A 576,716-nucleotide genomic window follows, 5' to 3' on the forward strand; every position below is an offset into this window, starting at 1 on the left:
ACTACTACTACAACTGTCGGGTCACATATTGATGCTTGAAAGATTTGGTGATGACGATTGATGCTACATTGTACTATATTACTTTATGGTGATATTCTTGGTTCTCACATATGTTATTGATGCATGAAGAGATATTTTGAGGCTCCTTCTACAAAGGGAAAGAGAAATTTGACCTTGATGAGGTCAAGGGGATGAAATGGTAACATATAACTACGGAACGATCTTATGTTGTTTCTACAATTTGATAATGTTGCATACTTGGTAACAGGTTGATGATATTGAAGCTACATTGTCTTAACTTGCATATTGATGATAAGGATATGAATGTTTACTGCTATCTATGTTGCAAGATCCTATGATGACTATTATGGTCTTGCTATCACATTGTTGAAGATCCTTGTCTTTGGTTTTGATCATACATGTCATATATGTCTCTTGATTTAAAGGTCGTGTAAAAACCCATGATGTAATAATTGTGATAATCAATCATGTTTGGACTATTAGGGTCAAGTCAATTATGTATGTAATCCCATTTTGGGCATTTGATGTAATATTGAGTCAAATATGTAACCCCATTATGTTAGGTGAATGATGTAAGCATGAGTCCTTGGTGATAGGAAAGGTCATATTTGGTTAAGCCCTAAACTCATATACTTCCATGAAAATCTTTCTAAAAATTCAGGATATGCTCACGAGGAGCATGGTCTATGTTCATATTCAGCAGATCATACCTACAATCATCCTCTCCACAAAGGGATAAATAAGTCTTCATTCATCATTGATCAGCCCCTTGCCCTTGATGTTAAAGGGGGATAGTAGCTTGGTGTTTGGAAAAGAATGCTTGAAAAGAAGCTTGGTATGCTTACAAATGCCTTTGCAGGTATTTACAGGTGATGGTGACCAAACACCAAAGTGGTTTCCATCCAGTCCAAAGGGGAAAATTGTTGGCATTATGACTAATGTGTTGTCCTTGATGGCAACCTACTTGATTAAGATGTCAAAATGATGGTTATGCAATGTGATAGAGAGAATGGACAAAGGTTGTACTTAATAGAAACCTACTTGATAAAGATGTCAACATGATGGTTATGTAGGTGCTATAGATGGGATGGACAAAGGAATATCAGTTTAGAGACAGAAGGATGATAAAGGTGTAGTTTTTGAAAGTATACGCAGGTCATGTGAAGAAAATCTGCGTACATACACAAGTATCATGAAGAGAAGTAGCGTAAAGTTTCCACACCATGGTATTATGAATACCAAGGATCTTTACCATGGTATTGTACCATAATATTGAGCGTGACAATGGATATTTGATCTCGTCAAAGAATACCATCAACATTAATAAGGGATTGATCCAAGGTATTGGCTAAGGCTTATACTATATAAGGAGATGGAGATCAAGTGTTAGGACGTGCATGTAATGGGTTATTGATGAATGGTTTGATTTGAAATAAGTGTGCACTGGGGAATGTGATGATGGATCAGATCTAATAGTTCTGAAATGTCTACACATTGAATAATCTGCTTGTGTGTTTGTTATAGTGTATGCCAAGATTTGGGTTTGACAGATGTTTTGTAGTGTAGCGAAGGTATGACTCATTAGTTGCATATATGTACTCAAGTGTGCTTCAGAAAGATCACGTACATACGTGAATTTGGTTTTGGATAGTCGCATATACATTCTACAATATGGGCAGATATGTACGCGGGTGTCAAGTATAAAAGGCTCGTACATACACATAAGTGCTTTATAAGGGTTGCGTACATCTGCTAGGGTTTTGCAGTATGAGCTTATGATAATGGTTGATTTGTTCTGTTATGTTTGTTGTTGTCTATCAATGATGTCTCTTTCATGATAATTTGTGTGACAATTCTGGTTGGGTTGAATGGTTTATGGAATGATATATTAACTAAAGATGATGATCTGTATGTGGTTCAAAGATTCGTGATAGGGTATGTGAACCGTAATATGCCATGGATATTCCACTGGACAGTTCGTCACAACATATTTGAAAATATTATATTAAAAATACAAGATTCTAAACTATTAGAGTTTTATTTAATTTCTCGATCTGTAGATTTTACTATAATTAGTGTATGCATGCAAATAGAAATTATGCAGAAAAGTAGGGAACGACAAAATAAGAACACACACACAAAAGACACAAGATATTCTCTCTAGGAAACCCTTTTGGGAGAAAACTCAGCTGGAAGGTGAGGTTGCTTCGCTCTCTTTCTTTGTATGGAAATATGGTTGCAGGTACAAAGATGTAATGCCTGTGGCTCGTGGGATGTTAAAGTGCACAAATACTCTTTGTGTACTCTACCTCCTATCTCTCCTAGCTATATTTGCTAAGCTATGGAACAAAATTATCTCGAAAGAATGGAATGCCTCTTCCTCCTAGTGGCTCGATTATAACACAGCCCGATAGCCTACTAATGGTTAATTTTGACTACATCAACTCTTAACTATAGTTACAATATAAACCCTTCTAGAGTCTTTTAAATCATAATCACATGGATAGCCCCATTTCCATGAATAAGGGGGGTGACGTGGCATCCTCCCGAACTATAGGTGTGAAAACAAGAAGGAAACTTCTAAGTGGCATAAATTTTGCATACAGACTCTGATTGACGCGCTTCTTGCGTCGTTGGAAAGGTCTTTGTGTGTAGAATAGCATGAAAAATTTCTACGCCAAAGATACAAATTTTTACGCCAAAAAAATGTCGTTTTATGCCTCAAATCACTCCTAGAAGGTTTCAAACCTCATTTCACCAAACTGAGTCCCACTGGTAAAAACGGTCCTTTGAGCTTATTCCTCCACTTTTCCACTCCAAATGCATCGATATGGATGAAAAACAATATAATGATCCAATTAGGATCACACTTCCCAATTTTGGGAGGCTTTTGGTCCCAAAAATCTTTTATTGAATGAGGAGAGGAAATTTTTCCTTTGCCTTCTCTCTGGTGTACCAATTAGCTTTGCCTGGAATTTGTCCCTTAAACACAATCTGCAAAAGGGCATTCTTCCTCTGTCTTGTAGTTTTGCACCTCTTCTACAAAATTGTATCTTCTTTCAAATATGATTGAACGTCGAGTGCCAAATCCTCCAAATAAGGTAGGACATGTTCCTCTTCCTAATATAAAATGGAAGGCTCATAAAGTTTCAAATTATCTACATTCACAACTGATTAAATGTGCATATATGGTGGTAAATTGAGTTGATAGGCATTATCACCCACCTTTTCTAGTATCTCAAAGGGACCATACCTTAGAGCCTTGATTTTCTTACCAGGCCCTTGCAGCCTCTCCTTGTTCAACTGTAGCCATACTTTGTCTCCCACCTTAAATGGTTTCTTTGTTATGTGTTGATCATGCCTGGCCTTATACTTCTCCTATGACATCTGCAATGTTTCCTATACCTATAGATGGATCTGTCTGATCTTCTCTATAAAATTTTCAATCCTCAAAGCATCTTCTATAAGATCTTCCCTCACTCCTCCTTGTTGCCCATATGCAATATCCAAAGATGAAAGTGGAAAATATCCAAAACAAGTCTCAAATAGCGACTTTCCTATAAAAATGTGGACTGCTATGTTATAAGAATGTTGTATATGTACCATATTTTCATCCCAGGTCTTTGGATGCTTCTATTTGTATCTTCTCAAAAGTTGCACCAAAGTCTTGTTGATTACTTCTGTCTGCCCATATTTTTGTGGATGGAATGTTGTAGATCTCTTCAACTTAGTGTCCATCTTCTCCCATAATGTAGTCCAGAATGCACTGAGAAATCTTTTGCCCATGTCTGAAATGATGCTCCTTGGTATCCCAAAGTGCACCCAGACCTGTCTGAAGAACAAGTTTGTTGCTTCTTGTCTGTTGATGGGATTTTTAAAGGGCATCAGAACACACACTTTGTTGACCTTTTCAACTACCACTAACAGGTAGTCATATCCCTTCCTGGTTGTCGGTAAACCTCCCACAAAGTCCATGGAAATGTTTTCTCAAGGACGAATAGGTACAGGCAAGGGATGATATAGACCATGTTTCCTATTGCTAGGCTTGCTAGTACAACAAATCATGCATCCTCTTATGAACCTAGCTACCTGCTCTTGTATCTTGGGCCAATACACATACTCTGCAAGTTAGCCATGGTCTTCCCTACACCTAAGTGCCCTGCAACCTTGGAGGTGTGAGCCTCTCTAATCAGATGCAAATGCTCATCTTTAGGAACACATAGTTTATCCAGCTTGTAGAGTAACCCATCCTGGATATGGTAGTCAACAGTGTTATCTCCATCGTGCGCATGACTCTGAGTCTGCAACTATTGATACACCTCCTTAAAGTCCTCATTGTCTGAATATGCCTCTTTGTATGCATCATGGGTGAATGGATCCATGTGCATAAGAGTCCCCAAAGCTGTAATCTTTGATGTGGGTAGCCTTGAAAGCATATCGGCCAACTTGTTTGTCGTTCCCTTTTTATACTTGATCACAAAATGAAACTATTATAAAAACCCCATCCACTTGTAATTCCTGGTATGTTGTAGCTTACTTTGTGCCTACAAGTACTGTAACGTCTAGTGATATGTGTGGATTATTGCCTCCTTTCCCATCAAATAGTGCTTCCACTTCTTCACAGCTTGCACCATGGCCTAGAGCTCCTTATAGTAGGTAGGGTAGTTAAGAACTGTCCCATGAAATACTTCAGAATGGTAGAAAATGGGCCTTCCTCCTTGCATCAAGAAAACTCCCATAACATACCCACTTGCATCTGTCACCACTTAAAAGGGCTGGTAATTCCAAAATTGGTGCTTGAATGATATTCTTCTTTAGCTCCTCGAAAGCCTTCTACTGACCTTTTCCCCATTGGAAACTCTTGCCACTTGCTGTTATGGCATGGAGCAGTGCTACTACCACTAAAAATGAGGCTATGAATTTCCTCAGATATTGTGTTACCCCAATGAAACTCCTGACCTCAGAAACATTAGTAGGCACCGACCATTTCATGATGGCCTCCATCTTGGAAGGATCTATCTTCAAATCTCCTCCACCAATCACATACCCCAGATACACCAAAGGTTATTGTGCAAACTCACACTTCTTGAGATTTGCTAGCAGTTGGTGCTTCTTCAATGTTTCCAGCTCCTGCGTCAAATGTGAAATATGCTCCTCCAAGGTAGCACTATATACTGGTATATCATCCAGATAGACAATAACAAATAAATCTATAAAAGGGCCTAGTATATCATTCATTAATCTCATAAACGTAGTTGGTGCATTACATAGGCCAAATGGCATAACTAACCACTCATACAAACCTTGCCAGTTTTTGAAGGCGGTCTTCCATGTGTCTTCCTCTTTGACTCGGACCTGGTGATATCTAGACTTCAAGTCCAACTTGGTGAAATACTCTGCTTGCTGCAACTGATCTAGTAGATCATCTATCTTGGGTAAGGGGTTTATGTTCTTGAGCGTGATTTTATTCAACGCCCTGTAATCTATACACATCCGTCAAGTCCCATCCTTCTTTGGCACAATGATGATGGGTGACCCACATGGTGATGTACTAGGTCGAATGACACCCTGTTTCAGAAACTGCTGCAACTTTTTCCTCACCTCACTTGCTTCTATAACGAACTACCTATACAGACCAATATTTAGCAATGGGGAGTCTAGCAATAATTGGATCTTGTGCTCCACTTCTCTCTTAGGTGGTAACCCATTGGGCTCTCGGAATAGATCCTTGTATGCCTGTAACAACTCCTCAAATTGTTGTTTATGTTTCTTAGTACACCCCTCAAGGTATGCCTTGCCTCTTATAGACTCCTCTTCAAATTGAATTTCTCTTAAAAACAATAAAACATACTTCTTGCTATAATTGATCAATTTCTTGGCTTGGTTGGCACTTACCAGTGAAATTTTCGACTTGCTTTTGGGTGCATTGATGATGAACGATTTTCCATCCTTGATAAGCCGATACTAGTTAGCTCTCCTCATGAATATTGCATCACATGAACATGTATGGACTCCCAAACACGACTCCACATACATCGAGGGGAACCACCAGATCTACTTCATCAATGAAATCAACATTGATAGAAAATCTATTTTTTCACTGCTTTGTTACCTTGAACTATGCATCATTATTTACCCATCCTAGTGGATATGGGTTTGGATGATCACAAACTTCCAACCCCAACTTCTTGACTAGCTCTGCTGCAATGAGATTTGTCTGTGATCCCGAGTCAAACATAACATCAATCTTTGTCTTCTTGACTTGTATCTTTATATGGAAGAGTTTGGTCATTTCTTTCTCTTCTTGTTGCTAAAGGCTACTCAGATTAACCTCCTTCTACATTGATGTACAAACGATATTCTCATCCACGTCTGAGTTGCTTTCAACTTGGTTTCTCGAATCAATGGCCATGATATTATTCTTCTTATTATCTTTCTTCTTGTTCTTCAGGTTTAGCTCTGGATGCAACTTCCAATGCTTCTCCTTTGTATGGCCATCAATTTTGTAGTGGTTGTGGTGGTTGCTAGGATCTTTGCACTGGTGTGATGTCGCTGCCATTTTTTTTATCTTTTCCCCCTTTTTACTTCTTCTTCACCTCATTATAAGCTTCTTATCGCTCCTACTTTGATCCACTTGATTGTGCACTTTTCAGACCTATGTTCTCTAGGTATTGTGCCTGAACACAGGCCTCGTCCACTGATTTGGGTTTGGACAACATCACTTTCTCACGTAGATGGTAAAATAACACAAATACCAAGGGAGAAGCGGTTGCAAGTAAAATCAGTGAAATTCGTTCTACAGGAAGCTAGCAGACTGTTTCTACAGGAAGCTAGCAGACTGTTTCTACAGGAAGCCAGCGAACAGTTTCTACAGGAAAGTTTGAAAAGAGGGAAGCCAAAGGAGAAATCGGCCGAGATGCTAGCCAAGGAAGTCACCAAGGCCATCAAAGACAAGGGGAGAGATTTGGTTGCTCAGAGGATGAGCAACACTTTCAGTAGGGGGGTGATGATGAGCCCCAAAAATGTACAATTATTTGGGCTCATTCAACCTCCTAATTTGGCTTAGTCCACCATTCTCATTTGTTTATTGCATGTTTTTGATTATTTTTATGTTAATAGAGTGAATTTGGTTAGTCATTATGCCAACAAGTCTAATGGGTGCTTTGTGTAGCCTTTTTGGTCAACTTGGAGACAAAATTGAAGGTCTTAATGAGCACTTGGCAGCCAAATTCGTGGGAGAACAAGCTAGAGGATTTGTAGGAAGGTGTCCCCCTCATTTATGGGCCCTTACCTCGAATTCTCCACCATCAGCTCGGAGTTCAAAGGCCACCAAATCAATGAGCACAAGGGCAGCCAAGCAAGTCAAGTAGGACTGTTGTTAACTACAAGTCTTGGGCAGCCAAGTCCCTAACTTTTAGGAGGACTTTTGGGTCCTCAAATTGTATAAATAAGAAGGCTTAGGGCCTCATTTGGGTTAGCTAGTGGTTAGTCATTTTGTAGCTAGTTAGTCATTTTGTTTTAGCCATTAGTTAGCTAGTTTGTAGTTCGATTTTTATGCAATAGATTAGCTTTGCTTTCAGCTCATGTTCAAGTTCTCCTTGTGGATAGTTTTGATGTACTTTTCATTTCTTGATTAATAAAGATGGATCCAGCTTTGCACCAGCTCTAAATCTTTCATGGGAGGCTGTAGCTCTTGGGGTTGGGCCCATCTCAAGTGCCCAGTACCTCCCTTGTTTCTCTTTATGTGTTTTTGCTGCGTTCTTGAGAAAAAATCTGCTCTTTAGATTTAATTCATGCTGTGTTACTTAGGTTGCTTTCGATGGTTAAAGTAGTTTCTTATGTTTAAGATAGATTGGTAGGAGTTATTCATGCGTTTATATCTCTTTGATAATGTTTTGTTCACAGGTTGTACGTGATTCTTTTCATGAATAAGGTTGCTGTCCACCGATTTCACTAACTTGTTAGATAGATCACATGATATTTCGATTGCATGCAAGATGTAGTTGGTTTGATCAAGCAACCACTATGCAGGGTATCTTCATCACCTCCTCGTTCATTTGAGCCTCGTTCAGATCAGCTCCTCCATCACCAAGTCTGTTCCCTCATCTCCCATCTTCTCTTTTGCCAAGTAACCTTACCTTCTTCCCCATTGTTGTCTCAACTACCTTCAAGCCAAGTCAACTCTCCACATCATCTCACCACTCCATCCATCAGTTCCTGGGTCACTTCAGACCCCCATCCTACCTTCATAACCATCCATGCATCTTCCCTCAACCATCCATCCTCAAAAATCCAATTCGTAAACATCCTGTAGAAGAATTACAGAACATCCTGTAGAAACTTCCTGTAGAAGCCCCTGCAGACTTCCTGTAGAAGTTCATGAACACGGTTGCATGTCATCCAGACTTTGTGAAACTCTCAGAAAGGATACTGGGGATCCCCTAGACTCTCTCTGTACCATCCCAACCTTTCCCAAAGCATTTCATCCCTTGATCCATCCCTGCACAGTGGAAAACTAGTTAGAAGCACATGCATGATAATTTCAACAACTTAATCAAAAATACAAAAAGATGTTTTCTTCAGATAGTGATAACTTAGACACATGCATTTTACCTTCCTAGAAGTAATGGCATCTCTTTTCGTTGTTTGCATTCTTTCCTTTGCATCAGTAGGACTAGCTGGTAGAATTAGGGTTTGCTAGGGTTTGTGTTTCCTTTTGGCTTTCAGTTTCTTTTTGCAAAATAGGTTAACTTCCTTCGAGATAGCTTTCGTCCATCACTCATAAAGCTTCTTCTGAGAGCATATAGAAGTTGGCTTGAGCCCTAGCGGACTTGTGCCAGCTGACCAAGTGACAGCTGCGACAAGAGCTAGTACTTGTGCATACAGCACCGTCGCTTCCAAGTTTGTACGAACTACCGGGTTGATAAATTAGAGATAGGAAGCTCCAGGAGTTGTAGCATTATTGCTACAATACTGGAGCCCACCATCTTTTTGGCGTCGTTGCCGGGGATCGAACCCGGGTCACCCGCGTGACAGGCGGGAATACTTACCACAATAATGCTACAACTCCTGGGGCTTCCTGTCTCTTAATTTTATCAACCCGGTAGTTCGTACAAACTTGGAAGCGACGGTGCTGTATGCACAAGTACTAGCTCTTATCGCAGCTGTCACTTGGTCAGCTGGCACAAGTCCGCTAGGGCTCAAGCCAACTTCTATAGGCTCTCAGAAGAAGCTTGTTAAATGATGGACGAAAGCTAGCTCAAAGAAGACTAATCTACTTGGCAAAAAGGAACTGAAAGTCAACAAAGCATGAAAACCCTAGTAAACCCTAACAAACCCTAATTCTACCAACTAGTCCTACTGATGCAAAAATGAGAATGCAAACTATGAGAAGAGATGCCATTACTTCTAGGAAGGTAAAATGCATGTGTCTAAGTTATCACTATCTGAAGAAAACATCTTTTTGTATTTTTGATTAAGTTGTTGGAATTATCATGCATGTGATTCTAACTAGTTTTCCACTGTGCAGGGATGGATCAAGGGATGAAATGCATGGAAGAGGTCAGGAAGGTACAGAGAGGGTCTAAGGGATCCCTAGCATTCTTCCTGAGAGTTTCACAAAGTCTGGAGGCCATGCAACCGTGTTTATGAACTTCTACAGGAAGTCTGCAGGGGTTTCTACAGGAAGTGTTGTAAGTCTTCTACAGGATGTTCTGTAATTCTTCTACAGGATGTTTACGAATTGGATTTTTGAGGATGGATGGTTGAGGGAAGATGCATGGATGGTTATGGAGGTAGGATGGAGGTCTGAAGTGACCCAGGAACTGATGGATGGAGTGGTGAGATGATGTGGAAAGCTGACTTGGCTTGAAGGTAGTTGAGACAACAATGGGGAAGAAGGTAAGGTTACTTGGCAAAAGAGAAGATGGGAGATGAGGGAATAGACTTGGTGATGGAGGAGCTGATCTGAACGAGGCTCAAATGAACGAGGAGGTGATGAAGATGCCCTGCATAGTGGTTACTTGATCAAACCAACTACATCTTGCATGCAATCGAAATATCATGTGATCTATCTAACAAGTTAATGAAATCGGTGGACAGCAACCTTATTCATGAAAAGAATCACGTACAACCTGTGAACAAAACATTATCAAAGAGATATAAATGCATGAATAACTCCTACCAATCTATCTTAAACATAAGAAACTACTTTAACCATCGAAAGCAACCTAAGTAACACAGCATGAATTAAATCTAAAGAGCAGATTTTTTCTCAAGAACACAGCAAACACACATAAAGAGAAACAAGGGAGGTACTGGGCACTTGAGATGGGCCCAACCCCAAGAGCTACAGCCTCCCATGAAAGATTTAGAGCTGGTGCAAAGCTGGATCCATCTTTATTAATCAAGAAATGAAAAGTACATCAAAACTGTCCACAAGGAGAACTTGAACATGAGCTGAAAGCAAAGCTAATCTATTGCATAAAAATCGAACTACAAACTAGCTAACTAATGGCTAAAACAAAATGACTAACTAGCTACAAAAATGACTAACCACTAGCTAACCAAAATGAGGCCCCAAGCCTTCTTATTTATACAATTTGAGGACCCAACAGTCCTCCTAAAAGTTAGGGACTTGGCTGCCCAAGACTTGTAGTTAACAGCAGTCCCACTTGACTTGCTTGGCTGCCCTTGTGCTCATTGATTTGGTGGCCTTTGAACTCCGAGCTGATGGTGGAGAATTCGAGGTAAGGGCCCATAAATGAGGGGGACACCTTCCTACAAATCCTCTAGCTTGTTCTCCCACGAATTTGGCTGCCAAGTGCTCATTAAGACCTTTAAATTTGTCTCCAAGTTGACCAACAAGGCTACACAAAGCACCCATTAGACTTGTTGGCATAATGACTAACCAAATTCACTCTATTAACATAAAAATAATCAAAAACATGCAATAAACAAATGAGAATGGTGGACTAAGTCAAATTAGGAGGTTGAATGAGCCCAAATAATTGTACATTTTTGGGCCTCATCATCACCCCCCTACTGAAAGTGTTGCTCATCCTCTGAGCAACCAAATCTCTCCCTTCGTCTTTGATGGCCCTGGTGGCTTCCTTGGCTAGCATCTCGGCCGATTTCTCCTTTGGCTTCCCTCTTTTCAACTTTCCTGTAGAAACTGTTCGCTGGCTTCCTGTAGAAACAGTCCTGTAGTGGCTTTTTCTGTCTTCCTGTAGAAACAGTCCTGTAGTGGCTTTTTCTGTCTTCCTGTAGAAACAGTATTCACTGTTTTGGCCTGCTTGGCTGAGGGTGCCTTCTCCTCGACCTGTGCTGTAGTTGCCTCGGGTGTGTCCCTACTTGTTTGGCCTTTTTCAGTCTTCTCTGCTCGTGCTTGCAACCGCTTCTCCCTTGGCATTTGTGTTTTTACTTAACCCACAGCTTTGGCTTCAGCAGCTTGTCCTCTTTCTTGCTTTTCCTTCTTGCTTTTTCTGTGGTTTTTCCTGTGATGGCTTGTCCTAGGTTTTCTTTCCCTTAGCTTCCTTACCCTTAGTTTTCTTCTCTGCCTCACTATCTTACTTCCTCATGCTCTGTTTTGGCTTGTGCACTGATCAGAATGGGAATTCTGTATATGGCTTCCAATCAATTTTGTAGTGGTTGTGGTGGTTGCTAGGATCTTTGCACTGGTGTGATGTCGCTGCCATTTTTTTTATCTATTCCCCCTTTTTACTTCTTCTTCGCCTCATTATAAGCTTCTTATCGCTCCTTCTACTTTGATCCACTTGATTGTGCACTTTTCAGACCTATGTTCTCTAGGTATTGTGCCTGAACACAGGCCTCGTCCACTGATTTGGGTTTGGACAACATCACTTTCTCACGTAGATGGTGGTACAAACCCCCCAAATACTTAGGGAGTACATCTGGGTTCTTTGGCGAGATACCCAACATTATAGCCATCTTTCTGAATTCTGTGGTGTACTCCTGCATGCTTTGGCCCAACTTTTCCTTGAAGTAATGCCATCGAATCCACTGGTCCTACACATACCCAATGGGATAAAATTGTGACTTAATTAGAGTTTTGAAATCCTCCAACTTAGTCATTGTAGGTTCTCCCTCCAACCTCAAGGTTTCTATGTGGCTCTCCCACCAAGTCAATGCATGACCCTCTAATTTTAGTTGCACGAATGAGATCTTTTGCCCTTCCTCAATCTGATGGACACTAAAATAAACTTCCAGTTGCTACAACCAATGATTCAGCTTCGATCTCGCCATGGTACGGCTTGATATCAACTTTTTCTTTGATTCACAACACTCAAACTAGGTTGATATTTTTCAAGTTCTTTCTTCGGCTGATTCTCTGTGTCTTCCCGATCTCCCAATCCGCCTTTTGATTTTTCCTCTGCATTCAAACCCCCATATTCTCCAAATATCCCCACATTATTGCTTAGGTCTGCCATGAGGGAGTTTACATTGTGGTTTATATTCGTGGCTTGTTGTTTAAGGCGTGAAAATGTCACCTTTGCAGGATCATGAGGTTCGTTTACAAATTCGTCAACCATGATCAGGGTTTTATGATTTTCGACCCCGTTGACCTAGATCCCTTAGAAATATCCACAAATACCCAAAGAAACTTGCTTTGGTACCAAATGAGCTATAATCTGTCGTGGACATTCCAATAGATAATTCGTCACAACAAATCTAACAATATTATATTAAATATATGAGATTCTACACTATTATAGTTTTATTTAATTTCTAGATCTGTAGATTTTACTATAATTAGCGTATGCATGCAAATAGAAATTATGTGTAAAATTAGAGAACAACTAAATAAGCACACACACACATAATACACAAGATATTCTCTATGGGAAACCCTTTCGGGAGAAAACACAACTGGAAGGTGAGGCCGCTTCACTCTCTTTCTTTGTCTGGAAATATGGATACAGGTACAAAGAAGTAATGTCTGTGGCCTGTGGGTTGCTACAATGCATATATCGTCTCTGTGTGCTCTACCTCTTATCTCTCTTGGATATCTTTTGTAAGCTATGGAACAAAATGCTCTCAAAAGAATGGAATGCCTCTTCCTCCTAGTGGCCTGGTTATAACACAGCTCGATAGCCTACTAGTAGTTAATTTTGACTACATCAACTCTTAACTAGAGTCACAATATAGACTCTTCTAGAGTATTTTACATCATAATCACATGGCTAGCCCATTTTCCATGAAGAATGGGGACTAACGTGACATCCTCCCAAACTATAGGTGTGAAAACAGGAAGGTCAACTTCTGAGTGGCATAAATTTTGCATATAGACTCGGATTGACGCGCTTCTTATGCCGTTGAAAAGGTCTCTATTTGTAGAATAACATGAAACAGTGATTCATTGAATAAATAAAGTTTTACCCCCAAAAAACTTCATTTCATGCCTCAAAATGCTCCCGGAAGGTTTTAGACCATGTTTCGCCAAATTGGGTCCCATCGGTAAAAAACGGTTCATGAGTTGATTCGTCCATTTTTTCCACTCGAAATGCATCGAGATGGATGAAAAATGATATAATGATCCAAATTGAATCAGTATGTATGTGTTTTAGTGATTCTTTCAGTAATGCAGTGATTTAGATTAAGGGTTTAGTCTTTTGAGATCTGTATGCAGGCGTGGTGAATGAGAAGCGCGTACACAAGCAAAAGTGCTTTATAAGAGTCACATATATCTGCTGGGATTTTGTAGTATGAGATGTTATTGATGTATGATCAATTCTATTATGTTTTATGTTGTCTTTCAATGATGTCTATTTGATGATAATCTATGTTTGATAGTTCTAGTTGGTTGAATTGTTTATGGAATGATATGTTGACTAGAGATGATGTTACTATGAAATTATCTATAGCCAGTTCAGTGATATGTGATGGGTTCAATATGTGATTCAATTATTTATTTAGTGTCACGATGATTTAGACTTAGTTATTCAGTATTTTGAGATATGTATGCAGGTCCTCTTAAGGAGAAGCACGTACATACGCGGGTATGACTTAGAATAGTAGAATATATATTTTGACATACAATTAATTAGGGTTTGCAGCTCAACAATTGGTTTTTGTAATGGGTAACAATGTTTGGCTTATTGATGAGCAGTTGTGCATTGATATGATCTATCTTGGTTTAGTTTGATCTCGTTGTATTAATTGATTAAGATTCACTTGTTGCTTTGATGATTCAGTTGGTTCAGTGATTGAGTTATTTGATATAGTGATTGGTTGTAGAATTATTAATTGGTATTGGGCTTAAATAATGGTAGTGGGTCCAGTCTGAAAATATGATGAAAAGTTTCCTACAAGTTTGATGTTTTGGATCAGGTGGATCCAATATGAAATATTATGAAACATGGTCCACAGAGGAGCTGTGGGTTGGAGCCTTCAGTGAGGGAGTAGAAGCTTCCTTCCAATCATAACTGATAAATTTGATCAGGGGGTAGAAGTTCCCTTCCAATGGGTGACGGTAACTGAGATCATGGGGTTGGAGCTCCCTTACAGTGGGTGCTGGAGAATGAGAGAAAGTTGTAGCCTTCTACAGGTGGGTGCCTACATACTGGTATGAGTCTGTGCCAATACAAGATTGTAAGATCTTTTCCTTTATAATAAAAGATGAAGACAAAGACGATGACAACGGTGGTTTTCTCCCACATTGGGTTTCCACCTAAAAATACTGGTATCCTCATGTGTTGATCTGTGATGGTTTATTCTGCTCTTACTTCTCATGGTTACTATTCAATTAAAGGCTAATGAAGTAATGACATACTGGTTAAACGAGAACAAATGATGAAATATATGAAAAGTTAGCTAACTGAATATATGTTGTTTTCCTTCATCACAGTCGCATACATATACTAGTTTACTTAATGAAAGTAGTGTACATAAATATAATAAGAAAATTGAAAGGTTTAAGTGATTTTTAAAATACTCTTAGCATTTTTCCCAATAGAGCATATTTCTTTTTCTTGTGTCAAGCTCGTTAAAAAATGAAGCAAGGTGATATGAGAATAGTTATTTTCCTGTGTCAAACTTGTTAAAAATGAAATAGATTGCATTAGCATAGTTATTTTCCTGTGTCTAGCTCATTAAAAAATGAAATAGATTGCATTAGCATAGTTCTTTTCCTATGTCTAGCTTGTTAAAAAATGAAATAGATCCCCCTCTAATTGATTCGAGTCTTTGACTAGATCTCGTGAATGTTGAGTCGAGTCTTTGACTAGATCTCGTGAATGTTGAGTCGAGTCTTTCATATGATCTCATAAATGAACCTTCATTTCATCCACCTATTAGTAACCAGAAGTCTACTTAGGAAGATCAAATGAAGCTTAGGGGGCATGTCCCTCTGCAGGTTATGCTTGGGGGGCATTAAAACTTATCTCAAGCACAATTTCCTCTATGTTTCAAGCTTGTATAAAAATGAAGCAAACTTATCTCAAGCATAGTTTTCCCTCCGTTTTAAGCTTGTGTAAAAATAAAACCTATTTCGAGTCCAAATTGTTTATTATTTCCAAGACTCGTTAAACTCATGAAAATCTCGAGCATTTTTTTGTTTTTCATGCTCGTAAAACACACAAGAAAATGTCGAGTTATTTCTGTCTTTTCTTTCTTGTTAGCTAAATTTAAAGTCAACAACGTGAATATTCTTTTATCACTTTTCGGACTCTTTAAAATTTAAGAAAAAACGACACCTTGGAGTTATCTTTAAGCTCTTTTCTGACTATTGAAACATGAAAAGGTTTCCAAGTACACTTGTTCATTTTTAACTTGTTAAAGTAAATGAAAGGACATCTACCTGGTATAAGTTTACACCTTTTATGGACCAAGTAGACTAGTTACGAAAAATGTATACTTTAGTTGATCATGGATAAAAGAGTTCTCTCCTACATTATTTTACCCTTTTTCGGGCTTGAGACTATAAATTTACGAAAAAGGACATTTGAGGGTTTACTTAATTTTTTCTCATGATTCCTTAAACATGAAAAACACCGAGCTTCACTTCTTTAGGATCATTAAAAATTTACATTCAAAGAACTGCATGAGTTTTCTTTTTGCCTCTTTTTAAACTCTTAAAATATGAAAAGGAGTTGAGTTACCCCTATATTGGACTCGTAAAATTAAACAATATAGGACTCATCAATCATGATGAGACCGAACCACTCCTTCCTAGGGTTCGTTAAAAATACTTCGAAGGACTCATCCAAAGGATGAGCTTATATAACAAGCATATCGTATCCTCATCAAGCTTGCATAAAAATAAAGAGGTACTTGCCAGTAATGGTGGGGGGAAATGGGAAAGAAAAATTTATTTTTGTATTGTGAAAAGGTATTATATCACTCTTGAACATGACACTCCTTCACCTTTATGTCTAAGTTGGGAAATCCATTTGTATCTTAGCTCATCATACCTCGTTGAAAGTCTTCAAAATGGTTATTGATCTTATTTTTTGAGTCAAATGATGCCAAGTCGAAATGTTGTGTCGCCAATATGTTCAAGAGAAGTGCAACTTCAGTCTAAGTTACCTTGTAAATCATAGCCTTCAATCACGTTGGCCATCCCCGAGACAGTCTTGAATCACTCCAAATTTGTTCTTCAAAACTTGACATGAGTTTCATGTCGTAGGCCCTCTTGCAACAAATCGCTTCCTATCAAATTTAGCTCATTATCTAGGAAGTTGATCTAGAAACCTCCTTTAGTATCTTGGAGCATGCATGCCTTAATGGCATGTTTCTCGCTTTCAATGACAAGTTTTCATTATTGACCTTCGATCAAATTATTCTATGGGTGTTTGACTTCTAGACATTTATTCACATCTAGTAGATTGTACTTGAGTACCTTGAGAACCATTGTCATTATTGGTGGTTTCTCTCACACATGTTAATGATTCACATCATTGGTCAATAATCAGGTGGTTTCTACCATGTTCGAATTCGAGACATTCACTTGCATGGTTAGATTAATACTATGGGTTGATAGAGATGAAGACCATCTAGTTTCATCCATCCAGGTTGCGTGGAGTTCTTAAATATTCATGATTGTAAATATAGATCCATTTTCAATGGTTGTGTCCATAACTGAGTGTATTATTGACATGGATCTTTGTACATTTCCATACTTGTTCTTTGATATACTTATACTCTAAATATGGGAATTCCTACCTCAATGATGATTTTATGAAGATATTGTATTGTAACCCTTAATTGTTTTTTTCAAGTCTCCAACCACTTGGTCTCTAATCCAAACTTTTGCATGATAAAATGCTTCAGTCCTCAAACATCTTTTCTGAATTTGCACTTTAGGGGGCAATGTGTTACACATGATTTTTTCACCATTAGGAAAATGACTGTGAATCCAGATCTCTCTCTATTTGATGAACTCTTGCAAGTAATCCCCTACAATGTTGGAAGAAAAATCATTCTGAAAACAATAAGAATCCTGGATTACATTACTTAAAAACCTAATTTCAAGCATTGTCACACTTTTCCTAGCAATTATCTGCGCAAATGCAATTATAATCATTGTAGTATGTGCATTCTTGCACTCTATCTTCCATTAAAAAGTGAGACAACCTCTTAACTTATGTTAAAAATAAAAATCAATTTCTAGATTCCTTGTTGGGGAATATTATACCAACAAGAAGGAATTGAGCCCCTACCTATTTGGGCCTCATCCCATGGTTCATGAATCTACCCCCTCTGATTATGGAACCCTAATCCCCATCCTTGTGGATCTCATCCTTAGAAAGAGGATTTGTAACCCTCTCCTCTTGTATTATAAATTCACTACAGACAAGAGGGGAAGTGGTTGGCTTTTGATGTAAACTTATGTTGTCAATTTGAGGCTAGAATCTTGTCACTTAAGGGAGGATTGGAGACAATTGGAAGGACATTTGCAACATCAAGGTTGGGTTGTATCTCTCCTTTTCATTCAATTATAATACAAAATAGTGTTTATTTCTCACTATATTGTTCATTGGATATGATATATTGAATGCTTACTTTCATTGTCAATTGGTTATGATATTAGGTACTAGTCTCCTTGATCACTAGTATAGGTTGTATTGAATCATTTATATATCATATGCCTTTGATCCTTTGATTTTCATTGTATTTGCAAGTCTGGATTCTGAATATTAAAAAGCCGCATAAAACCATAGCAAGGATCTTCATCAAACATTTCCTTTGAAAGGTATAGATTTCATACTCCATTACTCTTGCTTAATTCAATAGAAATGGACCTATTGAAAGATTTACTAGTTTGTTTGTTTGTTACTAGATTCATTCATTGAGTCTTGGGAGATATTTTTCTTGTCTGCAAGACGAGATCTGTGCGCCTAACATTTATAGTCAGGAATCATACAGAAATGGTAAGAGGTAAAGATAGAATGGTGGTAAATTATAAGCCTCTGAATACTATTACAAAAGACTTCCATTATCCATTGTCGAGGCGAAGTGACCATGCAGAAAACCCAAAATAGAAAGGTGTTCTCAAAGTTCGATATGAAAAGTGGGTATTATCATATCCGAATTAAACAAGAGGACAGACACAAAACAACTTTCACATGTCCAGTCGACCTCTTTTAACCGAATGTTGTCCCTTTTGGATTGAAAAATGCACCAGCTTATTTTCAAATAAGAATGAATAACATATTTGGTAAATATTAATTCATTACTATATATATTGATGATATTCTTATACATAGTTTATAAGAGGAAGAACATGTTGAGCATTTAGCCATATTTGAAAAGGAGTGCCATCAACATGGTATAGTTTTATTTGATAAGAAAATTGACATTTTCTTAAAATTGATTGAGTTCCTTGGGATATATTTTCAAAATGGGAAAATTCAAATGCAATCACATATTGTGAAAAAAAAAAATCTAATTTCCCTGATGGACTCACCTCTGTTCAACAAATTCAAAAATTTCTAGGAATTTTGAATAATGTTCATCGATATATTCCAAGATTGGCACAAAAAGCTACTCCAATCAGAGAACATTTGGTAGGAGGATGGTCTCAAAAGGAAACTCAAGTAGCGAAAGTACTTAAATTAGAATATCAACAATTGCTAGAACTAAAACCCCTAGCTAATGGCCCACTTATTCTACAAACAGATGCAAGTGATGATTTTTGGGCAGCTGTTCTTCCTGAAAAAATGGGTGATGAAGAAATTAGTTGTGCTTATAATTCGGGAGAGTTTACACCAACCCAAAAGAATTATTTTATAGTTGAAAAAGAAATTTTAGCCATTTTTAATGAGATCCAAAAATTAAGGATTTATCTAGCTCCAATGAAGTTTCTCATAAGAATAGAAAGCATGAATTTCAAATATTTTTTGGAAGCAAAAAAAAAAAAAAAAAAATTAGCTAAAGGAAGATTATTATCATGGCAAATTTGGTTTTGGAAAAATGATTTTGATTTCGAATGGATTCCTGGAAATACTAATTTACTACATGATGCAATGACCAGGGAAATGGCAAAGGTTATCAAGATAAAGTTAGTGCATCCTCAAAACAGAATTTTTATGCTTGCAGAACCAAACAACAAAACAACATTTGTTCAAAGATTTTGAATTCTTGAAGAAATAGCACCACAAGTGACAAAATAAATAAAAAAGTTGGTGGGACTAAGACTGTAAAGAAATAGGTGGATAGATGAGTGCAAAGGGCATTACACAGAAAACATTGGAATACCAGAAGAGTAATGCTTACTTTTTCGTATATACAATAGCTTAAAGGTAAAACTCTTCTTCACTAACCTGGATTTCTTGTGACCACTGGTAGAAATGTGGGATCATTAAAAAAATACATGTATTACTTAAATTATAGCATTATGGTTTAATTGGATGCATTGATATTGATTTTAATATATATGCAACAACCAAGATGTTAAACTTGGAAGAAATTCCAATATGCATGTTAGTGGGAATTTTTTTAATAATTTCCATATTCCATAATTGTTTAAAGAGATTGAATATGCATATCTTCAAACACTTAATGAAACTTATCACTGGAACCATACTTTCCCCTCCTATAATCTTTGTGGACCCTTTACTAATTGGGATATTAGTGAAGGTTTGCGTACCAAACAGATGCATCCTACATTGGTTCATGGATATTTTATAAGCGAACATTATTTGAGAAATACTACAGCCTAGGAAACCATACACATTGGTGAAGCACCACAATATTCAAATCCTTTTGATCAAATGTTTTAGCCCGAAGAAATCAATGTTACCAAGATGCATATGTTGGTGGGACATGATGATTGTATATCTAAATATGAAAGGTGGTTGAGAGAATTTGATCTGAAATTAAACAGGAATGCAACAAATTACATATATAACCATAAATACAGAGATGCAGCAAAAATAACACTTCATTTCATTAATATCAAATATTGAAATAAGCTTACAAATAGAATGGAAATAAACTAGCTCGGGCAATGGTAGCTTATCTCTGAGAAGAGATGTGATGGCTACATGCCTCTGAACTATGTTACAATGAGGCTCGAAGGCCTATTTATTATTGATAAATAATGGAAAACCCTAAACATCCAAAAACCTAACCCTAGGAGATGAAGCGCCAAAACTATGGGCCCCGTTTGGGTAAATTGGTACATCAACTTCCTGGGGTCGTAACTTTGGCATACGATCTTCGTTTGATGTGCACAATACCTTGTCAGAAATACCTATCTGAGGAATACAAATTTCGAATGGAAAAAATCAATCTAGGATTCATGTTTGCCCCTATTTCCCAAAAAAAAACGTCATTTAGGGTGTCAAAACAGCTTCGAAAGTTCAAGACTTGAAAAACTACAAAAATAGTAAATTGTGCTATAATTAAGGAAACTGAAAAAATTAAAGAGACAGTGGTGGGGGTCCAATTGGAATAAGCAGGTGGCCACCAACATCCACTGGATCAGTCCTCCCCCTAGTGCCTCTATGAGATGGGGAAAATTTTGCTGAACTTGGTCCTTGGTGAGCCACTTGCCTTGGTGTAGGAGTTGGCCAACTTTGACAACCTGATATAGTTGGATCTCCTGTTGGAAAGTGTTCTTGATATGTGTGTCCATAATATGATTAGTGTTGGCTTGTTCCATGTAGTATAGGTTTAACTTTGTTGGTGTGAGTTGTTCAACAATGTCTGATGTGTCCAGTAATGGTGGGAAGTATGGTCGAAGGTAGTCCACATTGAACAATGGGTGCAAGCCAAGGAATGGGGAACGATGACCTCAAAATAATTGCCTCCCACAACCTTGGTATGGTGTAAGGACCATATCGGAGTGGTCTAATCTTCCGATGGGATCCGATAAAGTGTTCTTTCTACAATGCAACATGGACTCTGTCACCCACCTAAAACCTGTGTCGCAATCAATGTTGATCATGCCGTTGCTTGTACTTGGCATTTGAATTCTCCAAGATGTCATGAACTTGTTGGCATATGTTTTGGATGCATTCAATAAATCTGGTTGCTTTACCAGCCTCAGACAATACATGTGTGGATTATGTCTGTGTAGTTGCATGAGGTACGACAACATCAATGAGACACAATGGTTGAAATACTAGACCCACTTGAAAGGGAATGCAACCAATTGAGCTATGGAGAGCTCTATTATAACTATGTTTCACATAGGGAAGACTCTCACCCCAGGTTCATGGATACTTGGAGTTTCACATGTGTAGTATGTGCACTATCATCCTATTGACGACCTCCATTTGGCCATCAGTTTGGGGATGGAAGGAAGTCAACTTGGTGAGCTTGGTGTCGAATAGTGTCTAGAGGATTGGCCAGAATGTGCTTAGGAACCTACTATCCTGATCTGATATAATGGTCTACAGGATCCAAAAATGTACCCACACTCATTCAAAGAAGAGTTTGGTAGTGTCCTCTGATGTGATACTCTTCTAGCAGGTCACCAATATAGCCATCTAAGAAAATTTGTCCACGACCACAAATACACAGTAATTACCATGCTTGGTAGAAGGGAGGCCAGACATATAGTCCATGGATATGGATTCCCATGGCTGGATGGTAGTAGGTAAATGAGTGTACAAGCCTTGCTTCTTGATGGTTGGATTGGCGATGGCATAGGTAGTGCGGGATCTAATATATTTCCCAACATCCAATCAGAGTTTTGGCTAATAAAAGCACTTTTGTAGTACAACCATAGTTTTCTCCACACCAAAGTGTCCCACGACCCGACTGTAGTGTGCCTCCCAAATCAGCTTGGCATGCTCACTTGAAGGAACACAAAGGTGGCCCAGGTAGCATAATAATGCGTCCTAGAGGTGGAAATCAGGAACTTTCTTTCCATCTACTAGCATCTGGTATGTGGAGACAAACTCTGGATCATTTTTGTATAGTTGCAATCATCTAGAGGTATCGTGGCCACAAGAGTTGAGAACAATAGTTAGTGCTACAACTGGGCGCCGACTGAGGTAGTCTACAACATGATTGGTGCTTCCTTTTTTGTATTTAATGTTCAAGTGGAATTGTTGCAGATATGCAGACCACTTATGATGGAGATCACTCTACAACTTCCCTTGTGTATGTATAAACTGAAGAGGTTGATGATTGGTGTGGATGACCATCTTCTTCCTTAGAATGTAATGCTTCCATTGCTGGCAAACTTGCACGATGGAATACATCTCTTTATCATAGGTGGGGTACTTCTGAATTGTATTGGAAAGTGTCTCACTATGATAGGACATTTAATGCCTGTGTTGGGTAAGGATTGCACCAATAGCATAGCTAGAGGCGTCTATCTCAATTTCAAATGGTTGTTGCAGGTCTGGTAGCTTGAGTACAGGTGCAGAGGAGAGGCGATGCTTCAACTCAACTAATGCCTTCTATTAGGACTAGGACAAGGAAAACTTTGCTTTCACCCCTCCTTTAGTAATCTGACTCAAAGGCTAAGTGATATGTGAGAATCCCAACACGAACATCAATAAAAATTTGCAAGGCCCAAAAAGATGAGAAGTTCTATTAGAGTGGTCGGGGCTGGCTAATCCTGAATGACTTGGATCTTAGTCAGATCCACATGCATGCCATGCTCATCTATGATGTAACCCAGATATTGGACCTGGCTCATGCCAAAGGTGCATTTCTCCAAGTTGGCACACAGTTCATGTTACTAAAGCATTTGAAGGACCTATCAAATGTGTTGCAAGTGTTCTTCCCAACTCTTGCTGAAGATGAGGATGTCATCCAGATAAACAACCATGAATGAGTTGGTAAAGGGATACAAGATGCCATCCATTAGCCTCATAAAAGTAGCAAGGGAATTTGTCAACCCAAAGGGCATAACCGACCATTCAAAAAACCCTTCCTTGGATTTGAAGGCGATCTTCCATACATTTGTGCGTTCTATTAGAACCTGGTGATATCCAGACTTCATATTGATCTTCCTGAAATACTTGGACCCCTTGAGTTGGTCCAGAAGGTCATCAAACCATGGGTTTGGACACCTGTTTGTAACAATGATTTTGTTTAGTGCTGATAGTCAATGCAGAGCCTCCAAGCCCCATCATTCTTTTGTACAACTACAATCGGGCTCCCACAAGGCAAGGAACTTGGTCGGATGTGCCCTTTTTGCAGTAACTCTTGGATTTTCTGCTTGATCTCTTCATTTTCCATAATGGAGAAATGATATATCGGCCCGTTGGGTAGAGGTGCTCTGGGAGTAAGATCGATCGAATGCTTGACCTGATAATGAAAGGGTACCCCTATGGGTGAGGAGAAGATGTCCCAGTATTGTTCCTCAACCATATCCACTTGCTTCTGCGGCATGGATGAACCATTCCCAGGGGCCATGGATGTGGCTATGACCTTCCCCTTACTTTGAGAGTGAATCAGAAAGAAAAAAAAAATCCCAGTCTTGGAGATGATCTTACTGCATTGCTTAGAAGAGATCAAAGAGATGGTGGTAGGAGGGGCTACCTCCAGTATCCTGTAAAACTTATTACCCAAAGAAATAATAACAGAGTGAGGTCTAGACTCATATACAAGATGTCACTTCCACAAGTATGTTTTTCCTAATAATACACCACAAACTTCAAGAGGAGCAACATCACACAGTACCTCATGCATGAAGGGCTTGATGTTGTAGGGAAGGCAACATTGATGGTTGAAGCAGAGATCTCATCCTTGGTGCAGCCACCCGATGATGTAAGACTAGGAATGTGTTGTATTTAGTAGGCTTAACTGCTTCATGACCTCTCATGAAATGAGGTTATTTTGGCTCCCACTGTTGACAATGAACTGCATCGGAGAACCCTTCACCCACATCTATGAGTGGAAGAGACGTTCCCCCTCCTATGGATATTCAAGCTCAATCTTCTGTATCTTGGTGGTGGCCATGGTGGCACTGAGATTTGTGTCAATGATATATTAGCCTTTGTCATTCCCCTTGTTATATTCTGATACAGAGTTAGAACACGCATCTGATTCGAAAGCCTTCAACTCGGCCACCAATGATTTCTTGGTCCGACACTTACTTGTGTTGTGAGTGGAACTTTTATGGAACTCACACCACTTTCCTGTGTCATTCTTTGTCTTTTGGGTGTTGTTCTTTTCTTGTGACTTCGACGGGTTATCCTGGGTCATCCGGCCTTGGCTTTATCCTTTGCTTTACGATTTGGGGGCGCCTTTACCTTGCCTCGAATTCACAGATCCAAAGTCTTGCTTTTTTTTGTTTAAACTTATGCTCAATCTTGACAGTGTACCGGTACGCCATGCTGAGCGAGGAGATGTCTAGGAACTCCATCTCGTCCTTGATGTACCTAAGTAGATAGATGCAGTACTTGAGTACCAAATGCCGCTCAGAATCCTTGATGCCCAACTTCGTGCGAAGGGTATGAAAAACATCGGTAAAATTCAGCACGTCTTTGTCCCTTCCCTACCGCATCGTGGTCCACTTTATGTATTTATCCTCACAGCTCCCGATAGGGTAGTACTACTCCTTGATGGTGTCTCAGAATGAATTCCAAGTGGGTGTGGCTGAAAAATTGAGGGTCTACTTTCATCCTTCTTCTCACAGTAGGTTTCGCACTAGTCCTTGACATGGGGGGCAACTTTGAGAAGTGAAAAAGTAATATTTTCCTGACTGGAAAAATCATGAATAGAAAAATATCCTTCTAGCAAATTTAACCATTTATTTATGATGTCTGCATCTATCTGACCTTTAAATATGGGGATGTTAAAGTTAGCTTGTACCTTGAAGGGTGTGGCGCTTCCAAAGTAGCTGTTGGAAGGAGATGTGTCGCCTTTGGGTAACTGTTGAAGGATCTGGGAAAAGTTGTCCATCATCTCATCCTTTGTCGCTCGAGGGCTTCTTCAAGCAAGATTTTGAAAGGATCTCCTGGCCCCTCGTCTTTATTCTCTTCCGCCATGGGAGGCTGTTGGGATTTGCGAGGTTGGTCTTGCAAAGGTTCGACCAATTCGAGCCTTAACTCCTTATATCCTAACCTCATTGGGGATATGCACAGAAAAACCGAGAAAGATAAGACCACTGTCATACCACTAATCCAAACTTAAACAAGAACACAACAAATTACAGATTTAACCATAAATACAAAGATGCAGCAGAAATAACACTTCATTTAATTAATATAAAATATTGAAATAAGATTACAAACATAATGGAAATAAACTAGCTTGGGTGATGGTAGTTTATCTCTGAGAAGAAATGTGGTGGCTACATGTCTCTGAACTATGTTACAATGAGGCTCCAAGGCCTATTTATTATTGATAAATAATGGAAAACCCTAAACATCCAAAAACCTAATCCTAGGAGATGAAGCACCAAAACTATGGGCCTCATTTGGTTAAATTGGTACATCAACTTCCCGGGGTCGTAACTTTGGCATACGATCTTTGTTTGATGCGCAAAATAGCTCATTAAAAAGATCTGTCCGAGGAATACAACTTTCGAATGATATATATCAATTAAATTTCATAATTTTCCCAAGTTTTCCAAACAAACAAAAATGTCATTTAGGGACTAGAAATAGCTCTAGAAGTTCACAACTCGAAAAACTATCAAAAATAGTAAATTTTGCTACAATTAAGGAAACTGAAAAACTGAAAGAGACAGTGGTGGGGTTTCAAGTGGAATAGGTGGGTGACCACCAACATCCACCTAGATCAGTCCTCCCCCTTACGAAGTAATGGTCCCCAATGCGTTGAGTGCCTCCATGAGATGGGGAAACTTCTACTAAACTTGGTCCCTGGTGAGCCATTTTCCTTGGTGCAAGAGTTGGCCAGCTTTGACAACCTGATATAGTTGGATCTTCTGTTGGCGAGTATTCTTGATTTGTGTGTCCATAATCCAATCAGTTGTGGCCTGTTCCATGTAATCTAGGTTTAACTCTTTTGGTGTGAGTTGTTTTCCAATGTTAGATGTGTCCAGTAATGGTGGGAAGTATGGTCGAAGGCAATCCAAATTGAACACTGGGTGCAGGTCAAGGAACAGGGGAATTATGAGCTCAAAAGCATTGTCTCCCATAGCCTTGGTAGTGGTGTAAGGACCATATCAGAGTGGTCTGAGCTTCCGATGAGCTCCGGTAAGGTGTTCTTTCTACAAATGCAACCAAACTTTGTTTCCCACGTGAAACTTGTGTGGCAACTGATGTTCATCATGTCGTTCCTTGTATTTGGCATTTGACTTCTCCAAGCTGTCGTGAACTTATTGGTGGATGTGTTGGATGCGTTCAATAAATTTTGGTCTCTTTATCAGCCTCAGACAATACATGTGTGGATTATGTCTTTGCAGTCGCATGAGGCATGACAACATCAAGCAGACACAATGGTTGAAATCCTAGATCAAATTGAAAGGGACTGTGACCAGTCAAGCTATGGAGAGCTTTGTTATAACTGTGTTGCACATAGAGAAGACTCCCATCACAGGTTCGTGGATGCTTGGAGTTATACATGCATAGTATGTGCACTGTCATCCTATTGACAACCTTCGTCTGTCCATCAGTCTGGGGATGGAAGGCAGTCGACTTAGTGAGCTTGGTATCTAATAATGTCCAGAGGCTTGACCAAAATGTGCATAGGAACCTTCTATCCTGATCTGATATAATTATCTGTGAGATCCCAAAATGTACCCACACTCATTCAAAGAAGAGTTTGGCAATGTCCTCTGTTGTCGTATTCTTCTTACAGGCCGCCAATATAGCCATCTTAGAAAATATGTCCACGACCACAAATACAGAGTCATTACCATGCTTGGTAGAAGGGAGGCCAACCATATAGTCCATGGAGATGGTTTACCATGGTTGGATGGGAGTAGGCAAAGGAGTGTACATGCCTTTCTTCTTGATGGTTGGCTTGGCGATGGCACAAGGAGTGCAGGATATGATATATTTCCCAATGTCCAGTTAGATTTTTGGCCAGTAAATTACTTTTGTAGTAAAACCACATTTTTCTCCACACCAAAGTGTCCTGTGACTTGACTATACTGCGCCTCCCAAATCAGATTGGCACGCTCGCTTAAAGGAACACAAAGGTGGCCCAAGTAGCATAATAATGTGTCCCGGAGGTGGAAATCAGGAACTTGATTTCCATTTACTAGCATCTAGTATGTGGAGGTGAACTCTAGATCATTTTTGTAAAATTGTTGTCATCTAGAGGTCTCATGACCACAATAGTTGAGAATAGTAGTCAGTGCTACAACTAGGGGCCGGCTGAGGCAGTTTGCAACATGATTGGTGTTGTCCTTTTTGTATTTAATGTTCAAGTGGAATATTTGCAGATATGTAGACCACTTCTTATGACGATCATTCTGCAACTTCCCTTGTGTTTGTATAAACTAAAGAGGTCGGTGACCAGTGTGGATGACCGTCTCCTTCCCTAGAATGTAATGCTTCCATTACTGACAAGCCTGCACGATGGAATACATCTCTTTATCATAGGTGGGGTACTTCTGAATTGTATTGGAAAGTGTCTCATTATGATAGGTCATTGGATACCTGTGTTGGGTGAGGACTGCACCAATAGCATAGTCAGAGGTGTCTGTCTCAATTTCAAATGGCTGATGTCGGCCTGGCAATGTGAGTACTAGTGCAAAGTAGAGGCGGTGCTTTAACTCAACGAACACCTTCTATTAGGACTCGAACTAGGAAAAAATTTCTTTCGCCCCACCTTTATTAATCTAACTCAAAGGCCAAGTGATATGGGAGAATCCCAACACGAACCTCCGATAAAAATTTGCAAGGCCCAAAAAAATGTGAAGTTATATTAGAGTGGTTGAGGTTGGAAAATATTGAATGACCTAGATCTTAGTCAGATCCACATGCACGCCACACTCATCTATGATGTAACCCAGATATTAGACTTGGATCATGCCAAAGGTGCATTTCTCCAAGTTGGCACACAGTTTGTGCTGCCAAAGGGTTTGAAGGACCTGCCGAATGTGTTGCAAGTGTTCTTCCCAACTCTTGCTGAAGATAAGGATATTGTCCAGATAAACAACCATGAATGAGTTGGTGAAGGGCCACGAGATGTCATCCATTAGCCTCATAAAAGTAGCATGGGCATTTGTCAACTCGAAGGGCATAACCAACCATTCAAAATGACCTTAGTTGGATTTGAAGGCAATCTTCCATACATCTCTGGGATCTATTGGAACTTGGTGATAGCCAAACTTCATATTGATCTTGCTGGAATACTTGCCCCCTTGAGTTGGTACACAAGGTCATCAATTTGTCGGATCGGATACATGCTCGTAACAGTGATTTTGTTTAGAGCTCGATAATCAATGCAGAGACTCTAGGTCCTCTTCTTCTTATGTAGAAGTACAATCAAGCTCCCACAAGGCGAGGAACTTGGTAGGATGTGCCCTTTTTGTAGAAAATCCTAGATTTGCAGCTTGATCTCTTCATTTTCCAGAATGGAGCGATGATATATCAACCCATTGGGTAGAGGTGATCTGGGAGTCAGATAGACTGAATGCTTGACCTGACATTGCAAGGGTACCCCTGTGGGTGAGGAGAAGATGTCCCTGTATTCTTCCACGACCATATCCACTTGCTTCTGCTCCGTGGAGTAACCCTTCCCAGGAGCCATGGATGTGGCTATGACCTTCCCCTTACTTTGAGAGCGAATAAAAAAGAAAACAAATTTCCTAGTCTGAGAGATGATCTTACTGCATTGCTTAGTAGAGATCAAAGAGATGGCAATAGGCGGGGCTACCTTTGATATCCTGTATAATTTATTACTGAAATAAATAATAACAGAGCGAGGTCTAGACTCATATACAACATGTCACTTCCACAAGTATAATTGTCCTAATAATACATCACAAACTTCAAGAGGATAAACATCACACAGTACCTCATCCGTGAAGGGCATGATGTTGTAGGGAAGGCAACACTGCTGCCTGACGCAGGGATCTCGTCCATGGTACAACCACCCGATGGTGTACAGATGTGGATGTGTTGTAGTCGGTAGGCCCAACTGCTTCACGGCCTATGCTAAAATGAGGCTCTTTTGGCTGCCAATGTCGACAATGAATTGCAGTGGAGAAACCTTCACTCACATTTGTGAGTGGAAGAGGCGTTCCCCCTCCTCTGGATCTTCAGGCTCAATCTTCTGGATCTTGGAGGTGGCCATGGTAGCACTAGGCTCCACGTTAATGATCTTCTTCCCTTTGTCATTCCCCTTGTCGGGTTTTGACTCAGAGTCGAAACATGCGTCTGATTCGGAAGCTTTCAGCTCAGCCACCAGTGACTGCTTGGCCCAACACTCACTTGTGTTGTGAGTGGAGCTCTTATGGAACTCACACCACTTTCTTGTGTCCTTCTTTATCTCCATGGTGTTGCTATTTTATTGCGTCTTCGACGGGTTATCCTAGGTTTCCCCCCCTTGGCTTTGTCCTTTGCTATGTGATTTGGGGGCACCTTTCCCTTGCCTGAGATTCGCAGATCCAAAGTCTTATTTTTTCTGTTTAAAATTATGCTCAATCTTGACAGAGTATCGGTATGCCATGCCGAGTGAGGACATGTCCAGGAACTCCATCTCGTCTTAGATGTACTTGTGTAGACAACCGCAGTACTTGAATACCAAATGTCGCTCAGAATCCTTGATACCCAACTTTGTGCGAAGGGTATGAAAAACATTGGTAAACTTTGGCACGTCTTGGTCCCTTCCTTGCCGTAGCATGGTCCACTTTATGTATTTATCCTCATTGCTCCTTGATGGCATCTCAGAATGAATTCCAAGTGGGTGCAGCTGAAAATAGTGAGGGTGTACTTTCGTCCTTATTCTCTCATTAGGTTTCCCACCAGTCCTTGACATGGGGGGCGGCTTTGAGAAGTGCAAAAGTAATGTTTTCTTGGCTAGAAAATTCATGAACAAAAAAATATCCTTCTAGCAGATTTAACCATTTATTTACGGTGTATGCATCTATCTGACCTTCAAATATGGGGATGTCAAAGTTAACTTGTACCTTGAAGGGTGTTGCGCTTCCAAAGTAGTTGTTGGAAGGAGATTTGTCACCTTTGGGTAGCCACTGAAGGATCTAGGCAAAGTTGTCCATCATCACATTCCTTTGTCGCTCAAGGGCTTCTTCGAGCAATATTTTGAAATGATCTCCTGACCCCTCGTCTTTCTTCTCTTCTGCCATGGGAGGTCGTCGATGTTTGCGAGGTTGGTCTTGAAAAGGTTCGACCAATTCGAGCCCTAACTCCTTATATGTCGACCTCGTTGGGGACATGCAAATAAAAACCAAGAAAGAGAAGACCGCTCTGATACCACTAATCCGAACTTAAACATGAACGCAAGAAATTATAGATATAACCAAAAATACAGAGATGTAGCATAAATAACTCGTCATTTCATGAATATCAAATACTAAAATAAACTTACAAATAGAATGGAAATAAACTAGCTTGGGCGATGGTAGCTTATCTCTGAGAAGAGATGTGGCAACTACATGCCTATGAATTGTGTTAGAATGAGGCTCGAAGGCCTATTTATTATTGAGAAACAATGGAAAACCCTATACATCCAAAAACCTAACCCTAGGAGATGAAGCGCCAAAACTATGGGCCTCGTTTGGGTAAATTGGTACATCAACTTCTTGGGGTCGTAACTTTGGCATACGATCTTTGTTTGACGCGCACAATACCTCATTAGAAATATATATCCGAGGAACATAACTTTTGAATGGTCAAACATCAGTCAACCACTCATGTTTGCCTCGATTTTCCCCAAAAAACGTCGTTTAGGACCTCAAAACGGCTCTAGAATTTCAGGTTCCGAAAAATTGCCAAAAATAATAAGTTGTGCTACAATTAAGGAAACTGAAAAACTGAAAGAGATAGTGGTGGGGGTCCAGGTGGAATATGCGGGTGGCTACCAATATCCATGTGGATCAGAATTCCATTTAAAACCATTGGTATAAAAAAGGGTGGTATTATAACAATTCAATAACGGATTTCTAGATATCAGGCGTGCATGTAGTTTCTTTATAAATCAAGAATCGTTAATAACTCTTGTCATAAAATCCGTAAAATGGAGCGTTGATGTGAAATTAACAGTAAATCTGATACTAACATTTGGGTCATGTTTGAGAGCAGTTTTTTTTTATGTTGAATGGATAACATATGAAGCAAATCCAATTAATGAGTGTTGTGAAGATTGGATAAGAATTTCCTTAACAAAGGAAACAAAATATACTGAATTTACTGGTGTGGAATTTAAAGTTCAAGATATTCCCATGCACCTAAAAAGTCAAGACAAGGTTCAAATGTGGAGTGTGGACCCATTGGAACATGCTGAAGCTATGGTCAAATAAGAAGAATAGGAAAAATAAAAAGAAACAAGAAGGAAAGGAAAAAGGTATAGTAATATTGCAGGACCACCTAAATACAAAAAGGGTAGCTCATCAAGAGCCTATAGTTAGGAATCTCAGTCGGACCGAGTACTTGGTGAAGAGTGAAATTTTGAAGAGCATCTTGAAAATATAGCACTAAATAAATACATTGAATCTCTTCGTTCCACTAATGGGATGTTCTTGTGGAGAAGGTGATTGTGTGTGTTTTGATGATTCTGAATAAATGTACAAAATAATTGAGTAGACATTGTTAGGTAAGATTCCTAACAGGGCCCTCAATTATTTATAGTTGGTTTGTCCTTTAAATTAAATGTCAGAATAATTGAGTAGACACCATCATATCCCTAACAAGACCCTCAATTATTCATGGTTAGAATGCCCTGTAAAGTAGAAGTTAGAGTAATTGAGTAGACGCCGCTAGGTAAAGATTCTTGATAGGAGCCTCAATTATTCATTGTTAAATTTTCCTTAAAGTAGATGTAAGGACCTGGTGCCCATATGGTTGAGCCTTTAAGGGATGAGATAACTAGTGGCAGTCCCCACTAGCCCTAATCCATAGGATTTTATTAGATTCGTTGAGTACATGGCCTACGCGGAAAATGAATCACTGGTGTAAGTCATAAGTAATCAGATACCAGGGGAAAATGTTAAAAATCAGACTCTCTTCTCCTCATTGAAACATTGCGAGTGAAGATAAGTCAATGTCTATGAAGTCTAAGTCTACTTTCTACTTCTGATCTTATATGAGCATAATAAACTTTGTAATCAGAGCTCTGTAACTTGTTGACATTTATTTTAATATTGAAGCCTAAAAGGCCACTAGTCTGAGGATTGCTTTGCAAAATACCTTGAATGTGTAAGAACTGGTAGGATAAGTCCTGGGAGTTGAGCGAAGAAAAGGCTACGATCAGTGAGTAGAGGAGACTATTGGGTTTTTCATTCGCTTTCAATTCAATAAAAATTATATGTTTTTCAGAGCCATTTATTTCAAACTGGTTTTGTTTATTTAGCGATAGAGAGAGAGATAGAGAGAGGAATGTTGTAAAATTGTGTTAGTTTGGTTTATCTCAAATAGTTTTTATCTTCCCCACCCAGGCTTAATTCCTGCGTGTGACATGTTGAGCTCATATCAAGCATATTGTTGTAATGGTTTCAAGCCTTGTATGTCTTGGTTATTTCACACAAGTTAATGACGAAAATGTGCTCTAGAGGGTTGAAACTTGTTGGACACACAATATCATTTCTCTTGAAATTTTTAGTGGAATGGAATCATAAAGAATTGAAATATAGTATGTTGTTGTTGATGTTTTCTTTATATTTTATAGCAACCCTAATGCTCAAAATTCATAAGATTAAGATCTATAAAACCTATTATAAAAAGTGACATTTATGTTTGGCATTAAAAATATGGAATTCAAAGATTTCTATGTGGTATGATAGGTTTTGTAGTTGAGATCACTCTAAGGTCAAAGAGGGATCATGTGTTTTAATGAAAGATTACTTAGGAAATGTTCTTGAACTTGTTGAGGTTGTTAGATGTGGTACCATAGGTTACTTGAGCTAAGCACTTGAGCCTTAGAAATGGGATCTACTACTTCATATATTATTGAGTTGTGCACTGAGAGGTGACTCTTAGTCTGAGTACTCATGGAGGAAGTCAAAATTTAGGATCATGTATTAAAAATATTCTAGAACCTCTTAATCTTGCACAATTAGTTTCTCATCCTAAGAAGGAAGACAAAGTGAAAATAATAATTCTTGATTTTGGGAAGGATCATTTCATCTCTCACATTATTGATAAGAACAAATGTAAAAAAATGTTTGAAGCTTTGCTTGAGTTATTTCAAAATTGTCATGCTTCTTGATGGTACCCTTTTAAAACCAACTTATAGCAATTCACATGAGAAATACAAATATTATGGTGAGTTCCTTGACTAATATCATTCCCAAGAGAAACTATCTCAAAGATCCAACTTGTTGTACCTTGACCTCATCGAGGACATGCACTAAGAAACAACAAGGAGAAGAATGCTCTAATACCACTGATTTAGGTTGTAAAAGGAACAAAATGAAAGGAAGGAAAAGAAATAGAACACACATATAGAGAAATAAATCAAAGAGCACAATAATATAGTGAAAGCCCAACTTCTATTGATAAATAAAAAATAGAATACTACAGAACATAAAGTAACTAGAATGGTGGTAGCTATCTCTAAAGGGATAGAGACATATGCTATATGCATTCATAGAAAGCTCTTACAATAGGCAAAATGAAAGTCCTTTTAATATAAAGAAAAAACCCTAGAGGTCCAAAACCCTAACCCTAAAAGATGAAGCACCAAAAGATTTATGGGCCTTGAGGTTGTTATTTGGTACATCAACTTCTCGTGGGCACAACCTTTGTACACAATGTCTATTTGGGGCACACAATAGCTTGGTGGAAAGAACTATGTAAGGATTAGCAGTTTTGGTTAGGCCACTGCAATTGACGTCACCTTGAATGGCTAAAGCCCATCGTCTACAGCCTCAAAATAGCCCTAGAATTTTGGTACCCGAAAAACCATAGAAAAACTTCCAAGAAGATAGAAGAAATGTTGAGTCAATCGAAGAGGTGGGTGGCTACCGATATCCACCTGGATCCTTCATTAAGGGTTGTAGGTGCTAATTCCTTAGAGTGATATTTTTTTTAAAGTATCATGGTCAATGCACATTATCCAAGTCCTTCCCTTCTTTATCTCCAAAATGAGAAAAATATTTTTTGTCTTGGTTGATGGAAGTTATTGATCAGGTGCTCAAAAATCAAAGTGTTAGAATCTTGATAAACTTAGCTTCAGATCGAAGAGCTTGTCATTCTGATTCCAACGGTGTGAACAACACTCAAATCTGAGCTCATATGCAGAAGTTAGAGCAAGTCAAAGTTCAGGTTTGACTTGGACAAATGGCAGGATTGAATGATGGTGGCAAGGTCCTTCAATGAATGAGGAGGTGCCAAGTGGCAAGCTACCATTGGCCCCCGCATGTCGCAAATCGCAATAATAGGCGGGTCAACGTTAAAAACCGGCCCCAGAATAATCAAGGTGCGATGCGATAAGGCAGGCGTAAAGGCTTTCAAGAATCGGCCAGAGGCACGATGTAATGGATCGCAATCGCACATCGGTGAAGGGAATGCATTATGGAAAATTGACCCCAGCATACCTAGAGTTGTGATGCGATAGGTCGCATATCGCAATTGCACTTTGCAGAAAATAGAGTCTTGCATTATGATTATCCATCGATTCAACGTCGAACTATGATTTGTGATAAGTTCTCGAATGCGAGATGTTTATCAGTTCTAGTTTATAGTGTCGTAATGTCCACCACATCGCAATCGCACAATCGCCCCTCGCATACACAAATCTTAAGCCCATTGGTTTTTTATGATTGCGATTTGTGATGAATAGTTGGTCGACAGAATATGGGCCGCCGCGCGGTGAAATTTTTGCCCAGTTAGCTTGTTTTTGGGGCTAATTTGTAGGATCATGCCGGAAATGGGGCAATTTGTGGCGCAAATAATGGGAAAACAAGGGAAAGTCATAACTTCTTCAATTTTCCACCAAATTGGATGCAAAAAGAGGCTAGATAACATTTTTGGACATTCTTGACTCATTGGAGCAAGTTTCAGAAGCATTTAAGCATTGTAAACACAATTTTTTACACTTTTGAGCATAATAGAGAGGCCCGAGCCATTAGAAGTTGGACCAAGGAGACGTAGCCTAGGAAGGGTGAACTCATTTATCATGTGATTGTTGTAATGTGTTTTTGATGATGTTCTGTACATGTTTATGCTGCCGTTCAATTTCTGATTTATGTTAAATTGTTCATAAAATTAACATAAAAAATCTTCATTTTACTTGCAAAAATTGATGAATCCTTAAGCACAATGATAGCATTTTGTTTATAATCTGAGGAAGACCTTAGCACTACAAACTAATATTCTAAATCAGATCAATTTGGTATCACAGAACTAGGTTTTGCTTTCTGAAAGAAGGATTTAATTGTTTGCAAGTTTATATCATGCTTACATGGTTAAAACTCAAAAGAGGTGAAGGAAAGTTGGTTGGAAGCCCTGAAGTTGGGTCAAGGGGAAGGAGAGCAAGGTTTCCACAATATCCAACACCAGTTCAACCTCAAGTTACAGTTGAGACTCCGGAGATCATGTCTCATGAAGGAGAACCTACGAACATGACAGAAGATGAGAAGACCTTCCAAAAGGCTTTATTTGATATGAAAGAGATGGTGAAAGTCCTCTATGAAGACAGGAATACCAGGGTGCAAGGGGAAAGTTCCAAACCTCCCAAAGGAGAAGGCTCTTCAGGAGGAGGTAATGGAAATGGAGACAAACCTCCACCCTCTCCATGATGTTCTTCATCTTCTTCTTCACAAGCATCTTCACCCTCTTCCACTAATACAACCCTTACTCATACTCATTATCATTCTTCAAAAGGAACTGGTAAATCACCTTTTTTAAAACTTGATGTTAAATTCGATTTGCCCATGTATAATGGTGAAGTGAATGCAGAGAAGCTTGATAATTGGATTCGTCGGTTGGAGTTCTATTGTAGGATTCAAAACCTTCAAGAGGATGACACAAAGATTTAGTTAGCTTCCTTGAGAATGGAGGGTGCAACACTAGTATGGTGGGAATCAAAGACCCAAGAGGAGATAAAAAAACATGGTAAGATCTCAATTTATTGGAATGATTTCATTGTTGCAATTAAAATACAATTATACCCTCTAGATTATATGCAGAAAGCCATCATGAATTGACAGAACTTTAGACAACTAAAAGGTCAAAATGTGCAATATTACACCCAATAATCAAAAAAAGGTCTCTGATGTTAGGTGTAGATTTGCAATCACAGGACACATTGCTTAAGTACATAGGGGATTTACATAGTTACCTTAGGCATACTATCTTAATGTTTAATACCAGTAATCTAGATGATGTGTATGTGAAAGCCACTCATCTTGAGGCAAGAGGGAAAAACACCCCAAAAGAAGGTAGTAAAAAGTCATTTAAGGGTAAAGAGAAAGAAAAGGGTTTCAAGGGAAAGAAAAATGCATCCATTAAAAGGAAGGAGAGAAAACAATCTGTAAACATTGTCGCAGAGAGGGTCACGATGAAGCTCACTGTTGGAAGCTTCATCCCGAAATGAAACCAAAGAAATTCAACAACAAAGGAAAAGAAAATACAACTGCAATCACTCAAGAAGAGGATTTGGGATCTGAATCGAGTGATGAAACAAAAATCAAAGCCATGGAGTTTCAAGGAAAGGAATCCATTTCCAGCACTAGTTCTTCAAACTCACATAATGAAACTCCAAATGAGAAGAGGAGAATAGAATTGTTTCACATAGGGGTGATATCGAAACATAACAAGATTGATACGATGTTCGATAGCAGCTCTCAAGACAATCTTATCTCTGAAAACATTGTCAAGAGTTTAAATCTGGAAATTGTTCCACATCGTAAATTGTGTCCACTTGGATGGGTATGTGACAATGCACAATTGCATGTTACGAGAAAGTGTAAACTGGAATTCTCAATCACTACAAAATTCATAGATGAAGCGGAGCTTGATGTTGTGTCGTTAGATATTTGTGGCAACATTTTGGTCAGCCCATGCCTTTATGACACAAAAGCTATTTTCCATCGACATGAAAACAAATATCACATATTCAAAAATGGAGTAGAATATATTGTGAGAGCTCACAACAAAAAACAAATCTTTCTTTGGTTAATGTAGGGCAGATGAAAAGACTAGTGAATTCAAGCAAGAATTTTGTGCTTCTCATGATCAAACCCGAGAATGATATTGATTATGAAGCATTTCATGGTTGTAATTTGAGTTTGAAAACTGATTTGGTTGACGTTGTTAACCAATCTGATGAAATGTTTCAAGATTAAAAGGGTTTACTTCCCAAGAGGGGAATCCAACCTGAGTTACAATTGCAACAAAAGTGTCTTCTTCCTATCATTGGCATGTAGAGGATGTTAGTGATGGAAAGCACAGAAATTAAGACGCAAATCCAAGGATTGTTGAATAAAAGGATCATTCAGCCCACTCCTTTACCGTGTGGTGCACCTCTTGTTTGGTGCCCGAGAAGAATGGTAAGAATTTCATTGAATGTGATTCAAGAACTGGTTTTCATCAAAGTAGAGTTATTGAAGGGGATAAAGGGAAGACGACATTCAAAACCAGACAAGGTTTTTTTGAATGGATTGTTATTCTTTCATTTCTATGCTCCTACTACTTTTACGCATATGAAGAAAGATGTGTTGAAGCCATTTCTAGACATGATAGTCTATTTGGATGACATTTTCATTTTCAAAAAATTTCATTATGAACATGTCATGTGTGAGAAAAAAATACTTGATGTCGTATGTCAAGAACATTTGTTTTTGAAGATGTCAAAGTATATGTTGGATGAAACTTCTTTGATGTACTTGAGCTGTGAAATTGGTTCTTCCAAGCGTTTTCATGTTCCCAAAGGATTTTTGGCAGTCTACGTGGGATGTGGATAAGGTGAGCTGAAGTTAGACCTCTCCAAGATTGATGTCGTAACACTCTATGGTGGTATTGACTCCATTCCTGTAGACACAGGTGAAAGAATCATACATCCCTGTGAAGCCGCAAACACCTTTGCTCTGCTTGTAATTTACATAGGCAGGCTCAAGATAGTTATTTGGATAAGAGGTTTTTTGGGAGCAACCCAATGTTGGAGGAGAAATTTTGTTAAGTTTTCTTCTATTGTAGTTCATTTGCATTCGTTGGTAGTTGTGCAAAAGGTCTTCCAATGGGGAGGCAAACAACGAGAGGCATTTGATGCTTTAAAAAACAAGATCAATATAGCTCTAGTACTTGCTTTTGCAGACTTGAGATAGTCATTTAAGTTTCAGGTTGTTGTATGTGACTATGCCATGGGTGTAGTATTTTTGCAATCTGGTAAGCCCATTTCTTTTCATTCTAGAAATTTTCAATGATAAAGTGTTTAATTTGCAACGACAAAGGCACTTCCATTGGATGGGTTTTCTTCTACTATTCCACTTGGTCAAAAGGTATAAGCAAGAAGTTTGTCGATGTACTTTCTAGGCCTATAGTTTGTATAACTACTTTCCTCAAGCATCATTTTGTTTTACATGAAAGTTATGTTCAGAAAAATTACATACTTTCAAGATGTATATTCAAGCTTGAGTCAAAGGAATGAAGTGGAGGAATTTGTTTACCATTTGCATCATAATGTATTGTATCATCTTGGTAAGAAGGATGTTGTTACTGATAATAACATGGACAAAGCCAAAGAGTTTATTGAATGACTCCAAATGGTACATCAAACAGTGCAAGAACAACTTGAAAAGGGCAAAGGGAAGTACACAACAAGGCACAACAAGAATCGTGGAGATCACAAGTTCCAACTTAGTGATCAATGGATCGAGATTGGAAAGGTGAGAGAACTGTACCCTCACCTACTGGACAATTGAAAGTGATCTTTTTGGGTCCAAAAGACTTCCAGTGGGGGGGAGTGGTCAAGTGCTCAAAATTAGGCTAAAAAATTAAAGTGTCAGAATCTTGATAAACTTAGCTTTAGATCGAGGAGCTCGTCATTTTGATTCCAATGGTGCGAATGACACTCAAATTCGAGCTCATATGCAGAAGCTAGAGCAAGTCAAAGTTCAGATTTGACTTGGACACATGGCAGGATTGGATGATGTGGCAAGGTCCTTTAATGAATGAGGAGGTGCAAAGTGGCAAGCCGCCATTGGCCCTTGCATGTCACAAATCACAATAGTAGGCGGTTCGGCATTAAAAATTGGCCCCAGAACAGCTAAGGTGCGATGCAATAAGGCAGGCGGGAAGGCTTTCAAGAATCGGCCAAAGGCGTGATGCGATGGATCACAATCGCACATCGGAGAAGGGAAGGCATTACGGAAAATTGGCCTCAGCATACTTGGAGTTGCGATGCGATGGATCGCAGATCGCAATCGCACTTCGTAAAAAATAGAGTCTCACATTATGATTACCGCCGAACTATGATTTGCGATAAGTTCCTGGATGCGAGATGTTTATCTGTTCCAGTTTATAGTGTCGTCGGGTCCACCACATTACAATCGCACAATCGCCAGCCACGTACACAAACCTTAAGCTTGTCGGTCCTTGCCGATTGCAATTTGCGATGAACAGTCAGCCGACAAAATATGGCCCACCGCGTAGTGAAATTTTCGCCCAGTTAGCGCGTTTTGGGGGCTAATTTGTAGGATCATGCTGGAAATGGGGCAATTTGTGGAGCGAATAATGAGAAAACAAGGGAAAGTCATAAATTCTTCAGTTTTCCACCATTTTGGATGCAAAAAGAGGATAGATAGCCATTTTTGGGCATTCTGGACTCATTGGAGAAGGTTTCAGAAGCATTTGAGCATTGTCAACATAGATTTTTACACTTTTGAGCATAATAGAGAGGCCCAAGCCATTGGAAGCTGGACCAAGGAGACGTAGCCCAGGAGGGGTGAAATCCTTTATCATGTGCTTATTGTAATGTATTTTTGATGATGTTCTGTACATGTTTATGTTGTTGTTTAGTTTCTGATTTATGTTAAATTGCTTATAAAATTAACATAAAAACTCTTCATTTTACTTGAAAAATTTGATGAATCCTTAAGCACAATGAAAGCATTTTGTTTATAATCTGAGGAAGATCTTAGCACTGCAAACTAATATTCTAAATCAGATCAGTTACATACAATAACTCTTAACCATCATAAGGCCCAAAGAATGTAGTTTAGGTCCCCAAAAATGTGTTAGAAGTTGATGAAACAAAATTTGATGAAATCGATGCCATCTCTATGATGTCCCAAATTATAATCTTTTCAATCTAGAGCATCAACATATTCATATAATACTTATGTTGGTCCATTTTGGATCACCTCAACTCACTTTCTCCTGGTCTAGATGTATAACGTCTTAGGGATGCCTACTACTTATTAAGGTAACCCTCTTCACCTCTTGCATGTTCTTTTTCTCTTGGACACTATGTTGGTCCTATTATACCCTTTGGGATACTTTTGGGCCATTCAATAACTTTTTGGGACCCATTTGGGGCGTTGATCCCCAAACCTAGCCCATAATTACTTTGGGTTCTTTTTTTTATGTCCTAGATAACCAAAAACTATTTTGGATTGCTTAATTGGGGATCTACTTGGTCAAACCTTTCTTAACCCTTCTTGGTTTCTTATAGTAAATGAACCACAAGTTCCTATGGTGCACCACAAGTATAAGTCATGATAAAAAAATAGAATATTATTTTCTATGAAATTAACCATGGTAGATGCTAGAAAACCCAATATGTGACCAACACCCATAATATGACTTTTTTATACATACTTCTATACCCAATGATGAATCTAGTGTTCACTTACTCTTGAGGTTGTTTATTTTTCTATTAATATTGCTACTCTCCTCTTTGTAAACCCTCTTCAAACTCATAATCCTTTTCTCATTATCTTGTAACACTAATTGATTAACATCAAGTCATGATCTATATTCTTGACTTTTCTTGCATGGTTTTGGGTTTCTTATTCTTGTCATCTACGACACCCCCATATGTATCTCTTGCTCTGGGTTGGTTTTTTCCTTTGAAGAGTTATCGTTTTGTCCTAGGGCATCTCCATTTTCTTTGTCCCCTCCCAAACCTTGAATGATTCAACCCCAATAGCTCTAGGGAGATTCTAATATAATTATGGAAAGAACAATACGACCCTTTTGGTGGCATTTTGGGTCACCATACAACACCTTAATTATTTATATGGTATATCTAGGTGTTTTATTGATTTGCAAGGAGGAATAGTAATTGTGTTGCTTCAATCAAGTGGATAAAATCTCTCTTTAGGGCTTGTGAAAACTCTCATCTTCAATCTAAGGAACTTAAAAACTTACAATAACGCCATTTTGGGTGATTTCTTTTTGTTTCCCCACTCCATTTCCAATACTTAATAATTAGGCCACTAAAGGAGATTTGTAAAGTAAGTTTAAGTTAGCTTGATTCCTTTTGAGAATTTGTTGTTATCATTTAATTGTTGTGAATCATGATTAAAGTATTATAATTAATTTATAATTCCAACCAACTAATTATGGCTAAAATACTAATTAATCTAGCATCCTTATTGCTTAGCTTCTCCCTTTCTCTCATGGGGTTTCACAATTTTACCCTAAAATCAAGTAGCGTCTCTACTATGTCCTTCCTCCTAGTAACATGGTGCCTTGCTCTAATTGTCATGCTACACCCCTATGTTATAGTGGGTATCTATACTATATCGACACAAAATTAGGGTTCATAGCTTCCCACTAATCAATCAAAATCATTTTCACATACTAGGATTAATATTATTGAAGTAGATAAATATTGTTGTGTGGTAATAAATATAAAAGAGTGAATCATTAAAATATGAATTTGAAATATATATGAATTATAGATATGATAATTATAGAAAAAATGAGTTATACCCGTAAATTTATTCATATACATTGTGTAATCTAGGAAAGCACAACGTCATCTTCGCAAGAGATCTCATTAGAAGAGTTAGAAAAATAAAAGATAACAAGGAGCATTTCACAACCTCAAATTATAAAATGGTTCTTTTATCCATGTTCACATTTATGTGAATAATAAAAGCTATATCATGAAACTAGTGAGTTAATCTAGTAACCTTCTTAGAGAGTCGGATAGTTGGTTTGTGGGTGTAGCTCTCACAAGAACTCAAAGCTCATGACAAGAGAAAAGGTTAAGGGAATGATGAAAGAAAGAAATCTAGACTTAGTGGTATAGGCCTTAACTTTTAAATTTCTATGTTGGCTCGCTTTAATCCTTTTTCCCCCAAATGTTTCTAATACAAAACCACTGCAACTAAGATCTTTTATTATATAGCCATCAGAGCCAACAATATTATATGTAATCAAAATAAGGAAGCTTACCTTTTATAAAACCACTTGCTCAAGCATTGTTGTTAATTGCCGCCGAGACCAAGCACTTTTAGATGAGAGTTAATAACTCGCAAGCATGACCTACTCTATTAGCCCTCGACGTTTACAAGCTCCTTTGTAACACATTGTGACCAAGCCTTCTTTGTAATAGTCACCAGAACCAAGCCTTTTATAACACCGTTCAAGGAAAAGGTCCTTCACACGACTAAGCCATAGAACCTAGGTCATGGAACCCTGGTCCCCGACCTTTCCCCCGTCAGTAGCTTTACACATCACCTTGGCTCCTCGTAAACCCGACTCTTTGAACCAATGTGCAAAGGGATTGCTCCCAAAGCTTCAGGGGAGACAAACTCCGAGATGTGAAATTTTTCATTGTTTGCAATGTCGTCTATTAACATCCCCTACCCTTTTATAAAGGGTGTACTATAACAAAATTCTACGAGGATTCAACGGTCCTCGTGGCCGCTTGTTAGTCTCGTACAAATATGTTGGCTCCACTTCACTCGACTATTTCCATGTTAACTGACTTCCACGTAACCCCGTCACTCTCCACATTGGTTGGCTGCCACATCCACCTGGTCCTCATCACCCCAATGCTCCTTTGTGTACTCGTCCTTTGATATTCCAAGGAAAACCTCCAAGGAATCTACCTTGTGACATGTACCACTTCCAAAGGCAATTCCCTCTAAAAGATAATACCTATACATACACATGAAATTGGCCAAGCAACAAACTTGGATTAGTACCAACCCAAGATGAGAAATAGTAAACTTTATGAAGGGGAGAAAACAAAGGAAAAGGAGTCTCAAATCAAAACCATAAGGGGAAAAACAGAAATGAGGCCTCATCTTCAACTAATCCCTATGAGAACCTGCAAATTCAAGAAGATACAAAAAAAGAAGACCCATAGAAAGGGGAAGAAGCACTGAGTAATGAAGAAGAAAAGACCAAGGAAGAAGAGAAGGAAATCCAATACGTAGACCCCACAAGAGATGCAAATCTAGCAAACAATGAACAACCCCAGATCTAACAAAATATTTAGAATCCACCAGGTATTGATAATCAGAAGAAGGGGATGGAAGGCATGATCGTGGACAACCAAGTATTAGAGATGACGAGAAGTGAGAAGCAGAAAATGGGAAGCATGCCCACAATTCCAAAGGAATCAGAGGCACAAACTGGGAAAGTATTGACTAGATAGGCAAAAAAGAAATAATGAATTGGGGAGATGAAAAAAGTAGTCAAGAAACAAGAAATTCCAAAAGAGGACAAGGGAGATATTCTATGAAGGAAATCAGAGAAGCATAAGAAGAATTAAATAAAAAACTGGGAAGTTAATCCCAAATTAATGACAGCTTCCAGTTAATGCGCTTTAAACCCCTCTAGTAGATATCAAATAATGAAAATGGAATGTAAATGCATTTTGATCTTGGGAGTTTTCTAGAAAGATTTTATCTGGAATTGGAATGATTTTTTGTTTTTTTTTTTTTTTTTTTTTAATGAGGTAATTGTTTGAGAGACTAGATTTAGCCTTTGTGCTCAATCCAACCTAGTTTACTATTAATTTTGAAGAAATGTAATAATTCTGGGTTGGATTCCAACTTTGATTTTTAATAAAATTGTCATAACCGTTTCTTTGAAAAAGAAAACATTGAAATTTTCATTATAAAACACAAGACTATATTTATAATTTTGTTAATATACTTAAAACATGTCATAATTTTTAAAAACCATGGTATTGCTTAAGGTTATTATTTTAATACTAAACATGTTTTAGTGCGATTCCTTATAGTTTTGTACATTTGGAAACTTTTTTAACATTATATATTTGCATCTTATATTTTTGATATAATTTGCGAATGCTAAATAACCTCACTACCGTTACATAGATTATTGTTACATATTTACGTATAGTCTCTTTCTTAATTTCAAAGAAACATAATAATCATGAGAAAATTTGTTAACTCATATTCAATATATGCTTGATATTTATTATGTCAATAGTTATGATAAATATTAAATTATTTGGGTGTGTTCAACTTTCTAGTGGCATAAGTTGGTCAATAATTTTTTTGTGCTTACACTGACATCAATGTACACTATTAATCTAATTACTTTTAATTTAATGTACATCATACAGATAGCGACATCAAATCAGAAATCAATATCTACATTGGATTCAATGCATTTAATGCAAACATTCAAACATGATTAGAAATCAACATCTACATTGAAATCAAGGCATCTAGTGCAAACAATCAAATAAGATTAGAAATCAAAATCTACATTGAAATCAATGCATCTAGTGCAAGCAATCAAATAGGATTAGAAATCAACAACAACACTGAAATCAATGCATCTAGTGCAATCGATCAAATAGGATTAGAAATCAACAAATCCACTAAAATCAATGCATCTATTTCAGTGAAAAACAAAAATATTCATGGCTTTCTAAATCCAAATTATTTTACCTTTTGTAAAAGCCTTAATTCTTCTCCCTCTATAGTTAATAATGTTCAATATTATATAATACCATCTAATATTTGTATATGTCTTTGTGTATCTCTTTCTTCTTCTCTCTCTCTCCCCCTGGAATATATATATATATATATATATATATATATATATATATATATATATATATATATATATATATATATATATCACTCTGTCTCTCCTTCTTTGTCTTTATATCACCCCAAACACACATGATCTCTCTTTCCATATCTTTCTACCTCTCCCTCCCTCCATCTATCTCTCTCTTCTTCCCTCTCTCCCCCCTCCATCTATATCTTCATCTCCTTTGTCTCTCTATCTCACCCACCAAACATACACACTCTCTCTCCATATGTATCTATATCTCTATTTCTTCCTCTTTCTCTCCCTCTCTATCTCTCCCCCCCTCCTCTCTCTCTCTCTCTCTCCACCTTTCTCCCTCCATGTCTTTCTTCTTCCCTCCTCTCGATCCCACTCTAATTCCGTCTCTCCCTCCATCCCTCTCTCCTTATTTCTCTCAAGTCCTCTCTCTCTTATATCCCCTCTCTTCCTTTCTCTCTCCCACTTCCCTATGTCTCTCTGTTGATTTTTCATAGGTCTTATAAATTGATAATTACTTATTATTTCTTAGGCTAGTCTTATCCTGCATTCACATTCATCACAAAATAATTACACAAAATATATCAATAATAGAAACAAAATGCTAGTAGGATCATAAAGAGACAACTAAACAAGAGACATAAGGGTTTGCCCTGGGAAAACCCACATGGAGGAAAGTTGAGCAACCTTTTCCTTAGAGAAATTATTCAGTTTAGCAAAGATACATCTAATTGTTCTAGTTAAGAATAAAGTTAAACTGGCTAGTAATACACTTTTTTCCAAACCTTGTCAAGATGCCCTTTTATCAAGTCACAATGCTTCCCATCCAATTCGGCCCTGTCTGATCTGCATAGTCCAAAATTTGGCCCTCTTTTCTCACCCAAAAACTTGGCCTTGCTACCCATAAGAGTTCAAACCTGCTACCTAGAAAAGCTCGGACCATCTGCCCAAAAGACTCTAAAATATTCACACATGTGATATAAAACAAGAGATAGAGAATGTTTGATATATCTTTGTCCTTCTTTTATCCTTCTTGTATTCTTCTTCTTCATTTGGATGCCCTAAAGATGTCTTTTATCTTGTGTGATCTGAATTTCCCAAAAGGAGGAAGTAAAATGGCATATATATAGTGATTATGGCTGGCCAAATGGATGTCTCTTTGTCTGGGGCTGACTTGACCTTATTTGGATCCCAAAATTCGAATTTGAAAATTCAAAATTTTTCTTTTGAAGCCAACATGAAGAACATGTCTTAAATTTGTTATCACATATTCATCAAGGGCTAAAATATTAATTATGAAGGTCGACCATAGCTACAAAATTCAATACTCCCCCCCATCACACACACTTTGTCTCTTTGTCTATGTCTCTCTCTCTCTCTACCCTCCAACTATATCACTATCTCCCTCCCTCTTTATCCCTCTCTCCCCCCTCCATCTATGTGTCTCCCTATCTCTCTCTCACTCTCCTCTCCTCTCTCTCTTCCCTCCTCCTCTCCTCTTTCCCTCACTCTCTCTCCATCTCTCCCTTGTCGTTCCCTATCTCTCTCCACCTATATCTATTTATGTCTTTTTTCTTCCCTCCCTCTCTCCCCTCTCCAACTCCATCTCTCTATCCCTCCCACTCTCCACCCTCCATCTCCATATCTCTATCCCTCCCTCTCTCCTTCTTTCTCTCCCTTTCCTCCCACCTCCTTCTATCTCTCCTCCCATCACTTTCTCTATTTCTCTCTCTCTGCTCTCCAACTTTATCACTATATCCATCCCTCTCTCATTTTCTCTCTTCCCCTCTCTCCCCCCTCCATCTCTATTTCTCCCTCTCTCTCTTCCCTCCTCTCTTCTCTCTTTCCCTTGTCACTCCCTCTCTCTCTCCACCTCTATCTCTCTATGTATTTTTTATTCCCCCCATATCTACCCCTCCAACTCCATCTCTCTCTCTCTCTCTCTCCCTCCCTCTCTTCTTATTTTTCTACCCTCCTCTCTCTCTTCCTTCCTCTCTGTCTCCCTCTCCCCCCCCATCACTCTCTCTCCCTCTCCATTATCCAGCTATGTCACTATCTCCCTCCCTCTTTACTTCTCTCCCCAACTCCCCCCCCCACCATCTCTCTCTCTCTCTCTCTCTCTCTCGCTCTTTCTGTCTCTTTTTCCCTCTCTCCCCCATCCAGCCATATGATCAAGAATTGTCACTTCGTGTAGTCAATAATATATGTAAGGTCTACTATATTAATACTTATAATGGAAATGATTATTATTAGAATATATTATAATAATAATAATCAATATTATTAATTATTATACCAATAATAACATATAAAGAGATAACTTGTTAAAGAAGCAATAGGTTGTTAACTTTACATTATAGACAAACCAATTTCTTCTCATCGAATTGGTAGCCCCATGCCATACATTTTGCATTACATTTTTTTTTTTTAAGAAACGGGTAGCATTTTCATTAGATAAACTGGAAAAGGCCAAGTCCCATACAATCTTGGAGAGCAAGCTCTCAGAAATATTCATTGTTTTAAACTGTAGAAGGACACTATTGCTACTAGCCTTATTTATATATGATCTTTGTACATAGCCTATATTATAAATTTTCCAAAAAACCCTGCCATGTTCTTGATCCAGGTGGATATTGGTGGCCACCAACCAATTCCACTTGGACCCCACCATTGTTTCTTTCAGTTTTTTAGTTTCCTTATTTGTAGCACAATTTACTTTTTTGGCAGTTTTTCGAGCCCTGAACTTCCGGAGCCATTTTGAGGCCCTAAACAACGTTTTCTTGGGAAAACTAGGAGCAACATGGGTCCATGGACCAATGTTACTCATCCCAAAGTTGTAGTCCTCAGATAGATCTTTCTAAGGAGGTATTTTGTGCATAAAACGGAGATCGTATGCCAAAGTTACGACCCCGGGAAGTGGATGTACCAATTTACCCAAAACAGGGCCCATAGTTTGGCGCCTCATCTCCTAGGGTTAGGGTTTTGGATGTTTAGGGTTTTCCATTATTTCTCAACAATAAATAGGCATTCAAGCCTGATTGTAAGACATTTCAGAGGCATGTAGCCGCCACATCTATCCTCAGAGATAAGCTACCATCGCCCGAGCTAGTTTATTTCCATTTCTGTTTGTAAGCTTATTTCAGTATTTTACATTAATTAAATGAAGTATTATTTCTGTTGTATCTCTGTATTTATGGTTATCTTTGTAATTTGTTGCGTTCTCGTTTAAATCCAGATCAGTGGTATCAGAGTGGTCTGCTCTTTCTCTGTTTTTCTTTGCATGTCCCCAACGAGATTGGGATATAAGGAGTTAGGGCTTGCACTGGTCGAACCTTTGCAAGACCATCCTTGCAAATCCCGACGGCCTCCCATGGCGGATGAAAAGAAAGGCGAGGGGGTAGGAGATCCTATCAAAATCTTGCTCGAAGAGGCCCTTGAGCAACAAAGGAACGCAATGATGGACAACTTTGCTCAGATCCTTCAATGGCTACCCTGGGGCGACACATCTACTTCCAACAACTACTCTGGAAGCGCCACAACCTTTAAGGTACAAATTAACTTTTAAAGTCCAATATTTGAGGGTGAGATAGATGCAGACACTGTAGATAAATGGTTAAATCTGATATAAGAGTATTTTTCTGTTCATGATTTTTCGGGCCAGGAAAAGATTACTTTCGCTCTTCTCAAAGCCGCCCCCCACGTCAAGGACTAGTGGGAAACCTACTGCAAGTAGAAGGATGAAAGTACGGCCTCACTGTTTTCAGCCGCACCCACTTGGAATTCATTTCAGAATGCCATCAAGGAGTAGAACTACCCTGTCAGAAGCTATGAGGATAAATACATAAAGTGGACCACACTGCGGTAGGGAAGGGACCAAGACGTGCCGGAGTTTACCAATATTTTTCATACCGTTCGCACAAAGTTGGGTATCAAGGATTCTGAGCTACATTTGGTACTCAAATACTGCGGCTACCTACACAGGTACATCCAGGACGAGTTGGAGTTCCTAGACATCTCCTCGCTTGGCACGACATACTGATACACTGTCAAGATTGAGCAAAAGTTTAAACAGAAGAAGCGAGACATTAGATCTGCAAATCCGAAGCAAGGGAAAGGCGCCCCAAAACTACTGAACAAAGGAAAAAGCCAAGGCAGGGTGGCCTAGGACAACCCGCCAAAGCTGCAAGCAAAGAACAACACCACGAAGCCAAAGAAGGACACGGGAAAGTGGTGTGAGTTCCACAAGAGATCCACTCACAACATAATTGAGTGTTGGGTCAAGCAGTCATTGGTGGTCGAGCTAAAGTCTTTGGAATCAGATGCATGTTTAGACTCTGAGTCAGAACTCGATAAGGGGAATGACAAAGAGAAACGGATTATCGATGCGGAGCCCAACACCACCGTTGCCACCACAAAGATCCAAAAGGAGGAACCCGACGATCCAGAGGAGGAGGAGCACCTCTTCCACTCCCAGATGTGGGTAAAGAGCTCCCCGCTATAGTTCATTGTCGACAGTGAGAGCCAAAAGAACCTCATTTCGGTAGAGGTCATGAAGCGGCTAGGCTTACTAACCACGGCACATCCACAACCGTACACCATCGGGTGGCTTCACCAAGGACAGGATCTTCGCGTGAGCCAGCAGTGTCGCCTTCCATACAACATCAAGCCCTTCATGGATGAGATATTGTGTGACGTTGCTCCCCTTGATGTTTGTGATGTATTATAGTCCAACCATACTTGTGGAAGTGACATGTTGTATATGAGTCAAGGCCTCGTGTTGTTATTGTTACTTTGGGAAATAATTTGTACAGGATACCGGAGGTAGCACCGCCTACTGCCATCTCTTTGGTTACTGCAAAACAATGAAGTAAGCTCATTTCCAAAACTAGGAAATTTGTTTTCCTGATGATATGCCCTCAAGGAAAGAAGAAGACGGTGGCCATGACCTCCATACAGGGCCCCTCTGCATGACAACTACAGATGGACAAGGTCGTGGAGGAGTACGAGGACATCTTCACCTCCCCCATAGGGGTTCCTCTACACTGTCAGGTCAAGCACTCCATCGATCTGACCCTAGGTGTGTCGCTGCCTCATGGACCAATCTATAGGTGCTTCATTATGGAGAATGATGAAATCAAGAGGCAGATTCAGGAGCTGTTGTAGAAAAGTCACATTCGATCGAGTTCGTCACCTTGTGGGAGCCTGATCGTGTTGGTACAGAAGAAGGATGGGACTTGGATACTCTGTATTGACTACCAGGCGTTGAACAAGATCACTGTCTGGAATAGGGACCCGATCCCACATATTGATGACCCTTTGGACCAACTGAAGGCGGTAAAATATTTCAACAAGATCGATTTGAAGTTAGGATACCACTAGGTACCAATTGAACCCTCTGATGTGTGGAAGACTACCTTCAAAGCCAAGGAGGGCCTTTTCGAATGGTTGGTTATGCCTTTCGGGTTGATGAATGCTTTTGCAACCTTCATGAGGCTAATGGATGACATCTTGCGGCCATTCACCAACTCATTTGTAGTGGTATACTTGGATGACATCCTGATATTCATCCAGAGTTGGGAAGAGCACCACCACCACATCCGACAGGTTCTGCAAACATTGCGGAAACACAAGTTATGTGCCAATTTGGAGAAATGCACTTTTGGCATAACCCAAGTTCAGTATCTGGGATACATTATTGATGAATAGGGGGTGCATGTGGATCCAGCCAAGATCCAAGTCATTCAGGATTGGCCATCTCCAACCACTCTGACAGAGCTCCATAGCTTTCTGGGTCTTGCCAACTTCTACCGCAGGTTCGTGTTGGGATTTTCTCATATCACTTGGCCCTTGAGTTAAGTCACCAAGGGAGGAGTGAAAGCAAAATTCTTTTGGTCTGAATCTCAACAGAAGGCATTCACAGAGTTGAAACATCAGCTCTGCTTGGCACCAATTCTCGCATTACTAGACTTGCAACAACCATTTGAGATCGAGACAGAGGCCTCTGACTATGCTATTGGGGCAGTCCTTACTCAACATGGGCACCCAATGGCATATCACAGTGAGACACTTTCAGACACAGTCTGGAAGTATCCCACTTATGACAAAGAGATGTATTCCATTGTGCAGGCCTGCCGATAATGGAAGCATTACATTTTGGGGAAGGAAACGATCATCCACACAGAGCACCGGCCCCTACAGTTCATACAGATGCAAGGGAAGTTGCAAAATGATTGCCATCAGAAATGGCCCACATACCTACAACAGCTCCATTTGAATATCAAGTATAAGAAGGAAAACACCAATAATGTTGCAGATTGCCTCAGTCGACCACCGATCATGGCTTTAACCACCGTGCTCAACTCTTGTGGGCATGAGACTTCTGATTAGCCACTTCTCTACAAAAGCGACCCAGAATTCGGCCACACATACCAGACACTCTTGGAGCGTCAGCATGTTCTAATTTTCACCTCCAGGATGCCCTGTTATGCCACCTGGGTCACCTTTGTGTTCCTTCAAGCGAGCACGCCAAGATGGTTTGGGAAGCACACTACAGGAGGGTTGTTGGGCATTTTGGGGTCGAGAAAATGGTGGTATTACTGCAGAAGTATTTCTATTGACTGAATCTTCGACAGGATGTCAGGAAGTACATCAGATCCTGCACTGCTTGTGTCATTGCCAAACCGACCATCAAGAAGCAAGGCCTCTATACTCCGCTGCCTACCCCTAGTTGACCTTGGGAATCCATGGAATGCCAGGCCTTCCTTCTACTACGCATGGAAATGACTGTGTTTTTGTGGTCGTCGACAGGTTCTCAAAGATGGCCATTATGGCGGCCTACAAGAAGAATATCACAACAGAAGCCACTGTTAAACTCTTCTTTGAACGAGTGTGGGTACACTTTGGGATCCCACAGTATATCATCTCATATCAGGACAGCAGGTTCCTCAGTACATTTTGGTCCAGTCTATGGTCGATGTTGGACACCAAACTCACTAAGTCCACAACCTTCCATCCCCAAACTAATCGTCAAACAGAGGCTGTTAATAGGATGATCGTACACATTCTATGCATGTACAACTCAAATCATCCACGCACATGGGATGAGAACCTCCCCTATGTTCATCACAGCTATAACCGGGCTCTCCACAGCTCGACTGGCCACATCCCTTTTCAGGTGGGCTTGGGATTCTAGCCACTATGTCCCATTGATGTTGCCATGCCATTTGCAGCTACTCAGGCAGATTCGACTCATGTCCAGTCCGAAAAAAATAAGGCAAACAACTTCATTGAGCACATCCAACATATCCGCCAACAAGTCCATGACATTCTGGAGAAATCAAATGCCAAGTACAAGCAGTGACATGATCAACATCGGGTGCCACACAAGTTTCAGGTGGGCGACAAAGTCTAGTTGCATTTGCAAAAGGAACACCTTACTGGAGCCTATAAGAAACTCACACCACTCCGATATGGTCCTTACACCATTACCAAGGTTGTGGGAGACAATGCATTTGAGCTCAGCATTCCCCCATTCCTTGGCTTGCACCCAATGTTCAATATGGACCGCCTTTGGCCATACTTTCCACCATTACTAGACACATCTGACATTGCAGAATAGATCACACCAATAGAGTTAAATCCAAATTGCATGGAACAAGCTACAACTGATCGAATCATGGACATGCAGATCAATCACACTCGTCAGCAGAAGATCCAACTGTATTGAGTTGTCAAAGTAGGCCAACTCCTTCACCAGGGCAAGTGGCTCACCAGGGACGAAGTTCAGCAAAAGTTTCCTCATCTCATGGAGGAACTCAACGCAATGGGGAACATTTCTTCCTAAGGGGGGAGGAATGATCCAGGTGGATATTGGTGGCCACTCGCCAATTCCACTTGGACCCCCACCATTGTTTCTTTCAGATTTTCAGTTTCCTTATTTGTAGCACATTTACTATTTTTTGCAGTTTTTCGAGTCCTGAACTTCCAGAGCCGTTTTGAGGCCCTAAACGACTTTTTTTGGGAAAACTAGGAGCAACATGGGTCGATGGACCAATGTTGCTCATCCCAAAGTTGTAGTCATCAGATAGATATTTCTAACGAGGTATTGTGCGCGTGAAACGAAGATTATATGCCAAAGTTACAACCCCGGGAAGTTGATGTACCAATTTACCCAAAACGGGGCCCATAGTTTGGCGCTTCATCTCCTAGGGTTAGGGTTTTGGATGTTTAGGGTTTTCCATTGTTTCTCAATAATAAATAGGCCTTCGAGCCTGATTGTAAGACAATTCAGAGGCATGTAGCCGCCACATCTCTCCTCAAAGATAACCTACCATCGCCCGAGCTAGTTTATTTCCATTTCTATTTGTAAGCTTATTTCAGTATTTGACATTAATGAAATGAAGTATTATTTCTACTATATCTCTGTATTTATGGTTATCTCTGTAATTTTTTGCGTGCCTATTTAAATCTGGATCAATTATATAGATCGAAAAAACATAGATATAACTTAAAAGTAACATCTACCTGCTGCTACTAGGGTCAATTTATTCTGAAGCTTCTTTTGTGATCACAACCAATTCTTCAGCACCACCCACCCCAGGTTCCGAGTCTCGAACAACAGCAACGTCAACAACACCTTCACTGTTAGGGACAGAACCATCCCCAAATCTAAAAACTTCCTTTAACACCCTGACCGTTGCAATCTCTACTTTAATTTCAATGTTCTCCACCTTTTGTTGCAGACTCATCACATCTATGCACAAACTCTCCATAATCTTTTGCAGTAGTTCCATGTCTTTGCCAAGTCCTGGAAAATGGGCGTACAAGACTTCATGTTCTCATTGATCTCTTTAAGAATTTCCTTTACAACCTGCTTGCATGAACTCTCAACCAAGCCTTCTATATTCTCGGAGTGTCCCAACTTTGTTCTGCCACCACTTCCGTTGCTTGTAGAAGCCATCTTCGTGGTGATTCTACCCTGTATTGACAAAATCCTTTGATTTACCATTCGCAACTAGTTGCTATAAATAATGGTCTGGTTAATTCCAACATTCCTTCTTGTCTCGTCCTTCATAAATGTGAAGCAATTATGCATCATGGCGTAGCAACTACTCTCCATTTCCTCCACCGCCAAAACTAACCTAAAGCGAATTGCTATGGTACCTGCCCACCCCATGAATGGAACTATATTAAAACACCAGGTAAATAACCAAGGACACATTGCCCACCTGTCACAGCACATGACCTTCGATCTACGACTGCCACACATGTTCCATAACTCCTTACCAACCACCCCGACTCCCAACGAACCGCAAAGGGCCATTAGGAATATAACCTTAATAACTACCAATTTGATGTGTTGTAGAGCCGTACCCCGACTATACATTTTTGAACTGATCTATTTAATATGAATAAGGGTATATGGCATATTTTAACGGAGTGATTGATGCATAAGGAGCCTTGCTCCAAGGCCACCCCAACATTGGCTTGTGCATCCTCCATCTAGTTGTTAGCTTGCAGCACGTGGAACATTTTAACCTTTTCAAACTTTTTTAATAGATAATTTATCCTGGTAATGAATGGAGGGGATTCAACATCGAGGCGGTTCCCATTCTCAGATAACTTCAAACATTTTTGGATTACCGTCATAGAATCACCAATGATAATTAAGTTTTTGATACCATTAGTAATGCTAATATTCAAACCTTGCCAAAGAGAGAGAGCTTTTGCTTGATTGTTCATGGGGGTGCCTAGTGCCCGTGGAACTTTATTTCTATCTTTTATTTGAGGTTTATAATTACCCCCATTACATATTACATATTGCATTACATTACATTTTCTATTTTACATTTTAATTTTTATCGTGAAATGAGATATGTTTTTTGGGCATGTGGTATTGATAAGTCATGTTATTGTAATAAAACCCATTTACAAGTTAATAATATCCATGCGCCCTAGACTATTATTTTAGTATTTACCAATGCAAATTATAATGTTTAACTTTGAAAAATAAATGTGTTTTTCAATATTACTAAAAAACTATTTTCCAAACATTTCTTTAGACCATAACTTGAAGGTATTATTTCCCTATACACAATATAATGCCATGTGAATAAGTGCTCAAACTCATACTAGCTCATACTCAACTAACTAAGATATTTACCATCAATTACTTCCCAACATTATATAAAAATTATATAGGAATAAGATGTAAATAAATATACTGACCACGATTTACTTCCCACCATTATTTATGTTTTTCTTCTTATGAACAAGCAATTCACTTATCCATTTCACATCTCAATTTACTAGTTCCACCCAAAGAAAAACTATAGGATGGTTTGCTTATCAACCACTATTAATTTATCATTGACCAATGTAAGGTATAATTATTTATGCCACTGTTCTTAGAGCATAATTTATAATTTGAGTTGGAGGACCCTACAAAACAAAATTACAATATAACAAATTGATTTATTCATTTTCTATGATCCATATTGTTATTGACAATTTCTTTAGGATAAATCACATCATTGGTTGTTGGTGGACGTTTCAACCCATCTAAAGTGGTTCATCTTCACGCAGAAGATGAAAAAATAGATCTATCATTAGGTATAAATAGCAGAGATGCATCATGTTTAGGAAATAAACCTTAGAAAATAAGATTAAAAATATATATATGTTCACCAAATAAACCTTAGAAAATAAGATTATATATATATATATATATAGAGAGAGAGAGAGAGAGAGAGAGAGAGAGAGTTTAAAATGAACGTTAGGATAGAATATGGTCAAAATATTATCTAACAAAAATAAAAAAAATACTAATAATAATAAATAATGAATAAAATGTTTATGGAGAAAAGGTTGAAAGGTATGTTTGGGTGAACCCTTCACCCATTATATTTTTTCCTCAACTCTTTTTTTCTTTTTTCATTATTATTTATTATATGTGCGATAGTCATGGTATTACATGCTTCAGTTTTGGCATTATATGTTCAGTTTTGCTTTGACTGTGTATTAATTTGTCTTTCACCAAAAATTTCTACTTATCCATAGTTTAACATTAGGAATTCAATTTTTTATTTAAATTTATTTATTTGTAAGGTTGTTGGTTGAGGTCTTATTATGGGTTGTTTAGTAACTTCCATTTCTATTAGTTGATGTTTTGTTTTGTTTTGTTTTTTTCATGAATTATAGTTTTTTCTCCATATTTTCAACTTATTATACCTTCCCTTACGCATTCAATTTTGCTTTGACTTGTATATTAGCTTGTCTTTGACCAAAACATTATGCGGCTTATCCATAGTTTAACATTAGGAATTCAATTTTTGTTATTTTTTATTATTATTTAAATTTAACTATTCGTAAAGTGATTGGTTGAGGTCTTATTATGGGTTTTTTTAGTAACTTCCATTTCTGTTAGTTAATATATTTTTTTAAATTTTTTTGGTGAATTCTAGTTTTTTCTCCATATTTCAATTTAAGATAGCTTATTATTATATTAAGAACAAATTTCAGTAAATTATATATATATATATATATATATATATATATATATATATATTAAAGTGTATATATGTTATATAAACAATATTAGTTAATCATATTTCTCAATACAACATTTTATTTGTTTTATTTTTGTGATGAATCCTTTGTCTTTATTATTATTTTTAATTAAACTATATTTAAGTTAAGCTGCAAGTACTAGCTACTATGTAGCCCTTGTTATTATACATGTCCCATGGTATGATGCATTCATTTTTGCCTTTGAGAATATATTAGTTTGTTTTTGACAAAAAGTTTATGTCCTTTATGCATAGTTTAACATTGGGAATTCAATTTTTGTTATTTATTATTGTTATTTAAATTTATTTATTTGTAAGATTATTGGTTGATGTCTTATTATGGGTTGCTTAGTAACTTCTATTTCTATTAGTTATTAATTTTTTGTTTTATGTTTTATTTCCTTTTTATTTGACTTTTTTATTTTTTCTATTATTTCCATTTTCATGAATTATAATTTTTCTCCATATTTTCAATTTAAAATGACTTATTATTATATTAAAATAATATTTTAATAAATTTAATTATAAAAAATTATATATATTAATAAAAAATAAAACACATAAATATATATATAAATAAATAAACATATATATTAAAGTGTATATATGTTAATATAAATAATATTAGTTAATCATGATTCTTAATTTTTGGTGTGGCATTCAACAATACAATATTTTATTAATTGCTTTATTTTTGTCGGGAAATCTTTTGTTTTTATTGTTTTTTACTTCAATTAAGCTATATTTAAGCTAAGTGGAGGTACTAGCTACTATGCCATTGTTATATTAAAAATATATTTTAATAAATTTAATTATAAAATATATATATGTTAATAAAAAATAAAACACATGAATTTATATATATAAAAAAAACATATATATACATATATATATATATATATATATATATATATATATATATATTAAAGTGTATATATGTTAATATAAACAATATTAGTTAATTATATTTCTTAATTTTTGGTGATGACATTTAACAATACAATATTTTATTAGTTGTTTTATTTTTGTGATGAAATTTTTGTATTTATTATATTTTAGTTTAATTAAGCTATATTTAAACTAAGTGGCAGGTACTAGCTACTATGTAGCCCATGTTTATGACATAGTGGTCAAAGCATTATTCTTTTTACATTTTTAATAATATTTATACTTAACATAATGGTTTTTTTTTTTTGTTTTTTTTTTTGTATTTCTTATATTAACCTTCTATAATATTATTTATACAATTTGAATTTTAGTACCTAATGTTCTTCCTAATTGACCTTGTTAATCTAATTTAGTCTCTTAATTATTATAATATAGTATTTAAATTTAATGGTAATATGATATAATAATAATTTTACTTAGTATTTTAATTATTTCATTTTTCTTGACCTATCACGTATTAATATAATATTATTTTAGTCTTATTCCATTTTCTTTTTCTAATTGTATTTTTATATTTTTATTAGATAATATTTTGACCATACTCTATCCTAATGTTCATTTTAAACTATATATATATATATATATATATATATATATATTTGTGTGTGTGTTATTTTTTATTTATTTTATTTTCTAACGTTTATTTTCAGAATGTGATGCATCTATGGTATTTATACCTAATGATAGATCTGTTTTTTAATCTAACTGCTACGGATGAACCACATTAGATGGTTCGAAACATCGACCAACAACTAATGATGTGATTTATCGGAAAGACATTCTCAATAAAAAGTGCTTTATTATTTTATTACTTTTAATTTTGTATTATTAATTGAGCCAACATTTAAATTTTTACATTCAATTACAGACACCACAACATCTCCCCCATACTTGGATCTATATTACTTTTAACCTTTTATTATTTTTAAATTGAGCCGACATATAAATGTTAAATGTTTACAAACATTTACATCTCTACAATATCGCCCGCATACTGGGCTATAGAGCGCTTCTCGGCACAAACAATACAACATCGCCCTCATATTGGGTTGTAGAACACCTCTCAGCGCAATAATTTTAGATAGATGCCCATTTTCTTTATAAATAAGTTTTTCCTTCCTTTTAGAAAAGGGACAACCTTGGGTTTCAAAATGGTTTTTTTGTATGTAGGTTACTTTTGGATGATAAAATGAATAAATATAATATATTTTATGTAATTTTAGATATATGTTAATTTTTTATATAAATAAATTCATATAAAGAAGTTTTTGGATGGGGTGTGAGATTATGGGACAAATATGAGGTAGGAGTAGTATAACGAGGTGGCAAGTGAATGTAGATGTGTAGTAGAGGAGGTTAATGTGGATGAATTCTTAAGATTCCTAAGGGGTTCATCTGATATAGGTTCCCCTGCTTGTCACCTCCATGGCACCTGCAACATGATCCCACCTTCAGACATGAGCATGAGGTTGATGACCATTAACGACCCAAGCGAGGGACGCAGCCAACCTACCTAGCGTCTTGGGTGGGTGTATGAGGAAATAACATACTAGTATATTTCAACATGGATTTGGTTTTAGAAGAAGATAACTACCATGAGTGGGTTATCATTTTTAATATGGAGGCAATTAATGGGATTAACATTGAGTAGGAAAATCGCCTAATTAAGGGCATACTTTGGTATTATTTCTTATTCAATACACTTCTAGATTCTTTATCCAAAGGATCATTATGGTTCTAGCCTCCACAACTTGGTTTCAGAGGCTCTCATGGAACAAGACCTAGGAAGTGTGAGCTTGGCAATAGGGGAAATTCGATACTTGAACTATTGTATTACAGATAGCCTAGGAGTGATGACATCAACTCACCAAAGAAACAATAAGTGGAAAAAACCTATCTTATGCTCTCAGGGCTTAACACAAATTTGAGAGTCTGGGAAATGATATGTTACTCACACAGAACGGGGCATGGAGCATGCTCATAACTAGTTTTTGTATATATGCCCCATAGAGAGTAAGGATGTAATAAATGAGGTTGATATGGAAGTTCAATGACTATGTGAGGGAATGGATGCAGAATGAGTACTTTCAAAGACATAAGGATGGGTCTATGATCTAGGAAATTCCAAAATATGAGAGGCAAACCACTTTAGAATGGCTAGGACATATTGGAGAATGAAAACCATGGTAGTTAGGTGATTTATCTGGAGAGGTTTGAGATTGTAGAGCTCGAGCAACAACTCACAATGTTTGAAAGAAAGTTTGAGGCCTTTGTCAAAAGTTCCTCTGGATGCTACAAATGGTGTTCAATATGGTTTTAGAAGTAGCTAGAGTCGAGAAGAGATATAGGGGCATGGCTTGGAGGACAAATTTAACTAGAACAAGACGACCTGCCAGGTTGAGGGATCTAAAAGTCCAATTGGAGAGCTTGCTTTGCAACTGGTTGAGGAGATCCTCCTAGGTTGATTTCCTTAGGGCCTTATCTATGGGAGGGATTCCCAATTATTTTGAGGGTAGAGAGAAATTATGGAAACCCAGGATTCTAATAATGTTTCTTTGTATAGGGGCTAGGGTGTTAAATATTTTATTTTATTTTATTTCTAAAGGTTGATTGAAGTCCCTAAATCCTCAAAGAAGAGGTTTAGAATGTTCCTAAAGGTTTCGACTTCTACCATAGTTGGAATTCCCATGAGAAGGATGTCATAAACAAATTTTTGATGAGTGGTAGCTGAGGAGTTGGCATGGAGCTCTAGACATATGAGTTGATGGTTGTTTAGGGCAACTTGTATAAATCTTCCAAGACCTTTCACTATGAGAATGAAGAGGAATGGGGATAGAGGGTTTCCCTACCCAATTTCTTTGGTAGGTACGAAGGGTTGGGTAGGGGATCCATTAAGTAGGATGGATAAAAAGGCTCCCTAGACAAGGGCCATTATATAATCGATACAGTCCTTGCAGAAACCAAAGGCCGTGAGAACCTCATACATATAGTCCTAACTTATCTTGTCAAAATCCTTCAACATATCGAGTTGCATTAACATCCCTGGCTTCTTCAGAGTTTGGAGTGAGTGTATAGTCTCATGAGATAGAATGATGTTATCCAGAATCTGTCTCCCTTCCACATATCTTGATTGGTTGGGAGAGACCAAAAGAGGCAACAATGGTTTGAGTATGTTGGCCAGAACCTTAGAAATGATCTTGTATATTAGGTTGCAGAGAGCTATGGGTTGAAATCGATATGGAGTGTCATCTCCCTCTTCCTTGGGGATTAAAGTTAGGAAGGTTGCATTAAAGGCTCCCAACATTGTCTTGTTTTTCCTTGATTCTTCCATTATTGCATGAACTTCCTCCTTTATTTTGGACCAGCAGGCCTTAAAGAAGTTAGTTATGAAGCCATCTGGCCCAGGGGATTACCCGAAGGTATTGTCATTATAGCTTCCTCAACTTCTTGCATGGTGACTTGTTTTAGTAGCATGGTGTTATGATATAGATTCAAAATGGTGGGAATGTTACTGGTGCTCTCCCTGATGGCTTGGGATTTGTCCAAATTGAGGTCCTCTAGAAGTCGTCCATAAAAAGTGAACAGTTCCTCAGAAATATCCTCATGAGTGCTTATCATTCCTCCATCTGCCTTTTTTTTTGCGTAGAATGGTATTGGTTTTCCTATGCTAGATCATGGATCGGTGGAAGAACTTGGTATTTTGCTCCCCAAATTTTAGCCATTGCACTCTATATTTCTGTTGCCACAACTTCTCTTCTTGTTTGGAGCTTTCTTCCCATCTCCTTTGCAGGTCCTTTTCCTCTTGATTTGTTTGATCTGTGATGCCTTGATCTATGATTTTTTGTTTAAGTTCCTCCATCCACTTCTCTAGATCTTTTTTTCCATGAGTATGTTACCAAAGATCTCTTCGTTCCATTGTTTAATTTTATTCTTGACATGATTTATTTTTTGTTGAAATTGATACATTTGGGAGCCTCTCTGAGGAGGAGTGTCGTTCCACCACTCCTTCAGGTTGTTCTGGAAGTCGAGATGGTCCATCCAAAGGCTTCAAACATGAAGGGTCTATTCCTAGGGGATTCTGAGAGGTGGATCTTCATGGCGATATGCTAGTGGTCTTATCCCCCTTGGGGAAGAATTCTTCCATTTATCTCCAAGGAGGCGAGGAAGATAGATTCTAAGATTAGGAATATGTCCAGTTGTGAGGCTCTTTGTCTGTTCTCCAACTCGCCCCTCCCCCATTCTGTTGTTCCAAGTATGGATTCCATTGGAGGTCTACACATCCACCATTTTCATTAGATCTATGGCCTCCCTAAAATCCTTTGCGTCCCTATCTAATCTCCTAAGTCCTCCTTTTCTCTTCAAAACGTTGAGGATCATATTGAAATCTCCACCTATAATTTTGTGAGGGAATAAAAAATCATCTGCGATTTTCCTTATAGTGTTAAACATATGGATTATGTCATCTACCCTATGTGGTCCATAGACATTGGTCATACATAATATTTCAGAAGTTCTTATGATTTGCAAGACTGTTGTTATTGAGATCTTAGTGGCTATTGAAGTGATGAGCTCAAATAGTGAGTCCTTCTAGAAAATTAATTGTCCTCCTACCATGCCTCTTGTTACATTAGCTATGAAGTTGTAGCTCTCGCAGCATTGCTTTTGAAGCGTTGGTATGTCCTTTATACCTAGTTTAGTTTCCTGAAGGAGCAAAATCTACGGTTTACTTGTCATTATTCTCTGCTTTGGAAGCCTTTTTTTTGTAGGTCCATTTAGACCTCTAATGTTCCATGAGATCATATTCATTGAGAAAGATTTAGGGTTAGGGTCAGGGCTCTTACCTTGACCTCATTAATCAATTTTGCGCCAAGTTCTTGTAATATTTGACTTGTTGTTTTCCTGCCTCTTTTCTTTCCCGGTCCTTCGGGATTGTATTTCTCGACTAGAATGTTGGAATTTATACCTTTAATGTTGTGATCTCCATATTATCACTTTGTTATGGCTTGCTTGAGCTCCTCTTGGAATAAGACTGATCCCTCTATTTTTTGTATATATTCCTTCGAGATGGATTCTAGGTCATGCTTCTCCCATACTCCACAATTGTATTAAGAACCATTCCCCTTAAGGCATCTTCTATTGCTTGTTCCTTCGCTGAATCACATGTGCCTTCTTGCTCCATGTCAACATCCTCTAAGTCATGTCCATTTTCTTTGAGATTCTTTGAGTTTGGTGAATAGGTTACCGTTGCACCATGTCACCCTCCTCCACTATGATTTCCTCTTGTTCCTCTCAAAGAGCTTCAAATTTGTTCATGTTAGATTGGAATGCCTGACCTTATTTCCCTTGAGTTATTTTATTGTTCTTGTTTCTGGTAGCTATTCTCGTGAAGCTCTATTCATCAATCCTTTTATGAGCTTGAGGATTAGCAGTTTGTGAAACATTATGGGGGCAATCCCTGAAGAGGTTCCTGTGTTCATAACACTTCCTGCCCCTGAAGGGTATGAGCTCATAATCGATACTCTAGATCCATACTTTGTCCCTGAACACTAGCTTGATTTCCTCTGGAAGAGCACCTAGAAAATTTAAATAAACACATATGTGGGCATATGAAACATAGTGTCATGCTCTTGTGCCTTCAGACATTTTTATGTACTCATTGATTTCGTCTCAAATGCCTTTAAGGACAGATGGAGACCAATAGTCCATGGGCAAGGAGTATAGCCTGACCCAAACAGGGACCCTAGTGAAATCCTATTTTTCAGGGGTAAAATTCTCTTTCCAGTAGCGCGTATAGAGGCCGACCAAGTTGAAGAAGTAGGGGACGCCCTCAGAAATTCAATCTCAGTCCTCCAAGAGATCAAAGATCGCTGTGAAGAACCCTTTGGACCCTAGTTGAAGCCTAATATCCCCCTTGGGGTGCCACTTCATTTGTATCCACCAGTTAAGGGTCTTCTTTGAGGGCCAGAAGCCCATAAATTTGCAAATAATTGTGCTTTCTTGCATGACATCCCAAGCCGCGAAATTTGGGTCTTGGACCTCTAGAGTCAGGATTTCTTTATTTTTGGCTTGCATTGGTTGACAGACTTTGGCTGAGTTTGTGCTTTTCTACTGGAACTTGCATGTTGTGAGTTGACTTGTTTGTCAAAGTTTTTCCCTACCCCTCCCTCTATTGGGCGACTAGAAATAAGTTTTTTGAAGGCATTATAGGTTGTAAGCTTTGTAAAAAATAGGCCTCAGGTTCCTTACCTTTTCCCGTGATTATTTCTTAGAAAGAGGGGGCCTAAGAGCCCCCCCCCCCCCACCCCAACATTGCCATTGCAGCGCACATATTAGAACATAGGTCAAAACCCTAGTAGATTGATTCCCCCTATTTTTTCCTCCATTCTCCCCTTTTAAATTTTGTGATCGTTGAGTTCTCGTTCTATGATATAAGCACATTGGTTATACATGTTCTTTCAAATATATTTCTATGCCTCTAAGTTGTATAGATAGGGATTACAAATATTTGTATTTTTGTATTGCATTTTTTATTATAAAAAATAGGAAAAAATGTATAAGTTTTCTAATTGATTAATAATTTAATTAGTTTGTACCAATAAAGTGCATACCATAAGGTGTTGAAATGTATCATGTTTATCTTAAAAAATACAAGATTAAATTGAATTTTGATGGAGAATTTATAGGTTTTTTTGGCCTAATAACCGAAGTTAAAAGGGCACAAATGGCATGAAAATGTGTGTGTTCCATTAAATTTATAGTGTATGATCAACTTGGATTAGTTGTTATAATTATGCTCTAGGTTCAAATCCCAATAAAAATGCTCCTTTTAATAGCCTAACTACATTTATTGCATAGTTGTTGGCATTTAAATATGGTTCAATATCCCCTATAATTATGGAGAAAAGTACAACACAATTTTCTTGGCCCATTAAGGTGACACAAGGATACTTGGAGGGAGTGGTTGAATGGACAAGGCTTTCATTGAACTCCTTGTGCACACAAAAGAGGATTAAATCCTACCAAAATGTTAAACTAAAGTACATCCATTTTCTGGTCTATTGTGTTAAGGTCTAGCAACAACTTCGGTTGGTGTAATAATGATTCATGTTCAAATATTAACAAGACTGCTCTTTGTAGTGAACTAATTGCATTTGTTTTATAATTTATGGTTTGAATACTTATTTACTGTCCACCTTAATAATGGTGGAAAGTACAAAATTTTCCTTGAACCTTAAGGTTCCATGGGAACACTTGGAAGTAGTGGTTGGGAGAGTGAGGATTGAAACTCACTCCTTTTACACACATAAGAGGATCAAAGTCCCCTCCCTAGTTTATTGTGTTACGGTCTAGCAACAACTTGAAGTGGTTGTTGCAATGATGATTCATGTTCAAATATCAATAAAACTGCTCCTTGTAGTGACCTAATTTCATTTGTTTCATAATCTTTGAGTTGAATACTTATTTATTGTACACCTTAATAATGGAGGAAAGTACAATTTTTTCCTTGAACCTTAAGGTGCCATGGGAACACTTGGAAGTAGTGGTTGGGAGTCCGAGGATTGCAACTCATTGCTTTTACATAAGAGGATCTTTGTAGGATCTCCTCCTCTTGAGTGGTGGATGGTTAAGCGTGTCCTTTATTAGGGATTAGATGTCAATATTGCTTTGGGCCATGTGTTGATATGCTTAGCCCCCAAGTTGTTGTCCTTGGGTTGACTAAACATGATCCTATTTCTAATGGGATGCATACATACATGATCCGAACTTATACATGAACATAAAAAATTACAGATATAACCATAAATACTGAGATGTAGTAGAAATAACACTTCATTTAATTAATATCAAATATTGAAGTATGCTTACAAAAAAATGGAAATAAGACTAACTCGGGTGATGGTAGCTTATCTTTGAGAAGAGATGTGGTGGCTACATGCCTCCGAATTGAGTTACAATGAGGCTCAAAGGCCTTTTTATTATTGAACAATAATAGAAAACACTAAACAACCAAAACCCTAACTTGAGGAGATCTAACACCAAGAGTTTATTGGCCCCATTGGGGTTAGTTGGGCAACCAACTTCTCAGGGTCGTAACTTGGTCATATTATCTTCTTTTGACGCGTATCATACCTTGTTGGAAAGATCTCTCCGAGGACTACAGCTTTCAATGTGATTGCTTTAGAAATTACTAAAGCAATTTTCCCAAAAAAAAAAAAAAAAAAAAACAAACAAACAAACAAACAAACAAACAAACAAACAAACAAACAAACAAAAAAACAAAAAAACAAAAAACAAAAAAACAAAAAAAAACATCGTTTAGGGCCTCAAAACAACTCTGGAAGTTCAGGACCCGAAAAACTACCAAAAATAGTAAATTGTGCTACAAATGAGGAAACTGAAAAACTCAAAGAGACAATGGTGGGGATCCAAGTGGGATAGGCAAGTGGCCACCAATATCCACCTGGATCATTCCTCCCCCCCTTAGGAAGCAATGGTCCCCATTGTGTTGAGTACCTCCATGAGATGAGGAAACTTCTATTGGTGTGAGTTGTTTTGCAATGTCTGATGTGTTTAGTATTGGTGGTAAGCATGGTCGAAGGCAGTCCATATTGAAGACTGGGTGCAAGCCAAGGAATGGGGAATGCTTCGCTCCAAAGCATTGTCTCCCATAGTCTTGGCAATGGTGTAAGGACCATATCGAAGTTGTCTGAGCTTCTGATGGGATCTGGTAAGGCATTCTTTCTACAAATGCAACCAAACTTTTTCACCTACCTGAAACTTGTGTGGCACCCGATGTTGATCATGTCGTTGCTTGTACTTGGAATTTTCCACAATGGAGTGACGATATATCGGCCCATTGGGTAGAGGTGCTCTGGGAGTCAAATTAAACGAATGCTTGACTTAACAGTGCAATGGTACCCCTGTGGGTGAGGAGAAGATGTCCCTGTATTCTTTCATGATCGTATCCACCTGCTTCTTCTGCGTGGAGGAACCCTTCCCAGGGGCCATGCATGTGGCTACGATATCCCCCTTACTTCGAGAGTGAACCAGAAAGAAAATGAATTTCCTAGTTTAGGAGATGATCTTGCTGCATTTCTTAGCAGAGATCAAAGAGGTGGCGATAGGTGGGGCTACCTCCGGTATCTTATATAATGTATCACCCAAAGAAATAATCATAGAGCAAGGTCTAGACTCATATACAACATGTCACTTCCACAAGTATGGTTGTCCTAATAATACATCACAAACGTCGAGAGGATCAACATCACACAATACCTCATCTATGAAGGGCTTGATGTTGTAGGGAAGACGACACTACTAGCTGACTCGAAGATCTGATCCTTGGTGAAGACACCTGATGGTTGTACGACTGCAGGTGTGGTATGGTCAGTAGGCCCAGCCGCTTCACCACCTCTGCTGAAATGAGGTTCTTTTGGCTGCCATTGTCGACAATGAATTGCAGCGGCGAACCCTTCACCCACATTTGTGAGTGGAAAAGACGCTCCCCCTTCTCTAGATCTTCGGGCTCGTTCTTCTGGATCTTGGTGATGACAACAGTGGCGTTTGGGCTCCGCATCAACAATTTTCTTCCCTTTGTCATTCCTCTTGTCGAGTTTTGACTCAAGGTCGGAACATGCATCTGGTTTTGAAGCCTTCAACTCAGCCATCAATGACTGCTTGGCCTAACGCTCACTTGTGTTGTGAGTGGGAATCTTATGGAACTCACACCACTTTCCTATGTCCTTCTTTGAATTCGTGGTGGTGTTCTTTTCTTGCAGCTTCGATGGGTTGTCTTAGGTCACCCCCCTTGGCTTTGTCCTTTGTTCTTCAGATTCACAGATCCAAAGTCTCACTTCTTTTGTTTAAACTTCTGCTTGATCTTGATAGCGCATTGGTACGTCGTGCCAAGCGAGGATATTTCCAGGAACTCCATCTCATATTGGATGTACCTGTGTAGGCAACCGCGATATTTGAGCACCAAATGCAGCTCAGAATCCTTGATACCCACTTTATGGGAAGGGTATGAAAAATATTGGTAAACTTCAGCACGTCTTGGTCCCTTCCCTGCCGCAGCATGGTCCACTTTATGTATTTATCCTCATAGCTTTCGACTGGGTAGTAATGCTCCTTGATGGCATCCTGGAATGAATTCCAAGTGGGTGTAGCTGAAAATAGTGAGGCTCTACTTTCATCCTTATGCTCGCAGTAGGTTTCCCACTAGTCCTTGACGTGGGGGGCGACTTTGAGAAGTGCAAAAGTGATATTTTCCTGGCTGGAAAAATCATGAACATAAAAATATCCTTCTAGCAGATTTAACCATTTATCTACGACATGCGCATCTATCTGACCCTCAAATATGGAAATGTCAAAGTTAACTTGTACCTTAAAGGGTGTGGCACTTCCATAGTAGCTGTTGGAAGTAAATGTGTCGCCCCTGGGTAGCCACTGAAGGATTTGGGCAAAGTTGTCCATCATCACGTTCCTTTGTCACTCGAGGGCTTCTTCGAGCAAGATTTTGATAGGATCTCCTGTTCCCTCATCTTTCTTTTCTTCTGCCATGGGAGGTCGTCGGGTTTTGTGAGGCTAATCCTACAATGGTTCAACCAGATCAAGCCCTAACTCCTTATACCCTGACCTCGTTGGGGACATGCAAAGAAAAACAGAGAAAGAGCAGACCGCTATGATACCACTGATCCAAACTTAATTAGGAACACAACAAATTATAGATATAACCATAAATACAGAGATGCAGCATAAATAACACTTCATTTCATTAATATCAAATATTGAAGTATGCTTACAAACAGAATGGAAATAAGACTAGCTCGGGCGATGGGTAGCTTATCTCTGAGAAGAGATGTGGTGGCTACATGCCTCTGAATTGAGTAACAATGAGGCTCAAAGGCCTTTTTATTATTAACCGAGGAGATGTAACACCAAGAGTTTGTGGGCCCCGTTGGGGTTAGTTGTGCAACGAACTTGGGGGGGTCATAACTTGGTCATATTATCTTCGTTTGACGCGTATGATACCTCGTTGGAAATATCTCTCTGAGGACTACAACTATCGATGCGATTGCTACACCTTTCCATAGCAATTTTGCCAAAAAACGTCGTTTAGGGCCTCAAAACGGCTTTGGAAGTTCAAGACCCGAAAAACTATCAAAAATAGTAAACTGTGCTACAAATAAGGAAACAGGAAAATTGAAAGAGACAATGGTGGGTATCCAAGTGGGATAGGCAGGTGGCCACTAATATCCACCTGGATCAATACATACATATATACCTAAGATATTAATGTCCAAGCAGAGATAAAATGATTAGTAGAGATAGTAATCATTTATAAATATGACAGATTTTAAGGTGCTAAGATAAAGGTAGGATTTTAAAGTGTTGAGATATGGGGAGATTCCAAACTTGTAATTACATCTTAAACATAAATGTGTGATGTATTTATTGGTTCATAAAAGGTGTGATAGAATGGATTCTAAATGTACTATAAGGAATGGATGTATGTTTCCCACTCAAAAAATTCAAGGAATAAGGTGGAAGTTTGGTTGTTGAACCAAGCCATCAAAATAGAACATCACCATAGGTTTACTAATGTTTAATGGGATGACTAAGAATGTAAATAAGTGGAGTATAATATACAACAAACCTTAACCCCAACACTCCACTAATAATGTTTCATTTATGGATTTTGTGTCAAATCTTACATTAAGGGGAGAATCATAGAAAGGGTTTGAGTTGTGTGTGAGAATTATAAGTCTTGTGGGGAGAAAATAAGGTGAATGATAGACATAATCCAAGAAGGTGGAATCAATTAATCATGAATATGCCCCAAAACATGTATAATCTTATGGCATCTTCCCATTTACATTGATTCAAGAAGGTTTGAGAAGCACTAGATTTGTGGAACCATTAGCTTTTTGGTGAAGGTACAATAAGAAGTCACTTGTATTCATCGTGGAGCAACTGTAGGAGGAGAATAGATATTTTCAGAACAAAGATCTCACCAAGAATGGAGATTATAGAAATGAAGGTAGATGAATGAACAAATGGAATAGGAACGATTTGAGAAATTGGCTAGAGAGAAATTGCATTGCTTGTTTGTAGTCCTTTAAATGTGGTGTTGAAACTGAGAGAGCATGTAGAGGTAACTGAGTTGAAGATGATTTAGATAGAGGTGAGGTTTGGAGAAGACCTCTTGAAAGTTAGCAACAAGTTGGGTAGTATGGGTCTAGACTAGAGCATTAACTATTCCAACTTTTGGTAGATTCAAGATGTTGTTGAATACATCAAAGCTTCTGTTAGGAAACCAGCTCACAAAAAGATACAAAAGTTAGATCAACGCCTTAGAAATAAGCCTCTTTGAGGGGGCAACCTCCTTTACATTACACAAATGAACAATTCTTAGATGATTCAAATGACAAAACCTCCTTTCTATATATAGGAGTCTAAGGGGTCACAATATAACCAAGCCGACCTAACAATAATAATACAAAGGCACAAAAATAACAATAGAGGGATTCTATGGGGCATAGTAATAACAATATGGGGACAATAGGGGCACAACAATATTAATAAGGGATACAACTACAATAGTAATGGGGTAATCACTAGTATTATAGGGACCTAACACGCCCCTCTCCTTCAAAAAAGTGTTGTCCTCAACGCTTGAGTAGTTCTGGATGCTTCTGTATAAAATTCTCATCCTCCCATGTGGAATCTTCAGTGGATAAGTTCTTCCACTTGATGAGATACTTCGAAATTGATCGATTTTGTAGCTGTCAAGTTCTTGTTTCTGTGACTGCTTCCGGTTCCAATATAATTTTTCCTTCCTCGTCAAGTTCTGGCAATATTGTTTGAACTGGGAGCTTGTCGCCTATAACCTTCTTTAAACATGAAACATGGAAAACTGGGTGCACTCAAGAAGCTGCAGGAAGCTCCAATTTGTATGCCATAGTACCAATCTTTGCAACACCTTGTATGGACGCAACACCTTGTATGGACCATAATACTTTGGTGATAATTTATTATCCTTCTTAGCTTGCTTGAGGGACATTTGTTTATATGGTTGTAGCCGTAGGAATACCTAGTCACCTACATCAAAACTTCTTTCACTGCGATGTTGATCTACTTGTTGTTTCATTCTATTCTGCGCCAACATGAGGTTATCCTTTAAGAGTTGGAGAACTTGTTGTTGATGCGATGTGATGTTCCACTGCTTGAACCTTAGAATTTTCTCTTAAATATGATGTGATGGATGGTGGCTGATATCAATAAATTGCCATAAATGGGGTCATTTTTGTTGCAGTATGGAAGGAAGTGTTATACCACCATTCAGCTAGAGGCAACCATTTGACCCATTGTGTATGTTTATCAGATACAAAGCAACGAAGATATCCTTCCAAACATTTGTTTACTATCTCAGTTTGCCCATCAGATTGAGGATGATAAGATGAGCTATGAGCTAACTGAGTACCAAGGTAAGAAAATAATTCTGTCCAAAAATTTTCAGTGAAAATGGGATCTCTGTCACTTACAATAATCTTTGGGTTTCCATGTAGCTTTTGAATTGTTTCCATAAATGCAATATAAATTGTACTGGCTTTAAATGAATGTGATAATGCACAAAAGTGTGCATACTTGGTAAGTCTGTCAATTACCACCATGATGACACTCTTTCCTTCAGACTTGGGTAAACCTGTGATAAAATCCATTGAAACCTCCTCCCAACGTTGGCTTGGAATGGATAAAGGTTGTAATAGGCCTAGGGTCTTAATTGTTTCAACTTTATTTTGTTGGTAAACCAAACATTCCGCCACAAACTTTTGAATATCCGATTTAAGGCCATCCCAAAAAAATTCCTTCTTAACCCTATGGTAAGTTATTAAAAATCCTAAGTGCCCTCCTAAGGGAGAAGTGTGCAATTCCATAAGAATCTTTTGTTTGAGTTAGTAATTTTTACAGAGGTATAAGCGATCTTTGTACCATAACGAATCATTTTTCCAGCTAAATGTATCAGATGTACTGGAATCTTGTTGTAACTTTCGAATATGTGCCCACACTTCTTCGTCATTCTTCCATTCCTCCCTTGCTTCGTTTATCCAATCTGGTTGGATAATAGAAATGGCGCACAACAATGCTTCCACATCCTCATCCTTCTTGAGAGTGCATTTGCCACAACATTTTGCTTCCCTTTTTTGTAGACAATTTCAAAGTCATAACCCAACATCTTTGTGACCCGTTTTTGTTTCTCTTCAGAGGATAATCTTTGTTCTAAAAAGTATATAAGGCTATCATGATCCGTTTTCACCTTGAAGTGTCTTCCCATTAGGTAGGGTCGCCATTTCTTAAGTGCATGTAGTATTGCCAACATTTCCTTCTCATAAATAGCTTTGTGTAAATACTTTCCCTTGATTGGACGACTTTCGAAAGCAATGGGTCTTTCATCTTGCATTAAAACAACACCAATTCCATTTCCTGAAGCATCACATTCCACAATAAATGTTTTTGTGAAGTTTGTTGTAGCTAAGACCGGTGCTTGGCACATTGCCTCTTTAAGATGTTCGAAGGCCTTTGTTACTTCTGGAGTCCATGGAAATGCATCTTTCTTCAATAATGTTGTTAGAGGTGCAGCTATTCTCCCATAATTCTTAACAAACTTGCGATAATACCCTTTCAACCCGAGAAATCATCGCAGATTCTTCATGGATGTGGGGATTTTCCATTCCTTAATGGCTTTAATTTTGCTAGGGTCTACCTTAGCACCTTCATGAGATACAATATGACCCAAATATTCCACCTCTTGCACTCCAAAGAAACATTTCGAGCTTTTTTCATAGTTTTAACACCCTATCAACATGTTCAACATGATCCTTCCAAGACTTGTTGTAGATTAGTATATCATCAAAAAATACTGACACAAATTTTCTAAGGGTTTGAAAATGGAATTCATCAAACCTTGAAATGTAGAAGGTGCATTGGTAAGGCCAAAAGGCATGACCAAAAATTCATAATGACCCTCATGAGTTTTAAATGTTGTTTTCGGAATGTCTTCAATCTTCATTCTGATTTGATGATATCCTGAACGAAGATCCAACTCGGTGAAGTAAATTGATCCATGCAATTCATCCAATAATTCATCAATGACAGGAATGGGAAATTTATCTTTAATAGTGAGCTTGTTGAGCTCCCTATAATCCGGACACATGAGCCATGATCCATCCTTCTTGTGCACCAATACTACTGGAGCAGAGAAAGAACTTTGATTTGGTTGAATTATACTAGCCTCTAGCATTTCTGCAACCATACGTTCAATTTCACTCTTTTGGGCATAGGGATATCTGTACAGCCTGATGTTTGGAGGAACAGTTCCTGGAATCAAATGAATAGCATGATCATGATCACGAATAGTTGGGAGACCTTTGGGAGTCTCAAATACCTTGGAATGATTGTCCAAGACTTTTTGGAGATATGGAGAAATAGATGATTTCGATGTGGAAACATCTAGTGAACATAATTGTGCAATTACACCTCATTGTTCCTTTTTTAGAAGCTTTGTCATACCGTTAGAGCTTATTATGTTTCCTGGTTTCCCTGCAATACCCCTTAATTCAACTTCGTTTCCTTCCACATAAAATTTCATGAAAAGTTCTTGAAAATTAAAAGCTATTGTACCCAAGGATTATAGCCATTGGACTTCTAGTACAACATCAACACCACACATTGGAATGGAAAGCATTGGGCTATTCAATACATATTCTCCCATGGATAACTTGATATTATGGCACTTTCCAGAGCAATTTATGATTCCTCCACTTGCAACCATCACTTGACACTCTGGTGCTAGATATAGGAAGCAATTCAATTCTTTTGCTATCTTACAATGAATAAAATTATGGGTACTTCCTGAATCAATCAACACTATTACCTTTTTCTTCTTGATATGTCCTTCTATCTTGATAGTTTGAGGAGTGGTAATTCCAGCCAATGCATTACAAGATATGGTCAGATTCATTTCTTCTTTATCTAGGGTTTGTTCTTGGAGTATATCCTCTTCTTTTGACATTTCTTGTTCCTTTTCTTCCTCCTCTTCACAATCTATGTAGAATAATTTCTTCTCAGCACACTTATGACCTTTAGTGTATTTGCTATCACAACTGTAACAAAGCCCTTTTGCTCTTTTTTCTTCCAATTTTTGTGGTGTCAACCTTATAGGTTGTGGAAGGCTAGGGGCAGCAGCACTTCCATCTTTATAGTTGTGAGTGGTAGGTTTCCTGGTTGCCATAATTTTGCTTTCCATTTTTCTTGCTAACTTGAATGCCTTCTCCAATGAATCAGGTTCCCAAAGGCGAACCTCATGTTGGATATTATCCTTTAAAGTCCCTATGAACACATCAATCCTATGCTCTTCTGGAATATCTTTTACCCTTATGTTCAATTTTTGGAAGTCCTCAATGTGCTCCATCATTGAACCCTTTTGTTTGAGACTTATCAATTGGCTAAAAAAGGTGTTGCTTTTTGTATCCTCATAATGTGCTGTCATTTCTTCTGTAAAAATTGCCCAAGTGACAATTTGTTTATGAGAGCAAAGCCATCGATACCATACAAACTGATTTGGTTCCAAATATAAAGTTGCAATACGTACCTTTTGTGTGTTTTGCACATTATGGAGATCGAAAAATTGCTCCATATGTAGTATCCATGTTGCAGGATCCTTGCCATCAAACTTCCTCATATCGATTTTTGGAATATGGTGGGTCTTCAATCCAACATTAGAGTCCATAAAATCATGATTAACATTTCTTTTGTTCTCATCATGAGTTTCCTTTACTACCCTTTCACCATTAGTGACCATTTCTTGTCGCAAATTATTCAAATTTATCTTCAATTCTTCCATCTTATCGTCCATGACATTCATCTTAGCTTCCATGCCATTCATCTTAACTTGCATGCCATTCATATTAGCTTCCACGGCATTCATCTTGGCTTCATTTACCTTTAGTGAGAGTGAAATTTGTTGTACTTGGTCTTGTAATTTTGATATATCATGTTGCATTTCTTCCTCTTCTTCATGAGTCATGCTAGAGATTTCAAGTTGCTTACTAGGTGTTTCCATTTTCTTTCTTTGAGGCATCAATTAATGCTAATAATTCTTCACTATTCCCTTTGAATTCCTTCAAACTAATGTTTCCAACCAATCTTATGCAAAATAAAAAAAAAATTACACACTTTTTTTTTTTCACTTTCTAAGAGCTCGATATTGAATCTGTTGTATCTCTGTAGCCACGGATCTCAAATATCTGAAATCTCATCCTCTAGTAGCCCTTTGAGTCCTCTTTCTAACCCCTCAAGTCTTATCAATATTGGATTCTCCAAGGAAGAGTTATGCAAAATCTCCCACGGTGACCTAATTATAAACTAGTTCAGTAGAGCGAACTTGTATGACATGTCGCGTCTCACTGTTTCAACCTTAGGTTCTGAAAATGATACTCACAAAAACTAAAGTCCATCCTCTTTCTGTAACTTCTTACAAAAATTCAATCTGATATTTAGAGCGAAAGTTATGACGATTTTCCCAAGGTGGCCTGTTTGAAATGTAATTTGGGGTTCTGCAAAAACCCTAACTTCCTCAACTCATATCTCCGAGAATATAGCGAGACAAGCTCTGAAATTCGGACCCGAGGTTTAGCGCAATTTTGTCTCATATGGTTTTTTTTCGCTTCTGAAAAGTCGCAGAAAAAAAGTTATAGCGAGAATTCCAAGAGGTCTTGTTTGGAGCAGCGAAACCCTAGAATCCAAAGCTTTGATACCAAATGTTAGGAAATCAGCTCATAAAAAGATACAAAAGTTAGATCAACACCTTAGAAATAAGCCTCTTCGAGGGGGAAACCTCCTTTACATTACAAAAATGAACAATTCTTAGATGATTCAAATGACAAAACCTCCTTTCTATATATAGGAGTCTAAGGGGTCACAATATAACCAAGCCGACCTAACAATAAAAATATAAAGGCACAAAAATAACAATAGAGGGATTCTATGGGGCACAGTAATACCAATATGGGGACAATAGGGGCACAACGATATTAATAAGGGATACAACTACAATAGTAGTGGGGGAATCACTAGTATTATAGGGACCTAACAGCTTCTAAGTGATAAAGAAATTACATTAGTGTGCATCAATCAAATATATAATGTCGTGAAATACCGTTTTCAAGCTGCTAATGTTGTTTTGGTCCTTTTGGGTCCGGTTAAGCTTTCCATTATTTACCTTGGCAGTGTTTTTTTCTCTTCTATATAGGTTCCTCCCTGGTTCTAAAATGATTCTCCTCCACGAATTTTCTTTTAAGCTACTTGACATAAATCTCATGATTAACCTCACTAGTCTCTCTAATCTTACTCTCTTGGAGGTAGACAACTTCTTCCTTCTTCTCATCAATTCTAACTAGTTATTTGTTGCTCCTTTAATAGGTTGAGTTGGTTTCTCTTAGTAAATTTGTTGGTCCTCCTAGCTTGAGATATTAGATTTTATAAAAATCTCAACTTCTTATTGTTTTCCATTGTAATTGAGTGTTGTTTGCAATCCTTGATTCTTCAATTCATAATGTTGCTAATTGATTGTTTTAAATGGAGTCTCCAAAGAAACTTGTAAAGGTGAGATAACATATAAAAAAACAAAAAAGGAATAAACGTTCTCAAACAACCTCTTTATCTTATACATATCTATATTTTAGAGTTCATTAATGGATATAGTTGAATTATAAAAACTATACTTATTTTCCAACCCTTTAGTTCGTATGGGTTGTAGTTGGTTATAAATGTCATATATTATTCCTATTTGGTATATTTCAATTCTCCAACCTATTTCATCACAAGTAGTGTGACACATTTATACTTTATATAAATCTATGATGTAATATTAATAAATCAAATTGAAAAAAACGAAATCCATAAAAATTAAAATGTAACCAACCATAACAAGAGCCATGTGGTGGCATACCATTTTCTTTTTGTATAAATGAATTTTCTGCATCTAGTTTTATTTACTTTTTAAATAATTTGACATCATGGACTAATTGTTCTTCATCCATCCAAAAAATCAATGTTGTTATTAAAAAAAATCAATTTTGTTAAAATGAGAATAAACTCTAATGAGCTCCACAGTGAAATAGGTCACTGAACAGTGTCTTAAATTTAGAATGTCCAAATAATCTCATCTTTACGACAATAAGAAAATTGAAAATGAAAAACACTTTAATTAAAATGTCTTTTATACACCTACATTATATTTCAATTCTCAATAGTTTGTTTACTAGAAATTTAGGATTTAGACACAATTCTCTTATATTTATTTTTTATTATTGTTTTGAAATACATTATCTAGATTTAATTTTATATATTATTTTATTAAATCTTTAAAAGATAATTTAGATTAAATGATAAGTTACAAGATAATAATTAATAATTGATAAGTAAATTACTTTTATTTTTAATTTAATATTAATATTCATGTATAATAATAAACCTTAAAGAAAAGCATAACACAAGTTTTAGTAATAATAATATCAATTATGTCATTATTATTTATTTTTACATACATTCTTTACCATTCAAGAAAAAGAACTCAAAATCTAAAAAAGGACTTAAGTTACCATTTCATGGAGAAATTTACATCCGTGGGTTTTTTAAATGGGTTTCTAGAAGCCTATGATTCAAATTAGGAAATAACAGTGGCGCTCCCAAATCCATGTAATCGTTTATTTGTTAGGCAAAGTTAAACCCACCAACTATTCATATAGAAGCTCTCAGTGAAGATGTTAATGCTTGTGTATTGAAAATTATAAAATTTGAGAGAGAAGCTATGTAGCTAGTTTTCCCTTCTTCTTTTTTCTCAATTAGTCTACTCCTATATTCATACAAAAAAGTTACAGCGAGGCCACTGCCTCGAGAATTCATGCCATGAAGTTGGCATAGAGCAAAAAAACTTGGCATCCTGACTGTGGAACCGACAAAATGACTTACATCAGAGAAATTAGTTTCAAGGAACATTGAACATTCCAGAAAGACTCAAAAAACTGACCCATACAACTATACCGGACTGAGTTAAACACTGTTGTTTCAAGAACCGATTTTTACATAAACAGACCCCGACCTGTATCATAGACAAAAGCCTGAAACAGGCATGAACATTGTGAATCGAAAAGGAGGTGAGCTTCGTCTTCGGAGGCAGAACCAAAAAACCAGAGGCGTTGACTGGTTCAATCTTCATCTGAGGTTGACGGTTGTTCCTCCAAAATTCGGCACCCAAATTGACCTGAGTCCATGGAGTCAGAAGAATGGACCACAGAGCTTGAAGGCTCTCCTCTCGTAGGTTCGCTTGGGCCAACATTGGCTTCAGAGTGCATAGTAGGCATGCCTCCGGTGACATGGCGCGGGGTGGCAATTTGACTTGCCAACCTCTGTTCCGCAGTAACCCCATGTTGAACTGCTCCCGAACCCATGGTATTCTCACACCTTTCGATTGTCACAGAGACGATGAAGGAGGAATTTGCCAGAGAATAAGGAATGCGGAAGCGGGCTGTGGGATGCGCGTGATGCATACAGGCTCCACCTCTAGCTTGCCCCCTTCCCCTGCCCCTGCCACTTCTGGTGGTTGGAAAGACCGACACATCCTCAGAGGGGTCCAGAGTGGTGGAGGAGTGCTGGTGGGTGGCTCGACCACATGAACCGCCGCGCCTGCTTACCATTCTCAGCCTTTCTCTTGGCATTTTTATGGGATGAGGACTGATAAACGGAGGAGGGAGGGCGGAGAAACGACTGAGGGGCGTGTGCACCGAGAGAGCCGAAGACTGAGCCCGAGAAAAGCGGTGAGCGTCAAGAACCGGAGCTGAATGGAGGCCGGAGATGGTGAAGGCGCATATAGCCCAGCAGAGACAGACCAACAGGGAAGAACTCTCAGCATGCACCAGAGCCGACGGGAAGCAGGTGGACGAGCTATCGCTCGGAGAGTCGCCCAGGACTGCAACCTTGATGGAGCCGAATGCATGCGTTGGAACAGCAACAATGAGGATTAAACTGAGCGCCATCGTGCCAATAACCAGAAGCAGGGAAGGCAGTGTTAATGCTGCCATTAATGGGTTTGTACGAGGCCAGCTTTCCAGCCCATGACACTTACACCTGACGCAGTTGGGCTACCACTTGCCCACCTTGCGCGCCTCCATCGTACCTCTATGCCTATCAATCACCTGCATCCGGGAAGCTAGTTTTCCCTTCTTATTTTCATAGTCTTAATAGAATTGAACCAGCAGTCGGATATGATGCTCTTTTTCTTTAGTATATCCTTAATGATATAAATAAATTGTTATCAAAAGCTATAGAATAACACCAGCTGGTGAAAACATAACACCAACATCCAATAGGGTTATTAAACCCTTTATCCATACCGAATTGGAAGTGGGAAATCATCACCCTAGATTTTTGGAGATCTTTACTTCAAATTTTTGGAGATCATTATTCACTGGTAATTATCTTTACCCATTCTTGAAAATGTGAGATGAATAGAAAACATCTCTTTCTTAGTTTGGGCTTCCTTGCCAAGATAGATAATGTTTTGGTTCTAGTACGTTGTGGTTTCTTTTTTTTTTGTTAAGATTGACAGGTCCATTCCATTTTTTATTATATAATAAACAAGTTTACACCACACAGATTAACCGGGTGGCCTCAACTTTCCTCGAGGGGAAAACAAGTCTGTTGGCCATTGGTCAGCGTTATAAGCCATCCAAAAACAATATTGTTTCAACCTTTCTAGCCAGGCTAGATACGTCTCTGTCTCATGTCCAAACACTACACACCTGTAAAACTGACTTGTTGTGGTATTATTTTTTAGTAACATATTCTTTTTCATGATAATATTGCTAAGTTATATGAAACCGGTAACAATTTTTTGGAAATGCCAATTCTAAATTTTAAGAAACGATGAAACATTTTTTAACACAGATGAATGATGATTATATTAATATTTTACATGTAATATATCCCTTGCCGACCTCAACCATACCTGAAGACCATGATCATATGTAAGTATTGGATATACATAATCTACATTAAGGTGCTTACAGATTGCTTTGCATACATATGCCTAATTTGTCTACAAGGTTACAAAAGGAAAAGGACTTCCCTCTTGATTCCTTTAACCGTGTTAATTGGAAAAACATTCACGTGTCAGGACGATGGCTTATTTAAATTCGATTCACAAAATGAATGGGGCCACCCTATATTTAGACTTGAAAGGCACAAAATGTCCAGTGTGTTGGAATACATGTTTCCATACAAAGAAAATAAGATAATGAAATAGGTTTTAACCTTCACTGGGGCGTTTGTTGCTCTAGTTTTGATCATTATTTCCATTGTTGTGACTTCCCTTACGAAATAGGAACATAAAATTTCAGCAATAATTGTGATGATAGGTTTGTTGAGAGAAAATGACAACATAATTGACCTCTTGAAGTTATTCCTTCCTGATGAAACAACCAACCCCAAACCCTTGAAGGATGGGATACCATTCGATACAAGTGGAGCCGAGACCAATCTCCATCATCATCTAGTACCTCAAACTTCTATTTCTAAATCCAATAGTTAGAACTAGAAATTTGGAAGTGAACGCCCAGGTGGGGGATGGTAAATATTAGTTTGACAAGGTTAAAATGAGACAAGGGAAATTTTGTACCTATCTTGCTCATTTCTATACATGTCAAGCTTTGGAAAAGAACAATCTTTAAAACAATGAACAATGAACAATAAATAAACTGGTCCGACCTGCACAATAAATAACACAAACCTAGTTGCCGTCATCCCTCGATTATTGAAGCGAGGATGCAAAAACGCAGTGATGCCAACCCAAAAATATGTAATAACAACCAAATTTAACATTATAAAATGCAAAAAAAATCAACAGTTCGGTAAGAAAAGTAGCTCCAACCCGTCACTATATGTCATCTACAATGACATAATAATTAAACACTAAAAGATGGGTATAATAAATATAAAACTCTACAATAAAATTAAACAACATAGATTCATCTTAACTTTGGATCATTTAAACGCCAAGATAATTCATTTTCTATTTCTTTTCATCATTTTCATTGTTTATTAAAGCCAAAGTTAAGATGTATTTATGTTGATTACATAGTAATAAAATTGAAGCTGAAGTCTTATTGATGTTAAATTCTTAATAAATCAATATATATTTGAGTAGATCGTTTTTGACATGAAATTTATTTAGTTGTAAATAAAAATGGTAAATGAGTATCTTGTCATAATTGTTACTAATACTTATTAAATGCTTGTGTACGCACACAAAAATGTTGTATCCCTCAACCAAGGCTATCCAAACATTGATTATTTAACAAATTGAGACCATATAATCCTAATTTCATGCTCATGCTTAGGGGAATTTTGAGGTAAAAATGAGTTTCAAAATAAAAAACATATTAACAAAATCAACTTTAAAAGAATCAATAAGATTCAAGATGATGATGCCATCCCCAGGGGTAAATATTTTTGGAGGGAAAGAAGAAAATTATTTTTTAAAACCGTATTGTGGACTTATCTCCTTATAGGTTTATTCAAATGTAAAGTGTAGGCACCCATTGGATGAAGAGTTATATTTTGCATTTAATGGATACCCACTGTGCATACTTTTGAATAGATCTACACCAAAAAAATGAAAATAGATGAAAAAACATGTTTCTTTTGTAGACCCATGTTCAAAAAAATGAAATATATATATATATATATATATATATATATATATATATATATATATATATATATATATATATATATATCCATTTTCATTTTTTTCGACATAAGTCTACTAAAGAAACATATTTGTTTCATCTATTTTCAATTTTTTTTTCTGATGTGGGTCTACTCAAAAGTATGCAAGTGGGTACTCATTGGATGCATAGTTTAATTTCACATCCATCGGGTGTCTATATTTGACATTTGAGTTAACCTATAAGGAAACAAGCCAAAAATACAATTAAAAAAATAGTTTTCTTTATTTTCGTTTAATAATTCATAACTCCTATTTTATTATTTTAACTATTATTTCACAATTTTCCTTGGGAGGCCCATTTTAGACCTCAAAATTCGTGTGATGTGTGATGGGGAGATATTCATTTTATAGGAATTGCAAGCTTGTTACGTTCACAACAAAGTGATAATGGTTGAACCCCTTTCAGTACATGAAAGGAAAGTTGGGCAACCTTTGCATTTAAAGTCCATCTCTCATTATAAAGGAAAAATGTAAGGCACATATCACTTATTAATATCATATATACGTAAGGGGCCTTATATAGTGAGGATATTATAGGAGAAAATGGTGAAGGTTGTGGAAATTATATAACTAGTAGTGGAGGTGAGAGATCTGCTATCAACGGTGTACGAGACTACAATTGGGTTCCAAAGGGCTTCCTAAAGGATTATCTCCTCCATTGAATAGGAGGAGGAGAGTTGAGCGAGCAGAAACCAGTTGCCCATCATCAAACAATCTAGGCACAAGGTCATTAGCCTTTGTGAGAGTATCTTGGGTATTGGAGGGCTGTCTCATTCCCTTTATTCCTCCAAAAAAGGAATGGAGATTACAATCATTATGTCATGGAATTTAAAACCAAGGATGACAAGAAACATGTAGTGAATGACATACTAGAGACTTATAAGAATGCATATGTATGAGTAGGTATGAGGTCTTTAATTGGTGCAAGGAGTAGATCTAGGTAAATATAAATATATTTGAGTCTTTCTAGGTATTTTCAAGATTTCAATACAAATATGATTAGATACCGTGAAATGGAAAGGGGATTTGTGATAGAGATATATCCTTTGATCAAGGCCATAGTTGTGAGTAGAGATACCAATTTTTTGCAAGGCATGTTGGGAGGATCCATTTCTATTCTAGAAAATTCTTCTAATTCCATTGTTTCCCTTAGCATAATCTTCAAGCCAAAGTGGGGATCCCTGTTACATCTCAATACCTAATCTCTAAGGCCAAGTAGCTTGAGGACCAACTTATACCATCTTACTATAATATTTTTTAGCATTATACTCTTTTATTCGGTATTAAATTGCATAGAGGAATTGTGGAAAAGGTGCATCCTCTTCATCCAAACCTCTATTCAAAGGTGTGATAAAAAATAAACCATCTACTTCATTTGACTAGAATCCCTCTTTCCGTAGTACATATATAGTGGACAAGTTAGAAGAGGTCTCATTGTTGGAAAAATATTCTTAGGAAGTCAATTATATATATTCCAATTATTAAAAGAGGAGCAACCATTTGTAGGTTTAACCAGTATTGGCTAGATTCTATAGACTATATAATTGAATATATATAAGTTGGATAGATAAGTGCAAGATATCACTTTGTTCTAAATGATTTTTTATTGTCTATTTTTTCAATCATGATGAATCTTAAAAAGTAACGGAGGATGGACTTTGGTTCTAGGGAAGAGTGGGATTGATTATAATGTCATAGTTTCCAAGATTTGGTCCTAACACTTTGTTAGTGACCAAAATGCTTGTATGGGTTTATTTGCCCAATTTTCCATTACAATTTCACAATTTACTGGTTTTGGAGGATATTGGGAATACTTTTAGTAGTTATATAAAAATAGATGTTGAGAGACCTAAGATAGGTTTAGACACATATGCTCATCTTTTTGTTGAGGTAAATCTTAGTAAAGTGTTGTTGGATAAAATGATTCTGAAATGACAAAATTATAGGTAGAATCAAATTTTGGGTTATGAAAAATATCCTTTTGATGTCAATTTTGTAAAAAAACATGTCACTTATAGGATATTTACCCATAGGGGTACCCTACCTTTCATGAAAGAAAGGGTCCAAGCTAAAGACAAAGAGTTGCCAATATCTTGAACAACACAAGTTTAATGAGGCAGAAGAAAAAGAGGAGGACTTACAAAAAAAATTAAGACTAGAGAAGGATCAAGACATTGGTATATAGAAATTTAAATGAAGGAAACCTCTCTCCAATGGAGAATCAAAAGGATAAACACACTTTGGATATCACTCCTTTAGGGGTTATGGTAACTATGAATACCTCATCATGAGGAGCAAAGAGAACCAACGAATCAAAGAGTTTTGACTTAAATAAGGAGCAAACATTTTAGTGAACAATGAGCCTTTATAAGTTGACTTATAATGGTGGTTATAAATCCCCCACCACGGGGATGGATCAAGGTTAGAAAAAGAGATAAAATGTACAATTGAAGATTGCTTCAAATCATAACTCTTTATAAATCATCATTTTTGCTCATATTAAGATCCATCTAGTTAGACATTTATAAATTCCTAAAACACATATATTATTATTGTGCTACACCCAACTAAAGAATGTCATTTTTATTATTTTACATAAATTGTAATTGTAATTTTTTTCTTTAAAAAAATACTAAAATATTATATAATTTACAATATTTTATTGCATTGACCAACTTTCTTGCACCTTTCAACATCATAGATACAAATATTTATGTAAAAAAGTTGAAGGGAAATTTAATTTAAAAATAAAACTAAGAAAGCTGAAAGGAAATTAAAAGAAGAAAATAGAAAAAGGATAAAAGGAAAAGAAAGTTAAAGAAAAATGAAAAAGAAAAAATTTAGATGAAGTCTAGGGATTGAGTTAAAGGAAAACAATCTTATTATTAGTTATTATTAAATTGGGTGAAAAAAAATTATATATTATGAATATTATTTATTATTGATAAATTAGAATGATAAACCTATGATATTTAGTTTTTAATAATATAATTATGAATTCTTTAGATATAAATATTTCCATTAATATTTAATAAAATATATTCATTTATATACATTAACAATTATAATTATAATATTTTAGAATTATATAGTTTTCAACTAGCAATGGTAAATTTTGTATAAGAAAAAACTTGTGGTTAAGGCTCACAAAAGGAATTACAAAATTCTCTCTGAGAGTGTAATGGAGTGATACTTTGTCTCAAGATACATCATACTATTGATTTGTCAATTGTCTACTTACTGCATTACCATTTTTTTCAACTCAAATTGGCATGTAAACAAAAAAGAAGCAGACCTTATTTGCACGACTTAAGAAGACCAAACTAAATAACTATCAGGGCCTACACTATAGTGTTCGTTTACTGTAAATATCATAAAATGTGGTAACAAGTAGATCAAGTCACCATAATGAAGAGATGAGTACAATTTAGAACCAAAAAACAAAAAAGCTTCTAAAATTACAGTGAAACAAAAGAGACCCGTGACAAAGAACAACTTGGTTTTTTGGAGGAACAAGAAAGCCATTTGGAGTGTTGTAGTGGGTTGACAAGATATTGGCTAAGAGTGGGATACATGAGCTTTCACCATCTTCTAGGGGCATCCCTACTAGTTGTTGTTGCATAACCACATGTGTCAACTTCTACTCTAACATGCTAACCTTATTTTCTAGGTTTTCAACTCGACATTTGAGATGCAAGAGAACACTCAATGACATGTCCAATTTTTCTACTAGGGTGTTTTCGAGAGCCTTCATTCTCCTTAAGATAAGATCCATGTTGAAGCACAATTATTCAATGCTTGTGGAGTGTTGATGGAGGGAGTTACTTGTGGATCATAGCTCCCTATAATCCATATCCGCTTCAGAAAAGGTTAGTAATGACAGACTATAACCAGAGCTAGTTTCTCATACCAATCAATTAACCAAGTCATCGAGCCAAGGAGGAAACCAAAATTTTGCATCAAAAACCATGTATGTTGCCATAATTATCCTACAGTGTAAGTGTGGGAAACGACATGGGTGATTAAGACTTGAAGCATGCACACTATGGTTCACAAAGGATAGGGGAGGTGGATGATAATCAACCTTGACGAGAGGAGTGTTATGAACCAGCTCACAAAATGATAGAAAAGATAGATCAACGAATTCAAAATCAGCCTCTTCGAGGGGCAACCTCCTTTACATTACACAAATGAACAATTCTTGGATGATACAAATGACAATACCTCCTTTCTATATATAGGAGTCTAAGTGGTCCCAATATAATTAGAGTCTACATAACAATAATATCGTAGGGGCACAATAATAACAATAGTGGGCTTCTATGGGGCACAATAATAACAACATGGGGACTACATGGGCACAACAATACAATAATGGGGTTGCACTAATAACAATAAGGGGCTACACTAGTAGAATAGGGACCTAACATGCCCCTCTCCTTCAAAAAGTGGTGTCCTCAACGCTTGAGTAGTTTTGGATGCTTCTATATAAAACTCTTGTCCTCCCATGTGAAATGTTTAGCGGGTAAGTTCTTCCACTTGATAAGATACTCTAAAATTGATCGATTTCGTAGTTGTCAGGTTCTGGTTTCTGTGACTACTTCAGGTTCCAATACGATTTTTCTTTCCTCATCAAGTTCCGACAATATTGTTTTAACTGGGAGCTTGTCACCTATAACCTTCTATAAGCATGAAACATGGAGGGCTGGGGGCACTCAGGAAGATGCATGGAGTTCTAATCTGTATGCCATAGTACCAATATTTTGTAACACCTTGTAAGGACCATAGTACTTTGGTGATAATTTATTATCCTTCTTAGCTTGCTTGAGGGACATTTGTTTGTATGTTTGTAGCCATAGAAATACCCAGTCGCCTACATTAAAACTTCTTTCGCAGCGAAGTTGATCTACCTGTTTTTCATTCTATTATGTGCCAAAGTGAGGTTATCCTTTAAGAGTTGGATAACTTGTTGTTGTTGAGGGTCTACCTTAACACCTTCATGAGATATAGTATGACCCGAATATTACACCTCTTGTACTCCAAAGAAACATTTGGAGGTTTTTTCATATAATTTTTTCTCCTCCAATAGTCTGAGCACTCTATCAACATGTTGAACATGATCCTTCCAAGACTTGTTGTAGATTAGTATATCATAAAAAAATACTAACACAAATTTTCTAAGGAAGGGTTTGAAAATGGAATTCATCAAACCTTGAAATGTAGAAGGTGCATTGGTAAGGCCAAAAGGCATGACCAAAAATTCATAATGACCCTCATGAGTTATGCATGTTGTTTTCGGAATATCGTCAGTCTTCATTCTGATTTGATGATATCGTGCATGAAGATCCAACTTGCTGAAGTAAATTTCTCCATGCAATTCATCCAATAATTCATTGATCTGATAATCACCCTATGAGTGACCTCAATTGAAGATTTATTAAACAAAAGGTATTATAGACTCATGTGATGGTGTGTGTGTTCCGTGTTATTTAAGCAACGGATCGATCAGGTTGCCAATACATAGAAAATAAGTGGAAAGACAGCAGAGAAATACAGTAAGCAACACAAAGACACAAGCAATTTTTAATAAGGAGTTCACCCTATTCTCCAGGGCTACGTCTCCGGTCCAGCTTCAGTGGTGGCCTTGTTTTATTGTGTCTTTCAGTAGAGAAATTACAATGTAGGGACTCAATATGAGTTCTCCTGAAACATATTTTGCTTGGCAGGGTGGTTCTTGGATTCCCCAAGCCACTCGGAGTACACAGACTCTTGTTCTTCCTACCAGCTCTGTGACCCTTGGTCTACAGTGGAAAGAGCCAACTATGGTGCTCAATTCGGATAGATTCCTCTATGGGAAGGCTTGAATCTTCAAGCTCTCTGGCGCTCGATGCTGCCTGTGGTCAGCTCGACCCTCTGTCTCCTCTGCTTGGCTTTATTGCTCTCTGTGCTCAATCCTCCTCTCACGGTTCACGGTTCACTGTCTCTCTTGGTCGCTTGGACTCTCCTCTATTCCTCTTCTTAGTTTATGGCTTTAGCCATTTGATCTCCATGCTTGTTTGGTTCCTCTCCCGCCTACGTCGATTCGCCTACCACCTGTGTGCTTGGAGTTCCCTGTTCGGCATCAGCATGGACGCTCAGGAAGTATCCACGCATCTCCATCGAAACAGTGCCAGCCCGTTCGTTGATTCGTTTCTTTCTCCACCATGTCGGTCAACGGATTCCAAATCCCCTTAAATCGCGGCTTAATTCCCTGTCGATTCTGCTTCTATCTATCGGGCGCAATCTTAGTCGTCCGATCTGGGCTCCTCAAGATCCGACGTCATACGCAATTCGAGCGCGGTTGACTTGCTCGACCGATAATGCACGATCATGGCGGTTTTTCTCTCACCTCCATTGCCACGTGTCGATCGCTGAGTGGGATCGCTCCACTCTCCTCCAAAACCTCTTACTGTTCAAGGGTGCCCCGATCAATCTGCCAGTTTCCAGGTCGTGGGTCCCACCGTCGTACATTGGCACTTTTCATTTCTCTTCCCACGGTCCTCTGGCTCCCAACGTGACCGAGTGCTTAAGGCTCTTCCATTTCGGCCCTGTTTGCCCAACAATGTGTGATTAGCGCTAATCGCGCATCGAAAATTAGCTCCTTTTCCCGTTCCGGGGTTCCCCGGGGCTACATCGACCTCCTGCGCAATCTCCATGGGCCTCGGTTAGCGCGCTTTGACCGAGGTCCTCGTTGTTCCGCACCGGCTGCCATGGCCACTGGTTCAGGGTGTTTTCGATTGTTGTTTTGGATTCTTCAAGGATTTTTTTCGTCCCGATACAGTCATGGTTCTTTGACAGTTGTTTATGGATTCGATTTGGATCATTCATTAATGAGAGGAATGGGAAATTTATCTTTAATAGTGAGCTTGTTAAGCTCCCTATAATCTAGACACATGTGCCATGATCCATCCTTCTTGTGCACCACTACTACTGGAGCAAAGAAGAACTTTGACTACGTTGAATTATACCAGCCTCTAGCATTTCTGCAACCATATGTTCAATTTCACTCTTTTGTGCATAGGGATATCTGCAAGGCCTGATGTTTGGAGGAACACTTCCTGGAATCAAATAAATATCATGATCATGATCACGAATAGGTGGGAGGCCTTTGGGAGTCTCAAATACCTTGGAATGATTTTCCAAGACTTTTTGGAGATATGGAGAAATAGATGATTTCGACGTGGGGACCTCTAGCAAACATAATTGTGCAATTACGCCACGTTGTTCTTTCTTTAGAAGCTTTTTCATGCCGTTATAGATGATTATCTTTCCCACTTTCCCTGCGATACCCCTTAATTCAACTTCCTTTCCTTCTAAAAAAAAAATAAAAATGAAAAATAAAAATAAAATTCAAGAAAAGTTCTTGAAAATTAAAAGTTATCGTACCCAAAGATTGTAGCCATTGGACTCCTAGTATAACAAGAGCACCACCAATTGGAATGGAAAGCATTGGAATATTCAACACATTTTCTCCCATGGATAGCTTGATATTACGACACTTTCCAGAGAAATTTATGGTTCTTCCATTTGCAACCATCACTTGACACTCTGGTGTTGGATATAGGAAGCAATTCAATTCCTTCACTATCTTACAATGAATAAAATTATGGGTACTGCATGAATCAATCAACACTATTACATTTTTCTTCTTGATATGTCCTTATATCTTGATAGTTTGAGGAGTGGTTATTTCAGCTGATGCATTACAAGATATGGTCAGATTCATTTCTTCTTTCTCTAGGCTTTGTTCCTGGTGTGTATCCTCTTCTTTTAATGATTCTTGTTCCTTTTCTTCTTCCTCTTCACAATCTATGTAAAATAATTTCTTCTCAGCACACTTATGACCTTTAGTGTATTTGCTATCACAACTGTAACAAAGCCCTTTTTCTCTTTTTTCTTCCAATTTTTGTGGTGTCAACCTTGCAGGGTGTGGAAGGCTAGGGGCAACAACACTTTAATATTTATAGTTGCGACAGTTAGGCTTCCTTGTTGCCATAATTTTGCTTTCAATTTTTCTCGCCAACCTGAATGCCTTCTCTAATGGATCAGGTTCCCAAATGCGAACCTCGTGTTGGATGTTATCCTTTAATGTCCCTATGAACACATCAATCCTATGCTCTTCTGTAATATCTTTTACCCTTATATTCAAGTTTTGGAAGTCCTCAATGTGCTCCACTATTGAACCTTTTTGTTTGAGATTTATCAATCGACTAAAAAAAATGTTGCTTTTTGTATCCTCATAATGTGCTATCATTTCTTCCGTAAAAATTGCCGAAGTGACAATTTGTTTACGAGAGCAAAGCCATCGATACCATACAAACTGATTGGGTTCCAAATATAAAGTTGCAATGCGTACCTTTTGTGTGTTTTGCACATTATGCAGATCGAAATATACTCCATCTGTAGTATCCATGTTACGAGATCCTTGCCATTAAACTTCCTCATATCGATATTTGGAACGTGGTGGGTCTTTATTCCAACGTTAGAGTCTATGAAATCATGATTAACATTTATTTTGTTCTCATCATGAGTTTTCTCTATTACCTTTTCGCCATTAGAAAGCCTTTCTTGTAGTAACTTTGTCAAACCTTCCTTCCTTCATGTTGTCTTTCATACCATCCATCTTATCTTCCATGTCTTTCTTTAAACCATCCATCTTAGCTTCTGTTACTTTGTGTGAGAGTGAAATTTGTTGCACTTGGTCTCATAATTTTGATATATCATGTTGCATTTCTTCTTCTTCTTCATGATTCATGCTAATGCTTTCGGGTTGCTTACTAGATGTTTCCATTTTATTTATTCAAGGCATCAATTAATGATAATTATGCTTCACTATGCCCTTTGAATTCCTTCAAACTAATTTTTCAAACCAAACTTATACAAAAATAAAAAATAAAAAAAACTACACACTTTTTTCACTTTGTAGGAGCTCGATATTGAATCTGATGTATCTCTGAAATTTTGGATCTCCAAGGTTTGAAATTGCGAACTCTGGTAGCCCTATGAGTCCTCTTTCCAATACCACTAGTCTGATCAAAATTGGTTTCTCCAAGAAAGCGTTATGCCCAATCTCTCAAGATGACCTGATTATACACTTTTTCAGTAAAGCAAACTTGTACGAAGTGCCACGTGTCACAGTTTCAATCTTCAGACTTGAAAAAAATGCACATAAAACTAAATTTTGTCCTCTTTCTGTAACTTCTTACGAAATTTAAATATGATACTCAGAGACAAAGTTATGACGACTTTCCCAAGGTCACCTGTTTGGGATGTAATTTGGGAGCCTGCAAAAACCCCAACTTCCTTGGATGATATCTCCAAAAATATAGTGACAAAAACTGAAATTCGAACCCTAGCTTCATCAAGATTTCAGATTAAATGAGTTTTAATTTCAGAGTCTGAACCTTCATAGAAAAATAATTATAGCGAAAATTCCACGATAACGTGTTTGTGATGGAATTCTGAAGCTTGCAAAAACCCTAACATCCTTAGATCATATCTCAAAAAATGTAGTGAGACGAGATCTGAAATTTGGACCCCAGGTTCAGAACTATTTCGGCTCAAATGGGTTTTTTTTTATATTATCTGAAACTTCATAGAGAAAAAGTTATAGTGAAAATTGTACAATGGCTTGTTTTTGAGCAGCGAAACTCTAGAATCCAAAGCTCTGATACCAAATGTTATGAACCGACTCACAAAAAGGTAGAAAAGATACATCAACAACTTCAAAATCAGCCTCTTCGAGGGGGGCAACCTCCTTTACATTATACAAATGAAAAATTCTTGGATGATACAAATGACAATACCTCCTTTCTATATATAGGAGTCTAAGTGGTCCCAATATAATTAGAGCCTACATAACAATAATATTGTAGGGGCACAACAATAACAATAATGGGCTTCTATGGGGCACAATAATAACAACATGGGAACTACATGGGAACAACAATACAATAAGGGGGTTGCACTAATAACAATAAGGGGATGCACTAGTAGTATAGGGACCTAACAAGGAGGATTCTGGTGGTTTCATGTGGCACGAAGAAGAGTTGACACTTGGTGGATTATGGAGTTAGGAAATGGAATGATTGTCACATTTACCTTTGAAAAACACACCCCCCTTTTGTCTAGTTTTTTGTTTGTTTATGAAGTTGTCTGTGATCCTCCAGGCTTGACTCGTGGCTTGAGAAACTGCGACCCGGGGGCATCTAATCTGTCAAATTCACCCGAGTAACACACCTTACTTGGGCCACACCAGCCCTAAGATGACTGGATTTTTAGCATGTCTCCTCCCCCTAGCACGGTCGCAACAACCTCCATGAGGTTTGATCTTGGGTCGCCTTGTTAACTATTAGTTTTTGTAGCATTAGATGTGTTGTAGTCGCGAAACTTGGTGGAGAGGCTATAATACATGAGATATCCATAACCCATAAATCGTTTATGGAAATTCCACCTAGAGATGGCTTAATTAGATTATTAACTTATTTTTTTAATGTTTTCTAAGTCTAACTTAGGAAAACTAGTTAATTAATCAGAATTAATTAAGTCAAGGTGAGAATTCTCTTGAAACTCACACAGATCGATCTAGAAATGATATGAGCGATCAATTAAGATTTAATCTAGGCCATTGGAGTCCCAAGAGGAAGATGTAAGAAGGGATCGATGTGGTGATGGAGATGTGACACTCGAGCAACAATTCCTTGTACAGATCAAGCTAGCAGCAATAGAGTTCGAGCTAGAGAGGGATGAAGTGTCAATAAGGGGTAGGGACAATGATCTAGAGGAAGATTTCCAGGTCTGAAGAGGAAACAACAAGAGGTTGATTTATTCCCAGTGCAGGAACACGAGTGTCGGGGTTGCTTAGGGAATATCTTTGCCATATTTTCTTGACGTGGATTACCAATTTTCAGCATCCAGATTGTACTCAAAATTTCACTATTGCATAATAATAAAAACCTTCATTGTTGCATCATTTTTCCCACATTGGTTTTTTCAGGGACATTTGTCCAAAAATAACAGTGTAAAATTTATGTGTGTCTGCTAGATTTTCTCAGTTTCCAACGTTATTTTCTTCTGCTTGGTATTTTCTGTTGTAGACAACAGATAAATTTTTAAATAAATTAGCAATTAGAAGAATAATTTCCAATTATTGTGATAGATGAAATTTTCATATGGTATCAGAGTATAAGTGATCAGCTGGGAAGCTCAGAAGTGGAGAAGGCAACTTTGTTGTTTAGAGGGAGAAACATACATAAAATCTCAAAGGCTGGACAATGCTTAGCCAGGCAGTTCAAAATGTTGGGCAAGGGTTCAATTTTCAGTTGCAGGTTGGCAGAAAAATTGATCTATCCAAAATAATGATTCCAAAAGTTAGAGGGAGGAACAACAACTCGTTTTTTCGCTGAGCAAATTCCTTGGTTGGACGCAAGGGGTTTTGAAATAGAATCCATGTCGGGTGGAAAGATAAAAGCACACAGAACAGAGGGAAAATTTCTCTCAGAGGACTTCGAGTTTCAAAGGTTCGATTTTCTAGTTGCAGATTGATAGTAGCTATGAGCATATTTTCTCACTCCAGAAGGGAGTGCTAGTAGCAGATTTTGTAGCTGAGCAGAGGGAAAGAAGGATATTTTTGAGGTTTATTCTCCAGTTTCGATTTTCCAGATTTTGCAGCTTTGTAGGGATGGTTGTATGAGATTTCCATATGAGGTTGTGCGAGTTAGCTAGAATGTCAATATGAGCAACATATTGACTTTCAGTTTTCGTAAACAAGTGACAGAGGAAGTGCGAGTTGTCTAGTGCGAGTTGCAAAGAAAGGAAGGGTCCTAGTCAAGGACTAGGCTTCAAAGGAGATAGTGAGGCACCAGATCCAGGAGGAGGAGGAGTATAAGACTCCAATGTGCCATATTGGGTAGGGTCCAACACAGTTGCAACAAGGAGATTAGTTAGCTCAGTTCCAGATTGTTGTTGTGGGACCATTACCTTTGCTACAGGATCCCACAATATTATAGTAACAGGTTTAGTGCCAGAAAACGTAATCTATCAATAAACAATTGCAAGTCTACTTGTAGTCAATACCCAGGAGACAATTGCAGAGATAGATGCAGCTACATAGGCAGGGAAAATTGCTCAGTTGCAGTATGTAGGTGTAGTTCCAACTAGGAGATTCCCAACGCAATACTATGCAGTCTAGTTTCCAGTGTAGAAGGACAGTGTGAGTTGCCAGGAAGGAGCAGAGAGATTTCCCATTAGGAGATAGAGACTCAGAGGGAGTCTAGTTTCAAAGGGAGCATCCCTATGGACGATAATAATTTAGGATCTGGGGAGATCAAACTCATTATTGCAGTAGTTGCTACAACAGTGCGGAAGCATCAACAGAGTAGTAGGAACATATGTATGAGTAGATTAGATTTTGCAATGTTGGCATCCATACCTCTAGGAGTGAGGTGGGGTGACTTGGAGCTGTAGTCCAGAACCGCATAGATTGGGCAGGATCCTTGAGGTGTCCTCCTCATTGATAATTACCCTGCTACGGGGGCCCACAATATTCAGCAGCAAGATGGATCAGTGTCAGTAGTTGGAAGCAGATTCCCGAGTGACAGTTACAGATACTAGTAGCAGTCAGATGCTGAGGAGCGCAATGCTGGATTGACATCAAAGTAGGAGGCTCATTAGCAGAGTCAGCAGTAGTGCAAATTCTTTAGTAGACAATGCAGTGGCCAGTAGCAGTTAGGACTCAAGAGACAGATGCAATAGAGGCAGATGATTTAGTATTTCAAATGCTTCTTAGTTGCAGTTGTAGCAACAACATATGAGAGGGAGTTGTAGTGTAGATATAGGGTTGGTAATAGTATGGTAGTGTCAACAACATCATGGATGCAACATCAGAGTTGCGCAGTGGTTGGTGGGAATTATGATCAGACATCAACAATGTGACAAGAGATGGTACAGAGACAGGGTGTTGTGGCAGGATGTGCAGCACTAGGACACAATCCTCACTATAAGAGGCAGTGTTACTTTTTGTAGCATCATATGTGTTCTAGTCACGAAACTTGGTGGAGAGGCTATAATAGATGAGATATCCATAACCCATAAATGTTTTTGGAAATTCCACCTAGAGATGACTTGATTAGATTATTAACCTATTTTTTAATGTTTCCTAAGTCTAAACTTAGGAAAATTGGTTAGTTAATTATAATTAATTAAGTCAAGGTGATAATTCTCTAGAAACTCACATGGATCAATCCAGAAATGATCTGAGCCATTGATTAAGATTTTATCTTGGTTGTTGAAGTCCCAACATGAAGATATAAGAAGGGATTGATGTGGTGATGGAGATGTGACACGTGAGCAAGAGTTCCTTGTGCAGATTTAGCTAGCAACAGTAGAGTTTGAGCTAGAGAGAGACACATTGTTAGTGAGGGGCAGGGATAGTGACCCAAAGGAAGATTTCTAGATCTGAAGAGGCAACAACAAGAGGCTGAGTTATTCCCAGTGCAGGAACGCGGGTGTAGGAACACACGAGTTCAAGAACGCGAGTGCAGGAACACGTGAGTGCAGGCAGCGCAAGTGCCGGGGTTGCTTAGGGAATATCTTTGCCATATTTTCTTATTGTGGATTGCCAGTTTTCGACATCCAGATTATACTTAGAATTTCATTGTTGCATAATAATAAAAACCCTCACTGTTGCATTGGTTTTCCCACATTGGTTTTTTGCAGGGACATTTGCCCAAAAATAACTGTGTAAAATTTATGTTTATGCATGCTAGATTTTCTCAGTGTCCAACGCTATTTTCTTCCACAGTTTATTTGTCAAAATCACATTGTGAATTATTTTCCATTTGTCGTAGCAGACAAAAAATAATTTGTTAAATAAATTAACAATTAGAAAAATAATTTCCAGTTGCTGTGATAGATGAAATTTTCACACTAACGAGGCTTGTTCTCAACCGGTTGTGCTAGTGGGACTTGACCCCTTTTGTCTAGGTTGATGATATAATTAGCTTAGTAATTTGTGAGTTTATTGAGATCCCTCTTAATGTGATGTCATTCAATTGGACATGGTAAATGAGAAGCTTAAGATCAAACTCGATTAATGATAAAAGTGAGTTTGATGTCTTGTGCATTTGTGCTCTTGACCATATAATTGAATATGGGTTGGGAGTCTCCAAACACTAGAAATTTCTTTCGGTGAAAAACTCAGGTTAGAGAAATACCTTTCAAGGGTGTATAAGCTTCCACTGTATTCTTGATTTGTGATATAAATTTCCAAGTGAAAAATATTTTTATTATTTTTATAAAGTGAAAATAAAATATCTTCTATAATATTATAAAATATAATAAAACTTTTAAAATGAAATACATTATTTAATTAAATTAAATAAAACTAAGTTAATAATAATCCCAGTAAAATTTCTAACAAATTAATGAAAACACTAAAATGTGAAAAAAAAACAATTAATTTTTTTCTATCTTACATGGTTCAAGATTCTCAAGTTAAAATATATACTTTATGTTCGTAAAGAAATTACATGGTTCAAGATTCTCAAGTTAAAATATATACTTTATGTTCGTAAAGAAAACTCCAGTTAGTTAGAAAATGAGTTTAATTAAAAAAAATCATGCTCAACATTCTCAAGTTAAAATATATATTTTATGTTGGTAACGAAAATTCTAATTAGTGAAATATGAGTTTAGAATGAAATTTATAAAAATGAAAGTTCGAAAGTTCAAAAGTGATTTATTATTTATATATATAAGTAAGTATATTTACATTATATTAATATGGAAAAAATATATAGTTTATAATCTTGAGAGTAATTTTTGCGTCTGTGTGAAAAAACTCTGTTTTTGGAAGGGGAAATCAGAGTCCAAGTTTTTGAAACAATTTACATTTGAAAGAAAGTTGCCAGTGATCAAAATTTGAGACAGTGACCTTAGCGGCTCTGTACCAATTACCTATGAACTAAAGTTGACAGTGAGCAAAATTTGAAACAGTGAACCTCGCGGCTCTGTGCCAATTGCCTACGAACCAGACCAAAATTGCGACTTTGTGCCAATTGCTTATAAACCAAACCAAACGAAGGTTTACCAACATGTGGCACATCATGGAGTCCGAGAGGCTAACACTTGCAAGTGAAGGGGCCGCAGTGGAGCTGCATTGAGGCCACACTAGAGCCGTTGTGCACTTGAGCAATGCCTTGAGCCTGCGTGCTGCCACAATCCACCATAATTTCTTCAAGAATATAACACTCATAAGGATTGGGATGGGGAGGTGAAGAGGGGAGAGCATTAACATCTGGAGCGGATGGAGCATGCGAATGAGGGCGAGGGGCCATAAATGCTCGGTTGACGGGAGGCGAGGACGAGCCTACATGAGGGGAGTGCTAAGGCAAAAGAGCAAGAGAGGAGGGGGATGTTACGTTTGGAGGAAAATCAATTTTTAGATCCCTGGCCAGGCGTTTGAGGGAGGTGGAAGACTGGCTATGAAAGGCAAAGAGTTCAACTATCCACCATGTGACCCTCAATTTCTCCTGCTCCCTCTCCTTGAGCTGGCGAGCAAGGAGGTTGCAGAGGGCCTAGAGCGTTGGTCTACCTCCGCGAGTCTCTTCCTCATTATAAAATTAAAATATTATCAACCTAGATTCATCTTAATTCTGAATCTACCAAGCCCCGAGAGGGATCAAATATTTTTTCACTTTAAAAGAGGTTTGCATCTCAGGGGATTTGATCCCTCTTAGCGCTTGGCATATATGGAGTTAAGATGGATCTAGGTAATTCCTCCCTTTAAATAGGCTATATTCCACATGAATACCATGGGTTAGTACCATGAAGTTATTTTTATTTTAAAGTTTTGGCCAAGTAAAAATGTTTTTATATTTTTATATATATATTTTTTGTAATTTGACAGAGTCAAAATGTTTATAAAACAAGACATGATTTGAACATAATATTATAACATCTCTTTTATATTGAGCTAAAAAAACCTTTCCAACACAAAAATAAGAAGAAAAAATTTATTATTAGTATTGAAATTTCTCATTTTATAATATTCAAGATTTTCACATTAAAAGATGGAGTATATGTATATGCAAACTCATATTCTAACGATGGAGTATATGTATATGCAAACTCATATTCTAACTTTTATAGATGGAGTATATGTATATGCAAACTCATATTCTAACGATGGAGTACATGTATATGCAAACTCATATTCTAATTTTTATATATATATAGAATATGAGTTTGCATAAAATATTGGAAAGTAGTTAATAGTGGGTGGAAGGAGTAATTATTATAGTCTTCTCAAGATTTAAGTCTTACCGAGTGATAGGTTAATGTTCGTAAATGTGCGAACATATATAATAAGAACTGTAATTAGGGTAAGTATAATAAGAACTATAATTAGGGTAAGTTTTGGGAAAGCTAATTAAAAAATAAGTAATTTTCAAATCAGATTTAAAAATGGATAATTAAGTAATTTGCAAATCAGATTTAGTAATTTGCAAATCAGATTTAAAATGGATAATTAAATATTTTTAATGTAATTAAATTATTGCTTGTTTATTTTTTTCTAAAAATATTAAAAAAATAAGATGATTATAATTTATATTTAAAAGTTGCGTGGTTATATTATATAATATGATATTATAAATAAAAATGATTTTCTTAAAAGTTAGTGCTTTAAGGGGTTTTTCAATTTTTTTTTTCTTTTTTAGATTTAGAGGAATCGGTAACTCGTCGAGATTATTTATGCAAGGCTGAGGTTCAAAGTTGACCAACTACCACTATAATTTCTAGGCTAGTGCTAATCACACATGAGTCAGCGCATTACAAGAAACTTATGACTTAGCAAGGATCGAGGCATCTCGAGGCACACCAAGGGTGTGAACCTCTATCCAAAAGTTGTACTCCCTTCTAGCCTTATCACAACAGGCCAACATATACCTTTGTAGAAATAAAACAACAAAAAAACTTGCCAAGGTACATCTTAAGGAATTGACTTAGAATGAAAACCAATTTACGCAACATTACAAAAATATAGTTTAAAAAACAAGTGCCCATTAATGGCTTCTTGTTGGATGGTTGTTTGTAATTAGTGCCCTTATCAAAAGTTTCCATTTTCCAATCTCCTTGAGCTTGTTAGATGATTTCCTCATTTTTGAATATAGTTGAGGTAGATATGATTGACATATGTAGATGAGAGACTAGAGACTCAAAACTCCTAGAAGGACCTAGAGCTAATTTATATAACATGTCACACTTAACTTCAAGCTTCTCAATTTGCTTGCTTAGATGAGCCATTTGCTCTGAGAGTTTTACATTTATGGAATTCTGAACCTTATTTTGATTGATAATTCTATTGTTCAAATGAGAAACAACTACCTAGTTATATATGAGGAGGTGCTCATTCCTTCTTTGGTCTTATTTCGACCTTTTCCCTGTGAAGCTTCATAATAAATGCTCCAAACTTTCGACCTTTTCCCTGTGAAACTTCACAATAAACGTCTTCTCAACAAACCCTTTACTAAATAAATTATCCAATAACTAATTGCCAAAATATCTTGAAAGTTAAAACTCCTATGAAAAATACATAAACATGTAAATATTCCATTAATATATATTTATTAATCTTCATAATTACAACTCTCCTTTATTTTCTATACGAAAATTAACTTGAAACTCCTCTAAAAATAAAATAAAATAAAAAAATTCTTAAACATAATATAATGTAAATGTAGTGTAAACTCAGCATTGCACCGTTACTCACCCTACATCCATTAAACCTATACGCTTTGGAAATCACCCGAGAAAGATCATAACAAAAGCACATGGGACAATAAGTGTGCCTTTCCGACCATTATTATTTTCATGGGACAATTCTTTGGTGCAATAATTAAATTAGCTTGTCTACCTTAACTTGTCACACCAAACTAGTCGGGATCAGCGTGCGCTGATCGTAAGAAAAACAACTAAATTGAGAAAAAGTTAGAAAAACAACCTAGAAAAATGTTAAAAAAATAGTTGTGGGTTCACCTTACCTTTGACATCCGAAGCAGAAGAAATTTCTATTTCCAATAATTAGTCAACAAGGACGTAAATTTCGAATATTCTCAGATTCATTCATTGTGATTCCAGATTTGGATGTTTGGTTATTCACGGTATTTGATCGGTAGCCCATTTCTGTGAAGGCTGATCCCCAGGTAACAACTCCATTCATTCTCAATTTCGGCTTTAAAGACGATCGAAGCTTCATGTCATTCATTCTGATAAAAAATACACGGATTTCACACGCTGTAATGGTTGTTGAAAGAAAATTTCTGAACAAATTTTGATTGGTTAGAACTAAATCCTTCTTGCGCTGAGTGCAAAAATTGAATTGAGGTTGAAAACAAAAAAATCAGAACGTGATAAGCTTTCAAGGCGTAATTGGTATTGAGTTTTAATGTTCAGGACAAGATGAAAGTGCTTATAATTTGTTTACGGGCAATGAATAAATGCTTGTCATTGTGCTTAAAATCTTCAGAGAATTACGTATTTACTCGATATGGGTATACTGTGATAAAAAAATCTTGACTAAGTCTTGATATGGGTATTCATTTTGCTTTGTGAAATTCTCGCTTGTTTGTTTTACTTGCAGAGCACAGAATAAGACTACCATCAAAATGGGCAAATGGGCTATGGTGCCAGCTGAGGAGGTTGATCTTTCTAATGTGCAATATCGGCAGCAGGAAATTGAGGGTAATGTTGATTTGCTTTTCTTGATTTTACATTTTGTTGTTCGTAACATGAAAGAGCCGAACAGCTATTAACTAGAATTTAAAGGACGGTTGGTATATTGAAGGCTTCGGTAATTCCTTGGTGATTGGGGTTATTGTTTTTAAGGCCTGGCAAAAGTTAAAACTCCGTGGTTAAGCTGGTTTGAGCCATGGGAACCTTGGGATGGTTTGAGCACGGGAATCTTGGGATGGTTTGAGCACGGGAATCTTGGGATGGGTGGCCTTTTATTGGGATGTCTGGGTCATTGGGTGCAAGTCCTTTTATTTCTTTTGCTTTTGTAGCTCTTGATGGTTTTTGTAAAATGGCTTTCTTGTCAGCTACAATCAACTTCATTATGATGTTAATGCAATGGAGGATAATTTTAGTGGCTAATAACGACTATTTTGTTGCTTTTTGAGATTTTCATGAAAATGGGCCATAAATTCAGAAGCGGGCTAATCAGCAATATCTCTAAATTAGATTCATTTAGGTTCAAATATGAAGGATAATTTTAGGAATTAGTGTTTGAAGTTTTGCTATTATAATATTTTTTTAGAAATGTTTAGTAATTGAATGTCAAGGCTATCTGCAGTTTATACAGCATATAGTTGTTTTATTTTCAAGGTTCACATAGATTTTGCACAAAATATGTGAAGAATATTAGGAACATTGGTTATTAACTTTTGCTATATTTCAAAACTTGTCAAGATACGCAGAAGTGATACATTCTGAAAGAATATATGGATCCTTAAAATTACTTAATGGATGGATATAGGCAGTCTCACAGATAGCCTCAATCACCTTGGCAGTTTATCTTATCATTATCTTAAGAAATAACATAAAAATGCCTAAATTCCTGTAGGTGCAAGTGAGTGAAGATAAGGGAGGTGTCAAAATATGCTTATGTATTGCACAGAATCACTACTGACCATGGTTGTCTATACAGCTCCACATCTTACAGGAAACTTTCTGAAGCTTTTTGTGTGGATTGTGGAATCTCGATTGTTTGGCCGTGCAGTCTTGTCATTTGTAAAGCGCAAGAACAAAGTTCCACAGGTCACTCATCATTCTCAGTTACAAAAACCATGGATCACATTTAGCTGTTGTTACTTTGAGTGTTGTCAGGTTTATATGAGGTTTTGCAAATATGTTTGCAAAACAAAAACAATGGGATGTTTAGGGTTATATTACTTGAAGGATATGCATTTCATATTCTTAAAGTCAGTTGTTCTAATCTTGGATATCCTTTTACCATATGATCATTGATTCAGTTTTGTCATATATGCATAGCATTCTGGATGAATAATTATTGTTCAAACTATTATGTACTATGTGTAGCACTCTGAATATAACTCTAGTCTTGTTTATGATAGATATTGGAACATACAGGGATTCCTGAGACACCTATGTATTTTCCAGAGTTTCCACCTCAAGGTACATTTCTGGAAATGATTTTTATTTTAGCTGGCAAACTTGACCCTGTCATGATGAACATGATCATGGACATCTTATCTACTACTAAACATTTAGAAACTATTTCAAATGAAGGTATCACATAGATTTTCTTATGTAATTTTCAGTTGTAGGCATATATGTTGTCTCGATGGGCAGGCTTTTAGGACAAATTTTTATTTATTTATCTTGTCTTTCGATGTTTCATAGACTCAGAGAATGCCGTGAAGTGTGTGGATGAAGATACTCTGCCTACCTTGCGTGTGGCATCTGCATTGGAATGCCTGCCTGCCTACGATTCTTCCAATCACTGGGGTAGCAACTCTCGCAATTCATTTTTGTACTGGACAATTCGTGATTATGCTCATGCATATCGATGTGGTTGGACCACACCTTCTGATGTAAGTCATTGCACATATTCCTTCCTGGTTACTTAGAATAGTTTAAGAATACTAAAGGTTCTATATACATGTCAGGTTGCTGAATACATCATCTCAGCTGTAGAAAAATCACTCAACAATAATCCTGCTATGATGCTTTTCATTTATTTTAATGCCGATGAAGTCAGGAAGCAAGCTGCAGCTTCTACAACACGCTTTCAAGAAGGTTTGAGAAGGATTATTATGTCACTGGTTGTGTTCATGAGTCGCTAATTATTTATATTACATATCTTGGGATGTTGACTTTACAGGAAAGCCCCTCTCCATCTTGGATGGCATTTTTATTCCAATTAAGGATGATATAGACTGCTATCCATATCCTACTAGAGGTATTACTCCTTTCTGTTGTTGTCTAGAGGGTGTCAAAGGTATTGACATTTGAAAATTTACATAAGATGGGTTTTAACATTTTATGTTTCTTCCTGGTTTTAGGTGGCACAGTCTGGTTTCACAAGATGAGAGAGGTTAAGCAAGATGCAGTTAGCGTGTCAAGATTACGGAGTTGTGGTGTGATATTAGTTGGGAAGGCAAATATGCATGAAATAGGAATGGGAGTAACTGGAAATAATCCACATCATGGGTAATGCTACTGATGCAATATGAGCTCTGTAACATTTATTTGTTCTAAGTGTTCTGTATTTTCTGAATGATTAGTTTTCTCCCAGTTTATGATCATTTAGCAGTCTAGAAAAAATTTCAGTGTACATGTGCCTAAAGAATGGAAAAAATAAGACACATGTCATTACTTATCATGCCATGTCGAGAGGGATTATGATGCAATATACCATTACAGATTTATAGTTTTTGCTCTCATGGAGACAAGGAAAATAATGAGATTTTTATTTTTTATTTCTATTTTTTTTCTGTATTACAGAGAATTTACACAGGAACACATCACAGCAGTGCAAAATCTGAGCACCCTTTAACTTTGTTTGGGGGTACTATTTTAGTGTCTGGATATATAGCATTTGACAAAAAAGGAGCCACAGTATGAGCCCGAGAAGGCGTAGGCTTTGAAAGACCTCAAAATAACTTTTACATGCCCAAGATATCGATCCAAACATTATGAAACATTGTCCTCCCAGAAACCAGAAACTGACGGAAACTCCTATACTAACAAGCTTAATCATACTTAGTTACTCTGCTACTGCAATAAACCAAAAATATTGCAAGTCAACACAGCTTGCGTAAGCTCTGTATTTGATGAAGATTATCTGCTGTATAAGAAGGTTTACTCGTCCAAGCAACATGGTGTTACTTGAGCTAGGCACAAGCTTGTTCCCTCAACAGCCTGTTGATTCATCTACTGCAGCTGGTTTATGGCAGCCCAGAGTTCTTATCTGAACTGCCTCTGCTCTGTTATGCTATCACTGCCTTTGCCATATTGTCCATTTTCAGTCTTGCTTTTCCTGCTTCTGCTGCTGTCTCTCCAAGCATGGCTATCATGTCTCTGAGGTGCTACTGGGCAGAAAGGTTTTCTAAATGGATTCCTTCGTCCCCTAGTACAGCCAAGGGTCTTGCAGAGGAAAATTATTGGGTTCTCTATCCTCATTTTGAGGCTTCTCCTCCTCTGATCAAGCAATCCGTGGATCCCATTTCCTCTGTCATCTTGCATATCTTCTGAGTGACTTTGCTTGAAAATCTCATACTGTTTCTCATTTTTTGCATGAAGGAATGGTGGGATATCTTCATAGAGTTTCCAGCATTACTAATTTTTTCACATTCCTCCTGGGAGTGTGCTTGAGTGGTAGCCCAGAGCATAGGTCTTTTATTTTTCATTACTTTTGTCCCTCTAGAGGGGCAACCTCTCTTCCTTGGAGCATGGTGCACCTCATCCTCCACTGCACGCTGAGGTCCATGTACCTGCACAATGATTACTGAGGTCATATCCCCTAAGTGAGTCACTGAAGTGCTGAGAAGTAGATAAAGGCCACTGTGAAAGCCAGCCAAAAAATAGACCAGAAACAAATGGCAACAGATGAGCAATATGTTGTAGGAGAAGAGGAGAAGTCTGGACTCCGGATAAAAAACAAATGGAACTTCTTCAATTCATACCACCAACCATAAGTGCCCATTGATAAAAGCAATTGCATAGAGAGATGTGATAGCTGTTGATTTTTCAAGTGCAATAGATACAAGCACTAATTTCTGAAACTGATGATTAGTTCCATTGATGTAGATATTATTTTAGCACTTCAGTTTATCATTAATTAAACAATTACACTTCAGAAATTCAACCATAAAAGCGGGACAGTAGAGATCATAATGCACAAAGATAACACAAGATTTATCTACATGTACATGACACGATGATGAGATACATATGATGATCACATGATTCAGTTGGAATTTCTCACAAGCTGAGAGGGAGTGTTAATTTGGCAGCTCAGTGACAAATTCCAACCATTGCATTGAATTCCTCTTTTCGAGAGGACCAAAATTGACTTTTGAAGCACTCAATTTGGATAAGGAAAAGTGGATTTTTGAGGTCAAGCCCACAAGTACAAAATTGTCAAGGTCGGCCTTGGGTCAAATGACACATCTCAAGGATAAGATGGCACCCCTCAAGTTGCATATAAATACAAGTTGAGTCCTCATTTGGCACCTCATCAACTCACCACATATCTTCTCTCTCCTCATTCTATTGGTTTGTACAACTCAGAATTGCAGGGTATCTCTCACACGTGCGAAGGACAGAAGTCATTTTCTGATTGGGCTGAATTGCAGGACTGTTTCTGGGTGTTGACCAACGTTGACCAAGGACTGTTTGACCATCTTTGACTGCGTTTTTGGGTGGAATATCTCTGTTTCTCTAGGCCGCATTGGAGGGCACACAGATTGAGGAAATCTGGGCAGGTTGATTGGCATTGACTTCAGGGCTGACCGCAGGTTTGACTGCAAAAGAAAGAGCATACTTTGACTGAGTTTGACTGGCTGTTTTGGGACTGTTTTGGGTTGACTTTGACCAGCATTTGAGGCTGAGCTTGACTGACTTTGACCGAGCTGCTAGAGGACTGTTTTGACCCTTGATCGTTGACTGGTTAGGGCTGACTTTGCTGCTGTTGACTGGACATATTTGCAGGAAGATCAGATTTAACTATTGTTGGCTTCGTCTATCTCTCTTGTCTCTGATTTGGATAGTTGCTTGGCATATTAATGTTATTGGATATTGGATTTTTGGATATTGGCTAGTCAAAGCTTGACTTTGACTCTTGATGATGTACTCTCTCTGCTGAAGATTTGAAGACAATCTAATAGAAGAAGATTTGCAAAGGGGTTTCTAATGATTTTGGATAGCATCGGATGTGCTCTAGCTCCGAAATTTGGTGGAGGGGCTAGAACACATGAGATCTCCAGAACCCATAAATAGTTTGGAGAAATTCCACCCGGATGAGGAGTTGTTAAAATAATTAATATTTTTAATAGGTTCCTAAGTCTAAACTTAGGAAAATAAAAATATTAATGTGTATTAATAAGAATATGGGTGAGAATGTTTTAAGTGACGAGGATCAAGCCAGTTCTAATCTTAGCCGTAGATTAGGGACTTAATCTCGGCCGTTGATTCATCAACAGGAAAAGTATAAGAGGAGGCTTGAGGGTCAGTTGGATACACACCGAGGAGATCAAAGAGTTCGATTTTCTGGGGTGAAGTTTGTTGAGAAAATCGAGCTAGTGATCTGAGTTGCAGTGAGGGGCAGTTCGACAAGGGAATTTTTGTCCGAGGCCGAAGAATACATAGTAGAGAGGCAGAACAATGCCGGGAGAGATAGCGCAGTCCCAGAGAGGGTGACGCAGAGGCCGTAGGGGCTGATGCAGGTGACGCAAAACCCGTAGGGGCTGACGCAGGCCTTTAGAGGCAACACTGGGGAGATTTTGTGGGGTAGAGAAGGAGCAGATCAACAAAATCGACTCTCTGAGCAAGGGAGGTTCACTGTTGGGGTGACGTAGCTCCTAGAGGAGTGACGTAGTTCCATCGCAGAGCTTGGAGAAGCCATCACTGTCCAGCACTGGGAACAACCAGGTCATTATGGGGTTTGATCATCTAGTTGCTGAATTTGTCGGAATATCTGTCTCCGGATAGAGGTAATTCTGCCAAGATTTTTCTCTGTTGGTTGAGCCATATCTGGCACCCTAGTTGTATTCAAGAATCTGCTTAATAATACAAACCCTCTATATGCTGGACCGGTTTTCCCGAATTGGGTTTTTCCGGGGACGATTGTCAAAAAATAACGGTGTCCCTTGTGTGATTGTTTCAGTTTATTTCAGTTCATGATTTGTATGTATGTGTAGGTTGCATTAGTGTTTTTCATTGATGTTTATGTAATTAAATAACTTGTTAATGTAAAGGATAAGTAGGAGATGATCAACCAGTAAATGCAGTAGGGGTTTCTAATGTGTAAATTCAGAAATTTTCACATGGTATCGGAGGGATTGCAGATCATAGGCGACTGAAGACACAAACCAAGAAATCCAGAGAATTTGCAGTAGAAAAGTAGCTGTCCCAAGTGACAGCGTTGTTTCAGAGCTAGAGATGCAAAAGGAGTGACGCAGTGTAGAGAAAGTGACGCAGAGGCTCACACAGTGCTTGTGTCAGCACTCTGAGCCAGGTGGAGGTGACGCAGTACATGGGAGGAGCCCACGCAGTAGCTGTGTCAGTTGTTAAGGCCAACACAAAGGCAGAGGGGGGCAGATCAGGCTCATGCAGAGCCACGTCATCTTTCTGAGCCAGGAAGGATTGACACAGTTGGCCAGGAGGAGCTGAACCAACCCACACAGTGATTGCGCAGAGCTTGAAGGGCTTAGATTCTTCAAGTTGCCGGGGCTAAGGGAGCTAAGTAGATTTCGATTTGAGGAGCTGGTGGGACATTGTTTCTGTTGGTGCAGAACAGTGTCTAAGGAGACTGAACCAAGGTAGAGGGGATCACTGCCTGGACAGATTTCTAGCCAAGAAATCTAGATCCGAGTTGCAGCAACAAAGGAGGATTGGAGAGGAGCGATTCGACAGTTGGCCGGAGGATTTCTGAGAGGGAAATCAGGACTCAGAGGGAGTCTAGAGAAGAGCTTGTTCCTTAGAGGGTTTCTTGCGCTAAAGAAATCCAGATCCAAGTCCTGTTATATTGACGGCAGGAGAGGGAGAAGAGAACCAGTCCTATTTTTGAGCAGAGATGGCAATAAATGGGTTGAGGGATCAAGACAGATTGGATGGAGCATCCAATTTTGTCATCTGGAAGGCTAGGATCCTAGAAATCCTAGATAAACATCGCATCAAGGACTATGCCTTGAAAGTGGTTGTTGTTCTGGTTGACGCTGATGCGGCAAAGAAGTACGAGGAGGCCTAGGCAAAGGCAAAGTGCATGATTCTAGATGGGGTCAAAGATCATGTAGTACCACACATTACTGAGAAGGAAAGAACAAGGGGGATGTGGGAGACCCTGACCACCTTGTATCAGGGCTCTTCCGTGCAACGAAATATGCTATTAGAAAATCAGCTAAGACAGTGTCAGATGCAAAAATTAGAGGAGATAGATCCCTTCCTTCTTAGGTTGCAAGGGATTCGCAACCAGTTGACTTCTGTGGGATCTACACCAGATCTTGGGTTCATGGTCAGGATTGCCCTGAATGTAGTCACCGAGGACTGGGAGACATTTGTCCAAATTATTTTGGGCAGAGTGACTCTCCCCAGTTGGGAGGAGATGTGGGCAGTCCTTCGACAAGAAGAGCTTAGGAGGATGACCAAGATAGGGAGTAGTGGCAAGGGAGCCTCAAGAAGTAGGAGGAGGAGGATGCAACTCTCGCATTGTCGGGACAACAAGTGCAGCAGGAGGGGAAGAAGAAATATATCACCAAGGTGAAATGCTTCAACTGTGAGGAGCATGACATTATACCATTTAGTGTCCCCGGAAAAAGGGCAAGGGGGAGGCTTCTGAATCAAAGGTTGCTCCAGCAAACGCGGACAAGGATGGTGAGGATGACGATTATGCCATGAGTGCTCATGCACCTCTGGAGAAGAGGTGGGGCGATATAGAGTTGTAGTCGAGAGGACTACATGACGGGTAAAATCCTTGAGGTGCCCAAACTCTTGGATCACATACGGCTACGAGAGCCCTTAACGACAGTAGCAAAATGGTGGGTGTCGGTTGGAGCGACGTGTGATGGAGCGATAGTGGCAGAGCTAGAGTGCCAAAGTCTGAGGCAATGCAGTGTATGTTGTAGCAGTGCGAGAGGCACAGAGCAGTTTGTAGCAGCAGAGGGTCAGCACAGATTAGTAGCAGAGGTAGCTTCAAGATCATGAGGCATTCATACTGACCAGGATGTCAGTTTTTGGGTGAAGTTTCAGTTGCTTACTTCTCAGCAACTGAGTTGCAGTGCAACAGTTAGCAGTGGTAATGTTATGGGCAACATGATGCAACATTTTGAGAGGGAGCTGTAGTACAGATGTGGCAGTGGCAGTGGCAGAGTCATGGGTAGCAGTACAGGAAGCAGCGGTGCAGTGGATGAAGGGAAGTAGGCCAAGCATCAGCAGCACAGAGGACCGATGCAGTGGATCAGTGTAATGCTTCCATGGGGAAGTATTGCTAGAGCACATTCCTCGCTAAGAGGGAGTGTTGATTTTGGATAGCATCGGATGTGCTCTAGCTCCGAATTTTGGTGGAGGGGCTAGAACACATGAGATCTCCAGAACCTAGAAATCGTTTGGAGAAATTCCACCCGGATGAGGAGTTGTTAAAATAATTAATATTTTTAATGGGTTTCTAAGTCTAAACTTAGGAAAATAAAAATATTAATGTGTATTAATAAGAATATGGGTGAGAATGTTCTAAGTGACGATGATCAAGCCAATTCTAATCTTAGTCGTTGGTTAGGGACTTAATATCGGCCGTTGATTCATCAACATGAAAAGTATAAGAGGAGGCTTGAGGGTTAGTTGGATACACACTGAGGAGATCAAAGAGTTTGATTTTTCTGGGGCGAGGTTTGCTGAGAAAATCGAGCTAGTGATTTGAGTCGCAGTGAGGGGCAGTTCAGCAAGGGAATTTCTGTTTGATGCCGAAGAATACATAGCAGAGAGGTAGAAAAATGCCGAGAGAGACAACGCAGTCCCAGAGAGGGTGACGCACAGGCCATAGGGGCTGACACAGGCCCTTAGAGGCAGCGCTGGGGAGATTATGTGGGGCAGAGAAGGAGCAGATCAACAAAGTCGACTTTCTGAGCAAGGGAGGCTCACTATTGGAATGACATAGCTCCTAGAGGAGTGACGCAGTTCCAACGCAGAGCTTGGAGCAACCATCACTGTCCAACACTGGGAACAATCGGGTCATTATGGGGTTTGATCATCTAGTTGTTGAATTCGCCGGAATATCCGTCTCCGGATAGAGGTACTTCTGCCAAGATTTTTCTTTGTTGGTTGAGCCATATTTGGCACCCTAGTTGTATTCAAGAATCTGCTTAATAATACAAACCCTCTATATGTTGCACCGGTTTTCCCGAATTGGGTTTTTCTAGGGACGATTGTCAAAAAATAACGGTGTCCCTTGTGTGATTGTCTCAGTTTATTTCAGTTCATGATCTGTATGTATGTGTAGGTTGCATTAGTGTTTTTCATCGATATTTATGTAATCAAATAACTTGTTAATGTAAAGGACTAGTAGGAGATGATCAACCAGTAAATGTAGTAGGGGTTTTTGATGTGTACATTCAGAAATTTTCACAGTTTCCCCCTAGCGGGGTTTTACCCTGGTCATTGACCAAATATTGTGTCTCTTGTCTCTTGGTTGTATTTCATTGTGCATTTGAATAAGTGTTTTATCAACTATTGCTCTACTTTCATTGGTTAATTGAAGAAGTGGAAATTGTTAAATTGGACACTATTGGATATCGTTGAAGTAATATTGCAACATAGAACAATTTATGAAAAATTAACAATAAGTACAATAGCAATTATGAAGACCGAACCTAGTTACATTTTCTAACACTATTTATGCTTAGAGAGAGATCACTAATCTCCTCAATCCTAGCAACTAATTTCCCAAAATCTTACAATTGATCTCCTTAATCCTAATGTAACGAACAAAGTTTGTATACTCAGAGTTAAATACTTCAGAAGACTTGGAATATGAAGATCTCCATTGAAGATACACGAATATATATTAAAATGTATGAATGAGAATGATGTTACAAATGAGAGCGAGGGTCTGCTTATATACCCTAGGTTGGTGTCCCTTTATGAATGGTCATGTCCTTAGGGACATACCTCCTCATTAACTAATTAATCATTATTTATGATGTGTTATTATTATTTATATTTACATTATTTATATCTATATTTTATTTATAACATTGCTTTCCTCCTCAAAAAGCTTTGTCCTCAAAGCATGCTAATGAAAAGGCTTGATCTCTTTTTTCTGTTTCGAATGTCTTCTCGTCTCGGAACTGTCATCTTCTTTGGTACAAGACGATATGATCCTTGGAGTGATAAATAAAATTGTCGCACTGAGAATGGATCTGACCATCCTAAGTTAATCTTCTGTGGATTCTTTTGATTATTGGATACTTGTGGTGAATGGTTATCACTGGACTGAATTGTGCACACTTCAGTATTCTTGGGAACATAAGTTTGTTGTTTATGTCATGAGCGATATAGATTTGTAAATTGATTGAGGTGTCTATTCTTGTGATCCAAATTTAGAGAAGGAGTTCTTTTTATTTGACCATCCTTTAACATGTGTGTGGTAATTTCCCTGATTTTCTTCAAGTACTGATGTTGTTGATTCGGCTACTGAATCATCACTTGTAATTTCCATCGTTTGAACCAACAAATTCTGAGTACATCTTCACTTCAGTTGGTTTATCCTCTTCTTGAGTTGTGATATTGATTGGATCAGTGTTCAACTTGGATTGTTACGACTGGAGTAAGTTGTTCTAACTTGTCTTTTAGCGACTTCTTGTCACACTTAAGTTAATTTTCATCAATAATTTCTTGTTGTGGTCCTTGAGGCGAGTAACTTCTTCATTTTTGTCAACGACGTATTTGTCAACTTCCCTTTGCATTTTTTGTATCTTTTTTTTACTTTCTTGAAGAATTACTTTTGAGATTTCTTGTATGTCTTTTGGTGTTGCTGAATCTGGCTTCAAAGTAACGTCTTGTAGCATTATTTTAATTTTTTTGTGGGAAAATGTCAAAAACTTTTTTTTCGTATTTAGGATGGACCCTAGAGTTTCCATCCAGGGTGAGCGCAAAATAATGTCACTATCGTAAAAAAATAAGGTTTTCACGATGAATTACGAGATAAAAGTATAATCCCCAATACTTAGTTGTAGATTGCTTATGTTGCATTGTTTGTCACTTGTATCAACAAAATTTGTTTCAATTATATTCAATTCAGGGATCACTAATTGGTTAGCACATTTAGGACTAACATAATTACTATCTTCAGTAGGACTAATAGAGATTATAATATCTTTTCTTGCAAGTGATTCTTTGATTTTAAATAGCAGTGATGATAATATCGGCGATATATCACCGAATATCCGAAATATCGCGATATTTTCGACAATCCGAAATATCGTCGAGAAAATATCGTGATATTTTGGCTCCCGAAAATATCGCGATATTTCTGAGATATCAACGATATCTCGGCAAAATATTGTGAGACGATAGAAAATATCGCCGGGCGTGTTATGTCGCGGCTAGAAAAAGGGAAAATCTTTTTTTTTCTTCATTTCTGTTTCTGAGTGTTGGAGAAGGAAGGGGAAGAGTTTTGTGGTGGTTGTCAAGGAGGGTTTGAGGATCAAACAACGATTATCACCACCAACTAAGATTTTTTTGTGGATCAAAGATTGAAGAACAGTGAGACAAATTTCATTTCTTCCATTAACAGTTATGTTCTTAAAAACCCCTATGTTAATGAGTTTTTCATAGATTTAGGGTTATGCTTGTTTGCCTCTTTGCCTACCAACATTTTGTTTCTTTGTTTTTTTTTCCTTTTGCTATGATTTTCATGCCCATGAGCCAATGCAACGGTTTTCTCCATATTTGGACAACAAGCTTCATTTTTTTTTCAACTTTCTTATGCACCCTCTTATTGCCATTTTTCATTCACATTGAAAAATGCAAATAATCTAGTAATTTTTTTTAAATGAGGTGGTTATTACTTATTATTTTTTGTGTTGGGGGGTTTAATGCCAATTTTTTTTTTTTTTTGTGCCCTAGGTTTGATTAATTCACTACAAATGTCAAATATGCCAAAAGCGTTGGACCCATTTTGGGAGTATGGGGAGGCTGTTGGTGGGGCAAATCAGGCATATATATCATGCAAATTGTGTGGGACCAAGATTTCAGGAGGGGTTACACGATTGAAATACCATCTGGCTAGACCCCCTGCACATGATGCAGATGTAATGCCTTGTATGATTTCTAGTTCGGAGGTTATACAAAAAGCTCTTGAAGCAATTGCTGAACAAGACAAAAAGAAAGCTGCTAGGGAGAGGCCAATGGTCTCAGATAGATAGCCGCTAGTTTTATTTGTTTTGCAACTTTTTCTACATATAAGTTTATAACTCATGATGATGAAATACTTTTAAAGTTTTATATATGTGATGTTATTTTGTTTGAGTCCTTGATTGGACAATTATCATGGATCAGTAGGATTTGGTATCGCCTTTGCAGTTTGATGTATCATTTCTATTTGACATCATATATATCAGTGCTTTCTTCATATTTATGTGCCAATGTGTTTAGTTCATGTTGTTATTGCTTTATATGTTTAGAAATATGAAAAAAAAGAATATATTATGCATTTTTTATGCTTGCCGATATTTTCGTCGATATTTCAGACAAGATGTTTTCTGGACCTCGCCGATATTTTGTCAATACCGATATTTTCAACACTGTTAAATAGTGTACTCACACATTTACTGAAGGTTTTAGGAAATCTTTCATTATTGGTCTCCATTTTTTTATCTGGGATGAGCTTTAGGGTTTTAAAATATTCCTCCTTTACACTTTCAACAATATCCCTTATGACCTTAGAAATATAATAATTATTTCCTTTGATTTTATAAATAACTTCACAATGTCTCCCTTGGTAATATTTAATACCTTTACAATTTTTTTTTAAGTATTATCTTTTACTAAATGAACCCTTTTTTCTTATGTCTCTCACATACATATACCTTCACCTTAAAATGAGTGTCTTTTCACTTTCTTTTTTGATATTCACCTTATATTATTTCCTTTCTTATTTTACTATCTTTGTGGAACTTCACCTCTTCACTTCTTTGTACCACTGCTCTTTTTATTTCTTTTTCGTGTAAACCTTCACAATTTTATTACTCCTTCACCCCTTCACCTTCAATATGGAATGGTTAATAATCCTTTCTCTTTTAAAGGAGTTTTTTTTTTTTTTTAATATGACTTATAAAGTTACAAATACTATTTTTTTATTTTTTATTTTTTATTCCACACTTTCATTTTTTAATCCACTGTGGTTAATCTATATATAGATAATAATTGAAACTTTAATTTTCCCACCTTGGCTAATTTACAATAACTCCAAAAAATGTATTACTTGAATTTCTAATTTCCCAAATCTTACGTTTATCTCCGTTGTGGTGTCCTTTTATCTTGGCTGTAGTGGTTGTACCCTTACTTGTTATTTGGAAATTAATGTTAGCAAAAGATGTGACCATTTAGACAACCGTTGGGAGAATTTATCCTTACAATTCGATTGTTGTAAAACGGTGCAGAGGGGTATGGATTTGTATGGAGCAAGATTGCAGATGTATAAATTATAGATGATCTGTGAATTATGTGCAGATGACAACTATGAACAGTGTAGTGCGGATGGGCGGTGGTGGCATTGTCGACTAGGACAAATGTCGATGTGGATGGATAGCTCGTGAACAAGGAAATGCGGCGAACAAATGTAGCGGGCAAGGCTGAGCATAGACAGCTAAAGACAACAATGATTGAACGGGGTTGGCAACGATGGTTGAACAAGGTTGCATCATGGCGGCTGAACGTGTACGGAGGCAATAACCCGCAAAGGCAGCGATGACAATTAGAGGCCGACAGTCCCTTGGTGGCGTCGACAATGCTGTGTCGGGTAGTGCATGATTGTTGTAACTAGGTTTTTTATTTTTTCGTATTTGTTTTATATAGCGAAAAAGTTTTTTTTTAAGGGTGGTTCATGGACACTGAGTGGCTGCTACATCCACACGAAAATCTAGGTAGATCATCTCGAAGGGATCCACTCATCGACCAAACTAGCAAGGCCTAACTGCAAGGGCTTTGAGGAGATTTGACCTCGTGACCTCCCGATAAACGAGGTACTTAGCAACAAGAACTCGACCAATTGAGCTATCCCTTGGGGCTTGTTACCCACCATTTTGTGGGTAATATCCCTAGGATAAGTTTTTTCTCCAAGATGGTCCTCAGTCGACAGCTAGCAGCCCCATGCAGCCATCAGCTAGTTCATTGTGCCATTTCTCCACCACCTGAGCTAGCAATGTGGTCCCTCGCCCATCTGCCATGATCGTATGTCTGAAGATGGGCCTCCCAAATCTAAAGGCATGCCTTGTCATTTTGAAATTGAGTATTGTAGTTTTCTTATTATGGACACTTCTAGGTATGGATTAATGGGGGGATTCGACAGAAAGAATGGGCTAGGTCTGTGCTTCTATCCCCTAGACCCCTTTTAGGAATTAAATTTGGATCCTAGTCCCGTGGGATCTCTTTTACTGACCATTTGGTTTCAGGGATGGTATTTCATGGGAAACTTGGATTTTGGTCGTGTGGTCTCGCTTCCTTATCCACTTATATTACCCTTTTTCCATTCGTTATTACCCCATCCATCATTTCTCCCTCTTGGGTCCACATTCTCCATCGGGTCCACATAGGGTAAGCTTGTCCCTTCCCCTAGCCCACACCTTGGGTCATGGCTTGGCATGAAGCCCAGAGGTTGATGCAGCGAAAAAGAAAGTTAAAAGCATATATGGCCACATTCAACTGGAAAAGTACCACAAAATGCAAAAGATGGCCGAGACAAAAACATTTAGCACGTGAGCAAAAGTCAATACATGAGCTCTACACAATCATCATGGCCATCACCCTGGTTCCAACAAGTTCTATGAGCCTTCTTCATCATATAGGAACCCATGATTGTCCCAACCCCTGGTGGGCGATGAACCACTCCACCTTAAAGGGGGGAACTCACTGCTATATCTTATACATCATGCTCTAACCCCTTAAGCCCCGAGTAGTTAATCAAATAAAATCATAAGAAGGCAAAAGGCATATAAAGAAGGGTGGAAAAATCAAGGCTGGGGCACCCCATGTACCATGATTGCTCCCTCCCACACCTTATAAACCCAAGTGTGGGCTTCCCTCTTATTAGCTACCTCTATGCCCCAGCATGTGACCCAAGGCTGCCCCCTCTCATTCCCTACGTCATTCACCTATTTGTCACATGCCATCACCTTTTGACGGATGTTCCTTAACTATATTATCCCCTTTAGAAGTAGAAACCACCTAATAGGGTACTTGGTTAACCCCATTGGGAGTTTAGGAGACATTGGCACATCCCGAAGCCCATTATGGAAGGGCAGACCATTATGAAGTCCCCACCTATGGTCCATGATTAGGTAAGCTCATTTGCTCGATTTTTCTAATGACTTGTTGTACTGGAAGCCTAGGGGTGCATTGGATCTTATGCAGGATTGCAGATGGTTTCCATTTGGGGTTTGGTCTCCCTATACGGGGTCCTAATCCTCCAGAGGGCTACATTGGCACATATAGGGTGAGCGTTGAGAGCCATGGGTCTCCACAACAACATATTTCACTTCATGGATCCCCACAACCATTCAAATATTGCTTGTGGTTCACCTATTGGACGAGGAGGATGCACCTGATCCATCATGCCCAGCTGGTCCCAGAACCACACCATACACTTGGCAGATGATCCAAGACTTATACTATGATGTAGCATCTCCTACATTGTCATCCTAGCCCTTGAAGTCAACCTACAAGCATCTTCGATTTGTTTGGAGACCCATGATGACACTTGTGCACCCCTACAGTCATTTGGAGCACCACATGTTATTACAAGGGGCTAATCCCTTGTCCACTGCTTTTGAGGGTGCTATTATTCATTGTGGTACTCATGGACCTCATTAGGCCTCTTAGAGGGCCCTATGACATGCATAGATTATTATTTGTCCTCTTGAGAGGCTTACCTTTTCATTTGTGAGCTAGTTTGGTGGGCTTGTCACCAAAGTTGGGTTATTTGCACATTATTTTATTTTTAGGGGCTAATGTAGGCCTATTAGCTAAATCGAACTCCTAATTAGTGTATAAATAGGAGTTGGTTGGATTCATTTGTAGCATCACTTGACTTGGTATCTCTCTATCTTTAGAGAATTTCGCACTTTTTCCTTGGAGGATTATTTTGGATGATTGATGAATTTTGATGTATGGATTTGGGCTATTTCTATCTTGGAGCTTCTTATTTGCAAATGTGACACTGGTTGGATATAATCTCTAACATTGTAAGTGCAAATTTAACGCTATTTTTCTTGTTGCTACATACATTTGAATTTCACTATAATTAGGGCTAATTGTTGCATGTACGAAATGTGGAATTGTATCTAGTTAGCTTATTCTTTGTATGGGCCATTGTTAGATGAATGAAATGTCCTAGAGATCATGTTATCTTGATAAGCTTGCACCATTTGTATGAAGTATAAATGCTTGAAAGTCACTTTTCTTCTCTTTCCTCTAACATTGGACGAAGTTGACTTTTGGAGCCTCCTTGAACAAGAAACTAAATCCTTCTTCATTATTATCCTTGACTCCATATCCCCAAGTGAATTAGGCACTAGCCCCTCAAAAGGGTGATCATTTTAACCCTCTTTTTACCCTTTTACCCTTTTTCCCTAGGTCTAGCCCCATTAGGTCACCTAGGGCATCAATTTCCCAGGAATCTGGCCACAACAAAACTTCGATCTCATAGGGACAACTGCACTGGTGGGTCCCCTTACTCTCCTCCAAATTTGAAGCAATTATGATGGTGGAATCTTTGGATACCTCAAGCCCTAGCTCTAGGATCAAGTTTTGCCTTGGTGTTCCGAAGGCTAGAACCTAGTAGGATCAATTTGACATCTTTGGGAGAAAATTCTTATTTGATTCTTTCCCCTCACCTTGGCCAGGTTAAGAATAGGTTAAGAACATCATTGGTTGCCAAAATCCATCCCCTAACCTGGGCTGGGTCCACTTGATCTCGCGTGGTCCCATTCTTCACCAAAGCCTATTTAGTAAGGATTACTCGAGAATCCAAGTTTTCAAAAGGAATCTAGGGATTGAGGACATCGTTTATAGGTCTTATACTTCTACCTCAACCCTCCAATCCTCATCCCCTTTCCCTAGAAGATCAAGTTCCTTGCTTAAAGGGCAAGCAAGCTCTATCCTTCACACTCTTCTGGAAAGGGAATCATTTGGGTCACTCCGCCCCTTCATTGATCTATACTTTATAAGTGACTTTCTAACTACCGGGTCGCCTACCACTAGTGAAAGTTCGTAAAGAGTAGGGAGCCTTAGCTGTGGTGACAATGGGCTAAGTCTCCATAATTTCCCTTGACCTAGCAAGGAACCCCTTTTAGGTCCCCTGCTAGTTTGTGCAGTAATAGGGCTAACGAAAAAGTTTGTTATATTTGTTTTTATTATTATTATTTTTTATATGAATTTTTTTATTTTATTGTTTTTTAATATATATAACCCATTTTTTTCAATCTTTGACATCTCTTTCTTTTTTTTTTAATATTTTTTTTCTATATATATTTTTAATAATTTTTTTTAAACCTCTTTTTGTATTTTGATTTTTTAAAAATAAATATATTTATATTTTTAATATATATATATATATATAATTTTTTTTTCTTTATGGCCAAGGGCCTATTGGCAAAAATGGAGAAACTCCAACTTGTGTAGCGAATGCTTCAGTCACGACGGCAACAAGGTTGACAATTTTTATGGCCAAAGAGCTGGATCGGAGAACGCGCTCTCTGCAACGATTGAGCGACCAGAGGATCGAACGACTTTGATACCAATGTAATGAACAAAGTTCGTATACTCAGAGTTAAATACTCCAGAAGACTTGGAATATGAAGATCTCTATTGAAGCTACAATAATATATATTAAAATGTACGAATGAGAATGATGTTACAAATGAGAGCGAGGGCCTGCTTATATACCCTAGGCTGGTGTCCCTTTATGAACGGTCATGTCCTTAGGGACATACCTCTCCATTAACTAATTAATCATTATTTATGATGTGTTATTATTATTTATATCTATCTTTTATTCATAACACCTAACAATCACCTTATCTCAACAACGAGGTGTACAACTAAGATTAGATCAAATCTAACCCACTAATATTATAGAATCTCCAAAAAAATTCATTCATTTAGATTTCTAAGGCTAGGAGAACACAGGAAATTTGACTTTCACTTTTATTTATTTAAGCAAAATTACAAGATGGTATTATTTCCCACTTTTATTAAGTGGTTACTAGAAGTTGTCTCGAAATACTACTTCGTTAAATTTGGAAACTAGGGTCAAACTTCACCTTGGACAGCACATATGAGGCAGTTGATATTTTTATTGGATTCCTATCTCCGAGAGGTGTAGGATTGATCTAAAGATCATCCCATTCTAACATGTACAAATGGAATTGTGAATTTATTTTGATTATGGACAAATTTTCAAGGTTGGCCAGTCATCTAATTTGCATCTCAACGTTGCATATAAATTCAAGAGGCATCCTCCTCATTTTGGCACTTCACTCACTCACACATCTCTCTCACCTTAATTGGGTATGGATTTCTGAGGTTTCTCTCTCTCCACACTTGCGAAGAAAGCACTGTACTTTTTTTGTCCCTGCATTGACCGAAAATTGCAGAAGGCTGTTTTGACCAGCGTTGACCAGTTTTGACTACGGTTTTGTGTGGGGTATCTCTGTTTGGGTAGGCCACAGTTTTGGGCACAAAAATCGAGGCTGTTTGACCACTGTTTGACCAACATTGACTGTGGAAGGGCTTGCTGTTGCGTTGACTTTCGTTGACCAAATTTGACTCGACTTTTTCAGACTATTTTTGGGCTGATTTGACTAGTTGTTGGAGACCGAGTTTGACCGAGCTGTTTTGGAGGTCAAAATCCACCCTATTGACCAACGTTGACTTTCTGGTTAGGGCTTTCTGTTTCTGTTGTTTGACTGATCAGATTTCACTGTGATTGGGCAAATGAATATTGTATATTGTACTCTCTCTTTGTTGAAATTTTGAAGAATTATAAGAAGAATTGATCAAGGGTTTCCCCACATTGGGGTTTGTCCTTGGCTGGTGCCATATTTTGTGTCCTCTTGTCTTGGCTTTGTCTTCTACTGTTATTGTTTATGTCTGCATTTTACCATCATGACGATGTGATTGCTAAACTGGATATTGATATTGGGCTAATAATGAAATTGAAGTAAAATTGCTCTAAGCATAGAACATACCATTGTTATCTAAAATTAACATACTTGCACGTTCACACCTAAACTGTGCAAGAAGCTCTTGCTTGAGCTTTATTTTTCAACACCTTCAAACACATCTTGCCAATATTTCAGCAGTAGAGAACACAATCAAACTGAGGGGGATCAAAACAAGTTTGCCAAAATCTGATATGTGAACCAGGCCATTTAAAGAAATAAGGACCTCCTTCATAGATATGTTCGCTGTCTTCTGTGTTGGAAATGAGTTAGAAACTGTGATAAAAACGCTTTGGCACATAAGTTTAGCTCTATAGATCCTTTTACCTTCTGCTTCATTTTAATCCAACCTCTCAATGCTTGTGATAGCATCGGATGTGCTCTAGCCATGAAAATTGGTGGAGAGGCTAAAGCACATGAGATCTCCAAGACCCATAAATGTTTTGGGCAGATTCTAACTGGTTTTGGAGATATTAAAAGAATTAATATTTTTAATGGAGTTCCTAAGTCTAAACTTAGGAAACATAAAATATTAATGGGTATTAATATAAAAATGGGTTAGAAGGTTCCAAAAGTCATAGATCAAGCCAAACCTAGTGTTAACCGTTGATTAGAGATTTAATCTCGGTCGTTGAAGGACCAACAGGAAAAGTATAAGAAGAGGCTTGAGGGTCAGTTGGAGAACATACTGAGGGAGACCAGTTAGTTCGATTTCTGGAGCGGGGTTAGCTGAGAAATTCGAACTAGTGTTCTGGAGAGTAGCAGGAGGCAGTGGGTACGGAACAGAGAGTCGGGATCAGCACTAGAAGACCAGCGCAGAGTACTAGAGAGGCAGACGCAGAGGCAACAGACTGTGCAGTCATTGGAAGGCCTGTGTGGGTCACGCAGAGAGGCCAGTGCTGACGCAGAGAGGCAGGAGTTGACGTAGCAGGTCTGGGAACTATATAAAGGCTAGTAAGCCTGACGCTGAGATCGGGAGAAGTGTTGGAGAATTTGTTCTCTGTTGGGTAAGCTAGTTTGGCACCCAGTTGTACTGAAAAATTGCTAAATAATAAAATCCTCCTCCGCTGCACCGGTTTTCCCGCATTGGGTTTTTTTGGGGACATTTATCCAAAATATTTGTGTTGATGTGTTGATTCTTGTGCATGTGTTTGTTTCTGTATTATGGTGTGATATCTGTAGCAAAATTTATTTTAATGTTTACTGAAGGGTTTTCGTAAATAACTTATTGGCAAATAAGTAGGTAAAATAAATCATTTGTTGCAGTGATAGAATTTTCACATGGTATCAGAGCGAGTAATCAAAGATAGGAAGGGAAAATCAATTATGCGTCGAGACCATGATGCAGAGGCATCTACGTCAAGAGACTCGCACAGATTTTCAGAAAATTGCACAAGAGACAATAACTTCGATTTCTCTATGTTAGCTTCCAGGATGGAAGAAGTGGCTTGTGTCACTAGCTCTGCATCATCAGAGGTATGGTATATAGACAGTGGAGCCTCTTGGCATATGACGGGAATCCGGGAATGCTTCTCAGATTATTAGGAGGAGAGGATGAACTTTCAAATCACCATGGAGAACAAGGCAAAGTGTAGTCCAGTAGGGAGGGGTACCATAGTTTTTCAAACAGAAACGGGAGAGCAGTTCTGTGCTACCAATGTGCTGCATGTACTAGGATTGGGGATGAATTTACTTTCCGTTTCGCAACTTCAAGGCAAAGGCTATGACGTTTTCTTCATCAAGGAGAAAGTATATGTCAAACACTCGAGTTGGAAAAAGAAAGTGCAGATTGGGATCAAAAGTAACAGGTTGTACAGACTACAACTAGAATCACCAATGACACTAATAGGCAATCATGGAGACAAGGATTTGAACGAACTATGGCACAGAAGAATGGGACATTTGCACCATGGGGCTCTGAGAATTCTCAGAAACACTGTAATAGGAGTTCCAAATCTTAGTACAGAACGAGATGATGTATGCAGAGGATGTGCTCTGGGAAAGTATGCTAAAGCAACATTTCCTAGAAGTAAGAACAGGGCTAAGAGTGTACTAGGATTGATACACTCAGATATCTGCGGACCTATGTCCACTAAAGCTCTTAGTGGTGCCGAGTACTTCCTCACCTTCATTGATGGCCACTCAAGGAAAAGTTGGATTTATTTTCTGAAAACCAAGGACAAGGTTTTCTATCGATTCAAAGAGTTCAAGGCTCTAGTGGAGAATTTGATTGGGAAGAAAAATAAAATTTTGCGCTTAGATGATGGTGGAGAGTATGTTGATAAGGACTTTATTGATTTTTGCGCTAAGGAGGGCATCAAAAGAGAGTGGACAACTCCTTACAATTTGGAGCATAATGGAGTAGCAGAAAGGAAGAACAGGACTATTGTAGAAGCAGCTAGGGCCATGATGTATGATCAGGATATGCCAAAATTCCTGTGGGCAGAAGCATGCAACACAACAGTCTATGTTCAGAATAGAACTCCTCATCGGGCATTGGGCAAGATTACTCCAGAGAAAGTCTTCACAGGGAAGACGCCTGAAGTCAGTCATTTCAGGATATTTGGGAGCTTAGCATATTGCCGCATACCCGAGGAAAAGAGGAAGAAGCTGGATCAAACTGCAGAGAAAGGATATCTAGTGGGATATAGAGAGAATGCTAAGGCATACAGAATCTATCTTCCAAGGAGAAGGAAGGTAGTAGTTCAACGAGATGTGAAGTTCATGGAGGACATGGATTTTAGAAAATCTCGAGAAATGCCTTTCGAGGAGCAGTCAAAAGAGGAGCCGTTGGTCAAACCTCTTCAACCAACAAAAGTAAAGAATTCTTCCTCAGATCAGGAAGAATCACAGGATGAGGAGGAGCTAACAGAAGCACCTACTGGCAGAGGAAGAACAAGCAGGGAACTTCGTCAGATTCTGCGAGATGCAGAGGACTTCATCGGTGCGCCAAGGAACAATAAGAGGGAGCGAAAATAGCTAGATAGATATTAGGCATTAGTAGCTCAGGATGGGGAGCCTGCCAGTTTTCAGGAGGCAGCTCAACATCAGGTTTGGCTGGATGCGATGGTAGAGGAGTACAACTCCATAATGGTGAACGATGTCTGGGAGGTAGTGCCAAGGCCTCAAGACAAATCAGTGGTAGGTTCGAGATGGATCTACAAGATTAAATACGCTGCAAACAACAGTGTTGAGAAATACAAAGCCAGGTTTGTGGCTAAGGGGTATGCCCAGAAGGAAGGAATTGACTACGAAGAGTCCTTCACCCCGGTATAGAACTGTGATATCTCTTGCAGCACAGATGGGGTGGGAGATTCATCAGATGGATGTCAAAACAACATTTCTGGGGTGATAAAAGAAGAGGTATACATTGAACAACCAAAGGGCTTTGAGACACATGAGAAGAAGTCTCATGTATGCAGATTGAAGAAAGCCTTGTATGGGCTGAAACAAGCACTTAGAGCATGGTATGGTCGAATCGATGGCTACTTGTAGAAGATGGGATTTGTCAAGAGTGACGCAGATCCAAATTTCTACTATCTGGTTGTAGAGAATGAGCCTCTAATCTTAGTATTGTATGTGGATGATCTCTTCCTGACAGGATCATCCAAGTTCATTGGGGACTGCCAGAAGAATCTAGTCACAGAATTCGATATGAAGGATTTGGGACGAATGCATTATTTCCTGGGGTTGGAAGTTTGGCAGCAAAAGGGGGAGATATTCCTTGGGTAAGGGAGATATGCTACAAAAATCCTGAAGAGATTCAGGATAGAGGACTGTAGACCCATGGCTACTCCAATGATCACCAACTGGAAGAAGATTGATGCATCAGAAGACAAGGATGTTGATCCCATCTTATACAGATAGCTCATAGGGTCCCTGATGTATCGGGTCAATACCAGGCCAGACATTTGTTACGCTGTCAACACCCTCAGTCAGTGCATGGTGGAACCAAAGAGGGCGCATTGGGCAACAACCAAATATGTTCTCAGATATATACAGGGAACAATCAATTATGGACTCTTGTACACCAGGAGTAAGGATATCAGATTGAGTGGATTTACTGATGCAGATTGGGCGGGAAGTCCAATGGATCGGAAAGGTACCTTTGGGTACTGTTTCAACATTGGATCAGGAATGACCTCTTGGTGCAGTAGAAAATAGAAATCCGTGGCTCTGAGCTCAATAGAGGCAGAATATATGGCCACAAGCACAACTTCGTGCGAGGCCATATGGCTTAGAAAACTGCTTGTGAACCTATTCAAAAGAAAGATGGAGGCGACCAGGATCATGTGTGATAATCAGAGTTGCATCAAGCTCTTTGAGAATCCAGTGTTTCACGATCGGTCAAAGCATATTGATATCCAGTGTCACTTTGTCAGAGACTGTGTCCAACGAGGAGCTGTACAGTTGAGCTACACTCCTACAGGAGAACAGGTGGCAGACATCCTTACCAAGGCCCTTGGAAGAACCAAGTTTGATTATTTCAGGGAGAAGATGGGGATGATAAAGAATCCATTTCAGTAGCAGAAATGGGTATGATGTTGCAGTGCAGTAGCACGATGCAACATGATGGGAAGGAGTTTGCAGTGCAGATGCAATGTTGGGAAGAACCAATAACAACACGAATGCAGAGGGAGTTGCAGTGCAGATGCAGTGTTGGGAAGATGGAACAGCAGCATCACAGATGCAGAGGGAGCTGCAATACAGATGTAGTAGTGGCAGCGATAGAGCCATGGGAAGCAGTATAGGATGCAACAGTGCAGAGGATATTGGGCAGGGAGGCTTAGCATCAGCAGAGGTACTGATGCCGTATGATCAGAGTAATGCTCAGTGTGGAGTATTACTAGAGCACAGTCCTCGCTAAGAGGGAGTGTTGATTTGGGGTAGCATTGGATGTGCTCTAGCCATGAAAATTGGTGGAGAGGCTAAAGCACATGAGATCTCCAAGACCCAGAAATGGTTTGGGCAGATTCTAACCGGTTTGGGAGATATTAAAATAATTAATATTTTTAATGGAGTTCCTAAGTCTAAACTTAGGAAAAATAAAATATTAATGGGTATTAATATAAAACTGGGTTAGAAGGTTCCAGAAGTCATGGATCAAGCCAAATCTAATCTTAGCCGTTTATTAGAGATTTAATCTTGGCCGTTGAAGGACCAATAGGGAAAGTATAAGAAGAGGCTTGAGGGTCAGTTGGAGAACATACTGAGGGAGACCAGTCAGTTTGATTTCTGTAGCGGGGTTAGCTGAGAAATTCGAACTAGTGGTCTGGAGAGCAGCAGGAGGCAACGGGTACGGAATAGAGAGTCGGGATCAGTACTAGAAGACTAGCGCAGAGGACTGGAGAGGCAGACGCAGAGGCAACAGACTGCGCAGTCACTAGAAGGCCTGCGTGGGTGACGCAGAGAGGCAGGAGTTGACGCAGTAGGTTTGGGAGCTGTATAGAGGCCAGTAAGCCTAACACTGAGATCGAGAGAAGTGCTGGAAAATTTGTTCTCTGTTGGGTAAGCCAGTTTGGCACCCAGTTGTACTGAAGAATTGTTGAATAATAAAATCCTCCTCTACTGCATCGGTTTTTCCGCATTGGGTTTTTCAGAGGACATTTGTCCAAAATATCTGTGTTGATGTGTTGATTTTTGTGCATGTGTTTGTTTTTGTATTATGGTGTGATATCCGCAGCAGAATTTATTTTAATGTTTACCGAAGGGTTTTTGTAAATAACTTATTGGCAAATAAGTAGGTAAAATTAATCAGTTGTTGTAGTGATAGAATTTTCACACTTCAAACACATCTTGCCAATATTCCAACAATACAGAAAACAATCAAACTGAGGAGGATCAAAACAAGTTTGCCAAAATCTGATATGTGAACCAGACCATTTAAGGAAATAAGGATCTCCTTCACAGATATGGTCGCTGTCTTCTGTGGTGGAAAAGAGTTAAAAACTGTGATAAAAAGTTAAAAATGCTTTGGCACATAAGTTTAGTTCTATAGATCCTTTTTCCTTCCGCTTCATTTTAATCCAACCTCTCAATGCTTGTGACATTGGCCATAATCCAATAAACCTGCAAGTAACTGTGGTCTTGCCTATACAGAATATATCCTCCCATTTCTTGTGAAGCGATAGGAAGGCCAAGGTTTCCAACCACATTCTTTAAACATTTTCTGGTATTTCTCTCAGCCAGACCCAACACATGGATGCTTTCTGCAACAGACATAGGTCGTTTTCCTTTGCCTCCTGCCATTGCATGAGTGGTGGATGGCTTCCCATCTGAAATGGAAGCCATACCAATATGCAAGAGGCCTAGAACTCAAACCCTAAACCTAGCGCATCATTCTCCTTGCTCAAGTTCAAACACTTTCCTTCCATAATGGTCAAGATAAAGAGATTTCGATATCAGTGATAAAATGCAATAAATTGATAAATTTATATTGATGGCTGTTAGACATAACTCTATTTTTATTGCTTGTTTAATTATGCAGCATTCCCATTGCATAGACATTAGGAAAAGACATGGACCTGACAATAAATATTGATTTAATTTCTTCCTCCATATTTCATTGTCTATATTTATCATGTTCCAAACCTTTGACTTTTATTGATGCCCTTAAGTTTTATGAAGTTGCAAAATGGCTTACAAAAATAGAGGCAGTGGTTTTTGCACTCAAGCCAGTTCTATGGTAGTTTCAGTGGAGTCACCTTCCTATATTTCATCTGTTCCATTCCATATGTACAGACATCGTATTTGGTACTCACCCATGTTACAGGGGTATGATAGAGTAGAAGTACTTTATGTATGGAAATGGAATACCCGGTATGTATCGCCAAAATTTGGATGTGCCAGTACAAGGGTACAACTGGTATCTCTCTATATATACACATACATACATGTACACACACATTTATTCATACATAATTTTTATTCCCTAGAAAAAAAAGTCTCAACATTTATATTAGATGATAAAAAAGTACAAATAGAGGCAATATGTCACAGACATCTGTTGATCCATGAGTATAGATAGAAAGATGATCTATCAAGTATGAAGCTGCCACACCAGTGCTTAAGTCAAGGATCCATTGGGGCCTTTAATTAAGCATGAAATGTCTTGTGACTCCCCATTGATAGATTTACATGTCAAAAAGTAGGAAAGTATTCATTAATTACCCTTACGTAAGGATGTTACGAACTTACCTCAAGGTAGGCTGATAAAAAGCATGGAATTGATATGCCCCTTTGTCATTTAGAAAAACCTTCCATAACCAATCACTAAATGGGAGCTCTAGACCAATTGCAAAAAAATGTCAATGGCAAAATCCTACTGATGGAATTGCTCAAAGTTTCTCTACTAAAGGAGGAAACATTTTGACTATGCCTCTGCATCTGCCTCATAACCTGTACAATGCCCAACCCATATTCGCTGCATCTCTGGCTAATCAAAGTTCAAACTGCTTGTTTGTTATTACATGCAGAGACACATATAATTTTGAAACATGGAAAAGATTGAAGCCAAAGATATACTTTTTAATCTCCTAAATATATATTGGATCTATGCGAACCTAGTTGGCATTGTCATATCAAATACACCTGGATATATAGGCATAATGATAAGAATTTTCTGAAACACCATGAATACACAATAACTTAGCTGAAACAAGGAATTGTATTCCCATTTGCCTCAGCTATGCAGTCAGAAACTATATTGCTGATTTTCCACGACACATGAGAATCTGGGTTTGATCTTAGAATCTCTGACACAAGCACACTCAAATGCCTCAACTATCCTACTTTGCACAGCGGAAAAAATACACATCAGTGAATCAACTAGTGCACATGACAATTTTTAAAATTTTCAACCCTTCTTTGTTATATTAACAAGCTATAATACAATAGTCTAGGGCTCCCGTACCAGGGATCATGGCCCTCATACAATCACCGATACAAGAATACAAACTAGGGCTTGAAGTCAATCACTTATAAAAGAATACAAACTAGGGCTTGAAGTCAATCACTTTGACTGCCAATCTACCCTGAGCAAGACAACCTTGACCTACTTGCTGATGGTGGCCACACAACCCTTTCAGTCGACGTGTCCCGATCACATCTGCTGGTCTTTCTGCTCCCAATCTGCAGCATCCAAATCTGCCTCTCTCAATGAATCCTGCTCCTTTAGGTCACTGAACATGGCTCACCAACGGCCTGCCCTCTAGCTGATCATTAGTCCAACAATGAGTCAACTCATAGGGACTTTTCTGAGTTGTTCACAACTCCATTTGTGAACAACTCATAAGCTGCCCACCTGCTGCTCCTTACCCCAAGAATACAACACTTTGGGACCTCTTTCCCACTATTGCCTTCCTGTGCTGCTCCAATGAAGACAAACTTAGGGCATAGAGGCTGCCATTCATCTCACTGCAAATGTCCTCCTTTGACAGTGAACTAGGGCTATCGATCTGGCTCTCTTGGCTGCAGTCCCTGAGCTCAATAGATCTGCCACTCTTAGCAAGCTTATATTCCTTTATAAGTCCTGCACTTAGGGCTCCAAGAACATCTACTTACTGCCCTCCAGTCAGTCCTTAAGATGTCCTTCTAAATCTGTCCAAACCTGGACTCTTTCCTGCACTGCTTCTTATGCTTCAGATATGCCCATCTTCAGTCATCTCCTTGACTGATCTAGGGCTACCAGAACTGCCCTCACCTAGGGCTTGTAGATCTGCCCTCATACCTGTGATTTGACCCTCAAATCACACAGATCCAGGGATTCCACTACTGCTGTCCTTTCTCAAACCTCTGCCCACAACGAAGAATCAATCTGCCTCTCTTTGTAGGATCTCAGCCTTCTTCATTTGAACCAAACCCTGGGCTGTTCTTTTACTGAGATCTGAGCAGATTTATTGACCTAGAACTTCCTACTTCTCCTCATCTCATGACTGCCCATACTGCACTCAACTTCTGTCCCTTATACGCACTTCTTGGACAGACCTAGGAGCAGTTCTATGTGACTGTGCATGTATGAAGAGAGCTCTAACTAGGGCTTTAGGATTCACTGTCCTAAATCTTAGGAACAACTCCTCATCTTCTTGGCATCCAATCAACTTGAGAACCAAATCAACCCTACCTCATCTAGACATTCAGATCTGTCTAGAAATAGGTCTCCGTTCTGTGCATGACTGAGATAAATCTGCCCTCCATTAGGGCTACAGAATGACCCTAAATTTCGGCCAGTTTTCTCTTCTTTATCCTTGCGGCAGCCCTCAATAAGAGCTTATATACCTGTGCCGATTCACCCAGATGTGCTGCCTTCCTTCCAGACTATGATTAGGCCTTGCAGCCCTCTAACCTTCCACTAGCATGGATCTCGGCCCTCACCCTGAGATCTGAACTGCTGCGGCCTATTATCAGAGGTATACTGCCCACAAACCCTGCACAGATGTCTCCAAAAACTCGGCTGCCTTCCTTCCTAACAAGGCCCAATCAGATGATAAGAAACAGGTCCATACTTGTCCCTTTCTCTAATTTAGATTGGCACCATTAGGATGCGGCCACCTCAGATCTCATCCTCCTCTTGACTGAAATGCCCTTGATGAATTACTTGACCTCCCTTGCAGCCCATCTAGGCCTTCAATTCGGCCTCTTTATGACTAATTCTGGGCCTCCTTTAGATCAAACAAGCTCCACCTCATTTGATGCCTTCTAGCCTAGCCTTAGGCCTCCATAAATTGATCTCCGTAAGCCTTTTTGGAACCCTCTAGGTCTTAGGGGTTTTGATCCTCTTAGACTTAGGATTTAATCTTTCCTTTTAATTTTGTTTTTAGAATTTTAAACCTCATCTGGGTCTAAAACAGCTTCACTTGGGTTCTTTGCCCACAAAGTCTTTTTGTGACCAAACTTCTCACAAACCCCAGGCCTAGGTTTGTGGAGTACCACCCAAGCTACACAATTCAACATATATCAGATCATCGCTCACTTTTACTGCATCTTTCTAACTATCCTGCTCTTGAACATATATCCATTCCAGTTCAATCCTTACTTGTGAGAGTTCACTCTATAATGGTATTTTCATATGACTACTTCACAAAATGAACTCATCAAATTGATAGGACACAATGAAATTTCATGAAGGAAAACAAAAGCTGAATAAATCTCTGCACAGTTATAATCAGAAAAACAGAAACTCAATGAAAAATGTAATTATATCCACCACCGTGAAAGTGAGTAGTCAAGAGTTCAGTTGTTGGTTTATTTCCTTTCCAATCATGGTTCAATTACAAAGAGCTATCATAGTTCAATGAATAAAGGCATATATTAAATTAGTAGTGCAACAAGTCCATAGAAACATGAAAGTCACCAGAGCTCTACTAGAATTCTTCCACTGATCAGCTGAATGCAAGTTGTATAAGTTGTAACCCTATTAGGACTGCAACAACTTCATTTGCTATCCAGTAAAGAAATAGAGATGCCTAACAAAACTTGAAGATCAAATGCCCTCTATCCCACTGACATATTAATTTGGTCAGTTGTGGACATTAATAAAAATGTATCATCTCATCTTTTCTATCCTGCAACAAATTCCAGCGACATACTCCCATGACTGGCCCCGAATATGTCTGATTTCTGAAGATGTTCCAGCGGAAAGGTATTTAGGTGCAAACTTTCTCATCTGCATTTTAAAGTTGAAAACTGAAATTGCTTTTGTTTTTTCCAAAGAAATCGTTTTATATCGACTTTTTATGGGTTATGTCTGTCCATTCTCTATGGGGATGTGCCCCCAACCTCGGCACTGGCAAGCTATTGTTGGGATGTACCTGGGGGTATACTGTCCCTGTTTGGGCCTATATTGCAGAGGGATGTTCCTACTTCAGGCTACCGGTCCCATGTGTATGGACAGCCACTTGACTTGATACTCGCAAATTACGTCAGGGTTGATCTTATCGAGGAAATCTTGCTGGTCTCAGCCATTCTCTATGACAGTTCAATGTTGAAAGTGATAAATATAGATTTTCAAATTAAGCATGTATAGTTGGTCGTTTATTTAACACAGGATCTGTTTCATTTTGTATAATTCATCTTTTGGTGCAAAAATGATTGAGATTTTTATCCTTGATATAGAATACAAATCTTTTGATTTAATTTTTAACAACAGGACAGCTAGAAATCCTCATTCTACTGAATGCTATACGGGAGGTTCATCATCAGGTCCTGCTGCAATTGTAGCATCTGGATTATGTCCAGCGTCTGTTGGAACTGATGGTGGAGGTAATGCTTGAATACTATTCACTTTTTCCGAGAATACTCGATATCTTCTTTTACATGTGTTATATACATTTTGCATGCCTTCATTGAATAATGAGGCTTGATTGACTAAAAGCAGGTTCAGTTCGAATACCAGCTGCACTATGTGGTGTAGTGGGCCTGAAGACAACATACGGACGGACAGATATGAAAGGGTAGGAGCTAACCTAATATTTTCTTGGACTTTTACATCCCCCAGTTAAGTTGACAATGGACATCATTTATGCATTGTACAGCTGTCCAGACTGTGTAGAAGTTATATTTTTTAAATCATGTGACACCTCTGACTTTTCTTTCTAGAAAAAGTTATGAAATCAAGCTTGAATCTCTTCTGTAAGCTAAAATTAATGTTTGAGTTTCTCTACCTTCAAGCCCTATTATCTGTCATTGGCACCTGCTTCTTCCTTTGTGTTGAGGGATCATCGTCTAATTGATATCATAAACATCCTAGATACGATAACTGTGGTTTGATATTTGAATGATTATAAGGATTTGAGGACTCTTTCCTGACTTTAGTGATGTATAAATAGGTTGTAACTCTTACTACAATATGAAACATGAACACGTTTTCTAAAAATGAAGATATTAGTAAAAATTATGTATGACAATATTACCATAGACTTTTGAGGTTTTGGTATATTTAATAGTAGATGTAGTTATAATTCGTAACTATAGACCTATATGTTACTATAGATTTTCGAGGTTTATATTTTTTTGGAAATTTTTATGTATAATTTAATTGTTAGTTAGCAATGATTATTCATGAATATAGGTTGATTTATCCTTGTTATTTAAGGAAAATCATATTAACTAAAATAGCCTGTTACAATTCATAAGAGAATAGATTTTCACTCTTTTCAAATATTTTTACATCTTGTACTATTAACCTATTTCATTAGACCAACTTTTTGTCCGAAAATGAAAAATCATAACTTTCATTAATAAAGAATGAAAATTACATGAGTGTCTCAAAAAAAAAGTCTGCCCAGATCTGCGGACTTCAGTCCAAAAATTGAGAAAACAAACTTCTGACAGAAGAGGTCTGAGTGTGTGCATGTGACAGTGAGAGACTTCATTGAACCAGTTAACCACAATATGAGAGTCACTGAATATCTGAAGCTGCCGGCATTCCTTTTCAATAGCAAGAAATAAAAGTAACTTGAGACTCATCAACTATGCATAGTTGTTGGTCCCTTGGCCTAACCCAACTTTTAAGTGGAAAAAGTGCTGGTCGTTTAAGTGTAATATGGCACCTCCCCCATATCCGTCGTCTTGCAAGGAGCCGTCAAAATAAGCCCATGGATGATTGTGATCTATCCTTTCCTCAATAACAGGCCAAGATTTCGATGGGACTGTCTCTTTTGGAATGAAATCGTAAATTGCAAGGATCTGAGCAATAATTGAGTTCTGCTGAGTGTCCTTTTCTAGATTTTTTTTTTTCGATTCTTGCATATCCAAAAACCCCAGCAAATCAGCAGAGGAAGATTCCTGAGTTTTGCCGGGGATACTGTGTTCCACCATCTTTTCCATGCATCCTTAAATGAGTCCCCTTGCCAGTGCCACTGTAAAGAGAGCCTGTTGTAGACCCCGTTCCAAATCTGAATGATGAGGGGGCACAAAACAAAAAGATGGTCCGTAGATTCATCCACTGCTCTACACAACGGGCACCAGCTGGGACCAACAAAATTCCTTTTCTTTAAATTCTCTCCAGAAGGAATCTTATTTTTTAAGAGACACCAAAGGAAAAGCATAGCTTTTGTTGGGCATTTTAGCCTCCATAACATCATAACATCATTAGCAATTATTTGGAGAGAACAATAACATCAACAATGCAGTGAAATAGTAAGGAATAACAGAAGAAAAGCATACACAATAGAGACACCAGGATTTAGGTCAGAGATCAGGGAAAAACCCCACAAGGGGGAAAATCCAACCAGATTCTTCTTCTATTAGATTTTCATCAAATGTTCAGTTGAGATACCATGTACAATAAGTATGAGACACATATTTCAACATATAATACATGAGGCCTCCTAGGCCAAACCTGGCAACAGACAAGTATACACAGGTTTCTATAACACAGACACAAGAGTACTGTAGACATACTGTTATCAACTTATCACTGACATCTAGATTAAAGTTGTCACTGTCATATCAAGGGCATTGCCACAACAAATATCACTGCCATATCAACGACACTGTCATATCAAGATCACTACCATGCATTAAGGTCACTTCCATAATTGAGATCACTATCATGTCTACCATATCAAGGTTACTACTAATGCAACAAGGTTACTGTCAACAAGGTCACTGTCTCACTGTCAACAAGGTCACTGTCTTGTTGTCCACAAAGATCACTGTCTTACTTAGACTTGTCATAAATCATAAACATATTGCCATGAAGAGTGAGGGCACTGTCATAGTCATATATCGAGATTCGAAATCATTATTAGAAGGGATTCTCAAAGTCTCTACCATATACATTGATCATGTGAAAATTCCTACTTTGGAATCCCTACTGCAGCAAACTGATGTTACTTCTCCTACTTGATTAAATCATACAAGTTATTTACTGTCTTCTATGGTAAATTTTGAAGTAAATACATCTGCAACCTTCACTTAATTAATATATTTGTGGAAACAAAACACTGAGCAAGAAAGAACAATGCAACACATAGGACACAATTATTTTTGGACAAATAGTCCCCAAAGAAACCCAATGCGGGAAAACTGGTGCAACAACTCAGAGGGTTTATTATTATGTAGAAGAAAATTCTGAGTACAAATCTAGGATGCTCAACTAGCAATCATTTACAGAGAAAATATTGGACAAAAGACTGGTGAAATGATCTCACTCTGTCACTGGAGAATCAGTGACTGATCCTTTAACTCTAGATGCTCTGCGCCACCCTATGCGTGGCTTCTACGCGAAACTGCATCACCCTGGGCAACTTCTGCGTCACCCTTTGCGTGGCTTCTGCGCAAAACTGCATCACCCTGGGCAACTTCTGCGTCACCCTTTGCGTGGCTTCTGCGCAAAACTGCATCACCCTGGGCAACTTCTACATCACCCCTCCTGAGTATTACGCCGCCTCTCTGATCTAGATCCTCTGCTGGCTGAGAAATCGACTTTCTTGCCTCCTAAACTCACACCCTGGCTTCTGGCAACTGAACTTCGCTTTCCCTGAGCAGAAACTCGACTTCCCCTCACTAACTGCTCTGCGTCTGCATTAGCACTGCGTAGGCTAGCGTCAGCCTTCCTCTGGATGTTTTTCTGTCCTCTCTTTGCCTTGTACTCTCTGGAAATTCCTTCTCTCGGATTCTCATTGCCCCTCTGCTGCAAGATCTCCTCAATCGATTTTCCTCCTGAGAACTTCTCACCTCAGAAAATCGATTTTCTCAATCTCTCTGTGTGTTTTCCAAATGACCCTCAAGTCCCTTCTTATATCTTCATGTTGGGCAACCAACAACCTAGATTAAAACATAATCAAAGGCTCAGATCGTTTTGACTTGATCCATGGCTTTTTCTAGAAGTTTCACCCCTGATTAGATTAATACCCATTAATATTTTAATTTTCCTAAGTTTAGACTTAGGAACCCCATTAAAAATATTAATTATTTTAACAAAATCACTTATGGGTGGAATTTCCCAAAACACTTTTTGCGTTCTTTGGAATACCTGTGCCCAAGCCTCCTTGCAAAATTTGAGGCTTAGGGCACATCCGATGCTACTGTAAATCAACACTCCCTGTTAGCGAGGAATGTGCTCTGGCAATACACTGCTTCTCTGCATACTGCTCTAACTCTGAAGCATCGTCTCTGCACTGCTAATGCCTGACATCCTGTCCATCAACTACTGCACTGCTGTTGCCGCTGTACTGCTGCCTTTGACATTGCCATTGCTAATGCTACATCTTTACTTCAATTCCCTCTCAAACGCTGCATCTGCTATGTTGCTAGCACTGCCACTGCTAACACTGCACCCGTACTGCAACTCAGTTGCTGAGAGAAGCAATTGAAAACACCAAAAACTGGATAAGTATCCAGTGGATACTCCTCAGTGCTGACATCCTGGCTGCTGCTAGTCCCAATCTGCCTCTAAAGCCACTACGTTGCTGAAGCTCTGCACTGTGCCTCCCTGCACTGTTGCCTTCTTGTTCTGCGCTACTCAGTCTCTGGCTCTCCTAGCCACTACATCTGTCGAATCAACACTACATGGCACCAACTGAAACTCCATCTTGCTACTCCTGATCATGGGCTCCTGTAGCAAGTGACGATCCAAGAGGTGGGCTCCTCAAGGATCTTGCCCATCTACAGTCCTCCTGACTACAACTCTATATCAACCCACCTTCCTCTTGGAGGTATCTCGGCTGTCATGGCGAACTCCTCCTCGTCAATCTTTGCGGATGCAACCTTTGGATCATGCTTCTCATCCTTGCCCTTTTTCTTCAAAGGACACTGTGATGCATAGTGACCCATCTCGTCACATCTGAAGCACTCCACCTTGGGGACGTCCTTCTTACATCTCTGTTGCCCCGAATGTCCCTTTGATGCAAGGGCTGTGTTATCCTCCTCTAATTTTGGGCTTCGACTCGCTGCTGCTGCTGCTCTCGTCAAGTTTGACCTTGAGCAGGTCTCTCCTCAACTCTTCTTGTTTTTCAGAGCTGTCCACATCTCGTCCCAATTTGGCAACGCTTCTCTGCCCAGGATACTCTGGACAAATATCTGCCAATCATCTGAGACAGAGTTTAGAACCAATCTCACTAACTCCGAGTTTTGAGGAGTATGTCCTGCAACTGACAGCTCATCATGGGCCTCCTTCAGTTTTCTAAGGAACAAATCCACTCACTCCCCCTTCTGCATCTGAGCAGATCTTAGCTTGCATCTGAGCAGATCTTAGCTTCTGCTCTAAGTACATCTCCCGTTGCTCGGAAGTTCCTTGATACAATGTGGCTAAGGCATCCCACATCTCCTTAGTGGTTCCTTTGCTAGCAACATGGCACACCACGTGATCCTTGACCCCATCTAGGATCATCCTCTTCGCCTTAGCCATCTCAACCTTGTACTTTTTCAGTGGATCTGCATCTACAGGTTCAGCCACCACATTATCAACATACATCTTGAGGGCATGCTCATCTAGCAGGAAGGTCATCCTAGCCTTCTAGATGGCATAGTTGGAGGCCCCGTCCAACCTGTCTTGATCCCTCAACCCATTGATTGTCATTTCCTCCGAAAACTGTCGAACATCTCCCTCTTTCTCCCTATTGTGTAGCTCGTAGGCTGACTTATGCACTCCCTCATGGAGCTAGTAAGCTGCTGCCCCTTTGCTGCTCAGCAATTGAGAAATGTTAATTTCCTCGACAAGAAATCACTGAGGAAGTATTCCCTCACTATGCTCCACTGCTTCTTTCTTTTGATGTCTTTTCAGCCCAACAAAGCTGCCTACTGAAAAATATGCATCCACCAACTGCTCCTTACGCTAAGGCTCAGCGTTGCTTCCTCTGCCACGACAAAGTTCAAACTTGAAGCTCTTTCTCTCCGTCAACTAACTCGGAGAGAGACTCCCTTAGATTTTCGACCCTCAGGCAGGAACTGCGCAAACCCTTTGGGGTTTCGACTCGCTGCCTCCTGCAACTTTTCGATTTCCCTTTCTGCTTAGCGCTGGGGTTTCTGGTTCTGCTCCTCTTGTTTCTCCTGCACTAGCTCTAATACGATGTGAAAATTCCTACTCTAGGATCCCTACTGCAGCAAACTGATGTTACTTCTCCTACTTGATTAAATCATACAAGTTATTTACTATCTTCTACGGTAAACTTTGAAGTAAATACTTCTGCAACCTTCACTTACTTAATATATTTGCGGAAACAAAATACTGAGCAAGAAAGAACAATGCAACACATAGGACACAACTATTTTTGGACAAATAGTCTCCGGAAAAACCCAATGCGGGAAAATCGGTGCAACAGCTCTGAGGGTTTATTATTAAGCAGGCGAAAATTCTGAGTACAAATCTAGGATGCTCAACTAGCAATCCTTTACAGAGAAAATACTGGACAAAAGACTGGTGAAATGATCTCACCCTGTCACTAGACAATAGTGACTGATCCTTCAACTCTGGATGCTCTGCGTGGCTTCTACGTAGAACTGCGTCACCTTGGGCAACTTTTGCGTCACCCCTCTTGGGTGTTACGCTGCCTCTCTGCTCTGGATCCTCTGCTGGTTGAGAAATCGACTTTCTTGCCTCCCAGATTCACACCCTAGCTTCTGGAAACTGAACTTCGAATTCCCTCAACAGAAACTCGACTTCCCCTCACTGATTGTGCTGCCTCTGCGTCAGCACTGCATAGGCCAGCGTCAACCTTCCTCTGGATGCCTTTCTGTCCTCTCTTTGCCTTGTACTCTCTGGAAATTCCTTCTCTCGGATTCTCATTGCCCTTCTACCGCAAGATCTCCTCAATCGATTTTCCTCCTGAGAACTTCTCACCTCGGAAAATCGATTTTCTCAATCTCTCTGTGTGTTTTCCAAATGACCCTCAAGTCCCTTCTTATATCTTCCCGTTGGGCAAAAAACAACCTAGATTAAAACATAATCAAAGTTTCAAATCGTTTTGACTTGATCCATGGTTTTTCTAGAAGTTTCACCCCTGATTAGATTAATACCCATTAATATTTTAATTTTCGTAAGTTTAGACTTAGGAACCCCATTAAAAATATTAATTATTTTAATAAAATCACTTCTGGGTGGAATTTCCCAAAATGATTTTTGGGTTCTTTGGAATACCTGTGCCCAAGCCTCCCTGCAAAATTTGAGGCTTAGATCACATCCAATGCTACCCAAATCAACAGAGCATTGTCATATCACTCTCATGCATTAAGGTTACTATCGTACACTAACTGTCATGTGTCACTGTCATCATACTATAATTCTCCATTGTCATATCTCCTTAGGTCATTATCATATACCAAGTTCATTGTCATTAGAAAAATTTTGAGGTCTAAAATGAGCCTCAAAACAAAATATGCAACCAAAATAAACTTTATAAGAACCAATAGGATTCAAGATGATGATGTCAACCATGGCGAATGATTCAGCATTTTTGGAGTAAAAAAGTAAAAAGATTAAAAAAAACTATTTTTTCAACTCTTATTTTCAACTTACCTTCCTACGGTTTTACTCAAATTTCGAGCAGGAGCACTCGTTGGATGCACCATTTAATTCCTCATCCAAGGAGTACCCATGTTGCATACTTTTGATGGACCCCGCTACACAAAAAATGAGAAATACATGAAAAAACATGATTGCAATCATTTTTTTCATGTATTTCTCATTTTTCGTGTAGCAAGGTCCATTGAAAGTATGAAACATAGGTACTCCTTGGATTAGAAATTAAATTTTGCAACCAATGAGTGCTCCTGCTCAAAATTTGAGTAAAACCATAGGGAGATAAGTTGAAAATATGAGTTGAACAAGTAGTTTTTATCTTTTTTTCCTCTAAAATTTGATGATGTAATCTAATCTTATTTTATTATTTCCACTATTATTTTATAATATTCCTTAGGAGGTCCGTTTTAGACCTCAAAATTTCTCTAATTATATGCAGATCATAATCACGCCTCACTGTTATATAGATCATTGTCATGTTTCCAAGTCAAGTCACTATCATGTGCCTCCAAGTTGTTATATAGATAACTGTTCATACGTCATGTTGCAAGTCGCCAAGATGCAATTGCGAATCACAGAGACAATGTGAACCTCAGGAATACTAATGCGAGCCATAGAAATATCTTAGAGATAACACAACGAGCCATAGAAATATCTTAGAGATAACACAACGAGCTGTAGAAAGATAATTCCAAACTACTGTAGAATGCGAACCACTAAAATATGTACGAGCCTCAGAGATGAATATGTATGTGATCCACTGTAGAATGCATGCCATTCAAAGATTATATATGAGCCACAAATCTGTTAATGCAAGCCACCAAGAATGATGCGAGCCACTTTTGATAGCAAGTCACTATAAGAATGGAATGCAATCCATAGTAATACGAACCACATATATATTAATGCGAGCCACCAAGAATTGAGCCACTCTAATTATATGCGATCTGTAGGAGTGAGCCACTGTAGTTGAGCTATAGGAATGTATGCGAGTCATAGAAGCTTAGTGCGAGCCATAGAGACAAATACCGAGCCACTGAAATAAAGAACCAAAGAGACAAATAACAAGCCTCAAGAATAGCGAGCCACAAATAATATGAGCCACTGTAATGCGAGCCTCAAAGGATATAGTGCGAGCTGACCTGCTGCAAAGAACATCAAATTCATGTCCCAAATGGAAGAGGATCATTGTCAATATATAATTGTTTCCATGTACGAAGGGTCAAGTTCCTTGTGTGAGCTGACTTGTTCTATTTGGTGACTGAATTTGAAAATTCAAATTTAATATTTCCCTCCTTTAATTGGAGTCAACTTTAGCACAATAAATATTTCCTTTGCCCAATTTAAATTCCCTTTATAATGAGAAGTTGGCTTGATGAAGACCTTATTAATTCACATCAATTAACAATAATATTTGTTTATCCAATCAAGTGTAGGAAGGGGCTTCAATGGGGGAACTGGGTTCCTATGGGAAATTCGTCCCATAGTTGCCGCAATTTTCAACACATGTGCCCATTATGTAGAATGTTACTAAATCTTTCAAGAGATCTCCAATGCCCTAGGGAAGAATACCATGCAAGCATGTAACCACTTATTTTGACATCTCCAATGTGCAAATTGATCATGGACCATATAGCTGCTAATCATACACCATGTACCTGAAATCTCATGAAGCACACCCTACATTGATGTAAAGTCTTTCAAAATAATCTCAAAAGCTAACACTCCCTCTTTACAAGGATAATGTTTTCAAAAAACATGTTGACTCCCTTTGTAATTCCACCATTCCTACCACTTGCAAATTTTTACTTGCCACAATCATAGGATCAACCACTATTTGCCAAACATCATAGTCCTCCAAGACATTACACCTCTCCTTCTCAAGATAACTGGAAGATTCATGGATGGAGGAAACCAAAGTAGCATGAATAACATATTTCATAGGAGGCATAGTTGCTAGAGCACAAAGTGGAGCGAGAGCGTCATTTTCCAAAAAACATGCAAAATACCAAAATAGTTGTAGACTATATGAACATGTGCATATTTGTACATTAATAAAGGTTGAAATGACATCATAGTACATGATTAATCATTCGAGCATCAACCTTCTTGAATCTAGATTCTAGTTATTACAAACAACAATTTTTTATTCCATATAATAGAAAGGAGACCATTAACTTATGGAATGAAATAGGCTATCTAACAATTGTGATCAATAACACAACCAAATAGCTATGTTTATAAAATACGCCATTTGCACACGGAAGTATGAAACAATGTGGAAAAAGTCGAAGTCAGGATTAAATCGGCAAGGGTCCAAAATTGAAAAACTTGTTAAAGTTCGGAGTTTTTTGAAAAAGTCTGCAAAAAGTCTGTAAAATTAAAAAAACACAAAAATATTCATTTTTTTATTTTTATTTTTTAGCATCTAGAGTATCCACAACATCAAATAAATGCATTTCCACATAAACATATAAAGAAAGCTAATATATAATATGTATATGAAGTCTAGTGCTACATCAAATATCAAAATAGTGAATCAACTCCTGAATCTTGAGTCTTGTCTGAGTCTCAACTCTCAAGATGGTAGATTGACTCCTGACACAATTGGGATTAATTCGATTAAATCACGATTTTTTCGGCAGTGAAAAAGTCTGCAAAAAGTCGGCTGATTTAATCGTTTTGCTGAAAAAATCGGGTTTTTGGGATTTAATCCCGACTTTTTGCCGACTTTTTCCACACTGCTATGAAAACAGAAAGGTTCAAAACGATAAACTAAGATAGTTATTAAACACTTCTCTACAAAATAATTGTTCACCAATTGTGAAAGCACCCATACTGCCAAATGTTGTAGCTATGGGGTAGCAATGCCATGCATGTTTCATCACTCCTCTACAAGTAACGTTCCATCGCCACTTATATTGTGGTCCTCATTGTTAGCATCATCCCTCATTCTTTGTCTCTTGTCTACACTTTACCTTTACCTCGATCCTCTAGGGACAATGGTGGACACCACCCAATTTTGATGAAATTGCTTAATCTAAGCCTTAAAATATGTGAAAATTCCGAAACCCGGAATCTTATTGCAGCAACTGATAATATTTCTTCTATTTGTTAAATTAATTAAACAAATTGTTTGTAGTTTCCTACGACAAATATTGAAATATATACGTTGCAGCCTTCACAAAACAAATACTGCAAAAAATAAATGCTGGAAAATTAGAGAAATTCTAGCACACACACAAAAATATTGACACAGTTATTTTTGGACAATTGTCCTCGGAAAAACCCAACTTGGGAAAACCGGTGCAACAGATGAGGGTTTCTTTATTAATTCTTCAGCAAAAATTCAAGTACAAGAATTCGGACATCAGAACAGAGGAAAAATACTGAGAGAAATTTAGTGACAAATTTCTCACTCTCCACAGCGACTCCCTGACCCCGAGATGAACCCTCTGTCCATACGCTAGGTTTCTGCGTCACCCTCTGCGCAACAACTGCGCAAAGCTCTAGTGGACTGCGTCTCTCCTCCTCTTGTCTCTTCCGAAACTCGTTCTGCACTTCCCGGATCACTGTTGATACCCTCTCTCTCCCTTGCAACTCACCCTCTGGCTCTATCTCCTCTACTGAACTTCAGCCACTAAGAAAATCGATCTACCTGGGCAACTGAGTAGCTGCTGGTATGTTTTCCATCTACCCATTGACTTGTTCTTATAATCTTCTGTTGGAGCACCAACAACCAATATTAAAACATAATCGATGGCCTAGATCATTTCCTTGTCGATCCGTGTGAGTTTCTAGAACATTCACACCATGACTTAATTAATACCCTTTAATTAATCATATTTCCTAAGTTTAAACTTAGGAAACATTAAAAAACTTATTAATTATTTTAATTAAGTCGTCTCTAGGTGGAATTTCCAAAAACGTTTTCTAAGTTTTGGAGAATGCATTTATTCTAGCCTCTCCACCAAATTTTGTGGCTAGAACACTTCCGATGCTACAAAAACGAACACTCCCTCTTAGTGAGGAAAGCGTTCTATTGTTGCAATTGCTGTCACAACACACTCTCTTTGCACCATCTCTTGTCACACTGCTGATGTCTGGCTACTGCTACCCACTGACTACTGCGCAACTCTGATATGCGCTGCATCTGTGTTGTTGTTGACCTTGTTGTACTACTATCAACTACTGCATCTGCACTGCAACTTGCATCGGCACTGCAACTCCCTCTCATTTGTTGCTGCTGCAACTGAGAATCCATCCGTTTCTGTTATTGAAATGGGTTTCCACCATACCCATTTGTTCCCTGAACTGGAAGAACTTAGCTCTCGCTAGAGCTTTTGTGAGTATATCTGCTACCTGATCTCCTGTGGGAACATACTGCAGCTGGACTGCTCCACGCTGAACACAGTCTCTGATGAAATGACATCTGATATCAATGTGCTTCGACCTATCATGAAATACTGGATTCTCAAAGAGTTTTATGCAACTCTGATTATCACAGTAAACATTGGTCGCTTCCATCTTCTTCCTGAACAAACTCACGAGCAACTTCCTAAGCCATATAGCTTCGCATGTAGCTGTGTTGGCTGCCATATATTCAACTTCTACTGAGCTCAGTGCTACTGACTTCTGCTTCCTGCTACACCAAGAGACCATCCCTGATCCAACATTGAAGCAGTACTCGGAGGTACTTTTCCTGTCCACTGAACTACCTGCCCAATTTGCATCTGTGAATCCACATAATCTAACATCATCTCCTCGAGTATATTTCAACCCATATTCGACTGTTCCATGCACATATCTAAGAATGTGCCTAGTTGCTGCCCAATGTACCCTTTTCGGTTCTACCATGAACTAACTAAGGGTATTGACAGTGAAACAAATGTCTGGCCTAGTGTTAACCAAACACATGAGTGACCCAATGAGTTGTTTGTACAAGGTGGGGTCGACTTCCTTGTCCCCTGATGCATCTATCTTCTTCCAATTGGTGATCATGGGCGTCGTCATGGGTCAACAATCCTGCATTCTGAATCTCTTCAGAATATCTGTAGCATATCTCCCTTGCCCAAGGAAGATCTCCCCATTCTTCTGCCATACTTCCAATCCTAGAAAATAGTGCATCAACCCATATCCTTCATGTCGACTTCTGCCTCAAGGCTATGTCACAAGGTTCGTCGAACTTTAACCTTGAGGTTCGAATTTTGGCGAACCTTAAATTTTTTTTGAGGTTTGGCGAACCTCATATCCATTGACCAAGTCCATAAATCAAAACTCATAACCTCATGTCACAACTCAAGCTTCCATGTCCATGATAATATTTTTGATGTTTATTGATGTTGATTTTTCACCATTTTATCACATATATATAGATGAACCTAATGGCGAACCTCATCCGAACCTCATCAAAAAATTCGAACTCGAACCGAACCTAATCATTGCTGAACTCGAACTCGAACCCGAACCATGTGACATTGCCTCAAGGTTCCTTTTGCAGTCCTTTATGATGACCCTATCAAAATCAAGTCATCTACTTACAAAACCAGAGTGAGAGGCTCATTCTCCATCATCAAATAGTAGAGATTGGGATTTGCATCACTCTTGATGAATCCCAACTGCTGCAAATAATTGTCAATCCGACCATACCAAGCCCTGGGTGTCTGTTTGAGCCCGTATAGGGCTTTCTTCAACTTGCATACATGAGTGTGCTTCTCATGAGTTTCGAAGCCTTCAGGATGCTCTATATATAGTATATACCTCTTCTTCTATCACCCCGTTCAAGAACGTTGTCTTGACGTCCATTTGGTGAATCTCCCATCCCATCTGTGCTGCTAGGTATATAACAGATCTCATAGAGGTATATGTGGCAATTGGGGCAATATAATACCTTAAATTACATAAAATATACCAAATCTTTGTAATTTGTTCAGATAGTTACTGTTACTAGAATATGAAACTTATCTTAATAAATATGCTAGAATTTATAATTTTGCCCTAAATTTATCATTAACCAAAATGTAGAACCTAGACTGTGCGAATTTTAACTAGACAGGTATCGAAATAAAAAATTTAAATTTGGAGAAGAATACCTGATTTTTTTTGTTTTTTTTGTTGTTGAGGTCAATCCAGCTGTTGACGCTCCAAATTCGCTCTTGTTACCAAAATACCAACACCTCCCTGCCAAACTGTGCAAAATCTCAATACCCAGCTCCAAAATACTTCAAATTTGAAGTAATTTGGCCCCTATGCCCAAAAGCTTCAAGGACAATTAAGACTGTTCTAACTGTGGTTCGTTCTTCACTATAAATTCTTCCTTCCTGCACTGCGTTCTCCAGTCCAACCTCTTCCCCTTTCTCTTCGCACTCCCTTCCCTTTTATTGTTGAGAGCCACCATTTATTTAGCCTCCACTGCTGTGGCCGTGAGGTGGGAATTCTTGCCCCCTGTCCCTTTGCGTGGCTCTTCATAGCGATTTAAGGTGGACAATCACGTTTCAATTTGACACTCACCATTTTATTAATTTACGTAGTCCCTTTTATTGGGGTTTAGTTAATATTATTTAATTTTTCTTTTAATGTTTGATTTTTAATTTAAAATTAATTCTTTTATAACAACATAATTCTCCTTTAACTTTTAATTTAATAATTAAATTTAGAGCCTTTAGTGTTTATATATATAATTTATTTAATTTAATTAAATTCTTTTGCATTAGTATATTTGGAATAATCTAATAGTTATTTTATGGTAGTGGTATAACAAGTTTTCCATAAGTATATATATTTATTTGATTATGGTGAATTTAGGTATTTACCTCGTATGTCAATCATTCATTCACTGGAATTTTATAAATGGTTTGCATATATACTATTGCAGCATATGCGATACATGCATATGTAGTTGTCATATGCATGCTAATATTTACATTATGTTTGTAAATTGTAGCTGGGTCATTACTGGCGAAGGTCTCCTCATAGTCTATCCTTCCTTTTGTGCGTACCCCTTCGCCACGAATGTAGCCTTGTACTTATCTACACAACCATCTGCAACGTCCTTGATCTTGTAGATCCATCTGGAACCTATAACTGATTTGTCTTCTGGTCTAGGCACTACCTCCCAGACATCATTTGTCATGATAGAATTATACTCTTCTACCATGACATCCACCCACACCTGATGTTGTGTGGCTTCCTGAAAGCTGGAAGGTTCTGTAACCTGAGCTACCAAGGCTTGATATCTGTCAGGCTGCTTTCCGTTGTCTCTTGTTTGTCCTAGGAGCTCCGACAAACTCCTCTGCTCCCTCAAGGTTTGACGCACTTCCCTGCTGGCTCTACCATTAGTGGTGGGAGGTTCAATCAGTTCCTCTTCCTGTTTGTGCTGCTTTGTCTGCTGAGAACTCCTTGGATTTCCTACCCCTGAGGAGATACTGGTATTGGTCACCATACTAGATCCCTGTGACTGTCCTCCTACTTGTCCCACTTGTTGTTCCTGCTGCTGGACCAGTGTTGCGGGGGAGCGCCCCCTTGATCCCGCTCCCAATCCGCGCTCCAGGCGGGAGTGACTCGGGAGCGCGTTCCCGTAAAAAAATTTGCGCTCCTTGCCTATTTCCGGAGCGAAGCAGGGAGTGTCATTCCCGTCATTCCGAGAGCTATTTTTATAACCCAGGAGCGGTCAGGGAGTGATCACTTCCGACTGCTCCTGAGTTATAAAAATCGCTCCCGGAGCGACGAGAGCGACCGACGGGAGCGGAATGCGTGGAAAAAAAAGTTTTTTGGAAATAAAGTGAGGGAGGGAGGGAGGGTTAAATAGACCCTCCCTCATTTCATTTCATCATTGTGAGAGTGAGAGTGAGATTGAGATTGAGAGAGGGAGATTGAGAGAGGGTGAGAGTGAGGAGCAAGGAGAGAGCAAGAGAGAGCAAGGAGCAAGGAGCAAGAGAGTGAGAGAGCAAGAGAAAGCAAGGAGCAAGGGGAGATTGAAGAGCTTGCAAGGGGAGATTGGATGCCAAAGAGGTAGGCTCTACAATATTGAATAGAGTGTCTAGCAATTTTTTTAATGTTTATTCCTAAATAAATAAATAAATTTTTCTCTATTTCCCATTCCCATTCCATTTTTTTAAATTTTGCAGATTCAAAACTTCAAATTTCAAACATCATGGTTATATTTCTTGGCATTTTCTTCTTCTTGGTTCATTTTTTGGTTATTATGGTGCTGGAGAGTAGAAAAATGAGGGTTGAAATTGAAAATGAATAGAGGGATGAAGAAGGGGGACATAGTGGATTTGATGAAAACCCCGGTGAGGAGGAGCTGGAGGAGAGTGAACATGAGTCAGCTCAAAAAACTAAACAAGACTAAACCCCATTGTGGAAATATGTTAACAGTCCTGAAGCAGGGAAAGGGGGTGGAACCACTAAATTTCATTGCCCTATTGCAACAATAATTACACAGGTTCATACACCCGTGCCAGAAAACACCTTTGCGGGAAAATGCCATGGGATGGAGATAAACAAATAGGAATCAAAACTTGTACAGGTGTGTCAGTCGCAAATAGAGCCAAATACATAAGGGAAGAGGAGGAAGCCCAATACAAATCTAAAAAATCAAAGGGTTTCTTTGAACCAAGCTCACAATCACATGCACAAAGAACTCCTTCAGCATCCTCCCAAGGCAGTGGATATGGAGGCACAGGGTCACCAGGTTTAAGGCGTAGAACCATATCAGATTTCCTTGATGAAGGGTGTAGGAATGATGTGGATTCAAAAGTTTACAAGTTTCTCTATGCATGTGGGATACCATTCAATGTTCTTCGCTCACCTTATTGGCACGAAATGGTTTTTGCCATAAATGATGCCCTTAAAGGATACAAGAGCCCTAGGTATGACAGAACCGTTGGACTTGATCATGAAAAAGCAAAAATATCACATTCTTTGAATAGAATGACAAGTTCTTGGACTGACCATGGGGTGTCCATTGTATCTGATGGATGGACAAATGTAAAAGGCAAGCCATTGATAAATGTTCTTGCTGTGTCTGTTAGTGGTGCCATCTTTCTTTCAGCATATGATTACTCAGGCAAGTGCAAGACCGCCATCAACATTGCAGAACCATTACTTGAAACAATTGACCGTATTGGGCCATACAATGTCATCCAAGTCATCACTGATAGTGCTCCTAATTGTAAGGCAGCGGGAGCAATTATTGAGGATAAATACCCCAACATATTTTGGTCTGGGTGTTTGGTTCACATAATGAACCTTTTGATGCATGATATTGTTAAGAACAAAAACAAACAATACAAATGGATTGGTGATTTGTACAAGAAAGGAAAACAAATGATAAAATTTATTACAAATCATAGCAATACCCATGGCCTTTTTCGCAGTCACTCAAGATTGGAGTTGTTGAAGATTGCGAGGACTAGATTTGGTAGATATTACCTCACTTTCAGGCGCCTTTTGAAGGTAAGAGAGTCATTGGCTAGCATGGTACCAAGTCCACATTGGTAGGTATTAAAGGAAAGGGCTACAAATGCAACTGACAGGCAAGGTTTTGAATAGGTGGAGGAGGCCGCTCTTGATGGTATGTTTTGGGCACTTGTGAGGCAAGTATTGGATTCCACCAAGCCCATTTATCACATGATTCAGTTTGCAGATACAGATAAACTAGTGATTGGCGAGGTGTATGAGCAGATGGATACCATGTTGGGGCAAATAAAAGATATTGTTCATAACAATGATCCCAACTTGTACAAACTGATTCACGATTGTGTGTGTATATGGTGGGATAAACTTAATGTTCCACTACATTGCTTGGCGTATATCCTTACGCCAAAATACTACTCTACATCTTGGTTGGGCCAACCTGCACCAGGGGGTGGGGTTAGGGCCAAACCCCATATAGATGAAGAGGTATCTACAGGATATTTGCAAGCATTAGAAAAGTTGATACCTGACAGGGAGGAATGTGCTAGTGTGCGTCTTGAAATAGGCAAATACTTTAGTTGCACTGGTTTGTTTGGTACCTTTCATGCAATGGAAGACAAAGACAGATTTGATGCTCTCACATGGTGGGAATCATATGGCGGCCATGGACTTTTGCCAAAATTGGCAAAAATTTCTCTCACAAGTTGTAAATACTTCTTCTGCAGAGAGGTGTTGGAGCACCTATAGCTTCATACATAATGTGAAAAGAAACAGACTCAATGAAAACCGGGCAAAAAGCTTGGTTTATGTGCACTACAACTTGAGGTTGTTGAGTCATTACTATGATCGGGCTTATGAGGATCCAACATATAAAATTTGGGACAGCTACCCAAAGGATGATAATTTGGAGGATGGCATTATACATCTTGAAGAACTGGAAGCGAAACTTATAAGAGAGGAAGATGAAGCAACAACCATGCCACCTCCACCATCCAGTAGCAGTGCTCGAGTTCCGAGTCTTGTTCCTTTGCTGTCGCCGCCTCCATCTACACCCTCACGTGGAGGGCATGTGCCTTCTGGTTCTGGTCGTCGGTCTATGCGGGAGACTCCTAGAAGACCACCAGTACTTGCTCATACATTAGATACTTCTCGTGGCAAGGGCCACATGTAGTAGTAAATAATAGATTTACAGTTTACTTGTCTTTTCTAGTTTCTATTAGTTTTCATAACTGTTGAGTCTTGACTCTTTCATATCATAATGATATTTTTTGTAAACAATATATGACTGTGACAATTTAAGTTTGAAGTTTGAAGTTGGCAATTATAACTCATTGGTAATGATTATGAATTATGAATATGATGCTTCGTGAAAGTTGTTTCATTTCATTTCATAATTCATTTTATAACATTTCATTTCATGTTAGATATTATTTCTTGTAATGGTTAAAGTTTAAAGTTTAAACTTAGCTTACAAGTACAACTTTGGTGATCAATGATGATAAATGTTATATATTGAATTTTCAATTTTGAAAGCTTGAAGTTGAAACTTTAAGATTGATGAATCATGATTCACGAGACTCAATATGTTGTATGTTACTAACTTGTGGATGTGGTTGATGAAGATTATAACTTCTAGATGATTGATGTTATATGGTTGATGGTTCAATGATTAATCTATGTTTTTTTTTATATTTTTTATATTTTTATTTTTTATATATCTAATTCATCATTCTACATGTTTTTGTTGACATATATGTATCAAAATATAAAAAATATATATATTATATAAAAATCGCTCTGGGATTCGCTCCCAAACCGGGAGCTTTTGAAAATGTCGCTCCCGCTCCCAAGTAACACTGTGTTGGACTAATGAAACTTTTGCTGATTGATCATCCGCAGGCATTTCTCGAGGTCTTCTGAAAGCTCTATCTTCCATGAATTTTACATCTCGCTTCACTACAATCTTCCTGCTGCTAGGAATGTAGACCCTGTATGCTTTTGAGGTCTCGCTATGCCCTACGAGAAATCCCTTCTCTACAGTTTGATCCAATTTACTGCGCTTTTCATCTGGTATGTGGCAGTGAGCCACACTCCCGAATATCCTCAAATGACTTACTTCAGGCTTCTTTTTTGTGAAGACCCCCCTCTAGCGTTTTCTTACCCAATGCTCTATGAGGTGTTTTGTTTTGAATGTACACTGCTGTGTTGCATGCCTCCGCCCATAAAAATTTAGGCAAGTCATGGTCATACAACATACCCGTTGCTGCCCCAACTATCGTTTTGTTCTTTTGCTCGCTACTCCATTTTGCTGAGGATTATACGAAGCTGTCCATTCTCTTTTGATGCCTTCCTTCGCGTAGAAGTTTGTGAAGTATTTATCTGTGTACTCTCCACCATTATCTGAATGTAGCACCTTGACCTTTTTCCCTGTCGCATTTTTGACGAGAGCCTTGAATTCTCTGAACTGATTAAAGACCTCATCTTTGGTTTTTAAAAAATAGATCTAGGTTTTCCTAGAATGATCATCAATAAAGGTGACGAAATATTTGCCACCACTAAGAGCTCTAATGGACATAGGGCCCCAAACATCTGAGTGTATCAATCCCAACACGCCATTTCCTCTGCTATCACTTCTAGGAAATGCTGCCTTTGCATATTTCCCAAGTATGCATCCTCTAAACACATCATCGTGCTCTGTGCTGAGAACTGGAACTCCCATTACAGTTTCTCTGAGCATCCTAAGTGCTCCATGGTGTAAATGTCCCATCCTCATGTTCCATAGTTCGTTCAACTCCTTCCCACTGCTATTATTACTGCCTATCAGTGCCATTGGAGAATCGAGTTGCAACCTGTATAACTTGTTGCTCTGATCTACAATTTGTCTCACCTTCTTCCATCTAGAGTGTTTGATATACACTTTCTTCCCCACGAAGTGTACATCATACCCCTTGTCCTGTAACTTGGAGACTGAAATTAGGTTCATACCTAATCCTGGCACATGCAGTACATTAGTAGCGTTGGTGCTGGTTCCTGTTTCTCTTTGAAATTCTATGGTGCCTCTCACTGCCAGAGTACATTTAGTTCTGTTGCCCATAGTGATCTAGAAGTCCATCTGCTCCTCTTGATAGCTAGAGAAATACTCTCTAACTCCTGTCATGTGAGCTGAAGCTCCATTATCAATATACCAGACACTAGATGATGTCGAACTTGACAAGCACGCAAACTCATCTTCCAATCTGGAAGATAATTTTGAGGTTTCCTAACTGTTGATTCTATCCATGATTTTCTGTGCTATTTCTCTTTTCCTTCATATGCTGTTTTTGCTGCTGCAAAATACTGCATCCTAGCTGGAAATCTACTCTGTAGAGAAAAAAAAAATTGCTGCTCCCTCTGCCTCTAGTAACCTTTGATCTGGAAAATTTATTATCAGTTGACTCTCTCAGAGAATTAAAATTTTCTAAAAAATTGACCATTGCTGGCCAAAAGAAACTGTGCTGCCTCTGAGGGTTTCGAATTGCTGCCTACGTAGAGCTTCGAAATTCCTCTTCCCTGCTGCAACTGAGCCCTATGGCTTCTAGATGTCCTTTGATACCATGTGAAAATTCTGAAACCCAGAATCCTACTACAACAATTGATAATATTTCTTCTATTTGTTAAATTAATTAAACAAATTATTTGCAGTTTCCTACGACAAATATTGAAATATATATGCTTTAGCCTTCACAAAACAAATAATGCTGAAAATAAATGCTAGAAAGTTAGAGAAATTCTAGCACACATAAAAATATTGACAGTTATTTTTGGACAATTGTTCTCGGAAAAACCCAACTTGGTAAAACTGGTGTAGTAGATGAGGGATTCTTTATTAATTCTTTAGCATAAATTCAAGTACAAGAATTCAGACATCAGAATGAAGGAAAAATACTAAGAGAATTTTAGTGACAATTTTCTCACTCTCCACAGCGACTCCTGACCCTGAGATGAACCCTCTATCCATACGCTAGGTTTTTGCGTCACCCTCTGCGCAACAACTGCGCATAGATCTAGTGGACTGCGTCTCTCCTTCTCCTGTCTCTTATGGAACTCGTTCAACACTTCCTGGATCACTGCTGATACCCTCTCTCTCTCCCCTGCAACTCACCCTCTGGCTCTATCTCCTCTGGTGAACTTCAGCCACTGAGAAAATCGATCTGCCTGGGCAACTGAGTAGCTGCTGGTATGTTCTCCATCATCAACTTGTTCTTATAATCTTATGTTGGAGTACCAACGACCAAGATTAAAACATAATCGATGGCCTAGATCATTTCCCTGTCGATCTGTATGAGTTTCTAGAACATTCAAACCATGACTTAATTAATACCCTTTAATTAATTATATTTCCTAAGTTCAGACTTAGGAAACATTAAAAAACTGATTAATTATTTTAATTAAGTCGTCTCTAGGTGGAATTTCCAGAAACGATTTTTGGGTTTTGGAGAATGCATGTTTTCTAGCCTCTCCACCAAATTCGTAGCTAGAACACTTCTGATGCTACAAAAACTAACAAAATATGATAGAAAAATCTTAAGATACCTGATCATGATTTTGGTTTGAGTGAAGGGTACATTTGTGCTACGGCCATGACAAAGCGTTTCAACAATCAACGCCACCAACATTGTGTTGAGAAATCTAGGGGTAGTAATATAAAATATTTCTCTAGCAATGATAACTATTTGTGATGTAATTTTACTTCACTTGATTAGATTCTTTCTTCTTCTTGATTATATTAATGTTTTCTATCATCAAACAACTACCAAATCATAAATAATCATGAGACAAAGGACACAAAATGTAGGCGATCAGCCAGGGCCAAAAACTCTCCAACTTGAGAGGAAAACCCAAACAAATTCTTCTTCTTATAGAATCTCCAATTGATGAATTCCAAGACCAAGACCCTTGACCTAACAACCTCTCCAAGACCAAGTCAAACCTTGCTTCAAGTCACAACAATTTCTTCTTGATGCTACTACAATTTCTTCCTTCTTCTTTAGCCCTTGGTCATGCAACCCTTGCCTGAAATCTTTGGCCTCTCTTCCTGCAACTCTCGGCCTCCTGAAATTGACTGTAATTCTGCATGTGTGATAGAATTAGGGCAACTTTAGCCCTATTCCTTCTTCGCTTGGCTTGTGCTAGACTATTTGTGACTTCGGCCTGCAAGATAGACTATTTCCTTGTTATGTTTCGGCCTCCTTGAGATGACTGTTCCTTGGATTTGCTATAGTGGGACAAACCCTAGCCTCCTCGCACGTGTGAACAGAATTAGCCCAAAACAGTTCAAAATTACTTCGCTCTTCCTTCTTCTTTGTCTTCTACTTCTTTGCTTGATGAGAGACCTCTTCTATTGTCCTTGTGCTCAAATTCCTTGTGTGATGTATTGTGTGTCTAGAATGAAGTCGAGTGCTCCTTTATATAGTGATCTGCCCATGTAAATAAGCCGACTTGACTGGATCCTAGGCCGACATGTCATCTTTGTGTAGGCTCATTGCTCTATTTTAAGGCTGACTTGCTAGAATAGCTTGAACTTGGCCTTGGAGGGTCTTTTGACTCTTACAATGACTCAAAGGCATATGTAACATGCCCAAGAAGGGTCTTTCATACATGACATTGACTCAATTGACTTTTTGACTTAATGACCAAACCTAATTGCTCACAATGTGAGCTTCATCTATAAAATAAAATCTCTTGAGCATGAAACCCATGTCTCAATCTTAAAATCATTTTATTTTCTTTACACTGATTACATAAAATCATTATTACACAAGTCATTTTGAAGACCGAACCTAGTTACATATTGCAACACTCCCTCTTAACTAGGGAGGTATTCATAATCCATACAAGGTATTTGGACATTCTCAATTTGAAGAATTCTCAAAAGAAGAGTCAGATTGGTAACCCATCTGTATAGCATCATATTATACAACATTTTCACACAGCAAAGCCTTGACTAACAACTCTATCTCTCCACAAGATCAGAGCACAATGCTGGCGAGACCAATGATTTATAGACACCCTCATCATTGTCTCTCTCGGAACATACCCCACTCGGGTTCTCTTAGAGTATGTTCCACCAGGACTATTCTTATCTTGGATTCCCAGTCCTCAAAGAATATCGGTCCTCTACGACTACTCTTATCTTGGATGCCCTACCACATCCTCAAAGAGTATCAGATGCCAGATGCTTACCCAATCCTCCATTCTATCTTCCCAAGTGAAGACAAGAATGATGTGTTAATCTCTCTCTCTCAATTAGGGAGGATATGCCCATTCCAATGAAGGAATGTACCCATTCCTATAAAAGAAATGTACCCAAGTTGCCTCTTAATCAGGGACTTGACCAAGCTCCCTCTTATCCAGGGACTTGCTTTCAGCAGCTGTCTAGGTAGAGCTTATGGGACAACCAACTTCTTGAAGGGCTCCTTCTTTTAATGTCATGATCTTTTTTTTATTTATTTAGGAGTCTTCATCTTTTTGGGACTTCTTTGTAGGGCATCGACCATCCATCACTTTCATTCATGAATCACGTCAGTCATGTCATCCTTTCTTTCATTGGAAAGTGTTCTATTAGTCCATATTTGGCCTTTCCTTCATATCTTGCTACCATCTTCATATCATGTTTCCTTCAAGATCTTTCATCCTTTCCACATGAGTGTCAGTTGTAGATGACATCTACAACTCTTCCTTTGGTAGCCCTGCATATGTGTCATGTCCCTTCTCAAACACATTTGTAACAGGGTGCTGCTACACAATTTTGCACAATTTTGGCTAAGGAAGAGAACCCATCATTTCGACTTAGGGACTTAGGAGGCAATTCGACTTAATTTAGTTGCTAGTGGAATGTGGGGGCCACCCACATGGGGATTCGAATTGGCCCATTCGAATAGCTTGGAGGGAAAGTCGAATAGGCATTGGGAGGGGCCCACATGAGGCAAGGGAGGCCCAAGGATTTATAAGGAGGGAGCAACTCTCATTTTGGGATTTAGTCATACATCTTGCAAACAAAATCACTTGACTGTTCACTTTGTTGTTTAGCTTAGTCAACCGGCTATTTAGCGACGAATTTCTCAAGCGGGAGATTCAAACTCTACTTCAAGGGACCATCCGTGCCCACCCTAGAGAGGCATTTCTACAAGGATTTTAGGAGTTTCAGGGCAGTGACATAGCACCACCAACCAGTGTAGAGCGAGTGCGTATTTCTGGGCAGCGAGGAAACATGTAGAGGGAGATTGAGGCAAGCAAAGATCTGATTGCTTGTCCGGGATTTGGGTAGCTGAGGTAGCAGCATTAGACCAACGTTCTTGCTGGGTTTTACAGCGAGTTGAGCCAACATTCTAGCAATTCAAACTGCTAGGCTGGGGAATAGCGCAGAGGCCACACAACAGATTTTCGTGGTACTTGGGAGCAGCTGAGTTGGGCCAAGAGATTATTCGGGGAGTCAGGGATTGGATAGCACGGGTGAACTCAGCATTTTGGAGAAGTTTCATAATTTTCTGAGCAACGTAGGTGGGGTTTTAAGCCATATCTTTGTAGCAGATAGTGTAGAATGGTTGGGGATTGAATAGTGCCTTTGGGGGTCGATTTTGGGAAGTCCAAATCGGGCCAAACCATTTCTAGGTTTTAGCCAAGGAGTCCGGGGTTAAAAGCATATAAATTTCTGGGCAGTTTCAGTGCACCTTCCAGCCATTCGAACTTCAGTAGAGCAGTAGTTTCTGGGCAGCGCAGTGCAGATTGGTGCAGCAGTTGGGCAGCCTTTAGCTCAACCATTTTCCTACCTGGGTTTGGTCCTACTTGTCCTTTCAGACAAGCCCAGGTGCACCATTCCATCATCTATTGTATTTGACTTGCAAAAATATAATAAAATGGCTCAAAAGTTCTCCATTTGTAGCTTTTATATGGGTGTTTGCTGAATATTTCGTTTTTGTAATTTGCTGCATGTATTATTTGCTTGTTATCACTTGTATTCCTATTAAGGATCATTACAATAAGCCCATCAAGATATTATTCAAAAATAGAAAATGAACATTAAATCAGAAATGCCTTCGTGATGGTCTTTCATCATGACATCTCCTTGTTTGCATCAACATCCTTTTAATATATATATTGTTACATCTCCAGAAAGATATACAACGTCAAGGGTCTCTTTCTTTTTCCGACTTTATCAGGATCTTCATATCTTTCTCATAGAGATATCATAGTCAAATCTTCCAATCCTTGGATGTTGATTGCCTTCTCCATAGTTGCATTTTTGATGATCTCTTCCTCTCTTTACTCACACATTTCCTCCCAGGAACTTCCAATCATAGTTCCTTCAACTTTGTCAACCACCTCATATTTCATATGAGGACATATTATATTGATTTCATCTAGTCAATGTGTGAACCATGCCTTCATACATTCTTTCACAAGAGGAGATCCTTTCTTTTGATCATGCTCTTGAGGTAGAGCACTTATTCATGATATTTGCAACCATATGACATGACTCTATTTTATCAAGTACAAGCATACATACCTTATCCCTTTGTTTTGGTCATCTAGTCTTCCTTTGACAACTTCCTTGATTGAAAGAACTTCAATCCCTTGACCTGCTTCACTTCTTTTGTCATCATACCATCATTCCATGAATGCCATACAAGTTGGAATTCCTAGCGAGACACTTGTTTCTTTCAGTAGGTGAACCTTCCAATGAAATTTCCAATGGAGGATCTTGATTATCCTCATCTTGCAAATGCTCCTTTTTGAATGATGTATGATGAGATCTATACTAGATTACTTTCTTTTACCATAAGTACTCCTTATGTTTCTAATGAGGTTACCAAGAGCTACATCCTTCTATAGGTGACATCCACAGACTTCTATTTCAGCGATTTTTCATGCTTCTTTATGATGATGTTACGAGCTCTTGCTTTCAATCGTATGCTTCTATGATGCATCCTACCATGCTTGTAATGATTCCTACCATTATAGTTATACTTTACAACATAAAATTTGAAACAGAAACTTGAAAAGAACTAGGTGAGGAAGGCTATCTCAATCACAGTAGAAATCTTTTACTTCCTCCTTTTTGGTTTTCTTCTTTTCAGCTTCTTCCACTTCTTTAGTGATATGGGCTTCTTCCCTTCCTCTTTTGTTGTTGTCCTTCTTGAGTTTAGGACAATCTCTCTTGTAGTGCCCATATTCTTGACATCCATAGCATTGAACCTTTGCCATATTCTTCTTTCATTTTTGAGGACCAAATTTCCCAAACTTCCCTTTTCTTTTTGCCATAGCAACATATGCTTGAGTTTGCTCATTTGATCCTACATCAGATTTTTCCTTCAACCTGGTTTCTTCAATTTTACATAGTGACCATAGATCTTTGAATGGAGTAGCTTCCTTCTTCCCATAAATGCTTGATGTAAAGTTACCCCATTCCTCTAGTAGTGCATTTAGTACTATGGTAGTCATCTCTTTGTCAAACATTATTTCTCCCAGATCTTGTAGTTGGTCCCTTATTTTAAATATGCTCATAAGTGTGAGGCTATTCCTTCTTCTTTGGATATCTTCATCTGTTAATTTTAGGTATGTTCTATGCTTAGAGCAATTTATTTCAATTTTCACAGTTAGCTCCATACCTTTTCCAGATTAGCAATCACATCAGCATTAAAGTAAACTGCAGATAGAACATAAACATAAATCGCAGAAGACAAGCCAAGACAAGAGGACACAAGATGTGGTGCTAGCGAGGGACAAACCCCAATGTGGGGAAACCCTTGATCAATTCTTCTTATATGTTCTTCAATAGTTTAGCAGAGAGAGAGAGAGAGAGAGAGAGAGATAGTACGTTTACAACAGAAGTCAACACTTTGACTTATCTAGATAAGAGCATAGATCATCTCTAAGAAGATGATACATGAGATTAGTTGAAGACATGCTGCTTCAACTAATTCTCCAAGGTGACTCCTTCACCTATCGTTGTGCTGCATTTCGTCATCATGCTGCACCTCACCACGCTGCACCATGCTGCACCCATCATCACTATGCTGCATCTCATCACGCTTCATTAATCATGACTGTACCCATAACTGTACTGCATTATGTGCCATTGCTGCACCATGTTGCCATCTTGACCTATGTGTTGGCTGCACCTTGCTTGCTTGTCCTTAGCATGCTTGTTGTCCATAGCATGCTTGTTGTTGCATGCTAGTTGTCCCTTGCATGATAGCTGTAACATTGCATGCTTGGTGTATTTGCTGCTAAAAACCATACAACTGTCCCAATGTTAGTCAATTGTCCCTTGCATGCTGCTCTCCTTTGGAGATAGATGCTCCTGCTGTTTCGGCAGTTCCTGACAGTTCTGGCAGTTCCTGCTGTTCCCGACAGTTCTAGTTGTTCCCGGCAATCCCAACAGTTCCGACAATTCCGGCTTTTCTGGCAGTTCCGGCATTTCTGGCTTTTCCGGCTTTTCCGGCAGTTTCGGCTTTTCCGGCTTTTCCGACTTTTCCTGCTTTTCTGGCAATTCTGGCTTTTCTGGCTTTTTTGGCTTTTCTGGCTTTTCCGTCTTTTCTGGCTTTTCCGGCAGTTCCGGCATTTCCGACTTTTCCGGCAGTTCTGGCAGTTCCGACATTTCTGACTTTTTCGGCAGTTCCAGCTTTTCCAGATTTTCTGGCCTTTCTGTCTTTTCTGGGTTTTCCGGCTTTTCCGGCAGTTCCGAATTTTCCCGCTTTTCACACAATTCCGTCTTTTCTGGCATTTCCGGCTTTTTCGACAGTTCTGGCTTTTCCGGCAGTTTCGACTTTTCTGGTAGTTCCGGCTTTTCCGGCAGTTCCGGCTTTTCCGACAGTTCCGGCTTTTTTGGCTTTTCCGGTAGTTCCGGCTTTTCCGGCAGTTCCAGCTTTCTGCCCTCTGGATTAGGGCAACGTTATTCCTTAGGATCTCTCCTCCTATTAAAACCCAAAGACAAGTAGAGAGAGGAAGAGATCCCAAGTGTGTTGAAATGACTTGAAGGCCACTTCTATTTATACTAAAACGTTGAGCACATGTGGGGTTTATTTGGTTGCTGGCCGACCTTGATGAATTCTCTTATAACGCAAATAAATTCATAACTCCATGAATAATTATCGGAATTGGATGGTCTTTAGATCAATCCTACACCTCTCGATGGGAGGGATCCAAGAAAAATATCAGCGACCGTAAATAAGATGACCCACATGGATTTTGGTCCTAGTTGCCAATTTTAACACTCCCTCTCAACTAGGGCGAACTCCATTCGTTGATCCATATGTCCGACTGTACTATCTCTGCGATCAGTGCCCTACACTGCTCTACTCTGCTCTGCTTTGATTTGTTGAGCCCTGCTTTGCTGAGCTCTACTTTGCTCTGCTATGCTAAACCATGAAGAAGAAGAATTCATCGAGAATGTCTCATACCATTCTCTATTGACCCGAAGTTAGTTTCATCTGAAGAGAGTGTGTCACATCACTCTCACTGACTCGAAGTCAGTTTTATTGATCCCAAATCAATATCACAAGAGAGTGTCTCAAACCACCCACACTGATCCCAGATCAATTTCATTGATCTCAGATCAATGGAGGTCATCCTAGCATAGGGAGTACGGTAGATACAGCGATGCGTCCATCGATAGTACTACTATGGTCCCTATCCTCATTTCCCTGCTCATTGATCAGATGAGAGGTACTTCCCATGAGTCCCAAACTGCATGGGTAGGATGCGTCAACAGGAGAACTAATTATCCTGTCCATAGGAGAACAAATCATCCTATCAGTGGATGCCACGGAGAACTAATCATCCTGGCCCACAGGAGAACTAATCATCCTGTTCCATAGTCGCCACGGAGAACAAATCATCCTGGCCCACAGGAGAACTAATCATCCTGTTCCATAGTCGCCATGGAGAACAAATCATCCTGGCCCACAGGAGAACTAATCATCCTGTTCCACAGTTGCCATGGGAGAACTAATCATCCCGGCCCACAGGAGAACTAATCATCCTGTTCCACAGTTGCCACGGGAGAACTAATCATCCCGGCCCACAGAAGAACTAATCATCCTGTTCATAGCGCACCACCAGGGGAGGGTGAGTCGCCCTGTGGTCGTATGTTGCTCCAGTAAGTACCCCAAGCCCCCTAGAGCTCCCAGAGCTCAATGCATGGAACATGTAGGACCCTTATAAGAAGGTCTCTCAATGACTCCAAGTCGTTCGGGAAAGTGACAGATTTGACCTTTCCTTGGGGCTTTGACAAAATGTCTGTGAGCTTTGCATCATTATCAATGCGATGGAGCCTCCTCGCTCATCGACTTACCATATCACAGATAAGGCAGTATCTGATGTCTATCTGCTGGAGTAATCATCGAATACGAGATTCCTCAATAATCGAATCCCCCCTCTGGTTGTCATAGAGAATCACAGTGGTATTCATCATGTGTACAAACAACTCACTTAAGAGCTTCTGCAACCATGCAGCGTCACACGAGATCATACTCGTGGCTATCTATTCAGTCTAAGCGGTGCTTATAGCAACCGACTTCTGCTTCCTGCTCATTCATGATATCGAAGCAGAATCCAAAGAGAACTAGCACTGAGAAGTGCTCTAGTGATCCTCCACACTGCCTGCCTAGTCAGCATTCGAATAATCATGCAGTTTCATATTTCCGGCAGTGTATCTCAATCCATGATAGATTGTGCCCCAAAGATATCTCAGAAGATTCTTGGCACCAATCCAGTGAGGCTCAACCAAATATAAGCTCACCATGCTAACTGCAAAACATATGTCTGGACGGAAGTTCACCAAGAACATTAACGCGAATGAGTTTATGAAACTCAGCGGCATTTCCCAAATCTGGTCCGACATCAGTACCATATAACTTCTGAAAGTTAAGATCCTTGAGGTAGTCACAGGATTGCAGTTTATCATTCCACATCCGGAATCCTCTTACTTCTGCAAATGAGAGGGTCTGCACCTGTCAGAAATAGGTCGTCCTCATAAGGTGCTGGTATGAGAGGTCTATCATCCACAACCTTCGAGTAATGGTTTGGATCGGTTTCACTCCTAGTGAATCTCAGCTTCATCAGACAGCTATCAATCCTCTCATACTACGCTCGGGGTGTTTTGCTTCAAGCCATAGAGGGCTTTCTTCCACCTGTATACATGAGATTCCCGATCATGAATCTCAAACTCCTCGGGTTGTTCCAAACCTATGGACTTGCTGCATGAGGGGAATGGTCCCCTTATAAGATTTTCCTTCGGTACATCTCAGACATGTACCTTCATGCTCTACTTGAATTCAGACATCCCTATCACCATTTGACTCACATCAGGTAGGGCCCCATAGGTAGACCTCCGGTGTTATAGATGCAATATGTCAATTGACATGATCCCCAATGGACCATCCTGCAACTTGATACAAATTGCCAACCTTGAACCCATGAGAAAAAGCATCTTTGAAAAGTATATTTTTTAACACGTACCTTTCCATTAATGAATGCCACCCTGAAACCTTTGACTTCCATTTCCAAAATGGACACCAGGTTCTTCTTGCGATTAGGTACATAAAAGAGATTATGTAAATGAATCGAGTTACCCTTATTCAATTGAGAGTTAACATTCCCTACACCCTTTCCAGGATAGGTGGCATCCACTCCAAGTATAATCCCACGATTGTTTCCATCTCTACCAAATTAGAGAGTGCATCCATCTATTCGATGAAGTGCCTTGAAGCACTACAATCTATAAGCCAGATTCCCAAAGAATCTGAAGGAGAGGGCCAATACAAGATAATGCTTCTTTATCTTATCAAAAACAACATTTGATTCTTCATACCTAGGGTTCCTTGCATTCTATGAAGAGTCGGCCATTTCCTTGATGACCTGCATTACCTATCATTCCTTTGATCATTGATGATGTCCCTGGAATGATTGTTATCATTATCAAGTGATGTGTCCCTGCCATTCGGACACTCCTTCGCATAATGGCCGAACTAGTTATCTGCCTTTCCTTCCACCCTGAGATCCGGTCTTCTAATGAAGTGATCTTTAGGTAGGCCATATTCCGCTGCGCCATTCTGATAATATTCTCTGCTTCGACTTCACCCTTGGTGAATTTGAAGAGGGATGAGGAATCCACTGATCCTTTTGTCCTTTCCCAACTGTCTTCGATGATTGCTCTTTCACTCTTGCTTGGGCATTGTCTTCACCTCAGCTTTGATACCATGTTAATTTTAGGTATGTTCTACGCTTAGAGCAATTTATTTCAATTTTCACAGTTAGCTCCATATCTTTTCCAGATTAGCAATCACATTAGCATTAAAGTAAACTGCAGATATAACATAAACATAAATCGCAGAAGACAAGCCAAGACAAGAGGACACAAGATGTTGCGCCAGCCAGGGACAAACCCTAATGTGGGGAAACCCTTGATCAATTCTTCTTATATGTTCTTCAATAGTTCAACAGAGAGAGAGAGAGAGATAGTATGTTTACAACATAAGTCAACACTTTGACTTATCTAGATAAGAGCATAGATCATCTCTAAGAAGATGATACATGAGATCAGTTGCAGACATGCTGCTTCAGCTAATTCTCCAAGGTGACTCCTTCACCTATCGTTGTGCTACATTTCGTCATCATGCTACACCTCACCATGCTGCACCATGCTGCAGCCATCATCACTATGTTGCATCTCATCACGCTTCATTAATCATGACTGTACCCATCACTGTATTGCATTATGTGCCATTGCTGCACCATGTTGCCATCCTGACCTATGTGTTGGCTGCACCTTGCTTACTTGTTGTCCCTTGCTTGCTTGTTATCCCTAGCATGCTTGTTGTCCTTAGCATGCTTTTTGTTGCATGCTAGTTGTCCCTTGCATGCTAGCTGTAATATTGCATGCTTGGTGTATTTGCTGCTAAGTACCATACAACTGTCCTAATGTTAGTTCGTTGTCCCTTGCATGCTGCTCTCCTTCGGAGACAGATGCTCCAGCTGTTTCGGCAGTTCCGGGCAGTTCTGGTAGTTTCGGCTGTTCTCGGCAGTTCCGGCAGTTCCAATTGTTCCCAACAGTCCCGACAATTCCGGCAATTCCAATTGTTCCTGGTAGTCCTGGCAGTTCCGGCTTTTCCGGCAGTTCTAGCTTTTCCGGCAATTCTGGCAGTTCCGCCTTTTCCAACAGTTCCAGATTTTCCGGCATTTCTGGCTTTTCCGACAGTTTTGGATTTTTCGGCTTTTCCAGCTTTTCCTGCAGTTCCAGCTTTTACGGCTTTTCCGGCAGTTCCGACAGTTCCGGTAGTTCCGACATTTCCGGCTTTTCTGGCTTTTCCGACAATTCCGACTTTTCCGGTAGTTCTGACTTTTCCGTCTTCTCCGGCAGTTCTAGCTTTTCTGGCTTTTCTGGTAGTTCCGGCTTTTCCGGCATTTTCGGCTTTTTCGGCAGTTCCGGCTTTTTTGGCAGTTCCGACAGTTTCGGCTTTTCTGGCAGTTCCATCTTTTCGAGCAGTTCCAGCTTTTCCTGTTGTTCCTGCTTTTCCGGCTTTTCCGGTAGTTCCGGCTTTCTGCACTCTGGATCAGGGCAACGTTATTCCTTAGGATCTCTCCTCCTACTAAAACACAAAGACAAGTAGAGAGAGGAAGAGATCCCAAGTGTGTTGAAATGACTTGAAGGCCACCTCTATTTATACTAAAACGTTGAGCACATGTGGGGTTTATTTGGTTGTTGGTCGACCTTGATGAATTGTCTTATAACGCAAATAAATTCATAACTCCATGATTACTTATCGGAATCGGATGATCTTTAGATCAATCTTACACCTCTCGATGAGAGGGATCCAAGAAAAATATCAGCGGCCATAAATAAGATGATCCACATGGAGTTTGGCCCTACTTACCAATTTAACATCATCTTGTAGAGTTCTTGTCGTAATGAGGTTACTTCTCTTGTATTGCTTACTGAAAACAACTCTACAAGTTTGTCATATATTTATTTTGATGTTTCAAGTTTAGATACATAGGGAATGAGGGGATCCTTGATGGATTCTGTGAGAATCCTTTGAACCCTTACTTCTCCTTTCATGTACCTTGCAAGTGCTTGAGCATCTTCCTTTGGAGGTTTGGTGATTGCGCCCTTCGCATGTTCCATGACCTCATTTTCTATGAAGTTTAGATTTGTCCTTTTCTTCCATGCAAGAAAGTTTGAAGCCCCAACCAATTTGTTGCTTTCCTTGCAAAAAGACATTTTGACAGATTCAGATGTAGACATAAATGTACTTACTTTTGAAGATTCTCCTTCAACCTTCGGCGTTCTTGAATTTGATGATGATATAGATAAAATAAAACTTCTTCTTGATGAAGATGGTTTTGTTCACAAGTGATCCTAGACTTCAAAGAGATGGAGATCACCTTGAGTCATTTGATGATGCCAACAACTCGTTTCTTCTTGCTTCTCTTGGATGAGTATACTTCAAGATGCTTTGATTTGATGATTTCTTCAATTCAAGTAGAGTTAGGGTCTTTTGAGGTCTCCTTCCTTGAGATGATGATTTGAGCGAGGATCCCAAAAATGCTTTAATTGTGGACTTCTTCTTTGATAGATCTAGGGTTTTGATACTTCCTTCAAGATGATGATGTAGCCTTTGACTTCAAAATGCCTTGGAGATGAGAGGATCTTCTTGATTCTTTGATGCCCTTGATATCCTTCTAGAATCTTGATCTTTGAGAGCTTGAGTGTCCCCTGTTGAGCTGCCCTTCCTTGAGTCATTACCTTAGCTTCGATACCATGTTGAGAAATCTAGGGGCAGTAATATAAGAGATTTCTCTAGCAATGATAATTGTTTGTGTTGTAATTTTACTTTACTTGATTAACTTTTTTCTTCTTCTTGATTATATTGATGTTTTCTATCATCAAAATTTCAAATAACTACCAAATCATAAATAATCATGAGACAAAGGACACAAAATGTAGGCGATCAACCAGGGTCTAAACCTCTCCAACTTGAGAGGAAATCCCAAACGAATTCTTCTTCTTATAGAATCTCCAATTGATGAATTCCAAGATCAAGACCCTTGAAATAACAACCTCTCCAAGACCAAGTCAATCCTTGCTTCAAGACACAACAATTTCTTCTTGATGCTACTACAATTCCTTCCTTCTTCTTTAGCCCTCGGTCCTGCAACCCTTGCCTAAAATCTTCAGCCTCTTTTCCGGCAACTCTCAACCTCTTGAAATTGATTGTAATTCCGCACATGTGATAGAATTAGGGCAACTTTAGCCTTATTCCCTCTTCACTTGGCTTGTGCTAGACTATTTGTGAATTCGGCCTGCAGGATAAACTATTTCCTTTTATGTTTTGACCTCCTTGAGATGACCTTTCCTTGGATTTGCTACAGCGGGACAAGCCCTAGCCTCCTCGCATATGTGAACAAAATTTGCCCATAACAGTTCAAAATTACTTCGCTCTTCCTTCTTCTTCGTATTCTACTTCTTTGCTTGATGAGAGACCTCTTCTATTTCCCTTTTGCTCGAATTCCTTATATGATGTGTTGTGTGTCTAGAATGAAGTCAAGTGCTTCTTTATATATTTATCTACCCATGTAAATAAGCCGACTTCACTGGATCCTAGACCAACATGTCATCTTGGTGTAGGCTCATTGCTCTATTTTAAGGCCGACTTGCTAGAATAGCTTGAGCTTGGTCTTGGAGGGTCTTTTGACTCTTACAATGACTCAATGACATATGTAACATGCCCAAGAAGGGTCTTTCATACATGACATTGACTCAATTGACTTTATGACTTAATGACCAAACCTAATTGCTCACATGGGAGCTTCATTTATAAAATAAAATCTCCTGAGCATGAAATCCATATCTCAAGCATAAAATAATTTTATTTTTCTTCTTTACATTAATTACGTAATATCATGATTACACATGTCATTATGAAGACCGAACCTAGTTACATATTTCAACACATTGGAGTACATATAGGGCTTGGTGCTCTTGATTAAATGCCAATCACATACCCTCATATGTGATAGAATCCAATGAAAGTGCACAATCCCATCAATCCATTAATCCTATAAATTATCAAGTCCGCTGAATTTTGAATGGGATATGAAATTCTACTTTCTCTATATGAAGTTTGATAGGGGTTGGAACTACTCTCAAATTTCTTGAAACAATTAATGGTAATGTTAAAAATTTAAGTAAAAGTGGCATTTCCTTTACCTTTTACTTTAAGAATTTAACATTACTATTAGGGAGTGTTTAAGGACCACCTAGGAAGCAACTAAGGAGTGCTCGGGAAGTGTCCTAGGAGCGCTTAGGGAGTGCGCTCCTTGGCTTCAGGAGTGCCACTCTCCCAAAAGGGTAGGGAGTATCTCAAATTTGTTTCAAGTGCGCTCCCTAGACCGCCCCGCTTAGAGCATGGTTTTGGGGGTAGTGAGCCTTGGGGGGGATGCTCCTAGTAACACTGTTGATTGGAGTAGAGAAGTAAGCGTTTTTCTTGTGTAAGTGCTAAGACTATCAGAAGAACCCATAAGACTGCCACTTTAGCAGAATATTAATTTATTTAACTATTTTCTAAAGTTAGACTTAAGAAAAATTAAAAATTCCTAAGTTGACTTCTGATTTAATCTCATCCATTATTCATGATTTAATCTCAGCCGTTGAGAGGAAGACTAGGGTTGAGATCGAAATTATAAGAGGAGATGGAGCGAGTTAGTGGCAAGTCAGTTGAGCACAAGCAGTGTCTTAGATTAGTGAAGGAGGAGACGAGGGTTTTAGTAGATCACGGTGATTCAGGATCAGTGAAGAAATTGAGTGAGGGCCGAGCTCTTATAGCCCCAATGCAATCATACCATTCACACGTGTGTGTAGGAGGGGATTTGCACTCGCACATGTGCACAGATTAACTGATCTGCACAAGGATTTTGCAGATATTTTGCATAGGCAGGGGGATCGATTCATCTTGGAGGATTGACCAATTGTTCTTGTAATAGAAGGGAAGTTTCTCCTTTGTTGTAATTCTCAGAATAAAATCCTTTGGAAGAGAATAAAATAATAAAGACACACAACATTGCAAGTTTTCCCCAGAGTTGGGGTTTCCTAGGTATATCTTGTGTTCTATGTATTAATGTGTTTGTCTTCTAATTTATTTTCCGTTGTGCATGTTAAGTTAGAAAAATATGTGTATTTGTGATTAAGTTTCCAGAATATTAGTTGTTTATGTTTCTGGGTTTTTACACTTAGAAAATTTTACTTGGTTTTATGGAAACCTAACATGGTATCAGAGTTTAGTTTGTGATTGAAGACCAAGCATAGATTCATCTTTAGGAGCAGATTCTGCGATTCAGAGGGAGAAATTTATTAGATTGATTTGACCGTCAGGGTTTTGAACAATGCACATTGATTCTACTAGTGTGATTTGTCATCAACAATTTGATTTTTGCAGTATGGCATATTAGGGTCTCAGATTTGAAGACAGATTGGACGATGCATCCAAGTTTTGTTTGTGGCGTGAAATGATAACATTGGTGTTGGAGGAACAAGGGGTTTGGGATTTTGTTCATAACACCCTAGCTACACCAACAAATCTTTAGCAGTTAGTTGAGCATAATAAAATAGATGCCAAGGCAAGAAAGATTATCTTGGAAGGAGTCAAAGACCACATTATTCCTCACTTGATTGGGAAGAAGAAAGCCAAAGAAATGTGGACTACCATCATTGGTCTCTATCAGGGTTCGAGCGAGGCCAAAAAGCTAGTACTAAAAGACAAGCTTAGGAGCATAGTTTTAAAAACCGGAATCGATGACCGGACCAGTCCACCTAATAAACCAGGTTTCAAACTGGAACCGGTCAAACCAGGACTGGTTAGATCTCAATGAACTAGTTTTTAAAAAACACATGAAATAATTAATTTTTAATGAAAAAAACTATTTTTAAGATTTAAAACCATGATTCCAAACCAATAGACACAAAATATGCAAAGTTTTCTCATATATATACCATGTAAAGGTGAATATATCAAAATGGCACCAAGTGCAATACATATCAACAACAAAATATATAATCAATGAGGCTCTAAATGGCCTCTAGAGTTCAAAAACAAAGCTTACAAACTATGGGGCCACTGGCCTACTACAAGTCTACATATATGATATTAGTGATCAACATTATCACTTGAAACTTCTCATCATGATCAAACTCAGTTGGTTGAGTCTCGACTCCCAAACTTTGTAACTGCTTGAGTCACAGACTTCTCTATTGGTTCAGTGACTTGAGTCTCAAACTTCTGAAGATATTTTGCCCTAATATGCCCTTTTACTTCATTTGGTGCTCCACATGGCTTTACATGGCCTCCTATCCCATCCAAGTGTTGCTTGAACCTGTTAATACCCCCCCTTTCAATAGATTTTGGCAATATTTGCAGATCATTTTGCCATCAATCATATCACAATGAGGCCATGTAGTATCATTGCCTTTTGGAGGCATGATTGCTACTACTTAGCTCAAACTCTCTGCGGTTCCACTACTCCAACAAAAACTCAACACTTTCCAAGCTCCCAATCAAACTCACAAAAACTACAAATGAGATGTGTGAAGCAAATGAGGGGGGTGAGCTCCTTTTAAAGCGTTGGAGAGGGTGTTTTTAGAGGCAAGCAACACTCACTTTCCCTCGAAAACACCCAAGAAACTTCCTAAATGAAGCCGTGTGGGTCTGCTGCGGGCTTGGCAGTGAACCGGCCGGTTTAGGACGGAATCAGATGGTTTGACCATAAATCGATTGATTCCATCCTAAACTGGTCCGTTAGGTCCGATTTTTCTGATTTTAAGGTGAAGAGGAGCCATCAACCCGATTTTTGTACTGGTTTGACTTGGTTGGCCTATGAACTGGCCTGTTTGACTGGTTTCCGGTTCAAGCTGACTAGTTTTTAAAACACTACTTAGGAGCATTAAAATGTACAAGTCAGATTCTGTGGTTTCTTAACTCACTAAGTTTTCTAAAGTAAAGGAAGAGTTGGATGGTGTAGGTGAGACAGTTCCAACTAGGGATTTGGTAAATTTTGCTCTGTTGGGTTTCACCAAGTCGTGGCAAGCCTTCACTGATGTGATATGTGTTGAAAATTGTAACTAGGTTCGGTCTTCATAAATGTTTTTGAGATGTACTTATCAAAAGAATGAAGAAAATATTTTTATTATTATTTCTATGACTTATTAAAGCATGGGTTTCATGCTTGGGTCATCATGTTTTAGGTCAAAGTCCCCATTGAGGACTTCTAGGATTTATTCTGAGTCATTAGAGTCATTGTACATTAAAAGAGACCCTTCTTGGGCTTTCGAATTATGTAAAAAGAATTATTTTTGAGTCAAAAATGAATTTAGTCTCCTCCACACCAAGTCGGCCTCAAGACAAGTAATTCGACCTCCTTAGAAGACTATAAATACAAGAAAATTCGAATTGATTTGGAGCATCTCATCCTCTCTCACATAGTTCGATTTCTGAAGCTGGAAGCTGGAAAAGTGCGAAGTTGAGAAAGGGCTGGAAAGGAGTGCGAGTTTCCGGAAGGAGATAGTAGACCACAAGATCGAAATTTTGGGACAACTCTCAGTCTGTTTTGAGATGTATTAAGGGAGATCAAAGTTCTCCAAGTTTGGTCGAAGCTGCTGCTGCTGCTTCTGTTGCTAGGTCAAAGCCGCTACTGGGTCGAAGCTGTTGCTAATGTTGCTAGGTCGAAGTTGCTTGTGAAGGGTTGTCATCTGCAAGAAGGATTGAGGGCTAACTTGGTGTGGAGGGAATCTCTGTCTGGGTCTAGAGTCTTGGGATATCTCGAGAAACTATTGAAAGAAGAATTCTTGACTGGGTTTTCCCCTACATAGGGGTTTGTCCCTCGCTGTCCGCTTACATCTGTTGTCCTTGTGTTATTGTTTTGATAATTGCTTGATGAACTAAAAGACAAAAGAATAACATAAAGACAAAATAATCACAAGTAATTATCTATATAAGAAATCTTTCTGCATTTTCGATTTTCTAACATGGTATCAGAGGTAAGGTGAAGGAGGAAAAACACAGTCTTAAGTATCTACTAGAAGGAATCTAAAGGATTGATCTAGGGATCATATAAGGAGCTCTTATAAGAAAACATGCTTACTATCTTCAAGGACAATGTCTAACACATTAAAGAGTGAGAACAAGTTGGAAGGAGCATCAAACTACAGATCTTGGAAGAAGCGAATTGACCTCATTCTTGAAAAGAACAAGGTCTTGGATGTGGTCAGAGGGAAGGTGAAGAAACCTACCGAAGAATCCAGTGATGCAAACAGGGTGAAGTATAGAGAATGGGAGATATTGACTATGACTTTGATGGTAGAAAGCATTAAGGACAATCTTGGAGATATTGACTATGACTTTGATGGTAGAGTACATGGATGCCATTTTGTTTGGGTGTGAAGCTATTTGGTTGAGGAAGGCTTTTAGTAGGTTTATTCAGGACAAAGTTGGAGCTTACAATGCCACACTGTGGTAATCAGAGCTGCATCAAGCTCTCTGAAAATCGAGTGTTTCATGATCGCTCTAAGTACATTGACATACGTTGTCACCACATCAGAGATATTGTTCAGAGAGGTATAGTTTCACTCCAATACATACCTAAAGAGGAGTAGATAGTAGACATTCTGGCCAAAGGCATTACTAGGAACTAGATTTGTATATCTCAGAGAGAAGTTGGGTGTAGTGTATAACACCTTCCTCTCTAAGAGGGAGTGTTGATTGGAGTAGAGAAGTAAGGGTTTCACTTGTCTAAGTGCTAAGACTAATAAAAGAACCCAAAAGACTTCCACTTTAGCATAATATTCATTTATTTAACTATTTCCTAAAGTTAGACTTGAAAAAAATTAAAAATTCCTAAGTTAACTTATGATTTAATCTCAACCATTGATCACAATGTAATCTCAGCCATTGAGAGGGGGACTAGGGTTGAGATTGAAATTATAAGAGGAGATGAAGCGAGTTAGTGACAAGTCAGTTGAGCACAAGTAGTGTGTGTTAGATTAGTGAAGGAGGCGCCGAGGGTTTCAACAGATCACAGTGATTCAGGATTTAAGAAGAAATCGAGTGAGGGCCAAGCTCTTATAACCCTAGTGTAGTCATACCATTCACAAGTGCATGCAGGAGAGAGGATTTGCGCCCGCACGTGTACGTTCAGTTTAGATCGTCTGCACAAGGATTTTGTAGATCTAGTGTGCAAGAAAGGGGATTGATTCATCTTGGAGGATTGATCAATTGTTCTTGTGATAAAATGGAAGTTTCTCCCTTGTTGTAGTTCTCAAAGGAATATCCTTTGTAGAAGAGCATACTTCATGGAGCTCGGTGATGGACCTGGAAACATGTTGAGGAGCATTGGAGCCTAGTGACCACATTAATATACATGAGAGTAGAATTGGGCAGATGACAGGAATGTGGCACATAGTTAGAGAAGAAGCACCTTGCATGATGACACTTGGATAATGGACCACTATAGAAGAGGGAGCATTAGATTAACATCTTTTTAGAGAGAAAAACATCTTATAGGAGGGGCATTGAGCCCAAAATCATGGCTTGGAGGGTGTTTCACTTTGGGGATTGGATAAGCCCTAGTTTGACGGATGTACACCCTCGTATTATAGAGCACTCCATGTGGGGTTGCCTTGTCTAGATACATCTTATTTTATGTTAGCATACCTCACCTACTTGTATATGTAAGGGAGGAGAGAGCTCTTGCATTATTATCATTATCGTACACTTCTTTGTCCTTGTCTTGGAAATATTAGGGTTTATGAGGAGACCCTAGGGGAAGAAAATGGAGGAGAGAGATAACTTGGATATTCATGGAGATATTTCTCTTGTGTGATCCTAAGGTTTGCTCTATTGATAATAGGTTTGTGCTATACATGTAAACCCTAGAAAAGAATCTGATATTGGATGTGATGATTGCCCTTGTGGCTCTTGATGTAGGACTAGGGTTTTCCCTAGTAAAAGACATGGAGAATGGAGCTAATAGATTACATGGTTTCACAACCTTGTTCTTTTGGGATGTAAGGCTAGGGCAAGATCATGAAGAGATAAGTTTGATGAGTCTTGAGCTTGGTGTGAGGCCTTTCTTGGAAGAAGACTTGGTTATTGTAGTCTTGATGTTTCATGAAGGTCTTGTTGCTTGTGATGATGCAAGAGAGGAAGACCTAAGGTTTGAGGATTCAAACCCTAGGATGGACATGTAGATTTGGAGGCTAGCACTAGTGTTCTCTAGCCATGTACTTGTATGATGTAACATGGCTAGGGTTTACAAATCCTAGGGTAAACAATTGTGCTAGTGTGGACAGCTTAAGGGATACAAGCTTGATGATAGAGCTAAGGAGGACTTGTCAATGTTAATGGTTGTTGTGGATCTTTGGTGGTGGATAGGTTTTCATGGTTTTCCTAGCTAGGACTTTGGAGAGCTAGAAGGATTGTGCCAGCTTTGTGATAAAGCTGTGGTATGTAGTATGTACATGTACTTCATTCTTGTGTGTGTGTGAAGTTTGCAGCTGTCCAATATGTGTGTAATAGCAGTTTTTTTTTTCAACTTACATTGTCTTCATGATCAAGTAAGTTCCGGCATTTATTATTCATGCTGATTTGACATCTCTAAGAGCTAAAAGTGTTAACTGCTTCGGCAAACTTCTAGAAGATATGAGAGCAGAGATACAACACTGTAATCAAGTGATTTCAGATATGGTTTATGCTTGGAATTGTGTGCCCTAAGGGCTGAAACTTCTTGTCATATGTCAGTATCTGTTCTCTTGGGCTGCCTACTGTGTTGGGTAGAAGTGAGATGAAATATTGTCCGCTGTTAGCTTGCTGTGAAATAATATTTCAGATCAGCCCTAAAGATGAATTTCATAGAGGTAGATCCAACAATTTTTGAATTTGCAATAGAAGTCAAGAACATAGAAATTCTTACATTATGAGGTGTTATTATCTAGTTATGACGTATGGACTGATTCTGTTTTCACATTGCTGTACAGTGTAGCAGCACAGCTACTCGTTATTGAGGTTAATGAAGAAGTATCTCCTGTTATGTCTGTTAGTTTTCTGTAGCATCGAATGTGTTCTAGTCTTGAAATTTTGTGGAGAGGCTAAAATACATGAGATCTCCAAATCTCAAAAATCATTTATGGAAATTCTGCCTAGAAGTGTCTTAATTAGATTATTAACCGTTTTTTAAATATTTTCTAAGTCTAAACTTAGGGAATATGGTTAATTAATCAGTATTAATTGAGATAAGGTGAGAATGATCGAGAAACTCACACAGATCGATCCAGAGATGATCCTAGGCATCGATTATGTTTTAATCTTGGCTATTGGTGCTCCAACAGAGGATTATAAGAGGAGGTCGATGTGGTGATGGAGAAGACACTTTAGCAGTTTGATTTCTTGGCAGATCGATTTCTAGAGTAGCAACAGTCAGTTGCCAGAGAGAGAGTCGGAGATTGAAGCAGTGAGAGAGGGCAGAGACAGTGAAGCCGAATGAATATTTCCAGATCCAGTGAGTGCATTTGCAGAGAGACAAAAGAGCCACAGAGAGGCTGACATTGGGGCAACGCAATAGCCTCTAGAGGCAATTTCGATTCTGTTAGGGAAAAGCCGAGCTTTAGTCCCAGAGGATGGACATGTTGATTTGGGGTAGCATCGGATGTGCTCTAGGCCTCAAATTTTGCAGGGAGGCTTGGACACATGCATTCCAAAGAACCTAGAAAACGTTTTGGGAAATTCCACCCAAAGACGATTTTATTAAAATAATTAATATTTTTAATGGAGTTCCTAAGTCTAAACTTAGGAAAATTAAAATATTAATGGGTATTAATCTAATTGTGGGTGTAACTTCTAGAAAAAGACGGAGTTCAAGTCAAAACGATATGAGTCTTTGATTAGGAGTTAATCTAGGCCAATGGTTGTCCAATAGGAAGATATAAGAAGGGGATTGAGGGTCATTTGGAAAACACACCAAGAGAGATCAAGAAATCGATTTTCTGAAGTGAGAAGTTCTCAAGAGGAAAATTCGATTGAGGATATTTCTTGCAGTAGAGGGGCAGGGATATCTGTAACAGCCCATCTAAACTGATCCATTGTGTAAAAATTTTAAACTTTATGATAAAACAAATATGATGAATTTTAAATAATAAATATGTTAAGTTTTATAAAACATATAATTAAACTTTATAAACATTTATAAATTAAATTTTATAAAATATATAATTAAACTTTATAAACTTATATAAATTAAATTTTATAAAACATATAATTAAACTTTATAAACTTATATAAATTAAAACTTTAAAACTAAACTATATGCTAAAAACCAAAAATCAAATAAAGGACCCTTTTAAAAGGGGGCGCTTACAATCAACTGAACATTCATAGCAGAACGCATTTGACAGGGAAAATATCTGAGAGCATCAATGCGTGGAAGGCGTGTCGGGACGAGGGAAGGCGGTGGCTGCAGGTAGGAGGGCGGCCACCGCCAGGCCCGTAGATAAAACTGGAGGCCTGAACCGAGAGAAGGGGGGAAAACAAGAGAGGAGCAGAAAGAACTAGAAGCAGAAATTCACCAGGAGAAAACCAGGAGGAAGATAATTATCCATTGGAAGAGCTTTAAGCCGTCTGAGGTTCTGGGCATGGAGGGACAGAGAGCTTCTGTTGAGAAGCTTTCTGGATTGAGCAGCTAGGTTGCTCAGTCTGGCTGGGTGGTATTGGTCTCCCGGAGATTGGATCAAAATAGCCACGACATCACCAGCAGAATCAGCAGCAGTTAAGGTAAGTACAAATTTAAATTCTTCAGGCTTTCTGTATTTCAGATTCTAGTTACTGTGTTTGGTCATTACAGATGGTATCAGAGGGTGTTGTTCAAACCCTTTTCGACCTTACAGGCCACAATTTGTTGTTCTTGGTATATGAAGAATGAAATTGATTTAAAAAAAAAAAAAAAAACCCTCTACAGGCTGTCGTCTCTGTATTTCATTCACTGCCCTTTTCTGCAAAAATCTTTTGTGTCCATTGTGAACCGTCATGGGTAATTCTTTTGAAATCTTTATAATATACTTCCAAACTTAAAAAAAAAAAACTTATCGCATCCGTGTAACCTTCCCACGGTATAATAGATTTTCTTTGAGGATATTGATGCTGCTGGTTGAGGATGCAGTTGGAACGCTTCACGAATTGCGCGACTGCAAGGCTGACAAATACTAGAAAAGCATGTACTTGCTGCCATGGAAAATTAATAAAAGCAATCTTTCTACGAATTTTATTCCGCTGGCCTCTTGTTTCCTTTTTCACTACCTATACAGGTATATGGAACTGAGCGATGTCAAAAGTTATCGCTTCGGATGTTACTATGCCCAATAGCTTGAATTTTTTTGCTTCCGCGCAATCAGATGGTTTAAGATCTTGATGAAAGATCTTTACGCGGATTTGATCTCGCGATCTACCGAAATAACCATCGATTTTATGTTTGTATAAATCACCAGTGATACTTTGATGGGATGCGACCTCGTGATATCTCAGCTGCAAATCCGGTGATGCTATTAGGTTAAAAAAAAAAAAAAAAAAAAAAAAAAAAACTTATCGCATCCGTGTAACCTTCCCACGGTATACGCCCGCGGTTATCGTAACCGTCAGCCTTATTCTGATATACATTAATCACCGAATTTACCATGGCGCGTTTGTTATAACCGCCAAAGTTCTGTACTCTATTGCTCTCGATCTGCAGACGTCCCTTTGTTACTTTCTTTTAATAGTTCCTTCTTTTATGTTTGCGGTATGGATTTGAAGGGGCTGCAATCCGAGCCTCTGTTCGATGCCGTGCCTCCCAACTCTCGAAGCGCTAACTATGTCATACTAAAATGCACTGACAATACGCATGATTACTCTTCTTCCATCACGACTAGAAATATGCTTCACCACATTTGGGGAAGAGTCGTCGCTTGAGCTCTATAAGCGAAGCAAAGATTCCATAGCATATGATGCACAAGAGTGCCAAGCCAAAGTACCATAATGGAGCCAATGGCTTTGCAAGCTCAAGAAATGGATATGGCCACCAAGTGAAACCGCGTGCATGGAGAATCCACTGGAAAATGATGTACACTGTAGTCCACAGCACAAAATATGCACCTCGGAACCAAGTGAAGTTCATATTGTTGAGCGCAGTGTCAATAAGAAGGGAAAAAGCATTCACTGAATGCATGCATCCTATCAACAACTTCAACCTGAAATGTTTGGATGACAGGAAGGGAACAAGAATGAACCAGAAAACAATGTCTGTCAGCATCACAGCACCTGCACATGTCTGGAAAACAATTTGCATGGTAAAGCCCCAAAAGCCAGCTTCTTTCTGTTTTCTTGCCATTCATCGTAGCTTTGTAGCGTGACCAGATTTCCATTTAAATTTTCTCCAGATGTTTCAGTTGCTCCTTGTTCTCTATCCATAGTCAAAAAATCGGTTCTCTCATGATGATCTCTATTGGAACCATGTTTGGACCACTGAATGCATCCCTTCATAGAAATAATAGTTGCAAGCTACAACAATAAAAGATGAACTTGCAAACATGTCAATACTTAACCTTCCAGCTGATTCATTTCTAACAAGTGATGAGAGGCATTCCATTCATTCAAGAGTCAAAATACACAGTAAAAGAAATAAAAAAAAAACATATACAAAAATAGAACAAAATATTCTTGGAAGATTGTTTAGAGTGCACTATAGCAAGGGATGGAAATTTTAGAAAAAGTACTAATTTCAACAAAGCTAAAAATTAAAGTGAAAATGTGTGTTTAGAAGGGAAAGAGATGTTTATTTGCGGTCTTTCAGATTGCTTGAATCCTGGACCTTCAGGGATGACTGATATTTCTTAAGTTTTGTCATCACAAGAAGCCTTCAACGTGCACTAATTGATCTACGGAACCAGATGCACATCGTCGTGTACCAACTGTTTATGCTAGGAGGAGAAATGTCTAGAAATTTCTAAAATGATTGATATCTTAGCATCTCAAAATAAAATTCACAGGAGTAAATTGAATAGCTTGCTGCCTTAACAACAGGGCCCGAAAATATTTTATTAGCACCCTCTGTTTGATAACAAAAGTATTCTCAACTTCGTATGCTAACAAATTCATCTATACAATGCCAAATAAAACTGATCTTCGACAGTTATTTCGATTCTAATCTCATAAACATTTCAAAAAAAAATCAACATCCTTTTACTGTAACTACAGGCCTCAACGCTGCACTGATAGCAGTGATACTGATATTACAAGCTATCTGGAGCAACTTGGGAGTCTGGATGCTGCATTAGCTCCACCTGCTTCAATCCCTTACCTGGGTGGTTCTGTATACAAAAAGGTTGAAATCATAAATTCAACGTGAGAACCATTGGTTGAATGCTTGGCCCATATTGGGTAGCTACAGTTATTGCGATACTTGCTTGCATCACAGTTAAGATCAGCATCTAAGGTAGAAGCAAGCACCATTTCCTTTTCAGTCGAGGGGATCAATAATGCAGCAGTCCGTGAAATTAAGAGTTTTAACCAGAAAGGAACCTCAGGAGTAGCACTGGAAGAGAAGCAAAACAAAGTTAGAAGATTTCTTAGAGAACTGAGCAAACAAGTGCAGTTATGTAGTTTTTTTTTCACCCCTGCAAACTATATATATTACTGCTGCTGAACCACCAGATTACATTGCTCTAGAAGGAACTAATAAAGTAGAATACATATGATATTAAGAAAATTACAAAAGTACCCATACACTATTAGTCACGTAGCTAGTAGACCTCTTAATTAATGAAGATAAAAGAATCTACTCAATCATTCGCATCAGGTAAATTTACCATGGCTAGAAATAATAAATTAAAACGTGATTCTTTGTTGGACTCTCATGTTTTTTTTCATCATTGTCAACATACTCAGGGTTATCTAATAAAATAGTCATATATGACCTTCTTTAAATGTGATAGTCAGATTGAGATATGACAGGTATGTTACCGATGTACATTGCAAACCGAAACATCTAACATTTTCATTTTGTGGATGTTGTTAGGTAAATAAACTTTAGGTGCCTTACCTTAGGGGCTAATACCCATACACTTTTGCATTATTCATATTAGGATAGAATACCCTGCATTAGGACAAGGAGGTCGCGAGACCACCCTCCTTGACCTCAGTACCAGTAAGATCCGCCTAGCGGGTAAAAATAGCAAAACTATACCCGTTTATGAATGTGATGTTGCAAAAGGAAATTGTGTGTTAAAAATTCGGTTATCCACCTCAAAATTTTTTACAGAATTTTATTATGTGTTTAGGAACCATCACAATGGTGAGGACGTATGAGCGACGACGACGTGATCAGGCAGCATCACCACCATTAATGCCGCCACCGTCGCCATCATCATCCCCATCACCAGCGTCACCGCCAAGACCATCATCAACATCAATCGCCCCAGCGCCAGAGTTGGCTGTGATAATGAATTCTTTGGAGGCCTTATTGGAAACATTAAAAGAATCAACTAAGGCCAAAACCAAAGGGGAATTTCAACCTGTAGCCACCAGTTCAGCGGAACCAAATAATTTTGAGCCCAGAAGATCGAGAGAAGACATTTCTAGGGAGCTTCAGAAAATTAGACTCCCAAAATTCTCAGGAGGTCGAGCAGGTGAACGCGCTGAAGCATGGTTGGAAGGGATGAACCGATGCTTTAGGTTAAGAGAATATTCGCCTTCAGCAAAAACAAAAATTGCCGTGTTTCAACTAAAGGAAAGTGCCTTGATTTGGTGGGGAAATCTGGAAAAGCAGCTGCACCTTACATCGGATAATGTCCCTTGGGAACTATTCGAGGAAAGGTTCCGCGCAAAGTATTTGCCTCCATACTTTCAACAACAGCAGGCCAGAGCCTTCCATACATTAATTCAGGGAAATAAAACGGTGAAGGAATACGAGATAAGGTTTATGGAACTTGTAAAATACATTCGCTACTTAGATTCTGATGAACGTCAAGCTGAACGCTTCATATTTGGGTTAAATCCTCGCATCAGAGCCTTGGTAAGCATGTGGAAACCCCCATCAGTAGCCGAGGCAGTCGAATGTGGTCGTTATGCAGAAGAGCACCTGGGAATCAAAAAAGATATGGGGCCAGCAGGGCCTTTACAATCAGGATTTCTAGGGAAGGCTCCCCGAAACTTCTTCAGAGGAGGTAGCTCGAGGCCACCTTATGGTAACAGGTTTACCCCAAATGTGGGGGCAAGAGTTCCCATGGCAGTAAACACTATAGCCGCGGAATCGTCCAACACCAGACCATGGGCATCGCGAGGGACTGCCAGTAGAAGAAGGAGTGCGAGAGGAATCAACATGGGAGGACGCGGCTCGTTCTCTAGAAATTCACACCTTGATTCAAGAGGATCAACGCAGCTCAATTGTTGGGGATGTGGGGGACCGCATTTCCAGCGTGACTGCCCAGAAGCTTCATCGAATATATTGCATAGGACTGGGAAGGAGCCGATATCAGCCAATCGAGGTAATCATAGAATTCATGCAGTAGTCAACCACGACCAAGCAGCCCATCAATCCACTGTAGTGGAATCTTCAGGTATTATCAATGGCATAAAACTCAAAATCTTATTTGATACTGGTGCCACAGATAGTTTCATTTCGTCATATGCATTAAACAAATGTGGGTTGGCAGCTCGTAGACAAAATGATTTCCACCAAGTCTAAATGGCCTCAGGAGAACTCCAAACCGTGGGCTTGAGTGTGGATCAATGCAAAATTGACCTAGGGGTCTGTTCGACTAAACTGAAAGTCTATGTCACAGCCTTAGGAAGGTATGATCTTATCATAGGTATGGATTGGCTGGAAGCTCACCAAGCTTGGGTGGACTGTTATGGAAAAAGGATTCTGGGCATAAATGATGAGGGAGAAGTAATCCAAATTCAGGGAATCAAGAGGGAAGTTTCTTTATGCTACATTTCGACAATGCAGGTGAAGCGTTGTTTAAGAAAGGGTTGTCAGGCTTATGCAATTCACGAAGTAAGCCAAGAAAAAGGGCCATCCTTAGAACAATATCCGGTGTTAGCCGAGTTCCCGGATGTATTTCCAAAGGAACTACCTGGATTACCCCCGGTAAGAGAATTGGATCTCATTATTGAATTAAAGCCAGGTACCCAACCAATCTCTAAAACGCCTTATAGAATGACAGCTGCAGAACTTCAGGAATTGCAAATCCAGTTGAAGGAACTACTCGATATAGGGCATATTCGGCCCAGTACCTCACCTTGGGGCGCTCCTGTAATTTTTGTGAAGAAGAAAGATGGATCCTTAAGATTATGCATAGATTATCGAGACTTGAATCGAGCTACAGTAAAGAATCAATACCCTATGCCGCGAATCGATGATCTTTTCGATCAAATGAAAGGAGCTGCTGTCTTTTCAAAAATTGATCTTCGATCAGGGTATCATCAGCTAAGGATTTCTGAAAATGATATCTCTAAGATTGCATTCCGGACACGTTTTGGATATTATGAATTTACTGTGGTACCATTTGGGTTAACAAATGCGCCAGCCGTGTTCATGAATCTTATGAACAATGTTTTCCGTCAATATCTTGATAAATTTGTGCAAGTCTTTTTAGATGATATTCTCATCTATTCCAAGAATGAAGAAGAGCATGAAGATCATTTGCGGATAGTATTGTCCTGCCTTAGAGAACGTCAGTTATATGGAAAACTATCCAAGTGTTCTTTTTTCAGGAAAAGATTCATTATTTGGGTCACATCATATCAGGTGAAGGGATTTCAGTAGATCCTGAGAAGGTAAAAGCGATCATGGAATGGCCAATACCGAAAAATGCACATGAGATACGAAGCTTTATGGGTTTAGCCGGTTATTACCAGAGATTTGTGGAGGGATTCTCCAAAATCGCAAAGCCAATCACAACCCTTCAGCGTAAAGGTGTTAAGTATGAGTGGACCGAGGAATGTAATAAAGCATTCTCTGAACTCAAAAGACTACTCACTAGTGCACCAATCCTAAGAGTCCCTGATATGGGCAAAGACTTTACGGTATGTACTGATGCATCCAAGCAAGGGCTGGGTGCAGTATTGATGCAGGATAGGGGAGTGATAGCTTATGCTTCCAGAAAGCTAAAACCTCATGAAGAACTCTATGCTACTCACGATTTAGAATTGGCCGCTGTAATGCTAGCTTTAAAGATTTGGAGACACTATCTAGTGGGACGAAATTTTACACTTAAAAGCGACCATCAAAGTCTACAATATTTGTTCACCCAAAGAGACTTAAATGCCAAGCAAAGGCGATGGAGTGAATTCCTAAGTGAATATGACTTCGGAATATCATACATTAAGGGAAAAGAAAATGTAGTAGCCGATGCCTTAAGCAGGAGGCCTCGGATTTTTTCTCTCATACCCATTAAAGTGGACTTAAGACAACGAGTACTGGATCATCTTATAAAAGACAGCTGGTATTTAAAGGTGAGAGCAAGTCTTGAGGGTATTAAGGCAAAAGAATCTAAATTTGAGGGTTATGAATTAGAAAACGATGGGATCTTACGATTCCATGGAAGGATGTACATTCCTGATGATAAAGATCTTCGAGATACCATCCTTGGGGAAGCCCACAAAGCAGTATATTGTGCTCATCCTGGAGTAGGGAAAATGTATGCGGATACCAAGAAACTCTTCTTTTGGGCAGGCATGAAACGTGATATCACTCAATTTGTTGCAAAATGTTTGGAATGTCAGCAAGTAAAGGTAGATCATTGTCACCCAGCGGGCCTCTTACAACCCCATGACATTCCTATGTCTAAATGGGAGACCATTTCTATGGATTTTATCACTGGACTACCTCTTACTTCTCAAAGACACAATGCCATTCTGGTAGTGGTGGATAAATTAACAAAAAGCGCCCATTTCATTCCGGTAAGAGATACTTACGATGTTGCTGACGTAGCTCGAGTATTCATAAATGAAATTATCAGATTTCATGGAGTACCTAAGAAGATTATATCCGACAGAGATTCGCGATTCACTTCCAGATTCTGGACTTGCATGCAAACAGCCTTAGGTACTCAGCTAAATTTAAGCACTGCTTACCATCCTGAGACTGATGGGCAAACTGAAAGAGTAAATCAAGTACTTGAAGACATGTTGCGAATGTATGTGATGGATCAGCAATCACACTGGGAAAAGTATTTACCCTTAGTCGAATTCGCATACAACAACAGTTACCACAGTTCGATTGGGATGCCTCCATTTGAAGCTTTATATGGCAGACCTTGCAGAACACCGTTAAGTTGGGACAGGTTAGAAGATCGAGTGATAATAGGACCAGAATTAATCCATGAAATGGAAGCTCAGGTCAGACAAATTAGACAGCGATTAAAGGAAGCACAGGATAGACAAAAGAGTTATGCTGATACTCACCGAATTGATAGGAGGTATGAAGTAGGGGATCAGGTCTTCATCCGCATCAAACCAAATAAAAGTACTATTCGATTCGGAAAAGGGACAAAGTTGTCACCCCGATTTATAGGACCGTTTAAAGTCGTAGAAAGAGTTGGACCTGTTGCCTATCGTCTTGCCCTGCCACCTCATCTGCATAGAATTCATAATGTATTTCATGTTTTTGTATTAAGACATTATATAGCTGATCTATCTCATAACTTCCAGTGGAAAGAATTGCAGGTATCGGACGAGGGAGTCATAACGGTCGAACCATTACGTATACTGGAACATAGAGTTCGACAGTTGAGGAACCGTCTGGTGGACCAAGTTAAAGTCCAATGGGACAAGTATAGTCCTGGATCAGCAACTTGGGAAAATACAGAGGACATATGTCAGAGATACCCTAATTTATGTCCATTTTGAAGAACTTTACACTATGTTTAGTATATATTTACTTCACTACAATCAGAGACTCAGAAACATTTTGAATGATTATGGATAAACATGAAACTTTATGGCATAATATATGTTTAAATTCCTGCTGGTACATGGATACCAAAACAATATATGTGGTTCATTTTACTAAATTATAGTTGTTAAAGTAAAGACATTTATTTATAGATCGGATTTATTTATTTTGTCAAATATGATCAATGGGATAGAAATCAGGAAGTGAATACATTCTAGATGAACGTCAAAAGACATGCATGGAATATGGCAAAATATGTTGTATTATAGTATCATAGGTGAATTCATAAGGGAATAATATGTGAGTTATTTTGAATATGCTGATGCACATTTTACGAATGCATGGATAAGCGTCTGATTGCAGGTAATACACAGTTACCGGGATGACCACGTGACGACAGAACCTCAGAACAATTAAAGCTCCAAGTGATTCTATGATAGGGTATTAACCCTAAATCCTACTAGGAGGGGTGGAGGTGTTGCCCACCGTTTATCCTTCGAACCCTGGAGTCATGGGAGGACTATGCGGATCACGCTCCCCGAGACGTGTGATGATGACTGCCGGATGCCTATTGGGAATCAGGTCGGTATAGCCGACGCTGTCACCTTAGAGTTTATGAATGGTCAGGTCAGTAAAACTGACGTCATGGCATACTCCGGTAGAGGACGGATAGGATGGGAGTAGAAGAGATTAGGGAGGATAGGATGATTTTGAATAGCTTGGGGACCTGGATAGAAAAGGTCATGTCCATTAAAACCTTGAACCTAAAACTCTAACTTCGGGACGAAGTTTTCAGAAGGGGGGGTGTATGTAACAGCCCATCTAAACTGATCCACTATGTAAAAATTTTAAACTTTATGATAAAACAAATATGATGAATTTTAAATAATAAATATGTTAAGTTTTATAAATATAATTAAACTTTATAAACATATATAAATTAAATTTTATAAAATATATAATTAAACTTTATAAACATATATAAATTAAATTTTATAAAATATATAATTAAACTTTATAAACTTATATAAATTAAATTTTATAAAACATATAATTAAACTTTATAAACTTATATAATTTAAAACTTTAAAACTAAACTATATGCTAAAAACCAAAAATCAAATAATGGACCCTTTTAAAAGGGGGCGCTTACAATCAACTGAACATTCATAGCAGAACGCATTTGACAGGGAAAAGATCTGAAAGCATCAATGCGTGGAAGGCGTGTCGGGACGAGGGAAGGCGGTGGCTGCAGGTAGGAGGGCGGCCACCGCCAGGCCCGTAGATAAAACCGGAGGCCTGAACCGAGAGAAGGGGGGAAACAAGAGAGGAGCAGAAAGAACTAGAAGCAGAAATTCACCAGGAGAAAACCAGGAGGAAGATAATTATCCATTGGAAGAGCTTTAAGCCGTCTGAGGTTCTGGGCACGGAGGGACAGAGAGCTTCTGTTGAGAAGCTTTCTGGATTGAGCAGCTAGGTTGCTCAGTCTGGCTGGGTGGTATTGGTCTCCCGGAGATTGGATCAAAATAGCCACGACATCACCAGCAGAATCAGCAGCAGTTAAGGTAAGTACAAATTTAAATTCTTCAGGCTTTCTGTATTTCAGATTCTAGTTACTGTGTTTGGTCATTACAATATCATCCAGAGAGACAGTGATTTTCTCAGCCGAAAAATCATCAATAGAGAGAGGCAGAGAGTAATCCAGTAGTGGCAGCGCTGAGCCAGAGGGGCTGACGCAGAACCACGTAGAGGTAGCGCAGAAGTCAGTTAGGAGTCCAAAATTTGTAGAGGGAATTCGAGTTTCAGAAGCCGGGAGCCGGGGTGTGAGACCGGGAGGTAGAAATTGAATCTCTAGGGCAACAAATTGATCGGCGAGATGATTGATGATGTCCCCAAAGAGTTTGACGCTAGGTTGACGCAGATACTACGCAGAGGCAGCACAGAGGCAACCAGAAAAGCCGGGGGCAATTAGTCTGGGGTTGGATCAGCCAAGATTTCTAGTGATAGTGTGAGGTAACCTCACAGTTCTTTGTGTTAGTATTTCTCTCTGTAAATGAATAACCCTGTGAGGGATTCAGAGATGTATTTAGAATTTGCTACTGCTTAATAATAATAAACCCTGAGAGCTGCTGCACCAGTTTTCCCGCATTGGGTTTTTCCGAGGACATTTGTCAAAAAATAATGGTGTACTATGTGTTTGTATTTCCTTGCTCAGTTTCTGTGTTTTAGAATCATATTTAATTTGGTGTAGGTTGCTTCAGTAATTTGCTTCAATATTTCAAGAAGAAATCTGAAATAAGTTTGTAATGTAATTTACAATCTAGGTGAAGTAGATTTAGTTGGTTGCAGTAGGATTCTTGAGAGTGTTAGATCTAGAAATTTTCACAGGACAAAGGTTCTGGGGGCCAGGAGAAACATTTTCCTAGACAGACGTAGACTAGACGACTTGAAGAGAGGCTGATTCAGACTGAGCTCAGAAGGCACTGCGCTAGGGTGATGCAGTAGCTACGCAGAGGCAGTTTGGACGACTCACTTGGCACTGTGGTTAGAGCTCAGATTTGCCTGTGGGGTGAGGAAAAATCCTCATCATATTTTTGCCAGTGTTTGCTCTGCAGGATTGTCAGTATTCAGCATCCAGATTGTACTCAGATTATTTTTCTGCTGCTTAATAATAAAACCCTCAGCTATTCCACCGGTTTTCCCAAGTTGGATTTTTCTGGGGACTTCTGTTAGAAAATAACTGTGTTATTTTTATGTGTGTGTGCTAGCATTGCTTCCAACGTTTATTCTTCCGCAGTTTTATTTGTGTAGATTTCAGTGTGATTTGTTCAGTATTTTCTGTAGCAAACAATAAATAAATTGTTAAATTAAATTAACAATTAGGAGAATAATTTCTAGTTGCTGCAATAGGATTCCAGTTTGGAATTTTCACAATGTCCATTTTTGAACTTTTTGTGTCCATAGATGATGTTTCTTTCTAATTCAGTTGTGCATTGTGATGAATGAGATGTATTTACAATAGATTGCTTAGTTACTATTTATGTGAATGCAGTATAGAGGACCAGAGGTTAGTACTTAGTAGACATGGCACTAGTGAGGGTTAATTCTTCTTGCTGTTATTTAATCCACATAATTGAAGTCTTGACAATGCACCTTGGGAGAGACTTCCCTGCTTCAAGGATTGTTAGGCCAGTGCTAGACTATGACACTTTGTTAGATCCCACTGTGTAGCTTGATCTGCATTTTGACCCAACAAATATACTCATACTTACTATTCTGAATAGGTTCTCTAAAAGTCCTTTCTTGTTATTGCACTTCAACAATGGAAGCAATTTTGTTTTGTTGCTTCTTGAATAAATATTTCCCTAGGAGTTTAACTTTGTTTGTGGTATGCACCATGCTGGATTTCTATGCTAACATTAAAACTTCCTTTTCCCTTCCCCTTCCTAGAGCATGAATCTGTATCTGTAATGAAAAGAACTTTTAGAATTTTCTTGTTGAAAACACAGTAACTTGTCAAATTCTTCATTGCTTCTGTCCACATAGAATGGCTTCGTATGTGGCTGAGCAGATGGTAATTGTTTCTACATTATATGGGATATGCACGAGTTAAGATGGAACAAGTCCAGAAATTTATTAACTTCAAGGTAGAATTCAGCTGCATACCTAATATAGCAGTAGCATAATACCACAATAACAGCAGTCTTAATACGTCACAAATAAGGACCGAGCCAACTACAACTATGATGTAGTACTTCATGGCAAAGGCACCATAATACAAGACAAAGCCCTCTTCCACTAAACATTAGCTAAAACATATCTACAGTGATATGTCAACAGCCATTCATGAACATATGTGACATTGACTACATTAATAATCCTCGTACATCCATTGTCTTCTATCTAATTAAGTCCATTTGTGCTTATATGTGCTATTTTCCATTTCCTGACTCTTTTACCATTTAATGTGAAGAATACTATTGTCAATATTTTGTTTCTGCCAAGATTCTATCTCAGTTTGCAGACCAGAATATGAATCTCTAATACTAGTATCATATTATTAAGAGTTATGAGTGACATGCCCATGATTCTGACTCTGTTGATGCTATATGGTGTTTCAGTTCATTGTGTGAAGGTGGCACTGTGGAGTCAGTTACTCCACTTGCAGCAACTGTTGAAGACGTGATGTTGGTGTATGTACAATTATAATGCCCCTTTTCAAATATATAATTCTATCATAAATTTGTAAAAAAATATTTTACATTTACATTGAGCTTAACTCTTTCTTGCATGAGAGAATGCTGCTCCTTTGATATGGAGTTCCTTCAGTTGTTATATTGAATCTGAATTTATAATACCAGTATAAAAGAATGGAATAGATAGAAGGTTGCAGTGATATTGCCTAGATTCAAGGCTGAATTTAGATATCATAGATAGAAATTCACAAATTCCAGAAGCACTCTATATGCATGGTAGAAATACCTATGGTGATATATGGTCTTGCTGAATGGGAAAGTTAGTCCTAAACAGAAGTGAGGAAACTTTGAAATCTGTGGATAAAGTCCAATAAGCATCGAGATGAGAAAAATAAAATGAAATTAGATATCATTCTTTTCCTCATTGTCGTGTTTAGGCGTTTATATTTTACTCTGTAGATCCTTTTCTTTTCTCCGTTCTTATACATGAAGGCCCATTTGCTACTTTTCTAATAATTTCTGTAACAAACCACGGGAGAGGAAAATAGGACTTTTAAAGTTTTAAGTGGTCACTTGTATGCATTTTTAAAAAATTTAATTAAAACTTGAAAAACATGCTGTTGAGAGAGAAAATAATTCTTTTAGTGTAGTGATCAATTTGAACAGCAAGTAAATTCATGCCAAATAGCAAGAGGGTAATGAAAGGATCTGTGATCTAACCATAAGTCGATCAGTAACGTTGTAATCATGTTCAGGAAAAGGGGAAAACAATAATATTAAGAACAGAATAAAATCTAGTTTCTACAATGAATAATTGGTAAAATAATGAGATATAAAAATGCCCTTTTTCCGTAGAAAATGCATCTAATATTGCATTACTAGGCAGAAGAGGAGATTAGAGTGTGCATCCTAATGCTCCCCCCACCCCGCTCACCAGCCCCCCAATTCTAAGGTAATGATAATTGGACTCACCAAATTATGCAGGTCAAGTGTTGGCTGGGAAAGGGTTGTTTCTTTGGAAGGACCTACGGAATCAAGACACTCAAGAGTGCCACTCATGGAGCACTTGAAACTGTGCTCAAGAGCTATCTGGCACCAATAGTTTTAGAGGATCTTTGCCGTATGATTATAAAAAGTTGTTTATGTAAAATGAAGATACATGGGGAAGGCCTAGTATGGAAGGATTGGAGATGGAGTGGGAAGCCTATATACATCAATGAGATGAAGGATCTTTATGAGTTGATGAAGAACTCATTTGACGTTGATACCCTCTTACATAGAAGATGGGGGCTTGGAGATCTGGTGGAGCAATGGCTGATGAAGTAGTTGTCCTTTTGGAAGGCTCTTGCCTCCTTTAAACATAAGGTTTGGGGGTGGTTGATGCTTCATCAGGGATTGGTTGTCACGAGTAGGTTACAGAAAGTTTGCATTACTAATTTGATATGTGCATTGTGTGACAAAGACGAGACAAGTCGACATGTATTTTGGAAATGTCAGACTGTCAAAACTTTTTGGGCATGGTTTTAAGCTGAATTTGATTCCCTTTTTGAGACCCACTCTTATGGATGTCAGAGACAGCTGCAAATTGCTATGACATTCAGTTTGATTGGTTGCAATTAGATCTGTGGAAACATGATTGTACAATTACGTTCAATGAGGATGCTCATCCACTTTAGGGGATTTGAGGAGCTTTAAGCAAGAGTTGGCTTTGCTTCCAAGAGTTAGCCTCAATGCATTTCATCTTGATGTAATGTTCCTCCTTTTGGGAGCCCAGTTTCATAAGTTGGATTTTTTAGCTTTTGTAGATTGGGACTTTCCTAGCATCCCTGTTATCTGCATGTTATAACCACCTTGAATTTTGATGTACTTATTTGTTCCTTGAAGTAATATATGAAACGTTTAAAAATAAAAATAAAATTGAAAATGAGTTGACATCCATGTTGCACTAGTTTTTGGGACAGGGGAATGGCGGGGAATTGGGCATGCATCCCTGGGATGGCTAGAGTGCACCCCTAAAATTTTCAGGGGATGGCAGGTTGGGGAAGAAAATTATATCTATATATATATATAAGTAACTGGATTCATTTGAAACCCCCCACGAGTCCGAATCCTGTGAATTGGACATGATTCGCTAGGAATTTGAATCCTAGAAAGGGACACGACGTGTCTGTATGGGATTCGTACGAATCCCGTACAGACACGTCGTGTCCCGATTCTGGGATTCGAATCCCCTAAAATGAAACCCGCACGGTAGAAAAAGGCGCTGTTCCTTATGTTTTTCACCTTATTTCTCTTTCAGTTTTGCATTGCTTGAGCTGTGGGCAAGGAGCTAAGGGTTTGGAGCAAGGAGCTAAGGGTGTAGAGCGTTCGGCAAGGAGATTCAAGCACCAAATAAGTGCATTTCAGCTCTATTTTTTTGCATTTCTATTACAGCAGTTTGTATATGATTTTTTTTACAAATTTGTGCATGTTTTGTTTATTTTTTTTTTACAGTATTCATGGCTCAATCAAAGACAACAGTTAGGGGGCAAAGGAAGGGGAAGAATGTATCCATTGGAGATGTCCCTCCTCCCCCAATATCATCAGAGTCTGCTGCAAGTAATGTTGAGGGAAGTGGAGGACCTAAAGACAACATTGAGAAATATCCCTTGTGGAAATATGTCACAGGAGAGGATGGGACAAGCACCAAGGGGAAGGGAGGAGGCAATGTGCAATGGAGATGCAACTTTTGTCACATTTCTTTCAAAAGCACATATTTCCGTGTGAAAGGCCATTTGTTGGCTTTACCAGGTTGTGGAATTGGGGCTTGTAAAGCTGTTCCTTTACAAAAGAGGAAAGAAATGGAAAAGGAGTCCACTGTTGGTATGGAAAATGTGGCTGCAAAATCAAGAAAAAGCAAGAATGAAGACCCCCTTCCATTTTTGAGGAAAGGCACCATCAAATTTCCATTTGAGAGTTCTATTGGGGGACAAGTAGCAAAAAGAAGAGCAATTACACTTGGTCCAATGGACAAGATTTTTCAAAAAGAGAAACGGGAAGAGCTTGATCTCACCATTGCCTTCTTTTTCTATCAAAACTTCATATCATTTAATGTTGCACGCTTACCTTTATTTATTGAGATGTATCGAGCTTTAACTCACGGCTCTCCATCATGGTATGTGCCTCCTAGTTCAGAGAAGCTTAGAACCACATTGTTGACGAAGGCAAAAAAAGAGGTGCAAAAAATGCTTGAGCCTATTGTAGCATCATGGCCAACATTTGGGGTTAGCATTGTTTCTGATGGATGGACAGATCCAACACGACACCCAATCATCAACTTCATGGTGTCTTCCTTGAATGGTCCAGTTTTCTTGAAAGCAGTGGATACACTTGGAGAATACAAGGATGCACAATTTATTGGTGAGTTATTTATTAAAGTTATTGAAGATGTAGGTGCTGACTCTTGTGTGCAAATCATTACAGATAATGCACCTGTTTGCAAGGCTGTTGGCATGATTGTGGAAGCTAAATATCCACCAGTGTTTTGGACACCTTGCATTGTCCATTCATTGAACTTAGCACTGAAATCCATTGCTTTTGATGTGCTTTGGATTGGTAACATTATTGAGGATGCACGACATATCTGTAACTTTATGCAAAATCATACAAATGCCCTCACTATCTATAGGGAGCACACCAATCTATCATTGTTGAAGATTGCTAATACACGGTTTGCCTCTTCATTCATAATGTTGAAGAGGTTGAGGGAGGTCAAGATCGCTCTTGGGTCCATGGTTATTTCTGAGTTTTGGTCTTTTTGGAGAAAGACAGATCAAGTAGCCTCTAAAAGAGTGAAGTACACAATGCTAGATGATGCTTGGTGGGAGAGGGTAGATCTAATTATTCAGATCATGGACCCTATCATTTCTTTGCTTCGATTTGCAGATACAGAAAAACCCATCCTAGGAGAGGTTTATGAGGGATGGGATTCCATGGTTGAGTTTGTGAGGAGCATAATTCTACAGAGTGAGTGCCCCAAGTATGAGACATCACCAGAGGCCTTCTGTGATACTATACAGGATATTCTTGTCAGCAGATGGGACAAGAATTGTACACCTTTACATTGTTTGGCTCACTCATTGAACCCAAAATACTATAGCCATGAGTGGCTGAATGGTGGACCTTCCCGCAGATTCCTTCCTCACATGGATGGTGAAATCTCACAGGGGAGGAAAGAGGCATTCAGGCGGGTTTTTCAGGATAGAGCATTGCTTGATGAGGTGGAGGATGCTTTTGCAGAGTTTTCCACTGGCACTGGTTGATTTGCAGGATATGATGTGATTAGAGATAGGGGGCTAAGAAGCCCTATTCTTGGTGGGCAAATCATGGGGCAACAAGCCCTCCTCTTCAGCAGTTAGCCATGAGGCTCCTCTCTCAGGTGACTTCATCCTCTTGTTGCGAGAGGAATTAGAGCACATACGGGAATTTGTATAGTGTGAAGAAGAGTAGGCTTGAGCAGTCCAGGGCAGAGACAATGGTGTATGTGCACACCAACCTTCGTCTTATACAGGTAGAGGGAAGAGTGGTTGAGCGGAAAGACAAAGATGTGGGATGTCTTTCCTGATGATATGGGTCTGGACAACAGTGTTGAGTTGGCATTGGCCAACATGGATCTCAATGATCCAGTGCTAGAGCCTGTTAGATTTGATGACGGTGATATTTTATAGGGGTCATCCTCCACACGAGCAGATGCAGAGGCAACTATGGATATAGGGAAGGAGGAGGATGCAGAGGAGAGCAGTGGTGACCATGATGATGAGGACATTGATGCTGATTCTGATGATGACTCTGAGGATTGATGATTACCTATTGCCTTGAGGCTTGTATACCTATAGTTGTTCTATATTTTCTATTTCTATTTGCCATTGGCATTGCACCAGCGCTACCTATGTAACACATTTTGATTTGATGACTAATGAGAAAACTACAACTGTCAGTGTCTTTATCTTACTATCTTGTAGTTGTAAGTTGTCTTTCATTTATGAATCATGATTTATGTGACCACTAACATGTATTTGAATTTTGTATGTACTATGCATGCTATAGATGAAGATCTATGTTTGAAATCAATGAATTTGTATCATTAATTAGAATTTGTGTAAGAAATACCTAATTTTTAATATATATATATATATATATATATATATATATATATAATAAAATAATATATAACGAATCCTACGTGTCTTGTTCCGAGGGGTCAACGTGTCCGAATCCGACACTCGAATCCCCGTATCCTACCAATCCCGAATCTCCGTGTCAGGTGACTTATATATATATATATATATATATATATATATATATATATATATATATATATATCACTATTAACATTTGTAGTTGTTTCAACTTTCAAGCTTGTAAGCATAACAAGATACACTTTATAGTATTATGCACAACCCTTACACTTGCCAATTATGAAAAATTCTAAGAAATTTAAAAAGGGTTGAGTGACATTCCATTATTGGCTACTAGACGTGAGCTTTAGCTTTAAGAAACCTAAGTGTAACTATTTTCATTTATTGCCTACTAGACATGAGCTTTGGCTTTAGGAAACTTAAGTGTAACTATTTTCAATTTGCAATAAGGTCCATGAAAGATCTATTAGATAGATAATTGTCCTTATAGCAGTTTTTCTTCCTCATATTTCTTGTTAATGATGATTATGTTAAACATAAAAGTGATTACTTTCTCAGTAGGTTGTTGATTTAGGGTAGCATCAAATGTGCTCTAACCATGAAAATTGGTGGAGAGGTTAAGCACATGAGATCTAACCAGGTTAAGACCCAGAAAGGGTTTGGGTAGATTCTAACCAGTTTGGGAGATATTAAAATAATTAATATTTTTAATGGAGTTCCTAAGTCTAAACTTAGGAAAAATAAAATGGGTTAGAAGGTTCCAAAAGTCATGGATCAAGCCAAATCTAATCTTAGCCATTGATTAGAGATTTAATCTTGGCCGTTGATGGACGAACGAGAAAGGTATAAGAAGAGGCTTGAGGGTCAGTTGGAGAATACACCAGAGTGATTAGTCATTCTGTTATCTAGAGTGGGGTGTGCTAAGAGAGATAGAATCAATTATCAGCAGCGAGGGACAATGAATACATAGCAGAAAGGCAGAGTTGGTACCAGAGAGAGCGCAAAGCCTGGAGAGGTTGATGCAGAGGCAGCTGGGTGCTACGTAGAGGCAGCTAGGAGCTGCATAGAGCCAGGAGAGGCCAGCGTGTGAGACGCAGAGGGCCTAAGGTCTAATGTAGAAGCTCCAGAAGCTGACGCAGAGGCTAGCAGAGCTGACACAAGGGACAAGAGGCAGCGCTAGAAAGGTTTCGTGGGACAGACTAGGTGCTAGTGAGCCGGGTAGGGTGACGCAGTCCCTATCAGAGTGACGCAGAGCAGTGGGAGCTGCAATTGTTGTTATGCGATTCTTCAATTGGTGATTAATCAACTGGAATATCTTCCTCCGAGGAGAGGTACTATTGTCGAGGGCATTCTCTGTTGGGTGAGCCATTTCTGGCTCCCTAGTTGTATTCTGAAAACTGCATAATAATAAAACCCTTTGAATAGCTGCATCGGTTTTCCCGCATTGGGTTTTTCTAGAGACATTGGTCCAAAAATAACGATGTCACTTGTGTGTTTGTTTTCTTTCAGTTGATGATCTGTAGATGTTGATATTGTACTTGTGTTTATTTTGAGTATTTACATGGTAAATAACTTGTTAAGTAATTAAACAAGTTGTTAAAATTGGCAACCAGGGCAAAACTTCATGTGGGTCATCTTATTCATGGCTAATAATATTTTTATTAGATTCCTCTCGTCGAGAGGTGTAGGATTGATATAAAGATCATCCAATTCCGATAAGTATTCATGGAGATATGAATTTATTTTGATTATGGAATTATTATCAAGCCGACCTACAACTCATATAGGCTCAGAAGCCCAACAGTCGCATCTATTCACCCACCAACGTTGTGTATAAATATAAGAGGACTTTTCCTCATTTAGACTCACTCATCTCATCACATCTCTCTCTCTCTACTGCGCAGATATGAGTCTCTTCTCTACTGCGCTGAAATGGGTCTCTCTCTCTCACACATGTGAAGCCGGAAGCTGTTGAATTGAAGCTGCAACTGCAAAAGTAAAGATTGACTTGCGTGGCCTAGAAGATCTCCTCTTTGGAACTGCGCTGTAGGTTCATCTGAACCTCCTTTGAAAGCCGCAACTTTTGGTGGTGGAATGAAGTCAATCCGACGAACGGTTTGCAAGATATCGACTGCCCTAGTTTGAAGCCGGAAACTGCTGAAACTGAAGCTGCAACTGCAGAAGTAAAGATTGACTTACGTGGCCTAGAAGATCTCCTCTTTGGAACTGCGATGTAGGTTCATCTGAACCTCCTTTGAAAGCCGAAACTTTTGGTGGTGGAATGAAGTCAATCCGACGAATGGTTTGCAAGATATCGATTGCCCTAGTTTGAAGCCGAAAACTGCTGAAACTGAAGCTGCAACTGCAGAAGTAAAGATTGACTTGCGTGGCCTAGAAGATCTCCTCTTTGGAACTGCACTGTAGGTTCATCTGAACCTCCTTTGAAAGCCGAAACTTTTGGTGGTGGAATGAAGTCAATCCGACTGTCGGTTTGTGAGATATGGTCTGCCCTAGTTTGATAATGAAGCCGCTAATGCTGATGCTACTGATCTAGGGTTTGCTACTGCTGATATGAATCAGATTTATTGTACTATTTCTCTCTGCTGAATTATTTAAGATAAAAGAAGATTTGATCAAAGGGTTTCCCCACACATTGTGGGGTTTGTCCCTGGCTAGCCGCCACATCTTGTGTCTCTTGTCTTGGCTTGTTTTCTGTCGATCGTTTAATGTTCTATCTGCACTTTACTTTATGTACATGTGATTGCTAATCGGTGGAATATAATAAGAAAAAGAAGTAAACTGTTATAAGCATAGAACATACCATAACTTAACACAAGTAGGAAAAAATAAACCAGATAGTACACAAAGAATTTCTAACGGGTCTAACTTAGAAATTCCAACATGGTATCAGAGGATGGTTGCAGATCATAGGAAAATTGAAGGCATCAGCTGAGCAGAACATAGCACATTCAGCTGTCTCGAGTGACAAAGCTGATCCGTACAGAAAGCGACAGAGGAAGGAGTGACGCAGAGAGACTGTGTCATCATTCTGGGCCAAAGAAAGGTAGCGCAGAGGCTAAGGCAGGTAGAATTAGGCTCACACAGAGGCTAGGAGGGTTGATGCAGTTGGCTAGGGAAGCTGATTTGCCAGTGCTGAGATTGTGCAAAGCCAAGTGGCTCAATCCTTCAGTTGTTGGGGTATAGGAGGCTGCGGGTAATTTGCGGAGCGAAGCTGGTGGGGTACTGTGGTCAAAACAATACCTAACAGGGCAAGACCAAGGAGGAGGGATTTCCAGAAGGGAAATCGAGACTCAGAGGGAGTCAAACCGAGAACTTCTAGATGGGAAGTTGAGAGACTCAGCAAGAGTCGAACAGAGGACTTCCAGGAAGGAAGTAGAGAGATTCGGAGGAGTCGAAAGTAGAGCAATATAATGGCCGTGAATGGACTGAGAGATCAGGATAAGTTGGATGGAGTATCCAACTTCGCGGTCTGGAAGGCCAGGATCCTGTCCATTCTAGACAGATATCGCATCAAGGACTTCGCCTTGAAAACAATAATGATCCCAGTTAACCCAGCTGAAAATGAGAAGTATGAGGAGGCAATGGCCAGGGCGAAGTGCATCATCCTTGATGGGGTCAAGGATCATGTGGTACCACATATTGCCGAAAAGGATACGACAAATGAGATGTGGGAGGCCTTAAAGAAATTGTACCAGCATACTTCTGTGCAGAGGAAGATGTTACTTGAAAATCAATTGCGGTCATACTAGATGCAGAAGGGAGAGCAGATAGATATCTTCCTCGGTCGATTGAAGGAGATCCGTGACCAGCTAACTTCCATAGGGGCCATGCCGGATCAGGAATTGATGGTGAGGACCGCATTGAACGCAGTCTCAGAGGATTGGGAGGTATTTGTCCAGAGCATACTAGGCAGGACGAGCCTTCCTGGATTGGGAGGAACTTTGGGCGGCTCTTCGTCAAGAAGAGATCAGACGGGTGACCAAGGCAGGGAATAGCGGCAAAGGGGTCAGAATCAAGGAGGAAGAAGAGGATGTGGCTCTAGCACTTGTGGGAAAGCAAGAGAAGAGAAAGAAGAAGGACCACTCCAAGGTCAAGTGCTTCCATTGTGGGGAATTTGGTCATTTTGTGAACCAGTGTCCTAGGAAGAAGAGCAAGGGAGAAGCTTCTGAGACCAAGCCAGCGCCAACATGGGCAGAGAAAGAAGTCGAGGAGGATGACGATTGTGCCATGAGTGCTCATGTGCCACTTGAGAAGAAGTGGGGAGACATCGAGCTGTAGTTAGGAGGACTACAGGCAATGAGGGGCAGGATCCTTGAGGTACCCAACCTCTTGGATTATACCTTGCTACAGGAGCCCCGAAGAGGAGTAGTAGGACTGGCGGATGTCAGTAGAGAAGGATGCGGATGGAGTGATAAAGACTGCTACAGTGCAGAATTCCCCGGACAACGCGAGGCTAGCAAGTTGCAACAGTGCGAGAGGCATGAGAGTGTTGCACTAGTGCAGGATGGCACAGAGAGGTGTGCAATGGTGCAAGATGCAGGGAATTGTTGCAGTGGCGCAGAGGTCAGTAGAGGGAGCACTTGTTAGTGGCAGAGGGAGCTTCAGCATCGGGAGTGTCTCTAGCCTGACAGGGATGTCAGAGTTGGGTGGATCAGTTATTTACTTCTCGGTAACTGAGTTGTAGTGCAACAGTTAGTAGTGGCAGTGCTATAGGAAGCACAATGCAGCATGATGAGAGGGTATGCAGTGTAGATGCAGTGCTGGGAGTATGGACCAGCAATAGCACGAATGCAGAGGGAGTTTCCATACAGATGCAGCAATGGCAGTGGCAGGGCCATGGGCAACAGTACAAGATGCAACAATGCAGAAGATGTTGAGTGGGGAGGCCGAGCATGAGCACAGGGACTAATGCTGGTTAATCAGGGTGATGCTCAGTATGGAGTATTATTAGAGCACAATCCTCGCTAAGAGGGAGTGTTGATTTGTGGTAGCATCGGATGTGCTCTAGCCATAAAAATTGGTGAAGAGGCTAAAGCACATGAGATCTCCAAGACCCAGAAAGGGTTTGGGCAGATTCTAACCAGTTTGGGAGATATTAAAGTAATTAATATTTTTAATGGAGTTCCTAAGTCTAAACTTAGGAAAAATAAAATATTAATGGGTATTAATATAAAACTGGGTTAGAAGGTTCCAAAAGTCATGGATCAAGCCAAATCTAATCTTATCCGTTGATTAGAGATTTAATCTCGGTCGTTGATGGACCAATGAGAAAAGTATAAGAGGCTTGAGGGTTAGTTGGAGAATACACCAGAGTGATCAATCATTCTATTCTCTAGAGTGGGGTTTGCTAAGAGAGATAGAATCAGTGATTAGTAGCGAGGGGCAATGAATACATAGCAGAGAGGCAGAGTTGGTACCAGAGAGACAATGCAAAGCCCGGAGAGGTTGACGTAGAGGCAGCTGGGTGCTACGTAGAAGTAGCTAGGAGCTTCACAGAACCAGGAGAGGCCAACGTGTGAGACACAGAGGGTCTAGGAGCTGACGCAAAAGTTCAAGAAGTTGACGCAAAAGTTCCAGAAGCTGACGCAGAGGCTAGCAGAGCTGACGAAGGGCCAAGAGGCAGCGCTGGAAGGGTTTCGTGGGACAGATTGGGTGCTGGTGAGCCGGGTAGGGTGACACAGAGCAGTGGGAGCTGCAATTGTTGCTGTGGAATTGTTCATCTGATGATTATTCATCCAGAATATCTGTCTCCGATGAGAGGTACTACTGCTGAGGGCATTCTCTGTTGTGTGAGCCATTTCTGGCACCCTAGTTGTATTCTAAAAACTGCATAATAATAAAACCCTCTGAATAGTTGCACTGGTTTTCCCGCATTGGGTTTTTCCAGGGACATTGGTAAAAAAATAACGGTGTCACTTATGTGCTTGTTTTCTTTCAATTGATGATCGGTAGATGTTGATATTGTACTTGTGTTTATTTTTAGTATTTACATGGTAAATAACTTGTTAAGTAATTAAATAAGTAGGAAGAAATAAACCAGATAGTACGGAAGAATTTCTAGTGGGTCAAACTTAGAAATTCCAACATAGGTTTTGCAAATTTTTACAGCTGTGTTGAAAACTACTATAAAATACTTTGGTTTTGTAAAGAGATTATATTCATGTTTTAGATTAAGAAGGACATTGAATAGGAATTTATTCAAACATTTAGTATCCAATCCAAGTCACTACTATCTGATTGATTTCACAATGCTTGATGTTGGGATGGTGGAAGCATTGAACTTGAATGAATCCTAGAAATCCATGTACAATGGCTCCAATTCGCATTTTCTGTTTTCTTGACATGGAGGCTGCTTCTTGTAATTTTTCCATTGAAAATACAATAACTAAATCACCAGAAACCCAAATTGAAACCCATGTTTTGAGCGGCAACTTATATACAGATTTAGATTCAATGTAATACAAAAATAATGGATGGAAAAAACGATCATATTGTTCAATCATCAATGTCCATGATTTTCAAAACTAAAGATATGTGCTTGGATTATCCTTGAAATCTGCCCAAAATGTCCCTAAAATATGCCCAGAAATTCCTTGAAATTTGTCAAAAACATCCTTAAAATCTATCTGGCATGTCCCTAAAATCTGCTTGGAATGTCTTGGGGTGGCCGACAAGTCCCCAAGTCCCCAATGAAGTCTCTATCAGTTTGGGGATGTTTCCTGAGGGTCCACATGTCCATGAAATGCGGGAATGCAGGATATGCGATCATTTTTGGGGCGACAGTTCCTCGTGCAACATAGGTTGAGATGTATATGAAGCAAGACATCCCACTTTTGAAAAAAGTAATTTCAACTACAAAGGTCCCATTAAGGGATTGCCTTGTGTAAGAGACTGCCTTATATTTCTCATGTTGTGAAACATGTAATTAATATATCAAATAGACCAAGGATTGATCTTTTTACTCAGTAAGAAGAAATCTCCCTGATTGTCCACTTACATCGTTTTAAGTATCTTACCTCTATATATTGGCCATTTAGAGTCTAGGAAGGGGGATTGTTTATCATTATGGTGGTAACATATTTTTGGCCCTGTTATCCCTCAAAATTACACTTTCATTTTCAGGCATTTATTCAACAGTTTAGATCTAAGGTTAACTTTGGAGCATGATTAATTGTTTTTTTACAATTGCCTACAGTTATCCATGGATATAAATTGAGGAAACAATTCTTTAGGATTGTTTTGTGAAAATTTCTGAATCTAACACATCAGAAATCCCCTACTGCTATTTTTGGTTTATTATCCCCTACTTGTTCTTTACATTAACAAGTTATTTAATCATATAAACATCGAAATAAACACAATAGCAACCTTCACAAATATACAGATCAACGATTGAAATAAACTGAGACAACACAAGGGACACCATTATTTTTGGACAATCGTTCCCGGAAGAACTCAATAAGGGAAAACCGGTGCAACAAATATGAGGGTTTTATTATTATGCAGTTTTCTGAATACAACTAGGGTGCCAGAAATGGCTCACCCTTCAGAGATTTTCCTTGGTAGAAGTACCTTTCTCCGTAGATAAATATTCCGGTTAATCAGCAACCGGATGATTGGCCCCATAGTAACTTTGATTGTTCCTCAGCTGGAGAGAGCGAAAGCTGCTCCAAGCTATCTTCTGGAACTGCGTCACCCTCCAGGGACTGTGTCACCCTCCTACGACTCTGCGTCAACTAACCAGCTCTCAGTTTTCCCCACGAAAATTCCTCAGCGCAGCCTCTTCAGCCCTCTGCGCTGCTTGTGTCAACCTCTGCGGCTTCTGCGTCAGCCTCTTGGCCCTCTGCATCCTTTGCACTAGCCTCCTCAGCCTCCGCGTCAACCCTTGTTGCCTTTGCGCAAACCTTGCTGTCTCTGCGTCAACCTTCCTAGGCTCTACGCTGTCTCTCTGGCACTTTCTCTGCCTCTCTAATATGTAATCTCGGCCCCCTGCTGAACTGCCCCTTGGTGCAACAAATCAGTAACTTGATTTCTTAGCAAACCTTGCCCCAGAAAATCGAATTGATTGATCAACTTGGTGTATCTCCAACTGACCCTCAAGTCTCCTCTTATACTTTTCCTGTTGACAATTCAATGACTGAGATTAAGTCCCTAATCAACGACTACGATTAGACCTGGCTTGATCCTTGTTATTTAGAACTTTCTCACCCATATTATATTAATACACATTAATATTTTAATTTTCTTAAGTTTAGACTTAGGGTCTCATTAAAAATATTAATTATTTTAATATCTCTCCATCTAGGTGGAATTTCCCCAAATGATTTCTGGGTCTTGGAGATCTCATGTGCCTTAGCCTCTCCACCAATTTTTATGGCTAGAGCACGTCCAATGCTACCAAAAATCAACATGTTTTCCATGGTGAATTCAAAGTTCAGACTTGTGCTATCTTGGAGGGCTTGTCCCAGGAGGTTTTCCTAATAGATTTTAAAGGAGATAAGGAGGTTTTCCTAACATATTTTAAAGGACATAAGGATGGTTTTTTCACTTTTCTTGTAGCATATTGTACCACCTTGCAATAATGTTCTGTTGTATGCCAGTCAATGTACCCATTTCCAATAGAAAAGACTTTACTCATTGTGACTTTTGGGCATCACAGAATCCATGGATAACAACTGTGTCACTTTTTAGTGCTGCAAAGGAAGTTGAGTCTGTTTCAGGGTGGTCCCGAGTTTTGGAATGTAGAAGCTTTTGCTAGTGTGGTCTATTACCCACCCATGTGGCTAAAGAATTTTTTTCCTATTTTGATAAGCTTGCCAGCCAGCAACCCTATGATGATCTATAGACTAGCCTCAAAGGTCCTCGTCCATTCTTTGATTGGTGCTTTATGACGTCTAGCTTACTCATCAGATGAGGTGGATCATCTATTGTAAGGTATATTAACCATTTTTGTAATCATTTGCTTTCATGTTTAAGGGCATTATAGTATGGATCATAGGTTCGATTAGATGATAGACCACTTTTGTTTGTACTCTTCTTCCAATGCTTCACCTTGGTCGTTACCTCTTGTCCTTAGACCAGTGTGACCTTCTTTGAGGCCTTTCTTTCCATTCTCTAGGAGGGTCACAAATAGGAGGCATTGATTGATGTTGCATGTCCGTGGTAATCTATATTTCACACTTTTCATCCTTTCCCGTATATCCATGTCCCATCTTCAAGTTGATTGCTATCTGTCACCAATATTGGTTCCCTGTTTTCTTCACTCTTGAGTAGGGGCCTAGAAAATTTTCCCTAAGAGGTTGATGGGACATAAAGAAAAGAAAGTGCATGAGCCATGATATGATAAAATGCAAAAAGATGGCTAGGATTTAATAAAGAGTGTGGCCAAAAGCCTAGCCTAAGCTCTACTCCCTCTTTAGCCCTCACCTAGTTTCTTGGCTAATGCGTGAGCAATCAAATTGAAAGGAACTTGAATATCCCAACACCAATGAACAATATAATGGTTCATCTCTAAGGGGTAAATAATGCATAAATGAAAGCTTGTAATCCAAAATTGTTGATAATATCAGTGATATATCGACGATATTCGAAAATATCATGATATTTTCGACAAAACGATATATCACCGAGAAAATATCGGCAAAATATCACGATATTTTGAAAATATCGGCAAAATATCGACTATGTTTAAAAAATTGAAAAAATATTTTTTATGCTTGCCGATATTTTCGCCGATATTGCCGATAAGATGTTTTCTGGACCCTCGCCGATATTTTGCCGATACCGATATTTTCAACACTGATCCAAACTATGCAAGAAAAAGAAAATCAGTGAAGAAAGGCACGCAAGACGGGTGGAAAAAATAGGCCAAGGAAAGGGGTTACTCAGGTCCCACTATTTCTCCGTGTTCACATTATAACACTCAAGAATGATGAAATTTCATAGTTAGTATAAATACGCCGGCATCCTCCATGAAGTAAACCCCTATTATATCATCAATCAGTCGCACCTGTTGATTGGTGGGTCGACCTAGGAACTATTCCTCCCATTAGGGTATAAGCACCTAATAGGACCTCTGAATAACTGTCTGATACTTAAGCATGGTAACTTGTTTGCAAACCTGAAGCCAAGAAGAGATTTGAAGATGATGCTTGTGTGAAGTACTTCGGTTCCTTTTGCATTATATACTTTTCACTGTGATACTCTTATGGTTGCTTTACCTATGATTATGACATCGCTTGATTTTGAGGGCATGTTTTAGATGCTTACTCCTCGGTAGAACTGCCATACCTTGAGGGATGGATTTAGACTTCACCAACATTTCAGAGAGGATGTCCAACCCCACTTGATGACCATTTTGGGCACCAGAGCCAGGAAGTTGACCACTTTGTGAGGAGCGTTGACCTTGGGATATATCCAACATTGATGATGACCTTCTTCTCCCCCTCCAGGGCATAGAACACTCACTTCCTAGAAGGAAGATGTACCCTAGAGTACCATAGGATGCCCACAAGTTGACATTGTTACCCTTTGGAAGAGATGGTACACCTTTCTAGATCATGACGTCAAGTCCTAACCTTGTGATGTCACCCTTACATGGCTTAGAGTGATGATGTGGGCTTGGTTGATGATGACATGTTGATGATGGTTTTGCTTGATGAGTGGACACCTTGTTGATGAGGAGATGAGTTTTGAGTGAAGAGCACTCTTTTGACCCATCCATGGCACATTTTAGTGGAGATCTTCACCTTTAAAGGATGATGTCACCATTGGAGGACCTTGTTCTCGTGCATGTGGGCTAAAAGAAGGCTTTTTGTTATGTTTTATCATTGAGATAGCTATCTTTTAGGTCGTCCTGTGACTTACTTAAATTGTAATCACTTAATTTATTATTTTTAGGGATTTTAGTCAATTTTAGACCCAAATCAACTTGGTTGCTCTCTTGTGAATAGAGGGAAGTCGATTTACGAGGATTCATTGTCACATACTCATTTATTCATTGAGAGAACGTGCACACTAGTTCTTTTTTCTCTTGGATGCAATGGAGCGTTGATGTAGCGAATTGTCTTGGGGAGGATATTATGCTTGGAGTGATTTTCTCTTGGTTTGGTGAAATTATTCTATGGTGATCTGTGCAACTTTGTATTGAGTAATCTTCTTCGATTTTGCAAATGTTGTAAAATTAGGGTTTCGCTAAAATTTTCGTGTTAATGTGTTGAATCCGTTTTAGTAATGGAATACATTGATTCATAAACCATAGATGAAACAAAAATAGTAAAATATTGATACATTGTTTTAAATTCATCAATCTAGAATCTAATTGGTACTAAGAAAAGTAGTAGATACTCAAATTTGAAATAGTAAATTGAAATTACTTAAAGACAAAGTTAGTAAAGAGAAAACAAGTCAAAAATTATGTCTGAGTGTTGAAATTCGAATGGATGATCAAATTTTTGAGCATGATAATTACTTGTGACTATTACTTATGTTTCTTTTTAGCATTTACTTCATTTACTTATGTCATCAAGGAATTGTACATTCAAAGATATAAAAAAAGTGCACAAGAGACAAGAGACACCGAAGATTAGGCCAGAGGCCAAGGCAAAACCCACAAGGGGAAAATCCAACAATTCCTTCCTTATAGAATCTTAGTCAACAAGAGAAATCCAAGTCAAACTAACCAAGTGCCAAGTGAGCCCTCCATTAGACAATCGCTGTCACAGATCTGTCCTAAAAAATGTCCTTCAAGTCTACTTCAGAACTCTTACTTTGTCAAAAAGATCTCTTTAGGGCTACCTCAGATTTGTGCCTTAGGGTCTTTTTTTGACCATAGAAAGATGCAATTGATAAGTTAGATTCCACAGGAATATATTGTCACAGGAAGCTCGGATTTTGCAAAGATATAGTGTAATAGAAAAACTCACTTGACCACAAAAAGATGTGCCTCAGGAAATTCGGGTACCACATGAGGATATTGTAGAAACTCAAATTGTTCCTTGATCTTCTCTTCTTGCTTGAGCGAGGGCATACTCTTCTTGTACTTCAGCCTTCTTTTCTTCTTATATCCTTCATAGATTACGGGGAGATGACTTGTGTGTTGTGTGAGTGAGTGCTCATGAGGGAGGATGCATATCTTCTTTATATAGTCATCAATGAAGTCGAATGGGTGCAAAAAGGAGCTAAGCTGTCTTTTGGAGGGTTGACTTAGCCAACTTGGGAGCATAAATACACTTCAAAAAATTCAATTTTTTTCTTTTTCTTTTCAATGTCCAAATGGGACAAGACAAAAATCATAATGATAATATTATGAAGACCGAACCTAGTTACATATTCAACACTCCCTCTTAACTAGGGAGGTATTCATAATGACTCATTGAGATATTCTCAAATTAAAATATTCATATAAGAAATGATCTGGATTGATAAGCATCAATGATGATAACATCATCATAACCAACATTGTTAAAATACCAAGGCCTTGACAAGTAAGCTCTATCTCTCCACTACATCAGAGCATAATGGTGGGAGGCATTCACCACTGCCTCTCGAGGCACACACTCCTCCCAGTTTCATCGAAGTATGTCCTCACATGATCATTTCCTAATTCATTGTCACAATACTTGACACAAGGAAATATTGATCCCCCATACCATTTTTATATGAGATCAATGTACTTGACTTACAGTTGTTAGTCCTGGTCATAACGCAAATCATAAGAATATTGGTCCATGCTGCTTATCCAATCCACCATTCTCCCTATCCGTGTTCATGTACTAGACTTACAATGGTTAATCTTGGCCATAGTGCATGACACATGGAGAACAAGCTGCCCATCCTCACTCCCTCTGAATCTGGAGGGAGTATCCACAAGCCCTAGCTTGTCTCAAAAATGCTCATGCTTTGCCTTAGGAAGGGACTTTGTCAAATGCATCAACTACTTGTTCATCCGTGGAAATCTATTGTAGCTTCTCGGCTTCTATCTGCATCATACTCTTGAACCATAAAGCACTTCGACCTTCCACGAAAAATCAGGGTCTTTATCAATATTCATATATCTTATTACAAAGTATTAGTGTCGAATTCAACATAACATCAAATAGTTCATCAAACATTTTACAGAGCCAAACTACTTGACAATGTAATATTCTAACTAGAGAATTACAGTGATTAAAACATGAACTAAACTACAACAAGCAAATATAACATGCAAATCTGAAACTCCACACATGAAAATAAAATCAGAACACCATTGAGCATAAATAATAATTCTAAGCCATTTTATTATATTTGCAATGCCAATCTGATTACAAAATGTACTGGAATGAGTGCACCTAGGCTTGTTACAGCAAACATACAAAACCAAGGTGAATGTGAGAGAATCTCCTTGCTGAAGTTGGCACAATTGATTGTACGCTCTACTCAGAAAATTACTGCCATCGCTGCTTGAGGCAAACTGTGATTTAGGGCCTCAAATCTGCTCCAAAAATTCTGCAAAATTAGAGTTGAGATCTTCAGCCCCCAACTAACCAACCCAAAAATCTTTTGGGCTGATCCCCACTGCTCGAAAATTCCCAAAATTTAGTGTGAATTTCTCCAACTATTGGTCCAACGTCCAACCCATAAATAGTAAATACTGCTGTAATTTTGCTCCAAATCCTCCCTCAAATGGTTGGAAATTCTTTGCAAAATTATCTTTGGAAATATAAGGGAAATGCTTGCCCCAATCAAGCTCAAATCCCACTCGACCCCTGCGTTGCAAATTTGCCCAGAAAGACTCCTGCGCATGACCTAGAATTGAAAATTTCGGCTCTCTCAAGAGCATCAATCTTCAACTTTGAAAATCACCTAGGTGCTTCGTACTCCCTCAAGGAAAATCTCTACAATTTCTCCAAGTGTTCCTCTCCTGAAATTCCCTCTTCCAAGCTCTGCGTGTTTCTGCCTCTGCGTCCTCTAGGGAACTCGTACTGGTTGAGCAAGTGATGAGATGGATCACAATAGCTGGGAAAATCAACCCTCTAATCAACTCAAATTTCTCTCCTAGGGTGACATTCTTAGTTCATCGAAAGGGAGTTGGGATTTTTCGCTTGGAAATCCTCGTGCTAAGCAACACCAATTGACTTGGCTAAATAGCTGAAGCAAACTCTAAGTTTGAAAATGCACAATCAAGGAACCCCAAAAATGAGTTCTCCTCTCCTATTTATAATTACTGCCCTTCTCCTTTTTGTGAGCCCACTAGTTCAAACTCCACTTTTTCCTCCCTTCTCATGTGGTTCGAATTTCTCCAAAGGGTTTGATTTCCCTTTTTGGGTGACCCCCATAACTCACCAACATTTTAATTCTCCATTTCTGCTAGCTTGGTCTTCTTTCCCTTCGCAAAATTTAATTTATGCCTCCATGCCCCTTTTTCCTAAGTTCAAATGCCAAAACATTTATCAAGTACTAAATTTGCAAAATTGTGAATTCTCTTTAGCAGAGTTATTTGTTGGGGACATAACAGTCCTCCCCTCCCAAATGTTGCTTGTCCTCAAGCAACTGTAATGTTGGGTGCTGCAAAATTTGCACCCATTCCCATGTAACATCCTCTTCACGTAAGTCCTTCCATCTGACAAGGAACTCCCTGATTGACCTACTTTTTAGCTTCCTTTCCCTCAGCTGCAAGATAGCCTCCGGTTCCAGAACTAGGTTCCCCTCATCATCTATGGGTGGCAACTCTGTAGTAGTTGTCACTTACTGACCCAAAGCCTTTTTCAAGAAAGACACATGAAATACATTGTACAACTTGCTTCCTGGTGGAAACTCCAACTCATATGCTACCTCTCCTACCTGCCTGGTCACCCTGTATGGTTTGTAAAAGCGTGGTTTGAGTTCAGCTCCCTTCTACTTCAACGTGGATGGCTTGTATGGATGGAGTCTCAGAAAAACCAAGTCTCACCGCCTCATGCCCTTCTGGAACTATCATGAGAGGTGTTAGGTTTGTGGATAGTGGAGCATCTTGTCACATTATGGGATGTTGAGGCATTTTCACTAGCATGACTAGGGAGCCTAGGGATATGCATGTAGAGCTTGGTGATAATGCCAAGTATGTAGTAATAGGCATTGGCATCATTGAGCTTCAGATGGACTCAAGTGGTATCATGAAGGTGAATGAGGTGTTGTAGGTACCGTGTTTGGAGAAGAATCTTCTTTCAGTTTCTGCCATAAAGGACAAAGGACTAGAAGTCAACCTTATGAGAGGTGAAGTGGTTGTTGGGCCAAAAGGAGCTGATCCCAACAAGAAGCGAGTCATTGGGAGAAGGGAGAAGAATCTCTATTTGTTGAGAGGACAAGCGGTGAAGGATATCACACATGAGAGTGACAACTAGGAGAGATTTTCCTTGGGAAGGTTAAGTATGTAGTTGAGATCTTGAGGAGGTTTAGGATCGAGGATTGTATACCTATGTCTACATCGATGATCACTAACTTGAAGAAGCTAAGTTATTTTGAAGGCAAGTTGGTGGATCCCACTCTGTACAGGCAGCTGATAGGTTCTTTGATGTATCTAGTCAACATTAGGCTGGATATCTGTTTTGCTATGAACACACTCAACTAGTTCATGGTGGAGCCAAGATAGGTTCACTGGGTGGTAGTGAAGCCTGTGTTGAGGTACCTGTTGACCCTGCCGCTTACACCTACCTACAAGTTAGTGAGAAAATCCTTCAACCCCACAAGGTGTGGTTGGTGGCAGGGAACTCAGAGAAGGGGCTGTCACACTAATTATGACTCTCTCCGTTTGATCTATCTCCTAGGTTAGCTAGGGGGGGTAGTCCCTAATGAAAAGTTAAGTTAAAAGATGTGAGTTTCCAGGAGAGTGTTATAGTGAAAATGGATTACTTTTAAGGATTTATGAGCAAATATGAAGTGGGAACTTGAAATAACAATTCCAATGACAAAAACCATAAAATCAGTGCCTTATAAGGATTTTTCTCAACAATTTAAAGATATATTTGCTCAAAGTAAAATGCAATGGTCTCAAAAGAGAAAACAAAGTACCCCTAAAATGTAAACAAAAATTGTTAGCACAAGATATGTTAGATACAAAATGTTTTTGAGATAATCAACTTTATAAATCAAAACATGTGAAACATATCTTGCCAAAACCCAAAAATTAGTAATTAACTTGGAAATGTAAAAGAAAGGAAATGCTAAACCAATACATCAATATGCAATTAGACTTGAAGCATGAAAAGAAAGCATTTGTTTGAAAGGATTACAATACTTGCTTTTGGAATAGACTTTGCATATGAAAACTCAAACCATCAAGAGACAAGTAAATTAAATGTAATGGAAAGTGCTATTGGTTAATTTTATTAATTATCTCTACAACAAGATTACAATTTAACTCTTCAATCTTTAGACCCCACCCTCACCCAAAGATATGGATCTCATAGTGAGGAGTCAATAGAGGAGTAGAGCGTCTCTAAGATGTTTACTTCAACTAACTTATGTTGGAGGTAAAATTTTAATGAGACTTGAGGCCTTCCTATACTAAAATGCCTAGATGAAATGCATGTAAATTTTTTCCTCAAAAGAGATATTGATTTGCAATGCTTGAAAATGAAATAGTGTTCAACACAAGTTGCAATTATAACCTCAATTGGAGGAATAAAAATAGCTTACAAGTGTTGCATGTGTCTCATCAATGAATTAAAATGATAGAAGTAAAATGCTTGAAAGTAAAATTTGTTTCGAATAGACAATGACAATAAATTGCTCAACTATTCAAGATAACAATGTAGCATAAAAGTGAAGCATGTATTCAAGTGCTCATGAAACAATTTACCAAGGTAAATGGAAACGAATCAAAGTTTGTTAAGAATATAAAATGTTTGCATGTAAATGATGAATTGCCCAAAGTAAAGTGTAAGCTTGTAGCTTCAAGCAACAATGAGATAGAGAATGCAAAACTCAAATGAAATCGTAACAAACTTTAACTTAATGAAATGTGATAGTGAGGTTGTGTTAATTCCCAATTAAAGCATGCATGTAAGTGAATGAAGTATGAAAGCTTAGACTATGCAAATGTCAATCCACCCAAGATAAACCTCCCTTTAAATGGGGAGATAGGATACCATGGAAGAAATCCCAAGCTCCTACAAACAAATTAGATTTTATTAATATTACAATGAGAAGAGAGCCCCTCAAAGTCCGCAACTAACCTTCAAGGAGAGTCCTCACAATAATGCTTGAAACTTGGACACTATACCTTCTTTCTTGAGAAAGTAGTGACAAGATCTCACAAAACTTATGCAAGGGAAACAAGGTGTGAGTTTCCTCTAAATGCCCATGGCTTAGAGAGGAAAATGGGCAGACCTCTAGCAAACTCTACTTGGTCAAAATAAGCCTCAAAAGGGCTCACGACATCCTTTGAAATCGAACCCCCAACATTTGCCAAAGGTCCTGCAAACATTTGTTAGATGTTGCGGGAGGTTTCTCTTCAAAATCTGCCACACAAGAGTTAGCAAACAATCCAAACAATGACTGCAAAATAAGTTAAGTATTAGTGAAAAAATCAACGAGATAAAATGTATATGTACAATTACAATTTACAAAAGGCTAAGCTAAAGAGTGAGAGTAAACTCTTGTCTTTGCTTGGCCATCTTCAAGTTCTTAGATAGAAAATGAAAGAAATGAAGTACAATGTTTTTTAAAAGAGATTTAAATTTAGAAGTGCCCGGCTTGTGTACGAGCTATGTGCCAAAACCCCTGCAAAACCACTTTGTAAAATAAGACTATGAAGGCTCAAAGAACAAATGAGAGCTCCTTTAAGAATGTATCAAGAGTGGGCTGGTCTCTCCAAAGATTTCCCCTCAAGCTTGATTCTGTGATCCCAACAAGATGTTCCCTCTACAAAACTTCAATCAAGAATTAGTTCCATATAGATTTAACAATAAACAATGATAAAAAACTTTACAGATTTATTTATAACCAACTAGAGCATTCTATACTTAGAGCATACTTCTAAATCAAATGTCAATGCAAGATAGCTCTACGTTAACAAATCTACAAGAGCATATGGAAGCAAATTAGATCAAAGCATGAGTAAAAGGAATTATACCAATGATCAACAATTCATCTCACTCCCAAAGGAGGAACACCTCATGAATGAAAGCTAAAAGTCTTTATTGATATTTGTGAAAGTGTACAAGGCACCAACGCTTCCGCAAGCACAATAGCTAGTAACAATATCATACAAATGACAGCTCAAGGCTCTATTATATAGAACTATGAGAGCCAATCCCAATGTAGAAGTGATTAAACGAGTGGCATGAGGTGACAATCCCAAAGATAAATTCGAATTTGTTGAATGGAGCTCCAATGCCAAGTGTAAAAATCGAATTCTGGCAAGTGGACATCATTTTCTTCTTTCCTTATGTGCCAAATTCGAATTTTATGATGGAATGACAAGTGTATATGGGTGGTAACCCATGTGGGGACAATTTCCACAAAAATATCCACCAAATATCTTCCCAAATGTGCATAAACTTCACAAATTTGAATTTCGAAACAAGCAACTTTTTCATTTAATGCCATAAATTTGATTTTATTTGAGCACATGTCCTTTCCTTGATTTTAGGAGTCCACATCACCTTGAGGCTTCACTTTAACTCCCCCATAATTTTCCACCTCATTTAGCATATGTGGATATTTATTTTTCTACATTTATTTAATTTATGGCTTAATTAATTGCCAGATTTCCCACAAACTTAGGAAAAATGGGTTTTGAGGGTTAAAACACATTTTTAACCCTTCAAAGTGTGTCATAGTAGAAATTTGAGGGTGAGAGGTGAAAATTTCATTACTCATACTCTATACAACTTCTCTAGACATCACTTATTAGATTACAAGTACAATTTTTATTGCAATTTCTGTAGTGCGGAAAATCTAAAAATTAAAAAAATGACTACCTAGACCTAACCAAATTCCATGAAATATTTTTTGTGATGTAGTATGGTAATATACATCGACTCTAGACACTAAGATGTGTTAGGGGCTCAACTTTCAAACCGTCACCCTGACTTTGGGGTAAAAAGTGAGTGAAAAAACCCAGAAAATTATCATCTTCTGAAAAAGAAAGGTTAATTAACCAGATGAAAAAAACACTCCAAAGTGTACTCGTTTTCTAATCGAGTCCCAACATCCTAGGTCTGTTACCGACTCAAAACTCATCAGTACTAGTATCACTTATTACGATTCCCCACAGGGTGTGGAATCTAGGTACAAGAAAGATGATGAGAAAATAGAAGTAGAGTTTAAAAACTTTGTTGATTGATGATATCTAATGGTACAAGTGTCCATTGGAACATCCTTGGGCATGAAGTCTTTATATAATCATCAAGTGCCACTCCAGTGGTCAACATTTGGCTCCATATGGGGATGCATCCTAGATATGAAGTGATAGTGTGCAAGAACCTGGAATCTGCATCCATCAACAAAAGACATATATCAGTAGTATCCATTCTAAATATCATCAAATGAAATCAAGTACAGAAATGAAGAAATGAAAATTTATTCTAAGAGCATAAATGACAATTTATTCACGAAATAAAACTAATTAAACAAAAATGACAAGGGATAAGGTTAGAAATATGATACAAAAAGATGCCCCATAGCATCAGATGTCCTCAATGAAGTTCATGCTGAGAACCTGCTTACTTTCAGGCAGATCCATGGGCTGCTTTTCTAATGTGCCCTGTCCAATTTTGAATATTTGAGGACTTTGATCAATCCCAACACTACGTTGTACATGGCCATTAGATTTACCAAATCCTTTCCGCTTTTTTCTTTTTTTTTTCTTAATAGATTGTGATGTTGATGTTGAGGTAATCAAAGTAGACCTTTCCGCCCGATCTTGAAGATGCTTTATTGGAAAATTCGATGTATCCGAGACTTCTTTGATCTGCCTTTGTCCATTTTGCTTCTGCTCTAACATGGGCGATGGATCAATCTCATAAGTATAAACCTGATTCCCCGTAGTTTCCTTGCTATCCAAGTCTCCATCAATTAGCCATTTTTCAATGGAGTAAATGACCTCATAATGAGATTAAGATTGCTTCAGTGGATCGAGAGGCTTAAGATTTGTTTCCTTGTTCTTTTTCCATCCATCATCTATCCTAAGTTGGAATTTTTGTCCCTGCAATATTTTCATTCCCTCTAGCCTATTCTGAAAAGTGATATGGTTAGGCTTCATAACACTTATTTCCTTGGCATGATTTGTTTCCATGGTGTTGATTAATTGTACTTGTTTTTCTTCCATGGCAAGCAACCTATTTTGAATAGAGGTCATTTGATTAGAATGATTTACTTCCATCGCATTTATTGCTTGTGCATGATTTTCCTCCATGGTCTTAATGAGTTGAGCTTGGTTGAGCTGCATATCCTTAATCATTCGAGTCAACCCCTTGATGAGATCCTTATCATTCTCATTTGCTTGAGTTTTGATCTTTCTTTCATCTCCATATTTTTCTTCAAAGGCATCAATGATTGATTCTAGAGAATCAAAATTGTTAACAGGTAAGTCTATGAACCAATCCATAGCATTGCCATCTAATGAAAAGATGAAAAGTCTCATTTTAACATCTTCATGGTTAATGTCATGGCACCATTTGCTCACACAAAGGTGGAAATTCCTAAGGTGAGTTTCAGTACTGATGGCATTGTTACCTAGAAAACTAGGCAACTCTTCAATAGCCTCAATGGCATCATTCAGAATGAAATTCGAATAGCCTGAAATGTTAGTAAAATCACAAGGGGCGAAGAAATCATTCATGATGTCATGCTCACTTGACCCTGAAAGAGAAAATGGATACCAGAGAGAGACTCTTGTTCAAGATTAGCAAGAAATCTACAAGAAGCAAGTTTCAAGCAGAAATCCTTGCAGAAAATGAAATAAGTGGAGTCACCACTTGAACAGGAATCTAACTCTAAAATCCAACACGCAAAAATCAAAAGTTAGTCGATTTCCCAAGTACAAGAAGACTTGTCCCCGACAACGGCGCCAGAAATGTTGACCCTGCTGCCTACACCTACCTACAAGTTATTGAGAAAAGCCTTCAACCCCACAAGGTGTGGTTGGTGGCAGGGAACTTAGAGAAGGGGTTGTCACACTAATCCTGACTCTCTCTGTTTGAGCTATCTCCTAGGTTAGCGAAGGGGGGTGGTCCCTAATGAAAAGTTAAGTTAAAATATGTGAGTTTCTAGGAGAGTGTTATAGTGAAAATGGATTACTTTTAAGGATTTATGAGCAAATATGAAATGGGAACTTGAAATAACAATGCCAATGACAAAAACCATAAAACCAGTGCCTTATAAGGAATTTGCTCAACAATTTAAAGATATATTTCCTCAAAGTAAAATGCAATGCTCCCAAAAGAGAAAACAAAGTAACCCTAAAATGTAAACAAAAATTGTTAGCACAAGATATGTAAGATATAAAATGTTTTTGAGATAATCAACTTTATAAATCAAAACATGTAAAACATATCTTGCCAAAACCCAAATATTAGTAATTAACTTGGAAATGTACAAGAAAGGAAGTGCTAAATTAATACATCAATATGCAATTAGACGTGAAGCATGAAAATGAAGCACTTGTTTGAAAGGATTACAATACTTGCTTTTAGAATAGACTTTGCATATGAAAACTCAAACCATCAAGAGACAACTAAATTAAATGTAATGGAAAGTGCTCTTGGTTAATTTTATTAATTATCTCTACAACAAGATTACAATTTAACTCTTCAATCTTCAGACCCCACCCTCGCCCAAAGATATGGATCTCATAGTGAGGAGTCAATAGAGGAGTAGAGGGTCCCTAAGATGTCTACTTCAACCAACTTATGTTGGAGGTAAAATTTTAATGAGACTTGGGGCCTTCCTATACTAAAATGCCTAGATGAAATGCATGTAAGATTTTTCCCCAAAAGAGAGACTGATTTGCAATGCTTCAAAATGAAATAGTGTTCAACATAAGTTTCCATTATAACCTTAATTGGAGGAATAAAATTAGCTTACAAGTGTTCCATGTTTCTCATCAATGAATTAAAATGATACAATTAATTTGCTTGAAAGTAAAATTTGTTTCAAATAGACAATGACAATAAATTGCTCCAATATTCAAGATAACAATGTAGCATAAAAATGAAGCATGCATTCAATTGCTCATGAAACAATTTACCAAGGTAAATGGAAACGAATCAAAGTTTTGCATGTAAAGGATGAATTACCCAAAGTAAAGTGTAAGCTTGTTCATGTTAATTTTAGGTATGTTCTATGCTGATAGCAAAATAACTTCAATTTTCCATATTAGCTCAATATCAATTCCAGATTAGCAATCACATTTAGCATGATAGTAAAATGCAGATAGAACATAAACATAAATCACAGAGGACAAGCCAAGACAAGAGGACACAAGATGTGGCGCCAGCCAGGGACAAACCCCAATGTGGAGAAACCCTTGATCAATTCTTCTTATGTTCTTCAATAGTTTAGCAGAGAGAGAGATAGTACATATACATCAGAAGTCAACATTTTGACTTGACAAAATAAGAGCAGAGATCTTCACTATGAAGATAGCACATGAGGTAGCTGATCTGAACTCAGGTGAAGGCATACTGCTTCAACTGATCCTTCAAAGTGACTCCATCACCATGTTGCACCTATCACTGTGCTGCACCTCATCATCATGCTGCACCCGGCACTGTATTGCACCTAATCACTATGTTGCATTGTTGTACCCTTCATCACCATGCTGCACCACTGTCATGCTGCACTATGCTGCATGGTTGCACCATTCATCACCATGCTGCACCAATGTCATGCTGCACTATGCTGCACCATTCATCACCATGCTGCACCACTGTCATGTTGCACTATGCTGCACCATTCATCACCATGCTACACCACTGTCATGCTGCACTATGCTACACCATTCATCACCATGCTGCACTTAACATAATGCATCCAATATGCTGCAACCAATTACACTGAAAGCATACCAGCCTTAGCTTCTTGCTATGGCTTGCAGCCTAGAAGAGCAACTAGGCCATAGTAGCAGACTCTTTCAACAGGGCCAAACAGACAACTTTTCCTTCAGTCCTCTAATATAGAGACAACTGCTCCTAATGCATGCCGTAGAACAACAATCTTTAACACTACTGCTACTGGGCTTCTTTACCTATTTGAGACAGCGAATTGGGGCTTCTATAAGCCTGAGATTATGGCCTCTTCTAGGCCTCCTTACTGTGACTTAGGGCAGCGTATGTATAGAAGGCTTGTCCTAGCTAAGTATATATATTCTTGATACTTAAGGACAACAATCAAACTTCTCCATGACAGTGTAGAGGGCTTCTTTCCCATGACAACATAGAGGGCATCTCTTATGACAGCGTTAGAACCCTTGATCCATGACTGCGCTAAGAGGCTTCTTCATTAAGCAACGTTAAGGATTTATTAGGGCAGCGTTAGAAGCCTATCTTCATGACTGTGTTAGGCTTCTTCCATGACTACGTTAGAGTCTAGGACATCCCCTAGGGCAGCGTATTAGGTTCCATGACATCCTTCCATGACAACATATTATATTTTTCCATGATTGCTTGCAAGATTCCTCCTTTACTGCGTTAAGGACTTGCTTCATTAACTGAAAAGTAGGGCAGCATAGGTGTTGATTTGGGGTAGCATCAGATGTTCTCTAGCTATGAAAATTGGCGGAGAGGCTAAAGCACATGAGATCTCCAATACCCAGAAATGGTTTGGGCAGAATCTAACCAGTTTGGGAGATATTAAAATAATTAATATTTTTAATGGAGTCCCTAAGTCTAAACTTTTAAGGAAAATAAAATATTAATGTGAAGTAATATAAAAGTGAGCTAGAATGGTCCAAAAGTCATGGAACAAACCAGATATAATCTTAGTTGTTGATTAGGGACTTAATGTCAGCCGTTGAAATGTCAACGAGAAAATTATAAGAGGAGGCTTGAGGGTCACTTGGAGAACACGCCGAGTTGATCAAGAATTCGATTTTCTGGGGCAGGGCTTGCTAAGGAAATCGAAGGAGTGATGACAGTTGCAGCTGAGGGGCAGTGAATACAGAAGCAGAGAGGGTACCGGGAGCATCAGCGCAGAAGCCGGGAGAGAGGGACACAGAGCCAGCGAGAGGCCACGCAGAGGCAGCCAGAAGCCATGCAAAGGCATCCAGGAGCTGCACAGTGCCTGACGAGAGCCAAGCGTGGGTGACGCAGAGCCTCCAGAGGCTAACGCAGGGCTAGCTGGGCTGACGCTGGGCTAGTTGGGCTGACGCTGGGCCAGAGAGGCTTATGCAGTCCCTAAAGGCAGACCCTGGGAGATTTCATAGGGTAGATTGGAGCTAAGAGCTGTGGGATTGTTCATCCGGGGTTTTTAGCCGGAATATCTGTCTCCGACTGAGAGGTACTACTACCAAGGGTATTCTCTGTTGGGTGAGCCATTTCTGGCACCTAGATTGTATTCTGAAACTGCTTAATAATAAAACCCTCAGATAGCTGCACCGGTTTTCCCGCATTGGGTTTTTCTGGGGACATTAGTCCAAAAATAACGGTGTCACTTGTGTGTTAGTTTTTTTTCCTTCAGTTGATGATCTGTATGTGCTGAGTATGTACTTGTATTTATTTTCAGTGTTTACATGGTAAATAACTTGTTAATTAACATAACAAGTAGGAAGAAATAAATCAGAAAGTACATGAAGGATTTCTAACAGATAGACTTAGAAATTCCAACATGGTATCAGAGCGTGGTTGCAGATCGTAGGAAAACTGAGGGCATCAACCGAGCAGAGCAGCAACAACAGAAACAGCTGTTCCGAGTGACATATGCTGTTCCTAGCGCAAAAGCAACAAGGAAGGGGTGACGCAGTGCCTGTGTCATCAAGTTTGAGCCGGGAGAAGGATCCGCGGAGTGGCAAAAGGGAGCAGACTTGACCTACGCAGTGCTTGGTCATCTTTCTCAGTCAGGAAGGATTGATGCCCGTGGCCAGGAGGTGCAGATTTTGCTGGTGCCGGGATTGTGCAGAGTCTAGAGGCTCTAACCTTCAGTTTGCTGGGGCATAGGAGGCTGTGGAGAAGCTGCAGAGTGAAGCTGGTGGGGTACTGTGGTTAGAACAATATCTAACAGGGCAAGACCAAGGAGGGAGTTGCTACCGAGGATTTCTAGCCAATAAATCCGGATCAGTGGTTCAACTGCACTAACGATTGGAGTGGGGGCATCTTGACATTGGCAGAGGGGTTTCCAGGAGGGAAATCGAGGCTTAGAGGGAGTCACATCGAGAACTTCTAGGAGGGAAGTAGAGAGACTCGAAAGAGTCAAAAGACGAGCAGCGATATGGCAGTGAACAGGGTAAGAGATCAGGATAGACTAGACGGAGCCTCAAACTTCATAGTCTGGAAGGCCAGGATCTTGTCCGTTCTAAACAGGAATCGTCTCAAGGACTTCGCCTTGAAAACGATAGCGATCCCAGTTGATCCGACTGAGAACGATAAGTATGAAGAGGCAATAGCGATGGCCAAGAGCATCATCCTTGACGGGGTCAAGGATCATGTAGTACCACATATTACTGAAAAGGACACGACAAATGCAATGTGGGAGGCCCTAACGAAATTGTATCAGCATACTTCCGTGCAGAGGAAGATGCTACTAGAAAATCAGTTGCGGTCATATCAGATGCAGAAAGGAGAACAGATCGACATCTTCCTTGGTCGATTGAAGGAGATCCGGGATCAGCTGACTTCCATAGGGGCCACGCCGGATCAGGAATTAATGGTGAGGACCGCATTGAACGCAGTCTCAGAGGACTGGGAGGTATTTGTCCAGAGCATACTGGGCAGATCGACCCTTCCAGATTGGGAGGAACTGTGGGCGACTCTTCGTCAGGAAGAGATTAGAAGGCTAACCAAGGCAGGAAGCAGTGGCAAGGGGGTTAGAATCAAGAAGGAGGAAGAGGAGGATGCTACCCTAGCATCTGAGGGAAAGCAAGAGAAACAAAAGAAGAAGGACCTCTCCAAGGTCAAATGCTTCCACTGTGGGGAACTAGGTCATTATGCGAGCCAGTGTCCGAGGAAGAAGAGCAAGGGAGAGGCTTCTGAGACCAAGGTTGCACCAGCAAGGGCGAAGAAAGAAGTGGAGACAAATGATGACTTGCTATGAGTGCTCATGCACCTCGTGAGAGGAAGTGGGGAGACATCGACCTGCAGTCAAACGGACTAAAGACGATGAGGGGTAGGATCCCCGAGGTACCCAACCTCTTGGATTATACCTTGCTATGGGAGCTCCGAAGAGGAGTAGCAGAACTAACGGAGATGTCAAAGTTGGGAAATCAGTTACTTACTTCTCAGTAACTGAGTTGCAGTGCAGGAGTTAGCAGTGGTAGTGCTATGGGTAGCACGATGCTGCATGATGAGAGGGATTGCAGTGCAGATGCAGCAGTGCCAGTGGCATGGCCATGGGCAGCAACACAGATGCAGAGGGAGCTGTTGTACAAATACAGTAGTGGCACTGGCAGGGCCATGGGTAGCAGTACATGATGCAACAATACAAAGGATGTTGGGTGACAAGCCTAGCATTAGCACAAGGACCGATGTCGGATGATCAGTGTGATGCAGCAGTACATGATACAACAATACAGAGGATGTTGGGCAATAGGCCTAGCATTAGCACAAGAACCGATGCCGGATGATCAGGGTGATGGTCAGTGAGGAGTATTACTATAGCATAGTCCTCGCTAAGAGGGAGTGTTGATTTCGGGTACCATCGGATGTGCTCTAGCCACGAAATTTGGTTGAGAGGCTAAAGCACATGAGATCTCCAATACCTAGAAATGGAGTCCCTAAGTCTAAACTTAGGGAAAATAAAATATTAATGTCAATTAATATAAAACTGAGTTAGAATGGTCCAAAAGTCATGGATCAAGCCAAATCTAATCTTAGCCGTTGATTAGGGACTTAATCTTGGCTGTTGAAATGTCAATGAGAAGAGTATAAGAGGAGGCTTGAGGGTCACTTGGAGAACACACCGAGTTGATCAATAATTCGATTTTTTGGGGCAGGGTTTGCTGAGGAAATCGAAGGACTGATGAGAGTTGCAGCTGAGGGGCAGTGAATACAGAAGCAAAGAGGTAAAGAGGGTATTGGGAGCATCAGTGCAGAAGCCAGGAGAAAGGGACGTAGAGCCAGCTAGAGGCCACGTAGAGGCAGCCAGAAGCCACGCAGACGTAGCCAGGAGCTGCGCAGTGCTTGAGGAGAGCCAGTGTGATCGACGCAGAGGTTGATGCAGAGGTTCCAGAGGCTGACGCAGGGCTAGTTGGGCTGACGCTGGGCCAGAGAGGCTTACGCAGTACCTAAAGGTAGACACTGTGAGATTTTGTGGGGCAGATTGGAACTAAGAGCTGTGGGATTGTTCATCCGGGGTTTTTAGCCGGAATATCTGTCTCCGACTGAGAAGTACTACTGCCAAGGGCATTCTCTGTTGGGTGAGCCATTTCTGGCACCCAATTGTATTCTGAAACTGCTTAATAATAAAACCCTCAAATAGCTGCACCGGTTTTCCCGCATTGGGTTTTCCGGGGACATTAGTCCAAAAATAACGATGTCACTTGTTTTCTTGTTTTTTTTCCTTCAGTTGATGATCTGCATGTGTTGAGCATGTACTTGTATTTATTTTCAGTGTTTACATGGTAAATAACTTGTTAATTAACAGAACAAGTAGGAAGAAATAAATCAGAAAGTACACGAAGGATTTCTAGCAAATAGACTTAGAAATTCCAACAGTAAGATCTACAAGAAGATCCATTTTCTTCCACGGCTAGGGCACTTCATGGTAGCGTATATCCTAGAGCACTCCCTCTAGATCTCTTCTTCATCAAACCCAAAACAGAATGAAGAGAGATCACAAGAGTGTGTGTGGCAAATAACTTAAAGTCCTCTTCTATTTATACTAAAACATGGAGGATAAGTGGGGGCAATTTGGTTGCTGGCCGACCTTGACGAATTGTCCCATAACACAATTAAATTCATATATCCATGAATACATGTCGGAATCGGATGATATTTAGATCAATCCTACACCTCTCGATGAGAGGAATCCAAGAAAAATATCAACGGACATGAATAAGAAGACACACATAGAGTTTGGACCTAGTTGCCAATATTAACACTTCAAGCAACAATGAGATAGAGAATGCAAAGCTCAAACGAAATCGTAACAAACTTTAACATAATGAAATGTGATAGTGAGGTTGTGTTAATTCCCAATTAAAACATGCATGTAAGTGAATGAAGTATGAAAGCTTAAACCATGCAAATGTCAATCCACCCAAGAGAAGCCTCGCTCTAAATGTGGAGATAGGATACCATGGGAGAAATCGCAAGCTCGCACAAACAAATTAGATCCTTTATTAATATTACAATGAGAAGAAGGACCTTCAAAGTCCTCAACTAAACTTCAAGGAGAGTCCTCACAATAATGCTTGAAACTTGGACACTAGACCTCCTTTCTTGAGAAAGTAGTGACAAGATCTCACAAAACTTATGCAAGGGAAACAAGGTGTGAGTTTCCTCCAAATGGCCACGGATTGGAGAGGAAAATGGATAGCCCTCTAGCGAACTCGACTTGGCCAAAATAAACCTCAAAAGGGCTCATGACATCCTTGGAAATTGGATCCCCAACATTTGCCAAAGGTCCTGCAAACACTTGTTAGATGTTGCAGGAGGTTGCTCTTCAAAATCCGCCACAAAAGTTAGCAAACAATCCAAACAATGACTGCAAAATAAGTTAAGTATTAGTGAAAAAATCAACAATATAAAATGTATATGTACAATTATAATTTACAAAAGGCTAAGCTAAAGAGTGAGAGTAAACTCTTGTCTTTGCTTAGCCATCTTCAAGCACATAGATAGCAAATGAAAGAAATGAAGTACAATGTTTTTTAAAAGAGATTTAAATTTAGAAGTGCTCGGCTTGTGTACAAGCTATGTGCCAAAACCCCTGCAAAACCACTTTGTAAGATAAGACTATGAAGGCTCAAAGAACAAATGAGAGCTTCTTTAAGAATGTATCAAGAGTGGGTTGGTCTCTCCAAAGACTTCCCCTCACGCTTGATTCTGTGATCCAAACAAGATGTTCCCTCTACAAAACTTCAATCAAGAATTAGTTCCATATAGATTTAGCAATAAACAATGATAAGAAACTCTAGAGATTTATTTAAAACCAACTAGAGCATTCTATATCTAGAGCATACTTCTAAATCAAATGTCAATGCAAGATAGCTCTACATTAACAAATCTACAAGAGCATATGGAAACAAATTAGATCAAAGCATGAGTAAAAGGAATTATACCAATGATCAACAATTCATCACACTCCTAAAGGAGGAACACCTCATGAATGAAACCCCAAAGTCTTTATTGATATTTTTAAAAGTGTATAAGGCACCAACGCTTCTGCAAGCACAATAGCTAGTAACAATATCATACAAATGAGAGCTCAAGGCTCTATTATATAGAACTATGAGAGCCAATCCCAAGGTAGAAGTGATTAAACACATGGCATGAGGTGACAATCCCAAAGAGAAATTCGAATTTGTTGAATGGACCTCCATTACCAAGTGTAAAAATCGAATTTTGGCAAGTGGACATCATTTTCTTCTTCCCTTATGTGCCAAATTCGAATTTTATGATGGAATGACAAGTGCATATAGGTGGTAACCCATGTGGGGACAACTTCCCACAAAAATATCCACCAAATATTCTCCCAAATCCTCCCAAATGTGCATTAACTTCACAAATTCGAATTTCCAAGTAAGTAACTTTTTCATTTAATGCCATAAATTCGATTTATTTGAGTACATGTTCTTTCCTTGATTTTAGGAGTCCACATCACCTTGAGACTTCACTTTAACTCCTCCATAATTTTCCATCTCATTTCCACAACATTTAACATGTGTGGATATTTATTTTTCTCCATTTATTTAATTTATGGCTTAATTAATTGCCAGATTTCCCACTAAATTTAGGGAAAATAGGTTTTGAGGGTTAAAAGACATTTCCAACCCCTCAAAGTGTGTCATAGTAGAAAGTTGAGGTTGAGAGGTGAAAATTTCATTACTCATACCCCATACAACTTCTCTAGACATCACTTATTACATTACAAGTACAATTTTTATTGCAATTTCCATAGTGCGGAAAATCAAAAAATTTAAAAAATGACTAACTATACCTAACTAAATTCCGTGAAATTTTTTGTGTGATTTAATATGGTAATATACATCTACTTTAGACACTAAGATGTGCTAGGGGCACAACCTTCAAACTGTCACCCCGACTTTGTGGTAAAAAGTGAGTGAAAAAACCCAGAAAATTATCCGCTTCTGAAAAAGAATGGATAATTAACCAGATGAAAAAAACACTCCAAGGTGTACTCGTTTGCTGATCGAGTCCTAACATCTTAGTCTTGTTACAGACTCAAAACTCACCATTAGTAGTATCATTTATTACAATTCCCCACAGGGTGTGGAATCTGGGTATAAGAAAGATAATGAGAAAATAGAAGTAGAGTTTAAAAACTCTATTGACTGATGATATCTGATGGTACAAGTGTCCATTGGTACATCCTTGGGCTTGGAGTCTTTATATAATCATCAGGTGCCACTCCAGTGGTCAATAGTACCTACAAGGTATGTTGGACTTTGGACTAAGATATGTCAGAGTTGGTGGAGTGGAGTTGTTGGGGTACACAAATTTTGATTAGGTTGGGAGTGTTGTAGAGAGAAAATCCAGATCTGGATGTTGTTTTCACTTGGGATTGACCATGATCTCATGGTACATTGTAGCACATATGGCAAGTTGTGAGGTAGTATGGCCTCGCAATATGCTTGCAGGATTATCCGATCTTGAGATGGGGCCAACAATTATCCACTATGATAATCAAATTTGCATTAAGCTCTCCCAAAATTATGTGTTTCATGACAGGTCCAAACATTTCAAGATCATATATCACTTTATCAGAGACAGGGTCTAGAGAGGTGTTGTGAGATTGCATTACATTTTCACAGAGGAGCAAGTGGCAGATATTCTCACTAAGCCTCTTGAAAGGGAAGTTTGTGAAGTACCAAGATAAGCTGGGGTTGGTGGAGAATCCCTTCCTTGCTAGTTGGGAGTGCTAAAGCTTATAGTAGCTTCAGAAGGTCTTCTGCATAGGCTTGTTGTCTTAGCGTGTGGAAGATGATTTATTGCCGCTTTAGGTGTTTGATTGGTGAAGTGATTTATGTCTTTTTTCCTAAGTCTAACTTAAGAAAAATACAATAATTAAAGCCAATTAATTATTGTGGACTATTAATTCATTTTCTAAGGATAAATATTTTAATTATTTAAGTGACTTATAAATGATCTCAACCATTGATCTCCAAATTCTTCTAGAATGGAGATTAGGGTTAGGGATATGGTCTTAATGAAGATTATAAGAAGAAGCCTAAGGAAGAGGTGAAGACATAAGAGAGGAGACACAACAAGAGAAAGCGATTTTCTCTAGTACGAGTTGCTTAGTAGACTGAAGCACAGAAGAGGAGTACTGGAGTATTTGAGGGCATATCCAGGAGGCCGAGTTGTGGAGATGCAGGACTGAGTTGCTGAAGAGAGAGAGTGGTCAATTTAATTGGAAAAACTGATTTGCTAGAGGCTGAATTTCCTAAGGCATAGTGGCAACTCGTAGGGAAGGCACAAATTTGATTTACTAGCAGATTGTTGGGCTGAATTTCTTTAGGCCGAATTCCTTTAGAGCCCTGTTGTCGCTTCATTTGTACAAGCACGGTGTGACAATGACTCAGGGCGAGCACTGTCACTCTGATCCCTACCCTCTTCATTCTAGCTGTCTCCCAACAACAGGCTATGGAGGGTAGTCCCTATGGAATATGAGAATGCAAGACTTGTTGGCAACCAACAAGTCCAGGAGACACAACTGAATGGCCTAGCCAATTGGTTGATTTAGCAAGTTTCTTAAAGATTAGACTAGATTATTATGTGAGACCAGTGCCTTATGGAGTCAATTACTTGCTTTATGTCAATTATATACCAAATGACCGAATGAACAATTGCTTCTTGGAGATGCTTTGCTATCCTATATGATGTGCAAGTCCTAAAATCTAGGTGAGATGCAAGATATTGGTTTATTTTAGTTAGATGCCTATTTGTTAAGTTATGGTATGTTTTATGCTTATAACAGTTTACTTCTTTTTCTTATTATATTCCACAGATTAACAATCACATGTACATAAAGTAAAGTGCAGATAGAACATTAAACGATCGACAAAAAACAAGCCAAGACAAGAGACACAAGGTGGGCGGCTAGCCAGGGACAAACCCCACAATGTGTGGGGAAACCCTTTGATGAAATCTTCTTTTATCTTCAATAGTTCAACAGAGAGAAATAGTACAATAAATATGATTTATATCAGCAGTAGCAAACCCTAGATCAGCGGCATCAGCATTAGCGGCTTCATCATCAAAACTAGGGCAGTCGATATCTCACAAACCAACCGTCGGATCGGCTTGATTCCACCACCAAAAGTTGCAGCCTTCAGAGGAGGTTCAGATGAACCTACAATGCAATTCAGATAAGGAGATCTTCTGGTCCATGCAAGTCAAACTTCAATTGTGCAGTTGGAGCTTCAATTTCAGCAGCTTCCTTCAAACTAGGGTAGTCGATATCTCACAAATCGTCTGTCGGATTGACTTGATTCCACCACCAAAAGTTGCAGCCTTCAGAGGAGGTTCAGATGAACCTACAGTGCAGTTCAGATGAGGAGATCTTCTGGTCCACGTAGGTCAAACTTCACTTCTGCAGTTGCAGCTTCAGTTTCAGCAGCTTCCTTCAAACTAGGGCAGTTGATATCTCGCAAACCGTCTGTGGGATTGACTTGATTCCATCACCAAAAGTTGCAGCCTTCAGAGGAGGTTCATATGAACCTAAAACGCAGATCAGAAGAGGAGTTTTGATGGTCCACACTGGTCTAAGTTTGGATCTGCAGTTGCAGCAGCTTCCAGCTTCACATGTGTGAGAGAGAGACACTTTTTTGCGCAGTAGAGAAGAGACTCTTTTCTGCGTAGTAGAGAGAGAGAGAGATGTGATGAGATGAGTGAGTGCAAATGAGGAAAAGTCCTCCTACATTTATACATAACTGTTGATGTTTGAATAGATGTGACTGTTGGGCTTCTGAGTCTACATGAGTTGTAGGTCGGCTTGATAATAATTCTATAATCAAAATAAATTCATATCTCCATGAATACTTATCGGAATCAGATGATCTTTAGATCAATCCTACACCTCTCGACGAGAGGAATCTAATGAACATATTATCAGCCATGAATAAGATGACCCACGTGAAGTTTGGCCCTAGTTTCCAATTTTAACACTCCCTCTCAACTAGGGAAAACTTCATCTGCAATCGGTCTGTCGGTCGCTACTATTCATCCATTAAATGCACTGCCCTGTACAGCCTGACCCTTGCCCTGCTCTGCTCTATTTTTCCTGTTTTGCTTTGTCTTATTCTGCCCTGTACTGATCTATATGGCTCTGCTCTGTTATGCTCTGCTCTGCTTTGTTCTGTTCTGCTCTGCTTTTGTCTGAATTATGAAGAAGAAGAAATGATCGAGGATGTATCATACTAACTCAAAGTCAGTCTCAGAGTATGTACCACTGGTCCCAGACCAGTCTCAACCAACCCGAAGTCAGCGTCATAGTGAGTACAACTCCTACCACTGGTCCCAGACCAGTAACATCCTCCACTGACTCAAAGTCAGTCTCAGAGTGCGTACCACTGGTCCCAGACCAGTAACAACCGACCCAAAGTCAGTGTCATAGAATGTACCACTCCTACCACTGGTCCCAGACCAGTATCATTGATCCCAAATCAATGGAGGTCATCCTAGCGTAGGGAGTACGGTAGATACAACGATGCGTCCATTGGTACTACTATGGCCCCTAACTTCATTTCCCTGCTCATTGATCAGATGAGAGGTACTTCCCATGAGTGCCAGATTGCATGGGTAGGATGCCTTGACAGGAGAACTAATCAATCCTGTCCTCACAGGAGAACACATCAATCCTGCTACAATCGCCATGGAGAATACATCAATCCAGGCCTCACAGGAGAACACATCAATCCTGCTACAATCGCCATGAAGAACACATCAATCTAGGCCTCATAGGAGAACACATCAATCCTGCTACAATCGCCATGGAGAACACATCAATCCAGGCCTCACAGGAGAACACATCAATCCTGCTACAATCGCCATGGAGAACACATCAATCCAGGCCTCACAGGAGAAGACATCAATCCCGCTACAATCGCCATGGAGAACACATGAATCCAGGCCTCACAAGAGAACACATCAATCCTGCTACAATTGCCATGGAGAACACATCAATCCAGGCCTCACAGGAGAACTAATCATCCTACTACACAGGAGAGCGAATCATCTTGTTCCACAAGAGAGCGAATCATCTTGTCCCACAAGAGAGCGAATCATCTTGTACCAGTGCGCACCATTAGGGGAGGGTGAGTCACCTTGTGGTTGTATGTTGCTCCAGTAAGAACTGCAAGCCCTCAGAGCTCCCAGAGCTCAATGTATGCAACATGCAGGACCCTTGTACAAGGGTTTCTTGACGACTCCAAGTCGTTTGGGAAAATCGCAGATTAGATCTTTCCTCGGGGCTTTGACAAGGTGTATCGACCTGTACATCATCTTAATGTGATGGAGCCTCCTTGCTCATCGACTTAATGTCTATCTGCTGGAGCAATCGACAAATACGGGATTCCTCAATAATCGAATCCCACCTCTGGTTGTTGCAAAGAATCACAGTGGTATGTGTTCAAACAACTCACTGAAGAGCTTCCCCAACCAGGAAGCTTCATATGAGATCATTCTCGTAGATATGTATCTGGTCTCGGCGGTGCTTATGGCAACCGACTTCTGCTTCCTGCTCATCCATTATATCGAAGAAGAATCCAAAGAGAAACAACACTAAAAGTGCTCCAGTGATCCTCCACACTACCTGCCTAATCAACATTCGAATAACCATGCAGTTTCATATTTCCAGCAGTGTATCTCAATCCATGAGAGATTATGTCCTGAAGACATCTCAGAAGATTCTTGGCACCAATCTAGTGAGGCTCAACTAAATATGAGCTCATAATGCTAACTGCAAAACATATGTTCGGACGGAGGTTCACCAAGAACATCAACGCGAATGAGTTTTTGAAACTTAGAGGCATTTCCCAAATCTTGTCCGACATCACTACCATACAACTTTTGAAAGTTAAGATCCTCGAGGTAGTCACAGGCTTGCAGTCCATCATACCAAATCTTTTCAGAATCTTCACCACATATTTTCCTTGAGATAGCAAAATTTTCCTTGGCTTCTGCCACACTTCAAGTCCTTGGTTCTTCATTTCAAATTTAGAAGCCAACTCCCTCTTACATTTGTGAATGAGAGGGTATGCACTTGTTAGAAAGAGGTCATCCACGTACAACACCAATATGAGAGGCTTGTCATCTTCAACCTTAAGGTAAAGGTTAGGATCGGCTTCACTCCTAGTGAATCCCAGCTTCATCAAGTAGCTATTGATCCTCTCATACCACGCTCGGGGTGCTTGCTTCAGCCCATAGAGAGCCTTCTTCAACCTGCATACATGAGATTTTCAATCATAAATCTCAAATCCTTCAGGTTGCTTCACATAGACCTCTTCTTTGATCGAACCATACAAGAACGTAGTCTTGACATCCATCTGATGTAGGTTCCATCCTTGTGAAGCCACAAGGGCTATGATCAAGCGGATGGTCGTATATTTGGCAACAGGTGCAAATATCGCATCATAGTCTATACCTTCCTTCTGGGAGAAACCACGAGCAACAAAATGAGCCTTATACTATTCCGTACTTCCATCTGCTGCAGCTTCATCTTATAAAGCCATTTTGAAGTAACAATTATCTTGTCTTGGGGTCTGGGAACTACTTCCCAGACATCATTCTCCATAATAGACTCATATTCTTTGGTCATAGCATCCTTCCATACTTGATGCTTGACAACATCTGAGAATGATGAAGGCTCATTTTGTATGATCGTGCTCATGATGGTCAGGTATCCCTGATACCTGTTAGGTTTCTTACTTTCACGGAAGGTTCCTCGGGGTGCAGCATGTCCTTCAGCATCATCAAGTATCCCCCTAAGCCATGAAGGCCTCTTCCTAGAAGAGGAAGGCTCAGGTGGATAAATAGGATCCATGGGTTCCTCCACATCAGGCATTGTTACATCATCTACCCATAGAGACAGCTTCCACAATCGTACGGTTCTTCCTTTCCGCCACACCATTCTGCTCAGGAGTATGTGGTGTAGTAGTCTCCCTCTTAATTCCAGCCTCAGATATGCCTGAGTGAGCCAACTGTAATATATCGAAGGTCTTGCTTTGGCTTGAGGGGAATGGTCCCCTTTTGAGCTTTCCTTCGGCACATCCTGGACATACACCTTCTTTCTCTACTCGGAATTCGGGCATCCCTGTCACCATTTGTCTTACACCGAGTAGAGCTTTATAATGAAGGGGGGCAAACCTCTGATGCCAAAGTTCAGACTGAAGAGATGTGTCATAAGACATGACACCTAGCAGACTTCCATCGACCTGATATAATGAATCAACACGAAACCCAAGAGTAAAGGTATCTTTAACATTATTTTTCCATATACGTACCTTGCCATCGCTGAAGGTTACCTTGTAGCTTTTGTCTTCCATTTCCGAGATGGACACCAAGTTCTTTTTGAGGTCAGGTGCATTTAATACATCCTGGAATTTCTAGCCTTCTTGAATGGTTGTCCCCTTCCTTGATTCCCAACTCTCCTCTTACCTTTGCTATTGAATTTTTCATTCCTTTGATTGCCATCAGAGGGATTTTGATCATCGTCCCGGTGTGAGTCCTTTCTATTAGGGCACTCCCTTGCATAGTGACCTGCGTTATCATAGATGTAACATCGTCCTTTTCTTCCCCCCTTAGGTCCAACCTTTGCTTTTGATTTAGTCCCGGAATTATTTCTTTTCTTAGCATGAGAAGAAAAGGCAGTAGGAGGACCTTTAGGCATGGGCATTTCTTGCTCTTCTACCCTTGTTTCTTCTTGAATGCATCTAGGCATTAATTCCTCGAAACCAGGAATTATATTATTGTTCATAAGAGTAGTCCTGAACACGTACCATTCGGATGGTAATCCTCCAAGAGTCGTGAGTGCCATTTCTCTGTAATAATAGTCTCCCCAATAGATAGGAGATCGTTCTTGATCTCAGTGATTCTTAAGAAGTATGCTTGCATACTCTCATCTTTACTCTTCTTGATTTCCCTCAGTTTATTTCTAAGAAACAAAAATTGATTTGCATCATTAACTTTAAATATACTCACCAGTCTATCATAATTTCCTTGGAGGTGTCCAGTTCAGAGATGTAGGTCATCAAGTGCTTGTCCATAGAGTCCTGGATGATCTTCTTTGTTTTGACTTCTCCATTTTTCCATTTGTTCTAGGCAGCAACGGATGCATTTGATGGAGGCTCAACAGTATTGCCTCTTACATGGTCCAACACTCCTTGATCTTCTAGGGTTAGATCGATAGACATCTTATCCGTGATAGTCATCTTTCTCATGGAGCTTGTCTTCGGCAGGAAAGAGTGTTGAGGACCCCATAGTTCTTTTAGGATAGCCTTGCCAATCTTCTCTTCGGTGATTGCTCTTGCTCTTGCTCGGGCTTTGTCTTTACCTCAGCTCTGATACCATGTTAAGTTATGGTATGTTCTATGCTTATAACAGTTTACTTCTTTTTCTCATTATATTCCACAGATTAGCAATCACATGTACATAAAGTAAAGTGCAGAAAGAACATTAAACGATCGATAGAAAACAAGCCAAGACGAGAGACACAAGGTGTGGCGGCTAGCCAGGGACAAACCCCACAATGTGTGGGGAAACCCTTTGATGAAATCTTCTTTTATCTTCAACAATTCAGCAGAGAGAAATAGTACAATAAATCTGATTTATATCAGCAGTAGCAAACCCTAGATCAACAGCATCAGCATTAGTGGCTTCATCATCAAAACTAGGGCAGTGGATATCTCACAAACCGACTGTTAGATCGGCTTGATTCCACCACCAAAAGTTGCAGCCTTCAGAGGAGGTTCAGATGAACCTACAATGCAGTTCAGATAAGGGGATCTTTTGGTCCACGCAGGTCAAACTTCACTTTTGCAGTTGCAGCTTCAGTTTCAGCAGCTTCCTTCAAACTAGGGCAGTCGATATCTCACAAACCGTCTGTCGGATCGACTTGATTGCACCACCAAAAGTTGCAGCCTTCAGAGGAGGTTCAAATGAACCTACAACGCAGTTCCGATGAGGAGATCTTCTAGTCCACGCAGGTCAAACTTCACTTCTGCATTTGCAGCTTCAGTTTCAGCAGCTTCCTTCAAACTAGGGCAGTCGATATCTCGTAAACCGTCCGTCGGATCGAATTGATTCCACCACCAAAAGTTGCAACCTTCAGAGGAGGTTCAGATGAACCTACAACGCAGATCAGAAGAGGAGGTTTGATGGTCCACACTGGTCTAAGTTTGGATCTGCAGTTGCAGCTTCAGTTTCAGCCAGTGTTTTAAAAACCGTTTTCGAAAACCGGTTACCGGTCAAACCGGCCAGTTAGCAAGCCGGCCGGTCCGAACCGGCCAAAAAACCCGGTTTGGAAGGCAGTTTCTCCAATTTTTGGCCCTAACCGGTGAAAACCGGCCGGTTTAGGACGAAACCGGCCGGTTTGTATCAAACCGGCCGGTTCCGTCCTAAACCGGCCGGTTTTAGGCATGCCCACCATAACTTGCAAAAAGCGGATTTCTAACTGTGGTTTTGGGGTTTTGGGGGGGAACTAAGGGTGTTTTCCCTCCAAAAACACCCTCTCCAAGCTATAAGAGGCCCCTCTCACTCTCATTTGTCTCACACAACTGATTTGGAGTGTTTGTGAGTTTGTTTGTGAACTTGGAGAGTGTTGAGTTTTTGCTGAAGTAGTTATCTTGGAGTTGGAGTTGGAGCTATTTTGGAGATAGTGTGTAGCTGTTAGTGGAGTTGCCATCTTCAAGAGGAGGCTAAGGAAGCTAGTTTGCATTTCCAGGTAAGGATTTGCACTTGAAAATTCCTTATTTGACTATTGTCCATGAATTAATTTTTTTTGTGTTATAAACTTCTCACTTCTATGATCTACCATCCAGGGAGTCATGATGCCTCCAAAAGCCAGAGATACTGCATGGGCTCATTGTGATATGATTGATGGCAAAATGATCTGCAAATATTGCCAAAAATTCATTCAAGGAGGGGGTATTAACAGGTTCAAGCAACACTTGGCTGGGATAGGAGGCCATGTAAAGCCATGTGGAGCACCAAATGAAATAATAGGGCATATTAGGGCAGAATACCTTCAGAAGTTTGAGAATCAAGTAACTGAACCACTAGAGAAGTTTGTGACTACAAAGTTTGGGAGTCGAGACTCAACCAACTGAGTTTGATCATGATGGCTGAGACTCATGAGAAGTTTCAACTTCAAGTGATAGTGTTGATTACTATTATAGTATTTACTATTATCATATATGTAGAGTCTAGACTGAAGTCTTGTAGTAGGCCACTGGCCCCATAGTTTGGAGGCTTTGTTTTTGCACTCTAGAGGCCATTTAGAGCCTCATTGCTTATGTATTTTGTCGATAATATGTATTGCACTCAGTGCCATTTTGATATATTCACCTTTACATGGTATATAAATGAGCAATCTTTGCATATTTTGTCTCTATTGGCTTGGAATCATGGTTTTAAATCTTAAAACTAGTTTTTTTCATTAAAAAATAATTATTTAATGTATTTTTCTAAAACCGGTTCGTTTAGACCAAACCAGTCCCGGTTAGACCGGTTCCGGTCGGTAAACCGGTTCATTAGGTGGACCGGTCCGGTCACCGGTTCCGGTTTTAAAAACATTGGTTTCAGCAGCTTCCGGCTTCACATGTGTGAGAGAGAGACCCTTTTTTGCGCAGTAGAGAAGAGACTCTTTTTTGTGTAGTAGAGAGAGAGAGATGTGATGAGATGAGTGAGTGCAAATGAGGAAAAGTCCTCCTGTATTTATACATAACTGTTGATGTTTGAATAGATGTGACTGTTGGGCTTCTGAGCCTACATGAGTTGTAGGTCGGCTTGATAATAATTCCATAATCAAAATAAATTCATATTTCCATGAATACTTATCAGAATCAGATGATCCTTAGATCAATCCTACACCTCTCGACGAGAGGAATCTAATGAACATATTATCAGCCATGAATAAGATGACCCACATGAAGTTTGGCCCTAGTTGCCAATTTTAGCACTATTCTAAATGTATCCTTTCACTTAATTGTTTTGAAGCTAGTTTCTAGAGTAGGTTGTGAGAGAGAAGCCAAGGGGAAGCATACTAGGGCTTGGTTAATGATACCTCCCCTTAGTTTCTAACCACTTGATGCCTTTGGCACTGCAGAGACTGTGGTTTTGGCGACCACAAGGTCATTGTGTTAACCACTAAAGAGGTGCTAGGCTCCTTAAGCTAGATGAGAAAGGTGGTCCTATTCTCTATCGACCAAGCTTATGCTTGGAAGTAGATAGTTAATGCAAGGAACTAACCTTAGTATGCAAGTGCAGGAGATAAATGAGTGCCCTTAAGGTGAGATTACTTAATGTTCTTAAGTACTTAGATGAACTTCAATTATGACAATAGAGTGCTTAAACGATATATGAATGATAATCCCAAACACAAGAGAAAATTGCTCAATCTTACTGGTGCCAGAAAATGTAACAAGAAATGTCAATGGACAATTGCTTAAAGGACAAGATCAATACTACTTTGATAAAATTATCAACTTCAAGATTATAGTCAATGAATAACGGATACACCAAGTTACACAATTAGATTTTCTTATCACACTTGTGATTAAACTTGATTATGCAATCCACAAGAGATATCCAATTCACGAAATAGCAATGAGATCACAATGTCACTTACAACAATTAGCCAAAACACTTATCAACTTTATTAGAGCACTTGTATGTGAGGATGCAAGAGTGAAAATAGATATCAATAGTGCAAAAGAGAGCTCTAGATCAACCAATAAACATGAGATTGCAGCAGTTGAAAAATCACCGAATTACACCTTTAGATGCTTATCCAAGTTTCACAAACCACAAGGAAAAATGAAATTAGATGAGCTTCAACACTTTTAACACTACTGCAAATCTTTATATCAGATCTTCAATTAATATTACAACCTCTAAAATGATGAATTATGCCCAAAAAATATAAATCCAACCAACGCAAGTGACAGTATAAATGTGATATATGACTATCAACTATACCCTAATATTAAAAAGTGTTTAAAAATTCTTAAACTATACCTTAATATTATCATTCATCATATTCTTCATATACCAATTAACCCAATAATAATTCTTTAAAATGATGACAAATTTATTAATTATTAATTTATTACATTATATAATATTATAATCAATTTATTACAATCACATTATTATTTTAATAATATCATAATTAACATTAAAATAGCATCATAATAAAAATATATCATAATAAAACCTTTATAAAATCACATTAACCCTTAAAAAGATAATTTTATTAACTTTAATTTACCATACCTAATATACATCTTAATAATTAACCTTTCACATTTTTTCAATGTCAGTTATTTTCCTACATACATACCTCCTATTTATTACCCTTGGTTGGATCAGTTTTCCACACATTTCTTGCATCCTGAAGATGAACCACTGTTGCTGGTTCGAAACAATGATATAACTTCTCTTAATATACGATGGATCTGGAAAACCATTTACAAAAAGATAAAAATCGCAGAAGCCTAAAATCTGATATCAATGAATTATTATGCCACTGTTATGAACTTAAATTCCTGCTGTAGGCTAAATGTAGATGGTTGTAGCATATAAATCAGATCTGAAAATTAATCAAACAATTCACTAAATCCACTTGCATGCAATCAATATGACTTTAAAATTGATTTTTAGTGACTTAGGGTTTTTTTTGAATGTCATAGATGATTGATTAGTGGATTTAGGCTTAGATTTAGACTGTTTTAGTACTGAATACACTGCTGTAATAAAATGATTCAGAACTGAAAAACAGAACAGCAACGAAATTATGGGGAAAGAGAGAAAACCCTTATGCCAAATGGCTTGGTTTGGTGACTAGTTCTCTTCCCAATGACTTGAGACTTGGGCCAATGACCTGCAACACAAATTGTCAGCTGAAAATAAATGGATCAGCCCTCTTAGGACTGCAACTAGGGCACTAATGGTTGGTTGAGGCCTTGCTTGACAACTTTGGCTCTTGAAACCCTAGCCCAATGGGCTAATTAATCTGCAAAACCAAGTGTTAGCCCAATAAACTCAAAATTCTTGATGCAAATTACCATAAACCAATGCCAAATAATTTTCAATGATGCCCCAAGCCTGCAACCACAAAAAATTAGCTGAAGATTGTTGCAAAATCCCACAACTTGGCTGAAATGATTGCAAAACCCACAAAAACCCCAACGACGGAGAGAAAATGCCTAATAGGGCTAGCGGCTAGGGCTAAATGCCCTCCTAGGCCCGCGACTTCAAGGTATGAGCCCTCTAAGGCCTTCTGCAAGCCCTCCAGGGGCTATGGCTCAAGGGAAAAGGCCCCTTAGGGCTTGCGGCTTAGACCTAAAGTGATGTCGCTAAGGGAAAAGCTCTTAAAAGGGCTGCGATAGGGGTGAAGGAGGAGGGTCGAGGCCTCCAGGAGGCTGAACGACTCCTCTAGAGGGGGGCCGAGGCCTCTCTAGGCCCACAACCAGGGTTGGAAGGGCTGGATGGCTAGGCCTTAGGGCCAAAAAATATTTCCCATGCTTGCAACTGCCAAAAAACCTTCCACAAAACATTGCAAAACGCTGGACGCTGAGCTTGGAGGGTGAATGGAGCCTAGATCTGCCTCAAAACCCCAACAAAATTTCCTTGATCACTTGAAGTCACCTGCACAAATAAATTGAGAATTCCCAAAACCCCGATATATATACAAAAGTTGAAATCCCCAAACATAATAATAAAATCCCAATTGCCACAAACAAATGAGTTAGAAATATTTTACAAATTATTTACAAAAATTTTACAATTTATTTACAAAAATACAATGGTAGCAAATAAAATTTCTTGGAGAAATATTTTTTGAGTAATAGCAGTGGATGAATGTAGTTTTCGAAAAATTTGAATATTGGTAGAAAAACCTCTTGCAAAATTTAAAATACCATATAGAAATCTTAGAGCCCAAACACAGTTGCCTCTTCCCCACAATTTGTGAACTTGGAGCCCAAGGGCTAGTGTACCTGCAAATCTCTATAACTTTTTCTCAAGTAGAATCGTTAGATCATATGGTGAATCGGATCACCTAAGATAAAATAAAATTTTACCAATAAAATGCTCCTATCACCAACAAATGAAATAACAATTCATTTGACTTATTTAACGTAGTTGAATCCCAAAAAATGACATCTAATATAATGCACTGCGAAAACCCCTCAATACTCAAATACAAAAAGAGTGAAGGGAACTCTACTTGAATGGTTCATGAGGCACAATACTTGCTAAGGTTTTGCAAATGGGGTAGCAAGCTAAGTGGGCTTGATTGTGGGGAAAAATCCACAGTTAAGCGTGCTTGAGCAAGAGGCGATCTGGGATGGGTGACTTCTCGGGAAGTCCTGGTTACTGGGTGCAAGCCCCTGAAGTGATGATTGAAGCTATGTGATTCATTTCACTAGTTTCAATCCCACTTCTTCACCTCTGTGAGCATCACCCAATGCAATGAATGCTAAGTGGACTATTCAAAAATCATGAGAAATTAATCAGATACGACTTACCTCTCATGGAAATGGTCATAGATGAATGACTTAGTTAATGTAGTTGAATCCCAAAAAATGACATCTAAAATAACAATTCGTTAATTTTTTTAGCACAATATAGGAAAGCACGTAACTAGCACATACCACAGATCAATGGAAGATGAACACCGTGAAGTGAACCCCAAAGTCTTTCTATTGTGATATAGAAATATTCCCAGCAGAGCAATTGCTCAATACCAACTTTCAAAATTTACATCATCCAAAGGTATCTAAATAGAAGTAAAATGACTTCTATTTATAGAGAAATCCTTCCAAGTGGAAACTAACAACTAGTTGGCTTGATCCTCGTCAAAATAATCTCGATCGTCAAAAATAGTTTGATGATCTTTTAATCCCAACCGTCAAAGTTTTAATTTTGAGGAAAAATTCAAAATTTTCTTAAAACCAACTTTTAATTAATCCAAAAATTAATATTTTGGATTAATTTCCTCAAAAATTTGACTTTGACTTAACCACCAAGGTCCAAGGGCTCAATTTTTTTTTAATATTCATTTTTCTCTTAGTGGGGGACCTCCAAAATTTGACTTTTTTTTGACCCACGAATTTTCCACTTGGAGATAAATTAGTTTCTCTAAAATTATTTTAGACCAAAAATTAATTAATTTTCTGGCTTAGGATTTTTTAATTTAATTTAGCAAGAAAAATTGATTAATTGACACTAAAGGGGAATAATAGTTTAGAGTGTGTCAAATTTATTGCATAACCGACCAAAAAATTACATGTAATACAAATTATGGGTATTGAAAATCTAATATCCCCAATTTTTAATTTTCATTGGAGGGGATTAACGAAGTTTATTGGGGAGGTGCTAAGCATATCACAATTTTGTAATCTGGTCATTGGAGACATTTTTGGCATATGGGACTTAGGGGAAATGGAAATTTACAGCTCTAATGGAATGTGGGGGCCATAAGAGAAGGAAATTCAACCAAATGGAGAAATTCACACTTTTTGGAGGGGGAAGAGAAAGAGAATGGGTGCAAACTAGTGGAGAGTGGGGGCCACCAAGGAGGAGAGGGCGAACAATTATAAATAGAGCATGGGGACTCACATTTGGATATCTTTTGATCATTTGATAATTCAACAATTAATTCTTTTGAGCTGCTTAACCAAGGCAACCCGTGTTGTTTAGCACAAGGAATTTTCGAGTGGGAATTCCACCCTCATTTCGGAGAACTTCGAGTGTCTCCCTAGTGAGGCAATTTAGGGAGTCCAATTCAGGATTTCAACAGAGATTTATTGCAGGCATTCACTTAGTTTTACACACTCCTTGGGTGCAAAGGAAGTTCGAGTTGCTCATTGGAGGATCAGCTATTGTGGGTTGGAGTTTCGACTAATTTGCAAGTGGTTTTCTCTATTGATGTCGGTGATTTTGTAGTGGATTTGCAGGGCTGAGATCAACATTATTTTAAGGGCCGAATTTGTTAATTCTGGCAGTGCACAAAGTTTTTTGGACATAGCTTGCGCAAACATTTAGAGAGAACTGATTCTTGGAGCAAAGGGTTGGAAAATGGTTGGGTTTTCGAAGATAAATTTGTAGAAGAGAGAGGAAATTTCGCGTGGTGGATTTGGACTTAATTCAACAATATCAGTACTGTGGGGCGTTTTCTGGACAAATTAAGCAATTCACACTTGTTGGGGATCTTTGGGGGTCGATGGATTGTGACCAAACCCTTTCTGGGTTTTTGTGGGTTTATTGAGAGGAGTTTCTAGCTAATTTTACAAAATTTTCTGGGTGATGTTCGGGCCTGAAATCCTCATTCTTATAGTAGGGCGTATTGCTAGTTAGCTGAGAAATTTGCATCCCTTTGTGGATTCAATTTGGCTTGGAGTTGGGCTAAACCCTTTTTGGGTATTTCTGGGTTTTTGAAGGGGAGTCTATGGCTGCAATTTTAGGGTGATCCGGGCATTTTTCAGAGCAGAATTTTGAGTCCCATTCCAGCAGTAGCAACAATAATATTTCCAGGTAGTGCACAGTATCAGTTTGGGCAAGCATTTCCTCTGGATCAGATTCGTACCACCTGGGATTTGCATAGCTTGCATAGCAAGCCCAGGTTCCCTTGTTCCTACCTGCTTATGTACATTTGATTTATCATTATTTATAAAATGGCTCAGCTGTTTAGAGTATTTTCTCTGGCATTTTGATGGTTATGTGTATTGTTTCGACTTTTGGTTGCTTTACTTGTTGCATGGTCCTTGTTAATTGCTGTAGCTTAGTTCATGTTCTTGATTTTCACTGTTAATTCTTAGTTTGGAATATTATAGAAAACAACTCATGGGGCACCATTTTCAATTTTAACAAGAATTGTTTTCATTATAAAAGTTTTCCCTACTTGTTTAACTTATAACTCTTATGTCCACTTCTGCAGGTATGCAGCAATGTCTGGATCATCACCAATTGATCTGACCCGTTTAAGACCGGTAATCTCTTACAAAGTTACACTATAATATATATACATAATTGAGGTGGATGATTATGCAATCAAGAAGTAATTGTTGTGTTAAATCATGTTGGGTTGATTGAATTGTAAGTCCAATTAACTCTTAAATGTAACATTTATTTGTATATACATGTGCATAATTTTGAGGTCTTATAACAGCATAAAAAATGAAGAAGACTTTCACATAAATAATCATTAGTGAAATACTAAAATCGATGTTAAGTTAAATTCTTTCTCACAATATGATAGGACTGAAAGTAAACAAGATTAGCACTTCAACTTTTGAAGTAAATAAATGAAGTGTTGTTCGAAATTTTGCCAATCCATGTAAGTCATTTAACTTCATTTGGTTGTTACTTTTCAATTGTATTTCTTGTATTTAACAAATAATTCTTGTCTTTCATCAAAGTGAGGTGTTTCTTTTGCTTTTGAAGGGTTTTATTGACTTCTATTTTGTGAACTTGAATGGCATAACATTTATGAAATTTGATTATGATGGTGTAAAAGTTGACATAAAACTTTTAATATTCATCGGGAAGCTTTGACTGAAATTTCTGCAATAATATTCACAAATGCAGGACATATTCATGGGTAATACCTAGTGGAATTTTTTTTGACTTAAGAATAAATGTTTCTTTGAAATCAAAACTCTTCAATGCCAAAAAATCATATATCATTAAATAGAAAAACAGAAGTTGTATGTCAATTGCTAAAACAATTTCATCAAGTTCTTGATATCAAAACGAATTGGTGTTGCAAAACTTATTAATTAATTTACAAGTCCTTGAAATGAATACTTGGGAAAAAGAAATCGTTAATTTTTGAAAAACTTACCTGACTTGCAAGTTTTTTGAAAAAACTCATGAATTTGGTGGTTCATTCATTATTTTTAGGAAATATCATCTAGCTGGTGTGCTTTTCCCTATAACTTGGGATCTTAGAGATTATTTTTCTCACATCTACTTGTTGATTGAGGTCCTATCCCATAAAGGGAAACATGGTGATTAATCCATGATAACCAATGTGACATGGATTATGTTGATTTTTGGTGTAGCATCAGGAGGTATTCCTGCATGCCTAAGTCAGCCTAGAAGAATTAAATAGAAAAATTGATTTTTGAATGACAAGTCGGCCTAGAAAATTCAAGTCGGCCTAAGAGGGTGAAGGGATGTGTCCCTTGGGTTATTTCACCCCATTCGACTAGTATAAATATATAATGTGACATTTCATTTTCATGATCAAGAAGGAACAATTAGTCTTCTCTCTCATCATCATCTTATCTCTCTTAGAGCAGCTACAGGTGTGACAAGAAGGAAGTTGAGTTTCGCTGAAGTTGACCAAGATTTGACCAGACTGTTTGACCAAGAGTTGACTGCAAATGTACGGACTCACACATGTAGATTTGACTGCAGTTTGACCAGTTGCAGGCTGCTCATGCAAAATTTTGCCATAGGGTTGATTGCGAATCTGAGGGTTGACCATAGGGCCGAATTTTGACTGTAGGATGTTTGTTTGACCACCGCTGACTTTTGAGTATTTTCGAGAGTCTGACCAATGTTGACTTGCTGGAGTTTTGACCAGGTTTGACTAGTATTTGACTTGGATTATTGACACAAATTCCTAGACAAATTATTGATTTGTAAACCTTGCTAAAGAATAATTTCTCCTAAAAAAATGTTGTTGGGTTTTCACCCAAAGTTGGGTTCCCTAGGGTAAAACTATTGTCTCTATTATGCATGGTTGTCTTTCTATGAGCTTTATTGTTTCCGCTGCATTTACTGTTGATATTTTCTTAAGTGTAATTGCTCAATGATATCAGTGACATAAGAATATTGTGTGAAAATCATTAGGAAGTAATTATCTAGTAGAAAATTGTAGTCTATTGTGCATCTTGTAGAAAGTTCAACATGGTAGTAGAGCATTGTTAAAGAGCAGCCATTGGAGTCAGCTTAAGAGACAAGTGTTCAACAACTTGACTGGATTTTTTAATCTCTTTCCAAATGATGCCAAGTCCTAGAATGTAAAACAATTTGAATATATTACCAATCTTCAGAAGGAAGCTATTCTCGAACCAGAGGGAGCTGAGGAGAAAGTTTTTGTTTATGCTCTTTCTAGCACCATCACCAATAGCTGTGATATTTGGTTGGTGGAGAGTGGTTCTTCTAGGCACATGACTGGTTTTCAAGTTTCTCTCTCTAATTTGATAGAGAGGGATTCAACATTGTAGGTGGAACTTGGAGATAATGCCAAGTATGCAGTGAAAGGGCCGGGTCAACTTTGTTTCAGTTGGAGTCTGAAGATTCACTACACATGAGAGATGTTTTGTATGTACCAAGATTGAAGAAGAATCTGTTCTCTATCTCAACAATAGAAGATAAAGGTTATTGAGTTGCATTTATGGATGGTTAGGTTCTTATATGACATAAGGGCTCAAGCATGGACTCAACAAAAGTAGTTGGTGTTCGAGAGGGAGGTCTATACAGACTGGTAGGATGTCCAACCCAGACATTGATACATGACACTATTAGTTTATGTGAGCTACGACATCAAATATTTTCTCTCCTGCATTACAAGGCTTTGCCAGCATTGAGGAAGATGGTTACAAGTCTTCCAAAACTTCAAGTAGAGCATGATTGCGTTTGCAAGGGTTGTGCGCTTGCAAGGGTTATGCACTTGGCATTAATACCAAGGGATATTTTTCGAGTTGTGATAGATCCAAAGGAATCTTGAATCTAATACATTTAAATGTATGTGGACCTATGACTGCATCATCCTTGGGTGGCTACTTGTACTATGTAATATTCATTGATGATTTCTCCTGAAAGACTTGGATCCAATGTTGCATGAAGTGGGGACGCGGAAGCGCCATTTTCCAAAAATCTAGGAAGCGAAGCGTCTGCTATATATATATATTTTATATTTTTTTTGCATTTATACTTAAAATAAACATCCCAAATACCAAATTAGTTGTAGAAGACATGAAAACATGCATATTTTTGCATAAATCAAGATAGATATGGCATCCATGATTCCATTGTAGTTACTAATATGTACATCAATGATTAATTATTCGAACATCAACCATCTATATTCTAGCAATTACAAACATACATCAAATTTTTAAGCATATTGTAAAACATAAAACATTTAAGCATATTATAAAACATAAAACATAGAGCATATTATGATTTATCCAGCGAGTGAGCAATTGTCAACATTTGTCATGTCCAAAATTCAAATAATAATGTTTACAAAATATGTCACTTGGTCGCCGCCAAGACAAAAAAGGTTCAAATTCACAAGTCTACAAGTCTAATGATTAATCTATGACAAAAGTAGTAAATTGTGAATATATCTACTAATCTCTCCTCCTTCAACCACGAAGAGAACGTGGCAACGGGCCTCCACGTGGTGGCAATGAAGAAGATGGTGCACGTGGAAGTTGTGGCACTGAAACTGATGAAGACGAATCCCCTGCTGTTGGTGTTGAACCTAGGAACCAAGGGACCAGATGGGGGTGGCATCTCAACACGATCATCATCATCCTGGAATCGCTCAAAAAATTCATACAAAAAAAAACCAATAGTTAACAAAAAAAAAAACATGAATTAGAGAAATGCTTTATAAGGAAAATTGATACCACAATGGACATACCTGGATAAGAGCATCCTCTAATTGCTCTAATCGCAACACTCCATCCTCCAAATTGGGCTCCTCTGGATTCCTGTCCCAAATCTTAAGGTCTTTATTAGTCTTTGCATCATCACAGTAATGGGACAACAATCACAAGTTGTAATGAACATAAAACAAGCTCTCTGCCCGGTCTAAACTCAACCTGTTCCTTTTAACACCGTGGATGAAAGAATAAGAGCTCCAACACCTCTCTGCAAAAGAAGTGTTTACCACCTGTGATAGCACCCGCAATGCCAAAGTCTGTAGAAGTGGAGTAGCCCCTCCATGCATGTTCCACCACTCAAGAGAAGAAAAAGTCTCTCGATCTCTAATTGCACACATGCTCCCAAATGGACCAGTGTTAAGCATATAGTTGCTCAACTGTCTCCGTACCATGGCAGCGTCCTCCTCATTAGGGACTAATTTACTCAATGCAATCATATATTTTTTGTGAACCTCTTGATCTTGGTGTGGTTTTCTCCTGCTTCCCCCCCTCGAGGTGCTAGTGTTGAAAGCCATGATGGATGATAGTATTTAGGTGTCAAAACATATGCTAATGCATGCAATGGAACATTTAGCATTTCCCATCGGTTTTCCACCTCTGCACGAATATGATTGTACAAGGTGATATCTCTAGGCTCAACAATGTCTTTAATCTGCCCCAACATGCTATCCATTTGCTCATACACCTCCCCAATTATCGGTCGATCTGAATCTCCAAACTTGATCATGTAATAAATTGGTTTGGTGAATTGCAAAACATACTTAACCTGTGACCAAAAGTACATGTCAAGAATAGTGTCCTTGGCTGCATTAACACCATCTCTATCAGTGTTAATTTCATCCCATGTTTCAACACACACCATATTAGTTAAAGCTTGTCTCACCTTCACTAGCCGCCTAAAGGTGAGGTAATAACTAGCAAATCTTGTCTTTGCAAGTTTAAGCAACTACAACTTGGAGTAAGTGCCATAGAAGTAGTTTACCCTTGTATGCCTTGTGATGAATTTAATGAGTTGCTTCCCTCTCATGTAAAGCTCATTAATCCACCCACATTCTTTATGCTTCACAATATCATGCATCAAAAGGTTCAATGTGTGAACCAGACACGCAGACCAAAAGATGTGTGGATGAGTACGCTCAATAATTTTTCTTGCTACCTTACAATTTGCTGCATTATCTGTGATCACTTGAACCACAATATTAGGACCAACATCTTTGATTGATTACAATAGGAGATCTACAATGTTTTGGGAAGATGCACTAATGGAGGAGTCATGACATGTAATAAATACTGCACCACTAGCAGAAACACCAAGAACATTTATCAAATGTTGGTTTCTAATATTTGTCCACCCATTTGATACAATGGATACCCCACAATCTACCCACTCATTTGTAAAATGTGTCAAAGCTCTTTGAACCTTTGCTTTTTCTCTTTCTAATAACACTGTTCTAGCTTTCTCATAGTTGGGGGACTTGTATCCCTTTGGGGCTTCATTGATGGTCTTTACCATTTCATGCCAATAGGGAGAGCGAAGCACATTGAATGGTACACTGCAAGCACAAAGAAATCAGACTATCTTTCCATCCACATCATCCCTCCCAGCAACATTAAGGAAATCCCCTATTGTTCTTTTACCTCTAGAGCTTCTAGAAGTACCATGAGGAGATGAGCTACCAAATCTAGAGGTTGCACTTGATTCAGAATGAGTATTTTGTTTCTTGCTTTTTTGTTGTGCAACCTCCTCTATTTGGATGTATTTTCTTCTTTGTTCAGATGAAATGTTTGGGCAAATTTGTATCCCCACAACACCCTTTTTATCATCACTATCCATCACCCCACAAAGATGCCTCCTCACATGGGTATATGAACCACTAAATGGTTTTCCTCCATGACAACCATGAGGGCACAAAAATTTGTAGCTTCCACCACCCTTTCCCCCTTCAAGTTTGGTCACATAGTTCCACAAGGGTGTTAATGCAGCTTTCGCCTCTAGTGTTTCAGTTTCCCCTTCAGGTTCAACTTCATCCCCTTCCTCTTCAAACCCTTCCTCCTCATCATACATTGGGTCACTCATATTGGGACCACTGTCCTCTTGTGCTTCTTCCCTTCTATTCCTACTCCCCTTTGCCATCCTTAAAACCAAAAGTGGAATGATACATAGAAGCAAAAAGAACACCATCTTGGAATATGGATATAGGTGGTGGAAAACCTGCAATTAAATGAGCAAGTAGAAACAATGGGAAAGAGTAGGAGAGGGAGGAGAAAAATACAAAAAAAAAATGTCAAAAAAATAAGGGAGTTTGGGGTTTGCACTTTCCTCTTTAGCTCTTGTAGATGAAGTCCTCCAAGCTCCTCCTCCTTCACTCCTCCAAGCTCTCTTCTCCTCTCTTCTCTTCTCCAACTCTCATAAACTCAAAGTGAGAAAATGAGAGATGAATGGGGGCTTTAATCCCTTCATTCCTCACCCTAACCTAAGGTGGAGCCACCCCCAACAAGTCAAAATACAAAAAAATACTAAAAACAACATTGTTTGGCCATGCGACGGAAATGGAGGAAGCATGTACGGAATCGTATGTGATCTGTACGCTTCGTACTCCGAAGCGTGGCGCTTTGTATGGCCGAAGTGCCGTATGAAGCGCGTTTCGGTCACACGCTTCCAGAATTTCTAGGAAGCGTGTTTATCAGTCCAAAACGCGTTTCGGTTTTTCCGAAGCGCATTTCGGACGACACTTCCCCCACGCATCCGTACGGATCGCGGATCGGGGTTTAGATCCGGGGGGGATGTTTCCTGCAACACTACTTGGATATACTTCATGAAGACCAAGGATCAGGTCTTCAGCAAGTTCCAAGAATTCCAGACTCAGGTAGAGAACTTGAAAGGAAGGAAGATTGAAGTTTTGAGGTTAGATAATGGAGGAGAGCAATGTTGCAAACATCAACATCAGGAGAAAATAAAAAATTGTAAAAATCAGGAAAACATTGGTAAAAATTAGCAAACATCAACAAAACTAAGATACCTTCAAAATATTGGTTAAAATTGGCAAACATCGGCTAGGCCAAAAAATCGCGATGAAATCATAATGTTATTGGGATGTTCACAACACTAGAGGAGAGTATACTTCCAAAGACGTCAATGATTTCTATGAAGCAGGGATTAGGAGCGAGTGGATAGTTCCTTGTGACCCTCAACATAATGGAGTTGCAGAAAGGAAGAACATGACTATTGTGGAAGCGGTGAAGGTGATGATTCATGATCAAGATCTACCCATGTTCTTATAGGCAGAGGAAACCAACACAAATTTTTATATTCAGAACTAGAGTCCTCACCGAATATTGGAGGACAAGATTCCTGAGGACGCATTCACAAGAGTGAAGCCAAAGTTCAGTCTGCAACAAAATGAAAGTAATCTTATAAAAGGTTCAGCTGTCGAAGAAAGATTTCAAGACAATTCTTCATATCAGAATGTGCCATCCACTTGTACCATTGCAGATCATAGTAGTGTTGACAATGAAAAGGAAGATCATAAGCAAATTATACAAGAACTATTGCTACTGGTAAGAAATATGGAGATAAATCAAACTAATTATGCCAATGATGTGAGAAATTTATGCACTCACCTGGAAAAGCGTAATAGGGAGATGGAGATCATGCAAAATCAACATAGTAAGGAAATTGAAGCCATGAAGATTAATCATGACGCAGAAATTAGTTTTATGCAAAGCAAGATGTCAGGCTTAGAGGAAAATATGACGACCATGCAAGCAAATCATAAGAAAGAGATAAACTCTATGCAACGTTGCTTGATGACCATGGAAGAAGACCATGCCAGGGAAATCAGTGCTATAAGGGTTGAACACTCTAGTCAGATAGACGCCATTAAAATACAGTTTCAGAAATTTCAACAGCAGTCGGAAGATGAAGGAAACCAGGAAAAATCAATAGATCAAGAGCCTTCTTATCCGCTGCAATAAGCTCCATCTTACTATGAGGAGGTCATTGGTTCGATTGAAAGGTGGTTAATTGAAGGTGATCCAGATAGAATTAAAAATGATAAAGATCAGATGCAGGATAAAGAAAGACATGTCACGCATATCTTACATACTTCATCTGATAGCTTTGAAGCAGAAAGTTCCATGTCATCAGTGATGCAGCTTGCCAGGAAGAAAAAGTGCAAAAGAAAGAGAATGAGAAGAAGATTTGATGCATCAGACGGCCGCGAGCAGCTTGATTTTCGGATAGGAAAAATTCCTACCATATGTAGAATTGGACATGGCACATTCGACAAGCAGCTGACAGATTTGCCTGAAAGCAGGCAAATGCTCAGTATACACTATATTGAACACATCTGATGCCATGGGGCATCCCCTGTATTTCTAACCTTACTCCTTGTTTTTTCAGCATTTTCATTTCTATTTTAGGATTAAGATCTACTTTTCATGTTACTAGATAGTTAATAAATGAAGAGCTTATATTTTTCCTGTGCTTAACGTTATATGATGATTTTTTGGATGGACGCTACTTATGTTTTGTTGTGTGTTGCACGGGTGCAGATTCTGGATTCTCACATTCCTATAGTGCAGCAACGTGTCCCCAAGTGGAGCCAGATGTTGACCACTACGTGTCAACTTCCCAGCAGTACACCCTCTTTTCTTTGCAAAAAAGGGATAGCGCTTGATCGACATGTCCGTGCCATTTGACAGTCATCGACAGCTTGATCAATTTATGTTGTAAACCCAGTCTGCATATTTAATTGTAAATAATCTTAGCAGAGTTGAGTCATGTATGTAAATTGCCTAGGTGGACCTAATTTTCTAGTGATAATCTACGTTCCGGAAGGTTTTTTGTCTCACCGATCTATGATCGGCAGAGTTTTCCTTCAGCCTAACCCCAAAGCCGGAATAGATTTTGTCATTAGAATCTTAGGAGAATCCTAGTGTGTTAATCTGCTAGATTATAGTTGTGTCACAGAACTGGGTGGTTTATGAGGGTCTATGTCAAATGGGTTCTCCCCCTTGAGATGTAAAGTTGTAAAAGTCATGATGTAAAGTGTCTTGAGGGTTAGAAAATGTTTTTAATCCCCTCATAAGTCCTAAGTCCTAGGTCCTAGGTGATTTTTCCAAAGGCTAAGTTCGAGGATCCATTTAAAAATAAATTAAAAAAAAAATAAAAAATTGAAAAATTAAATAAATAAATAAAAAATAAAAAATAAAGTAAAAAACCTAAAAATAATAAAATAATAATATTTTGAGTAAATAAACGCTGAATTTCAATTTTTTAATACATTAAAAATTCGACGGATGAGATTAAGAGATATCTTGATCCTCATCGACGGTCGAGATCATTTTGATGTGGATCACTCGAACTAGCTGTTGGGAATATTTCCTTAAATAGGGTGCTAGGGGTCATTTGAGATGAGATTTGGATCTGAGAGGCTGGTGCTAAAGAAAGCTCTCTTGTAGTCATTTTTTTGTGCAATAAAGAAGACTTTGGGGTTAAAAATCTTACTGGTGTTACTCTTCTAAAAATGCTGTAAGATTGTTCTATTTTTTCTGCATAATTTTATTTTTAGCCATTGATGATAGCTTAATGAAGATTTATCTAGGCACAGGTATCTTGTCTGATCTTTGGGGTTTGAATAATAGTTTAGATTCTGAAATATAGTGGCAGATATCTCCATCTGATCGGGGTTTCACTATTGGTTTCTCCTTCTATGTTAATGGTTGATTTTAAGCTGTGCAGGAAATCCTTTTTTCAGATTATCGGGCGTTAGGGGAAGTTCTCGGCTGAACCAACCAACTCCCGGGTTGTGTTTTCTGAAAGAGCCCAGCCAGTTCTTGATCCCGGGCTCATCATTCGAAATATTTTTTATGAATGCATGCAGGGTTTTCTGAAGCGTTTTACATTAAAATTAAATTCTGATAATATTATTGTGATTATTGATAAATCTGGCTGATTAAGAGCTTTCAGTTTGTAAATACTGTAAATTTCTTGCTGGGTTTAGGGTTTTTAGTTTTGTTTTATGCACATCTTTTTTGGGTGATCCTTTTGTTTTTTCAGGTTGCAGGGTTTTCTGAAGGTTTCCGAGGGTTTGATCAAATCTTTGCTGTTCCTCAGGGTTTCATTGTGTTATAAGGGCATTTTGAATTTTTTTTTTGGAGGCAAATCTACATTTCCACAATCTTCAATCGCGCAGCTACTATTACCCATTTCTCCCTCACGCTGACCTGCAAAACCCTCTCCTCTGCCTGTGTCCTTTCTCCTCTCATTCCATTTATGGCTGCTCCAAGTCCATACCTTCGCTCTCCCTCTTATCCTCACGCAGCTTCTGCTGCCTCCCCATGTTGCCTTCGTCCAACTTTATTTGCATTCCCCAACCACGCTTCCAGGCAACCTGCAAAACCCACATTCAAACACCAAACGCTACTTTGCTGCCGCCGTCAATTCTCACGCAGACCTGCATATTAAAAAAAAAATTAAAAACTGTTGTCCCTTCAGCTATCTGCAACACCATATCTCTGCTCTGCTCTGCGTTCTCTTTCCCATCGAGCTCCCCTTCATCCGTTTACCAAACCTGCGTTTTCCTCCACGCAAAACCTGTAGCTTCTTCAGTCCTGCAAATAGCAAACGAAACGTACGTGGTTTCCCTTTTGTTTTTTGTATGCGTAAGTTTTTTTTTTACTTCAGGGTTAGCGTAATTTTTTGCCTTCATTATTCCTTCAGTCGTAGCGTTTGCGACTAGGGTCTTTGTATGCAGTCATTTCATTCCAGTTCTGATTTCTAGCCTGAAGCGTTTCATTAGTTTGAATTTTTTTAGCGTACAGTCATGTCTATAATATGCGTTGGATAGGATTATTGTTTTTTTTTTTTTTTTTTTTTAAATTTTATTTTATTGTTAGGTTTTAGTTTTAGATTTGAAGTTTAGTTTTACGATTAATTTTTTTTAAATTTTAGTCTTATTATATGTAGAATGTAAATATAAATTTCCGTATAGTTTTAGAATGAGATAGGCTTAAACGGAGAGATCGGGGATCAGAGTGACAGCCCCTGGTCTGAGCGTTGTCTTGTCAATCTGTGCAACAACACAGTCATTTGAGGATCTTTGGTTGTATAGTATATGTTTACATGCCCAAGGAAAAGAGGAAGAAGTTGGAACCTTCTGGGAAGAAGGGTACTTTTGTAGGATACAATGAGACTTGCACATATCATGGTCAATGTTCTTCTCGGGCAGATGATGTATGAAGTTATCTTTGACACCATCTAGGATGATTAGTTTCGCCTTCCAACTCTTCATACACTTCCAACTCCTTAGGGTCAGTCGGTTTCTTGATCTCCTTGTCGGAAAATTCCCAGATCTTGTTCACCATCAAGACCAACTTGATATTTTCCTTCCCAGGACTATAGTTGGACAAGCCATCCTACCTATCCTCATATTGCAGACCAACTGACAACTTCACCATTGCTACTAGGGCTTCAATAATAATGGAACCAACTCCCTCTTAAGCTGTAAGTTGTGCAAACTCTGATTCACTTGCCCTTCAAAGTAGGTCTAATACCATGTTGATTTTTCCTTGACGTTTCAGATTTAGGTTTGAGTCTAAGCACGATCAGAAACATACTCAAAGGCCACAACACATTACTTTGCACAACGAAATAACAAATAGTAATGAATCAACCAGCACACAAGACAATTTTTCAACCCACAACTTGTTATAGTACAAACTTTAATACAACAATCTTAGTGTTCCTGTACCAGGGATCATGGCCCTTACAATTAGCCCTGATACAAGACAACTAGAGCTTGGTATCAACAACTATGATGACTGTTAAAATTGGAAACCAGGGCAAAACTTCATGTGGGTCATCTTATTCATGGCTAATAATATTTTATTAGATTTCTCTCGTCGAGAGGTGTAGGATTGATATAAAGATCATCCGATTCTGATAAGTATTCATGGAGATATGAATTTATTTTGATTATGGAATTATTATCAAGCCGACCTACAACTCATGTAGGCTCAGAAGCCCAACAGTCGCATCTATTCAAACACCAACGTTGTGTATAAATATAAGAGGACTTTTCCTCATTTGCACTCACTCTTCTCATCACATCTCTCTCTCTCTACTGCGCAGAAATGAGTCTCTTCTCTACTGCGTAGAAATGGGTCTCTCTCTCACACATGTGAAGCCGGAAGCTGTTGAAACTGAAGCTGCAACTGCAGAAGTAAAGATTGACCTGCGTGGCCTAGAAGATCTCCTCTTTGGAACTGCGCTGTAGGTCCATCTGGATCTCCTCTGAAAGCCGCAACTTTTGGTGGTGGAATGAAGTCAATCCGACAAACGGTTTGTAAGATATCGACTGCCCTAGTTTGAAGCTGGAAACTGCTGAAACTGAAGCTGCAACTGCAGAAGTAAAGATTGACCTGCGTGGCCTAGAAGATCTCCTCTTTGGAACTGTGCTGTAGGTCCATCTGGATCTTCTCTGAAAGCCGCAACTTTTGGTGGTGGAATGAAGTCAATCCGACGAACGGTTTGCAAGATATCGACTGCCCTAGTTTGAAGCTGGAAACTGCTGAAACTGAAGCTGCAACTGCAAAAGTAAAGATTGACCTGCGTGGCCTAGAAGATCTCCTCATCTGAACTACGCTGTAGGTTCATCTGAACCTCCTCTGGAAGGCACAACTTTTGGTGGTGGAATGAAGTCAATCCGACGGTCGGTTTGTGAGATATCATCTGCCCTAGTTTGATAATGAAGCCGCTAATGTTGATGCTGCTGATCTGGGGTTTGCTACTGCTAATATGAATCAGATTTATTGTACTATTTCTCTCTGCTGAATTATTGAAGATAAAAGAAGATTTGATCAAAGGGTTTCCCCACACATTGTGGGGTTTGTCCCTGGCTAGTCGCCACATCTTGTGTCTCTTGTATTGGCTTGTTTTCTATCGATCGTTTAATGTTCTATCTGCACTTTACTTTATGTACATGTGATTGCATCAGCATAGAACATACCATAACTTAACAATGACCAATTTTTCCATGAAGAAAGTATTCTTGACTTGCTGATGGTGCACATCTACAGTCCTTTCAGTCCACGTACCTTGAACACATCTGGCAGGTACTTTGCCTCCTCTTCTGTCGACCACTGCAATTTCTGCTCCTTTAGAAGGCTTGCATCTCTAGCTGTCAATACTCCCTCTATCAACCATCGTATGCTCCAAGAGTGACTAAACATAGGTTGCCACAATTTACCCTCTAGCCGCTCTCTTGCTCCACTAAGACAATCAACTCATAGGGTCTTCACAACTGCCCTCTTCTTGCCTCTCTACTGCTCCAAAGAAGGCCAGACTTAGGGCTCACCAAGCTGCCCTCTTATCATTGAAGTTGTCCACCTACAACCCACTGAACTAGGGCACGCAAATCTGCCCTTACATTGTGACATGTCGGCTCCTTTGTCACTCTCCTTAGGGCATCCAAAACTGCCCACACAATGCACACCTTGATTGATCTAGGGCTTCACAAGCAACCCACACTTTTGCAATTTGCCTCCCCAAATTGTATAGAACTAGGGATTCTCAATTGATGTTCAAAACATCACTAGAACAACCCTACCATCCCTTGCATTTTGATTTAACAACTTGGAAAGACAAGTGACATACCTCTCTAGGATGTCTTCATCTGCCCTCAAATACTCCTCCCTGTGCGAAATATCTATTGAGGTTTTCAGCCCTGTTTAGGGCTTCTTGTAATAGGCATTGGGCTGCCCCAACTCGACCTAAAAATCCTCAAATACTAGCACAAATCCTCTCTCAAAGAACCTTACCTTTTGCGCTTTATCCTTGAAGCAACGCGACCCTCTTCAGAGATTACAAGAGCTTTGTCCAACATACCTTCAGGGGCTCGACCTTCCCTCAAAAACACAAATTCCATTCTGTCCTTATCTCAAAGAATTTGCCACACGTTTGTGTGCAACATTATGCCTCTCCAACTTGGGTAGCAATTGCCCTAACTTGGCCTATCCAAAACACAAAAAAGATGCCAAATTCGACTCCTTCACTTCAGATTTTCCCTTCTAGGTCTGCAGCCAAATCATATAGTCTTTCTCTTTGATGAGATGCACTTGGATGGATGAGTGAATGAGCTATTATGGTATTCTATTTATAGAGTTCTAGGTGGGTTTTGTTGAAAAATGTGTAACTAGGTTCGATTTTCATAAAGATGAAATGTACTTTTGATTCTTGTAAAGTGTAAAATGAAAGAAATTTATTATTATTATTTTTGGAGCATGGGTTTCATGCTCAAGGTCTTTTATTTTATAGATCAAGCACCCATTGAGTGCTTCTAGGGTTTGTCCTAGGTCAAGAAGTCAAAAGAGTCATTGTCATAAGTTGAAGACCCCATCGGGCACATTGTAACTTGTAAAGAAAATTATTTTTGTCTTAAAAGTGTGCAGATACCCTCCAAGACCAAGTCGGCCTGGCAGCTGGCAAGTTGACCTAAAAGGAAGAGTCATGTCCACCTTGAAGAGCCTATATATAGGAGGAAACTCGACCTCCTTGAGATACATTCATCCATCTCTCATTCTAGCGAAGGAGGAAGAAGAAGGCAGTGAAGAAGGAAGAGGACGAAGGAGATTTTTGTTTGGGCTATTTCTCTCTCACATGTGCTAAGGAGGACTAGGGTTTCTACAATAGATCTAGGGTTTCTATCTACAAGTTTGATCTTAGAGAAAAGAAGGCAAGTAGGTCAAGCAAAGGTCACCAAGGATCATCCTCAAGCTCCAAAAGTGAGGCAAAGGCAAGCGAAGGTCAAAGGAAGGCTCAAAACGCAGATCAAACTCACACATGTGGCAACAACCATTGTTGGGGAGCTGAAATTTCAGATTTGTAGTGGAGGCCGAAAATTCTGCAACTGGAGGTCAATGGAGTGCTACTGGAAGAGATTTGATTGGGTTTGACTAGATCAAGGTTAGCACATCATCCATAGAGGTTGGTCTTGTTCTTGGAGGGTATTAGGGTCAACGTTAAGGTCTTGGAATTCGTCAATTGAAGAATCTATAAGGAAGAGAAGAGATTTGCGTGTTTTCCTCTCAAGTGGAGAGGTTTTGACCCTGGCTTGCAACCTATATTTTGTGTTCTTGTTCTTCTTGTTTTTGGTAGCTGTTTGATGATACACACATATAATAATAAGTAACAAAGCTAATAAGTAAAAAGACATCACAAGCAGTTATCAAGTAAAGAGAAATCATTGTAATCATTGCCCTATAGATTTCTCAACATGGTATCAGAGCTAAGGTTGGCTAAGGGCATTATGAAGATCTCTACTACATTGAGGAAGCTCTTCAAGAAGTGTTCAAAGGTAGCAAGCCATCTCAAGAAAGGCATCAAGGAAGCATGGAATCTTCTATTCACTGCAAAGAAGGAAGTAACCAAGATAAAGGATGAAGGACTCTTCTCAACACTCACTGGCACATTCCAAGACGAGAACATTTGGGTAATTGATAATGATGCATAAAGACACATGACTGATCATCAAAAACAACTAAGGACATTATCAAAAGGGAAAATATTCTTACTTAGTGGACTTGGAGATAATAAGAGCTATCCTGTAAAAGGAATTGGATCAACCTCTATAGAGCTGGAAAATGGAAGCAACATTCATCTCAACAACATCTTATTTGTTCCAGGTTTGCATAAGAAATTACTTTCTATTTCAAGTTTAGAAGATAAGGGTGATAGAGTAGCTTTCATTGATGGAAGAGTTGTAGTATGTACTATGGAGTAAGATCTCAAGCATTTCGAATGCTAGAGTAATTGGTATTCATGAAGGAAGACTTTACAGGTTGATATCTCCTCTTGCACAAGATTTGGTTCACATTGTGTTAAAATTGGCAACTAGGGCCAAACTCCATTTAAGTCATCTTATTTATGGAAGCTGATATTTTTCTTGGATTCCTCTTGTCGAGAGGTGTAGGATTGATCTAAATATCTTCCGATTCCGACATGTATTCATGGAGATATGAATTTATTTGTGTTATGTGACATTTCGTCAAGGTCGGCCAACAACCAAATTAACCCCAACTTATCTCAACGTTGCACTATAAATAGTGTTGAGAAATTTAAAGGGCAATTCAATCGTTATATTTCTCTTTATTAGATAACTGCTTGAGATATTATTTTCTTCAGATTTGATCGATATTATTACTATGTATCATTATCATCAACCAACTATCAAAACAAGAAAATCAATCATGCACAAGTACACAAAATATTGGCACCATGCTAGGAAAAAACCTCTCCAAAACTTGAGAGGAAAAACCCTTGAACTCTTTCTTATGGAATCTTTATTGAGAAATTACATGACCCAAACTTGACCTTGAAATGCCTTCAACATCAAATGACAATACCTCAGAATATGTACCCAGTAACACTATTCAGTTCTGCAATTGAAGAATTATATCAGTCTGCACCAAAATAGTTCAAATAGGCTCTCCTAGCCTCGATCTACTCTTGCTCCAAATATATATTTATTATACATTGTCACAATTATGAATATAGTTAATGTACAAGGCTTCCACAAGATGATCCGGTTGACTGTCACCACAGGGAAAGAGGGTGCCCTAGAATTTAGAGCATATAGGCATACGTGGATGGAGTTGGGGCTCTTCTAGCCTACGGTACCCTTGCACTGTCATCCACAGTCTCCTCCTTCTTATTGAGGTCAGGATTGCCCTTCAAACGCAATCATGAAATGCAATATGCTAACCCAGATCCGGATGCTGAGACGAGGTGCAGGCTCGATGAGGGGACAAACTTCCTCATACGCTGCGGCTACTTTGCTACCTTGCTTCTTCGTGAGAGAAGTGTATTGGATTGACTTGTGGAGGCTCCATACGTAGCCTATATATAGGCTTACCTTCCCATTCATTGAGCCGACATGAACTTCGATTAGGCCGACGTTTCCTTCAATCATTTAGCTGAGCCAACGTGGTTTCATAGCCTTCCTTTGAGCGGTTTCAAGAGTAAAACTGTGGGTACACATTTGAGTATTTCTTTGATGATCTAGAAGGACTTACATTCATTACATTTACACAAATAATACATGACTGTCTTCATTTTTACATGACTTGTCTTGAGCTCTTTAATTAGAGCAAAAATAATTCTTTAAATACAAAAATACATTAATGCAAAAATAATGAAGACCGAACCTAGTTACACTATTTTCAACACTCCCTCTTAACTAGGGAGGTATTCATTCATACATGGTACATGGACATTCTCAATACAAGAGTTCTCATAAGAAAAGAGTCGGATTAGTTATCCATCTGTTATAGCATCATTTCAACCAACATTGTTTCCATATAGCAAGGCCTTGACTAATCGCTCTATCTTTCAATCATAGATCAGAGCACAATGTTGGCGAGACCAATGACTTATAGACACACTCGTCATTGTCTCTCTTAGGGTCATACCCACCTGGGTGTTCTCCGAGTATGCCCTACTAGGACTATTCTCATCTTGGGTTCCTAGCCCTCAAGAATATCGGTCCTCTTGCCCACACTTGTCTTGGATGCCCTACCTCATCCTCAAAGAATGTCGGATGCTAGATGAAGACTCAATCCTCCATTTCTTCTTCATTCTCGGAAGACAGAAATGTAGTGTCTATCTTTCCCGCTCAAATAGGGACGACATATCAACCAGACCAAGCTTGTCTCGAAAATACACAAGTTTCTTATTTGAAAGCGCTTTTGTTAATATGTTGGCAGTCTGCTCATCTGTGGGAACGTATTCCAGCTTCAACACTCCACCCTGCACCATCTTCCAAATATAATGATACTTGTTGTTTATGTGCTTTGTCTTCCCATGAAATACTGGGTCCTCAGACAATCTTATACAGCTGGTATTATCACAATGAATCGTTGTAGAGGCCAACGGTCCTGCAAATAAGTTGGATAACAATTTCCTTAAACAGGCTGCTTCCAGACTGACTTCACATGCTGCTACATACTCTGCTTCAATACTGCTTAAGGAAACTGTCTCTTGCTTTCTGCTCATCCAAGAGACCATCGAGGATCCTAGACTAAAGCATCCTCTGGTTGTGCTTCTACCATCCTTCTCGCTGCCTCCCCAATCGGAATCAGTAAATCCTGTCAGAAGTACATCTTTCCCTTTCTCATATTTTAGGCAGTAATGTATGGTTCCACGCAAGTATCTCAGTATATGCTTGGCTGCCACCCAATGATCATGACGAGGCTCCATCTGAAACTGATTGAGAACATTCACTGCAAAGCATATATCTGGCCGAGTATTTACTAGGTACATCAGTGATCCAATTAATTGCCTGTACCTTGTGGGATCCACCAGACTGGATTCAAAATTTCTTAACAGTCTCAGGTTCGTGATCATAGGAGTCATCATAGGCTTGCACTCCATCATATCAAACCTTTTGAGAATTTCAATTACATACTTTCCTTGACCCAAATAAATCTCATTGGGTTCTTGCCATACTTCCAGTCCCAGATAATAGTGCATGGACCCTAGATCCTTCATATCGAATTTTGTCGTTAACTGTTTCTTGCATTCCAGAATACGTTCTTCTACACTAGTTAGTAGAAGATCATCTACATATAGTAAGATGATGATAGGTTCATCTTTTACCACGTTGATGTAGAGATTGGGATCATCCGAACTTTTGGTAAAGCCCAGTCTTTGCAGATCAGTGTCCATCCTATCGTACCATGCTCTAGGTGACTGCTTGAGGCCATATAGGGCCTTCTTCAACCTGCAAACATAGTCTCCTTTACCTTTAAGCTCGAATCCCAAAGGTTGCTCAATGTAGACTTCTTCATCTATGGTGCCATTCAAAAATGCAGCCTTTACGTCCATTTGATGAACTTTCCATTTCATGGATGCAGCTAGAGAAATCAATGAACGAATGGTTGTATATCTTGTTGTAGGAGCAAAGGTTTCTTCATAGTCAATTCCTTCTTCTTGTGAGAAACCCCTGGCCACAAATCTGGCTTTGTATTTTTCTATGCTCCCATCCACAACATACTTAATTTTGTAAATCCATTTCGAAGTTACCACAGATTTGTTTTCTGGTCTAGGAACAACTTGTTGAATTTAGGCTTCTATGATCCATGTCAAGTTTTTTGAGAAGAGTTTTCGGATGAAATCACATTATAATACATTTGTCAAATGTATTATAATGTGATTTCTGCCGAAAACTCTTCTCAAAACACTAGGAACAACTTCCCCAACTCCATTCTTCATTATCGATTGGTATTCCTCATTTATGGCAGACTTCCACTCAGGATGCTTGGAAGCTTCTTCGAACGTGGATGGCTCATCTTCTATCAGTTTTGACATGTAGGCTGCATATCTAGGGTACCTTTCGTGTTTCTTTCTTTCTCTAAATTTTCCACTTGTCTGATGACCTTCAACTTCTTGAAGTGTGGAGGTCAACCAATTAGGTCTCTTCCTATTTTCAGGGATAGTGACAGGTTCGCTTGGACCTTCATCTTCTTGATGAGTATCGACTTCTTCTTTGTTGACTTCTTCCTTGAATATAGGAAGATCTTCTTCGGAATCAGATGAAATGTCTTTTGACCTTTTGAATGCAATATTTTCATCAAAGATTACATCTCGACTTACTTCTATATGATGTTCTTCTTTGATGTAGATTCTGCAAGAGTTGGCTGAATTACTATAACCCACAAATATTCCTTTCTTGCTTGCTGGATCTAGCTTCTTCCTTTTATCCTTGGGAATGTGGATATATACCGGACACCCAAATATTTGGTGATGATCCATGGTAGGCTTCTTCCCAGTGAAGACTTCCTCAGGTGTTCGATTATTCAGAGACCTATGGGGACTTCTATTCTGAACATACACAACAGTCTCTGTTGCTCACCCCGTAGGAATTTCAGTAGATATTGGTCATGAATCATAGCTTTGACACTTTCTTTTATGGCTCCGTTCTTTCATTCAGCTACCCCATTCCGCTCAGGATTATACGGAACTATAAGTTCCCTCTTAATCCCTGCCTCCTTGCAGAAGGCTATGATTTCTTTCGAAGTGTATTCTCCACCATTGTTAGATCTCAAAATCTTGACTTTCCTTTCTGTGAGATTTTCTACTTCGGCTTTGAACTCTTGAAATTTTGAAAAGACTTCATCTTTGGATTTAAGAAGGTAAACCCAAGTTTTCCTGGAGTGGTCATCTATAAAGGTGACATAGTATAGATGTCCTCCAAGAGATTTGGTCATAGGACCACAAACATCAGAGTGTATAAGATCAAGTATTTCTTGAGCACGGGATGTGCTATGTCCAAATGGCTTCTTTGCAATCTTGCCCAATGCACAACCCTTGCATATACCTTCATGTTCTTCCTTAAGATTTGGGATTCCATTCACTATGGAGTTCAGGGTTGGAAGAATTTTGAAGTGTAAGTGACCCAACCTTCTATGCCATAATTCACATGGGCTGATTTCAGTATGTACGAGAGCTTGATTTGAAGGAGAGGCTAATCTGTATAATCTGCCTTCTTGGACACCAATGGTTCTAGCTTTTTCAAGACTTGAATCTTTAGCCCAAACAACTACCTTTCCATTTATAAAAGCTACTCTATCACCCTTTTCTTCTAAAGATGAAATAGAAATAAGATTTTTGCACAGACCTGGAACATAGAGGATGTTGTTGAGATGAATGCTGCTTCCGTCATCAAGCTTGATGGAGGTAGATCCGATGCCTTTCACTGGATAGTTTTTGTTGTCACCAAGCTCCACAGAATAGGAGGACTTTCCCTTGGAGAGAGTCTTGAGTTGATGATGGTGACCGGACATATGCCTTGAAGCTCCATTGTCTATTACCCAAATGTTTTCATCTTGGAATGTGCCCAAGAGTGCAGAGAATAAACCATCAACTTTTGTAGATCTGTTAGATTTGGAGATTAGATAAACCCATGCTTGTTTGATCTTTTGATTGATGAGGTTTGTCAGCCATAGCCCAATACTTGCCAACTGCTGCATGAGGGAGTTGATCTTCTTTCTGCCCTTAGATGAACCACCCTCTGATACCATGTTGAGAAATTTAAAGGGCAATTCAATTGTTATATTTCTCTTTCTTAGATAACTGCTTGAGATATTATTTTCTTCAGATTTGATCGATATTATTACTATGTATCATTATCATCAACCAGCTATCAAAACAAGAAAATCAATCATGCACAAGTACACAAAATATTGGCACCATGCCAAGGAAAAAACCTCTCCAAAACTTGAGAGGAAAAGCCCTTGAACTCTTTCCTATCGAATCTTTATTGAGAAATTACATGACCCAAACATGACCTTGAAATGCCTTCAACATCAATTGACAATGCCTTAGAATTAGTACCCAGTAACACTATTTAGTTCTGCAATTGAAGAATTATATCAGTCTGCACCAAAACAATTCGAATAGGCTCTCCTAGCCTCGATCTACTCTTGCTCCATATATATATTTATTATACGTTGTCATAGTTATGAATATAGCTGATGTACAAGGCTTCCACAAGATGATCTGGTTCACTGTCACCATAGCGAAGGAGGGTGCCCTAGAATTTAGAGCGTATATGCATACGTGGATGGAGTTGGGGCTCTTCTAGCCTACGGTACCCTCGCACTGTCATCCGCAGTCTCCTCCTTCCTATTGAGGTCAGGACTGCCCTTCAAACACAATCATGAAATGCAATATGCTAACCTAGATCCGGATGCCGAGACGAGGTGCAGGCTCGATGAGGGGACAAACTTCCTCATACGCTGCGGCTACTTCGCTACCTTGCTTCTTCGTGAGAGAAGTGTATTGAATTGCCTTGTGGAGGCTCCATACGTAGCCTATATATAGGCTTGCCTTCCCATTCATTGAGCCGACGTGAACTTCGATTAGGCTGATGTTTCCTTCGATCATTTAGCTGAGCCGACGTGGTTTCATAGCCTTCCTCTGAACGGTTTCAAGAGTAAAACTGTGGATACACGTTTGAGTATTTCTTTGGTGATCTAGAAGGACTTACATTCATTACATTTACACAAATAATACATGACTGTCTTCATTTTTACATGACTTGTCTTGAGCTCTTTAATTAGAGCAAAAATAATTCTTTAAATACAAAAATACATTAATGCAAAAATAATGAAGACTGAACCTAGTTACATTATTTTCAACAAATAGAAGAGGATCTCAAGTCATTTGGTACACACACCTCTTGTGATCTCTCTCTTCATTTGTTTGGGTTTTGGTGAAAGAGAGATTTAGATGGAGTGCCCTAGCCATAGCCATGGAAGGGACCTCTATGCTGCCCTAATGAATATCAAGCTTCAGCCATGGATAGACCTATACGCTGCCCTAATGAGATCTAGACGCAGTCATGGAGTAGAGGCTTTAACACAGTCAATGAGGCTTCTATAACGCAACAAGGAGAGGCTTTAACGCAGGACTAGAAGAGACCCTAAGCTGTTGTCCTAAAATGCCGTAAACACAAGTCTAGAAGAGACCCTATGCCGTTGTTCTAAAGTGCCCTAAACGCAGGCAAGGAGAATAATCACAACCATGAAGGAGAACTAACCACAGTAAAATGATGCCCTAATCTTCTGTCCTAGAAGGCTCCCATACAATGTCCCAAAGGAGGGTAAGGCATTGTCGTCTAAAGGTCACACATCCGCTGTAAAGAGGAGACTTAGCCACAGTTAAGGAGAGCCCTAGTAGCCATTAAGGAAGAGGTCTAACTGCAATCAAAGGAGGCCTAAATCTGCAACCTAAAAGGGAACTCAATTTGTTGTAATGTGATGCCCTTATTCATAGTGACGAAGAAGCCTTATACGCAGCAAAGGAGGGCTGATCAACAGTGAAACATAAGCCCTATACATTGTAATGAGGAGGCCGTAAATCCGCAGTTAAGGGTGGACCTAATCGCTGTTCAAAGAGGCCCCTATACGCTGTATAGAGGAGGCCTAAACGAGACCTAAAGTGCCCTAATCACAGTAGGTTGTCAACGTGAAAGTAGCATGGTTTGGGAATCTCTTTTGTGACAGCATAAGGCTGGTTTCTTCTTGCAAGAGGATCGGGTTAGAGGAGCATAGTATTAGACTTGTTGGGGTGTTATTGAAGGGACAAGCCATAATGAATATGCTGCCTGAAGATTGTGTGTTAGGCCGCAAACCATAACACCACAATCAAACATTTCGTATGGGTGTATGAGGGCCTATATATGTCTAGATCTTCAACATAATCTAGGAGCTGTCTTGTGAGATAATACTACTGAGATCTAAGGCTATTTTTGATGACTATTGGAGGGCTGTATGATGTTGTTGTAATATGAGATGGACAGAGCTATTGTCATGGGTTAGTATTACTGCGTTGAGGATTAGTCAGCTAGCAAGGTGCAACATGGTGATGGAATCACCTTGGAGAATCAGTTGAAGAATGAGGACTGATAAGTATGCCTTCACCTGAGTTCAGAACTGCAGTCCTTGTCATCAGATCTACAACCTCATTGTGTCATCTTCATGGTGAAGATCTCTGATGTCTGATCTCTTATTTTGGCAAGTCAAAGTGTTGACTTCAAATGTATTTGTACTATCTCTCTCTCTCTGCTGAACTATTGTCGAATATAGGAAGCATTGATCAAGCGTTTTCGCACATTGGGGTTTGTCTTGGCTGGTGCCACATCTTGTGTCCTCTTGTCTTGGCTTGTCTTCTGCTATTTATGTTTATGTTCTATCTGCACTTTACTATCATACTGATGTGATTGCTAATCTGGAATTGATATTGAGCTAATATGAAAATTTGAAGTAAATTGCTCTAAGCATAGAACATACCTAAATTCAACATGGTATCATAGCTGAGGTGAAGACAAAGCCCAAGCAAGAGTTAAAGAGCAATCACCAAAGGCAATTGGAAAGGACAAAAGGCTTAATGGGTTCCTCATCCCACTTCCTGAAAGCAAGAAGTGCTGGATTACGTGAAGAGTAAAATCCCTGAGCCTCCATCAAATGCACCGGCTGCTCTAAAGAACAAGTAATCCAAGGGTGAAGTCGAAGCGAAGACGATTATCAGAGATTCCTCTGACAAGCGTTTGGTGGCCTACCTAAAGGTCACTTCAATGGAAAGTTCGGATCTAAGGGTGGAAGGAAAGGCAGATGCCTTGCTTGCAATAAGTTTGGCCATTATGCGAGGGAGTGTCCAAATAGAAGGGACACATCACATGATGATGATCACAATCATTCCAGGGGCATCTTCAATGATCGAAGGAATGACAATGGCAAAGGAAAAAGGAATGCAGGACATCAACGAAATGGCCGACTCTCCGAGAAAGCAAGGAACTCCAGATATGAAGAACCAAATGTTGTTTCTGATAAGCAAAAGGATTATTATCTTATATCGGCCCTCTCCTCTACCTCTCCTCTGGATGCGTTGGGAAATTGGCTTATTGATAGTAGTGCCTCAAGGTACTTCACCGGATTCAAGGAAGCGCTCTCTAATCTGAGAGAGAAGGAAACAAACTTGGAGACGATGCGACCTATTCCGTAAAGAGTATAGGGAATGTTATTCCAATTAGATCAGGGTAACACGATTCATTTACAAGAAGTTCTTTATGTACCTGATCTCAAGAAGAACTTGGTGTCCATTTCGGCAATGGAAGACAAAGGTTACAAGGTGGCATTCATCGATGGAAAGATACGTGCTTGAAAAGGAATTCTAAAGATGCTTTTACTCTTGAGTTCAATGTTGGCAATTTGTATCAAGTTGCAGGAAGTCCAATGGGGACCATGTCATGATACACATCTCTTCAATGGCACCTAAGGTCTGCCCATCTTCATTCTCAGGTCCTACCCGATGTGAGACAGATGGTGATAGGGATGCCTGAATTCAAAGAAGAGCATGAAGGTACATATCCAAGATATCTTACAAGGTGACCATTCCCCTCATGTAATAACAAGACCACAGGTGTGGAACAACCTGAGGGGTTTGAGATTCATGATCAGGAATCTCATGTACGCAGGTTGAAGAAAGCTCTCTATAGTTTTAAGCAAGCACCCCGGGCCTGGTATGAGAGGATTGATAGCTATCTAATGAAGCTGAGATTCACTAGGAGTGAAGCCGATACAAACCATTGCTTTAAGGTTGTGGATGGTAGACCTCTCATAGTGGTACCTTATGAGGACGACCTCTTTTTGACAGGAATAGACCCTCTCATTTGCAAAAGTAAGAGGGAGTTGGATTTGTAATTTGGAGTGGTGGACTGCAAGCCTGTGACTACCCCGGTGGAGCTTAAATCTAAGAAGTTATGTGGTAGTGTTGCCGAACCTAATTTGGGAAATGCCTCTGAGTTTTATCTACTCATAGTAGCATTGATGTTCTTGGTGAACTCCTGTCCGGATATTTGTTTTGCAGTTAGCATGTTGAGCCAACATATGGTTGAGTCTCATCTCTCTCATTGGATTGGTGCCAAGAATCTTTTGAGATATCTTCAGGGCACAATCTCTCATGGATTGAGATACACTGTCGAAAATGTGAGGTTGCATGATTATTTTGATGCAGATTGGGCTGGCAGTGTGGAGGATTGCAATAGCACTTCTGGGTGCTGGTTCTCCTTGGGTTCTGCTTCAATATCCTGGATGAGAAGGAAGCAGAATTCGGTTGCTTTGAGCACCACTGAGGCCGAATACATAGCTGAGAGTATGGCCTCTTGTGAAGCTGTCTGGTTGTGGAAGCTCTTCTGTGAGCTGTTTGGACACATGCTGAATACCATCGTGATTTTTTGTGACAACCAGAGGGGGATTCGATTGTTGAGGAATCCCGTGTTCTATGATCGCTCCAAGCATATAGACATCAGGTACCACTTTATTTGGGATATAGTACAGTGAGGAGAAATAGGGCTCCATCACATTGGGACTGATGTGCAAATCGCCGATATTCAGATGAAGCCCCTGGGAAAGGTCAAATTCTTGAATTTTCGAGAACGACTAGGAGTCGTGGGGAGACTCTTTCTTGAAGGTCATGTATGATATGGACGTTGAGCTCTGGGAGCTCCGGGGGGCATGTGGTACTTCTTGGAGCGATGAGAAACCATAGGGTGAGTGGTTCAACCTTCTCCGAGTGGTTTTCTATGTAAGCAGGATGAGTGGTTCATCCTTCTCCTGCTAAGACACAATCATACGGTGAGTGGTTCAGCCTTCCCCTAGCGATTTGTTGTGTACAGCGTGAGTGATTCAGCCTTCCCCTGGGATACCCCTGGCGACATGTAGGCAGGATGAGTGGTTCATCCTTCTCTTGCTGAGAGATCCTACCCCTGCGGTTTGGGACTTCTGGGCAGTACCTCTCATCTAGCCAATGAGCAGGGAAATCAAGATAGCGACCATGGTACTACCGATGGACGCATTGTGTACTACCATACTCCCTATGCTAGGATGATATTGATCTGGGATCAATTGGAACTGACTTCTGGTCAGTAAGAGTGGTATGATACATTGTCTTTATTTGGAACTGATTTGGGATCAGTAAGAGTGGTATGCGACACTCTCTTTATTTGGAACGGATTTCGGATTAGTAAGAGTGGTATGAGACACTCTCTTTTATGGGACAGACTTCGGGTCAGTAGAGAATGGTATGATACGTTCTCGATCACTTCTTCTTCTTCATAGTTCAGCAGAGCAGTGCAGGGCACTGATGGCAGAGATAGTACGAACTGGCAGATGGATTAGCAGATGGAGTTCTCCCTAGTTGAGAGGGAGTGTTAAAATTGGCAACTAGGGCCAAACTCCATGTGGGTCATCTTATTTATGGCAGCTAATATTTTTCTTGGATTCCTCTCGTTGAGAGGTGTAGGATTGATCTAAAGATCATCCGATTCTGAGATGTATTCATGGAGATATGAATTTATTTGTGTTATGTCACAATTCGTCAAGGTCAGCCAGCAACCGAATTAACCCCAACTTATCTCAACGTTGCAATATAAATAGAAGAGGATCTCAAGTCATTTGTTACACACACCTCTTGTGATCTCTCTCTTCATTTGTTTGGGTTTTGGTGAAAGAGAGATCTAGAGGGAGTGCCCTAGCCATAGCCATGGAAGGGACCTCTACGCTGCCCTAATGAAGATCAAGCTTCAGCCATGGAGAAACCTATATGCTGCCCTAATGGGATCTAGACACAGTCATGGAGGAGAGGCTTTAACGTAGTCAAGGAGGCTTCTATAACGCAGCAAGGAGAGGCTTTAACGCAGGTCTAGAAGAGACCCTAAGTTGCTATCCTAAAATGTCGTAAACGTACATATAGAAGAGACCCTATGCTGCTGTTCTAAAGTGCCCTAAACATAGGCAAGGAGAAGCCCTAATCACAGCCATGAAGGAGAACTAACCACAGTAAAATGATGCCCTAATCCGCTGTCCTAGAAGGCTCCCATACGTTGTCCTAAAGGAGGGTAAGACGTTGTCATCTAAAGGTCACACATCCGCTGTAAAGAGGAGACTTAGCTGCAGTTAAGGAGAACCCTAGCAACCGTCAAGGAAGAGGTCTAGCCGCAGTCAAAGGAGGCCTAAATCTGCAGCCTAAAAGGGAACTCTACTTGCTGTCATGTGATGCCCTTATTCGCAGTTTTGAAGAAGCCTTATCTGCAACAAAGGAGGGATGATCAGCAGTGAAACATAAGCCCTATACACTGTAATGAGGAGGCCCTAAATCTACAGTTAAGGGTGGACCTAATCGCTGTTCAAAGAGGCCCCTATACACTGTATAGAGGAGGCCTAACCGAGACCTAAAGTGCCCTAATCACAGCAGGTTGTTAGCGTGAAAGTGGCATGGTTTGGGCATCTCTTTTGTGACAGTATAAGGCTGGTTTCTTCTTGCAAGAGGACTGAGTTAGAGGAGCATAGTATCAGACCTGTTGGGGTGTTATTGAAGGGACAAGCCATAATGAATATGTTGCCTGAAGACTGTGTGTTAGGCTGCAGGCCATAACACCACAGTCAAGCATTTCGTATGGGTGTATGAGGGCCTATATATGCCTAGATCTTCAGCATAATCTAGGAGCTGTCTTGTGAGATAATACTGCTGAGATCTAAGGCTATTTTTGATGACTATTGGAGGGTTGTATGATGCTGCTGTAATATGTGATGGACATAGCTATTGTCATGGGTTAATATTACTGCGTTGAGGATCAGTGAGCAAGCAAGGTGCAGCATGGTGATGGAATCACCTTGGAGAATCAATTGAAGAATGAGGACTAATAAGTATGCCTTCACCTGAGTTCAGAACTGTAGTCCTTGTCATCAGATCTACAACCTCATTGTGCCATCTTCATGGTGAAGATCTCTAATATCTGATCTATTATTTTGGCAAGTCAAAGTGCTGACTTCAAATGTATTTGTACTATCTCTATCTCTGCTAAACTATTGTAGAATATAAGAAGAATTGATCAAGGGTTTCCCCATATTGGGGTTTGTCTCTAGCTAGTGCTACATCTTGTGTCCTCTTGTCTTGGCTTGTCTTATGTTGTTTATGTTTATGTTCTATCTGCACTTTACTATCATGTTGATGTGATTGCTAATTTGGAATTGATATTGAGCTAATATGAAAATTTGAAGTAAATTGCTCTAAGCATAGAACATACCTAAATTCAACACATTGAAATAAGCCCATGTGAAATCTGGCATAGAAGATTTGGCCATCTTACATTTCAGAATCCTTCCAAATCTGAGTTCTATAGTAGAAGGAATCCCCAAATTGAAAGAAGATCATGAAGGAGTATGCAAAGGATGCGCATTGGGTAAGAATACCAAGAGACCATTTGGAAGCAGTGTTTCACGGTAAAAAGAAATCTTGGATCTTATTCATTCCGATGTTTTTTGTCCTATGACTCTTAAATCACTTGGAGGTCATCTATATTATGTCACATTTATTGATGATCATTCAAGGAAAACTTGGGTTTACTTGATGAAATCCAAGGACGAAGTATTTACAAACTTTCAAGAATTCTAAGCTGAAGTTGAGAACCTTACAGAAAGGAAAATCAGGATATTAAGGTCTGATAATGGAGGAGAGTATACATCCAAGGAAATTATAGCTTTCCGCAAGGAGTCTCAGATTAAGAGGAAGCTGATAGTCCCATACAATCCTAGACAAAATGGAGTTGCATAACAAAAGAACTGATCCATTGAAGAAAGTGTAAAATCAATTTTGCATGATCAAGATCTACCAAAATTTCTATGGGGAGAAGCCACTAAGACAACCATATATTTTCAAAATCTAAGTCCCCACAAGTCACTAGATAATAGAAGTTCGGAAGAAGTATTCACTGGGAAGAAACCAACTGTAGATCATCTCCGAATCTTTGGTTGTCTTGTATATATTCATATACCGAAGGACAAAAGAAAGAAGTTGGATCCATCAGGCATGAGAGGAACATTTGTTGACTACAACAACTCCTCTACGGCCTATAAAATCTACATAAAAGAAGGACATTGTATAGAAGTCAGTTGACATGTCATATTTGATGAAAGTATTGCATTCAAGAAATCAAAGGAACTTCCCATGGACTCTGATGATGAATAACTTCCAGTATTTGAAGATGAAGTTGACAGGGAAGAAGAATAATCTCACCATGAAGATGGTGGTCTCAGTGAACCTATTCAACTTGTGGTCATCCACGAATCAAGAAAGAGGCCTAATTGGTTGAAGTCAACACCACTTGATGCAGAAGGTCATGGAGCAACTCAGGGCCCATTAAGGGAAAGCAAGAAGCCCAAACGATATTTTGGGTATGTAGCCTACATGACAAAACTAGTAGAGGCAAAGCCATCCACTTTTGAAGAAGTTATTAATCATCAAGAATGGAAGGATGCCATGAATGAAGAATACCAATCAATAATGAAGAATGGAGTTTGGGAGATCGTGCCTAGGCTCAAAGACAAATCTGTAGTAACTTTCAAATGGATCTATAAGATCAAACATGTAGCAGATGGAAGTATTGACAAGTATAAGGCAAGATTTGTGGATAGGGGTTTCTATCAACTTGAAGGCATTGACTATGAAGAGACATTTGCTCCGACAACAAGGTATACAACTATACGTTCGTTGCTCTTTTTGGCAGCATCAATGATATGGAACATCTACCAAATGGATGTCAAGACTGCATTTCTGAATGGCACAACTAATGAGGAAGTTTATATAGAACAGCCCTCGGGATTTGAAGTTAAAGACAAAAAGTCATATGTTTGTAGATTGAAGAAGGCATTATATGGCCTCAAACAAGCACCAAGGGCCTGGTATGCTAGGATGGATGCATACTTTCAGAGACTAAGCTTCACAAATAGTTTTGTTGATCCGAGCCTTTATATTAAGGTTGTGAAGGGTGAACTAGTAATCATTCTTCTATATGTAGATGATCTTCTCTTGACAGGTGTAGAAGGTCGAATTGAAGAACGTAAGAAGCAACTAGCAGTAGAATTTGACATGAAGGATCTAGGGCTGATGCATTACTATTTGGGACAAGAAGTCTGGCAAGGATCTGATTAGATTTATCTAGGTCAAGGGAAGTATGTGATCAAGATGTTGAAGAGGTTTGACATGATGGATTGCAAACCAATAACAACTCCAATGATCACAAACTTGAAAAGGCTAAGGAATTCTGAATCGAGCTCGACAGATCCTTCCAAGCTTAGACAACTGATTGGCTCACTGATGTACTTGGTGAATACATGACTAGACATATCCTTTGCATTAAATATTCTCAGTCAATACCAAGTGGAGCCAAAGCATGATTATTGGATAGCACCAAAACATATTCTGAGATATCTGCAAGGAACCATCCACTACTACATGAAGTACGATAGGAGGAATGATGTCCACCTGATTAGATATACAAATTCCAACTAGGGAGTCAGTGGGCAAGATGGAAGGAGCACTACAAGAGGATGTTTCAGTGTAGGATCCTCCATGGTCTCATGGATGAGCAAAAAGCAAGATACAATTTCTTTGAGTAGTGCTGAGGCAGAATACATTGCAGCCTGTGAAGTAAGCAGAGAAGCATTCTGGTTGAGGAAGCTGCTACCTAACCTATTTGAAGGACCAATGAACCCTACAGCGATACATTGTGATAACACCAGTTTTATGCGATTTTCGGAAGACCCAGTGTTTCATGGAAAGACAAAGCATATCAACAAGAAGTATCACTACATTCGGAAGCTAGTACAAGATGGTGTGTTGCAGCTGTTGATTTGTGGTAGCATCGGATGTGCTCTAGCCACGAAATTTGGTGGAGAGGTTGGGGCACATGAGATCTCCAATACCCAGAAAGGGTTTGGGTAGATTCTAAACAGTTCAGGAGATATTAAAATAATTAATATTTTTAATGGAGTCCCTAAGTCTAAACTTAGGGAAATTAAAATATTAATTTGGATTAATATAAAACTATGTTAGAATGGTCCAAAAGACATGGATAAGCCAGATCTAATATTAGTCGTTGATTAGGGACTTAATCTCGGCCGTTGATATGTCAACAAGAAAGGTATAAGAGGGGGCTTGAGGGTCACTTAGAGATCACACCAGATGATCAATCAGCCTATTCTCTAGAGCAGGGTTTGCTAAGAGAGATAGAATCAGTGATTAGAGTTGTAGCTGAGGGGCAGTGAGTACAGAGAGAGTGTTCCGGGAGATCAGAGAGATAGTGACGGGAGATCAACGCAAAAGCCAGAGAGTGTGACGCAATAGCAGCCAGGGCTCACACAGGGCCACGCAGAGGAAGCTAGGAGTTGCGCAGTGCTTCAGAGAGGCTAGCGTCCCTGACGCAGTGGGCCAGAAGTCTGATGCAGGGCCTCTTGAGGTTGACACAGACCCATTCAGGGTGACGCAGGGCCAGCGTTGGGCAGAGAGAGGCTAACGTAGTCCAGAGAGAGGTTGACACTGGGGTATCTGGGGCAGATTGGAGTTGAGGAGCTGCCGGAGGGTTTATCTGGGGTTTCAGCTGGGACATTTGTCTTAGATTGAGAGGTACTATTGCCAAGGGCATTCTCTGTTGGGTAAGCCAGATTTGGCACCCAGATTGTACTATGAAATTGCTTAATAAGAAAACCCTCAAATAGTTGCACCGGTTTTCCCGCATTGGGTTTTTCCGGGGACATTGGTCCAAAAATAACGGTGTCATTTTGTGTGCTTGTTTATGTTTCCTTCAGTTGATGATCTGTAATATGTTGAGCATGCATTAGTGTTTATTTTCAGTATTTACATGGTAAATAACTTGTGGAGTAACAGAACAAGTAGGTAGGAATAAATCAGTAAAGTGCATGGAGGGTTTCTAACTAATAGACTTAGAAACTTCAACATGGTATCAGAGCATGGTTGCAGATAACAGGAGAACTGAGGACATTAGCGGAGCGGAGCAATAGCAGCAGAAAACCGCTGTCCCGAGTGATAGAAGCTGTTCCTAGCTGAGAAGCAACAAGGGAAGGGTGACGCAGTGCCTGCGTCATCAAGGGTGAGCCAGGAAGAGGCAGTGCAGAGGCTAAGGGAGGCAAAGGGAGACTCACGCAGAGCCACGCAGAAGCTAGGAGGGCTGACGCAGTTGGATGAGGAGGCCGGGTTGTTGGTGCCAGGATTGCGCAGAGCCTAGGAGCTCTCACCTTCAGGTTGCTGGGGTTTAGGAGGCTGTGGGAAAGTTACAGAGTGGAGCTAGTGAGGTATTGTAGTCAGAACAGTACCTGATAGGGCAAGGCGAAGAGGAGGGAGTTGCTACTGAGGGTTTCTAGCCGAGAAATTCGGATCAGTGGTGCGGTTGCACAGACGATCAGAGTAGGGGGCATCTCGACATCGACAGAAGGATTTCCAGGAGGGAAATTGAGACTCAGAGGGAGTCACATCGAGAACTTCCAGGAGGGAAGTAGAAGAGCATCATGGCACTGCACGGAGTAAGAGACCAAGATAGATTGGACGGAGCGTCAAACTTCGCAGTCTGGAAGGCCATTGTCTTATCCGTACTTGACAGAAATCGTGTCAAGCACTTTGCCTTGAAGACGATAGCTATCCCAGTCGACCCAGCTGATAACGAAAAGTACAAGGAGGCAATGGCGAGGGCCAAGAGCATCATCCTTGACGGGGTCAAGGACCATGTAGTACCACACATTGCCAAGAAGGAAACGACAAATGAGATGTGGGAGGCTCGAAAGAAATTATACCAGCATACTTCTGTGTAGAGAAGGATGTTACTAGAAAATCAACTGAGGTCATATCAGATGAAGAAGGGAGAACTGATTGACACCTTCCTCAGAGGACAAAATGAGATCTGAGATCAGTTGACTGCCATAGAAGCCACGCCGAATCAGGAATTGATGGTGAGGACAACCTTGAATGCAGTCTCAAAAGATTGGGAGGTATTTGTCCAAAGTATACTAGGTAGAGGGACACTTCCACCTTGGGATGAGATGTGGGCGGCTCTTCGCCAAGAAGAGATCAGATGACAGACAAAGGCGGGAAGCAGCAGTAAGGGGATCAGAGTCAAAAAGGAAGAGGAGGAAGATGTTGCCCTAGCATCTGAGGGAAAGCAAGAAAAGTGGAAGAAGAAGGATCTCTCCAAGATCAAGTGCTTCCACTGTGGGGAGCTGGGTCATTATGCGACCCAATGTCCAAGGAAGAAGAGTAAGGGAGAGTCTTCCGAGACTAAGGCAGTGCTAGCAAGGGCAGAGAAGGAAGTGGAGACAGATGATGACTGTGCCATGAGTGCACACGCACCACTTGAGTGGAAGTGGGGAGACATCGAGCTGTAGTCAAGTGGACTACAGGCAATGAGGGGCAGGATCCTCGAGGTACCCAGCCTCTTGGATTAGACCTTGCTACGGGAGCCCCAAAGAGGAGTAGCAGGACTGGCTGATGTGGGTAGAGATGGATGTGGATGGAGCAACAGAGAGAGCTACAGTGCAGGAGTCCCGAGACAGCGCAAGGCTAGCAGGCTGTAGCAGTGCGAGAGGCATGGGAGTGTTGCGCCAGTGTAGGATGGCACAAAGAGGTGTGCAACGGTGCGAGATGTAGGGAGTTGTTGCAGCAGCGCAGAGGTCAGAGAGGGAGCACTTGTCAGCGACAGAGGGAGCTTTAGCATCAGCGGGTGTCTCTAGCCCAACAGAGAGGTCAGTGTTGGGAGATTAGTTACTTACTTCTCAGTAACTGAGCTGCAATGTAGTAGTGGGCAATACGATGCAACATGATGAGAGGAGTTGCAGTGTGGATGCAGTGTTGGGAGAAAGGACCAACAACAACACGGATGCAGAGGGAGTTGCAGTATGGATGTAGCAGTGGCAGTGGCAGGTCCATGGGTAGTAGTACAGGATGCAACAGTGCAGAGGATGTTGGACAGTAGGTCTAGCATTAGCACAGGGACCGATGTCGGATGATCAGAGTAATACTCAGTGAGGAGTATTGCTAGAGCACAGTCCTCGCTAAGAGGGAGTGTTGATTTGTGGTAGCATCAGATGTGCCCTAGCCACGAAATTTGGTGGAGAGGTTGGGGCACATGAGATCTCCAATATCTAGAAAGGGTTTGGGCAGATTCTAAACAGTTAAAGAGATATTAAAATAATTATTATTTTTAATGGAGTCCCTAAGTCTAAACTTAGGGAAATTAAAATATTAATGTGGATTAATATAAAACTATGTTAGAATGGTCCAAAAGACATGGATCAAGCCAGATCTAATCTTAGCCGTTGATTAGGGACTTAATCTTGGCCGTTGATATGTCAATGAGAAAAGTATAAGAGGGGGCTTGAGGGTCACCTGGAGATCACACCAGATGATTAGTCATTCTATTCTTTAGAGCAGGGTTTGCTAAGAGAGATAGAATCAGTGATTGGAGTCGCAGCTGAGGGGCAGTGAGTACAGAGAGACAGAGAGGCAGAGATAGTGCCGGGAGATCAACGCAGGAGCCAGAGAGAGTGACATAGTAGCAACCAGGGCTCACGTAGGGCCATGCAGAGGCAGCCAGGAGCTTTGTAGTGCTTCAGAGAGGCTAGCATTGCTGACGTAGAGGGCCAGAAGGCTGACGCAGGGCCTCCTGAGGCTGACGCAGACCCATTCAGGGTGACGCAGAGCCAACGTTGGGTAGAGAGAGGCTGACACAGTCCAGAGAGAGGCTGACGCTAGGGTTTCTGGGGTAGATTGGAGTTGAGGAGCTGCTGAAGGGTTTATTCGGGGTTTCAGCCGAGACATTTGTCTCAGAATGAGAGGTACTATTGCCAAGGGCATTCTTTGTTGGGTAAGTCGGATTTGGCACCCAGATTGTACTCTGAAATTGCTTAATAAGAAAACCCTCAGATAGTTGCACCGGTTTTCCCGCATTGGGTTTTTCCGGGGACATTGGTCCAAAAATAACGGTGCCATTTTGTGTGCTTGTTTCTGTTTCCTTCAGTTGATGATCTGTAATATGTTGAGCATTCACTAGTGTTTATTTTCAGTATTTACATGGTAAATAACTTGTAAAGTAACAAAACAAGTAGGTAGGAATAAATCAGTAAAGTGCATGGAGGGTTTCTAATAGTAGACTTAGAAACTTCAACAATAGCTACAATATATCTCCACTGATGAGCAGGTAGTTGACATATTGACAAAATATCTTCCTAATAAGAAGCTTGTGTCTTTGAGAGACAAGCTTGGTTTGGTTGATGTATCCTCCCTAGTTGAGAGGGAGAGATAGGCACATCGTTCTTTTCTTCAGTTGGGAAGACAAAATGGAGGATTGGGTAAGCATATGACATCCGATACTCTTTAAAGACGAGGTAGGGCATCCAAGATAAGAGTAGTCGTGGACCGATATTCTTTGAGGACTAGTTATCCAAGGTATGAATAGTCCAAAGAAGGTCATACTTTGTGAACACCTAAGTGGAGTATGTACCTTGAGAGACAATGATGATGGTGTCTATAAATCATTGGTCTCGCTAGCATTGTGCTCTGATCTTGTGGAGAGATAGAGCTGTTAGTCAAGGCCTTGCTATGTGAGAATGTTGATTGGTATGATGCTAAACAGATGGGTTACCAATCCGACTCTTATTATGAGATCTCTTCAGATTGAGAATGTCTATATACCATTTATGAATACCTCCCTAGTTAAGAGGGAGTGTTGAAAGATGTTAACTAGGTTCGATCTTCATAAAGATGAAATGTACTTTTGATTCTTGTAAAGTGTAAAATGAAAGAAAATTATTATTATTATTTTTGGAGCATGGGTTTCATGCTCAAGGTCTTTTATTTTGTAGACGAAGCACACATTGAGTGCTTCTAGGGTTTGTTCTAGGTCAAGAAGTCAAAAGAGTCATTGGCATAAGTTGAAGACCCCCTTGGGCACATTATAACTTGTAAAGGAAATTATTTTTGTCTTAAAAAGTGTCTAGATACCCTCCAATACCAAGTCGGCCTAGCAACTGGCAAGCCAGCCTAAAAGGAGGAGCCACGTCCCCCTTGAAGAGCCTACATATGGGAAAAAACTCGACCTCCTTGAGACACATACATCCATCTCTCATTCTAGCGAAGGAGGAAGAAGAAAGCAATGAAGAAGGAAGAGGACGAAGGGTTTTTTTGTTTGGGCTATTTCTCTCTCACACGTGCTAAGGAGGACTAGGGTTGCTGCAACAAATCTAGGGATTCTATCTACAAGTTTGATCTTGGAGGAAAGAAAGTGAGTAGGTCAGGCGAAGGTCACCAAGGATCATCCTCAAGCTCTAGAAGTGAGGGAAAGGCAAGCAAAGGTCAAAGGAAGGCTCAAAAGGCAGATCGAAGCTCACACGTGTGGCAACAACAATCACTGGGGGGGCCGAAATTTCAGATCTGCAGCTGGAGGTCGAATAAGTGCTACTGGAAGAGATTTGACTAGGTTTGATTGGATCAAGGTTAGCACATCGTCCGTAGAGGTTGATATTGGTCTTGGAGGGTATTAGGGTTAGTCTTAAGGTCTTGGAATTTATCAATTGAAGAATCTATAAGGAAGAGAAGAGATTTGCGGGTTTTCCTCTCAAGTGGAGAGGTTTTGGCCCTGGCTTGCAACCTATATTTTGTGTTCTTGTTATTCTTGTTTTTAGTAGCTATTTGTTGATACACACATATAATTATAAGTAACAAAGCTAATAAGTAAAAATACATCACAAGGAGTTATCAAGTAAAGAGAAATCACTGAAATCATTGCCTTATAGATTTCTTAATGGGTTTCACTAGCCACATAGGGTCACACAATTTCACTAAAGCTAACATAAATAAATTGTTTAAACTCCATAAAACATAAGGAAAAAATTATTTTCATTCTTCCAATGCCACCTCATTGATGCCTTTGGTGCCCCTTAGCCCCTGAAGGGTACCCCACATGCCCTCAATGATCAAACAATCAAAATATACACTTGGTTTCGTGTCCACAACATTGGGTGCAAAACCCACTACTTGGATACACTAGCCTACAATGCCCATATGGGTCAAACTTCTTCCTAACGCAGTACCCTAGGGTGTGGGTGTACCTCCCAAGCTACACAAATCAACACATTAGGCAAGTTTGCTAGTGTATATTTGTGTTATAACCTATGTTGCACGAGTTCTTGGAGCGAGAAAACATTGAGAATGTGGATGCAAGTGTCCAAAACAATTAGAGTTTCATCCAAATTTGCAAGAAACATGACGTTGGGAATGGCAATATTATATATTAACAGAGAAACTATATTAATATTATTTCAAACAAATTAGAGGCCAATCTAGGGGAGCTTTGCTCCTATTTTGTGTTGGAATTGCTATATTGTATTATACTATAGTGTATTTCACTTACTGTGTTAATATATTCAATTCTATTTTCGATATTAATAAGTATCAATTTCGAACTATATTAAAATCTACAATTAAAAGCTTTATCTTTCTCGAACAATTATAATATTGAAATTACTAATTTAATTTGTGTTAATAATATATGAACATATTTAACAATACACTGAAACTTTAATATTCATAAATATCATCTAGAAAATAAAAAGCAAAATACATACATAAAATTTCAACATTTTTTGCAAAATTAAACTCTACATATATAAACTTTGAACATTTTGTAAGTTTGAACCATTGTTTCGATTTTAATTGGAAAAAAGATAAATACATGCATTAAAAGTTATTCATATCAACAACTATAATGTGAGTATTATAACTTTTTTTATTTAAGTGATTTGTGAAATAAGATTTATGTGTAGTTTAGTCGTTGTTTTATAGTGATCTTTTTCATACATATTGTAAAAGAATTTGTGGTAAAGCTATGTTGCCAACATTGCAATATTATCGCGAAAATATTGCCACATCATGATTTTTTGGAGTTGGCAATATTAACAGCCGATAATATTGGAAATTTTTTCCGCTCTAGAAAATATCGCAATAATATTCGTAAAAATCATGAAAACATTGCAATTTGCGACATGATCCAAAAAATCACCTATCTATGCCTAAATCTATTTATAAAGTTAATTTTTGATTTTTTTTGTCATTTTGCAAACAAAGGCTAGGGGTTAGAGAGCAGAGAAGAAGGAGAACACTTTTCTTATGGTTAAGGAGGAAAAAAATAACAATTTTTAGGAGCCTTCTCAAAAAATTTTGCACTCTGGACCAAGTTTCCTCAATAGGTTGTGCACTTGCTGGTATGGGCATCAAAGTCGACATTGTTTTTTTTGTTTTTCTTAGTTTTTCATTGGGTTTTTAGTCACCCATTTATTTTCCATGATTTTGCTAGGGGGAGGGAGTGTATTTTTTTTCCATTATCGTTTCATTGAGTGGAGAGGGTTTCTTGATTGTAAAAATGTTGATTTTTACTTTTTAAAATTCTTCTTGTGCCATAGGTTCAATCTTACATCGAAGAATAAACATGCGAAGACATTCGGACCCTGTGTGGGAATATGGTGAACCTGAGGGGGGGTTTAGACAAAATTTGAGTTGCAAGTTGTGTGGGAAGCATATGACAGGCTAAGTACCTAGATTCGTTTGAAACTCCCCACGAGTTCGAATCCTGCGAATTGGACACGATTCGCTAGGAATTCGAATCCTAGAATGAGACATGATGCGTCTGTATGGGATTCATACGAATCCTGTATGGACACATCGTGTCCCGATTCTGGGATTCGAATCCCCTAAAATGGAACCCGCACAGTAGAAAAAGGCGTCGTTCCTTATGTTTTTCACCTTATTTCTCTTTTAGTTTTGCATTTCTTGAGCTGTGGGCAAGGAGCTAAGGGTGTGGAGCATTCAGCAAGGAGATTCAAGCACCAAGTAAGTGCATTTCAGCTCTATTTTTTTGCATCTATTACAACAGTTTTTATATGATTTTTTTTTACAAATTTGTGCATGTTTTGTTTATTTTTTTTATAGTATTCATGGCTCAATCAAAGGAAGCAGTTAGGGGGCAAAGGAAGGAGAAGAATGTCTCCATTGGAGATGTCCCTCCTCCCCCAATATCATCATAGTCTGCTGCAAGTAATGTTGAGGGAAGAGGAGGACCTAAAGACAACATTGAGAAATATCCCTTGTGGAAATAATAAATATGTCATAAGAGAGGATGGGACAAGCACCAAGGGGAAGGGAGGAGGCAATGTGCAATGGAGATGCAACTTTTGTCACATTTCTTTCAAAAGCACATATTTTCGTGTGAAAGGCCATTTGTTGGCTTTACCAGGGTGTGGAATTGGAGCTTGTAAAGCTGTTCTTTTACAAAAGAGGAAAGAAATGGAAAAGGAGTCCACAATTGGTATGGAAAATGTGGCTGCAAAATCAAGAAAAAGCAAGAATGAAGTTCCCCTTCCATTTTTGAGGAAAGGCACCACCAAATTTCCATTTAAGAGTTCTATTGGGGGACAAGCAGCAAAAAGAAGAGCAATTACACTTGGTCCAATGGACAAGATTTTTCAAAAAGAGAAACGGGAAGAGCTTGATTTCACCATTGCCTTCTTTTTCTATCAAAACTTCATATCATTTAATGTTGCACGCTCACCTCTATTTATTGAGATGTGTCAAGCTCTAACTCACGGGTCTCCATCATGGTATGTGCCTCCTGGTTCAGAGAAGCTTAGAATCACATTGTTGATGAAGGCAAAAAAAGAGGTGCAAAAAATGCTTGAGCCTATTGTAGCATTGTTTCTGATGGATGGACAGATCCAGCACGACACCCAATCATCAACTTCATGGTGTCTTCCTTGAATGGTCCAGTTTTCTTGAAAGTAGTGGATACACTTGGAGAATACAAGGATGCACAATTTATTGGTGAGTTATTTATTAAAGTTATTGAAGATGTAGGTGTTGATTCTTGTGTGCAAATCATTATAGATAATGCACCTGTTTGCAAGGCTGCTGGCATGATTGAGGAAGCTAAATATCCACAAGTGTTTTGGACACTTTGCATTGTCCATTCATTGAACTTAGCACTGAAATCCATTGCTTCTGATGTGCTTTGGATTGATAACATTATTGAGGATACACGACATATTTGTAACTTTGTACAAAATCATACAAATGCCCTCAATATCTACAAGGAGTACACCAATCTATCATTGTTCAAGATTGCTGATACACGGTTTGCCTCTTCATTCATGATGTTGAAGAGTTTGAGGGAGGTCAAGACCGCTCTTGGGTCCATGGTTATTTCTGAGTTTTGGTCTTTTTGGACAAAGACAAATCAAGTAGCCTCTAAAAGAGTGAAGGACATAGTGTTAGATGATGCTTGGTGGGAGAGGGTAGATCTAATTATTCAGATCATGGACCCTATCATTTCTTTGCTTCTATTTGCAGATACAGACAAACCCATCCTAGGAGAGGTTTATGAGGGATGGGATTCCATGATTGAGTCTGTGAGGAGCATTATTCTACAGAGTGAGTGCCCCGAGTATGAGACATCACCAGAGGCCTTCTGTGATACTATACAGGATATTCTTGTCAGCAGATGGGACAAGAATTGTACACCTTTACATTGTTTGGTTCACTCATTGAACCCAAAATACTATAGCCATGAGTCGCTGAATGGTGGACCTTCCCGCAGATTCCCTCCTCACATGGACGGTGAAATCTCACAGGGGAGGAAAGAGACATTTAGGCGGGTTTTTCAGGATAGAGCATTGCTTGATGAGGTGGAGGATGCCTTTGCAGAGTTTTCCACTGGCACTGGTCGATTTGTAGGATATGATGTGATTAGAGACAGGGGGGCTAAGAAGCCCTATTCTTGGTGGGCAAATCATGGGGCAACAAGCCCTCCTCTTCAGCAGTTAGCCATGAGGATCCTCTCTTAGGTGACTTCATCCTCTTGTTGCGAGAGGAATTGGAGCACATATGGGAATTTGTATAGTGTGAAGAAGAGCAGGCTTGAGCAGTCCAGGGCAGAGACAATGGTGTATGTCCACACCAACCTTTTTCTTATTTATAGGCAGAGGGAAGAGTGGTTGAGGGGAAAGACAAAGATGTGGGATGCCTTTCCTGATGATATGGGTCTGGACAGTAGTGTTGAGTTGGCATTGGCCAACATGGATCTCAATGATCCAGTGCTAGAGCCTGTTAGATTTGATGATGGTGATATTTTAGAGGGGTCATCCTCCACACTAGTAGATGCAGAGGCGACTATGGATATAGGGGAGGAGGAGGATGCAGAGGAGAGCAATGGTGACCATGATGATGAGGACATTGATGCTGATTCTGATGATGACTCTGAGGATTGATGACTGCCTATTGCCTTGAGGCTTGTATGCCTGTAGTTGTTTTGTATTTTCTATTTCTATTTGCCATTGGCATTGCACCAACACTACCTATGTAGCACATTTTGATTTGATGACTTAATGAGAAAACTACAGCTGTCAGTGTCTTTATCTTACTATCTTGTAGCTGTAAGTTGTCTTTCATTTATGAATCATGATTTATGTGACCATTGACATGTATTTGAATTTTGTATGTACTATGCATGCTATAGATGAAGATCTATGTTTGAAATCAATGAATTTGTATCATTAATTAGAATTTGTGTAAGAAATATCTATTTTTAATACATATATATATATATATATATATTTAAATATATATATATATTTTTTAATAAAATAATATATAACGAATCCTACGTGTCCTGTTCCGGGGGTCAACGTGTCCGAATCTGACACTCGAATCCCCGTATCCTAAGAATCCCGAATCCCCGTGTCAGGTGACTTAGATGACTGGGAATATCCCAATTGAAATACCACCTTGGACAAATCCCATGACATGACATTGAACTTTGCCTATATGCATCTCCAAAAATCATCTATATTTTGATCTAATCATTAGAAGACAAAATTTTTGCCAAAAGTAATAAGGCAGCTGTGATTAGTCAAATTGCAAGGGGAGGTGTTGGGGCAAGTGAGTGTGGTTCTTCTACAATGGCTAGCCCCACATCTACCTCATCATTTTTTGTTCCTAGAACCACACCTAGTGCACAATCTTCTATTAGGTCAATGCTTAAAATAAAGGAGAAGGAAGAAGTTGACAAGCTGGTGTGTAGGTGTTTTCTATGGAGTGACATTCCCTTCAGCATTGCCAAGAACAATCCGTTTTACTAGGCTATGTTTGCAACTATTGCTATTGTTGGCATAAGGTACAAAGCTCCTTCCTATGATGACTTGAGAGGGCCTATTCTTCAAAATGAAAAGGTCGATTGCACTGCTAGATTGGAGGAATTTAGGGCATCATGGGAACACACTGGATGCATTATGATGTCGGATGGTTGGATTGATCAAAAGGGTAGAACCCTTATTAACTTCTTGGTTAATAGTTCCAAAGGGACAATGCTTATGAAATATGTTGACACATCTGCACATATCAAAGATGCACGATTATCTAAAGAAATGGAGATATATAGGATGGAAATTTGGCTTTGACATGGCTATCCACGATAGGAAGACCAAAATGCCAAGTAAGCTTTAATTTGTTTCAAATTTCATTGTATCTTCATACTTTGCTTCAACTTTCAAATTTCAATTTTTTTCTTATGTTTTTCTTATTTGTTGTAGATGTGTGGCAAAGAAGTTATGGTGGCAAAGTTGTTAGTTTTTGTAGCATTGAAGGTGTTCTAGTCTTGAAACTTTGTGGAGAGGCTAAAACACAGGAGTTCTACATAACTAATAAATCGTTTTTAGAAATTCCAAGTAAAAGTGTCTCAATTAGATTATTAGCCTGTTTTTAAATATTTCCTAAGTCTAAACTTGGGAAAATGGGTTAATTAATTAGTATTAATTGAGAAAGGTGTGAATCATCTAGAAACTCATGTGGATCGATCCAGATATGATCTCATCCATTGATTAAGGTTTAATCTTGGTCGTTGGAGTCCCAATTGGAGATTATAAGAGAAGGTCGATGGGTAAATGGAGAACACGCACTTGAGATCAATTTCCTTGGGCAGTTTGATTTTCCAAAGAGCAGCAACAGTTGTCAGCAGAGTTTGAGCTAGAGAGGGGAAGCAGAGACAACAAGGGGCAGGGACAGTGAGTCTAGAGGAACTCTTCTAGATCCGGAGAGTCAGCGGCAGAAGGGTCGTATTTCCCAGAGAAGCTGCGTAGAGGCAACGCATATAACTTTAGAGGAAGAAATATTTTGCTAAAGGGAAGAGAAACCCAGTTGCTGTTGGTATGGAAATTCTCCAGGAGGCCAAGCGAATTTCTTCCAGAGGCAGAGTTAGCTAGGACGTCATTTCTCTTGCAGTTCCGGGCTTAGCGAGTTGGGGTTTGTGCAGGCACTGTACAGAGGCAGAACGACTGGCTAGTTTAATCAATTGTCAGAGCAGGATCGGGCGTGGTGTTTAGTATTTGCTTCATAGATATTTCGAGTAGTTTATTTTGCTGATTGGATTGCCAGTTGGGTATCCATAGATTGTACTTAGAATTTCACTGTTGCTTAATAATATAAAACCCTCAACTGATATACCAGTTTTCCCAAGTTGGGTTTTTTTGGGGAATTTTGTCCAAAAATAAGTGTGTCAAATTTTTGTGTGTGTGGCAGTATTTTCCCAGTTTCCAGTTTATCTTCCGCATAATTTAATTTTGTGAAGATTGTAGTTTGTTGTTGCCATAGCAATAAACTACTAAATTAATTAATAGTTAGAAGAATTAATTCCAGTCGTTGCAATAGAATTTCAGAGGTGAAATTTTCACATGGTATCAAAGTGATCTTGATTAGGCGAGGAAGCTCAGGAGCGGAAGAAAAAAATTGCTCTTCAGAGGAAGCAGTAGGATAGATTTCTGTAGGCTGTGCAAAGCCTAAGCCAGGTAGTTTGAATTGTTGGGTAGATTGATTTTTCAGTGTAGGTTAGCAGAAAAATTCAGCCTCCTAGATTCAGTGATTCCAACAAGTAGAGGGTGCAAGAACTCAATAATTTTCGTTGAGAAAATTCCTTGTTTGGGTGCAAAAGGGTTTTGCAGTAGCAAAATCAACGCCGGGTGGAAGAGAATGGCACACACAGATGGAAATTTCTCTTAGGGGATTTTGAGTTCTAGAAATCTGATTTTTCTAGTTGCAGATTGGCAGAAGCTGTGAGCAAAGTTTCTCGCTCCAGTAATGAGTGCGTGTAGCAGACCCAACACCCAAGTAGGGGGAAATAGGGAGATTTTCGGCCAGATTCAGAGATGGCCACAACTAGGCTTAGAGATCGGGATAGGTTGGAGGCAGCCTCCAACTTTGTTATCTAGAAGGCTAGGATGTCCTTCCTTCTAGATGAATATGGCTTGAAAGCCTATGTAGATAATGTGGTAGCAGTCCCTCAGGATGTAGATTAGCTAAAGGAGTATAGGAACGAGATGGCGAAGGTGAAGAGGTTGATCCTGGATGGAGTTCGGGACCATGTAGTTTCACATATATCTGAGAAAAGTACTGCCAAGGAGATGTGCGATGCTCTCATCCAGCTATATCAGAACACTTATGAGCAACGAAGATGTTCATGCAGGAGAAGCTGAGAAGCATCAGGATGCAAAAGGGTGAAGGAATAGATTCCTTCCTCACCAGAATTTAGGAGGTCCGAGATTAACTTGGAACTATTGGGGAGGCACTTCAACCAACAAAGCTTGTATGGTTGGCACTAAACAATGTCTCGGAGGAGTGGCAAGTCTTTGTCCAAAGTATATTGTGCCTAGACACATTGCTTAGATGGGTCAGGATGTGGTTAGACTTACAACAGGAGGAGTTGAGGCGAGCTTTATTGAAGAGCACCATTAGCGGAAGTAGCAACAAGGGCGTGAAAGGTGAGAAGGAAGAGGAAAATGTGGCCCTAGCATCAAAGTGTCCTAGCCAGGGACAGGGGGAGAAGAAGAAGAAGGACCTATCTAAGGTCAAGTGCTTCAGGTGTGGCGAGCTTGGCCACTATAATACTCAGTGTCCTCTCAAGTTGAAGGACAAGTAGGAGAAGCAAGACTAGGCGGCAATGACGGAAAAGATAGACAAGTTATCCTCCAGGCTAGATGAAGATTTTGCTATGTTTGCAGCTATACCTCTAGGAAAGAGGTGGGGCGATATGGAGTTATAGTCCCAGAGTTGCAGAGTTTGGGCAGGGTCCATTGAGGTGTCCTTTTCATGGATCATTACCTTGCTATAGGGGCCCATAGTCTTTGGTAGCAGGATGGATCAGTGTCAGCTGATGCAGTTAGATTCGAGAGCGACAGTTGCAGACTAGTAGCAATTAGGTGTTGAGGAGCGCAATGCAGTGTTGACAACAGAGAAGGAGGCTTAGTAGCAGAGTCAACAACACTGCAGATTCTTCAGTGGATAGTGCATTGGCTAGTCGCAGTTAGGACTCAGGAGACAGATGTATAAAAAACAATTGATTCAGTATTTTGGATGCTTCTCAGTTGCAGTAGTTGCAGTCTCAACAACAATAGATGAGAGGGAGTTGCAATGAAGATGCAGAGTTGGCAGCAGTATAACAGTGTCAACAACAACACAGATGCAACATCACAGTTGCCCAGTGGTTGGTGGGTAGTGGCACGCAGTCACAGTGGCCAAACATCAGCAGCGTGACAGAGGGTGATACAAAGATAGGGTGTTGTAGCAACAGTGCAACACGAGAACACCTTTCTCGCTAAGAGGGAGTGTTAGTTTTTGTAGCATTTGAGGTGTTCTAGTCTCAAAACTTTGTGGAGAGGCTAAAACACAAGAGTTCAACATAACCCAAAAATCGCTTTTGGAAATTCCACCTAGAAGTGTCTCAATTAGATTATTAAGGCCGATTGCACTGCTAGATTGGAGGAATATAGGGCATCATGGGAACACACTAGATGCACTGTGATGTCAGATGGTTGGATTGATCAAAAGGGTAGAACCCTTATTAACTAATTGGTTAATAGTCCCAAAGGGACAATGCTTATGAAATATGTTGACGCATCTACACATATCAAAGATGCACGATTATCTAAAGAAATGGAGATATACAGGTTGGACATTTAGATTTGACATGGCTATCCATGATAGGAAGACCAAAATGCCAGGTAAGCTTTAGTTTGTTTCAAATTTCACTGTCTCTTCATTGTTTGCTTCAACTTTCAAATTTCATTTTTTTCTTATGTTTTTCTATTTGTTGTAGATGTGTGGTGGAGAAGCGATGGTGGCAAAGTTGTTAGTTTTTGTAGCATAAGAGGTGTTCTAATCTTGAAACTTTGTGGAGAGGCTAAAACACAGGAGTTCTCCATAACCTAGAAATCGTTTCTGGAAATTCCACGTCGAAGTGTCTCAATTAGATTATTAGCCTATTTTTAAATATCTCCCAAGTCTAAGCTTAGAAAAAGGGGTTAATTAATTAGTGTTAATTGAGAAAGGTGTGAATCATCTAGAAACTCATACAGATCGATCCAGATATGATCTCAACCATTGATTAAGGTTTAATCTTGGTCATTGGAGTCGCAACTGGAGATTATAAGAGAAGGTCGATGGGTAGATGGAGATCACACTTGAGATTGATTTCCTTGGGTAGTTTGATTTTCCAAAGTGCAGCAGATGTTGCCAAAAGAGTTCAAGCCAGAGAGGGGAAGCAGAGGCAGAGAGGGGCAGGGACAGTGAGTTCGGAGGAAGTTTTCTAGATCCAGAGAACAACAAAAGGGTTGTATTTCCCAGAGAAGCTGCGGAGAGGCAATGTAGATAGTTTTAAAAGAAGATCGATTTTGCTAAATGTTGATTTGGGGTAGCATCGGATGTGCTCTAGGCCTCGAATTTTGCAGGGAGGCTTGGGCACATGTATTCCAAAGAACCCAGAAAGCGTTTTGGGAAATTCTGCCCAGAGACAATTTTATTAAATATTTAATATTTTTTAATGGGTCCCTAAGTCTAAACTTAGGAAATTAAAATATTAATGGGTATTAATCTAATTGTGGCTGTAACTTCTAGATGAAGGCAAGGGTCAAGCTAAAATGATCTTAGCCATTGATTAGGTTTACATCTGCGTTGTTGAATGTCAATGAGAAGATTATTTAAGGGAGCTTAAGGGTTATTTGGAAAACACACCGAGAGATCAAGAGATTGAATTTCTAAAGTGAGAAGTTCTCAGGAGGAAATTTTGATCGAGGAGATTTCTTGCAGAGAGGGGCAGTGAGTATCCAGAAGAAGGAATTTTTCCTGGGCTGGAGAGTATGAGGTAGAGAGTGGGCAGAACAATGTCAAGAGAGAGGCAGACGCTGGCCCATGCAAAGCTGACGTAGTGGCAGCATAGGCCTTAGAGGGAGATCGAATTCCTGCTGATGAAATCGAGTTTCAGTAGCCGGGAGCTAGGGTGAGACCGGAAGGCAGAGATTCGGATTTTCCAGCCAGCTAAGGGTCCATAGAAGGAGCAACGTGATACCCAACTTGGGTGATGCAAGAACTGCGTAATGCAATTCTGCGCAGAGGCTACGCAAGGGTACACAGAGGCTCCAGTCTAGCGTGATCAGACTCAGATTCTCCTAGTGATAGGGTGAGATCATTTCACCATTCATTTTGTCCAGTTTCTCTCTATATCGGATTGCTAGTTGAGCATCCAAGAATTGTACTCAGATTTTCTCTTGCATAACAATAACACCCTCAGATCTACTACACTGGTTTTCCTGCATTGGGTTTTTCTGGGGACAATTGTCCAAAAATAACGGTGTCTATTGTGTTGTACTTTCTTTCTTGCTTAGTCTCTTCGTTTCCGCATAAAATTTAATTAGGTGAAGGTTGCAATGTATGTATTACGATATTTTCCATAGGAAACTGCAAGTAATTTATTTAAAGGAATTTAACAAATAGGAGTAATATCATCAGTTGCTGCAGTAAGGGTTTCAGTTGAGGAATTTTCACATGGTATCAGATGTGCAGGTGAAGTAAGAAGAGCAGAGCCAGTAGATCTAGCATTGAGCAGAACAAGGAAATCGAAAAGCTGCAGGAGGCATCGGTTCGAAACCCCAGAGGGTTTGCATAGTTCTTAGTCGCAGGACTAAAATTTGAGGCAGTCTCTCTCTGAGTAAGTCGATGGAGAAAAGGACTTCCAGTTCAAATTTTTGTCAGGGCAGAGGGAGCAACACTAAAGCCTTAGTGTGAGGAGAGTTGGTGGGACACAGATTTTTCTGCAGGCAGTTTGCTAGGCAGAAGATCGTCAGAAGAAAGAGGAGAAGTATGGATGAGGGAATTTCTTCCCCAGAGAATTCCTAGCCAAGGAATTCAAATTCTCTAGAGCTGAGCAGCAGCAAGAGGAAGTAGTTTTATTAGCTCCAGCAGGGTGTGTGCAGGGTAGCCCAGCAGCAACACAGAGGGGAGAGGACGTCATTCAAATTTCTATTCTTGGTAGATATGGCAACTAGTGGCTTGAGGGATTAGGATAGGTTGGATGGGGCATCCAACTATGTCATCTGGAAGGCTAGAATGTCATTGCTTTTAGATGAGCATGCCCTCAAGACATATGTCGACATCGTTGTGGCTGTGCCTGCAAATCCAGATCCACTGAAGAAGTATAGATCAGAAATGGTGAAGGCCAAGAGGATGATCCTTGATGGAGTAAAGGATCATGTGGTGTGTCATGTCGCTAGCAGAGGGATTGCTAAGGAGATGTGGGATGCCTTGGCCACGTTATATCGAGGATCTTCCAAGCAATGAAAGATGTATTTGGAATAGAAGCTGAGATTTTATTAGATGCACAAGGGGGAGTGTGTGGATCCATTCCTCACAAAGCTGAAGGAAACCCGTGATGAGTTGTTTGCTGTGGGGCATACACCTTAGGATTCAGAGTTGGTTAGACTGGCCCTCAATTCTGTCTCAAATGAGTGGCAAGTCTTTGTCTAGAGTATCCTGGGCAGAGCAACATTGCCGAATTGGGATGAGATGTGGGCAGCTCTAAAACAAGAGGAGTTGAGGAGAGGCTTAGTCAAGGTCAAACTTGATGGAAGCAACAGCAGTGGGTCGAAGCCCAAGGAGGAGGAGGATAATGCAGCTCTTGCATCGAAGGGACAACAAGAGCAGTAGAGACGTAAGAAGGACGTCTCGAAGATCAAGTGTTTCGGGTGTGGTGAGATGGGTCACTATGCTACTTAGTGTTCTCTCAAGAAGAAGGACAAGGACGAGAAACATGATTCGAAGGCTGCGCCCACGAAGGTCGAGGAAGAGGAGTTCGCAATGACAGCTGAGATACCTCCAGGAGGGAGGTGGGCTGATTTGGAGCTATAGTTCGAAAGAGCTATAGATGGGCAGGATCCTTGAGGAGTCAACCTCTTGGATCAATACCTTGCTACAGGAGCCCTGTTTTGTGGTAGCATGATGGACTAGTGTTGGATGGTGTTGAGGAGTGTCGGGGAGACAGTTGCAGTGGCTAGGAGCGCTAAAGGCTGAACAACGCAGAGCAGAGTTGGCAGTAGTGCATATGGCACAGAGTAGAGATCAACAACAATTAGGGTTCAACATTCACGTGGTATCATACTGAACACAATTGGTTCAGTAATTTTGGATGTTTTTCCATTGCTGATAGAGTAGCAGCGACAGTTTGCAGTGCAATGGCAGTTGGCAGTGGCAGTGCTAGTAGCAGCGTAGATGAAACACTTGAGAGGGAGTTGTAGTACAATTGCAGCAACAACGTAGTAGTTGGTGGACAACATGTTAGACATTAACAACATAGAGAACGATGCTTCAGAGTCAGAGTAGTATGTAGCAATAGTATATTGCTAGAGCACATTCCTCGTTAAGAGGGAGTGTTGATTTGGGGTAGCATTGGATGTGCCCTAGGCATCAAATTTTGCAGGGAGGCTTGGGCACATGTATTCCAAAGAAACCAAAAAGTGTTTTGGGAAATTCCACCTACAGACAATTTTATTAAAATAATTAATATTTTTTAATAGGTGCCTAAGTCTAAATTTATGAAATTAAAAATATTAATGGGTATTAATCTAATTGTGGATGTAACTTCTAGAAGAAGACAAGGATCAAGCTAAAATGATCTTATCCATTGATTAACTTTTAATCTGCGCCATTAAATGTCAACGAGAAGATTATTTAAGGGAGCTTGAGGGTCATTTGGAAAACACACCGAGAGATCAAGAGATCGAATTTCTAAAGTGAGAAGTTCTCAGGAGGAAATTCTGATCGAGGAGATTTCTTGCAGAGAGGGGCAGTGAGTATCCAGAAGAAGGAAGTTTTCCTAGGCTGGAGAGTACGAGGCAGAGAGGGTAAAACAATGTCTAGAGAGAGGTAGACGCTGGCCCATGCAGAGCTGACGCAGTGGCAACGCAGGCCTTAGAGGGAGATCGAATTCCTGCTGAGGAAATCGAGTTTCAGTAGCCGAGAGCCAGGGTGTGAGACTGGGAGGTAGAGATTCGGATTTTCCAGCCAGCAGAGGGTCCAGAGAAGGAGTAACGTGATACCTAGCAAGGGTGACACAGGAACTGCATAGGAGTGACACAGTTCTGCGCAGAGGGTACACAGAGGGTCCAGTTCAGCGTGATCAGACTCAGATTCTCCCAGTGACAGGGTGAGATCATTTCACCATTCATTTTGTCCAATTTCTCTTTGTATTGGATTTCTAGTTGAGCATCCAAGAATTGTACTCAGATTTTCTCCTGCATAATAATAACACCCTTAGATCTGCTACGTCGGTTTTCCCGCATTGGGTTTTTCTGGGGACGATTGTCTAGAAATAATGGTGTCTATTGTGTTGTACTTTCTTTCTTGCTCAATTTGTTGTTTCCGCATAATATTTAATTAAGTGAAGCTTGCAGTGTATGTATTACGATATTTTCCGTAGGAAACTGCAAGTAATTTGTTTAAATGAATTTAACAAATAGGAGTAATATCATCAAGTGCTGCAGTAGGGATTTCGGTTGAAGAATTTTCACACTGAAGGGAAGAGAAATCCAGTTGTTGTTGGTCCGAAAATTCTGCAGGAGGCCAAGTGAAGTTCTCCCAGAGGTAGAGTTAGACAGGACATCTTTGTTCTTGTAGTTCCGGGCTTAGCGAGTTGGTGTTTGCGCAAGCACTGCACAGAGGCTCATGTAGAGGCAAAACGACTGGCTAGTTTGGTCAGTTGTCGGAGCAGGATCAAGCGTTGTGTTTAGGTATTTGCCTCACAAATATGTCGGCCAATTTATTTTGCTGATTAGATTACCAGTTGGGCATCCATAGATTGTATTCAGAATTTCACAGCTGCTTAATAATATAAAACCCTCAGTTGCTGCACCAGTTTTCCCAAGTTGGGTTTTTCCGGGGACTTTTGTCTCAAAATAAGTGTCAATTTTTTTTTTTTTTGTGTGCCAGTATTTTCTTAGTTTCCAATTTATATTTTGCAGAATTTAACTTTGTGAAGATTGCAGTGTGATTAATTAGCTGTTGCTAGCAATAAACTGCTAAATTAATTAACAATTATAAGAATTAATTTCAGTTGCTGCAATAGAGTTTCAGAGGTGAAATTTTCACATGTTATCAGAGTGACCTTGATCAGAGGAGGAAGCTCAAAAGCGGAAGCAAAAATTTGTTGTTCAGAGGAGCAGTAGGACAAATTATTGGAGGTTGTGTAGAGCCTAAGCCAGACAATTCAAATTGTTGGGCAGATCGATTTTTCAGTGTAGGTTTGCAGAAAAATTCCGCCAGCCATATTCAATGATTCAAGCAGGTAGAGGGAGCAACAACTCAGTCATTTTCGTTGAACAAATTCCTTGTTTGGGTACAAAAGGGTTTTGCAGTAGCAGAATCAACGTCGGGTGGAAGAGAAAGGCACACACAGAGGGAAATTTCTCTCAGGGGATTTTGAGTTCTAGAAATTCGATTTTTCCAGTGCAGTTTTGCAGAAGCTATGAGGAGAGTTTCTCACTGCAGGAAGGAATGTGTGGAGCAGACCCAACAACCAAGCAATAGGAAAGAGGGAGATTTTCGATGAGAATCAGAGATGGCCACAATTAGGCTTAGAGATCAGGATAGTTTGGAGGGAGCCTCCAACTTTGTCATCTAGAAGGCTAGGATATCCTTACTTCTAGATGAATATGGTTTGAAAGCCTATGTAGATAATGTGGTAGTAGTCCCTTAGGATGCAGGTCAGCTGAAAGAGTACATGAAGGAAATGGCGAAGGCGAAGAGGTTGATCCCAGATGTGGGACGCTTTTGTCTAGCTATATCAAAACACTTCCAAGCAGTAGAAGATGTTCCTGCAAGAGAAGCTGAGAAGCATCAGGATGCAGAAGGGTGAAGGAATAGATTCCTTCCTCACCAGAATTCAGGAGGTCCGAGATTAACTTGCAACTGTTGGGGAGGTACCTCAACCAACAGAGCTTGTACGGTGGGAACTGAACATCGTCTTAGAGGAGTGGCAATGCTTTGTCCAAAGTATCTTGGTCCGAGACACATTGCCTAGATGGGACAGGATGTGGTCAGACTTAAAACAGGAGGAGTTGAGGCGAGCTCTATTGAAGAGCACCATCAGCGAAAACAACAACAAGTGCGTGAAAGGTGAGAAGGAAGAGGAGAACCTGGCCCTAGCATCAAAGGGTCCCAACCAGGGATGGGAGGAGAAGAAGAAGAAGGTCCTATCTAAGGTCAAGTGCTTAAGGTGTGGCGAGTTGGGCCACTACAATACTCAATGTCCTATTAGGAAGAGGAAAAGCAGGAGAAGAAGGACCAAGCAACAGCGTTCGCAGAGATAGACAAGTTATCCTCCAAGCTGGAGGAAGATTTTTCTATGTTTGTAGCTATGCCTCTAGAAAAGAGGTGGGGCAATATGGAGTTATAGTCCCGGAGTTGCAGAATTTGGGCAACGTCCATTGAGGTGTCCTCCTCATCGATCATTACCTTGCTACAGGGGGTCACAATTTTTAGTAGCAAGATGGATTAGTGTCAGTTGATGCAGTCAGATTCTAGAGTGATAGTTGCATACTAGTAGCAATCAGGTGCTGAGGAGTGCAATGCAGTGTTGACAACAAAGCAGGAGGTGTAGTAGTAGAGTCAACAACAACGCAGATTCGTCAGTGGACAGTGCATTGGCTAGTACCAGTTAGTTCTCAGGACACATATGTAGTAGAAACAATTGATTCAATATTTTGGATGCTTCTTAGTTGTAGTAGTTGCAGTTGTAGAAACAACAAATGAGAGGGATTTTCAATGCCGATGCAAAGTTGGTAGCAGTATAGCAATGTTAGCAACAACACTAATGCAACATCAGAGTTGAACAATGGTTGGTGGGCAGTGGCATGTAGTCACAGTGGCTAGACATCAACAATGTGACAGAGGGTGATACAAAGGTAGGGTGTTGTAGCAACAGTGCAACACCATAACATATTCCTTGCTAAGAGGGAGTATTAGTTTTTGTAGCATCAAAGGTGTTCTAGTCTCGAAATTTTGTGGAGAGGCTAAAACACAAGAGTTCTCCATAACCCATAGATCGTTTCTAGAAATTCGACGTAGAAGTATCTCAATTAGATTATTAGCCTATTTTTAAATGTTTCGTAATTCTAAAGTTAGGAAAAGGGGTTAATTAATCAGTATTATTTGAGAAAGGTGTGAATATTCTAGAAAGTCACACGGATCGATCCAGATTTGATCTCAACCATTGATTAAGGTTTAATCTTGGTTGCTAGAGTCCCAACTTGAGATTATAAGAGAAGGTCCATGGGTAGATGGAGGACGCATACTTGAGATCGATTTCCTTGGGCAGTTCGACTTTCCAGAGAGCAACATCAGTTGCCAGAAGAGTTCGAGCCAGAGAGGGGAAGCATAGACAGAGAGGGGCAAGGACAGTGATTCCAGAGGAAGTCTTCTAGATTCGGAGAGTCAGTAGCAGAAGGGCCATATTTCCCAGAGAAGATGTGTAGAGGTAGCGCAGATAGCTTCAAAGGAATATTGATTTTGTTTAAGGGAAGAGAAATCTAGCAGCTATTGGTCTGGAAATTCTCCAAGAGGGCAAGCAAATTTCTTCCAGAGGCAGAGTCAGCGAAGACGCCATTTTTCTTGGAGTTTCAGGCTCAACGAGTTGGGGTTTGTGCAAGCACTGCAAAGAGGCTCATGCAGAGGCAGAACGACTGGCTAGTTTGGTCAGTTGTCGGAGCAATATTAGGTGTGGTGTTGAGGCTCACAAATATTTCAGCCAATTTGTTTTGCTGATTGGATTACCAGTTGGGCATCCATAGATTGTACTCATAATTACACTACTGCTTAATAATAAAAAAACTTCAGCTGCTGTACCGATTTTCCCAAGTTGGGTTTTTTCTGGGGGCTTTTGTCCAAAAATAAGTGTGTCAAATTTTTGTGTGTGTGTGCCAGTATTTTCTCAGTTTCCAGTTTATCTTCAACAAAATTTGATTTTGTGAAGATTGCAGTGTGATTAATTTGTTGTTTCCGTAGCAATAAAATGCTAAATTAATTAACAATTAGAAGAATTAATTCCAGTTCCTGCAATAGAATTTCAAAGGTGAATTTTTCACAAGAGTACCCAATCTCCAAAAGCTTGTCATTCAAATGCTCAACCAAACATGTACCTCCTCCGCTGCAAGCGCAATTGGAGTGTATTTGAAAAAATACTATTATGAATATAATTCATATAAAAACAATAAATATAAATATAAATATAATAATAATAAATAATAATTAATTATTAAGGAATTTAGACTTCTGTGATCCATAACATTGTTTAGATAATCTTCGGCAAAATCACATAACCAATCTTTTGTCGACGCGTTTCGAACCAACCAGTGTGGTTCATCGTCAGGACAAGTTGAAGAACCAATCCGGCTTAGCTTGATTAAATAGAGTGTGCAGAGACTACAACGGCTATAATGCCAATGGCTAATTTTGACGATGAACCACACTGGTTGGTTCGAAACGCGTCGACAAAAGATTGGTTATGTGATTTTGCCGAAGATTATCTAAACAATAATTAATTAACTAATGGTTAGTTAGTTAGTAATGAAGAGGCATGTTTTAGAGACATGATCATTAATGAAAGGGCACCTGCCTAGGGTATATAAGCATGCCCTCATTCTCATTTGTAATCATCTCATATCTTACATCAATTCGTTATATAATATTCAATATACAGTTACATGTCTTACAATGAACATTTATGTCTTTGAAGTATTTTAAATATTTCCGCTACGTATACGACTTTTGGTTGTTACATTGGTATCAAAGCCACATTCTCTGGTTCTGGCGATTGGCCATTAAAGTCCTTGTCAATGTAGTTGTTATGATCAGGCTTTTTGCTATATACTTGAAGATTCTCCATTCTACTAGTTCCTCCATCAGGGCTTTGGACATTTAAAATAAATAAATAAATAAAAATAAAAGTATTAAAAGAAATGGAAAAGGTATTATAAAAAAAAAATAAAAAAAAATAAATCAATAAAAAAAGAGATTGTAAAAATAAATTGAAAAAAATAATAATTATAATAATAAAAAATTATATAAAAAATAAATTAAAAAAAGGAAATCGACAAAAAAAAATAAAAAATACACAATATATAAAAAGAAAAGAAACACAACTTACCTGACCGACAACTGTCAGCCCCTCGCTCTGCTGCTAACAAAACAACGTGTCGACTGAGCCGCCAAAACAACTAGTGACTTGTTACACGCACTTAGTCGCAAATAAAAAATTACCGACACCAACAGACCCACATTTGAGGGCCGCCACAACATCAATCGTCAACCTCTCTTCTACTATCTGATGGCACTGCAAACAAGTCATCGTCCTTGTTCGCACCCGACAACCATATCTTGATATTCCTATGCTATTTTCCCTGTAGCTGCCATCTGATACTTGTCCACCCTGTGAACGCGTCCGCCAATTTTGCAAAAACTGCACCACAACAGACCAACAATCGCTTCCCACAATGCCATCGTTGCCATTGCTCAATCCACGACTGTTTCCAACAGTCGATGCAGACCCCCATTGCAGCCACCTGAAACTAGTTGTTGTCGCTCAAAATCTACGATGCCACTATCTGCGGCCGCACCAAAACAAACACAAGCAGCACCACCAACAATTGCACAATCGTAGCACCTGCTCAATGTTTGAACAACTAGCCGTAGGAGCTCTTTTTTGTAAATGCCTTTGTGCCCTCGATGCTACCACGATTTGATTAAGTCGTACATTGTTTCGGCCGCTATATCACTACATGCTACCACCATGATTTCATCAAGTCGTACATTGTTCTGGTCGCTCTATCACTACACGCTACCACCAAGATTCAATCCGATTATTGTTTCGAGGAATTCTGCCATTAAGGTTAGAACTAAAGTAGCTACACCACCCAATTTGCACAGATAGAGATAAACGTCTACCGCTGTCGAGGATATGACCAGTAGTGATTCATTGTGACCATTGGTACAGTCCTTTTAATTTGATTTAACATTTGAATTATATAAAACAAACATTAAAAATATAAGAGGCATTATAAAAATAACAAAAAGTGATTATATATTTGAAGGAGAAAGGGATTATTTAGTAGAAAAAGTATAGAAAAGGAAAAAAGGATTTTCAGGAAATATTATATCATGAAAAGTATACCCTAAGTACAACTGAAGAGGTATAATGGAAGTTATTTTAAATTGTCATATATAAAAGGGAAAATTATAAAGTTAAAAAAGTATCAAAAGAGGTTTTATAACTTGAAAAAAAGGGGTATTACTATAAGAAAGAAATAGAAGTACTATATTTTGAAGGAATCGTTATTCACATGATGAATATATAAGTTTCATATATCATTCGACGAAATTATCAACAAAGGCAAAAGTGGAGCCTAATTCGAAAATAATGAAGTAGTCAAGATGAGTCCCACACAACAATCACTATTTTGGACTAAATGTCCAAGTTGTCTAGATGAAATTGAATATACATATATTAAAAAAAGTGCAATTTACGTTGTTCAAAATGTGGAAGATAATTTAGTACAGAAGAACATCAAGACAATGAGAAGATGCAAATAACGAATAGATGAAGAAATCGCAAAAATTCAACAAAAGAACGAAGCATCAGAGAAGAAATATAAAGATCTCGAAGATCGGTTTCATGAAAAATCAACAGAAAGCAACAAAGAAATTTGGCGTCTAAGGGACCACAATGAGAAATTACTTTCACAGATAAAAAAGTCCAAGGTTAAGAAACAAAGACTAAAACAAGAAAATGAAAGTTCTGATAAGGAACTAAAGGAGAATCTATCAAAAAAAGAAAAAGAAAATTTGTGCCTAAAAACCCTTAATAAAAAATTATTAGAGCAAATAAAAAATTTAAAAGATAAAGAGAAAGATACTAAGGACAAAGTCAATGATTCAGAAAATGGCAAACTTTCACGTCTAAGGAATCATAACCAAGCCTTACGCAAATAATAAAACTTAAAAATGACAAGAAGTCACTAAATGACAAGTTAGAACTTAGAACAACTTCAAAATGAATTGTTGAAGTCATCAGCTGTTTTAGTCCAAGTTGAAGATAAAGCAATAAATATTGATCCAGTCGATATCACAAGTAAAGAAGAAGAGAAATCTAGAGAAGTTAAAACATATTCAGAAGTTGCAGTTCAAACGATAGACATTCCAAATGAAGATTTAGTAGCCAACTCAACAACAACAGCACCTGAAGGAAATCAGGAAGCTGCCAAAATGATAAAGGAAAGTCCAACCAGAAGAACTATTTATTGACATCTGAATCACAAGAGAAGACTTTCCAATCAATCTATGTATCAGTATCACTCAGAACATAAACGAAAAATTTATGTTCCCAAGAATACCTGAAGTTTGTAGAATCCAGTCCTACAATAGTTATTCATCACAAATTTTCAGAGATCAAAAGACTCCACAGAAGATTAATCTAGGATGGTCTGATCTGTTCTCAGTACGTCAATTTTGTCTATCACTCAGAGCATCATATTGTCTTGTAACTACGAAGATGAAAGTTCTGCGACGAGCAGAAAAAGAGATCCAACCTTTCATCAGTAAGTTTTGAGGACAAAGCTTCTTGAGGAGAGGGGCAACGTTATGAATATAATTCATATAAAAGTAATAAATATAAATATAAATATAATAATAATAATAAATAATAATTAATTAACTAGTGGTTAGTTAGTTAGTAATGAAGAGGCATGTCTTAGAGACATGACCATTCATGAAAGGGCACCTGCCTAGGGTATATAAGCAGGCCTTCATTCTCATTTGTAATCATCTCATATCTTACATCAATTCAATATACAATTGCATGTTTTACAATGGACATTTATGTCTTTAAAATATTTTAAATATTTCCGCCGCATATATGACTTTTGGTTGTTACAAATACACACCAAGAAATGTAATGGGTTAAAAAATTTCAAATTCATTTTTTGAATTCATTAAAATTAAAATATTTTATTTTTATTTTATTAGTTCATAATTTATGACCCTCATATAGGTTGGAGTTCCAACACCTTGATGACATGATCTACATCTAGTCTACTGCAACCTTTGATTGTGGGTGAGGAAACTTCAAAGCAATGTGGAAAAAGTCGAAGTCGGGGTTAAATCAGCAAGGGTCCAAAAGTTGAAAAACTCTTTAAAGTTGGGAGTTTTTTGAAAAAGTCGGCAAAATTAAAAAAACACAAAAATATTCATTTATTTTTTTATTTTTTTTAGCATCTAGAGTATCCACAACATCAAATAAATGCATTTCCACATAAACATGTAAAGAAAGCTAATATATAATATGTATATGAAGTCTAGTGCTACATCACATATCAAAATAGTGAATCAACTCCTGAATCTTGAGTCTTGTTTGAGTCTCAACTCTCAAGAGTCAAAATATCAACAAAAAATATAATAAATGTATATCATGAGTCATCTACATGTCATAAAGTAATCAGTCACTGAGATCCTCTGCCCCTTTTATGGGAATAGGAAATGGCTTTGCCTTTTCCTCTAAAGGAAGAAGGCCTAGTCCATGGAAATACAAATGGAGTCAGTCGTCCTCTAGAAGCTGATGAAAGAGGTGGCCTCTGTCCTATGTTGTTGCTGCCCGTCCTAGATGGTGTCACCTCCTCCTCATCATCTTCATCTAGCTCTACCTCCTGATCCTGATGCTGCTCCTCCTCCTCTACCTTTGGCTCTCCCTCCCCTGCAGCTGCTACCTCCTCTGGATCCACATATAACCAATCTGGGATCGAGTCCATGGTCAACTTCTTAGTCTCGACCCTCCGTGCTGCAGTGGTATCAATATTGTCCAAAGAGATGGCTTCCACATCAGGATGTTTTTGAAGTTGTCTCACCCACAATCGAAGATTGTAGTAGACGTAGACCATGTGATTGAGGCGTTGGGACTCCAACCTATATTAGGGTCATAGATTGTAAATTAGTACTTAGAAAATTTAAATATTAAAAATAATCAAATGAATTCAAAAAATTTAATTTGAATTTTTTTTACTTGTGCTTTTTGTTGTGTATTTTGTGAAATACACTCCAGTTGCGCTCACACCCAGAGGAACTGCATGTTTTGCTAAGCACTCAAATGGCAAGCTTTTGGAGATGGGGTACTCTGCCACCATATCTTGTCCACCAAGCATCTACAAGTTAAAAGAAAAATGAGAAACATAAAAAACATTGAAATTCTAAATTTGAAAGTTTGAAACAAACTGAAGCCTACCTGGCATTTTGGTCGTCCTATTCTTAATAGCCATGGTAAAACCAAATGTGCCACCTCCCATCCTATATACCTCCATTTCTTATCTTCACGTTCTTGCCCAGATGCCACCATCCTCTCAACACAAGTGAAGAATCCATCCATCACCTCGGCATCAAATTTGAAACCACAGGGGTAAGCAAATGCGAGGTTGAGTTAGATACCTCCAGCATGAATGGGGCGATGGAGGGTATTGTTCCATCGCTCATCAATCACTCTCCATATGACCTGTTGTTTCTCTAACCCCTCGTCTTCCTTATCTTCATAATAAGCATATTAGAATATTTCTATTTAGTATTTAATGCTCATTCTTTTAGCTGTTGCTATTTTTATTCTTTTAGCAGTTTCTTAAATGAAACTGTTTGTTTCCATATTCTACATAGAAACCTGATGTTTCTATGATTGTAAATATCTCTGTATTATCATTGAGCTGTTTGCTCATTCCTAATTAATTCATTCGATATTCTTTTATGGTATCAGAGCACAGGGATTTTTTTTCGAAATAATTTTTCATAGTTTGAAAAATTCAGTAGTTCATTTCGAAACTGCTCTCAGGGTCTGTAGATTTCTTGATTAGCTATCCTTTTCGTATCCTAATCTCTTGAGTTCCTTCATTCCTTTCTAAGGTCGAGCCCTCTGTAAGCCAGGTAGCCTTCACTGAGTCTTAGCCTCGGCTTTGCTCACTGTGATAAAAGCTTACAGTCGTCAATCTCGATACAGAAAGGGATTCTTCTCCTGCATTATCATTTTATGAGGAATTAACTTTGTGGTGGAATCGTGAAATTGCCTTGAAATTAAAATCCGGCATTTCGAATCCGGGGGCAGCAGTCTATTTGTCGGTTGAACAGTTTATTTGTTTGAAGTCTTGTTGTCTCATCGTGGCACTTGAAGCCTAGCCACTGAGCATATCAGTGTTCGCTGCGAGGCGTGGCCTGACTTGGTCCCTCGTTTTGACGGTGAATCCTCATTTATTGTCTCAGCTGAGGATTTGCTTCGCCACACGGGAACGTGGCAACACAGTCTACTCGCCCGACGCCCACACAGTCTTCGCCACACGGGAATCGCACGCCCGAAACATATCAAGTTACAGTTGTATCAATCTATTGACTGTCTCCTCCACCAGATCGAGAGCCTGAATCAGAACCGGAAGCGGTAGCGGAAACCGAAGTTGAAGCGTTTGCGTCACCAGAAGCAAAATCCAAAGCCGAAGCTAAAGTTAAACCGTTTTTTTTTGCTCACGTATTTTGGCTCGCGTATTCCACAGATCGAGATCCTCCAGAGATTTAAGCCCCGCTTGCATCACGTGACGACATTTTCCAGATTATAGTGACGGCATTGAAAATATCCGGCATTTTCACGTGACGGCATTTTCCAGATTCACGTGTTTGCTTAGCGATTTGATTAAAGTTTATTGTGATTTTCTTTGAAGCGGTGGGACCAGAACAACAAATATAATCGTGGACAGCTCACGATTTCAGTCTACGTATATATAATCGTGGACAACTTCAGTTTACGTATTTTTTTTTCTCTTCAAATCAGCTTTAATTTTATGAAGATACAGATCTGAGTTATTTTTTTTGGTCTGGTGTTTTGATCTGGTGCACTGATACAGATCTGAGTTATTTTTTTGTGCAAGCCTATTTCTTTCAAAACATAATTTGTTAAGGTTTGGTACAGTCATCTTGAAAGAGGAATTTTAAGCAGGCAGCTACATTTTTTTGTGTGTTAGACTTTTTTATTGTCTTTGGGAAAATGGCCACGCTCACCAATCTGATGTTAGAAGGAAATCAACGCTTTAATGGCAGCAACTATAACATTTGGAAACAAAGAATGCTGACCATTTTTGAATATAGGCGTCTTGATCAGCTCATTTTGGGCAAAGAGCCTCGTCCCGGTACAGCTGGTACCGATCAAGATAAATTTGATGATCGAAATCGAGAGGCTGTTATGCTTCTCAAGCTCTCTGTCGCTGATGATCAGTTACCACAGATTCCTTCTGGCAAGACTGCTGCCGAAATCTGGCAACAGTTGAAAGAACTGCACGAGACATCTGACAAAAGCAGAGCATTTTTTCTCAAAAATCAGTTGTTCTCCATCATGATGGATGAACATATGTCTTTACAGGAACATCTCAACAAAATTAAAGACATTCGAGATCAGCTCGAAGCCATTGGTCGGACCATGGAGGAAGAAGATATGGTAGTCATTACTCTGAAAAGTCTACCGAAATCTTATGAACACTTCATAGAAACACTCAACATTACGACCACAAATGTTGATCTGAAGTTTCCAGATTTATGTACCAAACTTCTGCAGCAGGATCGGTGGAAACAACAGTTTGGTAGTGGTGCTTCATCAGTGCCCTCGGAAAATGCATTTGCTGCAAAATACCAGTCCTCTCAGTCCTTTCAGCAGAAAGGCTCTTCTCAGCCTTTTGATCCTGCTAGGAAGAAAAGTGTGCAGTGTAATTACTGTCACAGGTTCGGTCACATGAAGAAAGATTGCCGACAGAGGATTGCTTCTGAACAGAAGAAACAGGGAGGGCCACATCAGACAGCAAATGTTGCAGAACATTCCGAGTAGACAGATTCTGCCTTTTACGCCTTTATGGCTAAAAGGTCTTCAGAACATGTTCCTTCCTCTGCATGGTACATTGATTCTGGTACATCACGCCACTTCTCTCACAGGCGTGACTGGTTTATTGACTTCTCACCTTTCAGTGATTCCTTGGTATTTGGTGGAGGTGAAAAGTACACTGTAGCTGGCAGGGGTACAGTTCAAATTCAGTCTGGTGGACGCACGCTCATATTTCTGAATGTATACTATGTTCCTGGTATGGAGATTAATCTGCTATCTGTCAGCCAGATTATGAGGAATTCTCCTCAGCTTGATGTTGTGTTCAGTGCACACAAGTGCTCCATCATTGACAGGGAGACCAGTTTAACAGTTGCTGTTGGCCTAGAGGACCATGGTCTATACAGGCTACTTGACACCGGTGACTCTCCAGAAGTGGCTCTAGCAGCACGTGTCTCTCCCATCAGCACTCTATGGCATCAGCGATATGGACATCTAAATATGCAGTATCTCTCTCAGCTCTCTCGGGAGGGACTTGTGTCAGGATTACCTGATATTCAGACTCAGCAGTTGGGGGTATGCAGCGCCTGTCAAGCGGGAAAGCAACATTGGTCTTCATTCAAAAGTGGAGAATCTTGGCGCGCATCTAAGGTACTTCAGTTACTTCATGCTGATATTTGTGGTCCTATGAATACAGCTTCTATCACTGCTTGCAAATATTTTTTACTTATTGTAGATGACTTCAGTAGAAAGATGTGGGTGTATTTTTTAAAAAATAAATCTAATGCTCTTAGTACCTTTCAGAAGTTTAAAACCTTAGTTGAAAAAGAATCTGGTTGTAATATCATGACCCTTAGGACCGATTATGGGGGGGAATTTTGTTCCTCAGCTTTTGCCAACTTCTGTGATATTCATGGCATCAAACGTCAATTAACCACCCCTTACACTCCCCAGCAAAACAGTGTTGTCGAGCGTCGCAACCGCACGGTTGTTGAAATGGCTCGTTCTATGTTACAACACAGGAGTGTTCCAAACAAATTCTGGGCTGAAGCAGTATTTACTGCTGTTTACCTACTTAACCGATCACCTACTCAGGCTGTTAAAGGGAAGACTCCTGAAGAAGTTTGGTCTGGTCGTAAGCCTAAGATCAGTCACCTCAAAGTATTTGGCTCAGTTGCATATGTTTGGATTCCACCTGCTAAGCGCTCTAAGTTGGATTCCAAAAGCCAGAAACTCATGATGACAGGTTACAGTGATCATCACAAGGCCTATAGGCTGATAGATATAGCCACTGGTCGTCTTAGCTTCAGTCGAGATGTAGTATTTGATGAAGACAGAGGATTCTTTCAGTCTTCTTCTTCTGAGCAACATTCTGAGGATTAGCCTCACAGTGTTCTTCTTCCGGTCGGTCCACCTGATGGGAGGGATGATTTAGCATCAGTATTTGATAATACTCTATCTGAGCTTCCTCCAGAAAATAACCCTCCCCTTGCTGCCCCTATTGCTCTTGAGTCTTCTCCACCTCCTCCTGATATTGGTTCCTCTACTCCTGATATTGGTTCTTCTACTCTTCGGCCTAAATGGTGGGCTAAAACCATTGGTGATCTCCGGGATGATGAGCTCCTTGAAGGTAGAACTTCTAGACATAAGAACAGACAACAGTCTACAGTCAATTTCGCTCTTATGGCTAACTTACACAGTATTTTTGAGCCTCAAACCTATTCAGAGGCTAAGGGTACATCTGAGTGGGAACAGGCTATGGAAGCCGAATGCCAGAGTCTTCAGAAGAATCACACCTGGACACTTTCTGATCTTCCTGCCGCAAAAAAGCCCATAGGCTGCAAATGGGTGTATAAAGTGAAATACAAAGCTGATGGAACCATAGACAAGTATAAAGCTCGTCTTGTGGCTCGAGGGTTCTCACAGAAGGAAGGCATCGACTATGAGGAGACTTTTGCTCCTACAGCCAAGATGAGTACCATAAGGCTTGTCCTTGCTCTAACAGCTCAGTTCAATTGGAAAGTTCATCAGATGGATGTAAAGAGTGCTTTCCTAAATGGTGATCTCCAAGAAGAAGTCTACATGACGCAGCCTCCCAGATTCAAGGTTGCTGGTCAAGAACAGAAAGTGTGTCGGTTAGCTAAAGCAATCTATGGATTGAAACAAGCTCCTCGGGCTTGGTACATGAAAATTGATCAGTACCTGACAGATCAGGGTTTTCAGCGGAGCCCATCTGATGCAAACCTGTATATCAAGCATACTGGTGATGATATCTTGTTTGTGGTTGTCTATGTGGATGACCTTATCATTACTGGCAGCTCTGCACATTTGATCCATGGGATCAAACAAGATCTATGCAGAACTTTTGAGATGACAGACTTGGGACTTCTTCATTACTGCCTGGGGGTTGAAGTTTGGCAGACTGAAAATCAGATCTTTCTCTCTCAGTCCAAGTATGCCAAAAATCTTGTGGAAAGGTTCAGAATGCAGGATTGCAAACTGGCCACGACTCCTATGGAACCAGGGCTCAAACTTTCAGCATAGTCACCCTCTCCCCTTGTGGATGAAACTTTATTCAGGCAATTAGTGGGCAGTCTCATCTATCTTACTGCTACCAGACCTGACATCAGTTTTGCAGTAAGCTACATTTCTCGTTTCATGTCAGCTCCTAAAGCTGATCATTGGATAGCAGCAAAGCGGGTGCTACGATATGTGCGTGGTACTTCTGATTATGGCCTCTTATATACTCGCAGTTCCAATCCTATTCTCAGTGGCTACACTGACTCTGACTGGGCAGGTTCGGTTGATGACCGTAAATCTACAGCTGGGTATGTGTTTAGTCTAGGATCTGGTGCTGTTACTTGGACTAGTAAGAAGCAACAGGCAGTGGCTCTCTCCTCAACAGAAGCTGAGTATCGGGGAGCAGTTAAGGCATCCTGTGAGGCAGTTTGGCTTCGACGTATGCTTGCAGATATGCATGTTTTCCAGACAGGGCCTACTCCTTTGTTTTGTGATAATCAGGGAGTGCTCAAACTTGCCAAGAATCCAGTCTTTCATGAACGAACAAAGCATGTGGAAACTCATTGCCACTACATTCGTCAGCTGGTTGAAGACGGCTCAGTTCAGTTGCAATATGTTCCCACAACAGAGCAGCCCGCCGACATTTTCACCAAGCCTCTTCGTTCTGATAAATTTGTAAAATTCCGAGGGTCTATTGGTGTTGTAAATAGATTGAGCATTAAGGGAGGGTATTAGAATATTTCTATTTAGTATTTAATGCTCATTCTTTTCGCTGTTGCTATTTTTATTCTTTTAGCAGTTTCTTAAATGAAACTGTTTGTTTCCATATTCTACATAGAAACCTGATGTTTCTATGATTGTAAATATCTCTGTATTATCATTGAGCTGTTTGCTCATTCCTAATTAATTCATTCGATATTCTTTTAAAGCACGCATGGCTTCTTTGGCCCTATCCATGGCCTCATATAAGTAGCCCATTGCGGGCTTGTCTCCATCAACCAACTGAAGAACCCTTACCAAAGGTTCTGAAATGGCACAAACCTTCTTTACTCCTACCCAAAAGCTCTGATCATATGAAACTAGTCTGCATATGCCCTCTCCCTTTGGTTTGCGGCTAATAGATAAAGCATGCCAATCTGGTGAAAAAAACATGCTCTTCACATCCCACATAGAATTCAACAGAGATTGAAGAGATATGAAAGTAGTGGCAAATCGTGTAATGGCAGGACGCACCAACTCTTTGTTGTTGGTGAATCTTCTCATCAAGCTAAGCACAAATGCATGATTATATATAAATTTTGTTATGCTATTGGATGATCCAACAATATCCCTCACAATAGGAATCTTACTTATATCCTCCAACATCAAGTCAATGCAATGAGCAACACAAGGTGTCCAAAACAAGTTAAGATACCTCTCCATAAGCAACTTGCCAACTGCAACATAATTCACAGGGTTGTCCGTTATGATTTGGACAACATTGCTTGGGTCTACTTCCTGAATGAAGATGTCCAACAACTCACATAATAAACATGCATATTTAATGTGTGTAGATGCATCAACAAATTTTATAAACATTGTCCCCTTGGGACAACTAACCAAGAAGTTAAGAAGGGTCCTACCCTTCTGGTCAGTGCAACCATCTGACATGACTGTGCATCCATTGTGTTCCCATGATGCTCTAAACTCCTTCAATCTAGAAGGGCAATCCATCTTTTCATCTTGAAGAAGAGGCCCTCTCAATTCTGCAAAGGTGGGGTTTTTTACCCCGGGCCAACGACAACAACAACATCAAACGTAGGTTGGTATATTGGGTTTGTCTTGGCAATGTTGAAAGGAACATCACTCCATAGAAGACACTTACTGACCAACTTGTCAGCTTCTGCCTTTTCCTTTTTTGAAGTGCCGATTTGATGCTAGGTTGTGCACCAGGTGTGGTTCTAGGAACAAAAAAACATGAGAAAGCTGAGGGGTTGGGACATATGGGTGTGGAAGGTGATGCTGAAGAAGCACTCTCACTTCCCCCCACTCTTGAGGCCCCTACAAGTTGGATTTTTAGTGCTGCCCTGGTGTCTTTTCCCTCCTCTTTATCCATCAACGATTGAATGGCCTGTCGGATGATTTCTGGAGATGGATTTGGGCAAAGGTCTACATTTTGCCTCGGAATTTGCCCCAAATGGAATTTTAATCTGTTGATACCTCCTGACATATGCTTGCCACACAAATTGCAAGTCAAATACATTCTATTGATCCCCCCAGATTTGGTTATAGTATCAGGTTCACCATATTCCCACATAGCGTCCAAAATCCTTGGCATTTTGTTTTAAACTTTGAACTTGAATTTGAACCTGAGCACAAAAAAAATTGAAAAAAATTAAAAATTTCCCATCACATAAGAAGCAAACACAAATGCAATTGTTGATTTTGGATTTTAAATGCCTCTTCTCACTCACTTGAACACACTCAAATTCAGTAAACAAGGGTTTGAATTTTTGTCATTTGATTCTTGAAAGTTGAAGTTTTGCTTCAATCTAGATTCTAAACAATGTTTTGATTCAAAATTCTAGGCAAAAATAAGATATAAACAAACTAATAGAATTATAGAAAGATTTAAGAAGCCATTTGTGTAACAAAGACTAAGAGAGAAATTAAAATACATACTTGGCAGCAACAATTCGGCACTTTGAATCTCTCACATTGAGCAGCGTGCAAATCTCCAAATCCCCACCACAATACTAGCAAATCTCCTTGTCTTGGGCAATGGCAAACAACTACTCTCTCCACAGGGACCAATGGGAGCAAAAACAAGAAGCAAATATGTTTTTTCCGCCCTTTTTGGTCTCTTATCCGCGACCTGGGAGAGATGGCCGACTTTTTCGGTCGACTCCCGATAAAATCAGGATTAATTCGATTAAATCACGATTTTTTCGGCAATGAAAAAGTCGGCAAAAAGTCGGTCAATTTAATCGTTTTGATGAAAAGATCGAATTTTGGGATTTAATCCCGACTTTTGCCGAATTTTTCACACTACTTCAAAGGACACCTGACATGAAGGCAGTCTCATTGGATGGGATTGACACCATTTTTGCGTGGAGGGTTGAGGCCGAGACAATTGTCATGGAATTGGCCCTTATTGGTTAGAGGAAGAGGCATTGGAGGAGGTAGTAGTTGTATGGGAAAGAGAGATAGAGAAGGAGGTGGAGGAGGAGGAGCAATGAGAGGAGCAGTTGACACCACCTACCATGGTCACCGGTAGAGGACATAGTCTAACTCGTCCTACTTCTTCTAGAGGACATCAAAGTTCAATGCCAACCCAAGGGCCTTCTTCATATAGAGAAAAAGCCATTACTTTTTCCTTTTAAAGGGGTAGAGAATATCATTAGTTAGTAGTGTACATATCTAATTTCATTATATATGACTCATGATGATGAGATACATTTATTATATTTTTTGTTGATATTTTAACGCTAAGTGAAGACTCAGGATTCAGGACATGATTCTCTGTTATGTGTGATGTAATAGTAGACATATTATACATCTTATATATTAGTTTTCTTTTCATATTTATGTATCAATGCATTTATTTAATGTTGTGGATGCTTTAGATGCTAAAAGAATGGAAAAAATGAATATTTTTGTATTTTTTTTTTAATTTTGCTCATGTTTGTTGACTTTTACCAAAATTTTCCCAATTTTTATGACTTTTTCATTTTCCGGACCCTCGCTAATATTATCCCAATGTCGATGTTTGCAACATTGCAATAAAGTAGGTGTTTGTAATATTTGAATAAATATTAAAATTATTTGCATTTCAATTTAATATTATCGAAAATTGTATTTATTAATACCAAAATTAGAATTTTAAATTAAACCTTTCTATATAGGAAACTGTGATGTTCCTTTTTCTCGTTTCCTTATGGTGTGGTCAGGATGGACTTCCAGGGTTGGAGGCAACTAGGTCACAGGAGCGGGTTTACTCCATCAGCAGGCCTAGGGACCTTTGGGGGGGCTTTATGGGGTTTTGAGGAACTTTCATAGGATCCGATGGCATTTGCTTGGCATATTCCATCATCTGCACAACTCGACTTTTGTTTTGTTGCATTTCGACAACTTTCAAAAAATGGGGTTATTATTGAGTCTAAGTCAATTACGCTTAAGGTGGCATTCCTGGAGGAATACTTGACGAAACACCTTAGTGTAATAACTCGATGGAACTGGAACGAGAAGATCTAAAGGATGAAATGGTGGGAAATGACTTTTAGTGGCCAGAGGAGAGATGGTGGCTAATTTACCATTTTCCCAAATTAAAAAGATATTTTAATTAAAATAAATGAGGGAGAAAGTAGTAAGTGATTAAAATAATAATAAAATAAAGGCTTCTAGAGGGATCCATCAGATTTATAAAAGAGGAGGAGACCATTTGAGGACATCTTGGAGTTGAGTATTTTTCTTATGGAGAGGTTTGGAGAACCGAGAGTTCCCAACTTCAACAGTAGCCTTAGGGCAGAATCCCTCGGGTGATTAAGTGAGAGTGGGCGAGTACCCATCTCTCCCCTTGGTGAATTCATACAAAATTCACAGGTGGTTTTAGCAGATCGATTATTTTGGAGGCCTGTTGCAGCAACATTGTTGATCTTTTGAGGGCATCACCTCAACCATCTTCGGCATTTTGTATTAGCATGCTCCATATTATTAAAAAATAAGGCTGAGATTCTCTGCATGTTTATTTTGTTAATTCTTCAGTTGCAGAATATATTTTCCAGTTTTTGTCGTTGATTTTATGGTTCACTCTGCATAAATTGTTTATCAATTTAACGATGCAAATTTTTGAAGTAATACCTAACAAATTTATAATTTGGTAAATTATAGTGATATCGGAGCTGGTTTTCCTGGCAGCCTAAGGGTTTATTGCAGATCAATTCATTGGTTATTTTTGAAGGGCCAAGTTCAATGGTTTCAGTTGCAACTATTATTGGAGAGTTATTTCGTCTATTTGTAGGAGAAGACGAAGACCCAGTTCCTACAACAAAATGAGTATTTATTAAAAAGGGCTGGAAATTTTTTCTTATTGAATGTGCAACAAAATTTTTGGAAAATTGTTGCAGGCTTAAAAAAAATTCAACAAAATTGGCATGATGTTACAAATGAGCCACGACATATTAAAATTCCAAAGGTTGTGTGATTTTATATTAATCAAATTTGTTTCCAAAGGGGGCCGTCTGTAAATTAAATAACCGTGGACTGATTTTTTTTTTGGGAGGCGAATTATTAATGATGAAGCATAAGTCCAATGACATTGAGCAATATTTCTTTGTTGGTCTGACTAATTAAAAGGAATTGTATTCTCACATGGTCGCATCTCATCACCTATTATCCTTGCGGAATGCAAGTACTAAATTCGAATTCTGAGAAGATTGCTGGCTGTGCGCATCTTTGTATTGAGCCACTCAAGTGTTATTGTAGTGCGTGAATGCTTAGCATGTATTGACCATGCAAGCTTGATGAATGAATGTGATCTATGTATGAAGGTGCACTTGGATGGAGAGAAAATACGTGCATATGCAATCACTTGCTATTTGTATTGAACACAGATTGTTTTGAAGTGGAGTGATGGATTGCGATTACTTTTGAGTGACCAATAGAGATGCACAAAGAAATTGAGCTTGGATTGCCTGTAAAAATATCAGATGGCAACCAAATTTTCTACTCCCTGTGAGAGAATGATCATTGCTACGTGAAGTAAATTCTCCACGTTGGATTAGATTTTAGTCGTGATTTCAGTGGCTGAATCTAAATCCACCTGCGCGAAATCATCGTTTGAGCTTTCCAAATTGAGCAATGCACTTATTGATCAATCGGTTCAACAAATTACAACAGATTGTCGACAGTGAGTATCATCAGATGATCAAATGTGTCATAAAAAATTGACTTCGTCGTGGGAGATGATACACATCAACGAGGCATAGAGCGCATGGTGGAACTAAAAGGGATATCACAGTAATATTCCTTTGTGGACCACATCAATATTGGACAATCTATACCTTGGCTTGTGGCAGAATATGAGTTAATCTAGGCGCGAGACACTATAAGAAAGGAATCTAAGTGCTGATGTAGCTGCCTATATGAGGGTCAGTGTATACACAAGGAGAAATAGCATTGATTTTCACTGTGTGAAGCATAAACAAACTGTGGAGGATGTATTTACTTGTTAGCCACGATTGCTGGCCATTTTTTGGGTACGTTTGATGAAAAAAGGGAGTACTGTCTACACTAGCGCACCTATATCCTAGACAAAGCATTTGTGGGAGTTATCATATCATTGACAAGGGTCGAGAAGCTAACCTTGTACATTTGGGAGTTGAGCCACAAATTCCACCAGGTTCCAAGTATTTTTGAGCACTGTTTTTTGGCTTATTGAAGAAGAAATGATCATGTTGTGACTACATATTAGTCATAACGATACAAGGGTATTTCATTGCTCTACTTCTGTATTATATTGTCACCTTGTTGCATTCATTCTAGGTTCCATCTTCTTATTTTTGAACTTGAAATTCTATATATATACCTATTATAATGCAACTGAGTCTTATTGGTTTGAACTGTATTGAGTCAAAATGTCACTATAAAATGTAATTAGAAGAGCTGAATGTAATCGAAGGGGGAGAACTTGAAAAAGCTTGTATTTATGCCTTATAGATCACGGTCATTAAATTTTTAGTCCTGCTCAGTCACAAAATTTGCAATTTGAGTCTTGTAACGTTGAACATGAGTTTTTATGCTGTTGTTGTAAGAAAAGTCAGAGTATTGTCTTAGTCATTAAGGTTGTCTCAAGCTGTTTGAGTGAGAAAATGGTCATAATGCCATCTATGGAGTCAAAATAATGACTGAGTTGAGTGTAAGACAACCTTACATTCTGCCATGTTTTTGTCAATGCTAGTTGTTAGCTGTTAAGAATAGCATCGCTGAGTGTTGGGGTGTGATGGGAGAGTTTGTCAGTCAAAGTCATACATAAAACAACTTAATGTACTTGTCATTCTTCAACTAAAACATGGATCAAACCTTCATAAATTCCCTTAATAAATTAGCAACAACAAACGACAGACCCTTTTCAAAGGGGATGCGTACTATTATTCAGCAAGAGAGGCCACCAGAAGAGCATGAGATGGGATACAAACTTTTTGCAATTGGGACAGATTTGAGATTCATGGGTTTTACAGTAAAAACCTGTTATGAATATAATTCATATAAAAATAGTAAATATAAATATAATAATAATAAATAATAATTAATTAACTAATGGTTGGTTAGTTAATAATGAAGAGGTATGTCTTAGAGACGTGACCATTCAAGAAAGGGCACCTGCCTAGGGGATAGAAGCAAACCCTCATTCTCATTTGTAATCATCTCATATCTTACATCAATTCAATATACAATAATCAATATACAGTTACATGTCTTACAATGGACATTATGTCTTTGAAGTATTTTAAAGATTTCCGCTACGTATACGACTTTTGGTCGTTACATTGGTATTAGAGCCACGCTAGCTGATCCCGGCCTTTGGCCATTAATCTCTGTTAACTTTGTTGTCGTCGCAAGTTAAGGTGTTTCGCTTCATTAAGCTTTGGAGATTCTCCATTTCGCCATCAGGCTCATGGCCACTTTAAAAAAAAGAAAAGAAGGCCTTTGGCCATTGACATTTCAATGATTCTAGTAAAACAAAATATAGTCCGATGTAAATTTTGAAGGAGAACATTCATATATATAAAAAGGTTCTATATTATTGATAAAAAGTGCATGATAAAATCAAAAGGGAATCTTTCCAAACATCTTTAAAACTATACATAAGAGAAGGAAGAGTAGACAAGATTATCTTGATTCTTCATTAAGTGATTTACAATCTCATGGTTTTAGCAACCCATGGTAATTGCCCATGGTATTTTCAAGGTAAAAGAAGAACAAAAGGAATACAAAATGTCTTTATGTGAATGGTAAGTTTGACTTTTTACGTGGAGAAAATTAACCGAGTCAAAAGCATATAAGTGGACATATATTTATATTACACCCCAAAGAGGTGAATAGCCACGTTTCACTGGGGTTGTAACTTCTCAAAAAGAAAAAAAAGAAAAAAGATTATAAATATATATAGAAAAAAAAAGTTTATAAAAAAAATAAAACAAAATAAAGTTAACAAAGAAAAAGAAAAAGAAAAATAAAGTTCAAAAAAATTATAAAAAAAGGAGAGTTTAAGAAAATAATAAAAATAATAATTGTTGAGAATATAAAAAATATTATACATAAAATAAATAAATTAAATTAAATTACCAAGGAAGGTTATCAAGTCAAGAAAAATGGAGCCTAATTCGAAAATTAAAAATAATGAAGTAGTCAAGATGAGTCCCACACAACAATCACTATTTTGGACTAAATGTCCATTTTGTTTAGACGAAATTGGATATACTTATATTAAAAAAAATGCAATTTAAGATGTCCAAGGTGTGGAAGATTATTTAGTACTGAAGAGAATAACGATAATGAACAGATACAAATAAAACAATTAAAGGAAGAAATCACAAAACTTCAACAAAAGAACGAAGCATCAGAGAAGAAATATAAAAATCTCGAAGATCGGTTTCATGAAAAATCAACAGAAAGTAATGAGGAGATTTTGCGCCTCAGAGACCATAATAAAAAATTACTTGAATAGGTCAAAAAGTCCAAGATTAAGAAAAATTAAAGCAAGAGAATGAAAGTTCTAAGGAGAAATTCAACGAGAATCTATTGAAGAAGGAAGAAGAAAATTTGCGTTTAAAAACTTTGAATCAAAGGTTATTAGAACAGATCAAAAATAAAGAAAAGGCTACTAAGGACAATGTCAACAATTCAGAAAATGACGAACTTTTAAGTCTATGGAATCATAACCAAGCCTTACTTATGCAAATAAAAAAACTTAAAAATGAAAAGTTAGAACAACTTCAAAACAAAGTATTGAAGTCGTCAGTCGTTTTAGTCCAAGTTGAAGATAAATGAATAAACAGTGATCTAGTCAATATCACAAGTAAAGAAGAAGAGAAATCTAGAGAAGTTAAAACATATTCAGAAGTTGCAGTTCAAATGATAGACATTCCAAATGAAGATTCAGTTGTCAACTCAACAACAACAACAACACTTGAAGGAAATCAAGAAGCTGCCAAAATGATAAAGGGAGGTCCAACCAGAAGAACTATTTATCAACATCCGAATCACAAGAGTAGACTTTCCAATCAATCTACGTACCAGTATCACTCAGAATATAAACGACAAATTTATGTTCCCAAGAATACTGAAGTTTGCAGAATCCAGTCCTACAATAACTATTCATCACAAATTTTCAGAGATCATAATATTTCACAAAAGATCAATCTAGGATGGTTCGATCCGTTCTCAGTACGTCAATTTTATCTATCACTCAGAGCATCATATCGTCTTGTAACAACGAGGCTAACAGTTCTGCGACGAGCAGAAAAAAGCGATCAAACCTTTCATCAGTAAGCTTTGAGGACAAAGCTTCTTGAAGAGAGAGACAATGTTATGAATATAATTCATATAAAAATAATAAATATAAATATAAATATAATAATAATAAATAATAATTAATTAACTAATTGTTAGTTAGTTAGTAATGAAGAGGCATGTCTTAGAGACATGCCCATTCGTGAAAGGGCACCTGCCTAGGGTATATAAGCAGACCCTCATTCTCATTTGTAATCATCTCGTATCTTACATCAATTCAATATATAATAATCAATATACAATTACATGTCTTACAATGGACATTTATGTCTTTGGACCAACCATGCAGCAAGAATGAGTTACAAAACCCTTCTCAAATTGGAAGAACTTGCTCACTCCTCTCCAAGGTGGATCCGTGAGATGGGAAGATCTTGATTTGGGCTCTAAAACTAGCCATGCTTGCCTTAGTACAACATAAGTATTTGGAGCACCCTTGTGAAGGGGTCAAACTTCTGGTTGCCTCTTGTCTCATTAATATCATGTTCCTTACAACTCCTTTAGCCCCCTACAATGATGGCATTATGAGGAGATTCTTCAAATTGATAGTAGACACCTTTCAAGACGTGGATAACAGTGAGGGCCCTGCCTATGGGAAGAAATTGGAAATTTTAGAAATCATGGCCATGGTCAGAACATATAACATCATGTTTGATCTTGAGTGTGATGACCCGATTCTCCAAATGTTCCAATTCTTCTTCAACATTAGGAAACATCATCTTGACATGGTCAAAACAAACATGTTGTCCATTTTGTCTTCAGTTATGGGAGGTCGTGAAGCCATTTGCAAGAAGTTGCTGATTAAGTTGATGACCATATGTAGTAAGGAATAGTTGGTTTCACCTACTGCTTATTAACTAGCCAAAAGGTTGGTTGAGTAGAACATAAAACTGTTCAAAAGATAGTTAACAAAGGAGCAGTTGCGGAGTATTTTTGGTGACCAACCATGGAGCAAGAATAGTTACAAAACCCTTCTCAAATTGGAAGAACCTGCTTCACTCCTCTCTAAGGTGGATCAGTTAGATGGGAAGAGCTTGATTTGGGCTCTAAAACTAGTGTTGAAATTTCTAAGTCTAACCCTTAGAAATCTTATCTGTATTCTTCTAGTTTATTCCTCCTACTTGTTAATTACAAACAAGTTATTTACACATATAAACATCGAAATAAACACAATACAGTCTCAACCATCTACAGATCAACAACTGAAAGAAATAGCAAACACACAAGTGACACCATTATTTTTGGACAACTCGTCCCTGGAAAAACCCAATGCGGGAAAATTGGTGCAACAATTCTGAGGGTTATATTATTATGCAGTATATCCTTGAGTACAACTGGGTGCCAAACTGGCTCACCCGATCGAGAAAAATATCCGGCAGTAATACCTCTCTATTCAGAAGCAAGTATTTAGAAAACCTGCCCCATGAAACCCTCTCCAACACCATTGAAGCACTCCGTCAGCCCTCCTGGCCTCTGCTTTAGCCTCAAACCCCTCTGTGTCAGCCCTCTGAGGCACTGCGCAGCCTCTGGGTCCCTCTGCGTCACTCCTGCTGCCTACTGCGTGGATGACACAGGCCCTCTGGTCTCTGCATTGTCTTTGCTGGGCTCTGCGTGGCCTTCTCTGGCCTCTGCATCTGCCTCTTTGTGTCTGCGCTAGTCTCTCGGCACTATCTCTGCCTCTCTGTCTAGTACTCGATGCTGATCACTGATTCGACTTTACTTAGCAACCCCGCTCTAGTAAATCGAATGACTGATCACTGTGGTGTATCTTCCAATTGACCCTCAAGCATCCTCTTATACTTTTCTAGTTGGTCCTTCAACGGTAGAGATTACATCTCTAATCAATGGCTAAGATTAGATTTGGCTTGATCCATGACTTTTGGAACCTTTTAACCCAATTTTCTATTAATACCCATTAATATTTTATTTTTCCTAAGTTTAGACTTAGGAACTCCATTAAAAATATTAATTATTTTAATATCTCCCAAATTGGGTGCAATCTGTCCAAACCATTTCTGGGTCTTGGAGATCTCATGTGTTTTAGCCTCTCCACCAATTTTCATGGCTAGAGCATATTCGATGCTACCCCAAATCAACACTCCCTCTTAGCGAGGACTGTGCTCTAGTAATACTCCTCACTGAGCATTACTCTGATTATACGGTACCAGTACCTATGCTGATGCTAGGCCTCCCCACCCAACATCCTTTGCACTGCTGCATCTAGTACCGTTGCCCATGGCCCTGCCACTGCCACTGCTGCATTCGTACGACAACTCCCTCTGCATCCATGCTGCTGTTGGTCCATTCTCCCAACACTGCATCTGCACTGAATCCCCCTCTCATCATGCTGCATTGTGCTATTGCATACTGCTACTGCACTGCAACTCAGTCACTGAGAAGTATGTAACTGAGCCACCCAATTATTGACATCCCTGTCAGGCTAGATACACTCCCGATGCTGAAGCTCTCTCTGCCACTATCAAGTGCTCCCTCTCCTGCCTCTGCGCTGCTACAACAAATCCCTGCCTCTCGCACCGTTGCAAACCTCTCTGTGCCATCTTGCACTATTGCAACACTCTCCATGCCTCTCGCACTATTGCAGCCTACTAGCCTTGCGTTGTTCGGGGACTCCTGCACCATAGCACTCTCTGCCGCTTCATCCGCATCCATTTCTACTGACATCCGCCAATTCTGCTACTCTCTCTTTGGGGCTCCCATAGCAAGGTATTATCAAAGAGGTTGGGTACCTCAAGGATCCTGCCCCTCATCGCCTATAGTCTTCTTGACTACAGCTTGATGTCTCCCCACCTCTTCTCTAGAGGTACATGAGCACTCATGGCACAATCGTCATCCTCCTTTACCTCCTTTTCCACCTTCGCTGGCATTGCCTTAGAGTCAGACGCCTCTCCCTTACTCTTCTTCCTCGGACACTGGTTCGCATAATGACCTAGTTCCCCACAGTGGAAGCACTTGACCTTGGAGAAGTCCTTCTTCTTCCTCTTCTCCTGCTTTCCCGCAGATGCCAAAGCTGCATCCTCTTCTTCTTCCTTCTTGATCCAGACTCCTTTGCTACTACTTCTTGTCTTGCTTAGCCATCTGATCTCTTCTTAGTGAAGAGTCGCCCACAATTCTTCCCAATCTGGAAGATTCGCCTTGACCAATATGCTCTGGACAAATGTCTTTCACTCCTCGGAGACTGTGTTTAGTGCGGTCCTCACCATCAACTCCTGATCCAGCGTGGCCCCTATGGAAGTCGGTCTCGAATCTCCTTCAATCTCTCGAGGAAGTGATCTATCTGCTCCCCCTTCGACATCTGGTATGACCACAGCTAATTCTCAAGTAACATCTTCCTCTGCATGAAAGTATGCTGGTACAATTTCTTCAAGGCGTCCCATATTTCCTTTGTCGTCTCCTTCCTGGAAATATGTTGGACCACATGATCCTTGACCCCATCAAGGATGATGCATTTCGCCTTGGCCATTGCCTCATCGTACTTCTCATTATCAGCCGGGTCAACTGGGATAGCCATTGTTCTCAAGGCGAAGGCCTTGATGTGATGTCTATCTCGAATGGACAGGATCTTGGCCTTCCAGACCACAAAGTTGGATGCCCCGTCCAGCCTAAACTGATCCCTTAGCCCATTCATGGCCATCTCTCTTCTCTTCTTGTTGACTCCTCCGAGTCTCTCTACTTCCCTCCAGAAGTTCTCTCTTCGACTCCTCCTGAGTCTCTCTACTTCCTGCTTGGAAGGTCTCTGCTAGACTCCCTTTGAGTCTCAATTTCCCTTTTGGAAATCCTCTTGCCAATCGTCAAGTCGCACCTCTCCGATCTTTTGTGCACCTGCAACACTGATCTGGATTCCTTGGCTAGAAATCCGCCTCGGTAGCGACTCCCTCTACTTGGGTTTTGCCTCGTTAGGTATTGTTCTGCCCATAGTACCCCACCAGCTTCACTCCTCACAAACTGCCCACAGCGTCCTACGCCCCAACAACTGAAGGAATGAGCCTCTAGGCTTTGCGCAATCCTGGCACTAGCTAAAATGCTCCCTCAGCCAACTGTGTCAACCCTCCTGGTCTTTACGTGGCTCTGCATGAGACTTTTTTCTGCCCTCCTCAGCCTCTGCGTTGGCCTCTCTTTGCCCTGGACTGATGACGTAGTCCCTCTGTGTCAACCCTTCTCCTGTCGCTCTCTGCAAGGAACAACTTCTGTCACTCGGGACAGTTGTTTCTACTGCAAATGCTCTGCTTTAGCTGATGCCTTCAACTCTCTTGTGATATGCAACTATGCTCTGATACCATGTTGAAATTTTTAAGGCTAACTGTTAGAAATTTTATCTGTATTCTTCTGGTTTATTCCTCCTACTTGTTAATTACAAACAAGTTATTTAAACGTATAAACATCAAAATAAACACAATACAGTCTCAACCATCTACAGATCAACAACTGAAAGAAATAACAAAGACATAAGTGACACCATTATTTTTGGACAATTTGTCCCCGGCAAAACCCAATGCTGGAAAACTAGTGCAGCAATTCTGAGGTTATATTATTATGTAGTATATCCTTGAGTACAACTAGGTGCCAAACTGGCTCACCCGACAGAGAAAAATATCCGGCAGTAATACCTCTCTATTCGGAAGCAGGTATTCAGAAAACCTGCCCCATGAAACCCTCTCCAGCACCACTGAAGCACTACGTCAGCCCTCCTGGCCTCTGCGTCAATCCTCTGAGGCGCTGCGTAGCCTCTGGGACCCTCTGCGTCACTCTTGCTGCCTTCTGCGTGGATGATGCAGGCCCTTTGGCCTCTGCGCTGTCTCTGCTGGGCTCTGCATGGCCTGCTCTGGCCTTTGCGTCTGCCTCTCTACCTCTATGCTGGTCTCTCGGCACTATCTCTGCCTTGCTGTCCAGTACTCACTGCCCCTCACTGCTGATCACTAATTCGACTTTACTTAGCAACCCCTCTCTAATAAATCGAATGACTGATCACTCTGGTGTATCTTCCAACTGACCCTCAAGCCTCCTCTTATACTTTTCCAATTGGTCCTTCAACAACCGAGATTACATCTCTAATCAACAACTAAGATTAGATTTGGCTTGATCTATGACTTTTGGGACCTTATAACCCAGTTTTATATTAATACCCATTAATATTTTATTTTTTCTAAGTTTAGACTTAGGAACTCCATTAAAAATATTAATTATTTTAATATCTCCCACATCGGGTACAATCTGTCCAAACCATTTCTGGGTCTTGGAGATCTCATGTGCTTTAGCCTCTCCACCAATTTTCATGGCTAGAACACATTCGATGTTACCACAAATCAACAACTAGCCATGCTTGCCTTATTACAACATAAGTATTTGGAGCACCCTTGTGAAGGGGTCAAACTTCCGGTTGCTCCTTGTCTCAGTAATATCATGGTCTTTACGACTCCTTTAGCACCTTACAACAATGACATTATGAGGAGATTCTTCAAACTAATAGTAGACACCTTTTAAGACATGGATAACAATGAGGGCCCTACCTATGGGAAGAAGCTGGAACTTTTAGAAATCATGGCATGGTTAGAACATATAACATCATATTTGATATGGAGTGCGATGACCTGATTCTCGAAATGTTCCAATGCTTCTTCAACATTAGGAAACATCATCTTGACATGGTCAAAACAAACACGCTGTCCATTTTGTCTTCAGTTATGGGAGGCCGTGAAGCCATTTGAAAGAAGTTGTAGACTAAGTTGATGACCATATGGAGGAAGGAATAGTTGGTTTCACCTGCTTCTTATGAACTAGCCGAAAGGTTGGTTGAGCAGAACATAAAACTGTTCAAAAGATAGTTGACAGAGGAGGAGTTGTAGAGGATTTGTGGTGACCAACCATCCGGCAAGAATGAGTTACAGAACCCTTCTCAAATTGGAAGAACTTGCTTCACTCCTCTCCAAGGTGGATCAGTTAGATGGGAAGAGCTTGATTTGGGCTCTAAATCTAGCCATGCTTGCCTTAGGACAACATAAGTATTTGGAGCACCCTTGTGAAGGGGTCAAACTTCTGGTTGCGTCTTGTCTCAGTAATATCATGGCCCTTATGGCTCCTTTAGCCCCTTACAATGATGGCATTATGAGGAGGTTCTTCAAACTGATTGTAGACACCTTTCAAGACATGGATAACAGTGAGGGCCCTACCTATGGGAAGAAGTTGGATATTTTAGAAATCATGGCCATGGTTAGAACATCTAACATCATGTTTGATCTGATTCTTGAAATGTTCCAATGCTTCTTCAGCATTAGGAAACATCATCTTGACATGGTCAAAACAAACACGTTGTCCATTTTGTCTTCATTTATGGGAGGTCGTGAAGCCATTTGCAAGAAGTTGCAGACTAAGTTGATGACCATATGGAGGAAGGAATAGTTGGTTTCACCTGCTGCTTATGAACTAGCCGAAAGGTTGGTTGAGAAGAACAAAAAACTCTTCAAGAGATAGTTAACAAAGGAGGAGTTGCTAAGGATTTGTGGTGACCAACCATGAAACAAGAATGAGTTGAGGAGGAAGGGTCTTTGCTTCATCTGTAAAGAACCTTTGGGATCCTACCAGTCATGCATGAGTGACACAGAGGAAGTGGCAGAGTTAGAACAGGAGGGGATTCCTTCTAACTTTCCATATGCGGGTTATACTTTTATGTTTGAGTCCATGGGTTCTTACAAGGATTCCTTCAAGGAGCATAAGAAGTCATGGGGAGTTGTCAATAGCTACTCAAAGATGCAACCATGTTTGGTAGAGGAGATTAATGAGCAACAGATTGTTCCCATGTGGGAAGGAATCCAAGGAGGAGACCAAGGAGGTGAGCTACCAATGATGATTCAACATGGGCAACACAGTAGAGTACAATGTGTGTGATGGGCCATTTTTGGAGAGTCAGATGGTGGCTCATGTTGAGCTCATGATGGAGGAGGATGAGCAATCACCCTTGGGGCTAACCATTGATGAGGAGCAGGAAGATATACAAACAACAAATAGGGTGGTAGTATTTGTAAACACTTGTCATTAGGAGGTTCCTGAGAGGATAGTTTTGCAGGAGATCGGGGGAGCGTGGAGTTTCCGATCAGATGAGGGAGGATCTTTTGGAGATGGTGGCACATCCATCTTTGGGCCTGTTGAAATTTCTAAGTCTGACACATTAGAAATCCCTACTGCATTATCTGGTTTATTATCTCCTACTTGTTCTTTCCATTAACAAGTTATTTATAAATATAAATACCAAAATAAACAAAAATGCAACCTTAACACATATACAGATCAACAACTGAAATAACTGAGACAATCACACAAGGGACACCGTTTTTTTGGACAAACATCCCCAAGAAAACCCAATGCGGGAAAACCGATGCAGCAGATATGAGGGTTTTATTATTATGCAGTTTCTCAATACAACTAGGGTGCTAGAAATGGCTTACCCTTTAGAGGATTTCCTTGGCAGAAGTACCTCTCCTCGGAGACAGATATTCCGGTTGATCAGTAACCAGATGATTGATCTCACAACAATTTTGACAGTTCCTTAGCTAGACATCGAAAGCTGATCCAAGCTTCTCTCCGGAACTGCGTCATGCTCCAGGGACTGCGTCACCCTTTTCTGCTCTGCGTCTGCCTCTCAACTCCCAGTCTGCCCCACGAAAATCCCTCAGCGCTGCCTCTTCAGCCCAGCGTCAGCTCTGCTAGCCTCTGCGCATCCTCTACTGCCTCTGCGTCAGCCTCTTGGCCTTCTGCGTCAGCTTCTTGGCCCTCTGTGTCTTATGCGTTAGCCGACTCAGCCTCTGTGTCAATCCTGGCTGCCTCTGCGTCAACCTTCCAAGGCTCTGCGTTGTCTCTCCGACACTTTCTCTACTTCTCTGATATGTATTCTCGATCTTCTGCTAAACTGCCCCTCGCTGCAACAAATCAATAACTTGATTTCTCAGCAAACCCTGCCCCAACAAATCGAATTCTTGATCAACTTGGTGTGTCTCCAACTAACCCTCAAGCCTCCTCTTATACTTTTGCTATTGATGAATCAACGACCGAGATTAAGTCCCTAATCAATGGCTAATATTAAAACAGACGTGATGCTCGTCACTTAGAAGTTTCTCACCCATATTCTTACTAATACCCATTAATATTTTTATTTTCCTAAGTTTAGACTTAGGAAACCATTAAAAACATTAATTATTTTAATATCTCTCCATCCAGGTGGAATTTCCCCAAATGATTTTTGGGCCTTGAAGATCTTATATGCCTTAGCTGCTCCACCAATTTTCATGGCTAGAGCACATCCGATGCTACCACATATCAACACTCCCTCTTAGCGAGGAATGTGCTCTAGTAATGCTCCACCACAGAAACATCACACTGATCCTTTGCACCGGTACCTGTGCTGATTCTTGGCCTGCTGCCTCACATCCTCTGCACTGCTGCTCCCTGTACTATTGCCCATGACACTGCCACTGCCACTGCTACATCTGTACTATAGCCCCCTCTCAATATGCTGCACATGTTGCCCCTAGCATTGCCACTGCTAACTGTTGCACTGCAACTCAGTTACCGAGAAGTAGGTAACTGACTTCCCCAAAAACTGACATCCCAGTCAGTCTGGAAGCCTCGTGATGCTGAAACTGCCTCTGTTGCTAACCCGTGCTCCCTCTGTTGCCACTGCGCTGCTGCAAACACCTTTGTGCCTCTCACACTGCTGCAACCTCTGCTGCGCTGCTACAGACTTCTGCACTCTAGCCTTGCCTTGCTGCTCCATCACACTTTGCTCCACCCAACATCTGTCATCATGCTACTGTCGTTAAGGGCTCCCATAGCCAGATGTGATCCAAGAGTTTGGGCACCTCAAGGATCCTGCCCCTAGTATGTAGTCCTCCTGACTACAACTTGATGTCACCCCACCTCTTCTCTAGAGGTGCATGAGCACTCATGGCATAATCGTCATCGGTCTCGACCTCTTTCTCTGCCTTAGCTAGAGCTGCCTTTGAATCAGAAGCCTCACCGTTTTTTTTCTTCTTGGGACACTGGGATGCATAATGTCCCAACTCCCCACAATGGAAGCATTTAACCTTGGAGATGTCCTTCTTCTTTCTCTTCCCTTGTTGTCCCGCAGATGCTAGAGCCGCATCCTCCCCCTCCTCTTTCTTGATTCGACCTCCCTTGCCACTACTCCTTGCCTTGGTCATCCTCCTGATCTCTTCCCGGCGAAGAGCTGCCCACATCTCCTCCCAATTGGGAAGAGTAGCCCTGCCAAAAATACTTTGGAAAAATGTCTCTCATTCCTCAGAGACTACATTTAGGGTAGTCTTGACCATAAATTCTGGATCCGGTGTAGACCCCACGAAAGTACGCTGGTTGTGAATCTCTTACAACCTGAGAAGGAATGGATCTATCTGCTCTCCCTTCTGCATCTAATATGACCACAACTGATTCTCCAATAGCATCTTCCACTGCACAGGAGCCCTGGTATAAGGTGGTCAGGTTGTCCCACATCTCCTTTGCTATGTTCTTCTCAGCAGTATGTGGTATGACATGATCTTTGACCCCATCTAGGATCATGCACTTCGCCCTTGCCATTGCATCCTCATACTTCTCGTTCTCAGTTGGGTCAACTGGGATAGCCACAGTTTTCAAGGCAAAGTCCTTGATGCGATGTCGATCCAGGACTGCCAGGATCTTGGCCTTCCAGATGACAAAGTTGGAAGCCCCGTCCAACCTGTCCTGATCCCTTAGTCCGTTCACTACCATTTCAGCTCCTCTTCTGGACTCCCTCTGAGTCTCGACTCCCCTCCTTGAAATCTCCTTCTAAGTTCTAATTTCCCTTCTAGAAATCCTCTGGCCAACTGTCGAACCGCTCCTCTCCAATCCTCCTTGCTACCGCAACTTGGATCTGGATTCCTTGGCTAGAAATCCGTCGAGGTAGTGACTCCCTCTACCTTGGTCCTGCGTCCTTAGACACTGTTTTGCTTTGACAGAAACAACGTCCCACTAGCTTCACAAATCACAGTTTGCCCACAGCTCGCCAAGCCCCGACAACCGAAGAAACTGAGCCTTTCAGGCTCTGTGCAATCCTGGTAAATGCTGAATCTGCTCCTCCTGGCAACAACGTCGATCCTTCCTAGCGGAGAAAGATGGCCGGGCACTGTGTAGGTCTGATTTGCCCCTCTTTGCCTCTGTGCTAACCCTCCTACTGGCTCGAAATGATGACGCAGGATCTGCGTCACTTCCTCTCTTGCTACTTCCGCTTTGGAACAATGCTATCTCTCGGGACAACTGCTACTGTTGCAAATTTCAGATTTCTGCTGGTGCCTTCAATCCTCCTGTGATCTGCAATGCTCTGATACCATGTTCAAATTTCTAAGTCTGACACATTAGAAATCCCTACTGCATTATCTAGTTTATTATCTCCTACTTGTTCTTTCCATTAACAAGTTATTTATAAATATAAATATCGAAATAGACACAAATGCAACTTAACGCATATACAAATCAACAATTGAAATAACTAAGACAATCACACAAGGGACACCGTTATTTTGGACAAACGTCCCCGAAAAAACCGAATGCGGGAAAACCGGTGTAGCAGATACGAGGGTTTTATTATTATGTAGTTTTTGAATACAACTAGGGTGCTAGAAATGGCTCACCCTTCAAAGGATTTCCTTGGCAAAAGTACCTCTCCTCAGAGACAGATATTTTGGCTGATCAACAACCGGATGATTGATCCCACAACTACGATAGTTCCTTAGCTGGACAACGAAAGCTGATCCAAGCTTCTCTCTGGAATTACGCCACCCTCCAGGGATTTATCACCCTTTTCTGCTCTGTGTCTGCCTCTCAACTCCCAGTTTGCCCCACGAAAACCCCTCAGCGTTGCCTCTTCAACCCAACGTCAGCTCTGCTAGCCTCTTCACAGCCTCTACTGCCTCTGTGTCAACCTCTTGGCCTTTTGCATCAGCGTATTAGCCCTCTGCGTCTTCTGCGCTGGCCCACTCAGCCTCTGCGTCACTCCTGGCTGCCTCTGTGTCACTCCTGGCTGCCTCTCCGTTAGCCTTCCAAGGCTCTGTGCTGTCTCTTCGACACTTTCTCTGCCTCTCTGATATGTATTCTTGGCCTTTTGCCGAACTGCCCCTCGCTGCGACAGATCACTAACTCAATTTCTTAGTAGACCCTGCCCCAGAAATCGGATTCTTGATCAACTTGGTGTGTCTCCAACTGACCCTCAAGCCTCCTCTTATACTTTTTTCCTGTTGATGAATCAACGGCTGAGATTAAGTCCCTAATCAACCACTAAGATTAAAACAGACTTGATCCTCGTCACTTAGAAGTGTCTCACCCATATTCTTATTAATACCCATTAATATTTTTATTTTCCTAAGTTTAGGCCTAGGAACCCATTAAAATTATAGTCTCAATTTTACATTATTTCCTATCTAATATATTAATAACTTAAAGTCTTCCAATAATTATAAATATTTTTCTATTATTTTTTTCATAAAAATATAAATGCCTAAAACTTAACTATTCCTTTACTAACAACATATTTCAAAATAATATAATGTATTGATAAGAAAAAACAATGTCCCCTCCATTATAAATCTTTATAGCTTTTTGGTATGCCCCTAAATCAACACGTCTTTTCATAATTAATTATGTGTTACTTTAATATTATATAATGTTTTTCTTTCAAACATTTTTACCTACCTTTAATAGCTAGCTTGATTTTATGGGCAACTTGTGTAGGAGTCATATAAGGTATTGAAATATCAAGTTGTCAAATAATGCAAGGTAAAGACTTATAAGTATTTGTAGATACAATAGTTGTTTCAGAATATAGGCAACAAACAAAAGTCAATTGATGTCATTTGTTGTGTAGATTTTTGTTATAAATGATTTTAAAGCAAAATAGAAATTTCATCGTTTCAATTAGACAATCTCTCTACTTAAAAATTTTAACAATTTTTTTATTTTGATATTTTGAAAATTTGTTTTAATATTCTAAAAATCTATCTACTTAAGAATTTTATTTGTTTTAATATTTTGAAAATTTGTATTAATATTTTATGTAAAAATCTAAATTTAAAAATTGAAAAAGATTTAAATTATTATAATATCACTTACAAAATAAAATAAATTTGAGACTTATTAATACCCATTAATATTTTTATTTTCCTAAGTTTAGACTTAGGAACCCATTAAAAATATTAATTATTTTAATATCTCTCCATCTGGGTGGAATTTCCCCAAATGATTTATGAGTCTTGGAGATCTTATGTGTCTTAGCCTCTCTACCAATTTTCATGGATAGAGCATATTTGATGCTACCACAAATCAACAGGGCCTACCCATTGATGAGGTGCAGATAAATGCCATGGAAGCTAGCAAAGCTGCAGTATTTCCAAGTGACAACCCTCTCTAGGAGTACATAGTCAGGGCTTGCAGCACCACTTGCTGACTTTTACCTATTACAGAGAAAGGGGCAGGATTTCTTAGACAAATCTGGGTGATTGACTAGGCAAAGTTACATGATTTGGGCAACATAGGGGACTTATCCCATATACAGATGCCTAGGCATCTGATCCTTCCCATAGGTTGGATTGGTGAGAGATCATGAGTTGGTATCCTGTTGATGGTGTGATATTCTTAGTTAGGGGCATAATACAATGAGACCCTTAGACATGAGGGATAGTACATGCTTCAGTTGGCAGTGGGATGTAGGTCAGCTGCTGTTTAACATTCCATCCCAGCATCAACAGAGTGGGATTGACATTTGTTTGTGTTAGGGGTTGGATTGGAGAGAAGTGATGAGTTGGTATTTGATTGATGGAGCAACATCTATAGCCGAAGATAGAGCACAGTTAGAGCCATGGGATATGGGTGTTGATGATTGGCCATGGTGGCATTGGGATCCAGGAGGATCTGTTGATGATAGGACGAGTCAGAGTTTAGTCTGGGATCCGGGCATTAAGGGATCCATTCATGGTTGGGTGGCATAAAGGCATGGTATCACCCAGTGGTTTGTATGGGATCTAGGTATTGGTTCTCAGTTGCACTGGACCGCCAGATTGGTTGATAGATATGGATTGCTTGAGGGAAAGCAATCTTGGAACAAGAAGATTTGTGATGTTCCATTTTCTGGTTTCCCTTATGGTGTGGTCGAGATGGACATCCAAGGTTGGAGGCAACTAGGTCATAGGAGTAGGTTTACTCCATTAGTGGGTCCAGGGGTTTCTAGAGAGGCTTTATGGGTTTTGAGGAGCTTTTATAGGATTCGATGGCATTCGCTTGACATATTCCATCATCTGCGCATCTTGCCTTTTGTTCCATTGCATTCCGACAACTTTTAAAAACAGGGTTATTATTGAGCCTAACTCAATCAATTATGCTTAAGGTGGCATTACGGGAATAATACTTGACGGAACACCTTAGTGTAATATCTCGTTGGTACAAAAGCAACAAGATTTACATAATGAGATGGTGGGAACTGGGAAGTGACTTTTAGTGGCCTAAGGAGGGATGGTGGCCAATTTACCATTTTCCCGAATTAAAAAGGCATTTTAATTAAAATCAGTGTAGCATGACTCTTATAAGACACACGAGTACCCACAGGTCTTGATGGGTTTTATAGTGAGACAGGTCACTCGCATAGAACCTGCGATTTCTGCCCGTACTCGCCAAAATCCGCATAATACTCGACTACCTGCATTCAACCTGTGAAGACCCTCATAGAACCTACATAAGATCTGTGGAGACCTTCAAAATTTGATTTTTTTTTTCTAGTATTTTGCCAAGTCTTATATGGGTCGTTCCAGAGTCTTATATGCGTCACCGAGTCAATAGCTATACGAGTCTTATACGAGTATGACTTGTGCAACATTGATTAAAATTGGGGAGAGAAAAGGTTAAAAGTGATTAAAAGAATAATAAAATAAAGGCTTTTAGAGGGATCCATTAGATTTATAAAAGAGGAGGACGAGACCATTTGAGGACATCTTGGAGTTGAGTATCTTTCTTGTGGAGAGGTTTGGAGAACCGGGAGGTCCCAACTTCAATAGTATCCCTTGGACGGAAATCCTCAGCTGATTCACTGAGAGTGGATGAGTACCCATCTCTCCCCTTGGTGAATTCATACAGAATTCACAGGTGGTTTTAGCAGATTAGTTGTTTTGAAGGCCTGTTGCAGCAGTATGGTTGATCTTTTGAGGGCATCACCTCAGCCATCTCCAACATTTTGTATTAGCATGCTCCATATTATTAAAATAAGGCTGAGATTCTCTGCATGTTTATTTTGTTAATTCTTCAGTTGCAGAATATATTTTCAAGTTTTTGCCATTGATTTTATGGTTCAATCTATATAAATTGTTTGTCAAATTAATGGTGCAAATTTTTGAAGTAATACCCAAAAAATTTATAATTTGGTATATTACAGAAACTTGTTCCCAGACTCCCATTTCCTTGAAGTTGAAGCTCCCAAGTTTGCAAAATCGTTCCTCGCTAACTGAGGGCATGTCATTTCCGTTCCTAAGCTCCTAGAAACATGGGAACAGAGGTAACGAGTTTAAGAAAGACTTAGAACAGTTTCTATGCAACTATGGTTATAACACATTTTCAAGTACACATTCATGAAGAGGGGGTTCAAGGTTACCTTTACTTTATTACCCAGTTGTTTTAAATAGAAGTGCTTTTTGGAAGTGTCACTTGCAGTTGTTGTGACCATAAGTTCAAATCTCTTAGTGCTTATATAGAATACCCTTTTGATCACTGTATCCTGAAACACTTTTATTGCAACATCTCTCAAATCAAAGTTTGATAGAGGGTTAATGGTACGATAAATTCTAGATCCCTTGCTGAAATTCCACTAAACCACCCTTTAACTACTTTAGCCGTCTAAAATTAGGAGTTTGTCATCGGGAGTTATATTAGCATCCATTACCTTAGTGTTAGAATTCATACCCCATCTGAGGAAGCCATATCTCCAGGCTACCTAAGCCACAAGCTCAACCCACACTTGGCTTGTAATGTTGCTAAGCAAGATCAAACCAGGTGAGTAGACTAGAAAGCCTACATTACTGGATCCTTTAAGTGTAGGTTTCCAGCAATTTGAAACTCCAAGATAAGTGATGATTTGATAACCATTATTTATTTATCCATGGTTTTTTTATATAAAAATAATTTTATATTTTTTGTAATTGTTGTTTTCCCATTGTATCTGGACTTGGCTTTTCAAAAATCTGGCAGATCTGCATCCATATCCTAGTAGCATAACAGAAATCCCTAGCAAGGACAACCTGTACGTGAAAAAGAATTGCGGTTAGGGAAAACTGTCAACCCTATTTTTTCACAAATCATGGAACAATATGAAATTGATGCCAATACCCACATTGACAACCAGTCAAGTCTAGTCAGAAGAAAGGCCATGTAGCTTCCACAACAAAACCTATACCAGAACAAACAGAGCAGAGCTGGCAATTCACATAACCACCAATTCTGGGCTAAGGAAAACCAAACTGAGCCAGGATGAAAACCATAAATGCTCAACAAGGAGACCTGTAGTAAAATGAACAAAACCAAGGCTTCAAGCAACACAATCATTGAAAACTAATTGTGGCAAGGTGAAACTGAACCTGGAAGGAGAAAGATCAGTAAGTACTCCCACAAGAAATAGAACAAATGGGAGAACTTTGTTTCAGTCGTTTCTGCATTCTTCAGATAGAATTTTGTTTCAATTTTTGCTGCATTACAGTTGACTTGCTGCTACCATCTTCCTAACTCCTGGCAGGAAACATGTTTCTATACCCCAGGTACCTTTTGTTGATAGTTTGCTGATATTTCTATGAAGATGTGGATGTACTTTCTGAAGCATTCTGAAACTAGCAACTCCTGAATATGATCATTGTTTTTACTAATGTCTGTGATTTCCTTTTTGTCATCCATGGGCATTACGATTAATTTTCTTTTCATCCATGGGCATTGCAATAATTTTTCTTTCTTTGAATGTGATACATATTTTGGTTCACTTGGATGTTCTTATTATGTGTGAATGATTTGACTGCTTTGTTATGTCACTAATTGGGATACTTCTTAGTAGTCGCCTGGACTTAAGTCTTCCGCTGCCTCATGTCTTTGAATTATTCTTCATGTCTCTTATTTGCCATATACTGCATTCTGAGAAAGATCTTATGAGATCTGCTTATCATTCCATTTCACTGTTTGATTCATGATGGATAGTTGCATTGATACATAACTTAATAAGTTCACATTTAATGACAGATTATGTTATCCTTTTTTCAGATGCCACCTTGCTATCCTCAGCTGGGGACCACTGACAATTTGAATGTTTTGGGGTCTATCAAACTTGGAAAGTATACAAATGTAAAATCAGTGTTGTCCTTTTCTTGCTTACAATTAGGAATTCAAGTTCCCACTTTAGATATCCATAAGAACAAATCACTAGTGAACTATATCCTTACAAATCAATTATTGTTTTTGCAGTGGTTCAACGATGTCTATTCTGATGAAATTTCAGAAACTTGTGAGAGGATGCTCAGTCTTCTTACAAGGAGTTTTGGAATTGAAGTAAGCTTCAAAGGACTCTATGAAAGGATGTTTTGGAAATTGAATACTATGAAATGATAAGTGCTTTTGTAGTTTATTTTTACTTGTACCCTCCAAGCAAATTATATTTTGAGTTTTAGAGAAACATCTAAAAATTCCTTCTGGTTTCTTGGAACTCTGCTTCAAAGACACAAGAGATAGTCCTACCAGAGATTGAGGAAATGCGTGTGGCTCATGTTGTTACAATTGGCTCAGAGGCATTGAGTCATGTATATCCAAGCTTCAATCAAGGGTCTGATGCTTGTTATTAGCCTTTTGCTCATATATATTTTGAATTAAAATATTTTTACAGATTCAGCTTCTTGTCAATCCGTGAAACTGAACCATGTTGTTTAAATCTGACAAGATAAACCTTGACAACAGGCAACGCAAGAAAATGTCATATGATGTCCGAGTTAATATGGCCCTCTTTGAGTCATTTTCAGCTGCACATTACGTCGCAGCCCAATGTCTCAGGTGAGGCTGGTGCTGCAAAATATGGCTGTCCTTATATTAAAGACAGGGTCTTTATATTGTTCTACGTGGTATTTTTTTGTGTATTGACATTATTATGAATGTCACTTCCCCATGTAAGCTGAGCCATGATTCATAGATTTTATGTCATGCGATGATTGTTTTTGATGGCTGGGTTGAATGACTGAGGCGAATCTCTTCCAGTGGAGCGTATCTTGAGCTTAAGAATATTACATCAATAGCTTCTCTTTCATTTTTATTTCTTTTTGATTGAGCATGTAAATGAGGGTTCAATTTGTTTGGAGGTAATTTATTATCTCTGGGTAATTTTTTTCCGTGAAGTTATGAAAAATTATACATATCCTAAGTGAAGTGACAGACTTCAATATTTTTTCACCAACAATCCAGCAAGGTATCATTAATATTGGATTATTTGGATTACCTGTGATATCTATGACTGGATTTACAACAATTATTTCAAAGCCTCAACTTCAGATGGATATTGGTAATTGCAGACGACGAATCATGCATTACTATATGGAAGCATTCAAACTAGTTGATATCATAGTAACCCCAACTACAGGGTATGTGGTCTCTCATTAATTCAACCTGTTATGAATATAAAATGTCCATCTTCAGTATATTAGCAAGTTTCCTATGAAGAAGGGTGACAATAAAGTTTTCATATGCAGTATGACAGCACCCAAAATACCCCCAAATTCACTCAAGATTGGAGAGACTGACCTACAGACATCTGGTGAGCATTGTCCCAAAGTGTCATCTCACTTCTTGTTGTTGAATATTGAAATTCTATATGATTGTAGTGATTTTATGAACATTCTCATGCATTTTCGTATGTAATTTGGTATTTTTGTAATGTGCTAGTATTTTAAGAATAAAATCAGGGAGTTGCAAGCTCTTTTGTTGTTGCAAATGGTTCTTCTACCTGATTAGCATCTTGTGTTGTTAAATGTCTTGTGGCTTTTGGTTGCTATGTTCCAGGAAATTAACTCATAAATTCTATAAACTAAATATTTCATCATGATTGATATTGAAATCAATTCCGTCTTATCTTCTGCTCCGTTGACCATATTGAGGTGATAAAAAAAGATAATGTGATGTTCCTCTTATTTAATAAAGGTTGGCTCTATGACATAGACAATCCCTTAGGGAAAATTATAATATGATTATTTGTTTGTGACTAAGGTCACTGAAATCACCACTTAGGGGGGCAGACATAAGCTTGAGATGAGCTCATATCTTAGTCCTCTTTGACATTGAAATTTAAATCAAGGGACTATCAATTCATACAAAATAATGTATATTCTGCTCAAATTGATTGATTATAGAGTGTACATTTCTGTTGTAACAAGAGAACCTTTTCATCCCAACTAGATTTGTAGATAAGGCAAGATAAGATAATTTTATTAATGCCAAATGAGTGACTGCAAAGTTGGTCAATGGGACTTGTTACCTACCAAAATGGGTAACCCCATAGGAGGAAAATTTTCTCCTACATTTGACAGCCAGCCGATAATCCAGACAACCAACAACTATAATGTCCCCGACCACTTAGGAAGCTTGTGGCGGAGTCCACTAGCCTAAAGTGGTTCCCATAGGCTAAAGCGGGGAAATATTTAATAAGGGGACTTAAATTGCCTAAAGAAAACATTATAAAGTTCAAAAAGGGAAAAGGGTGATATTTCCTAGGCAAGTGAGAAGTCACTTTAACTTTATAAAGTGAAATATCATAAAGTGACTTTATAAAAGTGAATTTAATAAAAAATGAAGGTGAAAAGGCAACCCTAAACTCATAAAAGAAGGAAAATGAGGAGACTCTCCTCATTTGTGCATTTTGTGAGTTGGAGAAAGAACTCTTGGAGAGAGTTTGATGGAGAAACTTAGGGCTTTGGAACCCTAGCCGCCATAGCAGACTTCGGTGTTGAAACTAGATACCCTAGTTTGGATTTAAGAGTCAAATCACTCAGATTTCACCTTTGATCTTTAATGGAGAACAAGTTCTACATGAAATATCGAGGTATTCAAGCTTTATTAGTTGATTTTACATCTTTATATAGTATTTTATTTTTCTTTATGACAGGCTAAAGATTTTCATGGAAGAATGGAGGACCAGGTACAAGTTTAAGCCAATGGAAGGAGTTTGAATACAAGATAGTTAATACTCCATCTTTGTGGAGTCCACTGTGAAAATTCCAAACGGGAATCCCATTGCAACAACTGGAAATTGTTCTCTTAATTTTTAATTTAATTTAACAATTTATTTACTGTTTGCTACAACAAATATTGAGTAAATCACACTGCAATCTACACAAATAAAACTGCGCTGGAAAAAATGCTAGCACACACAAAAAAAATTAGCACAGTTATTTTTGGACAAAAGTCCCTGAAAAACCCCAACTTGGGAAAACCAGTGCAGTAGTTGAGGGTTTTATTTTATTATGCAATAGTGAAATCTGAGTACATCTATGGATGCCCAACTAGAAATCCAAACAACAAGAAAATCTAGGCAAAAAACTGAAGGGAATTACCCTTCTCCCACAAGCAATCTTTGGCTCGACTTTCCCTACCAAAACTCGGCCTCTTGGAGCTCTGTGTCAACCTCTACACTGCTTTGTGGAGCTGGCTGGATGGCTTGCTTCAGACTGGGATTTGCTGAAGTCGTTTTGCCTTTGGATGTTGAGGAAATCGCCTCTCCGGCCCTTTGGGACTTCTTCCCAGCTTATGGAATTGAGAACAATTTTTCCTTCCACCAAATCGAACTGCCTGGATGAAGCAACTGCGCAGTCCCTTAGCGCTTCCTCTCGGGGATAACTCAACCCTCTTGTTGCTGCCTCTCCAAATCTGGAAACTCTTTCCTCTGAATCATTGTCTCTACCCCTCACTCACTGCTTTGATCTCACTGGCTCTCTTCGACAATTGATTACTGCTACCCTGGAAATCGAACTATTGAAGTGATTTCTCCAAGCCCCATCGACTTCTTCTTATAATCTTCTGTTGAGACTTCAATGACCAAGATTAGATCTTAATCAATGGCTAGGATTAACTTGAAGTCGATCTGTGTGAGTTTCTAGAACATTCACACATTGAATTAATTAATTAGTCATATTCCCTAAGTTTAGATTTAGGAAATATTTAAAAACTCACTATTAATCTAATTAAGTCATTTCTAGGCGGAATTTCCAGAAACGATTTCCGGGTTTTGGAAATCTCATGTATTCTAGTCCCTCTAGAAAATTTCGTGGCTAGAACACATTCGATGCTACAAAAACTAACACTCCCTCTTAGCGAGGAATTTGTTATAGTGCTCTACTGCACATCCTGTGACAACACTTTGTCTTTGCATCATTTCTTGTCACGCTGGTGATGTCTGGCTGCTACAACCCACCAACCACTGTGCAACTCTGGTATGTGATGCTGCTGACCTTGCTGAACTACTGCTAACACTGCAACTCCCTCTCCATTTGTTGTTGCTGCAACTGCAGCATCTGCAACTAAAAAGCATTGTAAATACTGAATCAACTGTGATCAGTATGATACATCTGTCTCCCGAGTCTCTGTCTGCTGCTAGTATCTGCGCTGTCACTAAGGCATTTGCGTTGCTACTGACTCTGCATTGCTGCAGATTCTGCACTGCGCTTCCCAGCATCTGACTGCATCTAGACTCTGCATCTATCACTCTGGCATTTGACTGCATCTATTGCCACTGATCCATCCTGCTACTAAATATTGTGGGCCCTCGTAGCAAGGTATTGATCCAAGAGGTAGACCTCCTCAAGAATCCTACCCATCTGTAGCACTTTGGGGCTACAACACCAAGTCACCCCACTTCACTCCTGGGGGTATGTCAACAAACATGGTGAAGTCTTCCTCCAACATGGAGGACAACCTATCGATCTCTGCTGATGTTGCCTGCTGGTCTTGCTTCTTCTCCTTGTCCTTATTTTTGAGAGGATACTGGGTATTGTAGTGACCAAGCTCACCACATCTGAAGCATTTGACCTTTGACAGGTCCTTATTTTTTCGTGGCTCCCTCTGCCCTTGACTGGAACCCTTCGATGCAAGGGCCACATTCTCCTCCTCCTTCATCTGCCTCAATCCACTTTTGCCACTGATGGAGCTCTTCACTAGAGCTCATCTCAACTCTTCCTGCTACAAGTTAGCCCACATCCTGTCCCACTCTGGTAGCTTGTCTCTGCCCAATATGCTTTGGATAAAGACTTGCCACTCCTTATAGACACCGTTGAGTGCTAATCTCACAAGCTCTGTGGGTTGAGGCGCTGCCCCAACAACTGACAACTGATCTCAGACCTCTTGAATCCTGGTGAGGAAGGGGTCTGTGCCTTTCCCCTTCTGCATCCTGGTGCATCTCAACTTCTCCTCTAAGTAAATCTTCTTCTGCTCAAACGTGCCCCGGTACAACGTGGAGAGAGTCTCCCACATCCTCTAGCAGTGCCTTTGCCAGAAATGTGTGAAACAACGTGATCCCGAACACCATAAAGGATTAGCCTCTTCGCCTGCACCATCTCCTTTCTATACTCCTTCAACTGATCTGCATCCTGGGGCATAACTACCACTACATCTATGTATGTCTTCATGCCATATTCATCCAGAAGGAAGGACATCCTTGCCTTCCAGATGACATAGTTGGAAGCACCATCCAACATGTCCTGATCTCAAAGCCCAGCAGTGGCCATCTCAAACAATTTCGAAAATCTCCTCTTCCCTTCTGCTTAGCTGCTGCCTAATTATTCACACTCCCTTCTGGAGTGAGAAACTCTACACACAACGACTGTTGATCAAGGGAAATCAAACTTCTTGAGACTAGAAGTTCCCTGAGGAAAATTTTCCTCAGTGTGTGCTCTTCTTCCACCCAACGCTAGTTCTACTCTAGCAAACTGCTACAAAACTACTGCGTCCAACTAGTGATCTACTCTGCGAAAAAAACTCGCTGCTTCCTATATCTTTGGAATCCCTCGATTTGGAGAGATCGATTTTTTTTGCCTCACTCAGAAAAATTGAATCTCCTCAAGAAATTTAGCCTCTTGGCCAAGGTGACTGTGCCACCTCTGGGGTTTCGATCTACTACCCACACTGAACAACGAAACTCCCTCTTCCTTTGATACTGAGTTGTCCGACTGATCATCTGCGCTCTGATACCAAGTGAAAATTCCAAACCGGAATCTCATTGCAACAACTGGAAATTATTCTCCTAATTGTTAATTTAATTTAACAATTTATTTACTGTTTGCTACAACAAATACTGAATAAATCACACTGCAATCTACACAAATAAAACCGCGTTGGAAAAAATGCTAGCACACACACACAGAATTAACACAGTTATTTTTGGACAAAAGTCCCTGGAAAAACCCAACTTGGGAAAACTGATGCAGCAACTGAGGGTTTTAGTTTATTATGCAACAATGAAATCTGAGTACATCTATGGATGCCCAACTAGAAATCCAAACAAGAAAATTTGGGCAAAATACTGAAGGGAATTACCCTTCTCCCACAAGCAATCTCTAGCTCGACTTTCCCTACCAAAACTCGGCCTCCTGGATCTCTGCGTCAGCCTCTACGTTGCTGGCTAGATGACTTTCTTTGGACTAGGCTCTGAGGAAATCGCCTCTTTGGCCCTCTGGGACTTCTTCCTGGCTTTTGGAACTAAGAACGATTTTTCCTTCCTCCAAATCGAACTGCCTAGTTGAAGCAACTGCGCAGTCCCTCAGCGCTGCCTCTCTGGGATAACTCGGCCCTCTTGCTGTCACCTCTCTGGATCTGGAAAATCCTTCCTCCAGATCACTATCCTTGCCCCTCACTCACTACTTCGATCTTACTGGCTCTCTCTCCAACAACTGATCGTTGCTACTCTAGAAATCAATCTGCTCATGAAACCGAATTGGTGAAGTGATTTCTCCAAGCCCCATTGACTTCTTCTTATAATTCTCTATTGAGACTTCAACGACGACCAAGATTAGATCTTAATTGATGGCTAGGATTAACTTGAAGTCGATCTGTGTGAGTTTCTAGAACATTCACACCTTGACTTAATTAATTCTAATTAATTAGTCATATTCCCTAAGTTTAGACATAGGAAATATTTAAAAATTGACTAATAATCTAATTAAGTCATTTCTAGGTGGAATTTCCAGAAACGATTTTTGGCTTTGGAGATCTCATGTATTCTAGCCTCTCCACAAAATTACGTGGCTAGATCACATCTGATGCTACATACTTTTTGGTGGGGCCAGTCCAAATATTTCCTAAAGGAATAAAAGAGTAAATCTACACGTGACTGAGTTTGGAGGCACAAAGGCAGCACGATTCCCATTGTAATTTATTAGCTAGGTCGAGTCCTTCTTGAAGGCAGAAAAGGAGTCAGGTTAATTCTTTTTGATAGTTTGACACATTTTCCAACTGCTGGGCAGAGTTTCTGCTAATAGATATCGAGTTCTGGTCTAAAGGGAGTCATATTCGCCTCTATCAGCTTAGGCCGTGGGCTATTCTCAACTGCTGGGCGTATATTTCCTCCGCCAAAGGCCGCATTTTGCCCTTAACAAACTCGCGTGTCTTGGATGTGGGCCAGGGAAGAAGCAAACTCAGATTTGTTGGAGGAGTTGGTGTCGGAACGAGTAAGAACATTCTCTGTGTGCTGGTTTGGAGTCTCAAACATTTCCTTTGATGATATACAAGAGTTTTGGTTCAGTTAAAGACTGTACCAACGAAAAATCATCACAATAAAATGGTAGCAGTCACCTAGAACACGCTGTGGAAGACACAATCGGATTTGGCTAACACAATGGAGGGTAACTCCTTGAATTTGGGTTACAACCCAGTCATTTTCCCTTTATAAATATCACTGCCTAAATGATGTACATTGCTCAATTGAATTGTAAACAAATGGTTTGTGGGCCCATACTCTTTATTAATAAATTGTGACAATGTTGTTCGTATTTCTAGGTTCATTTCCAAATGAGTTTAATATATAGTGCAATGTTTTTACATTGAAAGAAACCCAAGATGTATGCATGTAGTATCATTTTAAGAAAATACCCCTCTACAACAGTATGTGTAGACTTTGATTTCCTATAACTTGAGTAGGAGGTTTATAAAGTTGACAGACAGTAGTATTTTTGGATGCATTTCTAAATTAGAATATTACAATGGTATTAGAGCCTTAATCTTGGCTCAGTTGTGGGTTGTTGTTAACAAACCAAAGTTTTAGAATTTAGAAGCAGTTTGACAATGGTTTCATGACGAAAGAAAATCCCTATACAGGGATAACCTATAGAAGGACACACACTTACAGAGAACCAACTCCCCTCACAGAAGAAGATATCCCTGATACAGGGAGTGAAGAGACACCAGAAAAGGGGAAGGAGATAGAGGAAACATGTGAGATTGAAAGGCCAGATATGGGGAATAAGGAAGAAAAGGCCTTTAGCAACTTCCTCAGGGCTATAAATGTCTTGGCCAAGGGTCAAAAAGAGATGGTGGACTTGATGAAAGGCATGACAAACACAAGGACTTGCATTGGGAAGGAATTGTTGAATGGGGAAGTGTCCAATAGTGTTGAGGGTAGTTTGGCCCATACTCATGTGCAAAACCACTCACGCACTGCTAGCAAAATGCTCAGACCTAATATGCCTCAGTTTGTACAAGAGGCTACAGAGGACTTAGTAGGCCCAAACCATCTTTGAGGTTCCCAAGGTAGAGTTAGGAGCTACAGAAAAATTTGGGGAAGGTGACCATCCCATGTTTTGATGGGTCGTCCAAATGTTCAACTCAATCATGGGTACAAAAATTGCATACTTATTTTCAACTGCATCATATGATAGAGGAGGAGGCTATCAAATTGGCCACCTTGCACTTGGATGGTGAGGGCCATGAGTAGTGGTACCATGGGTTGGTGACATTGGGGCATGGCAACATCACCTCATACATAGAGTTCACTTAGAGACTTACTGAGCGTTTTGATAGGAAATATCCAAAGATTCCTTTTAGAGAGCTGGCACAACTCAGGCAGATAGGTAGTCCAAAGGCTTATATTGCAGAGTTTGAGAGGCTGGTGGTCATGGTCATAAATATTTCAGAGGCCAGATTGGTGATGTTATTTGTAGAGGGGTTGGCGTAACCTCTACGTGGATGGGTCAAGAGTTTTGAATCCACCACACTTTGTGCAGCAATCAACAAAACCAGGGACTTACAAGATGCCGCTTCCAAAAACAAATTCACTCCAAAACCTTCCTCCCCACAGAAGGGTAAATAGGTCAAGCCATTTCAGAAGGAGTGGACCAGGAAACCAAAGATGGATGAGGAGACTCGGAAATAGCCGACGAAGAAGAAACTTTGTTTCAGTCTACAGGAGCCATGAGCACCGGGGCATAAGTGTGTTGGCAAAGACAAAGCGGGCAAGGTTTACTACATTGAGGTATATTCAGAGAGTGACAGTGATGATGGGGTTGAGGAGCTAGTACAGGGACATGTATAGGGGCAAATGCACCAGGTAGCTGGGGGTGAGTCTTCACATGTGGAGGGAAAAAATCCTGTTATTGCATCTATGTTCGGATTTCCTAGATATCACACCTTCAGAGTCAGAGGGGTTATAGAGGGGCACAAGGTGACAATATTGATTGACAATGGGGCTTTCCACAATTTTATAGATATGGAGATGGTGGAGCGGAGAGGGATCCCCACTCAGGAGTTCGATGGATTTATAGTTGTCATTCCTGGAAAACATCAAATGGACTGTAACAGATACATTCCCAAATTACAGCTCACCATGGGTAACTATACAGTGACAAAGGATTTCCTTGTGCGGGATGTACCAGATACTCATGTGGTGTTGGGTTGTCAGTGGCTTTGCTACATCGGGAAGTACACCACGAACCAGCGGAACATGGAGATCGAGTTCAATGATCCCGTAGATTGTAGGAGAGTAGTTTTGAGGGCCATGCATCAGCACTCGCCAAAGCTAGTCTCATCCAACCATATGGAGGTAGTTTTGAGACGAGGTGATATTGAGTGGGTAATGCTCAAAAGACATATAGGTATTGCTTTGTAAACATCATAAAATTTTTGCTGACATTCCTCTAGTTAGATCACCAGATAGAGGCTTTGAACATGTCATAAAACTTGAGCAGGGTGTGCAGGCAATAATAACCACTCCTTATTGACATCCCAAGATTTATAAAGATGAAATAGAGAAGACCATAAAGGAGTTGTTGAGGTTGGGCCATATGCGCCTAAGCTCTATCTTGTTTGCTTCTTCGGTAGTGATGGCTAAGAAGAAGGATGACACCTTACGAATGTGTATAGACTACCAGGTTCTCAATAAGAGAACAATCAAGAACCAATATCCTATTCCCAAGGTCGATGGGTTGATGGATGAGTTGAAAGAGGCCAAATATTTTTCGAAGATCGATCTTCGTTCTGGCTATCATTAGATTTGGGTTTGGGAGGAAGACATCCCAAAGACAACTTTCAGGTGCCACAATGGGCACTATAAGTTTTTGGTTATGCCATTTGGACTAACCAACACTCTAGTGACTTTCCAGTCTTGTATGAACCATGTGTTCTATGAGAAGTTGCATAAGTACTTGTTGGTCTTCTTTGATGACATATTGGTCTGCAACAAGACATGATAAGACCACTTCAGGCACTTGGATGAGGTGCTACGAATTCTGGAGGAGAAGGAATTATATGCAAAAGAGTCCAAGTGTGATTTTGGTATGACAAAGATGCTTTACCTAGTGCACGTGGTTGGTCTCGATGGGGTATAGGCGCATCAAGAGAAAATATGGGCAATCATTGAAGGGCCCACCCTAAAGAACGTCACAGAGTTGAAGAGTTTCCTTGGTCTTTGCACTTACTATAGGAATTTGTTAAGGGCTTTTCATAGTTAACAACTCCTCTTACAGACCTCACTAAAAAGGGAGCCTTCAGCTGGTCGGAGGAAGCACAAGAAACATTCGAGAGGATGAAGTGATGAGCACTTGCCCTGTGCTTGCTTTACCTGATTTCACCCAACCATTGGTGCTGGAATACAATGCTTCGGGGACAAGAATAGGAGCAGTCCTCATGCAGAATCAACACGCCATAACGTTTGAAAGTTGCAAGCTTAGATATTACGAGTTGCACTATTCGATATATGGCAAGCAAATGTTGGCCATAATGCATCCATTGGCCAAATTCAGGCAATATCTGGTGGGATGAAAATTTAAGATAAAAACAGACCATAATAACCTAAAGTTCATCATGGGGTAGAAGGAATTGAGTGAGAGGCAACAAAAGTGGATAAGAAAGTTGTAGGCCTACGGCTTTGAGATAGAGTACGTCAAAGGCAAGAACAACATAGTTGTTGATGCTCTATCAAGGATGCCACTGACTTTCACACTCATGGAGATGACGAAAGATTGGAAGTCGTTACTGCTGATGGAGTATTCGAAGAATAAATTTGCTTGCGAAATTCTGGAAGGATTGCTATGTGATGACAGGTTTCCGGTTATGAATGACATCATCTACTAGAAGGTCAGATCTATCTATTGCCAAAATCAAAACTCAAGGAGAGAATCATGTAGGCAACTCGTAGCTCACCCTTAGTAGGACATTCGGGATATTTAAAGACCTATAGGAAGGTCAGAGAGAGGTTCAACTGGAAAAGCCTCAAGACGAGTGTGTTGAGATTTGTGAGGGAGTGCAACACTTGCCAACAAAATAGGACAAAGCACACCTATCTAGCAGGTTTGTTGTAGCCCCTCCCCAGCAGAAGTGGGAGAGTATTTCCATGGACTTTATCACTGGCTTACCTCTGGTGCAGGGCAAAGATTGCATATATGTGGTGGTAGATCGAATCACAAAATTTGCCTGTTTCTTTTCCATATCATCAAAGTATTCAACTTCATAGGTGGCCGAGCTATTTTTTAAAGAGGTTTTCAGATTGCATGGGTTGTCGAAAAAAATTGTCAATGATAGCAATAGCAGGTTCATGGGCGGCTTCTGGCAGAAGCTTTTCAGACTTGTGGGGTCTGAAATAACTTAGAGCACTAGCTATCAGCCACAGACTAACGGGAAGACATAGATAGTCAACAAGCAGCTAGAAGGCTATCTCAGGAATTATGTGACCGACCAACAAAAGACATGGGTGGAGTGGCTGCATCTGGGAGAACATTGCTCCAATACCACTTTCCACATGTCCATTGGCACAACTCCCTTCAAAGTATTATACGGATATGACGGCCCGACTTTTGCAGACAGGATATTTGGGGACAGTCGGGCACCACTGGTGATCCAGATTTTAAATAGGAATGCAACAAATTACAGAGCTAACCATAAACACAGAGATGCAGCGGAAATAATACTTCATTTCATTAATCCAAAATACTGAATCATGCTTACAAACAGAATTGGAAATAAACCAGCTAGGGCGATGGTAGCTTATCTCTGAGAAGAGATGTGGGGGCTACATGCCTCTAAACTGTGTGATACAATGAGGCTCGAAGGCCTATTTATTGTTGAGAAACAATGGAAAAACCCTTAACATCCCAAAACCTAACTCTAGAAGATGAAATGCCAAATTGTGGGCCCCGTTTGGGTAAATTGGTACATCAATTTCCCGGGGTCGTAACTTTGGCACCCAATCTCCATTTGACGCGTACAATAGCTCATTAGAAAGATCTATCCGAGAACTATAACTTTGGGAAGAGAACCCATGCTGCTCCCAGATTTCCCAAAAAACATCGTTTAGGGCCTCAAAAATAGCTCCGGAAGTTCAGGCCCCGAAAAATTACTAAAAATAGTACACTATGCTACAATTTAGGAAACTGAAAAACTGAAAGAGACAGTTGTGGGGGTCCAAATGGGATAGGTGGGTGGCCACGAACATCCACCTGTATCATTCCTCCCCCCTTAGGAAGCAATGGTCCCCATTGTGTTGAGTTCCTCTATGAGATGAGGAAGCTGCTGCTGAACTTGGTCCCTGGTGAGCTGTTCTGCAATCTCTGATGTGTCCAGTAATGGTGGGAAGCATGGTCGGCGATGGTTCACATTGAACACTCGGTGCAAGCGAAGGAATGGGGGAATGTTGTGCTCCAAAGCATTGTTTCCCACAACCTTGGTAATGGTGTAAGGACCATGTCGGCGTGGTTGGAGCTTCTGATGGGCTCTTGTAAGGCGTTCTTTCTGCAGATGAAACCAGACTTTGTTGCCCACCTAAAGCTTGTGTGGTACCCCTGTGGGTGAGGAGAAGTTGTCCCTGTGTTCTGCCATGACCGTATTCCTTTGCTGCTGCTGCGTGGAGGAACCCTTCGCGGGGGTCATGGATGTGGTGACGATCTTCCCCTTACTTTGGGAGCGAATCAGACAGAAAATGAATTTCCTAGTCTGAGAGATGAGCTTGCTGCCTTTTCTAGTAGAGATCAAAGAGGTGGCGGTAGGTGGGGCTACCTCCGGTATCCTGTATAATGAATTATCCAAAGAAATAATGACAGCTCGAGGCCTTGACTCATACACAGCATGTCGCCTCCACAAATATGGCTGGCCTAATAATACATCACAAACATCCAGAGGTCTAACATCACACAATACCTCGTCTATGAAGGGCTTGATGCTGTAGGGAAGGCGGCATTGCTAGCGAACTTTGAGATCTCGTCCTTCATGAAGCCACCTGATATTGTATGGCTGCGGGTGTGGTGTAGTCGGTAGGCCCAACCGCTTCACGACCTCTGCTGAAATGAGGTTCTTTTGCCTGCCACTGTCGACAATGAATTGCAGCAACGAACCCTTCACCCACATTTGTGAGTGGAAAAGACATTCCCCCTCCTCTAGCTCTTCGGGCTCATTCTTCTGGATCTTAGCGGTGGCAACAGTGACGCTGGGCTCTGCATCAATGATTTGCTTCCCTTTTCCATTCCCCTTGTCGGGTTCTGACTCAGGGTCAGAACATGTAGCTGATTCTGAAGCCTTCAACTCGGCCACCAGCGACTGCTTGGTCTGACACTCACTTGTGTTATGAGTGTGACTCTTGTGGAACTCACACCACTTTCCTGTGTCCTTCTTCGACTTTGTGGTGTTGTTCTTTTCTTGCGGCTTCGACGAGTTGTCTTGGCTCACCCTGCCTTGGCTTTGTCCTTTGGTCTTTAGATTTGCAGATCCAAAGTCTCACTTCTTCCGTTTGAACTTTTGCTCGATTTTGACAGCGTATCAGTATGCCGTGCCGAGCGAGGAGATGTTCAGGAACTCCATCTCTTCCTGGATGTATCTGTGTAGGCAGCCGCGGTATTTGAGTACCAAATGTAGCTTAGAGTCTTTGATACCCAACTGTGTGCGAAGGGTATGAAAATTGTTTGTGAACTCCGGCACATCTTGGTCCCTTCCCTGCCGCAGTGTGGTCCATTTGATGTATTTGTCCTCATAGCTTTTGACAGGGTAGTACTGCTCCTTGATGGAATCCCGGAATGAATCCCAAGTGGGTGCGGCTGAAAATAGTGAGCCCGTACTTTCATTCTTCTGCTCGCAGTAGGTTTCCCACCAGTCCTTGACATGGGGGGCTGCTTTGAGAAGAGCGAAAACAATCTTTTCCTGACTCGAAAATTCATGAACAGAAAAATACCCATCTATCAGATTTAACCATTTGTCTACGGCATCTGCATCTATTTGACCCTCGAAGATGGGTATTTCAAAATTAACTTGTACCTTAAAGGGCGTGGTGTTTCCAGAGTAGCTGCTGGAAGCCGATGCGTCGCCTCTGGGTAGCTGCTGAAGGATCTGTGCAAAGCTGTCCATCATCATGTTCCTTTGTCACTCGAGGGCTTCTTCGAGCAAGATTTTGATAGGATCTCCCGCCCCCTCGTCTTTCTTTTCATCCACCATGGGAGGCCATCGGGATTTGCGAGGTTGGTCTTGCAAAGGTTCGATCAGTTCAAGCCGTAACTCCTTATATCCCGACCTCGTTAGGGACATGCAAAGAAAAACAGAGAAAAAGCAGACTGCTCTGATACTACTGATCCGGATTTTAAATAGGAACGCAACAAATTACAGAGATAACCATAAACACAGAGATGTAACGGAAATAATACTTCATTTCATTAATGCAAAATACTGAAATATGCTTACAAACAGAATTAGAAATAAACCAGCTAGGGCGATGGTAGCTTATCTCTGAGAAGAGATGTGGCAGCTACATGCCTCTGAACTGTGTGTCACAATGAGGCTCGAAGGCCTATTTATTGTTGAGAAACAATGGAAAAACCCTTAACATCCCAAAACCTAACCCTAGAAGATGAAATGCCGAATTGTGGGCCTCGTTTGGGTAAATTGGTATATCAATTTCTCGGGGTCGTAACTTTGGCACCCGATCTCCATTTGACGCGTAAAATGGCTCGTTAGAAAGATCTATCCGAGAACTATAACTTTGTTGGGAAGAGCAACATCGGTTCATGGACCCATGTTGCTCCCATATTTCCCAAAAAACGTCGTTTAGGGCCTCAAAACAGCTCCAGAAGTTCAGGCCCCGAAAAACTGCTAAAAATAGTAAACTATGCTACAATTTAGGAAACTGAAAAACTGAAAGAGACAGTGGTGGGGGTCCAAATGGGATAGGTGGGTGGCCACCAACATCCACCTGGATCAATTGGCCAAAGACTGGATCTAGGAGAGCCAAGACATTTTAAAAGTCCTCAAGAACAATCTACATATGGCTAAGAACCAATAGAAACTATCTGCAGACAGACATGGGGTGGAGCGCAGCTTTGAAGTGGGAGATATAGTATACCTTCTTCTTTAGCCCTACAAATAGTCTTCACTGAAAACCAAAGGGGCAGGAAAATTAAAACCCAGGATCTACGGGCCATTAAAGATTTTGAGAAGCGTAGGAGAGGTGGCCTATGAACTCGAGCTTTCGGATGGATGTAAAATCCACAACGTCTTTCATGTCTCATCATTCATGCCTCAAAAAGGCATTGGGGAAACATGTTGTTATTTCCACAGAGCTTCCATTGTTGGATGATGAAGGAGAATTGGTCTTAGTTCTTGAGAAGATCCTAGATACAAGGGAAAGGAAGATGCAAAATAGAACAGTCAAGGAGAACCTGGGAAAATGGAAAGATTTACCAGTAGAAGATGCTACCTGGGAAGGCGAACAAGTGCTCAATCATCCTGAATTGAAATTTCTTGAGGACAAGCAATCTTGGGTGGGGAGGACTGTAATATCAATGACCACGTAGGAAGCTTATGACGGAGTCTGATAGCCTAAATTGGTTCCCATAGGCTAAAGCAAGGAAATATTTAACAAGGGGACTTAAATTGCCTAGGGAAAACATTATAAAGTTCAAAAAGGAGTTAACTTTATAAAGTAAAATATCATAAAGTGACTTTATAAAAATGAATTTAATAAAAAGGGTAAGTGAAAAGGCAACCCTAAACTCATGAAAGAAGGAAAATGAGGAGACTCTCCTCATTCGTGCATTTTGTGAGTTGGAGAAAGAGCTCTTGGAGAGAGTTTGAAGGAGAAGCTTAGGGTTTTGAAATGCTAGCCACCATAGAAGACTTCAGTGTTGAAACTAGACACCCTAGTTTGGATTTAAGAGTGAAATCATTTAGATTTCACCTTTGAGCTTTAATGGAGAACAAGTTCTACATGAAATACTGAGGTGTTCAAGCTTTATCAATTGATTTTACATCCTTATACAACATTTTCTATTTCTTTGTGACTGGCTGAAGATTTTCATGGAGGAATGGAGGACTAGGTACAAATTTAAGCCAGTAGAAGGAGTTTGAGTATAGGACAGTTAATATTCCAGCTTTGTGGGGCCCATGAGTTGTTGAAAGGGGATTCATACATTTTGGTGGGGCCAGTCCAAATATTTCCCAAAGAAATAAAAGCATAGAGCTTCACGTGACTGAGTTTGGAGGCACAAAGGAAACACGATTCCCATTGTAATTTATTGGCTGGGTTGAGTCCTTGAAGGCAAAAATGGAGTTGGGTTAATTCTTTTTGATAGTTGGGCACATTTTCCCACTGCTAGGCCGAGTTTTTGCTAACATAAATTGAGTTCTAGTCTAACGGGAGTTGTATTCCCCTTTATCAGCTCAGGCCGCGGGCTATTCTCAACTGCTGGGCATATATTTCCTCCAGAGAAGGCCGCATTCTACCCTTAACAAACTTATGTGACTTGGACATGGGCTAGTGAAGAAGCAGACAAATTTGTTGGATGAGTTGGTGTTAGAACGAGCAAGAACAGTCTCTACGTCCTAGTCTGGAGTCTCATACATTTCCTTCGCTGATTTACAAGAGTTCTAAGTCAGTGAAAGACTAAACCAACGAACAGTCATCACAATACAGTGTTGGCAATAACCTAGAACGCGTTGTGGAAGACACAATGGAGGATAACTCGTTGAATTTGGGTGCCAGGTTCTATTTCATTACAAACCTGTCATTTTCCCTTTATAAATATATGAATGCCTAAATGATGTGCGCTACTCAATTGAATTGAAAACAAATTGTTTGTGGGCCCATACTCTTTATTTATAAATTGTAACAATGTTGTTCATATTTCTGGGTGCATTTACAAATGAGTTTAATATATACTGTGTCTTTACATTGAAAGAACCCCATGGTGTATGTATGTAATATCATTTAATGAAAATATCCCTCTACAAAAGTATGTCTAAACATTGATTTCCTATAACTTGAGGAGGAGGTTTATAATAGTAGTATTCTTGGAGTCATTTCTAAATTAGAATATTACAACAACCCTTGACAACTGTTAGAAAATCAGAAAGGCAAAAAGATTTTCTTATATTGACAATTACTTGTGATATTTTTTTATTCTTATTATCTTTCTTTATGTTCTTATTTATCTTCATTTTGTCAAGCAATCATCAAATCAAAGGCATGAAGATCAATGACACTAGAAGTAGGAACTCAACCAGGGATAAAACCCCTATGAAGGGGAAAACCCAGTGAAACTTTTCAAATTCATATCAAATTGAGACAGACCAAGACCTTCGACCAGACCAAAAGACCTTTCTTACTCCACCGAGTCAGCCTTCCAGGATGATTATCAAACTTCAATAGTCTTCTTCAAGTCAAACAAATTCAACCCAACAACGACACAAAATTTCAGCCCACTAGTTCTCAAATTTTCGGCCTCCTTGCAATTCTGAAATTTCCAGCCCTCTTATAACCTAGAAACTTTGCATGTGTGGCTGTAGAGAGAGAAAATTCAGCTTCTTTTGTTTGACAAGTGTCTCCTTCTCCTTCACTAGGGTTTTCTATTTCTTCTTAGGTATTTCACTCTCCTTCTTCTCCTTTAATAACCACAAATTGAATTTGCTTTTCTTATGCACCAAATGAGGTTGAGATGCTACCTTTAAATAGTGGTTTTTGTCTTGTCTTCTTTGACGTCGACTTGGTGGAGGAGGTGTATTTGACTCAATTTACATCAAAAATAATTTTCTGTCTTGATATACAAAGCCCAAGAAGGGTCTATTACAAGATGACATGAACAATGACTCTTTGACATAAACCCTAGAAGCCTACAATGGAGGCTTTGACCTACAAATAAAATAATAGAGCATGAAACCCATGCCTAATAAATAATTTTTCTTTCACAATAAAAATTCTTTTTCTTTTCTTTGACAATTACATTATGAGTCATGACTCAAATACAATTATGAAGACCAACACTAGTTACATTCTTCAACACTCCCACTTAACTAGGGAGGCATTCATAATTATATATATACATAGGTACATGGAAGATTTCAAAATGATGTGCTCTATGAAGAGTCACAACACACGCAATGCTACAGATTAGATAGTTGACCAATATCTAATTGGGTGGGACTAAGGTGTGTTCCAAGATTTAGCCACTCTAGGTACCATGAGACTTCAACTTTAACATCAACCCAAGGATCTAGGTACGTATCCAAGGTTGAAGCTCCAAGATCAATGCCACCCTCCCCACTTAGAGTTTTGGCTGTTGTGCTCGTCGCACTTGCGTTGCACCCAACTCATATCAGTTTCGTGCTCTTGTCCTAACATAATTCAACAATCGAGGTCAATAGATTTCCTACTCAGCGATAGCAATGGTCACGATGTCCCTACTGGTGGCTTCATTGAAATTTCTCCTGGTTGTTGACCACATCGAACAATCAATGAATTTCAAATGGCGGCTTGGAATTCCCTCACGGCCTCAACAACGATAATTATGCGACAACGATTCAAATGTTAGTGATCCTAGGGTCTCTGCTTATTGCATGGCGACTTTCAAAGCAGAATCGACCAAGATTTGACTGCAACAATTGTTGGCGTGTGGGCCCTTGATTGGTTTGGATGGAGGATTTTTGGTCTCAGGAGAATTCGTCCGACTTGGTCTCGGCGTTAATTATGAAAGTGATCACAACCTCAACGAACATCAGTTTATTGTGATTACAGACTCCAACAGTCGCAAGAGTCGACAACTATGCCTTATCATTGTCCTAAATCGATGCACCTGATTTTACAAATATTCAGTGCTCAAGTTGACAGGCTCCCATGTTAATTAATTCGAGCTTCAATCGATAACGAAAACCCTTCTCTGCCTAGCCACGAAGACTGATGTGGCATATCTTCTTGGTGGCTCGTAAGCGGCTCACTTCTAATGCCTCACAACAGTGGAATTTGGCTTTGAATTATTTCGACGATGATAGTCAGCAAAACTACTGGACGACCCTCTGTTGACTTTGTCGATTAATTTGGAATAACCTTTCTTCATAATAATAACGCGCTGTAAAATTATAATATGACTACGCTTGAGAAATAATATTTGGCCCAAGCGAATGATTTGGCCGAATAGTTTTGGTCGAATTAATTTCACTGATTTTGTCGCACATCTAACCAGAAAAATTGTCGAGCTCTTCTAACAAATTTTCGACCAATAAAAACCCATGCAATTGAAAAATGAAATACTCGTAGGCTGAGCCAAGACCAATGCTTTGATACCACTATAATGTCCCAAATGAGATATTTCACTAAATTTGCAGAAATCGAACTCAACCCAAATTTCACCATTAAATTATCATTCAATTAACAAAAGATTGCCATGTAAAATTAAACAAACAGAACACTGCAATCCAGTGACACAATGAACACGAAAATTCTCAGCGTTTATTATAATGGATAAAATGGGGTTACATGCATATACAACCAAAATAACTGAGATGAATGTTGGCCTCCAAGATAATCTGTTGCACTGCATCAACTTCCAAAACTGAACTGAACTGAACTGCCACTACTAAACTCTCCTTTGAATTGTGGATGAATTCACCAAGGGGAGATGGTTGCTCACCCAATCTCACTAAATCACCCAAGGGTTTTTGTCATGGGGCTACCAAGGAAGTAGAGAACCGAGTTCCCAACCTCTCATACAAGAAGAAATAACAAATCCAAGATGTCCTCCATGCCCTCCTCCTCTTTTATTGATCTGATGGACCCCTCTAGAACCTCAAGTTTTATTATTATTTTAATCATGGATCACTTTTCCCTCTTCTATTTTAATTAAAATATTCTTTTTAATGTTGGAAAAGGGTAAATTGGCCACCATGTCTCCTCAGGTCACTGAAACTCACAGCTAACCATCCCATCATGTAGATCTTCTCGTTTCGGTTCCAACAAGCTATTACACTAAGGTTTTCTAGTCAAGTATTCCTCCCGGAATGGCACCTTAAGCGTAATTAATTGAGTCAGGGCTAATAATAACTCTGTTTTCTGAAAGTTGTTGGAATGTGCCGAAATGAAAGGCAAACTGTGTGGATGAGGGAATATATAAGCGAATGCCATTGGACCTCATAGAAACTCCTCAAAACCCCTCCAAAAGCCCCTGGGCCTTTTGCTGACACAACCCTGCACCTGTGACCTGTTGCCCCCAACTCTGAAAGTCCATGCTAACCATGTCATAAGGAACACCAAAAAAGGGAACATTACAGTGCAGCTGGTCTTGCATAAGCAAGTTGGAGCAAGACCTAGGTGAAAGAGATGTCCCCAAGATCTAGAAACTTCGGCCGAATATTCTTCTGGGCAGACCCAAAAAATGGCAACTGCTACATTGGAAATGTTGAGAATGACCCTCTATAGTGCTTAGAATCACTAAAAATGTAGTTGTAGCTTCTTCCAAAAATACTCAACCAAACCCAGAAAGGAATTTGCCCAATTCATAGCAACCAACTGACCCACAAAATAGTGTGAATTGCCCAGTGAGACAGGAAATATGCACCTCTAAAAAATAGTTGTAGATGCTCACCAAATGCCACCAAGAGATCTCCCCAACTCCCTGGAAATTCCTCTCCAAATTTACCCATTCAACTCCATCCCTTCTCATAGCCAAATTCCTCTGCTGCAAGCCCCTGCAAATTTTCCCAGTTTGATCCCTTCTCATGCCCTAGGAACCACAAATTCCCCCTATAGAATTAACTCAAAATCCAACCACGAAACCACCCAAAATCTTCAACAAATGACACTCCAAACCAATACAAATTTCCCGGAATTTATCTCCCTCTCCTGCTAACTTCCCCAAGAAGTGTGAATTCTCTTTTGCGTCTTGGGACTTGCAAAACTAGGCACAAAACACTAGTCCTTGCTCCATGGAATTCGCAAAGGTGCTAGGAAACTTGCCTAGGGTGGCACTCTAGGCCCATCGAAGCAAGAGTTGAGATCTCCACTCGGAAATCTCCTTGTGGTAAGCAACATTGTGTTAGAAAGGCTGAACAACTCAAGCAAAGAACTTGGTTCAGATATGAAATTTTCAAAAAGCCCCAAAATGATGCCTCTTCCTTCTATTTATCTTTGCTGCCCCTAAGTCAACCTCCTTCCTTTACTTTTCCTCCCCAATGGATTTCCTTCCAAGGGGCTCGAATTTCCCTCCTTTGAGCAGCCCCCACACTCCACCAACGAATTAATTTCCCTTTCCTCTAATGTTTTGCAATATTTTCTATCCAAAATCAAAAAGTGTCTTCACAACCCACCTTTCCTAAGTTTTCATGCCAAAATTATTTCCTTGTGCCTAAATTGCAAAAATGGGGAAGCTTACTTAGCAAATCAATTTGTGGAGACATTACATGTAATTTCTCCTATTCTTCCTAGTCCTGAAGTCTCCCATACCAAAATTGCCTCCAATGCCCGAATTGCAAAATTGTGCTATGCTTAGCACCACCCCAAGGATCCTGCTGACCCCCTCAGATGAAAAATTCAAAATTGGGGATATTACAATTTTCTGGTTTGATCATCGGTTCTGTTCCAATAACATTGCTTTCTCTACTAGATTTCCATAGCTGCTATCTCTCTTGAACCCTTAGCATGATGTAGTCTCTCCTCCTGGTGGCTTCTTCTTTCCCTTTTGCATTCACTCCATCTCCTCATATTCATTACGCTCTCCATAGATTTCATGTTTGAGTCTAGTGGACTTTGTCCAAATATGTATTATATAATTTACTTTATCTTTTTGTTCTTTCTATGTTTTGTCTAATATGTGAATTGGTATTTTCATTTTGTACATCTTTGACACTTGGTCACACTCTCCACCATTTGTGTATTGGTATATAAATCTAATACCAGATAGAGTGTACACACTACAGCTTGTACATTTGTCACAATCTCATGTGTACTTACATTCTTCCTTGATTTTGTGGGTGAGTATTTGCATTGCTGTTAACTTTCCCTATATCATATCGTTTCTCTCCTTGTTAATGGTTGTTTCTTTATTTGTGCATGCAGTGTGATGGTTATGACAATTTACGGTAATTGTGTTGATTAGACAAAGCTGAATAACTGTTTTAACCTTAAAAACTTTTGCTTGAATCATGACCTGGTGTCCCTGATTATGGGTTTTTCTAATCGTGCTTGCTTATCTATTGCATAGCGCATTTGACTGTATCCAATTCTTTGCTTGATCTTTTCCTGCATGGTATCAGGAATGATATCGACTCACTGACTTAGACGGATAATACTGAATACATGGAAAGGCCCCCTATCAGGCACAGATGCTTTGGAATTTGCATGCCTTTTGTTCAGATCAGTTCAAAGTTTCAAACATTGAATAACATTAACTTTTTTTTAAAATGTTCCTAAAATTCATGAAAGATTCTTTGCTTGAAAAAAGTAATGAAAGTATTTCTATCCCGAATCCAGTTCTCTGCATAGAGCCAAAGATAAAATATCTTTAATCTCTTTCAGTGCCAATCAAAACAAAATAAAACAAGACACTACAAAAAGTCTTGTATCGAATCTCTTAATTTATGTTTTTTATATATTTAAAATTTCAGGAATGCAAGCCTTCATGAGAGTATTTGAATCCATTTTTCAGCATGCCTGTGTATCAAAAATTTGTTCGTATCTATATGAAGAGGTAGTTTGAATGTTGACCCTTTTTCATTTGTGATTCCAGGATGTCTTATGCGTTTTGTTATTGCACCAAACTTGATCGGACTCCCAGCAATATCTGTCCCTGTAAGTTTTTGAAAACTATGTTGATTCAAAACTCGGATGATGGCAATAAAAGCCTGTTTGATCTAATATTTTAGAGATGGTTTTGGGATTTCAAATCATAGAATCATCGTAGCCTTAGTGTGGATATTATACCAGTTTTCAGTTCATTCCTTATCATGTGTAACTTCAATGAACGCTGAAAAGCTTTTCAATTATCTAAACAACTTGTCTATAAAGATTAAGATTTTGCAACTTGGCTTTGCAATAATAATACAAAGCTAAGTTGTCAAATATGTGATTTTGTACACCCATAGTCAGAGAAAATTTTAGGGGTGAAAATTTATATTGAAGTGTACAAATCTTGGTGAATCTTAGTAGTCCCTAATATACAAACCGTTAGCACTTTTGTAAAAATATTCAAATTTTTATTGTTTTTATATAGTCTATAAAATTTCGTGAATTTTCATGTAAAATAATTTTATCGTGTACAATTTTTTGATTTAGGGTAGCATCGGATGTGCTCTAGGCCTCAAATTATGCAAGGAGGCTCGGGCACATGTATTCCAAAGAACCTAGAAAGCGTTTTGTGAAATTCCATCCAGAAACGATTTTATTAAAATAAATAATATTTTTTAATGAGACCCTATGTCTAAACTTAGGAAATTAAAAATATTAATGGATATTAATTTAATTGTGGGTGTAACTTCTAGAAGAAGACAAGGATCAAGCTAAAATCATCTTAGCCATTGATTAGCTTTTAATTTGGGTTGTTGAATGTCAACGAGAAGATTTAAGAGAGCTTGAGTGTCATTTGGAGAACACACTGAGAGATGAAGGAAATCGATTTTTCTGAAGTGAAAAGTTCTCAGGAGGAAAAATTGATTGAGGAGATTTCTTGCAGCAGAGGGACAGTGAGAATCTGGAAGAAGGAATTTCCGGAGAGTACGAGGCAGAGGGAGAACATAAATACGTCCAGAGGAAGGCTGACATTGGCCCACGCAGCGCTGACTGGAATGTAGCATAGTCCTTGAGGGGAAGTCGAGTTTCAGTTGTCAGGGTGTGAGTGCGGGAGGCAAAAGATCGATTTTCTCAGCCAACAGAGGATCCAGAAGAGGTGCGGCGTAATACCCAGGAGGGGTGACGCAAAAACTGCTAGGAGGGACGTAGTTCCGCACAGAGGCCACGCAGAGGGTGACGCAGAGCCTCCAGTTTAGCAGGATTAGTCACTGATTCTCGAATGATAGGGTGAGATTATTTCACCAGACTTTTGTTCAGTATTCTGTCTGTATCAGATTACTAGTTGAGCATCCTAGAATTGTACACAAATTTTCTCGTGCATAATAATAAAACCCTCAGAGCTGCTGCACCGGTTTTCCCGCATTGGGTTTTTCCGTGGACTATTGTCCAAAAATAATAGTGCCCTATGTGTTTCTATTTTCCTTGCTCAGTTTCTATGTTTCAGAATCATATTTAATTTGGTGTAGGCTGGTTCAGTAATTTACTTCAATGTTTCAAGAAGAAATCTGAAATAAGCTTGTAATATAATTTACAATCTAGGTGAAGTAGATTCAGTTGATTGCAGTAGGATTCCTGAGATTGTTAGATCTAGGAATTTCACATGGTATTAGAGTTGTTGATGTGAAACAGGGAAGAGAAGATCTAGCTTTGAAGCAAGGGCCAACTAGCTGCAACAAACAGTTGTTTGAATCCCCTAAGGGATTGCACAGTTCTAGCTAGGAGGGCTATATTTTCATGGGTGTCTCTCTCTGAGTGAACCGACATATATGTAAGACTGTCGAATCGAGAATTTGCTGAGGCAGAAGTAGCCACGCAAAGCCTCGGCGCAAAGATAGAGGGACACAGTTTTCTACAAGCTGAGTGTTGGGCAGAAAAGCCGTGAGAAAGAGGAAGCAGATCGCATAGTGAGGGAATACTTCCTCAGTGATTTCTTGCCAAGGAAATCAATATTTCTCAGTTACTGGGCAGCAGAGGAGCAACAGAATTACCATCTCCATCAGGGAGTGCATAAGTTAGCCTAGAAGCTACACAGTAGGGAGAAAGAGGGAGTTGTTTGACATTTTTCAGAGGATATGGAAACCAATGGCTTGAGGGATAAGGACAGGTTGGACAGTGCTTCCAACTACGTCATCTGGAAGGCTAGAATGTCTTTCCATCTAGATGAACATGCCCTCAAGACATATGTTGATAGTGTCGTAGTTGTCCCTGCGGATGCAGATCCGCTGAAGAAGTATAGAGCTGAGATGGCGAAGGCGAAGAGGATGATCCTGGATGGAGTAAAGGATCATGTGGTATGTCACGTTACTAGCAAAAGGACTTCTAAGGAGATGTGGGATGCCTTGGCCACATTGTATTAGGGATCTTCCAAGCAGCGAAAGATGTACTTGGAAGAAAAATTGAGATTTGCTCAGATGTAGAAGGGAGAACATGTGGATCCATTCCTCACGAAGCTTAAGGAGACCCGTGATGAGCTGTCAACCACGGGGCATACACGTCAGGATTCGGAGTTAGTGAGACTTGTTGAAATTTCTAATTCTAACCTGTTAGAAATTCTTCCTGTACTATCTAGTTTATCTCACCTACCTGTTTAATTACTTAACAAGTTATTTAACCATATAAATACTGAAAAATAAACACAAGTACAGTCTCAACATCTACAAATCATCAACTGAAAGAAATCAAGCACACAAGTGACTCCGTTATTTTTGGACAAATGTCCCTGGAAAAACCCAATGCGCGAAAACCGGTGCAACTATTTTGAGGGTTATATTATTATGCAGTCTATCTGAGTACAACAGGGTGCCTAATCCAGCTCACCAGACAAAGAAAAATACACGGCAACAATACGTCTATATCCGGAAGCAGGTATTCAGAAAACTTGTCCCACGAAACCCTCTCTGGCAAAACTGAAACTCAGCGCTGGCCCTTCTGGCCTCTGCATCAGCCTCTTGCTGACCTGCGTTAGCCCCTGGACCCTCTGTGTCAGCCCTCTGAGGCACTGCGCAGCCTCTGGGAGCCTCTGCGTCAGCCCTCTGAGGCACTGCGCAGCCTCTGGGAGCCTCTGCGTCACTCCCTCTGCCCTCTCCGTGGATGACGCAGTCTCTCTGGGCTCTACGCTGCCTCTGTTGGGCTATGTGTAGCCTGGACTAACTGCTACTCCTCTCTCTCTGCTTCTTTGCTGGTCTCCCAGTATTGTCCCTGCCTCTCTGCCTCGTACTTATTGCCCCTCATTGCTGATCATTGATTCAACTTTGCTTAGCAACCCCTCTCTAGCAAAATGAATGGCTGATCACTCTGGTGTATTCTCCAACTGACCCGCAAGCCTCTTCTTATACTTTTCTCGTTGGTTCTTCAACGGTCGAGATTAAATCTCTAATCAACGACTAAGATTAGATTTGGCTTGATCCATGACTTTTGGAACCTTCTAACCGAATTTTATATTAATACCCATTAATATTTTATTTTTCCCAAGTTTAGACTTAGGAACTCCATTAAAAATATTAATTATCTTAATATGTCCCAAACCAGGTACAATTTGTCCAAACCATTATTGAGTATTGGAGATCTCATGCGCTTTAGCCTCTCCACCAATTTTCATGGCTAGAGCACATCCGATGCTACCCCAAATCAACACTCCCTCTTAGCGAGGATCGTGCTCTAGTAATACTCCACACTGAGTATCACACTGATTATCCGACAATGGTCCCTATGCTGATGCTATGCCTCCCCGTCCAACATTCTCTGTGCTGTTGCATCCTGTACTGCTGCCCATGGCCCTGTCACTACCACTATTGCATCCGTACAACAGCTCCCTCTGCATCCGTGCTGCTGCTGGTCCATCCTCCCAGTGCTGCATCTGCATTGCATCCCCTCTCATCATGCTGCATCGTGCTATTGCATATTGCTACTACACTGCAACTCAGTTACTGAGAAGTAAGTAACTGATCCACCCAACTTCTGACATCCCTGTCAGGTTAGAAACACTCCCGATGTTGAAGCTCCCTTTGTCGCTAACAAGTGCTCCCTCTACTGACCTCTACGCTGTTGCAACAACTCCCTGCATCTCGCACCGTTGCACACCTCTCTGTGCCATCGTACACTGGTGCAACACTCCCTTGCCTCTCGCACTGTTGCAGCCTGCTAGCCTCGCGTTGTCCAGGGACTCTTGCACTATGGCACTCTCTGCTGCTCCATCCGCATCCGTCTCTACTGACATCCGCCAGTCTTGCTACTCCTCTTTAGGGCTCCAACAGCAAGGTATAATCCAAGAGGTTGGGTACCTCAAGGATCTTGCCTCTCATCACCTGTAGTCTTCCTGATTACAACTCGATGTCTCGCCACTTATTCTCAAGTGGCACATGAGCACTCATGGCACACAGAACAGACAGGATCCTGGCCTTCCAAACCACAAAGTTGGACGCTCCGTCCAGCCTGTCCTGATCCCTCAGCCCATTCTCAGCCATCTCTCTACTCTTCTTTGTCGACTCCTCTGAGTCTCTCTACTTCCCTCCAGAAGTGTTCTCTTCGACTCCTGCTGAGTCTCTCTACTTCACTCCTAGAAGTCCTCTGTTCGACTCCTGCTGAGTCTCTCTACTTCCCGTCTGGAAATTCTCTTCTGGACTCCCTCTGAGTCCTAATTTCCCTCCTGGAATCCTTCTGCCAATGTCAAGCTGCCCCTCTCCGATCGTTTGTGCAACTGCAACACTGATCCAGATTCCTTGGCTAGAAATCCGCCTCGGCAGCAACTCCTTCTACCTTGGTCTTGCCCTGTTCGATACTATTTTGACCACAGTACCCCACCAGCTTCACTCTCGCAAACTACCCATAGCCTCCTATGCGCCAACAACTAAAGGATTGAGCCACTTGGCTTTGCGCAATCCCGACACCAGTAAATCAACTCCCTTAGCCAACTACGTCGGCGCTCCTGGCCTTTGCGTGAACCTATCTCTGGCCCAGACTAATGGCGTAGTCCCTCTGCGTCACTCCTTCCTCTATCGCCTTTTGCAAGGATCAGCTCTGTCACTCGGGACAGCTGAATCTGTTGCAAATGCTCTGCTCGGCTGATGCCTTCAGTTTTCCTATGATCTGCAACCACCCTTTTATACCATGTTGAAATTTCTAATTCTATCCCGTTAGAAATTCTTCCTGTACTATCTGGTTTATCTCACCTACTTGTTTAATTACTTAACAAGTTATTTAACCATATAAATACTGAAAAATAAACACAAGTACAGTCTCAACATCTACAGATCATTGACTGAAAGAAAACAAGCACACAAGTGACACCTGCGCAATCCCGACACCAGTAAATCAGCTCCCTTAGCCAACTGCGTCAGCCTTCCTGGCCTTTATGTGAGCCTCTCTCTGGCCCAGACTGATGATGCAGTCCCTCTGCGTCACTCCTTCCTCTGTCGCCTTCTGTAAGGATCAAATCTGTCACTCAGGACAATTGAATCTGCTACAAATGCTCTGCTCGGCTGACGCCTTCAGTTTTCTTTTGATCTGCAACAACCCTCTTATACCATGTTGAAATTTCTAATTCTAACCTGTTAGAAATTCTTCCTGTATTATCTGGTTTATCTCACCTACTTGTTTAATTACTTAACAAGTTATTTAACCATATAAATATTGAAAAATAAACACAAGTACAGTCTCAACATCTACATATCATCAACTGAAAGAAAACAAGCACACAAGTGACACCGTTATTTTTGGACAAATGTCCTTGGAAAAACCCAATGCAGAAAAACCGGTGCAGCTATTATGAGGTTTATATTATTATGCAGTCTATCTGAGTACAACAGGGTGCCTAATCCGGCTCACCCGATAGAGAAAAATACACGGCAACAATACCTCTATATCCGGAAACAGGTATTTAGAAACTTGTCCCACGAAACCCTCTCCGGCACAACTGAAGCTCAGCACTAGCCCTTCTGGCCTCTGCGTCAGCCTCTTGCTGACCTGCGTCAGCCCTAGGAACCTCTGTGTCAGCCTTTTGAGGCACTGCGCAGCCTCTGGGAGCCTTTGCGTCACTCCCTCTGCCCTTTGCATGGATGATGTAGTCTCTTTGGGCTCTGCACTGCCTCTTTTGGGCTCTGTGTAGCCCGGACTGACTACTGTTCTCGCTCTCTCTGCTTCTGTGCTGGTCTCCCAGTATTGTCCCTGCCTCTCTGCCTCGTACTGACTGCCCCTCGTTGTTGATCACTGATTCAGCGTTGCTTAGCAACCTCGCTCTAGCAAAATGAATGACTGATCACTCTGGTGTATTCTCCAACTGACCCTCAAGCCTCTTCTTATACTTTTCTCGTTGGTCCTTCAACGGCCGAGATTAAATCTCTAATCAATTGCTAAGATTATATTTGGCTTGATCCATGACTTTTGGAACCTTCTAACCTAGTTTTATATTAATACCCACTAATATTTTATTTTTCCTAAGTTCAGACTTAGGAACTCCATTAAAAATATTAATTATTTTAATATCTCCCAAACCGGGTACAATCTTTCCAAACCATTTATGGGTCTTGGAGATCTCATGTGCTTTAGCCTCTCCACCAATTTTCATGGCTAGAGCACATTCAATGCTACCCCAAATCAATAAGATTTGCTCTAAATTCTGTCTCGAATGAGTGGCAAGTCTTTGTCTAGAGTATCTAGGGTAGAGCAACATTGCTAATTGGGATGAGATGTGGGCAACTCTAAAACAAGGGTTGAGGAGAGACTTGGTCAAGGTCAAGCTTGACGGAAGCAACAATAGTAGTGGGTCAAAGCCCAAAGAGGGGGAGGAGAATGCAACCATTGCATCGAAGGGGCAACAGAGACGAAAGAATGACGTCTCCAAGGTGAAGTGTTTCAGATGTCGCGAGATGGGCCACTATGCATCCCAGTGTCCTTTGAAGAAAAAGGACAAGGATGAGAAGCACGATCCTAAGGTTGCAGCTGCAAAGATCAAACAGGAGGAGGAGTTCACCATGACAACCAAGATACCTCCAGGAGGAAGGTGGGCTGATTTGGAGTTTTAGTTCGAAAGAGCTACAGATGGGCAGGATCCTTGAGGAGTCCACCTCCTGGATCAATACCTTGCTACGAGAGCCTAATGTTTTCAGTAGCAAGATGGACTAATGTCAGATGGTGCCAAGGAGTGTCGGGGAGTCAACTGCAGTAGCTAGGAGTGCCACAGACTGAAGAGCACAGAGCATAGTTGGCAGCAGTGCAGATGGCACAGAGCAGAGGTTAGCAGCAGCGCAGTAGATTCAGAGGGTTAGTTCAAAGACTAGCAACAATCAGGCTCTAGAGTTCACGTGGTATAATACTGAACACAGTTAATTCAATAATTTTTGATGGTTTTTTCGTTGCTAGCAGCAATAGTTTGCAGTGCAGTGGCAGTGCTAGCAACAACACAAATGCAACACCTGAGAGGGAGTTGTAGTATGGATGCAATGTTGACACTGGCAGTGTCAGTAGTAGTACAGTTACAGTAGCAGCATAGTAGTCGGTGGACAGCATATTAGACATCAGCAATGCAGAGGACAATGCTTGAGAGTCAGAGCAATATGCAGTAGCGTATATTGCTAGAGCACATTCCTCACTAAGAGGGAGTGTTGATTTAGGGTAGCATCGGATGTGCTCTATGCCTCAAATTTTGCAGGGAGGCTTGGGCACATGTATTCCAAAGAACCCAGAAAGTGTTTTGGGAAATTCCACCCAGAAATGATTTTATTAAAATAATTAATATTTTTTAATGGGACCCTAAGTCTAAACTTAGGAAATTAAAAATATTAATGGGTATTAATCTAATTGTGGGTGTAACTTCTAGAAGAAAACAATGATCAAGTTAGAGGGAATCACCTGAATCATAGTTAGTTGCTGGGCCAACTCCAATGCCAATTGATCTAGTCACTTGTGGATCTTAACCATTGATTAGCTTTTAATCTGGGTTGTTGAATGTCAACGAGAAGATTATTTAAGGGAGCTTGAGGGTCATTTGGAAAAGACATTGAGAGATCCAAGGAAGTTCTCAGGAGGAAAAATTGATTGAGGAGATTTCTTGCAGCAGAGGGCCAGTGAGGATCTGAAAGAAGGAATTTCCGAAGAGTACGAGGCAGAGGGAGAACAAAAATACGTCCAGAGGAAGGCTGACGTTGACCCACGCAGTGCTGACTCAGAGGCAGTGCAGTCCTTGAGGGGAAGTCGAGTTTCCTGCTGAGGGAAGTCAAGTTTTAGTTGTTGGAAGCCGGGGTGTGAGTTCGGGAGGCAGAAGATCGATTTTCTCAGCTAGCAGAGGATCCGAAAGAGGGGCAACGTAATACCTAGGAGGGTTGATGCAAAAACTGCCGGGAGTGACGTAGTTCTACACAGAGGCCACGCAGAGGGTGACGCAGAGCCTCCAATTTAGCAGGATTAGTCACTGATTCTCCAGTGACAGGGTGAGATCATTTCACTAGTCTTTTGTTCAGTATTCTCCCTGTATCGAATTGCTAGTTGAGCATCCTAGAATTGTACTCAAATTTTCTCCTGCATAATAATAAAACTCTCAGAGCTGCTGTACCGATTTTCCCGCATTGGGTTTTTCCGGGGACTATTGTCCAAAAATAATGGTGTCCTATGTGTCTCTATTTTCCTTGCTCAGTTTTTGTGTTTCAGAGTCATATTTAATTTGGTGTAGGCTGCTTCAGTAATTTACTTCAATGTTTCAAGAAGAAATCTGAAATAAGCTTGTAATGTAATTTACAATCTAGGTAAAGTAGATTTAGTTGGTTGCAGTATGATTTATGAGATTGTTAGATCTAGGAATTTTCACACAATTTGGGCGAATGATTTAAAAATAAATAGAAATTGCTAAAAAAAATTTCCAAAAAATAATGAAAAGTTAGTTCATTTGTGAAATTTAGCCCATTAAATTTTCCATGCTCATAATGTCTTTCGTGTAACTTTCTATCCAGCTTACAGGGACAAAGTAGATGCTTGTTGTAAGTTGGATTCAGGTTCACTCATCTAGGGTGCATTGTGTCCCTAACTCAAGGATTCATGTTCACTTTCTGTTGATTTCGGGTAGCATCGAATGTGCTCTAGCCATGAAAATTGGTGGAGAGGTTAAAACACATGAGATCTCCAACACCCAGAAATGGTTTGGGCAGATTGTAACCGGTTTGAGAGATATTAAAATAATTAATATTTTTAATGGGTATTAATATTAATAAAATAAAATATTAATGGGTATTAATATAAAACTGGGTTAGAACGTTCCAAAAGTCATGGATCAAGCCAAATCTAATCTTACCCGTTGATTAGAGATTTAATCTCAGCCGTTGATGGACCAACGAGAAAAGTATAAGAGTAGGCTTGAGGGTTAGTTGGAGAATACAATAGAGTGATCAGTCATTCTATTCTCTAGAGCGGGGTTTGCTAAGAGAGATAGAATCAGTGATCAGCAGCGAGGGGCAGTGCATACATAGCAGAGAAGCAGAGCTAGTACCAAAGAGACAACGCAAAGCTCGGAGAGGTTGACGCAGAGGCAGTTGGGTGCTACGCAGAGGCAGCCAGGAGCTGCACAGAGCCAGGAGAGGCCAGCGTGTGAGATGCAAAGGGTCTAGGGGCTGACGCAGAAGCTCCAGAAGTTGACGTAGAGGCTAGAAGAGCAGGGCCAAGAGGCAGTGCTAGAAGGATTTCGTGGGATAGACTGGATGTTGGTGAGCTGGATAGGGTGACGCAGTCCCTATCAAAGTGACGCAGAGCAGTGGGAGTGGCAATTGTTGATGTGGGATTGTTCATTTGGTGATTATTCAGTCGGAATATTTGTCTCCGAGGAGAGGTACTACTGCTGAGGGCATTCTCTGTTGGGTGAGCCATTTCTGGCACCCTGATTGTACTCTGAAAACTACATAATAATATAACCCTCTGAATAGCTGCATCGGTTTTCCTGCATTGGGTTTTTTCAGGGACATTGGTCCAAAAATAACGGTGTCACTTGTGTGCTTGTTTTCTTTCAGTTGATGATCTGTAGATGTTGATACTTGTGTTTATTTTTAGTATTTACATGATAAATAACTTATTAAGTAATTAAACAAGCAGAAAGAAATAAACCAGATAGTACAGGAAGAGTTTCTAATGGGTTAAACTTAGAAATTCCAACACGGTATCAGAGCGTGGTTGCAAATCACAGGATAACTGAAGGCATCAGCGAGCAGAGTAGTAGCAGCAGATTCAGTTGTCCCGAGTGATAGAGTTGATTCGTGCAGAAGGCGATAGAGGAAGGAGTGACGCAAAGAGACTTTGTCATCATTCTGGGCCAGAGAGAGGCAGCGCAGATGCTAAAGGAGGCAGAATCAGGCTCACGCAGAGGCCAGGAGGGCTGATGCAGTTGGCTAGGGGAGCTGATTTGCCAGTGCCGGGATTGCGCAAAGCCAAGTGGCTCAATCCTTCAGTTGCTAGGGTATAGGAGGCTGCGGGTAATTTGCGGAGCGAAGCTGGTGGGGTACTGTGGTTAGAACGGTACCTCACAAGGCAAGACCAAGGAGGAGGGACTTCCAGAAGGGAAATCGAGACTCAGAGGGAGTCGAACGGAGAACTTCCAGATGAGAAGATGAGAGACTCAGCAGGAGTCGAATAGAGGACTTCCAGGAGGGAAGTAGAGAGACTCAGAGGAGTTGGAAGAAGAGCAGCATAATGGCCGTGAATGGACTGAGAGATTATGATAGGTTGGACGGAGCATTCAACTTCATGGTTTGGAAGGCCAGGATCTTGTCCATTCTAGACAAATATTGCATCAAAGACATCGCCTTGAAAATAATAGCGATCCCAATTGACCCAACTGAAAATGAGAAGTACGAGGAGGCAATGGCTAGGGTGAAGTGCATCATCCTTGATGGGGTCAAGGATCATGTGGTGCCACATATTGCCGAGAAGGACATGACAAATGAGATGTGGGATTCCCTGAAGAAATTGTACTAGCATACTTCCGTGCAGAGGAAGATGTTACTTGAAAATCAGCTACGGTCATACCAGATGCAGAAGGGAGAGCAGGTAGATGTCTTCCTTGGTCGATTGAAGGAGATCCGTGACCGCATTGAACACAGTCTAAGAGGATTGGGAGGTATTTGTCATGAGCATACTGGGCAGGTCAAGCCTTCCAGATTAGGACGAACTGTGGGCGACTCTCCATAAAGAGGAGATCAGATGGGTGACCAAGGCGGAGAGCAGCGGAAAATGGGTCAGAATCAAGGAGGAAGAAGAGGATGCTTCTCTAGTATCTACGGGAAAGCAGGAGAAGAGAAAGAAGAAGGACCTCTCCAAGGTCAAATGCTTCCATTGTGGGGAAATGGGTCATTTTGCGGACCAGTGTCCTAGGAAGAAGAGTAAAGGAGAGGCTTTTGAGACCAAGGCAGCGCCAGCGAGGGCGGAGAAAGAAGTCGAGGAGGATGACGATTGTGCCATGAGTGCTCATGTGCCACTTGAGAAGAAGTGGGGAGACATCGAGTTGTAGTTAGACAAACTGCAGGCGATGAGGGGCAGGATCCTTGAGGTACCCAACCTCGTGGATTATACCTTGCTACGGGAGCCCCGAAGAGGAGTAGCACGACCAGCGGATGTTAGTAGAGATGAATGTAGATGGAGCAGCAGAGAGTGCTACAGTGCAGGAGTTCGCGAGGCTAGCAGGTTGCAACAGTGCGAGAAGCATGAGAGTGTTTCAACGGTGCAAGATGGCACAAAGAGGTTTGCAACGGTGTGAGATGCAAGGAGTTGTAGCAGTAGTGCAAAGGTCTGTAGAGGGAGCACTTGATTAGCGGCAGAGGGAGCTTCAACATCGGGAGTGGCTCTAGCCTGACAGGGATGTCAGAGTTGGGTGGATCAGTTACTTACTTCTTAGTAACTGAGTTGCAGTGCAACAGTTAGCAGTGGCAATGCTCTGGGCAGCACGATGCAACATGATGAGAGGGGATGCAGTGCAGATGCAGTGCTGGGAGGATGGACCAGCAACAGCACGAATGCAGAGGGAGTTGTCGTACAGATGCAGTAGTGGCAGTGGCAGGGCCATTGATAGCAATACAGGATGCAGCAGTGCAGAGGATGTTGGGCGGGGAGGCCTAGCATCAGCACAGGGATGGATGTGTTGGAAATAACACTGAGAGGGGGGGTGAATCAGTATTTATTAAGCAATTTACCAAACCTTCCTTATTTGATCTTTTGAATTATTCTTGCATATCAGTACCATAAAATAATGAGCTTGAATAAAGAAAATAGACAGTCACACCAAAGAACACAAGATGTAAGGTGGAAACCCAATGCGGGAGAAAACCACCTGCTGCAATATGTCTCTATCTTCTTTCAAGAAATTCTTTTACAATGATTTTGTACTGGTGCAGTCCTTTACCAGCACGCAGGCTGCAACCTGCAGAGAGCTACAACTCTCTCGTTTTCCAGTTTCTCCTGGAAGGGAGCTACAACCCCCTACTTCTTTTCATGAAGAATCAAATGATCAACAAGTATATAACAGATACAATCCACTACAGATATCAGATCAGTAATTACAGAAATAACCCAGAACACTTTATGAACAGAAATATACAGTCAACAGATCATCTTAAGACAGGGACGCATATTTTCTTTCTGTGGCCTGCGACTGGACGCAGTCTACCCTCCGCTGTTCTGCGTGCAGACGCACTGTTCCTCTATGCTTTGCTGCGACCGGCGCACCCCGAAACACTATCGCGCCGCGTCTTTTGCTTTAGAGACGCACCCAATAACACAGTCGCACCGCGTCCTTTGCCTTTACTGTACTGCGTCCCGGCGCACTTGCCCTTCACTGAACCTGCGTCCCTTCAGATATAAAAGATATGAGGACTTCAGAACCAACCCAAACACTCAGATCCACAGATCTGATCATGCGCCATAGAGATCACAGTCCATTAGAAGATTCGCCCTCATAGATCTGGACTAGATCTCACCAAAAGATATTCAACCAAGATGATGCTTAATCCAAATGAACTCCTTTGCTTTATATAGGCAAGCTTCTCCCCAAAACATGGAACAATACCACGAGCCGACACCATAGAAACACAAAACCGTCGGCTAGATACCACGCAAGAAACCCCCACGTGCTTTTCTCTGCCTTGAAATGTGTGCACTGGGCGGACGCACCTCCTGAACAGCTGGCCGGCGTCCCTGGACGCGGGTTCTGTATGGTATACCTGCGGGGACGCACTTGCTGAACATATTTCCTGCGTCCTTCTTGATTTATCACCTGAATGGGTTTGCCATCAAGGACAACACCTGAATCATAATGCCAACAATCTCCCCCTTTGGACTTGATGGCAACCACATAATCTTCAGCTTCATTCTCCCCCTTTGACATCAAGAGCAAAGGGTATGCTCCCCCTATGCTCATGCATCTCCAGATCTGTAACCAGAAATCCATCATGAAGGAGATAGAGACATATTGCAGCTAATTCCAAGATCTCCTTCTCCATAATGCCAACAATGCATTATGTGCTCCCCCTGAGCCTATACCACCAATAGGAAGATGATCAACAGTAAGATGATGCATCAACAACCCCCAGCTTTTGCCTGAGGTATTCAAAAGTGTCCCTGGGCAATGGTTTGGTGAAAATATCAGCAACTTGTTCCTTAGAAGGAACATACTCCAACTTGACCTTCTGTTCAAGTACTTGTTCCCGGAGAAAATGGTACTTGATTGGTATGTGCTTGGTTTTTGAATGCATAACCGGATTCTTTGAGATGCTGATTGCACTTGTGTTGTCACATAAGATAGAGATTGGAGGTGTACAAGTGATTTGATAATCCTGCAAAGTCTGCATCATCCAAAGGAGTTGGGTGCAACAAGATGCAGCAGCAACATATTCTGCTTCAGCTGTAGACAAGGCAATTGAACTCTGTTTCTTGCTGAACCAAGAGACCAGTCTGGGACCCATAAAGAACGCACCACCACTTGTGCTTTTCCTGTCATCCACGCTTCCGGCCCAATCTGCATCTGTATAGGCATGAAGAGTAAGATCTGTATTTCTAGGATACCATAAGCCATAATTTTGAGTCCCTTGAAGATATTTGAAAATTCTCTTCACTGCTTGAAGATGAGTCTCCTTCGGATTTGCCTGAAATCTTCCAACTATTCCAACTGCATGCATGATGTCTGGTCGGGTACCTGTTAAATATAGTAAACTTCCAATCATAGATCTGTAGGTTGGTTGATGTACTGCTGCAGATTCATCATTTGCACTGAGACTGCATCCTGTGACCATGGGTGTACATACTGGTTTTGCATCTTCCATGCCATATTTCTTCAAAATCTGCTTGAGATACTTGGTTTGAGATAAAAGGATTCCTCCTTCCTTTTGTTGGATTTGCAAACCAAGAAAGTATGTCAGTTCTCCTAGCAAGGACATTTCAAATTCTTTCTGCATGACTGAGGCAAAGCTTTGACTCATAGCTTCTTCATTGCTGCCAAAAATAATGTCATCTACATACACAACAAGTATTAGCAATTTGTCATTTTCAATTTTTATATATAGATTGCTATCTGCTGAACCTTTTGAAAAACCTTGTTGATGAAGATATTTGTCCAACCGGTAGTACCAAGCCCTTGGGGCTTGTTTGAGACCATAGAGAGCCTTTTTCAATCGGCATACAAGATTTGGATCATTTCCAAGAATGAACCCATCTGGCTGTTCAATGTACACTTCTTCTTCCAAGTCTCCATTCAGAAAGGCTGATTTTACGTCCATTTGAAATACTTTGAAATTCTGAGAACTTGAGAGAGCAAGGAACATTCGGATGGCCTCAAGTCTTGCAACAGGAGCAAAAGTTTCTTCAAAGTCTATTCCTTCTTGCTGTGCATACCCTTTACAAACAAGTCTGGCTTTGTTTCTAATTACTTCTCCATTTTCATTCAATTTATTTTTGAAGACCCATTTTGTTCCGATAACATTCTTATCCTTTGGTCTAGGAACCAGCTCCCAAGTGTTGTTCTTTTCGATTTGCTCAAGTTCTTCATCCATTGCTTTCACCCAACATTCATCTTTGCATGCCTCTTTCACATTTTGTGGTTCAGTAGAGGAGAGTAATGCCAAATAACTTGAAGCTTCTGCAACTGTTCTTCTAGTTTGTATACCTGCTTCTTTCTGTCCCATGATCTGAGATTCTGGATGGTTCTTTTGAACATATCTGGATGGAGTCTTTTCTTCTATTCTTGTTCGTTCTTCTGCTTCTTCGTGAGGTTCTTCTTGAGATTCTTCTTGCGGTTCTTCTTCTTCATCATTCTGTCTTTGAGGGTGGCTTTCATCTTCTTCGATGTCTTCACGATGTATTTGCCTAGGAATGTATCCCTTCTCATCAACCACTACATCAATGCTGTCAACAATTTTGCCAAGTCTTTTATTGTAGCATTTGTATGCTTTGCTATGTGGAGAGTAGCCAAGAAGAATACCTTCATCTGCTCTAGGATCAAGTTTACCAAGCTGCTCCTCAGTATTCTTGATATAGCATTTGCTCCCAAAGATTTTGAAGTGCTTTACCGAAGGAGTTTTACCACTCCAGAGCTCATGAGGAGTTTGAGTGCTGTTCACTCGGACATTTGTCTTGTTGAGAATAATAACCGCCGCATGTGCAGCTTCACCCCAGAAGGTTGCAGGGGTTCCTGATTCATCAAGCATAGCACGAGCCATTTGCTGGATTGTTCTGTTCATTCTTTCAACCACTCCATTTTGCTGAGGAGTTCTAGCTGTAGAAAATTCTCTCCTTATCCCATGTTCATCACAGAAATCGAAAAATTCATTTGAAGTAAATTCCCCACCTCTGTCAGATCTGAGGCACTTAATTTTGTGACCTGATTCATTTTCAACCAAGGCTTTGAAGGATTTGAATTTTTCGAATGCTTCATCTTTGTGCTTCATAAGTCCTAACCAAACAAACCTGGAGAAATCGTCAATAAATAATATCAAGTATTCCTCTCCTCTAGGTGTTCTTTTTCTGAATGGTCCACATACATCTGTATGTACTAGCTCAAGAGGCATGCTGGCTGATCCTTCTTTCTCTGGAAAGTTAGTTCTGGTTTGTTTTCCAAACTGACATGATCTGCATATGGTGTTGTCAGGAATTTTGATATCTGGAAGATCGCGAACTGCCTGATATTTGCAAGCTTTCCTTATTTGTGAGAAGCTTAGATGTCCCAACCTTCGATGCCATAGCCAGTGCTCTTCATCCTTGCTTAGATAGCATTGTTGTTGTCCTTCATCAAATATGTATAGATTATTTGGAGTTCTTTTTCCTTTGAGAACTGTTTTACCTGTATCAAGATCACGAACAAGGCATCCATTTGATCTGAATATAACCTCGGTTCTTTGATCACACATCTGGCTGACACTTAGTAGATTATGCTTCAATCCATCAACAAACAAAACATTTCCAGCCTTAACATCTTCTTTTAAAGGAGCAATACCTTTTCCTTTTATAGTTGCAGGAGTATCATTTCCAAAAGAGACTTTCTTTCCCTTTTCTAAATTAGAATAAGACTCAAGTTTTTCTTTATCACCTGTCATATGCTTCGAACATCCACTGTCAATGTACCATAGATTTTCTTGTCCTTCTGCATAAAATGCTATCCCACATCTTTCTGTTTGAGGTTCCTTTATTCTCCATGTTTTGGTGCCTGAGGCTTGTTCCTTTTTCTGCTCTTGTACCTTTCTTTCCGGAAACCTGCTTCTGCATTCAAAGTCTTTATGTCCAAAATTATTGCAAATAGAACATTCAACTTCATTTTCAAGAGCTGAAAAGTTGTTATAGGTCCTTTTTGTAATCCCTGTCATACTTCTTTGTTTTTGAGCTTCCCTAGTCATGATTGTTTTATACGCAACACATTGAGCTGCTTTGTGACCAAAGTTATGGCAAGAAAAGCATTGTCCATTGAAGAAGCTTCTGCGATTATTGGATCTACCAGCCAACTGATTGTAATTTCTATTTTCATCTATTCTTGAACCAAATTGAGAAGATTTTACCTGTGGCTGGTTGTGGCTTTTGTTCACCCTTAAGCTGGATTGCCCCTGATAGTTTCTGTTTGACATTTGTCCCTGCTTTACCTGATGATCTTCCTTGTGCTCTTGCTCATTTCTTCTTGCTGCATCAAGATAACTTTTTGAAGTGGATGCTTGAGAAGTTTCTCCATTATAGCCCAAACCTGTCTTATTTAGTGGAGACCGCTGCACACTGATAATCTCATCCAAAGTTTCAGATCCTTTGACAAACTTGAGATTAATAGTTTTTGTTTTCTCAATTTCTTTTCTAAGACCAACAATTTCACCTTCTAATTTTTCAAGATGTTTTTCCTTTTCATCAATTTGGAATTGTAGAGTATCAATAATCATGTTCTTTTCTTCTATGCATCTCTTGAGTCTAGTAATTTCATCATAAAGGTTATCCACATCTACAGCATCCTCATAATCATCATCTTCAAATGCCATTAACAACCTATATTTATTACCTTGTTCATCTTCATCACTGTTTGATAAGCCATCACTATCTTCATGGGTGTAGTAGCTTTTCTTATTTGCGCTTTGTTTCTTGTTCCATCTAACTGGTTCCTTTCCTTTATCCTTATAAGAGCATTTTGCAGCATAATGACCTACTCTTCCACAAGCAAAGCATTTGAAAGGTAGCTTACCTCTGAACCTTCCAGAACCTCTTTGAAGATTTCTGACAAAATTTGATTCTTCTGGATCATGGCTTGCTTCATAGTAATCTTCTTTGCCTGATGCTTTAAAAGCAGCCTCCCTTCTGTCTGATGGTCCTCCCTTTCTCATTTCATAAGCAGTTAGAATTCCATGTAGCTGAGACATAGTAAGAACACGGAGATTTTCTTTTTCTTCTATTGCAGATACTTTGGATTCAAACTTGGGGGATAATGATCTTAGAATCTTTTGAACTACTATGGACTCCTTTACTTCTTCACCCAAATTTTTCATACAATTAACAATCTCATCTACCCGAAGAAAATAATTAGCCACACTTTCATCATTATACATCTTGAGAGTCTCATATTGAATCCTGAGAGTTTGAAGTTTAGCTTGTTTTACCTGTTCATCTCCTTCATAGCTTGTGATCATTTTGTCCCATATTTCTTTTGCTGATTTGAAGTGCATTACCTTCATGAATTCTGTTTGGGATATACTTCCTAATAGAGTACTGACTGCTTTTGCATTTGTTTCATACTTCTTTTTCTCAGCTGGATCTGTAGGAGTAGCTGAAGGAAAAGCATAGCCTGTTTCTACAATGTCCCAAACTTCAGTACCAAGAGATTGAAGATATGCAGTAACTCTTACCTTCCAATAATTGAAGTTTGTCCCATCAAAAACTGGTGGCCTGATTGATGCTTCTCTCTCGTAGTTGCTCATGATGAACGATCTACCTTCAAGCGATCAAGCTTTTCTGAAGGACCCGGCGCTCTGATACCAATTGTTGGAAATAACACTGAGAGGGGGGGTGAATCAGTATTTATTAAGCAATTTACCAAACCTTCCTTATTTGATCTTTTGAATTATTCTTGCATATCAGTACCATAAAATAATGAGCTTGAATAAAGAAAATAGACAGTCACACCAAAGAACACAAGATGTAAGGTGGAAACCCAATGCGGGAGAAAACCACCTGCTGCAATATGTCTCTATCTTCTTTCAAGAAATTCTTTTACAATGATTTTGTACTGGTGCAGTCCTTTACCAGCACGCAGGCTGCAACCTGTAGAGAGCTACAACTCTCTCTCGTTTTCCAGTTTCTCCTGGAAGGGAGCTACAACCCCCTACTTCTTTTCATGAAGAATCAAATGATCAACAAGTATATAACAGATACAGTCCACTACAGATATCAGATCAGTAATTACAGAAATAACCCAGAACACTTTATGAACAGAAATATACAGTCAACAGATCATCTTAAGACAGGGACGCATATTTTCTTTCTGTGGCCTGCGACTAGACGCAGTCTACCCTCCGCTGTTCTGCGTGCAGACGCACTGTTCCTCTATGCTTTGCTGCGACCGGCCGGCGCACCCCGAAACACTATCGCGCCGCGTCTTTTGCTTCAGAGACGCACCCAATAACACAGTCGCACCGCGTCCCGGCGCACTTGCCCTTCACTGAACCTGCGTCCCTTCAGATATAAAAGATATGAGGACTTCAGAACCAACCCAAACACTCAGATCCACAGATCTGATCATGCGCCATAGAGATCACAGTCCATTAGAAGATTCGCCCTCATAGATCTGGACTAGATCTCACCAAAAGATATTCAACCAAGATGATGCTTAATCCAAATGAACTCCTTTGCTTTATATAGGCAAGCTTCTCCCCAAAACATGGAACAATACCACGAGCCGACACCATAGAAACACAAAACCGTCGGCTAGATACCACGCAAGAAACCCCCACGTGCTTTTCTCTGCCTTGAAATGTGTGCACTGGGCGGACGCACCTCCTGAACAGCTGGCCGGCGTCCCTGGACGCGGGTTCTGTATGGTATACCTGCGGGGACGCACTTGCTGAACATATTTCCTGCGTCCTTCTTGATTTATCACCTGAATGGGTTTGCCATCAAGGACAACACCTGAATCATAATGCCAACAGGATGCTGGATAATCAAGGTGATGCTCAGTGTGAAGTATTACTAGAGCACAATCCTCGCAAAGAGGGAGTGTTGATTTGGGGTAGCATCGGATGTGCTCTAGCCATGAAAATTAGTGGAGAGGCTAAAGCACATGAGATCTCCAAGGCCCAAAAATGGTTTGGGCAGATTCTAACCGGTTTGGGAGATATTAAAATAATTAATATTTTTAATGGAGTTCCAAGTCTAAACTTAGGAAAAATAAAATATTGATGGGTATTAATATAAAACTGGGTTAGAAGGTTCCAAAAGTCACGGATCAAGCCAAATCTAATCTTATCCGTTAATTAGAGATTTAATCTCGACTGTTGATGGACCAACGAGAAAAGTATAAGAGGAGTCTTGAGGGTCAGTTGGAGAATACACCAGAGTGATCAGTCATTCTATTCTCTAGAGCGGGGTTTGCTAAGAGAGATAGAATCAGTGATCAACAACGAGGGGCAATGAATACATAGCAGAGAGGCAGAGTTGGTACCAGAGAGACAGCGCAGAGCCCAGAGAGGTTGACGCAGAGGCAACTGGGTGCTATGCAGAGGCAGCCAGGAGTTGCGCAGAGCCAGGAGAGGCCAGCGTGTGAGACGCAGAGGGTCTAGGGGCTGACGCAGAAGCTCCAGAAGCTGGCGCAGAGGCTAGAAGAACTGACGCAGGGCTAAGAGGCAGCGCTGGAAGGATTTAGTGGGACAGATTGGATGCTAGTGAGCCGGATATTGTGCCTAAATTTAAATCTTCGAAAAACTATTAAAAAACTAAAATTAAACAAATTACATATATATTTATTTTATAACCAAAGATTAGATTTTTTCTCTAATTAGTTTATAAAATTTATTTATATGATATCATCTCTATTACTCTATAATAGTTTTTCACCCTTTGACTAATGTAATGATTTTTCTTTGAATAATGTTTACTTTATTTAGGAGTTTGTTATAATCCTTTGTTTATTTATTTTTATTTATATATTTTGGGTCATGTTAGTTTTATATAATTAAATATTGTAGTTAATATTTAATTTAATTTAATTATTTTAAAATTAATTGATCAAAAAAATTAATAAAAAATATTAAAAAATCGATTATTTATTTTGTCCCCTTTTTCCTAACCAGTCAAATATAGTTGTTTTCCTTATAGCCGTTAGAAGGTCTTACCTCCCTATTTAGCTTGCTGCTATGATCTGATTTTTCATCTTGTCTTAATGATGAACCACACATGTTGGTTCAAAAAGCGTCGACCTAATTCTTCCAATGTGATTTCTTCCGAAAATGTTTTCAAATAATCAAAATTTTATCTTTTTTTTGCCTCGCTTGTACAAATCACCAATCCATTTGTATTGACGGTTTTTGTTATTAATAATATCATGCATCAAAAGGTTCAATGTGTGAACCAAACACCCAGACCAAAATATGTTGGGGTATTTATCCTCAATAATTGCTCCCGTTACCTTACAATTAGAAGCATTATAAATGATGATTTGAATGACATTGTATGGTCCAATACATTCAATTGTTTGAAGTAGTGGTTCTGCAATGTTGATGGAGGTCTTGAAATTTTCTGAGTAATCATATGCTGAAAGGAAGACTGCACCACCTCTAGACACCATAAGAACACTTATCAATGGATTTGCCTTTTACATTTGTCCATCCATCAGATATAATGGATACCCCATGCTCATTCCAAGAACTTGTCATTTGACCCAAAGCATGTGTTATTTTTTCTTTTTCATGATCAAGTAACATAGTACTAGCTCTGTCATACCTAGGGTCCTTGTATTGGGGGCATCATTAATGGCAAAAACCATTTCATGCCAATGAGGTGAGCGAAGAACATTGAATGGTATTCCACATGCATAGAGAAACCAAACAATTTTTGAATCCACATCATTCCTACACCCTTCGTCAAGGAAATCTGATATGGTTCTACACCTTAAAGGGACATTTGTTCCTATGCCTCCATATCCATTGCCATGGGAGGATGTTGATGGAGTTCTTTGTCTATGTGATTGTGGGCTATCATGTTCAAAATCACCCTTTATCTTTTAGATTTATATTGGGATTCCTCCTCTTCCCTGATGTATTTGTCTCTTTGTTGTGCTGTCACCAGTGTTTTAAAAACTAGCTGATTTGAACAGGAAACTGGTCAAACCGGGCGGTTCATTAGCCTACTGGGTCAAATTGACAGAAAAATCGGGTTCAACCCCACACTTTGCCCAGAAACCACAAAAATCGGTCCTAACCAGCTGATTAGTTGCCAAGGCTGTGAAGGACCCACGCAACGCACTTTAGGAAGGTTCTAGGGTGTTTTGGAGGGAAAATAAGGGTTGTTTTCCTCCAAAAACACCCTCTCCAAGCCTTTAAAAGGAGCTCACCCGCCTCATTTACCTCACACAACTCAGTTGGAGTTTTTGTGAGTTTGATCGGGAGGTTGGAGAGTGTTGAGCTTTTGCTAGAGTAGTGGAACAATAGAGAGTTTGAGCTAAGTAGTAGTCATCATGCCTCCAAAATCCAAGGATACTGCATGGGCTCATTGTGATATGATTGATGGAAAAATGATCTGCAAATATTGCCAAAAATCTATTGAAGGAGGGGGTATTAACAGGTTCAAGCAACACTTGGTTAGGATAGGAGGCGATGTAAAGCCATGTGGAGCACCAAATGAAGTAATAGGGCATATTAGGGCAAAATACCTTCAGAAGTTTGAGACTCAAGTCACTGAACCAATAGAGAATTTTGTGACTCAAGTAGTTGCAAAATTTGGGAGTCGAGACTCAACCAATTGAGTTTGATCCTGTTGAGAAGTTTCAAGTGATAATGTTGATCACTAATATCATATATGTAGATTTGTAGTTAGGCCAGTGACCCCATAGTTTGTAGGCTTTGTTTTTTAACTCTAGGGGCCATTTAGAGCCTCATTAATTATATATTTTGAAGCTGACATGTATTGCACTTGGTGCCATTTTGATATATTCACCTTTACATGCTATATATATGAGCAAACTTTATTTTGTGTGTATTGATTTGGAATCATGGTTTTAAATCTTAAAAATATATTTTTTCATTAAAAAATAATTATTTCATGTGCTTTTCTAAAACCAGTTCATGTGGATCTAACTAGTCCCGGTTTGAAACCCAGTTTATAAGGTGGACCGATCTGGTCACTGGTTCTGGTTTTTAAAACTATGGCTGTCACACTCACACAAGTTTTGATTCCTTCTTGTTTATCTCCATCGCATGGCATTGTCCCACAGAGGTGCTTTCTGGCATGGGTGTATAAACCTGTGAAAGTGTTTTTGCAATGGAGACATGTAAATTTAGTGGTTCCACCCCCTTTCCCTGCTTCAGGCCTAGAAACATATTTCCACAATGGGGTTTGGTTTGCTTTCATTTTTGTGCCCTCATCTCCACTCTCCTCTTCCTCCTCACCAAGGTACTCCTCCTCTCTAGGGTTTTCAAATCCACCACTACCCACTTCTTCATCATCTTCATCATGATCAACCCTCCTTCTTCTACTCTCCAACACCATAATAACAAAAAAAGGAACCAACATCAAGAGAATGCCAAGCCATATAGCCATGATGTTTGAAGTTTTGATTCTTTGAACTTTGGTGGAGTTATAGTTTCTTGCCTACAATAAAATGGAGGAATGGGAATGGGAAAGAGAGAAGAGAACATTTTCATTTAACAATGAACATATAAAAAACACAAATGCTAGATTAGAGTCAAGATACCTCTTTGACCTTCAACCCCAAGCTCCAATCTCCCTTGCAAGCTGCTCAAGCTCCCAAGCAATTCCCTCAATCTTCCTCCTCAACTCAAGCTCCAATTTTGAAAGCCTTCTCTTGCTCTCTCAATGTGGAAATGGTGAATTATGCGAGGGGAGGATGGCCTTTTATTTATTTTGGCCCTTCTCCTCCCTCTCTTGTCCCTTGCACGACCCACCCATTGCGCCCACAGGGAGTGACTTTTTTAAGGCAAGAGTGGTCAAGAGCGACCGCTCCTGCCTTAACAACATCACTCCTAGAGCAAACGGGTGCGGTCAGGGAGTGAATGCTCCCAACCGCTCCCTAGTTCACCCCCGAAAAATCAGGGAACAATTTTTTTTAAGGGAGCGTGCACCCGAAAAATCAGGGAGCGGTTTTTTTTAAGGGAGCGTGTTCCCGAGGTTGCTTCTGAGTGGAGTGCGCTTCAAGAGAGGGGAGGGTGGCGCTCCCCCGCAACATGATAGGAGCCCCTAGTTTTCAGTAGCAGGATGGATCAATGTTAGTGATACAGTCAGATTCTAGAGTGACAGTTGCAGACTAGTAGGGGTCAAGGGCTGAGGAGTGAAGTGCAATGTTGGTAGCAGTGCAGAGTCAACAACAACATAGAGTCTTCAGTGGACAGTGCAGTAGCTAGTGGAAGTCAAGACTCGAGAGACAGATGCATCATACTCAGCACAGTTGATTCAATATTTTGGATGCTTCTCAGTTGTAGTTGTTGCAGTTGCAGTGCAACAGATGAGAGGGAGTTGCAACAGAGATGTAGAGTTGGCAGCAGTATGGCAGTGTTAGCAACAACGCGGTTGCAGCATCTGAGTTGCACAGTGGTTGGTACGTAGTGGCTAGATAACAATAGCGCAACAAAAGGTGGTAAAGAAACAGGGTGTTGTGGCAGTATGTGTAGCACTAGAGAGAACACCTTCCTTGCTAAGAGGGAGTTTTAGTTTTTGTAGCATCAAAGGTGTTCTCGTCTTGAAATTTTGTGGAGAGGATAAAAGACATAAGATCTCCATAACCCATAAATTGTTTCTGGAAATTCCACCTAGAAGTGTCTCAATTAGATTATTAGCCTATTTTTAATTATTTCCTAAATCTAAACTTAAGAAAAGGGGTTAATTAATCATAATTAATTGAGATAAGGTGAGAATCATCTAGAAACTCACACTGATCGACTTCGATGTGATCTTGGCCCTTGATTAAGTTTTAATCTTGGTCGTTGGAGCCCCAACAAAAGATTATAAGAAGAAGTTGATGGGTAGATGGAGAACACACTCGAGACACTTGTGAGAACCAGAAAGAGTTCTATTTCCTTGGAGAGTTCGATTTTCCAAAGAGCCAGCAGCCCTGGAAGAGTTTGAGCTTTAGTAGGGAAGCACAGATAGAGAGGGGCAGGGATATTGATCCAAAGGAAGTTTTCTAGATCCGAAGAAGCAACAACAAGAGGTTGAGTTTTCGTAGTGAGGTAGCGCATAGGACTGCATAGTCAGCTTCAAAGGGCAATTCGATTTAGCTGGGGGAAAAGTCGATTTAGCTTCCAGAAGGCCGGAGAATCATTTTCTTCAGCAAAGACAGGCCAAACAGCTTGATCAGAGGTTGTTCCGGGCTAGAAGTCAAAGGGTCTGCACAAGCATTGCGCAGAAGCCTGCGAAAACGGTCTAGGAGGATGAATTTTCTGAGGCAAAGTTGTTTTAGGGTTGATTGTAGAAGAAGGGAAATTCCCTTAGATAAATTTGGCCAGATTTTCTTGCTGTTTGGATTGCCAGTTGGGCATCCATAGATTGTACTCATATTTCACTGCTACATAATAATAAAAACCCTCATCTACTGCACCAGTTTTCCAGCATTGGATTTTTCGAGTGAACTTTTTCCAAAAGTAATTGTGTTAATTTTTATGTGTGTGCTAGCATAATTCTCAGTTTCTGGTTCTTCCGCAGAACTTAATTTGGTGAAAATTGCAGTAGAGAATTATTCGTTGTTTGTCTGGACAAATAAACTGTTAATTAAATTTATGGTTAGGAAAATAATTACCAGTTTCTGCAATAGAAGTTAAAATTTTCACAATTTGGAGGTCAGTTTTCCTTTAGCACTTTGTGGCCAAGATTAGCCAGTGAGAAGGGGACCAAATTCATCTATAAAAGGAGGTTGAGTTCTCATAAAATTCCCAGCAAGACAAGAACAATTGGTAGCCTGAAATTCCACAATTCAGGGCTGAGTTGTTCAGTACAGCCAATCCCCAGGGAAAGCTTCTTTTCATGACATTCATTCTCTAATCTGAAGGTCAAACTGAGCAATCTGATGGGAAGGCTGAAACATTACAAGTCTATAATATATATATAGGAGGTCAAATTTCTCTATTTTCCAGTGATAACATTCTATGGCTAAGGGCCACATTCATTCTTCTTAAGCAGTTAGATTTTGAGGAGCATTTAGAAGGCCAAATTATTCAGCTATCAAAGGACGAGTTGGGTATTATTGCTACTCTTTGACAGAGGTTTGAATCTGGTATTTTTGCTGCCCAGAGGTTCAAAACTCACTATTGCCAGAGTATCCCACAGCCATTGCTTTAGCACTTAGGCCTGTCTCATTAGTGATACAATTTCTCCATTATCAATTTGTTTACAAGAGTAGGTGCCTCTGATCTCAGTTCAGATTTCACCTGAAGTTTGTGGTGCACAAGTGGCCTACATCTATATATTTATCTCAGTGGATCCGGAATTCTTGTGGAGCAAGTAACATGTTCTTTATTGAGTTGCCAGTTGTAAACATCCAGAGATTAATTTCAATAAAGCTGATATTGACCAGTTATCTCTACTCCCTATTTGTCTATGAATCATTTGATGAATTTTATTTTGTTGCATGGCTGTTAATGTTATTCCAGTAATGTCTGTCCTTACCGAATTAACATGAGTAACACTACCTTGTTCTGGAGAGCACTTATAAACATACATTTTGGCATTACATATTTATTTGAACCAAAAATGAGGAGAAGAACACTTACAGTAGTTTGCATACCAACCATTTGACAAAATGTCCCAGTGACCGAACCATACAAAAATTCAGATTTGCCAAACGGGAATATTACAAAGATTCTTGGGTGCAGAAGTAGGCCGAATTTTGGTCCTAGCAGATCAGATCAGGCCGAGGGTATTGGGCAGATTTGTGACTTGTCAGGAGGGCCAGTTGACCAGGTTTGACCAAGGCTACATTGCTGTTCAGTTTGAATTTCTATTTGACTAGAAGAATTAGATCTGTTTCTGTTGAACTGAACAATTTCTCTAAGGAAAAGGTTGTTGTGATTATCCCCCCTGTGGGTTTTCCCAAGGTAAATTCTTGTGTTTCTTTTTTGGCTATCTCTTTATGATCCTACTAGCATTTTGTTTATACTATTGAGATCTTCTGTGTAATTGTTTTATGATGAGTGTAAATGAAAGAAAAAATTAACTTAAGAAATCATAAGTAATTATCAGTTTAGAAGATCCTTGAAAAATCAACATTGCTGATAGTTTTTGTAACTCGGATACCATGTAAATTTCTAATATTAGCCCAGTTTATCTATACCTCAATAGTTTTTATTTCAAAAAAACTATTAAATAAAATTTTGAATTGCTGTGAAAATGAAATGACTAGTATTTAACTTCTGAAATAAAATATTTGCAACGGTAAAATTATATTAGACAGGTCAATCACATCATAACAATAAGTATACGCCCATAATAATTTTCCTTCATTAAAATCCTTAGGAAAATTTGGACCTAGATCCACAAAGAAAAATACATAGAAAAAATACACCACTGGAACTTGTAACTAGCCCCCACTAGAAAACTTGATCGAAGTCGGCCCTCCAGTAAATCGACTTCCTGAGAATTTGGCACTGGGAAACTAGGCCTCCACCACTAGCAAATAGACCCTCTTCTTTCCTCCTCATACGACCCCCATACACTGAAGAAAAATCGACCCATGTTATGAATTAAAAATTCATAACTCAATATATATATATATTAAATAATATATACAATGATAATAAATAAATTCATATTAATTAAATTAACAAATTAGTAAATAAAATTGAGATAAGACATTTAGTTTTGAATAGACATTAATCCCAAGGGACGTGCCTTTTGGGCTCATGACCAGTCAACTCCTATGAAGGAGAACCACCATAGCCTTGTAACAATCATCCTTTATCTGAATACAAATTTATATATTTGAATACGCCAATGTTTCTGAGTATTAAATGTGCAAGAACAACTTGGTGCTACAGTGGTATCAGAGCTGTTTTGACTCTCTGGGTTAATTCTCGCTGCACAAATCACTGTTCAACTCAACAATCGTATCAACGTCATCATCCATCTCCTCTACACCCAGCTTCCTTGTCCGATGTTCGTTCCCTGTTGTCCGCTATTTATTCCCTGTTCCACCACTAATTGTAATTCTCTTTACGATGTTCTCTGTAGCTGCTGCCCTCGCTGAGCTGTCTCCACCTTGGTCCACTGTCATACATTATTCCCAAGCGACAGTCAATAGACAACTGTGAACTCTCCTGTCCACAATCCCTTGCCCACAATTACACTGTGTTGCTACACGTTCTGTCGTTGCCCACCATAGCCTTTCCCCACTCACGCTGTTCGCGCATCGTTGTATCCTCCACTTCGTTATATCCTCCACCCACACCGTGCCACATCCCACCAGTCCAACAAGGTTAAACGGGCATTCCGTCGTCAAACACCGTGGCCACAAGTCAAACGTGACATCAGTTCACGGTAACCCGTCAGTCACGTTTGTCTTTAAAAACATAATTTTTTATTGGTTTAAAAAAAACTATAACATAGTTGATAAAATTATTAATATAAACTATATTATATTGTTTTATATTAATATTATTATTATTTAATTATATATATATATTATTTAATTAAATATATATATATATATATATATATATATTATTTAATTAAAAATAAATAAATAAATTGGGTCTACAAGGAAAAAGGGGAACAAAATGGGAATCATGAATTTCCATCGATGCACGAATTGCCACGAGTACCGCATATACAGTTTGAAGGAAGTCAGTACCATACAAAGTTCTCCGACAAAGACTACCTCAAAATTAAAAGAGAATTGCTTAAATACAATGGTAAGGACCATAAAGGCGCCATTGTATGGGTAAATAAGATGAATGCCATTTTCAGAGCAAACCTGCCAATAGGTGAACAAGAGGTCATGACCACATCCAACTACTTGGAAGCAGAAGTGTATGATTGGTTCCTATGGTGGTCTAACAAATGTGCAACTCGCTTGTTCAATTGGCAAAATTTAAAAAACGCCCTACTAAAAAGGTTTCACGATGACGAAGAGGATGATGTTTACAAAAAATTCGTTCACCTCAAACATAAGGGATTAGTAAGTGAATACACTCACGAATGGGACGTATTAGCGATAAGGCAAAGGGGATTTTCAGATGAAGAGCTGTTAAAAATGTATCATTGTGGCCTTTAGGATTACATTCGGGAAGAATTAAAATTATATAAACCCCAAACCATTGAAGATGCCAGACACGCAACCATAATTATTGAATGGAAATATAAACTCCATAAAGCACCATGTGTGAGTAATGAAAAATCAAACAGCTACTCCAAGGGGAGGTCAAGTAAACCGTCTTCAGAAAACATTGGTAAGTATGTTCCACCTGTCAGACCAGGAGGTAACTCCTCAAAACAAATCATGATATTCATTCAGGTTGGTCATTATTATATACATGAGGGAGATACTGTTCATTTCATCTCCCGGTGACTCTTCATCTTTTCTATTATTTATTTACATTAATTGCAGTTGTTCACCAAATCCCTATGATTAGGTGTCAACATTTCCCCCCTTAATCTGAAGGGATGTTGGTGAGTCCAAGCATCATTCTGAATCTTTCAAGCTTTTCTCTTCCAAGAACTTTGGTGAAGATGTCTGCAATTTGCTCATTAGTGGAACAATGGCGGAGATGGATTGTTTTGGCCTCAACATGATGTCGAATCAGATGATATTTAGTATTGATGTGCTTCGTTTGATCATGGAACTTTGGGTTCCTGGCCAACTTTATTGCCGAGGTATTGTGAATCATGAGTGGAGTTGATTGTACTTGTTTTACCTGCAAATCTTCAAGAATTTTCCTGAGCCACACAATTTCTTTTGTTGCCTCAGCTGCTGCCACATATTCTGCCTCTGTTGTGGAATCTGCTGGAACTGATTGTTTGCGTGATCTCCAGGAGACAACTCTTGATCCAAGACTCATAGCATAACCTGAAGTAGATACCCTAGTTTCTTTGTCTCCATCGAAGTCTGAATCAGAGTATCCAATCAAGCTGAAGTCGCCCACCTGTGTATACTTGATTCCAAAGTCTTGAGTTCCCTTCAAGTACCTTAGAACTCTTTTTGCAGCAGACCAATGTCCCTCACAAGGCTTTTGCATAAACCTGGAGAGGATTCCAACAGCAAACGAAATGTCTGGTCTGGTAGTAGTTAGGTAGTTGAGACTTCCTACAAGCTGTCTATACTTTGTTGCATCCTCAAATTCTTTTCCTTCAATGGATGTGAGCTTTAAGTTTTGTTCCATTGGAGTAGTAAGAGGATTGCATTCTGTCATGCCAAACCTGTTCAACAGATCTCCAATGTACTTCTTTTGAGAAAGGAATATGGACTTCAGATGTTGAGTTACTTCAATACCAAGATAGTAATGAACATAGCCCAAATCGGTCATTTCAAAACCTTTCCTCAATTCCTTCTTTGTGGATGCAATGTAGCTTTCATTGTTCCCTGTCATCAAAAGATCATCTACATATACCACAAGATATACAACTGTTTTGCCAACCTTCTTGACAAACAAAGTTGCATCATCAAGATCATAATGTTTGAAATTGAGTTTCAGAAAGTGCTCAGTTAGTTTTTCATACCAGGCTTGCGGTGCTTGTATGAGGCCATACAAGGATTTCACAAGTTTGCATACTTTATGTTCATGTCCTTTCACAGCAAATCCTTCAGGCTGGGACATAAAACATTCTCTTTTAGATCTCCATTCAAGAAAGCAGTTTTTACATCCATTTGATGGACTTTCCAACCGTTCTGAGCTGCTAGGGCAAAGAGTGTCTGGATGGTAGCCCATTTTGCTGTGGGGGCAAAAGTCTCTTCATAATCGACCCCTTCCTTTTGTGCAAAACCTTTTGCCACAAGCCTGGCTTTATGCTTGTCAAGTGAGCCATCAGCTTTATACTTGTTCTTGTAGACCCACTTGCAGCCAATTGGTTTGGTTCCTAATGGAGGATCAACCAGCTTCCGAGTGCCATTCTTTATCAGGGCATCATACTCCTTTTGCATCGCTTCTTTCCATTCATCATGAGAAGCAGCTTCTTTGAAGAAAGTTGGTTCAAAATCTGTAGAAATTCAATTCACAATCATAAGAAACATCCATATCAACAGGTGAATCAGAGTCATACACATCATCTCCATTTTGCTAGTTTAAATTTCTAGTTCCTATCTTTCCAACCTCATCAGGATGAACACTTTCAAGTGTATTTGTTAGCCACTTTGGGGGACCTTTCTCAGATGGTCCAGGTTGCTCCGTTGATTGAGTTGGGACTGAATCAAGATTGAGTCTCCAATTCTATCAATCACATCACTTAAAGTATCATCCGTTGTTGGAGTTTCATGCGGGGGAGAGAGTGCTTCAGAAGAAGATTCCACCAGTTGATCTAGTACAGGAATCCCCCCTTCAAGATGTGGAATCTGATTATCAAATTCTTGAAATGATTTTGCATTTGCGAATCTATCCAAGCGATCAAGTTGCCGCTCAACAACATTGTCAGTTTTGGATGATTCAAGAAAGATTACATCTCTAGATACAACAAAATTTTTATTGACTTCATCATAGAGACGGTATGCTTTGGACGTGTTTGAATACCCCAAGAAGATACACTTACGACTTCTTGCACCAAGTTTGTTTCTATGTACCTTTGGTATCAAGGCATAACAGGTGGAACCAAAGACCCTGAGATACTTTATCGAAGGAATGTGCCCATACCACATTTCATAAGGAGTCTTGTTTCTGATAGCATTAGATGGACATCTATTCTTTATATATATAGCACATAGAACTGCATCAGCCCAAAACATTATTTTTACATTTTTGAAGAACAGCATGGAGCGTACCATATTTAAGATTGTCCTATTCATTCTTTCAGCTACACCGTTCTGTTGGGGATTATAAGGCACAGTTGTTTGATGTTTGATCCCATGTTGGCGAAGATAGTTTTCAAATTCATTTGAAGTGTATTCTTTTCCATTATCAGTGTGAATAGAGCCAATATTAGATTGTGCATCATTTTCACTCCATGTATGAAAGTTCTTGAATGTTTGAAAAGCATCAGATTTGTTCTTCAATAAATAAACCCAACACATTCTGGTGTAGTCATCAATAAATGTCATCACATATTTATTTCCATTTGCAGAAGGAACGGGCATTGGACCACACAAATCTGAATGAATGAGTTCAAGTTTTCTATGTGTGTGCTCTGGAGTGTGAATCATGAAAGGACTGTTTGCTATGCTTTCCTAGAATGCAAGCATCACATTGCTTAAGTTTCCTAGGAATTGTAGGCAAACCAGAAACACCATTTTTCTTCAACAAGCGGAGGCTCTCATAGTTCAAATATCCAAATATAGCATGCCATAATAAACTTGATGGAAGTGTACCTTCTTCATAATGAGAATTGTATGAGAAATGTTGTGCACAAGCAGAGGTACCCTGCAGCTTGAGAAGCCTTTCTTCTTCTATCCCCCTCATGACAAGTGAGTGGTCAGATGCTTTTCTCACCTCAAGCTTGCCATCAAACATATGAATGGAGTGGCCTTGCTGGTGGATGTGGACCAAGGACATCAAGTTTCTCTTCAGCTGTGGGAGATATAGAACATGATGCAGAAGAAAGTCTGGAAGACCAGGTAATTTAAACCTGATTGTACCAAGTCCTGATGGCTTGAGTTTTGATTGGTCTGCAAAGTATACTGCTCCATCAACATTGTCAGTGAATTCTTCAAAAAAATCTTTTCTATGAGTCATGTGGCAAGTTGCTCCTGAATCAAGCAACCAATCATTTTTCCAAGAAGCAAGTGAAGCATTAAATAAGTCTTCATTTACTCCAATATTACATTGTGCCACAACATAATAAGCGGATTCAGGTGCTTTTCCTTTGTCTGTGTCATTAGTTTTACCTTTGGTTTGGTTTCTTTGCTGCTCAATTTTGTCCCATGGTAACTTGCATGTGGAGGCATCATGTGATCCATTTCTTTTGCAGCATATGCAATGCAAATCTGACTTTTCTCCTTGAGAGTGTCTGCCCCCCCTACCTCTGAAATATCTTCCTCTTCCTCTGGAAGAATCTTGGGCAAGATTCTTTTATTTATGAGCAAGGCAAACAACCTCTTCAGAAGATTTAGGGGCTGTCTTCTTTCCAAAAGCTTTTTCTCTTTCAACAAACTTTTTTACAAGGGAGTCAAAGGTAATATCTTTGAGATTTCCATTTGCTTGCAATGACTCAAGATAATTGGAGTAAGTAGGATAAAGTGCCTTGAGAAAAGCGATCAGAGGAATATCCAATTCAACCTTAGTGGCTTTGATATCATGCATTATAGATTTTACTTTGGATGCAAGAGCAAGAGGATCATTATTTTGTAATTCAAGAGTGAGGAGTTTAATCATGAGTTGAACAACTTCAAGTGTAGAGTGTGAGTCATAGAGTTCCTTCAGTTTTTGTAAGGCTTCGAAAGCATTTGAAAATGGTGAAATATGCGACTCACCTCTTCACTTACTGATGCTGCAATCAATGCATAGGCATTGTTGTTCTTATTTTCCCAAATGGCGAACTCCTTGTCTGAGGTAGGCTGTGCTGGCTCTGTCTCTGTCTCCAACACACACTCCTTTCCACAACTCATTGAAAATGAGGGTGTGTTTTATTTTCCTGGACCACTGAGGATAGTTCTCCTTGCTAGTGAGAACTACTCCCACAATAGATATGATTGAATGCATTGTAAAATCTGTGTACTGTGGGAAAAAAAATACTTCTGCTGCAAAATTTTACTCCTAAAAAAAAAATCTGATTCTGATATATGAAGACAGAGGTATTATGTGAGGAAGGTGTTATACATATCACTGTATAAAATGTAATACCATACACCGCAATATCATTCAGCGTAATAGCATTCACCATTCACCGCAATACCATTCACCGACTCTAATATTCAATGCCATACACAATGCACCAGCTCACAGTTACTAAAAATAAACATACCATTCGCGCAGGAGAGGAGACTCTCACGCATAGGCTCTGGACAGCAATAGCATTGGAGGAGGGGCAACGCAGTGTGGGAGGAGAGGCCAACAACGTATCAATTTGAAACAACATATGTAATATCCCTTATTAGGGGAATCCCTCAAACACAAGCAAACTCCAACCAGAGAAATAACAGTGGTGCGACATACAATAACAGTAGTGCAACATACAATAATGTATACATGGAATATAAGCAAATACTCGAAAAATGCAGAGAGAAATGCTAAGCCATTTTATTATACTGAGTAATGGAAAGAGTACAAGAGGTGATCAGAAAGATAGCACCTTGACTTGCACAAGGCAAGTGAAGAAATACACTCAGAATGGTAAGGAAATGGCCTCTCTCTGAACTGCGTCCAAGCTGCTGGAGAACTGCTGTGCTGCTGCTATTGCTAGAATCAAGTGAGGATTTGGGGCTGTTCCCCTCCTCAGAAAATGTTGAAACTCTGGAATCAGCCTCTACTCAATAAACCTAGAAAAGCCCAGAAAGCTTTTCTAAAATAGCTGACCCTCGAAAATCACCCCCTTGAGGATCTACGCTATCCCTCAAGGCTCTGCACTGCTCCTAAAGAGAATCCTCCAAAACTCTACTCGAAACTCTGCCAAAATCCTCCAATATGCAAGGGCTGATCCCTTCCTCAATCTCCAAGCTCAAATCCTCCACAAAAACCAAATCCGGAGCTCCTACCAAAAGAGACTGCGTCCTCCCCTCTCAAGACTGCACAGTGATCAAAATGCTCAGTTCCTCCTCAACTCCAGAGATCGCTCCTCCTGCAAAATACTGATGAAACTACCTTACCCGAGCAGGCACTCGAAGTCCCCCGGGGCTAAGGGTGAGATCTTCGAATAGAGACACTCAATGCACTAAACAGTGCTGCAGACAGGCTAAACAGCTAGCATGCTCTATGTCGAAATGACTAGCTCAAATGCAACATAATCGAATGCCCAAAATGAGGAGGCTCCTCTCTCCTTTATAGCGTTGGCCTCTCTCAAAACCCTAAGGCCCACCTCCTCCAACGTAGCCTCTCTCTTGCCACGTGCTCCTTCTCCATCTGCGCAGTCCCTCCAAGTGTCTACGTGGGCCCCTTCTCTACGTGGTCCTTTGGCCCCCCTTGGCTCCCCTTTTAAGTTACAACATTGTGCTACTAGGGAGTGACTTTATTCAAAAAGTGAGTTATGTTCCCTTTTCCTCACCTTTTTATTTATAAATAACTATAGAAGGAAAAATTGAGCAAAATTGAATATTCCAATTAGCCATGGCTAATTAGGAATATTACAGTCTCCCTCGGTAAAATGTTGCTTGTCCTCAAGCAATTGAAGTGACGGATGCTGCAAAATTTTCTCTCTCCCAAGTGGCATCCTCATTCGGTAAATTCTTCCACCTCACCAAGAATTCCCGGACCGTCCTGCGTCACAGCTGCCTCTCCCTGGTATCAATAATAGCCTCTGGCTGCAACACCAAATGCCGCTCATCATCTGTGGGTGGTAGCTCATCTGTCATTGTCACTTGCTGCCCCGATGCCTTCTTCAGGCATGATACATGAAAAACGTTATGAATCTTGCTGCCTTGGGGCAGCTCCAATTCATACGCAACCTGTCCAATCTTGCATATCACCCTGTATGGCCCATAAAAGCGAGGCTTGAGCTTCTCAGCTCCCTTCTGCTTCAGTGACGACTATCGGTATGGCTGTAATCGTAGGTAGACCAAGTCCCCTACCTCGAATTGTCTCTCCACCCAACCCCTGTCAGCATACAGCTTCTACTGGTTCTGCGTTGTAGCCATATTATCCTTGAGAGCTCGGAGAATATCCTGACTCTCTTGGATCCAAATCTTGGCTCTCGGAGCCTTGCTAGCACCAAACATCACGTCAGCAAAAGATAAAGGATGATACCCATACAAAGCATAGAATGGTGACATACCAATGGACATGTGATGTGTAGTGTTGTAGCAGTACTCCCCCAGATGCAGCCACTTCAACCATGCTTGCTGCTGCCCACTGACATAGTTACACAAGTAGCCCTCCAACCACTTGTTAACTATCTCTGTCTGCCCATCCGTCTGTGGGTGATAACTGGTACTCAGTGTCAACTCCGTCCCCACCAACCGGAAAAGCTCCTACCAAAACCCGCCCATGAAACGACTGTCCCTATCACTGATGATGGTCTTAGGAAGACCATGTAGCCTGAAGACCTCTCTAAAAAACAGCTCGGCCACCTGCGCTGCTGTGTAGTGTGCGGATATGGCAAAGAAGTGTGCGTACTTTGTTAGTCGATCAACGACGACATATACAATCCTTGCCCTGCACCATGGGCAACCCTGTGATGAAGTCCATCAAAATACACTCCCATTTCCCCTCCGGAATGGGAAGAGGCTGCAATAATCCTGCGGGATGGCTCATCTCCCCCTTGTTCCTCTGGCAAATATCGCACTCCCGGATATACTAGAGTACGTCCTCCTTGAGGCCCTTCCATGAGAACCTCTCTCTAATGGCCCTGTAGGTTTTGGTAAACCCCTGATGGCTGGCCAATGGTGAATCATGTGATGCCTGAAGTATCTTCTTCTTGAGCTGAGATCCCTTAGTCAAGAAGATCCGGTCCCTATAGTAGATGATCTCATCGACTACCCTATACCTGTCATCTGCCACCTACCCATCCAGAACCTCACATGCAAATCTGTCCTTGGAGTACTCTACTAAGAGTGGAGCCCTCCAGTCCATGTCCAAGCTCATAAGAGACAACGTGGCTGGTCTATGTGAAAGGGCATCTGCTACCACGTTGTTCTTACCCTTGACATACTCAATGTCAAATTCATACGCTTGGATCTTACTGATCCACTTTTGCTGCCTCTCCTGTAGCTGTTTCTGCTCCAAAAAGAACCTGAGGCTGTTGTGATCAGTCCTCACCCTGAACCTGTTACCCATTAAATACTGCCAGAATTTGGCCAATGCATGCATAATGGCCTACATCTCCTTGTCGTATATAGAATACAACCTCTCATGCGGAAGGAGCTTCCGGCTCTCAAAGGCTATAGGGTGACCTCCCTGCATCAACACTACGCTGATCCCCTCTACTGACGCATCACACTCCAAAACAAATGGCTGCGAAAAATCCAGCAATACATGCACTGGGCAGCTGCTCATAACCTCCTTGAGCCTGTCAAAGGCTTGCTGCGTTGTATCTGACCAACTGAATGCCCCCTTCCTCGTCAGATCTGTTAGGGGTGCAGCAAGCTGTGAGAAATTCTTGACGAACTTCCGGTAGTAAGTACAAATGCCAATGAATCCCCGAAGTTCTGTCACGTTCCTTGGCTCCGGCCAATCTCTGATGGCCCTGATCTTCTCCTCGTGGACTCTCACTCCGTCCACCCCTATGATGTGTCCCAAGTACAACATCTCCGTCAACCCAAACTCACACTTGGAGAGCTTGGCATAGAACTGCTGCTCCTCCAAGATGCGCAACACTGTCTCAATGTGCTGGAGATGCTCCTCCCAAGTCCTGCTGTAAATGAGAATATCATCAAAGAACACCAACACAAACTTCCTTAAGTGACTGCGGAAGATGTGATTCATGCAGGACTAGAATGTAGCTAGGGCATTGGTTAGCCCGAAGGGCATCACCAAAAACTCAAAGTGCCCATAGTGACACCTGAAGGCGGTCTTGGGAATGTCCTGCTCCCTCACGCGAATCTGATGGTACCCAGATCTCAAATCAATCTTTGAGAAGAACCGTGCTCCTCTCAACTCATCCATCAACTCATCGATCCTGGGTATGGGGTACCTGTTCTTCAAGGTCTTCTTGTTCAAGGCCCTGCAGTCAATGCACATCCTCAACGTGTCGTCCTTCTTCTTCACCAACACCACAGAAGAAGCAAAAGGACTTGTGCTCGGCCGAATGTGCCCAAGAGCTAGCAACTCCTGAATGGCCTGCTTAATCTCCTCCCGATAGGCCTTGGGATGCCTATAGGGGGTAGTAATCACTGCCTGTATGCCCTGCTCAAGCTCAATGGTGTGCTCAAACCCCCGGTCCGGCCGCTGTCCTAGCGGGATCTCCCCAAATACCGTGGCATACTGGTCAAGGATGGACTGTATCTCTGGGTGCACCGTCCGCCCTATAGTCCCTGCCTCTGATGCATGCAACTCCATTGCCCACTCTACGTCCCCCTTCCGAAAGACTGCCTCCATCGGATGTGCTGAAACAGTCTGAGGCAGATATGTGTGTTGTCCCTGTATCTTCTCATGCCTCCCTGTCTTCTCATCATCCCACTCCATCTCTAGGGCCTTCCAATCTGTCGTGACCTTCCCTAGAGTGATAAGCCATTGAACACCCAGTATCAAGTTGGTGTCTAGAATATTGACCACGAAAAAGTGGTCAATCAGTGTGTAGGTGCTCATCGTCATTGATAACTCTGGGACATAACGAGCAGTAGCACACACCATGGTCTGATCCCCTGGGACCAAAACTGAAAAACCATCGAATCTCTCTGTCTGTATACCTCTCCGCTCAATCATCAGTGCATCGATGAAGTTGTGGATTGCCCCACTGTCAACCAAAACTGATACTCGTTGGCCACGTACTGTCCCCCGTACGCGCAGCGTCAAATACTTGGGAACTCCTCGCAATGCTGCAAGGGCCCCTTCGGTAGGTGCAAAAGCTGCACCACCTGCTGGTGGTGGTGGAGGTGGCAAAGGATCCTGCGCGGCATGACTATCTCCTGTCTCCACATCATCCTCCTCATCCTCTTCCCCGCTACTCTCGGAGAAGACCTCAATAAAATGTGCTTTGCCAGCAGCACATCTATGTCCCGGTGCCCATGGCTCCTGACAGGTAAAGCACAACCACTTCTTCTTCAGCTCCCTCCTGGCATCATCATCAATCTGTGCTCGTCCTGGATTCCCCTTTGGAGGCGGAATCCTCACATCCTTCCCCTTAGGCTAGAAAGCTTGTCTCTGGGGGTAAGGTGTCTGGGTCCTGGGTAAGGCATCCTGTAAGTCCCGGGTCCTGCTAATAGCATCCTGGAGTGTGGCTGGTCTAGTGGATCTGACTAGACCCCAAAGTGGCTCTGCTAACCCCTCAACAAACATGTAGATCCTCCGTGCCGTGGATAGATCTGGCACCATCACTGAAACCCTCAAGAAGTCTGCAATGTAGGTCTCTGGGTTCCTGGTCTGTTTGAGCCTCGTCAGCTCAACAAAGTGTTGTTTCGGATCCCTTCGGTCAAACCTCTCTATCAGTCTCCTGGTGAACTCAGCATATGTCGTCACTGTGGAGTGTCCGAGTGTAACCAACCCATGGAACCACCAGTCCTGGGCCTCACCATCCAAATGTAATGTCGCCACCTTGATGGCCTCTGTCTCCGACATCTAGTTAAGCTAGAAATGGATGTCCAGCTTCTCCACCCAAGACTTTGCCGAACTGCTTGATGAGCCATCAAATGTAGGCAAGTGGAATCTACTAGCTGTGCAGTGGGTGTCTCCATCATAATAATGCCGATACCCTTTGTGATGGTCGCGGGGTCTACGATCCCGCTGGAGCTGAACAAAGTCTCTGAATGAGAGAGCATCCTTGAACTCCTGCACATAGGCCTGGTACTCTGCAAAATAATTGCCCATATGACGAGCTCTGCCTCCTGCTGGGCTCCGGCGCCCGTGTCTGCTCCTAGGAAAGTGGAAATGGTAGAGCGTGTAGGGGCATGTGAGGCCATCTGTTGAGTAGTATCACACTGAGTGGCACCCTGCTCTGGAAAATGGTGGGATGTACCCGATCCCTCACCAACCTGGAAAACCCGTGGGTTCTCACGCTGTCTAGCCTCCACCGCCGTGAATCTCTGCCCCATCACCTCGATCTGCCTCGACAGATCCTGCACTGATTTGAGGAGCATGTCCGCAAATCTCTTCCCGTCCTCATCTGCCATCGGATCCTCCTGCTCTGCGTCCACCACAGGCTCCTCCTGTTTTGTGTTCACCACAGGCTCCTCCTGTTTTGTGTCCACCACCCGAACACAGTCTCCCTCTCCGTAGGTGTTCTCCAACCTACGCTCAATATCTCTGTATTTCCTACCTCTGTAACAGATGTAGGGTTTCTCCCTTGGTGTCATAGACTGCTAGCTCCACAAGCTGAGTCAGATCTATGCTCTGATATCATTGTAATATCCCTTATCAGGGGAATCCCTCAAACACAAGCAAACTCCAACCAGAGAAATAATAGTAGTGCGACATACAATAACAATAGTGCAACATACAGTAATGTATACATGGAATATAAGCAGATACATCGAGAAATGTAGAGAGAAATGCTAAGTCATTTTATTATACTGAGTAATGGAAAGAGTACAAGAGGTGATTAGGAAAGATAGCACCTCGACTTGCACAAGGCAAGTGAAGAAATACACTCAGAATGGTAAGGAAATGGCCTCTCTCTGAACTGCGTCCAAGCTGTCAGAGAACTGTTGTGCTGCTGCTACTGTTGGAATCAAGTGAGGATTTGGGGATGTTCCCCTCCTCAGAAAATGCTGAAACTCTGGAATTAGCCTCTACTCAATAAACCCAAAAAAGCCCAGAAAGCTTTTCTAAAATAGCTGACCCCCAAAATGAGGAGGCTCTTCTCTCCTTTATAGTGTTGGCCTCTTTCAAAACCCTAAGGCCCACCTCCTCCAACGTAGCCTCTCTCTTGCTACGTGCTCTTTCTCCATCTACGCAGTCCCTCCAAGTGTCTACGTGGGCCCCTTCTCTGCGTGGTCCTTTGGCCCCCCTTGGCTCCCATTTTAAGTTACAACGTTGTGCTATTAGGGACTGACTTTATTCAAAAAGTGAGTTATGCCCCCCTTTCCTCACCTTTTTATTTATAAATAACTATAGAAGGCAAAATTAAGCAAAATTGAATATTCCAATTAGCCATGGATAATTAGGAATATTACAATGTATCAGTTGAAAAACATCATGGAGCAGTGATCCCACGCAACGTTATATCCCACGCAGTGTTATCAACAGAGCATTATATTGATGCGCTGTTGCTGCGAGCAGAGTGGTGTGGCGAGCAACATATATGCCCAAAGTTTTAAGCCCGAGAGATTTCTCGCTGAAGCAAAAGCTGGCTTAATCCACAAAACTCATGAAAACTTGAGTGGCTTCCGTTCTGGAGGAGAGGGTGCCCCGGGCAGCTATTGGCAACGCTTGTTGTAGAGTTTGTGGTGGCACAATCTTGGCGTGTAGGGCAATGTAAAATGCAGCGAGAAGTGCAGTGTGGAGGGCCGAGGGTGTAGTAGTGAGCAAAGTAGTGTGGAGGGCCAAGTCGCGAGGTGTATAGGAGACCGGAGCAGGGACAAAGCCACAAAAAAATCTTGCGTTCTTTAACAACTGCCTCCCCTCATACAACATTTAGAACTTGAGTTCGCTCCCATAGCGCTGCTCTAGCTACGTATGGCAACAACGACGGTTCCAATGATAAGGAGTAAAATGAGCTGTGGGTTATGATGCATTCAGGCCAGTGGAAGCATCAGAGCTGCTAGGATAGCCAGTCTGCATAGGATTCAGAACATAGGCAGAATAGGAGTTACAAATTAAAGAGGGAATCCAAAAATGGCGCTGGCTCTGATACCATGTCAAACCAGGAGGTAACTCCTCAAAACAAATCATGATATTCATTCAAGTTGGTCATTATTATATACATGAGGGAGACACTGTTCATTTCATCTCCCTGTGACTCTTCATGTTTTCTATTATTTATTTACATTAATTACAGTTGTTCACCCAATCCCTATGATTAGGTGTCAACACCACCACTAATGCGCAATGGAGGAAAACAATAGTCTAATGTGGAAGGAAAAAGGGATGGCAAGTGTTGGACATGCAGAGACAAGTATTCCCCAGGGCACAGATGCACGATGCAAAATCTTTATAACTGCGATGCGAAGCAGAACAAGAAGAAGAATCTTCAGAAGATAGCTCCGATGAAGAGAACAATGAAGAAAATGAGAACCCTAATCCAGATCCAAAAGAAGATATGCCACAAATTTCTTTGGTAGCCATCACAGGTATAGCTCAGCCACAGACACTGAAGCTTAAAGGTCATATCAAGAAACAAAACGTTATTGTTCTAATAGACTCAGGAAGTACGCAAAACTTTATAGATGTTAGTGTTGCAAAAAGACTGAACATTTTTGTCTACCCTGTAGTAGATTTAGAAGTTATGGTGGCAGATGGAAAACAAATAGATGGAGTAGGAAAGTTCCATAAAGTCAAAATGCAACTGAATGAATACGAAATGGAGTCCAGTTTTTATGCAGTTCCCCTAGGAGGAGTAGACACCGTTTTAGGAGTACAATGGTTGCAAACACTAGGGACGTATTTGACAAATCACCAAAAGCAGTTCATTAAATTCAAAATGGATGGAAGGAAGTATAAGTTGTTTAGGTTCCAAACCCCACCTACCCAAGTCATCTCTACTCAACAAATGAAAAATCTTATTCACAGGGGAGCCCCAGTGCTTGTTGCACAATGTCAACAGTTGGAGATATTATCGATAGAAGGGATTCACCAACTCTAAGAAGTTTCATCCCTAATCCAGAAGTGTTGATTTTGGGTAGCATCAGATGTGCTCTAGCTCCAGAATTTTTTGGAGGGGCTAGAACACATGAGATCTCCATGACCCAGAAATCGTTTGGAGAAATTCCACTCGAATGAGGAGTTATTAAAATAATTAATATTTTTAATGGGTTCCTAAGTCTAAACTTAGGAAAATAAAAATATTAATGGGTATTAATAAGAATATGGGCGAGAAACTTCTAAGTGACGAGGATCAAGTCTATTTAAATCTTAGCCGTTGATTAGGGACTTAATCTCGGCTGTTGATTCATCAACGGGAAAAGTATAAGTGGAGGCTTGAGGGTCAGTTGGAGATACACCATCTTGATTAGTTAATTCGATTTTTCTGGGGTGAGGTTTGCTGAGAAAATTGAATAGGTGATCTGAGTTGCAGTGAGAGGGGCAGTAGCAGAGAGTTGGATTAGAAGGGTGTTCCGAGCCAATGAGTACCAGGCAGAGAGGTAGGGCAGAGGCCTACGCAACCCAGGTAGGGGCTTATGCAGGCCAAGACGGTTCTTGCAGTGGCAGTGCGAGATAATCGTCAGAAGTTCGAGATTTTGCTGGGATTTTTGATGTTCTGATCCGGGAGGGCTGAAGTCGAAGCTCCTGAGAGCAAATTGATCCAGCAGAGAAGTGACACAGTCTCCCAGAGGCAAGACGCTGGTCCATGCATAACAGATTGTGCTGGGATTTCCACAGTGCTTGCCGCAGTCATCCATTCAGTGGATCAGTTATGACTTAGAGAACGAGGTAAACCCTCGTATGTATTTCTTGTTGCCGAGATTTCTCTAAAAGGTTAGCCGGTGTGAGAGGCAACCTGTTGTACTCAAATTCTGCTTGCTTAATAATACAAACCCTCTATATGTTGCACCGGTTTTCCTGCATTGGGTTTTTCCGGGGACGTTTGTCGAAAAATAACGGTGTCCCTTGTGTGTTTGTCTCCTATCTATTTTAGTTTATGATCTGTATGTCAGTGTGGTCTGTAGCAGTGTTTTTCATCACTGTTTAAATATTTAAATAACTTGTTGAATGTAAAAACAAGTAGGAGATGATAAACAAGTGACTATAGTAGGATTTTTATGTATAGATTCCGAAATTTTCACATGGTATCAGAGCATTGCAGATCATAGGAGACTGAAGACACCAACCGAGAGATCTAGAGAATTTGCTGCAGAGAGGCAGTTGTCCCGAGTGACAGCGCTGTTCCAGAGCCAGAGACGCAAAGGGAGAGTGACACAGTGCAGAAGAGGTGACACAGAGGCTCACGCAGTGCCTGCATCAGCATTCTGAGCCAGGTGAGGGTGACACAGTAGCTGGGAGGAGCCCACGCAGTAACTGCGTCAGCTGTCTAGGCCAGCGCAGAAGCAGAGAGGGGCAGATCAGGCTCACGCAGAGCCACGTCATCTTTCTGGACCAGGAAGGAGTGACATAGTGGCCAGGAGGAGCTGATCTAGCTCACACAATGATTGCGCAAAGCCAGAGGAGCTCAGATTCTTCAGTTGCCGGGGCTGGGGGAGGAGAAGATTTAATCTAAGGAGCTGGTGCGACGCTGTTGCTGTTGGTGTAGAATAGTGTCTATGGAGACAGAGTCAAGGTATAGGGAATCACTACCTTGATAGATTTCTAGCCAAAGAAATCTAGATCCAGGTTGCAGCAGCAAAGGAGGATTGGAGAGGAGTGATTCGACATTTGGTTGGAGGATTTCCCAGAAGGAAATCAGGACTCAGAGGGAGTCTAGAGGAGCTTGTTCCTTAGAAGGTTTCTTGCGCCAAAGAAATCTAGATCCAAGTCTTGCTGGATTAGCAACAGGAGAGGGAGAAGAGAACCTGTCCTATATTTGTTGAGCAAAGATGGCAGTCAATGGACTGAGGTATTAGGACAGACTGGATGGAGCTTCCAATTTTGTTATCTTGAAGGCTAGGATCCTAGCAGTCCTGGACAAAAATCGCATCAAGGACTATGCCTTGAAAGTAGTTGTTGTTTCGGTCGACATTGATCCGTTAAAGAAGTACAAGGAGGCCTAGGCGAAGGCCAAGTGCCTAATCCTAGACGGGGTCAAAGATCATGTAGTACCACACATTGCTGAGAAAGAAACAACAAGGGAGATGTGGGAGACGTTGACCACCTTGTACCAGGGCACTTCCATCCAGCGGAAGATGCTATTAGAAAATCAGCTGAGAGAGTACCAGATGCAGAAGAGAGAAGAGATCGATCCCTTCCTCCTCAGGTTGCAAGGGATTAGAGACCAATTGAATTCTGTGTGGTCTACACCAAATCCTGAGTTCATTGTCAAGAGTCAAGACTACCCTGAATGCAGTCACTGAGGACTGGGAGACATTTGTCCAAAGTATCTTGGGCAGAGTGACTGTCCCAAGTTGGGAGGAGTTGTGGGCAGCTCTTTGACAAGAAGAGATCATGAGGTTGACCAAGGCGGGGAGTAGTGACAAAGGAGCCCGGGTCAAGAAGGAGGAAGAGGAGGATGCAACTATCGCATCATTGGGACAACAAGGGCAACAAAAGCGGAAGAAGAAGAATATTTCCAAGGTCAGATGCTTCAAGTGTGGGGAACTTGGACATTATGCCACTCAGTGCCCCTGGAAGAAGGGCAAGGAGGAAGCTTCTAAATCGAAGGTTGCTCCAACGAAAGATGACAGGGAAGGCGAGGATGACGATTGTGCCACGAGTGCTCATGCGCCTCTAGAGAAGAGGTAGGGTGACATGGAGTTGTAGTCAAGAGGACTACATGAACAGGGGCAGGATCCTTGAGGTGCCCAAAATCTTGGATCACATATAGCTACGGAAGCCCTTAACGACAATAGCAAAATGACGAGTGTCGGTTGGTGCGAGGTGTGATGGAGTAATAATGGCAGAGCTAGAGTGCCAAAGTCTGAAGCAGCGCAGTGGATGTTGTAGCAATGCGAGAGGCACATAGCAGATTGCAGCAACAAAGGTAGCTTCAACATCACGAGGCATCCATATTGACCAGCATGTCAGTTTTTGGGTGAAGTTTCAGTTACTTACTTCTCAGTAACTGAGTTGCAGTGCAGCAGTTAGCAGTGGCAGTGCTATGGGCAACATGATGCAGCATTTTGAGAGGGAGCTGCAGTACAAATGTAGTAGTGATAGTGGTAGAGTCATGGGCAACAGTACAGGATGCAAGAATGCAGTGGATGAAGGGTAGCAGGCCAAGCATCAGTAGCACAAAGGACCAATGTAGTGGATCAGTGTAATACTTCTATTGAGAAGTATTGCTAGAGCACATTCCTCACTAAGAGGGAGTGTTGATTTTGGATAGCATCGGATGTGCTCTAGCTCCAAAATTTTGTGGAGGGGGTAGAACACATGAGATCTCCAAGACCCAGAAACCGTTTGGAGAAATTCCACCTGGATGAGGAGTTATTAAAATAATTAATATTTTTAATGGGTTCCTAAGTCTAAACTTAGGAAAAATAAAAATATTAATGGGTATTAATAAGAATATGGGTGAGAAACTTCTAAGTGACGAGGATCAAGTATGTTTTTATCTTAGCCGTTGATTAGGGACTTAATCTCGATCGTTGATTCATCAACAGGATAAGTATAAGAGGACGCTTAAGGGTCAGTTGGAGATACACCATATTGATCAGTTAGTTCAATTTTTTTGGGGCAAGGTTTGCTGAGAAAATTGAATAGGTGACCTGAGTTGCAGTGAGAGGGGCAGTCGCAGAAAGTTGGATCGAAAGGGAGTTTCGAGCTAACGAGTACCAGGCAGAGAGGCAGTATTAGCATCAGAGAGGTAGGGCAGAGGCCTACGCAGCCCAGGAAGGGGCTCACGCAGAGCTGACGCAAGCCAAGAGGGTTCTTGTCGTGGCAATGCGAGAGAATCATCGGGCGTTCGAGATTTTGTCGGGAGTTCGATGTTCTGAGCCGGGAGGGCTGAAGTTGAAGTTCTTGAAAGCAAATCGATCCAGCAGAGAAGTGATGCAGTCTCCCAAAGGCAAGACGCTGGCCCACACAGAGAAAATTTTGCTGGGATTTTCGCAATGCTTGTTGGGGTCAACCATTCAGTGGATCAGTTGTGACTTAGAGAACGAGGTAAACCCTCGTATGTATTTCTTGTTGTCGAGATTTCTCTGAAAGGTTAGCCGGTGTGAGAGGCAACATGTTGTACTTAGATTTTGCTTGCTTAATAATACAAACCCTCTATATGTTGCACTGATTTTCCCACATCGGGTTTTTCCGGGGACGTTTGTCCAAAAATAACGACGTCCCTTATGTGTTTGTCTCGTATCTATTTCAGTTTATGATCTGTATGTCAGTGTAGTCTGCAGTAGTGTTTTTCATCACTGTTTAAATATTTAAATAATTTTTTGAATGTAGAAACAAGTAGAAGATGATAAACCAGTGATTGTAGTAGGATTTCTGATGTGTAGATTCAGAAATTTTCACAAGAAGTATGAGAAGGTTTTTCAAGATATGCCGATGAAATCACCCCATAAAAGGAAAATTGAACATATCGTTGAAGTCAAACCAGATTCAATACCAGTAAATGTAAAGTTGTATCACTACCCGCATCATCATAAAACAAAAATAGAACGACTAATTCAAGATCTGCTCCTTATGAAAAGTAGAAGTCCATATGCGGCACCAGTGGTATTGGTCAAAAAGAAAGATGGATCTTTTCGGTTGTGTATAGATTAGAGAGGATTAAACAAAATTTCTATTAAACATAAATTTCTGATTCCATTCATTGATGAGATACTAGATGAGCTCCATCCCGCAGAATATTTCTCAAAATTAGATTTGAGATCAGGTTACTATCAAATTCGAGTGAGATTAGAAGACGTCGAAAAGGCGACATTCAGAACTCACGAATGGCACTATGAGTTTAAGGTTATGCCATTTAGATTAACAAATGTGCCAACCACCTTCCAAGCAACCATGAATGAACTTTACCACCCATACTTGCGAAAGTTTGTGTTAGTCTATTTCGACGATATTCTCGTTTACAGTAAGACGTGGAAAGAGCATCTCAAGCATCTAGAGGAAGTGTTTTCCGTATTAGAGAAGAATCAATTTTACGCCAATTTATCAAAATGTACCTTTGGGCAAAAGGAAGTTGAATACCTAGGACACGTTATATGCAGGGAAGGAGTCAAAGTTGACCCCAACAAAATTAAAGCAATCAAAGAATGGCCAAAACCCAAGAACGTATCAGAACTAAGAGGATTTCTAGGTCTATCTGGGTATTACAGAAGGTTCATAAAAAACTATGCACATTTGACGGCACCCCTAACCAACTTGTTAAAAAAGAATTCTTTTCAACGAAATAACTAGGCGGATGAATGTTTCGAGAATCTAAAAGAAGTGATGTCAACCACACTAATACTTGCAACTCCAGACTTTTCTAAACCGTTTGTAGTCTAATGTGATGCTTCTGGGTTTAGAATTGGAGCCGTATTAATGCAAGACAACCACCCCACAGCATTCAAGAGCAGGAAACTTAACAAACGGGAAGGCTTGAAATCAACTTACCAAAAGGAGATGCTTGCCATCATACATGCTTTAACAAAATGGCGACAGTACCTGCTTGGAAGTAAGTTCTCAATCCGAACTAATCACAATAGTCTTCAATTTCTACTTCAACAAAAAACATTGTCAACAAAACAACAAAAGTGGATGGAGAAACTTTCAGCATTCGACCTAGAAATATTGCACAAAAAGGGAAAGGAAAATGTTGTAGCTGATGCACTCTCACGTAAGGATGATGACAACACAACATGCGCCGCCTTGGTAGTTGTTCCTGAGTAGTTAGACGAAATACGAGCTGAGTATGTCAAGGATTCAGATTGTGGTTCTATGATTGAAAACATCAGTCAATATGCCAATTTTGAATGGAAAATGACATATTATGGTACAAAGGTAGAATTTACCTAACACCAACATCCAAATTTAGAATGAAAATTCTAAAAGAATTTCACAGTTCTCCTGTAGCTGGGCATATTGAATTCTTCAAAACTTACTACAAATGGAAGAAACTACCAGAGGAAGATTCATCATGGAAGACAAAGCGTTTTCTTCAGCAACACCCAATATTACCTATGCTTTGAGGACAAAGCATTTTTAAGGGAGAGGCAATGTTATGAATTAAAAATTCATAACTCAATCAATATATATATACAATGACAATAAAGAAATTCATATTAATTAAATTAATAAATAAGTAAATAAAATTGAGATAAGACATTTAGTTTTGAATAGACATCAGTCCCAAGGGACGTGCCTTTTGGGCTCATGGCCAGTCAACTCCTATAAAGGAGAACCGCCATAGCCTTGTAACAAACATCCTTTATCCGAATAAAACTTTATATTTTTGAATACATCAATGTTTCTGAGTATTAAATGTGTAAGAACACTGGTGCTACAACCCACTACATAAATCGACCTCTCCACAACTCGACCTCCTTTGCACTTCAACTACTTAGCCTCTCGATTTCCTGAACTCAGCCTCCTGGAAATATTCCTGAAATTTCCCTAGAAAGTGGACTATTAGTTTTTGAGGTTGTATCTAGATGGATTTGTCATATGCTATGATTCCAACATGCGAATGTACTTTTGTCACGTTGTATAGAAGACATTCAATAATGTAGCATGCAGAAGATCTTAATGCTCCAATGAATGAGTTAGTTTTCCTAAAGGATGATTTGGGAAATTGTGCAATATTGGCTCACTCCTTAGCCCCTAAAATAGAAAGTGATTCAAAGGAGGAAACTCAGCCAAATTGGAAGATGGATTTTGATGGAGCCCAATCAAGAATTGCTGCAAGTGGAGTGATTTTCACTTCCCACAAGGTAATACTGCAACTTTTTCTTATAGGATGGAGTTTGATTGCACTAATAATGTAGTGGAATATGAGGTTCTTTTACTAGGTTTGGAATTGGATAGAGACATAGGCATCAATGTTTTAAGAATTATAGGTGATTCAAATTTGGTGGTCTTGCAAGTTAAGGATCAATTTCTACAAAGAATGACAGATTTAAAAGATTCTACAAAGAATGACAGATTGAAATATATAGGAATGCAGAATGGGACATTATAGAGTTATTCAATATTTAACCAAAGATGTCTTGATAGACTAGAATATGCAAACAGATGCTTTGGCAATATCTTTTGCTACTCTTCAACCTTTTGAAGAATTGATGTCAGGAGAAAAGAAGTTGGAAGTTATTTTTAGATCTTTCAATTTTGAAATTTTCTACAAAGAATGACAGATTTAAAAGATTCTACAAAGAATGACAGATTGAAATATATAGGAATGCAGAATGGGACATCATAGAGTTATTCAACATTTATCCAAGATGTCTTGAGAGACTACAATATGCAAACAGATGCTTTGGAAATATCTTTTTCTACTCTTTAACCTTGTGAAGAAGCCTTTTTCTACTCTTCAGGAGAAAAGAAGTTGGAAGTTGAAAGGGGCTGATTCTCTCGGAGAAATTTTTTGATAGACATGGCATGTATAAGGAGAGAGGAAATCAACATGCGTGAAGATAGTAATGGAGCGAACTTTTCATCAACAGAGGGTCCTAAACTTATCTGGATTGGAAAGAATGCTCAAAAGAAGAAAGAGAGGTATAGAAAATCTTATCAAGGAGTACAGGGATGTGCTCACATGGTCATATCGTAATCTTAAAGCTTATAAGGGAGATATCGTTCAACATGCCATCCCATCGAATAAAGATGAAAATCCATTTAGACAAAAGAAGACATAATTTCTAATCCTAAGCTAGCTCTGTTTATTCAAAAAGAGCTCCAAAAGATGTTGAAGACTTAGGCATTGTTCTTACAAGACATTCATCCTGGGTTGCAAACTTGGTGGTAGTAAGAAAGAAGAATGAGGAAATACAGTTTGTCTGTTTATTTCAGAAATCTAAATTAGTTCTCCCTCAAGGCTAATTATCTGCTTCTGAACATGGAGCATCTTTTGCAGAAAGTCATGGGTTCAGGTATGTTATCCATGTTATATGGTTTTTCCGTGTATGACCAAGTGCAGTAATGAAAATAATGAAAATAAAAGGAATTTCACTAAACCATGGGAGAATTTCTAGTATTTTAGGATGCCTTTTGGGTTGTTAAATGCTGGATCTACTTTTCAGAGAACCATGGATTTCACATTCAACGACATTATTGGTGAGATCGTTAAAATTTGCCAAGATGACTTGATGATGTTTTCAAAGGAAAGAAGTGATCATGTTCGTCATCTTAGGCAGGCCTTCAAAAGATGCAGAAAGGATGGGATATCATTAGATCCCAAAAGGTTAGTCATCAAAGTAGATGAAGGAAAGCTTCATTGGAATGTAACATTAAAAGGATGTGTTAAAACTGAATTAGAAATAGTAGAGGCGATTTGATAGATTACACTGCCTGGATGCAAGAAATCAACGTAGTCTTTCTTTTGTAAGATATACTTCATTGGAAGGTTCATTCAAAGTTGTGTAGAAATCACTAAACCAATATTGAATTTGCTGAAGAAAGATCAAGAATTTAAATGGGATGATAAGAGTAAGAAGGCATTCAGGAAGATAAAAGAAGGCGCTGTTTCAACACTAGTTTTGGTACGCCTTGATTACTCAAGGATTTCTAATATTTTCATTTGCTTTTGAGGATACTATTGTGGGTGTATTATTACAAAGGAATGACCAGAATATGGAGCATCCTACCACTTTTATGAGAAGGGCACTTAGAGATTTACAGCTACAATATGCTATCACAGAGAAACAGGCCTCTGCTCTTGTTCAATCTTTAAAACACTTTGGAGGCTATGTGGTGTATTCTAGAATAATTTCTATATGTTCCACACCCAGATGTGAAAGATATATTGGGTCAAAAAGATTATTTATATGCCAGAGGTAAATTGGTGGTCAAGATTTAGGAGTATGATCTGGAAATCAAGCCAACTAAGCCAATAAAAGGGAAAAGGTTGACTCAGATGTTGACGGAAGTAAATGAAAAGTCACTGAACAAAAATATGGAGAACGGTCCTCAGATAGTTTTAGCGGTTATTGAAGAATTAGAGCAGCATGGCTAGTATGTAAACAAAACAATCATAGAACAATTCATTTAACTATAAAAGATAGCAATCTATTTGCAGAATTTAGTTACAAAGAAAACAATAGTCTAATTGTATAAAGTTAATAACAAACTATTGGATTGTCTATGTAAGTTCAAAACCACCATTAATAAAATATTAAAACCTATGAAGAAACTCAACAAATGTCAGATGATAAAGAGAAACATATTTTTCGTATTTAAATGTCTTTACATTAGCCTATTTAAAAGATCTAAATATGATGACCATAAATTGACTAGAAATTAGTTTCTGTGGATTTAAATGGTTCTCATGGACAAGCTCTTCGAAGATGTACTGTATATGCTGACAAGCCTTTCCATTCTCCAACTTTGATTCTTTGTAAGAGACAATTCTTATATCCATTTCATTAAACCTTTAATTTTGATCAATCTCATGTCATAACAGCTGCACACACTCCACAAAAGAGGCAGGGAATAAGCAGCCCTTGTTGTTCATCCCACTTGTTTGTATTGTTAATATATGAGAGTCTTTGTTGAGCCTTGTTTTGAACATGATTTGTTGCAAATCTGTGATAGTCAATAAGAACTTCTGGTTGTAATGCTTTTATTATCCTTCTATTTATTATATTAATGTTTTCATGGATTTCCTGTGCGCTGCATCTCTACAATGTAGAATTACCTGAAACTATCTATAGAGGTTATCATTATATATAAGGACTTTCTTAGCAGTCTAGCAATATCTATATTTTTTCAATTGTCTAGGTAAAAACTTAAAAGATCAGAAGAGAAATAACTCTAAACCCTCCCTGAACCCACTTATTGAAACATAAAAACTCAAAATAAAACAGAATACACGTTCCCTTACAGGGGAGGGGAAAACAGTGGTCCATGGATGAAATATTTTTTCACCTATGCATCGGATTTAAGTTATAAAATGTGTTTTGTTGCTGTATATTTTAATGAGCCTACAAATATGCATATGATATATCTTTTGTGAACTCTTCTTCACATTTCCGCAACTATTTCCTGTACCCCATTCCGGTGCTCACTAAGAAATCTCTCCTAGGTTTCCTATCCTTACAAGAACCTTTCTGTTTCCCTATCTGATAATTTGTTTCCTGTTGTTTCTGGTTTCCCATTTCCTATAAAGGGAGACACATATGATATATATTATAAACAACTTTACGGTTCAACAAACATGGAATGCCAGACTTATTTGCTATAGATATTGTGATGTGCATCTGCTAAGTAATTATCAATTTAAATGTTCAATGCCATGCAACTAATAGTCTAATCTACTGGTAGAGATTTAGTTTAATTTGATTCACATTTTTGAATGTAAATCATTGGTTTAAACCTTATGTTGCATGGCATGTTTGAACTTTTGTAATTTTTATTTAGGTGGGTTATGACAAAGATGGACTTCCTATTGGATTGCAATTAATAGGTCGACCATGGGCTGAGGCTACACTCTTAAGATTAGCTTCAGCAGTGGAGGTAAACATTTCTCTTAAAGGTTTAAAGGTTTTTACTTGATTCATTAGAATAAATCATTTCCTATTGTTGCTTGTTCCTCATTGTTTTTCACTCTACATACAATAGACATTAAGTGTTTACTTACATAGTAGACTACCATGTCATATACACATGAGCTAATAAAGAACTAGATCCACAAGCACATTGAAAGGTGATATGGGGCATCTCAGTGTTCAATGATTAGAGTGGGCTTGGAAAGGCACAAAACATAGAAATTAGGTATATACTTCGTTACAAAAAAATCTAACACCCACAAAAGTCTAAAGTCACAAGCAACAAGGTGCTAGTTTTAAGCAACTGAGGAAGGCTACCTACTGTCACCTTAGTGACTCTTCATCTTGCTTTAGGGTGGTTCTTGCTGAATTTTGTAGCTATGGTCGGTCTTCATAATTAATAATTTAGCCCTTGAATTATGTAAGACATGTTCTTCATGTCATTTTAGTCCTTGAAATACATATAATGATTAATATAAGACATGTTCTTCATGTCGGCTTCAAAAGAGAGAATTTTGAATTTCTAATATTGAATTTTTGGCTCCAAAACATAAAGTCGGCCCTCCAAGAAGTCAGGTCAGCTTGCCCCTATGGTCACACCCATTCGGTTCACTAGAAGACTATATAAAGGTTTCGTCTTCATCAAGCAAGCAATCCGGATCACCCAAGGCAAAGAGAAAGGACTAACCTGAGGTAGAGAGAATGGACAAATTTGAGGCAGAGAGAAAAGATGATTTTTTGCAGAGAGAAAGGACAAATCTGAGGAAGAACGAATCTGTGGCAGAGTTTTTGGGCTTATCTGGGCAGCAGAACTGAGTTTTCCTGGGTGAAGAAGAAAGCTGAAATTCAGCCCTGCAGGAGCAGACTAGGCCGAATTTGTTGGGCAGCAGATTGACTTGTCTAGTGGGCAGTCTGACCAGGGGTGTCAATTTGACTTTATGTACTTAGATGTATCTCTGTTGACTTGAATAATTTCTCTAAGGAAAAGGTCGTTGGGTTTCTCCCCCAAGTGGATTTTCCCAGGGTAGATACTTGTGTTTCTTGTTTGGCTGTCTCTTTATGATCCTACTGTCAATTTTGATCTATTGTTGAAGATCTTCTGTGTAATTGCTTTATGATTTATTTGAATGCAAGAAAAGATTAACATAAGAAATCATAAGAAGTAATTATCAGTTAGAATACCCTATGAAAAATCAACATGGTATCAGAGCTATGTTTGAAAAGCAGCCTGGAAAGAAGAGGCCAAATATCCACAAAGGCCGAATATGGTTGCAGGAGGCCGAATATCCACAAAGATTGAATATGGTTGCAGGAGGACGAATATCCACAAAGACTGAATATGGTTGCAGGAGGGTGAATATGACCAGAGAGGCCTCAGACCTTTGGAAACAAAGCCGAGATGCCTCAGAAGTGATGCTCATAATTTACAGGATTTTACGATGATTCTAACCTTCTGGAAGTCAAAAACTTTGATATAATTGCTTCGGGTGATCCTATCACACTTAACAGCTAGTTTGATCCACTTTGACTTGGTTGGAGGTATGTTGCCTGAGCACCTTTGCTTATATGGGCTGTGTTCACACTTGGGTTGGCTTATGATGATGTGGAGGATGACTGCTAGTAGAACAACTCCCTTGATTCTCTCTATTTGACACAGCCTATGAGACCTAACCACTGAACATCACATAATTTGAGTAGGCCAGCTTCCTACTTCATGAATCTATTAGTTGGCATAAAAATTGTATATGGCTTATTCAAAAAGGGCAGTCCCCTTATTTCATGAATCCAAAAAGGCTATTTTGAGAATGAACGTCTCAAATGCATAATCGCATGTGATTTGGTTAGATCTACGTTTCAGCCCCTCGTTTGAGGACCTCTTGATACATGGAGGTAGTTATAACATCTATTGGCACATATATCCATGAGGTAATGAGTCTGTCAAGGAACACACTGAAGCTCCATATGCAGAAGATTCTGGTCATATATTCACTCAAGCAAACAAGAGTCAAAGTCTGGTTGATGATCGTACTATGAACTTATAGCACTTTAAGTTGACTTATATTCCATCCGACAATCGTGTTGGGACTTGGAGGAGTAATGAAATGCAGAAAGCAAAGACAACGACCTGAAGGACCTACTGTCTTTACTACAGTCATTGACATAAGTCACATAAATTCAGAAATCTCAAAAATAAGGCCATATTCAAGAACATAATTCCTCTATTGGTTAGAACATACATAATCCAAGGGTGGTACAGTGATTTGACATGCCATCTCAAGATATGACCTTAGAGTACATAGATACGGTCTGTGTAAAAACTTAAGAATGGTATGACAATTGTTCTTCATTTATACATTACAACAATTGTTGTCTTCCATCAGAAATGCTGGCCTCTTTGAAACACTTGATGTTCCAACAATGATTGCTTAGGGCTTCCCTGAAGTGGCCCTTCTCTTTGACAAAAGTCATGTGGCTTGATAGAGTGGAACTATGTTGCATCTGCAAAAGAGAGAAATGTTAAAGGTCTTTGATATATACTTGGAACTGAGGCCTTTGATAAGGCCAAGCTGGCATTATTGAACATACTTACCAGAAATATTGATAAGCTTTTGAAGATGCTGGGGTTTGCAGAAATATGCTAATATTAAGGTCTGAGGGCATCATTGCTTGATCCTGGCTGCTGTTAGAGAAGAAAGGGTGTAAATGAAAATTCTATGGTTTTTAAAGCTTAGAAGACTAGAAGACCCTAGAGTTTGTGGATAAAACCCTAGAGCTTATGAGTTTGGGATACTTGTGCGTTTGGGTTGCTCTCATAATGGCGTTGGGAGTTTGTGGATAAAACCCTAGAGCTTATGAGTTTGGGATACTTGTGTGTTTGGTTTCTCTCATATTGGCCTCGTGGATACTTGTGCGTTTGGGTCGTTCTCATAATGGCGTTGGGATAAGGCCAAGCTGGCATTATTGAACATACTAGAAATATTGATAAGCTTTTGAAGGTGCTGGGGTTTGCAGAAATATGCTAATATTAAGGTCTGAGGGCATCATTGCTTGATCCTGGCTGCTGTTAGAGAAGAAAGGGTGTAAATGAAAATTCTATGGTTCTTAAAGCTTAGAAGACTGAAGGCCCTAGAGTTTGTGGATAAAACCCTAGAGCTTATGAGTTTGGGATACTTGTGCGTTTGGGTTGCTCTCATAATGGCATTGGGAGTTTGTGGATAAAACCCTAGAGCTTATGAGTTTGGGATACTTGTGCGTTTGGGTTTCTCTCATATTGGCCTCGTGGATACTTGTGCCTTTGGGTCGTTCTCATAATGGCGTTGGGAGGCCAATGCCAAAGTTACCTAGGCGCAAATCATGGCCCTTGATTTGTTTTTTTTTTTAAGCGTAAAAAGTTTTTAGTCCGGAGGAGTCTATTTCTGAGGGTGTGTTTGCTTATTCATTGCAGGAGCTTGCTGCACCATCTCAGAAAAGGCCTGATGTATTTTATGATGTTCACGAGGTAAGATGCTGAGGTTTTCCATCTCAAATTATATATCCAAGTCTTCTCGCTATTTGTTGCACAGAAGTTAAAGTCTGGTTATAACTTTACATGATTTGCAGGGAACATCAAAGTTTTGATGTGCATGGATTTCAGCCAAACAGCCATTTCAGCATGCGAGAACCAGTGTGCTTTCTAAATCAATAAAATGGCAGCACTATCTATAGTTTATGAAGTGCGAGTCATATTGAGTACCTCTTTTCTTATGGGACAGCTCCTCATCTATGACAATGAAAACTCATGTATACAAAATTCAAATATTCTTAAGTTAGTTGAGCATCAAACCTCCACTTTTGGCTGCATTCTGCCATTTTCTCGTCAACTGAACATATCAACAATAAAAAACTCTTTTGGTTTCTCATAGAAACGTCATTTGTTCTTATGATTGTTGAATGTAGAATAGATTACACGATTACGCAATTTGGTGTTCAACGAAGAATATATTGCTTCATCAAGGCATCTTGAAATGGTTAAAACATGTGAACAGGCTAGTACCAAGTGTTGGAAATAACATCCAAAATCCATGTGTAACCAAGTTTTAGTGTGTTGTCTACGTCTTTGTGTGCTGCCATTAATTTCAACAGGACCTCTTCTTCAATGGAGAATAGATTGCTTCATTAAGGCATCTCGAAAATGGTTAAAACATGTCAACATGCTAGTACCAAGTGTCGGAAATAACATCCAAAATCCATGTGTACTCACTGATTGTGTGTTGTCTACGTCTTTGTATGTTGCCATTCATTTGAAGAGGACCAGTTAAGAAGAGTAGGACAAGTGTTGAGTTGTTATGGTACTTGCAATATGTGAAGAATCTCCAGTGTGTTTAAAAAGCATTGGCGGCTTTGTATTTTTAATAGTATGTAATTTTCTCTCGCTGTTATAATACTAATATATTTCTGAATATACTGTGCTAGCTTTTGTTTTTTACCTTTTCAATATTTTTACATGGCTTCAGAGCTTGTGGAGCTTTGGTCTCTTATTGGAGAGGAGGCTGGATCCTGAAAGCTTTTATTGAACGCTCTGTTATAAAAGTAGCAGTAAAGAGTTTGTTGGTCTCTGCATTCAAATAAAGCAGGAGATGAGTAAATTTAGTTACACGGCAGTTTGATAATTCAAACACTAAACTGTCTGGTATGATTGTACATACTATTTCTGTTGTTGCAGATTTTTGTTTAAGATAGTGCAGGAGAATGGTGCTGCATGTCAAAAAAATTCCGGGTTCTGTTGATAGAGGTAACAAAGAAGGAATCCAATGGCAATGAAGAAGCGAACTTCGTTGATGATTCTATTGACGAGGCCAATGCCAAAGTTACCCAACTATTCAATAACCGTTAGCTGTATTGGAATCATAAAATCGCATCAAAAGAAAAGGTTGTCACAGGAAAATATAATATTGGTTCCTGGATATGTCTTCAAATCTGGTGTTGGAGAAAGAAAGGTGCTTGAGGTCTTCCAGGGGCGCAAGTGTGCCTATTTGTTGGACTTCTGTACATTTAGTCAACTTCTCACAGACATAAAAAATTATGGAAAACAACGTGAAGATTTGTTTGGTTCAAGGACACATAATGCCAAAGTGTTATTGATGCAGCGGCTTTTTGACTTAATATGTCACAAGGTAAGAGCGTTAGGAATGATGTCTTCGATGGCTCAACTTTCAGGGATTGGCGCAGTGGTAGATGAGGATGATGAAAAGATAGTCTTAAAAGCATGAGACCAATGTCCAGCAACATGAAGTTCACGCTTGGGAACCTACCATCACAAACTTTGGGTTGCATGATAACAGCCCTTCTTGAACAACACATACGTTTAAAGACAAGTGGTGACAATGTAATTTCTCTTATTGATAATGACATCTATACAGCTTATTTTCTGTTGAATATCCTTTTTTTGTCTATTTCTTATGTGGAGGATACTGAGATTGTGCGGAAAATAATGCACAGATTGCTCAGAATGAGTATTTTATTATCACAGCAAGATTATCCACTGAAGTTACAGGATACATGCTTTTTATCATAGGTTTTATTATATCTGTTGCTTATTTTCTGCTGAATATCTTTCGTTGTTTATCTGAAATTATTCAGAAAAAAATGCACAGATTACTCAGAATGAGTATTTTATTATCACGGCATGATACTCACTACAAGTTACAGGATGCATGCATTTTATCAGATGTTGTGAAGCACATTAGCTGTTGCATTGTCATCACTGCTCTTTAAATGACTGTCTTTTTCACGAAGTGCCGTAATTATGCTCCCTAGAGTTTGTGATGGTAGGTTCCCAAGCGTAAATGCCATGTTGTGAACATCGGCGCTCTGATGTTGAGTAAGACTGCCTTTGCATCATCGTCGTCTATGGGTGCTCCAGTACTTGCAAGTTGAGTCATAAAAGACCTAAGTTTGTTAACGTAATCTACAATGCTTTCACCTTTTTAGATTTTTAAGTTAAAGAACCAATGCTATAGTGGCACTTTGGCATTCTGTATCTTTGAACCAAACAAATCATTAAGCGTCCCCCATAGCCCATAGTGCTTTTGGACAAGTCCGCTAAATGTACTTGGGAATTTGATAAATCCAAACCAATGAAAGACTTGGCTTTGCAATCCTTGGTTTCCCACTTAGCTATGGGTTCAGTGGGTCCAGTAGGCTTCGACTCTTTCCCTCGGACAATATTCCACAAATCCTTTTCAATCAGGTGAACTTGCATCTTGACATGCCATGTGGAAATTTTCTCTTGAAATTTTATCCACAACCTGTATGAGTGACATTCTCTGAAGTTTAGAAAATATAGAAATTCGCAAGTAAATAAACGGGCGGCCGCAATAACACACACACACCAGACAATTCAGTCCTATTCTCAAATTGTTGCGTGATACAATCAATTCATGTGTTGTATTATTCAACTGCATTAACTAAGCAATAATTTTACTACTACTCTGCCAATAGAAGGTCAGCGTCTAGCAGGCTTTGCTACCAAGTGCTGGTGACATTCTTTGATCTCTTTACAGAGAAGAGAAAAATTATGGGGAGTCTTAGGAACATTTTCTGGCTGAAGTGGAATCTGTAGGTTGTTGTTTAAGAAGCACGACGATGGTAGGGTAAGCCTACATGTTGTGTGTCCATGTGTACGACCATTTTCATGTTGAAGTGGAATCTGTAAGTTGTTTAAAAAACATGACATGGCAGGGGAAGCCTACATGTGTGTCCACCTGTACGAGCATTTTCTTGTTGAAGTGGAATTTGTAAGTTGTTTAAGAAAACATGACATGGCAGGGAAGCCTACATGTTGTGTGTCCATGTGTTAGACACCTTGACACGCATAACACATTGCCTTTGTGTGTTGGGCACAGAAGAACATGTGCCAAATGCATGTCTAGATGCCTCAGAACCCAGAGCACCCAATAAAATGAAATGAATGATTTTAATGACGTCCACATGGCTAAGCAACTTATGAGACCTAGAGAATAACAACCTTAACTCATCTTCATATTCCTTTCGATGTCGGATCTTCGACTATGAGTCTTGACTAGAAGGCTAGCAATCTGATTGATCTTATCTTTGTCAAATAGATGGTGCATGTTGTCAACCTTTAGATTGTTTTCATATTGAATGTGGATATCCTTATATGCTGCACACTCCATGACAAAGTGTCATTCCGTCTCCACCACACCCTTATTGCAGAAAATGCAAGTTCTCTCTTCCCAAACTTCCTTGGGGTTCTTCCACCTGCCAGTTTCACATCTAAGGTGATGTGACCCTGTCCTCAACTGTGCCACTAGCACCCTTGCTTTTCCTTTAATAGCTGCTCCTAAATATGTTTTCTCACCATGGTCACAAGTTGGATTGAACTCTTTGATGTAGTATGCTTTTTTACGCCCATTGTGATTGGTCCACATGGCAGTCCTAAATTTTTCCATCACAATTTTTTTATTTCCTCATTGGTGCTAGGGCATTCATGTAGCTTGATATTCCACTTACTCAACCACTTTTTGTTTTGCTTCATCCAAGTTTTCTTCCTATGATCTAATCCCTCTTCCATAGCTATCTTGGGCCAACGTTGGTTATCCATGTTTTTAGTCTTATTTAAATAGCTTATTAACCTGGTTATCGTCGTTGCCTCCAATGGAAAAGTGCCTGCTTCAGCCAAAAGGATTTCGTATGGGATTGTGGCTTTAACTTTGAGATTGCTAGTAATTAGATGTTTCTGTATTCTTTCTAACTGCCTCCAGCTACAAGTTGACATGCTGCTTCCCCATACTTCACAACCATAGAGAACAACCGACGTAACCAACAAACCAAAAAGGGTTTTCTTGGTTTTCCAATCCCAAAGTTCAACTTTTCTGCACCTATTTTGGAGTAAGTATGAGGCTCTCCATCCTCCCTGAATTCTCTTCGTCCTACAAGTCTCCCAATTGAGCTTCTAGTGGAATTCAATCCCAAGATATTTGTATTCTTTCACTATCTCCAGAGGACTACCTTCAAAAAGAAAAGTGTTTGGTTTGTCTTTTCTACTTAAAGAGAAAATCATGATTTTGGTCTTGTTAATGTTCACTTGCATCCCCACCTCCTGACAAAAGTGTTCTAAGGCCTTTAAGTGTTCTCTTAATCCATGTGTTGTTTTTGAGATTAGGATAAGATCATCTGCGTATAGAAGCAACTTTACCACGTAGCTTGCTAGATGAACCCCTTCTCCATCCGCTTTGCTTAACCAAGCTTCCAGCTTATCAATATATAAACTGAACAAAGTGGGGGATAGAGGACATCCCTGTTTGACACCAATATCACTACCAAAACATTCGAACATTCCTTCACTTGTTCTGATTTTAGCTCTAACCTTCTCATAAAGTCTATGAACTACTGCTCTATACTCATCTAGGATACCCAACTCTTCCATCTTGTTCCATAGTTTGTCTCTAGGCACTATGTCAAAGGATTTCTTGAAGTCCACAAAACAACAATAGGTTGTTTCACCTTGCTTGTCCCAAACTTTCTCTATCAAATGTCTAAGGGTGACACAATGGTCAATGGTAGAGTGTCTAGGTCTAAAGTCTACTTGTCCTTTTGCCCTTTTTCCCTTACTTTTTGCCCAACTGTTGATTCTTCGCTCTATCATGCTCCCAAAAAGCTTGCCCATGAGGGGGTTGACCATAATAGTGCGGTAGTTAGAGGGGTTATTGATATCTCCACTCTTAAAGAGAGGAATGACCACACTAGTAGTCCACTCTCTCGGAAAGCCATCCTGGATGATCCCATTGAAAATTCCTTTTAAATGAGGAGCAAGGAGCTCAACTCCCCATTTTAGGAATTCAGCTTTAAGCCCGTCTATGTCCTCTGCTTTACCGCTTGCTAAATTCTTTATTCCCTGCTTGATATCATCCTCTGTGAATAGTTCCACTGAAGTGTTCACTGTGGGGGGATTATCTTTCTCACACACCCACTCATAGAGGAGCACTAAAAAGTTCAAAAATATTCAATGAATTTAAGTACATGCAATTTGTGCTAATGTGTCCCAATGTGTGATAGATGTAGTTCTATTTTCTAAACATTCAAAAAAATACATCCTTGTGTATATTTTATTTTTGTAATTGTAATTATATGCATATGTGTGAATGTGTGCTCGCAAAACTATGTGTCCCATATTTCATGTAGGGCACTTGAATCCTGACATCCTACTATCATGTGACGTAAGCTATTGTTTGTTGACACATATTAGTTGTTGAAGACTTATACATGATGGTGCTCATGTTGTTCTTCTTTTCCTTTTTTTTAGCAATATTGTTATTACTAAATGCAGTTGATGTTTTGTTGATTTCTGAAAGGTTTAGTACACTACACTTCGAAAAAGTTTTCAAATATTGTTGTGTTTTTTTGTACACCTCCACCAAATAGTTTGATATGATGTGCATATAGAAAGTGCATGCAAATCCAATGATCTAGAGGAAAAAGAATCATCAAAGCACATTATAAAATGGTTGCCAGAGGAAAATATAGGTTCCTTGACATGCCTTTAAGTTGGGTGTTGGAGGAAAGGTGTTTGAGGGTTAGAAAGGGAAGATGTTACCCATGCTGAAAATGTTCTATTTGTAGATATTTTGTTGTGGGGGAGTGTTGGAATTAAAAATCAAACATCCACTCAATTATATTTAATAGGGCGAGTGTCCTATCAACAAGTATTAATGTGTTTTGAATGTGAAATAAACATGGGTTCGGAGCTATAGAACAACTGTGATTTAAATGAGACTAAGTTTTGGTTCATAATTTGTTATAAAGGAATGCAACTTATAACTTGTAATGTACTATTCTTGCTATAATAATAAATCGTTTTTGAGTATTCTGTGCACATTTCATTTTCTGCAACAACTCTATCTTTTGTTTGTAGAATATTTTCTTGTTGAGGTGGAAATGATAGGTTGTTGTGAGTTGGGACATCTTGACTATATGCAATGGTGCTTGTAGTTGAAAATGGTGGTGTTTATTAGCAATATTTTTATTCTACAAATCTAGTTAATGTTTGTTGATTCATGAAAGATCTAGAACTATAAATTTAAAGGAGGTTACCAAAGAACGCTATGGTTTTCGTTACGCCTCCACCAAACAACCTTAAATAGTGTTTGTGGAGGAGGTGGATGCATGTAGGTCCAAGGAAGAACAGAGATTGCCAAAGCATATTAAAAAGTTTTTCAAAGGTATAACTTATGCAACATGCATCCAAATTTGTTGTTTGAGGAGAGTTTCTTGGAGTCTCCCAATAGTAAGATTCTGCCCAATTGTTAAGTGGATGTTTTGTTATAGGGAATGTGTTTGGAAAATTTAATATCTACATCAACATAATTTGGTTCATCCTCATGTATTACCTTTATGTGTCCGAGCATGGAGTCATCTTCAAGCAATACTCTTTCTTGTTGCAATGTGAAGACAATATCTCAATCATAGTAAAATCATGGAAAGTCCATTTTAAACTCTTCAAATAGCTTATTGAAATTTTCCCTTCCATTCATTAATTTCTCTATAGAATTTGGGTTTACAAAGGAAGCAACAAAAACAATTACACTATGATTCAAGAGAGATTGATCAATTCTATGAATTGTTAATTTTCCATTGTTCTATGTTGTTACAATCACTTTTAGCCTAATTCTTAACTTGAATTAGCAATCAAATCAATCTTTCATTAATAAATAACTATTGTAGTTAGAACAGTAAATGCAATGTACAGTAGAAGACAATCAAGAGCAATAACAAGAGACACTAGGATTGGTCAAAGACCAGGGGAAAACCCCACAAGGGGGAAAAACCTTTCAAATTCTTTTTCTTATTAGATTGTCATAAAATGTTCAACAAAGAGAGTACAATGTTCCAATTCATCAATCAAGAGTCAAAGTCAATTCTTTGACTATCCAACAAAACCAACCAAACAATATCCAAGAGATGAGCCCAACATACAAATCTGATCAAAGTCAAAGCATCCAAAACTGATACAAGTCTACGGTCAATGGTCAACAATATTTTAAGTCACAACAACAAGGACCTAGTGACAAACAATGTGGTTGTAGCCCTCCAGTTGCAAGGAGCACCCTACAACCTAGCGGTTGTAGCCAAATTTTCCTCAATCCAACCTTGTGGCTCCAACTTAATTTCTTCTCCTCTCACGTGTGAGCTCGGACCTTGCAATTTCATACCTATACGAACCAATCCAAAATAATAGAGAGATCAAACCTCCAAGAGAAGAAGAATGAATCTGTGAGTGATGTGTCCAAATGAGGTTGACTTGCCTTGTCTTTATATGCTTCCAAGGGGTGCCCAATTTTTCTTTAAAGTCAACTTGTACTTTTGTGTACATGTGAGTTTTCATTTTAAAAACACATATTTCCTTAACCAAATTAAATTCTTCCAAGGGCTAGGAGGCCTCTTACTTGATGAGGAAGGTTTTCCAAGGGAGGGAATTTGTCCTTGAGTTGTCACATTGACACTCCCTCTCAGCTAGGGAGAAGCTATCGACTGCAACATACGTCCCATCTCAAATATCTCATCATTGCCAAGTCAAATGTCATCACTGCTCATCTCTTCCCATCTCTGTTGAACAATCTCGAATCTAAAATAAGAATTTGACATTATAATGGAGCTATAGCTACCACCCTCTATCAATAGGTGAGATCTACTTACCACAAGGGCAAGGATCACACTCTATCCTATTGACCTGAGACAATAGGTGATATCTACTCAAGGATCACACTCTAACCTATCGTCTAGTGACAATAGGCGAGATTAACTTGAGGATCACACTATGTCCTATTATCCGCTAATCCTCCATCGAGACCCTTAAGAGTCAAGTGGTAGAACACCTACATCCAAGACTTGAGCAAGATCAACTTACCACATGGGTAAGGATACACACCCTATCTCAAGTCACCTCAACCCATTGGCTAGATGGGGAGGTCCAATCCCAATAAGCCCAACTTGTGGGTAGGATGCCAATTGGGGTATACTCTGTCAAAGCAACAATAGGAAAGATCAATTTACCATAGGGTAATGATTCACACCCTATCCTGTTGTCTAGAGGTCCCTCAACCCCAAGAGCCCTTACTGCTACATTCCCACCTTAGGAGCTCAACAAAGGGGAAGAGCACACTCGATGTTCTCGATCAGTCGGGATCCTTACCTAAGAGGGTCACATCCATCAATCCAAGCTAGTCTTTGAAGACCAAAAACTTCCCTTTTGATAAAGCCTTGGAGAGTATTTCTGCTATCTACTCATCAATCGAAATATGATGGAGCCTCATTGCTCCTCTCTGCACCATGTCTTGTATATAATGATACCCAATCTAAATATGCTTGGACTTATCATGAAATACAAGATTTTCTGCCAATCATATCCCACTCTTGTTGTCGCAGTATATCATGGTCGTATCAAGGACCTGCTTAAACAACTCTCCAAAGAGATTCCTTAACCAAACTACCTCACAGCTAGTAATGCTAGTAGCAATATATTCTGCCTCGACCATGCTCAAAGCTACATACTTTTGTTTCTTGCTGATCCAAGATATCATGGCGGAGCCCAAACTAAAGCAACACCCTGATGTTCTTTTCCTGTCAATAGCATTTTTAGCCCAGTGAACGTCAATATACCTGTAAATTTGTACATCTTCGACAGTGTATCTCTGACCAAGGTTAATTGGCCCATGCAAATATCTCAGTATGTGCTTGACAACAATCTAGTGTGCATGAAGGGGCTCAGGCATGAATTGACTCAAAGTGCTCACTGCAAATCATATGTTCGAACAGGTGTTCACAAGGAACATCAATGCCTCAATCAATTGTCGATACTTAGAAGGGTTTGCCAAGTCAGGTCCAACAATATCTTCGCACAAATTCTTGAATTTTATCTCCATCAGTGTGGCCAAGGACTTGCATTCTACCATTCCAAATCTTTCCAAGAGCTTCATGACATATTTTTCTTGAGAAAGGAAAATCTCTTCAGGTCTTTGCCACACCTCTAGTCCCAAGAAGTAATGCATCAAACCAAGATCCTTCATCTCGAACTTAGAGGCTAACTCCCTCTTACATTTGAGGATCAGGGGCTCACTACCTGTCAAGAATAGATCATCAACGTATGAAACCAAAATTAAAGGCATTCCTTGGACCACTTTGAAGTAGAGGTTTGGGTCAGCACTGCTTCTCATGAATCCAAGCTTCACCAGGTAATTGTCAACGCGGACATACCAAGCTTTGGGGGCTTGCTTCAAACCATTTAATGCTTTCTTAAACCTACAAACATGAGTCTTCTTGTCCTTCATTTCAAATCCCTGAGGCTGCTCAACATATATTTCTTCCTATAGTATGTCATGAAGAAATGTTGTCTTTACATCCATCTGGTGATGGGTCCATCCTTGACTAGGAGCAAGGGAAACAATCAATATAATGGTACTGTAATGGTAAACGAGAGAAAATATACCATCATAATCTTCTCCCTCTTTCTAGGAGAAACCTCAGGCCACAAACCTTTCTTTGTACTTCTTAATGCTTCCATCATCTCCATGCTTGATCTTGTATAGTCATTTTGAAGTTACAATACACTTTCTTTTAAGTCTCCAAACAACATCCCATACATCATTCTTCATAATTGATTCATATTCTTTGGCTATGGCATCCTTCCAAACCTATTATTTCACATCTTATTCAATGGTGGGAGGCTCAGCCTCGATAAGAGTGCTCATAGCTACAACATATCCTTGGTACCAACATAGCTTCTTACTTTCCCTAGAAGTTCCTTTGGTAGAAACATATCTCTCAGCATCTTGTAATGTGCCACGAAGCCACAATGGTCTCTTCCTGGAAAGGGGATCACTTAGAGGAGCATCCAAAGGGTCCACAGGCTCCATGGGGTCATCAAAATTATCCTTCTTTGATTCTGGCACAAAAGGACCTTCTAGTAGGTCCATGTCACCATCTCTCTTCTCCATAGGAGGAGGTAGAGGAAGATCCCTTTCTTTTCCAAGGGAAACATCTTTATCGAAAATTACATCCTTGCTAAACTCGATCTTCCTTTGGCTCGATATATATATTCTAAAGGCTTTAGAATTTCACAATATCCAAGAAACATACCTTTCTTTCCGGTGGCTTCCAGCTTGTTCCTCTTGTCCTTCAGCACATGGTAATATAAGGGGTAACCAAATATCCTGAGATGTCCAATGTTAGGCTTCACACCCGTGAATAATTCTTCGAAAGTCTTGTTTTCCAAAGTTTGATGAGGAAACCTGTTTTGAACATAGACCTTTGTATCTATAGCTTCTCCCCAAAGGAACTTCGACAATTTTTCATCATGTAGCATAGCTCGAGCAAATTCCACGATGGACCTGTGATTTCTTTTAGCAACACCATTCTTCTCGGGATTATAAGGTACAATAGTTTCCTTCTTGATTCCATCCTGCTTGCAAAAGTCAACGAACTCATTTGACGTATACTCTCCACCATTGTCAAACCTAAAGATCGTGATATTATTCCCTGTTTCATTTTATATCAATGCCTTTAATTCCTTGAGCATATCGATAGCCTCATCCTTATGCTTCAAGTAGTATATCCATGTATTCCCGAAGAAGTCATCAATAAAGATTATGTAGTAGAGATGGCCACCAAGAGAGTGCACTGACATGGGTCCACAAAGGTCAGAATGAATAAGTCAAAGAATATCATCAATCTTGTTCTTGCTGAAGGGGAATGGTCCCCTTGTCTTCTTTCCTTTGGCACATCCTGGACATACTTCATCATGACTAGCTTGAACATCAGGCATCCCAGAAACCAACTTCAATTTTAGTAGGGATTGATAATGTAGATATGCCAATCTTCGATGCCATAACTCACTTTGATTATTGATGTCATGGACCATTGCCAGCAAAGGTCTTCCGTTGACTCTATAGAGTCCTTCAATTCTAGATCCCAAGGTAAAAACATCCCTCATGCGGGATTCCATAGGTCATGTGAGGACTTTTGTTTTGATGAAAGCTACTCTCAGGCCTTTATCTTCTAAGGCATATATGGATACCAAGTTTTTCTTTAGTCCCGGAACATACATAACATCATGAAGAAGAACATATTCACCGGGGTGCAATTGAAATTTGACGGAACCAAAACCCTTCATAGGATGAGTAGTATTGTCTCCAAGGATGATTTTCAAATTTGACTCCCTCTCAACCAGGTTTGAGAGGACTTCTTGATATCCATAGAAATTTCTAGGATCCCCATTATCTATCAACCAACTATCATACGAATCCAAAGGGGAAGAACTAGCAAGAGCATAAATACTAATATATTTAGATTGACTAGCAGCTACATCATTTTCATACTTGGAGTTCCTTGACCTCATTTGAGGATGATGACCTTCTTCTTGATCATCCATTGTATCACTTCTTCTTCTATCTTCTTTTATCATCTCTTCTTCTTCGATCAATGGACATGTTGTTGAAGTCTCAATTGTTGTTGTAGTTGGATCTTGAATCATTTCTCTTTTTCGGGTGTTCTCGAGCATAATGACCATACTTATGGTAGTTAAATAATTCAATTATACTTCATCTTCTCTTGGAGTCCTTTGATTCAGGTGGAGGACTTCTTTAACCAAATGGCCTTCCTCGTCCTTTCCTCTTCTTTCCTTGAAAAACGAATGCAAAGGGTTCTCCTTCTTCATGCTTTTGAATCCTCCCTCTAGCAATCATCCTGGTCCCTTCTTGAGTGTATTTACCAACAATCTCATCAAATGTCAGAAGTACATTATTGTTGCTTAGAATAATAATGAAGGTTTCCCAAATAGGAGGAATACCCTGAAGAGTAACCACCACTATCTCTCTATCAGATATTTGTTCACCAACATATTGCAATTGATCCCTTAGGTGGGATGCTCTCATGATATAGGATTTCATGGATTCCCCCTTGTTCATCTTCATCATTTTGAGTTGATTTTTCAAGGATAGGACGTGATTCAAGTTGTCGACTTCATGCATCCTGACCAACTTGTCATAAATATCCTTAGAATTCTTCAAGCTACCAACATAAACGAGTAAATGACCTTGTAAACCATCAATGAGAATTTTCTTGGCTTTGAGCTCATCTTTCTTGTATTTGGATTCGGCAACAACGATAAAATTTTCTAGAGGTACAAGAACCTTTCCATCCAAATATTCAAAAACATCATTTCCATGCAATATCACTTCCAACCTTATCTTCCAAGTTGCAAAGTTTGACGAGTCTACCAACTTCTCAAAATCCTTGAAGTAAGAGGTAGAGATCTTGACCAAATCAAATCGGCTCCTTCAACTTCTTTCAAGAATGATTGCTCTTGTCTCTTGGCTCCTTGGGCTTGTCTTCAATCTGTCTTTAAAACTATGTTAATTTTCCACTATTCTATGTTGTTACAATCACTTTTAGCCCAATTCTTAACTTCAATTAGCAATCAAATCAATCTTTTAGTAATAAATAACAATTGTAGATAGAACAGTAAATGAAATGTACAGTAGAAGACGATCAAGAGAAATAACAAGAGACACCAGGATTGATCAAAGACCAGGGGAATACCCCACAAGGGGGAAAACCCTTTCAAATTCATCTACTTATTAGATTGTCGTAAAATGTTCAACAGAGAGAGTACAATGTTCCAATTCATCAATAAAGAGTCAAATTCAATCCTTTGACTATCCAACAAGACTAACCAAACAATATCCAAGGGATGAGCTCAATAGCCAAATATGATCAAAGTCAAAGTCTCCAAAACTAATCCAAGTCTGCGGTCAATGGTCAAGAATATTTAGGTCACAATCACATGGACCTAATGACAAATAATTCGGTTTTAGCCATCCAGCCGTAGAGAGCACCCTATCAACCTACCGGTTGTCGCCGAATTTCCCTCGATCCAACCTGACGGCTCCAATTTAATTTCTTCTCCTCGCATGTGTGATCTTAGACCCTGCAATTTTAGACCTATATGAACCAATCCAAAGGAAGAGAGAGATTGAAACTCCAAGAGAAGAAGAATGAATGTGTGAGTGATGTGTCCAAATGAGGTTGACTTGTCTTGTATTTATATGCTTATAAGGGGTGCCCAATTTTTCTTTAAAGCTGACCTGTACTTTTGTGCACGTGGGTTTTAATCTTAAAAGTACATTTTTCCTTAACCAAATTAAATTCTCCGAAGGGCTAGGAGGGGTATTTCTTGGTGAGGAAGGTTTTCCAAAGGGGGGAATTTGTCCCCGAGCTATCAAATTAACATGAACATGGCCTATCAGGAACTGAAAGTGAATTTGCAGTGGTACTTGTCAATTGTAATATGTGGAGAGAGTCAACCTTTTGTTTAAAATACATGCATAACTTGTATATATATAAACTATTCCTTGAGTTTTTTCTTCATTTCATTTGTTTGGGGCTATCTTCTTAGTACCCTCACATTGTTTTAGAGAAAGGTTGGCTTTGATCTCCTTATGGAAAGGATTTGAGTCATTGGGATTCAACAAGAGCAATGATACTTGTAGACTATTTTCTAATTGAAGTGGAATTCATAGGTTGTTTGTTAAGACATATTGGTTTATATGTGATGGAGTTCATCTTAGAGAATGTTGTTCATTTCTATTTAGTGGTGTTTTGTTGACTTGTGATGAAAGATCTAGTACAACACATTTAAAAAAGGACACCATAGATCAAAGTAGTTTTTGTATGTCCTCGCTAATTAATGTAGGTGGGTGTGTGTAGGCCTAATTAATAAGAAGAATCATTAAAGCACATTGAAAAATGGTTATTAGAGGAAAATATAGTTTCTTTGACATGTTTTCAAGTTGGATGTTGGAGGAGGAGAGGTGCTTGAGGTTTAGGAAACACAGAGTTGTGCCCATGATTGAAAGAGTTTTGTTCATTTCATTTTTTTCTCTCTTCTCAATATTTTCACACCAAGTTTATTTTTAGTAAAAATTGAAAACACACATCTTTCTACAAAGCTAATATCTATTATATTGGTTGGCACCAATGAGGTGTGTAATCACATTACTTGGATTGTATAATCACATTAATTCCTAGAAAGAGAATTTCTATAAAAATGGATTATAATGGAAGTTTGGATAGTTTCAGAGGATATCAAGCTAGTTGGTAAGGTGGGGAATAAAGGGAAATCTAAAGAAGTGACTAATTTTGATTTGGCTTCTCTATAGGGCTAGTTATGTTAATTTGGCAGCTTAGCGACAAATTCCAATCATTGGACTACATTCCTATTTCCGAGAGGACCAAAATTGACCTTGGAAACATTGAATTTGAATAAGGAAAAGTGTATTTTTGAAGTCAAGCCCATATGTATACAAATTGTCAAGGTCGACTTAAAGACAAATTGCCCCTCCAAAGTTTTATATAAATACAAGTGATCTCAAACTCATTTGGACATCACATCACAACAACAAATCTTCTCTCTCCACATCTGATTAGTTCATACAAGTTTGAGGCAACTCTTTCTCTTCACACATGTGAGGGTCTCTTGGCATCTTTGACTTCTGCATTGACTTTTTGAAACAGGGATCTTTGACCAAAATTGACTTGGGGTCATTTTGCATAATTTTTCTGTGATTTTCTGAGAGAAGGTTTGTCCCTCTAAGCGACATTTATTGGCACAAAAATTGAGGAGATCTAGGCACTTTGACCTGCGTTGACCACAAACCTGACGATAACTTTGACCATAGATTTATCTGTCTCTTTTGATTGAATTTTGTTGATTGTTTTGGGCTAAATTTGACCAGCATTGAAGGTTGAATTTATGGGCTATTGGCCGAACTCTTTGAAGACTGTTTTGACCATTAACTTGCGACTGGTTAGGGCACGTTGACTGTTGTTGAATTTTCAGAATTGTAAACCTTATAATAATTTGCCAGATTTGACTTTTTCATCATTAGCATATTGGATCTTGGTTGGTTGATTTGTTAGATAAGTTAAAGCCTTGACTTTAACTCTTGTTTATGGATTTGGCTCATTGTACTCCCTGCTGAACATTTAAGACAATCTAATAGAAGAAGAATTCTTAAAGGGTTTTCCCCCTTGTGGGGTTTTTCCTTTGTCTTTTAACAAATTGGTGTCTCTTGTTGATGCTCTTGATTGTCTCTTATTGTCATTGCATTTATTGTTCTAAATTTAATTACTGTTGATTATTGGAAGAATTAATTGTTATTGGAAAATATTTCTTATTGTAGAATTGAATTGGGCAAAAGTAATTGATATATAACATAGAACAATGGAAAATTAACATGGTATAAAAGCTAAGGTGAAGGACAAGCCCAAAGGTGACAAATGCTAGAGCAATCATATTTGTAAGAAATTGAAGAAATCTATCTAAATATATCAAGATGACTACCTCATACTTCAAGGAAGCTGAGAAGTTGGGTGACTCATCAAATTTTGTTGCTTGGAAAATTAAGTTGGAAATCATCTTGGATGACAATGATGTCTTGGAGTACATGCAATGAAAAGTTCTTGAACCCCCAGAAAATGCTCCCGTTTTTTCTAAGAATAAGTAAAAGAAAGGTGAGTTAAAAGAAAAGAAAAATATTATTCATGGTTTGCAAGATCACTTACTTGTCTATGTTGGAAATTTGAAGAAGTCTAAGGATATGTATGATAAGTTGGCCAACATGTATGAGGTCAACAATTTGAATGAAATCATCTCCTTGAAAGATGAACTCAAAGGTATGGAAATTAATAAAGAAGAATCTACACAATCCTATATCATGATGATATCTTGTATAGAGGATCAATTGCAGAAAGTGGGGGAAAATGTACCTAACGGGGAGTTGGTGTTGGTAAACCTTAGAGGTATCCCTCCTACTTGGGAAAATTTCATTACCATCATGATCAATAACAACAATTTCCTGTCATTTGATGAGCTTGTTGGAAAATGCACTCAAGAATAGTCCATGATGATTTCAAGAGGAAGGATTCAAAAACATGAAGAAGGAGAGCCTTCTTCTTTTGTTTCTCATGACAAGAAAAGGAAAGGAGATGGAGGTTCATCAAGCTCAAGGAAGCCTGCTCCTCGAACTCCAATAGAAGGAATTAAAGGGAAAAGGAAATTTACACATTGAATGCTACAATTGTCATAGGAAAGGTCATTATGCTCGAGATTGCCCTGAGAAGAAAAATGCACCAAGAAACAACACACTAAGCAATAATAGAAGGAAATGGAAGATATGGAAGAAGAAGAAGGGATGCTCTGGATGATTGTGAAGAAGACTGCCGCAATCAAAAGAAGTCAAGAAATTCTAGGTATGAAAATAATGTTGTTTCTAATCAAACTGAGTATATTCTTATTCATTTGATAGTTGGTTAGTAGATAGTGGGGCATCAAGACATGTCTCTGGATATTGAGAGGTCCTCTCAAATTTGGTTGAGAGGGAGACTAATTTGAAAATCATCCTTGGGTACAATTCCACTCATCCTGTTAAGGGTTTTGATTATGTTAAATTTAATTTGGACTCTAGGGAATTTGTTTTGCTTCATGATGTGATGTATGTGACAGGGTTAAAGAAGAATTTGGTATATATATATATCCTTTGGAGGACAAAGGGATGAAGGTTGAATTCATCAAGGGAAAAGTACTTATGTGGCCTAAGGAATCCCCTGTGAGAGATGCTTTCACATTGGGATATAGGGTTGAAGGACTCCATAGATTCAATGGAAGGCCTCTACAAGCTTTGGTCCATGACATCAATTATCAAAGTGAGGTATGGCATTGAAGGCTGACACATCTTCATTATGATGCCTTGCCAAAAATGAAGAATTTGGTCTCTGGATGCCAGATGTTCAAGCTAAACATGATGGATTTTGTCCAGGATGTGCCAGTGGGAAGAAGACAAGGGGACCATTCCCCTCCAGCAATAGAAAGACAAATGACATTTTTTAACTCATTCATTCTGATCTATGTGGTCCCATGCCCGTGCATTCTTTTGGTGGTTATCTTTATTATATTCTCTTCATTGATGACTTATCCAAGAAGACATGGATATACTATTTGAAGCATAAGGATGAAGCATTCGACATGTTCAAGGACTTCAAGGCTCTCATTGAAAATCAAACAAGGAATAAAATCAAAGTGTTCAAGTCTGATAATGGTGGAGAGTATATGTCAAATGAGTTCATTGACTTTTTTAAGAAAGCAAGAATCCAGAAGGAAACTATTGTGCCCTATAATCTTGAACAGAATAGTGTGTTTGAAAGGAAGAACAGGTCCATCATGGAAGATTCCTTTGCTATGTTGCAAGATCAAAAGTTACTGAAGTTTCTCTAGGGTGAAGCTACAAACACAACGTCTATGTTCAAAACAAGGTTCCTCATCAAGCATTGGATAACAAAACACCTGAAGAAGTGTTCACGTGTGTGAAGCCCAATCTTGGTCACCTCAAGATATTTGGATGTCTTGTCTACTTTCACTTGTCAAAGGACAAAAGGAACAAGTTGGAAGCCACTGGAAGAAAATGTACATTTGTTGGGTATTGTGAAAATTCTAAAGCACTTATAATATATATTTATGGTTAAAGGAAAATCGAGTTTAGCAGGGATGTAAATTTCAATGAAGAAGTTTCCCTTGGAAAAGCAAGGGACCTTCCTCCTCCTCCTATTGCTGAGAAGAAGGATGATGATGATATGGATCTATCTGAAGGTCCCTCTACATCAGAATCTGAGAGATACATTGTTGATGATCCTACGGAGCCCATGGACCCCTTGGATCCTCCTCCATTTTATCGCCCTGCCAGGAAAAGGCCACTTTGGATCATGACACATTATAGGATGATGAGAGACATGCTGATGCACATGGAACCTTTAGAGAAAGTAAGACATCGTGCATGTACCAAGGATGTGTTGTAGCGATGAGTAATATGATTTAGGCTGAGCCTTCCACCTTTGAAGAAGTTGTGAAATAATAGGTCTGGAAAGATGCTATGATCGAAGAATATGAATCCATTGTGAAGAATGACGTGTGGGATGTTGTGCCGAGATCAGAAGGAAAATTTACTGTGACATCAAAATGGCTATTCAAGATCAAGCATGGAGTTGATGGAAGCATTGAGAATATAAGGTGAGGTTGGTGGCGAGAGGATTCTCCCAAAAAGGGGGAGAAGATTATGATGATATCTTTGCTCCTGTGGCCCGATATACCACCATTCGTTCAATAGTTTCCCTTGTTGCAAGTCAAGGATGGACCCTGTTAGCACTTGAAATTTCACCTCAGGCTGAAAAGGCAAATCTCAAAGCTACATCAAACCATTCAGCCTCGTAGCTAGCCCTACGGGGCAGGAGAAGGCTCTCTCCGGTCAATCTCGGTAGATTTTCAATAGGAAGAGATGACCAATCAAGGTAACACTAATATTAGGCTAGTAAACTGATTTGAAGGTTGATTTGGGGGTTTTTGGGGTTTTTGGTGGCAAATTGAGGAGTTGCAATTTAGGGTGCGGGGATTGGACACAGTTTCTGCAGGGGGGTCTTTGGGGCAAGGTAGGAACCTGTATTGATGTCTTTAGCTGAAATGGATGATTAGGAAGAAAGATAAGAAGGCCAAAGAGAGAAAACAATGGATTTTAATTCTCTTTAGACAGCAGAAAACATAGAAATTAAACAAATTTAAAAGTAGAGCATGGCAAGCATGAATTCTGACTTTATCACTTCATTTGTTTAATATGCAGCAGTATAGAAAGGAAATGAATCACATAACAAAGCTTACAATAACATGAAGAAACACACCATCAACACATGAGTCCACAAGAATACCAAAGATGACTGCAAAACCCTGGTCTTCCTTAGCCAAAAATTGCAGAGATACAAGTGAAATATACAATGATAGCTCCTCCCTCAAGAGTCCAACCATGAAAATGAGCAAGAAAGTACATAATATAGATGATCTAACCTCTTTCCCTGCCTCCATGGGTCGAGCTCACTATCCTAGGAGCTGTTTGAACCACTTCTAAACTAAGCACTACAAAATAGGCAGTCAAAACAACTTGCCTCTATAAACTTGGAAACCAGTTCATACATTCAATTTTTACCCTTAACATGAGAGAAAATTCTAGAAGAGTAAAACAAGAGTAAAAGTATCCAAAAAGTGCCACAAGTACAGTCAAGAGGACCACCATCGACCTCAGAAAGTCAAACTGGAGCTAAACTGCAATTTCTGGGCTGAACTGGTCAAATCTGGCACAAATTCCTCAACGGGTCGCGCACATCTTCCTCAACGGGTTGCGCACTTTGGAGCCCTGTTTGGAGGCCTTCCCAGTGTCAGAAAGAGGTGCAGTATAGCTCGTTGGAAAGGTCTCTGAGTCTACTTTCCAACCCAACCGGAATTTTTGGATTTGGATGTCATTTACCCAGTCAAAAGTTAATTCTCCCAAGACTACTTCTGCAGCTCAAAAAAGGGGCAGAAAGTCAAAATTTGGCTGTATTTTGACCTTTTGGAGGCCCAAAACTCCATGAAAACTCAAATCCATCCATAGGCATGTGTAACTTTGCATGACAAATCTAGCAATGCTGAGTTTTCGCAAAACGGAGCTACGATGACAAAGGGTCTCACCGGGGGTGAGACCCGTTGAGAAGCCAAAACCTGTAAATTTCCCAAAAATGCCAAAAATGAGCCAAAACTTCCAAAAAATTTTGTGCTTGGTGCTGTGAAGAGGCTAGTGGGTGTCATGATCCTTGAGGGATGCCTCAGCCAAGATACGGAGTGGGTTGGTCTTCTTCTTCCGCCTAAGAGCCTCGGACAACCTCCTTTGGAACATTTTCATCTTGGCCTTGCAAACATGCATCCTCGCCCAATAGTGATTCTTCATGTTTCTCAGCAGCTTTTTCTCTTGGTTGGCCTTAGCCAACAACCTCTCCAAGTGGGCATTCTCCTGAATGAGCAATGACTCCCGGTCAGCAGGCAATGGATCACCGGGCCTCCTACGGTTTAGGACTCGATCACTACGAATCCTCCAAAGCTCATCAAGCGCCTTCTCCTCCTCAAGCTGTGTGTTTTGCTGCTCTAGATAAGTGATGGTCCATTGGGCACCCTCAAGTCTCCGTCATCCCTGAGCTGCTGAATGATCTCCTTTGCCTCTTGGCTAGGAGAACTGACCTCGAGATCAATCACCGGATCCTCATGAATCATGGGCTCTTTGCCCCTCTGTAGTACCTGTGCTGGTGAAGAAAGCAAGGCCCCTTCCACTTGGTGTGGAGATAACACTCGCTGATCTGAAGATGAAGGCGAGACCCCTTCCACCTGTTGTGGAGATAGTACTCGCCTAGCTGCTGCAAATAAGGCCCTTGGGCATTTCTGATAGGTGACCAAAGGAGTGGAGCTGACATGTCGGGTGATGGGAACATTAGGCTGCTGAGATGGTCCTCCCTCCTCATGAATGGCCTCCTGATGTGGCTGAGGTGGCACTGTGAAAAACTCACGGGAGATGAACTCCTCCCATGAGATGCCCTGCTGAGTCAACTGATGAGAGACTATAAGCTGGATCAAACCATAGTGACAAAGGCTCCTGTACTGCTGAGCCGAGGTCTTCCTCTGCAACATGGGCACCATCCTCTGAATGTTATGAAACAGGAAGACCGGGAGGTTCATCATCCTCACTCGGGTGAAATGCATCAACAGGCGAATGTGATATGAATACACCTGTGAAAATCTGCCCTCACATGTAAAATAATGCATGATAAGTCTCATGAGGGGAGGATACTCACTCCGAAGAAATCTGAATGGGAAAACACCCGTCAACAGTCTCACAAATGATGGCCAGACATAAGGCTCAAAGTGAACAAAATCAAGTAATCTCCGCTTAGGCCACACCTCACCCACATTTGGTATCCCTGTAGCCTCTGAGATCACCTCGGGTGTCAATATGAAATTCACCCCTGCAAGAGTGACATGTCCATCATGGAGGTGTAAGACAAACAAGCGGGCCAACTCTCTATGATGTTGAATCTGAGAGATCCTCTCACAAAACTGATAGCATGACATGTACTGGAAACAATTCACTGCCAAAGGACAAGCCTGTAATTCTGCCAAAGAAGTAGGCTCCTCCCGCTTATGATGGCCTCCCTTACCCCCTCTACGAGGCCTCCTCTGTTCCTCAACCTCTGTAGATGATGAATGGTCATCACTTTGCTCATAAGTTTCGGTATCTGACATGGTTTTGGAGCAAAGTGGACAAACTGAAGGACAAATTGAACTACTGCCTCTGCCTGCAAAAGTACTGAACTCTATGCTGTTTCAAGGGGAAAAAACATGAGGGGAATGTTAGGGGAGGGAACTTCTTAACAAGGAATGGGAATATATGAAAATAACAGGGAATTTCAAGGGAAACTTTACAAATTGTTATGCATATAGGAACACATTTTAACATTGGGAAATCATTTGCAAAGAACATCTCATATGGGACAAAAACATGTATGATAGTGAACATGGAAGGGGCATACATGTATCAATAGGGACATAGGGACACCATACACCAAATTTACTTATAGGAGTTCATGTGTGTCATAAGGCAGATTTTTGTTTTTAAGGAGTACATGTACATTGTTTTAACATAGAGGGAAGGTTTTCATGTACAAGGGGATATCAAGGGTATGTAGGGGTTATGTACATGACTCTAGATATACAGCAACATTTATTTTCACATGACTCTTTTCTTTATTTGCAAATGTATCTTTTCTTTTTGTTCTATTCTTGCATGTGTATGGTAGAGGGAATTAGGGTTTTGTGTGCTTGGGAGAGGGGTAGGGTTTATAGTTTAGGGATGGGGAAAAAGTCTACATTTTATGTACAAATAATATGGGACAGAGATGAAAGCATGACTGTGAATGAAAGGGGAAAAGAGGGAAGGGACCAAATGGGACAAAATCACTTGAAACAGTCACAAAACCCTAGCATTTTACAAACATTAACAAGCAGCCATATAAGTCTTTTCATTAGCTTGATGTGAGGTTAGAATCATAGCATACAAGCTTATTTTCATCATCCATCTCCAAAACAATGAGTAAAGACCCTACCTCGAGCGTTTGAGAAGATTTGAAGGGAGATGAAGGAATTTGGTTGAAGTTTGATTGCAGACAGCTGAACGGGTCGCGCAGGCTCCCCAACGGGTCGCGCACAGCCCAACGGGTCGTGCCCGTATTAAATTTACACTGCTGGAGTGCCCTGGACGGGTCGCGCACCGCCCAACAGGTCGCGCACAGGCTTGAACGGGTCGCGCACCTGCTAACTGCCTGAAATCACTGTGTTTTTGCCTCTTTCGCCTATCACTCTCTCACAATCTCTCTTGCAAGCTTGAAATTCACAATGAGAGTGAAAGGAGGGAATATTACCTTTTATAATCTTCATTTGAAAAAATTTCATCCATAAACCCACTTTATAAAGTCTATTTTGACACTTTTTAAAACACTGATTTTCTTGGTTTCCTTTATCCTGAAGTTGACTTTTTGAGTGCTTTGACCTGATTCTTTTTGCAGGTAGATCATCTGAAGGACTGTGGCAAGGGGACCAGGGTTGTTGCTGCCTTTTGAAGACTTTTTGGAAATTTATTCTTTTTACAAAATTTATCATGACCTTGGCTTTAAAAACAGAGTTTTTAAATCCAAGGTTAGAAATGAACTGTACATGATGAAAATATCAAAGAAACATGTTTACCATCCTCCCTCTGGCTTGCTGGTCACTCAAGGACTTTCAGAGACATGACCTTGCAGAGACAAATGACCAAAACCCTAGACCTAGAATTTTGACATTAAGACACATCAAGACAAGCTTGAAAAACTCAATGACTGATATGACCTGATCCAGCAAAGCCAAGAGGGGTATGAATAGACCAGCTCCTCCATCAGGGTTATGGCATGCCTAACGGGATGCAAACTTTGACACTGATGAGACACCTACTAATGCAAATGCAAAGAGCTTTGATCACTGATGGAGGGCTTTCAAGACCGACACTAACATTGGCTCCAATGGGGATGGTAGCTCCTTGGAGGTACCAAGAACCTTAGACATCTGGGAGAGCAGACCAGTGTTTGCAACCATTGGGCGATGGAGTCATTATTTACAACTTTGACTCATTTATTGAATGAAAACTGACTGAAACTTAACTGGAACTTGACTCAAACTGACTCGATGGCAAACTGAAATAACTTGAAAAACTCACTCAACAGACCAAACACAAATGACTCATGACTGACTTAAAACAAAACTTTACAAAGATTTTGGAAAAACGGCTGCAATCCATCAAGATTGGAATCATGATGACAACCACCTGCATACTAATGAAATATGTACAATCATGTATAATGAGCTTTCCAATGTAACCAATCCAGCAGATGGCTACATACCAAATTTCTGCTCTCGCTTATCTCGAGCAGGCGAAACGATGAACCTGTAGGCAACTCAAAATAACCACTGAAACCAAAGCGTATGATAATGAACCAGGCAACATTTATCTTTTCTAATGTTTGCAGAAGAATGCCAAAGGGATCTTGATATTCCTGAAGCACTACCTTGTTTGGAGATCCAGCTGCAAAAATATAAGTACTCGCTTCATTCTGATCTGAAAGAACAGTGGGTTGCTGATTGATAGGAAGGCACAGAGAAGTATAAGCTTCTGCCATATGAGTGTTGGCTGTAAATTCCTTGACCATGAGAAATTTTGACATATTGTCTCTCTCAAGCTTATATTCCTCAATTTCATGGTCTAGGTCATTCTTAAACAGAAAACAATCTTCAAGATCATCAAACATGACAGCCTCATCATCTTCATGAAAGAAAATATTATCTGTTTGCTGATCTATAAAACTAATTACAAGATTGTCATCATTTTCAAAAGAGGAAGAAGTTTCACCAACACTTTTGTGACCATGTGCACACTGCTGATTTGCTTTAGCTTGGGTTGTAGCATGACCTTTCAAGAGTTGATCTATCTCATCTTCAGACAAAGGAGATAAGACTTTCTGTTTCCCTTTGCTCAAACAAGTCTTGTCTTCTTGAAATAACATTTCAAAACATGAAAAATCTGAATGACAGTCCTGATCTTCTGAAACTTGGAAACATTGTTGATCATCCTCATATGACATGGCAATCAAACTATCCAAATTATGATTGAAAGAAGAGTTTTCACTTACTTGAACAAAGATCTCATCTTGCTGTTCATGAGCTAGCTGAATTACCTCCTTATGCAGGCTCTGTTCCGGTGAGGTGGGAGCACTTAGATTTGTAACTTCGTTTTCTTCATGCAAGCTGATCTCAACAGTCGAGTTCTTCTTTATAGGATTCAACACAAGGTATTCTTGGTCACCATGATCTGAATTTTGATTTGAAATAGCTGAGTTGACTGCATTACATTCTAAAATTAAATCTTGGCTACCCTGCACGCTGTCTTCTTCTGTGGGCAGATCTGAAACAAGCTCTTCTCTTTCATCAATTACAGCCATATGGCCATCTTCAACCTGCTAATCTTGACAAGTATCCTCTAAGATTTCTATGTGCTGCTGAAATGGCTTTTCATACAGGGCTTCCATGATCTCTTCATCCATGAAATTATCATCTTCATAAAACTTTTCAAGGCTTTCAATAAAACTATATGCATGCTGGCAACAGTCTTGAACTAGATTTAATGATGGATAAGAATCCTTATATCGTTCAATGAACATAGCATGAAAATCCTTTAAACAGTAAATACAAGCAGGCGGCAAACTTTCATACCATGATTGAGCTGTACCTTCCAGAGTGGCCAAGAATATCTTCATCAAGCAATCTTCAGGAAAATCCACCTTCAACTTACGAATATGCATATGAAATCTAACCAGATGTAAAGCAGCATCCTTCTTACCATCAGCGTTAAATGTAGGCAAATTCCTTGACCAATCTACCTTCGGAATTTTATTTGGAAAACCAGGGATGTGATCTCGGCTCAGGGGAGCATATCTTCTTGCAATCCGATCCATCTTGAAAAGCTCACAGCTACTGATCTTTCTGCAGTGAAGTCACCATGAAGCATAGGTTGCTGGATTCTTCAGTGAAAAGAGTCGCCAGGTGAATGATTTCAGCCTTTCAAGTGTCTGATTGTTGTTCACCATCAACAATCAGATCTGAACTTGATACATGTACTGGGGTAATTAACAAGTTAGATGTCACGATTACAAGCTAGACCGGAGATTGACTGAAGCAACGTTTATCTACTTCCGCTAATGCAAAGCAAAAGCGTTTCGAAGGCTACCTGGCATAACTTCAGGCTCCGTCTGTAGCGTGTAAAACAAATGACATCAACCCACAAACAAGTTTGTTCTCCCCAGTATGGTCGCCAGTATGCAGTACTTGAAATTTCACCTCAGGCTGAAAAGGCAAATCTCAAAGCTACATCAAACCATTCAGCCTCGTAGCTAGCCCTACGGGGCAGGAGAAGGCTCTCTCCAGTCAATCTCGGTAGATTTTCAATAGGAAGAGATGACCAATCAAGGTAACACTAATATTAGGCTAGTAAACTGATTTGAAGGTTGATTTGGGGGTTTTTGGTGGCAAATTGAGGAGTTGCAATTTAGGGTGCGAGGATTGGACACAGTTTCTGTAGGGGGGTCTTTGGGGCAAGGTAGGAACCTGTATTGATGTCTTTAGCTGAAATGGATAATTAGGAAGAAAGATAAGAAGGCCAAAGAGAGCAAACAATGGATTTGAATTCTCTTTAGACAGCAGAAAACATAGAAATTAAACAAATTTAAAAGTAGAGCATGGCAAGCATGAATTCTGACTTTATCACTTCATTTGTTTAATATGCAGCAGTATAGAAAGGAAATGAATCACATAACAAAGCTTACAATAACATGAAGAAACACACCATCAACACATGAGTCCACAAGAATCCCAAAGATGACTGCAAAACCCTGGTCTTCCTTAGCCAAAAATTGCAGAGATACAAGTGAAATATACAATGATAGCTCCTCCCTCAAGCGTCCAACCATGAAAATGAGCAAGAAAGTACATAATATAGATGATCTAACCTCTTTCCCTGCCTCCATGGGTCGAGCTCACTATCTTAGGAGCTGTTTGAACCACTTCTAAACTAAGCACTACAAAATAGGCAGTCAAAGCAACTTGCCTCTATAAACTTGGAAACCAGTTCATACATTCAATTTTTACCCTTAACATGAGAGAAACTTCTAGAAGAGTAAAACAAGAGTAAAAGTATCCAAAAAGTGCCACAAGTACAGTCAAGAGGACCACCATCGACCTCAGAAAGTCAAACTGGAGCTAAACTGCAATTTCTGGGCTGAACTGGTCAAATCTGGCACAAATTCCTCAACGGGTCGCGCACATCTTCCTCAACGGGTCGCGCACTTTGGAGCCATGTTTGGAGGCCTTCCCAGTGTCAGAAAGAGGTGCAGGACAGCTCGTTGGAAAGGTCTCTGAGTCTACTTTCCAACCCAACCGGAATTTTTGGATTTGGATGTCATTTGCCCAGTCAAAAGTCAATTCTCCCAAGACTACTTCTGCAGCTCAAAAAAGGGGCAGAAAGTCAAAATTTGGCTGTATTTTGACCTTTTGGAGGCCCAAAACTCCATGAAAACTCAAATCCATCCATAGGCATGTGTAACTTTGCATGAAAAATCTAGCAATGCTGAGTTTTCGCAAAACGGAGCTACGATGACAAAGGGTCTCACCGGGGGTGAGACCCGTTGAGAAGCCAAAACCTGTAAATTTCCCAAAAATGCCAAAAATGAGCCAAAACTTCCAAATTTTTTTGTGCTTGGTGCTGTGAAGAGGCTAGTGGGTGTCATGATCCTTGAGGGATGCCTCAGCCAAGATACGGAGTGGGTTGGTCTTCTTCTTCCGCCTAAGAGCCTCGGACAACCTCCTTTGGAACATTTTCATCTTGGCCTTGCAAACATGCATCCTCGCCCAATAGTGATTCTTCATGTTTCTCAGCAGCTTTTTCTCTTGGTTGGCCTTAGCCAACAACCTCTCCAAGTGGGCATTCTCCTGAATGAGCAATGACTCTCGGTCAGCAGGCAATGGATCACCGGGCCTCCTACGGTTTAGGACTCGATCACTACGAATCCTCCAAAGCTCATCAAGCGCCTTCTCCTCTTCAAGCTGTGTGTTTCGCTGCTCTAGATAAGTGATGGTCCATTGGGCACCCTCAAGTCTCCGCTGCAAAACATCATTCTCGGCCCTGAGCTGCTGAATGATCTCCTTTGCCTCTTGGCTAGGAGAACTGACCTCGAGATCAATCACCGGATCCTCATGAATCATGGGCTCTTTGCCCCTCTGCAGTACCTGTGCTTGTGAAGAAAGCGAGGCCCCTTCCACCTGGTGTGGAGATAACACTCGTTGATCTGAAGATGAAGGCGAGACCCCTTCCACCTGCTGTGGAGATAGTACTCGCCTAGCTGCTGCAAATAAGGCCCTTGGGCCTTTCTGATAGGTGACCAAAGGAGTGGAGCTGACATGTCGGGTGATGGGAACATCAGGCTGCTAAGATGGTCCTCCCTCCTCATGAATGGCCTCCTGATGTGGCTGAGGTGGCACTGTGAAAAACTCACGGGAGATGAACTCCTCCCATGAGATACCCTGCTGAGTCAATTGATGAGAGACTATAAGCTGGATCAAACCATAGTGACAAAGGCTCCTGTACTGCTGAGCCGGGGTCTTCCTCTACAATATGGGCACCATCCTCTGAATGTTATGAAACAGGAAGACCGGGAGGTTCATCATCCTCACTCGGGTGAAATGCATCAACAGGCGAATGTGATATGAATACACCAGTGAAAATCTGCCCTCACATGTAAAATAATGCATGATAAGTCTCATGAGGGGAGCATACTCACTCCGAAGAAATCTGAATGGGAAAACACCCGTCAACAGTCTCACAAATGATGGCCGGACATAAGGCTCAAAGTGAACAAAATCAAGTAATCTGCGCTTAGGCCACACCTCACCCACATTTGGTATCCCTGTAGCCTCTGAGATCACCTCGGGTGTCAATATGAAATTCACCCCTGCAAGAGTGACATGTCCATCATGGAGGTGTAAGACAAACAAGCGGGCCAACTCTCTATGATGCTGAATCTGAGAGATCCTCTCACAAAACTGATAGCATGACATGTACTGGAAACAATTCACTGCCAAAGGACAAGCCTGTAATTCTGCCAAAGAAGTAGGCTCCTCCCGCTTATGATGGCCTCCCTTACCCCCTCTACGAGGCCTCCTCTGTTCCTCAACCTCTGTAGATGATGAATGGTCATCACTTTGCTCATAAGTTTCGGTATCTGACATGGTTTTGGAGCAAAGTGGACAAACTGAAGGACAAATTGAACTGCTGCCTCTGCCTGCAAAAGTACTGAACTCTATGCTATTTCAAGGGGAAAAAAAATGAGGGGAATGTTAGGGGAGGGAACTTCTTAACAAGGAATGGGAATATATGAAAATAACAGGGAATTTCAAGGGAAACTTTACAAATTGTCATGCATATAGGAACACATTTTAACATTGGGAAATCATTTGCAAAGAACATCACATATGGGACAAAAACATGTATGATAGTGAACATGGAAGGGGCATACATGTATCAATAGGGACATAGGGACACCATACACCAAATTTACTTATAGGAGTTCATGTGTGTCATAAGGCAGATTTTTGTTTTTAAGGAGTACATGTACATTGTTTTAACATAGAGGGAAGGTTTTCATGTACAAGGGGATATCAAGGGTATGTAGGGGTTATGTACATGACTCTAGATATACAGCAACATTTATTTTCACATGACTCTTTTCTTTATTTGCAAATGTATCTTTTCTTTTTGTTCTATTCTTGCATGTGTATGGTAGAGGGAATTAGGGTTTTGTGTGCTTGGGAGAGGGGTAGGGTTTATAGTTTAGGGATGGGGAAAAAGTCTACATTTTATGTACAAATAATATGAGACAGAGATGAAAGCATGACTGTGAATGAAAGGGGAAAAGAGGGAAGGGACCAAATGGGACAAAATCACTTGAAACAGTCACAAAACCCTAGCATTTTACAAACATTAACAAGCAGCCATATAAGTCTTTTCATTAGCTTGATGTGAGGTTAGAATCATAGCATACAAGCTTATTTTCATCATCCATCTCCAAAACAATGAGTAAAGACCCTACCTCGAGCGTTTGAGAATATTTGAAGGGAGATGAAGGAATTTGGTTGAAGTTTGATTGCAGACAGCTGAACGGGTCGCGCAGGCTCCCCAACGGGTCGCGCACAGCCCAACGGGTCGCGCTCGTATTAAATTTACACTGCTGGAGTGCCCTGGACGGGTCGCGCACCGCCCAACAGGTCGCGCACAGGCTTGAACGGGTCGCGCACCTGCTAACTGCCCGAAATCACTGTGTTTTTGCCTCTTTCGCCTATCACTCTCTCACAATCTCTCTTGCAAGCTTGAAATGCACAATGAGAGTGAAAGGAGGGAATATTACCTTTTATAATCTTCATTTGAAAAAATTTCATCCATAAACCCACTTTATAAAGTCTATTTTGACACTTTTTAAAACACTGATTTTCTTGGTTTCCTTTATCCTGAAGTTGACTTTTGGGTGCTTTGACCTGATTCTTTTTGCAGGTAGATCATCTGAAGGACTGTGGCAAGGGGACCAGGGTGTTGCTGCCTTTTGAAGACTTTTTGGAAATTTATTCTTTTTACAAAATTTATCATGACCTTGGCTTTAAAAACAGAGTTTTTAAATCCAAGGTTAGAAATGAACTGTACATGATGAAAATATCAAAGAAACATGTTTACCATCCTCCGTCTGGCTTGCTGGTCACTCAAGGACTTTCAGAGGCATGACCTTGCAGAGACAAATGACCAAAACCCTAGACCTAGAATTTTGACATTAAGACACATCAAGACAAGCTTGAAAAACTCAATGACTGATATGACCTGATCCAGCAAAGCCAAGAGGGGTATGAATAGACCAGCTCCTCCATCAGGGTTATGGCATGCCTAACGGGATGCAAACTTTGACACTGATGAGACACCTACTAATGCAAATGCAAAGAGCTTTGATCACTGATGGAGGGCTTTCAAGACCGACACTAACAGACCCTTCACCAGATGGATGTGAAGACAACATTCCTTCATGGCATACTAAAATAAGAAGTATATGTTGAACAACGATAGGGATTCGACGTGAAAGATAGGAAGAATTGTGTCTGCAGGATGAAGAAAGCGTTATATAGTTTGAAGCAAGCCCCCAAAACATGTTATACCCACATCGATAGTTACTTTGTGAAGCTTGGATTTACGAGAAGCAACATTGATCCAAACCTCTACTTAAAAGTAGTCCAAGACTTGCCTTTGATTTTTGTTTTATATGTTGACGATCTATTCTTAACAAGTAGTGAGCCTCTGATACTCAAGTGTAAGAGGGAGCTAGCCTCTGAATTCAAGATGAAGGACCTTGGACTCATGCACTAATTTCTATGCCTTGAGGTGTGGCAAAGGCCAAGTGAGATTTTCCTTTCACAAGGAAAATATGTCGTGAAGTTGTTGGAGAGATTTGGATTGGTTGAATGCAAGTCCCTGACCACACTGATGGAAATGAATTTCAAGAAGCTATGTGGAGAAGCTACAGGACCTGATTGGTGAATCCATCTGAGTATAGATAGTTAATTGGGGCTTTGATGTTCTTGGTGGACACTCATCTGGACATATGCTTTGCTGTGAACACCTTGAGTCAATTCATGACTGAGCCTCTTCATGCACATTGGGTTGCTGCCAAACATATTCTGAGATGTTTTCATGAGACAATTACCTTTGGTCTGAGATATAATACTAGAGATGTGAGACTTCATGGATATACCGATGTTGACTAGGCAGGAAATAATATTAATAGGAAGAGCACTTTAGGGTGTTGTTTTAGCCTTGGATTCACCATGATATCTTGGATGAGCAGGAAACAAAATTCCATAGCTTTTAGTATGATCGAGGCAGAGTATATTTCCACTAGCATGGCTAGCTATGAGGCCATTTGGTTGAGGAAGCTCTTTGGAGAGTTGTTTGATCAAGTTCTGGACACTACAATGATATATTACGACAATAAAAGTGGGATCCGATTGGTAGAGAATCACAAATTTCATTACAAGTCCAAACATATATAGATTAGGTATCACTACATTTGATACATGGTGCAGAGAGGAGTCGCAAGACTCCCTCACAGATCAAAATATGAGAAAACTGCATATATTCAGACTAAGGATTTGCCGAAAGGGATGTTCTTGGTATTTAAAGAGCAGCCTAGATTGATGGATGTAACGCCTTCAGATAAGGGTATTCACTGATCGAGAACACTGAGCATAGTTCTTCCCCCTTGGTAGAGATCCCATGGTGGGAATGGAGCATTGAGGGCTCTTGGGGTTGAGGGATCTCTAGACATTAGGTATGCATGATCCCCACTCTTGTAGCAAGTTAGGTATCTCCCTTATTGTCACTGTAGGGTGTGTGTGATCCTTGTCTTTCATGACAAGTCATGTATCTCCTCTTATTAGGATTAACAAAGTATACCCCAGTTGGCATCATACACACAAGTCGGGCTTGTTGGGATTGTCCCTCCCCATCTAGCCAATGGGTTGAGGAGGCTTGGGGCGTGTGATCCTTACCTTTGGTTATTAGAGTATCTCACGCAAGCTCGAATTATGATGCAGGTGTTCTACCACATGAATCTTAAGGGTCATTGCCAGGAAAATTGATAGGCAATATGATGCATGTGATCCTTACCTCTTATAGTAAGTGGTACCTCACCCAATGATTGCACACTGGGATAGTTGTGATCCTTGCTTGGTAAGTTGTATATTTCCTATTGCTTGATATAGGGTGCTAGTTGTAGCTCCCTTATGATTCTTCTTCTTTAGATTCAAAAATTATTCGACATATAGAGTTGAGCCAAGATGATGAAAGATGAGACACGATTTGATGATACAGTTGGAATTTCTCCCTAGCTAACAGGGAGTGTTAATTTGGAAGCTCAATGATAGATTCCAATCATTGGAGTAAATTCCTCTTTCAGAGAGGACCAAAATTGACCATGGAAGCACTGAATTTGGATAAGGAAAAGTGTATTTTTGAAGTCAAGGCCACATGTACACAAATTGTCAAGGTCAACTTAAATACAAATTTCCCCTCCAAAGTTGCAAATAAATACAAGTGACGTCAAACTTATTTTGGCATCACATCACAACAACATATATTTTCTCTCCACATCTGATTATTTTGTACAAGTCCGATGCAACTCTTTCTCTTCACATGTACGAGGGTCTCTTGGCATCTTTGACTTTTGTGTTGACTTTATGAAATAAGGATCTTTTACCAGCATTGGCTTGGGGTCTTTTGGCATCATTTTTCTCTCATTTTTCTTGCAGGAGGTTTGTCCCTCTAGGACACTTTTATTGGCACAAAAACTGAGGAGATATGGGCACTTTGACCCGTGTTGACTGCATATTTATCTCTCTTTTGACCGAGTGTTGTTGACTGTTTTGGGCTAACTTTATAATAATTGAGAAAATTTGAATTTTTCATCATTAGCATATTGGATCTTGGTTGGTTGATTTGTTGGATAGGTTAAAGCCTTGAATTTGACTCTTGTTTATGGATTTGGCTCAGTATACTCTCTCTTGAACATTTGAAGATAATCTAATAGAAGAAGAATTCTTAAAGGGTTTCCCCCTTGTGGGTTTTTTCCTATAGAAATTATGGTGTATATTTGCAACTGCTCATGAAGTTTTAATAAAAGTCATGACACAAACCTACTCTACTACTCTGTAGAATTTAATTCACAATTTAGAACATCAATCACAAACATGCAATAAGAAATAACACACATGCACTCAATATTTTTCCACAGGAAAGAAAGCTGCTAAAAACCCCAATGCTTGCTTGCATTAATCTGATGAATAGAGATGTATTACAATTTCTTTGCTCAACTAAGCGCAACCTGCAAGTGAATAACATATCTCTATGCTCACTAAGAAGATTTGACCCAGACTTAGTCAATTTCTACCTCTGCTTGAGCCCCTATTTCCTTGTGCAATTCTTTGAGAAATTATGCCCCTATTATTTAGGATTTTCTCCAAAATGGATTGCACAATTCCCAAGCTTGATCATGAGACTACATGCAACACTTGTACACTCAAGACTAGTCTAGAATTGATGTTACATTGCCTTGGAATCTCCACCATAGATGGGGAAATCGAATTCTCTGCATGCATTAGCTATTTTGGGTTGATTGATCAGTTAACTAGGTGGTCACTAATTTTAACTGAATTCCCATTGCAAAAATCACCTTCCAATAGTTCCTTCAATAATTGGAACTAGTTTAACTGAAAACAACTTGAGACAACTCACCTTGATTGCTACAAATTAGCAATCACACATGCTTAATTGAACTCTTACTCCTCCAGCTCGAATTTATTGAGTAAACTAGGTGACAGAATCCATGTCACACAAATTAACTACATCCAAGTTGTTTGTTGATGTGGAAATTCAAAATTTCTCAATTTAATCAAGACAAAAATCGAATTGAGAATTTCTTGTTTCATTTTTCAACACTCCCTCTCAACAAGAAAGGGATTATCAACCACCCCTATCCTGCACCTGTGGTACTCGAACTTTCCTCTTGATAAGGCATTTGTCAAAGTGTCAGCATCTGGTTCCTCTATCAGAATGTATTGCAACAACATTATCTACCTCTGCACACAATCCTGTATATGGTGATACCAGATATCTATATGCTTGGATCGATCATGAAATATAGGATTCTCAAAGAGCTTGATGCAACTCTAATTATCCCTGTAGATCACAGTTGGATCCATCGTATGACCAAATAGTCCAACACTTATCTTTCTGATTTGGATTGCCTGACATGATGCTTGACTTGAAACCATGTATTCTTCTTCTGCCAAGTTGAGCACCATAGATCTTTGCTTCCTGTTGTACTAGGAAACAATTGTGGACCCAACATTGAAAATTCCACCTGATGTACTCTTTCAATCTGATGGACTCCCCTACCTAATTTGCATTTGTGAAGCCACACGACTTCACTCCCTCTATCCGTCTGTACCATAGTCCAAACTGGGTAGTGCCTCTGAGGTACCGTAAAACATGCTTCGCTGCCTTCCAATATAATTTTGTTTACCTAACCATAGCTTGGGTCAGCTATTTGACTGCATAACACATATTTGGTCATGTTCACAAGATACATCAGTGAAACCACTAGCTATCAATAAATGGTAGCATCCACTTCCTCTCTTGAAGTGATATCCTCCTTACTTCAGTTGATCGCTAGAGGTGTTTCCATGGGTTTGCAACTCTCCATGAAAATCTTATGTAGTATCTCATTTGCATACTTGCCTTAAGAGACAAACAGTTCCTCGTCGCCTTTCCATACTTCCAACCCAAGGAAGTAGTGCATGAGACCCATGTCCTTCATTTCAAATTTCCTTGCAAGGTCCTCCTTGCAAGATCTGATTAGCTACTCATCACCAGTTAAAATAAAATCATCAATACATAAGACAATAATAAACCATTTAACTTCTATCAACATGTGATAGAGGTTTTCTTCCGCTTCACTTTTGGTGAAGCCCAAACTCGTGAGATAGGTATCGATCCTAGTGTACCAACCATGGGGTGCTTGTTTGAGATCATACAACGCTCACTTGAGTCTATACACATGAGATTCCTGACAAAATGTCTCAAAACCTTCTGGTTGCTCAATGTACACCACCTCCTCAATAACTTCATTGAGAAATGCTACCTTTACATCCATCTGGTGGTTCTTCCACCCTATCTGCGTAGCCAGATCAAGAATTGATCTAATGGATGAGTACCTTGCTACATGAGCAAAGATCTCCTCATAGTCGATTCCCACAACTTGAGAGTGTCCCTTGGCCACAAATATGGCCTTATACTTCTCTATGCTTTCGTCTATTGCATGCTTAACCTTGAAGATCCATCTCAAACCCACAATTGATTTATCTGCTAGTCTTGGGACCACTTCCTAAACATTTTTCTTTACAATGGATTCGTATTCCTCCACCATTGCATCAACCCAGATAAGTTGATCTATTGTTTCCTCGAAAGAGGATGGATCAGTCTTTACAAGCTTAGTTATTAGAGCCATGTAGCCAGTGTACCAAAAAAGTGACCTTCTCTGTCTGTGCAAATTTGAAGGAGATCCTACATTCTCCCTCAGATCCTGCACAAGTCTATCAACTTCCCTGGTTCTTTTCCTTCCTACTCTGGATGGTTCTACTTGAGTGGGTGTCTCCATTCTATACTCATCTACTTGCGGCTTCTCCACAACTTCCTAAGGCTCCTTTTTTGGAGCTAAAATATCCTCTTTTGGTGGGATATGTAGCTCCCTCTCAAGAGAGCACATCACTTTCTCCTCATCAAATTTTACATCCCTTCGCACAATTGTCATTCTTAGGGATGGAAAGTACACATGGTATTTGTGGGGAGTTTCTATGTAACCCACAAAAACCCCCAATTCTATTGTTGACTTAAGCTTCTTCCTTGATTCTTTGGAGACATGGTAGTAAATAGATGCTCCAAAAATATTGAAGTGTAAGACAATCGGATTTCTCCTCGAGAAAGCCTCCTCCAGTGTAATCATGCCCAGAATCTGATGAGGACTCTAGTTCTACATATAGACTGTCGTGTTGCATGCCTCAACCCACAAATGCAGAGGTAAGCCTTGGTCATGCAACATCTCCCTCATTTCTCCCACAATGCTATGGTTCTTTATCTCAGCCACCCCATTCTGCTGTGGGTTGTGGGATTCTATCAACTCTCGTTGAATGCCTTATTTTGCACATTTAAATTCATTAGACATGTACTCACCTCCATTATCTCTCTTGAGAGCCTTCACCTTCTTGCCAATTTCTTTCTTAGCAAGTGCCTTGAATTCTACAAACTTAGAGAATAACTCATATTTCTTTTGCATGAAGAAGATCCAACACTTATGTGAGAAGTCATCAATAAAAATGACAAAATATTTGTGTTTGGCAGTGGAGGCTATCGAGAAAGGTCCACAAACATCAAAGTGGATCCTTTCCAAGGTTGCATGTGCTTTGTTGTCCTGATCATGGGATGTGGATTTTATGTACTTCCCCAAAGTACATCCTTTGCATACATCCTGCTGCTCAAGTGCTCCTTTGGGGAGGCCAGTGGTTATTTGCTGCATAATCTTCAAGGCACCATGATGCAAATGGCCAAGTATTCTGTGCCAAATTTCACTGACATCATAGTTGTGCACTTTCTCCGCCTTAGTGATTAATGCAACACAATATTCCACATCTAGCTTATACTAGTTCTTCACACGAACCCTGATCTACTTCACTTATCCTGTGGCTATGTGTCTCAGGAATGATTTTCCTTTGCTGAAGATCACATCATAACCACGGTCTTTCAAAAATGAAACAGAGATGAGATTTTTCTTTAGGCCTAAAATGAATATGACATCCTTGAGCCTGAGAGGGGAGCATGACTCCCTCTGAAAGGTGACTATACCAATCCTGGTCGCATTGTACCTTGCGTCGTCCCCTAGATCAATTTTTATTTGCAAATATTTCTCCTCCAGGTCATTGAAAAAGTATCTACACTCTGTCATGTGGAACGAAGCACCTAATTCCAAGTACCACACGCTCCCCACCATTGTGTTGGTCATGCATGTGATAAGGCTAAAGTTAAGCATGAATTGTGAAGCCAAGGCTTCAACCGCAACTCCTCTTGAGGTCTTCTTACTTGCCTTTTTATGTGTACACTTTGTGGCATAGTGCCTGAATTCATGACAATGGAAGCATTTAATTTTTGACAAATCTTTCTTCTTTCCCCCTTTGTTGGATTCTGGTTTGGTTTGAGATTTCATCCCTTTTCCCTTCTTTCCCTTTCCAACCAATGCAAACTTTTCTTCATCCTCGCCCTTGGATGAAGTCCCATCTCTAGTATTTCTCCTTATTTCCTCTTGTATCAAATCAGACTATAAGCGTTCCTAATTCGGTAGTTTCTCCCTGTCGTTCTCTAAATATTGTTAGCTATGCCAGCTCTTGGGAAGGCCCAGAAGGGCTAGGCTTACCAAATCACCATTTGAAATAGTAACACCAAATCCTACAAGTTCATCATGAACTTGTGTGAACCTTCTTAGATACTACTGAATAATGTCATTCCTTTGCATCTTGATGTTTTGAAGTTTATCCTTGAGCGTCAACTTCCTTTGGTCACTACTATTTTGGAATAGATCTATTAGTTCATTCCACATTGCATAAGGAGTTTCTTTCCCATGGAGATTGGTGAAAATGTAGTTTATGGACATCAGATTCCACTAGTTTTTCAACATCACTCTTGATGTATTCTAGCAATACATTGTAATCTAATACTATCTCCATGCAATCCTTCCATGCGATGAAATTAGAGCTACCTTCCAAGGCATACTCTAGCCTCAGCCCATTGAAGGTCATATTCTCATCTCTGAAGAGATCCTGCTACACTGAACTGCATATTCGAACCTCCTGAGAAACAACTTTGAAATTCCTTCTTTAATGTGAATCCTGCTCTAATACCATGTAGAAATTATGGTGTATATTTGCAATTTCTCATGAAGTTTTAATCAAAATCACAAGACACAAACCTACTCTACTACTCTAAAGAATTCAATTCACAATTTAGAACATCAATCACAAACATGCAATAAGAAATAGCACACATGCACACAACAATTTTCCAAGGGAAATCAATATGCTAAAAACCCCAATATTTGCTTGCATTAATACGATGAATAGAGATGTATTACAATTTCTTTTCTCAACTTACCACAACCTGTAGAGGAATAATCTATCTCTATGCTCACTGAGAAGATATGACCCAGCCTTAGTCAATTTCCGCCTATGGTTGAGCCCCTATTTCCTTGCGCAATTCCTTGAGAAATTAGGCCCCTATATTTAGGAATTCCTCCAAAATGGATTGTGCAATTCCCAAGTTTGATCATCAGTTTGCATGAAACACATATACACTCAAGACTAATCTACCAATGATGTTATATTGACTTGAAATATCGACTACAATTGGGGAACTCGAATTCTCTGTATGCACTAGCTATTTTGGGTTGGTTGATTAGTTAACCAAATGATCACTAAGTTTGACTGAAAGTCCCATTGCACAACCTTCCACTAGTTCCTCCAACAGTTGGAACTAGTTTAACTGAAAAAAACTTGAGGTAATTGACCTTGATTGCTACAAATTAGCAATCACACATGCTTAACTAAACTCTAAGTCCTCCAACTCAAATTTATTGAGTAAACTGGGTGACACAAGCCATGTCAGACAAGTTAACTGCATCCAAGTTGTTTTGTAATGTGGAAATTTGAATTTTCTCAATTTTATCAAGGCAAACATCAAATTGAGAATTTGTTGTTGCATTTTTCAACATTTCCCTAGTCTTTAACCAAATTGGTGTCTCTTGTTGATGGTCTTGATTGTCTCTTATTGTCATTGCATTTACTGCTCTATCTTCAATTGTTGTTGATTATTGGAAGAACTATTTCTTATTGGAAAATATTGCTTATTGAAGAATTAAATTAGGCTAAAGTAATTGTCATAGCATAAAACAATGGGAAATTAAAAGGTCCGGGTAACAATAAGTCCATGCAAGGGATGCGATAGAAGAGTATCACGAGCAAAAGGAATATTGAAAGGTGACATATAGAAGAATAAATGAAATGCATTTTTTTCTAAAGACAATGTGGACAATGAGTGAATAAAAATTAAAAAGAGATGGACATTTTGGACGGCTAGGACTAGTTGGAAACTTGGAAGAAGTAAGGGAAAGATTATAGAGAAAGTGGAATGCAAGGAAAATATGAGTTGGAATGGTGTATTAGAGATGAGGGCTCTCTCTATCTCTATACATATGCATGTGTGTGTGTGTTTTGGAGGGAGGGTGTTGAAATTATAATTAGAATCGGTCATCATAATATAAAATTATAATTGATGTATTTATTATTTATTATATTATTTTATATTTTAAAGCATGTTCTTCATGCTTAGAGTCAAAAGAGTCAAAAATAATTTATTTTGAGTCAAAAGCATATTTATTTGAGTCATATCCTATTTTGGACATTTGAAGGAAAAATAAGTCAAATGTTTTTTGTGTCATAAGCCCACAAGATCTTTAAGTCGGCCCTCCTTGGACAAGTCGGCCCAATGGCACCTACTCAATCCTCATGGACAACGGTATATAAGAGGAAAGATTGAACTCTTGGATTCATTCATTCATCATCACATTTGTTATCTACTTCTGCACTTAGACAAGTAGAATAAGGACCAAAGTCAAAGGAGAAAGAAGCAAGTCAAATGAGAGAGAGAAAACAAAGTATTTACCCTACTGCAACTCGCAAGTGTGAGACATTTATGTGAAAAAGGTCGAATTTTTGAGGTGATTGTAGGGCCAAAAATGTTTTCGCAGACCAGACTCTGGGGAAAGTTGACCAACGTTGACTTTGAATATTGGAGGGGACTTGGTGGAGTGTTTGACTTGGAATATTTGTGGTAAGTTTGGTCTTGGTCTTGGGTCTTGGATATCTCATTTTGATATGATTCTATAAGAGAAGGATTGTTGGGTTTTCCCCTTGTGGGGTTTTTGCCTTGGCTTGGAGCCTAAATTTTGGTGTCCCTTGTCTCTTTGTGATATTTATGTTTTGTATATTTATATAATTTCTTGATGAAGAATAAATAACAAATAATAAGAAGGAAACTAATATTCACAAGTAATTATTAAGAAGAGGAATCAAGCATTAATCTCTACTACACTTGGTTTCTCAACATGGTATCCGAGCTAAGGTTAAGGAAGCTTGAAAGATCACATCTTGTTAAGTACTCTTGATTGAAGACATCTTTGTAGCAACTATTTCTCTCTCTCAATGGCTAAGTACATGAAGGAAGGTCTCAAGGCACTAAGGATTCTTCTTAAATCCATCAAAGAATACATCATCAACTTTGTTTCTAAATTATCTAAAGGAGTCAAGGATGGGAATTTATATTCTGCACTTATAGGTTCAATTGAATATGAAAATGCTTAGATGATTGATAGTGCAACTTCAAGGAATATGATAAGGGACCGTGGAAATTTTAAAACTCTATCAAAATGAAGCTCTTCTCACAAAGTTGAACTTGGAGACCAAATAGCTATTCGGTCAAAGGCATTGGATCTACCTCCATCAAGCTGGAATATGGTGGGAACATTCATCTCAATAACATCCTCTATGTTCTAGGTTTGGAAAGGAATTTACTTTCTATTTCTTGTTTAGAAGATAAAGGAGACATAGTAGCATTCATTGATAGAGAGGTGGTTGTTTGGGCTAAAGGATCTAGGACAAATAATGCTAGAATTATTGGGATTCGTGAGGGGAGATTGTATAGAATTCTAACCCCTCCTCATCAAATTTTAATCCATAATGACATCAATCCATGCGAATTATCGCATAGAAGCTATGGCCATCTTCATTACAATACATTTTCATCTTTGATTCAAATGGTTACAGGTATGCCTCAATTGAAATAAGAACATGGAGTTTGTAAAGGGTGTGTTCTTGGAAAACATGTGAAGAATCCATTCCTAGAAGTGACTCAAGATCCAATGAAATATTGAATCTAATTCACTCTGATGCTAGTGGTCCCAGGGCTGAAAAATCACTTGGTGTTCATCATTACTATGTAACATTTATTGATGATCATTCCAAAAAGAATTGGATATATTCTTAACGTCTAAAGATAAAGTATTCTAAAAATTCTAAGGTTCAAAGAAAAAGTTGAGAATATGACAGAAAGAAATATCAAGACCTTTATATATGATAATGGAGGTGAATATACATCTAAACAACTTATGGAATTTTGAAAAGAAATTGGGATTAAGAGGAAGCTGATAGTTCCCACTAATCCTCGAAGGAATGGTGTAGCTGAAATGAATAACCAATCTATAAAAGAGTGTGTAAGATCCATGTTACATGATCAAGATCTTCCCAAATTATTATGGGGAGAAGCCACCATGCCCATGGTTTACATTCAAAATAGAAGGCCTCACAAAATTCTCGTGACATAACTCTAGAAGAAAGCTCAGAATCTTTGGATGTCTAGTCTAAATTCATATTCCCAAGGACAAAAGAAAGAAGATGGATCCTGTAGGTATGAAAGGAATCTTTTTTGGTTATAGTAACTCTTCCAAAGCATATAGAATCTACAACAAGGAACAACATCGTATTGAATTAAGAAAAGTTGGTACATTTGATGAAATTAATGCATACACGAATTCAAAATATATCGCTATTGTTTCCGACGAAGAAGAAGGTTGTACAGGGCTTAAAATGAGCCCCTAAAGCATGATATGCCCATATGGATGCTTATCTGACAAGGCTTAGTTTCGTCAGAGGAGTTGCAAATCCAAATATCTACATTAAAGTAGTAAAGAATGAATTAGTAATCATTTTTATATATGTGTATGACTTATTAATAACAAGTGTGGAGCATCTTATTTGTCAATGTAAGAAGGATCTAGCAATTGAGTTTGACATGAAAGATCTTGGACTAATGTACTATTACTTGGGACTTGAAGTTTGGTAGGAACCGAGTGAGGTCTTTCTTGGTTAAGGAAAATATGTGATCAAGATTCTATGGAAGTTTTCGATGATGGATTGAAAGCCTATAGCAACACCAATGATCACCAATTTGGAGAAGTTGAGAAGCTCAAACTCAAACCTTATTGATCCATCATCATATAGGCAACTTATTGGTTTTCTAATGTACTTAGTGAACACCTGACTAGATATATGCTGTGCAGTAAATAATATAAGTCAATTTTAGATGGAGCCTTGACATGATCGTTGGATAGCCATAAAACATATCTTGAGATATCTCTGTGAAACCTTACATCATTATTCTAGATATGTTGCAGGAAATGAGATTCAATTATTAGGATACACTGATTCTGATTGGGAAGGCAACACTGGCGATGGAAAAAGTACTATTGGTGGATGTTATTTTTGGGATCCTCTATGGTTTCTTGGACGAGAATACACAAGGCTTAGTTGCGCTAAGTACTACTGAAGTTGAATATATGGCAGCCAGTGAATTTTGTCTTGAAGAAATTTGGCTTCACAAGTTGCTTGCAGATTTGTTCGAAGGAGTATTAGATTCAACTAAAATATGTTGTAATATGTTTCGATAAGTAAAGTTGCATAAAATTGTCAGAGAACGCGGTATTCCATGTGAGGTCAAATCAAATCAAGATCAAATATCATTACATTTGAAGAATGGTGTAGGATGGAGCCATTAAGCTACATTATATCTCCATTGATGAATAGGTAGCTGATATATTGAGAAAGCCTCTTCCTAAGGGAAAGCTTGATTATTTTCAAGAAAAGCTTGGGCTTGTGGCTATCTCCTCCCTGGTTGAGAGGGAGTGAGGATGGACACCATGTTATCCATGTGTCATGTACTATGGCTAGGACTAACTACCGTAAGTCTAGTGCATGAGCAATAGTAGGGAGAATGGTGGGTTGGATAAGCATCAGGGATGAACATTCTTGAGTCATGTATTGTGATTCATTAGGATTATTATCCTAAGTTAGATACATCAACTTTGTAAAGAATGGTCTGAAGGATGAAATTTTCCTTGGGATTAGGAAATGGTCCTGTAAGGTCATACCTTCGGAACACCTAGGTGGAGTATGTGCCTTGAGAGGCGGTGTGTCCAAATTATTGCCTCCCAACATTGTGCTCTGATCTAGTGGAGAGATAGAGCATACTTGTCAAGGCCTTGGTAGTTTGACATTGTTGGATTCTTATCAATATAGATCCTTTCTTATATGAATATTTCAACATGGGAATGTCTTGTTGAGTCATTATGAATACCTCCCTAGTTAAAAGGGAGTGTTGAAATTGTCACTAGAGTTGGTCTTCATAATATAAAATTACCATCGATGTATTTATTATTTATTATATTCATTTTATATTTTAAAGCACATTCTTCATGCTTAGTGTCAAAAGAGTAAAAAATAATTTATTTTGAGTCAAAATAATATTTATTTGAATCATGTCCCATTTGGGCATTTGAAGGGAAAATAAGTCAAAATTTATTTTTGTGTCATAAGCCCACAAGATCTTTAAGCTGTCCCTCCTTGGACAAGTCGGCCCAGTGGCACCTATTCGACCCTCTTAGATAGATACATATAAGAGGCAAGTTTGACCTCTTGGATTCATTCATTAATCGTCACATCTACTCTCTACTTCAACAATTAGACAAGGAGAACAAGGACCAAAGTCAAAGGAGAAAGAAGAAAGTCAAAGGAGAGAGAGAGAAACCAAAGTTTCTACCCTATTATAGCTCACACGCGTGACAATTTTTTGTGAAAAGGGTGAAATTTATGAGGTGATTGCATAGCCAAAATTTGGCCTCTATTGCAGGGCCAAAAATATTTGTTTTGACCAGATTTGGAGCAGGTTGACCAACGTTGACTTTGAATATTAGAGGGAACTTAGAGGAGGGTTTGACTTGGAATATTTATGGTAGACTTGGTCTTGGTTTTGGGCCTTGGATATCTCATTTTGATCTAATTCTATAAGCAAAGTATTGTTGAGGTTTCCCCCTTGTGGGGTTTTTGTCTTGGCTTGGAGCCTAAATTTTAGTGTCTCTTCTCTCTTTGTGATCTTTATGTTTTGTATATATGTATAATTGTTGGATGAAGAAGACATAATAAATCATAATAAGGCATCTAATATTCACAAGTAATTATCAAGAAGACATATCAAGCATTAATCTCTACTACACGTGGTTTCTCAATATAGGGGGGAGGGGTGGTTGGCAAGAGAGTAACATGAGAAAAAAGAATTTTGAAAGAGGGGGTGGGGTGAGGAGAGGGCTGGTAAGAGAGTAACAAGAGAAAGTGGAATTTTGAAAGGCAAAAGCTAGAAGAAGAAATGAAATGTATAATTTTAAAAAGACATCATGGATAATAAGTGAAGGGATTGGACTAGTTGGGGGGCTTGGAAGGAGCAAGGGAAAGATTATAGAGAAGGTGGATTGCAAAGATAAAAGGAGTTTTAGTAATGTATTAGATATTTGGACTCAACTCTCTCTCACACAATCTCTCTTACACACATAAATGAGTTTGGAAATGAAAAATATCATTGTTGAATTTTGTTTAATTAGTCCTTTGACAAAAAAACAAGGGATTAATTAGAGTAAAATTTAGATGTCCTTTTATAAGTAGATAGTTGCTTACATTATGTTGGCTCAATATTGGGGATTAAATTGAGTGAAATTTAAATATCCTTACAAAATTGATTATTGCCTACATTTTGTTGGCTCATTATTTGATAACAAAGTGTTAACCAATCTGGTACGGTTCAATTCACACTATGATTTATCTCACTTTAAAAGAAATGATAAATAGGATAGTCATTTGTGAGCAACTATAAGGGAATTGTGTTGAACTCTGGGGAATTGTGTGGGAGAGAATATAAATAAACTAACTAAAAACTTTTTCATGTTACTCACTTTTACCGAACTTTTATGATGGGAACTGATCGAAGGTCTATATGCATATCCAATTAATGCAAACATAACGTTTTTGGAAAATTCATGTTTATTTTTGTAGGTAGTAATAGAATTATTTGGAGCAATATTAAAAACTTATTAATTATAGAAGGATTTAAATGTTGGGTGGCAATTAGAAAAGGTGTATTTGGTTTTGCGAAGCTTAGGATTAAATTTTTTATAAAAAGAAACTAGTAATCTTGTAAATAATGTAAACTTGTAGGCCAAGTTTAGGTAACAGAATTTATTTTTCCTCTTGAAACCACAAGGAACACTTCATCAAATTATACTCTTAATCATGATCTTCGGTAAAAATGATGGAGCTAGATATATTTACATAAACGATTCTCAAATCAGATAAAGGGTTAACTTGTGTGAGGGACATATCATGTTGGGAGGAGGAATCTATCATGTTGGGAGGAGGAATCTAGTCATGAAAAATTTTCATTTGAATTGTTAGGTTTATATTATGTTTATATTGTATTATTATATATTTTTTCCATATTTTTTAATATGAATTAGAAAATTAGTTTTTGTTTTTTTGTTTTTGTTTTTTTTTTGTCAGAAAGTGAGTTGGTGATTGTTGTGATATAATTAAATGTTATGTGTTAAAAGATTCAAGATTTAAATTTCCCAATTTACTTGTGTACATAGAAGAGGTGTATGTAAGCACTTAGAAGTTATAATGGTGGTGGTCGTAATCAACTCTATGTCATACGAGTACAAAACCGATTCATTTGTTGATTCCTTTAGTCTCACACACACATACTACAAAGTTAAAATAACAAAATTAATATATATCTCTATTTTTTTTCTTAAACGATTTGTTAAATGATTAAAAATATAACAAAATCACAGAATAATCGACAAACTTTAATAAGAACATTCCAGTGAGAGTCTATTCCTTTCTAAATTGAAACTAAAAGAGAGAGGTTTTTTTTTGACATTAGATTACTACATTACCAAAGTTCCTAGAGAGAAAGTTACTAATTATAATGAGCAATAAGAAGTTACTATATTAGTTCCAAGAGAAACATATCATTTCATTTATGTATTTAGAACCCCCTTAAATACGCATTTTAGTCTTACAAAATGAATAATAAAACGTGAGGCTATTTGATATGAGTAATGCTATACTTTCAAAATAAAAATATAGTTTTAAAATGTTTTTGTTATAATTGGATATTAGTCATGCCTTATAGTTGTAAATATAACTACATAATTTGACTTAAATTGTTTAGGTACATTATTGGAGGTGGGTGGTCATCATGGATATTGAAGGAAATCAAAAATTGATTTTTGCTTGGAGTTGTTACCAATAATTAAGTAAATGTCTTGGCACTATACTAGGGATTGACTTTGCTAAAGAATATAGGGATAGATCACATTGTAGCGGTCAGAGACTCTAAAATAATCATCTATCACATGCACTGCCACACGACTCTTAGAGACATTAATTTGAGTATGATTATTCAAAGGTTTCAAGCATGGGTAAAAAAATATGATAACATTGAGTTTTTTAAGGTTTTGAGAGCCCATAACTTCTTTGTAGACTCCAAAGCTAATGTAAATGCTAATAGTTGGAGTGAGAGAAACAACTTAGGATAAAAGTGTGTTTGAGGGGTGGGGGGGGGGGGGGGGGTTGTGGTGGAGGGGAGGGGGGAGGAGGTGTGGTAGGGAAATGGGATGAGAGGGGAATTATTATTATCTCAACTCACATGGTTTATGTTTTTGTTCCAAGAGGTGCTTTACAATGTAGTATGGGGGGAGATGTCGTCATGTTATGTAATATTACATTAACAAATTAAAAAATACAAGTTAGCTCCATTTTTTTTAAATACAAGTTGGCTCTCAAACTAAAATTAATAAGCATAGAAAAACATCTCTTTATGACCACCTGAGTTGTTGGGTAGTCGTTATTTTTCTTTGATTTTCATGCCAATGTCGTTGCTCCATGCATTGCAAATATAGAAACACAAAAATGGAGGAAAAGAAAGTGCAAAAAAACCATTATAAACCCTAAGCAATGAGAGGGAAAAAAGACAACCATAAGAAGAAAAGGTCAATGAATCCAACATAGATTTCTCCTTTTTGGATTTATCCTACATTGTTCTCAATGAAAATGCAAAACACTCAAACAAATCCATGGAACTTTGATCAATTTTCTACACAAACCTTACTTATAAAATTCATTACACATATATTAATTAAAATGCTAATTGATCCCTCTTAATGCTTGATAGATCCAGGGTTAATATGGATCTAGGATGGTATATCCATAGTTCATATGCATTCGAATTTGAGTGAAACATGGGGCATCATGAGGTGGGTGACACCATGGGCATTAAATCACCTATGGATAGGAGTTCATCCATATCCAAATGTGCTTAAGATGAACTTTAATATTGTAACAAAGATGTGATCACATAGTAGATGTGGCTTTTTCACTGTGGAGTTTGGAACCATATTCATTGTACTTTTTTTGGTGCTTGTAGTTGGTCAAAGGGAGGTAAGGTTTGGTGGGTCCTTGCTCTATCAGGGCTCTAAAGTAATCATGGATGATGCCTCTCCTTAGTTTTCCTTCTAGTGTTATCGTTTTTTACTATTGTGGTGAAATTTGAGAGTTTTACATAACTTTATGGTGTTGTCTTAAGTCCTTAGAACTAGGCTTAGTTTCATAATGGAGTCTAGAGCAATCTAGAAAGGATGCAATATATGATTGGAGTTGGGAGGGGATTGAAAAGTGCTTGGGTTGACTTTGCTAGAGTCATGGATAATTGTCACTATGATTTCAATCAATGTGTACTTTTTGGGATAATATATTTGAGGAGGGGTTTGAGGTGCTATGAGCACCATGTATTTGTGATCTGGAATTTATCCAGGACAAAGAATTAAAGGTATTAGAGACTCATGTGCATGGATGTGCCTATGTTACTTTATGAAATGGATCGATAAGATTGCAAAATACATAGACACCGAGGCAATTAGGGAAAACATAACAGGAAAACATGTAAGACAACAAGTTTAATAAGGAGTTCACCCAATGCTCCTGGGCTATGTCTCTTGGTCTAGCTCTCAGTGGTGGCCTCTCTATTATGTTTTTAAGCGGGGTTTTTACAACAATGAGCTCAATTCGAGTCTCACTCAACAGATACAAGTCAGTAGGAATGGAGTGCACAGAATCTCCTTACTGAAATTCGATCTCTGATGGTCACAGTAGTATGACAGGCCTATGCCAAGGAGTTTGCTTGAACCTCTCAAGCCTTCTATGGAGTACACAGACTCTTTGAATCTCTTTGGCTCTGTCTAGCTCGATGCTGCCTTCAGGTCAACCCCGCTTCTACTCTCTGTTTTATGCTCTTAGCTATCTGCCTTCTTGTGTTGGTTTTTTTTTCTTCTGTCAGGTCATGGCTTTAAAGCCAGTCTATTATTTTGACTGTTCATTTCCGCTTCTCGGCCTTTTGGTTTCCTTACCTCTGTCCATTCGAATTCCTCTGCTCTGCGTCATCATCACTGGGTAATGCCTCGCGGGGAGGTGGCCACCTGTTTCCTAACGAACTGGGTGTCAGATTCCTTGAATCATTTTTGAATGTCCGTTAATTCCATTTGCTTCAAGATCGTCTGTGAAACATGAATCGTTTGCCAACTCATCATCCACGTCGGACTTCAAATCCCCTATCATCTTGCTTTTTTGACTTGTCAAATCTGGTCAGTCATCGGGACGCATCTCCACCGTTGATCCGGGCCCCCCAGATCCTACAGTCGTCCTTCATATCGGGTGGACAAGTTGCACGATGTTTACCCGTCTGATGCGGGTGGTTTTCTCTCTCATCCGACGGACACGTGTCGCTCGATGTGTGGCATTGGGTGGGACTCAGTCAAAACTGCTTACCGCCTCGAGGCCTTTCGATATCATGCCGATTTGAGGGGGACATCCTGATAGCGCTAATCACGTATCAGAAACCACCCCTGTTTCTTGATTCGGCCTCCGGTTTTGCCAGTTTTCACCAACGCACGTTACCATGGGCCAACGGTTTACGTGCTCGACCGAGGGTCCTCATTGCTCCGCTCTGGCCACAACTGCAACTGTTATGAGGATTCCTTCTGATAGCTTTGATTTTTCTAAGACTTCAGTCTTTTGGCATAATTTGAAACAGTCATGAAAACTTAGAGAGTGTTTTAGGATCCAATTCGGATCACGACCTTCCCACTGAAAAAGCTTTTGGACCACCAAAAGTTGGTTTTTATTTTAAGCATCAATCAAGTGAGGGTATTGCTTCCTCGCTTGCTCAATTTCTATCCATTTCGCACTGCTTGGCTTTGAACCTTTGAGTCCAATCCTGAGGTATTCAAAATCCCCTTTGCACGTAGTTCTTACCTTCCTATCTAGAACAATATCTTCCTGTAATTCATTAAGATATTCAGGCAAAAGATCATCAATAGAAGGCAATTGACTCTGCTCTTCAGGATCTTTGATTAATGAAGGTTCAAATAGTCTCAAGCTGTCTGCATTAACAACTGAGTATTTGTGCATGTAAGTTGGTAGATCAAGGTGAAAAGAATTCTCACCAATTTTCTCAAGCATCTTGAAAGGTCCATACCTTACCTTGCATTCTGTCTTCGCTGATATACAACCGAACTTGATCACCAACTTGGAAACTATGCTCCATCTGATGCTTGTCATGCCTTGCCTTGTACTTGGCTTGGATATTTTCCAGTTTTTCTTGTACTGCTTGGTGAATCTCTTGGATTTGTTCAATGAACTTGGTTGCCTTGTCCACATCACTGTGTCCATCAACTGCTATGTCTTTACCAAAGACAAAATCCAAGGGAGACCTTGGTGTGAAACCAAAACAGGTCTCGAAAGGAGATCTCTGTGTAGAAGAATGTTTAGCTCGGTTGTAAGCATGCTGCACATAACATAAATGTTCATCCCAAAGTTTGGGTTGCTTGCTGCAATAGCCTCTGAGCAACTGGATCACTATCCTGTTGGCCACTTCTGTTTGGCCATCTATTTGCAGATGAAAAGCTGTGCTCTTCTTTAGCTTGGTGTCTATCAATTCCCACAAAATTGATCAAAATTTCCCAACAAATCGGGTATCTCGATCAGATATTGTGGAAGTGGGTAATCCAAAATGAACCCATACATGCTGAAAGAACAACTTTGCAGTTTGTTCAGCTATAATCTGTTTGTTACAAGGTATTAAAATACGGATTTTGCTGAACCTATCCACAACAACATATAAATAGTCATGACCTTTCCTAGATTTAGGTAGCCCTCCAACAAAGTCCATGGAAACACTTTCCCAAGGATGAGAAGGAACTGGTAGTGGAGTGTACAAGCCTAGTTTTCTATTGCTGGGCTTGCTTTTAGCACACATGGTACACCCTCTTACATATCTAGAAACCGTCTCATTCATTTTTGGCCAATAACAAAATCTTTGCAGCTGTGCAACTGTTTTACTTACACCAAAGTGACCTGATATTAGAGAAGTGTGTGCTTCTCGAATTATCTTTACTCTTTCAGTTTGTGGAATGCATAGCTTCCCAAAATGATACAAGAGTTGGTCCTTAACATGATAATCCAATTCTTCTACTTGTTGTCCTTGACTTAAAGTTTCATATACATCTTTAACATTTATATCTTGAGCATATTGTTCAATGTAGCTTTCATGCAATACTGAATTATGCTTAAGTATAGTAGATACATTTATAATTGGTCTGGACAACATATCTGCAACTTTATTGTGTATGCCCTTTTTATATCTATTGACTAAATGAAACTGTTGTAGAAAACCCATCCATCTATAGTGTCTTGATTGTTGCAACTTAGTTTGGGAGTGTAGATATTTAAGTGGTTGATGATCAGTATGTATAACTGTCTCTTTGCTCATTAAGTAATGTTTCCACTTTTTCACACTCTATACTAATGCATACAATTCTTTATCATATGTGGGATAGTTAACAACTGTAGAATTAAATGTCTCAGAATGATAACATATCGGTTTACTGTGCTACATCAACACTGCTCCCATGGCATAATCACTGGCATCTATTTTAATCTCAAATGGTCTTTGAAGATCGGGCAGTGCTAGTACTGGTGCTGTACTAATCTTTTCTTTCAAGGTGTCTAAGGCTTTCTACTATTTGCCTCCCCACTGAAACACCTTGTTCAATCCTGTTAAAGCATGTAAGGGAGTTGCAATTAAGGAAAAGTTAGAAATAAACTTTCCCCAATATTGTGCTGCTCCTAAGAAGCTTCTAACTTTTGTAGCAGATTTGGGTTTAGGCTAGTTTACAATGACTGCAACCTTAGAGGGATCTATCTTCAATTCACCACCCCCTACTATATGTCCCAAACAATTCAAATATGTTTTGCCAAATTCACATTTTGAGAGTTTAACATAAATATTTTCTCTTTTCAAAACATCTAGAGTCTGCTTAACATGCTTTAAATGTTCTTCCCACGTTTTGCTGAATATAAGAATGTCATCCAGATATAAAATAACAAAATCATCAAGAAAAGGTCTGAGTACATCATTCATTACTCTCATGAAAGTAGCAGGTGCATTAGTTGAGCCCAAAGGCATAACTAGCCACTCATACAATCCCTGTTTTGTTTTGAAAGCAGTCTTCCATGCATCTTGCTCTGCAACTCTGACTTGATGATAGCCACTACGCAAGTCTAACTTGAAAAATAAACAACTTCTTTCAACTGATCTAATAGACCATCTATTTGAGGAAGGGGATAACGATGGGCATGATCACATGGTCACAATAAATTTTAAGTCCATTCATGAGAGATATTGGTCCATCAACTCATCAATGTGTTAGGAAAGAATCAAGGTGTAATTTCCTGATGTCCAAGGTATTCGGGTAATGGTCATAGCCCACGATCATGAGCAAGGGCAATTGTGAAAGATTAAAGTTCCAATGGTATAATTAGTTGGAATAAAGGAAGTTGTAGTTTAAATTACTAAGAGCACATATGATATAACAATGGAAACCTATGACCATCAAAGAAAATTTCAAGAGTTAGTAGACAAACATTGACTTAGTCAACCCACGATACCATCAGTGAAAACCATGGATCGATATCCATGGTAATAGATATTTTAAGTTATAAATATAGTGTTAAATGCTGAAGCAAGTTCTCAGTCTCTACATATGAAAAGGTAGTAAGATGAAGAAGGTTGTACCCATGCATATGTGAAGAGGATTAATAAATTAGAGAAAATAATGAAACTCCATGAGATTGAGAGAACTCTAATAGACGAAGTGAAGAAGGGTAAGCACAATGAAGAATTTTTTTTTGAGCAGATCATGTGATGGAGCAAAGAATGGTAATAATGCTAAGTGTGCAAAAGAAAAGAGCAGAAAATATCTGAATGTAGATTTGAGTTGTAGTTGAATATCAAGTTGAATTGAGAGTGGAAGAGAGTGTGAGCTAAGCATGTGTAGTGAAATATGAGTTGATGTGGCGAGTGCAGAATAAAATGCAATCAAATGTAGTGTAGTTAAATACTACAAGAAATATTAGATCATTATTGAGGTAATGCAAAGGAAAGAATATCAAAGATACAATAAATTTGAATGTGTAATAATTAATGTGAATTCATGTGGATATCATTTAATAAATGTTGTGAAAGAGGCATCTAATAGGAAGATCAAGTTGGTGCTCGTAAGTCATGGGATTGAAGTATCCTTTAGGTTGGTGCCTGTAAATAAGGGGATAGGTGTCTCCTTCATGTTGGTGCCTATAAATTAGGGGATATGTGTCTCCTTCAAGTTGGTGTCTGTTTATCTCAGGTGATAGGTTTCTCCTTTAGTTTTGTTCCTATAAATAAAGGGATCTATGTATCCTTTAGGTTGGTACCTTTGAATATAAGGGGATAGGTGTCTCTTCTAGGTTGGTGCCTGGAAATCAGGTGATTGGTGTCTCCTTCAAGTTGGTTCCTGTAAATCTTAGTAGACGAGTGTCTCCTTCTGGTTGGTTCCTACAAAATATTTAGAGATAAGTTTTGTGGTTTTCTCCCATTTCAATTTCCATGAAAATACCCGTGTCTCCTAATTTATGTATGCGCTATGACTTATGGCATTGTTGTGTAGTTTATTAGTAATAAATTAAGATTGCAAATATTATAAAAAAACGTATAATATTGATTCACCCCCCATCCTCCTCTCAATATTATCTTGGATTCAACACATGATTCATCTTTCCACTTGAAGTACAAATGAAGAGATAAACCACATGTTTAAATTTCCCCACAATAACTGTAGAAGCTCCACCTAAAAGAAGGGTGACATCTACAAAATTGTGATTGATTCTATATTTTAACTCCCCTTTCAATTTTGATTCCTGAGATATTCCCAACCATACTTTCTACCACCAGGTTCTTATTCAAAGGGTCTGCCATGAGCAGGATATTTTTTAAAGATTCAAATATTACCTATTTATAGTATTCTATGAGACTATTTCAGTTTGAAAAATAATATCCTATGATACTATTTTGGTTTGAAAAATGATACATATAGAAGTGTAGGTGAATATTCAATAAAAAATGTATAACCTACTAGTTAAAGTTAAAAAATTTTGGAAAATATTATCAATTTAATCACATTTATGTAAAAAAAGGCGAACTTGTAACAAATTGGTGAATATATTTATTTATAAATTGGCCAAAAGCAGTTGTTTGGTGAAATTTCACCCCTGAAAATTTCCCTAAACATGTGTTTGTATAATAAAGGAGAGAGGGGCATCCTTGCCTTTTTCCATGACTACACTGAAGAAATGAAATAGGCCTCCCATTGACTTGGTAACCTATCCAAGGTGTGTTGATATGAGAGGACATCATTTTAATAAAAAGAGGATTGAACCCAAACTTAAACATAACATTAAACGAAAGGAGTTTCTTACTGTCTCAAGGGAATTAGCCATGTCAATCTTGATGATCATTCATTTTTCCTTATTTTTCCTTACTAGAATTTATGGCTTCTTGACTAGCACTGTGTTGTCCACTATTTGATTATTTTGCATGAAGCCTCCTTGGTTGTCATAAATAATTTTTAGTAAAATAATTTTCATTATTTTTTCTCTAATATTCATCATTATCTTGTGTGAGGAGTTACAAAGGGAAATCGGGTGGATCCTAGAGCAAGAGGATGGGTTTTGTTATCACAATGAACTACATTTTTTAAATTTTTATAATTTGTTGACAATTGCGCTGTCAACATTTTAATTGTAATATATAGGTTGCCAAAGAAAAACCCATGGAGACTAGACAGAACAAGAAGCAGACATTAGACAAGTTGGATGTGTTACTTGAGGCTGCTAGTATCCTCAACTAGTATGCCAGACTATTTTGACCAAAGTTATGCATACTGTTTAGTAAAGGAAACCTATAGGAAAATGCTGACAGAGTGTGATTTCTCTAGAAAAATCACAGAGTAGCATAAGACATCCAGGAGTAGTGTTGATAATCTACAAAGGGACCTATTTTGTTGAAACAATGATGATAATCTACAAAGGGACCTCTTATATTTTCCAGCTAAATAGTTGACAAGATGACAATAGACTTGTCAACATTTTTCTGTAAAAATGGGCAGTTAAAAAACTTTGTTTTTCCTGTACAACACAGTGACATTGGGAATAATTTACAGACAAATTAAAATGAATTTTACGAAAATAAAAGAGGGTTTTGTCCACAAGGGACCCATATAGAAAAACCTCTCTCAATTTTCTAACAGGTGCCACGTATTTGGGGTTTCAAAGGGATCACTGGACCATATTTTTCAAGATTTCTTGAGGGAAAAGCTCATCGACAGTTGGTGGCTTGGACACCACCTCATCAGATTTGACTTGATGTTCCTTTCTCCCGCAATGACTCCAACAACATCATTATCTTTAGATGTAGATAGATTTGGAAAGTTTTATATGCATGCATTTGAGAGATACAACTAACCTCTTTTATTGTTAGAAATTTGTAATGTGTATAAAGACAATTTTGTGTAAAATGAAGAAGGGTTGGCATTTATTTGAAAAACACTTGTAGTCCAAATATATTTGAGAAATCTTGAATGTATTCACAGTGTTTAATGAGAAGATAGTAGGAAATTCATGTGTTACTTCTCCTTGTCATTTTTTCTATGTTATATATTTGTTTTCTTCAATGTCTGACAATGTTAGTTATGAGATTTTATTTCTTTGATGCTCCTTTCTTGAAATTATCAATAATTTATATTTGTAATTCCAACCACTTATAAATTTTGTTTTCCTTTAGTCCTCTTTCTTCTAAATCCCCTAAACAGTCAAAGGAATTGTAACTTTCCATGCTTTATATAACCTGCTCATTGGAGCTCTAATCTCATTTGTTTAATAGTTGGACTCCATGCCCAATGGTTTTGAAGATTATCCAACCAATCTCATTCCTACATCTAAATCTGGCCACCTAAACTCAATTGCGAAAACATTCTACTACAGTGACCATAGAGAGATCCCCCTCCTGGTTGAAGGGCCAACTTCGACCTACAAGAGGTTTGAGGTTACCTTAGTTATTTCCTTCAACAACCAGAAAAATTTCTGAGTGATAACATGTTCTCCGCTTCTGGGAGGAGGGTGAGGAAAAGGGAATTTATTTGTCCGTACATATTGCATGATGTTGGAACATACTACAACATTGTCTTTAAATATGCATTACGAGGTTTTTGAGGTAAAAAATGAATCTCAAGACAAAGAATGTACTCTCAAAATCAACTTTTAAAGAACCATTGGGATGCAAGATGATGATGTCAATCATAAGGGTAAATATGTTTGTGTGCAAAGAAAGAAAACCATTTTTTTAATCTTATTTTTGACTTATACCCTTATATGTTTACTATAATTTCAAGCCTAGGAACTTGTTGGATGTGGAATAAAATTCCTCATTCAATGAGTACTCACTCTACATGCTTTTGATAGACCCATATTGAGATAAACTCAAGATATATGGAAAAAAAATGTGTTTATTTTTATCTCACTATGGGTCTATCAAATGTATGCTAAGTGAGTACGCATTGGATGAGGAGTTTAATTCTACACCTCATAAGTATCTACACTTGAAATTTGAATAAGCCTAAAAGAAGATAAATTGAAAAAATGACTAAAAAAAGTAGTTTTCTTTATTTCCCTTTGAAAATTCACAACTCTTATTTTATTATTTTAACTATTATTTAATTGTCTTACTTAAGAGACTCATTTTAGACCTCATATTTCCCTTGATGTTTTGATTAAACTCCATAAGACTCCAAAGAGATGATTGGACAAGCCATCAATATTTGAGTCTTTATTGAGTTCCATAATTTGTTATATTACAAATCTTTGCTTCCTCTATCAGTTTCAACGACCCACCACTTTCTTACTCTATGGTCACCATTGGAATATTTTAGAAAGTTATTGATGATATCTTTAAGTCCTATATAAACCCCATATTAACCATAAAACCCCTTATTAATACCTATTTATTAAGTGATTATATTTATAGTGTTATATTATTATGTAGGATAAAACCTCTCATGGTCCCATTTTATTATAATTGTTCCCCTTCTCTCCTATATATATATATATATATAGGCCTAGTCTTAGAATCATCAAATATTATCATGTAAATTGTATTAATTGTAAAAGGAGATTTATCCCTCAAAGAAGACTCTAATTATTGGTTTCTTATCAATTTAAGGTGTAAGTTTCATAACATTTGGTATTAGAGCTCATGATCCTGGGGTTTTGTTGCTTCAAATAGGTCATCATGAAAATTTCTGGAAGGTTTTAGATGGAAAAACGTGGATATTATTGTTGGGCCTCCAATTTGTCATAATTTTGTTGATGAAATCATCTATTTTCGCATCATTCCATTCACCCATTGTCATAATTTTTAACCATATTTCTTCATAAACGCACTAAATTCTAGCATACATGTTTACATGGTTTATTATTATTATTTTCATCATTTTTAATATGTTAAGAAGAAATTTGTTTGGTTTTTACTAATGATAGTTTGGCCATTGCAAGTTTCTACAACTTAGTCAAGTTTTCGTAGCTATCTCCATGGTTGAGGTATTAGCACCACTCTAGAAGGAAATTCGACACATGGACATTGTTTCTAAAGGTTCCAATATGGATTTTTATTGGTCAAATTCCACCCAACAGGCACGTGTGGACCTCCAGCATCAAATCAAAGGAAATACGCAGCAATTTTGACCGGTCAACTTAAAACACATTTTCTGAGCAAATGAAAACTTTTTTGGAAAATTAAAAAACAAGTTCTCAAATTCGTTACCATTTGAGATATTTTGGGGTTCTTTGGAGCCCTATTTTGCAGATTGCATGGATAATCTGTTTTCCAATTCGTCATTCAAAGCACAGTCACCAAAAATATTGGAACGAGTTGTTCTTTAGCAATTTTGTGGCAAGGAGATCATTATTATCATATCTAGGTAGACCTTTGATCGAAGGATCCATCAAATAATATTGGAATTTATTTTCAAAACTTATCTCATGTCAATAACTCAAGCAAGAAAATTCTGAGTTTGTTAATTGCCTCAAAACTCTATATATTGTAGTCTCATTGATGAGAGGAGATATTAGATGTCAATGATGAATATTTACTTGTAATTGTTGCTGCTATTTGAAGAAGAAGAACTCTCTTTTTTTTTTTTTTGAATTTGAATGTATTCTTTGATATGGCACAACTTTGAATGAAATTAGTGATTTAAATCAAGTGATATGGGTTCATAATTCCTCACACTCACTAGGAGGGCCCCCTGTGGAGTTGTGAGATAATATAATTGTCATTTTAATCTCATTTTTTCTAGTATTTGCTTCGATTTAGTTTTTAATCTCTTTAGATGTTTGAATTCTCTGTTTTCAATATAGTTTGCTTACTTTTTTTTTTGTCTGTTATAGGTTGAGTACTCAATATAAACTTAAAAATCAAAAAACACTTTCCTTGAAGTATTTTCCAAGAATTGTTTTCATTTTCATGTTTGTTCTAATCATAATTTTGATAAGACATGAAGGTTCTTGCACTTGAATTTTTGTCAACATATCATTGTTTTTCACTGCTTTCTTGAATAGTTTCCAATTCCAAGTTTAGTAGAATAGTTGTGCTTTTAATTTGATAATTAGATTTCCTTACATTGTTTAATAGAATATATTTCAATTTTTGTTCAGTATAATAGATTTCAATTTCTTGTCAAATTAGAATAGATCTCGAAGTTTTGATAGTATAGTTTGCTTTAAAATTTCACTTAAATTTCAAATTTTTGAGTTGGAATTCATTGCCCTTTTAAGACGAAAGATGTGCATATGTTGTTAAAATTGGCAACCAGGGAAAAAATTCATGTGGGTTATATTATTCATGGCTGATAATATTTTTATTAGATTCCTCTCGTTGAGAGGTGTAGGATTGATATAAAGATCATCCGATTCCGATAAGTATACATGGAGATATGAATTTATTTTGATTATGGAATTATTATCAAGCCGCCCTACAACTCATGTAGGCTCAGAAGCCCAACAGTCGCATCTATTCAAACACCAACGTTGTGTATAAATATAGGAGGACTTTTCCTCATTTGGACTCACTCATCTCATCACATCTGTCTCTCTCTACTGTGCAGAAAAGAGTCTCTTCTCTACTACACAGAAAAGGGTCTCTCTCTCGCACATGTGAAGCCGGAAGATGCTGAAACTAAAGCTGCAACTACAGAAGTAAAGATTGACCTGCGTAGACTAGAAGATCTCCTCATCTGAATTACGCTGTAGGTTCATCTAAATATCCTCTGAAAGCCGCAACTTGTGGTGGTGGAATCAAGTCAATCCGACGGATGGTTTGCAAGATATCAACTGCCCTAGTTTGAAGCTGGAAGCTGCCGAAACTGAAGTTGTAATTGCAGAAGTAAAGTTTGACCTGCATGGACTAGAAGATATCCTCATCTGAACTATGATATAGGTTCATCTGAACCTCCTCTGAAATCTGCAACTTTTGGTGGTGGAATCAAGTCAATCCAACGGACGGTTTGCAAGATATCGATTGCCCTAGTTGAAGGAAGCTGCTGAAACTGAAGCTGCAACTGTAGAAGTGAAGTTTGACCCGCGTGGACTAGAAGATATCCTCATCTGAAATACACTGTAGGTTCATCTGAACCTCCTCTGAAAGCCACAACTTTTGGTGGTGGAATCAAGCCGATTTGACGGTCGGTTTGTGAGATATCGTCTACCTTAGTTTTGATGATGAAGCTGCTGATCTAGGGTTTGCTACTGCTGATATAAATCAGATTTATTGTACTATTTCTCTCTGCTGAATTATTGAAGATAAAAGAAGATTTGATCAAAGGTTTTCCCACACATTGTGGTGTTTGTCCCTGGCTAGTCGCCACATCTTGTGTCTCTTGTCTTGGCTTGTTTTCTGTCGATCGTTTAATGTTCTATCTGCACTTTACTTTATGTACATGTGATTGCTAATCTGTAGAATATAATAAGGAAAAGAAGTAAACTGTTATAAGCATAGAACATACCATAACTTAACATGGTATCAGAGCTGAGGTGAAGACAAAGCTCGAGCAAGAGCAAGAGCAATCACTGAAGAGAAGATTGGAAAGGCTATCCTAAAAGAATGATGGGGTCCTCAAGGAATGTTGGATCATGTGAGAGGAAATATTGTTGAGCCTCCATCAAATGCACCTCCTGCTGCCAGGAACAAATGGAAGATCAGAGAAATTAAAGTGAAGAAGATCATCTGGAACTCTATCGACAAGCGCTTGGTGACCTACATCTCTGAACTAGACACCTCCAAGGAAATCTACGATAGACTGGTGAGTTTATTTAAGGTTAATGATGCAAATCAAGTTTTGTTTCTTAGAAATAAGCTGAAGGAAAGGGTAAAGATGAGAGTATGCACGCATACTTCTTAAGAATCACCGAGATCAAGCACGATCTCCTATCTATTGAGGAGACTATTACTAACAGATAAATGGCACTCATGACTCTTGGAGGATTACCATCCAAATGGTACGTGTTCAAGACTACTCTTCTGAACAATAATGTAATTCCTGGTTTCAAGGAATTAATGGCTAGATGCATTCTAGAAGAAACAAGGGTAGAAGAGCAAGAAATGCCCATGCCTAAAGGTCCTCTTGCTACCTTTTCTTCTCATGCTAAGAAAAGAAATAATTCTGGGACTAAATCAAAAGGAAAGGCTCGACCTAAAGGTGGAAGAAAAAGGACGATGTTACATCTGCGATAAAGTAGGTCACTATGCAAGGGAGTGCCCTAATAGAAAGGACTCACACCGGGACGATGATAAAAATCCCTCTGATGGCAATCAAAGGAATGACAAATTAAATAGCAAAGGTAAGAGGAGAGCTGGGAATCAAGGAAGACGGCAAGCATTCAAGAAGGCTAGAAATTCCAGGATGTATTAAATGCACTTGACCTCAAAAAGAACCTGGTGTCCATCTCGGCAATGGAAGACAAAGGCTACAAGGTAACCTTCAGTGATGGCAAGGTACGTATATGGAAAAATAATGTTAAATACGCCTTTACTCTTGTGTTTCATGTTGATTCATTATATCAGGTCGATGGATGTCCGCTACGTATCATGTCTTATGACACATCTCTTCAGTCCAAACTTTAGCATCGGAGGTTTTCCCCCCTTCATTATAAAGCTCTACTCGGTGTAAGAGAAATGGTGATAGGGATGCCTGAATTCCGAGTAGAGAAAGAAGGTGTATGTCCAGGATGTGCCGAAGGAAAGCCCAAAAGGGTACCATTCCCCTCAAGCCTAAGCAAGACCTCCGATATATTATAGTTGGTTCACTCAAGTATACCTGAGGTTGGCATTAAGAGGGAGACTACTACACCACATACTCCAGAGCAGAATGGTGTGGCACCGTACGATTGTGGAAGCTGTCTCTATGGGTAGATGATGTAACGATGCCCGATGTGGAAGAACCAATGGATCCTATTTATCCACCTGAGCCTTCCTCTTTTAAGGAGAGGCCTTCATGGCTTAGGGGGCTACGTGATGATGCTGAAGGAAATGTTGAACCCCGAGGAACCTTCCGTGAAAGTAAGAAACCCAACAGGTATCAGGGATACCTGACCGGTATGAGCACAATCATACAAAATGAGCCTTCATCATTCTCAGATGGTATCAAGCATCAAGTATGGAAGGATGCTATGACCATTATGGAGAATGATGTCTGGGAAGTAGTTCCTAGACCCCAGGGCAAGACAATTTTTACTTCAAAATGGCTTTATAAGATAAAGCTGTAGTAGATGGAAGTACAGAATAGTATAAGGCTTGTTTTGTTGCTCGTGGTTTCTCCTAGAAGGAAGGTATAGACTATGATGTGATATTTTCACCTGTTGCTAGATATACGACCATTCGCTCGATCATAGCCCTTGCAGTTTCACAAGGATGGAACCGACATCAGATGAATGTCAAGACCACGTTCTTGCATGGTTCGATCAAAGAAGAGGTCTACATGGAGAAACCCGAAGGATTTGAGATTTATGATCGAAAATCTCATGTATGCAGGTTCAAGAAGGCTCTCTATGGGCTAAAGCAAGTGCCCCGTATGGTATGAGAGGATTGATAGTTACTTGATGAAGATGGGATTCACTAGGAGTGAAGTTGATCTTAACCTTTACTTTAAGGTTGAAGATGACAAGCCTCTCATACTGGTGTTGTATGTGGATGACCTTTTTCTAACAGGTGCACACCCTCTCATTCAAAAATGTAAGAGGGAGTTGGCTTTTGAATTTGAAATGAAGGACCAAGGACTTGAAGTGTGGCAGAAACCAAGGGAAATTTTCCTATCTCAAGGAAAATATGTGGTGAAGATTCTGGAAAGATTTGGTATGGTGGACTGCAAGCCTATGACTACCTCGAAGATCGTAACTTTCAGAAGTTATATGGTAGTGATGTCAGACAAGATTTAGGAAATGCCTCTGAGTCTCAAAAACTCATTCACATTGATGTTCTTGGTGAACCTCCGTTCGAACATATGTTTTGCAGTTAGCATTGTGAGATCATATTTGGTTGAGCCTCACTAGATTGGTGTCAAGAATCTTCTGAGATGTCTTGAGGACACAATCTCTCATGGATTGAGAAACACTGCCGGAAATATGAAACTGCATGATTATTTGAATGTTGATTAGGCAGGTAGGGTGGAGGATCATTAGAGCACTTTTTAGTGTTGTTTCTCTTTGGATTCTACTTTGATATAATGGATGAGTAGGAAGTAGAAGTCGGTTGCCATAAGCACCGTCGAGACCGGATACATATCTACGAGTATGATCTCGTATGAAGTTGCATGGTTGGGGAAGCTCTTCAGTGAGTTGTTTGAACACATACCACTGTGATTCTCTGTAACAACCAGAGGTGGGATTCGATTATTGAGGAATCCCGTATTTGTCGATTGCTCCAGTAGATAGACATCATCTGGGATATGGTAAGACGATGAGCAAGGAGGCTCCATCGCATTAAGATGATGTACAAGTCGATACACCTTGTCAAAGCCCCGAGGAAAGATATAATCTGTGATTCTCCCAAATGACTTGGAGTCGTCAAGAAACCCTTGTACAAGGGTCCTGCATGTTGCATACATTGAGCTTTGGGAGCTCTGAGGGTTTGCGGTTCTTACTGGAGCAACATATGACCACAGGGTGACTCACCCTCCCTTGGTGGTGTGCACTGGAACAAGATGATTCGCTCTCTTGTGGGACAAGATGATTCGCTCTCTTGTCGAATAGGATGATTTTCTATCATGTGTAGCAGGATGATTAGTTCTCCTGTGAGGCCTGGATTGATGTGTTCTCCATGGTGATTGTAGCAGGATTGATGTGTTCTCCTGTGAGGCCTGGATTGATGTGTTCCCCATGGCAGCTTGGATTGATGTTTTCTCCATGGAGATTGTAGCAGGATTGATGTGTTCTCCTGTGAGGACAGAATTGATTAGTTCTCCTGTCAAGGCATCCTACCCATGCAGTCTGGGACTCATGGGAAGTACCTCTCATTTGATCAATGAGCAGGGAAATGAAGTTAGGGACCATAGTAGTACCAATGGATGCATCGTTGTATCTACCGTACTCCCTATGCTAGGATGACCTCCATTGATCTAGGATCAATGATACTGGTCTAAGACCAGTGGTAGGAGTTGTACATAATATGACACTGACTTCGGGTTGGTTGAGATTGGTCTGGGACCAGTGGTACATACTCTGAGACTAACTTCGTGTCAGTACAGTACTGGTCTGGGACCAGTGAGAGTGGTACATACTATGACGCTGACTTCGGGTCGGTTGAGACTGGTCTGGGACCAGTGGTACACTTTCTGAGACTGCGATACTGGTTTGGGACCAGTGGTAGGAGTGGTACTTACTATGAAGCTGACTTCGGGTCGGTTGAAACTGGTCTGGGACCAGTGGTGCACACTTTGAGACTGACTTTGAGTCAGTGGAGGATGATACTAGTCTGGGACCAGTGGAGTTGTACTCACTATGACACCGACTTCAGGTTGGTTGAGACTGGTCTGGGACCAGTGGTACATATTCTGATACTGACTTTGAGTCAGTATGATACATCCTCGATCATTTCTTCTTCATAATTTGGACAAAAGCAGAGCAGAACAGAACAATGCAAGAGCAGAGCAGAACAGAGCAGAACAATACAGATCAGTACAGGGCAGAATAAGACAAAGCAAAACAGGCATAATAGAGTAGAGTAGGGCAAGGGTCAGGCTATACAAGGGCAGTGCATTTGATGGATGAATAGTAATGACCGATAGACAGATTGCAGATGAAGTTCTCCCTAGTTGAGAGGGAGTGTTAAAATTGGAAACTAGGGCAAAACTTCATGTTGGTTATCTTATTCATGGCTGAAAATATTTTTATATATTTTTATTAGATTCCTCTCGTCGAGAGGTTTAGGATTGATATAAAGATCATCCGATTCCAATAAGTACATGGAGATATGAATTTATTTTGATTATGGAATTATTATCAAGCTGACCTACAACTCATGTAGGCTCAGAAGCCCAACAGTTGCATCTATTCAAACACCAACGTTGTGTATAAATATAGGAGGAATTTTCCTCATTTGAACTCAGTCATCTCATCACATCTCTCTCTCTCTACTACGCAGAAAAAAGTCTCTTCTTTACTGCACAGAAAAGGGTCTCTCTCTCACACATGTGAAGCCGAAAACTGCTGAAACTGAAGCTGCAACTGCAGAAGTAAAGATTGAACTATGTGGACTAGAAGATCTCCTCATTTGAACTATGCTATAGGTTCATCTGTACCTCCTCTGAAAGCTGCAACTTTTGGTGGTGGAATCAAGTCAATCCGACGGACAGTTTGCAAGATATCAACTACCCTAGTTTGAAGCCAGAAGTTGCTGAAATTGAAGCTGCAACTGCAGAAGTAAAGTTTGACCTGCGTGGACTAGAAGATCTCCTCATTTGAATTGCGTTGTAGGTTCATCTAAACCTCCTCTGAAAGCCACAACTTTTGGTGGTGGAATCAAGTCAATCCGACGGACGGTTTGCAAGATATCGACTACCCTAGTTTGAAGGAAGCTGCTGAAACTGAAGCTGCAACTACAGAAGTAAAGTTTGACCTGCGTGGAATAGAAGATCTCCTCATCTGAACTACGCTATAGGTTCATCTGAAACTCCTCTGAAAGCTGCAACTTTTGGTGGTGGAATCAAGCCGATTTGACGGTTGGTTTGTGAGATATCGTCTGCCCTAGTTTTGATGATGAAGCCACTAATGCTGATGTTGCTGATCTAGGGTTTGCCACTGGTGATATAAATCAAATTTATTGGACTATTTCTCTCTAATTAATTATTGAAGATAAAAGAATATTTGATCAAAGGGTTTCCCCACACATTGTGGGGTTTGTCCCTGGCTAGCCGCCACATCTTGTGTCTCTTGTCTTGGCTTGTTTTCTGTCGATCGTTTAATGTTCTATCTGCACTTTACTTTATGTACATGTGATTGCTAATCTATGGAATATAATAAGGAAAAGAAGTAAATTGTTATAAGCATAGAACATACTATAACTTAACATATACTTATGAAAAATTAGTCATAAACAGATTTAAATATTCATGTGCAATTAGATTAGTTTCTTTGAATTGAAAGTAGATATCCTAGCATTTACAATGCCCATACACTTCATCAGTATACTAACCCTGGTTGAAAATTTATGTAAGTAATTTAATATCAATTAACTAAAATTTTGGTGCCGTTTTCGGGGAAGTGTATATAGGAGTCTTTTTTTTCATTAAAAAAAAAATTCAATCACCTACCATCCTCACTATATCACGTGGTGCAATACGAGCCACACATCCACATCATGAATTCTTATTTTTGCAGGTAGAAGAAGAGGTAAAAAGAAAGAGGCTGAAGAAATGGAAGGAGATGATGACAATGAGGAAGATCCTTTTGGATTTCCCATTCAAGAAATTGGTATCAATGTTCATATGAAGAACATCCCTCCATTCGTACATCCTAACTTCAAAGGTATGAGAGCAGAGGACCCGTAAACCTTTCTTTTTGAATTTGAAATAATTTGTAGATCTTACGGCTACTCATTATACACTCAAAAATTGAATTTGTTTCTGAAAATATCGAAGGATAAAGCTCTTAAATGGTTCATGAATTTAGGAATAAATTCTATAAGGACATGGGATGATATGAAAAAAATATTTTTGGAAAATATATAAAGATTATTTCATACACCGTGACCTTAAAAATGAAGTATTTAAGATGAAAAAAATAGGATGAAAGCATATAAGATTTAGTGGAGAGATTTACTTATAATATCAAAAGATCTAAACTACATAATTTAGGATTAGACACATTAATAACTTTCCGATTAAATGCTATAAGGGATGAATGGATTTATCTTCTTAATCTAATTGAAAAATGAGATGTCTCTCAATTGTCATTTCAAGAGATTTGTGAACTGTGCAAGAACATATCAAGAGGAAAAGCAAAGTATGGAAGATCCCCTTAGGATCTAGTTATGGTTAGAGTAAGTAAGTCGACATCAGTATTGGTAAGTCAAATTGAACTTAACAATTTGATAGATATTTTTGGTAATTTAAATGAACAAATTGATATGATAAGAATGAAAAACAAGCAAAAAGTTGAGAATGTTGCTTCATTTATATTTTTCCTTAAATGCAAAAAGAAACATGCTTTGCATAAATGTCCACATGATAACATTAAAATTTATGAAATATGTGTAGGATCACGTACGACTAAATATTGTCCATCATTACTAGGTTTAAAGGTAGTTTAATAGGGAGAAGATCAAACACTAGAACAAATCTTGTTATGTAGCTCCAAGAAGACTATGGAAACCTCATCAACCTAGTATGATGCAAGATCTTATTTCACAATTTCAGGGTTATGCACAACAATTTCAAAGTAATTGCAAAACACCCTTGCCTTGGCAACCTTGGAAATCTCAATCCCAACCTCAAAACCAACCTTGACAACCTTGGTCATCTCAATCCCAACCTCAAAACCAATCTTGGTAACAAGGTTAACAAGGGCCTTACAGAAGAAATCCACCGTATCCTCAATTTTCCCCTCACTATCCTCAATACCAATATCAATGCTATCCATACCATTCACCTCCACCACAACATCAGTTTCACACTCATTTGACCTCAATTCAACCTTTCCCATTACCACCCACACAAGCACCCCAAAGATCCATTCCCACTCCACTCCCTGCATAACCATTTTGGATCCCCAACAATAAAACACCTCAATCCACCTAAAATTTTGAGGTATTGCAAAATGATTCTCTAGCTACCACTGAAGAACAACAACTAGAAGACAAAGATTTAGATAAGGTCCAAGAATCATGGATGCCTGTTGATAAAGAGCAGTTGTTGGAACCTAAGATTGAAAACTTTCTTGCATGCATATCACCATATTCTATGAATGAGGATCACATCTCGAAAGACTTGCATGGAATGATAGCAGGAAGCCAAGGAAGACAAGATTACATTGAATCTTGGTTCAAAACAGTCATCAAATCCTAGTGCTCAATTCTTCAGTATTTTTTGACATCATCTCAATCAAGGCAGTTGATGTCTCATATACCGGTACATGTCAAAGCATATCTTTCAAACCTGCATATGAGTTTAACTATCATCTTGTTACACACATGGTTCCATTGGAAGTATTCATATAGTTGAATGAGATTTACTTTTCAAGTAGAGTAGGACATATAAAAATAAAAATTAAAAAAACAAAGTAAAGAGAAAAATAAGTCCTATTGTGAAAACGAGCTTGTTGGTGCAATTGGACATGAGCTTTTCTTGAAAACCAGGCAACTGGCGAGAAAAGTTCACAATAAGTCCTGCAATATTATGATGGTTTCAATATTTTATTAATTGTTCTTTAAATCAATTTTGGTTCTATGCTCGAGTTGGATGATGTGGGATTTCTTCAGGTCCACCTTCCAACAGATCTTGTCCCATCGACCTCAACACATTATCTGGGACCAAGATCAAAGTTTATTTGGAGTGCCTTGGAACTTGCATACATCAATGACAAGCCTCCTCGTTGACAATAATGGGAATACAACAATGTCTCTTGATTGTCAGATCTTGTAAGTGACTTGACTTCAACACATTTATTCGTCCCTGTCATGATGCCCTCAGGTACCTTGACACTCATTTACATTATCGGGGAATTGTCTCACATTGGTTAACAATTTTCATCATTTATCGATAATCCAATGATTTCTTTCCATACTTGACTTCAACACATTCATTCACATGGTAAGAATTGTACCATGAATTTTAGTTTTGATGAAGACTATATGGTTTATGGAATCAACAACAACTTGCAGCAATATATTTTATTGGTTCACAATTCAAATCAATAGTTCAAACTTGGAGAAAACAAATTTTTGCAAAAATTGACATTTTCTGCAGCTATTATTGTAACACCCTGTCTTTTGATGTAGCAGTTTATTCCAGGTTCAGTTTTGGCAAAAATATTGCAAGAGATTGGAGTAGAAATAAAAAATTATGAGTTACTAGGTTTCCTCTGAATATGGTAAATTGAGAAAGACGTAGGAAAAATTCCAAAAAAAGTGCAATTTTCTAGGACTTTTTAATGAGTTTTTAAGGCGGATTTTCAATTTTCACCACTCTACACAGATTAGGCCAGATTTCAGTATTTTTTCACAACAATGTCTTATCTTCATTAAAATGGGATTCTAAAGACATGTGGCGGTAAAAAGGGTAAAAATACACCATTTCCCTTTTGAAGCACTCAATTTGGCCTTAAAACGAGTTCGTGGCATATGTTTTTGTTGCAACATTGGGGTAGCATGAAGGGTAAAACATGGCATAAATTGATTCACCATATCTTGCAAACCGTGCATCCATTGGTCCTAAATTTTTATGGTAAATGCACTGAGATTTCAAGAAATTCCAATGCATATTTTTCAAGAAATTTGTGACTTTCACCTATAGCCATTTCTCAATTTTATCGAGATCCATGCACCTGTTGTCCAAGAAATTTTATGGGAATATGCATAATATTAATGATAACAACCACAAAAAATTTCAAAAGAATATGATTTACTGTTTGAGAGAAATTGAAAAAACAAGTCTTCTACATGAAAAATTTGCATTCTGTGGAGAAAGGTTCTAAGTGATGGTCAACACATCATGGAACGGAGTACCTGAGCCAAATCAACACCAAATTAGCCATCAAATCGTGTTATATTTTTCAAATCCAACAAACAAACTTGAGGTAAAAACTAGCATTAGACTTTTTAATTTGTTAAATTTTTTGGAAATTGTAAGAAAGCTATTGAAAACACATGATCTATGTGTTTCACCCTATCATATTCACATTCTTCAAACCATTTTTTTCAATCCTTCATCCCTATTTTATTATTTTAATCCCTCATACCTTATTGGATTCTCTACCAATGTTGTTATCACTGAACCCCATACTATGGTTTCATAATGTTTTCATGAGATCTTATGTTTATCTTTTCTCTTCTTTTTGCCATATAAATTAATTCATGCTTCTTCGATGAACAATTTGACCTTTTCGCCTTCATGTGGGAATACTTCATGTTTTCCTTAACGGTCCATCAAAATGAAGTTCTTGAGAAAAACAATTATTCTACAGATATAGAAAGCTTGACTTCATGGTAAATGTTTGTAGCACATGATAAAAAAAAAATACATGGAGCACTTTAATTATGTGTCATATTGTTCATCTTCATATTTTTAATGGAAGCCAAGCAGTGACGAGTACAGAGCCACAAGAAGAAGAAGGTTGCAACATGGGTTTGTTTACACACACTTGAAATCACTTGGAAGCATATTTTAGGCTTTGATAAGTTGTACAACCCTCACCAACAACTCTTATTTTGTGTTATGTGCAACTCATCTTGTCAAAGATTCACAATGGGAAGTCTACTTGCATTAACAAAAATCACTCATGTTTCACATGAAGATCATTCATTAGTTGGTGAGCTCTTGAAGAAACTATTTGACAACACTGTTGAAGTAGGATTGGCTGCTATGAAAAATGTTTCTATGCATGGATGATAAGAATACAATGCGTTGCAATTTATGATCATTACCAACCATGTTAATGGGATGAATTTCACAAGGATGGAAAGCACATTCTATGGATGTAGTAAGAGTCTTGATGTGTTCTTCAGAATATGGAATTATACCAAGGATTGAACAAATTGTGCATAATTAAGTAGTGACAAGAACCTCATAAATAGTTTCCAAGTTATTGAAAGAGCTATATTAAAAAAAAAAAAAAAAAAAACATGATTTTGCAAAGACTTTGACAACAATGAAAATGTACTTGGATGTGAAACTTTGTGGGCACCCTTTCCCTTCACACAAGTTGTATATGATAATGTGCAAGGGGCTAATAAGTAATGCAAGGATATTTGTTTTATTAGAGAAGAACAAATCATTAGACATTGCTTCTACCTTTACAACGTCCAACCTAGTATGTGAAGACTTCAAGTTGTTTGACTTTCAAAGGAGGATGGGTAACTCTTCTTTCTTACTCTAATGATATACCAAGAAAGTGTAGAAACAAAGAATTATGCAACCATATTAGTAATATTGAAAAACAGAGAGAGAAAGGTGCATCTTATTGAGATAGAGGGTCAATATTGCTCTCTTGGAGCTTTGGTCAAGGATTTAGTTGAAGTGACAGAATAAAGGAACAAAAGGAACCGGTTGGATTGTGAAACTTTCCAATGTTTTGTTTGCATGAGGACGTGCAAAATCTTAGGTGTGGGGAAATGTCAGGCCTCCAATTTGTCATACTTTTATTGATGAACCCATCCATTTTCGCATCATTCCATTCACCCATTGTCATAATTTTAAACCATATTTCTTCATAAACACACCAAATTATGACATACATGTTTACATGGTTTATTATTATTATTTCCATTATTTTTAATAAGTTAAGAAGAACTTTTCATGGTTTTACTAATGATAGTTTGGTCAGTGCAAGTTTCTGCGGCTCAGTCAAGTTTTCGTAGTTATCTCCATGGTTGAGGTAGTAGCACCACTCTAGAAGGAAATCCAACACATGGACATTGTTTCTAAAGGTTCCAATATGGATTTTTATTGGTAAAATTCCACCTAGTTCGCATGTGTGGACCTCTAGCATCAAATCAAAGGAAATATGTAGCAGTTTTGCCCAGTCAACTTAAAACGCGTTTTTTGAGCAAATGAAAACGAATTTTAGAAAAAAAAACATGGGTTTGGTTATGAATGAGCTTAGTTAGGTTCTATATGAGAGATTGTCTCAAATTCGTTACCATTTGAGATATTTTATGCGTTCTTTGGAGCCTTATTTTGGAGATTACGTGGATAAACAATTTTCCAATTCGTTATTCAGTGCACAGTGACAAAAAAAATGGAATGAGTTGTTATTTAGAAAATTCGTGGTAGGGAGATCATTCTTATCATATTTGGGCAGATCTTTGATCCAAGGAGCCATAAAATAATACTGGAATTTATTTTCAAAACTTATCTCATGACCATAAATCAAGCAAGAAAATTATGAGTTTGTTAATTGCCTCAAAACTCTATAAACTGTAGTCTCATTTATGAGAGGAGAGATTAGATGTCAATGATGAATATTAATCTGTAATTGTTGCTGTTATTCCTTGATATGGCGCAGCTCTGAATGAAATTGGCGATTTAAATCAAGTGATTGAGTTCATAATACTTCACACTCACGAGGAGGGCCCCCTTTAGAGTTTTGAGATAGTATAGTTGTCATTTTAATCTCATTTTTTTTAGTATTTGTTTCAATTTAGTTTTTCATATCTTTAGATGTTTGAATTCTTTGTTTTCAATATAGTTTTCTTACTTTTTTTTTTTCCTGTTTGTTACAGGTTGAGTACTCAATATAAACTTAAAAATCCAAAAACACTTTCCTTGAAGTATTTTCCAAGAATTTATTTCATTTTCATGTTTGTTCTAGTCATCATTTTGATAAGGCATGAAGGCTCTTGCACTTGAATTTTTGTCAACATATCATTGTTTTTCACTGTTTTCTAGAATAGTTTCCAATTCCAAGTTTTGTAGAATAGTTGTGCTTTTAATTTGATAATTAGATTTCCTTTCATTGTTTAACAGAATAAATTTCAATTTTTGTTTAGTATAATAGATTTCAATTTCTTGTTGAATTAGAATAGATCTCGAAGTTTTGATAGTATAGTTTGCTTTAAAAGTTCACTTAAATTTCGAAGTTTTGAGTTTGAATTCATTGGCCTTTTAAGACAAAATATGTGCATATGCTTATGAAAAACTAGTCATAAACAAGTTTAAATATTCATGTTCAATTAGATTAGTTTCTTTGAATTGAAAGTAGATATCCTAGCACATACATTTCCGATAGACTTCATCTATATACTAGCCCTGGTTGACAATTTGTAAGTAATTTAACATCAATTAAATTACCAAACACTTATTGAGGAGAATTTTCGGTTAATATTTGGCTCAAATTTTAGATATTGGTTCACTATGGTTTCAAAGATATGCTCCAAGGAAGTTAGGGTTCTGTTGTTCCCCAAATTAACCCTATTAAGGATCGATGCTGGGGCACCCAATGGAGGTTGATAAGACCTCCCCGCTTTAGGTCCTAGGTTGGTCCCTTAGACTAGTGGGGGTAACCCTTGACTTGTTACAAATGATAATTACTCCAAGTTACTTTGGAACAATAACTTAAAAGTGTTTAGATGTTAGATTAATGATAATATGTAAGATTAAAAATGAGGAGTTAATATAGAGTGGAGATAATAAACACTCAAATTAAAACATGTTGATCAAAAAATATCCAATAGGCATCATCATTCCCATAACAAAGATTCCTTGAAGTAAAAAGGCGATAAGTTAGGAAGAAGGATATGCCCAATTGAATAACATTGGTATTCACTGGTCGTAAAAGAAGAAAATATATTAGGCATAAATGATCATAACACCAGTATTCCCCCATACTTTAATAGTAGAAGTTGTACTAAATTTATACCAAGAAATTCATTGTACGCATGAAAACAATAAATCCACTAGGTCAATTTAATAACTTACAAAATAATTATAAACCCTACAAGATTCATTTTTTGACAAATATATCTACCATGACTAATTAGTGATAATGTATATAAAACTAATATACATAAATCAAACTCTAATTCAAATGTTAAAAAATATCTAGGAAATAATGTATATTTCTTCGTAATAATTTAATAATTGGTTAAAGTTTCCAAAGAAACATTAATACATGATCATGGTCTATGAATAATAATTTCATTGACTAAAATGTGACCATACAAAGTTGTATAATTGCATATAAACAAATAAAATATTTTGAATACACATAAGAAGAGATGGACATAATTTTTATTATGGTAGACAAATCTACTTCTTGATTTTCAATCTACTACCTAAAAGTATGGCTCTCCAGGCTCTCCTAAGTGCAGTCTCCTGCCCCCTACATAAAAAAATTCCCCCTTGCTTTGATGGCTTTGAGACCTTTTTATTCTATTCCAAGTTGGTTTACTAATTCCATTTTGATAACTTCTATCTTAATAATAACATAAAGGTTAAAGGTAATTTATATTTATTGGCCTCTTTTTGAATCCGTTAGTAAGATAAAATTTTCTTTGTTGTAATTTATTCCAACCAAGTTAAAATATTTTTTCTCATAATATTTAAGCCATCTCCCATTAACCTCCTTGCATCACATAAAAATGAGAATTAGTTCCTTAGAAATTATGTAATGATTTAGAAATGAAATGAAGTAAATCTATTTTCTTACCTTATTGCATTTGTTGTTTCTTTTTCTATCACCTGTCGCACAAGTGCTTTAGGAAATGTAGAAGCCTCTTAAAGACAACCTCTGGGTTGTTTCGAGACCAGTGCCTAGGACATCTTAATTAGTGCTATCATACTTATATTGAGGACTTGTAGCACTATAGTTTTTTTTTTGTCACAAGTAATTCAAATAAGATTTATTAAGAACCATTCACAAAGATACAATGTATGGACCAACGTACACACAGGAATACATAGGGAATAATCCCCAACCAATGGTGGCCAAATCAGATTGAGATCTTGCAGCAAATAAATTATTAAGGTAGATGTAATAGTAGAAGATAATAGAGGAGAAACCCATTATACAGATCTTAGGCTTTAAGGATTCTATATCTCCGGATTTAGAGAGAAGTGGGAGTAAGGAAATGCTTATGAAATGTAAAGATACATGGAGAGATTTTTAAAGGCTTTGTTTCCACATCAATATAGACATTTTCCATCAGTAGATTGATCTAAATGAATCTGCGTCTAACGGGAAATATATCTAGTAGCTATGTACATGAAATCTAAGAAGAGTATTTAACATATGAAAAAACACAGAAGGAGAAGAACATACTGCAATCCAATGAGTTGGAATCACCACAAATCTTGTATTAATATTATGAGAAAAATGCATACATCAAATTCATACATTCCTTCATGAAACAAAGAAAAGGTCCATTAAAAGAAGTATTTCCAAAAATTATGAACCTTTACTAAGTGTTTCTTCCCTCTATTTATAAGGAGAGGGGAGGTTTGAACAACAACAACAAAATATCTCAACCAAGCTCTAGCTTTCTGATCGACTAGTTGTCCCGACCTGCAATGGCTCTGCTACCCGAAATGATTGTTTCTTTAAAATGCAACAAAGTACAAAATAACAAAACATGGAAAACTAAATGATGACTATAGAAAAATATCTCCATGCCCATTCCTATGGTCACCTTTGATCAGGCCACACCTTTATCATTATGTTCCTCGTCTCTCACTTGGTTGGTTCCCGTCACTTCTGCCTTAACTGCTTGAATTAGCCACTCTCTGGAGATGGGAGTGATCAACTATCGGTTTATTGCCACAGTGTAGAACACAGATCAACTTGATAATACTTCATTTCCTGACCGCATGGAGCTCCATGCTGAGCCATTAAATCTTCCTGAGTCCCATACCTCCATTTACTCATTGAAGATGTGCATGCAGAATAATTGAATTCATTTATGTTGCCAATGTTAACCTTGGTTTCTTATTACAGGTCTTCAACAGGATGGGCCCTTTTCAATTTACAACTACTCTGTGCCTTCTTTCAATACCTTGGCTACCGACCCATTATGCCTTGAAAGCTCTTTACCACACTATTGGAACTTTACTCATCGATATTTTTACTCTTAAAGACGTTACAAAGCAACGAGTTTCGATATCCTTTGGCCCCTTTTGTTTAGCCCCTAACTGCATTTTTCATCATAGGACTAAGGGTCATGACCAGGGGCTTAGCCTTAAGGTGTTAGGGCCTTTTGTTCTTGCCTGGGGGCCATTTTTTCCTTTGTAAAGTTCTTTGCACCTGAGTTTCTTTAAACTCTTCTAGACTATGTGCGAGCCAAATATCTGAGCCCCTCTTCATCAGAGGTTTCTAGTCAGGGAATTAAATCTGGAGTTGTGATATTCACACTTCTCCAATCGCTGATAGCCCTGTGTGCTTAGCCGCATCCTCCACACCTTTGGTTCTTTGAGTTCCTCTTTCAACTATGTGTCAGTCCTATATCAGAGCCCCCTTATTAACATTTCATCAATTGTCGAGTGTTACAAAGTGCCGACCTCCAGTATGACATCATCACTGCCACGTGGCACCTCCTGAGTGGTGACACGTGTCACCCAGATTTCCCCCCCTTAGGCCCTTCAAAACACCAAAACTACTTGCCACGTGTCACCCATATTTCCCCCCCTTAGACCCCTCAAAACACCAAAACTTCTTGCCATGTGTCCTTATCAGAGCCAATCTTGTGTCGTCACGCGTCTTGCTAGAGGAGAGAGAAAAAGGCTCATTCACCCTTGGTTTTGTGAAGAAGTCATTTGTATAACTAAATTTGAGTCCCCTAGTGATTTTACACTACCGGCCCATTTCCCTTGTTGCCCCACTTAAAAGGTCACAATTTCAGAAGTCCCAATTTTCGATTGCCAATCTTGCGATATTTTGAGTGCTGATCTCCTTCGAGCTCCAATGTACAATCACTGATGCTCCGATTGGCTTGATACTTCGATACTCCTGCTCTGATGGAATTGACCCCCGATGTTGTGACTGTCGATTTGATATCTCTAATATATCAGACTTCTAGTATGCGATGCACTGATATGTCATGCAACTTTGACATGCGATTGCTGATCTTTGATGTCATTGGTCCTCTGATATATGATCTACGATATCGGGCCTTCGGTATTTCTTCTTTCCTGGGGCTTGAATTATTGAACATTCAAAAGACCTTATCTTTTGATCCAGGAGTCCATTTTTGGATTTCCACATATCGTTGAAAGTATTGTTCAAATCACTTTCAAATGGAGAGGGTCCGATGTGGGTGATGAGCCCCAATTTTTGGTACAATTTGGGCTCATTTGGCCTACTTGCTCTGCTCAAACCATTCATTTTTTATTGCTTATGCATTCATTTCTTGGTTTATTCGTGTTTTTTGTAGGAAGAAGGGTAGGCATTCTATCTACGTGACTAATACATGATGATTTCAGGTTTTTGGCATTAAAAGGGAGCAAAGACCACGAGAAAGGAGACAAGGAGACAGTGAGGTGGCACTCCTGGTTTTTAGGAGAGGATGTCCACAGTCTTGGGGACCTTCCTCGTGATTCCCACCATAGCTCCGAGCTCCAACCAATCTCCCCACCGAGCTTAGAGGCAGCCAACTGTTCTACAGGAACAGCAGTTACAACTGTTCTACAGGATCAACAGTTTAACCTTCAGTTGGACAGCCGAGCTCCACAAATCAAGGAAACCTATTGGACTATCATTTTGCATAAATACTGAGGCCGTAGCCTTGGATAGAAGCTTTTTGAACTTTTGTATTGCTCTTGTAATTTGGAAGTACGAGCTACAGCTCGGTGTTGGTTCTTTTTGTAAGCCAGTTTTGGCATGACATCTGATTTTTGGTTATGAATAAAGGCAGGCAGATTTTGATCTCATTCTGGGTTTCTAAGGGAGCTATAGCTCTCAGGTTAGGGCCCAACCTGAGAGCAATAGATCTCCTCGGTGTTGTAATGTTATTTGCATTTCGTTCCAGCACTTCGTTTCCTTATTTTTGACATGCAATTCAAATTTACAGTCTGCTAATTTAGTCTTTTTCATGAGCTTTAATAGGATTAGTTTATGGTGAATTTGCTTCCAGTTGCTTAGGTTAGAAGAGGATCGTTATAATTTATTGGAGCTCCAGAAAAAGGTTGTTAGAGCTCACTGCCATCTCTGCTTAGGGATTGGGGTGCAGTCCATATCAACCACCAAAAAGAAACGCAGTTCTTCTCACGTTCATGCAAGCTGCAACATAGACATTTTCGTTGAAGATCCACCCATGCACTTTTGATATTGAACCATACTTCTACATTCTTCATTCCATGCACGGTTTCTTTTCTTGGTTTTACATTGCTGTTCATAGGGTTAATGGCACAGGTATCATAGGTTAATGAATTCTCGTTTTTGGTGCATAAGTCATTTGTTTCATTTACACTGCTCCATATCATTCCACTTCCTTCTTCTTCTTCTTAACCTCTCCTCAAGCCACCGACTCGGCCTCTGACCAGCTCGGTTACCCTCCAATCCATCCACTGCCACGTAGCTTCATCTTTTTGACCTTTTGATAATCCCATCCTTCCAGCCATCAGCCCACTGCATGCACTCTTCCTCCATCTGACTTCTCTGCTCCTGAGCCATCACCAGTTCCATCTCCATCTCACCTATCCTCCCACAACACTCCAACACTTCACCATCCCCCAAAACTTCCACGGTCAAACATCCTGTAGAATTGCACAGACTTCCTGTAGAATCCTTGAGTTTCCTGTAGGATCCCCTGCAGACTTCCTGTAGAAGCCTGCAAACTCGGTTGCTGAGCATCCGAACGTGGTAGACTTCTGTGGACTGATGCTAGAGACCCTCTGGGACCTCCCCTAGCCATCATGACCTTGCCCATGCTTTCCTTCCATTCAAACCGCTCCTGCACAACCAAACCCTAATCAAAAGCATCATCACAATAAATCCAACCACTTAATGAAAAAATACAAAAACATGTCTTTTCAGATGCAAGTAGCTTAGATGCATGTATTTTAGTTCACTGCAAGTAATGGCATCATTGGTAGTAGTTTCATTCACAGTTTTGCATTGTAAGGACCTAGCTAGTCAAATTAGGGTTTACTAGGGTTTTCATGCTTTGTTGGCTTTCAGTTTCTTTTTGCAAGTAGACTAGTCTCCTTTGAGTTAGCTTTCGTCCATCATTCATAAAGCTTCTTCTGTGAGCATATAGAAGTTGGCTTAAGCCCTAGCGGACTTGTGCCCGCTGACCAAGTGACAGCTGCGACAAGAGCTAGTACTTGTGCATACAGCACCGTCGCTTCCAAGTTTGTACGAACTACCGGGTTGATAAAATTAGAGATAGGAAGCTCCAGGAGTTGTAGCATTATTGCTACAATACTGGAGCCCACCATCTTTTTGGCGTCGTTGCCGGGGAAGCGTCAGAGTATTAGTAATTGTTGCTTTTCTTCTACTTTCTTACTCTTGCCTTCTGCTAAGTAGTTTACTTCATTTCCATTCTGCAAAAGTAGCATAGATATTTCCTGCTTTCATAGATTAGCATTTCCTGCTTTCATAGATTAGCATTTCCTTTCTGCAAGCGTAGACTAGCATTTCCATTCTTGCAATTTCATTTGAGCAAAGTAGAATAGTTCTTTCCTGCTTTCAGTTTAATTCTGCATCTTTCATAGTTAGTGTAGATCAATCTGTCTCAGTTTTGCAGGTACCAAAAGAAAAGCAAAGCAAAAACAATCAAAAGAAAAAGAAAGTCTTTTCCATTTCATGCCTCGTAGGAACCGAGATAGATCAGGCAAATTCCTACCAAACACCCCCACCACATCACTGAGTCACCCTTCTCTCTTCTTTGGTGACAGTGACCCAGAGGAACCTATAGGTGAACATCCTGAGATATACCAAGATCCTATAGTAGAAGAAGAGTTAGAGACCACTCCATCTGAAGCTATGGCTGACAATAGAAGAGAATATGAGAGAATAGAAGGTGCCTTCCCCATCCGAGAGACCAATGGAGAGATGAAAATGAAGAATATTAGCCCCTCCGCCTTACCTCACTTCCATGGGCTGACCACTGAAGATCCGGATACCTTCCTGTTTGAGTTTGCTGTCCTTTGTAGAACCTATGACTATACTGAAGATGAGCAAAAGCTGAAACTTTTCCCTTCCACTCTTAAGGATGCAGCATTACGCTGGTTCATGGGCTTACCTGGGAATAGTATCACCACTTGGGCTCAGATGCAGCAAGCTTTCAATACCAAGTACCGGGATTACTGTAGGTCCAAGGAAACAAAGGGGGAAATCTTTCGGATGACCATGGGAAATGATGAGTCCTTAGAGGATTATGAGGAGAGGTTCCAACTAAGCTATAAGCGGGCCAGGTGCACACTTGACCCTGAATCCCTCAAGTTGGTCCTGCTCCGAGGAGTCCCTGAAGACCTCTTAGATACCCTTCACATGTTAGCTGGGGGGGACATTTACCAACTGCCTTATGAGGACATCAAGACTGTGTTTAGAAACCACTCCAAGGCAGCTCGGAAACGAGGTAGAGGAAACCACCTCTCGACTAGTGTCCCTTTCTCCAAACATGAGCTTGCGAATCAATTAGAAGATCTTAAGAGTGAGGTGAGACAGACCATTGCTATGCAGCTTGACACATTCAGGATTCAGCAAAAGAAAGAAGAAGCTGAGAGAGCCTTGGCTGTCTTCTGCCCTAGGTGCACAAGGAGACACCCTAAGAACGAATGTCCATTGCATTCGGTTGAAGTGTGTTTCGTTTGTGAGGAGGACCATCCCACAAATCAGTGTCCAACCTTACCTGGGTTTAAAGCCATGTACCAAGGGACAGAAGCCCCCACTGAACCTCTCTATTACCTCAACCAAAGGAGGCCACAAGGATCTAGACCGTATCAGCAGGGGATGCAAGGGGCATCTCAAGCTTATTACAGCCCCAACCAATCGACTCCTATGCCTTCCTGGGGTCCCCCTGCTCATCCTTCATGGTCCATGCCTCCTCCATGGTCTTATCCACCTCAGTACCCCACTCAACCTACTTCTCATTCATATCACTCACATGCCCAGCCACAGCCTCAATGGAATGCACCTCAGTCGGGGTGGAGGCCCCAATACAACACTCCTCCTGCCATCTTGCCTCCACCACCAGTTCAACCTCATCCATTACCTCCTGCTCCTCCAAGGCAACCTCAAATGCCTGCTCAACCGAACCCGAACCCCAACAATAGACAGGCCCAGCAGGTATACACTGGGGAAACCTCATGCCCTACCTATGCTGTGGAGATCCAGGAGATCAATCTTCGATCTGGAAAGACTCTACCAGATCGCCAACCTCCTCCCCCAGAGGATGAGGAAGATAAACAGGAAAGTGAACCAAAGGCTATTCCACCCTTTCCTGAGAGACTAACAGCCACCACACAACCCAACCCAGAGGAGGATGAGCTTCTGGGTGAGCTCAAGCAGTTGTGTGTAAAAATACCACTTCTCCAAGCCATCAAGGATGTGCCAATATACAACAAACTGGTTAAGGAGAAGTGTTTCAAACACCCAGGCAGACGGAAGAAAGATGCTTCAACTATCAATGTCATAGGACAACTGTCTGACCTTATGTTAGGACAAGTCATCTGCCCAAAGTACCTAGATCCTGGAAGTCCTGTAGTAGATGTTCACATCAATGGCACCATTATACCTCACACCTTGATTGATCTGGGGGCTGCCATTAATGTGATGACCAGGGATACCATGCTTAAACTTAATCTTCAGGGTTCCTTGAGGAAGACCTCGACAGTACTGCAATTAGCAGATCACTCCACCGTGACTCCCGAAGGGATTGTGGAGGATGTCTTGGTCTCTATTGACTCTTGGGAATACCCTGCAGACTTCCTGGTTCTGCAACCAAAGGCAAAGCTTACTGGATATCCTCTCATTTTGGGAAGGCCTTGGTTAGCTACTGCAGATGCTTACATAAGTTGTCGTGTAGGAAACATGACCATTAAAAATGGTCCCATGTCCAAGCAGCTAGTCCTATACCCTCCTGCCCAACCCTCCTTAGAGCATGACTTACCACTCTGGTTGGAAGAAGGAGAGAAAGACGAGGTGTACTCAACACCTCTGTGCACCTTAGATACCACTAGAAGAGACCCCCCAACTGAGGATGACTTGATCGAGACCTTGATCCAGAATCCACCTTCCAGTGCACTACCCTTAGAGAAATTGGTGGAGGATGCCCAAGCCAGCACCTTAGTGGATCTTTGTACAACCAACCCTGTTACTCCGAGAGTCAAGAATGTGGAGTTTGGCCCTGAGAAAGCATTGAAGATCAGCTCCTCCCTATCTCCTTCCCAGGAAAAGGAGCTGTGTAGTCTGTTGGCCAACCACCTAGATGCTTTTGCTTGGAGCTATAAGGAAATGAAAGGAGTCCATCCTTCGGTCTGTACCCATCATATATACATCAAAGAGGATTGTAAACCGGTTAGGCAACCTCAGAGGAGAATGAATCCGGCCCTTAAGGACATTGTCAAGGAAGAATTGCAAAAACTGTTGGATGCCGGGTTTATCTACCCCATCTCAGATAGTGAATGGGTGTCCCCTCTAGTGTTGGTTCCCAAGAAAAATGGGAAATGGAGAATCTGTGTGGACTACCGAGAACTGAACAAAGCTACCAAGAAGGACCATTTCCCTCTACCTTTCATAGATCAAGTGTTGGATGGACTGGCAGGAAAGAAGTTCTTCTCTTTCCTAGATGGGTTTAGCGGGTACAACCAAATCCAAATCAGCTCGGAAGACCAAGATAAGACCACCTTCACTTGTCCTTGGGGTACCTTTGCCTACCGAGTCCTTCCCTTTGGGCTATGCAATGCTCCTGCTACCTTCCAGAGAGCTGTCTTGAGCATCTTCTCGGAGCTGGTCCATGATGCGGTAGAAATCTATATGGATGACTTTACTCCTTATGGGCCAACTTCCAGGAAGCATTGTCCAACCTGGGAAAAGTCCTAACCAAATGCACCGAGATGAACTTGTCCCTTAGTCCTAAAAAATGTGAATTCCTAATGACTGAAGGGACCGTGCTAGGCCATACCATTTCTTGCCAAGGGTTGCAGGTCGATCCAAACAAAATTGCTCTCATCAAGAGGGTTCCACCTCCTCAAAAGGTAAGGGATGTCCGGAGTTTCTTGGGATTAGCAGGATACTACCGGAGATTGATTAAAGATTTCAGCAAGCTAGCCTCGCCATTGTTTGGCTTGTTGGCAAAAGATGTGGAGTTTAATTGGACTGACGATTGTCAGAGGGCTTTAAATGAATTGAAGGACAAGTTGGTGTCAGCCCCAATCCTGAGAGGTCCAAACTGGGCCCTACCTTTCCACATCCACACTGATGCCTCGAGCAAAGCCATAGGTGCAGCTTTAGGACAAGTTGAGCAAAAACTTCCATATGCCATTTACTTTGTTAGCAAAAACTTGTCCAAAGCTGAGCTGAATTACACTGTAACCGAGAAAGAATTCTTGGCTGTGGTCCATGCACTGAACAAGTTCCGACATTATATTACTGGTTACCAGACCTTTGTACATACTGACCATGCTGCAATTAGATATTTAATGAATAAACCAGATGTGAATGCTCGTATTATTAGATGGTTACTTTTATTGCAGCAGTTTGATTTGACCATTGTTGACAAACCAGGTAGAGAAAATGTTGTTGCTGACTTTTTATCTAGATTGGATTTGTCTGCAGATGAGGATGGAACGGTGGATGACCAGATACCCGATGAACATCTGTTTGCTATTTCAGTACTCTCTCCATGGTTTGCTGATATAGCAAACTATCTTGTTTCAGCACAGTTCCCTCCACACCTATCTTCCAGAGAGAAGAGCAGAATCATCAGAAAAAGTGCCTCATTTACTTGGATCGGGGGCAATCTGTTCAAGCTTGGCCCCGATCAGATCTTAAGGCGTTGTGTAAGGGAGGAGGAAGTCTTTGATATCCTCCTCACTTGTCATGATGGGCCTTGTGGAGGACATTTTGCAGCAAAGAGAACTGCCTTCAAAATCCTGCAGGCAGGCTACTATTGGCCCACACTTCATCAAGATGTCAGAAGATATGTCAGTCAGTGTGACCAATGCCAAAGAATGGGGAAACCGACCCAAAGGGATGAGATGCCTCTCCAACCTCAAGTGACTCTTGAGCCATTTGAGAAGTGGGGCATGGACTTTGTGGGCCCAATCAACCCCTCTTCGAGGCAAAGGACTTACATCATTGTGTGTACTGACTATTTGACAAAGTGGGCAGAGACCAAAGCAATCAAAGCAGCAACAGAAGAAAAGGTGGCCGAGTTCCTAAGAGAAAACATCTTCTATAAGTTTGGCTATCCAAGAGAGCTGGTCACCGATCAAGGGAGCCAGTTCACCTCCAATCTGGTTGAAGATCTGCTAGCTCATCACAAGATCAAGCATAGGACTTCCACACCTTATCACCCTCAAGCAAATGGGCAGGTGGAAGTCACCAATAGAGCATTAGAAGGGATCTTGACTAAGGTGGTGAGCAGCAGCAGAAAGGACTGGGCAGATCGCCTGGTTGAAGCCACATGGGCTTACAACACCACTTGGAAGACCACCACCGGCTTCACACCGTATGAGCTGGTCTATGGGAAGAGAGCTTTGTTGTCTATTGAGTTTGAATACAACACTTTAAGGATGGCAGCTCAGCTGGACCTAGATCTCAGCCATGCACAACAAGAAAGGCTACTGCAGCTAAATGGCCTGGATGAGCACCGAATGCAGGCCCTCCTTCACTCAGAAGTGGTTCAACTTTAGAGAAAGGTGTGGCATGACCAACATCTCCATGACAAGCAATTTCAGCCGGGAGATTGGGCTTTGTTGTATGACTCCAGATACAAAGATTTCAAGGGGAAGCTGAGAACCAGATGGCTAGGACCATATGCAGTGGAAAAATGCCATGACAATGGATCTGTCCTCATCCGAACCATTGATGAGGAAGCCATTCCCATGCTTGTCAATGGGCATCGATTGAAGATCTACAGGAGACCTCTCTCAAGACAAGAGTTCATCAAAACTATGGAGAAATCTGTATTGGTCCTAGAGAGGGGTTCTGCCTCTGCTTCTGGCATACCCTGAGGGATATATAAAAAAAAAAAAAAAAAAAAAAAAAAAGAGAAAAAAGGAAAAAGAAAAAAATAATAAAGATCCTTGGGTGAAAACCTCTCTGAGGCGCCCAAGGCAGGTGGTAGGGGTGAAAACCTCATTGAGGCGCCCCTATTGTCTTTCAAAAAAAAAAGAGAAAAGGTTTGAAAAAGATCCTTGAGTGAAAACCTCTCTGAGGCACTCAGGGCAGATGGCACGGGTGAAAACCTCTTTGAGGCGCCCTTGTTATCTTTCAAAAAAAAAAGAAAAAAAAAGAAAAAAAAGAAAAAACAATAAGCAAAATATGGTAAAATTGCATGCAGGTTGCAGATGTTCTATGGAGGAGAGGAAGCCTTCAACTCAAAGCCAAGGGTCCTTATCATGCTGTCAAGAGACCTCACCAGCACCTCCTCCAAGGGTACCCATGTTTTTCAAGGTATGTGCAATTTTATCATGGTTTGAGTCCTCTACAGGAAGATGCAGTCCTTCTACAGGAAGATGCAGTCTTTCTACAGGAAGATGCAGTCTTTCTACAGGAAGACGCGGATTTTCTACAGGAAAGTGCAGACTTTCTACAGGAAGCTCTGTGTTCTACAGGAAACTTCCTGTAGAAGTTTGGGACGGCCCAGAATTCATCTTAAAAGGAGATTTAGCGACTACGGATTGGTTTGGATGCATGCAAGCCTCTGTTGGCACCCTTGCACATTGCTGTCACCTTGCTCCACCATCCTTGTCGACATGCAACCGACTTCCCTGAACCAACAAAGCAGATCGATGAGTTCTCGCGGAAAATCCATTTTCGAAGATAAACAAATGCTGAGATCTCATACCACAGGCATCAGAAGCTCCGGGAACGCGATTGAAAGGCCAGATCCTCCGTCGTGCAGCATGCACCCGAGGAGGAAGAACTGTTACGAGACACCTCGCGGGAATCCTGTAACAGTTCAACCTGCTAGAGTGGATACCATTCACAGCACCGCCATCTGCAAGGAAACGCGGGCGCATGCAACCCAAGCATCCACTCCATCGTCGGCAGCCTGTAACCACGAGCCTCCGGGTCTGTGTAAGTTCGCATGCAGCAGGTAGATCCGCTCACCATCGTCCAAAGACTGGAAAAATCGTGTGCAGCCACGCAGGTAAGTGTCTCGACCCTTCCTTCCATCAAATCGCATGAATTTTACTTTGAATTGTTTGCATGGCGTAAAAGTGAATGGTTGAGTAGCCGTATGGCCAGTTGACTGGCCACGTCGGCTAGTTATGGTGTAATTGGATGTTTGGGTGGCGGCCACGACAAAGAGAATGAGCGGCACGCACGTGAGAACACTCCCGTCGGAAGCATGAGTTTAACAGGAAAAGGCGGCGGCAAATCTGTGGGAATGGATGCGGCAGCAAGTGAATACGCAGGCGAATGATGGATGACGTCGCCCAACGGTCCGGCGGGGACAGCTCACCCCCCGCGCCACGGATTGCGCCGATTCAAAATCTAATCGGCTAGATCATGCGCATGCATTTATCAACCACCACTTCAAACTCGAGTGGCTATTCTGATCTCCTCTGCACTTTGATACGCCGAGCTGTTGGCTACCAGAACACCGGTGAAGCACACCTCGAGCGCAGGCCAACTACAGGCCTCCCCGAAATTTGCGCACTGCTCCTACAGGAACACAGCTTCTACAGGAATGCAGTTCTACAGGAACGCAGTCTCTACAGAAACGCAGTCTTCTACAGGGAAGCGGGTGCCTCACGAAAAAAGGTGGCCAATTAAAGAGGTAACCCTGAACTGTTCATGCAACTGGTTAGTAAGAGTGGCAAGACCATCGTCCACAGTCCGGCCATAAAGATATTGGTGAAATTGTTGTTTGCTGTGCCTATGCTGTCGTTCTACAGGATGTCGGTATAATTAGACTGTGTTGAATTTTGGGGATTATGTGCATGCTCTGTCTTAATAGACCAAATCTCTTTCGCATTTGCAACCTTTAATTAAAACAACCGTGTTCATCATGCCGGGTGGGTTTATAAGACGGGAACCCACTGATTCAACCAAATTAAGGGAAAACCCGGCAGTGGTAGAGCTCTTCACCAGAGCACAATGGATGTCTTTTTGTGATAAGCTGCAGGGTTACGATGATGAAGTGGCCGAAGAATTCTTGCAGGCTCTGAAGCCTAAATCCCAGACTCTGGCCACAGTGAACTTCAGAGGTCTAAGCCTCAAGCTCACCCCGCAACATATCAGCCGGATCACAGAACTTCCTATGGGTTTGCCGTGGGATAAGGAAGAAAGAAAGCTGAGCCAGCAGGCAAAGAAAGAATTCTTTCCACCTGAGGAAGAATTCTCGGAGGACAAAAATGGGGTGCGAAGAACGAGCCTGTTGCCACCATGGAATGAAGTCAGTTTGCAAATCATGAAATATATCACTTGTGAAGGCCGTTTTAGCATCGTGTATGCATATCACTTTCGGCTGCTCACTGAATTGAGGCACCGGATTGATCTTCCTGTAGAACAAAAACTAAGCATCCCTTACTACCTACTGCAGTCTCTAATGGAGTGTGCCACAAAGCTGAAAGAGGGCATACCAGATCAGATAGCCCACCATGGGTTGATCAAGCTTCTTGTGGAGGTTGCGCTGCACTCATATAAGGTCCCCCTCTCATGGGAATCCTTCCGGAATTTGACAAAATATGGGGACATTAAAATGTTGATCGAAGAAACGGGTTCCTCCAGCGGTGAAGAACAAGAAGCAGTGGCCGAGGGACAGAGAGAAGAAGGCCAGAAGACCCCGACCACAGTACAGAAGAAAGAACAAAGGAGGAAGCATGAGGAAAAGGAGGACAAAGAAAAAGGTGACACACCTATCTTGTCAGCAAGAGAAAAGAGGATGAAGAGCAGAATGGACAAAGCTGAGGTGGTCCACGTCAGCCCAAGTACCTCAACAGCACTTGCAACCAAAGCAAAAAGCAAAACTCAGGCAGACAAGCAAGCAGAGGTGGAGACACCTGTGTCTACAGGAAAGCAGAAACAGGCTTCTACAGGAAGCCCGAAAACAAAAACAAAGGCTTCTACAGGAAGCCCGAAGATCATTGAGAAACAGGCTTCTACAGGAAGCCCGAAATTGCAGAAACAGGCTTCTACAGGAAGCCCGAAAACAGAGACAAAGGCTTCTGCAGGAAGCCTGAAATTGCAGAAACAGGCTTCTACAGGAAGCCCCGAAAAGGCGAAACCCAAAGAGAAGAAGGTGGACATTCTGGCATGGGAGGCAGTAGCTGTATTAGCTGGCCTCAGCACGCCACCTAAGCCAAAAGAAAAGAGGAAGAGGGAGACCCCTCTATACTTTAAAGCTCGCAGAAGTGTTAGGATAAACACGGGAAAGCCACAGCCTCCACCCAGCAGCCAAACCATTTTAGGGGATGTCCCTACTTCACCCAGTGCAAGAACCCCCTCTAAAACATCAGCCACCCCCGAGAAGGGAAGTCCAAGAATAACTTCCTGGACACGAAAAATAGGCCAATCGCCTTCCGAAGCCCGGCTCAAGGAAATGGGGAAGGGGGAAGAAGCACCACCTTCGTCACCACCAGGGGCAGCAAAGGCAGGGCCGCCAAAAATAGGAAAGGAAGAAGCGCCACCCTCGGCAGAAAAGCAGGGCCACCAAAAACAGGAAAGGAAAAGCATGATCCGGGCTCTAGTTCTCGGCCAAAGACGAGGAGCCAGAGCAAAGTTGCTCAAGGATGAGCAAATAGTTTAGCTGGGGGATGATGATGAGCCCCAATTTTTGGTACAATTTGGGCTCATTTGGCCTACTTGCTCTGCTCAAACCATTCATTTTTTATTGCTTATGCATTCATTTCTTGGTTTATTCGTGTTATTTGTAGGAAGAAGGGTAGGCATTCTATCTACGTGACTAATACATGATGATTTCAGGTTTTTGGCATTAAAAAGGAGCAAAGACCACGAGAAAGGAGACAAGGAGACAGTGAGGTGGCACTCCTGGTTTTTAGGAGAGGATGTCCACAGTCTTGGGGACCTTCCTCGTGATTCCCACCATAGCTCCAAGCTCCAACCAATCTCCCCACCGAGCTTAGAGGCAGCCAACTGTTCTACAGGAACAGCAGTTACAACTGTTCTATAGGATCAGCAGTTTAACCTTCAGTTGGACAGCCGAGCTCCACAAATCAAGGAAACCTGTTGGACTATCATTTTGCATAAATACTGAGGCCGTAGCCTTGGATATAAGCTTTTTGAACTTTTTTATTGCTCTTGTAATTTGGAAGTACGAGCTACAGCTCGGTGTTGGTTCTTTTTGTAAGCCAGTTTTGGCATGACATCTGATTTTTGGTTATGAATAAAGGCAGGCAGATTTTGATCTCATTCTGAGTTTCTAAGGGAGCTATAGCTCTCAGGTTAGGGCCCAACCTGAGAGCAATAGATCTCCTCGGTGTTGTAATGTTATTTTCATTTCGTTCCAGCACTTCGTTTCCTTATTTTTGACATGCAATTCGAATTTACAGTCTGCTAATTTAGTCTTTTTCATGAGCTTGAATAGGATTAGTTTATGGTGAATTTGCTTCCAGTTGCTTAGGTTAGAAGAGGATTGTTATAATTTATTGGAGCTCCAGAAAAAGGTTGTTAGAGCTCACTGCCATCTCTGCTTAGGGATTGGGGTGCAGTCCATATCAACCACCAAAAAGAAACGCAGTTCTTCTCACGTTCATGCAAGCTGCAACATAGACATTTTCGTTGAAGATCCACCCATGCACTTTTGATATTGAACCATACTTCTACATTCTTCATTCCATGCACGGTTTCTTTTCTTGGTTTTACATTGCTGTTCATAGGGTTAATGGCACAGGTATCATAGGTTAATGAATTCTCGTTTTTGGTGCATATGTCATTTGTTTCATTTACACTGCTCCATATCATTCCACTTCCTTCTTCTTCTTCTTAACCTCTCCTCAAGCCACCGACTCGGCCTCTGACCAGCTCGGTTACCCTCCAATCCATCCACTGCCACGTAGCTTCATCTTTTTGACCTTTTGATAATCCCATCCTTCCAACCATCAACCCACTGCATGCACTCTTCCTCCATCTGACTTCTCTGCTCCTGAGCCATCACCAGTTCCATCTCCATCTCACCTATCCTCCCACATCACTCCAACACTTCACCATCCCCCAAAACTTCCACGGTCAAACATCCTGTAGAATTGCACAGACTTCCTGTAGAATCCTTGAGTTTCCTGGAGGATCCCCTGCAGACTTCCTGTAGAAGCCTGCAAACTCGGTTGCTGAGCATCCGAACGTGGTAGACTTTTGTGGACTAATGCTAGAGACCCTCTGGGACCTCCCCTAGCCATCCTGACCTTGCCCATGCTTTCCTTCCATTCAAACCGCTCCTGCACAACCAAACCCTAATCAAAAGCATCATCACAATAAATCCAACCACTTAATGAAAAAATACAAAAACATGTCTTTTCAGATGCAAGTAGATTAGATGCATGTATTTCAGTTCACTGCAAGTAATGGCATCATTAGTAGTAGTTTCATTCACAGTTTTGCATTGTAAGGGCCTAGCTAGTCAAATTAGGGTTTACTAGGGTTTTCATGCTTTGTTGGCTTTCAGTTTCTTTTTGCAAGTAGACTAGTCTCCTTTGAGTTAGCTTTCGTCCATCATTCATAAAGCTTCTTCTGTGAGCATATAGAAGTTGGCTTAAGCCCTAGCGGACTTGTGCCAGCTGACCAAGTGACAGCTGCGACAAGAGCTAGTACTTGTGCATACAACACCGTCGCTTCCAAGTTTGTACGAACTACCGGGTTGATAAAATTAGAGATAGGAAGCTCCAGGAGTTGTAGCATTATTGCTACAATACTGGAGCCCACCAGTGGGCTTTGAGTCCTTCTATGGATTTGAAGATGAATTCAAGCATCTTTGCTTTTTTGCACTCTTTTGACAACATTTGGCACTATTTAAACAATTTTGTAGTAGGTGATAACATTGGCTCCAATTGGGGACTGTGCCTTGCTGACAAGGTGCTGAGAACCTGCAGTCCAATAGCCTTTTATCCATTGGGCATGGATTCATTTATTCAAGTATATAAAAACAAAAACATAAACATAAAGAATTGAAAGTACTACTGATATTTTACAATGGCTCACTGATATGTACAATGGGTTAGAAATGGACCTCTTAGTGTTGGAAGTAGATCTTGAGGAATTTCCCATTTACACGCATCTTAAGCATTTCACCCTCCAAGATTTACAACAAGAAAGTATTGTTTCTATTTGTCTCAACAATCTTGAAGGTTCCAAACCATAAGGGATCGAATTTTCCAAGTTTCCCTTTGTCTTCTCTTCTCACATCCCACCTCAAAACCATATCTCCTGGTTGGAGAGATTTTTCTTTAGCCTTCTTATTAAACAAATATTTCATTTTTTGCTGGTAGTTGATTAATGTGTGGTTTACCTGCTCTCTATTCTCTTGGAGCTCCACTAGTTGATTTATCCTTCGAGTGAGGGAGTTTGGTTTTTCTTCCACATCTTGTAATATCTTGGAGATAGACATAGAAAGTTGTATAGGGAATATAACTTCTTTCCCATGGACCAATTCGAAAGGATATTTCCCTGTGGATCTTTTAGCAGTGACCCTATTAGCCCAGAGGGAAAATTTTAGTTGGGAGTCCAAATTTCTTTTGCTTTCTGCAGTTTTTTTCTTCAGGATCATTACTACCGTTTTGTTATAAGTATCATCGAGTTCGTTTCCCTGTGGATAGTAGGTAGTAGAGTGACCAAATATAATGTTGAATTTATGGAAAAACCTGATAAATTTTTCAAACTTAAAAACCTAAGCGTTGTCAGTCACAATTTTCATAGGACACCCAAACCGGGCAAGGATATTTTCCTCCATAAACAATGTCAGTTACATTTCGGGTTGGGATTGCTTCTACCCATTTTGTTAAATAGTTTGTGGATGTGAGTATCCACTTGTGTTGGTTGCTAGAAGGGGGGTGCATCTCTCCGATAAAGTCCAGTCCCCATTGCCTGAAAGGCTCTTCTATATAAACAGGGATTGATGGGAGTGGGGCTAATTTTTGCTTCTTGACGAACATTTGACACTGCTGGTAGGACCAGACACAAGAATGAACTTTTATGAAGAGTTTAGGCCAATAGAACCCTTCTTTCAATATCCTATGAGTGGTGGTTTTATATTTATAGTGTCCCCCATAGGAGCCACTATGGATTTCATCAATTACCCTTTGAGTTTTTGCTTCTACTAAACATAGAAGTAGAATTCTAACCGGGACTTTCCAGTACAATTTGCCATTAGATATAATAAACTTTTGGGCTTGTAATCTCAATGCTCTTATTGATGGTGCTGGACCAGCCAACATGTCAGGGGATCCTTTCGGTAAGAAGTCCCAATTAGACCTCAAACCGTTTGGTGTAGGAGTTCCAACAGTGGGTCATACGGTATCACCTTAACCGCGGTTTCACACAGAGGCAAGTAAGTGTCCTTGTTAGTAGCAAGGGTGTGACATATGCAGCAAGTCAAGGAAGGTGCATGACTGGTTCTAACACACGGAGGGTGAGGTGAGTGTGCCCCTTGGAAACCTGTGAATGCACATAGTTAATAAGGGAACACACGAGTAAAGATGCATCACAACATGGAAGGAAATTGAGCTAGCAATCCAAAGTGATGGTTAAACCAACAACACATTTCAATAATATTCATACATACATACACAAAAAATAGCTACACATGCATGCATAAGCAAATAGATACATATATCATTTAGAGTAAACAAGATAGCTGAAATACAATACGACATATGCATGAAATGTGTTGGCTCTATTATATTAAGAAGTGTAAGTTCCAGTCATACAATACAACCATGACCAACCACTAGTTTTGACAGCGGAACATTATAGTCACTGCCGCTTGCTCCTCCAAAGAGATATACTAGCTCTGCATAGTGGAGAAGCCAAGGCTCGTTACAATACTCTCCAAGCTTTCTCTAAGATACTCCTATTGGAAGCTTGGCTGACCAAAAGCCTCTACAATGAGTTATGAGGGACTATATATAGCAAAGGGCAGGGTGGCCCTTAACATTTCCCTTTGTGACAATTCATCTACCCTCATGACTCTTCATCTACTCAATGACTGTTACATCCAACTATCGACACTTGAACTTCCACTTGAAAATAAATTACATACAAACTGAACATGTACCCATGTGAGATAAAATAGGCTTGAGCAAGTCATGCAAGACATCACTATGACATAGACAACTGTGGGAAGACCAGCTCTTCGACATCCTCATGGTGGTCGACAGTAACGAACTGATGCCAAGCTCAGTAGTCTGCGATAGTGTCCGTGTACTCTAAGGTGACATCTTTGTGGAAACGAACTATTGTCTCCATAACATTTGGGTACACTTCTCAAGCTCCTCTTTCCAACTCGTCTAATAAGATGCGCATCATTGTCTTGAGTGTGGACGGACCAACGACATATTGATGCATGGTGTCTACACTGATCACCAAGTCTGGGCTGGTGGCTATGATCATCAACTCGTCAAAGTATGAGTCAAGCTCCAGTCAGACCTGTGCCTTTGTCTTTGCCTGGGTGAGTGTCCCAATAGATGGAATCGCATTTGCGTGTGCAACAACATCCATGCTCCTGAATACTCGTGCATGGGAATCCTGCAAACTGGTGATGAGTTGCAGGATATCTTCATAGTTCTAGATTTGACTCCATATGCATGCCTTCAGCTCGATCACTCTGGGCTTCATCATATTGGGAAAGTGTAACGGGGCTCCCTTGTATCTCATTGTCCATGTTTGCATGTAATCAACAACATGGATGTTGGACAATATATGTGCTCTCCTAGTAATTTCTGTTCCCAACCGTTGAGATGGACAACTACTTTATGCATGGTACCAAACTTGGAAAACAACGACCACCTGACTATGTCAAGGGACAATACTTCATCCAGTATTTACTTCTTCAACTCTTTTCAGGTGGATGCTGTAACCAATTCTCCTCCCTGCTTGGCCATTTGTAACTCGTTAGCCATTTGATCATTCTTAGCTATCAATAAGTGAACACTCGATCTAGTGGCTTCAGCATATGCTCTGGTAGTATTGGCCAATGTTGCTAGATGCTTGCGCATGTCAGACACGATCACTTGTTCCTCATGTTATCCCTTGCAATGTCCTAGGCTGAGGAGGAGATCGAAAGAGGTAACTTCAAACAACTTGTAGTTCAGCATCTAGCCCTGCTAAATGCTAGATAAATTTTCTGTAAAGACCTTTATAACCTTAGCAACCCAGAATGGATAGCCATTGGGATCTCCATCTACTAGCACTGTGATCATACAACCCTCCTTAATATCCTGTACTGAACCCCTGTAAAGGCCTTCCATGGCTTCACGTTGTGCACGAGATCTTCTGGAACCAATATACATCTCTCTTTCCTCTGCTTGTGAAGAATTAGTAATACCTTGATATTGTCGCTGTTCAATAATGTTTATTTCCTCATGTTCATTCGACACATTTTGTGGCCAAATAAATGGATTTTTCAAAGGTATATCTTCATTTGTTGCTGTTGAAATGATATCACTTTGATTATTGAAAATTGACTCCCACCAAACTGAATCAACAATGTCAAAGTACTCATATGTATATCTAATACATTTTTTAATTTCTTCTAGGCAATCATAATAATTTATATCTCTATTTTGTCTACGTGCATTATGAACTTCACCAACTGATTGTAATAAAAATATTTGTGATGAAAATATTGGATGATCTGGAATGAACTTCAAAAATTCCAAACCTGATGATGATGCCCATTCTGCAGTAGCTGAATACTTCTTGCCCCATATTAGTGTTTTCCCATCAATTTTTTGATACGAAATTGATGTTGGAAGCTAATGTCATTGAGTTGTTCAATGCATTTCTCCTCACTATGCGATCCCAGAATAAACCTTCGCATGTCAACAGTTTCTTCCAACACATCAAAAGTAGGCTCTGGCATGTATGATTTCTTAATACATTCAATTAATGATGGCAAGCTCCCAACTTCCTTCCTCATCAATGTGATTGAAAAACGATTGAACATCTGATCAATATGGTCATGAGTGTGCCCAACAAGAAGGAAGCCAACCTTTACCTTCTGAAAAATTCTCAATTCAACAAGCATGTTTAGATATCCAAAAACAACCTGATTTTTGTTTTCACAACAAGTGTTGTCCAATTGTAGATACAAAACTTTAGGAAGATTACCAGACCAATGAGAAAGCACATCATGAATTATGGTTATTTTCAGATTTGCATCATTATGAATATTTGGAGCTGTGAAGTACACCCTTGGCGACATTTTTCCATTGAAGACCATACAATTGACCAATTGATACTGAATAAAATTTTCCTCCTGTAAATTTTTTGGTGTGTGAACAAAAAGTGGTAAAAGTGTTTTCTTCTGGTCCATACCATCAATTATCAAACCCAAGTATTTATTTGGATTATCATAACACTTCTTTCGATGCTTGTACAACTTTTTCCTTTCACTTATTTGTTGTTCGCGATTCTCCTGAAGTTCTTTGACAATTGAATCTACACAACATAAAAGAAAGCCATTAAGAAATATGTTTTCATAGTTGATGATGAATTTCAAAGTTAAAGTTATGAATGCTTACCTCTTTCTAACCCTTCACATTTGTCCCTTTTTTTTTTAAGAGAAGCACATGTACTGCAAATCCCCATCCTTGTCTTCTTAGGAATACAGACATTGTTGAATTCTTTCTTCCATACCTTCACAAAATATTGATATGTAATAAAATGACCATGTCCTTGAGCACCTTCTGCATATTCTTTGTATAAGTTGTATATTTCTCATCTTGAAAAATTATCTGGAATATGTATTGTCTCTCTATTTGGCATACACTCTCCATGCTTTGAAAACAAATCTTTCATCCATGACATTGCAGTATTTGATAATGGCCCAAACTATCGTTTATGACATACTTCTAAGTAAAATGTGGGATCCTTTTCCAAATTTTCTTGAATTTTCGAGAGAAGAAAATTCCCCATCGAATGAAACATTTTGAAAGCCTTTCTACAGATAAATAAAGACCCAATATGATAATCATAACCTGACAATGTAGATTGCATGCACCCAACTAAATATGAATTTTGCATGCTTTTATTCATTGACAAATATGTCTTCCTTCTCTCTAATGCAAATTTGAAATCCATATGTTTCAAACAATCTTTTTGACAAAATTCACTTGAAATGAGAGAGCTAATAGAAATTCTTCTCGTCATATATTCTGCTCTACCCCTTGTATAACTAGAACATCTTGCATTGATACAAAAAGGTCTGCTCCTACTCCTCAAAACAATGTTTCTTGGCAACATCTCCATCATTGGATCATCATTTGTATAAGCATTTTCATCATCATTAAGAGGAATGTTATCCACACTATGATCAATTGTGCTTTTCAAATACTGATTTGGAGGATATTCTTCATCTTCCCCTTCTTTAGTGCTACTGTCATAGTCCTTAGAATTGGGAATAAATGGAAAATTTGACTCGATGTTTATTGGATATTCTCCTCATGTGCATTGTCAATGCTACTCTCATAGTCCATAGAATTAGGACTACGTCGAAAATGTGACTGTTTACTTACTAAAAATGCTACATCCTATCCTTTTTCATTGCTACCTTTATAGTCATTAGAATTAGGACTAAGTGCTTCATCCTGTCCTTCATCACTACTGCTCTCATAGTCCATAGGATTAGGACTAAGAGGACACCGTGACACTCCATTCTTTTGAAATTTTTCATCATGATATTCCTCACTACTGCTCTCATTGTCCATAGGATTAGGGCTAAGTGGACACCGTGACACTCCATTCTTTTGAAATTTTTCATCATGCTCTTCATCACTGCTGGTCTCATAGTCCATTGGATTAGGACTAAGAGGACACTCTGACACTCCATTCTTTTGAAAATTTCATCACACTCTTCATCACCGTTGCTCTCATAGTCCATAGGATTAGGACTAAGTGGACACCGTGACACTTCATTCTTTTGAAATTCTTCATCATGTTCTTCATCATTGCTTCTTTCATAGTCCATAGGATTAGGACTAAGTGGACATTGTGACACTCTATTCAGTTGAAATTCTTCATCATTGTTGCTCTTATTGTCCATAGGATTAGGACTAAGAGGACACTGTGACACTCCATTCTTTTGAAATTCATCATCATGCTCTTCATCACTACTGCTCTCATAGTCCATAGGATTAGGACTAAGAGGATGCCGTGACACTCCATTCTTTTGAAATTCATCATCATGCTCTTCATCACTGCTACTCTCATAGTCCTTAGAATTAGGACTAAGTGGACACTGTGACACTCCATTCTTTTGAAATTCATCATCATGCTCTTCATCACTACTGCTCTCATAGTCCATAGGATTAGGAATAAGTGGACAACGTGACACTCCATTCTTTTGAAATTCATCATCATGCTCTTCATCACTGCTGCTCCCATAGTCCATAGGATTAGGACTAAGTGGATAGTGTGACACTCCATTCTTTTGAAATTCGTCATCATGCTCTTCATCACTGCTGCTCTTATAGTCCATAGGATTAGGACTAAGTGGACACTGTGACACTCCATTCTTTTGAAATTCATCATCATGCTCTTCATCACTGCTGCTCTCATAGTCCATAGGATTAGGACTAAGTGGACACCGTGACACTCCATTCTTTTGAAATTTGTCATCATGCTCTTCATCACTGCTGCTCTCATAGTCCATAGGATTAGGACTAAGAGGACACCGTGACACTCCATTATTTTGAAATTTTTCTTCATGCTCTTCATCACTGCTACTCTCATAGTCCTTAGGATTAGGACTAAGTCGACACCGTGACACTCCATTCTTTTGAAATTCATCATCATGCTCTTCATCACTGCTGCTCTCATAGTCCATAGGATTAGGACTAAGTGGACACCGTGACACTCCATTCTTTTGAAATTCGTCATCATGCTCTTCATCACTGCTGCTCTCATAGTCCATAGGATTAGGACTAAGAGGACACCATGACACTCCATTCTTTTGAAATTCGTCATCATGCTCTTCATCACTGTTGCTCTTACTCTTCATCACTGCTACTCTCATAGTCCATAGGATTAGGACTAAGTGGACACCATGACACTCCATTCTTTTGAAATTTGTCATCATGCTCTTCGTCACTACTGCTCTCATAGTCCATAGGATTAGGACTAATTGGACATCATGACACTCCATTCTTTTGAAATTCTTCATCATGTTCCTCATCACTGTTGCTCTCATAATCCTTAGGATTAGGACTAAGTGGAATACATGACTCTTTATTTATTTGAAATTCTTCATCCCCTCTTTCATTAGTGTTGTTCTCATAGTTCTTAGGATTAGGACTAAGTGGAAGAATTGACTTTCTATTCATAGTGGAAGAATTTCCATTATATTCATCAATATGATTAGAGTTGTTACACGATAAAGATGTTGATGCTTTACAAAGCAAAACTTCACTATCAAGAGAATCCATCCCTTTCAAATAGAAGAGGTTGAATGATACAAATGCAAACTCTCCTAAAGATATTATATATATTAGAGAATGAAATTTTCCCTCCAAAAAGTTTCGCCAAAATATTTCCCTCCAAAAATTTTGTTTCATGTATTTCCCTTCATTATTTTATTCTACAATTTATTGAAAAATGTTGACTAATTTTTTTTATGGAATAAATCTTTAAATTTAAAATTGTAAACTAAAACTTTTACCTAAATTGTTTAATAGTTAAACTATATAATATTTACTAAACAATTGAATGTTTTTTTTAATTTTTATAATACCTTCTAAAACAAATTAATCCCACATTCACCGCACTTTAAAACAATTCCATAATATTCACTTTATCATAGTTTCCTATATCGCCAAAAATAAAAATAAAAATTAACATGTTAATTTTTTTTAAAAACAAATTAATCCCACATTAACCGTACGGTAAAACATCTCTGTAATTTCATCTATATAATAAAATTTATTATCACTATTACTCACATCACATCAAGGTTTTCCAAGGTTCGTTAAAAGATTTGGAGCAAATTTGTGGAATAGCTACATTGCTATCAACAACATATTCAACGGATAATTATGGCAATTGAAAGGTTAGTTAATTTTTTTTTCCTTGCAAATTTTAATATTAAATAAGTTTAATGAATTTTTTTTTTTTTTTTTTTTTTTTTTAATTAAAATTTTTTGCCAACCAAATTTACCCACTACATCCACAGTGGGCATGGTGGGCCCGTAGAGCTCATGGCGGTTAAATGGGCCTGTGGGTTAGGGGCGATGGGGATAGCTACCGGCTCTCTGCCGCACCCTGCCAGTCCGCGGGGTGACGGGTCGCCAGAGTGGCGCGGAGGGAACTACATAGCTCCCACTGTGCCACCCCGGTGGCCCGCCTGGCCACGGGATGGCGGGTTGCTGGGGTGGTGCGGGGGGAGCTACTGCACCACCCTGGCAGCCCGCTTGCTTGCGGGTGGGAAACTAAGGTGTCATAGGGGGGCGCTAAGGTAGCCCCCCCGTGCCACCCTGGTGGCTACATCGCGGTCAAGAGGGCCGTCGGGGTGGCGCGGGAGGGGAGGGGGGAGCTGTGGTAGTCCCCCCCCCTTGTGGTCCACTCACCCACGGGTAAGCGTGAGGGGGAGCTAAGGTAGTTCCCCCCCCAAGCGGCCTGCTCGCCCACGGGGTGGCGCGGGGGGGACCTAAAGCAGCTCCCCCCATGCCACCCCAGCAGCCTGCTCACTTGCGGGGTGGCGCGAGGGGAGCTAAGGTAACTCCCCCCGCACCACCTCGCCGGCCTGCCCATTCGCGGGGTAGCAGGTAGGCCGCCGGGGTGGCATGTAGGCCATTGGGGTGGCGCGGGGGGGAGCTAAAGCAGCTCCCCCCATGCCACCCCAGCAGCCCGCTCACTTGCGGGGTGGCGCGGGGGGAGCTAAGGTAACTCCCCCGACACCACCCCGCCGGCCCACCCATTCGCGGGGTGGCAGGCAGGCCGCTGGGGTGGCGTGTAGGCCATCGGGGTGGCGCAGGCCGGATTTAGGTGGGGGGAAGTTGTTGGGCTGCCAAAGTGGGCTAGGGGGTTGGACCCAACGACCAGCTCGGTTGGCCAGCCGATTTTCAGGGTGCGGAGGTAGGGCGATGTATTTTTTTTCAAAATTGTTATGATTTATAAAATTAATTATTATTTATCGTTTTTGTTGTTAATTTAAGTTACTATGTTTTTTTCATTTACTAATTTATGTGTGTCCTTTTTTTTTTCAGGGAAATGGCATCAAGGAAGATTTCTGTGAATCTTTCTGGACCAAAGACTCTTAAAGGTGGATCTTCAAAAAACATTGGTGAACGAACCCCACCTGGACTGATGGCTACAAATCTTTCAAGTGTCTCAAATGATAAGAAGATGATTTCATACTGGAAGAAATCAAAAGAAGTGAAACTTCCATCAAAAGTCTGGTATGTGAAAGAAAGAGAAAGCCAAAATGTGTAGATATATCTATATGTTGATATACCTAATGATAATGGAATTTATGACGTGATGGGAAGAGTCATAGACATGATTTCGGTACCGGACAATGAAGTTGTTTACATACTTACAAAAATGCCCAAGTCACATGAAAGGATTAAACACCAGTTATCATATTCATTGTATGACACGAGAGAGGTATCTACAAAGTTGTGTAAACAAATCATAAATGAGATGAAACAAAATATTGAAAGTATTGTTAATTATATTTGTGTTTTGCATTCTTGTAATTGTCTCACTATATTTTTTTAACCTTGTTTTTATCGACATGATATTTTGTTTGGCAGAATTTTGTTGAAAGTTGTTCAATTAGGTTGGGGGGCATTCATTTCATAGAGCATGATATTATCAAAGTTGTCAGCAGTTTCTACTCAGTGTCAGAAGAAGATATGGCAAACAAGGAAAATGTAGTAATTCATGATGCTACAAAACTACATCCAAGGGATTAGAAAAAAAAAACCTCTTGTGGATAAATCTAGCAAGGGTAGACAAGTTACTTTTGAAGACAAGGAAGTTGAAACTGGCAATGAAGAATATGTCGTCATTACTGAGGATGACATTGAAACTGAGAAGAGTCGTAAAAGACCAAAAGTAACAATGCCCAAGAATAAATCTGTTATAGTTAATGATGAGAATGTTATGAAGAAGAAATGTAAAGTTGAACATTTTGAAGTAGCCATTACCAACAGTCAAGAACCTAGTGAAACTTCAAAAGAAAACAGAGAAATCATTACACCAGGAGCTGATTTAGAGGATGACATTATCAAAACAAAACAAAATTCCATTTGACAGAAATTGACAAAGAGAAACTTAATTGAGGGTGTTCGTACATTTCAACTTAATGTCAGACAACTCTATAAGGAAAATGAAGGACAATGTCAATATCAAATCAAAAAGCCACACCATCTGCATGTTCACAATTTGACGACATTGATGAGGTACAATCCATATGCTCATGTGGTTAATTATGTGCTTCTTGTTGATCCAGTTCAAGTTCCCAACAAAGAAACATTTGATAAGTCAAAATGTTTTGAATACAATTATTATGTGCTTGGGGGGAATCATTCTATAGAAGCTCAAAGACAATTGATGGTGGAATATCCCAATAACCCACTTTTTGAAAGAATGAAATGTATCATTTATGCTGGTTTATCAGATACATAAGCAAAGTTAGTGGCATGGGATCATAATTCAGATAATGAATATAGGATGTCTATGACTTTCATCTAAAGGGTTAGAATTATTCATAGTGAATTTGAAGAAAAATGTGGTGGGGATAGGATAAATGATACTGTAGATTTCCGAAAGGAATGTTGTATGGAAATAGGCTATCAAATTGAAGAGAAAATCAATTCAAAAGGTAGCAAGGGCGGCAAATTTAGTGATTTATTTAGAGGTGTTGATAACATTTTCCAGTTGGCATTTAGAACTGGAGAGATATGGGAGTTGATTAATGAGATTTTTAGCATGTGGGAGAACATTGGCATTAAAAACCAGAAGGTCAAAAAGTCTAAGCCATTGATATGTAGCAACAGTAAATCAGGTCCTAAAATGAAGCAACTTCCAGAATATATGACTATCACACCTTGGAGAGCATTGCAACGAGTGAAGGGTGAAAAACTTGTCAAAGCAATATTATCTCGTGTGAGGCCAAGGGAATTATCATTGGAGGAAATTTCTGAGGAATTTCAAAAGTAAGTTTGTTGAATTATTTTTATTTATTTCTAGATTATAATTTTCTTTTAAATATAATATATTGTTCTTGGTAGTATTTGTTAAACATATCATTATATTAACTTTTTTTTTACTTTATCTATGCAGTCACAAAGTTTACATGAAAATTCAAGAACAAATGGTTAAATTTTTGAATGAAAATAGTTGGAATGATGTTGTACGCAACTATCTAGATTCAAGTTCTACAACAACATTATTTTTTTTTATCTTGCATTTAAAAAGGTATGTTGATTTATACATTCATTTTATTCATCTGTATACTATTTTTAATTTATAACTTACACATATATTTGTTTATTTTATAAACGATGAAGAATGATGAAAATGGAGCACCAGATAGTTTCAAAACATTATTGAAAAATAAAGATCGAAAGACTAAAGAAGCAACATCTTAAGAATGTTGAACTTGATTCAACTCTTACTCATTTCATTTGGAATGGGCTAGACACTATTCAATATCAAGTAATACAAGGCGATTGCGAAGACATTTCTAATCTCATACCTAAAAAGGATTATGCCTTAGTTATTACAGATATTCCCCATGGTTTCAATATTCCAAACATTGACTATAATAGTGACCCTTATACTTATCAAGCTTTTAGTAAAGTGGTTGTGAGATTTCTAGAAGTCACGTCGTCACCATTATGGAGATTTTTGACATTTCATTCAAACACACAATTGGCAATGTTATTGTCAAGTTTCAAGGGGAAAACAAATTCAAGGATGCAACTTACATGGTAAGACGTTTAAAATGTATATTTGATTAATGTTAAAAAATTCATTTACGTACAAGTTAATTGAACTTTTACTATTTCATGTTACAGGAAAAAGTCAAATCTGCTTAATCCTGAAGATCAACCATTTATAAATGATTGTGTGTTTATCCATATTGATAGTTGGACAAAAGATGATAGCCATATGTCTATGATTTTTAATCGGGTAGATGGAAAGAGTCATCGCCAAATACTGAATTATGATGTTGTTGTGAGAAAAATAACATATGAAGACAAAGAAGCAAAAGGAGATATAGTTAACATTTATTAAAAACCACAATTATTGATTAACTATCTTATAGACATATGTTCAAATGAAAGAGATTGGGTTTTGGATTTATTTTTTGGCTCAGGTAAGTTTTATTATATGGAATTGAATTCTAATATGTTATTTATTAATTTATATGTCATTGTACTAATTTACTTCATTATTTCTTTTGTGCTTGATAATTAGGTACAACACTAGCATGTTGCCTTCAAAAAGGAAGAAATTGCATTTCCATTGAAAAAGATCCAATATAGTGCAATTTTATTCAGCAAAGAATTAATGCTCTTCAATTTCTTTCATATGGAATGCAAGAAATTGTGTTGAAGAAAGGGGACTTTAGTGAATCACGTGTGGCAAAAAAGGCAAAGGACACCCAAACACCATTACACGTAATGATTGGAAAGACATACATTGGGAGATTCACAGACATCAAAGATCCATTAGAGGAGGAAAATGAGCAAAATGAAGCAGAAAATATTGTGGAAGAAGACAATGATGAAACTCCAGAAGACGAAGAGTTTGGATTACATGACATTGTTGATTAAATTTAAGTTATGCTTAGAAATAAAGCTCATTTTTTGTAACTATTAATTAGTTATACTTGTAATGTTTTGACTTCGACATTTTATGAGAATAATAAGCACTCAATTAAGGTTGTTATGCGTTCAATATTTGCATTATGTGATTTTCACATTAATTTTTATGTTAATCATTATTTTTTGAAAAAAACAATGATTATTTTTATTATTTGACATGAAATTTGTAAAAAAAGCTATTATCTAACCATTTTTAGTTAAAATTTTCCTATAAAAATTGTGATTTTCACATGTTATATCAAGCAAAATATTACAAAAAATAATCAAAACGTGTAGTTTTTTAGTTATATTTATGTTAAAAATGGTTAGTTTTTTGTCAATTGTTAAAAAATATTGTTTTTTAGAGACAATTATTTCATGTGGATTGAAATATTAATTAACGATGTATAAATATGTAGAATATCGAAAATTCAAAATATCGACCTTCTTCTTTAAATATGCAAAACAATAGAAACCTCACTACAAAAAAAAAAATTAAAATAAAAACAAGAAAATATGAAGAAGAATACCACTTCAAAAATTATTAAATTTAGAAAATAATTATTTACATTTTATACATTAGAAAATTTAAAGTCAAAATATAGCTCATTTAGAAAAAGGGCCTGATGCAGATTTACCACTTTTTTAAATCAGCATGAAAAACACTACCATTCTAAAACGTAATGTACATAAAAAAACTAAAGTGCCCAAACTATGCTCTAAAAAAAAACATGTGTGTTCTGCATCACCCCTTTTCAAAATTGGGTCACTTTTTTGCTAACTCTACGAAACAGGTAACAGTATCAGTTCCTGTTTCAAAGTTTACATTGTTTTATACTTATCATTCTTCACTAATTCAGTTAGAGGAATTGAAACTTTCAACTTGGAAATTTCATTCTCTAAACTAAATAGATTAGATTGCCTTTCTACCTCTTTTGTAGTGATGTCTTTCTTTTCAATCTGCCCTTTAGCTTGAGACTCCTTCATATGACTTTCACTTTGAACTTCCTTATCCTTCCTCACATTGTTGGTAGAGGCTTCATTGGTTTTATCCCGGCTCGGTATGACAATATCCTTTTCTTTATTTTGATTTGCAGGGGTTGTTTCTTTGCTTTGTGTATCTTTCTGTGCATTCTTCCTCTTAACATTCAATGTGATAGGTACATTTCTGTTTCTCAAATTGTACTGCTTCTGCAAATGACTAAGAGAATTCTGATATCCTCCTTGGTATTCTTCATTTTGCACTACCCATAGATCATCACTTGAAAGTACAAGATACTGACCGCTTGGTATAAAAGACTCTTCAAAAAACTGATCTTCCTCAGTAAAAAAGGTATGCAACTCATCTTCTTCAAAGAAATGATTTTCTTCTACAATTTCCTCTTCATCTTCTTCCTCCCCTTCAGTGTAATTCTGTTGAAATGAAGCTCTTACTTGTCCCCGAGGATCTAGATTTCGCTTCTCATTCTGCTTATTTATGAACTATTGTTATTGTTGTCCTTGATAATTTGGATTTCTTACTGAAGGCTCCGCTTGTCGATCTGTTATAGACATTATGTCCATCATTCTTTCCATGGTTTTGATTAAAGTATCAAACTTTACATTAGAATATGAGGAGGGCTCTTCTTTAAAGATAACTTTCTTCTCAGGCCTCTCAAGGTTTGTTTTAGATTTCTTGATGAGAAGATTAGCTTCGATACTTATTGAATTTCATTGCATTTCTTCAAGAGTTGCAGGGTCTCTCTCCCTAAGCTGATATGCCATGTCTGGGTCGAAGGCATCAGGATAGTGGAGAAGTGCTAAATCAGGAGGAGGTTTCATATCATCAGGGATGGAATTATACACCATATTAAACCTTGTTGTGAATTCTTGGACTGCCTCATTTTTATTTCTTTTCATAGAATTGTACTTAGCCAAAATCTGTAGTGGATTTTTCTTTTCTTGCCATCGTGCTAAGAACAACTCTATCAACCTATAAGAGTTATTGATAGAATTAGCATTCAAATTGCGAACCCATTTCTTCACATCTTTGGAAAAAATATGATCTATGATTCTCATCTTAGCATCTTCTTCATCAATCTCTTCAATATCAATAAAATCTATCAATTTTGCGACATGCTATTGGGTTGTAATTTCTAAACTTCCATCAAACAGAGGGAGTATTTGGCCATAGTTTTGAGGTAGAGCAACAAGTTGAGCAGGTAAGATCAGACGAGTGAACCGAGCCATGATTGGTGGAGGATGTAGTAGAAGTGATACAATGGGTTGTGTAGGTAAAGATAATGACACTGATGGAGGTGCTGGAAACAGAGATGAGGTTGTTGATGTATTTGGAGGTGCAGTAGAGGATGAAATAGGAGTTAGGTATTCAAGCTGATATTGAATGTAATATTTTTTAGTGGTAATTTGTAGTTGGTCAACTAGACTTTGAAGTTTATCAAAGTTCAACCACAGTTCATGATCAACTTTAGAAAAGAGGGATTCAAAAGAAAGGAGATGCGAATCAAATTGAAAGGTTCAAATATCACTTTAGAAAGGCAAGACTCATACTTTGACCTTGAAAGAGATAATTCTAACTGAATATCAAAAGCAAGGTGCTCAAAAGTGAATAAATTTTTAGGAAAAGAAGTAGTTCTTTTTATTTTTCAAGCTCCACTTTTAGAGATAGGTGACTTGAGTTTTCTGAGTAGTTTTTCTGGGTCATCAACAATAAAAGGTGGATTTGGGTCAGGATTTGACCTAGTATGTCTTTTAGGCACCAGAATTTTCACACCTTAAACTGATGAAATTTGTAAAATCAACATATCTTTTAGATACTGTAAGTTGTCATCCACAGAACCAGTCTTTCTTGAAATCTCTAATAGAACGAATCCAAAGAATGATTTATCAGTCGTTTCCTCGGCAACGGCACCAAAATGTTATCCCCTACAATGTTCGAGGCTGAGGAGGAGATCGAAAGAGGTAACTTCAAACCACTTGTAGTTCAACAGCTAGCCCCACTAAACCACAGAGGGATCTCTCTAAGGATTTCTTAGTCAATGTTTGGAAAAAAAAAAGGATTTTAGGTTATATGTATAGGTTTTGTTTGAGTGTTTGGAATTTTAGTTTTTTTTAGGTTGCTGGACCAAGGAATGAGAGCAATAAATTAGGTCAAGGTATCAAAGTTTGTAGTAGCAGGCATATAGAGGAGAAATATAATAATGTTCTGTGGTGAACTTAATATTTGGTCAATGTAGTATAGGTCTGAAAGCTTAAGAAACCATAATGAGCATGTATCAGTATGAATTCATTAATCTAGAAGAAGATATACATAAGCATGATTTTCCAGATAAACAGAGCTTTGAATCTAAGAATTTTGCGTATTTGACTGTAAGGAAAACCACATGAATAAATAAAATCATGTTAAGAGAGATGAATTCATCAATAAGAAATTGATATGAAAGGAAAACAACACCACAAACTCACTGAACAAGTATTCCTGAAAAATAGCTGCAACCGCTCCTTGATTAACTGTATGAAAGCATAAGGTATAAGTCTCTCTTCTGAAGTCCAACCCTTCTCTCTGAATGAGAAATGATACATATAGACTCAATCAAAAAGCTTCCCCACCTTCAAGAGTCGAATCCCTAAGTGGTGGAACTGTTTCTAATATTCTTTCAACCAACAAGTGAGAGCGAGAAGGTCAAAAACAAATTCTTCTCTTAGACTTTGATTTGAGTTTTAATTCATTTATGAGGCCTAATTAACCATAAAAAAACCTATCATACCTATTTATTTATGCTTACATCATCTAAAATTCGAACTACTGAAGTTACATCATGAATTTAACTTTGACCAAGTAAAACTAAAAACTTGAGAAATTATAGAGTGAAATTTTTAAATAAAAGCTTAAAAAATTTGCAGAAGTGAAACGCCAACTATGAGGCCACTTTTAGGTGTCTTCCTGAGGTCAAATTTGAAATCTAAGAGAACAGTCAACTAGCCTTGCCTCTCTAGTTTCCAGAGCATCTTGAATTTTTTAAAATACCCATGGGAAGGCCTTCAACAATTGATTCTCCAAAGGTGTCTCTAAAAGTGTAGCCCCTGTCAAAAAGAGTGGAAAAATGCTTATTTTTGACCCCTTTTTCAAAATTTTCTCAAAATCCGAGCCCTTTCTAAGAAATCAGATGAAATGGGTTTTGAGAGGAGGCCATCAAATTTCCAAAAATGTAAGCCACTTGTCATTTGGAGCCCTAAGGAAAAAGCGCAACGTCGTTTTTGTGAGTAGTCCAATTTCTGAATTTTGCACCAAAATTCTCAAAAAACAAAAAATGCTTAGAAAACTCTAAAAATTGGTCATGAAGTACAAAATGAGGCGTGTCGTTCTCTCATGGATGCTTCAGCAATAATCTCTAAGTTATCCCTCTCATTTTTGTCTTTTAGGGTTTCCTTTAGCTTGTTTTTCATTTGCTTGAGCTTGATGTCACAAATCATGTTTCTGGTCTGATAGTGGTGGGCCATGTGCTTCAATAGTTGATTATCCCTATTAGCCTTTTCAAGAAGCTGCTCTAGGTGGCCATTGACCTTACTTAGCTAATACTTTCTATCTTCATTGATCTCTAAGGCAATTCTATCTTCAATATCCAAGTCTTCATCTAGCAGGTTATGTTCTTTTTCTTTCTTCAATGCCCTTTTGAGTCCCTTGGTCCTTGGCTTATTCTTTCCAACTTGTTTTTCCTATTCATTATGTTCACCAGTCTCCAACACTACTTTACCTTTGACTCCCTGCTGCAGCACCTTGGATTTCTCTTTCTTCATGATTAGCTATTTGGCCTTAAGCTCACTATTTCTTGCTCAAGAAAGGAAATGATGAATCTTTCCTTTGCCATATTCTCTATGATCTCTTTGATTTTGGAATCCTTCTCTTTGATAATTTGTTGCAAGTTTAGGGTTCATCTACTGGCTCCAAACCAACTAATTCAAAATCATGTTCAATTAGCTCCTCATCTTGTACATGTGATCCCTCTTGTGCTTATGTAGAAGGCTTGGCCCTTTTCTCAACTTGAGAAGTAAACACAAGCCTATTTCCTCTCTGATATATTCTAGTCACCTTAGCTTTAGGTGCCTTGGGAACCTCCACTAACTTGCTTGATGATCCTAACTCCACCTGTGGTTTTGATGTGTCTTCGTGATGACTTGATGAAGTAGTTTCATGCCACTACAAAGCTTTTTCTATGAAGGTATCCCAGGCCATGTTCCTTTCTTCCAATTGATGGAGGACTAAAATATTTATTAAGATGTGATGGAAAAGGCTAGGGTGATGCTCTTTTCCTTTCATTTGTACCTTCTCAGACATTTTGATAAGGATTCTACACAAATAATTACACATGTTGAGAGGTTTTGAGAGCTGTGAAATGCATTAGAAGCTTGATGTGGTACCCATACAATCTGGAAAATATTCCCTCATAGGTGATAAACTTCATTACAACCTTCATCAATGGCTCATACTTTTCCAACAGGTACCTGAATGGGATGATGTGTGAATGAGCCTCTTTGTAGGGTGATTTTAATAAGGGTCCGTATTGTTCAAGGTCTAAACTCATGCCTTTGAACCAATACTCTCCATCATCAGGTATCCCTATAGCAAGAGAGATGGCATCTACTGAGAATGTAAATTCAATCCCCGCTATGATGGCCTTTTCCCCTTTCAGATTGGTGGCAATCCAATTAGTGAGCTACTCATGGAAGCCTACTTCACCCACCCTTTGACAAAACCCTAAGCAGTTGACATCTTCAAAGAACTATTTAATGAATGTGAGGAGTTGATTTCATTGCAGTTTGTAGGTTCATACCTCAGGATCCACCCTCCTTTATGATGTTTTCTCTTTTCTGATGGTGAAAAATCTCCCTTGATTTTGATAAAAACCCTAAATGACAGAAAAATGGAAAAACAATGAGGAGTGAGTGAAATGATGAAATGAGGGAGTTAGTGAAGGGAGATGACGATAGGGGAATTTTGGGAGATGGATGGGAGTTGTAGAAAACTTAGGAATTTTTAAAGGAGTGAAATGAGAGAAAGAGATGAGTCAGAGAATTTAAAAAAACATTCTTGCTAGGAAAATTGTCCAAAATTATAGGTATGAACTAAGGTTTGTGAAAAGGTGAGGTAAACTGAAAGTAAATGAGTTGATTAGTGAGTGATTTGGTGATTTATATATATATAGAGGTATGAGATGGAAATTTTTAAAGTTTGAAATGTCTTATCTAACAAAACCACCATTTGCACTAGCTTTGAAGCATGAAATTTCACATAAACCCTAGATGAACAAAACTCACCATTGCACTTGTTTTTCCAAAGGAAAAGAGTGAGTAAGATGATGGTACTTACTTGTTGAACAAGTTAGAAGAGCAAAGAATAGGAATGCAAGATTAATTTTGAATTTGAGTGAGTTTTGGCAAGGTTCAGGCCACTATGTCCCAAGCGCATCACCGTTGGCAAAAGCACAGTGCAGTTCACAAAAGTGCAACACCACCTCTAGAAGCATAGCGCAGTTCATAGAAGTGCAGTGCTAGGAGATTTTTGCCAATTTTAGCTAGAAAAACCGTGTTGTTTCACCAAAGGAGGAGAGAGCTCAATGAACAAAGGAGGTGAGGGTGAAAATGAAATATGTCTGGGAATTTTTGGGCTTTTATAGGCATAGTATGATCTACTTTTGAGTGAAAATGGGCCCCACGTATCCTTTCAAAACATGAATTTCACCCTTTTAAACTTGGCCACTTTGGAGAATTGAAATATGAATTTCTCTTACCTTTTTGAACAGTGAAACTTCTTCTTTTGGAACCTTGAGATTGTAACCATGAAGCACTTATGAAACCTCATAAAAATTTATTGAAAAGAGTTGCTTATCACAACTCATCCTATGCCATATTTTATGCATGAAATAAAGATGGACCTTGAAACCCTAATGACCTATTGAAGGCATTAGACTGAATGAAATGGTGGTGATGATGACTGATATGAAGAAGAAAATGTCTTTATTATGATACACTCATCTGAATGATGTAAGCGACCGACATGTGAGATTTGTTTTTAAGAGAATAGAGACATTCCTATACAAACTAACCAGTGACCAAATTTTACTCTGAAAACCTAGTGACATGATAAAATTTGAACTTGAGACCCCTAACAAACTTGGTAAAAGAATATTTGATCACTGGTGTCAGGTAGAAAATACTGACACTAACACCTCAAACTGCGTAGGAGATGTGTGATCATCAAAAGTCGACACTTTGCAAGATTGCACAACTCTATGTTGGGACTCATCGAACGAGATGTTGTGCATCTTTCCCTCTGGTTTGTCTCCAAGGATTTCAGTGTCTCCTTGGTCTCTTGGGACTTGCTCCACTTCTGGATCCGGTGAGGCTAGTCGGTCAACCTCTTGGTTGTGAGGCATGAGGTTGATGTCTTGCTCTAACTCTTGTTGCTCCATATCTGTATCCATTTGCTCAAGTGGTTGTTCAATCTCTTGAGCAAAGTCCTTCTCCTGCGACTTCTCACCCTGTCTACTTCATGCCAGCTGTTCAGATGAGTCGACTACATGTACGGGCATAGTTTCATCTGTCTGTACATGTTACACCCCTTGTTGTACCTATTCCTAATGCACTTCCTTCTCCTGTCTGTGCAACTCCTGTTCCTTCTGGAGTTTCTCCTTCAACTCATGCAACTCCTTCTCTATTTCCTCCACTCTCCATTTCTCTCTCTGCCTTTACGCGTTCCTCCTATCATGTTATTGTCTCTTTGCCTCAATTTTCAAAGTTGCTTTCTGCACAAGTGGGTCTGCTCGGAACTTATAACTTTGTTCCTCCTCCATTTTGTTGACAATTTTCCTCTTGCCTTTATCATGCACCAGTATGTTTATCTCTACTCCTGCTGCTACTGGTTCTCTCCTGGATGCTGCTTCACACTGCTTCACTAACCATTCCACAACGATGCCAACTGATTCATTGGGCCTGGAGAAGCTGTAACAATATCTCCATGGGTCTTCCTCCACCGAATGACATGCCCTGTATATCCACTGAAACTATACTCTTGCGCAGTGATCTTTTACAAAACAATGCAGGTCATATAGATTGTAGCTTCGGGCATCGAATGGATATTTCTTGATCTCCTCTTTTTCAACATCCACATCCTTGAAATTCTGTATATTTTATAACTCGATCCATAATGGAAGAGTGGGCCAAGGTGCCTTCTTCCTCTGGTGCATCCTAACAGAGCTGTGGTATGATACTTCTTGCATGATGATCTTGTCCAAGGAAAATTTTGGTAGAACATGTGGAAGCTTCTCCGTGTTGTAAAACCGCATGAAGGTGCTGGACGGTGAGGCATACCAATCCGCTATATCGATTAGTACCTCCATTGTTTCCTTTGACATGCAAGGTGGATTCTGCTCAAATGTCATATTGTACACTAGGGTGACAAAATGATGGGACAACTATGTGATAACTCCTCCAAAGTTGCATTCAGACAACATTTTACAATGTGTTCATAAAGGTCTCCGTTGATGTCCATTCCCACTTCAAGCTCGGGAACTCCTGACGGGCACAGATTGCATCTAAGATGTAAGCGGGCATGTCGATCTCTTGCTACATGTTCCTTCAACTGGTGAGCCAACATGTTTGACTAGTTGCATGCTTTACCTTCACTAGCTAGTTGGTCTAATGCAAGCACCCAACTCTGCGGGAAGGTTTCCATGCTCTCTTGGCCATACAAGTGACATGAAAATATGACCAAGTATTGATACGCCTTCTGTAGTATCTTCGTCTTGTAAACCTAGTTGGGTGTCATCCTAAATTTGGTCGGATCCTTAACCCATTTCTTCAAGATATCCCTAGAGTTGGCATTGCTACTGGGTATGCTGAAGGGTGTCTCCATGGTGATCACTGGCTTTGACATATGATACATATGTTCATAATATTGTGCAATGAAGGTAGCAATCTCCATCCCGCTAACACTACTCAATGTCATCATCTCAGGATCAGTGTGCGAGACGATCCAATGTATCATGTCTGTGCATGGGAACATGGGATACCTGCATGCAATCTGATACAAGTCGGACTTGTGGGTTTTCACATAGATTTGGTGATCTTCGAGGTCTTCCACAAATGTTCCTGCAAATGCATCATTGACCTCTTGCCATTTCATCTTGATGTCCTTATCTACAATCAGCTTGGTGTCTTTGTAGATCGAAAAACTTGTAGACACTTTCTCAATTGTTGCTCCAGTTGTGCTTTCGTTGGTGTCCTTTGATCCTGCTCTCTTAGAGGCCATTGATCCTGAACTATTGAGCGATGGATGAACACCTGCTATATTTGTATACATGGTGACATGCATGGCAATAAATCTATCAGCTAAAACCAAAGCAAACTTGAGGAATGACATGCAACATACATGGGGATTGACTGGCAAGGATTACATAATTTTTCATGGGAGGCTGGGAGACTGGCTGCCAGAACTGTGCAAAAGGTAGTCTGGACTACTGGGAGGCTGGCTAGCTACTGGAATTGCATAGTGCACAATCCAGACTAGCCTGTTGGTTGTTGGGATTGTGCAATGTGCAATTCTACCTGGAAAGGGTTGTAGGCTCAGTGACTGCATTGCGCAAGTTTCTGGGTAAGCAGTCACTACCTCTTAGAATTGCGCAATGCAATACTGAAGGAAAGTGACTGGGAAAAATGTGTGTTTTCTGGGATGAAGGTCGAGCCTTCCCTCTCAGGATTGTGCAATGTTGTCTTGGTGAGGCAAAGTCCAGGCCAAGGTTGCCCAGACCCACCGATGGGCAACTGAAAGCATATGGGGATGTGAATGCATGGTGATACTGAGTGTAAGAAGGAGTTAATGATTGTGCATGCAAACAATTAATGGAAGATTCATAAAATGGAACAACATGCATGTGTGTGAAGTGAGTCACCGAATCAGCGACCGTTCGTGCAAAACAATGTCATGAATGCGACAACAGTGAGATGCTAACGAAAACTGAAACAGTGCTAGTACAAGCTAATATGCATGTAAACAACAACAAGCATTCACAAAAATCAAGCAGACATCACTCACACAAGCCAAAACACAAAAATCAACAAAAGTGTTGAAAAATACAAGTTAAGAAAACTTACCCGGAAATAGTTGAGTTGGATGTGTCAAAGACTCCTGGATGTGCTATGGGATTCCAAAGCTCCAAGATCAATGTGAAGAAGTGAGCTCTAAAGCATCGAATAAATAAGTTTGAGGCTCATTACATGCATGCCACAAATCTAGGAAAAATCGACACTTAAAGGAAAGATTCTAAAACGATCTTTGCATGTAACCTCCAAGTACTAAAAATAGGGCCCTAAAATCTAGGGATGATTTTTGTTATTTCAGGAAAAATCATCCCATGCATGCAAGTCAAGTTTTCTCAGTCCCGAGTGGAACCGGCCATCCTGATGGTACATGCAACAGTTTGCTTACCTGAGGGAGAAATTTGCGCATTTATGGGAGGGAGTTGGGCTAGCTTCCTAGAGAGATTGTGCAATTTCTGGGCTGATCAGCTGAATTCTACCAAGAATTGCGTAATTTTTGGACTGAGGAGTCCTGCTGGGTTAGATTGCACAGTTTTCACTGGGAAGGTTGACTGGTAGGATTGCATAGTTTCTGAGCCTAATAGGTTGCCAGATAGGATTGTGCAATTTTTGGAGGGAAGATTGGTTCCCCTTTAGAATTGCACAATTTCTTGAGGGAGCTACTCAACCAGTAGTTGTACCAAGTCCAAGGAGGTAGCCTTTGAGGGGAGTGCAACAAGAGATCATGCATAGGCTGTCATGCTGCTAGAAAACCACTGAAGCTTGTGTACTTGATAGTGTAAGACATGTTGCTGAGGATGGTTGGTAGGGAGGCTCCAAAACGAAGCTAAGGAAAAAAATTTGGAGGGTGTTTGTAGATGCTACAACAACTCTATACTTGGATTTATCCATCTTTACTGGACACCTCAAGAATAAAATATAGTGGATAACATCTTTATACCAGTCATATGTTTCATATTTGATATTGTTTCGATGTTGTGATCATCGGTTGTTGTGTCCCTTCTCTTTCTTCTTCTGTTAATAAGTTAACCCCCAAGCCTAGAAATTAGACTATAATAAGATTTTTTCCAATCCCTATCCTTTGATGATTTTAGTGGGCTTGATATCCATGTCATACACTTGGATTTTGGCATTTCAGTTTCCCCCTTTTCCCTCACCGTCCCCTTGCACCAATATGTCTTTAGCAACCATTGTTGGGAAATAAGATACAATGTTAGAGTGTAAAACATACAATCTGAAGGCCTTCAAAGCCTTGACCAGGGCATAAGCCTATTTTCCCAAGATAATATATTTCATTGCAGCCTCCTACATCACATGGCTGAAGAAGGCTATAGACTTCTCATGAACTTCATTATCCTTATACAATAACACAACAGATATAGTATGAAGGGAGGCAAAAAAAAATATGTAAAATGGAATTGAATAATCTGGGCTGACTAACACAAGAGCCTCTGCAAAATATGTCTTGATCCTAGAGAAGGATTCCTAGGAATCTGGGTTCCAATTCACTTCAATCTCTTTGTTCAACATCTCTATGATACCTTTCACTATCTCTGCATAATTGGATATAAATCTCCTCAAGAAGTTAATCCTTCCCAAGAACACTTGGGCCTCTTTTTTATTTCTAGGTAGCAAATTGTGGCTGAGGGCTTCCACATGTTTGGGATTGATCTTCACCCCCTCTTGTGCTACTATATGTCCCAACAACTTAACTTCACTCAGAGCGAACTTAGATTTCTTCAGATTTAGGGACAACCCAAATTCCCTGAATTTCTCAAAATTAAGTTTCAAATGTTCAATATCCTCATTTGTTTTAGAAAAAATTGTGATACCATCCAAGTAAAACACTACGAATTTGTCCTGTTCTCCAATGAATGCGTATATCAATGGCCCTTTGGAAGGTTTCTCTTGCATTTATAAGGCCGAATGACATTATTCCATACATGAAGGTCCCCCGGGGTGTAGTAAATGTAATTTTCTTCTGATCATCAAGATGCACTGCTACCTAATTATACCTTGAAAAGTCATTCATCATGGACATCTGAGCTGAGCCAACTAACTTCTGTAATACATAATCCATCTTTGGCAATGGGTAGTTGTCTTTTAGTGACGCTTTGTTAAGGTTTCAGAAATCCACACACAACCTTATCTCTCCAATATTTTTCCTCACCAGAACTAGGTTTTCCACCCACTATGAGTACCTCAAGGGTACAATGATATTGGCATGAAGAAACTTTCTTACTTCCTTCTCAGTGGATGGAAGTAGAAGGGGATTGATCTGCCTAAGTTTATGCTTACAAGGCTTCATTCCATTCTTTAAAGGAATATTATGTTGAATAACATTCGTATCAAAGGTATTTAAATCATCATATGACCAAGAAAATACATCTTTATAGGTTTTAAAAAGATTTAAGTACCTTATCTTATACTAATGGGGGATCCCTTTTGACAACTTGATCATCTGGGGTTCATTCTCCAAGCCGATGTTGCAGTCCTCCACTTGTTCATCGACTCCTTGTTCAACAGGTTTTGAGGTCACATCGTTGGATTTGAATAATCTCTCCAAAGGAAATTGTCCATGAGGGATGATATTTCCCTCTAGCTGCATAACTCTATGCCTGACGACAGTTTCCTCCCAAGCGGTTGGTCGTTCCTTTTCCACTTCTTCTTCTTATTGGTCAACCACAAAATTTGAGAATTCCCCAATGACATCCATGAAACACTTGATTTTTCATCATCTTCTAACATCTGCCAGTGTCTGACATTAGTAGGAACTGAGGATCTATTCCTGACTTCGACTTCATATCTGAGAAGTGGATTTTGTAGTGGCGTAAAATAACTGGCATCTATATACAAAGAATCAGGCATTTGATTTCCTTCCTTGGGTAAGAATTGGACATTACAATCTAGAAATAAGTTGTCCATTAAATCCCAAACCTCATTTCTTTAAGGCCTTAGCCTGGGGTGCCTAGTTTGACATTGGTTCTTGATCTTCTTTACCACCAGTTCTGAGTCTCCAAACATAGTCAGGCATTCAATATTCAAATTCCTCGTTGCTTGCAGGCCTAGTAGTAATGCCTCATACTCTACCACATTATTGGTTGCCTCAATTTCTAATTTTAAAGAGAGGAGAATCAAGCTACCCTCTGAAGATATCAACAACACTCCTACTCCATTTCCTTCCTTAGAATTTGCACCATCGAAATACAACTTCTAGACTTTCCTACAATCTATGAGTTGCTGATCTAATTTGGCTGCTAGATATACCTGTGTTTCTTATAAAATGAAATCATCTTCCTCTAATATTAAGCAGGAGAGATCCATTTCTTTCCCATACATAGGAGCATTAGTTGGGAAATTAGCTTTTGTAACTATTTTAACGAATGTTGATTCCCTATATAGTCACCTTTCTTCTCCACTAAATATAGGGATGGTAGAATAGGTAAGATCCAGTTTTATGGAACCTCCAATATTTGTTCCCCAAGATCTGGACAAAAGCATACCAAACCTTGTAGGGATATTAGCTACTACAATGTCCATCACTATGATTTTTACTGGGATCTGGGCCAAATTAACTACTAATTCCTCTATCATTCCCAAGCATTTTACTCTCTTAGAGTCAAAAGGGTAGATGTATTTGTATGGTCTGGTTACTTGCAGACCTAGTTGCTCCATTACTAAGAGTGGCATCAAATTATGATAAGCACCTGACATGCAATTTTGGAGAAGGAGGTCATGTACTACTAGAGTAACGTGAAAAGGTGTTGTGGAGGGATATTTTTCTTCGACATGGGGTCCAAAGGTGACCATTGGCCTTTATTCTTGGAGGTTTAATATATCATGTGATGGGACCGAAATAGATGGAAACATGAGCTGGGAAACTTGGGCCTCATAGGTGGGTTGCTTCATGATCTCAGATAACGGGACCAGGATTTTGAATTTCTGGGGTTCTTTTTGAATATTAAAGATAACAGGGCCTTTTTTTGTGATGCTAACCTCTACCAAATCTTTTTCCTTTTCACGGATGGGCCTAGAAGGGGAATGTGAATTCTCTACTTTGAGGACTTCAGTCTTATAGGTGTTTGGATCTGAGGACTCCTTATTTTTTTGAGCAATTGGATCTAAGGGCCCCTTTCCCTTGCTAGTTGGCTTAGGAGGCTCCTAGGAGGAGGTGCCTTTGTTTTGGTATTGTCCCCTCGACCTTTTTCTAAATGATGAAGATCATATTTCTTATGTAGTTGAGCCTACATGAAATTTTTGAACTTCTTGCACTAATCATTAATCTAACCCTCATATAGCATTGCATCAAGATTATCCCCCTCCTCTTCATATGTTATGACTTCTTGTTCTTCATATGAGAAAGGGGAACACAAGTTCCCGTGAACTTTGTTGGCATCTAGCATCTACTCCTCCCGATCATATTCTATATATAATGGAGGATAGATGTGGTATTTCTATTCTTTCTTATCCTTTAGCAGTATCTGTAGGGGAGGCCTTTTTTATTGGGGATTGAAACCTCGATTAGCAGTGGGGAAGTTCTGTCATTGAGAGTTTTTATTTTCTAGCTCCAGTCTTATCAGTTTATTTGATAATTTCTTCATCTACTTATACATCTCCTCTATTGTCTATTCTTGGGATTCTCTCCTATGACACGCGGAATATGCCTCCTCTTTCCCCTTTGTCTTCTCTTCAAGGTCAGTTCTACCTCTTGACTTCCCTGTTGATGAAAAATTTTCTTAACCTCAAGAGTGTCAGTTTGAATCTTGTCCAAAGTAGGGGATTTCCTCTTTCTTAGTGTGAAGCCCAACTCTGATTCAAAAGCCCCTGCAAAAACCACTTTGGCAGCGGCTTGTAGAGGTTTAATATCAGCGAGTAGACTATTGTACAACTTATTAAACCTTTTTGTAAAATTTAAGATACCCTCATCAGGTTTCTTCTTTATAGCGTTGAAAACAATAAGAATATACCCATGATCTCTCTTATCTCCCAATTTTTGCATAAAATAATTCTCCATCTCATTCCAAGTGGTAATGGAAGCATTTGAAAAGGATTTGAACCATTTACTATCTTCCCCCTCCAGAGATTGAACGAATAACCTCAACACTACATCTAGGTGCTTGAAATTAAAATTTTCTGCAAAGGGACATGAAGCTTCTATGTGTCTCTATGCTGATGTGTCATCTTCTCCATTAAACCTGGGAGGGGACTTGAGATAGTCCTGTGGCATGGCATTTAAAGGTTGAGGTAGGCCCAAGGGAGCATATTTGTTCAACATGAAACTTAGGACAAACATTTGGAGTAGAGGTGGTGGTACTTCATTTATTAGGGGTCTCTGAGCTATGACCAATTGGGAGAAAGCTGACTGACCGTGGAATGAGAAAATATTCACATTGCGGGTGTGGATGCTCTGGAAGATATATTTTACCTCCTCAACTTCAGGGAGGGGAGGAAATGAGAGATAAGGGCTGCTGATTGAAACTTCTTCTTCCTTGACCTCTGGGGGGGCATAGAGTAGTTGACCACTTTCTGAAGGATATACCAGGATTCTAGGAGATAAATCAAAGGGATGAATTATGGCATCCTGTGAGATGAATGAGGATACTTCAGGAAACAAGGACATAATAGTATTAGTATTGGGGATTTTTTCCTTCCTAGTACTTTTGGATATTAGTTTTTTTTGGATTAGATATACTTGGTGTTATTTATTGAGTGGTATTTGAGTGGGTATGGGGCCTCTTAGAAGTTAGGATGATGAACTTATGATTTGACAGTGGAGTTGCCAAGGTGATGAATCTACAACCCACACATCTTTACTCACCTTATCAAAAAGTGTATGAATTTCAAACCTAGGGGAAAAATTCTCTAATCCATCCCCCGGTAATGACACCAAAAAGATGTTGTTTATTTTTCTAGTACCTGTCTTACAAATGCTTCAGGAGATGTAGAAGCCTCTTAGAGACAACCTCTGGGCTGTTGGAGACTAGTGCCTAGGAAATCTTAATTAGTGCTATTAGATGTATCTTGAGGACTTTTAGCACTATAGATTTTTTTTTGTCACAAGTAATTCAAATAATATTGATTCATAACCATTCACAAAGATACAATGTATGGACCAACATACACATAGGAATACACATGAAATAATCCCTAACCAGTGGTGGCCAAATCGGATTGAGAGCTTGTAGAAAATCAATTATTAAGGTAGATGTAATAGTAGAAGATAGTAGAGGAGAAATCCATAATACAGATATTAGACTTTAATGATTCTATATCTCTGGATTTAGAGAGAAGCGAGAGTAAGGAAATGCTTATGACATGCTAAGATACATGGAGCACTTTTTAAAGACTTGGTTTCCACATTAATACAAACATTTTCCATCAATACATTAATCTAAATGAATATGCATCTAACAGGAAATATATCTAGCAACTACGTACATGAAATCTGAGAAGAGTATTTAACATATATGAAAAACAAAGAGGGAGAAGAACATATTGCAATCCAATGAGTTAGAATCACAAAAAATCTTGTATTAATATTCTGAGAAAAATGCATACATCAAGATTCATACATGCGTTCATGAAACCAAGAAAAGGTCCCTTAAGAGAAGTCTTTCAAAAAATTCTGAACCTTTGTTAAGTGTTTCTTCCCTCTATTTATAAGGAGGGGAGCTTTGAAAAATAACTACAAAATATCTTAGATGAGCTCTAGTTGTCTGATCGATTAGTTGTCCTGACTTTTGATGCCTCTACTGCACGAAATGATTACAATAGATTTGTTTGTTTCTTTAAAATGCAACAAAGCACAAAATAACAAAACATGGGAAAACTAAATGATGGCTATAGAAAAATACCTCCATGCCCATTCTTGTGTTCGCCTTTGATTAGGCCACACCTTTTTCATGATGTTACTCCTTTGTTACTCAACTGGTTCCCGTTGCTTCTTACACCTTAACTGCTCGAATTTTCCACTCTCTGGAGTTGGGAGTGATCAAGTATCAGTTTCTTGCCACGATGTAGAAACAGATACCAACCTGGAAGTACTTCATTGCTTGACTACGTGGAGCCACATGATGAGCCATTAAGTCTTCTTGAGTCCCATACCTCCATTTAATCACTGAAGTCATGCGCACAGAACAATTGAATTCATTTCTGCTTCCAATGTTGACCTTGATTTCTTGTTACATAGTATTCAATAGGATGGGCCCTTTGTTGGCATTATGATTCAAGTGTTGTCCTTGATGGCAACTCACTCAGAGGTTGGTACAGATACTCAGAAGTTGGTTCAGGTGATGGCAACTTACTCAGAAGACAGATCCTAGTACAGCTTGCCAAGGAAGTTCATACACGCAGGTTTGTTAAGCCCAAGTCGCGTGTACACGCAGGTTGGCTTCAGAAAAAGCGCGTGTATGTGGAAAAGCACCTTTGGTCCATGGCGGTTAGTCCTTGAAAGTTGTGCCTATGGTTTCGGACCATTGTATCTCGACGGGCGTGTCGATCCCTAGTTTTGAAGTTGATGGTATTGTGTTTCTATGGTTTTGGCTCTTGGTATTGAACAAGGCCTAAGGTTATATAAGGAGAAGATCACTAGGCAAAGAGTAAGTGTGTGTGGGTGTCTGACGCAGTGAGAGGATCTGGTATTGCTGGTTATCTGTTCGGGACGCTTGGCAAGGGTCGGATCTGACAGCAAAGGCAGAAGTAATCATTTCTAGATCTGCACGCGGGTTGCCTTTGGAGAAAGCGCGTATACACGCGGTTTTGGTACAGTGAAGTAGCGTATGCATGATAAGGGTTGATATTTCAGGTTGTTGCTGATTCTGGTGGTTGTTGCAGAGTTCTAGATTCTGGTTTGGGTTCTGTGTTCTTGATGACAGGGTTTCAGTGATTCGGTATTGGGTTGTTTAATGAATTATGATGCAAGTATAAGTTGATGATTGTATTGCGGTAATGTTTGCTTTGTACTCTTGGATCCAGTCTGAAAATTGATGAAACGTGGTCCCTGAAGGTTGTAGGGTCAGCACCTACGTACTAGTAAATGGATCAGCTAGTACAAGAGCTGAGGGGGTTGTAGCTCCCTTCCAAAAGTAGTTGGAAAACGAGAGAGAGGGTTGTAGCCCTCTGCAGGTTGTAGCCTACATACTGGTAAAGGACTGCACCAGTATATTGTAAAAGAAGTTTCTCATTAAAGAAGAAAGAGACGAATTGCAGCAGGTGGTTTTCACCCACATTGGGTTTCCACCTTATATCATGGTGTTCATGTGTGTGGCTCTTGTGTGATGTTCTGTTCTGTTATACTGCACCTGTTTACTGCTAAATTGCTTAATAATGTTCTGATGCATTTACTGAAGATAAGATTAACTGAATCATAAGATATCTGAATATACGCTAGTTGCTTTAGACACAGTCGCGTGTACACGCGGGTTCACTTAACTGAAGTCGCGTATATGTTTCTGAGTATGAAATTGAAAAGGTTTTATTGATCTGATAATACTGATTCACCCCCCCTCTCAGTATTATTTCCAACAATTGGTATCGGAGCAGGTCCTTCAGAGGAAGCTTGATCGCTTGAAGGAAAAGATCCATCAAAATGGCTAATCCAGAAAGAGAGGCACACATCAGACCACCAGTCTTTGACGGAAACAATTTTACTCACTGGAAGATAAGAACCACTGCATATCTACAGTCTCTTGGAGCAGAAGTTTGGGGACTCATAGAAGGAGGATACAAATTCCCATCAGCAACTCCTACAGATCCAGCAGAGAAAAAGCAATATGAGCTCAATGCCAAAGTAGTTAATGTCCTATTGAGTACTTTGACTCAATCAGAATTTATGAAGATCATGCATCTCAAATCAGCTAAGGAAATATGGGACAAAATCGTTACAAGCTACGAAGGAGATGATCAGGTAAAAATAGCGAAGCTTCAAACTCTCAGAATCCGGTATGAAACTCTTAAGATGCGAAGTAATGAAAGCGTAGCTAATTATTTCCTGCGTATGGATGAGATTGTGAATTGTATGAGGGATCTGGGTGAAGAATTTGAGGAAGTTGTCTTAGTTCAAAAGGTTTTGAGATCTCTGTCTACTAAATTTGATTCTAAAGTATCTGCCATAGAAGAAAAGGAGAATGTGCGAAAAATTACCATGTCACAGCTTCACGGGATCTTAACTGCTTTTGAAATGCGACTAGAGGTACCACCAGAGGCCGCATTCGAAGTGTCAGAGGAAGAAGATGAGGTAAATTTTGTCAAGAATCTTGAACGGGGAACTGGACGGTTCAAAGATAAGCTGCCTTTCAAATGTTTTCTATGTGGTAGAGTTGGTCACTATGCTGCTAGATGTCCTCATAACAAAGAAAGGATATATGAAGAAGATGGTAGAAGCTATTATTCCCATATTAAAAGTTCATTTAATGATAGTGAAGATATTAGAAGTCTCATGGTGCACAAGAAGAAGAATGCTTCATCCAATGATAGCGAGGATATTAAAAGTCTCATGGCACATGAAGAGAAGAATGCAGAAACTGAAGAAGCTGCCAAATTAAAAGAACTATTGGAAACAGAAACCAGGGTAAGGGAGAAATTGCAGGATATAGCAAAAGATCAGAGCACAACTATTCAGAGACTTGAATCAAAGATCCTCTCTCTAAAAGAAGATCTTGAAGATCAAGAACATGAAGTGATCAAACTAAAGCGACAAGTAGAAGAAGGGAGAAAAGTTGAAGAAGACCTAAGGAAGCAGTATCTGAAAAAGGAAGAACAACATCAAGTTGAGGTAAATATCTTGAAAGGTAAACTAGAAGAAAAGGATAAGCTTTTACGATTTCAAGATAGTTCTAAAGTCTTGGATGATATTCTTAATAGTCAAAGATCTCCTGCTATCAAGACTGGTCTTGGTTTTCATGAATATGTTGAAGGTGAATCTAGTTCACAAGGTGAGACAAGAAACTCTAATGAGAAATCTGAAATGCTCAAGGAACAACCAAGAAAAGAAATTCCTCAAGGAAGATCCTTTACTCCTAACTATGGACGTGATAGACGATTATTTCCTCCGCTGAATAAAGTTGAATGTTATGTATGTCATAATCTTGGACATGTTGCAGCCAGATGCAGAAGTAGAATGGTTCAAGAAAGATCATCTCATCCCAGGTATTTCAGAGGGTATTGCTTTGCCTGTAATGCATATGGACACAAAGCAATTGATTGTGATAGAAGGAACATGAAAAATATAAGGTGTTATACATGCAACAACTATGGGCATAAAGCAAGGGAATGCAGAAGCAGATTTCAAAATTCAAGACAAGGGGACCATACATCATCACAGTTGCAGGAATTGAAGAAGACAGAGACAGAAAGGTGTGGGACAACTCAGTCAGCTGACATAACAGACACAGGGGAATCTGAAAGTGATGAGATTCAGTATTCCATCCTGCATACGCTAAGATAATGAAGACAAGTCGCGTATATACGCGAGTTACATGCTGCAAAGTCGCGTATATGGAGAAAGGGCAGCAGAACAGATGGTTATATGGAGAAAGGGCAGCAGAACAGACTCAGGAAATGGTTCAGACATGGTTGGCTCACACTCAGGGGGAGAATATTCTTCAAATAATGCATTGTTGGCATTATGGTTAGAAGTTGTTGATAAAGTCTATGAAGATAAGTGATACATCTTACTGTTTAGGAATGGTATTGCAGGCTGATGCTTATATCATGATGCTGTTGGTGGCTTTCATAAGTCTTGGTCTAGATATTTCGTCTCTATGTCATGTATCTCTTGTGATATCTCTTTTATGGTGTCAAGGTCATGTAACGGCCTATGTTGGTTTCCCCACTATGCCTGGGATGAATGATGAATGTATGTTGAGTCTTTTGGTGATAGGAAGGTCTTCTATAATGTATAAGTCCTTGTTCTTCTTGAAGAACATCTTTTGCAGATCTTGCCTACAGTCAAGGGGAGCATGAACAGCACAATTCAGCAAGAGCAGGATGGATAGATTGGTACACTTTGGCATACACAAAGGGGGAGCATAGTTGGAGATTTCAGCAAGTACTCAGGGGGAGTATGGACAGCAGAAGGTATACCAAAGAAGAGAATATCTTGGTCCGCCCTTTGCCCTTGATGTCAAAGGGGGAGAGTGACTTGGTGTAGTGGTTGCCATCAAGTCCAAAGGGGGAGATTGTTGGCATTATGATTCAAGTGTTGTCCTTGATGGCAACTCACTCAGAGGTTGGTACAGATACTCAGAAGTTGGTTCAGGTGATGGCAACTTACTCAGAAGACAGATCCTAGTACAGCTTGCCAAGGAAGTTCATACACGCAGGTTTGTTAAGCCCAAGTCGCGTGTACACGCAGGTTGGCTTCAGAAAAAGCGCGTGTATGTGGAAAAGCACCTTTGGTCCATGGCGGTTAGTCCTTGAAAGTTGTGCCTATGGTTTCGGACCATTGTATCTCGACGGGCGTGTCGATCCCTAGTTTTGAAGTTGATGGTATTGTGTTTCTATGGTTTTGGCTCTTGGTATTGAACAAGGCCTAAGGTTATATAAGGAGAAGATCACTAGGCAAAGAGTAAGTGTGTGTGGGTGTCTGACGCAGTGAGAGGATCTGGTATTGCTGGTTATCTGTTCAGGACGCTTGGCAAGGGTCGGATCTGACAGCAAAGGCAGAAGTAATCATTTCTAGATCTGCACGCGGGTTGCCTTTGGAGAAAGCGCGTATACACGCGGTTTTGGTACAGTGAAGTAGCGTATGCATGATAAGGGTTGATATTTCAGGTTGTTGCTGATTCTGGTGGTTGTTGCAGAGTTCTAGATTCTGGTTTGGGTTCTGTGTTCTTGATGACAGGGTTTCAGTGATTCGGTATTGGGTTGTTTAATGAATTATGATGCAAGTATAAGTTGATGATTGTATTGCGGTAATGTTTGCTTTGTACTCTTGGATCCAGTCTGAAAATTGATGAAACGTGGTCCCTGAAGGTTGTAGGGTCAGCACCTACGTACTAGTAAATGGATCAGCTAGTACAAGAGCTGAGGGGGTTGTAGCTCCCTTCCAAAAGTAGTTGGAAAACGAGAGAGAGGGTTGTAGCCCTCTGCAGGTTGTAGCTTGCATACTGGTAAAGGACTGCACCAGTATATTGTAAAAGAAGTTTCTCATTAAAGAAGAAAGAGACGAATTGCAGCAGGTGGTTTTCACCCACATTGGGTTTCCACCTTATATCATGGTGTTCATGTGTGTGGCTCTTGTGTGATGTTCTGTTCTGTTATACTGCACCTGTTTACTGCTAAATTGCTTAATAATGTTCTGATGCATTTACTGCTTGTAAATGGGAACAACTGCTCTATGCCTTCATTCAATACCTTAGATGCTGACCCATTACACCTCTAAAGCTTTGTACCACCCTATCGAAACTTTATTTATTGAGCCTTTTACTCATAAATACATTACAAAATAGCGAGTTTCGATATCCTTTGGATCCTTTTGTTTATCCCCTATCTTCCATTTTCATCATAGGACCGACCGTCATGACCGGGGGCTTAGCCTTAAGGTGCTAGGGCCTTTTGTTCCTACCTGGGGGCCATTTTTCCTTTGTAAACAACTTTATGCATGAGTTTCTTTAAAATCTTCTAGACTACTCGTGAGCCAAATATTAGAGCCCCTCTTCATCGAAGGTTTCCAGTCAGGGAATTAAGTTTGGAGTTGTGATATTCCCACTTCTCCAATCATCGATAGCCCTCTGTGCTCTGCCCCATCCTCCATGCCTTTGATTCTTTAAGTTCCTCTTTTGACTGCATGCCAGTCCTATATCAAAGACCCCTTATCAACATTTCTTTAATTTTTGATGGTTACAAAGTGCTAACATCCGATATGACATCATCACTACCATGTGGCACCTCCTTAGTGATGACACATGTCACCCAGATTTGCCCCCCTTAGGCCCCTCAAAATGCCAAAACTACCCACCACGTATCTTGTTGTACCTCCACATCATGCTGACGTCAACTTCCATGGGTCCTTATCAAAGCCAATCCCGTGTCGCCACGCATCCTACTGGAGGAGAGAGAAAAGGGCCCTTCTACCCTTGGTTTTGCGATGAAATCCTTTGTAGAACTAAATTTGTGTCCCCCAACAATTTTACACTATCAACCCATTTTCCTTGTTGCACCTTTTAAAAGGTTGCAATTTCAAAAGTCCTGATTGGCGATTGTCGATATTGTGATATTTTGAGCTTCGATCTCCTCCAAGCTTTGATGTGTGATTTTCGATGCTCTGATCAGCTTGATGCTTCAATACTATTTTCTCCGATGCAATGGATCCCCGATGTTGCAACCTCTGATATGTTATCTCTAATATATTAGACTTCTAGTATGTGATGCTCCGATATGCCATGCTGCTTTGACGTGCGATCGTCGATCTTTGATGTCACTAGTCCTCCAATATGCGATCTCTGATATCGGATCTCCGATATTTCTTATTTCCTGAGGCTTGATTTCTTGAAACTTCAAAATACCTTATATTTTGATCTAGGAGTCCATTTTTTGACTTCCACATATCGTTCAAAATATAGTCCAGAGCTCCTTCCAATAGATATGGTCCTATGTGGGCTTTGAGTCCTTCTGTGGATTTGAAGATGACTACATGCTTCTCTACTCTTTTGAATTCTTTTGAAATCATTTGGCACTATTTGAACAATTTTGTAGTAGGTGATAACATTGGCTCCAATTGGGGACAGTGCCTTGCTAGCAAGGTGCTCAGAACCTACAAACTAGTAGCCTTTTATCCATTGGGCTATGGAGTCATTCTATTCAAGTATATACAAACAAAAGCATAAACATAAAGAACTAAAAGTATTACTGATATTTTATAATGGCTCACCAGTATGTACAATGGGTGAGAAATAAACCTCTTAGTGTTGGAGGTAAAGCTTGAGGAATTTCCCATTTACAAGCAGCTCAAGCATTTCATCCTCCAAGTTTTAAAACAAGAAAGTATTTTTTCCCTTTGTCTTAGAAACCTTGAAGGGTCCAAACCATAAGGGCTATAATCTTCCTTGTTTCCCTTTGTCTTCTCTTCTCACATCCCACCTCAAAACTAGATCTCCTGGCTGGAGAGGTCTATCTTTATCCTTCTTATCGAACAAAGATTTCATTTTATGTTGGTAGTTGATTAACATGCTCTCTGTTCTCCTAGATATCCACTAGTTGATTTATCCTTCGAGTCAAGAAGTTTGGTTCTTCTTCCACATATTGTCATATCTCGGCAATCGACATAACAAGTTGTAAAGGGAATATAGCTACATTCCCATAGACCAATTCGAAGGGATATTTCCCCGTGGATCTTTTAGGAGTGATCCTGTTAGCCCATAGGGAAAATTTGGGAGTCCCAATTTATTTTGATTTTTGCAATTGTTTTCTTCAGGATCCTTACTACTGTTTTGTTAGATGACTCACCTAGTCCATTTCCCTATGGATAGTAGGTAGTAGAGTGGCCAACTGTAATGTTGAATTTCTGACAAAAACTAATAAATTTTGCAGACTTAAAAACCTAAGCATTGTTAGTCACAATTTTCATAGGATACCCAAACCTAGCCAAGATATTTTACTCCAGAAATGTTATGACCACAATTTCAATTGCATTTTAGGTTGGGATTACTTCCACCCATTTTGTGAAATTATCCATGGCTTTGAGTATTCACTTGTGTTGGCTGCTGGAACGTGGGTGTATCTCTTCGATAAAGTCCGGTTCCCATTGCTTGAAAGGATCTTCTATACAAACTGGGATTAATGGGAGTGGGGCTAATTTTTGCTTCTCAGAGAACATTTGACATTGCTCACAGGCCCAAACACAAGAGTAAACTTCTCCGAATAGTTTAGGCCAATAGAATCCTGCTTTCAATATCCTATGAACGATGGTCTTCTAGTTATAGTGTCCCCCACAGGCGCCACTATGGAATTAATCAATTGCCCTTTGAGTTTCTATTTCCACTAAACATATAAGTAGAATTCCAACCGAGTCTTTCTAGTATAGTTTCCCATTGGATATAATAAACTTATGGGCTTGTACCTAAAGAGTACCTCAAGAGTACAATGATCTTGGCCTGAAGCATCTTTCTTACTTCCTTCTCAATCGATGGGAGTAGAAGGGGATTGATCTGCCTAAGATTTTGCTTACAAGGCTTCATTCCATTCTTTAAAGGAATCTTATGTTGAATAACATTTGTATCAAAGGTATTTAAATCATCATATGACCAAAAAAATACATCTTTATAGGCTTTAAAGAGATTTAATTACCTTTTCTTATACTGATGGGTGATCCCTTGTGACAAATTGATCATTCGAGGTTCGTTCTCTGAGCTGATGTTGTAGTCCTCAACTTGTTCATGGAATCCTTTCTCAATAGGTTTTGAGGCCACGTCATTGGATTTGAATAATCTCTCCAAAAGAAATAGGCCATGGGGGATGGAGTTTCCCTTTAGTTTTAGAACTCTATGCCAAACGACAATTTCCTCCCAAGCGATTGGTCATTCCTCTACCACTTCTTATTCTTCTTGGTCGACCATATAATTTGAGAATTCCCTAATGACTTCCATGAAATGCTTGATTTGTTCATCATTTTCGAACACGTGCCTACATCTCACATTATTAGGGACTAAGGGTCTGTACCTGACTTTGACTTCATATCTAAGAAGTGGATTTTGCAGTGGCTTAAAATTACTGGAAGCTATAGCCAAAGAATCAGCCATTCAATTTCCTTCCCTCGGTAAGAATTGAACATTAAAATCCAAGAATAAGTTGTCCATTAAATACCAAACCTCATTTCTATAAGCCCTTAGGCTGGGGTGCTTAGTTTGACATTATTTCTTGATCTTCTTTACCACTAGTTCTGAGCCTCCAAACATAGTTAGGACTTCAATGTTCAAATTCCTCGCGGCTTGCAGGGGTAGTAGTAATGCCTCATACTCTACTACATTATTAGTTGCCTCAAAGAGAGGGGAATCAAGATACCCTCTAGAGATATCAACAACACTCCTGCTCCATTTCCTTCCTTAGAATTTGCATCGTCGAAATACAACTTCTAGACATTTCTACAATCTTTGCTTTGCTAATCTAATTTGGCTTCTAGATGTTCCTATGTTTCTTATAAAATGAAATCATCTTCCTCTAGCAGTAAGAAGGAGAGACCCCTTTATTTCCCATACACAAGAGCATTATTTGGGAAATTAAATTTTGTAACTATTTTAACGAATCTCGATTCCCTATACAATCACATTTCTTCTCCACCAAAGATAGGGATGGTAACATAGGTAAGATTTAGTTTAATGGAACTTGTAATATTTGTTCCTGAAGATCTAGACAAAAGCATACCGAACCTTGCAGGGATATTAGCTACTACAATTTCCATCACTACACTTTTTACTAGGATCTGGGCCAAATTAACCACTAAGTCCTTTATCATTCCCAAGAACTTTACTCTCTTAGAGTCAAAAGAGTAGAGATATTTGTGTGGTCTAGTTACCTGCAGACCTAGTTTCTCCATTACTGATAATGGAATCAAATTATGAGAAGTGCCTAAGTCCAACATGTAGTTATGGAGAAGGAGGTCATGTACTACTAGAGTAACGTAAAAAGGTGTTGTGGAGGGATCTTGTTCTTCGACATGGGGTCCAAAGACAACCATTGGCCTTTATTCTTGGAGGTTTAAACTATCATGTGATGGGATTGAAACATATGGAAACATGAATTGGGAAAATTGGGCCTTATAGGTGGGTTTTTCGAGAATTTAGATAACGAGACTAAGATTTTGACTTTCTTGAGCTCTTTTTGAAGATTAAAGATAGCAGGGCCTTTTTCTGTGGTGCTAACCTCTACCAGCCATTTTTATTTTTCATAGATGGGCCTATAAGGGGGATGTGACTTCTTTGCTTTGATGACTTCGGGCTTATGGGGGTTTGGATATGAGGACTCCTTATTTTTTCGAGAAATTGGATCTAAGGGCCCCTTTCCCTTATCAGCCATGTTAGGAGGCTCCTTGGAGGAGGTGCCTTCGTTTTGGTATTGTCCCCTTGACATTTTTCTAGATGAACAAAGATCATATTTCTTATGCAGCTGAGCCCACATGAAATCAAAGAACTGCTTGTAGTAATCATCAATCTCACCCTCATCTAACATTTCATCAAGATCATCCCCCTCTTCTTCATACATTTTGACTTCTTGTTATTCATATGAGAAATGTAAATACAAGTTCCCCTGAACTTCGTTGGCATCTAGCATCTACTCCTCGAGATCATCTTCTATATATAATGAAGGATGGATGTGGTCTTTCTATTATTTCCTCTCCCTTGGTAGTATCTCTAGGTTAGGCCTTCCATATTGGGGATTGAAACCTCGATTAGCATCTGGAAGTGTTCTGTTGTTGAGATTTTTTATTTTCTAGCTCTAGTATTATCAGTTTATTTGATAAGTTCTTCATTTGCTTATACATCTCCTCTATTCTCTGTTCTTTGGATTCTCTCCTATTAATTGAGGAATTCGCCTCCTCTTTCCCCTTTTTCTTCTCTTCAAGGTCAGCTCTGCCTCTTGACTTCCCTGTTGATGAAAAATTTACTTCAACCTCAAGAGCATTAGTTTGAATCTGGTCCAAAGTAGGGGATTTCCTCTCTCTTAGTGTGAAGTCAAACTCTAATTCAAAGGTCCCTACAAAAATCACTTTGGCAGTGACCTGCAGAGGTTTAATCTCAACGAGTAGCCTGTTGTGCAACTTATTAAACCTTTTTGTAAAATCTGAGATACCATCATCAGGTTTCTTCTTTATAGCGTTGAACACAGTAAGAATATACCCATTATCTCTCTTATCTCCCCATTTTTGCATAAAATAATTTCCCATCTCTTCCCAAGTAGTAATGGAAGCATCCAGCAAGGATTTGAACCATTTCCTAGCTTCCCCCTCCAGATATTGAATGAAGAGCCTCAACACTACATCCAAGAGCTTGACATTAAAAGTTTCTTCAAAGGGACAAAAAGATTCCATGTGTCTCTTCACTGATGTGTCATCTTCTCCATTAAACCTTGGCAAGGACTTGAGATATTCCTATGGCATGCCATTTAAAGGTTGAGGTAGGCCCAAGGGAGCATATTTTTTCAACAGAAAACCTGGGACAACCATTTGGAGAAGAGGTGGTGGTACTTGATTTATTAGGGGTCTCTAAGCTAGTTCCAATTGGAAGACAACTGAATGTTCATGGAATGAGAAACTATTCACACTGCAAGTAGGGCTACTCTGGAGGATATATTTTACCTCCTCAACTTCAAGGAGGGGAGGAAACGAGAGAGAAGGGGTGTTAACTAAAACTTCTTCTTCCTTGCCCTCTAGGGATGGGGCAATGAGTAGTTGACCACTTTCTAAAGGATATATTAGGATTCTATGAGAAAAATCAGAGGGATGAATTATGGCATCCTGTGAGATGGATGAGGATACTTCAGGAAACAATGACACAATAGTATCAGTATTGAGGATTTTTTTCCTTCCTAGTCCTTCTGGATATTATTTTTCTGGATTAGATACAACTGGCATTCTTTGTCAAGAGGTATTTGAGCAAGTATGGGGCCTCTTAGGAACCAAGATGATGAACTTATGATTTGATAGTGGAGTCACCAAGGTGATGAATCTACAACCCACACATCTTTTCTCACCTTATCAAAGAGTGTATGAATTTCATAGCCACGGGAAAAATTCTCTAATCCGTCCCTCGGTAACGACACCAAAAAGTTGTTGTTTCTTTTTCTATCACCTATCTCACAAGTGCTTCACGAGATGTAGAAGCCTCCTAGAGACAACCTCTAGGCTGTTGGGAGACTAGTTCCTAGGACATCTTAATTAGTGCTATTAGATGTATCATGAGGACTTGTAGCACTACAGTTTTTTTTTGTCACAAGTAATTCAAATAATATTGATTCATAACCATTCACAAAGATACAATGTATGGACCAGCGTACACACAGGAATACAAAGAAAACAATCCCCAATAAGTGGTGGCCAAATCAGATTGAGAGCTTGTAGCAAATTAGTTGTTAAGGTAGATGTAATAGTAGAAGATAGTAGAGGAGAAATCCATCATACAAAGCTTAGAGTTTAAGGATTCTATATCTTCGGGTTTAGAGAGAAGAAAGAGTAAGGAAATTCTTATGAAATGCTAAGATACATGGAGCACTTTTAAAGACTTTGTTTCCACATAAATAGAGGCAATTTCCATCAATAGATTGATCTAAATGAATCTGCATCTAATGGGAAATATATCTAGTAGTTATGTACATGAAATTTGAGAAGAGTATTTAACATATATGAAAAACGCAAAGGGAGAAGAACATACTGCAATTAAATGAGTTGGAATCACCACAAATCTTATCTTAATCTTCTGAGAAAAGTGCATACATCAAGATTCATATGCCTTCATGAAACCAAGAAAAGGACCCTTAAGAGAAGTATTTCCAAAAATTCTTAACCTTTGTTTAGTATTTCTTCCCTCTATTTATAAGGAGAGGGGAGCTTTGAACAACAACTACAAAATATCTCATCCAAGCTCCAGATGTTTGATCGACTACCTATCCTGGCCTGCGATGGCTCTGCTTCCTGAAATGATTACAAAAAAATTGATTGTTTCCTTAAAATGAAACAAAGTACAAAATAAAAAACATGGGAAAACTAAATGATGACTATAGAAAAATATCTTCGCCCCCCTTGTTATGATCACCTTTGACCAAGCCACACCTTTATCATGATGTTCCTCCTCTGTTTCTCGGTTGGTTCCTGTTGCTTCCACCTTAACTGCTTGAATTATCCACTCTTTGGAGCTGGGAGTGATCAACTATTAGTTTCTTTCCATGGTGTAGAAATAGAGATCAACCTACCAGTACTTCATTTCTCGACTTCATGGAGCTCCATGTTGAGCCATTAAGACTTCCCGAGTCCCTTACCTCCATTTACTCACCGAAGATGTGCACACGGAGCAATCAAATTCCTTTTTGCTACCAATTTTGACCTTGGTTTCTTGTTACAAGGTCTTCAATAGGATGGTCCTTTTTCAATTTACAACTAATCTGTGCCTTCATTCAATACCTTAGCTTCCGACCCATTACGCCTTAAAATATTTGTACCACACTATGAGAACTTTACTCATAAGGACTTTTACGCTTAAAGATGTTATAAAACAATGAGTTTCAATATCCTTTGGGCCCTTTTGTTTAGCATGTATCTGCAGTTTTCATCATAGGATCGAGGGTCATGACTGGGGACTTAGCTTGGTGCTAGGGCCTTTTGTTCCTACCCGAGGGCCATTTTTCCTTTGTAAAGTTCTTTGCACCCAAGTTTCTTTAAACTATTATAGATTACGTGTGAGCCAAATATTGGAGCCCCGCTTCATCGGAGGTTTCCAGTTGAGGAATTAAATATGGAGTTGTGATATTCCCAATTCTTCGCCGACAGACCTCTTTTCTTAGCCCCATCCTCCATGCCCTTGGTTCTTTGAGTTCCTCTTTCAATTGTGCAGTAGTCCTATATCAGAGCCCCCTTATTGGAATTTCTTCAATTGTCGAGTGTGACAAAGTGTTGACCTCTGATATGACGTCATCACTACCACATGGAACCTCCTGAGTGGTGACAAGTGTCACCCACATTCTCCCCCCTTAGGCCCCTAAACATGCCAAAATTTCATGCCACGTGTCCTATCGTACTGCCACATCATGCTAACATCAACAACCACTTGTCCTTATCAAAGCCAATTCTATGTCGCCACATGTCCTCCTGGAGGAGAGAGATGAAAGGGCCTATCCACCCATGGTTTTGTGATGAAATCCTTTGTGGAACTAAATTTGAGTCCACCGCTGATTTTACACTATCGTATCATTTCCCTTGTCACACTTTTTAAAAGGTTGCAATTTCAAAATTCCTAATTTCCAATTGTCGATCTTGCAATATTTTGAGTGTCGATCTCCTCCAAGGTTCGATGTGTGACCACTAATGCTCCAATCAACTTGATGATCCGATGCAATGGATCCCTGATGTTGCGACTACCGATATGTTATCTCTGATATATCGAACTTCTGGTATGCATTGTGCAGCTATTCCATGCGGCTTTGATGTGTGATCATCGATCTCTGATGTCGTTGGCCCTTCGATATGCAATCTTCAATATTGGGCCTCCGATATTTCTCCTTTCCTTAGGTTTGAATTCTTAAAACTTCAGAAGGCCTTATCTTTTGATCCAGGTGTCCATTTTTGGACTTCCACATATCGTTGGAAAGATTGTTCATAACACTTCCCAATGGAGAGGTTTTGATGTAGGATTTGAGTCCTTTTATGGCTTTGAAGATGACTGCAATATTCTCTTATCTTTTTCATTTTGTTGACAATTCTGGACCCACCAACATTCAAGGGATCACCTCGGTATGAAGTCCCAACTAGACCTCACACTGTTTGGTGTGGGAGTCCCATCGAGTATGATGGCCTAGTTTCCATTATCTTAAGGATTTGACTCAACTCTTGTTTGTCAGCATAGGAGAGTGGTTCACTTTGTCTTTGAGAAGTGAGGTTCACGTGCCTAGTGAGTGTAACTATACTTGTGTCAATGTTTCTTTCACTGTGAGAGGAAAAGGTGAAGATGACTTCCAGGTTGAAAGGGATCAGTCCCAACTCGGCTAAGAACACACAACACAAAGGACATACACAACTTCTGGTGGAACAGTTCACTTAGATGTAAAAGCCAAAACATACAAGGTAATATAACATGTACAACACTCACAGATCAGTCTGAGACGAGTGCCATGATTTTTAAAACAAGGTTCATGTGAAAGGTCTGTCTGATGTCCAACAGAGCAGTCGACATGGACGGAACAACATTAACAAAATAATACAACACATTTCCATTAATAGATTATGAATTACAACAAATTAATCAATTTAGATGTAGAACACATTGTTAAAGCACCATGCATTACAAGTGTTAAATATCATTCTTACAACAAATACAATACATGTGTGGAAACGTGCTGGCCTGTTGAAAGGCTTCTGAATTAAGTGAAATTTACAAGACACATTGTTACCCCATACATCACTAACCTCATTAGCGGGGCATTGGAGCAACCACTTACTCCTCAAAGAAAAGGTTACAGACTCTCTTGGCTATGTGGGAGGAGCTGAGGTGAAAATTCCTTTCATGTACAAATGAGGGGGGTATTTATAGCCAAGGGTGAAACTGACCCTTGTGGATGTTCGACTACCCTCAGAACTGTTCGATTTCCATGACCTTCCGACTTACATGACTCTATGTTCAACAAGTGGGTATCTTGGACTTCCACATTACATCACATTGATTGAAAACAAGCCCATAGTAGAGATGTGTGCAACATGATTCATGACTTGAATCGACATAACTTGACATGACACTGCTGGTACATTCGTGATGCTGCTAGAGTGCATGTCGAGCTAGAATGTTGCTGAGTGATGGATGTCTTCATGGTGTACCATAGCTTCACCTCTACATGGCAAAGTTCATAGAGTCTTCGATGGTCCTTGGTTCGCTTGATGAAGCTTTAACATGTTGTTCCTTGGTTTCATGCTGGAAGGCTTGACAGGCTCACTTGTTCACGAAGGTGCATGTTCCTTGCGTTCATCCGTTTTGCATGCTTTACTTATTCGTCCGTTGGTGAACCTGTCCATCTACATGTGCTCCCTTTGTTCATCATGTTCATCGTCTTGACATGTTTGTTGGTGTACCTGTACATGCAGTCACTCATGACAAGATGACATAAAATCCAAAACCTCCTAGTCTACCATGACACATGATCATTCGAATGCAAGTGATCGGGAGAGGCAGCAAGGTTGTTATGCGGGATGATGGCTTCAAGCAACTATTGATGAAAATTACGCAAGAGTCACTGAGAGATGGAGACAGGCGATCTAAGTCGACAGTGACTGACTGCAATGTCTAGCTCGGTTGGGAGGAAAAATTGAGCAAATTTTTGGAGGAACAATTCAAGTTGCTGGAAGGAAAGGTAGGCATGCTTTATGAATTTTCCGAAATGAATAGTCAGCAGGGGCTAGATAGCCATATTTGCGCAACTTTCAAGAGGAACAGGTTGGGCTGCAGGAAGGGTAAGCAGGCAGGGATTGCACATTTTTTCTGGGGAACTTCCTGGGAGACTAGCAGCCAGATCTATGCAATTCCCAGAGGGAACTTCCAATTGGCTACTTGGGTCACTGGCATCCAGATTTGTGCAATTCCCAGAGGGAACTGCTAGTGGGCTACTGGGGTCACTGGCAGCCAGATCTGCATGATTCCGAGAGGGAACTACCAGTTAGCTGCTGGGGTCACTAGTAGCCAGATCTGTGCAATTCCTAGAAGGAACTTCCATTTGGCTGCTGGGGTCATTGGCAGCGAGATCTGCACAATTCCTAGAGGGAAATACCAGTTGGCTACTGGGGTCACTAGCAGCCAGGCTTGTGCAATTCCCAGAAGGAACGACCAGTTGGTTGTTGGGGTCACTGGCAGCCAAATCTACGCAATTCCCAAAGAGAATTTCCAGTTGGCTACTCAGTCACTGGAAGTGAAAACTGCTCAATTCCTAGAGGGAACATGCAATCTGGTGCTGGTTGGAAAAATTGCATTAAGGCCAGGAGGTCGGCTCGCTGATCATCTTTGCGCAATTTCTGAGCTGAGCTGACTAATGGGAAGTGGGAGGCCTGCTCATTAACACTGTATAATTTATGAGTTGAACAGCTAGTCAAATGTCTGGGTGGCTAGCATGAGCGCTGATTGAATTGCTTGCAGGAAGCACAACTTGAAAGAACTAGCTTGATGCTTATGCACTGTTCTGGTTTGCAGTGGATCGATTCGAAAGTAGGGTGATGGTCTGGCTGTCAGTGAGGATTCTGGTCGTCAAAACTTCAACAAAAATGACTAAGTGTGTGAACAGTCGAAAGATGCATAGGTGATCATATGAACAAACACTCACATGAGTTGATGACAAAACGACCAAACCATTCGGATACACATGTTCAACACGACTGACCGACGATGCAAGCGACAAGCGCGCCACTCATGATTGATCGTTCATGATCGAGATGACGCTTGCGTGACAGTGAATGTGACTCTGTGTGTGAGTGAGACAGATGATTTCATGGTGAACACATCAAACACATACGAAGTAAAGACCTTGAGCATAACCAAAACACAGTCCCAAGCATGACTTAGAAATAAACATGTAGAGACTTGAGTGTAACAAACAAGCAAGGTGAATGTAAAGACTCACACGGGCTCACGGAGTGAACTTGTGTGTGTGTGTAATAATCAAGTGAAACGCTTCAAAGGAGGCTTCGAAATTGATACAGGCCAAAATTTTGGAGGGTGGTTATAGCCGCTACAACACTTGGCGACACATTGGTAGGACTCTGGCTTCTCTGTTTCGGTTCATTTCTAGCACAACGCCTTGGTATTTCAGGAAGTTCTGAATCATTGTGCGTGTTACTTCAGTTTCCCCATTTGCCCCATGGACATACATGGTTCATCCTTTGCCAACTCATTCAAACACAATAAAAAATTCAACTTAGATATCAGTGTTTTGAATCCAGGAAGGGTAGTTTAGTTCATGAGTTGAAGATTTTTAGAGTATAAGTTTTCATATCTGGTGTTGCTCTGCTGTCAGTAGGCCTGGATAGTACCTCGACGGAGTCACACTAGAACACACACATTGCTCCACTGTCAGCGAGCCTGGTCAGTACCCCGGTGCAGTTACATGCTTCACCTCTCTGTGCATGAATCCTTTCTCTTCCTTCACCTTTTTTTTTAAGAGAACTGTTCATAGGAACTTATTTATTTTTGGGGTGGAAGAGGGATCCCGACTTATTGAGGAAAGAAGAGGTTGTTCCTTCATAGAAGCATGTAAGACCTCTGACATAGGTTTGCTTGTTTAGATTTTTCCCCTCTCTGTTTCTACTAATTGGATTAGCTTCAATACACAGAGCAGAAGGATGAGTACAGGCATGGGGCTTCTAAGTGTGGACACAGGTTCATGGTTGGTCCAAAGATTCCCTTACAGATGTTTTGTATTTTCTGTCAGGACTTCATCAGCCGAAGGTTGTAACCAAGCACTAAGAAAATGGACACAAGACTAGCCAAGTGCTACAGTGTCACAAGTCTCTTCAAATTTCAGTGACATACTCTATTCAAAAGCTAGAACGTAGTGGTTGGCGACAGACTAATTTCTAGAAACAAAAATAGTTATATATCAAACAAAAAAATTTACGTGAACACAAATAGTAATCAGAATAAAACAAAAAAAAAGCAAAGATAATAAGAAAAAAAAACCAAATGAAACAACAAGCAGCAAGCAGACTACGTACAAGGCACAGGCATGGCCCGAACTAGGGAACTAATGTTTGAGGACTTGGCCGTTTGACAGGAAGATCATCAATCCTCCCATTGAGTGATTGCAAATGATAGGTGTGTGAGCCAAGTTTCTCATGGACCAGTGCCATCCACCGGGCTCCACTACCGGAACCTGGTGGAATTCTAGAAAACCTTCAAGTGAAGACAACATGACTGTCTCAGGCACTGTGTGCAACATGGGCTTGGATGATGGAATGGGGTATTTATTTTTACTCTGGGAAGGGTTCAAGTTTCTGAAGTCAATGTGTAAGCAGATATTCCCAGATTTCTTATGTGGAGGATTTAAATAAGAAAAACAAGTGTGATGATGAATTTTGCAAGTAATCCAAACACTTAAAATGTTAATCAATCTATTCGGTGGAAGGAGTACAAACAACATGCATGTGTCATCTATTTGCGCAGGCCCATCCTGGTACTATTCGATCAACCATCAATGATTGGTCATTGCTGCAGTGTGTAACTTGTACCGAGATTAGATATCTTCGGATCATGGTGGATCCCCAAGTTGCTATGTTTGTTCATAGTGTTGGTCTTTCGTGTGTTCAACATGAGTGCTTTAGCATCATCATTTATGACTCCGAACTTCAAACATCTTGAAATCATGCATAGTTCCTTTTTTGGACAACTGAGATGCACTTAGTCCTTGAGTCATGCGTTCCTGATTTATCAAGACTCATGGTCCGCAACTTGTTTTTACATGGACCATTTGGCGTGCTGGTATTTCTGCTACTACCACTGTTGCTACTACTGCTATTAATAGAAAAACAATCTGTTCAAGTTTCATTATCATCAGTTGGGAGAGGAAGGAGTCCTAATTGCTTGTCCGATGAGGTTGGGGTTGGCCATGTAAGATAACACTCCAATGTCTTTTCCAGGAAGCAGTTGCAAATCATGAGTTATACGAAGACCAATGGTTCATTATTGCCATCAAGGGGAGTGAAATTGTGTTTCATATACCTCTCGGATAACACCCGGATTTGGTTTCATTTTCCCTTGTACGAAAGCCACAGGTGAGACTAGTCTATAGCAAAGTATCCATCTAGCTTGCTGGACCAGTCTCTGCTGAGCAGTAGACCATATGCGTCTGGTATGTCCACAATAATTATGTTGATGCACTGGTGGACTTGACTGACATGGGATAGTTAGATGAGCACGTCTCGTAGTTCACCAATGGCTGGTACTAATGTTATATCAAGTTGGATGATTCTCGTGGATGTTTCGCTCTATCATGCATTGATCTTCTTAGCAATGGAGAGCGGCATCACATTGGCTGCCACACCAGAATCAACTAAACAGTTGTGGACATTTTAGTTCAAAACTTCAAATGAAAGAAGGAATGGGGGGCAACCTGAGTTTTCTTCTTCCATTTGGAGTGTATTTATCATAATGGATAGTGATCCAGGAGGTGTGCATGCTCCCTTGCTGGTAGAGATTGGGCTATCTGTTTTCGTTTGTTCCAATGCATGTAGCAGGATATCTCATTGGCTCTAGACCTTGGCTAACTCGAACAAAATGATGTTTGCTCAAGTTTTCTTCATGTCATTAACTATGTTGTAATTCATAGGTGGTATACTCACCGAGGTGTCCAGGTTGGAATGGATGCTTGTGTTGTCTGGTGGATTGTTCTGCAACTTGTTGCTCATGGATGTTTTCTTATCCACCGCTATCTTCCCGGACATGTTTTGTGTTTGTTTATTTGAGGCACCTGGTGGATCGACCTTCTTTATCAGTCGTCTCACTTTCTCTTGCATCTTCTCAAGTGTCAGGGGGGCCCCTTTACTCCTAGGATTGTAGTGATCATTTTTCTTTTGGGGTTGCTTCTCGGTGTTCATCATCTTCACCACATGCTCAGAACTTGGTGCTTCATCAAGTGAAACCTCTTTGTTATCATCAGTGCCTTCCAGTTGCTCTTGTATGTCACCATCCGCATTGAGTGTATGAGTACAGAAAGATGTAACAACTCGCTTACAATCTAAACAAGAGTTCTCAGGATGAAATTCTTCATGGAAGGAACAATACTTAGGATCAAAGCATTGATCGATTTGGAACATAGGCTTCTGCGCAGATTTGGAACTGAACCGGCTCTTGCTTGATGAGTCGGTTCATGAACTGCTTTCCTGCCTCTATCTGGGCAGATGACTGTTCATGAATGTGTCCGTCTTCCATTGCTCGAGTTAGGACATTTTGTTGGTCAAGTTCTTGACAAGGTGAGTGAGGGTCCCAATGTCAATTGCTTCCTTGTCTCTGCCTTTGCTCGTCGTTGCTCGGGGCTTTTTTCTCGCATCCTTGGAGTCTTTTGTTGATTCGTCATCCTCGATGACTCCAATGGCGCGCAAGTATTTCTCAACAGCAGTAGCCTCTTCGCAGCTTTCTAACAGTGTTGGCTTTTCATCTCGCTTGACGAACTGTGCAATGGTGGTTGGAAGTGCAGATGTGTAATAGTCAACAGTGATGGAGTCATGAGGTTTGGTGTTTGCTGCAAACTTGTTCAAGATATGCATAAACCTCTGATTGAAATCTTTTACTTTCTCTTTTCCCTCCATATTGAGGCTTCCCAATTCTTTGAGTAGCATGGTTGGAATCTTGTCATCAGCAAACTATTCAAGAAACATATGTTTGAAAGAACCCCAGTTTTGTATAAAGTTGGGTGGTCAAAGGATATGATACCAAGCAGTTTCCTGGCCATCTAAGGTACAAGGAAACAATCTACATGCTACGTCATCATAACGTACCTCAAGGGTCTGCAGCTATAGGTAGTTATCTAAGTGGTCTTCTACCTTCACCATGCTGTCAGAGTTAAACTTGATGTTCATTCCCTATACTCACTTTGGCATCTTGTGTAGAACATCTGGGAGAGCCAATGGTCCCAGAGTCATCCATTCAAGATTTTGGTTAGCCATCTCTTCATCCTCTTCATCTTCTTCCTCTCCTTCAGAATCTGATGGTTCTGGATTTGAGTCTGTTAGTTCATCTCTGCCTCCACTTCCTCCACTGCCTTCCCCTCTGCCTCCTATACTGGAGTTTGATCCCAAGACCACAAGAGTGCCTTGTTCATCTTCAAAGAAGATTGGAGGTTCCTCTCCATCTTTAATAGCTTCTTCCAAACCTTCAAGAGTAGCAAGGACTGCTTCTTCCATCGATGATACAACAACCCCTATGGGAGTGGCTTTTGGCTTCTTCGATGCATGTGTAAGATACTGTTATGCCTGGGATCAGTCCGACTGCTTTCGCGAATAGGCGAGTGATGGGATGGACAGAGCAAAGGTGTTGATATGAAATCTCGTGCTCAATTCTGGGAGGTGAGGAGTAACCAACTGCTGAGTCACGAGAGAGGGAGTGTGAGTTACTGCCTTGACCAAATGGTTGATGAGTGAGTGTGAGGGGAATTTCAGCCATGTACAACTAGCTGCCCTCCTTTTAGAGCCAAAAATGTTGATGGTGCTGGACCCACCAACATTCAAGGGATCACCCCAGTATGAAGTCCCAACTAGACCTCACCTTCGCTCTGTCCGTCCCATGAAGAGGAGTTGGATCTCTTCTTCGATCACCTCAATTGTTAGTCCTCTGCCATTAAGTTCACCATGGAAAAAGAGGTCAATCGCTGCCTCCCTTTCCTCGATATTCTTATAATAGGGACGATTCTCTCTCCCACTCTGTCTTCCGGAAGAAAACGCATACTGAGCAGTATCTTCATGCCGATTCCCATCATTTCCATGCTCAAAAGATGGGTGTTCTTAACACCCTCACTACTCGTGCCCTTAGGATTTCTGATAATGAGAGCTTTGATAAGGAGAGATCCCATCTCCTTAATGTCTTTGTGGAGAATGGTTATAGTAGGCACCTAGGTTAGAAGGCTTTCCTTAAAGCCTCTAAAAATGCATTAATTAAAAAGGAATCGAAGGAGCGCCGACTAGGTGTCCATATTCCCTATGTCCAAGGAACCACTGACAAGATTGCTTGTATCCTTAAGAGGTATGATATTCCCTCCACCTTTAGGCCCCTCAACACCATTCGTAAATCCCTTCGATCGGTGAAAGCTCCCGTTGACCCTAAGGACATGAAGGGGGTCTACTTGATCCCTTGTTCTTGTGGGAGCCCCTATATCGGGGAAATAGGGCGCTTCATCCATCAGAGGATCAACGAACATGCAACTGACTTAAGACATGGGAGAACCAAGTCTTCAGCGTTAGCAGAGCATGCAGAAAATACCAAGCATCAAGTTTGTATAGAGGAGGCCAAGGTTGTGGCCAAAGTTGCTCAGTTCAATCATCATAAATTCAGGGAAGCTATTGAGATTGAAAGAAGGCCTAACAATCTCAATAGAGATGATGGCTGGAAGATCAGTAGTTGTTGGATCCCTGCCATTTCGTCCTAGTCTTTATTTTCCTTCCCCCCCCCGCTTTTTATCCTTTTCAAGCTTTCATTGTTCCCTTTGGAGCCTTCCTTCCTCCTAGGGTTTATCCTTCTTGCTTTGTGTTTTTTAATGGTCTTTTTTCCTGTCCTTCTCCTTCTTTTTATTTTGTGACGCTCTTTCTATTGATTTCTCCTGTTAGATATTAATAAATATAATATTCTTTATTTATTAAATAGCCCCCTCCCCCCACCTTTTTTTTTTTCTTTCAGATATATTTATTTATTATTGTTATCTATTTAATTTTTATTTTATTTATTTATTTATATTTTATTTTATATTTTAGTTATATTTTTACTTATTTTTTTTTTCAACTAACTTTAACCTTTACCAGCTATGTTCTTAATTAATTTTATTTTATTTATTTTTATATATCTATTTATGTATTTTTATTTATTTATTTATTATTATTTTATTTTTATTTTTAATTTTTATTTATTTATTTATTATTATTTTTTTAACTTATTATTGTCTCGTTCTAATATATATTTATTCTAACTAGCTAATATCTTAAAATTACCTTATATATACTTATATTAAAAGAAAACTCTTCCCTATAACTAAATCCCATTTAAATTACAAATAACTTATAATTTTTAATTTTTAATTATTAAATGATACCTTTTTAAGTTAAACACCAATTAAAATTATTTTATTTATTTATTTTTTAAAGGTATGGTCAACAAATATAACTAACTTCCTTTAAGTTATGAAAATGACTTTATGACTCTGGTCCCTAAGTCAAAATTAGCTGTTGGTCAAGATAGCCGTTGGAGGCTCTGCTCATACTATTTAACATGCAAAGCTGGATCTGTTTCTTCAACTTGTCCTGACGATGAACCACACTGGTTAGTTCGAAACGCGTCGACAAAGATCTTTCTACATGTGATTTACGCCGAAGTTCTTCTTATAAATAGACCTCACATTGTTTGGTGTGGGAGTCCCCATCCGGTATGATGGCCCGGTTGTGATTGTGTTAAGGATTTGCCTCAACTCTTGCTTGCTAACATAGGATAGTGGTTCGCTTTATCTTTGAGAAGTGAGATTTGCGTGCCTGGTGAGTGTAAGTGTACTTGTCTAAATGGTTATTTCACTATGAGAGGAAAAGGTGAATATGAGTTCCAGGTTGAAAGGGATGAGTTCCAACTCAGCTAGGAACACACAACACAAAGGACATACACAGCTTCTAGTAGAGCAGTCCAATCGGATGCAGTAGTCACAACATACAAGGTAATATAACACATACAATACTCACGGATCAGTTTGAGATGAGTACCACGATTGTTACAGCAAGGTTCATGTGAAAGGTCCGTTTGATGTCTGGCAGAGAAGTTGACATGGACGTGATAGCATTAAGAACATATATAACACATTTCCATTAATAGATTATACATTACAATAAATGAATTAGTTCAGATGTAGAACACATGGTTAAAGCAACATTCATTACAAGTGTTAAAGATCAGTGTTACAACAAATACAACACGTGTGGAAACGTGCTGGCCTGTTGACAAGCTTCTGAATTAAGAGAAATTTCCAATACACATCGTTACACCATACATCACTAACCCCATTAGCGGGGCATTGGAGCCACTACTTACTCCTCAAAGAAAAGATTACAGACTCTCTTGGCTATGTGGGAGGAGATGAGGTGAAAAGTCATTTCATGTACAAATGAGGGGGGTATTTATAGCCAAGGGTGAAACTGACCCTTGTGGTTGTTCGACTACCCTCATGACCATTCAACTTCCATGACTTTCCGACTTACATGACTCTATGTTCAACAAGTGGGTCTCTTGGACGTCCACGTTACATCACATTGATTGACAACAAGCCAATAGTAGAGATGTGGGCAACATGACTCATGACTTAACTTGATATGACACTACTGGTACATTCGTGCTGCTACTGGAGTGCATGTCGAGATAGAGTGCTGTTGAGTGATGGATGTCTTCATGGTGTACCATAGTTTCACCTTCGCATGGCGAAGTGTGCGGAGTATTTGATGGTCCTTGGTTCGCCTGATGAAGCTTTAGCATGTTGGTCCTTACTTTCATGTTGGAAGGCTTGACAAGCTCACTTGTTCGCGAAGGTGCATGTTCATCGCGTTCGTCCACTTCTCATGCTTCACTTGCTCATCTGTTGGTGAACCTATCCATCTGCATGTGCTCCCTTCGTTCATCCCGTTCGTCGCCTTGACATGTTTGTTGGTGTACATGTACCTATAATCACTCATGACGAGACAACATCAAATCCAAAACCTCCTAGTCTACCATGACACATGATCATTTGAATGCAAGTGACCGGGAGAGGAAATAGGGCTGTGATGCAGGATGATTGCTTTGGGAAACTATTGATGAAAACTGCACAAGAGTCATTGAGAGATGAAGACAGGCGATCTGGGTCGACAATGACTGATTGTAAGGTCTAGCTTGGCTTAGAGGAAAAATTGTGCAAATTTTGGGAGGAACAATCTGGGCTGCTAGAAGGCAAGGCAGGCATGCTCTGTGCATCTTCCAAAACGAACAGTCAACAGGGGCTAGATAGCCAGATTTGCGCAATTTTCCAGAGGAACGGGTCGGGCTGCAGGCTGGGTTAGTTGGCTGTTGGGGTCACTGATAGCCAGATCTGCGTAATTCCTAGAGGGAGTTGCCAGTTGGCTACTACGGTCACTGGCAGCCAGATCTACATAATTCCCAGAGGGAAATTCCAGTTGGCTGCTGGGGTTACTGGCAGTGAGATCTGGGCAATTCTCAGAGGGAACTGACAGTTGGCTACTGGGGTCACATTTGGGTCAAATTTCAAAATTTGGTTTTATACAATTTTGTATTTATACCATATCGAAGTTATGGTTTGTGAACAATCTTGAAATAAATTTTAAATAGGTCAAATTAGTGTCTTTTCTATATTTTAATTTTTGGGACATTTCATATTGTGAAATGTTCAAGGATTTTAGGAGACATATATAAGTACCTCAGGTACAAATTTAATAATTATATTTGAAGAATTGAACTCATGGCATGTTATACAAGTTTTCTCATTAGAAGAGGAAAAAAATTATTAAGTTTTGGGAAATTTACCATAAATTTCACTTGGCATATGAAATTATGGCCACACCTATGGAATTGCAAAGAAGGCATATCAAAGTATTATATATCAAAGTTTTAGATCTTGAAGGACTCAAATTAGGGAGAGATATAAAGAAAAACTTCATCCATTCATATATTCTCCAAATTAAGATTATAAAGTTGCGTAACTTACAAGTGACGTAATTGTTGCTTAGAAGATCCAATTTTTTTGGTGATTTAAACTTGCGATAAAGAGAAGCACTAATTTTTTTTCCAACATGCCTCCAAAGAAATATACTACATGTTTTAAACCTAATTAAGGCTTATCCTTGATTCATGAAGAAAGTGGAAAAATATAATTTAGGCCATTTCATTTAGAGAAGGATGTTAATGAAATAGATGGTAGTGTGTTGAAAGGTGGATTTATCATGTTCTTAAGAAAAACTTAAAAGTGAAATGGAAAAGAAGATGAATGAAAATAAGGAATGAATAGAAACAAATATGATTTAAAATAAGGAAGCAATACAAAAACCCATTAATTCCATGGAAAATATTTTCTTGGAGAGGCTTCCTAAAGGGGGTATTGAGATCCAAGAAGATAATGAAAATAAGGAGAATTATTTTGCTAAAACTCAGTCGCTTGTGGGTATTATTCTATCAAAATTGGAGAGAACAAATATTTACTCACATAATCATAATATTGGATTTTCATTCCAATATCCTCATCATTAGGGATTCAAGTCAACACCAAGGAACTACTACATTCCTAAGATCAATATGAGGAAGTTTTATGGTAATGATCCTATAAAATGGGTATATCAAATGGAGAAATACTTTGACCTTCACTAATTGGCATCTTTACAAAACATAAATATTGCATCCATGTTTCTAGAGCAAGACCAACATGTATGGTATTAATGGATTTGTGAAAGGAAAAATGATTCAATTATATCTTGCCGGTCCATTTTTACAGAGGAATTGATAGCACATTATGGGGGTATTAAGAGAAACACATTCTTTAGTCAATTGGTAAATGTTCAACAAAATGGTCTCATTACAGAGCACATTCAAAAACTCCAAAAGTTGAATCTAAGGGTAAAGAATATGTTAGAGGAAACTTTTTTAGACCTATTTATGGGAACTTAAATGAAAGCATCCAACATGAGGTGCATCATTTTGAATCTAAATCTCTAGAGCATGCTTTCAATTTAACAAGGAAAGCTAAAAGTAAAAATATGGCTAGTAGAAAATTGGTCACTAATAGATATAGAGAAAATAATGTCCCCTCTCCTAAACCCACAACCATGACCCCTCAGAAAATGGATGAAAGAAGAATAAAAGGATTGTATTTCAACTATGAAAATAAGTATAGTATGGGTATGAAATGTAGTGAGAATAAATTATGCTACATAGATTGCAGAGATGAAGAAAATCAAGAAGTGGAAACATCACAATATCTAAAGTGAGAAGAGACTACTCCAACAATCTCTTGTCATGCATTGGCTGACATTAGTACTCCAAAAACCCTCAAGATATAATGATATATCGAAAAGAAAATGGTAACAATTTTGAATGATTCATGTAGTACCCATAAATTCATCACTTACAAATTGACAAAACATCTTAATTTCATTGTATATCCAACACCATGATTGCAAGTAATCATTGTAGATGGAGGTACCATAATTTTCTCAAGGAAGTGAAATAATATTAAGTTGAATGTGAGGGATAATTTGTTATTTAATCCCACGATTGCAATCCAAATGTGTGATGATGATGTTCTATTAGGGGTCCAATGGTTACAATCACTAGGAACAGTGGCCCTTTATTTTTAGGAAAATTTAAAAATATTTTTCTTAGAAGGAAAGGAAATTGAGCTTAGAGGCACCCAAGGGAAACCATGTAAAGTGATAATATCTGGTAGCATGAAAATATTTCTAAGAAAGGGACACCAAGGTGTAATTGAATAATTGTGTTCACTAGATGTTAAAACATTTGTATCCCATGCTCTAGTGGATCTTCAAAAAGTTATCAAAAATCATTCTTAAGTATTTTGGGAGACTCCTAAGGTTCTTCCACCTGCTTGAGATCATAATCATGCTATTCATTTGAAACTTGGAAATGTATCACCTAATATTAGTACTTATAGGTATCCACATAAAAAAAAGAGCGAGATTGAGCATATGGTTCAAGAAATGTTAGAGGAATGCATCATTCAACATTGTTAGAGCACTTTCTCTTCACCAATGGTGATAGTGATAGAAAAGGATGGTGCATGGCACATGTTTATAGATTATAGAAATCTCAACAAAATGACAATAAAATATAAGTTTCATATTCTTGTCATTGATGAGTTATTAGATGAATTACATGGAGCAAATTCATTTATTAAGTTGGATATTCATTATGGATATCATCCTCCATCCATCACATCAACCTTGAAAGGGAGTATAAAGGCTCAAGCAGTAGAGGATCATATATGACACCAACAAGAGATTTTTAAAATGTTGAAGGACAACTTGGTTATGGCACAAAATACGAAGAAATAAAAAGCATATCAACATCGTAGTGAGAGGGAATGTGAAGTAGGGGACTGGATATTTATGATACTACAACCATATAAACAGATGTCCTCAAGCAACAAAAGAAGGATAATACATTAGCACCAAGGTATTAGGCCCCTATTAAATGTTGCAGAGGATTGGAAGTATAACTTACAAATTGGAGATTCCTTCGTCTTCATGAGTACATCCAATCTTCTATATTTATTTCTTAATGAAGGTAATTGGTGACAAGATCCTAGTCAATACTATTCTACGAAAGATTAATGAAGAAGGGAAAATATTACTAGACTAAAAAAAATATTGAAGCAAACACTAAGCAATTGAGAAATTGAGCAATTACTGAGTACCTCATCAAATTAAAGAACCTACCAGTGGAAGAAGTGACTTGGGAATGCGATGTTCATGCAAAAGCACCTAAAGATAATCAAGTGTTGAGGATAACACTTATTTAAATGGGAGGGGCATGGTAATCCTTGTAGGAGCCCTAGATTAACCACAAAACACCTTATTAAGCCCTAGATATTGAGTAATTACATTTATGTTGTTATGTAGGCTAGGAACCCTGATGACCCATTTTATTATAATTATACCCCTTGTCTCCTATATATATATATAAAGGATACCTAATAGTATAATCATCAAATATTGTCTTGTACATCAAATTCATTGTTAAGGGAGACTTCCCCCTTGAAGAGGACTGCAATTATTGGATTCTTATCATTTTTAAGGCACAAGGTCCATAAAAATTATTAGGTTTAGATCCATCCTATTCATTTTGTAATACTTAAAATACTACTTGGCCACATCCGTTATATCCTATAAGTTAGAAACCATGGATCCATCCTTCAAGGAAATCTCCTTAACATTATTCTTTATGGTTATTGCTTTATATTGTTTGTGAAAGAATGTCATATTCCTATCACTAGATTTAATCAAATAATTCTACAATTGGGCCTCTCTAGTTCCCCTTCTACTCTTAGAACCTTATATTTGGGTGAAGCATTATCTCAATTTTCTAGAGTTCAATGACAATGTCTATAGTCTCCATTTTTCTTGAATGACTTCTAATTGAGCCTAAGAAATTCTTTGTCACTCATAATCAAAATGTAAGATGAATTTACCCATTCTTTTAGAATAATTTGAAAACTTTCATCTTTTTCTCTCATATGTAGATTGGATATTGTAACAAAAAATTTGTAGGCTTCAACACTTTTGTCAAAGACTAAAACAGATTGTAGCTAAAAGGGATTGAAGCAGAATGGAAGAGGGCCAAAATATGGTGAATCTTGGAAGAAGAAAGAAATTAGTTTATGGTTTGATGATGTCAATGGTATTATTTTTGACTTATTGATGTTGTCCTATAGAAGCAGCTCCATGTTGGACTAGGTTAATTTCCTTTTATTGGATTTGATATATATCATATCCTATTCTTCTATAATATCACTTTTCATCTCTATAAATGGATATGTAGTGATGTTACCCTCTTTTTTCTCTTTTTTGAGTAGTATCACATTAAAATCCCCAACTGTAATGCTTTTGCATGCATGTTATGTTTCTTTCAATGTAAGAAGAGATCTTTGGAAACTTTATTTTTCCCCATTAGCTATGGGCATGTATATTTTGAAGACATTTATTTCATTTCCAAATTCTTAATGAATGAAGCTAGTTAATATCTAGTGTTGGGTTTCATATGTGAAACTCATTTGTAAAGAAGAGCTAATCCAAAGAGAGCATCATCATCCAAAATTTCCTTTTGAGCTATTTGCTACCCTTTCACATTTATGTCATTGCTTGCAGCTTTAAGGATTTCAAATACTCTAAATTAGTCTCTTGGAGTAGTAGGATGGTAAGATATTGTAATCTAATTAAATCCCTTGGTGTAATTTCTTTATTCAATCTACCAAGCCCTATATAATTCTAGGACAATATTCATTCTTTATTTATGGGTTTTTGACTATCACCTTGTGATGATGCACTAGCTCTATAAGTTTTAATAGTTGTTACTCCAACTTGTACTCTAGTTGATAAAAATCCATATAGAGTAGCTTGAATTCTTGACATATTTTCTCTACTGCTTTTTTCTTCCCATTTTTCTTTACAGTTGGCCTCCTTTCCACACTCTTGGGTTACCTTTCTTCCATCTCTTCTTCATATTTATCCTCCTTTATTAGTGAATGCAACTTTGTCCTTGTAATGATACATATTGAAAGTTGTTGCTTCTATAGAAATTATCTATCTCTTCAAGCCAGTAAGTGATAATACCATCATTTTCTAATGGGGGTGTTACCACTTATTTTGGACAAGGGTACTATTAGTGAATTTCTTTGCTACCTATTGTGATTTTTATTACCCTTGGACAATTAGGGTATTTCTTTGGTTTCATGGATTATCATGAGAAGGAGGGTTTGGTGACATATAAATGGATCATATGATGTGGTATGGTTCCTCCTGGGAATTCATCCTGATTATGGGCATCTCCACATTTCTGAAGGAGTTTTCTCATATCTTGATTTCAATCATGTATCCCAAGGGATTGACTAAAATAATTTTGAGTTATTCTTCACATCTAGTGTCATTCCATGTCATTATTTTGGATTGCTTGCCTTATTTTCACATTTTGAGGAACATGTCATCTAATTTGAGGAAGCATCCACCTTGGGATTGCATTGGGTGGTTTTATTTGGCACATGTTGGCTTACTAAGCTCTCCCATGACTTAATAAAGTAATTGGAATGATTTAAGGAGGATGATTATAGATTTTCGAATTAATATTTGACATATTGGAATTAATGTGGAAGGGCCATTCACTCTTGAGGGCATTTTCATTCCAGATACCTACATGCCCTCATTGAGTAAGACCTAGGAGTCTTTCATTGAACACTTTTTGTTAAGATTTGTAGCTTGGGAGGTACTCCAAGCCCTAGGGTTTGGGAATTGGAGGTTGGAGTTCCCAAAAAGTTACTTGTGGGCTTAAAACCAAAGCCTGGGGTTTTGCACCCAAAGTTGTTGGGCTAAAACTGTGGTGATATTTCGACATGTGACTGATGGAGATGATAAAAGACCCCTATATCAACCGAGGGCATAACAAATCATCGAAATAAGAGTTGTTTATCTTGATATATGAATTTTTGAAGGTTATGAATGAGTTTGTGGCACAAAAGACAATTCGGCCCTGGCGAGAAGATGCCCTTTAGGGCTAGACGTTGCCACATGATACTTGTATAAAAGGAGATGAGTTAGACCTCATTTGAACACATCCTAATGGGAATCTAACATCATAGTTCATTTATGAAGTTGGTGGTGACTTGAGGCAAGGAGTAGGAGGCATGAAGGACAAGTTTTTGAGAATTTTTTCTCTATTGTTTGGAGTAGACTTCTTGAATACTTGGCCACAATTGTCTTAGGCCTATTCCAGCCAACACGAAGGCTTGAAAGGGTAGTGAAAGGAAAAAAATCCCTTACAAACTAGGTCGTAGGAGTATAAGTGAGTTTAAGTGGTTTATTGTGCATAATTTTTGTGGTGTATATATTTCATAAGATCACAGAAAGAGGCTAATACAACAATAGATCAGGGCATATTTTTGGAGGATGTGAGGGCTCGGAGAAGGCCCTTTCTCTAGGCCGCATATGCCAAGGCCTGAGCACAACTAGGACAAAGGTTCTTCCATGTGATTCGGACTATTTTATGTTGTTGGTTGGTACAGGTTGGTTTTAGGGTACATTGAGGAGGAGGCCCATACCCTAGAGTAAAGTTTGTGTGCCTATCATTGAAGAACAAAAGGAACATCCTTTTGGGAGAAGTTCACAGAAGTTTGGAGTAGTGGGTTAGGGCTCGTGGTGTGCCCTTAACAATATTCTAGATTTCACATAAATAAAGGCAAGAGGGAAGCCATAGTATGGTTGCATATGGTCTCATGGTTATGGATGGATACTAGTGGGGTGTCCTAGGATAGGACAAATAAGATGGATGCTCGTAGTATGTTGGAGGGAAGAGTCAGTGTGGTTCAAAGTAGCCCTAGTTAGCATGCCAAGAAGGAATTTTACAACTGTAATTTGGGTGAATATTGGATCCCTAAGTGCAATGCAAGGAAGGACACTTTTCTTGATAGGATTGGCATACTTGAAGCTCATAGGTATGATTAGCCAGGAGCAAATTGTTAGCCCATGTTCCTTGTTGGAGAAGCAACATTTGATGATGATAAGTGGAAACCCTCCTGCCCTATGTTAGTATTCAATGGAGCAGCACAAGAGGAGACTATAGTGGGAAGAAGTCCTTGAGTAACTAAGGAGAAACAATGGCTAGTTGTGAAAAACTCGACAGGAGACTCGATGTGTTGTTGCATTGATGGAAAAACAATAACTGAGAGAGAAGATTGGATAACAAAATATTCAGTGGTCAAATGGACTTGGAGCATTGATAAATATAGCTGCTATATATTGGGATCTGAAGGACTAGGCATAAATGTATAGGGTATGAGAAAGGTAGTTGTGAGGAGCTCTACATCAGCTAGATAGGGTAGAGTATCTTTTTTAGGGTAGATTGGTGGTCATCACGACAGATACCAACCCCCAATTGTTGTTGTCTTGTATCAGTGGATGTATGAGGGTCATTATCACTATTACGAGAGCCCTAGACTATTGTATTATATGAGTTGGATTAATATAACGAAGATTGGGTTATTGTACAAAATAATGTAAAAATATGTGTATATTTTGTGCACTAATAGATTTGTTGTTGTATATTGTTCTATTGTGAAAAGTAACATTTCTATGATTCTTGGTTTGGTAGCATCAGTGATTTAAGATTATTTCCTAGAAACCAAGATCATGGAAACACAACATGGTATTAGAGAAACTTTGAAGGGCCACTGAATTAGAATGTGCACAACGAAGCAACTCATAGGGAGTTGGGATTGTCTAGATCATGGAGCAGAGGGTTCAAATGAAAACATGGAGATGTGGTCTTGACTAGCTTGGAAGTGATATTTGTTGGGAGTTTTGGTGGATTGCTGGTCAACCTTGTAAACAACAGTTTGTTGTAGGGCATGTTGTTGATCATGGAATTACTATGACTTTCCATGGACCTTTGGGACAAATCGAGGATTGATTTTGCATGGATGAGATCAGGATGATCAAGAGTGATTCATGTGATTGACTATAGATTAGCATGCTAGTTTCTTCATGTATTGTAATGTTGCATATCTGAGGTTGGAAAGATTTTCATGATTTATGTTTGATCTAGGAGGATGGGTGCTTGAAGGATTGAGCCAGTGGAGATCGTGTAGGCTTAGAGGGAGTCTAGATTTAGAGGGAGAAACCTTATGGAGGTTTGGGATCTTCAGGCTTAGATGAGATGAGGTAGAGGCACTATCGAGATTGCAGGGTTCATTCTACAGAGTATGTTGCAGGGATGGACCTAAAATAGGCTAGTGTAGTTGATGATGATGTTGATAGAAACTTCCTAGCATTGGAAGTACCTACCTTGCTAAGAGGGAGTGTTGAGATTTGTAGCTTGGGAGGTACTCCAAGCCCTAGGTTCAGGGATTGGAAGTTGGAGCACCACAAAAGTGACTTGTGGGTTTGAAACCCAAGCATGGGGTTCCCCCCCAAATTTGTTGGAACAACAACATGGTGAGATTTCAACATGTGCCAATGGATATGATAGAATACCTTGAGAGAAACCAGAGGCATCGAAAATGATCGAAATTAGAGTAGTAGATATTGAGATATGGATTTTTTAAGGTTTTGAATGGGCCTGTGGCACAAAGGACAAGTCAGACTTGGCTTGAGAAGGTTACCTTTAGGGATAGACATTTCCACATGAGACTTGTATAAAAGGAGGTGAGTTAGAACTCATTTGAACACATCCTAATGGGCATATAACATCACAGTTTATCTCTGAAATTGGTGCAGACCTGAGACAAGGAGCATGAGGCTTGAAGGGAATTTTTTTGAGAAGTTTTTCTTTTTTGTTTGGAGTAGACTTCTTCCAAACTTGGCCGCAGTTGTCTTAGGCTTGTTCCAGCTAGTGTGGGAGCTTGAAAGGGAAGTGAAAGGCAACAGATCCCTTGTAGACCAGACCACAGGACTAGAGGTGAGTTTAAGTGGTTTTTTGTGGATAATTGGTGTGGTGTATCTCTGTCATAAGAGTAAAGAAAGATCCTACTACAACATCAGGTTAGGGTGGCTATTTGGAGGATGTGAGGGCTTGGAGAATCCCCTCTCTCTACGTCACATATGCCGAGGCCTGAGTGTAGCTAGGACAAAGGTTATTCTATGTGATTGGGACTATTTTATGTTGTTGGTTGGTACAAGTTGGCTGTAGGGTACGTTGAGGAGGAGCCTCATACCCTAGAATAGAGTTAGGGTGCCAATCATTAAACAACAAAAGGACCAACCTTTTGGGAGAATTTCACACAAGTTTTGAGCCATGGGTTTGGGCTAGTGGTGTGCCCTAACTAGTCTTTTAGATTGCATAGAATTTGAGGTAAGATGGTAAAAGCTGTATGGTTGTAGATGGTCTCTTAGTGATGGATGGATGCTATTGGATGTTGTCTTAGGATAGGATAGATGAATTGGACAATCATTTTCTATTGGATGGAAACATGAGAGTGGTCCAAAGCATCCATAGTCAACATGCCAAGAAGGACTTTGATGACTATAAGTTGGGTGAAGATTGGAGCCCTAAGTGCAAGAAAAGGAAGGACACTTGTCTTGCTAGGATTCGAATAATTGAAGCTCATAGGTCTAATCATCCAGGAGCATATTGTTAATTTGTGTTCATTGTTGGAGTAGTGACATTTGATGAAGATAGGTGGCAACCATCCTGCCCTATGTTAGTCTTCATTGGAGCAATGCAAGAAGACTATAATCAGAAGAAGTCCTTGAGTAGTTGAGGAACAACAGTGGGAAGTTGTGACTTGTTCACCTATGGAGTTGTGAAAAACTCAACATGAGACTCAATGTGTTGATGGAGAGAGGATTGGATAACCTAGATTTAGAGACCAGATGGACTTGGAGAATTAATAGAGGTAGGTGTTGCAGATTGGGAGTTGAAGGACCAGGAAAACATGTATAGGGTATGCCCAAGGAAACTGTGAGGAGCTATACATCAACTAGACATGTCAGATTATCTTTTTTTAGGGTAGATTAGTGGTCATCACGACAGACATGAAGCCCTAGTTATTGTTGTCTGATATCAGAGGATGTATGAGGGCCATTATCCATGGTATGGGATCCCTAGATTGTTGTATTATATTAGTTGGATTAATATAATAAAGATTGGGTTATTGTACAAAATCTTGTAAAAAATTATGTATATTTTATGCACTAGTAGATTTACTGTTGTATATTGTTCCACTATGCAAAGTAGCTTTGTTGTGATTCTTGGTTTGGTAACGTCAATGCTTTAAAATTCTATCCAAGACACTAATATCATGGAAAAACAACATTTTTGAGGAGAATGGTTGAGGTTTCACCTACTTGGAGACCTTTGGAGGCAAAGCTTTGATCTTTTCCCTCTATTATGAGGACATACCTCTCTTTAGGGTTGTTTTTCTTGAATCATTGTACATGTGGCTCGACCACATCATTTTTTATTTATTTTGATTATATGGTTGGAGGAAAAGAATGTTTTATCCCTCTCTAGGATAGATATAAGGATTTCACATAAGATAATATTATCTTTTTATAAATGAAGTTGACCAACATTATGTATACACATTTTCCCTTCCTCACTATTAGTCATGGTTTAATTTTTGGATCTTCCACTTCTTGGAGCTTAATTGACATATCTTTCTAGGAGCATGTGGTTGTGCACATGCTTCTTTCTTTGTGGATGTTGTTGCAAATTCTTGAAGCTTCTCTTACTTGGCGCATATTTAGTGCATAATGATTGATGGTAAAATGCTCAAGTCTTATACAAGTTGTCTAGATTGATCCATTGAAGGGATTTTTCTACCACTGGAAGGAAGACATTATATGGTAATTCCTCTCCTATTTCCTTTGTTGGTTTAGTCATTATCTAGTGCCTTTATTTTTACATTCATATTGGAACAATTCAACAAGAAGTGTTAAGTAATATTAGAAAGTCACATTTGATCTTGTTGGTGAAGGTTGTTTTCTTGAGGATACCTTCTTGTTGCGCCACTACTTTTACTCCTAATATTTGTTGGATGGGGAATTATTATTCATTTTGGTCCTAATATCTCATTCCCAATCCTTGAATGAAACAATCTAATCATTAAAAGGGTTTCCTTTTGGTTCCATAAGCATATTTGATTCACCTCAAATCCATTTCTCTTGTTGCATTTAGAATTGTTCTCTAATTCATTTAGTTACATACTTTAAGGCTTTAGAAACCAAAAAAATTATTTTACCAAGAACTCTCACTTCACCTTGTGCCTCATTTCTTAGCTTTAGTAATCCTCCTGGGGATTCACTCCTTGAGATGGAGGAGAGAATCTAAAGTGAAGAGGTTATGTTTCTTAGATAATCTTGGTGACCATCCTAAAGGTTTCCCCTTGAGTTGTACCTTGTGGTATATGGATTTTATTAGTAAGTAAAATTTCATATGTATCATTGTTAGCATTTTCAATGGGGAAAAAGTCCATTCTATAGGAAATTTTAATACTATGCTTCGTGGCACATTTGTCAGAGTCTTTTTATTAGAATTATACTTTTCACATGGTAACTCTATGAATGGACAACACCCTGGTTTCTTAAAAATTTGATGACATTATTGGATGTAGAAGTGAGGACATCCAACAATTTCAAAGGTTTTTGAAGAAAATATCATCTTGAGAGTTCCACCTTTGGTATTGGTGTGAGGTACGACAACTATTTGCCTCAGATTTTATTTTTAGTTGTGTATGGAAGACCTAGAAGCATAGAAAAATGGAATCAGTTCTATGGTTGTTTAGTTGGTATGCTCCCTTTGATTTTTCAAATATCTGAGAGTTTCATCATAAATACCCAGGTAAAAATTCAAGGCCAATTCTATGTTTTGGTCGATATGGTGATTTTATCAATTCTATATATTTCATCTTTCATTGAATTTAGTTTAAGAAATGATATAATTCATGAATATGATATGATGAAATGTTTTTCATTGAGTCTCAATAAGGACACAAAGAGATAGTTTGAATATCTCAGTAGAGTAGAAATTATATTTTGCAAGGTTTGTTGGAGAATTTTGGAGGTGATGGGTCCCTAATGATCATAAGAAATGGATTCTCCTTGTTAAAATATTTAAGAAATGTATGGTGCAAAAAAAATTATTGAAGAAGTTACCAACTCTCTTCTTGAAGATGACGAAGCCCTTGTTGAATAGGACACCTCATATTTAGATAATAAAATTGTGTGGGCATTCTAATATGGTCATGTCCATTTGTACAAGAAATAAAAATTAGCTTTTTGATGGTGTCCTAGGTTTCATTATATGAAGGTGATAATACCTTGGAAACCTTAGATGATGAGATCTTAGCTATCTAGCTATCCACCAATGATACAACATGCCTACAACTCTTAACACATGGTGGAAGGGATGTGAACTTTTTCTAGAAATTATGATAGAAATAATACAACAATCAACTCATAGTTGTAGTCAGAATTTGAATAAAGCATTGATGGAACATTACCATTGTGCCCTCTTATGCTCAATTATAGTGACAAAAGAAAAGAAAAATAATTTTCATGGTTTATTATGAATTGAAAATAGAGAAAGGCCACTCTAATGAAAGAAACAAAGATATAACTAATACAATTTTGCACTTTTCTCAAAGGAATTGTGGCATTTAAAAGGAAGTGTGCCACATCACTTTAATTTTGATCCCTTTGAATATCAATTGAATAGCCAAATGATGCATTGATATTATAAAAATACCCTAAATTTTGAATATATTTATGATAATGAAAAGCATACCAAAGAAAATTTTGAAAAGTATCCCATATTTTCAAGAGATGAGTTATTTTCTCTTTGATTCTATGTATTGTAAAATCGTTGGCACCCATAATGATGCAACACATAACTAAGAACTATTAGTCCACAGTATTGTGATGACAATGTCTATTTAATCCTGTCAACAATTACCGAAAATGATTACCAAATGATTTTCCTGTGGTATTGGCAAGGAAAATGACCATATAAGGAGAAGGAGCATAAGGCATTGTGTGTGTATTTGATGGATTATTCATGTGTGATCTAATTTGGAATAGGCATGCACTAGGGAGCAAGGAGAAGGCTCACATCTGAAAGTATATCAAAAGATAATGGATATGCTTAACTAAGTTGCAACATCAATAATTATCTATGATTTTGACACTAGTGTATGCAGGGTAAATGAATGATTAGAAGTTATTTGCAATAATAGATTTGAGTTTGATGTTATTAGGTCTGCAGTCTGCATGCTTAAGTTAATGAGAAATATGGTTGTAAGCATGTTATGTTCGTGCATACCACATACATACACAGATATGATTCAAAATAATCACACATACATTGTGAGATAATATGTTTTTTGGGTTGCTGATTGATTTGGGTTGGTAACAATTGTTTTGCTACTGATTGATATTTGTGATGGGGTTTTCCTTGAATAGATATAATGATTTGCTAGAGAGGATTTGGTATTAAATATATTGAAAGATATATGTTGGTTTTATGCATAGGAAGCACATATATATATGCGAATACCTTTAATGACAATCACATATATATTCTGATTTAATCAGGGTTTGTAGTTCTGCTTGGTTAGAATAGTAGATTTCTTATCTATTATTTGATGTTGATTGTCAATGATGTCTTGATCTAGATGTTTGGTATCTATTGATGATTTGAGGTTGGTTATTATTATTGACGTTGACCAGTGATATGGTTGTAGAGATTTGATTGGTATTCAATGAGCATGTTTACTTGATCAAAATTTAGTGATTAGTTTTCTTTAGTGATTCAATTGGTATTCAATGATTGGCACCATGGTATTTAGTGTTGGTATTTGTCTTCAATAATTCATTTTTTTATATCATGATACATGGTGATTGTGGGTGGTGGCCTGCATGTTTTTGATGGTTGATTGAGATAGGTGGATCAAGTAGGAAAATTTGGAAATGTGGTCCACAAAGGTGCTGAGGATTGGAGCCTTTATTAACAAAGTCAAAGCTTCCTTTCGGTAGGAGTCGGTAAACTTTATTAGGGGTTTGTAGCTCCCTTCCAGTGGATGCTAGAGAACGAGTGGAGGTTGTAGCCTCTTGTAGGTAGGATCTTGTGTGCTAGAAAGAGTCTTCACCAATACAATATTCAATGAAGAATTATATTTAGAATCAAATAAGAAGAAAAATTGAAAACAATGGTGGGTTCCCCCCAGGGAAAATTTTAAGAACCACCCTAAATTTATATGTATAATAAATGGGCTAATCCCCATGATACAAACGAAAAATGGGAGGTGATTTTATCAATAATATAATATGTATATATAATTTTTTTGGTGAATCTCTCACCAAATTATATTATCTTGTACAGTGATGGAGAATCTTTCACTGAATTATAAAATCTTGTAAGATCTTGGCAAATATTTTATTGAATAATAAAACATTGTGAAGTCTTGGTGAATGTTTTGTTAAAGTATGAAACCATATATGATAATAAGAAAACATATTCATTAAACTGTAATATACTAACATACATGTTTGGAAAAAAAAAACATAATTTTCTCTTCCTACAAACAATGTTCCAAGTTTCAATGGTCGTGTTTGTCAAGGTTCTTACAATACACTCTTTCATATCCTTCTATTAGTTTTGATAATATTCCACAACAAAGTTATTGTAGGTGTTGATATTGACCACAGTTTTGTCAAGGTAGGAGAGATTAATCCTTTCTCTACAACTTTTGTCAAGTTACCACTTTTTTCAAGTTATCAAATTTCTTTCTTATTCCATAGACTCCAACTGTGAGATAAAAAAACACATCAAGTTTGTTTACCCCAACACACGAACAAGTAGCAAGCCACAACTATATTATATAAGAAAGTATTAGGTATCCCAAAGGCTTGAAGGGGATCTAATTGAAAGAAGTGACCATTATGAGAAGCCTTCCAATCAATATATGAATATATAAATGTAAATTTATTATTATTTTAATTGGAAATCTTCAATTAAATAATAAAATTTAATTAGGTCTCTCCCAATCTAAATTGCTTATTAGCATAATTCACTACCCTCATACGTCTTGCATTTTTTAACAGATTTGTAACATGTAGATTAATTTCCTTTTTTGTGAACAATATCCACCTTTTAGGAAAATATGGTGTAGTGGCTCCAACCCCTACAGATCATTAGGACAAACTAAGAATAGCACAGAAGATGAAAGGTTGTACAAACTAGCTTATTTTTCAAACAACTAATCCAAGATCAGTACCTAAACTTTTTCATGAAGATATCATATTGAGAATGTTTGAAAAATGGTGGGAAAGATTCTGCGAGGGTGATGCAGAAAGAGTGATAAGGTTTCACTGTTTTGAATTTTTTTTTTTAAATCAGAAAAAACCAATATTAATGGAGATATTGGTATTTTTTTCTAAATTTTGTGAAGTGACTAAATGTAGCTTTAACCATTCACCTTAAGATGTTTTTACAATATAATTTCCTAAGTCTATTTAATATCTTCATTATCATAAAAACCAACCTATATCCATCTTAACTCCACATCTACCACTCTTAGAGGGATGGAATCTATTTATCCCTCTGAGCACTTGGTAGACCCATAATTAAGATGGATCTAAGATGATAGAATTTCCCCTTTAAATAGTCTATGCTCACATGAATACCATGGCATTACTGTGGGTCATTACCATGGGTTGGTATTACCATGGGTTATCATAAACCTGGAGCTTAAAAATTACTATTAGTAATTTATAAAAATTAATAATTGATTTTTATTTTATTTTTTATTTTAACCAAGTTAAAATTTTTAACATACATTAAATTACAACATCCATTTTTACTCTTGATCCACCAAACCCTGAGAGGGATCAAATATTTTTTCACTCTATGCTAGTTTGCATATCACGATATTTGATCCCTCTAGGGCTTAGTAGATCCAGAGTAAAGATGGATCTATGCTGGTTTAATTCCCCCCTTTAAATAGGCTACATTCCATGTGAATACCATGGGTCAATACCATGTGCCATTTTTATTTTTATTAATACTAATATTAGGGTTAATAATGTTTTTTTGCATGGTATTAATAATAATCTAGCCCATGGTATTTGGCCCATAGTATTTTGCCCATAGGTTTCACCTAAATATATAAGGTGACTTATGGAGTAAATATAAAAAAATGTTTTATTTATTTACCATACCTCTTGTTTATTTTTATTTTTATTAATTTACCATACCTCTTTTACAAATATGGTATTTGGCCCATAGGATTCACTTAAATAAAACCTCTTTTTTGAGCCTTCATAAATAGAAAGAGTGTTATGAAATAAATATAAAAAGAGGTTTTATTTATTTACCATACCTCCACTTTATTTATATTTTTATTTGTTTACACCTTTGCATGTATATAAGGTGACTTATGGAGTAAATATAAAAAATGTTTTATTTATTTATCATACCTCTCATTTATTTATACTTTTATTAATTTACCATACCTATTTTATAAATATGGTATTTGGCCCATAGGATTCACTTAAATAAAACCTATTCTTATTAGGGCGAATGGAAGGTTGTAACTCCTAATTTCAAGGGCTAAATTTACTTTTTTTACCCTCTCCCTTAAAATAAGGTGGGCTAACCTCCATACCTAATTTTTTTATAAAATAAATTTGAGGCGATTTGTAAAAATGTACTATGATACAAAATATTCGCCCACTAAAAATTTAAAACCCTTTAATTTAGCCTAAGGCGAAAATTCGCCCCTAAAATTTTCCATTTCCCCCCCATTGGATTTCCACCTAAAATACCATTGTCCACATGTGTTGATGTGTTTCTTATGTGTTAAGGTTAATCTGCTCTTTACTTCTCATGGTAACTTCTTAATGAATGGCTAATAAAATAATTATGCAATGGTTAAGTTAAACAATTGATGGAAATTGTGGAAAAAGTGGTAATATGCACATATGTGATTTTCATTCATGGAAGGCGCATACACACGCCGTTATCTGATTAAATGTAGCGTACACCTTTTTTATGTTGAAATTGAATATTAAGTGAAATAAAATATTGATTCACCCCCACCCCATCCCTCCCCCCATGTATTTTCTGTAACAATTGGTATCATAGAAAGTATCTCTAGTGAAGCTTAACCACTTGAGAGTAGATCAGGGACCATGGTAAGGAACCACAAGAAGAAGGAAAAAAAAATAGGTCAAGTTAGGAAAGTAGTGTCATGATGTATCTGATGCATTGGTAATATTAGCAACCATAGATAAAGGTCAAATGATACTGAAGCAAGTTAGAGATGTAAAAGAACCCTGCTTTCTCTTGATCAAGAATAAGATAGTGAAGAAAGCGATCAAGAATCATTAGGTATTGGCATTTGCTTTCATTATAGATGTGATGACCATTGTATGAATGATTTCCAATTTCCTTGCTCATGTAGTCATGATGATAATGAGTCAACTAAGATTGCTCTTTTAGGTAGATGTGGAAGTAATCATTTTGCAAAGAAACTAGATTTAGTAATAATGAACTTAGAGGTAGAGAGTAAAAAGATCATAGCTAAGAATAGAAACCATCAAAAGTTATTACAACTTTTTGATGAAATAGATTGTGCCTACAAAGAAGATATTATCAGGTTAAAGACTCAACTAGAAGAAGGAAGAAAGATTGAAGAAAGAATGAAGAAGTACAAGGAAAAGGAAGATCAAAGTCAAAACTAGAGGATTAAGTCGATTCATTGAGAAATAAACCAGAAAGGAAATCAACGAGGAAGAAACGAGATATGGAGAAGATGTAGGAATCAAGGAGATTAAAGAGAGAACTCGTTATTATGTAGGACTTGAAGAAGAGAACATCTCGCTCAAATCTGATCTTGAAAAGTCAAACGAATGATATCAGGAGATACTTCAAGTATTTGAAGAACATGAAAATGATCTTAAAGGAAAGATCATTGTGTTGAGAAGACAATTGGAAAAGACAAGAAGAGAAAAAGAGGTTGAGGTAAGCATTATATTAGAAGGTAAATTAATAGAAAAGAATAAGCAATGAGATTTCAAGATTTCTCTAAGATATTGGATAATATTCTTATTAGTCAAAGTTCCCCCTCCACTAAAACATGCCTTGGTTTTCATGAAAATATAAAGGGAGAATATAGATCACAAGCCTATGCTAGCAATCTTCAGATTAACAAAGAAAACTATGAGAATCCTAGTAAATAATTGAGAAGTCAACTAGACCAATAACTAAGGAAAATGAATTCTCAAAGGAGATAATTTGCTCCCAATTTTAGAAACAATAATCAATTGTCACCTTTGAACAATGATATTGATTGTTTTATCTATCATAACTATGGACACATTGCAACCAATTGCAAAAGAAAATTGTTTAGATATCAAGAAAATAGTTACTCCATAGGAATATTATAGGATCCAAGGTACTAAATTTTCTTTTAGGTATATTGTTTTTCATGCAATGTATTTGGTAACAAAGCTATTGATTGCAATTGGAGGAATATGAAGTAGAAATATTACGATTCTCTTGTTCCCTTCCTTGTTCATGTAAGGTGTTATACGTGTAATAAGTTTGGACATGTAGAAAAAGAATGTAGGAACAAAATAATGAATTCATACAGACAATAAGTAGATTCTCTCCAAAGAAAGAAACCATAAAAGAATGAAAAGGATGGATCCACCAGCACTACTCATTTTAAGCAGAAGGAAGAGGAACAAGTAAGGTGTGACGTTTCTCTGTGTGCATTTGAAGAAGAAGATTATCGATACATATATATTGTCTCATCACATGTTTAGAAATAAAAGCAAATTTATCTCTCTCAAGAAAAACAAGACTGGTAAGCTTATTTTTGGAAATAATGCACTTGCAAAAGTACTAGGAGACGGTAATGTCGATCTCAATGTTAAGAATAGAGAAGAAACTGATGTATTATTGGTTGAAGGGCTAAAAAACATTTTACGTGTAGGCCAAATAGATGATAAAGGGGATGTAATTGTATTCACATAAACTAGATGCGAGATTGTAGATGAAGACATTGGAGAAGTTATAGAAAAAGGACTAAAAATGAAGAAAAAATGTATGTTCTAAAGAACAATCTAGGCAGAAATAAGAGGTCTAACACCTCTTCTTCAGATTCAAAGTAAAGTAAGACAATCCCTACTGCATTCTATTTTACTTAATGTATACTTTTAATAGGGGTTTCAAAAGGATAATTCTCTTGGCCCTTGCCATCGCCTCCTCATACTTGTCATTATCATTGGGGTTAACTAGGATAGCTATTACTTTCAAGGCGAAGTTCTTGACACAATTCTTGTCAAGCACGGATAAGATTCTAGCCTTCTAGACTAAGAAGTTCGATGCTCCATCCAGTCTATCCTAGTCTCTTACTCTGTGTAGTGCCACGATGCTCCTCTACTTCCCTCTTGGAAGTTCTCTTTTAGAATCCTCTGAGTCTCTACTTCCTGTCTAGAATTTCTCTTCTGGACTACCTCTGAGTCCTGATTTCCCTCCTGGAAATCCTTTTGCCACTATCAAGATGCCCCCTACTCTGATCGTCTTATGTAACCGCACCACTGATCCAGATTCCTCAGCTAGAAACCCTTGGTAGCAACTCCTCTGGCCTTGCTCTATCAGGTATTGTTTTGACTACAGTACCTCACCAACTCCACTCTGCAATATTCCCGCAACCTTCTAAACTCGAGAAACCTGAAGGTGAGAGCTCCTAGGCTCTACGTAATCTTGACACCAGCAACCCCACCTCCTCAGACAACTATGTTAGCCCTCCCAGCTATTGCGTGGCTCTGTGTGAAGCTTCTTTTACTTTCCTTAGCCTCTGCGCTACCTCTTCCCAGCTCATCCTTAATGATGCAGGCACTGCGTCACCCTTCCTTGTTGCTTCTCTGCAAGAAACAACTTCTGTCACCTTGGGACAGCTATTTTCTGCTGCTATTGCTTCGCTCGGCTGATGTCCTCTAGTCCTCCTATGATCTGCAATCACACTCTAATACCATGTTGAAGTTTCTAAGCTTACTTAGTTAGAAACTGTCCATGCAGTTTATCTGATTTACTCCTACCTACTTTTTATATTCCTTAACAAGTTATTTACAATGTAAATACTGAAAATAAACACTAGTGCATGCTCAACATATTATAGATCAACAACTAAAAGAAACAGAAAAAAACACACCATATAACACCATTATTTTTGGACTAATGTCCTGGGAAAAACCCAATGTGGGAAAACCGGTGCAATTATCTGAGGGTTTTCTTATTAAGCAATATCAGAGTATAATCTGGGTGTCGAAATTAGCCTATCCAACAAAGAATTTCCTTGGTAGTAATACCTCTCAATTTCTGCCAAATATCCTGGCTGAAACCCCGATAAACATTCCGGTAGCTACTTAGCAAAAATCTTCCCCAAAAACCCTAGCGTTAGCCTCTATCTGGATTCTTTCAGCCCCTCTCTGCCTAGCGCTGGCCTTGCATCACCCCAGATGGGTCTGCGTTAGCCTTGGGAGGCCTTGTGTTAGCCCTTTGGCCCTTTGTATCAGCAAAGCTATCCTCTCTAAGGCTCTGCACAACTCCCAGCTGCCTCTGCATGGCCCTGCGTGAGCCCTGGCTAGCTCTGCATCACTCTCCTTGGATACATTGCTCTCTTAGAACTATCTCTGCCTCTTTGTCCCTCTGTACTCAAATGCCCCTCATTTGCATCTCCCGATCACTAATTCTATCTCTCTTAGAAAACCCCACTCTAGAGAATAGAATGATTGATCACTCTAGTGTATTCTCCAAGTGACCCTCAAGCCTCCTCTTATACTTTTCATGTTGACATATCAACGGCCGATATTAAGTTCCTAATCAATGGCTAAGATTAGATCTAGCTTGGTCCATGCCTTTTGGACCATTCTAACACAGATTCATATTAATACACATTAATATTTTATCCATTAAAAAATATTGTTTATTTTAATATCTCCTTATCTATTTAGAATCTGCCCAAACCCTTTCTGGGTATTGGAGATCTCATGTGCCCCAACCTCTCTACCAAATTTTGTGGCTAGAGAACATCCGATGCTACCCCAAATCAACACATGGAAGCAAAGTTCAATTCCTAGTGAAGAATGGTACTTGGGATTTGGTCAAATTACCCAAAGGAAAAAATATAATTGGTACTAAATGGGTGTATAAAAATAAGTATAAATCATATGGTTCAATAGATAAGTATAAATCCCATGAGTTGTGTAAGGGTATGCTAATAAAAAGGGATTATACAAAGAATTTTTTTCTAGTAGCCATGATGGACACAATCAGGATGGTTCTTGTATTGGATATGTAGTATAAATGGGTAATTTATCAAATGGATATAAAATTAAGGTACTTAAATGGTTATGTGGATGAAGAAATTTATGTATAATATCATAAAGGTTTTGAGATTGCATAGAAAATTGATTATATGTACATGCTAAAGAAATCTTTGTATGGGGTGAAGAAAGCTCCAAGAGATTAGTATTTGAGAATTCATAAGTATTTCTAGGATCGTGGTCTAGTCGAGAGTTAATTTTAACCTAATATTTATATACTTCAGTTAGGACAAGACATTCCTAATGTTTCAATTTATGTT

At 39.4% G+C, this 576,716-nt stretch overlaps 1 protein-coding gene and 1 pseudogene across 6 annotated transcripts; one reads left to right on the forward strand and one right to left on the reverse strand.

Moving 5' to 3' along the window:
* Positions 1-99,855: 99,855 nt before the first annotated feature.
* Positions 99,856-411,005, forward strand: FAAH (fatty acid amide hydrolase). 6 transcript variants are annotated; one of them, XM_089420812.1, is made up of 22 exons: positions 99,858-100,099; positions 100,537-100,637; positions 101,602-101,711; positions 102,029-102,089; positions 102,318-102,508; positions 102,584-102,713; positions 102,799-102,876; positions 102,980-103,127; positions 131,217-131,329; positions 131,445-131,520; positions 187,079-187,150; positions 238,810-238,861; positions 329,635-329,715; positions 329,836-329,919; positions 330,087-330,190; positions 330,322-330,414; positions 330,927-330,995; positions 331,104-331,168; positions 352,851-352,912; positions 405,736-405,831; positions 409,309-409,362; positions 409,464-409,852. In XM_089420812.1, exons 2-22 carry the CDS (start codon positions 100,562-100,564, stop codon positions 409,479-409,481), a joined length of 1,833 nt encoding a protein of 610 aa, XP_089276938.1. In that variant the 5' UTR covers positions 99,858-100,099; positions 100,537-100,561; the 3' UTR covers positions 409,482-409,852. The 6 variants fall into 6 exon arrangements, with proteins under 6 accessions (XP_089276945.1, XP_089276949.1, XP_089276954.1 ...); XM_089420815.1 differs by having other exon boundaries at positions 100,097-100,234; XM_089420819.1 differs by lacking the exon at positions 405,736-405,831 and having other exon boundaries at positions 99,856-100,099.
* Positions 175,914-177,511, reverse strand: LOC149260545 (uncharacterized; annotated as a pseudogene).
* Positions 411,006-576,716: the final 165,711 nt, after the last annotated feature.

This window comes from Pinus tabuliformis, chromosome 6 (assembly GCF_031772625.1).
Source record: "Pinus tabuliformis cultivar Carrire ecotype Pingquan chromosome 6, CPIR1, whole genome shotgun sequence".
Taxonomy (NCBI): domain Eukaryota; kingdom Viridiplantae; phylum Streptophyta; class Pinopsida; order Pinales; family Pinaceae; genus Pinus; species Pinus tabuliformis.

What these genes read in the sequence shown, in the direction of transcription:
- FAAH (XM_089420812.1), top strand. Translation starts at nt 100,562, where the DNA reads ATGGGCAAATGGGCTATGGTGCCAGCTGAGGAGGTTGATCTTTCTAAT. An exon ending in GGAAATAATCCACATCATGG is followed by an intron (nt 103,128 to 131,216) that starts GTAATGCTACTG and finishes TTTTAACAACAG; the next exon opens with GACAGCTAGAAATCCTCATT. An exon ending in ATCTGACCCGTTTAAGACCG is followed by an intron (nt 238,862 to 329,634) that starts GTAATCTCTTAC and finishes TCCTTTTTTCAG; the next exon opens with ATGCCACCTTGCTATCCTCA.